A 483130-nucleotide genomic window follows, 5' to 3' on the forward strand; every position below is an offset into this window, starting at 1 on the left:
GGCCAAGACCACAGAACCTACATGAATTAAGAAGTTTCCTTGGGCTGTGCACATATTACCGCCGATTTGTACAAAATTTTTCCAGCGTAGCCCATAGCCTCCATGAGCTTACAAGAAAAAATAAAGCTTTTGAATGGAAGAAGGAGCAAGAAGTGGCTTTCCAAACATTGAAGGAGCGTTTGTGCACTGCCCCAATGTTAGCATATCCGATTCCAGGAGCAACATTTATTCTAGATACAGATGCGAGTGGATATGCTATAGGAGGCGTTTTATCACAACTGGTCGATGGACAGGAGAAGGTAGTTGCATATTACAGCCGTTCGATTGGAAAACCAGAGAGGAACTACTGCGTTACGCGGAGAGAGCTGTTGGCATTGGTAGAGTGCGTTAAACATTTTCACAAATACCTCTACGGCCAGCGATTCCGTGTCAGGACAGATCACGCAGCTTTAAAATGGCTACTGCAGTTCCGTAATCCAGAAGGACAATTGGCACGGTGGATCGAGCGACTACAAAGCTATGACTTTTCCATTGAGCATCGAAAAGGTAGTACCCATGGAAATGCCGATGCAATGTCACGAAGACCATGTAGTTTGGAATGCAAGCACTGTTCAAAAGCCGAGGCTAAAGAAGACATTATAGATGTCCGGCTAATGACTATAACATGTACAGATGAATGGGACAAGGAACAGCTAAGAAAGTGCCAGCTAGAAGATGCAGATCTGTCACGTGTTATGCAAGGGCTCGAACGAAATGAAAGACCAAACAGAGAAGAGATGTCAGCAGAGAGTCCCATTGCGAAGTCATTTTGGGCACAGTGGAACAGTTTGGAATTGATATCCGGTTGCCTTCATCGAGTATGGGAGAGTGAGGATGGTAAATACAAGAATAAACTGATAGTTGTTCCCAGAAAGAGGATTCCTGATGTGCTCAGCGAGCTGCATAATGGTCCAAGCGGAGGTCATCTTGGAATCACGAAGACGCTCGAGAAGATTAAACAGAGATTCTATTGGGTTGGTTGCCGTCAGTCGGTCACTGATTGGATTGCGAACTGCGAGGTTTGCAGCAGAGCGAAAGGGCCCAGAACACGAAGTCATGGCCAGATGAAGCAATATAACTCAGGTGCGCCATTTGAAAGGATCGCTATGGATGTCGCCGGTCCATTTCCTACTAGCAACGGCGGAAACAAATATGTACTGGTAGTTATGGATTATTTCAGCAAATGGCCAGAGGTATACCCAATCCCAAATCAAGAAGCGGAAACGGTAGCAGAAGTTTTTATAAACAATTGGGTTGCAAGGTATGGTGTACCAATGGAGTTACATTCTGACCAAGGCAGGAATTTCGAATCAGCTGTGTTCCAGGAAATGTGTAAGTCATTGGGCATTCGAAAAACACGGACAACTGCATTGCATCCTCAATCCGATGGTATGGTAGAACGATTCAATAGAACATTGGAGGAGCACTTAAGGAAAGTAGTGGACAAGTACCATAAAGAATGGGATACCCGCATACAATTATTCTTGATGGCTTACCGATCAGCAGTGCATGAGACAACGGGCCAAACCCCTGCAAAAGTAATTTTTGGCAATGACCTTAGACTGCCAGCTGATTTGAAGTTTGGGATAGATGCCAATGCGGAGAGAAATGTCAGGAAATCCACTAGTGATTTGGAAGAAGAGCTAAGAGAAATACATGATCTGATAAGGCAACGAACAAAGATTATGAGTGACAAGATGAAAGCCAGATATGATAAAGCAATTAATTCAGAAGGTTTTCAGGAAGGAGATTTGGTGCTGTTATACAACCCACAACGTAAAAAAGGTTTGTCCCCGAAATTGCGGTGTAATTAGGAAGGCCCATACAAAGTTGTAAAACGGATCAACGATGTAGTGTACCGCATACAAACCATCGGTAAACCACGAACCAAAATGAAGGTGGTCCATTTGGAAAGGCTAGCAACGTTTAGATCGAGAGATTTGTCTGATCGGGACGATCAGACTTAGGTGGAGGGCAGTGTCACGGATATTAGCATCACTAAATTATCCCATCACTAAGGCGATGCTAAGGCCATGCCAAGCAGTATTTACGTTAATAATTAAATCAAGTATACACATATATAAGGCAGCCCAGAGAGATGTCACACACAGATGCATTTACTTATATGCCTATGTGCGCAAACTACAAACATTCACATCAATAATTCAATCTTTATGTATCTACTTAAACGAATAAATAATTGCGTCTACACATATGTACACATTCCGACGAGCAACATTTACATACAAGGCAGCAAGAGATGAGATGTCACACACCGATGAATTTACTTATACGCTTATGTGTGTGCGGGAGACTGTAAACTACAAACACATGCATATACCTTATCTGAGTTGTCACAAGAGTGAGCAATAATTTGTGCACGTAGTTGTGGCTGGCGATTTTGTAGCCGAAACAACTAGTAAGTTCTGGAAATCGAAGAGCCTAGAAGTATGCAGCGTAAACTATAAAAGCGGCGCCAGCGAGTAAGAAGTAATTCAGTTTGATTTGAGTTGTCAAGCAGTTCCGATTAAGACGATATCTAGCGAGCAATAGCAGTATTATTTTGAATAGCAGAGTTTCATTGAGCTATCAATCAGTGTGGTTATTAAGCAAGCTATTCGCTGCACAGTTGAGTGTTATTGTGAAGCACTTTAATAAAGGCCATTTTGCATTACTACAAATTGGAGTTATTTATTCAACAGTTTAGTGATTCGAACTTAGCAGAGGATTGCAAATAAGAGGATTTGCAGAAAATTCGTTACAATACTCTTTAATACCTTCCATTTGATACCCATGTCTTACAAACACATTCTAGAGTCACCCCTGGTCCATCTTTATGGCGACATCCCGAAATGGCGTCCACCTAAACACATTCCAGGTTTACCCTAGGTTCATTTTCCTATATGGTGATTTTCCCTAATTTTGTCTCCAAAGCTCTCAGCTGAGTATGTAATGTTCCGTTACACCCGAACTAAGCCTTCCTTACTTGTTTTTTTTTGTAATTTATTTATGTCAACCAAAAAATTATAAAAAAAAACTTTTCCATCGAAAAATCTTTACACAATTCAGAAAAATTCACCTGAATCAAAAATCTGAGATTTCAAGTTATGAGTACCTTCGGACTTCCCAATTCAATATCTACCGAACTTTATATTCGATTTACTAAAACCTCCAATTATCAGAGAGAAAAGACTTTAAAAAAGATATATATATATAGAAAAATCAGTCAGTCTTCCCGTATTCCGTTTTGATTTCTTAAAAACACACGTCCATGAGTGTAAAACTCGTCACACATTTTGTTACTAAATGAAATAATTAAAAACAATTGTTTAGGTTAAACGGTTTTATTGTAAAGAATACTTACTTTAAGTAATAATAATACTTAAAGCTAGAAAATAATTAGGTAAGTCCTAGGTACTAGTCATAACACTCCTCATAAATCTAGGGCGTTGATGAGACAAATAGTAAAGTAAGTATTCTTTTCAATAAAACCGTTTAATTTAAAAAAAAAATTTTTTATTATTTCATTTTCAAGTTTTTAGTCTTTATTTAATTGCCTATTATTTCTTATTCTATTTAGTTCATTTAGTGACTCATTATTACAAGCACTTTCCTGACAATTTGTTACAATCTAACTCCTCAATACATAATCATTCCAAAGACTTTACTCGAGTCTGTGCCACGTATGCTTGCCCCTCCTCGAACTCCAAGGTATTTTGATGTCACTTCCACCGGACTGTATGTCTAATATTTGTTCCAAATATGACCCCGATCGGACCACAATACGATTTTTTGAAATATTTCGATGCTTGCGCCACCTAGCGGAATTTTTTTTTGCATAGAGCCATTTTTATTTCTGTATGTAATATGTGTTCCGAATTGGACCAAAAATACGATTTTTTAAAATATATCGGTCCATGCGCCACCTAGCTGATTTTTTTCTTCTTTTTTATTGCATTGTCATCGGGTTCTGACCTATATTTCAAGTTTCAAGCTTGTAGCTTATCGGGAAGTTACTTAAATTTCAATTCGTAAACAACGCTCGCTACACAGAGTCAAGCTAAATAAAACCATTTAAAAATACCGTCCTTTGCTTTAAAATAGATCCGCCTATCGGGTGTTTACTGCCGGCTGCATTCATACAATTCCGATATTGATATTCCTTGTTTGTTGTTGTTTATAGTGCTCTGTATGAATTTTTATCACAATCTTAAAACAAAAAATGAGCTCCTGATTATTCTAAAGAACTAATTTTCTGCAGTTGCTCTCGGAAACTCGCGTTGATACGTTGATTTGAATTAACTAAATAAAGGCCTAATTTTTCGCAAAAAAAAAGTTTTACAAAAAAAGAAATAAAAAAAAGAACAATGAATTTACCCAGTTTATATAATTCTAGTGCCTTAGTACTATTTTTAACTGTGATTTTTACGGTTCAAACAGTTGCAAAAAAATACAATGTAACGCTGGCTCAAATGGATAATTGCAAGGAATTGTATTTACATAGCAATAGCGGATATGCTTACAGGCAATTCTTTCATATACATAAAATGGCCAACAACAAATTTGATGCAAATGAACGTTTACATTTGAAGTTTTATGTGTTGGCAGATATGGATGCACACATTTTATTGGCGACCAACGATAAACCACGGAGTAAAGATCGCGTTTATGAAGTTGGTGTGTTAAAAATTCTAATTTAATAAAACTTGAATTAAAATAATAAAATTAAGCGTCAAATGAAAAATAAATAAAATATATTTCCGAATTTCTGTCTTTATCAGTAATTGGCGCCGGGCAAAATTCCTTTTCAACAATACGTATGCACATGGGTTCGCAACGCATTTCTACTAATCAAGACCCGAACATTTTATCATTCTTGGATCCGACACCCATAGAAATTATACAAACAAAGGGTATGTATGCATATTTATGGATGTATGTGTATATGGATGTATGTTTGTGTGGGTACTAGCGTGTAGAAGTGCATTGAGCAAATGCCTGCAGGAAAATTAATAACAATGTACAACTGTATTATTAGCTGTGTTTTTTTTTCACATCTATATATGTTTACGCTTAAACTTTGTATGGACTCGCTTAGCTTAAATACACCTCTGAAATTCTACGCATAAAATTATTATATACTAAATTTCAATACGCATTATACTCAGATGTAACTGAAATATGTGTCTATGTTTCACCCTCTGCACTAATTCTATGTATTCTATTCACTAGTTATCACAACGCGTTCACTAGTTATCACAACTGATTCAGCTATATGTTATACCCTATGGCCATCAGAGGGTTGTGTCTCCGCTTTTCTGTTCACCCTGTGCTGTAGCTAGTTATTTAACCACTGCCGCTCGATGGGTCTCCTAAGCATTATCTAAGCGAGGATAGGCGTTTTTTTTACGCGCAATCGAAACGTATACACGTGTAAAAAACAAAACACGGCTATTAGCTGTGTTTTTTTTTACTTCTATATACGCTTACGCTTAAACTTTATATGGACTGCTAAGCGACAAACTTTAAATACACCTCTGAAATTGCTGCGCATAAAATTTGTACTACTAAATTTCAATACGCATTATACTCAGATGTAACTAAAATATGTGTCTATGTTATACCCTCTACACTAATTCTATGTATTCTATGTGTGTCCACAATTCATCGCAACTGATTCAGCTATATGTTATACCCTATGGCCATCAGAGGGTTGTGTCTCCGCTTTTCTGTTCACCCTGTGCTGTAGCTAGTTATTTAAGCTGCAGATATTGGTGCTTTATCGGTAACCGTATCGGTAACCTTATAACAGCTGATTCGACCAACCTTATGTGAATCAATGCAATCGATTATTGGTGCCGCTAAGGTCGTAACGGTATCGTAGCCAACCAATTGGTTTTTGGTTTACCGTCGTAACGTTAAACAGCTGATTACGTTAGGGATACGACTACAGCGATATGGCAAATGGCACCAATGACTCCGATTTTAACCACTGCCGCTAGATTGGTCTCCTAAGCATTATCTAAGCGAGTATACCCTGCAAAAGTTGTTGGGTTACGTGTTCCATTTTCTTCAATGCGTTTGCCGACTACCATCAGCCGATCAATGCCCTTCAAAAAACGCGAGTACTCTATAAATAATATAAGGAATACTCCTTTGGGAGTATTGGATTGCTCCAAATCTAATCTGTATTCATACAAAAAATGTGCTCCACTTAACATTGCGATGTCCTAGGAGAGGAGTAGGTGATCCCACTCTCGCTTTGTTTGTGAGTATTCCATAGAGTACATACGTGAGAGTACTTTCCAAAGTACTTTCACTGTAGTACTCCATGGAGCACCCACAGAGGATCATATGCCAAAGTACTAAAGACTAATTGTGTCGGAAAGAATTATAGAAGTGAATTTAATTTAAAATGAAAGTAAATGAAGAGGGGCAATACAACTTTTATTGTTTATACTACGAATATTCTTATGTTATTTAGCATTTGCGTGAATAAAGAAACTAATATAATATGTATACATAAAACCAGTGCGCTGTTGCATTTTATCAGAGTTGCCAAAGTAAAACTTTATTATTAGTTATTTGCATGCAATATTTTACTTTTTGCAACTCTGTTCGATCGTCATCGTGTCGTGATCACTGTCTTTAAAAAACGAGCAATGATCGGCTGATGGTGGTCCGCAAACGCATTGCAAAGGAGTATTGTTAGAGTACTCCAACATGAAGAAAATGGAACACGTAATCCAACAATTTTTGCAGGGTGCTCGTTTTCTAACGACCGTGATCACGACATGATGGCGACGAACAGAGTTGCCAAAAGTAAAATATTGCATACAAATAACTAACAATAAAATTTTACTATGGCAACTCTGATAAAATACAACCGCGCACTGGTTTTATGTACATATACATACCTACTATAGTATGGAGAAATATTAGTTTCTTTATTCACGCAAATGCTAAATAACATACGAATATTCGTAGTATAAAATATAAAAGTTGTATTGCCCCTCTTCATTTACTTACATTTTAAATTAAATTCACTCCGATAATTCTTTCCGACACAATTCCTCTTTAGTACTTTGGCATATGATCCTCTGTGGGTGCTCCATGGAGCACTACAGTGAAAGTACTCTCACGTATGTACTCTATGGAATACTCACAAGTAAAGCGAGAGTGGGATCACCTACTCCTCTCGTAGGACATTGCAATGTTAATTTGAGCACATTTTTTGTATGAATACAGATTAGTTTTGGAACACTCCTATACTCCCAAAGGGTATTCCTTACACTATTTATGGAGTACTCGCTTTTTTTGAAGGGTAAGCGTTTTTTTTACGCGCAAACGTAAACGTATACGCATGTGAAAGAAAACACGGCTATTGCAAGAGATTAGCGATGTTACTTTTCCTAAAGGGGAAATGCGCAGATAATTCGAACAAACTAATAAGCCAGTCGCTCTATCAGTTTTTAAATCGGGTTTTCCCTGTAATGAAAGTAGAATATAAACAAGTAAGAAAGTCTTAGTTCGGGTGAAATCGAACATTACATACCCAGTTGTGCGCTTGAAACGCTGTTTTTGTTTGTTTTGTGTGGTCAATAGTGTTATAAGGCTGCGTTATAGCACCTTTAGGAAAAGTGGGCGTGGTCTTTAACCGATTTTGATTATAATTTGGCAAGGATAGTGTTTCTGCCAAATTTCGGCTTTTAATTTACGGCTTGTTTAACTTTCAAAATTTCTTCTTCTAAATGTAGGTGGTGCCCCATATTCAAAAAATTTTTGGAATTTATGTTTTGCGTCATAAAAACAATCCACCAACCAAATTTCATTAGCTTAGCGATATTCGTTTTTGAATTATCTTATTTTTTTCATTTTTCTAAATTTTCGATATCGAATATCGTGGTATTGTCGATTTCGTTTTCAATATCAACCTATTCAGGGGCCAGATAACCCCGTTTACCGAATTTGGTGAAGATATCCCAATATTTGCTCAAGTTATTTAACAGACGGACAGACGGACATGGCTAAATCAAATTATAACAAAAAAATGTTTAAGTCAAATTTTAACAAAAAATTTAATATCTTTACAGTATATAAGTAAATTATGTCAAAATTCAACTCCAGTAATGATATGGTGCAACAAAATACAAAAATAAAAGAAAATTTCAAAATGGGCGTGGCTCCGTCCTTTTTCATTTAATTTGTCTAGAATACTTTTAATGCCATAAGTAGAACACAAATTTACCAATATTTGTGAAATTTGGTAGGGGTATAGATTCTATGACGATAACTGTTTTCTGTGAAAATGGGCGAAATCGATTGAAACCACGCCCAGGTTTTATACACAGTCGACCGTCTGTCCTTCCGCTCGGCCGTTAAAATGATAACTTGAGCAAAAATCGATATATCTTTACTAAACTTATTTCACGTACTTATCTGAACTCACCTTATCTTGGTAAAAAAATGGCCGAAATCCGACTATGACCACGCCCACTTTTTCGATATCGAAAATTAGGAAAAATGAAAAAAATTCCATAATTCTATACCAAATATGAAAAAAGAGATGAAACATGGTAATTGGATTGGTTTATTGACGCAAAATATAACTTTAGAAAAAACTTTGTAAAATGGGTGTGACACACCTACCATATCAAGTAGAAGAAAATGAAAAAGTTCTGCAGGGCGAAATCAAAAGCCCTTGGAATCTTGGCAGGAGTACTGTTCGTGGTATTACATATATAAATAAATTAGATGTACCCAACAGATGATGTTTTGGGTCACCCTGGTCCACATTTTGTTCGATATCTCGAAAACTCTTTCGGATATACAACTAATGGCCACTCCCTTTTAAAACCCTCATTAATACCTTTAATTTGATACCCATATCGTACAAACACATTCTAGGGTCACCTCTGGTCCACCTTTATGGCGATATCTCAAAAAGGCGTCCGCCTATAGAACTAAGGCATACTCCCTTTTAAAATTCTCATTAACACCTTTCATTTGATACCCATATCGTACAAACACATTCTAGAGTCACCCCTGGTCCACCTGTATGGCTATATCTCGAAAAGGCGTCCACCTATAGAACTAAGGCCCCCTCCCTTCTAAACTACTCATTAACACCTTTCATTTGATACCCATATCGTACAACACACATTCTAGAGTCACCCCTGGTCCACCTTTTTGGCGATATCCCGAAATGGCGTCCACCTATAGAACTATGGCCTACTCCCTTTTAAAATACTCTTTAATATCTTCCATTCGAAACACATGTCATACAAACACATTCCAGGGTTACCCTAGGTTCATTTTGCTAAATGGTGATTTTCCCTTATTTTGTCTCCAAAGATCTCAGCTGAGTAGGTAATGTTCGTTACATCCGAACTTAGCCTTCCTTACTTGTTCGATACTGATGATTTCGATATTTGGAAGTGTAAATCTATCTCGATTCATTTATACCTGTACAACCAACCGTTATTCAATCAAAGTTATAATACCCTGTGTACAAGTACAGCTGTGTATAAAAAAGCAGAAGCTTATTTATGTATTCGAATTCTCAAAATTTCATATTACTAAATATGGTAATTGGGGCGCTGATGGTTTGCCATAGGTGCATGCATCAGCTTATGGTAGGTCGAGTGCTGACATCACGTTTGGAGTCTAATTGTAATTTGCCCAGTCCACAAGAAGGGATCTTGCGAACTGCCTATATGACACAATGTCTGAATTTTGTTTCCCCGAAAAACTATTACGGCTGTGCAAAATGACGCTGAACGAAACCAAGAGATCAGTTATAATTGGAAGGGAACTCTCTGAGCCGTTCAAAACTAAACGAGTTTTTAGACAGAGTGACCCTCTATCATGCGATTATAATTTGATGCCTGAGGCGGCTAGGTGAGTATTCGAGAGAAAAGTTCTTCGCAAGGTCTACAGGCCTATACGTGTCGATGACGGCGAGTACCGAAAAACATGTATTGAATTAAAGCACAGCGTCTACGATGCCTAGGCCATGTTATGCGAATGATTGATGATATTGCTGACAAGAAGGTATTCTTATCGGAACGCCCCTATAGAAGCAAAGAAAGGATGCGGCACCCACTTTGCCACAAGGACCAGACGGAAAGCGATTTTAAGCATGAAAACGGCCAAGCGCCATCTAAGGAAACGCTGGCTAAGTCATGTTATGCGAATAAAAGGTGATGCTAAGCCAAAGAAGGTATCGAATATATCGAGACCCGCCTATGGAAGCAGAGGAAGAGGGCGGCCCCCACTACGCTGGAAATACCAGATGTAAATTGGTTTTAATGCCCATGGTTTTACTAATTGGCACCTGACAGCTCAACGAAGAAGCTACTAGTGCGACTTGGTGAACGACCAAAACCGATCAAAGCCATTTAAGAAAGTAAGCGGAGGCAACTGCACTTATTCTTTTTTTACTTGACCAGTTATTAAAATATTGATCCGTGGAAGTGTGAAAAAAAAAAAATATACCTTATGGCTACTGCAAAAAATATGACTAGACTTATGGCCATTTATATAAAATCGTGAAGTAGGACATTATTTGAAAACAATCTGATAAAGGGGATTTGAGATTGGGCGATTTCGAAACGGCAGCTGATATGGTGCTATATTCCACTCAGAATTCGGTACGGTTATAACCACATATGTAATTGAGGCCATTTGAAGTGGTCATAGTGTCAATTGACGTTATGGATGCTGACCTTATGTTACCCATCTTACTAAAATTACCAACTGGTTAAAAGCAAAATATTCGCACAGCAGTCGCCTAGTATGCGAATGTGCTAGACTCATTTTTAACCAATGACACGTCCACTGCACTCTTTAATCCTTAAATTATTCTGCTAAACTCGCCAGTTGTGTAAACGTCAAACATTTTTTTGTTGAGAACTAAAGATTTACCTACAGGGTACGTAACCGCATATACATACGTTTTTATACCTTTCGTGAATGAGAATTGGTATATTAATTTTGTCACGAATCTCAAAATTGTAAGTCCTTAAAGGAAAAGAGAAAGACCCACCAATATACCGAAATGATCAGGATGAGGAGCTGGGTTGATTTAGCCATGTCCGTCTGTCTGTTTGTATGCAAACTAGTCCCTCAATTTTTGAGATATATTTATAAAATTTGGTGAGCGGGTATATTTATGTGCCCGACTAGACATTTGTCGAAATCGGCAGGATCGGACCACTATATCATGTATCCCCCATACAACCGCTTTTTCAGACAAGAGGATTTTTGCCATATCTTCCTCAATTAATCAAACTTCACCAATTGCTAAAGGAATATAGCATATATTGTTTTCTGAAAAAATCATAGAGATCGGTGGTATATATATTATATATCCCATATAAACTGTAATTTCTGCTCCCTTTTTAACGGCTAGAAGCTTCAAATTTCATCGAGTATTTACGTTTATGTCATATATTTTTGGGATACGTGCTTCATGGTCATAGCTATTACATGCAGACCACAAAAAACGTGAAACTTTGCATCCGCACACAAAGTACCTCCCTATTTTTAAACGGTTTTATTTAGCTTGACTTGACAGGGTGGACGGCCGGCCGGCACGAATTTTGTAATTGAAATTTAAGTAACTTCCCGATAAGCTACAAGTTTGAAACTTGGAATATAGTTCAGAACCCGATGACAATGCAATAATAAGAAAAAAAATCGCATTGAAAAAACACATAATACATACAAGAATAGAAAGCGACTTATGAAAAAAATCGCCGCTAGGTGGCGCAAGGATCGAGATATTCACAAAAATCGTATTTGTGGTCCGATTTGGCTCATATTTGGAACACATAATACATACAAGAATAGAAAGCGACCTATGATTTGGCTCATACTACATAGAGTCCGGTAGAAGTGACATCAAAATATTTTGGAGCTGGAGGAGGGACAAGCATACGTGGCGCAGAGTCGAGTAAAGTCTTTGGAAGGATTATGTATTGTATTGATTATGTAATACTAAAAAAAAAATTATTTGGATATTACGAATGGGATAAGATTATTGTTCAGCCCCATTCATGAAAGGTATGAAGTCTTCGGCACCGCCAAAAACAGTCCCGTCCTTACTTGTTTTTTATTGTCTTTAACAAAAAAAAAAAAATTAATTAATATTTACATGTACATATATGCATAAACAGCTGATAAGTGAAATTAAGTTACATTCTTACCCTCACATTCATACTAACAAACTTTCATGTTTATATTGATATTTTTTAATACCTCAGATGGCATAATATCGGTTTATATAACGGGCTATAAAAAGGAACCACTTTTGAGTTACAATGACTCCGAACCTTTGGATATTAATTACCTAAGTTTTAGCTCTTTTGGCATGGCTAAAGCAAAATGGTTCTACGATTGCCAATTCGATGATGGCTTTGGTAAGCGAGTTCGCTCACGAATATGTAGAACACCATGTTTATATACTAAATTACTTTATAAATTATTTTCATAGAAGAAGAAATGGAGGAAGAACTGCATACGCTCGATCCCCTACATTCTTTAATGGCAAATATATCGAAGAATGCTGAGAATGAGTCAATTCCTTTGAATCTGGAATCGGTTAATTTTGCATTTCAATTAAAATCGGTAGCCTACAATCACGAGAAGTCTATTTTATACACACGCTTGCAGTTATCGTTGGTGAGTATTTATTCGCTGATCATGAAAAAATGTCAGGAAGTGATATTGAATAATGAACTTGGTTTTGGGGGTGTAAGAGGGGGGGGGGGGGGTGTATGCAAATTGCATGTGCAAAATAGCTCGAAGAGTATATGAGTTTAAATAAATTATACATAAACCTTTGTGTGCATGGGGGGGGGGGGGGGGGGGGGGGGGATATCCAATATTTCAATAAGTTTTAATCATATAGACAACAAACGTCAGGATCTCCTGAAAAGGTATCCCGTCCTATTTTCTGAGCTCCCAGTTCGTTCTGATTGCCTTTTCTGACCCAGTTCGAAACTCGTTTACTAAACTCGCTATTATCTAGGACCGTCTACTTATCGTAAGGTTTCAATGCCCAGGAGTTTAGAAATTTACCATCACCTTCTTCTTCTTCATGTTACGATGAAGACACTCATTCCTTGCCAGACATTGGTCCGATACGTCCCGAAAATTAGCACTATCAAGGTTGTAGCCTTCTCATATCGGGAACGATTTGATATGACCGTGTCGAAACTTCTAGATCTGTGGATTTTAGTCGCCTCTTTCGGCAGACATGCATACCGCGGGAATAAGCCTCTTCACTTGCTGGAGGAAATTCACTATCGTTTGCTACAGTAAATTTATTAACCAGCGCGTGGACGTCATAAAGAATAAAGGTTTTTTATAAAATCTCTCCATAGCGAATATGACTTATTCCGACTCCAAATAGATTCCGAAAATCCAGATGGTAGGTGGATGAAATGGCTGCGACCCTGGTCACCCAAGTAGCTATGTAAAGCCGTTTTGATGCTATGTAAATCGTCTAAAAACCTTCGGAATTTTATGGTCAATGTATTACAACCAGCCAGAGTTGTTGATAAAATTAAGAATATTCGGGATTGCTATCACAGATAACCCTCTGAGGGCTTCTAGAAACAAGGTTCCAAGGAACCTTACCCGGGCTCTAGCTAGAGCCGGGCATTTACACACAAAGTGTTCTACTTTCTCCCTGGCATTTGGACCTTTGCAGTTTCTGCAGTATTCGTTATACGGAATGCCCATCTTTTCCACATGCGTACCTACTGCCCAATGACCGGTGCAGGCTGCTATCAGTTTGCGTGTGTTAGACCTGGATTTGTTTAGAGGACCTCTCGTCCTCTTTCCATTATAGTTTGGTCAAATGGATTTTGATATTGCACGGGTGGTGATGTTATTCCACTTTTTTTGTGCTTTCTTCAAGTAGAAGCTTTGGATATTCCCCTTGGCTACTGCTAAGGGTATGCCTACTTCGACACTGGTTATTTCCTCGTTCATCTCCGATTAGCCCCTGCGTGCTAGCTCGTCGGCCTCCTCGTTACTCTCTATCCCCCTATGACCCGGCACCCAGATAACTGGGACATGAGTCGCTTACAAGCCCACACTAATTTTGAGTTAATGTGTGGCGAGGAAAGCGCTTTTGTCGCTGCTTGGCTATCCTACAGGATACAAACTTTACCAGATACATTCAAGCCCTCCAGTGATTTGGAGACTTGCCAAATCGTGAGGATTTCTGCTTGAAATACGCTGCAGTGCGATGGGAGTCTGAATTATGCTGACAAATCTAGGGACTCAGAGAAGACTCCGGCCTCCACTCCCGATTCCATCTTGGAGCCATCAGTGTAGATTTGGATGTCGTCGACCCTTATGCCCGGGTTTCTCTTCCACTCGTTCCTGCTTGTAATGGCGGTATTACAACCGTACTCAAACTTCAATTTGCGAGGGTAGTAATCTGTCCCGGTACTACATGTACCATCCGGAAATTTATTTAGGATACTACTATGCCCTTGCTGAGTCCCCTCCCAACACCCAGACTCCTTGAGTCTCAGTGCGGTTCGTGACGATGTCCAAAGTATATGCAAGTCGATCGGAAACAGGTGCAGAATGGGGTCTAAAGCAGCTGTGGGGCAAGTGCGTCCGGCCCCTATGGCACCAACACACGCAGTGCGCTGGACTTTTTGCAGGCTGGTGAGATTGGAGCTGTTACTTAGAGCTTCCCACCAGAATATGGAACCATAGGTAAGCACCGGTCGCGTCACCGCCTCGTGCATCCAAAGTACCATGCTTGGCTTGAGTCCCCGTTTCTTACCAAACATTGATTTGCGGGCATAGAAGGCGATGCGGGCCTTCCGTACCCGCTCCTCGATGCATACTTTCAAATTCAAAACATCCAGATGAATCTTTGCCAAAATGCAATCTAGAATAAATGACTCTTAGACCCATTAATTTCGACAGACCATCTGCCATCCACTTCCGGCCAGTTGCACCTCGCTTCTTTGCAAGAGGAAGTTCCTGTTAAAGTTTGCTTAGCTGTCAATCAGCGCATGCAATATGAAGCGGCAGAGGTCTGATTCTTCTAGTTCAATTGTGCTGATTTGTGCTAAGATATCCACATTACAGTTCCCCGGGATATTTCTATGTCCCTGAACGCAGATCATCCTCATTTGAAAATATGTTGAGGCAATCGCAAGTAAGGTTAGTCCATCTCAGACCACCCTCGATTGCACAATATTTGAGCACCAAACCCTAATGACATCTTACTTGTATGATAAGATGTTAAATTGTAAATCGCACCATCCTTCTTAGATGCAATGACCGGATTTTCCAGGTCATCTGAATCCAGCAGAAGCTCATTTACAACAGCAGAGTAAAGGAGACAGGACACAAGCTAACGGCATTTCTCTGCACACCCATCGTTGAATTGTGGTTGCGCCCCATTCGGCTGCGACAATTCTTTTATATTGTAACGAATTTACTTGCAAATCCTCTTATTTGCCCCTTTTCTAAGTTCGTATCACTAAACTGTTGAATAAATAACTCCAATATTGAATAATGGAAAATTGGCCTTATTAAAGTACTTCACATTAACACTTATACTTTGCAACTAGCTGGCTTAATAACCAAACTGAGAGCTTAAAAGAAACTGACTTTCAAAATAATACTGCTATTGCTCGCTAGATAGCGTCTTAATCGAAACTGATCATAGCCCTCTACCGCAGGTGCTTTTATACTCTTTGATTTACTCGTGGCATCTTCTAGGCGCTTCCAGAATTTACTTAGTTGCCGCCATATAATTATAACTACAGATGCACGTATATAGCTTCTCATATGCGTGGTTTTGTGAGCGAAACTTCAACAATTACAATTGCATACTTTTGGGAGCATCTCTTCTCTGCTGCATGTACGTACATATGTGTAGACATAATGTTTTATTCGTTTATGTAGATACAAGTGACTGTCTGCTTTATTGTTGTTGAGACTTCATTTACTTAGCATCAGACTAGGGATGTGAGTATCACCTGGTGTCACTCATATTCGTCACAATATAGAAAATTGTTAATTAATTCAACCAGAGCACCCTCGACTTATAAACTAGACTGTGCTTTTTGGATAGATCCAGGCTAGACTTTCTTAAACGCCCCAGTCTAGGAACACATCCAGAGGAAAACCTTTGTGCTCTAGGAGCTCATCTAACATACATAAAAATGTGTTCTTATCCCTGAAATAAGACCCTACTTTGATATCCTAGCTCTTTCAGATAAATTGAAGCTAATCAGCTTCAGCGGTGATCTTGCCGATAATAGCTGTTGACGACACCTGTTATTTTTCGAGTGCCAAATTAGCCATTTTTTATCGCTCATTTCCTCAGACTGTTGCCATAACTTATCATCGTTTTAAAAGTACCCAGCATCTTGGTCTACCAATGTTGTACGTTCTTAATTAAAAGGCCTTTTCATCCGGCTGCTTTGCCGTTGGAAAGGAAAAGAAGTGTTCCAGTATATTATGATGCACAGCATGAACTTCCAAGAACAGTGCACTGTTAAAACACAAATCACAAAAAGGACAATGAGCCTGAAAACTGGGTTCACCGCGACAAATGACTAAGCGCCCGCTATCCACATTTACCCGGAAGGATTTCGAAACATTGCTAGAGTCTGTTTCGCATTTGCTCAACTCGAAGCCCATTTGTAATTAATATGTGTCCAGCAGAACTCTTAATTCCACAAAGACTGCCGTTTCCGGTTCACAAATACATGTCCGGACCAAAACATTTACATTCTTGATGGCGTTTATCTTAAAATAATTCAAGTCAATGGAAAGCGGAGCGCTCGACACACCACTTTGTAAATCATAACTGTGAGATTTGCGAAAGATACTATCGTATTCCGGCAATTTGAATCTGTGGCGCACCTCAATCTTCCTTCGTTTTTGCGTAGCATGACCTATTCAAAGCAGCCAAAGAGTTTTAATGCAAATTATTAAACAAACTTTTCTTTATTTTAGTTTTGGCAAGATCCCCGACTAGAGTGGAACCCATATGAGAACGGCATAGGCGCTATATCTTTCACAGCTAATGATGCGCCAACAGGCATTTGGAAACCAGATATAATTGTGCTCAAGTAAATTTACTGAATTTTCCAAACACTTACTCTTAATATTTTTAAAAATTATTTGGCCTCTCTTGCTCCACAGTGCCGCCCATCGCAGTCACCTCCTGCATGAACCTGAAGTCAGTTTAGTGATCTATGCCAATGGCAGTATTTCTTTGCTTAATACAAACGCCGAGTTCGCCACGTGGTGCGTTGACACGAAACGAAATTGGCCGCATGAACGTTTGAATTGCGGATTGATTTTGGGTTTAGAGTCATTTTCACCAATTACACACGAGCCCATCACTTTGGAATATGACAACGCGCGTCCTTTGCCCGTGGAACCATTCAATATGCTAAGCGAATGGCATTTCAGGCAGATAAGCATTTCGGTCATAGCTAATGATAATAATGATACGGAACGTAATAGTAGGCGTGATGCCATAGCGCGGTCCATGAATGGTGATTTATCGTTAGAATTTACAATCGAACGAAATGGTGTATTCTATAAGAATGTCTTTACAATGCCACTTTTGGGTAATAATGATGCGAAATTCTATTTCGGAAAATTATTTTTTCATTTTCTTTTGCAGCTTGTGAGACGCTTATTGTCTTGTCATTTCTGCTGCGCGGTTATCGACGCGGTGGTCTCATACTTGTTGTCTTCCTTGTTATATCTCTCGGTGTAATGTTTGTTACAAAACATGCGCCCACGGCTTACATACCAAACACACGTAAGTGTTTTTTGTTCAAAATAACTTTCTATTGTGCCGGTATTATAACATTATTTTTTTCAGTGCATGCCTATCGGTATGTGATGTGTATGGCAACATTTTGTTATTTACTACATGTGTTTCTAATGTGGTTGGAGCTGTACCCGCCAGAAACAGAGCCCCGCGAATGGATGATGACTTTGATAAATGTTTCAACGCTAAGATTGATTCTCTGTATGCGAATAACCGATGTGAGTTTAAACAAATTTTAACTGATTATAAAACTGCACGGTAGGATGTTGTCCCATTGAATGCCAAGGCCGGCATCACTGCTGTACAGGAAATGCGATTCAAGTAATGAAGACAATAAGGCTTTTGAGGTCTCTAATCGGAGATCATGAAAAACCGAGACTGCATGCCAAAAACTATCGTTCACGCCTTTTGATGAGTTTAACGCCATGTTCCATATCACAGCGAGGGTTTTCAACATATCGTTAAATCGCGAAAAAGACCAAGAGGAGTCTGAAAATAGCGTTTGGCAATTTAAGTGCAAGGGTGGAAAAAGAAACATCTGTTTGTCCTACAATTAGATTGATCGCTCAAGGAGATGTCCCAATGACATAGTGGGAAGAGAGTTGGTTAAATTTGCCATAGCTTCAAATATGGTAATATGAAGTTCGATAATCTTAAAAAGTTTAGAATCAGGGCAGTGATTCTGAAACAGAGCGTTCATAAACTCTTTTACAGCTTCTAGCACCGTTTTCATGAAAGTTATCTTCAACCAGCTAAGCAGTGGGATCATATTTTGCAGATGATGCTACATGGGAATGTCTGGCCACTTCGGAAAGAGTGACGCTGTACTAAGATTTGTTGGCGCGCAACCCTCAGTGTTACTGCGACTTAAAGAGGGGAGGAATATATTTACTTAGGAAAAAAGTGAGACCAAGAAACTAGAGTTGATTTTTTGGCAGCTCCGATTGGTGCCTAAAACACAAGCTAAAAAATATAGCGAAAAGGGTTTCACATGACAGATGACCTACTTTTTGTCAATTTCACTGCAATTTTTTGTCAGTTCGAAATGAAGCTGCTTATTCGAATGTGTTCTCCCTTCAAAACTTATACTCACATCTATGCCAAATATAACTCACTAATACTTCTCAATTTCAATCGAATTTGGAAACAGTCATCCGAACCCTTCGACAAGCGATTTTTTTGAGAAATATGCACTCCACCAGTCTAGTCCAAAATTAGTCAACAAAATTTTCACTAAGCTTACTAAGATACAATACGTTCGCTCCTCAACAGTCAGCAAACAGGAAACTAGAGGAATTCTCTGTTCTTAGTTCTCGATTCGGAGTCATATTAACTAACAGTAAAGCCATGGTTCAATTATATGGTTGGCTCATCCCTACAGCAAAAACATACCTTTGTTCAGATTGTCAAAATCGACGTGTTGGTGTTAGGCAAATGTAATGGAATGAAAACATAAAGCTGCAGACATTGGTGATTTATCGGTAACCGTATCGGTAACCTTATAACAGCTGATTCGATCAACCTTATGGTAAACAATGTAATCGATTATTGGTGCCGCTAAGGTCGCAACCGTATCGTAGCCAACCAATTGGTTTTTGGTATACCGTCGTAACGATAAACAGCTGATTACGGTAGGGATACGACTACAGCGATACGACAAACGGCACCAATGACTCCGCTTTAAAACTTAGCAGTTTGTTTGTGTTGTAAGAAAATGTTGTCAATGTGTTGGTTTGAATTTGAGTTTTCCATCTCCTTTTAACAATCCCTTCTTCAGTGAAATGAAAAAAATAAAATCAGCTGATGAGATGAGCTAATCACATGGTTGAGCCATGCAGTAAAGCATAAAATGAAACTAATGTTACCCAACAGTTCTGTTTAAGGCTCCAAAAAGTATTCCACCCTTTTGGTTTGTAAAAGATATGTACCAAAGAATCGTTGAATAGGAATAATGGAAATTAGAGAGGAATCAAATAACGCGCAGCTGGTGCGTCATATTGCCAAGTAGCCTTTACACCTGACTGACTGTAGGTACGCAGGCTCGGATTCTAGAAAGTTAGCTAGCTAATTTAGCAACATGAAATTGTAACCATCGCTGTGTATAGTTCTGCTTTTCCAATAAGCACCTTGTTATATTAAAAACCAACCAATTAAACCCAAACATATTCGTACTAAATGAAAATACGGGTACCAGTGGGTATATGTAACATTTTTCATTATTATTTCGTATAAGAGAGCATTACATACATACATGTGAAGTTAATATAAGCATGTCAAAGAGTTGAAAATTATTCACAAATCTAACTCTTTTTTCTTTCAGTGTGATGAATTTGTAAGCATTCAGACGCATCCTTGGCGTGAGTTGGCTAAAATGATCAACAATATTTGTTTCATCACAGTAACCATTTTAATTGGCGTCATCGATATATTGCTACTACCCAAATTTTAAAAATTGATGCCATGAATAAACTTTAGAGGATATCACTCAAATAAAATATATGTGCGCTCATATGCAATAACAGCTTAAGTCGATATGGGCGAATAACTTGAGGTGGGGTAAATTGTTTGACTACTAGAATGATAGATATTGCAAAAGATTGTAATGTATTAACAATGGAATACAAGCAAAAAATTGTATGCAGTCAGTGCAATTTATAGTATACTAAAACCTATGATAATAAATGAAATTCAACCCTGCTTGCTACAACGGTATTTGTTGAAAATATTGAGTTATTGTTTTTGATATTTCTTCATTGTATTTTCTTATTTTATGTGCAAATTTTTTACGCTTCGTACTGATGCATGCTATAACTCCGAAATGGGGTGCTCTCGTAGTCTTGCATATTTTGTTGTAGCATCTAAACAATCCATGTACCATGCAAGCCAAAGAGAATACCCTTATTATTTTATATGATTTATCGTTTTGTTGTTTTGTATGCCAAAATGCTTGTTACTTATGCATGCAGAGCTTGAAATGGAGTACCTACTCTCGTATTATTGGATAGGATATAAACAATCTCTGCAATTGAACACTTTAATATGAAGCTGTTATTGCTAAAATGCGCAGGTGTACGGTCTTAGTTATAAATAAATGAATATATGTTCCAAGAAAGTAAATAAATAAAATAATTACAAAAATAATTTTTTTTGTGTATAAAGTTCACTTAGAAATTTTATTCCAAGTTGAGTATTAAACACAATTTATAAAAACCATAACCTAACAAAATCAAATTCCTCACATACGCCATTTTTGAGCATATAAAAAAATAAAATTTTCAATAAAAATTGTTAAAGCGCCTGTTAATGGTGACATAACCATAACCAGATAAAAGAGCTGATCGAAGCAGCCTTATGGAAATCAATGTAATCGATTAATGGTGCCACACCATAACGCTAAAGCCACAACCATATCATAGCCAACCAATTGGTTTTTGGTTTTTCGGTATATCGATAACCTAAAAATATTTGATTTGGAGAATTTATTAACTTTTTTTAGATTTTATTTATTGTTTTGGATACGTTTTAACAAAGAAACTTATTTTTTGTGGTATATGATTGTAATTTTTTGCGTTTTCGTCATTTTTATGAAATTTTGCACGATTTTTAGGTTAGTGCACCAATACCTGATGCCAATTTGATATGGATAAGTAAAAATATGGTTATGACTATGGCGTTATGACTAAATCAACTTTAACTCGGGCTTAAAGGGCCAGGGTCACCATTAACATAATCTAAACCAGATAAAACAGTTGATCGAAACAACCTTCCCTGCAAAAATTGTTGGATTACGTGTTCCATTTTCTTCATGTTGGAGTACTCTAACAATACTTCTTTGCAATGCATTTGCGGACTACCATCAGCCGATCATTGCTCGTTTTTTAACGACCGTGATCACGACACGATTACCCTAGCGGGTAAGGGGGTCTGAATATACCCGCGGTAGGTATGCCTGTCGTAAGAGGCGACTAAAATACCAGATTCAAGGGGTGTGTAGCGCAACCCTTCAGGTTGCCAGCGCAATCCTCCAAATCCAATTGTCAACCTCACCTATCCGCGGCGAATCCTGTTTCACTAACAGACGAGGCTCTGGCGACCCCAAGCTCCTCATGGATCTTGGGGGTGTGGAGGGAGGGGATGGCCTGAAGGTTTAATGTGGCCACATAAATCGTTCCCGAGATGGTCGGGCTAGCACCTTAATGGTGCTGTGGTACCGGAGCGTACCGGATCTGCATCCGGAAAAGGACCATCACATCGATAACACTCCCCAAAGCCTTCGGGGAGCAACCTTATCGCTACAACAACAACAACAACAACATCACGACACGATGACGATCGAACAGAGATGCCAAAAGTAAAATATTGCATACAAATAACTGATAATAAAATTTTACTATGGCAACTCTGATAAAATGCAACCGCGCACTGGTTTTATGTATACAATCTATGGTATGGAGAAATATTAGTTTCTTTATTCACGCAAATGCTAAATAACATAGGAATATTCGTAGTAAAAAATATAAAAGTTGTATTGCCCCTCTTCATTTACTTTCATTTTAAATTAAATTCACTCCGATAATTTGTTCCGACACAATTCCTCTTTAGTACTTTGGCATATGATCCTCTGTGGGTGCTCCATGGAGTACTGCAGTGAAATTACTTTGGAAAATACTCTCACGTATTTACTCTATGGAATACTCACAAATAAAGCGAGAGTGGGATCAACTACTCCTCTCCTAGGACATCGCAATGTTAATTGGAGCACATTTTTTGTATGAATACAGACTAGTTTTGGAATACTCCTATACTCCCAAAGGAGTATTCCTTACATTAATTATGGAGTACTCGCGTTTTTTGAAGGGTTATAGAAATCAATGTAATCGATTAATGTTGCCATACCATAACGCTAAAGTCATAACCATATCATAGCCAACCAATTAGTTTTTGGTTTTTTTTGCCATACCATAACCTAAAAATATTTGAGTCGGATGATTTATTAACTTTTTGTAGATTTTATTTATTGTTTTGGATACTTTTTTAACAAAGAAAGTTATTTTTTGTGGTATATGTTTGTAATTTTTTCGCTTTCTTCATTTTTATGAAATTTTCACCCTAATCCAGGGTGTTATGCGGGCCGTGCCTATTGGACGATTTGCAGCCAGAGTATAATTTCGGCTGTATTCGAACGGAGCCTTCCCGGTACCGGGCCACCTCGGGAAGTATTGATGGCCTTGCCACAGTAAGGGGCGCTGCTGTGGCTGACGGTTCTTTCCCGGTATATAATACTGGACCACTGAGCCCGCCTTGTCGGGCAGGTGGTCGTACGACTAAGATGAACGACTCATTACCAAATTGTAATAAGGAGGATGATAAGAGGAGGGCTGAGTTGCAAGCCAAGGACGACGAATACGCATTAAGCGAAGCATCGGACTCGGGACCGAGAGTAGTGCTGATTCAATGAACTCCATGTTGAAAAAGCAAACACAAATGAAAACGGAGTAGAAGAGTGGAGAAGGTAACGGAGCAGAGGAAGTAAAAGAGCTCTCTCGCAGTACCGTGCAGCACTAAGAATTGTCCAACGTCTGGGAGCAGTGGTCGACCCAACAGAAGTGGAGATCGAGAGCTTGAAATGGCGCATGAGGCGGTAGAAGTAGGTCGAAGGAAGTTCAAAAGGTTTGCTGCTAGAAACCCTCGGTTCTGCAACCGATACGAGGAGGAAGAAGCGTCGAATGGCAAACTGAAGACGCAACGTTCGGCGGAAGGTGACAAGCTTGCTTTCAAGAGGCAGAAAGGACCCAGTCCCATAGCCGAGAGGCAGGGCAGTCGCATAGACAAAACAAATAGGCCCAAAGTTGTAAGACAGATGGGTCCCAATAGCGAGGTAGCAACTACCTCGAAATCTGCGAGTCAGAGGGAGTTCCAACTACGGAAGTAGGAGATAAGCCAAAGGGAGATAACGCTAAGACTCCGGCTTTCTCGGAGGTGCTAACGGGAGTTAAAGCTAAGACTTCGGCTTTCTTGGAGGTGCCAAAGGGAGTTAACACCAAGACTCCGGCTTTTCCCGAGAACATGAGTGATGTGGCAATGTAGTCACTGACTGTGGCGCTGGCTGATCGTAGCAGTTCTTTCGGACAGATGACTACTGAAAGGTGCAGATCTGTAGAAAGGGATCTTATTAGCTTAATGCTTAAGATGATGCGGGAACAACCAAGTAAGCCCCTTCCAACCTTTGATTCAGGGGGATGGTATAATGGTGTGAAGATGATAGCGTGCCACAATATCGCGGGCTTGCGGTGGGTGGAGGAAGTGGTTCCAAACCTCCAAAGGCAAGGCATGAACACGTGGTTTGAGGTGGTGGATAAAGCGCAAATCCCAATGGTACCAAAAGTTAAGGTATGTATACCATGCGTGATGAAGTCGGAGGATACACTGCGACTTCTGCAGAATCAGAATCCGAACATACCGACACAGGATTGGAAGGTATTAAGTGTATCTCGGCCTACGGAGGAAGGCCAGTTCTACATCTTCCAAATAAACAAGCAGGCGGAGGATTTATTGTACACGCAGCTTGGGAAAATGTTCTTTGGTACAGGCAAAATTTATATGCGACTCAGAAAAGAAGACCCGAGCTTGCTCCGTAGACGTCCCAATTAGACTGGGCGAAATTTAGCGAAGGAGAGAGGTGCACATGATCGACCAAGCAGGAAAGGCGAGGGTTCAAGCGCGGGTCTGTAAAGTGTCGAAGATTATGCGCAGGTCTTACAACCTTAGAATAACAAAATTGATTCTATCATTAAAAAGAGAGGACTGCAGACTCATGACGGGTATTCTGACTGAACACTGCCTTCTGGCGTCACATGCCTTTAAATTAGGCTTGGTCAGTGATAGCAGATGTAGGAAGTGCGGGCTGGAGGAGAAAACAATCGAGCACGTTCTGTGCTCTTGCCCTGTGCTTGCCAGGCTAGGACTCCAGCTGTCAGATCTAGAAGCAGCAAGTTGCTTAAATCCTTGGAAGCTTCTAGTATTTGCCAAGAGGACGGAGTTATTTTATAACATAGGTCTTGTTTTTTGATAGGGGTTTTCAGTTTGGTCGTTAAAAACAAACTTCTGTTAACACTACGGACTTATTCAGTCTATGTGAGGTCCTCATGAACCGGCCGGTTCTACCTAACCTAACCTTCACTATTTTTAGGTTAAGGCACCAATATCTGATGTGAATTTGATATGGATAAATAAAAATATGTTTATGACTATGGCGTTATGACTATATCAACTTTAACTCGGGCTTAAAGGGCTAGTTAATGGTGACATAATCATAACCAGATAAAACAGCTGATCGAACCAACCTTATAGAAATCAATGTAATCGATTATACTTTAGAGTTCTGTGCATTGTCTATTATATAGTTTAGCAACTTAAATTGAGGTAATGAAACGAATAGAGTGGAAGGCAATAAAATAAGGCGGCGGAATGAAGAACAGCAGGAAGAGCAGAGTTGCATTGCATCGATATACCTTCACTCTTTGTATCTTTATTGAAGATAAATGTTGAAAAAACAACTAAATACCTGAATATAAGCAAATTATTGCTCTTAATTACTGCAAATAATGTGTCCTAAAGGCTATATTTTCCAAAACTATCACAGTTTATGTCTGTTTAAAAATTTAACTTGAACTTCCTTAAAGATTTTCGTAATATGGTCTTTATTGATGTTTGTGCGTGTGTGATAATTTTGGACGATCAGCTGTTAGTTGCGCTACTTGGTAAGATTTACAATGATTTTGTGCATTTGATATTAGCCGTGTTTTTTAACACGCGTATATCCGTTTACGCTTAAACTTTATATTGACTGCTAAGAGACAAACTATAAATACACCTCTGAAATTGCTGCGCATAAATTTTGTCCTACTAAATTTTAATACGCATTATACTCAGATGTAACTGAAATATGTGTCTTTGTTTCACCCTGTACACTAATTCTATGTATTATATGTGTGTCCACAATTCATCGCAACTGATTCAGCTATATGTTATACCCTATGGCCATCAGAGCGTTGCGTCTCCGCTTTTCGGTACACCCTGTTGCTGTAGCTAGTTGTTTTACCACAGCCGCTAGATGGGTCTCCTAAGCATTATCTAAGCGAAGATAGGCGTTTTTTAACACGCGCAAACGAAACGTATACGCGCGTGTTAAAAACCACGGCTATTGTAAACGTTGCTGTAGCGAATTTAAGCTACGGATCGCGAACAACTTTTTTATTTAGAATTTCTTTTTCACATTTTCCTTTATATTGACATTTGTCAATTGCTATTCAGAGTTGAAAAAAAAAAAATACTACGGTTGCAAATGCATAGTTGTAGCTTTTTTAGTGTGTTGTGCAAACATACAACAGCAGTTTGCAAAGGCAATGATGCTAGACCATTTACACAAAATCCTGATTTCTTCTTTTTGTGTTCATTCTATTTACTTGCAATGAGTAAACTAAATTTTTTTTTTGCAATAGTGAATATTTTACAAAAGTTTTATTTGCTTTTATTTTTAGTTAAATACAGAAGAAATAGAGATTAATGCAAAAGCTGAAGAGAACAAATAATTTTTAAGAGCAATCAATAGTGATTTTCCCGCTCTTTACTTCCTCACTCCTCCATATGTTTCCTTCAAACCTTTAACTGTTTTATCGTGCGGCTGCTTGCTGTCATGCTTGTTGTTGTTATTGCTGTTGCTGTTGTTGTTGTAGCATGGTTGTATAACATCTTTTTAATTTTTTTTTTATTATAGACACATTTGTAATAAAATTTTATTAAAAAAAAAATTTAGGTAAAATTAGTATAGTATGTCTTCCCTTAATGTGAGAATATATTATGTAGATGCTTAGATCCTAAGAAAGTTCTAGCAATCCTTTTAATGACTACCAAAATAAGTGAAAATGCATAACGCTTTAGCAACCTGCTGGTAAACTATCGCTTTTAATTATATGTAAATTTTACGTTTTTTACTTGGAAAATGCATTTATTCTCATTTTTTTTCTACTTTACTGCGTTGGTTTTATTGCCTTGCCTGTATTCTTTTTGTTTGGAGCTATATTTTACTGTTTTTTTCCCTTAGTTTACTCAATGCATTTAAGGATGTCCGTAACCGAAACCATGTCCATAACCACCAAATCCGTGTCCGTAACCACCATAACCGTGTCCGTATTCAATAGCTGGGGCAGCGTACGAAATTGCTGGTGCGGCATATTTGACAGCAGGTGCAGCGTACGAGATCGCAGGAGCTTCATACTTAATGGCAGGTGCGTAGGCGGGTGCTGCATAGGAAATTGCGGGCGCTGCGTACTTAATGACTGGAGCTGGCGCAGCAACCTTTACAACAGCTGGAGCGCCATGTACGACCTATGATGTGAGGGGAGATAATATATGTATAATATAAGTAAATATATACATTTTTGAATAAAAGTAGGTTTGATTTTCAAATACTTCAAATACTATCTAACATAAATTCAACTCGATAGAACTGCTAAGAGATTTTTTTTTGATTAAACTTCATGCTTTTTTTAGTATTTTATATTTCGCATTTGAATAATATATTTTGGGGCATGTTGACATCACTAGGCTGTTAGGAAATAATCATGCAACAACAAAAACATGAAGCAGCCACTCTTATATATCCTCATTAAAGCTAGGAACACTTATGTAGAAGGCGACGAAGAGATATATCACACATACACACACATGTAGTCATCAGCCCAAGAAGGTACTCACACATACACACGCATATGGCTATAAACTACAAATATACACGTATATAGCTGGTAACCAAGCATGAGCTTCAAGAGTTCTAGAAGGTGAAATGTCTAGACTTTTGGAGAAATATGCGGGCGAGGCAACAGAGAGTATAAAAGAAGCGCAAGCTGAGTAATAACGAATAAGTTTTGATTTAAACAAGCTATTGGTTATGAAGTACAATTATAGTACAAATCCCAAAGTAATCTAAATAAAGACCAGTTTGCAATACTGAATATTGGAGTGATTTATTCAACAATTTAGCGATTCGAGCGTTAGCAGAAGGTTTCAAATAACCGGAAATTTCCCTAAATTCGTTACAATATCATCGATGCTTTTGCAAAACCCAACTATCGACCAATTGCAATTCCGCCTATCTCCCACACTAAAACTTTAAAGGGACTCACTAAAGCTTATTACCGACCATTTTTTCTTTTGTGGTTTTTGCTATCATAAAATAAGGTAATCATTTTTCTATATACGTAATAACATTAAGGACAGAGAATACCATTGATAGGCGAAGTTGTTAAGAGACGATTCGTTCGTCTGAGCTATCGTTCGCAATACAGGATGATGCCCTAAGTTTATGTGAATTTAAAATATGCATCCGGTTTTTGCCCGACGCTCGCTTATTTTAACAAAAAGAGTTTATATTCAATTTTGAAGTCAAAATTTAATTAAACCGTTATTTAAAAAAAAAAATAGTACTCAAGTATCAAATTTATGAATTTTTGGATCGAGCTCTGGGTTACCTAATATCATTTTTGCCACTTTTGCGATGCTGGCGCGAATCCCAATTCAAGGAGAAAAGGCTTTGGAAAGATTTACAAGGTATAAACGAAACAATTGACTCTTTGGCCGTTCTGAAAATATGTTGTAGAAAACAAATATTTTGGGGAATTTTGTACAAAAAACTAAGCAATCAAAATTTATTACTTTTATAAAACAAGTAAATACTGGAAAATAGAGCTACCGAAAAAGTGAGGTTATGTTGTTGACATCACCTTTATTATTACATCATGGCATCATGGCCAACCGTGTGCATCGCCATATTGAACATCCTGTCAGGTAGTTGACGGATTTATTAAATTTTTTATTTAATGCGAATTTTGCGTGATTTTGTTCGGACTACAAAACTGAGTACACAAAAAGTTTACTAAGGTCCTAGGCTAACATTTGTAAATTGCCATGCTATTTTTAAAACTATTTTAATAAATTTTTCTTCAAAATCCTTTCAAACAGTTCAACGGATTGTTGTACTTGTGAATCCTGAGAAAAACCGGTTATTGTATTTTTAGGTACTTAAGTCTATTTTACTAAACTTTCAAGTATTCGATTTTCGTTAAAGTCAATCATTCACTTATTAGCAGGTGCCATGTATTTTATTCACAAAACACACCCACAAATGTCCTTTAAACATTTAACTGTTCTAACTCACCTGACTGAAACTGGAGTAACTGGTAGCAGCTGGTGCTGCTTTCACTATAGCTGGAGCAGCTACTACAGCGGGTGCAGCATATTTGACTACGGGTGCAGGAGCATAACTGATAGCTGGTGCGGCATAACTGTGACCATAACTGAGCGCTGGAGCATACGATTCATGGCCATAATCCAAATAACCAGGAGCAGCAGTGGCAGCTGCAACCAAGCTCAGCAAAATCTAATGTTTAAACACATTGGAATAGCAAAAAAGGACACAACGTTTAGAAAACGAATTTTATGTACAAGAACAGTTTTAAAATAAAAAAATTTCAACACACAGAAATTGAGTCACATAGCTTATGATAATCGTACTGAACCACTCAATTCAATAGTTTTAGGAATCGAACCTGGCACATTGTATACATTTTTTTTGTTTCAAATTAAGATGGTACTTTGGTCCTAGATTTACTAACGTAACTAGTATCCAAAGCAATAATTGCACCCAAGCCCAAATGATTCTTTTAAAGCACACAAACACATACACACACAAACTTGCGTTATAATCCTCACCAGATATTTCATTTTTGAGTATAACTGCAAATTTTTTCGCAAAATTATTATTTTTATTTAACACGCACACGTTGTGTTTTCGTTGTCGATTGCTTGGTGGAAAAGTCAACTGTGATTTTGATGCTGACAAGCGGTTACTTTTATAGTTCAACGCATTCGATCGTAAATTAGATTAGAAAAAACTAAAAAAAAAAAACGGAATATTTCAAAGAGCGCAAAAACACAATAAAATGTGCATTCTTATACGAAATGCATACAAAAACGCACAATCACCGAAAAGCAAAAATGATTGCAATCGCTTTTTCGTGAGCGCTTGCATTTTGGTGCGGCAAACGAAAGACTTAAGACACAAACTTTTGATATAAGTGTTAGCCTATGTGGCAAGCTTTGGTTAAATGTGGCGTCGGAGACGATTCTTATGTTGTCCAGTACTTTAAGATGCTGATGATAGTTTTTATTTTTCGTGGTTGTTGTTGCTGTTCAGTTAGCAATGCCTGCACACACCAATTGTAGCAAAAATTGTAGCAAATGAGCAATGGTCTGCTTGCCGACTTGCTTGTTTTTGGTGTGGCGTCAAATGTATCATAAAATCGTATACGGCGTTAAGTAGGAAGAGAACATATAAATTGAAGTGACAATTTTTGTTTTGTCTTTTGCAATTTCAAATACGTGCATTGGCTTATTTAGAGAGTTTTTAGGTATTTTTTTTTGTTTGTGTGAAAATAGCATTTACTAAATGTAGGTGTAAATTTTGAAGAGAAACTGCTATGTAAAACATTTTTTTTTGTGCTGTTGAATTCTGAATTCTACTTACTTAATATTTATTTATTTCAAAAGTGTACTTGTTAAAATACAAGCATTCGTTTAAAAATATATGAATACGTAGCTGATACGTTTAATAAAAAGTAGGCCTTAAATATATTCCTATACAGATTTTTTTCATATATTGTATTAACATCTACATAAGTTGACGCCCAGTTTTTTTATTTGTTGCGCTCAATTTGAAATTCCAATTATTATTTGTAATTATATACTGAAATATTTTTTTCCAAATTGTACCTTAACAATATTCGGCATCTTATTGATGCCATTTACGGCTTCGTAGCAAGCTACAAAAACATAGACAACAACAACAATAGGCCACTGTGACTGGTATTAAGTTAATTTATTTTGAAATTAGTAATTCAGTGCAGTTTCCTCAAAATTTTGGCGTAAAAATGTTTGCCCAAAACTTCACAAAGTTAGTACTGAATTTGTGAAAAATTACACTGAAAGAAACGGTGCTAGTAAAATCAACAAATCGTTTCTGTTGTTCTTGACTTAACGGAGATTCGGTGAAATTGATTGAATTATGGTTAATTCGACCGAGTTCTTTGTCAAGCGAACAAATTAGTTTAGTCTTTTCAACAGAAGAGAAATTGTCGCTGTTAAGTTAATAAAATTTTGTAAAATTAACAGACTCCTAATCAATCTAACTGATTTTTCTGTTAACACAACTGATCTTACAGGTCATTTCAACGGCGATCAACTGTCAATACATGAGCAAATTTCAAAGAGAATTTTACGGTCACCGCGCTCTCTACTTTGTACTTATGACGATGGTGCCACTTGTTAAAAAAAAAAAAACACCAAAATAAGAAAACCATCAAATCGAAAAAACACTCAAAATGGGAAAACAATAAAAAAATAGTTGTTCAGTTAACAATATAAAACGAAAAAACCCTTTTTTGATTTTACTGTGCAAAAAATTATGAGATACCGGGTCACCTATCTATCGGGCACAATTTTGCAACTTCTCGGCCAAGCGAAATGCAAAATTGCGCCCTTTTGTTGCACAAGTTTTGCTTGAACGAACAGGATTTTTCCAAACTTAGTAACATTTTGTTCAAGTTTTTATGAATTTTCACTCACCCGAACGAATCTAATAAGACAATAAAAAACATCCTTTTTTAATGTTGATGTTTCCGACAAAATAAAAGTTTGAGTTGTTTTGGAATCGTTTCAACTTAAAGTGTTACGAAAATTAAACTTTCCGAATTACATGTAAAGTTACTTCAGTGGTGAATTACCTTCCTGCGATTTGATTCTTTACTTTTCTATAACTTATAAGTTCTGTTTGTTACGTCAAACATTTAAACAATCAAGTGTGGCAACTACATGCGAGAGAAGAAATTGAGAATGAGCTGAACTGCAACTGAAAGAATTGAGAATCAGTTTTGTGACTACTATTTTAATTTCTATATTCATATGTATGTATATGTAGCAAGCATGCGTATTTAATACTGTTTTCACACAGAAACTTAATGATCTCATTTCACCTTCTAATTAAATCGTAAATTTTTTGCTTTCACACAGAAGTAACTGCTCGATTAGTATGAAGGATGAAATGTCAAGCGAATAAAATGACAATGCTATATGACAGACAATCATGGCGGAACGATACAAGGTGGCAGCATGGTGACATACCTACAAACAAAAAAAATTCCATGTACTTGTAAATTCGATGGACAAATGTCAAAATCGTACTGCGCCGGTAGTTGATGTATCAAATCAAATAAAAAAGGTTATAATCAGCTGTTCGATGCGGCCACCTTGTATCGTTCCGCCATGCAGACAATGACATTTACTTTGACAAATGACATTTTTAAACACTGAACACACCAAAAACTAAGAAGCGGAACGCGGCCAACAGAGTTGCATTGTGCTTTTGACTTCATTAGGCATTCGATTAGCTACTAACGAAATTATTATCGATTCGAATTTTGTAGGGAAGATTGAGCTCAATAAGCGTCTTAATGTAGAAAACTGCCTTTATTATTCAATAAGCGGTCTGTGTGAAAATAGTATAAGTATTCACATATTTACGTATTTATATGGCGGCCGCCGTGGTATGATGGCAGCGTGCTCCGCCTACCACACCGGACACCCTGGGTTCACACCTCGGGCAAAGCAACATCAAAATTTTAGAAGCAAGCTTTTTCAATTAGAAGAAAATTTTCTAACCGGGGTCGCCCCCTCTGCAGTGTTCGGCAAGCACTCCGAGTGTATTTCTACCATGAAATGCTCTCAGTGAAAACTCACCTGCCTTGCAGATGCCGCTCGGAGTCGGCATAAAACAAATAGGTCCCGTTCCGCCAATTTTTAAGAAAAATTAAAAAGGAGCACAACGCAAATTGGAAGAGAAGTTCGCCCTAAAATCTCTTCGGAAGTTATCGCGCCTTACATTTATTTACATATTTATATGGCAATATAGCTACTTTCATACAAAGCTGTGCAACAACTTTTTTTATTCAGTTGACTATTAAAACGGTCAATTACGAATCAACGATATGTGCAGTTGATTCAACATCTTGTTTCGATGGATAAAAATTGACAGAAATTTCGGTTGAATTAACCCATATTTCGGTTGATTTTACCAGTCTTTTTCTTTCAGTGAACAAACTTATAGTTCAGGTCAAACTAGGCGACTTCTCACTTCATGGTTAAACTTGTCACATAGTATCCCTCAAGCATACACACTCACAGCGGTGTTCTCGTGAACTGTGTTGCCGATGAACTGGCGAGGAAGGCTACTGAACAATCGGAGATAAGCCAGCTGAAGGACATTGCTCCCCCTCTTGCTGCATGCAAATACTGACTAACATCATTTTTCACCAAGATGGCAAATTCCAGATGGACGCTAGAACCCACATGCGAGGTGTCCAAACAAACATGGCCTCACATAAATGAGAATCGAACTATATTCCTCATTAACTTCAACCGTCTCTCCTTAGGTCCACTGATCGAGATACTAACGACTTCCACTGCCTAATAGGAATACACGGTGAACGCATAGCAATTCCAACCTTTGATTTTTGTAGGAGCTGCAGTGATCAAGAGGAGATAGAAAGCGTCGATCACTTCCTCTGTAGATGCCCTGCTCTGGCCAGTATACGTATGGTTTGTCTGAATACGTATTTCATCGGCTGCTTAGCAGAACTTGGCTCTGCGGAAATCGAAAATATTCCACGCTATATCAGAAAGACAAATTAGTTTGAACTCTTACACATCTAAAGGAGGAAGGGCTATAGCCCACACAGTGGTACCACAATGGGCCAGCCGGCCTACATAAGTGTGTCGCTCACATTGCTCGGGTGCAGCCACTTTAACCTAACTGAACCTATCCCTCAAGCATATGTGCAGAGTCCTGTGGAGTTTGAACTTTTCGTCATAAGGTGCCTATAAAATAACTAATATTTCATACCAACACTTCGAAATTCACTTTCGCGTTAAAAAACAAAACTATGAAATTTAAGTAAAGACGTTGTAGTCGAGGCTGAGGGGGAGCTGGAGCTAACTTAAACAACTGTTCTTCAAAAATTCCACAAGCTAGTTTTAATTAGGGCTCCATCTGCTTTTACTGGCGGGGGGAGGGCAGGGGGGGGGGAAGTACACAGAATAGGCCAAAGCTATTATACTCGATGTATCAACCAGACTAATGAAGAAGCTTTTGAGTTTGCTCTAGCTTGTTTCCAATAAAAGGAGAAATGTGCATAATGGTTCAGTATTATTACTCCTATACAAAATTTGATACTAATGCTCAAACCAACGGCCGGCGGAATTCCAAGCCAGAGTATCGAAATGATCAGAGCACGGATAGCAGGAGTTTGAGTCAAGACTTTCGATGATTCGTCCTCGTGCATAATCACTAATTGGGGTTGAACCGCAAGAGCAATTTTGGCCGTTTCATAACATGTGACGTCGGCTATTTCTGTTTTGCGACAACTGATGCCAATTGGGAACACCAAGGGAGGTATCCCAACTAGGATGTCATTTGGAAAACTTTCTTGGCCGAAGCGTCTTCGTACATTCGCATTACCTGACCTATCCAGCAAAACTTTGGCGTTTTATTCGATGCACTATCTTCGCGTGAAAGTCACTCTGCTTATCTTCAATTTAGTTTACTTATTACTAAAATAAAATTCATTTTTAAAATCACTTAGTTCTATTGAATATGCTGTCGGAATGCCACGCGATTCCAATCACCATATTTACTAGCATGACAAACGGACAGGTCTGTGAGTCTGGAAGCCAATCTTTTAAGGGAGGATGGAAAGGACGCGTTTCCAATCCTCCAGTGCTCCCAGCATAAGGCAACAAAATTTTGAACATATATTTTCGTTTATGACGCTGTCTGAATGCATGAAGATTCCGATCAGCACAGCTCAACATATAATGGGAGGTTGAAAAGGACGTATTTCCAATCCCCCGTGTTCCAAATTTTTTTGGCCTTATTTTATTTTATTATGAGTGGTATCTAAAAGTAATGAGCAATATTTATTGGAAGGCTGGAAAGAACGTGTTTCCAATCCTGTCCCGAATCACACAGAAAGGGCATTATGTCCCATCAGCGCAGCAACTGTCGGTCTGAGACTGCGATTTCGAGGTTTCGTCCCTAATCCCTCGTTTTTTTGCATGACTTGTGTTCAAATTTTCTGTCGGTTTAGTTGCAGGATACTTTATTTTTACTGAAATTATAACTCCATAACGATCGAAATTTTAAGACGGTCTTCACCTACCTCTAAACCATAGTGGTTTGGTCAATGGTTACTAGCAGGTGTATTGTGAAACATCAGGAAACCTAAACTTTACCAAATACAAATAGTACTTGGGTGTACATAAGTACAATCATGTTGCTCCGCTCTCCTATCAGTGCTTTGAATGAAAACACGAGTAAATTTTGTCTGATGAACAACAACTGCCAAGAGCAGCACATGTCAGCGCTTCAGGTATTCGACACTAGTGATCTACTGGAAGCTACAGCAATACTCGAGACTGCTGCAAGTCAAAGAGAGCCAATTGCGATGTTGGATAACAATTTAATACGAAAATTTAAGTAAGAACAAGAAAGAAGTCCCTGAACCAGTTGTAGTATATATTTTGGAGCTGTGGCAAAAGGTTAACGGCATCAACCACTTGAAGTGGCCACAAGGTCCATTGAATTTATAACCGTATGAAATGGTCAAAGGGAAGGTTTTCCTTGAAATAAGAAGGACTTATTAAACTTATTGTTAGGCAAACAACTTTCGACTGCGACGCTTCCTTTCTTCATTTTTGCTTCAAATGCATGAAAACTCGAACTGCAAACTGATAAACATTAGAAGTGGTTATAAAATTGTTGTTGTTGTTACAGAAATACAAATCTCAAAAATTTTAGGGAGTGCTGCAGTTTGGGTAATACTTTGCTTCTGCTTCTGTAACGATTTCTTAGTCCCCTCAAAACCTTTGCGTCTGTATATTTTAGTTGACTATTATGATAGGCATGCTTACCGCGCGAATTATCTAAGCTCTTTAGCTTGCTGGGGTCATGACCGTATGGCCTTATTGTCACTGATTTTATGTCACACCACCGTTAAGAGCAATCTTTTTGTTGCAATAGAAAAACAACTCTCCAAAGGTTTACAGATTATTGCAGATGTGAGCATGGTATTGATGAATATGAATCCGATACGCTCCCGCACTAGCACCTTCTGCTATCAGCACAACTTCGGGTTTGCGGATTTTAGGTGCCTTTTATGACAGGCATGCCTTGTACGGGAATATTCTAAACCTTTTAACCCGCTGGGGTCACAAGGTCAATTGACCTCATATGCCGTTCACCTTATGTCATCCCATCCTTTAAAAGTACTGTTTCTATTGATATTTATGGTGAAAAATATAAAAATATCAATATTTGTAAGGTTAGTAAGGTCACAATTTTTATTTTAAGTGTTATTTGGGGCTATATATCATGAATTTAGTAAATCAAATTTAAAGCAGCAATATTTTTATACATATTTTACTTTAAGATCGGATCCAAAATGCCAAAAACGGCTATAAATATAAAAATTTGTTCAAAGCAATTCTTTAAAAATGATTGGAACACTTGGACTGCCCTCATTTGATTACCTATAACTTGGTTCGTTGGGCTTTAGGTTTAATTGTCATCATATTGTTTTTATTTTATATAATTTAATTGGATTTCGTCCGGTATAAGTTGCTTTTTAGAGGTTTGAAGCGATTTTACTTGATTTAAATGGCAGTTATGATATTTGACGTGATGTTAGTTAATTTGATTTTATTAGTTATTCATATAACTTAATGTGATTTCATTGATTTGATGTGATTTTACTTTATTTGAAGTGATGTGATGACGTGATATGATTTAATTTGATTTAATGTAATGTGGACTTATTTGATAAGATTTGGCTTGATATGGTGATGTTTGATTTTGATTTGTAATATTTCTATTAATATTTATAATATTGTGACGAATACTAGCAATACTAAGGGGTACTATCATCTCTAAGCCAATACTAAGCAGTGACTCATATTTATATCAACAAATAAATCATTATGTTTACCCATATGTCCATATGAGCAGCGGAGATGAGATGCACAAACACATGCATATATCTTATCTGAGATGCTCCCAAAAGTAGCCAATTATCTGTGGAAGTATCCCTCACATATATACGCGCATATGAGAAGCTATACATGTGCGTCTGTAGTTATAATTTTATAGCAGTCACTAAGTAAATTCTGGAAGCGCCTAGAAGTATGCGAACGAGAAATCACAGAGTATAAAAGGCAGCAACAGTAGAGGCGTGAAAAACAGTTTGATTTAAGCAAGCTATCAGTTGCGAAGTATAAGTGTTATTGTGAAGTACTTTAATAAAGGCAATTTTGCATTATTGAATAGTGGAGTTATTTATTCAACAGTTTAGTGATTCGAACGTTAGCAGAAGATTTGGAATAAGCAGAATTTCAGTAAATTCGCGACAATATCTACGATTTAAACATATTTACTCAAATAAAACATATTTCTCAGTGCACAATTAAAATCAGCAAAATGCGTAACTCAAAAAATTAACTAAATTTCGTTGGAAATTTGTACACACAAATTCAATTCATAGAAATAAAATGAGAAAATAAAAATGTTTGAACAAACATTCTACGGGTGCATATAGCATTTTAAGAATTACAACACGCGTTTAAAATCGAGAGGTTTACATTGTCGTCATGCTATAATCACCAGATTTGGTTGTGAGGCCGTTTAAAGGCAGTAATGTCGTCAAAGTAATCACAAATGCATGCAACATTGTATGCGAAATAGAAATTCGATTGAATTAAATTGCTTGAACTGAATTCACTTGCTATTGCAAGCACCAGCAACATTTGGGAAAACGTTTAAAAAAATGCAAAAGCGTTGTGCTAAATTTGAACAAATATAGATATTCAGCCGAATTAATTACTAATACGAATTTTTCTCAATTGTTTTTGTTTTTTTTAAATAATAATTATTTCACTCCTTTTCTCTGCAAATTGAATGTAGTCTTAGTTCATAGTGCCAAAAAATTTGGCAAGATTTAGCAACGACCTCCGAAAGGAATTTTGTTACATATCTTGTTAAGACACTGCCTAAAGAGCTTACTTAGCTAGACTCTTGAAAAAAGTTTGTTTGGATTAAAATATACTTGACCTACACAGAGTACATACATACATACAATTTATTTAATTGAGTGGAGTAAAAAGTCAATGAGTTTATTTCGCATGCTTTTCAAGACAAATTATTAAAAAAAAAAGGTGATGATAATTTTGTTTAAATATATTCGCACACGACACTCATTTCAATTCATTTCGCTTATTTGCAGTCAATGGAATAAATCCTTACCGACTAAATATATTAAATAGTTCTTAAATTAAATGTAGAGCTAAAACTATGAAACTTAAATACATATATGGAAAGGAGAACTTAAAATGCAGAGTTTAAAATAATTAAAATTAGTAAAAAATTCAAGGAAACCGTAACGCTCAGTAAGTTAAACTCACGTATAGCACGGGTAACAGGAGCATTACAGGCATAATTAGTTCTAAGATTATCACCATAAAAGGGATAGAAATTTCGGAGAGAACATTGAGGAACATTAAATCGAAACCGCTCCAGCAAGTACGGGCAGTCAATAAACCCATTAATAATGTTATAAGCGAAACTTAAGCAGATAATAGATCTACGATCCAACAAGGTCTTAAGGTTTAATAGCAAGAGACGAGAAGAATAAGGAGGCATAGGTTCAGAGAAGTTTAATGGTCGAAGAGCATATTTAAGAAAGATCTTCTGTATACGCTCTATTCTATTTACAGCTGTCTGCTGGCTTGGCCTCTAAATAAAAACTGCATATTCCAAACGCGACCTAACAAAGGTCGTGAATAATAACTTGATCGTATACGGATCTGAGAATTTTATAGTATTACGCCTAACGAAACCAAGCATAGAATATGATCTAGCAGTTATATAGTTTACGTGATTGTATAACGACAACTTACTATCAAAGATAATACCAAGATCTTTAATCTCATTAACACACTGAAGCTCACAATTTGAAATTCTGTAAATCGTATGTAGTGTACTAGTTGTTTTCGCATAAGTTATGTGGAAACATTTGGCGGAGTTCAAGAAAAGATGCGATTCCTCGCACCAGTGATAGAATTTGTTAATGTCATTTTGTAATCTTGAGGCATCACCTGGCCCCTTAATTGCTGAAAATAGCTTCAGGCGATCATCGTAAAGCAAACACTTGGCGAACGGGAAGCAACTGCTAATGTCGTTGATAAAAAGAATAAAAAATAACGGTCCTAATTTTCCTAGTAAAACTCTATGAGAAACTCTATCAAAAGCTTTAGAGAAATCTATGTAGATGCAATCCACTTGAAACCCAGCAGAAAATGACTCTATACAATATTCACTAAAGACAGCAAGATTAGAAACAGTTGACCTGCCAGCGACAAATCCATGTTGATAGGGAGAAATGAGAGATTTAACAGCAAAACTGAGCTTTGCATTGACGGCATGCTCAAAAATCTTGGAAATAGTAGACATCTTGGATATGGGCCTGTAGTTGCGGACATCGTTCTTGTTACCAATCAATGCTTACTCTGCTTATTTAAATGGAAACAAGTTTGAAAATATACTTGACTCGGGTATTTAAATAAGGTGTGTTCGGCGTCCGTCATCATCGCCACGCACTTCGGATTGAACCTTTTTCATTCCATGTAGATTTTTTTTGTTGTACACGTATTCAGAGAGTATAAGTGTAAGTTCTCCATTTCTCCAGCGTGCTTGTGACAACCCCCACGTTTCTCCTCTGCTTTCCTGACTAACGAATTTCATAATCCCTCTGCTATTTTGCTTGTTAGCCTTCTTTTTTCCAGAACTAATATATAGATGGGGATTGTTGCCGTGATAACTCGCCTTTGTCAATGGATAAGCATATCCACATTTAAAGATCGTTGAATTCTCCTCGAACATCGCTCTTATTATTATACTCAGCGTGCTTTGCACACCGAGTATATTAACTTTGATTGGATAACAGTTGGTTGTACAGGTATAAAGGAATCGAGATAGATGTATACTTCCATATATCAAAATCATCAGTATCGAAAAAAAAATTTGATTGAGCCATGTCCGTCCATCCGTCCGTCCATATGTCCGTTAACACGATAACTTGAGTAAATTTTGAGGTACCTTGATGAAATTTGGTATGTAGGTTCCTGGGCATTCATCTCAGATAGCTATTTAAAATGAACGATATCGGACTATAACCACGCCCCCTTTTTCGATATCGAAAGTTTCGAAAAACGGAAAAAGTCCGATAATTCATTACCAAAGACGGACAAAGCGATGAAATTTGGTAGATGGGTTGATCTTATGACGCAGAATAGAAAATTAGTTAAATTTTGGACAATGAGCGCGGCACCGCCCCCTTTTAAACGAAAGTAATTTAAAAGTTTTGCAAGCTGTAATTTGGTAGTCTTTGAAGATATTATGATGAAATTTGGCAGGAACGTTACTCCTATTACTATATGTGTGATAAATAAAAACTAGCAAAATCGCATGAAGAACACGCCCACTTAAAAAAAATTTTTTTTTTTACGTCAAATTTTAACAAAAAATTTAATATCTTTACAGTATATAAGTAAATTATGTTGACATTCAACTCCAGTAATTATATGGTGCGACAAAATACAAAAATAAAAGAAAATTTCGAAATGGGCGTGGCTCCGCCCTTTTTAGTTTAGTTTGTCTAGAATACTTTTAATACCATAAGTCGAACAAAAATTCACCAATCCTTGTGAAATTGATTCTATGACGGTAACTGTTTTGTGTGAAAATGGGCGTAATCGGTTGAAGTCACGCCCAGGTTTTATACACAGTCAACCGTCTGCCCTTCCGCTCGGCCGTGAACAAGATAACTTGAGCAAAAATCGATATATCTTTACTAAATTTAGTTCACGTACTTATATGGACTCACTTTGTATTGGTATTAAAAATGGCCGAAATCCGACTATGACCACGCCCACTTTTGCGATATAGTAAATTTCGAAAAATGAAAAGATGCAATAATTCTATACCAAATACGGAAAAAGGATTGAAACATGGTAATTGGATTGGTTTATTGACGCAAAATATAACTTTAGAAAAAACTTTATAAAATAGGTGTGACACCTACCATATTAATTAGAAGAAAATGAAAAATTTCTGCAGGGCGAAATCAAAAGCCCTTGGAATCTTGGGAGGAATAATGTTCGTGGTTTACATATATAAATAAATTAGCGGTACTCGACAGATGATGTCCTGGGTCACCCTGGTCCACATTGTGGTCGATATCTCGAAAACGCCTTCACATATACAACTAAGGGCACTCCGTTTTAAGACCCTCATTAATACCTTTAATTTGTTACACATATCGTACAAACGCATTCTAAAGTCACCCCTGGTCCATCTTTATGGCGGTATCTCGAAAAGGCGTCCACCTATAGAACTAAGGCCCACTCCCTTTTAAAATACTCATTACCACCTTTCATTTGATACCCATTTCATACAAACACATTCCAGGGTTCATTTTCCTACATGATGATTTTCCCTAATTTTATCTCAAAAGATATCAGCTGAGTATGTAATGTTCGGTTACACCCGAACTTAGCCTTCCTTACTTGTTTTTATCTGCTTTTTTGCTCAACCCCGTTTAGTACTTTAAGGCCTAAGAGCCTTGCATAACCAGCACTCCAAGAATTTTTTAGTACGCATGGGAATGTAGGTGCTTGGGACTTTGGCAGAAAAACAGCAAAAACTTTAATGAATTTGTACGACAGACAATTGTCTGCACTCAGCATCAAAATACATACTAGCATACATGAGCTATTAAAATCAAAATACGCACAGCAACAACAGCACCCATAGATTTATATTTGAGTAGTTTGTCATGAAAAAAAAAAACAAAAAAAACAACAAATCAATTGTATTTAATCACAGCTTGGGTACGCATTTTTTGTGCTTGCAAATATAGGCGTTGGCAATTGCTCATAATTATTGTCCAGCAATTGAGATTTGTAATAAATAAATGAAGTATTTATGCGTTGATAGGTTGATAATTGTGTCGTTTCTTTCAGCTCGTTATAGTTATGTACATTTAAAATGATTAATGGGATATGGATTAAATTTTGTATCGCATAATAGCACCGCACATGAAGAAGGTGTGATGAGAATAAACTAGAAATACATACATACACTTAAACATTTTTGTGATCAAGCAACACATTTTAATAAAAGTTACACAAATAACATAATTACTGTGCGATTTCAATAAGAACTAGTTTTTTATGATAATTTCTAACTATGTATTTATATCCATATATGATTTTATATGCATGACGTACATATATTCAAACACAAAATATGTAACAAGCATATTTTCATGTACCAAAAGCTTGGTAATTAATCTTTGAAGTCGTTTTATGCTTTTGTTTACTTTTGGTCGTATCGAAAAAATTTTTTTTGTAGCTCATGAGATATGCTGAATTTTGGCGAAAAAATAAAAATATCAATATTTGTAAGGTTAGTAAGGTAACGATTTCTGGCTATATTTTCACAACAAAATGAATTTAGTAAATCAAATTTAAAGCAGCAACATTTTTATATTTTACTTTAAGATCGGATGCACAATGGCAAAAATGGCTATAAATGTTAAAATTGGTTCAAAACAATCCTCCAAAAATATTTGGAATGCTTCAACTGCCTTTATTTGATTTCCTATGACTTGGTTCGTTGTGCTTTAAGTTTAATTGTCATCATATTTTTTTAATTTTATATAATTTAATTGGATTTCATTCGGTTTATGTTGCTTTTTTCAGTGGTTTGAAGCAATTTTATTTGATTTAAATGGCAGTGATGATGTTTAACGTGATGTTGTTAGCAGTTATTCATATAAATTAATGTGATTTCATTGATTCGATGTGATTTTACTTTATTTGAAGTGATGTGATGACGTGATATGATTTGATTTAATGTGATATGGCCTTATTTGATTGGATTTGGCTTGATATGATGATGTTTGATTTGATTTGAATATATGTGATGTGATTTTATTTGATTTGATGAGATAAGTTTTTATTTGATTGTATGTGTAGTTATGTGTGCAGGTTTAATTTGATATTTGGTTGAGTTCATTTGAGTTATTTTATTTGATTTAAGGCAGTTTGAATATATCTATGTGATGTGATGTGATTTTAATTGATTTGGCACAATAAGATGTGATTTTACTTGATTTGGTGTGGTGTGAAGTTAGATAATTTGAATAGATCTGATTTTATTTGATCTGTTGTGATTGAGTTTATTTTATGGATATGATATTATTTATTTCATTTGATAAGATAAGTTTTTATTTGATTTAATTGATTGTTTGAGTTCATTTGATGTGATGTTATTTTATTTGATTTGAGGCACTTTGATATAAGTTATGTGATATTTGAGTTGGTGTAATAAGATGTGATTTTACTTGATTTGGTGTATTGTGATTTTATTTGATGTGGTGTGAAGTTAGATAATTTGAATGGATATGATTTCATTTGATCTGTTCTGCTGACTTTGCTTTATGTGATACGATATTATTTTATTTGACTTAATGTGATTTGATTTGATTAGATTTAATGTAATGTGATGTGATTTTATTTTATTTGATGTGATTTGATTTTATTTGAAGAAGTTGGATAATTTGAATGGGTGTGGTTTGCTTATATGCGATGTGATGTTCGGAGATGTCCTTTTACGTGATGTGATGCGATTTTATTTGATTTAATTTTATATGAAGTGATGCGATTTTATCTGATTTGATGTAATGTGATGTGATGTGACTTTATTTTATTTTATGTGATAAGCTTTTATTTGATTGTATGTGTCCTTATGTGTGCAGGTTTAATTTGACGTTTGTTTGAGTTCATTTGAGTTATTTTATTTGATTTGATGCAGTTTGAATATATCTATGTGATGTGATTTTATTTGATTTAGTGTGGTGTGAAGTTAGATACTTTGAATAGATGTGATTTTATTTGATCTGTTGTGATTGAGCTTACTTTATATGATATGCTATTATTTATTTAATTTGCTGAGAAAAGTTTTTATTTGACTTATTTGATTGTTTGAGTTCATTTGATGTGATGTTATTTTATTTGATTTGAGGCAGTTTGATTTTATTTATGTGATGTGATGTAATTTTATTTGAGTTGGTGCAATAAGATGTAATTTTACTTGATCAATTTGGTGTATTGTGATTTTATTTGATTTGGTGTGGTGTGAAGTTAGATAATTTGAATGGATATGATTTCATTTAATCTGTTGTAATTGAGTTTACTTTATGTGATATGATATTATTTTATTTGATTTTATGTCATGCGATTTGGTTTGATGTTATGTGAAATGATGTAATTTTATCTGATTGCATGTAATGTGACGTGAAGAGACTTCATTTTATTTGATGTAATTTGATGTGATGCGATTTTATTTGATTTAATGAGATAAGAAGTTGGGTAATTTAAATGGATGCGAATTGCTTAGATACGATGTGATGATCGGTGATTTGCATTGCAATTAACTTGATGTGATGTGATTTGATTTTTACGTATTTGATGTGATGTGATGCAAAGAGCAAAGCTCTTTGCTGATGTATCATAAAAATAGCATAGGACAAGGAACGAAAAGGCAAGACAAAAATAAAACAGAAATTAAAGCATTCGGTTCGCCTTTTTCTTATTTTTCAATGGGAGGATGGTTCATAAGCGGTGGTGTAAAACCATCATTACAAGACTAAAATGATGTGCATTCTTATATTCATGTATGCCCTTTGTGTGAAGTGATTTTAATATGATACTTTCCTTGATTTGATTTGGTGTTGTATTGTGATTTTATTTGATTTGATGCGATGTGATATGATATAAATACACTTGATTATAATATTATTTGGTTTTAATGAAGATGAAATCTCATTAATTTGGTCAGTTATAATTATGAATTGTGAAGGCGGCCGTCGCTGTGTGGTGGTAGCGTGCTCCGCTCACCACACCAATGATCCTGAGTCCCGGGTAAAGACACATCAAACATTTAGAAACAAGTTTCTTCAATAAGAAACAAGCTTTTCCAACACTTCTAGTGTATTTCTGGCATGAAAAGCTTCTAAGTGAAAACTCATTTAACCTGCAGATACCGTTTGGAGTTGGCGTAAAACATGTGAGATCATCGGTCCCGCCAATTGAGAGAAAAAATGAAAACAAGCACGACGCAAATTGGAAGGGAACCTCTTCGGAGGTATATCATGCCTCGCATATATTTTTTTATTATTTAATTCCGAATTTATTAGATATGATGTGACGTAGTTGAGCTTATAACATCGTTTCAAGCTTTGATGTTTTTTTTACATAATTTTTAGGTTTTTAGGTGTTATGTTTGAGTTTGGCTTTATTTATTTTACAAATGATCAAATTTAGCGTATAAAACGATTGCATTTTTGATACCGTTTAATGCACGCATAGCTACACTTATATATTTCTATAAATATAGAAAATTTCACAGATTTCTTTGCTGATTTTTTACGGCACTGTGACTTTTTATGGCAACATCTGTACAGGATCAGGTTATATTGAATTTTATTGAGTTTGAATATAAAACGAAAATTAGTTTATAAACTAGGTTACAACTTTAATGCATATTACATTGAAGTTCTTAACATTTGTCACATAAAATTGTACAACAAAAAAGTTTCTGATATTTCACCCAAATATCATTATCTGCTGATACATAAAAGCTCATTTTCATTTGCACTGTAAGTTTAAGGCGTCAAATGTGATCTTTGATTCGAACTTACAAAAACGAATCATAGATAACCAAAAGTATGAATTTATCACGTTTATTTTTCCTTACACTCCTCCACCTTCTGCAGCTAAGTTTGATTTATAAAGCAACTCCATCAAGCATGAGTCCACTTCATGCCAATTTCAGATGATTTTTGGACGTATAATTTTTAAGGTTTTACAAATTCCCACACTCATTGTATATAATACATACTAATGCATGTGTGTAAGCATGTACTTAAAATAAATGTAACTATGATATGTGAAAAAGTATGACGAGCATTTATTGCAATTAATTTTCAAAGTATTTAAAACATTTTTGCAACATCGTAAAAATTGCAAAGCTAAATTCACCGTAATACCGACATCATGTCAATGTGATTGTGCTGCCTTCGGCGATGGCAAATTATTATCGGATGATTATGTATGCAGACATATGTACAAATAATCGAAAAATCGTAAATATATTTTTAGTAAAACTTCATATGCACATTAGTATGGCTCCCCAAAAATATTCTGCGCATGGAACGTCAAATGGCTTTTTTTATTCGCTAGGGAAATTTCAAGAGTTCTATAAAAATCACGTCGTTATCAGATCATGTGCAGATAGTAACCCGATCTGTCACAGATTATACGAAATATCACATATTGTAATTTGCAAATAAAATTTTGGCGGCCGCCGTGGTATATTGGTAGCGTGCTCCGCCCACCACACCGAATATTCCGGATTCAAGTCCGGGCAAAGAAACATCAAACACTTTGAAGTATTTAGAAACAAGTTTTTTTCAATTAGAAGAAAGTTTTTCTTAGCGCAGTTGCTTCTTCTCGGAGGTGAGTTGGCAAACACTCCATGTGTATTACTGCCAAAAAAACGTCTCGATGAAAACTCATCTGCCTTGCAGATGCAGTTCGAAATCGGCGTAAAACATGTAGGTCCCGTACCACCAATTTGTATGAATAATTAAAAGGAGCACGACGCAAACTGCAAGAGAAGCTCGACCTAAATTCTCTTCGGAGTTATATCGCGTCTTGAAATTTTTCATTTGTTTTATAGTCATACTTTTTCTAAAATTGAATTAAAACTTGCCATCAATTTGTTGTATGTACTCTGAGCCATCCTTATGCACATTTATGAGTCTATAAGTAGTGAGTTTTAATTACGCGTTGAAAAAAAGTACGAAAATGGAGCGTAAAATAGTCATTAACATTAAGTTTTGCTCTCTTAAATTGCAATTACATAAAATTCTTTTAATTGTCACTTCAAAGTCGACAACTTAATTAGATATAAGTATGTATGTACATTTTTAGGGGTGCATTTGCAATATGCGTTAAATTAAAAAAAAAAAAAAATCCAGGCCCTAAAATGACTGCATACTTTTCTGAGCGTCTTCGGCTCTCTAAATCTGAGTAGGTATCGAGTCAGATTTTCATTTAGTGCCTTTTGAGATGCTATTCCTTAAATTTAACATTCAAAACAAGGGTTATTTGATTGTGCCAATTTTTTTATATATATTATACAAGCTATGCTAAGGTTCCTAAAAAATGCTACCAAGTACTCGTGAATATCGATGTGTTAACTGGAGCTCGCCCAGCGATTGAAGTCAAACCACAACAGATGTAAGTTTACTAGAAACAAATAATTGTGGGCTATTTGAACGTCGTCGATTTCTTATCGGTAACAACTTGTACTGACAAGTTATTATTTTATTATTTCGACTTCTTATTAGTTTTTTTTTCGGTATGCTTTCGACGGGTTACAGATGTGACATTGATTTTATATTGAGCTTTTATCGGTATCTGTATTATAACAAACCAATCAGTCATCGATAACAAATCGATACCTTTTAGATAACTATCAATAATTTTTCGATAAATTATCTATAACATTTCAATTATAAATTGATAACTTTTCGATGAGAAATTGTTAGGATAGGCAAATCGATAACACGCCGATAATAAATTGATAACCTTTCGGCAAGAAATTGATAAATATTCAATAAATTTTCGATATAAAATCGATAACTTTCCTTTAGTTATATCGATATTAAAACGATAACTTTTTGTTAGCACATCGATAAAATATAGACATGTTTTATTTCATAAATCGATTTCGATAACATTTTCTTATCGATAGCAAGAAGTCGACAACAACTCGTTAGTTCGTCTGTACCTCGTCCATAACCTACCGATAACACGTCGATAAGAAATGGATAAAAATCCTATATCCCAGCGCTAAATCATCGATAATAAAAAGTTAACACTTCGATAATAAAAAGAATAAATGATGTGCTTATATAAAATCTATCACGTACATTGCTCCCACTTTAAGTTACAGTGTAGTGACACTAACTTCACTTATTTAGGTTTCCATTCTGTTTTCCCCCATATAGCAAACCACTTACAAACATCACGCATACGCTTACACTTACCTTACCCTTACATTAAAGAAATAAATAAACGCTTTTTGATTAACCCCCGAGGAGATTTAATCCAAGTTTTCTTTCAATTTTCTTTTATTTTCCCACAAATTCGCGGTTCGGGACCAACGTGTTTTATTCCGCTCCCGAGCGACAGCTATTAGGCTGTTCCTCCTGGAACTAGGCAGTGGGGAGCGGAATGGCCTAGAAGGTTTAATGTGGTCAGCTATTAGGCTGTTCCTCCTGGCCTAGAAGATTTAATTGGCGGATCAGGACCAACGTGTTTTATTCCGCTCCCGAACGACAGCTATTAGGCTGTTCCTCCTGGAACTAGGCAGTGGGGAGCGGAATGGCCTAGAAGGTTTAATGTGGTCATATTAATCGTTCCCGAAATGGTCGGGCTAGTACCCTAATGGTGTTTTGTTACCGGAACGTACCGGATCTGTATCCTGCAAAGGACCATCAACATCGATAACACTCCCCAAAACCTTCGGGGAGTGTCTTTATCGTTAATACAACAACAACAACAGTAACAGCTGCTAGGCAGATGAATTTTGACTGAGCTGCTATACATGGCAGAGATGCAGTCGAAGTGTTTGCCAAACTACTGCCGATGGGCAACACAGCTTAGAAAACTTGTTTCTAATTAAAAAAAAATTTTTTTTTTCTATCTTTTTGATGTTGCTCTGCCCGAACTTGAGCTCAGGATCATTGGCATGGTAGACAAAGCACCGTCAAAAATTACTAGCAATATTCCCTCGCATCGAATAGTTTCCATATGTTAAAAGAACATAACTCCCTAATGAGCCTAAAGTACATAAGTATATTGACACGAATCTATATCGCAAATTCTTTGTCGCCGCACAAGATGCTGCGGTAAATAAAATCTAAAAGGCAGCGTTGATGTGCGTTTAGTTGGCGATGCGTATCGGTCTGATTATTGTGCAATGCCATTTTATATGGCTATTACTTAAGTTTTTGTATGTGAGAATGCATTTTATGTGCTTCAATTTTAATTTTTACTTTTTTAGCTTAAGCACAACAGCCATAAATTAGCGAATTCATGAATTCAATGGACAAACGCATAAAATGATCAGCAAGCAGGTACCACCACCACCACCTTATTTAGTGTTATGCACTTATTGCAGCCAATAGCAACAGCATAACCAGCAGCAACAAGAGCAATGATCAGTGTAGGTGAATATTAAACGATGAATGATCGAGTTTTGTTTTGCTGCTGAATCACTTAGCAACAGAGCAACAGGTGTCGTCAAACACCAAGCATCAAATTCGAAACGTCAACGGAAACTTGGGCAGTAAAAAAAGACCGATATGTCTGCAACATTTTCAAATCAAAGTAATACATACATATATAAAAACAAAATCTATGCCAGCTACAACAACATAGCTGCCGTAAAATGTCATAGCAAGTGAATAACAAAAATTGAAGAATTGACATCGCAAAACATTAGCAGAACTGCATAGCATTCAATGGATATGAATGAGTGTTTTCATGCATAAAACGAACAACCAAATACAACACCAACATATAAATTGTCGTATTGTGCGTGCCTGCAACATGCCGATTGTACCTAAATATTCATATGCCACAAGATGCGAGCTGCAGAAACAAAGAACTATAAACTAGTATTAAACAAGTAAGGAAGGGACTGTCTTCGGCTGTGCCGAAGACTTCATACCTTTCATGAATGGGGCTGAACAATAATCTTATCCCGTTCGTAATCTCCAAATAATCGGATGTATAAGATAAGAAATATATAGTGAACAGATGTACATACCTAAACGATTTCAAAGATAAATATAAAATAAAAAATGGCAAAAAACCCCCTTATCTGAACGATCGGTTGTATGGGATATATATTGTATATAGCTCCGATCGAAATGATTTTTACAGCAAATATTTTATGATATATTAGAATATATATCACCAAGTTTCACGTTTTTATATTGGAAACTAAGGGAGAAATGGCCAAAAACTTTCTATCTGAACGATCGGTTGTATGGGATAGGTATATACTATATACATATATGTGAGAGTTTTCTTACCACTGTTCAATTTAGTGTTCTTGCCTTTGCCGAAGGCGTACGTAAGTGGACGATGATCAGTGAGAATGTGACATCTTCTTCCTTCTATCACATACCGAAAATGTGAAACTGCCAGGTACATGGCGGTGAGCTCTCGGTCATAAGTAGAGTATTTGCACTGGGGTGGCGTAAATTTTTTTGAAAAGAAAGCTAGAGGTTGATATTCACCGTTTACAATTTGATGCAACGCAGCACCGACTGTGAAATCCGAGGCGTCGATGTGCAAAAACAATTCGGCATCGTGGGTTGGATGAAACAGCAAAGTTGCATTTGCAAGCTTCTCTTTGTAACGTTGGAAAGCGGATTCAGCCTCTGGTGTCCACGCAAGTAGCGCGTGGTCATTCTTCATATTGCCTGAAATAGGGCTCTGTAAATATTTTTGATAGTCGACGGCATGTGGTAAAAATTTTCTGTAAAAATTTAGCATGGCAATAAAGCGCTTCAGATGTTTGGCCACTGCTGGTTTGGGGAACTCTAACAACGACGATACTTTTTCTGGCAAGGGTTTAATGCCATGAGCATCGACAAGATGGCCCAGAAATTTGATCTCAGCTTTACCAAATTCGCATTTAGAAAAGTTAATAGAGAGGTTGTTTTCGCATAAGCATTGAAAGACTAAACGCAGATGCTGCCGGTGTTGCTCGATTGATTCGGACGCAACACATATGTCGTCAATGTAGGGAAATACGAAGTTGAGACCTCGTGGGACTTCGTCTATAAGGCGCTGAAATGTTTGTGCAGCGTTGCACAAACCGAAAGTCATGAACTGGAATTCGAACAATCCGAATGGAGTCGTGATTGCTGTTTTCGGAATATCATCAGGGTAGATGCCTTTTGCAGGTCTATTTTAGAAAAAATTTGCTTACCTCGCAAAAAATTGGTAAAACCTGTCAGATAGGGCAATGGGTATCGATCCGGGAGTGTATGTGCATTAAGCGCCATCACGCTTTTTCACCATATGTAGCGGACTTGACCAGTTGCTCCTAGATGGACGACAAATACCTGCTTTTAATAAAAATTCAAATTCTGCTTTAACAGCTTCTAGCTTGTCGGGCGAAAGGCGACGTGGTCTCGAAAATGCTGGTTGTCCTGATGTCTCGATGCGATGAAACACTGTCGATGTTGTTTTGGATCCAAGCGGTGCTAACTTTGTGATGGACGGAACTCTGATAAAATATTTGCGAATTCATTTCCTTCTGCGAATGTTTTTACTAATGCTGCGGTGCACTTGTTCGGTCCTCCTAGTGATTTAGAAAGAGATGTTAAATTATCGATAAGTTTGTTTCGTCGCATATCGATAAGCAGAGAACAAAATTTTATGAAATGTGTGACGTCTACGACTAGGAATGACCACACAAAATCGCGGCGGAGGCCTAGGTCTAATTTAATTCGTTTTTCCCCTAGTACTTTTATAGCAGCACCGTTTGCTGCATACAACTTTGTGGCGGTTGGACGAATATCATATGACAATGTTGTTAGTGGGAGAATGGACACCTCTGCTCCCGTATCGATGAGAAAAATTGTACTCGTTGTTTTATCTCTTACCTGGAGGGCGAAAAACTTGGCGTTCGGTGACAGAATTTACGCTACATTTCGTCACCCGCTTTTCAAGTCAATTTTTGCCATCTGTTGTTATTGTTTGAATTGATCGTTGTCGGCGTCGGCAGAGGCTGCGGCACCTGCGAGCATTAGCACCATACTTCTGATGATACCATCATTCAGCATTGGCTGATGATGAACTTCTGTTTCTAGCTTATTGCGGCCGGCTCGTGCTTTTCGTGTTATTGTACTTTGTCGGTGTTGATCGAGATTGTGAGCGAGAACGTGATTTCGAACTGAGTCTCTCAAATCGCATGGATAAGTCTTCTATTGCTGTACGAAGTTGATTTAATTCAGCTGTATCGGTTCGTACCTGCGCTACTTGCTGGGGAGCAACGGCATCAATTATTTAATCGGCTATCTTCGTGAATTCTGCTGCAGTGCCAGACGTTGCGGAGATAACCGGGTGGGCAAAGGCTGGTAAGCGTTTTGTCCAAAGTCCTTTAAGAGCAGCGTCACCCAGGGTAGTGCCTGCCACTCGTTTCATTTCGAAATATAGCTCCGAAGGCTTTCTATCACCTAGTGGCAGTTCCGATAGTAGCCTATTGAGACATCTCTGCTCACTATCGGCGAAATGCTCAATGAATTTTGTCTTGACATATTCAAATTTGTTGCTCTGTGGCATGTCGGCGATGACTTGGGCCAATTGGCTATCCACAGTGGGGTCCAGTGCTGGAAATACGGTTGCTGCCTTTTGCTTGTTTGACGTGATTCCAGAGGCTGTAAACCAAAAATCCATAGACGTAAACCACGCCTCTATGTTGGAACTAGACATTGCCGGGACACGCAGCCGGGCGTAGATAACTGCGGCCTGCCTCTCATTTGGTTGCGCTTCTACCGCATTTTGATTTTGTTGCTGTGGAAAGTTCGTCGGTGGTGAAGATATGCCGCTGTCGGAAGGCATTTTCGGTAATGCTAGACTTCTAGGAAAAACGCGTGTTTCTTACAACGGGACTTGCAGCTGTACTCCGTTAGGGCACACTAGAGTGTACGTGTCTTGTAAATCAGGATCACGTCGTGGTCACCAGTGTGGCAGTTTTCTTACCACTGTTCAATTTAGTGTTCTTGCCTGATGCAACTCTTAGGTAGGTAATTTTCCAGCAAATAAAAAAGTCGGTTTGATATTGATAACCTTAACTTTAATTACTTGAAAGTTTACTTGAAAAGATAATTAGCGCGTGTTCTACAGCTTGAGTACAAAAATCGAATGATCAAAAATGTTCAGTTTAGCTAACTGTAAGCTTATAAAAAGAACATACATTGTAGAAAGAGAATGTCAAAATATTAAATGTAATATGTATACAGAAGTTTTCACAAGGTACCCCACATATAGCTCCGATTAAAGTGATTTTTTCAGGAAATCTTCTATGATATGTTAAAATATATATTACCGAGTTTCACGTTTATACTTTCTAAATTGCGGCAGGAATGACCAAAATCGTCTTATCTGAACGATCGGTTATATGGGAGATATATGTTATAGTGAGTGGTCCGATCCTACCGGTTCCGACAAATATCTAATATAATACAAAAATATATCCTTGTGCCAAATTTCATTGAGATATCTCAAAATTTGAGGGACTAGTTTACGTTCAAACAGACAGACGGACGGACGGACAGACGGACATGGCTTTATCAACTTAGTTGTCGTCCTGATCAATTCGGTATACTTAATGGTGAGTCTGTCTTCTATATTTCTCAACGTTACAAACACGGGCCAAAGTTAATATATCATTTCATGTTCATGAAAGGTATAATAACATTTTGGCTGAATTGTAACGCGTGATAGTTGTCGTCATTATTGTTCGATATTTATTCGATGTTAGATCAGCGTTAGCATTATTGCGGATCGCTTGACCAGACAACGCTCTATGAAAATATTAAGACTTTTCTGTTTCTATTGTTACTGCTCCGTTATTCAATTATGATTTAAATGTTAAATGTAGCTTACAAAGAAACTTGTGTAACTGACTCGCTGCTGTTGTTTTTATTTTTATTTTTATTTTTCAACTCTTGACTGGTTTCTTCCGCTGTAAAAATTTTCAATTGCTGAGCGTGTTTGGGGACATTCATGCCATGTATGCACACAATTTCACACAGAATGCTCCAATTTTAAAACGGTTTTTTGCATTTGAAAGCTTAGCTACGTGAGATGGTACAGCCTGTAGGTCGTGGCAAATTGCCAAAACGTAGTAAAAATCATAAAATTTTTGTTTACACAGCTATAACTCATAAACGAAAAGATGGATTTGAAAAATTCTACTTTTCAGTAAAACTTTGAAATATTTACCTTCGTTCTGCATCAAAAAAATACTTGATTCCTTTCTTATATCAGCCAATTTATTTAAAGAAAAGTAACATTTTTACCAAAAAATTCTTGTGTGTGATTGTTCGGAGTCAACTGTGCGAGCAAATTACTTTTGAGTGAGACATGCTGCGACACATTCGTATATACAGATAGCATTCGCTGCGTTGTTTAACTTCGGCCGTAGGTTTATAGGTACATATGATGTGTTTTCATATCAGCTTGACATACATATGTATGTACATACACAAATAATAATAAATGGTTAAGAATGCATACATCTCTCGAAAAATACTCTTTCGTTAAAAATATTGAACATTTCCTTAAAATTCTTAAACAAAGGTTTTATTTTTTGGTATTCTTACATGTATCACTATCACTACGTAGCATAAAACAGAGTCGCTTTTTCTGTCCCTATGTCCCTTTGAAAGCGCAAACCTTTAAAACTACGCAACGGATTTTGATGCGCTTTTTTTTAGTAGATAGAGTAATGGAAGAGGAAGGTTTATATGTATAATAACATTATATTAAATAGTGGAGAAATGCTGTTATTTTTGAAGTTTCTAAATGATGTATATATATAAAAGAAAGTGGTGTTAGTTACACTATTTATAACTCAAGAACGGATGAACAGATTTGGCTGAAAATTAGTGGAGGGGTAGCTTAGAACCAGGAGACATAGGATACTTTTTATCCCGTTCTGGCTAGGGTCTTGAGATCAAAACGTGGACTTGGGTAATCCTGGGATATGTTTGTCCAATATGGGTATCAAATGGAAGCTGTTTGTGAGTACTTTGATACGGGGTATTTTTCGTATCCGTGGGTGACTAGGGTCTCGAGATATAGGCCAAAACGTGGACGCGGGTACCCCTAGAATGTGTTTATAGAATATGGATAACAAATGAAAGCTGTTGATGAGTGCTTTAGTACAGGGTAGTTTTCATACGTATGGGTGACTAGGGTCTCGAGATATAGGCCAAAACGTGGATCAGGGTAACACTAGGATGTGTTTTTACATTATGGGTATCAAATTAAAGCTGTTGATGTATGCTTTAGTGCAGATTAATCTTTATACCCCTGGGTGACTAGAATCTCGAGATATATGCCAAAATGTGGTCGCGGGTGCTCCTAGAATGTGTTTATAGAATATCGATAACAAATGAAAGCTGTTGATGAGAGCTTTAGTACAGGGAAGTTTTTATACTTATTCGTGACTATGGTCTCGAAATATCGGCCAAAACGTGGACCAGGGTAACACTTGCATGTGGTTTTACATTATGGGTATCAAATTGAAGCTGTTGATGTGTGCTTTAGTACAGAGTAATCTTTATACCCCTGGGTGACTAGGGTCTCGAGATATAGGCCAAAATCTGGACCCTGATACCCCTAGAATGTGTTTGTAATGTGGATATCAAATGAAAACTGTTGCTGAGTGCTTTAAAGTAATTTTCATTGTAATATTCGATTTAGTCGCATCAACCTGGCAAAACTAATAAATATGCATGCGAAGCCGAAATAAAGACATGAATTAATAATACACACATACCTATTTACATATGTCCTAATCGATTTGCCTGAAATTTGGTATATAAATTTGCCTATATTATTATTTACGATCCTTTTTTTTCGGGGAGTAGACTAGAGACGGGCTGGGACTGGGATTAGGACTAGGACTAGGACTGAGACTCGGAATGGGATTGGGCCTCGGAATGGGACTGGAACAAAATACATACCACCCTCTGGGACTGGCAATAAGGGATGAAGAAGAATGGGAAACACTTCAGAGAAGAGAAAAGAGGGAAGGAGACTGACAAAGAGATAGAGTGAGACGAAGATAGAGATAAATGAAGCGACAACAACAACAACAGGAGAGAATAAAAGGATTAAGAAAAAGTGATGAGGGGGGGGGGGGGGGGGGGGGGAGGGCAGGGCTAGACGGAAAAAGCTTTTAAAAATGTATGCAAATAGACCAAATTTAGGGCAGAACAACGTCTGACGGGTCTGCTAGTTTTTATATAAAAGAAACACACTTTTGAAAACTTCCGTAGGTCGTTTGGTTTTGATTATTTTCTAACAGAGTGGGAAAAAATATTACAATGAAGCTCGCGTAGCACCGAAATTGTAGCACATAACAGGCAGTCCTAAACATGATACAAAAAATGGAGGTAGTGCCATTTCGTGTAACGTTAGCCACTTGACTTTTGCGCGGACAATGACAATTTCACTAAAAAACAAGCTACCAGATTGAAAAATGTTACAAATTTTTCTAATTTTGATGGACCTCATATTAACGAATACGACTAAATTACTTTCATAGTTATTTTAAATAAAAAAGAAAAACAAAAAATGAGCCCCATGCCTTCGAAATATATTAATACGAAATATCAGCCTAAAAAAGGTTTTTAATAAGTTTTTTCGAGCTCCCGAAAATTGTTTTGGTGGAAGAAACTTGGATCGAAACATGCAAAGCAAGGAAATATAGCCTTCTTAAGTGTCCGTACGTTTGCTCAGAACATTTTGAAAAAAACATACACGTTTGTCAATTGCTTGCTCAAAGGAGCTCCTTATAAACAGACACCGCAATTTCTTGACAAATTGGCTACAAGTCCACATTTTTTTATTTTTTTTATTTATTGTATAATTCAAGCGCTGCGCTTTAGGAAGGAATTGTTAAAACATTTTTTAGGGAGAACAGAATTGTTTTTCTCGGTGTGTCTTAGGCACAGCGCACAGCGTGGTAACGGAATTTGTGGGCTATTATGATAGACATGTCTTATATATGCCGGGTATAATTTGAGCACCCCGATCATCGAGTATGAATCAACAAAAATGGACCTATGCCAATTACACCACCATATGTTAAGATCAATGAACTTTGAATATATATAAAAGTTTTACAGTGCGAAGCATGGGAAAGACCTTTACGCCTTTATGCGAGTATATTTTCATGCTCTTTTTTTATTTTGCTTAACATTTTTAAACAGTTTTTCACAAGTTTTGCTCCACTTCCATAGCAGGTGCAGAAAAATGTCAAATATAAAAAATGCATAAGTGCAACGGTTGCAAGTTGTCAATTGCAAATGACATTTGGACATAGGACAATAAATGCATAGCAACAAGTATATAACTTGGAAATTGCAACAACAATAGTAAAGCTAAAACTCTACAAAATAGTCGCAACTCTCCAATGTTAGACTAATTAATTTTTACGAATCAAGTTGATCGACTAAAACACAACAACAACAATTAAATCAAGAAGTAGATCATTCGTCAGCTGTTCAGATGCAGTTGATCTTAAAAAACACAATTCTAAACAAGTGTATGTTTGTGTGCGTGTTTGCGCATGCGCTCAAACAGCATTGCAATGTCGTGCAACTTTTTGGGGCGTCACTGCAGCTTAATATGGACAGAAGTATTACCAAATATGGCTGATGCGCTGATAGCCAATTAATTGACTTAGAAACGTGTGTGTGTGTGTGTTTAAGTTAAAATGTTCGAATGCAATGTTGCATCTACCAAATATCGTGCTTGTATGCGCTTTTGCGTTCTACATTTAGTCTACTTCAATTATTTATTCTTTTTGATTTTTTTGTGACCAATTAGACAAAGTACAAAAACTACAAATAAACACATTTTAAGTACGTTTTTAATTGTTTGGTCTTTTTAGTCGGGCATAATTAAGAACTTTTTGGTATTGTGTAATAATGTTGCTGCAGTGAAGAGGCTATTACGGGCGTTGTTGCTTGAAGTAGCTGATTTGAGATCAAAATGCTACGCATAACTCAAATGCCAATTATGTGCAATACACATATTTATTGTAACGAATTTTGGGAAATCCTGGTTATTGTACACCTTCCGCAAACGTTCGAATTGCTAAATTGTCGAATAAATAACTCCAATATTCAGTAATGCAACATGGTCTTTATTAGATTACTTTGAGAGTACTTCACAATAACTCTTATTTCACACCTAATTGCGTGTTTAAATCAAACTGCTTAGGCATGCCTCGGCTTGCGCTTCTTTTATACTCTCGGTATCTTCGTTCACCCATTTCTCCAAAAGTCAAGTAATTTCGCGAACTTCATGCTTGGTTACGGCCCATGTACATGTATATTTGTAGTTTGTACCCATATGCGTGTGTATATGTGAGCACTACTTCGGCTGATGATAACATGCGTTTGTGAGTATCTCTGCGCTGCCGTGTATATATGTGTGTAAATGATGATTGATTTGTTTACGCCAGGCATGCTTAACCAACGAAACGATATCATTTCGTTACGATAATCAACGTTAATAAACGAAACGAAGTCATTTCGTTTCGTTTATTAACGTTAAGATCGTCAAATTAACGAAATGATTTCGTTTCGTTTTCTGCCATATCAAAACGAAATCAAATCGTTTATGTTGATTATTAATTTCAAACTATGCTGGCAAAGCTGATTGATGACGGAGTCATTAAAGGTGAAAGCATTATCCAAGCTGATTGCAACTTTTCTCATGAATTTTGACAGTACTAACATTTCTCAGAGTATTTTTGACATTACCACCAACGAATTACACAAACAACTTACATAGAGTTTGTGTGTGTATGTGCGCTCGTTGTTGCCACCTTACGGCTTCACCATGGCTATAGCATTGCCAGCATAATTCAAACATAAATTATCACGTTTTCGTTAACGTTTTTAACGTTAACGAAAGCTTTTCGTTTCGGTTAAAAACGAGATACAATTTATCTTGATAATTTCTTTATCGATAATATTTCGAAGTGTTTCAACGGAAACGGTGGAAATTTTTTGATAAACGATTAGCTTAACGTTAAGGTGCATCCCTGGTTTACGCACACAAGAGTGGCAGCTTGCTTTATTGTTGTTGTGCCTTAACTTAATAACAGCCCAGTGATGTTAAATATCGCCACAATATTTACGTGCATGTGCATATACATACTTATGAGCATTAATGTTGCAAGTGCATTGCCTTTTAACAATACAGTTAAACTTATTGCTGTTGATTTGTCATTTAATTAAGTCGATGCGCCACACTTAGAGTGTTGGCCAATTTAAATTTTTATTTGTTGTCTTTTGCCACCTGCAGCTAAGCTTAAGCACATTTTTGGTGCAACATAAGGCATGCAGACCATGATTGGCATAAACGGAAAAACTGTTCTGGTATTTCAATACAAATTTAGTTGTTGTTGTTATAATTTTCTCGTGTTTTTACCAATTTCCATTTAAGTTATTTGTTTTATCTCTCTTAAATTTTTTTTAACTTGCAAAAAGTGCAGATTTTGACAGCTTTTCGATGGTTGAAAAACTCTGGCAGGTGTCGCAAAAAAAACAAAAATAACACCTGATTGAGACAGTTCTCGAGGAGCTCAATAACTCTCATATGCATAATTTGTTCACCACTTTTAGTTGAGCTTAAATCAAGTATGTACAAAACGGCGTGTGATTATGGTTTGAAATTACAATGTTTTTTTTTTTTTGTTATTAATTAGTATGCTTGTTCGATTAAATGGTGTTGATGGTTGATGTTCTTGCTGTCGTAATTTGGTGAGATTTATGCGTTCCCATTTGCGATCGAACATGCGAATTTGGTTGTATTTATACCACATTTGTACATCAAGCGCAATCTAACTGGTTTTCGAACTTAATTTAGAGCATACTTAATTTGTATATACAACTTTTTTGTTTTCATTATTTGTTTGTGCTTAAAGGGTTAATGAATTTATTTTCAATGAATGAATTGTTCGCGTCCATTTAGAGGAAAAACTTGTTCCAGAATCGATTTTTTTGGTAAGAAAGAGTATATGAAGACATTTTCTAAGCATTTGTTTTTGCCATTAAGAAGGAAGAGGCGTTATTGTGCATCTATATAACAGAACTGAAGAACCATAGAATTCGTTAGAATTAGATTCAGACTTCAGCTATGCCACTCTGACTCAACTTGTGATCTGAACTGCATTCAAGGTGTCACCACATAACACCAACCATCTTTTTAATTGCCATGTTTAAGGAACGTCTCTAATTTGTCCAGATCCAACGCTCTTCAAGCTGCCAGTTTCATTGGACTTACGTTAGGAGGCTGCGATTTAGTAGCGTTTTTATCATTAAATATTACTTATATCAAGGTATTCCTATGATTTGACTAGCCGTATATAGGTTTGCTTCATTTACAAAAAAACAAGCCTGACTACCGAGTAATTCTGAAGCCACTGCCTTAACAAATAGGTCTACGCCTAGAAGACTTATATTTTTAAGATCACTAATCCATACTGAAAAGTTATGGCCTTATTCTTGGCTCATTACCGGCAGCTTTCGATAGCTTTAAGAACAGTTCGATAACTTATCGAGAAAAAATCCACTCAACAAATTTTTCTTAGTAAATCAACCCGGGCCGGGGTTTTCTCAGAGGGCCCGCGATTTAGAGGTACTAAGACATTTTTTTTAATTCAAGTGAGTCTTTAGTTGTTCCATGTGCAAATTTTAAGCCGAATTTCAAAAGCAATGAATATTTATAATGATTTTTTGCCTAGGCCTGAGGAGACAAAATGTATGATTATATGAATCCGAAATCGTAAAGTTTTCGTGGTGACACTGTAGTATTAGAAACCGTATTCACAAATTCAATGAATTGGTCGAAACCAGTATTATATTTTTATAACAAAAGCTTTTATTGACAAACGCCTAAAAGTATCTTTTATATTTATTATGATTTTTTATAGAATGAAAATTTTTGATATTAAAAATTCAAAATAATGAAAATAAAATTATTGAACATAAATTATTGAATTCACAAAATATATAAAGTTAAGAGGTAAAATGTATAATATAATAGAAACCCTACAACACTGATGAAGGCGCATCTTCAAAAAGTCTTCCAACAATACCATCAACTCTGTATCAAAGTCCAGATTATTTAAACGACTTCGATATCGGTACCGTGAATAATGAGTTTTTGCGGGGTCTACCACGTTATCCCCAAAATCAAAATCCCCAAAATCAAAATCCGCAAACTCATAATGCCCAACACAAAATCCCCATTTTATGTGTGAAATAAATTCAAATTAGGTTTAAAATCGCCGCGACCAAAAAAGGCTAATAATCCATACCAACTTTCTGCATAGGCGTCCTTCGGCCGCGCTTATAAAAAATAACCCTGGGCTACGACATGCCAAGTCCGGGTGTGTGGTATAACCGTGGCTACCGCCACGGTGATGTCCTTCTGCGTAGTACACGCTTCTGTTAGCTTGTTCGAATTAGAGCGACTAGCAGTCCTATATATGGAGAAGTAAAAATATGTATTGCCAAAACTTGAATATGTAGTTATACATACATAAATATGAATGAAAGAGGAAAGAGATATTGCTATTTTTTACACAGTCATGTTGTTTATCATAGCACTAGGATTTTTATTTTGGGGATTATATGTTTGGGTATTTTTTTTTTCTTTGGGGATTTTGTGTTTGGATATTTTTTTTTTTTTTGGGATTTCGTGGCACTCCCGTTTTTGCGATCTGAAGAAGTCAACGCAATAATTCGTCGAGGTCATCAAAAGTGTCCTGTTATTTTTCCACGTGATTGTCATGACGAGGCATTTCCTACCTCGTTGTTAAACTGAATCTTGCCAAATGGAGAAAAAGTGGAGCGCGACTGGTTAGTGTGGAGTGCCAGTAGAAATGCTTTCCATTGCCTACCATGTCGTCTATTAAGCACCAATACTTCAAATCGGCCTAAAATTTGTACTGCGGATTTTCGAAATTCCAGGTATGGAAGAAGCTATACGATAAACTGCCATCACACGAAAATACTCAAGATCACATTAAATGTTATATTCAGTGGCGATCTTTACAAAATCTAATTCAAAAGCAGGCTACAATTGATACACTTACCAATGACCAGCTAATCACTGAAACTCAAAAGTGGAAAGAAATGTTATATAGAATTTTGGACACTATTTTATTTTTGGGCGAAAGAGGCCCAGCTTTCAAAGGTGAAAGTATATATCTTGGTGAACGAAACGATGGACATTTTTTGGGCATCTGAGATCTCATAAGCCATTATGATCCAATACTTAGAGTTTATTTCGAGAAAGTTAGGATTTCACAACAGCAGCAAAAACGTTTACAAGTTCACTATCTTTCCCCAGGCATTCATATTGAGTTATCTATATTTGTGCAAAACACGTGGAGGAACTATATTAGATCAAGGCAATATAGCAAAGTAGTTTTCTATTATCGTTGATGCTATGCCTGATGCTAGTCACGTAGTCAACGTTCATTTCCGCTAACTCCATTTCAATTCGAAAGCAACCAATTTTACAATTCAAGAACGGGTTTGGCTTTCGAGAATTGTAACCAAAAAACTGGTCAGAAAATCATTGATATAATTTGCCATACTCTAGGTAAACATGAAATCCCATTAAAACATTCTCGTACACAAGGGTACTATAACGGCGCCAATATGAAAGGAGCTTACAACGGAGCACTACGTCCCATTCTCGAAAAAAACTCGAATGCTGCCTTGTGCAACCCACAGTCTCAATTTATGTGGCGTTGATGTTGCATAATGTCGTACGGCTGCAATTACTTTCTTCGGGGTTTCACAAAAATGTTTTACTATTTTCAGCAGCAGTCCACAACGATGGAACATCCTCAAAAAAAAAATATACCGAGCTTTCTTCATAGTTTTTCAGACACTAGGTGGTCGGCTAGAATTGAGGCCATCAGGCCATTCGCAAACCAGGTTCCAGGATTAACACAAGCACTAAGCGGTTTACTTAAGCTAAATTTGCCTGCACAAGCATATGGAGTTGTTACCGGCATTGTCAAGTACATCAACAAGTTCGAATGTATCTTGCTGTCCTCAATTTGGTTCAAAATACTGACTACCATTAATGACAGAAACCTGGTCCTCCAAGCTAGAGACGCCACCATAGATGTTGAGGTTCGACATCTAGATGTCTTATTAGCTGATTTGAAGTTGATCAGGAACCAATGGCAAACTGTTTTAAACGAATGCAAAACAGTTGCTATTCAATTGAACATCTCGCCAAAGTTTCCCGACATTCGAAACAGAAAACCCAAAAGACGTTCTGAAGATAATTTAAATGAGATGATTACGGATGATTCAGAGTCTGATTTTAAAAACAATACATTCCTGGTGATCGTTGACTCGGTAATCACTGGCATTACTGAACGATTTGCAACTATGAGAAATTTGAGCGAGACGTTTTCCTTTTTGTGGCAATTTGAAGAGATGGATGAAACAACGGTTCGCAAAATTTATCGAAAGATACAAGTCGGACATTTCTCAATGCTTAGAATGCGATATAATTCACTTGAAACACATTTATGATAAAGATCTGTCACCATTGGAATTGCTAAATGCCATCTATGTTCAAAATCTATATACAATTTTCCCCAACATTTGTGTTGATTTACGTACCTTTTGCACTATACCTGTCACTGTTGCTAGTGCAGAACGTTCCTTCAGCATCCTTTCAAGAATCAAAAACTTTCATAGATCGTGTTCATCTCAAGAGAGAGTTTCAGAATTTGCCACGATTTGTGTTGAATCCGTTTTGGCAAGACAGTTAAATTTTAATATTATTATAATAATTTTGCAGCGAAAAAAGCAAGAAAAGCCACTCTCAGATATCCGAATCTTCTATATTGAATAATGAAAATTTACAATCATCATTCAATTTATCAGAAATGTATTAAAATGTTACCAAATAACTAGAAAAGATTATTTGAAACAATATGTGATTGTTAAAAGAGAATTTTATTTCAACTTACAATAAAATAGTATAAATAGTAAATATTCTGTGTTAATTTTATTGTCAGCTCTTAGTCAAAAAAATCATCTAGTTGATGTGGCAAAACATTTTTTTATATAATCCATCAATAATGATTCATGAATGAGACGTCATTAATTCAACTTAATCAAATGTATTGGTGGATTTTTTATAGGGGGCCCGTAAATTGTTTAGTCCCGGGCCTGGATTTTCTCTCTACGGCCCTGCATACCGGATCTATATCCGGCAAACGACCACCAACATCGATAATACTCCCCAAAGCCTTCGGGGAGTGTCTTTGTCGTTAATACAACAACAACATCGATAGCAAAATTTATCACACTTTGATGAAGAATCTATATTTTTCTTATAAATTGTCGATGACAAACCCATAACAAATCGATAACTCGTCGAAAAGAAATTGATCACCTGTCACAGAACAGATGTCTGTCTGATGATTCTGTCAGACTGCCCTCTCGCTAATATTATGTGTTCCCCCATATAAGTAACATACCGATACCACATGCTATGGCTAAGTACACTAGCATTCTATATTCCCCCCTATATAATACAACTTGAAATGCTACGCAATACCCTACCTAAATAAACCCTATGCTTGCCTTTGTATTCCCTCATACCGCGAGCAAAGATGTTTACATATTAAAAAGAGTCAAACAGTACTATCTTATACTGGATTCATATTTGAGTACTTTCGGCTTTATTCTTATTTTCGCACAAATTACCTTATGCGAAGTATTTTCATCTTTTAAGATCTGTCTTGAAAACAAGAACGTGATTCCAAACAAATCAAGACTTCAATAAGAATATGTTCGGTTTTTGGGACATTTCTAACCAACGATGGTTCTCTTAGAGATATAATAAAAGGGGAAAGTTGGCGCAAGGGCGTTCAAATGGTCTGCGATATATCTGTGATCACAAATCATAATCCCCTAAGAGATAGAATGATTTGCAAAATTAAATAAAATGGGAATAAATGAAATTGATGAAAAGGCAGCCTTGAAGCATATATCCTAGACGACCCAATCAGATTGGACAATATTATAGGAAGGCGAGAGTTGTACATCATAGTGGCGTAACACATTGTAGAAAAACTTTGCATTAGGAATTTTCTTTTATTTACTCTGAACAAAATGCAAAAAATTTTAAAGTTGAATTGTTCTGGAATTGCCCCCATATGAACAACATGAGAAGTGGCCAAACCTTTATATTATAATATACAACAACGTTAACATACTTTTAGGCGCGTATCGAAGCAACATTGTTCAGTTCATAGCTGACCCAAGCGTTCAATCGTTCCACCATCAAGCTAGTGATGTTTCGAATGTGAATTTTAGGTAAACGCGAATGCGAGTTTTATAGCGTTTTCTTTTCTGGCAAAAGTGCTACGCTTTTTGTACGCCGCGCAAGGGTTGTAAATATATTTTGTTCTATTCTAAAAATTAGGTAACGCCTTTACGGGGTATTTCGTTACGCTCTTACCCTGCATAATATGGCGGTGTGGCAATGCAACTCTGCTAAACCAGCTGATCGTGACAATTTATTTTCGTAACTTCACAAATTTTTAGCAAAGAAAATTGAAATGAAGGAAATAATTGCTAATGAATTTTTATAATCATTGAAAACGCGTTTGTGAAAATCAGCTAATACACGGGGTAGCCATTTATGTTCTTTGCATGCACTATAAATGTTGAAAATTTTCTGGGTAGGAGTAACTCTTTTTACCATTTGCTTAAACAACAATTTATTTTAGAAAAGAAAACGCTATTAAATTAATGAAATGTTCCACTAGACTAAAATTTAATGGACTTTAGTGCTATCCACTGCAAAATGGCAGCAAAGTTTACTAACTCCTTTTAAGAAATACTGATGTCAATCAATTAAGTGATTAACTGGACAAATACTAATCTCAATTTCACACTGAAAAATAAAACAAGGTTTTAAATTGATAAATGCTTGAAAAATCTCGAATTGCTCGAACAAAAATTAAATGTTCTGTGATTTTAATTTTTACACTTTATCTACTGCCTTTTTCATATTTTATGTTTTATCTTCACTCCTTTGAAGCTTTGGAAGTTAGGTACAGAGTTTAAAATATGCACTTATACTGCTCTGAACTTAAATTTCTTAAATTTTTGTGCTCTCTACAATCTGTCTCTCTTAGAGCTCATTAACAATTTATTGAACACTCCTACTTCGAATAAAATTGATTTTAACTTTTCGTCTGAAAAAGTTTTTGCATGGTGTATTTCGTAACAAATCTTTGTAGGTTTATGAATTACAATTCATTTTTTTTTAAATAAAATTTAGAATAAAGTTACAAGTGGGATGTTTTAAAAGGTAATACGAATTATTGATAAGATACTCATGATATGAAATGTGTCGAACTAAACGGTGAATCATACTCCTTTAAAAATTGTCGGGACAGTATCGATAAATGCGCCTACAATTCTTAAGGGCGATGCATAAAATACGTGACGCTTAGGGGGTTAGGGGGTTGAGTTCAGCGTCACGCCCTATCACGCTCGCGAGCAAGCAAGCAAGCGTTTTTATTCGACACGCAGAAGGAGGAAAGGGTCGAAACGCAGCTAAGTGAGCATCATGTAATTTTTGGATGACCCCTTACTCATTTAAAAGAGCAATAATTTGTACTATTGATTGATTTCTTAAATATCTTTTAGGAGTAGAAAAGAAAATATAAGCGGCTGAATTCTGTAATTCAGTCTCATCTCAAGTCTCTAAATTTGAGATTTACCTTTAGAGACAATTTTTGTGACTTGAGATGATTTCGGTATTCAGTAAACGAAAGTCACAAAAACAATTCACCATATCAACGAAATTCACCAAAATGACAATTTACTCATACATTGAACAAATAATATAGCATTGCATTTTGTCAGCATAACGTTAGCTGGTATTGTGGCTGAGCTTGCTAAGACGCCGTTCACAACTTTTATAGAAAATCCCAAAGTGTGTAGGTTCGAATCTCAGTGGCGCCACATAGAGTTCGATGTTTTATAATTTTTTCTATGCTTATTTTAATTTTAGGAATGCTTACAGAATGGCAAATTGTCTCAAAAGTGATTTTCACCCCCAAACAGTCTTTAATAGTGACTAGAGGCGGCTTACTGAATTCAGCTGTAGGTGTATGTTGTAAACCCGAACTACGAATACGAATATTCGCTGCATCACAACTTCAAAGCATTACACATACATAAGCAACATGTAGCTGAAGCAGTCGCCAGCAACACCAACATGTGATAACAAGTGGTTGGCCACAAAACACAGAAGCAATATATTCGCAACAGAAGGTCGATTCTTGGCCAACTTTAAATATAACAGACGTCTTGTATATATGTACGTGTATGTGTGTGTATCAGTGTTAAATCAACAGGTGTGTTACAGCCAGTGTTGCCATTTTGGTGCTTTTGGAGCCATATATAGCCCTTTTTTTTGCGTTTAGCTCCAAAAATTCCGGTTTAGCTCCTAGCCCCTTTTTTGGCCCTTTTTAAAATGTTTGCTCCTTTTTGGCTCCAGGTCTATTTCGGCAAACCGTATTGTAAAATTTGTAATGTGATTTATGTCTGTCGAAGTTTTATTTTATTTGTTTCGTTATGTGTGATGTGGCAACTCGGTACTCAACTGATAACAAAAACTTTAATCGATAAACTATGCATGAGGTTGTACATTTGCTTTTCCAGCTTGTGCAACAGCATAGTGTCAGCTTCTAAGAATTTAGACCCTTTAACTTCAGATTATAATAAATTTTTGTCTCCCGTACCTTATTTTCATTATACGTTTGAGGAATATATACGATTTAAAAAATAAGGTAAATGTATAAACGAATTCATTGAAAAAAAAATGCGTAATATATGTCGCGACTTCATAATTAAATTAATAGAGCAATTAAAGCAACGCTTGCCGCAAAATATAGAACCGCTTAGCAAAATAGATTTTTTTCAGTTGAAAACACATTGATAATTGTGAAACTTCAATTGTTTTCATATTTCACAAATGAAAAAAAAAACAAGTATAGCACATATCTATCTCCAAAATTGGAAAAGTGTGACTTCAACTTTAAGTTTTTGGTTTGAGGTTAAAGAGCTTAGAACGCGTTAAATGAAAAGCCTTTCCAAGATCTTGTCGATTTTGTGCTTACATTTCTTTTGCTGCAAATAAGTAGTGCTGAAGTTGAAAGAACGTTCTTAAACTGAGTTTAATTAAAAGCAAACACAGAAACAAAATGAATTTAGTTATGTTTAATTTGCTTCTGACAATAAGAAGTGGTCTTAAACGGCTGAATAAATGCTGTCATGACTTTGAAATAATCAAAATGTAAATGTGAATGTAAAATTAATGAACAAAAAAAATATTTATGAATGTAGCAATAACAAGTAAGGAAGGCTAAGTTTGGGTGTAACCGAACATTACATACTCAGCTGAGAGACAAAATAAGGGAAAATCACCATTTAGTAAAATGAACCTAGTGTAACCCTGCAATGTGTTTGTATGACGTGGGTATTAAATGGAAGGTATTAAAGAGTATTTTAAAAGGGAGTGGGCCATAGTCCTTTACGTGGACGCCATTTCTTGACATCGCCATAAAGGTGGAACAAGGGTGACTCTATAATGTGTTTGAACGATATGGGTATCAAATAAAAGGTGGTAATGAGTATTTTAAAAGGGAGTGGGCCTTAGTTCTATATGTGGACGTCTTTTCAAGTTATCGTCATAAAGGTGGACCAGGGGTGACTCTAGAATGTGTTTGTACGATATGGGTATCAAATTGAAGGTACTAATGAGGGTTTTAAATGGGAGTCGTATGTGAAGGTGGTTTCGAGATATCGACCAAAATTTGACGCAGAACATCATCTGTCGGGTACCGCTAATTTATTTATATATACAATACCACGAACAGTATTCCAACCATGATTCCAAGGCCTTTTGATTTCGCCCTGCAGAAATTTTAAAATTTCCTCTAATTAATATAGTAGGTGTCTCACCCATTTTACAAAGTTTTTTCCAAAGTTATGTATACTTTGCGTCAAAAAACTAAACCAATCACCATTTTTCATCCTTTTTTTCGTATTTGGTATAGAATTAAGGCATTTTTTCATTTTTCGAAATTTTCGATATCGAAAAAGTCAATGAAATTCGGATTTCGCCCATTTTTAATACCAAGGTAAAGTGATTTCAGATAAGTACGTGAACTAAGTTTAGTAAAGATATATCGATTTTTGTTAGTTATAGTGTTAAGGGCCGAGCGGAAGGGCAGACGGTCGACTGTGTAGAAAAACAGTTATCATCGTAGAAGCAATGCCCCTACCAAATTTCACATGGATTGGTAAATTTTTGTTCGACTTATGGCATTAAAAGTATTCTAGACAAATTAAATAAAAAAGGGCGGAGCCACGCCCATTTTGAAATTTTCTTTCTTGTTTTTGTATTTGGTTGCATCATGTCATTACTGGAGTTGAATGTTGACTAAATTTACTTATACACTGTAAAGGTATTAAATTTTTTGTTGAAATTTGACTTTATAAAATTTTTTTTTAAAAAGTGGGAGTGTTCGGCATCCGATTTTGCTAATTTTTATTTAACACACATATAGTAACAGGAGTAACGTTCCTGCCAAACGTCATCATGATATCTTCAACGACTTCCAAATTACAGCTTGTAAAACGTTTAAATTACCTTCTTTTAAAAGTGGGCGGTGCCACGCCCATTGAACAAAGTTGTACTAGTTTTCTATTCTTCGCCATAAAGTCAAGCCACCTAACAAGCTTCATCGCTTTATCCATCTTTGGTAGTGAATTATCGCACTTTTTTCGTTTTTCGAAATGTTCGATATCGAAAAAGTGGGCGTGGTTATAGTCTGCTTTCGTTTATTTTAAATATCGATCTGAGATGAGCGCCCAGGAACCTACATACCAAATTTCATCAAGATACTTCAAAATTTACTCAAGTTATCGTGTTCAAGGACAGACAGACGGACGGACGGACGGACATGGCTAAATGAATTTCTTTTTTCGCCCAGATTATTTTGATATATAGAAGTCTATACCTACCTCGATTAGTTTATGCCGTTACGAGGTACCGTTATGCGAACAAAGTTAATATACTCTGTGAGCTCTGCTCATCTTCTGAGGACGAAATCATAGATTTTGAAGTTTATGGCCTTCATATATATCTCGTCCCGACATAAACTTAAATATAGCACGACACCTTACCGCCAAATGGCAAAACAAAAGTTAAAAAATAAAACGTATTTTTGTTGTTAAAAAATATTAAATGAACTATAAAAACTGTATTATTTATTTACCTCTAATGTACCTTTTTTTTGTGAGTTTACTGTACCTTTTTTATAACTTTGTTTAAGTTTGATTTGAAATAAATGTGAAAACTTACATTGAAAAATATACATATACTTTTAGCTCTTTTTGCAACGGGTTTTGGACTTTCTTGAAGAAATTTAGCTCTTTCTAGCCCTTTTTTTCTAGATTCTAGCCCCAAAGAAATTTGTTTCCTGGCAACACTGGTTACAGCAAAACCTTAAACCGTATGCATGTGTGTGTGTAGTAGTGACACCTGTACGCCTCGCACATACGAGAGTAGATCAAAGTCAATGAAAATCAACGAGGTGTAAAGCAAATGAATCGATATTTTCACTGATGTCGCGTTGATAGATGAGTAAAAATTCTCATACATACATACATGTTATGTTCAAACATTTACGTATTAGTTATATATATCAAAATTGTTGATGGTAGATTTTGTTGTTGTTATTGCTGGTTGCGGTAGCAATAATGGCATTGAATGTTTTCGTTGGAGGTAAAATTATGAATCTTTGGTATAAATCCATTTGTAAACATACATATACATATGCATATCTATTTGTGGATAGCGGAGGAGTGTTGATGATGCTATTATTAACATAGTTGTTGTAACTGTTATCGTTGTGTTGTTTTTATTGTTCTTGCTATTTATTTATTACGTTGATTATAGGTTTTGGTCGTAACGATGATGAAAATGGTCTTCTTGTTGCCGCAGCTGTGCGTGTGTGTGGTCAATTTTAGTATTGAAAAAAAGAAGAAAAATCGTTTTTGCTGTAAATATTTACTTTTTGGGGGCAGTCAAATTTACAGTTTACTCTTTTTTTTCATTATACTTTTATATTTTTAAAATCGTCATTAAATGTATGCGCTGTGCTTTTCTTGGTGTAATCCGAAAATGTGCTGCATTGTAGGCGTAACTCCCTTTTTATACCTTTCATGAAAATGAAATGGTATATTAATTTTGTCACGAATCTTAAAATTGTAAGGCCTTAAAGGAAAATATATCGACCCACCAATAAGTATACCGAAATGATCAGGATGAAGAGCAGAGTTGATTTAGCCATACCCGTCTGTCCGTCTGCCTGCTTGCATGCAAACTAGTCCCTCAATTTTTGAGATATCTTGATAAAATTTGGTGGTCAGGTATATTTAGGTGTCCGATTAGACATTTTTCGGAACCGGCCGGATCGGAACACTATAGCATATATCCCCCATACAACCGATTTTTCACAAAAGAGGATTTCTGTCACATTTTCCTCAATTTATCAGTTTGAAGCTTCAAGCTTCACCAAATGCTTACGTATATTGTACATATTGTTGCCTGAAAGAATTAATGAGATCGGTCGTATATATAGCATATATCCCCACAGCAGATTGTTCAGATAAGAAGCTTTTCGTAATTAATGCCCCATTTTAACAGCTAGAGGCTTCAAATTTCTCCCAATGCTTACGTATAGGGTATTCATTGTTGTCTGAAAAAATCTTATAGATTGTTGGTATATATAGTATATCCCATACAACCGATTTTTCAGATAAGAAAATTTTTAAAAATTCTGCCCCATTTTAACAGCTAGATCCCCAAATTTCACCATATGCTTGCGTATATAGCATATATTTTTCACTAGAAAAAATCATTGAGATCGGTCGTAAATATTGTAACGAATTTAGTACAATTCCGCTTATTTCAAATCTTTTACTAACGTTCGAATCACTATACTGTTGAATAAATAACTCCACTATTGAATAATGCAAAATGGTCTTTATTAAATTACTTCACAATAACACTTATACTTCCCAACTGATAGCTTGCTTAAATCAAACTGATTTTCGTGCCTCAACTGTTGCTGCTTTTATACTGTTTGGTTTCCTCGTTGCCATATTTCTAGGCGCTTCTATTTCTAGAATTTTCTAATTAGTTACCAGCTATAAAATTACCAGCTATAACTACGTTTATAGCTTCTCATACGCGCGTGTATATGTGAATGATACTTGCACAAGTTATTGCCTACTTTTGGGAGTATCTCAGATATTTGCATGTGTTTGTGCGTTGCTCTCCGCTGCTTGTATGGACATATGTAGAGACATAATGATTGATTTAATGACGTGCATACAAGTCACTGCTTAGTATTGGCTTAGAGATGATAGTATCCCTTAGTGTTTGCTAACATTCGTCAAAATATATTATATACCACATATCAACTATAATTTCTGTCCCCTTTTTAAAGAAATGTCATCAGGTTCTTACGATTACGTGATATATTGTTGAAATAAGTGATTCATGGTCACAGTTTTTTCATAAAGATCACAAAAAACGTGAAACTTTGCATCCTCACACAAAGTACCTAGCTATTTTCTATTTTATATTTATCTCAAAAATCGCATAGGTATGTACATCTGTTCACTATATGTTTCTTATCTTATACAACCGATAATTTGGATATTACAAATGGGATAAGATTATTGTTGAGCCCCATTCATGAAAGGTATTAAGTCTTCGGCACAGCACACAGAAGGCAGTTCTGTCTTTACTTGTTCTTATTTAATTTTATTATTGATTAACCGCCTGCTTAATTTATTTATACCGTTGTTGTAATTAATAATACATATGTGTGCAATTATAATTGACAAATTGACCCATTATGCGCTGAAATATTTTTTAATTTACATTATGTGAATTTTAATTAACATTATTAAGTATTCCTTGCGGGAATGTAAGTATCAGAAGAAATGGTGATAATTTAAAATTTGAAGCCATTGCTATTAATTAATTATTCATGATGAAGAAAGCGTTGCCGGCATTGTTTATGCATAATATACGCCTTTACTTTATATTTCTACCTATATTTCATGATTGTGTTTATATGCACTTATCTTCTATATAAATATTTGAATTTTTTTCCAAAATTTGTTTATTATCTCTATTTTTACTGCATTACGGTAGCCAATTTGGATAAGCCAATAAATCAATATTTGTGAAAATGTTCTTATATATTCACAGGCAACACATCTACATACAAATATTTACGCATGGTTTTAGGCGGTCTATTCAATATATCTTGGATGGCTTGTAATATACACGCAATACATAAATCGGCATACATACATACATGCTTACCCAGTAAACATTCGGAGGCAAAAAAGTGTTATAAAAGAAACCTAAAAAGGAAAGCTTATACTCATTATGAGATCGTTTCAGAGCACAAAATTAGTGAATTTCCCTACTTGCAGCATCAATTTGTTGTTGCAATCAAAACAGTCAAAAATACTTACATATATACATACATTGTTGATATGCGGCCAATTAAGAAATGATTTGGCGAAGCTTCCATGAAAGAAAAAGGCGTCCATACCAATTTGAACGATTTTTTTTCCAAAATAAATTATGAACATATGTTCTGAAATTGCCTTGTTTGCTGAAGGCACTTCCCAAAAGGCTCATGAGAGACTCCTAAATTATCATATCTCTGAGACGGCGGTAGCGTGCCCCACCTACCACACCGAAGATCCTGTGTTCACGCCACGGGCAAAGCAACATTAAAAGTTTTATAAACAACTTTTATCAATTAGAAAAAAATTTTTCTAAGCGGGGTCGCCCTCTGCAGTGATTTGGGAATAACTCCCAGTATATTTCTGTTATGAAAACCTTCTCAGTGAAAACTCATCTGAGTTGCAGATGCCCTGTAGACATGTAGGTTCCGTCCCGCCAATTTGAAGGAAAAATTTAAAAAGCACGACGGCAGTTATCGCGCTTACAAATATACGCCACCAATAAACGCCGCCGTCGATTTTCATCGTTTTTCGCACGCCGCCGCCGAATGTCAGAAGGTTGGAAGGGAAGTTTTCCCAGTCATACTCTATTCCAGTCTTTATTCAGACAGAGTTTCTCATAGTGTGCGGTTATTAAATAATGTATTAACCATTGTTGTTGGATGAACGTGATTCTGATCAACACCGTAACCAAAGGTATAAAACGACCCGCTCCTGTGCATGTATTTGGTTTCAAGTGAGCCATTTTGGGTACTTCATGCGGTAGCTGGCAGCTTTCACTGTTCTGCTTCGATATCTAATATGCTGTTCGAACTTGAAAACTGTGTAAATCGTAAGTAGGAAAGGGTTACCGCCAATTTAAAAAAACTATTATTTTTCTAAAGTTCTTTGATTTTTTTGCATATGAAAAGAAATGGAATTCACTTTCCAATTGAGCTGATAGGCCATTTCGTTTACCAGCTTGCTACGGTGTTTCGTATCACAGAAATTCTATGTCGACTTATTACACTTATGTACCATTATATACAATGTCCATACATTGTTAGGGTAGGTTGAACTAGCGTTCCGTGAGGACTTCATATACACTGAATGAGTCCATAGTGTTGCCAGAAGTTTGACTCAACTACTAAACTACCACTGAAAAACGCTTATATCCTGAAATAACTCCAATGATAGCTACTCCTAATTAGCTGTAGTCTTAGCCATACAAAAATTCGCCAATGAATTAAATATCAATAACATACACAAATACGTGTGCAAAAGAGGTTTTATTTTGCAGGCCAAAGTTTATTATTTTTAAATCGCAAGCCAAATAAAAGTACAAGATCATATGGCGACAAACAGACTGGGGCTGTTAGTACAAAACTACTTACATATTTACTTATATTGCTAAATAGAAAGTTGAATCGCAAATCAATCCAATAGACATGTGGTATTTAAGAAATATTTTTTTATTACAGAATTTGCATAACTGTTTGCATACAACCCGAATGCGGCACGAATACAAACCAAGTGCTCAATTCTTAGGTTGAAGGGACACACATATGTATGTTAAGTCTATACGCACAGGTGGGCAACATACATATATATACAGTGTGTGCGCATTGTACTGAGCTTGAGCAAATGCATTGATACATGATAGACATAGAGAGGCCGCATACTAGGGAGGGTCAAATTGTATGGAGAAAAAACTTCAGGTGCACATCCAGACCATAGGTCTGAAATGAATTTCGAGCCTCCCTAATTTTGTTAGAAAATATTTTTTTTTTTTAGCAATATTTATTATTATTTTTGTTAGAAAATATTTTGGGCTATTTAAAAATTGAATTTGCAATATGGAAAAGCAAAATATTTGTCGCTATAGGGCGCTTTCCTACTATTTTTCGCATTTTATAGCTTCTTTTTGGGGAAAAATATTTCTCACAAAAATAATAATAAAAATTTCTAAAAAAAAATTTTTTCTAACAAAATTAGGGAGGCTCGAAATTCATTTCAGACCTATGGTCCCATGGGCAGTATTACTCAGTATGCCCCATAGATTCAGAAACTGGATGTGCTTTGCAACAATAAATTTGACCCACCCTAACGCATACCCATCTATGATGCTGTAATACGCGACCCGCCACCCAAATACTACGAATCGATGATACATAACAGCAATTACTTATTATAAAAGCGTCTTATTTATATAGCTGCTCTATGAAAATCACCACTCGTGGGCGACACAAATGCGTGGGTGGCACTGTTTGTAGTGCGAAAACAAAACTAGGTGAACATCATCAAATTATAGGTGAAGTTCGGCCTAAATCTTACAAGGTTAAAAACGTAAATCATCATTGTTATCAATTATCATATGCACATACAAATCTAAACGGGTACGCCTATGCGCATTATGTGTATTGCATTTATGAGCAATATTGTCAATAATGGCCGCGACCCAATGAACTTTTTCATATCCTTAGGTGCGTTTTAGCTCTTTGATGGATCGGGCGCTTCGGGATATTGATACCTGGGCATCAAATGTCGGGTTGAAAGTCAACGCGGATAAGACGGATATGGTCTTGTTTACAACGAGGTACAAGGTGCCAAATTGGATCAGGCCTAAGTTGGGAGGGGTGACCCTATAGGAGAAACCTTGCACAAAGTATCTAAGAATCATCCTAGACAGTAAGATGTCATGGAAGCTCAACGTGGAGGAGAGGGTGAAGAAGGCTTCAACGACACTTTATGCATGTAAAAGAATGCTGGGGTGTACGTGGGGCTTATCGCCCTCTCTTTCTCATTGGGTTTTTACAGCAATTGTAAGCCCTATCCTATACTATGAAGTTCTTGTTTGGTGGAAAGCCACACAAAAAGCAACCTACCTCAAAAAATTAGAGGGGTTATGCAGACTATCAATGCTTAGCATTACGGGAGCCCTGAGAATAACCACCTGTAGACCTGGTAGCGAAGAACATAGCGTTAACAACTGCAACCAGGCTCGGTGCTCCGGGGCAGCTTGAGCGCCGACCATACGGCCATAGTATTGTAGCGTCATCAATGACAAGACGAAAAGACTACCTGATTCCCTATATGCGCTTCGAGGGAGATTTTAAGACCACAATAGAGGTGGACGGTTGGCGCAAGGGTGCTCAAATTACGGACGAGGCGATACATGTGTACACCGATGGTTGCAAAGTAGTGGAAGGAGTAGAGTCTGTGGTATACTGTTCTGATCCGGAAATAAACAGATCCTACAGGCTGCCGGATTACTCTAGCGTTCTCCAAGCGGAAATATTAGCCGTAACCAAAGGAGTAGTATCCCTGGAAGAGAATAGCTTAAGCTGCAACCGTGTTAACTTTTATATTGACAGTCAAGCAGCAATTAAGGCAATAATCTCGCATAGCACAGCATCTAAATGCGTTTTAGAGTGTAAGCATTCTCTGGAGAGAATCGGAACAGGGAGAAGCATACATCTGTATTGGGTCCCAGGCCATATGGGAATAGATGGGAATGAAAAAGCGACGAAGCGGACAACCTTAGACTAACACAGCTGCTTCTATCATTAAAAAGAGAGGACTGTTGACTCATGAGAGGTATTCTGACTGGACACTGCCTTCTGGCGTCACATGCCTTTAAATTAGGCTTGGTCAGTGATAGCAGATGTAGGAAGTGCGGGTTAAATAAAATAAATGTAAGGCGCGATAACCTCCGAAGAGATCTAAGGCCGAGCTTCTCTTCCAATTTGCGTCGTACTCCTCTAGATTTTCCCTGCAAATTGGCCGGACGGGACTTACATGTTTTATGCCGACTCCGAACGGCATCTGCAAGGCAGATGAGTTTTCACTGAGAGCTTTTAATGGCAGAAATACACCCGGAGCGCTTGCCAAACACTGCCGAGGGGCGACTCCGCTTAGAAAAATTTTCGTCTAATTGAAAAATCTTATTTCTAAAATTTTAATGTTGCTTTGCCTGGGGTGTGAACCCAGGGCCTACAGTGTGGTAGGCGGAGCACGCTACCATCACACCACGGTAGCCGCCGAAGTGCGGGTTGGAGGAGGAAAAGATCGAGCACGTTCTGTGCTCGTGCCATGCACTTGCCAGGCTAAGACTCCAGCTATTAGGAGTGATACAGCAGTCAGATCTAGAAGCAGCAAGTGCTTAAGTCCTAGGAAGCTTCTAGTATTTGCCAAGAGGACGGAGTTATTTTATAACATAGGTCCTGGTTTTTGATAGGGTTTTTCAGTTTGGTCGTTAAAACAAACCTCTGGTAACACTACGGATCCAATCAGTCTATGTGAGGTCCTCATGGACCGGCCAGTTCAACCTAGCCTAACCTAGGTGCGTTCAACGCAATCGTATGCATGATAAGAAGTAAATAATTATTTTATTTTCAAGTTTTTAGTCTTTATTTAATTGCCTATTATTTCTCATTCTATTTAGTTCATTTAGTGGCTCATTATTACAAGGAATCTTTCCTGACAATTTGATACAATCTAAGTCTTCAATACATAATCCTTCCAAAGACTTTTCTCGACTCTGTGCCACGTATATTTGTCCTTCCTCCAAATCCGAAAAATTTTGATGTCACTTCTATCAGACTGTATGTAAAATTTGTTCCAAATATGGACCAAATCGGACCACAAATAGGATTTTTTTTAATATCTCCATCCTTGCGCCACCTAGCGGCGATTTTTTTCTTATTATTGCATTGTAATCGGGTTCAGAACTATATTCCAGGTTTCAAGCTTTTAGTTTATCGGGAAGTTACTCAAATTTCAATTAGAAAATTCGTGCCAGCCAGCCAACCAAACAACCAGTCAGCCTGTCAAGTCAAGCTAAACAAACCCGTTTGAAAATCGCCACAATCAAGCAAGATCTTGCGTTTGTAAATATATACATTAGAGTGGGTCGATTTGTATGGATGCTAGAAAGTAACCCGATATCGCGCCATTGATTTTTCGATAGGATTTGGGCTCAAGAAAAAAAAAGGGCCACTTCTCATACCTAAAAAAATATTTTGCGAGCCTGCGAAATTAATTTTTTTTGAATTTTTTCGACATTGATTTTTAAGTTTTTCTTTCATGACCTACTAAAAAATATTCATATATATACCTTGTCCGACCCAAAAATGTCCGCTAAAAGCGATGTCAATCAAATGAAAATTTTTTAGTAGGTCATGAAAAAAACCTTAAAAATTAAAGTCGAAAAAAAGTAAAAAAAAATGAAACTTCTCAGTCTCGAAAATTATTTTTTTGGGTATGCGTATTGGAACTTTTTTTCCTGAACCCAAATCCTATCGAAAAATCGATGGCGCGATATCAGTTAATAAATCGACCCAGTCTAATATACATCACTTCATACTTATCAGATGAAACTTATTTCGACCTATCCATTCACATACACACTTTTGCGAAGAACTGTTATAAATATTCTCATATTACAAGAAAAATACTGCTAACATATTTCGTTAAAATGTAGTTTTTAATTTCGGAAAACGTTGGAAAATTACCAAAGAGTGAGAAAAATCATTGCACTTGCTAAAAGTGAAAACGTTCATGGCTAAGGCATTTGTCGAATTCTTCTTCTTAAGCTTTGCGTGAAGCAAAAGTTGAAGTTTGCAAACTTTTGTATGTCTGATGGCGCTAGTGTCGCTCGATCTGCTGTTCTCCATAAAAATACGTGCAATCTACTCATCATGCATATGATTGCGTAAAACGCATCTATATGAAAACTTCTTATGTGATGGGGCTTTAAGATCGCGTTGAATGCATCTGTATAAAAAAGTTCATTGTGACGCGGCCATAATAGTTGCGGCTTCGAACAACATATAATATTATAAAAGGAATAAAATGCTTCAAGTGACTGTAGCGTTAGTATAGACACATTTACATAAGTACGAATGTGGGTAAAAACCAGTAAGGTAGTCTAAGTTCGGGTGAAACCGAACATTACATACTCAGCTGTACACTGGAAATGATATTGTTGTTTGTTTTCTGTGGTTAATAGTGCTACAAAAAAATAAAAATAAATGTAATGCGCAATAACCGCCAAACAGATTTTAGTCCGAGCTTCTCTTCCAATTTGCGTCTTTCTCCTTTTTAATTTTTTCTACAAATTGGCGGGACGGGACCTACTTGTTTTATGCCGACTCCGAACGGCATATGCGAGTTTTCACTGAGAGCTTTTCATGGCAGAAATACACTCGGAGTGCTTGCCAAACACTGCCGAGGGGCGATCCCGCTTAGAAAAATTGTCTTCTAATTAAAAGACCTTATTTCTAAAATTTTGACGTTGCTTTGCCCGGGGTGTGAGCCCACGGCGTTCGGTGTGGTAGGCGGAGCACGCTACCAGCCCTTACAAAGCTGCGCAATAATACATATACATATGGTTCTATTCTAAACTAACGTTTCTTCGAGTTATGGCTCCAAAACATAGAAAATTGCTTTGTGATAAAAGGGGAGGTGTCACGCCCATATATTAAAACTTGAAGTTTTTCCTATTTATTGTTATAAATCCACTTGGGATATAGATATAGCTTATCTTATACGTCCACGACCCTTCTAAATATATTTTGTATAAAAGTGGGCTGTACCACGCCCATTTAAACAAATTTTTTTCAAATTTTTATCAAGAGTTTCAATATCAGTCAACGCGTCAAATTTCAAAATTCCAGGTGTATTATTTACTAAATAATCCGGTTTTTTGTGTTTTCCAAACTGTTTTATATATAAAAAGTTGGCGTGGTTATCATCCAATTTCGCTCATTTTCAATCTATTGTGGGTCCAGATAAGTCAAATTTGGAGAAGATATCTCAATATTAACGGACAGACGGGTGGACAGACAGACGGACGGACGGACGGACTTGGCTCAATCAAATTTGTTTTCGATACTGATGATTTTGATATATAGAAGTCTATATCTATCTCTATTCCTTTATACCTGTACAACCAACCGTTATCCAATCAAGGTTATAATACCCTGTGTACAAGTACAGCTGGATATAAAAAAGCTTCAACTGCCATGCCTGCAGAATATGGCAAATGTGCACTTGCAGCGCTGTCTTGCCTATATTAAAAGATTTTCGTTCGTAGGTGCGTGTGTGAGGTATTTAAAAGTACGCAAAATGTGAGTTCTGTTGATGTGCAGAGTTTTCTTCGTTCTTTTTATTCTGTATTTTGTCAATAGGGAACTACGAGTTTGTTTGATGAGCGGCAAATTACCTACAAACACACGTATACCCTGATCTTATTGTACACAGTTTCGTACACGAAAATAAGATCACGGCTTTTTGAATTTGAAGTTTTTGACGTAGAGTTTTTTCAAATTCGTTGTAAAATATATTTAGTTAAAATCCATATATAAACTTAACCTTATAACAAACTAGTGCAAAAGAAAAAAGTTTAAAAAGGCTCGAAAATATTAAACAAAAGATCGAAGGCCGTTGTAATTATACTTCATTGTTATTGTTTTTTCAGTATTTACTATTCTTTATTTCCGGAAATTCGGGCTCGAAAGGATGTTATTTCAGAAAAATTATGAATGCTGCGAAACTTTATGACGATAATGAGGCTTATTGCAGTAAAATGCAACTCAGGCAAGAAGTCATCACGCCGCAAAAGAAACTTTCAGGAATTTTACAGTAAGTGGATTTATACAAACCCATCTTAAAACAAGTAAGGCAGGCTAAGTTCGGGTGTAACCGAACATTACATACTCAGTTGAGAGCTGTGGAGACAAAGTAAGGGAAAATCACCATATTGTAAAAAGAACCTAGGGTAACCCTGGAATGTGTTTGTATGACATGTGTATCAAATGGAAGATATTAAAGAGTATTTTAAGAGGAAGTGGACCATAGTTCTATAGATGGACGCCATATAGGGATATCGCCATAAAGGTGGACCAGGCCTGACTCTAGAATTTGTTTGTACGATATGGGTATCAAATGAAATGTGTTAATGATAATTTTAAAAGGGCGTGGGCCTAAGTTCTATAGATAGACGCCGTTTCGAGATATCGCCATAAATATGGATCAGGGGTGACTCTAGAATTTGTTTGTACGATATGACTATCAAATGAAAGGTGTTAATGAGTATTTTAAGAGGGCGTGGGCCTTAGTTCTATATGTGGACGCCTTTTCGAGATATCGCCATAAAGGTGGACAAGGGGTGACCCTAGAATTTGTTTGTACGATATGGGTATCAAATGAAAGGTGTTAATGAGTATTTTGAAAGGGAGTGGGCCTTAGTTCTATAGGTGGACGCCTTTTCGGAATATCGTTATAAAAGTGGACCAGGGGGACTTTAGAATGCGTTTGTACAATATGGGTATCAAACGAAAGGTGTTAATAAGTGTTTTAAAACGGAGTGGGCCTTAGTTCTATAGGTGGACGCCTTTTCGGAATATCATTATAAAAGTGGACCAGGGTTGACTCTAGAATGCGTTTGTACAATATGGGTATCAAACGAAAGGTGTTAATAAGTGTTTTAAAAGGGAGTGGGCCTTAGTTCTATAGGTGGACGCCTTTTCGGAATATCGTTATAAAAGTGGACCAGGGTTGACTTTAGAATGCGTTTGTACAATATGGGTATCAAACGAAAGGTGTTAATAAGTGTTTTAAAACGGAGTGGGCCTTAGTTCTATAGGTGGACGCCTTTTCGGAATATCGTTATAAAAGTGGACCAGGCGTGACTCTAGAATGCGTTTGTATAATATGGGTATCAAATGAAAGGTGTTAATGAGTATTTTAAAAGGGCGTGGGCCTTAGTTCTATAAGTGGACGCCTTTTCGAGATATCGCCATAAAGGTGGACCAGGGGTGACTCTAGAATTTGTTTGTACGATATGGGTATCAAATGAAAGGTGTTAATGAGTATTTTAAAAGGGCGTGGGCCTTAGTTCTATAGGTGGATGCCTTTTCGAGATATCGCCATAAAAGTGGACCAGGGGTGATTCTAGAATTTGTTTGTACGATATGGGTATCAAATGAAAGGTGTTAATGAGTATTTTAAAAAGGAGTGGGCCTTAGTTCTATATGTGGACGCCTTTTCGAGATATCGCCATAAACGTGGACCAGGGGTGACTCTAGAATTTGTTTGTACTATATGGGTATCAAATGAAAGGTGGTAATGAGCATTTTAAAAGGGCGTGGGCCTTAGTTCTATAGGTGGACGCCTTTTCGAAATATCGCCATAAAGGTGGACCAGGGGTGATTCTAGAATTTCTTTGTACGATATGGGTATCAAATGAAAGGTGTTAATGAGTATTTTAAAAAGGAGTGGGCCTTAGTTCTATATGTGGACGCCTTTTCGAGATATCGCCATAAACGTGGACCAGGGGTGACTCTAGAATTTGTTTGTACGATATGGGTATCAAATGAAAGGTGTTAATGAGTATTTTAAAACGGCATGGGCCTTAGTTCTATAGGTGGATGCCTTTTCGAGATATCGCCATAAAAGTGGACCAGGGGTGACTCTAGAATTTGTTTGTACTATATGGGTACTATGAAAGGTGTTAATGGGTATTTTAAAAGGGCGTGGGCCTTAGTTCTATAGGTGGATGCCTTTTCGAGATATCGCCATAAAAGTGGACCAGGGGTGACTCTAGAATTTGTTTGTACGATATGGGTATCAAATGAAAGGTGTTAATGAGTATTTTAAAAAGGAGTGGGCCTTAGTTCTATATGTGGACGCCTTTTCGAGATATCGCCATAAACGTGGACCAGGGGTGACTCTAGAATGTGTTTGTACAATATGGGTATCAAATTAAAGGTATTAATGAGGGTTTTAAAAGGAAGTGGCCCTTAGTTGTATATGTGAAGGCGTTTTCGAGATATCGACCAAAATGTGGACCAAGGTGATCCAGAACATCATCTGTCGGGTGCCGCTAATTTATTTATATATGTAATACCACGAACAGTATTCCTTCCAAGATTCCAAGGGCTTTTGATTTCGCCCTGCAAAACTTTTTCATTTTCTTCTACTTAATATGGTAGATGTCACACCCATTTTACCAATTTTTTTTTTCCAAAGTTATATTTAGCGTCAATAGACCAATACAATTACCATGTTTCATCCCTTTTTTCGTATTTGGTATATAATTATGGCATTTATTTCATTTTTCGTAATTTTCGATATCGAAAAAGTGGACGTGGTCATAGTCGGATTTCGCCCATTTTTACACCAATACAAAGTGAGTTCAGATAAGTACGTCAACTGAGTTTAGTAAAGATATCTCGATTTTTGCTCAAGTTATCGTGTTAACGGCCGAGCGGAAGGACAGACGGTCGACTGTGTATAAAAACTGGGCGTGGCTTCAACCGATTTCGCCCTTTTTCACAGAAAACAGTTATCGTCATAGAATCTAAGCCTCTACCAAATTTCACAAGGATTGGTAAATTTTTGTTGGACTTATGGCATTAAAAGTATCCTAGACTAATTAAATGAAAAAGGGCGGAGCCACGCCCATTTTGAAATTTTCTTTTATATTTGTATTTTGTTGCACCATATCATTACTGGAGTTGAATGTTGACTTAATTTACTTATATACTGTAAAGATATTAACTTTTCTTTTAAAATTTGAATTTAAAAAAAAAATTTTTAAAAAGTGGGCGTGGTCGTTCTCCGATTTTGCTAATTTTTATTAAGCGGGAATATAGTAATAAGTGTAACGTTCCTGCCAAATTTCATCATGATATCTTCAACGACTGCCAAATTACAGCTTGCAAAACTTCTAAATTACCTTCTTTTAAAAGTGGGCGGTGCCACGCCCATTGTCCAAAATTTTACTAGTTTTCTATTCTGCGTCATAAGTTTAACTCACCTACCAAGTTTCATCGCTTTATCCATATTTGGTAAGGAATTATCGCACTTTTTCGATTTTTCGAAATTTTCGATATCGAAAAAGTGGGCGTGGTTATTGTCCGATATCGTTCATTTTAAATAACGATCTGAGATGAGTGCCCAGGAACCTACATGCCAAATTTCATCAAGATACCTCAAAATTTACTCAAGTTATCGTGTTAACGGACGGACGGACGGACGGACATGGCTCAATCGAATTTTTTTTTCGATACTGATGATTTTGATATATGGAAGTCTATATCTATCTCGATTCCTTTATACCTGTACAACCAACCGTTATCCAATCAAAGTTAATATACTATGTGAGCTCTGCTCAACTGAGTATAAAAATGTTCGAAGTATTCGCGAAGCTTAAAAAAAAAAATCGAATTTTTTACTCAGTATATCGGAATGTGTTTTTTTTTTTAGTATGCAGTTTTGTAAAGGATTATCTTTTTATTCGAGGCCTTGGTTTCGTTTTCATTGGAGTGTGGTTTTATGTGGCGGATTCCAACCCCACCGCACAATCCAATCAAGAGTTGGAGATGAAATTGTTATTCTCCCATTTATATAGCGAACCGCTTGATCCAAGACAGATGCCTGCTAGCAGAAGCATCTTTTGGTGATTTGATGCAGCTGATTAAGTCCCCTAGCTAGCTCTTAAGCCGATTACGACGGAGTGGCCTGTTAGGATGTCCCCTACTCACATAAGCTCACCACGAAATGGATTTTCAGTGGCTACTCAGAGGTTACTTGGCCGATAGCTAGTGGTTTTATGTGGTGGGTCCCAAGCCCCGCTGAAAACCCGCTTGGGGGTTGTGAATAAAGATATTACTTTCACGGTTATATAGTGAACCGCTTGATCCAAGACAAATACCTGATAGCAGACGCACCTTATGGTGATCTGAGGCTGTTCATTATGTCCGACAGCTAATTCTAACCGACGAAGTGACCTAGATAGATAGTCGCCTTCTAACATTAGCTCACCACCAAACGGATGTTCAAAAGAATCACGCTGGCCATTCCCTGGTGAATGGCGATCAGAAGCTCTTCCCACTTAAATGTGCTTCTACACACGGCTTCACTCTCTACACCTGCCAATACATGCTATCTTGGACTAGGTAGGTAATTGGAAAGTAGAGTTCTCTTTAGGCAAATGAAAATCATGCTTTACAAGTATCTTATCTTACTCGTCCTACTATATGGTGCATCTGTTATCCCAATGAAGAAGCAACAGGCGCGTCTTTTTGGACGGCCATAACCGTTCAAACTATTAAGCGATAATTAGGAATGTATTGCCGTGTTGTAGCCCAATCAATTTTAATCTAACAAAGTACAAGTTTTAAGACCCTCAAAGTCCAGCATTGATTTTTGACAATTTTTTCCGAAGCAGTGCAAATTTTGAGAAACCTATAACTTTTTCTTGTTGTTATTCACCTAAACATTGCAACCTGGAAACTCTAAATTAAAAAAAAAAAATTCGAATTTTTTCAAAGACGTTTTGGATTTGGATAATTTTAGTTACAAAATTCATGGACGTATTATTTTTATCTTCAAAGACGAACAATTTAATTAACGAAATTTGCTTAACATTTTTTTATGTGCACAGCTGTATAATTGTAAGCACCAGCTTGTACTTTGGCTGCGCCAAGCATTGGCGAATGAAAAAACAAATATGCAACCAAGCAAAGTAACGCACACTTAAATGTGCATCCACATTTATATAAATATATCCACGTATCTAAAACACTAATACCCATAGTCGTATATATACATATGTATATATGAGGGGCCTAACAAAAGCGCCATACTTGTTCCTAATGTACATAAGCGCCATTGATTCCAATGCACTTCTTAAGCAGCTTCCTGCTCATCTAGTTTGCATTATCTGCATCACTGTCTTATCGTTGGTGTTACATAAATAGCCATCCTAACGAAAAAAACTTCCTTTCGTGCAGGTCACCAAAGAGAAAAATTTGAATATTTGTGAAAAGCATTACACTCCATAACACGAGGGGATTAAAAGTCACGCCACCTAGATGGGAGAGTCTATGTCTTGCCAGAGCGACGCATTCGCAAATAATGTGAACTGGCGATTCATACTCCAGCTCCCAAAAGCGACAGAATTTTTTTATCCCATAGATTTAACTTCCTTAGGTGATTTTGTAGACTGCAGTGCTCACTGAGTACTATCAGTAAGATCGTTCTTAGGAGTTAAAATAATTTCGCCTGTATTTGCCCTGATCCCTCAATCGAATGTTGTTTGAACAGTTTTGTTTCCCAGTTACATCTGGTTTCCCTAGCGTGTGCCGTTATGAGCCAATAAAGTTGTTCCTGACACCCTGGAATCCGTTCTAACAAAACCTTTTTTTTTTTCTCGTAAAACATTTGGACTCCAATGTATTCACATAGTCTTCATCATCATCATCATCTTCCTCGACTTCTATTGGAGCATAGGGCCTCGACCACCGACTTAAATCTTATTCTGTTAGGTGCAGTTCTTGTGATATCATTCCACGTGTATCCTGCGTCTTCGAGTTCTTTATCCACAGTTCTGCGCCAAATTTTCGCAGGTGCACCAGGTCGTCGTTCTAGACCATAAGTCGTCATTTGAGATTCTTTCCGGCCATCGAATTTTCAGAATTCGGCGCAGACATTTAATAGTTAAGACTTGTAGATGTTTCTGAATTAAAGTTGAGCTTTTCCACGTCTCGAAAGCATAAAACAGTACTGACTTAACATTCGAATTAAACAGTTGAAGCTTCGTTTTTAAAGATATCTGACTGGACCTGCACACGTTTGCCAGTTGCCCAAAAGCCATTCTTGCTTTGTTTATGCGATACTGAACGTCCTCATCTGAACCGCTCTTATTTGAGACAATACTACCAAGATAAACAAAGGACTCTTCACTTTCGATTTCATTTTCGTCAACCGTAAGCATCAATGGCCTTGATGAAATACTATAGCAGCATCTTATGACTTTCATTTTCGCTGTATTGATGCTTAGTCCGGCCTCCTTTGCATGTGTGTTGACAGCTTCTAAATTGTGTTGAAGGTCAGTACTTATGTGACTTAGCAGACAGACATTGTCTGCATATTCTAAATCCCCTAGCTGAGTGAAAGGCATCCACTGTACACCGTGTCCACCATTTTCTGCGTTACTCATAATCTCGTCTAATGCCAAGATAAACAAGAGCGGCGAGAGTATGCATCCCTGTCGCACCCCGCTTTTAATTTCGAAGGGTTCTGAGAGGCAGCCATCGTGACTGACCCGGCACTTAAATTCGGCATACATTGCCTTTATAATGTTAATTATTTTATTGGGCATCCCACGTTTTCGTAGTATAAAAAGTAAATAAGCTGATGTTCTGTATTCACAGCATTGTTCAACAATGATTCGGACGGTATTTATTAGATCACCACAGGATCGGTTTTGTCTAAAGCCAAACTGATTTTCTCTTAGAGTTCCATGCACCGCCTCTTGAATTCGGGACAGTAAGATCGTGGAGAACACTTTGCTAGGAATCGAGAGTAAGGTGATACCTCTGTAGTTGTTACAATCACAGGTATCTCCCTTTTTTGCGACTTTTAAAAGTATACTTACATAGTAGTATAGAAGTAATTGTGTAGGACAGCAAAGTGCATAAGACATAATGAGGCTACTCCTCCAGGATGAGCCCCTTCGTACACTCTGTCTACCTCTCACGTTTATTGCATGAATTTCTGCCTGAAAAGTGGTATGGTAGCATCCCATTGGTATCGATTTCTTGAAGTTCGGCGCATAGATAACAGCTTCTGTTTTCCCATAAGCCAATTTTGATCCATGCATCAACCAAACTTTTGGGTCAGGGTCAGTATATGGATTCCCACCTTCCCGACGAGTTCCGTCCATACAACTTTTGTATGGCCTGGCCTGTTTCCTATATTTGGCACAGAAATACTTTGAAGCCTTAATGCAGCAAGTGCCGTCGCTTTCTCTACTAGAATATGGCAAGGGGGGATTCCAGGCAAAGCGCTAAGCACATGAGCAGGACACGTTCTCATCGATGCAGTTTGCTCAATTTTGTTAGGTATATATTGGCTCCACAACAATTAAATGTTCAGTATACCATAAAAGCGACACTCAATGTATTTTACATTTAACAGTGGATTTCTATAATTGATGAGCAAATTGATTCCTACGCAGAGGGAGTTTGTTTAGGTTGACCTCCATAATATGCTGATCCAACATTTTCTTCATACCCTTTAGAAGAAACGAACTGAGGCAAATTGATCGATGTGACGAGGGCAGTTCCTCCAGTCCCCCTAGCTTTGGTTTAAATAACATCTGTCCACCTGTTTGGAATGTAATTGAGCAATAGTGATGCCTCTTTTAAGCTGAATACTGCAATCCTTCCATTATATGTACGTGTTGATAGCCTGCTATACAAACCGGGAAGCGAGTTTTCAGTAAGAGCTTACATCTCTCTTCCGGCTGCTTAGTAAAGCTCCTATCTGTTTTCCACAGATTTCAAATTGTATTTCTGTGATCTCTGCAGAGAGCCTTTTGGAGTCGCACCGCTGTTGGAAGATCATTAATCCTCTAACAATCTTAACTCCAGGTATCCCTCTTAAATCTTCTAAGTTCTTTGTTGTATGATGTGTTATCATAAACCAATCGAACTTTAGTTAATATTCTCGTATACAAATGTGCTTGTATAAGAATAAGTTTGTGGGAAACAAAGCTAAGTTGACAGTTGATAAAACTAAATAAAAATAAAAAATATATACAAAAAACAAATAAACATACTATCTACTTATGTAAGTAAGCTTGTAAGTAAGTAAGACACAAAAGAATTTCCATCAATAAAGTCAATACACTCATTCAACGCTCTTTAGCTCACCGACCGATTGCAATGCTTTTGAGTTGTTGCTAGGTTTTGGCGCTCCATTGTGACTTTGATGAAGAAGAATGATTGCAGTCATGCTTTGAAAGCATTAAAGAGGTATGCACATGCACATCATATGGCTGTTGTGTGCTTGTAGGTTTGTGCATTCCCGTAACTGCATTGTAGAATGTAGAAAGTAACTAACGCATTGATGCAACACAATACTCACTGACAATAAGTACTTAAATACATACATCCATACATATCTACATATATATGAGGTAAATGATGATGAAGTGATGTAATGCACTTACAAACGACACGCATTTTTTACTTACGCCGCGATATTATTGACATATTGCACACATACGCACATTCAAACACACACACTAACTCATGCACGGTAATTTAAAGATGATCTCTACATTAAAACATTTTACTGCCATCTGCGTGAACATAAATTAAGCTTTTTGTTCATTAGATAATAATATTATAGGACATATGGTTATACTACATACATACATACCTACATACATACTGACATTCGTTCACAAAATATTTATCAACTAATAATTTTTAAATTCATTTTTTTTTTAAATAAAACTGTAATTCAAGTCTTTTACCTAACTAATAACTAATAGTTGTGGAAGTAGAAGCTAAGCCTTGGGCTCTGTGCGAATCTAATAAGTCCGTCATTAGAAGGAAGTCTGAAATTACACTCTAACTTTCAGCTGCTGCTGCTGCTGCTGCTCTTTCCTCTTTGCTTAGCATTTCAGTTTACAAATAAAGCGATTACCGGCGACAAAACTTTAGGAGCTTAATCAACCGTAAGTTGTTTGCATGCCCTATGGCTGGCGGCCTGCTGTTGATCGTTTGATTGAAAGAAATTTTAGATGCCTGAGATCGTGCTTAAAGTTATTTAATCTTTTTTGGTAATTTGGAAATAGTAGGGCTTACACTATTCTACAAGTTACAAAAGAACTTGTTGCAGGAGTTTCGTTTTCAATCATTCATCTGCAGCATGAAATATGTATGTAAAAGAGTGTACAGTAGCGGTTAATACAATGTTAAACAACAGTGATTTAAAGGATTTAGTACATTTTTCACCATCTTCAGTTAGTCACTACTCCATAAGCTATTGAAATGTTCGTTTTCTTCATGCTAACTGACGCATCGACTTTCAGTTAAGTGCAATAAAAAAGTTGAAACCAATGTCAGCTGTTTCGCCATTTGTTCTACAAAATGTTCGCAATTATCGATTAACCTGCGAGTTGGTCACCCTGTGTTGATTAAAGCAATATTGTCAAATAAGCTATCTGAAGGTTTTCTATGCTCCAAAAATATTCTAAATAGCAGACCCGGCAGACGTTGTTCTGCCCTAAATTTGGCCTATCTGCATACATTTTAATAAGCTTTTTCTGTCTAACTCTACCCTCCCCACACCTCTCTTCACTTTTTCCTGATCCTTTAATTAAACACCTACCAATTACACGAAAGTATATCCGCACCACCTGAAAATATGAGTGCCGGTGCGTATACGTAACATTTTATTATTACGTATAAACATATAAAAAAATTTGCAAATAAAATAATATTGCGACTATAAACTGAGATATAGCCTATCCTATATTTCAAGTTAGATCAAACTACATACGGGGTGCAAAACAAATTCAAAATCGGTTCAGTAGTTTAGGAGTCCATCGCGGACAAACAATGTGACACGTGATTTTTGTATATAAAGATTAACAAGAGATGGTGGAAACGGGTCTTAGTTTATACCTTAATATACCGAAAGACCCAAAAGATAAAGGCCCCCAAAAATCGTTCCTGTCAAATGTTACAATATACGAAGTTGATTTGAAATTTTCTTGATCGAAAATATTTGTTAGGCAGCATAGTGTTCACGCGTTTGTATTGTCGTGTGAGCACATAATTAGCGGTTAATTCTATGCTCGCTTTGAATTTCCAAAAAAAAAAAAAAAAAACAAAAAAAAAAAAACCAGAAATTTCATTAAGGTAAGCGCTTTTTCTTAATTCGTATTAACGACAATAGCTTGGTCTGAAAAAATGCGTCATTAGTTTTTTCTTAAAGTAATTGACGCCAATAAACAACATCAAGTTACGTCGGAACTATGCAACTCAATAGGGATTTCCTCTTTATTTTACTGCCATTCGTGTATATCGGAAGGAAAACTTTATGAGCTGACATGCAGATATCTCCATAGATTCCCATATTTCCTAAAATGGTAACTCGTATGCCTCGCCGCCGTTACCGGCAAGCCGCAATGGTCCTATTATTCGACTCAAAAACGACTCGACTGACTGCATCTCTACTGGATTCCCGACCATAAAGGGATATAAGGTAACGAAAAGGGTGATAAGTTGGGAAAGGAGTGTGCAGCATTCGCTGAATCGACGTTAGATGTTCCAATCCATTTGGGATGGCGTGGACAGAGGCGCGAGGGCTGAAAAATGTCTAAGATAGCGTAAAGTAAATGTTACTTCGTAAGACTCACTACGTTATATCTCTAAAGAGAGATGACTTAAGACTCACAATGGGCATACTAAATGGACACTGCCTTCTGGCGCCATATGTTTATAAGTTAGGTCTCGGCAGTAACAGCAGATATCAGAAGTGCTAGGTGAAGGAAGAAATGGTTGAGCACGTTCTGTGTTGAAGTCCTGTGATTGCCAGGTCAAAGCTCCAGCTGCTAGGAGCGCCAGAATTGCCAGATCTCCAGTGAAATTTTAAGCTAGGTACTAGAAAACTTTTAGTATATGCCAAGAGGACGGAGTTTTGGGGTTTTTAATGTGTGGTCGTCAAACAAATTCTGCCAACACTATAGACACATTCAGTCTATGTGAGGTTTTTATTGACCGGTCAGTTCAACTTAACCTAACATATGGTATGATGATGAAAAGTAGGCGTTACCACGCCCACTCTGAGGAAAAATAAAAATTGACGATATTTTCGCAATTAGCTGAAGAAGGTATCCAAAGTTTATAATAGAGATTCCACAAATGAGTTTAGTGAAAGGGAGAGTGAAAGTGGTAATGAGGAGTGGTAGAGATAGTGAAATTGGGAGTAGGAGGGAGGTAAATGAAAAAGGGATACAAAAGAAATAGAAGAAAAATTGAGGATAAAATAGACGTAAAAGGCAAAGAGTGAGAAGGGTGGAAGCGGGGTTCTTGTTTTGAATGTAGGCAATCCAATTATCGGCCAGGACAAAATCTGCCAAGTACACTAGTCCAAAATAAAATAAACTCTTCTTATTATTGATGAAATTTGAAAAAATTGCCACTGCTCTTTTCGTGTTAAAACCGTAAAACAATTGTTTTTGATAAGTTTTTACAATGGTTATTTTTGAAATCTACATTATTTCAGAGTTTCCGAAAAGTTTTGAAAAAATAAACAAGTTTGATCGTTAACGGTTACGGTTCGATGCCATTTCTTGCTAGAAGATTAAAATGCGTACACATTTTTAAATATTTTTATAACACTTTTTTTGTTTTGCTTATGTTTTTAATATATGAATGATTTTTCTTTGTTGTATATCAGGGGCGTAGCCAGAAAATTGCCTTGGGGGGTTTAAAGAATAATTTTTTTTCAGTTAAATAAATAAAAAAATGTTGTCTTTAGTTTTAACATTAAAGTACGTGAATATGATATGAAAAAGGTTACATTAAAAACTCCAACGCATGCGTCGGCTTTTCTTTGCCATTTCATCTAAAACTTCATCAACGGTAACAATTTGATCACGGTGGATGCTTAGTGATGCACAGCCATTCAATCGATTTTCACTCATCGTGTTTCTCAGTTAGTTTTTAATCAGCCTAAGAATCCAAAGGACCTCTCGTTCGTTGCCGTTGTTACTGGAAGCGTACACAAGATTTTCAACAACTTGTGAACATTAGAAAAAGCAAAAGAATCGCATTCCTGTAATATTAATCATTGATAAATTGTTAAAAAAAAACCGAAGTACCTTCATCTGGAATAAGTACAATTCATGCTTTTTGAGCCTATGCAAAAGATCCAACGTATATGTATATAAAATTCAAAAGAAAGAAACTGATCGAAAAGAAAAAAAATTTTATTTAAAAAAGTCATATCTACACGGAAAAAAATACTAATGTGTTTTGCACATTTTAAAATGTGAAAAACACATTATTTTTCATTTATCAATTTTTGTAATGTGTTTTTGATATGCAAAAAAATGTAGATATTACATTATAATAATGTGTTTTCCACATGGAAAATAATATCAAATTTGCATTATACTTGAAAATGGGAAATGTGTACTTCAAAAAAATGCTGTAAATTTAACTTTATTTAAATGTTAAAAGTATTTGCCTTTTCATTCCGATGAATGTAATCGCTGTTGAGGCAAATGAGCAAACGCCTTAATTGATTATATTCACGCATGCAATAAGTTGGTTGATTTTAAATCAATGTAGAGTATGTTCATTTAAGCAAGTTGGATCATTGAACACGATCATGTTGCCGTTGTTGCCGAACGTTGTTGTGTTCGATTTTTGCTGTTCTCTGATATGTAAGCAGATGGTCGTTAGGCAAATTTACAAGGAAACTTCTTTATGAAATTATAGTAAAAGGTAACATGTACATTTGTTAATTTAATAAATTGCAGAATTATTATGAAACAGAATATGATTAAAATATATAAGTGTTCACTTCGTACACACATATGCTTTCATATTAAAAATATAATATCACTAACAAAGTAAATACGTAGCAGAATTATAAAGAAATTTATTAACATAGAGATAAAACATCAAATATTTGAATTGTAATGACCTAAAAAATCAAATGATCCGGAGGCACGGGAGAGGGTTTAAACCCCAACCCCCTTTCCCCCCTTCCACCCTCCCCCCGTCGCTGCGCCCCTGTTGTATATAGTAATTACATAAATTTCATCGAAATCTTAGGAAAATTACCAACGAGTGGGGAAAATAATTTCACTTGTAAAGTTTGAAAGTACCCTTAAGCAAATTAAATGTCAAATTCTTCTTCTTATGCTTTGCTTGCAACAAAAGTTGCAAGTTGGCTACTTTTTCATGTCAGATGGCGTTGTTGTTTTTGTTGTACCGATAAGGTTGCTCCTCGAAGGCTTTGGGGAGTGTTATCGATGTGATGGTCCTTTGCCGGATACAGATCCGGTACGCTCCGGTAACACAGCACCATTAAGGTGCTAGCCCGATCATCTCGTGAACGATTTATATGGCCACAATAAACCTTCAGGCCATCCCTCCCTCCCCGCCCCCCAAGTTCCATGAGGAGCTTGGAGTCGCCAGAGTCTCATCCGTTAGTGAAACAGGATACGCCACGGATAGGTGAGGTTGACAATTGGGGTTGGAGAAGCTGTATATTGCGCTGGCAACCTGAAGGGTTGCGCTACACAGCCCCTTGAATCTGGTATTTTAGTCGCCTCTTACGACAGTCATACCTACCGCGGGTATATTCTGACCCCCTAACCCGCTGGGGAGTGAGATGGCGCTAGTGTCGCTCGATCTGCCATTCTCCATAAAAATACGTACAATCTACTTATAATGATTTAGATTGTGCTAAACGCATTTAAATGAAAAAACTGCTTATGTGACGGAGCTTTAATGTACCAGTCACCGTCTTGCGACAATCACCACTGAAAGAATATTTCAAATATAGAACCAATTAAATGCAAATTAATAATAATATTAGAAGTAAGGAAACGCTAACTAGCGCCTGTGCGGTATTTAATGTCGATATTCGTATGTTCGTATTTTCGTAGCATAAAATAGATTGTACATATATCTACATATTTTTTTTAATTAGTAGACATTAGACATATATGAACATTAGTCTAAGACATATACTCTGGCTTTATAAAAATGGTATATTGTAGGCATTGTAGACGCCTAAACAATTCTTTGATCTGGCTAGCAAATTAAAAACCATTTTTGTATGTTCAGCATGTTAGATCATTCAATTTAGAATTAATTTTGCATTTAGCGATGGTCAATTAAAATTGTGGCAATAATTGTTGTTGGCATGAATGCCTGCATGTTTGTTTGTATGTACAAAAAGTGCCAAATACAAATGTCCGCAAACACCCACAACATAATTTTTCATGGATTAACATTTTGTTGTCAGCAGTTTCTGTATTTGTGTGCAAAATTAAGGCGTCTTATAGATAACTTTATTATATAATCACCCACTAATGATAATTAAATACATATAAAGATTTGTAGCTATCATGTCAATGAACGCCCATGTTTGGTTAGCTGTTCGGGCTCTTATTTAACTGTAGGCAAAATGGACAAAACGCTATTGCAAGAATTTGTTAAAATGTTTCAGCGAAAAAACCAACTTGACAAGTTAAACCAAAAACTATTTCGTATGTCAAATATTTTGGTGAGATCTACTTATATATGCACATACAAGACATTAATTAATTAAATTGTCGAAAAGCCTGTCTAAGGCAAAATAAGTAAGTTTATCAAAATTTGATTTGGCAAGAATATTTTCTTATTTACTTAAAATATAATATTAGAACCCTGTTAAATTTAAATTAGCAATAGTAATCAATTAATTAGATGCCTATTTTAATGGCCAATGATTATTTCAATTGTTTTCCGAAAAAAAGCAATTACTAATTGAATACCATTAGACAAAAATAAAAAAATTATGATTTTTTCCAATTATTGAAACAAATCAAAAATAATCAAAATTAATCAAAAATTATTACTTTTGATTATTTTTGATTTTTTCGATAATTTTTTTTATTTATTTTTTTTTTTTATATTTTTTGTTGATTTTTTCAGCCAACCTATGAATCCAACATTTTTTTAAATATTGTCTGGGCAATTAGAAAAACCGCCATTTTCGATCCCACATTATTTTATATAATGAATGTAGTAATTTATGCACATGTGTATATACTTACTTACCTGAGAATATGTTTGAATCAACGCTCATATACCATTCACCCTATATGTTGTATGTATATATTCGCCTCGATGAAATGTACTTTTTAGAAATTTATCCCGTGCATGCAACAAACAAGAATTTTTCTTTCAACAAAACGGAAAAATTATCAAAACGAATCAAAAAAATCAAAAATAATCAATTACTTTTGATTACTTTTGATTATTTTTGATTTTTTTTTTTTCAGTGGTTGATCAATTGACAAGTAATCATTAAAAATGGAAAATAATGGCAAGTAATCATTAAATGGCGTTTAAAGAAAATAATCAATAGAACGGCTAATCATTACCATTAGTAATCATTATTTAACAGGTCTGATTAGAACCAAACAATATAATATACAACATTATAAATAAGAGTTATAAAAGGATATTACATTGGCGGAATGCATCAGATTCTTCTCAGCATACTTTCGGAATCCATAGGATTCCATGTTAGGTTAGGTAAGGTTGAACTGGCCGGTGCCAACAAAGACCTCACATAGACTGAATGTGTCCATAATGTTACCAGACCAAGCGGAAGAACCCCAATCAGGTGCGAGGACATATGTTATAGAATAACTCCGTCCTCTTGGAAAATACTAGCAGTTTTTTAGGACGACCCAGCTTAATTGCTGCATCGAGATCAGGCAACTCTGCCGCTCCTAATAGCTGCAGCCTTGACCTGGCGAGTGCAGGACATGAACACAGAAAGTGCTCAACCGTTTCTTCGTACAGCTCACACTTCCTACACTTGCTGTTACTGACGAGGCATAACTTATAAGCATGTGACGCCTGAAGGAAATGTTCAGTCAGTATTACCATCGTGAGTCTTAAGTCTTATCACTTCAGAGATATGAGCCAATTTGTGAGTTAAATATCGTAGGCTTTGCACGTGACCTTATAAATTTTGCAGCCCGCGCTTTTGTCCACGCTTTTCCTGCTTGATGAATCATATGAAACTCCTGTCTCCTTTTTATTTCTCCCAAACGGATTGGGACGTCTGCCGTCGACTCACCGAGTGGTGAACCCTCCTTTGTCAACTCATCGGCTTTTTCGTTACCTTCTATCCCTTGATGACCGGGAACCCAGTGAAGATGTATGGTCCGGCCTGAGCGAAGTTTCTCCAATGCTTCTTTGCATTCCAGAACACTTGTTGATAAAGTACTGCGTGAGATTATTACCTTAATCGCAGTCTGACTATCAATATATATATTTACGCGAATGCAGCTTAAGCACGTTTCCTTCAGAATTTCTGCTGCTTTCTTCACTACTATAACAACTTGCTGTTGGAATGCAAACAGATTTCATCAGCATGTCCTCGGAATGCGGCAGAGCTCCGAGTAGTATAGTGTGGTAAGCCATCAGAATGCATAGGGAAGTAATATGACTTGCGTTGTTGGAATACATTAGATTCCACTCAACTCGATGCCTGACCCACAGAACTATATTGACGGAATGCATACGATTCCGGTCAGAATCTCCTGAGAAAGCATTTTAACGTTGTTGAAATGCATTAGATAATAAATATGTCGTGCAGCAACATTGGAATTAGTCCAAATTGGCCAGAAGAAGGTCTAAGGAACCCTAAGTCGGTAGAGAAAACTCAAACGGAAGTAAATTTGCTATCTAACCAAGTTTGTTTTTTTTTTGAGTTAGTTAATTAATAGTCGGTACTAATTCATATTTATAAAGTTCTTTAGTTAAACCTTTAAGAGAGTGATTTGTTATGCTTTTCATTAGTTCTAGTTTCTGTGTTTTTTTTTTTTTTTCTTAAGGCCCATTTTACAGTTTTCTCTGGCTCATTTTCTTTTTGTCTTTTTTTCCTAGTTTGTATAGTCCCCACACCACACCAGCCAACAGGTGTCTCATTCTTGTTATTGCTTCAAACATAATACAACATGTTGTAAGCTCCATCGAGCCAATGAAAATATACATATAATGCATTTATAAGTGCGAGTGTGGCTTTGGATGCCGGTGAGAGATGGTGCAGTGTTGCATTATGCAGTTTTTTCGCATGCTCATTTGGGTAAATTTTTGGACTAATATACATTTTACGCTTTCATTTATATGGTGAGAGGACGCTGTTTTCAGTATCTTTGGTTCACGCTAACTCGCACTGTGGTGAAAAAATTTCGATATATTGAAATTCCCATATAATGATGTCGTTTTTGGTATTATATTCCAGTAGCTGATTTGAAGTCGCTTTAAAAAAGGGCTGTCAGTTTTAAAAAAGCATGAAACAATGAGTAAAAGATAATGAAATATGGATGGCAGCCATTTTGGTTTGTGTTTGGGAAGAAAGCAGCACTACGATAAACTATCAACAATTACCACCGACGTCATAGATATCAACTGCTTTACTTTAGTTTGCTGTTGGTATACATACGTGTTTACATATTTTTTTTGCGTTTCAACATAGCTGTTTTCCTTTTTACGTCATTCGTAGCCTGGTATTGAAATCAGCGGATTTTTTTGGTCGAATTTTCGGACTTTATTCATATCAGCTAGCATCTGAAGCTCCTCGAGACTAGTTGTATTTGAAAGAGAAATGTGTTTCTATAAACTATAAACGATTGTTTGACTTCTACTACTGTTATATAAACTCTTTTTAATTCAAAATTATTTTCTATTTTTTAGTTCGGTTTGCTATAAAAGCGTGTATTTTTAGTTTTTATACTCAGTTGAGCAGAGCTCACAGAGTATATTAAGTTTGATTGGATAACGGTTGGTTGTACATATATAAAGGAATCGAGATAGATATAGACTTCCATATATCAAAATAATCAGGATCGAAAAAAAAATTTTATTGAGCCATGTCCGTCCGTCCGTCCGTCCGTCCGTTAACACGATAACTTGAGTAAATTTTGAGGTATCTTGATGAAATTTGGTATGTAGGTTCCTGAGCACTCATCTCAGATCGCTATTTAAAATGAACGATATCGGACTATAACCACGCCCACTTTTTCGATATCGAAAATTTCGAAAAACCGAAAAAGTGTGATAATTCATTACAAAAGACCGATAAAGCGACGAAACTTGGTAGATGAGTTGAACTTATGACCCAAAATAGAAAATGAGTAAAATTTTGGACAATGGGCGTGGCACCGCCCACTTTTAAAAGAAGGTAATTTAAAATTTTTCAAGCTGTAATTTGGCAGTCGTTGAAGTTATCATGATGAAATTTGGCAGCAACGTTACTCTTATTACTATATGTACGCTTAATAAAAATTAGCAAAATCGGAGAAGGACCACGCCCACTTTTAAAAAAAAAATTTTTTTTTAAAGTAAAATTTTAACAAAAAATTTAATATCTTTACAGTATATAAGTAAATTATGTCAAGATTCAACTCCAGTAATCATATGGTGCAACAAAATACAAAAATAAAAGAAAATTTAAAAATGGGCGTGGCTCCGCCCTTTTTCATTTAATTTGTCTAGGATACTTTTAACGCCATAAGTCGAACAAAAATTAACCAATCCTTTTGAAATTTGGTAGGGGCATAGATTTTATGGCGTTAACTGTTTTCTGTGAAAATGGGCGAAATCGGTTGATGTGACGCCCAGTTTTTATACACAGTCGTCCGTCTGTCCTTCCGCGTGGCCGTTAACACGATAACTTGAGCAAAAATCGATATATCTTTACTAAACTCAGTTCACGTACTTATCTGAACTCACTTTATCTTGGTATGAAAAATGAACGAAATCCGACTATGACCACGCCCACTTTTTCCATATAGAAAATTACGAAAAATGAAAAAAATGCCATAATTCTATACCAAATACGAAAAAAGGGATGAAATATGGTAAGGTAATTGGATTGTTTTATTGACGCGAAATATAACTTTAGAAAAAACTTTATAAAATGGTTGTGACACCTACCATATTAACTAGAAGAAAATGAAAAAGTTCTGCAGGGCGAAATAAAAAACCCTTAAAATCTTGGCAGGTACTACATATATAAATAAATTAGCGGTATCCAACAGATGATGTTCTGGCTCACCCTGGTCCACATTTTGGTCGATATCTGGAAAACGCCTTCACATATACAACTACCACCACTCCCTTTTAATACCTTTAACTTGATACCCATATCGTACAAACTCATTCTAGAGTCACCCCTGATCCACCTTTATGGCGATATTTCGAAAAGGCGAACACCTATAGAACGAAGGCCCACTCCCTTTTAAAAATACTCATTAACACCTTTCATTTGATACCCATATCGTACAAACAAAGTCAAGAGTCACCCCTGGTCCAGAAAGGCCCACTCCCTCTTAAAATACTCATTAACTCCTTTCGCTTGATACCCATATTGCACAAACGAATTCTAGAGTCACCCCTGGCCCACCTTTATGGCGATATCTCGAAACGGCGTCCACCTATAGAACTAAGGCCCACTCCCTTTTAAAATACTCATTAACACCTTTCGTTTGATGCCCATATTGTGCAAACGCATTCTAGAGTCAGCCCTGGTCCATCTTTACGGCGATATCTCGAAAAGGCGTCCACCTATGGAACTAAGGATTACTCCCTTTTAAAATGCTTATTAACACCTTTCATTTGATACCCATATCGTACAAACGCATTCTAGAGTCACCCCTGGTCCATCTTTACGGCGATATCTCGAAAAGGCGTCCATCTATAGAACTTAGGTCCACGCCCTTTTAAAATACTCATTAATACCTTTCATTTGATACCCATATCGTACAAACGCATTCTAGAGTCAACCCTGATCCACCTTTATGGCTATATCCCTAAATGGCGTCCACCTATAGAACTATGGCCCACTCCCTCATAAAATACTCTTTAATGCCTTTCATTTGATACACATGTCATACAAACACATTCCAGGGTTTCTCTCGGTTCATTTTCCTACATGGTTATTTTCCCTTATGTTGTCACCATAGCTCTCAACTGAGTATGTAATGTTCGGTTACACCCGAACTCAACCTTCCTTACTTGTTTTAAACTATTATTTATTTTTAATTTTTTAGTTCAAGTAATTTTAAAAGTTTTAGTCGAGAGTGATGAAACCTCGAAACGCCAGCGGTCCATGGATGAATCCAACCCCACGGCACCGAAAAGGGCCAAGACGCAGGGAGGCTGGACGCCGTCTTTCGCCGAAATTGCCAAGGATCGGCAGATCATTGGCATTATAGACGAGAGCAGCGAAGGTGGCAGTATCCCGAAACAACAGGGGAAGTGGATCGAGGCCGCGCTCGCTACGGTGGCCGTTAAGGTTAAGAAAGACAACCCTGGTCCACCGCCAACTTACACCGATGCAGGGTGGTTCCAGGGCAATGTCAAGCTAATTGCCTGTGACGACGCCAGGTCGGTAAACCTCTATAGGGCCTCCGTCACGCTGATAGTGGTGGTATATCCGGGCGCGCCCTCAAGGTAGTGGAGGCGCGTGATATCCCCTCACGACCAAGGGCTAGAGCCTGGGTTCTAGTGACGCCAACGGACCCAGCTGACATCCTGGAGCTGCTCCAGGAGTACAAACCGCCACAGGTTTGGAAGTCAACCCGGATAAAACTGAGCTTGTTCTCTTCACGAGGAGGTAAAAAGTACCAAATCTTACACCGCCAAGAATTGGGGTAACGTTCTTAGCGTTTAGCGATCAAGTCAAGTACATATTTGGGAGTCATTCTGGATAGGAAGCTATTATGGAGTGACCATATAGTGGAGCGATCCAAGAAGGCAGCAGCAGAGCTGTTCACCTGCAAGATGGCAATTGGCACCTCCTGGGGATCCTCCCCTAAGGTGACCTACTGTATTTACACAGCCATTGTGCGCCCTATTCTTCGTTATGGTGCTTTGGTTTGGTGGCCTGCACTAGCTAAAAGTACCTATCTTAAAATGCTTAAAAATGTGCAACAGAGTTCGGAGCTCAGCATTACCGGGGCTCTCGGCTCCACTCCAGATTCCGTTACATACATACATGGATACACAGATACAAAGATAGATACAGGCCAAGCTAATAAAAGCGTGTTAAAAAGGGCTCCAGTATGCTCTTTCGTAGATGTGCTATGCATCCACTTCTATCATTAATAAAGGAATGCGTTTTTCGCATTATGTGCAAGGTTTCAAATCTATGGCCATTTGGGGTGGTCATAAGTTCAACTGACCTTATGTCCGTTAACCTTATGTCACCCCACCATCACATTAATGTATTGTCATCGAGCCTTGATACGTGTGCAAAGTTTCAATCAAACTTATGGCCATTCAAAGTGGTAATAAGGCCAATTGACCTTATGGCCGTTGACCTTATGTGACCCCACCATCATATTATTGCATTGTCATCGAGCCTTGATACGTGTGCAAAGTTTCAATCAAACTTATGGCCATTCAAAGTGGTAATAAGTTCAATTGACCTTATGGCTGTTGACCTTATGTCACCACACCATCACATTAATGCATTGTCATCGAGCCTTGATACGTGTGCAAAGTTTCAATCAAACTTATGGCCCTTCAAAGTGGTAATAAGGCCAATTGACCTTATGGCGGTTGACCTTATGTCACCACAACAATACATTAATGCATTGTCATCGGTTCTTGATACGTGTGCAGTTTCAAATTAATCAGACTTCTAGAAACCGGTGAAAATTAAGTTCAAAGATTCCGTTTCATAGATACAGGCCAAGCTAAAAAAAGCGTGTTAAAAAGGGGTAATAAAGCGGCTTCAAAGCGGCAACACTGCTGCCTGCTCATGCTCTTTCTCATTTCATGGCAATCGCGCTCATGCCAAGCTCCACTTTTGGGGCGAATCAAAGAGTATACTTTGCGCTGCTGATTGTAATTAGTTTTTATTCGTAAAAGTGGAGTCGAGTGGAGCGAACGTGTTGTTTATTTAAGCGCGCGTGTAAAAGCGATTGTAACCGGCTGATAAAATAGACAAAACATGGCATAGGTATGTACATACATAGAGATAAACAAATGCAGAAAGAAAATTAAAGACACGTTTTTTGGCATAAAATCGTTATTGCGTTGATAAGGCAAACGTGAGAAAGTGTTGGGGGGGAACAAATGCAGAAACATAAATTGAAAAAAAGTGAATAACGACCTCTAAATATACATATGTACATACATATTTACATATTTATGAAGTCTGAAATGGTAAATTGTTTGTGTGAATAATTTCGCTGACAACGGCAAAGTGGAGAAGCCACCAAGGAATGCTGAGTTGGAGAATATCGTGTTGCAGAACAATAACAAAACGAACCGAAACTAGCGCAGTGTTATAAACAAATTGAGTTATTTAGGAACAACAACAACAACACTCACAAATGCAATGACTTGAAAATATAATTTGCATGTAAACGCTGAAGATTTGCTTACTAATTGAATTTGATAAAATGTGTAAATTGATGTTAAACTAGAAAGTGTGGATACAAATTCAATCTGGTTTTTTAATTGCAAACAATTTATGAGCGTTGATGATTTATGATGCTGAAAAAGTATTAACTCAAGGTTGAAAGAGAAAAATTTTAATTTGCAAACTACTCACGATATAATGACCAATAATTTGAGTGATTAATGCTGTAATAACGTTGAAGTGTGCTAAATAAAAAAAAATAATAATAATACCAACAAAAACAAAACAAAAAACAAAAAAGTTCGCCGGTTCACAAACTGCAAGCTGCAACAATTAGCATTTAAAAGGTAATATTCATTAGTGCAAAAATATATTGTACATATTTGCTGTTTGTTTGTATATTTGTTAAAGATTATTACGTATCACATGCATTAGCGCTTGGCCTAAATGCCATCGAAATCGTTCATATACAAAATTAAATATCTTAATTAAATGCGAGTTGGTAATTGTAGCATAAAAAGTGTGGCTAATGTTGGCAAAAAATTAAAAGTGAACTAGCACCCACATACATACATGCATATGTACATATGGCTGTCAGCACAAAGCGGCATGCATTAGTGTGCCTACATTGATCAGGGACCGAAAAAATGTTTAGATGTTTTTGGTGTGTTAATATACAGCGCCAATTTGTAGGAAAAACAAAGAGGAACACGACGCAAATTGCAAGAGAAGCTAGGCCTAAACTTTCTTCGGAGGTTATCACGCCTTACATTTTTTTTTAATATAGGGCGAACAAAAAAATAGCAACGGCAATTATTTTCAAGTCGCGTACATTTTTTTAATTTTCGATGTTTTAAGTAAAAGCTTCTTTGAATTTTGTAACTGAAAATATGCCAGCCAATTTTAAAAACGATTTCTAAAAAATTCGGAAATTCAAAAACATTTTCCAAAAATTTCCAACTTTTTATTTGCAGTTCTCTGAATTTTGTGGGAATGCAGTTTTGTAGCCCAATCTTACTTACTTAATTGGCGCTTAACCGTTTAAACGGTTATGGCCGTCCAACAAGATGCGCCAGTCGCTCCTTCTGTCTGCCAACCGGTGCCAATTGGGCACACCAAGGGAGTTTAAATCGCTTTCCACCTGGTCGTTCCAGCAGAGTGGGGGCCGCCCTCTACCTCTGCTTCTATAGGCGGGTTCCGATAGAAACACTTTCTTGGCCGGAGCTTCATCTTTCATTCCCATAACATGGCCTAGCCAGCGTAGCCGCTGCCTTTTAATTCGCTGGTTGATGTCTGCGTAGAGCTCGTACAGCGCAGCGTTAATTCTTCTTCGGTACTCGCCATCGCCAACTCGTAGAGGTCCATAAATCTTTCGAAGGATTTTCTCTCGAACACCCCTAAAGCCGCTTCATTTGATGTTGTCATGGTCCATGCTTCTGCACCATATAGCAGCACGGATACGATAAGTGACTTCTAGAGTATGATTTTCGTTTGTCGAGAGAGGACTTTACTTTTCAATTGCCTACCTAGTTCACAGTAGCACTTATTAGCAAGAGTGATTCTTCGCTGGATTTCAGAGCTGATGTTGTTGCTAGTGCTGATGCTGGTTCCCAAATAAACGAAGTCTTTTACTATTTCGTGGTTGACTCTTTGTTCGATGACGGCAGGTACTTCGTTTTGTCCTCATTCACCATCAAACTCATCTTTACCGATACTTTTTACAGTTCGGAGTAAGCAGAACTAACGGCGCGGATGTTTAGGCCGATGATATCAATGTCATCAGCATATGCCAGTAATTGCAGGCTTTTATAGAATATTTTTCCAGAGCGGTTAAGTTCTGCAGGTAGTATAATTTTCTCCAGAATCAAATTAAAGAAATCGCACGATAGGGGGTCACCCTGTCTGAAACCTCGTTTAGTTTCGGATAGTTCGGAGAGGTGCTTCTTAATTCTGACTGAGGTGACGGTGTCAACGTCATTTTGCACACCCGTGTAAGTTTTGCGGGGAAACTAAATTCAGACAAAGCGGCATGTAGGCAGCTTCTCTTCGTGCTGTCGAAGGCGGCTTTACAATCGACGAATAGGTGATGTGTGTCGATTCTTTTTCGCAGGTTTTTTCCAAGATTTGGCGCATTGTGAAAATCTGGTCAATGGTAGGTTTACCAGGTCTGAAGCCGCACTGATAAGGTCAAATCAGGCGATTCACGGTGAGCTTCAATCTTTCGCACACTACACTTGACAGCACCATATATGCGATATTAAGGAAGCTGATTTCGCGAGAGTTGGTGCAGTTTGCAGTATCCCCTTTCTTGTGGACTGGGCAAAGGACACTTAGATTTCACTCGTCCGCCCATATTTTGCGAAGAAGCTGATGCATGCGCCTTACCAACTCCTCGCCGCCGTATTTGAACTAGTACTTATCTGGTAGTTTACATTTTACTGTGATTTCGCTTCCCCAAAACTGTACTTTTTGAATTCCAGCAAGTAGAATGATTTTTTTTTTTTTTTCAAATACAAAATCTATCTCATACTTATTTTGAAGGAACTCCGTTCTCAAAATTTCTCTAAAAATGTATGAGTGCTTCAGAAACTTGTTTTTTTTACCCGTTGCACCACTGCACAGTTCTATTGATTTAAAATATAAAAACATGATTTGATTTTAGTAACATTTACTCATTCAAAAAATCTTAAGCGTTAAGGTCTCTGAATGCTATCAAAGTATATCAGAGTCCATGTGCAAACTACGCATTATATTAGCTGCGCATATTTGTTCACGACGTGCATTGAAGCGTCGCGTCGCAGTTGCAGTAAACTTCACTGTCTATCGTTGCCACTGCATTTTTCAGCGTTGTTATCTTCATTCAACTGACTTCTTAGCCGCCTTTTGCCAAGCTACAGGCAAATAAAGTCGAACTTAAAAGCGCGCGTGCGGTCCGTTTTACATTTTGAGGTTGCGTTTGGCTTAGTGATTTACTTTTGGTGTTAGTTTTTGTTTTATTTCTTGTCTTGCTTGAAATTTTTTGAAATTTATTTCTTTTACACGTTTTTCCTTACATACAAAAAGTGGTTGGCCAAATTATCTTGCTTGTTTGGCACAAAATTAGTTGGCCAATTAGGCGCTGATATATATACAAACGTATATATCTTTCTTTTTCGAAAAATATATGTATATACATATGTACAGAAGTACAAAGAACAAGAAATTTGGCAATAAGAAGTCAAATACAAATGGTGATTTGTTGCACAGAAGAAACGAGCTGTTGCCAATAAATATGTATTCAGTCAAAGATAATGGTTTTCAAAGAATATATTTTCTTAAGTATTTATTCTTCTTTTATAGCTCCCTATCGAAAACGCAACGTTCATTCAGATAATCTTTTGGAGCAGCAAGTTGATCATGGAACGTAAATCTTCATATCGGAGGAATCCGAAAAGAGGCCATGGTGTCATTCATACACATGGAAATTGAATACTCATATCTTTGGAAGTATTCCTGCTAGGACACTGAAGTTAAAATTTAAATAAAATATATAAAATAAATCAAATGAAATAGGGTAAAATAAAATTAACTAAACTAACTAAATAAATTTAAATCAATAAAATAAAAAAAAAATAAAAATAAAAAAATTAGTTAAATTGACTTAAAAAATAAAATGAAAAAAAAAAGCAAAACAAAATTAATAAAGTAAAATAAAAGAAATGTAATTAATATAAAATAAAAAAATAAAATAAAATAAAATAAAATAAAATAAATAAAATAAAATAAAATAAGATAATAAAATAAAATAAAATAAGGTAAAATAAATTAAAATAAAATATTATAAAATAAAATAAAATGAAATAAAATAAAATAAAGAAAAATAAAATTAAATTAAATGAAACAAATAAAAAATAAATTCAAATAAAAATCAGATAAAAATAAAATAAAACCAAATTATATTAGATCGAATAAAAATAAAATAAAATAAAATAAGAAAAAAGTAAATAAAATAAAATAAAATAAAATAATTAAATTGAATTAAATCTAATGAAATAACATAAAGCAAAACAAAATATAATAAAGTAAAAAAAAAAACAAATGAAATAAAATAAAAAATGTAAAAAAAAAATTTAAAAATTTTAATTACAAAAAAAAAAAAAATTTTATAAATAAAAAAAAATTTATAAAATTAAAAATAAAAATAAAAGAAATACTAGGCGAGATATATGTACCTTCACAAGGTTAAGTCCGAGCTTAATGTTATTTTTTAATTTTTGCAATAAGTTGTCAATAAAATACCAACATGTTTTATACCAACTCCAAACGGCATCTGCAAACAGATGAATTTTCGCTAAGATGCTTTTCATGGCATAAATGCACTTCAATTGTTTGCCAAACCATTGCCGAGGTGAGACCTCGCTTATAAAACCTTTATTCAAAGTATTTGATTTTGCTTTTCCAAGGTCTTGAATCCAGAACCTTTGGTGTGGTAGGCGAGAACGCTACACCCACAACACAGGGGCCGCCGATACGTAAATAATTAGATAAGACTAATATCTAACATATTAGGAATTGCATGGAACAAGAGAAAAGGGTTCGTGTAATATCCTATACATATGCATATAAAGTTTCATTTTGAATACTTACATGCCAACCTAATATAAACGCACGCAAGTCCTTTTCTGTCAAAAATGTCTCATGCACATACAACTTGTACGAGAGCAACCCAAATTGAATTTGCTGCGTGAAAACCTATCTCGATTTCCAATTTTTGTTCTGCGTGCATTTAGATTTGACGTTTGCACACATGCTTTACATTGTCGCAACGCATGCTTATTTGGGTTAGGGCAAAAAAGGCCGGTTGTTTGCGTGCGCTAAAAAAACGCAGTGCGGCTTTATTAGGTTGGCATGTGAATATTGGTAGATAAAGAGTATATGAGATTTGGTAGTGCGAGTTTGAATGGGAGCTAGCGTAGAATTGTGAGTGAGAGAAGAAATAGAAATGTCAGTGGAAGTGGAAAAGAAATAGAAAGGCGAATGTAGGGAGAGATCATGGGAATTAAAGAGGGAACAAATGGAGATATTATGAGAGTAAGACTGAAGAGATGGATGAGCAAGCGAATAATAGTGTATAAGAGGAAGTAATCAAAAATTTAGACAATTTTTTTTTTAATTTTTCAATCAGGAAAAAGTTTTTGTAATCGGGGTCACCCCTCGGAAGTGATTTGGTGGACACACCGCCAATTTGTTGGGAAAATTAAAAAGGAACACGACTCAAATCGGCAAAAGCCTAGGTTCGGTGCAACAAAACTCTGCTACACTAAAAAAAAAAGAATTACTGGTAAAATGGACCGAATTACAGGTAAATACAACAGAAATTCCGTCAAGTTTCGTCCACCGCCAATAGCTGTTGAATCAACTGCGCACAGTCAAATGTATAAAAAACATGTTCATCATAGTAAACCAGAGCCCTGTTAACTATACAATTATAACGCTAGTAGAAACTGGTAAAATAACAGATTTCCACCAACATTAGACAAAGGGTGACGGCTGAAGATAGGACAGATATTTATGTCGCACCATGGGTATCACAACAAAGTAATAGGCGGGGTGAGCGGTGATTGTGCTTTTGTCGTTTTAACAGAACAATGTTTCTCTTCTGTTGAAATTACTACACACATTTTTTCTCTTGACAAAAAATGCTGTTAAATTAGCCAAACTGCGATCAATTTTACCGAATCTCTGTTAATTGAAGTGCAAAAAAAACCCGATTTGCGGATTTTTCAAGCGTCATTTCTTTCGATTTGGGTGCGCAGGCAATATATAAAATTACGTAAGCTGTCCCATGTCGTTTCAAAATTATGCACTGTGCGGTAGCCCTTACAAAAATATTGACTGCAATACTGACATAAGTACCGTTTTATTTTTTGTTAGTTAGAAATATATATTTTTATGACTAACTAAACAAACAATGAATCAAGGTGGTGAGGTGTCTATACTTTTAAGTATTTGATCAAATACACGTAGTTAGAGCGCTCGCTGGTTTCAACATAAAATTGCAAAACGAAATATTTGCACGTTGAATCAATTTCAAAAATGTGCAGAAAGGGATATGAATTCTTATCTACCCTTTAGTTACCTACAAAGTTGCTTATTCATGTATACGTAGCAATTTGTGCTTTCATACTTAAACAAAGTCTATAATTACATTTTTAAAAAATATAATATTTGCAAAACTCTAAAAACCTTCATAACTAAATGTCACTTACTCTGTCCAAAATAATTTGTATCTATGTTATCGACCCCAATATTTCAACGAGCATGACTTGATATATAATAATGTTCACGTAACCTATGTAAATATTTATATTAATAACTGAGACAGCATACAGGTGCTAAATATTTGTACAACTAGATAATTTCAAAAAAAAAAAAAAACTTATTTACAATGCAAATAAAGCGGGATTTGCAAAAGTTAATTAAAAATAGTTAGTTAAAGATATCAATATTTTGATAGCAAACATTTTATTGATATAACAAAGGTACAATAACCTCTTGTTATTTAGACATAAGTTTTGCTAAAAGAAATCCATTCAATTGAAGGTTACAAAGTTTAAGTTTTATAAATTTATATAAGTTAATCAATATTGCAATAAAAGTCTATTTGGCAACAAGTGTAACATATGCTAAGCCGATTTTGCACATTTGTACCAAACATACTTACCTACATGCCGACACATTTTTACATAGCAACGTAGGCGTTAATGATATGTTTATGCGCCTAAATATGGCTTAAGTTACGTTTTCAATTTGTGTTTGAAATCAAGTCGCCAACTGTTGTCCAAATGATGCTTGTTGCACAGCAAATAAGCCCTATACATACAAATATATTCCCAATAAACATTTTTATGCAATCTCGAATTTCCTCAAATCGAGGCGAATAAAGACGAATTCAGTACCAGGTGTTGTTATCCTAACAGCTGATTCCTTCTTCTTGATAATTTTCCATATAGTGTCTTGTCCTCAATATGTCAGTTAACCGAAATCAATTAAAATTTTCTTTTGACTTGACATTCTTCTGCACGGCGAATCGGTTCAATTCACTTTGCCATTAACTGGTATCGATTCGCCTTGTAGACAATTTTACGAAAATTTTGAGCTTTTTATTTCGGTTATCTGAATTTTTGTGAGTATACAATCCAAAGCGAATCGATACAAGGTGATGGCAAAATGAATTCAACCAATTCGCCGTGCAGAAGAATGTCAAGTGAAAAGAAAATGTTCATTGATTTCGTTTAACTGACATATTGGGTTACAGAGCATTATTTGGAAAATAATCAAGAAGAAGCAATCAGCTGTTGCGATAGCAACACCTGGTACTGAGTTTGCCTTGATAAAGTCCAATCAATTTTACAAAAATAGCAGTGGTAATTTTTAACAAATTTCGTCAATAAAATTACTTTTGAAACAAATTTCCGGCTGAAGTTCCTCAATGAAAAGTTTTTGAATTTACTATTCAACTTGCAATAAGCTGGTCTGAGTCAGTCAAGCCAGATTATGGGTATTTTCCCTTTATGCGGGTTATTTCCAGAACTCAATCCCTATACACCTAAATCATTTTTGGTTTTGTTTTGCCCTGACGAATAAGCACAGATAGAAATTCACACTTTGAATATTAAAAATAACTTTCATAGCAATCCCATATGTCCTCAAATATAAATTCGATTCGTATTATGAAAGTGCTTGAATTTCATATGAAAATGCAAAGAAAAAGGACTTCAATATGAAGTCAAGGCACTTCGGTATAATACACAAATTTACACTAACAAATTGACGACAAAAAAATTTTCATTAAGGGGACCCTTAAAATTCTTTAAACATTTAAAATAATTATTTCCTTCCAATTTAAACAAGTTCTAGTGTACATAAAATGTTGTATATGTATTTTAATTTGTACTTTAATATAAACATTTTTGAACAGCCCTGGATATATCACTATACAATTTAACGAAAGCAAAATAATATACACTTCTTTACATTCCATTTAAAATAGTTTTATCTGTATATACTGCTTATAAAGTCAATGCTATAAACCCAATATTACTAAGCTCTTGGAGCGCGCTTATAATTATTCCGCACAATTAGAACTAATAAGTATAGTATAAAACAAGTAAAGGTGTCTAAGTTCGGTTGTAACCGAACATTATATTCTCACCGTGAGCTTCAATTGCACAATTCATTTCAGATAAATTAATTTTCTACATAACACGTTGCACCGCCTGTTTAAAAAAATGTCTCCCCATTTCCTCTTACAATAATACTTTGATAAGTGAAATATCATTGATTTAAAACTATTTTTTCCTAAGTTATAGCTTATTACTCCAGTCTACGACCATTTTAAAAATCTTTTATATAAAAGTGGGCGTGGTCTTTAACCGATCTCGTCCATTTTTTCTAGAAATATTTCCTGCTATAACATAGAAAATTCCTTAGTTATAAAAGGGGCGGTACCACGCCCATTTTTTTAATTTTAAGTTTTGAGTTTGAATGGGAATAATATAGCAAAGATATAGCTTATTTTATTCGTCCATGACACTTTTAAAAATCTTTTATATAAAAGTGGGCGTGGTCCTTAACCGATTTCGTAAATTTTTCTTCAAAGCATTCCTTATAGTAAAGGCAACCTCTCTGCCGAATTTTGTTCCGATAGGTTTAACGATTTTTGATGTATGATTAATAATATTTGTAAAATTGATTTTATCACAAGTGGGCGGTGCCACGCCCATTTTAAAAAAAAATTTCAAATTTTTATCAAGACTCTCAATATCAGTCCACACGTAATCAATTTCAACATTCAAGGTGTATTATTTACTAAATAATCAGGTTTTTGTGTTTTCCAAATTTGTTGTATATATAAAAAGTGGGCGTGTTTATAATCCGATTTCGTTCACTTTCAATACCAATCTATTCTGGGTCCAGATAATCTCGTGTATTTACTCAAGTTATCGCGTTAACGGACAGACGGACGGACATGGCTCAATCAAATTTTTTTTCGATACTGAATATTTTGATATATAGAAGTCTATATCTATCTCGATTTCTTTATACTCGTACAACCAACCGGTATCCAATCAATGTTATAATACCCTGTATACATGTACAGCTGGGTATAGAAAAACTAAACAACGACGTAGCACAGAAATTCGTGTCTCCGCTATTACCCACAACTCGTTTTGAAGCGAGTTATTTAATCACTGCCTTCTTCAATAATTGCCGCTAGATGTGTCTCTTTGCGCGTCTAGCCTATTCCGGACGATCCATACAAAATATTTTGTAAGGCGTTGAAGCGTTTCAACTCTCACACAAATATATTGGATAGCTAGAACTCCCTCTTTTGATAACTGTTAACATCGCTTCTGTACCTGGGCAAATTTAGATCGCGACGCTTGACAAATTGTTGCCCATCAAAAACTCAGCAAAAAAATGAAAATGAACGAAGAAGCCGGCTTCATTGGGCCACCCAGGACAAAATGCCCAAAAGAATAATAGAAAAGACTTTCAACCCTGTGGATAATTTCGCAGAGTTTATTGGTCATCATTGTCCTGAGTTGGGTTGAACCTGTAGAACCAACCAATTTGTTTACAATACCGCTCTAAAACCCGGTTGAGAAGCTCTGATTAATTTCAATAAACACATATGTACTCATGTGTTTATTTTTTTTTTTCATGTTGCAGGTTGTTTAAACATAAATTTGATTTACAATGCGTAGAAATTAGATCTAAATTGTCTTTGCTGGTTCATTCAACTTGCACTCTTTGTGCAAGAAAGTATAAAATGATGCGAACAACATGAAGTAGAAACTTAGTACTTTCGTTATGCACTGGCCGGGTTGTTAAGCCTCAGTGCTACACTCTGTAGCAACGAGCCTCTCCGAGTGTAGGACTCCATTCTTCTCTTCATGGGCTACCCACTAACTAACCTCCCACGGCTTGCGCATTTTCAGCACCAGGGACCGCGTTTAGCAAAACTTCGAATAATTGGGCTAAGCAACAATCTTGCCGTTAAGTGAGGAGAATATTCCTTGCATATCTGCTGACCATGTCCCATCTGTCACTTTATGAATGACACTGCCCGGGGATAGGTCGCCTAGTGTTACTTCCACTCTTCTCTGTTGCTGTGCGAAGTGTTCGCATTCGAAAAAGGTGGCGCGTGCGTCGCCTATGAGCCCACAGTACAAGCAATTCGGATTTTCAAACTTGCATATGCTGTGGAGATATTTCAGGAAGTAGCCATGCCACGCTAATTTTTTTTTGATTTATTAAAAAATTGAACTATTAACACAACTTTAGTATTTTTTAAACGGTTTTATTTAGGTTGACTTGACAGGCAGGCTGCATGCACGGCCGTTGTGAACGAATCTTGTAATTAAAATTTAAGTAACTTCCCGATAAGTTACAAGCTTGAAACTTGGAATGTAGTTCAGAACCCGATGACAATGCAATAATAAGAAAAAAATCGCCGCTAGGTGGCGCTAGGATCGAGATATTCACAAAAATCGTATTTGTGGCCCGATTTGGCTCATATTTGGAACGCATAATACATTGAAGAATAGAAATCGACCTGTGAAAAATCGCCGCTAGGTGGCGCAAGGATCGAGATATTCACAAAAATCCTATTTGTGGTCCGATTTGGTTCATGCTTGGAATACATAATACATAAAAGAATAGAAAGCGACCTATCAAAAAAAAATCGCCGCTAGGTGGCGCAAGGATCGAGATATTCACAAAAATCGTATTTGTGGTCCGATTCGATTTGGTCCATATTTGGAACACATAATACATACATGAATAGAAAGCGACCTATGATACCCGATTTGGCTCATATTTGGAACAAATATTGCATACAGTCCAGTAGAAGTGACATCAAAATATTTTGGAGTTGGTGGAGGGACAAGCTTACGTGACGCAGAGTCGAGTAAAGTCTTTGGAAGGATTATGTATTGAGGACTTAGATTGTAACAAATTGTCAGCAAAGAGTCCTTGTAATAATGAGTAACTAAATGAACTAAATAGAATGAGAAATAGTAAACAATTAAATAAAGACTAAAAACTTGAAAATAAAATAATTAAAAAAAAATTTTTAAGTTAAACGGTTTTATTGAAAACAATACTTACATGCAGTAATAATAATACGAAAAGCTAGAAAATAATTAGGTAGGCCCTAGGTACTAGTCATCACACTCCTTATCAATCTAGGGCGTTGATCAGACAATTAAATAAAAGCGTTGGACGCGTCATATTTCTATTGATAGTCATAAGTAAAACCAACTGAACCTTAACCAGGTTATGCTACGCCTAACATTTTTAGAAATTTCACGCGCCCAACGCTTTTATTTAATTGTCTGATCAACGCCCTAGATTGATAAGGAGTGTGATGACTAGTACCTAGGGCCTACCTAATTATTTTCTAGCTTTTCGTATTATTATTACTTCATGTAAGTATTGTTTTCAATAAAACCGTTTAACTTAAAAATTTTTTTTAAATTATTTTATTTATTGTGTATTGTTTAATGTTATTGTGTTGTGTGTTTATTGTTATATTTTGCACTTTTTTTTTTTGTAACGCCTTCACACGCATCAAGTTTTTAAACAAAAGACATGAATAACTCTAAAGAATGCATATGTACATAGCTTTGTATGTGCTTAAGTGTGCAAATGAGATAACTAGCATATGCATGGCAAATTGTCAAGCAAGCAGGTGTACTATGCAGAGATACTTAAATTAAGTCTGCACAACAATGTTGCTGAAATGATCATTTGTTCTTTTGAATTCTTTTCTAGTATCGAGTCTAAATTTGCGATCGCCATACCTCGTTTGGTGGCTTATATGTATGTTTGTTTGAATACCAAGTTGTTGATTTTTTTTTTGCATATCTTGTTTCTATACAAATTCGCCACCAAAGTGTCGGCGTACCACTTGTTGGCTTTTTCGTTTGATATGTACTGAAAGTGTAAAGCTTGTAATATCACCGAAGTTATGTCTCAATTAAACGGTAATTTTTATTTACTGTAATATTTGTAGCTGTTGAATCAACTTAGCACAAATTCTTGCTTCCGAATTGATAATTTCAGCAGTAAGGCCTAGTTTTTCAGTTCTTGCTAAACTTAAATTTAGTTTGCCTAAACTGTAGTCAAATTTAAGCGCCAATTAAACTACAGAGTTTAAGGTCGTCTTTGGGGTAGGCTTTTTTTGTATGTCAAAATGGTTCTTATTTATTTTATTTATTTGTTTTATTTAGTACGACTCTTAGAGCCTAGATCAACACTTAAAAATATTATTGCATTATTTAACAATATGTATTATGTATGAGATGGAACTTGAATTTGTATTTGAATTTGAAACATGAATTTGAATTTGTATTTGCAACATGTAACACAAATCCATTCGAATCCTAATATTTATTTTATATTCATTGACTTCGCGTGAGCATATAATATTTTGCTTAAATAAGTTATTATCGCAACTCTTAATATTTGCAGGTAATTCGTTGAAATATTTTAACCCTTTGTAAAAAAAGAATATTTTTTTTCAGACTCCGTTTTTTAATTAGGAAAATCAAAATCATTTCTATGCTCCGTATTTCTGTCATGAACCTCGTAGTTAAATTTAATATTTGTTTTTAGATAATCAGGCAAATTATCTATTATTATTTATTTATTATTTATTTGTTTAAGTCTATGAATTTTAATCCTTACAGACTATGATACAATGAAAATTTAAAAAATACTTATGCCTAAAAGTAATCGGTGTACTTAGAAAGCAGACTTCAAAATATTCATAAATTCAGCCCTTTGTATAGAAAAATCAAGAGCAGCGGAATTACTTATTGAGGTAAGCTCACGAATAGCACGCGTAATGGGAGCATTACTAGCGTAATTCGTTCTGAAATAATCGTAATAAAATGGAAAGGAATTTCTGAGAGATCTTTGGGGAACATTAAATCGAATCCTTTCCAGAAAATAAGGGCAATCAATGTAGCCATTAATAACATTATACATGAATGACAAGCACAGTATAGATCTACGCTTTTCCAAAGACTTGAGGCTTAAAAGTAAAAGACGTGCAGAGTAGGAAGGAATCGGCTCCGAAAAGTTTAACGGTCGAAGGGCATATTTAAGGAAAATTGTTTGAATTCTCTCAATTCTACAAATGGCCGTTTGGTTGCTTTGTCTCCAAATGAAGACAGCATATTCAATATGAGATCTAACGTATGACGTGTAGAGCAGCTTAAAGGTAGAGGGTTCTGAGAATTTTGAAGCACTGCGCCGTACAAATCCGAGCATAGAATATGCTTTCGATGTTACGTAGTTAATGTGATTAATGAAGGAAAACCTTTTGTCCAAAACGACACCCAGGTCTTTAATCTCAACAACACATTGAAGTTCATAGTTAGATATACTGTATTTTATAGACAAATTGTTAGTTGATTTTGAATAAACAATTTGGAAGCATTTTTGCGTATTTAAAGAGAGACAGGAATTCAGGCACCATTGGTGAAGCTTATTTATATCATCCTGCAGTTTTATGGCATCTTCTTGCGATTTAATAGCTGATAATATTTTTAAGTCATCTGCATAAAGTAAACACTTTGCAAACGAAAAACAACTGCTGATGTCATTAATAAATAATATAAATAAAAGTGGGCCTAGTATACTTCCCTGGGGAACGCCAGAAGTCGCAACGAACGGACTAGACATTTTCCCATCAATGGTAACAACGCAGTGTCTATTACTTAAATAAGAACGAATCCACAAAAGAAACGTTGAATGAAACCCGATACAGCTTAATTTTTTTATTAGAACTGTGTGAGGAACTCTATCCAAAGCTTTGGAAAAGTCAGTGTAAATGCATTCAACCTGTAGTCCAGCAGAGAAAGAATCTACACAGTATTCGCTAAAAACAGCAAGATTTGAAACCGTGGCCCTATCAGCAACAAACCCGTGCTAGTGGGGCGATATAAGGGATTTAACAGCAAAACTAAACTTGGCATTCACAGCATGCTCAAAAATTTTAGAGATTCTGGACAGCTTGGATATTGGTCTATAGTTACGCACATCGTTCTAATTTCCACATTTGAAAACGGACGTAATCGAGGTGATTTCCAATCATCGGTGAACGTCCCAGATGATAATGATTTATTGAAAATCAGAGTCAACGGATAGACCAAGGCTGCACAGTTTTTTAACAAGACAGACGAAAACCCATCAACGTCAGTTTGGGATGAGGATTTAAGTATAATAATAGCCTTACTAACATCCTCACAGGAGAGAGTAAGCGTACCGAAGTTCAGGATACTAACGGCATCCAATGAAAAATCAACCGCTTTATTATTATCATTCGGAATTTATGTTGTATATAAACTTCATACTGTGGAAAAATATTTGCTGTTTTACGCTCATCCAATTCAAACTTCGTAGCATATCTTTAATGGGGGTATCAAAACGTTTACCTAATATAAAGCGCATAGCTTTATTCCGCATTTTTTGTAGTTTATGGATTGGCGAATCTTTCAAGATAAAGAAAATAGTAGAACAATATATGAAGTATGGCTCAATTATATATCTATATACTTTTGCTTTGTAATAACTATTCAAGTTTCTACAAGTTCTTTGCATGAAATAAATTTGTTTTTTGCTATTTTACCTGTTAATAATCAAAATGGCCATCAAATTTTAGTTTACAATCTATTTGAATGTCGAGATATTTAATCGTCTGCACCTTTTCAATTTTTTGCATTATTTAATTTAATAGTTTCAAAATGAGCAATATTCTTCCTTGTTATTACCATATATTTAGTTTTTTCAATATTAATTTTTAGTCTGTTACCACACAGCCAAATATAGAGAGCATCTAAATCACTTTGTAGTTTTTCTCTTATTTCATGTTCATTCCTACAATTTATGGAAATTAGTGCATCATCCGCGAATAGTTTTATGGTACTGAATTTCAATATAGACTTACTTACTTACTTAATTGGCGCTTAACCATCTAAACGGTTATGGCCGTCCAACAAGGCGCGCCAGTCGCTCCTTCGCTCCGCCAACCGGCGCCAATTGGTCACACCAAGGGAGTTTAAATTGTTTTCCACCTGGTCCTTCCAACGGGGTGGGGGCCGCCCTCTACCTCTGCTTCCATAGGCGGGTTCCGATAGAAACACTTTCTTGGCCGGAGCATCATCTCTCATTCGCATAACATGGCCTAGCCAGCGCAGCCGCTGCGTTTTAATTCGCTGGACTATGTTGATGTCTGCGTATAGCTCGTACAGCTCAAAATTAATTCTTCTTCGGTACTCGCCATCGCCAAAGCGTAGAGGTCCATAAATCTTTCGAAGAACTTTTCTCTCGAACACTCCCAAAGCCGCTTCATCTGCTGTCATGGTCCATGTTTCTTCCCCATATAGCAGGACGGGTACGATAAGTGACTTGTAGAGTATGAATTTCTTTCGCCGAGAGAGGACTTTATTTTTCAATTGCCTACCTAGTCCAAAGTAGCATTTATTGGCAAGATTGATTCTTCGCTGGATTTCAGTGCTGATGTTGTTGCTAGTGTTGATGCTGGTTCCCAAATAAACGAAATCTTTTACTATTTCGAAATTATGGCTGCCAACAGTAGCGTGGTTGCCAAGGTGCGTATGCGCTGACTCTTTGCTTGATGACAGCAGGTACTTCGTTTTGTCCTCATTCACCATCAAACCCATCCCATCCATCAATATAGACTTAATATCATTAATATAAATACTAAATAAAATTGGAGCCCTGGGGAAAACCAATCTTAACGTGAACTTCGTCCGATAATGCTGAACCAATTATTGTTCTTTGCTTACGTTTTGTTAAGAAATTATCAAACCAGTATAATTCAATGTCTTTAATACCAATGTTTGATAATTTTTCTAATAATATTTTCTGATCGATAGTTTCAAAGGCTCTTTTGAGATCAATGAAGACTGCAATAATCCACTTTTTATACTCAGTTGAGCAGAGATCACAGAGTATATTAACTTTGTTCGCATAACGGTAATCCGTAACGGCATAAACTAATCGAGGTAGATATAGACTTCTATATATCAAAATGATCTGGGTGAAAAAAGAAATTCATTTAGGCATGTCCGTTCGTCCGTCCGTCCGTTTGTCCGTCCGCCTGTAAACACGATAACTTGAGTAAATTTTGAGGTATCTTGATTAAATTTGGTAAGTAGGTTCCTGGGCGCTCATATCAGATCGCTATTCAAAATGAACGAAATCGGACCACAACCACGCCCACTTTTTCGGCATCGAAAATTTCGAAAACCCGAAAAAGTGCGATAATTCATTACCAAATACGGATAAAGCGTAGAAACTTGATAGGTGCGTTGACCTTATGACGCAAAATAGAAAATTAGAAAAATTTTGGACAATGGGCGTGGCACCGCCCACTTTTAAAAGAAGGTAATTTAAAAGTTTTGCAAGCTGTAATTTGGCAGTCGTTGAAGATATCATGATGAAATTTGGTGTGCACATTACTCCTATTACTATATGTGTGCCAAAAAAAAATTAGCGAAAGCGGATAAAGAATACGCCCACTTTTTACAAAAAAATTTTTAAAATTAAAATTTTAACAAAAAATTGATTATCTTTACAGTATATAAGTAAATTATGTCGACATTCAATTCCAGTAATGATATGGTGCAACAAAATACAAAGATAAAAGAAAATTTCAAAATGGGCGTAACTTCGCCTTTTTTCATTTAATTCGTCTAGAATACTTTTAATGCCATAAGTCGAACAAAAATTTACCAATCCTTGTGAAATTTGGTAGGGACATAGATTCTATGACGTTATAACTGTTTTCTGTGAAAACGGGCGAAATCGGTTGAAGCCACGCCCAGTTTTTATACACAGTCGACCGTCTGTCCTTCCGCGCGGCCGTTAACACGATAACTTGCGCAAGAAACGATATATCTTTACTAAACTTAGTTCACGTACTTATCTGAAGCCACTTTACCTTGGTATAAAATATGGCCGAAATCCGACTATGACCACGCCCACTTTTCCGATATCGAACTTTACGAAAAATGAAAAAAATGCCATAATTCTGTACCAAATATAAAAAAAGGGATGAAAAATGGTGATTGGATTGGTTTATTGACGCAAAATATAACTTTGGAAAAAAACTTTGTAAAATGGGTGTGACATCTACCATATTAAGTAGAAGAACATGAAAAAGTTCTGCAGGGCGAAATCAAAAGCCCTTGGAATCTTGGCAGGTATACTGCTCGTGGTATGACATATATAAATTAATTAGCGGTAACCGACAGAAGATTTTCTGGGTCACCCTGGTCCACATTTTGTTCGATATCTCGAAAACGTCTTCACATATACAACTACCACGACTCCCTTTTAAAACCCTCATTAATACCTTTAATTTGATACCCATATCGTACAAACACATTAAAGAGTCACCCCGGTCCACCTTTATGGAACTAAGGCCCACTACGTTTTAAATAATCATTAACACCTTTCCATTGATACACATGTCACACAAACACATTCCAGGGTTACCCTAGTTTCATTTTGCTAAATGGTGGTTTTCCCTTATTTTGTCTCCAAAGCTCTCAGCTGAGTATGTAATGTTCGGTTACACCCGAACTTAGCCTTCCTTACTTGTTGTTATTAAGTTCTTCTTTCCATTCAGCTATAACTATGTTTAAAGCTGTTTCGCAAGAATGATTTTGTCGAAATCCTTACTGTTGAGGTATGAGTATCTTATTATTTTCTAAATATTGAACTAATTGGTTTTTAACTACCAGGCCTAAAATTTTCTCATCACTGGACAAAGTATTTATTGGTCTCAGCTCCTCTGCTTTAATAGTATTTGAAACTTTTTCTATTGGGACTATAGCCGAGGTTTTCCAAATGGTTGGAAATATGCCACTGCTTAAACTTTCATTTAAAATTTGAGCATAGAAAAAACCTAAATATGGTATTACGTCTTTCACAACACCATCTGATAACAATTTTTTTCCACCTCATTTGGCTTTATCTAGGCAGATGCGTCTATTGCACAACGTCCCTTGTTTCAAGCGGATTTAAACTGCTTAGTTGCTTGGTGCAACGCAAACTCAATGCCGCTGAACCTCAATAAATGTAAATTAATGTGCCCCTCTCGGAGATCTTTGCCAGCAGCCTCTTACGTAATTAATAATTTTTGTCTTGTATCAGTAATTTATTTTGTTGACTTGGGCGTCACGATGGATGCTAAACTTAGTTTCAACCGTCATATTATGACTACTGTCAATAAGGCTAGATGTGCTCTATCATTCGCGAAGCGATGGTCTAAATAATTTAGTGACCCTTATGTAACCAAAGCCCTTTTTACCACATTAGTTAGACTGATACTAGAATAGGGATCAATAGTCTGGAGTTCGCGACATCAAGTTCATGCAGATAGGCATGACTTAATACAGAAGCAATTTTTACTTTTTTCTTTAGCGAATTTTCATTGGAACTCCGCGTATAATCTTCCAGCTTATACTAGGCGATTAAAGCTTATCAATCTTACAACTCTCGCTAGCCGTAGAGAAATGCTAGGCGTAATATTTATAGCTAAACTACTGAATGGACTAATTTTTAGCCCCTTTCTTTTGAACGAAGTAAACTTCAATGTCCCATCACGAGCGTCAAGGCATTACAAACCTCTTCAAGGCAAACCTTTTCGGTATTTGTGTCATGATTTTAACTCTCATTCCAATTCATTAGATATAACGGATATATCTTAACTCGTAACAAAATAGTGGAGTTCGAAAAAAATGTTCTTCAAGGTGCTACCACCAAAGCCAACAGCTGTTTGCTGTTGAGAATATAGACATATTTGGCAGCAGTAATGAGGCGTTATAAACTAAAAATAAATTTAAATATTTTGTTTCATTTTCGTGAAAGTACTGTACAATTGTAACCACTTGAGTCTAATTAGGGAACCACACTTTAGTACAAGTTGGGACCTACATATCTTTTTCAACTTAGGTAACAGCATTTTTTGTTTTATATAATATTCTCTTTTTTGCTGAGAATGCTCTGTTCCTCAAGTGGAGCTTCTGTTTCGAAACAACTCTTGAGAGTTTAGAAGTATGCTAGTCATCAACGCTATTGCGAACGAACGTAAATAACTGATAGATTAAATAGAGTTTAACCCTGACAGATCGGGCGCTTAAGCTGCGCTTAAACTTCAGTTAAAGTAGACTAAAAAACTGCAAATCAGCTCCAACATAGTTTAGCTGACAAACTTAGTTAAACTTGTACTGAAAAACCGGGCCTAAAATCGACCAAAAAATTGTTTCTCATATGCAAGCCATAGCTCTGCTAACTTAACAATTATTACTACCACCCTAAGAATTGCAATGAAAACTCTTCAAATAATAGATTTCCGTCAATATAAGAATAAGAGTGAAGGCTGTTCATATGACAGAGATTGCTGTGGCACCGCGCTCATAAGAACAAAGTAGTGAGAGCTGTGAGCATAACTTACTCTTTAAAATTAGCTGATGTATGCATTTGCATAATATTGTGACGAATATTAGTATCACCAAGCTGTTAGTAAATAATCACGCAATAACAAAAACATGAAGCAGCCACTCTTATGTACTTGTACAGATTAAAGCTAGCAAGAATTATGTAGAATTCGACGACGAGCTATCTCACACACACAGATGTAGTCATCAGTCGAAGTAGTTACTCACACATACACACTCATCTGGCTATAAACTACAAATATACATGTACTTATATAGGGTTTAACTAACCAATCATGAGCTACAACAGTTCGCGAAATTCTTAGACTTTTTTGGGATAAATGGGTAAACGAGGAAACCGAGAGTATAAAAGCAAACTGAGGAATCAATAATCATTTTGATTTAGCCACGCTATTAGTTGCGAAGTGATGTATAATTGTGAAGTGATTTATTCAACAGTTTAGCGACTCGAACGTTAGCAGAAGGTTTCAAATAAGGGGAATTTCCCTAAATTCGGTAGAGTATTGACAATTGAAGGCCCACCAATGAAGTCAGAAAATCTGTGATTTTTACACAAAATTGTTAGTTTGTAACCGATGATTTCTTTTCGGTTGAAATGAGTAAACAAATTTGTTCTCTTGTCAGAAATCGCGGTTGAATTAACCAAAATGCGTTCAATTTTATGGCATGCCTGTTGATTGAAGAATAATTAACCCGATTTGTTGATTTTATTAATGTCATTTCTTTCGGTGTACTGAGTGTATGTGCCTTTGTTCATTGTTTAGCCACAGAGGTAACACATTTGTTTGCAGAAAAATTTTTTCAATGTGAAATTTTTTCGCAATTACCACATGTAATATATTTTGTTTTTTCTCGGCTTGTTGATGGCGGCTGCACTTTTCATGTTCATGTGGTATTTATCAGCTATGAATTACAATTAAACAATTAATACGTAAATGCAGAAACTCATGCACATATACAGCAGCGCACACGAAAATAGCAGTGGCTTTTTTATTATATTTCGTTTATAAAATTTGTATTATTTTTTTACTTCTGTTAATTTGGGAAAAACTTCAATGAATTTGTTGAATTTTGTAACTAAAAATATGAAAACAAATATATAAACATTTTCGAAAATATTCGAAAATTTTTTTTGAAAATTTCGAATTTTTTTAGAGTTTTTACTTTTTCTTTAAGTATGCAGTTTTGTAGCCCAAACAATTTTAGTCTAGCAAAATATAACTCATAGGTCGCTCAAAATGCGTATGAATTTTTGACAATACTTTTTCCGAAGTTTGTTTTATATTTGCTTCCTAAAGAATGGCGCCTAGTTTTATTTTTTATGTGAAAGAAAATCTGACACACCCTTCTGAAAAAATTTCTAAAATCAATGCTAATTTCTAGAGAACTACAACTATTACTATATTAGAGTAGAATGGATTGGGCTATAAAACTGCATTCTCAAAAAACTAAATAAAAAGTTCAAAATTTTCATAAATCTGTATCGAATTTTAAAATGTTTTCAAAAACATTTTTGAAATTCTTTCAGTAAAGGAATTTGTGGACATTTTTTCTTAAATAAAAAAAATTTAATTGGTGAAATTTGATAAAAATTGTCACTGCTTTTTTCGTGTTGACAACTGTATGTTCACTAAAGCAGTTATTATCGGCACTTGTGTTATAAATATAGATGATAATACAAATATATTTAAACATATATTATTGTGCACTTATAAATATGATAACACAGCAATTTAAATAATATATTTACCTACATAAGTGCATATATGTATGGCTGATTCCACGATACTTTTGGGTTTCAAGAAGACAACATCAAGTACTGCTAGTTTGGGTGCCAATTATTTTGATACATTGAATGGCCTATGAACTTCACGCAGACTTACGGAATTTGCAGCTCAAAAATCGAGGCGAATTCAGGGCAAGGTGACAAGGTGAATCCGTAAGCTGATGGCAAAGCGATTTCAAACAATTCGCCGTGCAGAAGAATGTCAAATCAAAAGAAAATTAACTGACATATTGTTGTACAAGGCGTTGTATAGAAAAAAATCGACAAGAAGCAATCAGCTGTTGGGATAACAACATCTGGTACTGAATGCGCCTTAACAAGGTGGGGCTTTCTAAGGGGAATTCAGTATAAGGTGATGTTATCCCATCGTTTCATTGTTTCTTCGCGACAATTTTCCCGCAACCTTCTTGTACCGCAGAATGTCAGTAAAAGGAAATTGATGCAAATTTTCTTTTGATTTTACATTCCGCTTATGCGCGTTGATTTGGGTTGAATTCGCTTTGCTATTACATTTTATAGATTCGGCATATGCTTACTAATGCCTTAAACAAATTCAAGAGCACCTACCGGCTAAAAAAATTAATATTCGAAGTTTTTCGCTGGTTAATATTTCGTGTACATTTTTTTCTTTTGCATATCAGCTGATTTGATAGTTATAAAATCCAGCTAAAGGCCTGCATTATTTTAAGTTAATTTTTATTTGTGTTGAGTGTACGCTATAGACTCATGGACTCATTCAATCTATATGAGCCACTTCAAATTGAGTGTATGACCAAACATGTTAAGATTTTATGGACTTGCCCAATTAATTATCGCACAGTCAGCAGTCTTTTGTTCACTCTGCCTTTTCATCTGTCTTCTGCACTCTGGATCAGTTTCATATGTCGATTCGACCTTGTACGATTTTAATGACATTAGATCGTTCAGCTACGATTGCTGAAGTTTATGGTCTCACTCTTTAAGTAATTCATTCATTTATTTATTATGCTCGCGCTTAAATGTAGGGTTGGCAGTTTCGAAGTTTGTTTCATAATAACTTTTTACTACTGTTTTAACTTTTTGCCTCCCAAGATCTTATATATATGTACATATGTATATACATATAAATGGTAAAGTGAATGAGTACGCATGTGTATGTGAAAACGTGCATTTTCCTTTTTCATTCAACCATGCGGCAACAATTAAAAATAGCGAAATAATATATAAAGCGGTTATAATTAGTTTAATATATAGATTTATGTATATATATATACGGCTGTAAATGTGGAAGAATAGTTTTTTGTTTAATTTTTTTCATGAGGCGAGATAAAATCAAATCATTAATGACAAAATAATGATTTTAGTGACTAATATAGCTTATATCTATTGAAAGTATATTTTTTTATTACTTTACAATAATATTGTTTAAAGTAGCAGCTGGCATTGTAGATTGAAATGGTTGTGAACGGAACAATGATGATGGATACCAAATAAAAATTAGGGAATATTTCAACCGAGTAAATTTTCTGGTAAATTTTTTGATGTTCAACTGAAGCAACTTGGTAATTGTTGTGTGAACGTACAAAAGTAAACGAAAAAATCGGCTCTTCTAAATGATGGGCAGTACTCTAAAACTACGTGAAAATTATTTACTTATTTTATTTATTAGTCTACAAATTGAACAATTAATCAGACTAAGTATAATTACGGATTACAGAATAAATTACAGAAGCATACATAGTGAGCAAAATTATATTATAAAATATTTATATATACTATAAAAACAGTTGTCGGGATGGACTGTGGTGCCGAGCAACGGAATTGATTATTAGTGCTGTCGGATTGGACGTGATTTCGAGCAGCTGACGTATATTTTACACACAATGAGTAGAGCTGCGATGCGTGGGAGGTTGGAAAGGACGTGATTCCAAGCCACCCGCTCAACGTAACTATTGATTATTACTGCTGTTGGAGTGGACGTGATTTCGAGCAGCTGATGTATATTTAGCACACACTCAGTAGGGCTGCGATGTGTGGGAGGTTGGAAAGGACGTGATTCCAAGCCACCCGTCCAACGTAACTATTGATTATTAGTGCTGTCGGAATTGACGTGATTTCGAGCAGCTGATGTATATTTAACACCCAATGAGTAGGGCTGCGATGCGTTGGAGGTTTGAAAGGACGTGATTCCAAGCCATCCGCCGAAAGTAACTGGAGCTGGTAACAGATTTAGTTTAACATGTTAATTTTGAATAAGTTATGAGTTCAAAGCAGTGAGTATATATTTTTTTATACTGTACAGTGTGTCACAAGTATCAATATTATTGCAGTGACTATTGAAATCTTGACACAGACAACGAAGAGGTTCATGCATTTGAAAATTCGATCTACAGGTAATTAAATATAGCGGTTGGGAATACCGAGAGGTCCTAAAAGGGGCATTAAACATCACCTCGCCAAGCAGAAATGGACAGCTTATCATCCCTTTTAGTAGTTTTGCCATGACACTCATAGAACTTCCGTATTTCTCAATTTTTAACTGTGAACGGAGAACATTTTTAATCTTTGTTAGCAAAGAAAAGTGATTATTCATATTTTCCTATAAAGAGAGATATTCAGCCCAATTCTAAATATTCCCTCTGAATTTTGTTCTCGCGGATTTTTTTATTCCCGCGGAAAAGTTCCTTCAATTCTTTTCTCCTAGGGAGAACAACAATTGGGGAATAGGAATTTCGAAGTCAGCTGTTTTCTCAATTGAAATTTCGTTTAATTATTATTGCGAATTTGATTGAAATTAAGAAATAAAATATAAACAATGCACAGTATTGCATTTCATGTGATATTTACTGAAATGAGTAATGAATTGGTGCCACAGCAACATCACAGAGGAGCATAAGAAGAAGAAGACGGCGGCATAACGCAAATCCGCCGGAGTTGATTGCTTCCATTCAGCAAAGCAATGTTATGTCGGCCAAGTCGCCTTTCGCCATATGCCAACATCTTTTTAAGCCATCTTAAAAAAGCCTTGCGCAATTTCTGGTGGCTGCATCAAATATACCAGGAGCTCTTCCGTTGTTTATGATATACCTTTCTACTTAAAATAAAGAATATTGTGGTAGAATGTATATATTTTAGCACAAATTTGTACAGATAAGTGTTCTTTCTTAAAAGAACCAATTTCCCTTAACTATTTTGATGCATTCCCTTTAATTTAATAAGAGAAAAATCCTATGAAATGTCAGAGAAATATCCCTCTCCCTCACATTCATAATACCTACTTTTCTCCCATAACCGCTTTCCGCCTTTTAGAACATTGTTCAGAATAGGAGGAGAGGGAGAAGTGAAAAAACTCACAAGGAATTTTTATTTAGAATACGAGGAATGGGAAATTTTGTTTAGAATTGGCCGATTATTTCATCGTACCACCTGAAAAGACGGGTACTGGTGCGTATACGTAACATTCTTGTTTACTTGGTATAAATTTACAGTCCAACAAGTACACAAGTGAAGCTAAGATAAGTGTGTTAAAAAAATGCTTCAGTGTTTGCCCTCCGGCTATAAGCTCTTTTATTAAAAAAATTTCATCTGTTTCACCTAACCGTCCGATTTCAATATCTTTGTTTGTATAAACCACTACGAAACTATATGTAACTAACGCAGTTTTTAAAAACACATTCATTCTTATATTTAAGATACACATATATATATAAATGAACCCGTCTCCTGCTCGATAATATTCCTCCCTGCGCTCTTACTACGCTCCCACTGAACAGAGGCATTTGATATACATACTGTAGAAAATAAACCTTTCCATGTTCTTCGCGTCTCCATGTTTCACCCCTGTCTCTCCTCCGTATCTTCCCCCTTCACATTCTCAATTTTTTTCTCTTCTAATAACACTTTCTTTCCTGTCCCTCAACCTACCTTTTGTTTATCTTCATGTCCTTCTTTTCGCTTACTTCCTCTCTTTCCTATTTTCCCTCACACTTTCTTCAATTTTATCTCACTTTCCTTCTAACAGCTTCTTTCTTCTCCCAGAGTTCTCTTTCTTCCCTCTAAAATTCAAAGTCTCTCCCTCTCTATTATTTTCTTTTTTCGAAAGGCTTCCTAACAATACATTTCAAACAAATCGCCTGATAAATAGTATATTTTGGAATATTCTGGCTCTGGTCAACGTGCCGTAAAGAAAGTTTTCCAAATACTGAGTTTGACGAAGACGAACCCCTGTAATAATTTTAAGGAAATAAAACAATAAACACGATTAAAAAAAAAACGGTCACTGGTCCACTTCTCGGAAACACAATTTTTCTAAACATTAAGCTAGACAAACTGATACCCAGTATGTAATGCAAATCTTATGCAAATTTGCTCGAACCCACATCTACTTTCCGGATAATCAAGGAGGTATCCAAGTTCCAAATTTCTAACGAATCGCAAAATAAATACAATGTTTTACAATAGGTCGGGCCATTGTCCCGAAATGAAAAGTTTGTCATATATTTGCTTGGTCAACTAGGTACTCTTGTATTGCATTTCAAGCAAATCACAGCATGATTACGATTAATTACAAAGGTCAGGCCCTAGTCTACTTTCCAGAAAGTAATATAAGCTAGTCCATGATGTACCCCTTTACCGAATTTCAAGCAAGTGAAACCATAAATTATTTTGTTTTAGGATAGGTTAGCCTCTGGTCCTGTTCACGGAAAGAAAAGAAAGAAAATCTACCAAATTACTCCTCTCTCCCCCCTTTCTTTATACTTTTATTCACTCCACTCTCTGTGTCTCCTTCTCTCGCTCCGTCTTTTCCTTCTCTCTAGTTCTTTTTATTATCTCCATTTACACAGTCCCTGTCCCAAAATGTTGTCTTTAAAAAATTAATGGGTGGACCACCCTTAACATTTTGGGGTATGAAATAGATATGATCCGATTCTCATATCCGATTTATAAGATTAAATTATTTACTAAAATTAACATAAATTTCTATGTGGGACAAGGACTCTATTTAAAACATCTTATACCATTTCTTCCACCACGTACCTACTCAGATTTTTAAAAAGACCTAAGTGCACCCACTCCCTTTTATATATTTTGAAATAAAACGGCAATATCTGAAATCATAATCTATAAGCCTTTCTGAGGTTAAGATTCTAAACAGAGTACGCTTTCCATATTTTTCCTGCTCGGCTCTTTTTGGCGCCTGAAATATTATGTATTTGCAATATTTTGTTTACTGCAGCTCGACCTAGATTTCCTTTAATCAATTGCTTTTAAAAATAAATTAAAAATTAAAAACAAAAACAATAAAAACTGATAATCCTACATTAAAAACTCTGCATGCATTCGCCCACTGGAGTGGCGCTACTTTCATACAAAATCTCTGTTGAAAATCTTTCCAGGAAGTATAATAAAATTAAACTGAAAACATAAGATATGACATATTTACTTGTGTACATATATGTACATTAGGGCGGGTCAAATTGTAATGGGAGAAATGGGTAAAAAACTTCAGGTGCACATCCAGTTTCTGAATCTATGGGTCATACTAAGTAATATTGTCCATGGGACGATAGGTCAGAAATTAATTTCGAGCCTCCCTAACTTTGTTAGAAAATTTTATATCCCAATCCGAATCCGACATTTATTTTCGTATATTTTATTTGTGAGAGCCGCTATTCGGATTGGGACATAAAATTTTCTAACAAAATTAGGGAGGCTCGCAATTCATTTCAGACCTATGGTCCCATGGACAATATTACTCAGTATGACCCATAGATTCAGAAACTGGATGTGCCTTTTCAACAACAAATTTGACCCACCCTAAGTACATATATATTATATGTGTATAGAGAAGCCTCTCCTTACGGACACCTCTATGAAGCGGACACCTTCCTTGGCCGCACAGTTTATCATGTATCAAGTTTAAGGTACAGTTTTGAGAATAAATTACCTTTCGGAAATTTTTTTGCTATAAAATGGGATGAAAAACCTCTACTCAGCGGTAACGGAACTACTAATGACGCATAGAAAGACGTGTTTTCATAACAAGTCAATCAAAAACGTCTCTTTGACGGGCGTGATCTCCTCGTACGCGGACAAAGTGTGAGCATATGCGAGTATGTACATAGATCAATTTTTACGTTTAAATTAAATTTTCATTAGGGTAGTTCAAAATTTTGTGTATTTGATTTTGTAAACGTTGCTATAGCAAATGAAAGCTACGGATCGTGAACACCTTTTTTCATTTTAAATTTTTTATTTACATATTTTATTATATTTTGACAGTTGTTGATTTGCTATTCAAAATTAAATTAGAGAACTTCGGCCTAAAATCGCTTCGGATGTTATCGCGCCTTACATCTATTTATTTTGTTTTTTATTCAAAATTAAAAAAGTAAACTATGGTTTTTGATATTGCGTATTTGCTCTGACGTAGTACGAGCATAGCCGTGTATTTTGTTAGTGCATTGTAAAAATATGCTACACTAATAATGCAATGATACTTGAGCATTTGCACAAAATCCTGAGCTCGCTTATTATATAATTTTTCAGGTTAAAAAGCTCACGGTTATATAAGGCTTCCCGATTGACTCCGGATTGGACTCACCGGTCCGTTAGAATTATTCGACAACCAAACTGAATACCTACGTCCAGTTGGAAAATGCTATAAGTTTTCTGGAGCCCAGCCCATTACCTTTTTTTAGACCTTATACGTCTTATTACCGAATCGGCATAGTACACAATTCATCATCCCGGTTCTATTAGTTTAATTCCACCGGCTCATACGTGTATCGTATCTTCCAACATTTCCTCACCCTTCCACCTCAATTGAGGTTCTTGAAACTTCTTTTCTTTACAATGGATGGGTGTTAGTACTAAATCTCCCCCCCCCCCCCCCTCCCTTATTAGGGCAGCCTACTACCTAACCTAACCTAGAACTAAATCTATAAAATAATTTAAAAAAATATTAAAATGCTATACAATCGCTTCAAGGGGTCACCTCTCTTGGGCGAACAAAAGTTGTCTGACAGTTAGTGTCCGCACAAGGGAGGTTTAACTGTGTATAATATGATAGCTGAGTGACACTAAAACACTATTTAATACTTGTCACGTGCATTTAACAGTAACATGTTACAATTCAAACTTTTAACGAACAAATATTGTTAACACACAATAAAACAAAAACAAACAGCATCATAAATTCGTAAACAAAACAAACAACATGAATGAAACTCTAAAAGTAGATATATGGCTTGCAGCAAAAAAAAAAGAAAAATTCAGAAAAAGATAACAAAAAAGCAACAGGCTAAATGCAACAGTTTCAAAAGAACTTGTAAAAAATCTGTAAGTGAGGCACAAATGTGGCAGATGATAAATGAAGCCATTGTAAATATAGTTTCAGAGTAAATAAAAAAATTATATATACCTGCATAAGCACACATACTCACAAATATGCATGTACAAAGATAGCTTAAGTTTGTTGTAATAACCAAATTAATGGGAGCAAACAGCAGTCGTTATGACAGCTGCCGTAAAAAGTAGAAAACACATTAAATACACTCATTGTAAAAATATACACAAAGTGTTGCAAGTGCACGTATTACACCAAACTGGCACTCACACTATAATGAATTTTCATTAATAGAACCGATCATTTATATTTATTACATAAGCATTCATGCAACTGCTTAAACAGCAATAAACAATCTTTGGCTAATACAGGTCAAGAATATATCTCAGCTTAACTGTCAAAAGCAACAGCAACAACAACCAAAAAGACCAGCAATAATACAAATGCTGAGAAAGTTTGATTACGAAATTTTTGGGTCCCACAATAAACCATTTGAATTAAGAATAAATGGAATCGTAACGAATTAGCGTGAAATAAAAGGTGTGGTACATAAAGAAATAGACCCCAATATAAATGATTATGTAATTAAGTAAAACTGTGACGTGCAAGTAAGGAAGTCTTAGTTCGGGTGAAACCGAACATTAAATACCCAGCAGTACACTTGAAATGCTGTTGTTGTTTGTTTTGTGTGCTTAATAGTGTTACAAGGCTGCGCAATAATACATATATATTACACTGAAAGAAATGGTGCTAGTAAAATCAACAAATCTGTTCTGTTGTTCTTGACTAAACGGAGATTGTAAAGCGAACAAATTAGTTTAGTCATTTCAACAGAACAGAAATTGCCGCTCTTAAGTTAACAAAATTCTGTAAAATCGACAGATTCATAATCAATCTAACGGATTTTTTTTGTTAACACGACTGATCTCACTGGTCATTTCAGCAGCGATCAACAGTCAATACATGAGCAAATTTCAAAGAGAATTTTACGCTCAGTGCGCTCTCTACTTTGTACTTATGACGATGGTGCCACTTGTTCAAAAAAAAAAAAAAGCACCAAAACAAGAAAACAACCAAATCGAAAAAACACACAAAAAACTAGTTTTTCAGTTATCAGTACAAAAAGAAAACCCCTTTTTTGAATTTACTGTGCATCACACTGCCAAAAATTATATCGGGACACCTACTTATCGGGTACAATTTTTCAACTTCTCCTCCAAGAGAAATGCAAAATGGAGCCCTCTTGTTGCAAAAGTTTTGTTTGAAAGAACAGGATTTTTCCAAAATTAATAACATTTTGTTCAAGGTTTTACGAATTTTCACTCACCCGAACGAATCTAATAAGATAATAAAAAACATAATTTTTTAATGTTGATGTTTTCGACAACATAAAAGTTTGAGTTGTTTTGGAATCGTTTCAACTTAAAGTGTTATGAAAATTAAACTTTCCAAATTACATGTTAAGTTGCTACAGTGGTGAGTTACCTTCCTGCGATTTGATTCTTTACTTTTCTATAACTTACAAGTTCTCTATTTAAAATGTTATGTCAAACATTTATACTAAAAGTTTTGTTCGAAACAATCAAGTGTGGCAACTACATGCGAGAGAAGAAATTGAGAATGAGCTGAGCTGCAACTGAAAGAATTAAGAAACAGTTTTGTGACTACTATTTTCATTTCTATTTGCAAAGCGAAGTTCAAAGCTATAAATTAAATAAATTATAAAATATAAAATTTGGTGAAAGTGTGTTTAATAAAACAAAATAGTAAAGTGTATAATGTTCAATGTGTGCCAGCATATTTGATGTGCGCCCAATTGAAGTGCGGTTAGTAAGTGCCACCGTGGTGTGATGGTAGCGTGCTCCGCCTACCACACTGAATGCTCTGGGTTCACACCTCGGGCAAAGCAACATAAAACTTTAGAAATAAGGTTTTTCAGTTAGAAGAAAATTTTTTTAAGCGAAGTCGCCCCTCGGCAGTGTTTGGTAAGCACTCCGAGTGTATTTCTGCCATGAAAAGCTCTCAGTGAAAACTCATCTGCCTCGCAGATGCCGTTCGGAGACGACATACAACAAGTAGGTCCCATCCCGCCAATTTGTAGGAAAAATTAAAAAGGTGAACGATGCAAATTTGAAGAGAAGCTCGGCCTTAGATCTCTTCGGAGGTTATTGTTTTAAAATGGTCAATTACGAATCAACGATTTGTGCGCAGTTGATTCAATATCTTGTTGCGATGGAAAAAAATTTACAGAAATTTCGGTTGATTTTACTAGTCTTTTTCTTTCAGTGTACATATGGTTCTAGTCTGAACTAATTTTTCTTTCAGTTATGGCTCCCGACGCATAGAAAATTGCTTAGCCATAAAAGGGGTGATGCCACGCCCATTTTTAATAATTTGAAGTTTTTCCTATTTATTGTTATAAATCCACTTGGGAAATGAAGTACCATTGATATAAAGCTCTCTTTTGCAAAGATATGGCTTATTTTATTCGTCCACGACCCTTTTAAAAATCTTTAATATAAAAGTGGGCGTGGTCATTAACTAATTTCGTAAATTTTTCTTCAAAGCATTCCTCTCTGCCGAATTTTGTTAGGATTGGTTTAACGACTTTTGATTTATGATTAATAATATTTGTAAAATCAATTTTATCACAAGTGGGCGGTGCCACGCCCATTTAACATTTTTTTTTTTTTTTCAAATTTTAATCAAGAGTCTAAATATCAGTTCACATGTTAAATTTCAACATTCTAGGTGTATTATTTACTAAATAATCAGGTTTTTTGTGTTTTCCAAAATATTATATATATAAAAAGTGGGCGTGGTTATCATCCGATTCCACTTATTTTCAACACCAACCTATTCTGGGTCCAGAAAAGCTCGTGTACCAAATTTGGTGAAGATATCTCAATATTTACTCAAGTTATCGTGTTAACGGGTGAACGGACCGACGGATGGACATGGCTCAATCAAATTTTCTCTCCACACTGATGATTTTGATATATGGAAGTATACATCTATCTCGATTCCTTTATACCTGTACAACCAACCGTTTTCCAATCAAAGTTATAATACCCTGTGTACAAGTACAGCTGGGTATAAAAATCTAATCAAATTTTGTTGCATGAAAATACTGGATTAAAAAAGTCTACAATCACTGTTAAATTAACTTAAACATGCAGTAAAATCGAAAATTGCTTCAATTAAAAAATTTAACTTATGCATGTTTACGGATAGAATTTAATAGCGTTCCCGTGGGACAACTGCGCTGTGAGTGCTGGATTTTCACCTTATCTCTCGCTGACTTGCTTCAAACAATATTGTTGAAGTTGAATCCTGGATTGATCAGAGACTTCAGAACAAAAGGATTGAAGTGGTTGTCAGCGCAGTTGATAGCTTCTCCTAACTAATTGCTCTGGCGAACCTGAATGTCTATTGAAAGGAGGGGGTTGATTGACACAGAAAGTCTAACGTGGTCATATAAATTCGCTACCGATATGGTCGTGCTAGTACCTACATAGTGATATTTTTCAGAACGTAAAGGATCAATATTCGGCAAAGAAGCATCAAATCTCGACAAATCTCCTCAAAAGCTTCGGGGAGGCTCATTAGAGACCAAGCTCCTTTATAATTTGTTGTGGTTCTTGTAGTTGACGAGCTTATGGTGGAGCTGGAAAATAGTGGCAGGAGTGGGCTTAACTATGCAGATAACCTGGCGATGCTGAGCAGAGTTAAATTTCTGGGAAATTTGAGCGGTGTTGCGTAGATAGATAGATAATTAGTTGAAGATCGCACTGCGGCCATTGGTCTATTGTGCCCTTGGTGTTGTGTAGGCTATCGAAACAAGCTAAGGTCTACTTGAAAGGATTGATTATTTATAGATTGTTTTGGACAGCAGATTGTCCTGAAGGCATAATATGAAGGAAAGGGGTAGGATAGCCTCTTCCACTTTATAATGCTTTAGGAAGTCATTGCTATGAGCTCATTATTCTCGGCTATGGTAGTCCATTGGCTTGATAAGTTGGTAGTCAAGCTCCACTTTATCAGTCTGCTGGCGTGCACTGCACACGGCGAGCATCACAAAAGTGTTAGTGTCAGTACAATGATGGGTCGAATTAGGACGGTAAGGCTGGTGCGGAGGGGGCTATTCAGCTATTCGATGTAAGATGCAAGTTAAGCTGCCCGATTAACCTAACTTTCCAAGCAGAAATTGTAGCGTTTAAGAATGCGGTGAATGTGATATTATATACTGCCGCTGCGGTTAAAGCACTTAACATTCAAGCCTTAAGTTGAACTGTGGCGCAAATAAGGCTGGTCAAAGAGTGCCTAAGCTCGATTGCACTGAACTATTTAAAGGACTAAGATCACCTCCGGCTTGGTGCAAATCAGTAGCGCAGGTAACTTCCACCTGTGGCTCGCTTCTGTAGAGATGGGTCTGGCGTGGGGCTAAGCAAACGCTGGACTGGCACTACATCTTGCAGGACTGCAAGAACATTCTAAATGAAAGTGAAATTGTAGGAGTCACCAGCGGTAAAGTGTAGTCAGATGGACCACTGTTCAATAGGTGTCTTTACTGCACGTCTTGATATACTGAAAACCCTTGCTACTGCAGCTGCATATAGGATAAGGATGTGCTTGACTACTTGCATTTGCTGCTGTTGCCAGAACAAGGCGCTTCTCTTACTGGCATATCTGTCACACAACCTAACCTACTTTGCTTCGCCCGTTATTTCAACCCGAAATTTCAGTCAAGATTTTACCTCTTTATCTAGCGGCGGCTAAGTCAGCCCTGCCCTTAACGGAATTATCCTACTGGAACAACAAGACCACAGGAGACTTTGTATACTAAACAAATACAGTTTTTTTTTCTTCCAGCACGGATCGCTGTTCGACCACAGCAGTTGCGGACACCAGCTTTAGGATAAAGATTCCCAGTGGGGATAACTGGGCAGAGTCGGATAGGTGCGTTGCAGTATTTCCATATACACGGACGAATCTAAGTTAACGGTAGAGTTGGAGGTGGAGTATACTCAAGAGACTTTGACCTCCAGCTCTCCTTCAGACTACCTGACTTCTGCAGCGTATTCAAAGCAGAAATTTCAGCCATCATGGAAGTCGCAGTTAGGAAAGGGATGCACAATGTCGTCAAAGAAATCTTTATTTTCACCGACAGGCTGCCATAAAATCTCTTGGCTCCTATTCGTTTAATTCTGAACTAACACTAAACTGTTGCCGACCTCTTCAAGAGATGGTCCAACAGAACGGTGCATACCTTACATGGGTCCATGGACATAGGAAAATCGAGGGAAACTGCATTGCAGATGAACTCGCTAGACAAGGTACAACCGGGCAGATTCTTCCCGGCCAAGAAGGCTTAGGTATGCCCCTGGTCACATGCTAAAAGCACCCGTCCAACGCCAAGCCGACGAAAGATGGCTACAAATACCGGGATGCCAGGTTGTGGACCATGATGTCAAGGATTAGTAGCCTTTATCAGATCCTCAAAATGGTTCGAAGAGGATATGTAATGGTGTATTTTTGTGGTATCACAACGGGCATTATATCACTGCCCTCGGGGAGCCACTTTTACCTTACTTCTTACCTAATAATATTGGCTGCCTCCTTAACAGTCCTTGCAATTAACATGGTTTCAATAACATGAAGAGAAACACTTTCAATCTAACTATGGCTGTTGTGTCAACTTCAGTGTCATTTTCGTACCAGTTGGAGCCCCATTCCTGGGAGAAAAACGCTATGAAGAAAGTTACAAGTTATAATCAAAAAATCTGTACCCTCTCCCGTAGTGGTTTAATTTTCCTCAAAATATATAATACTCTATGGCTTACTGGGTTAACTCGACATGGGCAGCATAAGTATGTACATTAAGCTGCGTCGATTTATTAACCTATATCGCGCCATCGATTTTTCGATAGGTTTTGGGGCTCAGGAAAAAAAGTTCCACTAAGCATACCCGAAAACATAATTTTCGAGCATGCAAAATTTGAGTCTTTTGACTTTTGTTCTTTGATTTTTAAGGTTTTTTTCAAGACCTACTTAAAAAATTTTCATTTGTTTTTAAAATTTTCATGTATACCCTGTCCGACTCAAAATTGCCCGCTTAAAACTTTGGCGATACAATTTTTTTGAAAACAAAAATATTTTTTGGGTTTTGAGGAGTGTTTTGGTGAAAAAATTTATTTTTGCGCCATTTTTTTTAAGGGTTTCTTCAGAAACGTGCAAAAGTGTTGCCGATGAAAACGGATTTGTCTCATAGTTCCTATCCCACTAAAAATTATGCGGTAAAAACGTTGGCATTAACAGTTTAAAAAAAAAGTTTTTTTTTTTGGTTTTTGGCACTTGTTTTGGTCTAAATCGATTTTTTTTCATTTTCAAGGCTCCAAATCATTTTTTATGTATATGTTTCCGTTAGACCCACCAATAAGTATACCAAAATGATCAGGGGACGGGCTAAGTTGATTCAGCCATGCCCGTCTGTCCGTCCGTCCGTCTGTTCGTCTGTCCGTTTGTTTGAACGCAAATCAGTCCCTCAATTTTTGAGATATTTTGATGAAATTTGGTAAGCAGGCATATTTTGATGGGGGATTTGACATTTGTCGGAATCGACCGGATAGGACCAATATAGCACATACCTCCCATACAATCGATTGTTCAATAAGAAGATTTTCGCCATTTCTGCCCCATTTCTGCCTCATTTTAACAGCTAGCAACATCAAATTTTACCACAAGCTTACGTATTGAGCATAGAAAAGCTTAGTGGAACTTTTTTCCTGAGCCCAAAACCTATCGCAAAATCGATGGCGCGATATGGGTTAAATTTCGTCCATGCAAATCAACCCAGCTTAATGTACATGGCATGATAGTTACTTTCTCAACACGCCCATTAAACCACAGCGTAAATAGAGAGCACAGGTGAATTATTCGATTAAATAGATGATTGAAAGTTTACACACATACATACAAATAGACCAATACTTATAAAGTAAAGTACGTACTGCTTGCAGTGCACGGCACAATACTAATATGTATCACAAAATTGATCACAATTTAGACCAACCCAAAATATTATGTATTCGTATTGTATATTTCTTTCAAACCACATTTTGGCCAGGCTTAGTTGATTATCACTATTATTATGCAAATTACGCTTACACAGCTAAATAAACTGGGACGTCACATAAATTCAAAAAAAAAACAGAAACAGAAACACCAGTAAAGCACTTCTAATCAAAACTGCACTGTGCCTGATTTGCAAAACACCCAAACACTAGCCAACATACAACTGAGACGGAATTAAAAAAAAAATGTAAGTAGGTGAGTGGGTGGTTTTATGTAGGAGCAGTAGAATTTTCTACTTAGCTGATTAATTTTTGAAAAATAGCCACTTCCATGTCGAATGCTGCGATTCGTTACTCAACTCGAATTTGGCTTCATTTTATTCTCATGACATACTTGCTGACGACATTCTCTATAATAATTTCTATATATAATTTCGGTTTCTAAGTTGTTTACTTCCCTGATTAACATTTCTCTTGCTTTCATTCAATTTACCACACATTTTGTTCCGTATTTTTCCGCTTCACTAGCGTAGTGGCACAGTGGCTCACGCTTTCAGGAAAGCATAATGCTTTACAACACGCCCGGCGGGAAAAAGCCAGCGATGTGAAACGGGTTTAGGTGTTACGAGTATTAGCGGTAAGTTTTTTTTTAAACATTGTTGGCTAATGAATGCTACTTAACACCGAAAACTGGAGTGAAACGTGACATGATTTTAATATTGTGTTTTTTTTTTTTTGTAACTTCTTTTCCCACAGTGCAAATTGGCAACAAGCGGTTAATGGTGAGTGGATTTTATTTTTTTGGTTTATATCTAGCCTTTTTGGTTGGTCAGAAAACTAAATAGATCTAGTTTACTTCCTTATAGAAAATATTTGTAAGTGCATTAGTTGAATTAATAATGACCATATTTTTTTCTATTTGCATATACTTGCGACAAAAAAAAAACGCTCATCGGCAATTACACATCACTAGTTGTGGTGTATGGTGAAATAGTGGAGACACGCCCTTTATCGGTCGTAGTGTATCAAGCATACCCAAATTAAAAGTGTAGAATAGTGGAAACACACGTATTCAGGGGGCTGATAAGCGCAATACAAACCTTTACAGCTTTAGAGCTTCCGCAACCAAATTGTCAATCTCAGCTACACGAGGGGAATCCTGTAACAAATATGAATGTATCGTACACTTATTTAGCAGGCAAAACTCTCGCGACCCATAGTTTCTTATAGAACTAGAGGGTGGGAGACGTGATGTCCTAGATTGTTTAATGTGGTTATGTTTATCGTTCCCGAGATGATCGGGCTAAATCCAGCAAAGGACCATCAACATCGATAAAACTCCCCAAAACTTTCGCAGAGTGCCTTTATCATTAATAAAACAATTTTTAGTACTAATTTTATGCGCAACAATTTCATAATGCAAATAAAGTTAAAATTGTAGGTGCATATGTATATGCCCATAAAAAAAAACAAGATAATATTCACAATGGGCGCTTTCAGCGAACACTATTTTTGTTGATACGTTGCAAACATGTTTCCGTAAGTTGAGTGATAGAAAATATCTTCTCCGAACGGCGAATTGAGCGAACTGCCAAAATCTGAAATATTTATCGCTAAGTTTTAAGGAAGAGGATTTCTTGAATTATTTTTGAATTTATATTTGAAATATTATGTATGTTATGTATATAACACTTTAAAAGGTCAAAGAACTGTCAGATAGTTGAATAAACACGTGGAGCGAATGTAGCAAAAAAAATTTATGCTCAGTAATTTGACATTAAATCCTGGCCGTTGAGTGGATCGAAAATACTCAATTGTGCGTTCACAAAACTATCTCAACGATTGATCAACACTTGTGTTAGCTGAAAGCGCCCAATATCATGGTATAAACAAGTAAAGAAGGCTAAGTTCGGGTGTAACCGAACATTACATACTCAGCTGAGAGCTTTGGAGGCAAAATAAGGGAAAATCACCATTTAGCAAAATGAACCTAGAGTAACCCTGGAATGTGTTTGTATGACATGTGTATCAAACGAAAGGTGTTAATGATTATTTAAAACGTAGTGGGCCTTAGTTCTATAGGTGGAAGCCTTTTCGAGATATCGCAATAAGGGTGGACCAGGGGTGAATCTAGAATGTGTTTGTACGATATGGGTATCAAATTAAAAGTATTAATGAGGGTTTTAAAAGGGAGTAGCCCTTAGTTGTATATGCGAAGGCGTTTTCGAAATATCGACCAAAATGTGGACCAGAGTGACCCAGAACATCTTCGGTCGGGTACCGCTAATTTATTTATATATGTCATAGCTCGAACAGTATTCCTGCCAAGATTCCAAGGGCTTTTGATTTCGCTCTGCAGAACTTTTTCATTTTCTTCTATTTAATATGGTAGGTGTCATACAAAGTTTTTTCTAAAGTTATATTTTGCGTCAATAAACCAATCCAATCACCATGTTTCATCTCTTTTTTCATATTTGGTACAAAATTATGGCACTTTTTTCATTTTTCGTAATTTTCGATATCGGAAAAGTGGCCGTGGTCATAGTCGGATTTTGGCCATATTTTATACCAAGATAAAGTGACTTCAGATAAGTAGGTGAACTAAGTTTAGTTATGATATATCGTTTTTTGCGCAAGTTATCGTGTTAACGGCCGAGCGGAAGGACAGACGGTGGACTGTGTATAAAAACTGGGCATGGCTTCAACTGATTTCGCCCATTTTCACAGAAAACAGTTATCTTCATAGAGTCTATGTCCCTACCAAATTTCACAAGGATTGGTATATTTTTGTTCGACTTATGGCATTAAAAGTATCGTAGACAAATTAAATGAAAAAGCGCAGAGCCACGCCCATTTTGAAATTTTCTTTTATCTTTGTATTTTGTTGCACCATATCATTATTGGAGTCGAATGTTGACATAATTTACATTTATACTGTAAAGATATTAAATTTTTTTCTAAAATTTGGCTTTAAAATTTTTTTTTTTTTAAATAGGGCGTGTTCGTTATCCGATTTTGCTAATTTTTATTTAGCACACATATAGTAATAGAAGTAGCGTGCCTACCAAATTTCATCGCTTTATCTGTCTTTGGTAATGAATTATCGCACTTTTTCTGTTTTTCGAAATTTTCGATATCGAAAAAGTGGGCGTGGTTGTGGTCCGATTTCATTCATTTTAAATAGCTATCAGAGATGAGCGCCCAGGAACCTACATACTAAATTTCATCAAGACCTCAAAATTTACTCAAGTTATCGTGTTTAAAGACGGACGGACGGACATGGCTAAATGAATTTCTTTTTTCGCCCAGATCATTTTGATATATAGAAGTCTATATCTATCTCGATTAGTTTATGCCGTTACGGATTACCGTTATGCGAACAAAGTTAATATACTCTGTGAGCTCTGCTCAGTTGGGTATAAAAAAAGGTAGTTCCACTCAAAATTTTTTGGCGTATTTGGGGATTTTTAAAGTTTTATAATGTTTGTTGTTTTGCTAGAAGCGTTGCCATACCGTTACTGCTTAAGGCGAAATTGTGGTTTTTCGGGATGGAAATTTCCTTCAGCATGAAAACGCAATGGTAATCTGAGACAATAATAATATGCTTTAGCACGATTTAAGTGCATACATATCGATTTAGAATACAGTAAAACATGCTATTTTATTGAAAAATAGTGGATAATGATTCATACATTGGTTAGTGACTCATATCTTTATGGCAGCTTGCTCCTAGAAAGATATAAATACACGAAAAATCCTGTTGTTCTAGCATGGCCCTTTTATAATGCCTCTACAGTGGATACAGGCGGCCACCGTGGTGTGATGGTAGCGTCCTCCGCCTACCACACCGTGTGCCCTGGGTTCACACCCCGGGAAAAGCAACATCAAAATTTTAGAAATGAGGTTTTTCAATTAGAAGACAATATTTCTAAGCGGGGTCGCCCCTTGGCAGCGTTTGGGAAGCGCTCCGGGTGTATTTCTGCCATGAAAAGCTCTCAGTGAAAACTCATCTGCCTTGCAGATGCCGTTCGGAGTCGGCATAAAACATGTAGATCCCGTCCGGGCAATTTGTAGGGAAAATCAAGAGGAGCACGACGCAAATTGGAAGAGAAGCTCGGCCTTAGATCTCTGGAGGTTATCGCGCCTTACATTTATTTTATTTACAGTGGATACTTTTCAATGCACGTTGAGAAAAAGTATACCTCCATAGTCTGCAGTGAGTGGTAGGTGGTTAATTTGTTACGTTCGTAGGACTATCTAAAGTGTTCCCCTTTATAGGTGGGGCTTGCCCCAAGGTTACCCCTGGTATAACGGGAAAAAGAACTCTGGTAACTAGTGGCTAACCTGCAGAGCAACAGGGCAATATTCTCTATAAAATATGGTTTAACGATTCCCTCCTCAAGCGCTGCGCTTCAATAATACAATAAATAAATAATGTGGACTTCTCGCCAATTTATCACCATTCAATTTCATAAAAACTGCGTTTAAGAATGCTAAACTCTTTACAAATTGCGGTGTCGATTCATAAAGCCCTCCTTTGACTAATTAATTGACAAAAGTGTATGTTTTGTTAACATGTTCTTAGCAAACGTACGGATACTTAAGAAAGCTTGATTAGTATTCTTCGATCCATGTTTTTCCACCAAAGCAATTTTCGGGAGCTCGAAAAACTTATTAAAAACCTTCTTTTCTAGGCTGATATTTTGTATTAAAATATTTCTAACGCATGCAGTTCAAATTTGTTTTGTCTTTTATTTAAAATAACTATGAAAGTAATTAGAAAAATTCGTAACATTTTTCAATCTGGTAGGTTGTTTTTGGTGAACCTGTCATTGTCCCCGCAAAACTCAAGTGGCTAACGTCACACTAAATGGAACTACCTCCATTCTTTGTATCATACCCAATATTTTACTCCTTTTAATGGCGATCTGTTTCCAAAGTACAGAGCGTGCCTACGAATGAAATTGCCTAAATGGTAAAAACTATGCGCTAATTGCAACTGTCAATGAGCCTGTATATTAAGGTTAATAGAAATACTAATTATGTATAATTCTTGGAATGTGGCATGAGTTTGTTACTGCTAATAGGAACTCAACTGCCTTCTCTCTTTGAAGCCAGACTTAACATCTTCCAATTTTCCTTGACGTGCACGAGTTTAGCCGTGCATCGAAAGACATAACATTAATAAATCGGATTTGACACTGACCGAAGTGTCAAACGGCAGTATGTTAGAAAGAGAAAGGAATTGTTTCCCTCTTATACATCATACTTGTAAACCTGTACTATGCTCCTATATACATACATACAAAAAACACATACAACTTTATATTGCATTTTGTTGTCTTTTTTATTCAAAATCTATTTGCTATACAGATTTTTTGCACATTCTTTGCACATCTTAACGACATCGATCATATTCGGGTACTTTAAAATACCAATCAACATTTTCGTCCGTGATATGCTGCAAAAATATTTCAAAAATTTTTTTCTTAAAGACTATCTTAGAAAATCGAAACTCACCATATATAAGGAAGTAGTGAACATAACAATTCCCGTCAACAAAACAAATGTATTTTTCATATTTTTTCGCGCATAATTTTCGGCCCAATCTCCATCGGGTATAGGCAAATCATTCATAGTGGGACGCTCTCCGCCATCGACAAATGGTGACTTCGTGCTAGCATTGCGCAAAGATCTGTATCGCAGAGGTGTGCGTGCTGGAACTAAAAAAAATGTATCGGACCCTTTTGTTGAGTTGCCCAACAGCGTTAAAAACTCACCACTTCGCAATATTTTTGCCATATTCAACCACTGTCTGGATAACATCGTCATAAGCATTTATAATTTTCTGTTATTTTCAACAATTATTTGAGTTTAATTATATTCATAAAATTAAGAAATCCGCTTTTGGAAAATTCCCATTTGGTAAAACACAAATATTTTAATTTTTCCTTTGAAAGTTTTGCCAGTTTTTCATAACTTCTATGATCTAATAAATTTTTTAAAATTTAAAATTTTGTAAAGTTTACATTAAGGGCATTCTCTGACACGAAAAAGCGTAGAAAATTTATAATATATTTATCCTTTTTTTTAACAAACCACATTTGTTTGACGCGTGCTTGTTAGGATTATCTTATCAATTAGAAGGCATCTACTAAATACCACGATAAGCAATAAAGCATACTTAACTGTACCTTCATAACTGCGTAAAACATCTTCTGATAATATACCCAGCAATCGTTTTTGGTAAAAGCCTAGAACAGCGGTAGACTGCCAACACGAGTCCAAAAATGTCGAGAGAGGTGTCAAACTGCGCGAATTGACATCGACAGCAATAATCTGAAAGCGGACAAGAAACACTTTTTCTCTTACGGGAGATGATTTCAGTTGAAGTTGGCAATTTATTATTAATCCCAGCGCCGTCTTCAGAGGGACCTGGTGTAATTTTTCGGCATTCCGTTAATATCTTTTGAATGACTGGACATCTTTTCCGCCTTCGGGTTATTGACACTGAGACACAGACGCATCGTTTGACAACTCTACCGATATTTTTAGACGCGTACTAGAAGTCGACAGCTGTTCAAGACATTTACCATAATTTTTTGTTTTATATGCAGCCGAGAAGGACTTCAACTTTTTCGAAAAAAAACAAAACCTGATTCCCTATCTGCGCTTCGAGGGCGATCTTAAGGCCACAATAGAGGTGAACGGTTGGCGCAAGGGTGGTCAAATGGCGGACGAGGCGATACATGTGTACACACATGGCTCCAAAGTAGTGCAAAGAGTAGGGTCTGCAGTATACTGTGCTGATCCGGAAATAAACAGATCCTACAGGCTACCGTATTACTGTAACGTTTTCCAAGCGGAAATAGTAGCCGTAACCAAAGCAGTAGAAACCCTGGAAGAGAATAGCTTAAACTGCAACCGTGTTAACCTGACAGTCATGTAGCAACTTAAGCAATAATCTCGCATAGCACAACATCTTAATGCGTGTTAGAGTGTAAGCACTCCCTGGAGAGAATCGGGACAGGGAGAAGCATACATCTTTATTGGGTCCCAGGGCATATGGGAATAGATGGGTATGAAAAAGCGGATGAACTAGCTAAAAAGGGCGCATCCCTTGAAGCTTGCTCCGCAGACGTCCCAATTATACTGGGCGAGATTAAGCGAAGGCGACAGGTGCACATGATCGACCAGTTTTTTCTCTCCAGTTTTTTCGCCTCGCGAAACCTGGCATTGTCACCGACTAAATCTTCCGCGACCTTATTTACAACATGGACGCCCCAAATGTCGACCATATTGAACATCCACGTCGATGGCACTACGCTACCGACTGTCCTACACCCCAAAATCTTGGGTGTGACGTTTGATCAGGATCTACATTTTGGTGCGCACGCAACCGCAATTGTTCCAAGAATTCAGAGCCGTAATAAAATCCTCAAATCCCTTGCTGGCAGTACCTGGGGAAAAGATAAAGAAACGCTCTTGACCACATACAAAGCAATTAGCCAGCCGATTACGTGCTACGCGTCACCCATATGGTCGCCAAGCCTAAAAACCACCCACTGGAAGAAACTACAGGCCTGCCAAAATACTGCTCTCAGAATCGCCACGGGCCGTCTTCTTATGTCCCCAGAACACCATCTGCATAATGAGGCGAGAATACTCCCCATCAGGGAGAGAAATGAGATGCTGACTAAACAGTTTCTGTTGAATACCCAGAAACCTGGGCATCCCAACAGACATCTGATTGACGAACCAGCACCGCCTAGGGGCCTAAGGAGTCATCTCCGTAAGCATTTTGAGGAAATAACGGCACCTGAAAACCCAGCCGTATGAAGCGGAAAAACACAAGCAGGTCCTTGGTGAACTCCATAGACAGGCGTCGGACCTTTATGTCGGGAATTGCCCGGTGAATACAGTACTTGAAGAAAAATATCCAGAACTCGCAGAAGAGGAACGCATACTCCCCAGGGAAACGCGTGTCACTCTTGCTCAACTTCGTTCTGGATACTGTAACAGGTTAAACTCTTACCTATCCAGAATCAACCCCGACATACAAAATGTATGCCCTGCTTGCAATGTGTCCCCACATGACACCAACCATCTCTTTAATTGTAATGTGGAACCAACGCCTCTAACACCCCTTTCCTTATGGTCCACCCCTGTTGAAACGGCAAGTTTCCTTGGACTCCCGTTAGAGGATATTGATGACAATTTGTGATCGGTCGCGCCTATTGGGTGGGGCGAGCATTGCTACAACAACAACAACAACAACATGATCGACCAAGCAGGAAAGGCGTGGGTTCAAGCGCGGGGCTGTAAAATGTCGAAGATTATGTGTAGGTCTTACAACCTTAGACTTACAAAGTTGCTTCTATCAATAAAAAGAGAGGACTGCAGACTCATGACGGGTATTCTGACTGGACAATGTCTTCTGGCGTCACATGCCTTTAAATTAGGCTGGGTGAGTGATGTAGGAAGTGCGGGCACGTTCTGTGCTTATATCTGCGCTTGCCAGGCTAAGACTCCAGCTATTAGGAGTGATACAGCTATCAGATCTAGAAGCAGCAAGTGGCTAAAGTCCCAGGAAGCTTCTAGTATTTGCCAAGAGGAGGGAGTTATTTTATATCATAAGCCCTGGTTTCTGATAGGGTTTTTCAGTTTGCTCGTTAAAGCAAATTTCTTGTAACACTACAGACTCATTCAGTCTATGTGAGGTCCTCGTGGACCGGCCAGTTCAACCTAACCTAACCTAAACGTTGGTACAATAATAGATGTGTCTGATGGAAATAACAGTAGCCCCAACCAATATTTAACTCTGGCTACGCCCCATTACTAGAAGCTCCCATCGAAGGACCAAGTAAACTTGGCGGACTTATGATAATAGAAAAACAGAGACCTGCTGAATAGGCTAAGGAAAGTAATATTTAGGAGGACTTCCTCACCGTCCGCTTGGACTGCATATTGAGTGAATAAGGATCCCTTACACCAGCATTTGCAGCAGCAGTTGTGAGGACGGCCGTAGTCACGCACTACCTGTGCAAATGTCCAACTCTACCACACTTTAGGTTTCAAAGAATGGAAAAAACGAGATATCAGTAAGTTCATTGACCGGAACAAATGGTTTCAATGGAGCGCCAACTAGTCCAGGAGAAAGTGTATCAAAATAGAACCCCGTGCGCTACTTGGGTTTGGGAATTTAGTATCCGGGTCAGCACGTCAACCAACCAACCAACAGAAGCTGAATAGAGGATGAACGCATAGTTTAAAGACTTTTAAGCTCTGCTTAGTTTCCACTTCTTGATTTGGGATTGGGTATACTTCCGCGACTTTTGAGTGCTTCGACCATAACCGTTTAGACGGTTAAGCGCCAATTAAGTAAGTATTGGTCCGCGCATTTACTTAAATCAGCCTTAACCATCAATGCATATTTTTCCAAGATTTTTAGGTTAGGAATAAACCAACGCCATACACTCTCAAATGGTGCATCAGCGCTGTACTGTTTCATTTGCCAATGGCTTTCTGGGGCCTTTACTTTGCAACCGACTGACGTAAACTAAACGAATAGAGTCCCCGCTTTAATTTGGCAACACCTTCGTGATTCAAAGATGACCTCCTCTTGGGCCTTTATATGCTTTACTGAGAACATCAGCTACTAGGCCGTCTTTTGCTCTTGAATTTTTGCATAGTACTTTTCAGGATCTGAAGAATTTTGCTGATACTTCCCTTACTTCTTCATATTCCATTCATCCGCAGATGTTGTTGTCATTAGCCCAACAACTACATTTACTTCGTAGGCCTCAGAAAGTCACAGCTTTGCAGTCGCCTGATCTACTGGGACAAATCACCTTCACTTTTTTTATTCATATTTCTAGCCAACAATCAATAACTTTGTAATTTCGACTGAGCATCAAAAATATGGGGTATCAACGGCCATGCCATCAATTGACTTTACGACCATTTCATATGTCCACCAGGTCAATTAGCCGTATTACTACTTTAAATTGTCATACTGCCAACTGACTTTATCACATTTTCGATACTGACTTAATGGCCATTTACAAAAATTCGATTTGGCCCTATGCCTCACCGAATCTGTTTTTAATCCGATTCTTCATTGAAAGGAAAGAAAAATACACGAAAAGCAGCGCCACTTAGGAAACTTTTGTATAGAACTTGTGTGCTTAACATTTTAATATGTGAAGTTGTGAAATAATATTATTGACTAAATGGCCACTTGAGAAAATATGAGTTAACTTTATGACCATATCATCAATATCGTTGACATTACAGCCATTTGAAATATGAGGTTGTTGTCATTTCATATAATCATAACATAAGTTGATCTTGCGGCCATTTGAAGTGGTCATAAAGTCAATTGATGTTATGACCGTTGACTTTATATCCCCTGTCCCAACAAGAAATTGACCAAAGGAGGTATTTGTGTAAAGCAGTCATAACATCTTTTCAATCTCTCAGGGTTTTTGTTTTTCGGTTCATTGGGTATGAACACTGCTATAGTTATGTAAATGCACGTTTGTGATTGCGCTGCGTTGCCCCAGAGGCGTTGACTCGCTATTGTTAAGCTGCTTATACAGGTGCTCCAATGCACTTGCTGCAGTTACATAGATTCATGCATACAAAAACAAATGTATAACTATGCCACTTGCCGCTTCATCTGTTCAGCGGGGTTAGGCCATAAAAAATACTTTTGTTTGTGCTTATACGTTTTTATTTGACTTAGCATTAGTATTTAGTGCAGTTAACGTGATTTATGTTTGTTCAGTAACAAACGCACACACACACATATACATAATCGTACATAAGCCTTTGTATGAATGCATATTAACGGTTATTTTATGATGTTATACCTTTACTGTTTCCCCGTGGGGTTGCTCTACCAAAGCGATTAAAGAATATTCATTATATATAGAAATGCAGTTATGCTAATATTTGCATTTTGCTCAAGATTTCCTTGTCTACTTTCTTTATATTTTCTACATATTTTTTATTAACTCTTCAAAACTGTGCACATAAAAATATTTAATATTTGCTCAAAATGTTATTAACTGATAATAATATTTTTATTATGCTGTTATAACTTTTTTTTTTTTAGTTTGCTAAGCTCTTCTTTTTTCTTTGTTCGTAACATGTACAATTTTTTTTTATTTATTTATTTACTTATGACTTGCGGGCTGTAAACGGATAATTGGTGATACCATAAAAAATTAGTTATTATTGTTTTTTTTACTTATTTAATTAGTACTTCAAATAATTAATTTTAGTTGCAGGCACACGAACTTTTGCTTACACAACCCAAACTTACGTGCATATGTATGTATGTAGGTATCTGTGTACGTAAAACTATTTAACATGTCATCCAACAGCGTTGGTTTGCTGCTGCTTTAAGCTTCCTCACGCAGAGCTTTGGATGTACTAGTTCAAAGGTGTCGAATGCAAGCTGTTGTAAAATTTAATATTATTAAAGGAATTTTTAGGTTTGTGGCATGGGCAGTTGTGTTTATTGGAACAAAATTACAAAGGGGGCTAAAGTTGTAGTCACAACAGCTTCTGCTTAAAAAAGTTCAAAATTATTTAGTTGGTATTTATTCAAATACTCAATTAGGATTAAACTTTAGAGTCCACCCTCAGAACGGCATGTCATCTTTCTAACTCAGAGTTAGCTTCTAATGTGGGAGCAATGGGATCACATAGTCCCGTGCCTGAACCTCAAAGGACATCTTCAGGCCGCAATAGAGCCGGAGGTTTGGCGTAAATGTTGTGGAAATGTTAAAATATACTACGTACAGATATACAGTTGGTTCCTAATTAACGGAAGCGATCGGGTCTACAGTTTACTGTGTCGATACAGAAATTAAGAGATCCTACTGGCTGTATGATCACCACAGTCTCTTTCAGACGGGTAGCTGTGAAGAAAGTAGCAGAATGTCTGAAGAATGCGTGCTCAAGCTGCAGTCGGACCATGCATCTATACTGGCTTCACGTCTATAAAGGGATAGAAGGTAACAAAAAGTCCTATTAGTTGTCATGTCATGTGTAAATTCTAGGATTTAAGACTCACAAAGCGGCTAATATCTCTAAAGAAGGGAGAAGACTCAAGGATCGCGATGAGCATATTAACTGGACATTGCCTTCTGGCGTCACATACTATAATCCTATATGGGACCCAAAGTTTCAATAGAGTAACGCAGCGTTCACGCACCAATTGGATAAGAATCAGAAAGTGCTAATACCGTACATACGTCTTACGTAAAAGGATGCAAGGAGGACTATTTGCTTGGATTTGGTAATACCTTGCTCTGCTAACTGTTCACTAGAAAAAGCGTCGTAGATTGCGCCTAAAGGTCATCTATTTGTCTGTACATTCGGGGAACTAAATTCTTAATGGAAGGCTTCTTCTCTAAAAACTCTGTGTGCATGGAGTCTTTCGCCGTGAAAACGAGGGTAGTAAAATATGACGTGCTCTGCGCTTTTCAATTCGGCATGACAGTGTGGATAGAATGGATACTCCTGTATCCTACGCTTATATAGATATTCCCTGAAACCGCCCTGCCCGCTAAATATCTCTGTGAGGTGGTATTTTAGTCCGCCGTGTCTCCGCTCGTACCATTTCACTATATTTCGAACAAGCATGAAGGTCCAACACCCTTTTCGTGATTCTTCTCACCGTTCTTGCCACCTAACTTTTGTTCGTGACATTGCACTTTCCTTGGCGTCTTCAGTTGGTCGGCCGATTCCAATGACATAGAGATCGGCCATTTCAATTGAGAGTAGATAAGCACGTGCTATTCGTTAGTACATATTTTTGGTGGGCCATTTTAGATATGTGCCATACTGGTGCTGCATATAATATTATCGAGCTGATTACGTTGTATAATTGCTGACGGATAACTGCGCCTGGGACGCCGCTGTTGAGCACTATTGGAGTTAGGGTACCACTTACTATACCAACTTTCTTTCCAACTGCCCTGAAGTATTCCTTAAAAGTTAGTTTTGAGTCAATATTTACTCCTAAATATTTCATGAAAGACTTCGAATTATTTTGACAATCTCGTATGGTTCGGACTAACTCGTCCACAGTCCGCTTTGAGCTCACCAAAACTACTTCCGTCTTATTGCAAGCCATCTCCAACCCCATGATCGTCCGCCATTTCTTTATTCCTCCCAAGACTCTGTGAAGTCTGTGATACGTAGTTTTAGTGGACTTTGAAACAGTTTTCCGGCTAAGCCGAGGTTGCAAAATGCCCGGAAAGCTGGTGGCTAATTCGGTCCCCTCTTCTCCTTGCCATACCAACAATAGCTGCTGGTTTTTCCGGAAGATGCTACATTTAAAATGGGTCCAGGGAAACTTGTGATATTTGCCTAGAGCACAAGGATTTTATAATATATAAGTCCTGTCTCTTAAACTGGATTTTCCGCTTTGTCGTCAGTATTGTGGAAGCACTATATACACATTCAGTCTATGTGAGAATTTAATTAACCGAACAGTTCAACTTATCCTAACTTATGCTGACGATTATGACAGCTTCGTCACAGTGGCAGGTTCTGCTTCCACACGATCATTACCATTTCTGATTTCGTGAGTTAATTTTCATGCAATTTTGCAATGCGTTGCACATTTAGTTAGCACACGTTGGAAATTCTAGATACATGTCATTCACATTACAACAACTACAATGGCTACTGCAATGCGTGCATTGTTTGGTGCGTACGCGTGAGGGCGTCAAATGTGCAAACGCTTTAAATTTAATATCCATAAAAGAGGAAATAGTTCATTGCAACCGCAACACTACACCGCACTTAATAGCTCTAATAACAGTTGCAACAACAATCATTGCATTGTTCGTGTATTAAATAGCATAATAGCAACAACAACAAATCAAATGATAACCACAACTCAGTCAAACAGACTAAATTACAAATTGCAATCGTTGTAATTGAATCTTAATGCCATCAAATATCTAGTTGATGTGTTGTTATTTTGTTGTTGTTGTTGTGGGGTTGCAAGTATTTAACAAACAACAGCTTGGTTGTTATTTAATGTTGTTGCTGTCATCGTTCTTATTCTTAATGCCCCGTTTGTTGATTCATCACGCGTACATAAATATTTGTTATCAAGTCAAGGCGTCGCGAAGGCGTCTCAAATGCTATGGAATATTTGTCTTTTTTTTTGTGAGCAATTGTTGTAGGCAATACAAAGGCACAACATTGTTGCATGCATGCCACACTCGACACAGCCGACAGCAACATCAACCGCAACAACAATAAATGCAACATTAACATTAACAAACAGTTAGGCGGACAGCAGTGAAATAATAAACGCATTGTTAACGGTACATTGAGCAAATAACAGCGGTCACAAATGAGAAAATTAAAAGGAAAGCAATGAGAAATGCGTGAAACGTACTTTTGTTGCCGTTATTTACTGCTGCTGCTGCTGCTGCGTAACCTATTTTAAATTGAACACTTTTTTCCTTAAATATATTTGCTGCGCCACACCATAATGCTGCAGTGCACCACCGCGCGCTATCTTTCATACACATCAAACTAATACATACATATTTTATTGGTTGTTGTTTTTGTTTCTTCTTTTCGCAGCATAAAATTATTTTCGCTTGCGTAAATCACAACTTGCAACACAAGCAGCGGCGCAGTTTGCTACGTTGCTACGAGTCAGCGTCAGTCAAACAAACTGCCTACTAGTCGCATAGCTGCTCAATTTGCAACAGAGTTCAGCAAAGTTCGTTACAGTTCGTCGCATTTGAAGCATTGCAAGTCACTTTTCAAATCAATTAAACGCATTGCGAGTAGAAAAATAGCAAACAAGAAGTAAGAAGGTCTAAGTTCGGGTGAAACTGAACATTAAATAACCAGCTGTGCACTTGAAACGTTGTTGTTGTTTAATTTGTGCGGTTAATAGTGTTACAAGGCTGCGCAATAATACATATATGGTTCTATTCTGAACTAACTTTCGTTCAAAAGAAGCAAAAAGGGTACAGAGGCTATCAACAATAAACTTGAGCGGGTAAAAATGCAGTTTTCCTTCAAATATGGGAATTTCCCTAAGTTAGGTTAGGTGGTAGCTACCCTGATAAGGGAAGTTCACTTGGACAACATGAAGGTCGTTTTGTGATACCACATACAATAAAATAACGGTGATGTAGATATACTTAGAGATTCGTTGGGTAGCAACGATAAAGCTCCGAATGATACCGATCTCAACCTTGCATAAATCCTCGAGAGATACAAGTGAGTCGCGACCGAAGTACTTTCTTCTAGTTCTCGCAAAAGCTAGGCAATAGAGCATAAAGTCATTTGATGATTCCACCGCATCATATAGCTGCAGCAGGATGGAGTTTCCAATATATTGAGACGTACCGCATGTATACCCATGGGGCAGTGCCCTGTCAACACCCCAATGACCATTGATAGGGGAGCCTTAGTGATGTCAATTATTTCGGGAGACCTCCTGCCATCCACATCCGGCCAGAAAGATCTTGCTACCCTGCAAAAGGTGGTGTCAGCGCAACGTTTGCTGAGCTGACTGGAGGCCCGGCTAAGGCGGAGCAAACCACAGGTGGCCAGCGGAATCCCGAAAGCCCTACAACCATCTTAATCCGATTCAGTAGCCAATGACCATACCACGCTGAATACATCGGTTCTCGGTATTTCCCTAAAAAAACTGTTTGTTTTAAAATAAAGATATAATCGAACAATAAACATAAAAAGTAGGAGTAGCATTCAGGCGATTTCGCTCATTTTCAGAGCAAACAGTTGCAGATATGAAACAATTGTTTATGCCAAATTTCGTTCGGATTGGGTGATTTTTGTTCGACTAATGGCATTAAAAGTATTTTGGAAAGAGTAACAAAGAAAGGGGCGGATCACGCTAATTTTCAAAATTTGTGTAAGTTTTATTCTAAGCTCAACCATACCACTACTGAGGTAGAATATCAGTCAAACGTAAGGTTAGGTTAAGAGGGCGTGCTCGGAGACATGTTTGTTCATTGTGAGTGGCCTCAGTAAATGCAGGGTGGCGGCACATTCGTTTAACCCCATTTCCTCCTAGTGGTTCTCAATGAACCACTTGCTTTCCCTGATGAACCGAAAGAGAAGCTATACGTCCGCCTTACCAACCTCTGTCAGGCTGTCGAAGAACCGTGAACCCAGAAATCTGAGTCTTCTTCTTTGTCTTGTGGTGACACCCGTAAGTACCCTCACTGCGGATTTGTTCAGTTTGAGAAGGAAGCTGGCGCCTTTCCTATCCAAGCATGGCCATAAGGACCTTGAGACTTTGCAGTCAACCCGTTTGGTCCTTAGCAAGCCCGTTACCCTGTTCTCATATTCCTCGATTCTCCCCAGGAGATAACTCAGCGGTGGTCGGACGGAGCTGTCAACCTCACTTTTGTCCAAATCGGAACCTTTCCTAGTCATCTCATATGCGACTTCATTTCCTTCAATACCGCTGTACCCAGGGATCCAGCAAATGGAGACATTGAGATGACTTATAGAAGCCAGCGAGGCTCCACACGTCTGCACGATATTCGATTTTATCATGTTGGACCGTAATGCCTTTAAGGCGGCTTTGCTGTCAACAAAGATTTTTACGTTGGTGTCGGAGACCATACTATCTTGAAGCAGCTTTGCTGCTCTGTCTATGGCATAGACCTCGGCCAGGAATACACTGCATGCGTCAGGAAGTCGGAATGATTGGCTTAACTGTCGATGTGTTGAGTACATCCCAACTCCAGTTGCCTTTTCCATTTTCGTGCCGTCGGTGTAAATTGTAATGCCCCTGCCATTGTGTAGACCTTCTTCTCATTCCTCCCAAACGTATTTAAATACCATAGAATTATAGCAAACTTTTTTAAGGTTAGACCTTTAGAAAAAGTGGGTGTGGTCTTTAACCGATTTTGATTATCGTCACTCAGTCTATATAATTTGGCAAGGATAGTGTCGCTGCCAAATTTCAATGTTATATCTTTAACGCCTTTTGGTTTAATTGCTGCTTGTTGAACTTTCAAATTTTCCTCTTCTAAATGTGGGAGGTGCCACGCCCATATTCCAACATTTTTTTGGAACTTCCTCCAACCAAATTTCATTAGCTTAGCGGTATTCGTTATTGAATTATCTCATTTTTCCATTTTTCTAAATTTTTGATTTCGAAAAAGTGGGCGTGGTTATCGTCCGATTTCGCTTATTTTCAATCCAATATATTCTGTGTCCGTATATCGAATTAAGTGAAGATATCATTTTCAATCTATTGTGGGTCCAGATAAGCCAAATTTGGTGAAGATAACTCAATATTTGCTCAAGTTATCGTGCTAACTGGAGGACTGACGGACAGGCTAACGAACCGACGGATATGGGTTAATTGAATTGTTTTTCGATACTGATGATTTTGATATATGGTAGTCTATATCTATCTAGATTTCTTTATACCTGTACAACCAACCGTTATCCAATCAAAGTTATAATACGCTGTATACTAGGGCGGGTCAAATTGTATGGGAAAAAACTGCACATCGAGTTTCTCATGTGAGAAAATTTCGATATAAAATTGTCTAACAAAATTAGGGAGGCTCGAAATTCATTTCAGACCTATGGTCCCATGGGCAATATTACTCAGTATGACTGTGCCTGGATGTGCCTTTTCAACAATAAATTTCACCCACCCTACTGTATACATGTACAGCTGGGTATAAAAACAACAATCTCTGCTTAGTGCAAGAGTCGCGAATCATTGAAGCGATAGTCGGTCAATACGCGCGAAGTTGCAAAAGTGTAGCAGCAACACTAAAAAATCACTTTATGCAACGACCATACATACATACATACATACATGCACACAAGCGCATTTGTAAATAAGCATACATAGTTGATGCGTGGCTGCTTCAATTGTAAATAGTGTGACAATTGTATGGCACAGCGTATGGATGTGAGTGTGTGCACATTTAGTGTTGAATCTAGCTTGTTGTTTGCAACAAAATGAATCACAACAGCCCCCACACACACATACACACACATTCATGTTTGTTGCCGGCTAAGCGTAGCTTATCATTAATCAAATTAGCAGCACCAGCAACAACATAGCGCTTAAGTAGCTCCAAATATATGAACAACAAAAAGTCAACAAACCTCAGCGCTGCAGATGAAGACACTTCACAGTGAAAAAGATACACAAAATTACCAACAACAAATAATCACTACAAAGTAGACACTTGTTAGCGTTGATGGAGCAGTAAGCTGAAGTGAAATGAAGAAAAGCTCCATAAAATTTGTTTAATTAACATTTAATTGTATTACAATTTACATAATTGAAAACACAAATAAAAAGTGTTAAACAGTTAGATTACATTACGTGGCGGCCAATTATTGCAGCAATTTAAAGAGACTAAAGCTCTATCAAAGTGATAAGTGAAACGTGTCTTTGAAGTGTGCGGGCGGCATTCGCCAGTTGTAGCAGTCATTGAACCCTTCATTAAGCCGTAAGTACGTACGAGTCTTCGAGCACTTTTTAATGAGTTGTAAGGGTTTTCCGATGAGCTTTTACTTAAATGAAAGCTCTAATATGCAGCTTTATTGCATGCGCAAGCTTTTCTAACGGGCTTTCATACCTTCCAAATACAAATAATTTTTCCCAGGGAAGTTTTTCTCATTCTCATATATGTAAATATGTATGCAGATCGGCGGCCACCGTGGTGTGATGGTAGCGTACTCCGCCTACCACACCGTATGCCCTGGGTTCAAACCCCGGGCAAAGCAACATCAAACATTTTAGAAATAAGGTTTTTCAATTAGAAGAAAATTTTTCTAAGCAGGGTCGCCCCTCGGCAGTGTTTGGCAAGCGCTCCGGGTGTATTTCTGCCGTGAAAAGCTCTCAGTGCAAACTCATCTGCCTTGCAGATGCCGTTCGGAGTCGGCATAAAATCATGTAGGTCCCGTCCGGCCAATTTGTAGGGAAACTCAATAGGAGCACGACGCAAATTGGAAGAGAAGCTCGGCCTTAGATCTCTTCGGAGGTTATCGCGCCTTAAATTTATTTTATATGTATGCAGATGCAGTAAACCCATTTTATTTGCGAAATACGTATTCTTAATTTCTCAAGAAAATAAATTTTAGGGGGGAAATGGGGTTCTATGATGACGGAATCTTATTTTCCGTTCATACTTGCTAAACAAGTAAACTTTTCTCGTTGTACTTAGTCTTAAAGGAAAGTTGTCTTTAGTCTTAAAGGAATAGCTGTGTTTTAGTAACAATCGTAGGATAGGTTTGATGGCAATCACCTTAGATAACAGTAAACTCACTAAGGAATCATTCTCTAATTGTGGGGCGAGCTTTGAGTAGTTTTTCTGCAGTTTGGCATAAACAAGCTGGATGATTCAACCTTGTCATCCTTAAAGGTGAAATAATTTCCCAGGGTTTTGGGAAACGTTATCATTTCCATTTTCTTGTCAAAAATAAGAATTTCAGTTGAGTACTTTGATTCAATACATCGAAAATGGTTTGGATCCCACAACAATGTAGGAAATCAAGCATGGAACTAGAAAGCTTTAAAACTGGTTCAGTGATCAAGGAGCCAGAATTTTGTAGTTGAGTTTAATTTCTTCACAATTCTCTGTTCATACTCAACGAAACGACTAATCAGGATTCGTTCTAGATTACTATGCCTTGTTAAAATACAACTCTGGCAACCACTTAGAGCTGTGTTCACTAAACCAGATTTGTGCTGGCCGGATCTTGAAATTATAGAAGTCGCAGCGTCAACCGGTGATGAAGAAACCGACCTTTAGTTTATGTAATGAGAAGATACCTTCTGTAAAACCATTTTCTTGATATTAAAGGAGACTGTAACAAAGTTCCACAATCCGGCATTAAAAAAGCCTACTAGCAAGTAATGGAAGTCGAATTGATTCTGGTAGAGTTCCGTACCATAGCGGCCAGAATGGTCAGCCCTGAGTAGGTGAGAAACAGCTCGGAGAAAGGTGCGAATGGAATTTATTTCTCCCCTGAGCAGGTGGGGTGAATGATGCAGAAGACATTGTTTCTGCTGTTTTCGTTGTGGCTACAATTTTCGTCTGAAGACATAACCGTGAGCTCGCAGCGTTACTACCTTAAAGCAGGAGTTTACATTCCATAGCAAAATTATGCTATCATTGCGTAGACAAAGAAGCCATTACTTTAAATTTTTGAAGACCCATGCTTTTAAGGCATCGGTTGCCTTATATTGCTGTCAAGGGGAAAATGGCAAGCGCAGAGGGCTTTCACAAAATATTGTACATTTTCTATATTATATGGTGGCAAGCTGATCTTTTTTCTTTGCAGTTTTTTGCTTTCTGTACAGCAATAGACACCTCTTCCACGATTAAGCGAATGGAAAGCGATTGACGCTGGTTGGAATAAACGCTGTCCTTCTTAGGCACTGACTTCAGCCTCTGTTGCTATATTCAGCATTTATATTACCCTGAGAGAGGAATATGGTAGGGAATTAATTTCTGGTGAGAGTTTACTAATTCCTGTTCACGAATGGATACAAGCTGGAGAGGAGGGTTGGGGGAGGGAAGGTGATTTTTACCAAGAGTTCGGTGTTAGTCGTATTCGGGAAAGGAATCGTTGCTGTAAATAATGTCGTAATTGAGATACTGTCCGCTGCTTTAAACGTTAGGGACTTTAGTATGTCTATAAATGAATATTTTGACCGTCTGAATCAGGTGGCCATCAGGTGCGCTAACCTCGGCCATGATAAGGTCGAGGGCTGTAGTTCATTTCTTGACCTCATTTGCGGTGTCATAGAAATGCTTTTTTTATTCAAAATATCAGAGGTGACGGGTATAAGGATATCTAGCAGCTGTTGCTACGATCTTTTGGTCAAAGCTAGCACTTTGCAATGCGAAAGTGACTGCAAGCAGATACATTGGGATTCCGTTGGCCTTCTTTTGTTATGTGTTTAGATCCTTCACGCAAACTGTTATATCAGGGCTCGGCGAGACTATTGTTAACATGGCGCTACCTAAGAGGATTCTATTCTATATGATACACTTTTGTGAAGACGGGCGTAAATAACTCGATATGTATTCAATTCTGCGAAGGAAACATCCACGATCTATACCTGCCTTCAAGTACATAGTGTCTTCGTTAAAAATGCCACCCAGCCTATCCTAATATAAACGAACCTGCTAAAGAGATCTGATGCAAAGTTTTACTTGCTTTACTTAATTGGCGCTTAACCGTTTAAACGGTTACGGCCGTTAAACAAGGCACTTCTTCGCTCTGCCACCTTGTGCCAATTGATCACACCAAGGGAGTTTAAATCGTTTTCCACCTGGTTCTTCCAGCGGAGTCGAACCGCCCTTTTCCTCTGCTTCCATAGGCTCATTTATGTATCCCGCCTTGGCAAAGTATAAGCCAAGGAATTTCAACAAAAGAAGTATTTTGACTTAACAAAAGAGTAACTGTAACTAATTACAAGGCAGTACTAAACTTCATCTGTCCAAGCCATTGAATTATATCAAAAAACATGCCAAGCATTCTCAGGCCGCTAACAAATAGTGGTAATTACGTATAGAAACAACTAAAGCAAACACTTGGAACGCGACAACAAGCAATGTGACTTGTTGTGTCGTTGATCTTTTGTCAGCAAGCTCGAGCGAAAAATTATAACAAATATGCAGTATACGATAGAAGATAATAACAACGACAAAAAAAATGTAACATCATAAAAACTGCAAACAAACAAGTGTGGAAAGCAGTCAAATCGCTGATGGATTGCTTTCTGAGTAGAAAAGTTGCGCGGGCGCATGCAATCTACAATTTTCACAAAACCTATTGCAAGGTATCCAATGAGACATAGATATTTATGTAGAGATAAACACGCATTGTTTAGTCTTAAGCCTGTCGCTTATCGAAATGACAACTCGACGCGTCTATTTGACTTGCAATTAGAATTGTCGCAAGAAGCTTGACGACTGCGGCAAGAAAGATAAGTAATAGAAGCTCAAGAGTAATATGAGGGACGCTGTGGGGAGGTGGGAGTCATTTAAAACGCCTCATTAGCTGCCGGTAATATGTGTGTGTATATATACGTGTCGTTGTTGTTGAATATATTGTAGCGAATCTTGGAGAATTTCTGACAACTTTGCAGCTTCTGTTAATGTTCAAATCTGTGAAGTGTCGAACAAATAACTCAAATATGTAGTATTGCAAAACGTTCTTTACTTCGACTACTTTGGTAGTAGTACATCACAATTACAATTATCGCGTACTTCACTAATAGCATGTTTAAATCAAGGGGAATGTTTATCCCTTGCACCGCGCTGCTTTTATACTCTGAGTTAGCCTCGTTCACCTATTTCTCCTAAGGTCTATACTTTTCACGAACATGCCTTCTGGAACATTTGTATATCATGCTTGATTATTTAGCTATGTATAGCTGTAATTACATGTATATCTGTAGTTTATGTTTTTCTTCTAGCTATATGCGTGTTTGTGTGACTAACAGATTCTGCTTATTGTTGTTGTTGTAGGTACGACCGATCACAAATTGTCAACAATATCCTCCAACGGCAGTCCAAGGAAACTTGCTGTTTCAACAGGGGTACAATAATGAGAGAGGGAGTGTTAGAGGCGTGGTTCCACCACAATACAGTTGAAGAGATGGTTGGTGTCATGTGGGGACACGTTACACCAAGACATATGTTTTGTATGTCGGGGTTGATTCTGGATAGGTAAGAGTTTAACCTGTTACAGTATCCAGATCGAAGTTGAGCTAGAGTGACTCGCATTTCCCTAGGGAGTGTGCGTTCCTCTTCTGCAAGTTTTGGGTATTATTCTTTGAGTACAGGATTTACCGGGCATTTCCTGGCATAGATGTCCGACGCTTGTTTGTGGAGTTCACTGAGGATCTGCTTGTGTTTTTTGGCTTCATACGGTTGTGTTCTCAGGTGCCGTGTTAATGCTTACGGAGATGACTTCTTCAGCTCCTGGGAGGTGTTGGCTTATCAATCAGATGTGTGTTGGTTTTCTGGGTATTCAACAGAAACTGTTAGGTTAGCATTTCATTTCTCTCCCTAATGGGGAGTATTCTCGCCTCATTTTGTAAATGGTGTTCTGGGGACATAAGAAGACAACCCGTGGTGCTTCTGAGGGCAGTATTTTGGCAGGCCTGTAGCTTCTTCCAGTGTGCAGTCTTTAGGCTTGGCGATCATATCGGGGACGCGTAGCATGTAATCGGCTGGCCAATTGCTTTGTAAGTGGTAATGAGCATTTCTTTATCTTTTCCCAAGTACTGCCAGCAAGAGATTTTCGGTACAATAGCGGCTGCATGCTCACCAAAATTTAGATCCTGATCAAAAGTCACACCCAAGATTTTGGGTTGTAAGATAATCTTCTGCTCTTAGCTGATGATAACGTGATATGTGATTGCTTCTCTTTCCTCTTCGCTCTTATCTGCTGACTACATATGTATACGTGAAATAATCTCTTCGCTTCAACCTGCTGGTTATGTGTGTGAATTATTCTTCGTTGCCTTCTATGTATGTGTATAAATGGTTTGCTTTCGTTCTGTTTATTTACTGATGCATAGTGATGTTAGAAATGCTAATATTCGCCATAATATCAAACAAGTGTATCTAAAAGTTAACCACGTTTACAGCGCTTCGCGAAAGCAAAAAATAAAATAAAATTGTATTAGAGTAGAATATGGCAAAGCCAATATTAATACAACAACAAATACGCCGCTGCATCGTCCAGGTGCGGAAATGTTCCAGCTGCTTTAAAACTTATGCAGCTGGAGCAAAATGTGCGCGCATGCCACATAACAAAGCGATAAAAGTGTGAATAACATAAGACGTCGAGAAAATTAGTTGTTAAATTTGAAAAAGTTTTACAAAAAAAAAATTGCAGAATAAACGGGAAGCTCAAATAGCGCAAAGCATCACTAATAAATGCGGAAGCCGCAACAGGATTAGCGGCAGTTAAATGCAATATTCGCCAATAGAAGATCGCTTTGGTCCAGCACAGTGTAGAGAAGAGGAGGGCAGAAGAATGCAACGAAAATAATAACTCGGTTGGTGCGTGCGAATTTATGTAATTATGATCGGTATGAAAAGCTATTTCATGCTATTTTTTATTACTTATAACATTTAATTTATTTAGTAACTCGATATATATAGAGCTATTTTGAAATAACTGAAGTTTTAACGGTTCATTTGATACAGTGCTGGGGTCATAAAAGATTACGTAATTCGATTGCTGTTAAATTTTTATTTTATGTTTATTAAGGTGTTACTCTTCTTCTTTTCCTTCTTTACATAAATACTAACCGCAATTAATGTGGTTTCTAACAGCAAACGTGCTCTGTTATAATATCTGATGGTTAAATGAGTTTCGAAGCTTAGTCTAATTGCTTAGATTTCTTATGTTGTTTAATGTTTTATTAAATGATTAAACTAATCCGATCATACACGCCGAATTCACAACAAATTTGGACAACAGTCCTCGTTTTTGAGGTCCAAACATCTTTGCTCACACTATGGACACATTCAGCTTATGTAAGGTCTTTATTGATCTGCCAGTTCTTTACTCACGGTATGGGGGAAGGCGTAATCATTGGAAGTAGTATGATATATGAGAGCATGCAGAAGGAAAGGGTAAAGGTGGAAACTACATAATGCAAAATGCAGAAATGTGTAAAATGTTTGATAGATTTGAAATAAGTAAAATTGGACAGAATATCAAATCATGGAGATAAAAGGAAAGGAAAGCAAGAAGCAAAGCAAACGAAAGGATTTATAACGATGAGCTACCGATTTGCTGTCGAAGTGTTATAAATTTGCTATCGATATCAAAGGTAATAAATGAGTTGTAAAATTTTTAGCTAAAGGTTATTGGTAATTGAAAATGCAGCGGTTATTAATCGAAGAAATATCGTTATGTTATCAAAAAGTTATTGTTCTATATCGAATTGGTATCGATTTGTTATTGGAGTGTTAACATTTGATACCAGGTTGTTGTTGGCGTATTATCGATTTGTTATCTATTTATTATCGATTAGTTATCAAAAAAAGAACGAATTATATCTAAGGTAGGCTGATAAAATTTGCTATTTAAAATAATTTTTTTGTTAATGATGTTAGAGAAAAATTACAAAATTTGCACACGGCGATGGTTACCAGAACATGTTTCTCAATTAGATTTCCTCATCAGATGGCTTTTCGGGTGCTGTGTGTTGAGCTCGGGTTCACCTAGATTCATACTAGTGTGACGATTAGCTAGCTGATGAAGAAGTGAAATTCAGAGACAGGGCCATTTACCCATACATACGGTATTATTATTTATCTCTAATATCAAGAAATACCAGTTTGTGTCCCATTCATCAATTTTTTTGTCAAAAAGCTATCGTTTTTTTTTTTTTTGCAAAACGCTACGAATTTGTTGTCGATAGCTATCGAAAAGTTATCGATTTGCTATCAGTTATCATTAAAAAAATTATCTATGTGGTACAGTATCGATTTTATACAGAAAAGTTATCGATATCTTAATAACCAATTTTTTATCGGCATAATAAGCATTTTTTATCGAAAACCAATCCGCTTGTTTTAAAAGAGCTAATATGTGACCTGTCATTTAACAATCAATTAAAAAACCAGAAGCTGATGTCTCGGCGATAACAGGCCGATAACAAACCGATTACTTGACGAGTAAAATTGTATATTTATTAAAAAGCCGATAAACAAACAATAACTTGTCGGTATCGGTTACAGCCAATAGGAAACTCACGAAGCTCTTCAAACATATCCGAAATGTTCTTGATTTCCAGTAAAGACTTGTAGAGGAAGCTGTTGTTGTGTCATTTACACTCAGCTATCCAGCCTTTATACCGATGAGTCATAAAAAATCGATGTCAGCCCTATTTGTACCTTTATCCTTGTCACGTAGATGTCCTCTAAATGAAAATATGCGGTAACAATACGAAAAAAAAGTGTGCAAGTGGCCGATCATTGAAGTGAAAAGCTACCAAGCAACTTAATCTAACCACCGTCAGGCCGCACGCAAGGGTATATCTTAAGTTGAGACTGGGACCTCAAGAGTCCGCAAGTTGGCGCTTAGAGCCTGAACCCATCATGGCAACAAGCAAAGAGTTAACTTAAAAAAAGGCGGTAGCAATGATTAACCTTCTTAAAGCTACTTTAAAGCCTCACGGGAATGTCTAACTGGTGACTTTGGGTAAGGTTGGGTTGAGTTTATGGGATGTGCATAAGAACTTCCATTCGCAGGCATTCTTTTCTTTTGCGAATGTCCTCAGTGAGTGGGGGCTCATTCGTTCAACCAGATTACTTCCTAGGAATCCTTAACGAACCACTTGCTTTCTTTGGTGGCTTAAGTAGGAGCGAAGGATCCACAATCCCAACCTCTGCCACACTGTCCAAAAATTATGCACTCAGAAGTCTGAGTCATCTTACTCTCGTACTGCTCAATCTGACTTCTTCTGCGGAGGTAGGTTGTGAGCATGCGTCTCCGTCCAAGCATCGTCGCAATAATGAAATGACCTGTGATGATATTTCCAAGTACTCTCACTGCAGACTTTGAGTGCAGTAGACTTGCCTGGTGCAACCGGAATAAGATGGAAATAAGGTATGAACCAATGCCATTCCCAATATAGCTTATCCATAATTTAACCATTTCGGTCCAACATATGCCATCTTTTAAAATAGTAGTTGACGTGGGAGCCCGAAAATGCGCTTAATTATACTAGTAGATCCCTACCCTTATTACCAACAATAATTATTAGCACTTCAGCACCTCTCAAGGATTGACATCTTGAAGCTTTTTATGCACTTCACAGACTCAATAATGTGATGAACTTCAATTGGATGCTCCATAGTTAGCCACTTTATTAGCCAACTTATTTTCTTAAACGTGCACCACGATGTCTATGTGTCATGTCGACGTCAGATACTACATTTTGCATTCTTGGACAATTTTTGAAGAGATGTTACAAGGTTTCAAGGCTTTTAGTGCAGTTTGGGTGGTAATTTTAAATTACCTACGTTCGCTCAAATAAATTTAATATGCACACTTGACATTCTACAGCAACAAACAACAAAAGGTGTGACAATCCAAGCATTCAAGCGAAATGTCAATATTTAAATCATCATCGCTTTAACGTGAAGAGATGCGAGTTGTTTTAAAATGTGAGTGGCTGCAAAGTAAAAGAGAAAGTGATAAAAAAAATGTACAAAAGCCACTTGAAAAAAACAAGAGCGTATACAAAACTCGAGTTTTAAATCTGCCTTTTCAATGTTAACGAAATGTCAACTCACTATAGTAACTTTACTCAACTTGTTGCGTAGCACGGCGGTACAATGGGTCATTATAAAAAAGTTGTTTGAAAATTAAATAACTTTGAAATCGCTTAAGCCACTGCTGAGTGAAATGTTACGCTATTTCGATTACCAGCCTAAAAACGCCGAATTTCAAAATATTTTTCAAAAATGCTTCATCTAACGTCAAAGAGTATTGAGTTTGTGCTCATATAGGTCGCTTTTGAAACAGTTTCTGAAAAAGGGCTTTTTGCAAAAGTTTTCTGAGAGAGGGCGTTTTTTAAAAAGCAACCCATAACGAAACTTATTTCATCAGCAATCGAAATAGAGTGACCGCATTCATAAAATAATTTTAGGTCTAAATACAGCAACGATGACAAAAAGAGCAGTGGCAGTTTTTATCATTTTTTTCAATAAATATTTTTTTTCTGTATTTAATTAGCGAAACTTGCTCATATTGCTTTATACAATTGTTTTTATACTCAGTTGAGCAGAGCTCACAGAGTATATTAACTTTGATTGGATAACGGTTGGTTGCACAGGTATAAAGGAATCGAGATAGATATAGACTTCCATATATCAAAATCATCAGTATCGAAAAAAAATTCGATTGAGCCATGTTCGTCCGTCCGTCCGACTGTCCGTTAACACGATAACTTGAGTAAATTTTGAGGTATCTTGACGAAATTTGGTATGTAGGTTCCTGGGTACTCATCTCAGATCGCTATTTAAAATGAACGATATCGGACAATAACCGCACCCACTTTTTCGATATCGAAAATTTCGAAAAATGGAAAAAGTGCGATAATTCATTACCAAAGAGGGATAAAGCGATGAAACTTGGTAGGTGCGTTGAGCTTATGACGCAGAATAGAAAACAAATACAATTTTGGACAATGGGCGTGGCACCGCCCACTTTTAAAAGAAGGTAATTTAGAAGTTTGGCAAGCTGTAATTTGGCAGTCGTTGAAGATATCATGATGAAATTTGGCAGAAACGTTACTTGTATTACAGTATCTCTGCTTAATAAAAATTAGCAAAATCGGAGAACGACCACGCCCACTTTTTAAAAAAAAAAAAATTTTAATTCAAATTTTAAAAGAAAAGTTAATATCTTTACCGTATGTAAGTAAATTATGTCAAGATTCAACTCCAGTAATGATATGGTGCAACAAAATACAAAAATAAAAGAAAATTTCAAAACGGGCGTGGCTCCGCCCTTTTTCATTTAATTTGTCTAGGATACTTTTAATGCCATAAGTCGAACAAAAATTTACCAATCCTTGTGAAATTTGGTAGAGGCTTAGATTCTAGGACGATAACTGTCTTCAGAGAAAAAGGGCGAAATCGTTTGAAGCCACGCCCAGTTTTTATACACAGTCGACCGTCTGTCCTTCCGCCCGGCCGTTAACATGAAAACTTGAGCAAAAATCGATATATCTTTACTAAACTCAGTTCACGTACTTATCTGAACTCACTTTGTATTGGTGTAAAAAATGGCCGAAATCCGACTATGACCACGCCCACTTTTTCGATATCGAAAATTACGAAAAATGAAAAAAATGCCATAATAATATACCAACTACGAAAAAAGGGATGAAATATGGTAATTGTGTTGGTCTATTGACGCAAAATATAACTTTAGAAAAAAACTTGGTAAAATGAGTGTGACACCTACCATATTAAGTAGAAGAAAATGAAAAAGTTTTGCAGGGCGAAATCAAAAGCCCTTGGAATCTTGGAAGGAATACTGTTCATGGTATTACATATATAAATAAATTAGCGGTACCCGACCGATGACGGTCTGGATCACCCTGGTCCACATTTTGGTCGATATCTCGAAAACGCCTTCACATATACAACTAAGGGCCACTCCCTTTTAAAACCTTCATTAATACCTTTAATTTGATACCCATATCGTACAAACACATTCTAGAGTCACCCCTGGTCCACGTTTATGGCGATATCTCGAAAAGGCGTCCACATATAGAACTAAGGCCCACTCCCTTTTAAAATACTCATTAACACTTTTCATTTGATACCCATATCGTACAAAAAAATTCTAGAGTCACCCCTGGCCCACCTCTATGGCGATATCTCGAAAAGGCATCCACCTATAGAACTAAGGCCCACTCCCTTTTAAAATTATTATTAACACATTTCATTTGATACCCATATTGTACAAACAAATTCTAGAGTCAGGCCTGGTCCACCTTTATGACGATATCCCCTAATGGCGTCCATCTATAGAATTATGGCTCACTTCCTCTTAAAATACTCTTTAATACCTTCCATTTGATACACATGTCATACAAACACATTCCAGGGTTACCCTAGGTTCTGTTTACAACATGGTGATTTTCCCTTACTTTGTCTCCACAGCTCTCAACTGAGTATGTAATGTTCGGTTACACCCGAACTTAGCCTTCCTTACTTGTGTTTATTGATATTAGAGAAAAATTGCAAAGTTTACAAACGGAGAAACATGTCCTAGTAACCATCGGCGTTTTTAAACTTTGCAATTATAGCAAGTCCCGCTAATTAAATACAGATGATAATATTGATATAATAGTAACAGCGAAAGTATTTTTAATTATAGGAAATACTGTAAAAATCCAAAAAAATTTGATTAAGCTTTCAAAGTGCGCCTAAAATATTCCACACAATTAGGATTAAATACCATAAAGAATTAGTATGTACCTAAATGGTAAATAAAAGGAATAGAAACAAAAAGGCAATACTTAGAGACCAATTGCAAAGCGAGCAGCGGTGCATTCATATGGCTGAGTGGTTAAAGGTATCTGCCTTTACACCCAGGGCCGGCGGCAGCCTATGGTAGTATGGGTAGTACTACCCACTCGGAAATTCACTGAAAATCACATATTTTGTGGTAGTTGTTCTCACGGTTAAAGCTTCTTCATAGCTTCTTCTTCATATAATATCAAGAATGGAGCAAATATCTATCTATTTCAGAATTGCCTCCCAAGATCTTCTATTTACGGAATATTTTATGGGGTTTTATTTTAAAAAAGAGACGACAGCCGACATTATTTAATATAGTAAAAGATGTCCTCGTATGTTTTAAACTGCCACTAGCCAAACTCAGAGGCCAATGCTATGATGGAGCAGCTAATGTATCTGGAAGAATCTCTGGCTTACAACAGCGAATACAGGAAGTAGAAGATCTATTTTTATACATTGCAACGCACATAATCTTAATCTAGCAGTTCAAGACGGCATTGAAAATGTCTTGGAAGTGAGGCAATTTATCGGAGTAATTAAGGACTTGATAAATTTTGAGCGAGACTCACCAAACCGCATTGCACAATTCCAAGAACTTCAGGCCTCTGCCGAAGAAGAAAATGACAAAGATTTGCCTGCTTTTGCTGCTTACTGTCCTACGAGGTATAAATATATTTTGAGGTCTTTGTTATCATTTATGTGATTTACAGAATTTAATTTTTCAACAGATGGATCCTTCGAATAAAATCTTTGAAGACTGTAGCTGCCAACTATGAAACAGTGATGAAATTTTTCCAAGAGCTCATTGAGGATAGAGATGTTGAGAGCATTATCGTGGCGAAGGCTTCGGGATTTCGTTATTCCATAGAGTCATTAAATTTTTGGTTGCTTTTAGTAACAAAGATCGAAATTTGCGATCGTATCGAAATTCTCAACAAAGATCTACAGCACTCAGAGCTTTGTGTCGTCGATTCATATAAAAAGATAGAAATTGTTGCGGAAATATGAACAGTTTTCGCGATTCCAAATTCACGAAGATTTGGCAAAATTGTAATGAAATGGCCAAGATTTTCGAAATTGAGTAAGCTCATTTACCAAGGAAACGAAAATTGCCAAAGCGTTTTCAAAATTCCAATTCTGATGGTCATGTTTTCGAATCTCCTAAAGATTATTACAAGAAAATTTATTGTGAAATTTCCGACCAAGTGTATTCTTCTTTGAAAAGACGATTCGGTACTGATTCGCCAGATTTTTTAAATCTTTAGAGAGTTTTGCTGTGGGTCAATCAAACGATGTCAAAAGAATTGCATCCTTTTATAGGGGGGACTTCAAGGATCCTGAACTTATAAATGATATAAATTTTTTTCTTGAAATTTTAAAGCGCGAAAAAACAAAATTCAGCAATATCCGTGAAATCGTAAATTTTTTGAGAAAAAACAAATGTTATATGGATCTTATTCCGGAATTTGTGCGATTCATTCGATTGATAATTACGATTCCTGGATCAACGTGCCTGTATTTGTTCTAGTTATTGATTTATGTTGTGAACTTGAAATAGTTACTCTTCTATTTCCTACTTTAAAGGACTGCAAAATTCTAATCATTGTCATGCAAAGGGGAAAGAGGGGGGGCGGGGGGGGGGGGGGGGAGGGAATCATATTTTTTCACTAACCACTCGGGCTGAGCGCGTGCCGCCGGCCCTGTTTACACCAGTATGAAATATGAATGTTGGACATTCGAGTTCAGTACTCAGCTCCCGAGAAGCTAGCTGATGAAGAAGTGAAATTCAGAAACATGTCCTAGCCACCATCGCCGTTTATAAACTTGGCAATTTTTTTTCGACATTTTCGATGATTTAAGAGAAACCATTTATGAATTTCGTAAGTCGCCGTTTACACACAAAAAGTTTTGTTGCTGATTATAGGCAACTTCTCCTATGGAGTCGGTTATCATATTTACAAACAACGACTCTTTAAGCAACAATTAAACATTTTACTTAAATTTTTTTGTTTTTAATTTGTTTCATTTAATCAAAATTTAAAAAGTTATTGTGAAATAATAGAAATATCAATTAAATATAAAAAAATCTGTGTTCAAAATCAACAATAAATTTTCAATAAAAAAAAACTTTACAAAACCAAAATTTGACAACAGAAGGATGACAGCACAAAGCAAGTTGCCGATTAAAAGAAACTCGCTTTCCTCGTCACATGCTCTTCTTCAAGTAACGAGTTCCAGCTACAAAGGTATTCGTGTGTAAACAGCGAATAACTGAAGCTCTGCAAACCAATCTCAAAAACGTTTTCGAATAAATTCGAAAATTCGAGAAAACTTTGCTAAGCTTTTTATTAACAGTTTTCTGAATTTCGTTGAGTACGCAGTTTTGTAGCCCAATCAATATTAGTCTACCGACGTACACGTCAAAAACGTGTGTCAAATTCGTACTGAGTTTTGACAATTTTCTAGGTGCCAATTCGAGCTCAAGGCCAGAACAAAATTTTTTATGAAAACTATTGTTTTTTTTTTTTTTTTTTTAATTTCAATATAATTGAGAAGTGAAAAATTGCTCTCAGACACCTGCCATTGAAGGAAAATTATAGATATGTAAGAAAAAACAATAACTTAAAAAAACTATTGTTCTGGCTTTCAACTCGAAATAGAAACTTAAAAAAAAAAAATTTGAAAAACAAGTAAGGAAGGCTAAGTTCGGGTGTAACCGAACATTACATACTCAGTTGAGAGCTGTGGAGACAAAGTAAGGGAAATCACCACGTTGTAAAAGGAACCTAGGGTAACCCTGGAATGTGTTTTATGACATGTGTATCAAATGGAAGTATTAAAGAGTATTTTAAGAGGAAGTGGGCCATAGATCTATAGATGGACGCCATTTAGGGATATCGCCACAAAGGTGGACCAGGCCTGACTCGAGAATTTGTTTGTACGAATGGGTATCAAATGAAATGTGTTAATGATAATTTTAAAAGGGAGTGGGCCTAAGTTCTATAGGTGGACGTCTTTTCGAGATATCGCCATAAAGGTGGACCAGGGGTGACCCTAGAATTTATTTTGTACGATATGGGTATCAAATAAAAGGTGTTAATGAGTATTTTAAAAAGGAGTGGGCCTTAGTTCTATATGTGAACGCCTTTTCGAGATATCGCCATAAACGTGGACCAGGGGTGACTCTAGAATGTGTTTGTACGATATGGGTATCAAATGAAAGGTATTAATGAAGGTTTTAAAAGGGAGTGGCCCTTAGTTGTATATGTGAAGGCGTTTTCGAGATATCGACCAAAATGTGGACCAGGGTGATCCAGACCGTCATCGGTCGGGTACCGCTAATTTATTTATATATGTAATACCATGAACAGTATTCCTTCCAAGATTCCAAGGGCTTTTGATTTCGCCCTGCAAAACTTTTTCATTTTCTTCTACTTAATATGGTAGGTGTCACACCCATTTTACCAAGTTTTTTTCTAAAGTTATATTTTGCGTCAATAGACCAATACAATTACCATGTTTCATCCATTTTTTCGTATTTGGTATATAATTATGGCATTTTTTCATTTTTCGTAATTTTCGATATCGAAAAAGTGGGCGTGGTCATAGTCGGATTTCGGCCATTTTTTATACCAATTCAAAGTGAGTTCAGATAAGTACGTGAACTGAGTTTAGTAAAGATATATCGATTTTTGCTCAAGTTATCGTGTTAACGGCCAGGCGGAAGGACAGACGGTCAACTGTGTATAAAAACTGGGCGTGGCTTCAACCGATTTCGCCCTTTTTCACAGAAAACAGTTACCGTCCTAGAAGCTAAGCCTCTACCAAATTTCACAAGGATTGGTTAATTTTTGTTCGACTTATGGCATTACAAGCATCCTAGACAAATTAAATGAAAAAGGGCGAAGCCACGCCCATTTTGAAATTTTCTTTTATTTTTGTATTTTTTTGCACCATATTATTACTGGAGTTGAATGTTGGCATAATTTACTTATATGCTGTAAAGATATTAACTTTACTTTTAAAATTTGAATTAAAAAAAAAAATTTTTTTAAAAGTGGGCGTGGTCGTTCTCCGATTTTGCTAATTTTTATCAAGCAGACATAAAGTAATAAGAGTAACGTTCCTGCCAAATTTCATCGTGATATCTTCAACGACTGCCAAATTACAGCTTGCAAAACTTCTAAATTACCTTCATTTAAAAGTGGGCGGTGCCACGCCCATTGTCCAAAATTTTACTAGTTTTCTATTCTGCGTCATAAGCTCAACTCACCTACCAAGTTTCATCGCTTAATGCGTATTTGGTAATGAATTATCGCACTTTTTCGATTTTTCGAAATTTTCGATATCGTTCATTTTAAATAGCGATCTGAGATGAGTGCCCAGGAACATACGTACCAAATTTCATCAAGATACCTCAAAATTTACTCAAGTTATCGGGTTAACGGACAGACGGACGGACGGACGGACGGACGGACATGGCTCAATCGAATTATTTTTCGATACTGATGATTTTGATATATGGAAGTCTATATCTATCTCGATTCCTTTATACCTGTACAACCAACCGTTATGCAATCAAAGTTAGTATACTCTGTGAGCTCTGCTCAACTGAGTATAACAATGTCTATAAAAATTATTGTTCTGGCCTTGAGCTTGAATACGACATGGAGTCCTTTATCAAAAGGCCGATAAGCCAAAACCAGTTTGACAATTTTCTTTTTCCAAAAGATGTTTTATTTATATTTTATATGACAGAAAGTTCAAAATACCCTTCAGGAAAAAAAGGTTAAAAAATCAATGCGATTATAATGTAACGAATTTAGGGAAACTTCGCGTATTTTACACCTTCTACTAACGTTCGTATCGCTAAACTGTTGAATAAATTACTCCAATATTCAATAATGCAAAATGGTCTTTATTACACTACTTCACAATAACACTTATACTTCGCAACTAATAGCGTGCTTAAATCAAACTGATTCGTCGTGCCTCAGCTGGTGCTGCTTTTATATTCATATGTTTCCTCGTTGGCATATTTCTAGGCGTTTCTGTTTCTAGAATTTACTACTTGTTTACCAGCTATAAATTTATCAGCTATAACTACAGATACACGATTATAGCTTCTCACATAGCCATATGCGCGTGTATATGTGAATGATACTACCACCGATGGTTGTCTACTTTTGGGAGTATCTCAGATATATGCATGTGTTTGTGCGTTTCTCTCCGCTGCTTGTATGGAAATATGTGTAGACATAATGATTGATTTGTTTATGTGAATACAAGTCTGCTTAGTATCGGCTTAGTGTTGCTAATATTCGTCACAGCATGTATATAATATAACTTGTACTTTCTTCGACCAAAATCGACTGGGCTACTAGACTGCATACCTACTCAAAAAATTAAAAACACTCCAAATAAAAACGGGAATTTTCTCGAACTTTCCTATTTTGTTCGGAAATGTTTTTGAGAGTGGTTTTATAACTTCTCAAAATCCAATTTTTACAAAGATATAAAATATTTTATTTCAAAAATGCCCAAGATTTAAATCGACTCAATAACACGCATATATCCTTCGTAAAGATATTTGAATTTGATGCAAGTTTATTTAAAATACCCCGTAGTGCACCAGAGAGATGTAAAAATCAAGTTCACCAGTTTGCATACATACAAACATATTAGTTTTGCATAAATATTATACTTTATCAATGTTTTTTACAGCTATAGTTATTATTTTGTGCCTTTCGATTTCGAAAGTTGTATTTTTCTCTTTTTTTTTTTTTGCAAGATTATCACGACTATCACACTTTGAACGGTTAATCCACAGATATAAGTTCACACACAACCAATCATATTCTGCAATGTCATTATGTGTTTTTGCGCAACTTTATTAAATATGCTTACAAACAGGTATTTGTTTTTTAATGTTGATGACTCTAACTATGATGACTAAACTCTGATGTTAACTCTAACCATAAATGGTTGTGGATCACTTTCATTTAAGCGAATAGTTTAAATGTTTTTTTAAATAACTAACAATAAAAGACCGAGGTACGTTTGATTGATTTCCAAATGACAGTTAATTGGTAGTTGAGCAGTGAAAGAATTTATAATTATTTCGAAACAATTAAATACAAAATTGATTAATATGAAATATAAACTTTCTAAATCTAATGATGGGAAATTTGCTAATTTCGTTGATACAAAAAATATATATATAAGTCTGATATATGAGATTAAGTAATTGAAGTGAATCTAACTTCACGTTTCTACATCAGTCGATTTCGATTTGCCAACTAAGTCAATGATGTATATACTCAAATGTGAAAAATTATTTATTCCCAAAAGTGGTTACGTCTGGGCAGGAAGATATAGAACACAAATACCTAGTTAGTGAAAGAAGAAAGAGGTTATGGCATACCTTTCATAAACATTATTTTCATATTGCCATATCTCTGAAGCTAGCATACTTAATTGGGTATATGGGGAGTGTTGGCCGTCGAACCAAACGCACCACTCACATCTTTGTTGAGATAGCTGGCAGTAAGAAGTTGGTAAAACCCAAGTTACTAAAAGCGTGATATTTTGTTGTTGTTAGTAAAAGTATCAGCTCTGTCTCACTAGGGTTTACGTTACGGCTACGTTTGGCTGCCAAAATGTAAAACCTTCTAAGCGCCCCTTGTAGTATTTTATTTGAAGCGGGGGATAGCACTTGATAGAGCGATCACGACGTCGCCTGCATATATGAACACATTCACTCTATTTTGTTGAGCTATTGTTGGGTCCTGTTCAGTGTGGTGACAAAGGGATGAAAGAATCCCTCCCTGTGAAATTCCTCTACTGGTAACTCTTAAAATTATCAAATGTAATGGTGGAAATGTTTTTTTTTTTGAGATCTTATCTATCATTACTGTAGTTTGAGCGATATTTGCTCAATTATTTTATTTTCTCTTTTCGCTTTAATTTTAGCTTCTCTCTCCCTCTTTTTTGCACTCTCCCTCTTTTCTCCGCTCTCTATCACGTACATTCTACTTCTGCAAGTAAGATGAGTTTTCACTGTGAAGCTTTTCATGGCAAGAAAACACTCGGAGTGTGGTCTAGAAGGGGCGACTACGCTTAAAGATTTTTTTTTTTATAATTGAAAAAGCTTGTTTCTAAATTTTCGATGTTGCTTTGCACGGGACTCGGGCCCAGAATCTTCGGTATGGTAGGCAGAGCACGCTACCACCACACCACGTCGGCCGCCACTAGCGTCATCTGACATACACTTTCCAACTTTTGTACATGTAAAGCATAAGAAAAAGAATCTGATAATTATTTTGGCTATGAGTGCTTTCAGACTTTGCAAGTGAAATTATTGTTCCCATTCTTTGCTACTTTTCCAAAGTTGTCCACCATTAAAAGCTGCATTTCAACAAATGGAAAAGAGACAAAATATGTTAGCGAGTTTTTTTCTTGGATAGTGAGAATTTTTCAAACAGTGCTTCACGAAATTTTGTATGTGAATGGGCAAGTTGAAAGAAGTTTCTGAAATTCTGTCTATGTTTACAAACGCAGCATTTTGGCGATTGTGACGATGTTTCGCTGATGCATTAAAACTCACGAACATCATAAAATCCATCTTAAAGAAAATTAGTTGATTAGTACTTTTTAACTGCCTTGACATTTCATCTACGAGAGAATTACATTCAATGAGAGAATTGCAAAAACCACCACTATTTTGTATAGTTCCGCTATGCTATGAGTATTCCTCTTCTGGTTTTTGTGCTTTGTCAGTATCTGGCTATCTCCCTCTTTTTAGCAATATCTCACCTCTTACCTCCCGTCCCTGTTTTCCCACTACCAGTATGCCTCTTTCCGTCGGTGTATGTAGTCGGTTAAGGTTGAGCGTTGAAACATACAAACACATACAAAAATGTATAATCTCAAAGATATTACTACTAAAACTTTTAACTTATGTGGCTGGGGTCATATCCACCCAATTTTGGTTGTCGATAAGAGTATAGTCGCCTTGGTAGTCACATCCTCGCAACTGGATAGGAATTTTCAGATCCACCGATGCCTTGTGGAGATGAAACGAGGAGTTTGTTGCGCTTCGTTGCACTGTAATCAAATTTTTTAGACACAATAGAAGAAGAGCTTCCGTACCGGATAACTATCCATCAAAGGATGATCAATTAAATTACCCAATTAAACTGCCCAAAACCTTCATGGCGTCTCCCTATTGCTATAAAGCGAGCATAAAAGCCATGATATGTGAATTACTGTCGTTCCTATTACTGGCATTAACTAAATACCTCAAACAACTTGAATATGACCATTTAAATGTGTAACTATGTATAAAACCAGTACCAGTAAAAAAGAAAAACTGTATTACTTCCAGTTTCAATGTCAATGGCACTTAATGCCAGACAACGTTGAACTTAATTCCAAATACAACTCATTTAACATAAATTGTGTGCTTAAAGAAAAAGGAAAGAGTTTGTAAAAGATTGCTATAAAATTTTAAAAAATTTTCCCACACAGCACAGACGCCGCACGCTATAGCTGTTTTTTTTTTTTTTTGCTTTAATTTTTTTACATAAATTTTCATCACTCCAAATTCACTTTCGCTGCGCACAATTCACTGCTTGCACGCATTTTAAAGACAAAAATGTTTTAAGTTATTTTTAAACTAGTTTGCTTTTTTGTTTGTTTTTTTTGCACTCTCTAAATGTTGCACTTGCACTTAAAAGCTTATTTAACACGCAAAACACAAAAAAAATACACAAAGACCACGGATATTAAAATATTAATAAGTTAGAAAGTATTAACGAATTTTTGTGAGCAAGCAAAATGGACTGGGTAATAAGTAGAAAGTAGTGCACGCACATGTGGATCAAAGACACATTACTTTTTTTTAATTTTTTTTACAAAAGCAGAAACAACCCTTTTTAAGGTGTTTACAAAAAAATAGTATTGTTTTCGTGACGATTGTTAGCTCACGGAGCAAAATACTCCTATAAAAGGGTTTTCGGTAGGAAATTTTGTTTTTGTTGTGTTAACAGTGCTTCGCCCCATTCAATGGGTGCGCCCACTAACAAATTGTCATCTAATACCTCTAACGGGAGGGCAAATAAATTTCTACCGAATTCAATGTAAAAACTAGTAAAATAAATTTAATAGAAAAATATACCATTGGTGAAGTATTTCCTCTTTGTTGCTATTCCTTTATTCACTATTTAGGTACATACCGATTCTATATGCTTTTTGATCTTATATGTGTGGAATAATTATAGGCGCGCTCAAAGCATTCATATGGTTGAGTGGTTCAAGGCATCTGCCTTTACACCAGTATAAAGTATGAATGTTGGAGATATCGATTTCAATACTCAGCTCCCAAGAAGCTAGCTGATGAAGAAGTGAAATTCAGATAAATGTCTTAGTAACCATCGCCGTTTGTATACTTTGCAATTTTTCTCTAATATCAAAAACGAAAACAATTTTACAAAGCAATGTGAGCATGTTTCGCTAATAAAATACAGGCGAAAAATATCCCATTTCGGTTGAGAATGACTGTATGTACTGTGCGTAGTTGCGTTAAATACTGCCAGTAGGTCAGGCGCGTTAGTTTGTTCATATCTGAGCTATACTTGGCCAATTAAGAAAGTAGCAAAGGAAAATTAATTGCTAGAGAAATTAGCGCTAACAGCAAATATTAAAACAGATACTGCCATTCATACACTATTTCAGACCACACGTTTAAACAAGCATACGAAAAATAAATAAACAACACAAAACTACTAAGTAAGTGAGAAACTGTGAAACTTTAATGAAAATCAAATGGAATTGCTATGCAATCGGGCGCGTTAATCAATGAGAAGCTGCGCAGCAAAAAAAAAAAAAAAAAATGTTACAAAATGACAGCAGCTGTCAAAATAGCGTTTGTGTTTAGTTCGGTTAGTTAGCGATGCTTTCATCAAGTAATTCAGCGCTCTGCAGTCTACAATCACTAAACACAAAGCTTATCAAATCGATTTGTTCAAGCAGATTTCATTAGTCGCGTCATACGAGCAACAGATGCGCATGCGTACGGGTTCTTTCATTGATATCGCGCTATATGCAGAATTATAATCAGCGTGCTTTGCACACAGAGCATATTTACTAACTTTGGGAACATAGGGGTTGGTTGCACAGATACATAGGAATCGAGATTGATATAGACTTCCATATATCAAAATCATCAGTATCAAAAAAACATTTCTTTTAGCCATGTCCGTCTGTCCGTTTATCAGTCCGTCTGTTCGTCTGTTAGCACGATAACTTGAACAAATAAGTGAGATATCTTCACCAAATTTGGTGTACGAGCTTATCTAGACCCAGAATAGGTTGGTATTGAAAATGAGCGAAATCGGATGAAAACCACCCCCACTTTTTATATATGTAACATTTTGGAAAACACAATAAACTGAATTATTTAGTAAATAATACACCTAGAATGTTGAAATTTTATATGTGTACTGCAATTGGAATTCTTGATAAAAATTTTAAAAACTTTTAGAAAATAGGCGTGGCACCGCCCACTTTGAGAAAATCAATTTTAAAAATAAATATTATTAATAATAAATCAAAAACCGTTGAACATATAACAAAATTGGACGAAGAGCTTCCCTTTACTATAAGGAATGCTTCGAAGAAAAATTAACGAAATCGGATAAGGACCACTCCCACTTTTATACATATAAAATATTTTGAAAATAAATAAAATAAGCTTTATATTTGCAAAAAAGCTTAATATCAATGATATTTCTTTTTCCAAGTGGAATTGTAGCAAGAAATAGGAAAAAGTAATATTTTTTGAAAATAAGCGTGGCACCACTCCTTCCATGACTAAGCAATTTTTTTCGTTTCGGGAGCCATAATTCGAAGAAAAATTACTGGATTGTCACAAGATTGGGTACACATATTTCCTTATAGCACAAATATTTCTAGTAAAAACGGAATAAATAGTTAAAGACCACGCCCACTTTTATATAAAAGAAGTTTAAAAAGGTCGTAGACGATATCTGTCGCTATATCTTAGCGAAAAATTGTTTTATATCAATGATATTTCACTTACCAAGATTTATTGTAAGAGGAAATTGGGAGACATTTTGTTTTTTAAATGGGCGTTGTCACGTTGTTGTATTAACAGTGCTTCGCCCGTGTTGTCACGTGTTATGTAGAAACGTATTTTATCTGAAACGAACTGTACAATTGACACTCACGCTGAGTATATTATGTTCGGTTACTCCCGAATTGAGACACCCTTACTTGTTTTTTTATGTAGGTATGCAGAAATATTTGCATGTATTATGTGTTATGCATGTCAGTGGCGTGTAAGAAATTTCTGTGAATATTTCTCTTATACAATTTTATGTCTGCATTTTTTGTAGTTGTTCCATGCTTTGTCAGTTTCTTCTTCCGTTTCCAAGGGCCACTTGTTGGAATCACAAATAGCAACTGTATTGTAATTGTATTTTTTTTACTTTCAATTTACAGCGCACGTTCTCAACTTTCTGGCCTTTTAATAACTCTGCTGATTCATTTCCTTTTCTCTTTTGTTCGAATTTGCTTTATTGCAATAATAAGTATGAGCAATATTGTTGTTCTAGCTGTAGTGAAATAAGCTTTATGATTTATTTGCAAAAAAAAAACATGAGTGTGAAATTTATTCTAAGAATAGGCTTTACTTAATTTAGTTGCCCAGCGGATTGCGATTTGGATATACAGTATGACCAGCAGAGGTTTGTGGCTTCGCTATTAAGCATAATACGTTTTGTAGCGAGTTATTTAACCATTGCCGCGAGTTTTAAATAATTGCCGGTAGATGAGTCTCCTAAATATTATCTACACGATGCTAAGCTCTTTTTTTACCCGCAAATGCAGATGTGTATACATGTAAAAAACATGGCTATAGTCTACTATAGACGAAAGGAACTAATCGTAAGATAAGTCGCACAATTTTTCGCATAGCTAGAACCTCTTTAACCTTTAACTTGGATTTGATTTTATTTCTTTATCAGAAAATAAATCTTTAATATTTTTATAACCAGCTCTACTTGTAAATATGGTATTATAACTTTGATTGGATGACGGTTGGTTGTACAGGTATAAAGGAATCGAGATAGATATAGACTTCCATATATCAAAATCATCAGTGTCGAAAAAAAATTCGATTGAGCCATGTCCGTCTGTCCGTTAACACGATAACTTGAGAAAATATGAGATATCTTCACAAAATTTGGTACACCAGCTTATCTGGAGGCAGAATAGATTGGTTATTGAAAATCAGCTGAATCGGATGATAACCACGCCCACTTTTTATATATATAACATTTTGGAAAACACAAAAACCTTATTATTATGTAAATAATACACCTAGAATGTTGAAATTTGACGTGGGGACTGATGTTGAGACTCTTGATAAAAATTTTAAAATATTGTTTAAAATGGGCGTGGCACCGCCCGCTTTTATATAAAAGGGTTCGTGGACGAATAAAGTAAGCTATATCCTTGCAAAAACAGCTTTATATCAATGATATTTCATTTCCCAAGTGGATTTATAACAATAAAGAAAAACTTCAAATTTAAAAAAATGGGCATGGTACCGCGCCCAATATGACTAAACAATTTTCTATGTTTCGGGAGCCATAACTCGAAGAAAAATTAGTTCAGAATAGAACCATATGTATATGTATTATTTCACAGCCTTGTAACACTATTAAGCACACAAAACAAACAACAACAGCACTTCAAGTGTACAGCTGGGTATGTAATATTCGGTTTCCCCCGAACTTAAACTTCCTTACTTGTTAATAATTTTTTTGATGGGGAGTTTCAAATACAATATTATGAGACGCCTTCCCTATATTGTCTTTATTGCGAGTAATCTTCACATTTCGTTTAAAAAGTTTTTCTCATGATCGCGCTTACTTTCAAATTTATTATTCAACTCTTCTAAACTTTTACTAAACCAACTCATTGACTTTCATTTGTAACGTCGTTTTAAGCTGTAATTATTCATTATTTTCTTTTGCGTACGCTGGTCTTAAAAATGTTTGCACACTTTGTTCTCTTAATATTTTAACTCATTTTCTTCTTTTTTCCGTTGCTGTATTTTCTTCCTCTCTTTAATAGCATTTCAGATTTTTATAGCTACTTAATAACGGCAAATCTCAACATAACTGTTGGTTAATAAAAAATATAAAAAAATCACTCATTTTTTACCTACATTGAAAATCATTAAAGTGCTACACCGCCTTCACCACAGCTGCCGCTCCAGTAAATGTGCAGTGCCGCTAGCGCATTTTGTTTAATACAGTCGCTGCTGCTGTCTGCTTCAATGCAATTGTTGTACATTTGTACGCAAAGTGTCCGCCTGCTGCCACGGCCACGTCCAAACATTTATTGCCGCCCTCGGTAGCATGTCAAGCATTTGGCGCGTGTGTGGGCCTCTCAAGAATACATCAACTAGTATATAAAAATGTTTGTATGTAAGTAAGCATACACCCGGGCCCCGAGTGCTCAACACAATTTTTTTGTGCCCATATTAACTCTTTCGACCAACTTCTGCCGCATCAAAGCTTCCACTTACTGTCACACGCACGTACACGATGTAAAGCCTGCGGCATACTTTTCACTCTCTTCTTTGTCATGGTCATAAATTGAATTATTTATTAAGAACAATTTCATGCTTCCTTCAGGCTTCAGCAAAGCTTTGGGTTATTTGTAAAGTTTCAATAAACTTGTACGAGTAAATATTTTGGTAGGCGGGTATTTGTCGATTTATCTTTTAATTCGTTTTTTTTTTTTTTTTTGTTCTATACGCATACACAACATTGCATCTTTCACCAAAGAAATTTGTTGTCGTAAAGTTATTATTCCTTTTTAAATTACTTCCATGTAATAAAGTAATTAAATCATGACAATGAAATTTATTTTGTTCCATGATTGATTGTGAGGCCGCACACACGTCATTTTCGGTAAAATGATAAATCGTGTTGATCTTTTAATTTCGTTCAATTAATTGGTTCAGTCAATTAATAACAAAGAAACGAGTAGCCTTGAGTAAGAGAGAAGCAATGCAGATTAGATTGTGTACTTAATGTTTTAAGAGAATCCAGAATGTAAGTGTAATCGTAAGCGTAGCATTTGGAAGTGATATGCTATATAGGAAATGTAAGCGGTAGTGTAGGCAGTACACCAGTGATGCACTCAAGAGCTTCGAAATACTATTCGGCGTTCACCTATATACATGTCGTGTAAGCACAATGGCAGAGAAACATTCTCCATATAAACACATCCCTGCAAAAATGCGATAAGTCTAGGATGAATCCGGGATGAGTCGCAAAGGAGTATGCGACCAGTGTCGGTTTCGATCTCTTTGTATGAGTTGAACTGTTCCCTTTTGTTTGAACATGTCTTATGAAGAGACTAATTGTACCCATTTATACCCGAAAGAGATTGATAGGACCAATCCTCTTTGTACTCAAATGGCTCCATATGAAGACTAACCCCTTTTCTGTTCAATAATGACTTAAATAGGGACCAGTCGAAAGGTTTGCCCAGCCACCAAATCTATTTGATGTAAGTTGTTTGCCCGCTTTTCAAAAAGGGGTAAAAATATTCTCCGAAAATTTAACCCTCACTGCGGCGTAGTCGTTAAGTCCTAGTAATTTAGGTTCGGTATAGGGCTCCGCATTTTTCTGAAATAATTCGATTCAACCAACTGTAATATTTTTTTATTTTTCTCATTTCGTTGACGTTTTTTTTTAATATTTATTAAAATGGGCTACGTAGATTTCAAACTGACTAATCCCAACTGTACCCGAAATGGACTAAAGGGGATCAACTACGCCCAAATGTAGACAAAAGAGATCAATCGGAGACCAATCTCTTTAGAGATTAATCGCCTGATTTTTGTAGGGATACTACTCCAAAAAAAGTTGCGTTTACCGTAGCTTTGTGTGGGAGCAGTGTTCGTGCTTGAGTTGACATAAGCCAAATAAGACAGCAAATCGGGCTAAGGAGATTTAAAAAAAAATACTTGGCGGGATTTTCCTCCGAGAAGCTTAAGGCCCAGCTTATCTTCCAGTTTATGTCGTGCTCCCTTTTATTTTTTCCTGCAAATTGGAGGGGCGGGACCTGCATGTTTTATGCCGACTCCGAACGGCGTCTGCAAAGCAAATGAATTTTCGCTGAGACGCTTTCATGACAGACATATTTGCCAGAGAAAATAAAGGAAAGAAAAAAGAAAGAAAAGAAAAGTTAACACAAAGGAGAGGAAAGGAAACGAAAAAGAGAGGAAAAGAAATGATAGGAAGGGAAAGGAAAAGAAAAGAAATGAAAATAAAAGAAAAGAAAAGAAAAGAAAATAAAAGAACAGAAGAGAAAAGTAAAGAAAAGAAAAGAAAAGAAAAGAAAAGAAAAGAAAAGAAAAGAAAAGAAAAGAAAAGAAAAGAAAAGAAAAGAAAAGAAAAGAAAAGAAAAGAAAAGAAAAGAAAGGAAAATAAAACAAGAGAAAAGAAAAGAAAAGATAAGAAAAGAAAAGAAAAGAAAAAAAATAAAAGAAAAGAAAAGAAAACAAAAAGGGAAAGGAAAGGAAGGAAGAAAAGGAAACAGAAACTAAGAAGATGAAGCCGAACTCGAAGGACTTATCTCTCTTAACCAAGTCTTAACGATTTATTGTCGATGAGTTATCGGTTTATTATTGACGATATGTGGGCGTATCATCCATTTCTTATCGACAAGTCTCGGTCGTTATCATTGTGTTATCGACGAGGTACAGACGAGCGATCGACATTACATCGAATGTTATAAACTTCCTATCGATAACAAAGGTTAACCATAAACTATTGAAAAGTTGTCGATTTAGTTATCGAAAGTCGATTTGTTGTCGAATTATTTTTGAAAACTCATCGATTTTTTAACGAAAAGTTACCGATATGTTATTCAAAAGCAATTGATTTGTTATAAGGGTTTTTCAAAGTTATTAAAGAGTTATCAGCTTGCTATCGAAAAAGTTTCCATTTGTGATTAAAAAATTATCGATTTTCAATTGAAAAGTTATCGATTTGTTATAGGAGTGGAACAAATTTGCTAGCGACAATTATTAATCGAAAGACTATCTATAAGATATCAAAAAGTTATCAAATTTTTCAGGTATACTGAAGTAGTTATTAAAAACCTATCGACTTGTATCGAAAAGTTTTATAAAACATTTATCAATTTGCTATCGAAAAATATCGGTGGAGTGATACCAACTTGTTATAGGCGTGTTATCGACGACGTATCAACTTGTTATGAAATAGTTACCGATGAAATTTTAATATAATATCGATGACACATTTGTTATCCGTCGATAACAAAGCGATAAGACACTAGTAAAAGGACGATGATTTGGAGATAAAAAGTAAATTACAAATTGATTTTAAATCGATAACTAGCGCTGATTCGGCTTTCCGTCATAAGTCGATTATAAAACAATAACTTTTCGGTATGGGTTGTTGCCAATCGGAAGCAGACGAAGCTCTTCTCTAATAGCCCAAAGTTTTTATTTCTATTAAAGCTATCTCTCTTGTGGATAGCTCATATAAAAACATTATTTTTCTAGACCTACAACTTTATCTTTACATATCGAACTTCACTATTACTTGGTAATCACACTTTTTGGTTTGTTTTTTATTTTTAAATTTTCTTTTCTCTCTACGTTGAGTTGTGATATTCTTTTTTTTATTATTTATTGTTCCGGATATGATAATTAATTACGAAAGCAACTCGAAAATTTATCGAATTTTCCCTAAAATGCTCACATATCGACTGTTGCGTGGAATATCAACCTAACTCGCCTGCCAATGGTGAAAACGTTCTATCTCAGAATATTTTTCATAAACTCTCTATCTAAGAATTGGTTTCCAAAAGGTCCTCTCTCTGAACTCGGTTGAAGAACGCTCTGTCTCAGATATTTTTTCATAAGCAGCCTAACTCATGTCAAAAGTATTGAATATGTGTTCAGATAGGACATTTTTGAGGCAAATTTTAGGATGGGGCGTTTTTGGAACTTTTTCGGTCTACCACTAATATGCAACAACTTGCAATGCGACGTGGAAATAGAGTTTAGTGTCCCGATGCAATTACAATAACAACAAAATCGGGAAGCTACAACGACCACTTAAAGGGCGACAACAACATCATAACGCTACAACAGCTCCAGCGGCAAAAACAAGAGAGCACGCATAACTAACAATGCCCAACAGAGAAATGCAATACATTTTTTTTTTGTTCTCTCGTAGTCTTAATTTTGCAATCAAAAAATATTCCTAAAAATTCCGGAAAACAAATAAAAAATGGGATTGAATTTGCGCCATAGAAACGGTTTCATTAATAAAGACGAGTAATTTTCTTAATAACTTAGATGTTTTTTTTTTACTTGGTTATAGGAAAAGTTTTCTTAGAAATTGAGAAAATTGTAAAAAAATAATTTAATTGTGTAACTTGTCACTGCAATGGATTTCCAGTCGAGGTCCACAACTTTACAGAAGACTACACTTATTAACTAAGCTATCTCGTACGTCTAAATATTGAGAGAAATATTCAATCAAATATTCCTGCTTGAAAAAAATCAAGAAAAACTTTTCCTAAAATTAATGAACAGTTTTATACAAGTAGCTCAATGAGAACTTACTTAAAAATCGATCTCAAAACTCCAAACTTCCAAATTCTTATCTAAATATTTCGATCCGTGCGTCACCTAACGGAATTTTTTCTCCTTTTCTTAAATTTTCTCTGCGCCTTATCTTTTCTGTGAAGCGTTACAGTTGTATTTCAGTGATCAATCCCAAAATTCCCTTCGTTCCGTTTGATTTTTCTAAATATCTCAGTCCCTGCGCCCCTAGTGAAACCTTTTGTATTGTGTCATCGGCTGTCAACGTCCTCTGAATTAAGCTCTAAATTTTTAGCCTCTAGCTCATGAAGAAGTTACTTAAAATCCGGTTTCAAATTTCCAAACTATTGTTTTTTATTTTTTAGACCCATGCGCCACCTAAGGGAATTTTTTTCTCCTTTTGTTCCTTTGTCACGGTGTGTTAACCTGTCTGAGGTTTCATATTTGTAGCTCAATGAGAAGTTACTTTAAAATCGATCTCAAAACACCAAATTTTCCACTTCTTATCTAAATATTTCGATCCGTGCGCCGCGTAACGGTATTTTTTTCTCCTTTTCTTAAATTTTCCCGGCGTCTTATCCTATCTGTGAAGTTTTACAGTTGTAGCTCAATGAGAACTTACATAAAAACCAATCCCAAAAATCCCTCCGTTTCGTACAATTTTTCTAAATATCTCATCCCGTGCGCCCCCTAGCGAATCTTATTGTATCGTGTCATCGGCTGTCATCGACCTCTGAATTAAGTTTGAAATTTCAAGTCTGTAGCTCATCGAGAAGTTACTGGTTTGAAAATTTTCAAGTTCTTATCTAATTATTTCGATCCGTGCGCCACCTAACGGATTTTTTTTCTGTTATTGCATTGTCGCGGTGTTCTAACCTATGTGTAAAGTTTCACGTGTGTAGCTCAATGAGAAGTTACTTAAAAATCGATTGTAAGATGTGTATGAAAAGCGGACAAACATTCAACCGACCTAATATAAAGGACGTAATAAAATAAGAAATTCTCATTCATTGCATTGAAATTTTTCTCAATTTAAAGAAAATTTGTCTTCACATTTTAGATAACTTTTGTGTTTTTTTTTTTGTGTGCACTATTTGCTTCGCTCTAAAATAGGGCATTCATCGCTTATAGCAGAACTTTCTTCTGCTGTCACTTGCTCATGCTACGTCTCTACTCTATGCGCTGTTCATGATCAGAACGGGAGCAGTAGCAGAACAAATGTTTTTGTTACTACTGCTCATCTGGTGAAGCAAATACAAACAGTGTATTTTATGCGCTTAATTTATTATATTTTATTTGCTTTTATGCACATTATTTCTTTAAATTGCTTGCTTCAAACACTAGTAAAAATGTATGTTGGTATCTAGGTTTACATTTGCTTTTTTCATTTACACATTTCATGTTCCCACTTAAGGACATTCCTTGGCAAACCATTGACATGCTGCAACAGCCTCACCATTTTCATCCTCACCATGAACATAGCGTCTGCTATCACTCTTCAACAAATCACTTGCGCATATGACACGTCCATTTTGGCTAAATATCAATTGATCTTGATATAGCGTCACAGTCCAATCGGCATTCGAGGGTTTATCGCTACTATTCCAGGACGCCAACAAATTTCGGTGACCCTTATAACTGTTGCGTTCCACATAAGCGTAATGTTTTGTTTTAACACTTTGTAGCGTAAATTTCAAGTTTGTATGACGGTTTGTTGATGCATCTTTCAAAGTTGTTGTCCATTCACTTTTGCCATTTTGATTGAAATTATCTTTGGTGCTTAAGAAAACATAGTGACGCGCACTGTCGATTTTCTCATTTGATGTATACAAATATTTATCATCATATTCGCGATTCATTAGACGAAAGGAATTATCAAAGAATAGCGTTTTAGCAGATGGTGGCAAATAGTTGTCAATATAATCGTTCAACAACGACTTTGTGCTGCTGGATAATTTTGCATAGAATGCATCATTCTTAATTTTTGAGAAATAATAAGCCACATTGAAGACATATTCATGGTTAACATCATTATTATCGTTGAATAATTTATATAAATATATTTGCAGTTTAACCATTTTTTTGAAGAATTGTGAATCGCCTTTATTAATTTTGTTCAAAGCGAAAGCCAATTTTGGCAAATCGTAAACGTCGTATTCATCATCGATATCATCTTGATTCCAATTTCTTACATAGTCGTTATGGCCATAACGTGCTGACTTCGCTAATGATTCGTTGTCCTGCGTTTCGTCTGTCAAACTTGCGCCAGTTGTTGCATGCAAAATTGCTGCTGCAACGAAAATTGCTGCCAACAATTTAATGAACATTATTATTATAAGTTTACACTTTAACTGTGCTTCTAATTTCAAGCATTTGCAGTATTTATAGGTTTTTAGTGTAAAGATGCAACTTTTAGTTTATCAATTGTTTTAATTATTAGCAAATATCGATTGCAAGCAATCGAAATTTTTAAGGCACTTAAGTGGAAACAAATTAGAAATTGTTTATTTAGCAATAATGCAAATAACAGGTGTAAAGCTTCCGTTACTAATTAGTTGACAGCGAGATTAGAATAATAATTTTACTTTAAGCAAATAATCAGCTGGTATCAGCAATTGACAAAAAATACGAACATATTTTAAGTGTTCGCGACAAATATAAACTAATAGAGTCTGTATTTTCTAATACATTAGGCTGCGTCAATAAAACAAAATTGCGTTTGCTCTGTCCGCATTATAAAAATATGTACCTAAATATATTTTGAAATAACTATGCCTTCCGATGGCTCTCTATAACTCATAACAATATCGCTTTAGCTCCGTTTGGCTCTCAACAATAAACAAATCCATTTTATAGAATACACAAAATAGTATGCTTTCCAAATACCTAGACTTCACCATAGCACACACACATTCAAAGCAAACGGTAGAAAAACCCTGCAAAAAATGCGATTAGTCTACGATGAGTCGCGAAAGACTACGCTTTGAATTGTTCCCTTTTGTTTGAGCATGTCCTATGAAGAGACTAATTGTTCCCCTTTTTTACCCGAACAGGAATGATAGAACCAGTCCTCTTTGTACCCATATGCGATCGAATGAAGACTTATCTCTTTTCTCACCAAAAATTGTTAGTTTTCGTATGGTATGAAGTTATGTACATTTTAAACGCAATATTAACAAGTAAGGAATGCTATGTGCGGTTGCGGAGGCAAAATAAGAGAAAATCAACAGGTAGGAAAATGAACCTAGCGTAACCCTGGAATGTGTTTGTATGACATGGGTTTCAAATGAAAGGTGTTAATGAGTATTTTAAAAGGGAGTCGGCCTTAATTCTATAGGTGGACGTCTTTTCGAGATATCACCACAAAGGTGGACCTGGGATGACCCTATAATGTGTTCGTACGATATGAGTGTCAAAATAAAGGTATGAAAGGGGGTTATAAAAGGGAGTGGCCCTTAGTTGTATATGTGAAGGCGTTTTAGAGATATCGACCCAAACGTGGACCAGGGTGACTCAGAACATCATCTGTCGGGTACCGCTAATTTAATTATATTCGTAATACCACGCACAGTATTCCTGCCAAGATTCCAAGGGCTTTTGATTTCACCCTGCGGAACTTTTTCATTTTCTTCTACTTAATATGGTAGGTGTCACACCCATTTAATAAAGTTTTTTCTAAAGTTATATTTTGCGTCAAAAAACGAATCCAATCACAATGCTTCATCCTTTTTTTCGTATTCAGTATAGAATTATGGCGATTTTTCATTTTTCGAAATTTTCGATATCGAAAAAGTTGCCGCGTTCATAGTCGGATTTTTAAATACCAAAATAAAGTGAGTTCAGATAAGTACGTGAAATAAGTTTAGTAAAGATATATCTTTTTTGCTCAAGTTATCGTGTTAACGGCCGAGCGGATGGACACACGGCCGACTGTGTATAAAAACAAATTTCACAAGGATGTGTAACTGTAAAGAAATTAAATTTTTTGTTAAAATTTGACTTAAAAAAATTTTTTTTTTAAGTGGGCGTATTCGTCATCCGATTTTGTAAATTTTTATTTAGTACACATATAGTAGTAGGCGGCCACCATGGTGTGATGGTAGCGTGCTCCGCCTATCACACCGTATGCCCTGGGTTCGCACCCCGGGCAAAGTTATATCAAATTTTTAAAAATAAAGTTTTTCAATTAGAAGAAAATTTTTCGAAGCGGGTCGCCCCTCGGCAGTGTTTGGCAAGCGCTCCGATTATATTTCTGCCATGAAAAGCTCTTAGTAAAAACTCATCTGCCTTGCATATGCCGCTCGTAGTCGGCATAAAACATGTAGGTCTCGTCCGGCCAATTTGTAGGGAAAATCAAGAGGAGCACGACGCAAATTGGAAGAGAGCTCTGCGTTAGATCTCTTCGGAGGTTATCGCTCCTTACATTTATTTTTTTATTTTACACATATAGTAATAGGAGTAACGTTTCTGTCAAATTTCATCATGATATCTTGAACGACTGCAAAATTACAGCTAGCAAAACTTTTAAATTACCTTCTTTTAAAAGTGGGCGATGCCACGCCCACTGTTCAAAATTTTACTAATTTTCTATTCGGCATCATAAGGTCAACCAACGTACACAGTTTCACCTTTTTATCTGTCTTTGGTAAGATCGCACGTTTTAGGTTTTTCGAGATTTTTGATATCGAAACAGTGGGCGTGGTTATAGTCCGATTTTGTTCATTTTAAAAAACGATCTGAGATGAGTGCGCAGGAACTTACGTACCAAATTTCATTAAGATACCTCAAAATTTACTCAAGTTATCGTGTTTACGGGCAGACGGACGGACGGACGGACATGGCTAAATAAATTTCTTTTTTCGCCCAGATCATTGTGATATAGAGAAGTCTTTATCTACCTCGATTAGTTTATGCCGTTACGGGGTACCGTTATGCGAACTAAATTAATATACCCTATGAGCTCTGCTCAGCTGAGTATAAAAATTGGTAGATATATCTATGTAAAACAAATTTTAAGTCGCCAACTCATTCCAAGAGGTATGGGTCGACGATAATGGAACATATGGTCCAATTCATTTACGTTCTAAAATAATTCGAATCAATCGCCTATAATATTTTTTATTTAACTCACTTCATTGCCACCTTTTTTACGTTTCTTAAAATGGGCTACAAAGATTTCAACCTGACTAATCCCAACTGTACCCAAAAGGGTTGGAAGGGATTAATTGTGACCCAATGCAAACAAAAGACATCAATTGGAGACCGCTCTCTTGACCGATTAAACGCGGCATTTTTTGCAGGCAAGTTTGAAGAAAACTACACTAGTAAACTTGTCAGTAATAATTTGAGAAAATTCAAAATTCAATTCACATTAGAATCCCTATAGATTCATACATTCTTCTCGATTTAAGAAATATGCCCAATTTTTTTGGGCATTTCTCGAGTTATCGTTCAACAGTGCATATATATGAGGACTCTGGTAGTTACTCGGTTAGAAAATAATCTGTGAAAATCTTTAAATAACCTGGCCCTTGTCTAGCTATGAGCTATGATATAAAGCTTATCTGTCTAGCGTCCAGTTAAAAACAAAAAAAACAAAAAACATATACACAAGTTTATCAATTCCGTGTAAAATTTTCTTATAATCTTATATATTCTAACAATTTCAATGGTGCTTCTAAAGTTTATTTAAGGAAGTGAGGGCGGAACAAATTTAATGTTTTAAAGCTCCCAAAAGGCTTAGTGAAAACAATAACTTATTGTTATTGAAGTACACAGATTCACATATTTATTATATTATCCACTTGCCTTCTTAAATTTAATAGCACTGTTATAAAAACTCAATACAGTACGCATTTAACTTTAAAATGTCTTTTGGGATCAGTTTTGATAATTGCGATTTGTAATTAAAATTCAGCTTAAATAGGTTGCAATGCAATTATCGATTTTTCCGCAAAGCATCTTCTTTTCTTTTGTTGTATTTTGCTTCTGTATAGTAAACCACAATAATAAAACTTTGCAACATTTAGCTATAAATTTGTTTTTGTTATTTAATTGGCATTTTTTGCAATTCGCCTTCTATGGTTGCTTATCAGTGGCAATTTCTTTAACCTACTTTCGATTGCCACATGCCACATGTTGCACAGCAAGATGCAACTACATAGTTATGTATATAAGTATGTATTTATCGGCTACATCAAGCGAACAAGTAAGCTATTACTATATTTACACTATGTAACAGCCTTCAAGTTGTTACGTCTATTTGGGCAAAAGTCGAATACATTTATGTGCTTTGCAGATGGCGTTCGGAATTGGCATAAAATATGTAAGCCCCGTCCAGGCAATTTGTAGGGAACATTAAAAAGGAGCACGGCTTAAATTGAAAGAAAAGCACAGCCTTTATCTTCTCAGCGCTAAATTGCGACAAGTCTTTACTATTTATTTTTAAAACATTCAACGTAATGTAAGTCATATTCAGAATTCTGGCGAATTTTGATTTACAGTCTTATTGCATGACTATTCCGAACTTATCTTTCATTTGGAAAGGTCTTGTCGGAGGTAAAAATCTGGTTTACTAGTGTATTTTACTTGTGAATCATATACATCTTGAACATATATGCATATGTATACATATATGTGCATTAGACTGGATCGATTTATTAACCGATATCGCGCCATCGATTTTTCGATAGGATTTGGGCTCATTTAAAAAAGTTCCACTACGCATATCCAAAAAAATTATTTTCGAGCCTGCGAAAAAAAAAATGGAGGGTCAATTGTTCGACCAAAACACTCCCCAAACCCCAAAAAATATTTCTTTTTTTTCAAAAAACTGTTGTTAAAGCGTTGGCGATAACAGTTTTTTGAAAGAAAATATCTTTGGGTTTTGTGGAGTGATGGCGTGATATCGGTTAACTTTCGTCCATACAAATCGACCCAGGTTAATGTGCATATATTTTGAACTTATATGTCTTTATAACTTCTTTACCCATCAACTGATGCTGCAGATGCCCTCTTTCTTTTGAGTCATACAAATTGCTTAATTTCTATACATCTTCTTAAGTCGTGAACGAAGATTTGCAGTTAATGTATTCAGTGAAGATTCCAAAACCTATAAAGCAACTGTTAAAGTAGCAATAATGCCCACAAGAGCTTTTTTATAATATTTTTTTTTCGAAAGTTTTATGTAAATACCTCACACAGACTGAATGTCCATAGTATTTAGCATTAATGCTAGTATTTTAAAAAAGTAAAACTAATTGCAAATAACTACTCACTATTACAATACTTGTGCTCTCATTGATTTTTTTCATAATAAACAAATTTTAGTTTTTCAAAAGCTTTTTATTGATTGGAGCACCTCTGTACCAAGCGTTGTTTTAGCTGACATGCTTATTTATTTTTAATGCAGATAAGTACATCTATCAATACAAGTTATAAATCATATTCTTAAATTTTGGCAAAAAAAGGATGCCGGACCCTACTGAATTTAATAGGCTGCAAATTTCTATAAAACGATCTTAAATTTGGCTTTTCCTACTACTTAAATTCAAAACTAGCATCTCCTTTTCTGAGTTACATAAAAATTAAGTTTTAAAACTGTTTACACACTGCACCGCAGCATTTCTACGAATGAAAGCAAATTCAGTTCTGTAGTGGCAGAAAGTGTGATAGTGTGAGTCGTAAATCAACTGCCCTGCGTTTACTCAGCCAGCAACTCGATTTGTGTGTATGTGTATTTGATTTCACAATACATTGAGCGCCTAGAACATTTTCAAGAGAAACGAGGAATTGGGGATATCTGTTAGTTGGTGAAGTTGTTTAAACGTAAACCATGGCAAATCAATAAAGTAAAATAAGTATCGATTTCAAATGAATTCGACGGTACTGAGCAGGGCTTCATACGAACATTTAAAGTTCAAGGGCAAGTGTAGTGGTAGTTCTTTTTTCTCTTCAGCTAAATTAACCAAAGTTTTGGCACATTTATTTTATTGCTAATACAGAAACAGAGCAGAAAGAAAAGTCCCTCATTTGACTTTAAGCTAGCATTAGTAGTGACTGAGCTGATGGTTTTCGTTTATAAAACCCAGTGAAGAGCTTAATAAGCACATACATTTGGTGGTCCAAAGAACTTCAAAAAAAACTTTACGACAGTCTCACTATTGCTTGAAGATGTGGCAAACGGAATAACGAATTAATTGATAGAATGTTAATTTAAAGCTTAAATAAAAATTCAGGGTAGAAAATTTGGTTAAAGGATTTTTGGTATTGACATATTTGAGGTAATTCAGGAAACCACAGATTACATCTAACGGATAACAAAAGTAGCAGTTCCGTCTATCAGGGAAACGATCGATATCCAAGCACAATAAAGGCTTTCTCAATGATGTTTTTTATTTTTTATTTTTGATTTTTCACATTGATTTAATTTTATGTATTTTCATATATTTTCTCACTTTCACTTCAGAAACCTTTTTAATTCTTACAACTCTTATTTTAGAATAAACATAATGCAAACTTAAAGGTATGGTATAAACGGGGTCTGAAAATTATGTTATTCCTCAAAACTTAAACCAGAAAAATACCTGCTGGACCATTTTGAGTTCATTTCTTGACTGTTTCGGTATAATTTCTGAATCATACTGGTGGGGTTTAAGGGACTGTTTCCGAATGTGGGAATATGTCACCAAAATATCGAAATAATTGGCACGACTATTTCGGGATCACCTTGTTACTACTTTGCAATCATTTTTACAAATAACGAAGTATTTCATGGGTTGCTATCGAAAAGTTATCGATTTTTTATCGAAAAAATATCGATTTGTTACCTAAAGATACCTATTAGCTATCGATTCACTGTGGAAAAGCTAATGGCTTATTATCAAAAAATATTGTATATGTATATGCATCGATAATGAACCGTTTATAGATCGAAAGCTCTTCGATAAAAAATCGATAACTGATCGATACTTTTTGCTATTAATAACAAACTTATAACACGCAGATAACCAATGCATAAGTCAGCTATACTGCGTCGATAACACGCCGATAACAAGTAAGTATCAAACGTACAAGTCGTCATTGACGATTGTTATCGATAACAAACCGTAAACGATTCGATACAAAATTCATTAAACATCGCCTATTTTTCTTTTCTTCTCCCTTATTTTCCTTTTTTGCCTCTCTTTCCATTTCTTTTCTTTTAACTTTCATTTCCTATCATTCCTTTCATTTTACAGTTAATAAAATCACTGACAATAAAATCGGAGCCATTAAGCAAAACGTACTATGTAGATATTTGCCTCCAATAGGCATTCAATAAAGCAAAAATGAGATAATTGGGAATTTGTGTTTTCTATGGAAGATTGAGTTCAATAATGGTTTCAATGTAGAAAACTTGACTAATTATTTCATTTACCCTCTGTGTGAAACTGTTATTATTCGGTTTCCAGCTTAACTGTATGTTGACTATTTTAAAAGTTTGTTCAAAGCTGTAGCAGCTAGGTGTGAATGTAAGTGACTGCGACGCAAATGGCCCCTACATTTTATCTAATTAGGAACTAAAATGTATGAATGAATCAAACGATAAAACGAAAGAGGAAACAACTGCTCAAATAACAGTTAAAGAGGTGTTACAGCTTTCAAAATATAATTTTTTTATAAGAAAGCAAAAACAATTGTTGAGAAAAAAATATTCATTCAAGAAAAGGAAAATTATTTGCATCTTCATTCACAAATTTACTTTGTACGTACACTTAATGAAATGTTTACTACTTTAGTAGGTTGAAAACTTAACACCTCTTCACAATCATTTGGTTATTGTGCAATAATTAAGTAAGCAAATGTGGACATAATTTGAAAACAAAAAATAAATAAAATTATTGACAGCATCGCTTATAATCACCGCTGTTGAAAAATGTTTATACCGAAGTGCAGATCACAATACATACACAAAATTTTATGTACACTGAAACTCTTTTAAATTGAAATATTTTAAATGTTTAAAGAATTTTCATAAATTTTGAACTCAAACTTTTCTCAGCGCTTTTTCTTTGCAATTTTTTATGAAATGCATGCACTTTAATATGAACCAAATTTACATATGAGGGCATATGGGAGTGCTATGAACATTTTTTTTTTATATTCAAAGTGTGAATTTGTATCAGTGCCTATTTTTTAGGGCAAAACAAAAACAATAGTATTATAAGCGTATAGGGGCAGAGTATCTCTGGTTATAATGATGGTTACATAATATGCAACCTGATTATTTTATTTATTTTTTCAAATCAACTAATGTGATGATTTATCTCATCTTAAAGCCCCGACACATAAGCACTTTTTCATATAGATGAGTTTAACACAAGCTTATGCACTGGCGCCATCTGATATTGAAAAGTAGCCATCTCCCAAATTTTGTTCCAAGCATATCATAAGAAGAAGAATTTGATATTTGTTTTGGCTAAGGGTGTTGGCACACTTTGCAAGTGAAATTATTTTTCCTACTGTTTGGTAAATTTTCTAACATTTTTCGCAATTAAAAACTGCAATGTAGCAATCGATTACGACACAAAATATGTTAGCAAGTATTTTTGTTGTATAGGGAGAATGTTTACAACAGTGCTTTGCGAAATTTTGTATGTGAATGGGCAAGGCGTAATAAGCTTCAATTGCAAAGTCTGAAGTTCCTTCATATTTACAAACGCAACATCTTGGTTGATTGTGGCGATGTTATTGGAATGCATAAGCTTGTGTTAAACGCATCTATATTAAAATGTCATTGTACCGCGGCCTCTATACATACATATAGCAAAACTCATGCTAAGTTGTCACTTTTATGCGTATAAATATATGTGTATATATGTATATATAATTATCATTATTGAAGGCACTGTCATAAGTTGCGCTCCAATGAAACCTGATCCGGATACCTGCAAAAATGTAACATGCAAATGCAACACTCAATTTCGGATCAATAGGTTGACTCTGTTCCTTTTGTTTTTTGTGAAACATATTTGACAGCGTACACTCTGTACTTGGTAGCACTTACAAACATATGCACTAGGGCATCCGATATTTAACATATTTTTTCCACTAAACAACCCATAAATTTATACTTCAAGTCTGAATATAAATACGTAAGGCTTTATGGCCTGACATATCCTCCTACATTATATTAATTTTAAATCATGATACAAAAACTATAAACATTTTGTTTGAAAAATACTAGGACAACAATATAATGTGTAATTGCTTTTTGCACAAAGCTCCTGACAGAAGTAAAATGTTTAATATCAACCTTGGGTATATAGCTACTAAGTTTAAAAATCAGCTTTTGGTAGCTCTCCCAACATTTTTCTAAGCATTTTAGCTGCCGACTCTTTGGTTAAGCATTAGTACTCTAGCTTTTTTTAAGTGCAAAATCCCATACAATTTTATATGGAAAATAAATCGCATTTGTGACATGGTTTATAGAACTAACAATACTACATAGTTATTAGTTTGGTAATTTGTTTTAAATTTTTAAGTAAAATTTTATGGAGCAATTCGGGAAAAAAATTGAAAATAACAGGCACCCTATTCTGTGCACATATTAGTTTAGTGCTGCCAATTCTCATAGTATTGATACGGATCGTTCCAATGATATTTAATCGTGATCCAGAGTTCGATGGCCCAATGAAACGCTACTACTCATGTGGATTTATTTTCTTATAATTTGTAAGATATTGTAACGAAAATACTGCAAATCCTCTTATTTGCAACCTTCTGCTAAGTTCGAATCACTAAACTGTTGAACAAATAACTCCAATATTAAATAATTGAAAAATGGCCTTTATTAAAGTACTTCACAATAACACTTATACTTTGCATGCATCATGTCACTGCTTAGCATCGGCATAGAGATGGCAGTACCCCTTAGTGTTGCTAACATTCATACCAATATTTAAGGTGATGCTATTACTTATCATAATTACTTTCTGTTTCAATATTTAATAAGTAAAATGAAATGTGCAACTTAAACGAGGAATGTGAATGAATTTCGCACAAACTTGAGGTATTACGTAAAATTGTGAATGTTGTTGTAAACACTTGTTTGCATTATAATATTTTTTCCCACAACTAAATAAAAAGGCTTAATGATAGTGTCTTTGGCGCATAAGTTATTTAGTTTGACTACATAATTATTATAAAAGAAGAGATAATTGTAAAAGGCTTTTGCTAAATTGTAAACATTTAATCTTTACTAAGTCTTTATTGTTATTAGAGGGCTACTTCAAGCCAATAACAGCAACAATGATCTTAATTTTGTAATGATCATTCATAAACCCACATCTGCATGTAATCAAATATATTAAGCTGGGTATATACTACTTTTAGTGCTCATTATGCTACATTGAGCTCATTTAATAACGCACATACTTATATAATATATTTACATATATGTGTACTTACATATGTCTAAATATCTACTTACATATAATTATGTTAATTCGCAAACTTTATGCAATAATTTTATAATAAAAAAATATTTGTATAAACTTTCACATGCAACTATGAAATGGAAATACAGATAAGCGATTTATTAGAGGGCAGGCAGCAATCAGCAATAATTTTTGTTGTTTTATAAATAGCGGTGCCATTTTGGGAAAATCCGCTTATTTGCAACCTTCTGCTAACGTTCGAATCACTAAACTGTTGAACAAATAATACCAATATTCAATAATGCAAAATGGTCTTTATTAGACTACTTTCACAATAACACTTCTACTTCTCAACAGATAGCGTGCTCAAATCAAACTGATTTTTTGACTGCTCAGCTTGCGCTCTTTTATACTCTCTGCTGCTTCATTCGCAAGTTTCTACTACAGTCTAGACGTTTCTCCTGCTGTACATATCTCCTACTTAGCTATATACATGTATATTTGAAGTTTATGCGTTTCTCATAATCATATGCGTGTGTATGTGTAGCAACTTTCGGCTACAAGTGTGTGCGCGTAATACCTCTTCGTGCCTTATATATATGGGTGTAAATGATGATTGTTTGTGATTTATTTAAATGATGATTGATATGTTTATGTACACAGTGTGGCTCGCTTCAATGTTTTGTGTTGGGAGTTTATTACTAATGTTGGTAATATTCGTCACAATATATAACTACAATCACTTAATTTATTTTATTTGTATGCGCCAAAGGGCTACTTGAGATTTTGAATTTTCAGTGGAATAACAGCTCTTATACTTTTTTCTCTGACTCACTTAAAATACTGGGAGTCAGCAATAGCTTTGGGGACATCATAGCACCGAAAGGAAACTGAAAAAGAGAGAGGAAGGAATGGAGAAAATATCAGATAAAGTGGAATAGAACAAATAATGGAGGGGCAGGAAGATGGGATGAGAAGGGGCTGCGGAAAATAAAATCGAGAGAGGGGAAGGTGGAAAGCAAGATAAAAGGAAGTAGTAGAGAAATCCAAAGAAAGGGAATCAGGGAAAGCAAGAGTGAGATGACGTTGAGTTTTGTAGCCCAATCAATTTTAGTCTAACAAAATACAAGTTAAAGGGCGCATTACTCATACTTAGCATAGACTTGACTTGATTTGAGAGCTGTCACTTACAGTTTTGTTAAATGAACATTGCATGTCACTGATTGGCAATACTTAACTTGACTTAGAAGTCTATTGAATTTTGATTTTCTATGTAAGTTCTAAGTGACGTTTATATTGTGAGATGCCATTTGTTTGTTTCCATTTCATGTTAACATTTTGTCATACAAATTGACATTTATTTATAAATAAATTTCAAAGCTGTTTATGATGCTAGATTGTATGCGCTAAGTGGAGTATAATCGTGGTTAAGTTGCCAAGTTTACGCCAGGTCAAGTCAAGTCTATGCTAAGTATCCCTAATGGGCCCTGAAGGTCTCTTCGCTTCGTTTTTTGACACTTTTGTGCTGGCTTAGATTTTTCTCCATTTAAATTGTGAAACATTTTTTTTATGAAAACGTTCGCAAACTACTGAAATTGATTGGGCTACAATACGGAAAATCCAAAAAATTTCATAGAACTCCTCTTTAAGCGACTTAAACTATGAACATTTTTCGTTCGTTTGTTTCAGTAGCCATTGAGTGTGCTTGTAATTCTCAACTGGTTAGTGAAATATTCTAAAGACATAGTTTGAGTTTTTTAATTAAAACCGAGGTTCTTCGGATGGTGTGCTAATACATCAGAGCCCAGTGCTCGCCTCCATATCACACTTTGAAGGGGTTCTTCAAATAGAAGATGAGGTGGCTCATTAGAGCGAAACCTCAGAGTGCCCAACGCTGGCCCAAATTAAATAAATAGAGGTTTTTCTTGTAGAAAATGGGGTGCCAATACCTCAGAGCCGTCCCGTGCTCGCCTCCATATCACATTTTAAAAGGGTTCTTCAAATAGAGGATGAGGTGGCTCAGTAGAGCGAAGCCTCAGAGCCCCCAGTGCTCGCCCCCAAATTAAATAAATAAAAGGTGTACTGATGCTATGCATCCTCCCATGACTTAAACACACCAATAACACTAAAACTACCCAACTTAATAAACTGAATCCCTTAAAATAAACACAAATAAATAAATAAAGGTGTACTGATGCTATGCATCCTCCCATGACTTAAATACAACAATAACACTAAACCTACCCAACTCAATAAATTGAATACATTAAATCAAAAACCCCATAAACTCAATACAGTCCATTAATAATAATAATTTATAAATTTAAAAAAAGGAATGCTTGGTGGGAGTTGAACCCGCAACCCCGGGCGTTTGGTCGGGTACGTCAGCCACTGTGCCACGACTCATACGCTTACAAGCACATAAAATTACTCATTTATAACTCTTATTAAACTGCTCGCCCTCAATTGCCCAAAGCTTAGACATGGTCCTTCGAGCCGGATCACTGGCTCGTATGGAAGTTTCATTAGACGATTAAGCCGTCTAAGGGGGGAGTATGTTTAAGCGACTTAAACTATGAACATTTTTCGTTCGTTTGTTTCAGTAGCCATTGAGTGTGCTTGTAATTCTCAACTGGTTAGTGAAATATTCTAAAGACATAGTTTGAGTTTTTTAATTAAAACCGAGGTTCTTCGGATGGTGTGCTAATACATCAGAGCCCAGTGCTCGCCTCCATATCACACTTTGAAGGGGTTCTTCAAATAGAAGATGAGGTGGCTCATTAGAGCGAAACCTCAGAGTGCCCAACGCTCGCCCCAAATTAAATAAATAGAGGTTTTTCTTGTAGAAAATGGGGTGCCAATACCTCAGAGCCGTCCCGTGCTCGCCTCCATATCACTATTTAAAGGGTTCTTCAAATAGAAGATGAGGTGGCTCAGTAGAGCGAAGCCTCAGAGCCCCCAGTGCTCGCCCCCAAATTAAATAAATAAAAGGTGTACTGATGCTATGCATCCTCCCATGACTTAAACACACCAATAACACTAAAACTACCCAACTTAATAAACTGAATCCCTTAAAATAAACACAAATAAATAAATAAAGGTGTACTGATGCTATGCATCCTCCCATGACTTAAATACACCAATAACACTAAACCTACCCAACTCAATAAATTGAATACATTAAATCAAAAACCCCATAAACTCAATACAGTCCATTAATAATAATAATTTATAAATTTAAAAAAAGGAATACTTGGTGGGAGTTGAACCCGCATCCCCGGGCGTTTGGTCGGGTACGTCAGCCACTGTGCCACGACTCATACGCTTACAAGCACATAAAATTACTCATTTATAACTCTTATTAAACTGGTCGCCCTCAATTGCCCAAAGCTTAGACAACTCCAAATTAAAAATTAGAAATTTTCACAAATTTTTCTGAAAACGTTTTAGAGACTGGTTTGCGCACTAGTTTCAGTTACAAAAGTTATAAGTAACAAAATTCGTACATTTTTTCTAAAATATCGATAATAAAAATAAAAGGATTCTTATTGAAGCCAATTGATTGTTTTAATATAGCTTAAAAGCTTCAAACTTTTCATTTAAATAAGAATAAATTTGCATAACTTTCTATCTTTATAATTAAAGCGTTCCAATGAGCCATTTAGCTCTGGATCACGATAAAATCTCATTGAAACGATCCGGATCAATATTATGATAATTGGTGGCACTCAACTAATGTGTACACATAATAGGGTGCCTGGTATTTTCAAAATTTTTTTCCCGAATTGCTCCATAAAATTTTACTTAAAAAGTTTAAACAAATTATAAAGCTAATTAGTTTATGGAACACAAATGCGATACATTTACTATATAAAATTTTATGGGATTTTGCAATTTAAAAAAGCTAAAGTACTAATGCTAAACAAAAGGGCCGGCAGTTAAGACACGTCCAAAAATGTTAGAAGGGGTACCAAAAGAAAAGTTTTGAGCTAAATGGCTATAGTCACAAAGCTGATATTAAAACTGTACTGCTGTCAGGAGCTTTGTACAAAAAGCAATTCCACGTTATGTTGTGGCTCTTGTATTTTTCAAATAAAATGTATGAATATAATGTAGTAAGTTTATGGCCTTACATATTGTAACGAATTTAGGGAAATGCCGCTTATTCCACATTCTGCTGAATCGCTAAACTGTTGAATAAATTACTCCAATATTCAATAATGCAAAATAGTCTTTATTAGACTACTTTCGGGGTACTTCACAATAACACTTATACTTCACGACCAATAGCGTGCTTAAATCAAACTGAATGCTGACTACTCAGCTTTCGCTGCTTTTATACTCACTGTTGCTTCGTCCACCCATTTCTTCTAAGGTCTAGCAATTTCGCGAATTTCATGCTTTCTTTACCAGATAAGTATATTTGTAGTTCATAGTCTCTCGCATAGTCATATGCGTGTGTATATGTGAGTACTACTTCGGCTGATGGTGAGTATCTCTCTGCTGCTTTGTATATACATGTGTAAATGATGATTGATTTGTTTACGTACATACTGCTTAGTATCGGCTTATACATGGTAGTATCGCTTAGTGATACTAATATTAGTCACAATATGTATGTGTTTTCAGACTTTAAGTATAAATTTATAGGTTGTCGAGTGAAAAAAATTTGTTAAATAAAATTTTCCACAAATAACCAAAACAACAGAGTCACCCAGTTGATCCGGAATTGAACCAGATAGATATCAGAATCACAGCGTTATTGTTGCATTTGCATGTTAAATTTTTATCGGTATCTGGATCAGTTTTCATTTGAACGCAACTAATATAGGAAGGTCTCTCATTTCCACTCTTTCCACTCAGTAAGAGTAAAAGGCCCGTCACATAAGCAGTTTTTCATATAGATGCGTTTAACACAATCTTATGCATTACACGTCTTTTTACGGAGAATGGCAGATCGCGCAACACTAGCGCCATCTGACATGAAAAATTTGCTATCTCCCAACTTTTGTTGCAAGAAATGCATAATAAGCAGAACTTGATATCTGATTTGACCAAGAGTGCATCACACTTTGCGAAATTTTGTACGTGAATGGGCAAACCGAAATAAAATTTACAAACGCAACATCTTGGCTGATTGTGGCGATGTCACTGGCATGTATAAGATTGCGTTGAACGCATCTTTATGAAAAACTTCATTGTGGCTCGGCCATAAGATAAGAAATAAAGTAAGATACCATATAATATTTCTTTCGCATACTAACGGAACAATGTATCTAATTTATAACACAAAGGAAAGAAAATTGTTTACAAACGGCATTTAATACACTTCCTGCTACACGTTAACACATTTAAAGTGCAACTTGAGAAATGAGTATTGAAAATGCATAAATCGCTTAATTAGCAGTCGCTTTGAACTCTTGAAGCCTCTGTGTGAATATGAAAGCGTTTGTTGTTATGCGAGCAACAATGATGTTACACAATGAAAGTAATGTGCAAAGTGTAACAATTGCTCTTAAGCAACGATATGTTGAGGCACAGTTGTAATAATTCACGGCTAAATTTTTTCGTAGCAAAAAAAAAATGGCGCTTATTGCAACAATCATATGACATTTTTCACTTTTAGCGCTCGAGTGCGTTGCAAACGAAAGTGTATGGAATAATTGTCACAATTGATGAGTGCAGCGGCAAGTGTTGTCTATTGTTTTTGTGTGCATGTACGTATGTACTTATATCGCTCATTTACTTCAATAGTGTCATAACTCAAAAAACCTGACTTTTGAGTTAATAACATAGAAACGTACCCAATATCATACTCTATAAAAAAATCTTTGTGGTCCGTTAAACATTTACCACGTGCTATAAAAATGAAAATATGCCTTTATATGCGCAACATATGGTAGTTAAAATCTTTGAATGGCTCTCCTGAAAAATTGTGTTTTTTGAGTTATGACACTATTGAAGTAAATGAGCGATATATAACTTAAGTTCAATTACAAGTAATTTCCACTCTAATAAACATTTTAGTTAAAACTACAACAACAGCACATGCATGGGCGCACACGTCAACATTGAACGCAAAGCCAATAATTGTTGTAAAATTTGAATTTTTTTAAACTCACGCTATCGGAAAATTGCTGGAAGTTTACATACGGATCTGTTGATATGTATTTGCATATGTATGCATATAAAATTTATTAAATTATTTTCATAATACAACACACATACATAAAAACCAATGTTTATATACTTCCTTTTGTGGTTCACAATTTATGTGTTGTCGTTTTTCTATTCAATTTTTATTGTTTTTGATTATTTTCATTTGTTGTTGCTGCAGTGCGCTGGCCGCTTAATTAGTGGAAAATTGTTGCTTATTAAACAACGATTGCAACAATAGCACAAAAGCCAACAATATTTAGTATGTGCAGACAAGCATAAATATAGACAAATAATTGTTATATTAGATTATGCAAACATATTATTGTTATTAATATATACATGCATCATATATACGTTCCTATACAAACACACGCACATATGCACCTACAAAAAATATACAGTTATGTATGTAGCAATAGCATGAGTCGATTGCACAGGTGCTCTTTGTGCCATGACGTCTGTCTGCGCATTTTACCTTTTGTTGCATGCCATCGCACAAGCTATGCGATTGATTATTGTTTTTATTGTTATTGTTGTAAATTATTGTATTTTACTTGTGTTATTATTATTACTGCCACGTTTTACCGCTCAAATCGCAGTTCAAGTACTTTGGCGCTTTTGTTGCTTCGGTTGCTTGATTGGTTGGTTGTTCATTTTGCTGTTTGACTATCCGACTGTTACGCAGTGACGACACATGACAGTTTTTTGACCTCTTAATAACCGTCATCGTTATGGTATAGATATGTTCGTTGGCGCTGATGGTACTATATGCGTGGTTGTTCCAACTAAATGCCGTTGTGCTTAATGCACACAAAAAAAGCTACAAAGTAGCGGTTAGTATGTCCGCTACTTTGTGGCTTTAGGGCTTAGTCACTTGTTGTTCATATCTGAAGTCATGCAATGCCTTTGACTTATTTTTTTGGGTGCATTACTCATATGGAGCTATTTACAGTCAATAAATAACAGTACGTACACCCTTCTAAAATCAGATTTTACCTGCTACTTATCTTTATTAAATTTTGAAATTTGTTTACTTCTTCGATTTTTACTTCCTTTATATTAGGTCGGTTGAATGTTTGTCTGCTTTTCATACAAATCTTGGTATCGATTTTTAAGTAAATTCTCATTGATCTACAAACGTAAAACTTAACAGATAGGGCTAAGACACCGAGAAAATGTAAGAAAAGGAGAAAATAAAATAAAAAAATTTTAAGCACTTCCTATATATAAATTTATAAAAATTAGTGAAAAATGTCTCCTTATATAAAGACATATTCCTGCTAAACTTTGATTTTCAAATTTTGATATAGAAATTGCAAAAATATTTATAAAAAGTAAAAATATAAAGGGGGAGGGCAATTGATTGACTAATAATATCTCTTTTCCTACCAACTTTCCAATCCAAGTAATGTGCGCTCAACTTTTATATTTTTACTTCTTATAAATATTTTTGCAATTTCTATGTCAAAATTTAAAAATCAAAGTTTAGCAGGAATATCTATATCTATATCTATCTATATCTATAAATCTTATAAATTAAAGTCGCTAAATGCCATGTATGCACATAACTTCACACAGAATGCTCCGATTTTAAAACGGTCTTTTGCATTTGAAAGCTTAGCTACGTGAGATGGTACAGTTAATATCATTTGAAGATATATATTATAGGGGCGTGGCAAATTGCCAAAATGTAGTAAAAAATCATAAAATTTTTGTTTACACAGCTATAACTCTTAAACGGATGGATGGATTTAAAAAATTCTACTTTTCAGTAAAACTTTGAAATATTTACCTTCGATCTGCATCAAAAAAAATACTTGATTCCTTTCTTATATTAGCCAAATTGTTTAAACAAAAGTAACATTTTTACCAAAAAATTTGTGTATGTGATTGTTCGGTGTCAACTGTTCGCGCTAATTGCTTTTGAGTTAGGTATGATGCGACACATACGTACATATGTACATAGCATTCGCTGCGTTATTTAAATTCGGGCGTAGGTTTATAGGCATGTATGAATGTACATATGTATGTATTTTCATATCATAGCAGCTTGACATAGGAATGTACATACATATTTATGTAACATAAATGGTTAATTTTTAATGCAACATAAATGGTTAAGAATGCATACATCTATTGAAAAATAATCTTTCGTTAAAAATATTAAACATTTCCTTAAAATTCTTCAAAAAAGTTTTATTATACTCAGTTGAGCAGAGCTCACAGAGTATATTAAGTTTGATTGGATAACGGTTGGTTGTACATATATAAAGGAATCGAGATAGATATAGACTTCCATATATCAAAATAATCAGGATCGAAAAAAAATTTGATTGAGCCATGTCCGTCCGTCCGTCCGTCCGGCCGTTAACACGATAACTTGAGTAAATTTTGAGGTATCTTGATGAAATTTGGTATGTACGTTCCTGAGCACTCATCTCAGATCGCTATTTAAAATGAACGATATCGGACTATAACCACGCCCACTTTTTCGATATCGAAAATTTCGAAAAACCGAAAAAGTGCGATAACTCATTACAAAAGACTGAAAAAGCGACGAAACTTGGTAGATGGGTTGACGTTATGACGCAGAATAGAAAATTAGTAAGATTTTGGACAATGGGCGTGGCACCGCCCACTTTTACAAGAAGGTAATTTAAAAGTTTTGCAAGCTGTAATTTGGCAGCCGTTGAAGATATCATGATGAAATTTGGCAGGAACGTTACTACTATTACTCTATATGTTCTAAATAAAAATTAGCAAAATTGGATGAAGAACACGCCCACTTTTTAAAAAAAAAATTTTTTAAATTCAAATTTTAACAAAAAATTTAATATCTTTACTGTATATAAGTAAATTAAGTCAAAATTCAACTCCAGTAATGATATGATGCAACAAAATACAAAAATAAAAGAAAATTTCAAAATGGGCGTGGCTCCGCCCATTTTCATTTAGTTTGTCTAGAATACTTTTATTGCCATAAGTCGAACAAAAATTTACCAATCCTTCTCAAATTTGGTAGGAGCATAGATTCTATGACGGTAACTGTTCTCTGTGAAAATGGGCGAAATCGGTGGAAGCCACGCCCAGTTTTTATACACAGTCCACCGTCTGTCCTTCCGCTCGGCCATTAACACAATAACTTGAGCAAAATCCGATATATCTTTACTAAACTTAGCCCACGTACTTACCTGAGCTCACTTTTTCTTGGTATAAAAAATGGGCGAAATCTGACCATAACCACGCCCACTTTATCGATATCGAAAATTACGAAAAATGAAAAAAATGCCATAATTCTATACCAAATACGAAAAAAGTGATGAAACATGGTAACTGGATTGGTTTATTGACGCAAAATATAACTTTGGAAAAAACTTTGTAAAATGGGTGTGACACCTACCATATTAAGTAGAAGAAAATGAAAAAGTTCTACAAGGCGAAATCAACAGCCCTTGAAATCTTGGCAGGAATACTGTTAGTGGTATTGCATATATAAATAAATTAGCAGTACCCGACAGATGATTTTCTGGATCACCTGGTCCACATTTTGGTCGATATCGCGAGAACGCCTTCACATATACATCTAAGGGCCACTCGCTTTTAAAACCCTCATTAATACCTTTAATTTGATATCCATATCGTACAAAAACATACCAGAGTCACCCCTGTCCCACCCTAATGGCGATATCTCGAAAAGGCGTCCACCTATAGACCTAATGCCCCCTCCCTCTTAAAATGCTCAGTAACACCTTTCGTTTGATACCCATATCGTACAAACATTCTAGAGTCACCCCTGGCCCACCCTAATGGCGATATCTCGAAAAGGCGTCCACCTATAGACCTAGTGTCCACTCCCTCTTAAAATGCTCAGTAACACCTTTCGTTTGATACCCATATCGTACAAACATTCTAGAGTCACCCCTGGCCCACCCTAATGGCGATATCTCGAAAAGGCGTCCACCTATAGACCTAATGCCCACTCCCTCTTAAAATGCTCAGTAACAGCTTTCGTTTGATACCCATATCGTACAAACATTCTAGAGTCGCACCTGGCCCACCCTAATGGCGATATTTCGAAAAGGCGTCCACCTATAGAACTAAGGATTACTCCCTTTTAAAATACTCATTACCACCTTTCATTTGATACCCATATCGTACAAACACATTCTAGAGTCACCCTGGCCCACCCTAATGGCGATATCTCGAGAAGGCGTCCACCTATAGACCTAATGCCCACTCCCTCTTAAAATGCTCAGTAACACCTTTCGTTTGATACCCATACCGTACAAACATTCTAGAGTCACCCTTGGTCCAGCTTTATGGCGATATCTCGAAAAGGCGTCCACCTATAGAACTAAGGATTACTCCCTTTTAAAATACTCTTTATCACCTTTCATTTGATACCCATATCGTACAAACACATTCTAGAGTCACCCTGGCCCACCCTAATGGCGATATCTCGAAAAGGCGTCCACCTATAGACCTAATGCCCACTCCCTCTTAAAATGCTCAGTAACACCTTTCGTTTGATACCCATATCGTACAAACATTCTAGAGTCACCCTTGGTCCACCTTTATGGCGATATCTCGAATAGGCGTCCACCTATAGAACTAAGGATTACTCCCTTTTAAAATACTCCTTACCACCTTTCATTTGATACCCATATCGTACAAACACATTCTAGAGTCACCCCTGGCCCACCCTAATGGCGATATCTCGAAAAGGCGTCCACCTATAGACCTAATGCCCACTCCCTCTTAAAATGCTCAGTAACACCTTTCGTTTGATACCCATATCGTACAAACATTCTAGAGTCACCCCTGGCCCACCCTAATGGCGATATCTCGAAAGGGCGTCCACCTATAGACCTAATGCCCACTCCCTCTTAAAATGCTCAGTAACACCTTTCGTTTGATGCACATATCGTACAAACACATTCTAGAGTCACCCCTGGCCCACCCTAATGACGATATCTCGAAAAGGCGTCCACCTATAGACCTCATGCGCACTCCCTCTTAAAATGCTCAGTAACACCTTTCGTTTGATACCCATACCGTACAAACATTCTAGAGTCATCCCTGGCCCACCCTAATGGCGATATCTCGAAAAGGCGTCCACCTATAGACCTAATGCCCACTCCCTCTTAAAATGCTCAGTAACACCTTTCATTTTATTCCCATATCGTACAAACACATTCTAGAGACACCCCTGGTCCACCTTTATGGCGATATCTCGAAACGGCGTCCACCTATGGAACTAAGGATCACTCCTTTTCAAAATACTCATTAACAGCTTTCATTTGATACCCATATCGTACAAACACATTCTAGAGTCAGCCCTGGTCTACCTTTATGGCGATATCCCTAAATGGCGTTCATCCATAGAACTATGGCCTACTCTCTCTTAAAATACTCTTTAATACCTTTCATTTGACACACATGTTATACAACCACATTCCAGGGTTACCCCAGATTAATTTTCCTTATTTTGTCTCCATAGCTCTCAACTGAGTATGTTATGTTCGGTTACACCCGAACTTAGCCTTCCTTACTTGTTTTTTGGTATTTTTGCATGTATCACTATCACTACATATTATAAAACAAAGTCGCTTTTTCTGTCCCATGTCCCTTTGAATGCTCAAACCTTTAAAACTACGGAACGGATTTTCATGCGCTTTTTTTTTAATAGATAGACTGATTGAAGTTTGTAGATTGTATAATAACATCCATTAAATAGTGGAGAAATACTGTTATTTTTGAAGTTTCTAATGTGATGTATATATGTACATATATAAGAGAAAGTGGTGTTAGTTACACTATTTATAACTCAAGAACGGATGAAAAGGTTTGGGTGAAAATTGGTGGAGGGGTAGCTTAGAACCAGGAGACAGAAATAGGTTACTTTTTATCCCATTCTGGATAGGGTCTTGAGATCACAATGTGGACCTGGGTAATCCCGGGATATGTTCGTAAAATGTGGGCATCAAATGGAAGCGGTTTATGGGTACTTTGATACGGGGTATTTTTCGTACCCGTGGGTGAATAGGGTCTCGAGATATAGGCCAAAATGTGGACCCGGGTACCCCTAGAATGTGTTTATAGAATATGGATAGCAAACGAAAGCTGTTGATGAGTGCTAAAGTACAGGGTAATTTTCATATCTGTTTGTGACTAGGGTCTTGAGATATAGGCCAAAACGTGGGCCGGGGTAACACTAGGATGTGTTTTTACATTACGGGTATCAAATTGAAGCTGTTGATGTGTGCTTTAGTACAGAGTAATTTAAACCGCTGGGTGACTAGGGTCTCGAGATATAGGCCAAAACGTGGACCCGGATACCCCTAGAATGTGTGTGTAATATGATATCAAATGAAAGCTGTTGCTCAGAGCTTTAAAGTAATTTCCATTGTGATATTCGATTTAGTCGAATCAACCTGGCAAAACTGATAAATAGGCATGCAAAGCCGAAAAAAGCATGAATTGGTAATACCCACATACCTATTTAAATACGTCCTATTCGATTTGTCTGAAATTTGGTATATAAATTTGCCTATATTAGTATTTACGATCCTTTTTTCGGGGAAGTAGACCAGAGACGGGCTGGGAATGCGATTAGGACTAGGATTGGGACTGAGACTCGGAGTGGGACTGGAACTCGGAATGGGACTGGAATATAATACATACCACCCTGGGGGACTGGCAATAAGGGATGAAGAAGAATTGGAAAAACTTGAGAGAAGAGAAAAGGGGGAAGGATAAGGAGACTGAGAAAGAGATATAGTGAGACGAAAATAGAGATAGATGAAGCGAAAGAGACGGAGGGAGGAGTGAATAAAATGATTAAGAAGAAGTGAAGAGGGGAGGACAGAGTTAGAGAGCAAAAGCTTATTAAAATGTATACAGGTAGACCAAATTTAGGGCAGAACAACGTCTGACGGGTTTGCTAGTGTCTTTATATAAGGAGACATTTTTCACTGATTTTTGTCCATTTATATAAAGGAAGTGCTTAAAATTTTTTTATTTAATTTTTTTTTCTTATTTTTTTATTTATTTATTCGTTTTCTTATGCACATTAAACTCTTAACTGCAGCATTTTTGAAAGAGTTTTGAATCTTTTTCACTTTGTTAAATTTTTGTTAAGATCAAGACACTTTGAATGCTCTATCTAGCCAATATGCTGTATAAAGGTCTATGGTGTGAAGGAGTAGGTGTTATATGGGGAGAGGAAAAGGGAGATATAGACAGCTAGAACAAGGAAAAAGTAAAGATGCAGCGGAACAGTAATTGCAGTATGAAGTGAAAAAGGTAGCAGAGTAATAGAAGGCATAACAACTGGATATTGAAGAGCAGTAGTACGATAAAATGTAATACCAACACAAAGAGAAGAGATAGAGTTAGCGATATAGTTGTAAATAGAGTACTTCTATTTGATAACGATGGAGGACAACGAAGGCACAACATCTTCGGCGGCGTACTTCTCGGAACTGTGCTGGGGCTAACACTAAGAATAAGATGGACGAAGGCGTGTTAAAGATCAACGTTCAAAGTCGACACACAAGTTGCCGACTATGAACACGATATTATGGTAAAAGGAATATGCTGACGAATATGTGGCTGAAGATGGCAATGAGAGAGAAGTGCTTTAGATAAGCTCAAAGCGGACTGCGGATGAGTTTATCCTTACCATTGGAGGTTATCATATAAATTCACTAGACCTGTTTGATACGGTCAACCACGGCACGTTACGGCAAGACTTGGAAGGGTCCTCCCTTCCTCCAAGTCTCAAAAGGTGGACCGTAAATTATCTGGATTTTGTTTAAATTCTATATATCGAAGCTACCTTCACCACCAGAAGGAGCCACTATCGTTTCCTTCGCTACCGAGTGCCTTACACCCAAAAATTTTGGGTGTGACTTTCGATCAGGATCTACATGTTAAATAGCATGCAACAGCAATTGTTCCCTAAATCCAGAGCCGTAATATAATGCCTAAATCTCTTGCCGACAGCACTTGGGGTAAAGAAATGAAACGCTTATTAGCACTTACAAAGCAATTGGCCGGCTGATTGCATGCTACGCGTCCCCGATATGGTCGCCAAGCCTAAAAGTTACTCAATGGAAAAAATACAGGCCTGCTAAAATACTGCCCTCAGAATCATCTTCTTATCTCCCCAGAGCAACACCTACATAATTAGTCGAGAGTACTCTCCATCAGGGAGAGAAATGAAATGCTGAACAACCAGTTTCTGTTAAATACCCCGGAACGTAGGCATCCCAACATACATCTAATTGATGAGGCCACACCTTCCAGGGGCTGAACGGGTCATTTCCGTAAGCATTATGAGGAAACACGATGCGTGAGAACTCAGCCGTATGAAGTAAAAAACACAAGCAGGTCTTCAGTGATGTCCACAAACAGGCGCCGGACCTCTATGCTAGAAATTGGCCGGCGAATTGTGTTCTTAAAAAAAATACCCAAAACTCCCAGAAGATGAACGCACTCTCCCTAGGGAAATGGGCGGCACTCTATCGCAACTTCGATCTAGGTACTGTAACAGGTCAAACTCTTACCTATCCAGAATCAACCCCAACATACAAAATGTATGTCCTGCCTGCAATGTGTCCTCACATTACACCAACCTCCTCTTCATTTGTAATGTGGAACCAACGCCCCTAACACTCCTCTCACTATGTTCCACCCCTATTGAACCTGCAAGTTTCCACTGACTCCCGTTAGAGGACATTGATCACAATTTTTGATCGGTCGCACCTATTAAATTCAAAGAAGTACTTGAAATATTGAAAAGTAAACATTGATCTAAAACTAACTTTCAAGGCAGTGGGAGAAAAAGAGAATAAGGCTAGTGCATCCCTTGCGCGAACAATGCCTAGAATGTGAACGCCAGATGAAGCTACCCGTCAGCTATTGTCCACAGTAACCAGCTTAATAATATTATACGCAACAATAGGTTGGCATTAATTGTAATTGACACACCAAAAAAATATATTAGCAATATACCGACCTACAGCTATACGAAAGCAAGTGTTATTAGGATGGCCGGTTTTATCTGAAAAAATCTCAGTAAATCTGCTGTTGCGTGAACTGTAACACATTGTAGTCCAACACTCATATAAAATCGCCAGAAAACGCATAGTCACGAACAACAGTAATGTGGTAAAAGCGATGGGGGTAGTCGAGCAAAGAGTGCTGGACCTACATTTTAATTGGGAATATAGTTCAATGTTACAGCGGATATGTACCGAACTAATTACTATCTTACACAGATATTAATTGTGTTTACGGGAGTAATTAATATTTCTTTTCCTTTGCATGCAGAGACTCACGGTTCAATGAAGAATTTAGTTCCCCAACTGTGCAAACACATGGACTTTTGGACTTTCATAGTTATGGACACGATTTATGAGTGATGAATGGATGCGCATGCGAAGCAGTGGCGAATAAATCGCTTTTAATTTACGCTCCGTGACGTAATTCCTAACGGCGGACCCATGGGATGTGTACACATCAACTGGACTGGTTTGGCTTCATTTAGCCAATAAAATCCAATGGGCTGCCACAACTTCAAAGAAAAAATAAATGATAGAGATAGAGAAAGATGAGGAAAAAGAGAAATTGAAATAGAAAGAGGACGAGGACCAGGACAAGAGTTCGGCTAAACGCATGTGCTCCACCTTGTGTCAGAAATATGTGGCATACTTTAAGTGATAGTGTCTATCCATTGTTTGCTCAGCCAACTCAATGATCACAGTTGTACGGCAGAACTTTGACATACAAGAACCTGTGATGCCAAGAAATCTGCGTGTTGCTGTGCCTGTAACTTAAAATATGTTTATTCTAATATAGCTTGGAAAACGATCCTCTTCTACAACACTCTTTAGGTTGTAGCTTGAATTGCCGTTTGGCTTGAGTAAAAACTAAACTCTTCAATTCTAACCATGAAATTTACTATAATCTTAATCGGGACCAGCTTTACTTGAAAGGTGTTGCAATGCTATGGCCTCATCTTGAAATCCTGATAAAAAAACTGCACTTCTTCCTTAAAAAAATTCACTTAACCACTGTCGTAGATAAATTCACTGCCTCATTCCTCTATATGGAAATAACTTGCAAAATCTATCGAAATGGACACACAATAGATAATCTATCTAGTTTGCAAACAAGTCAATGGTGATAAGAATCCTGGAGTACCCGTAAATTGCAAACATAATGAAAACGGGTTTATATTGTGTACTTCATTCAATAGCAAAGCGGTCAATGCACTAGGAACTTCGCTGACTCCAACCAAATATGTATGCTGTACTGATGCGCTGTACTGATACCGTTTAGCAGTGCTAGTCGTCTTCAGGGCATTCCACTAGAAAGCACGCTATGAAAGATAATCATTTTGACTATTGTTAATTTATAGCAGTCAATTCTGAAGCATTACTTAACGTCCGAGGCATTTGAATACCTACTAAGCCATCTTTCGCGACCATTATCGGCTAACTCTACGAGACACTGAGGGTCAGTTTAGGTTCACTCTGTCTAGGATAGCCACATCATCTGAATAAGCAAAGGTTCGGACGGGTATTCTCGTGCTAATTGAAAAATAAATTATACTTTCAAATTAAAATCTAATACAAAAACATCTAATACAAAAACAATATAAACAAAGAAAAATTCAGTGTTTGCTCAATATATAAACATCTCCAAATTATTGTCATAACTCATTAAAATTAAGCAATCAATTTATTGCCATAGCAACACACTCCTAAAAAACGCATCACTTGCCACATTTCAGCAGCACATTAAAACAACCAAAAAAATATAGAAAGTAAGTGAATTATACAGCTTTAGCATCTTAAATTTTTTTTATTACCAAGCAACAAGCCAGGCCAGCTTACGTCGACACCACAGCAGCAGCAACAGCGCGAATAGCAGTTAGGCATGTTGCCGCAACAAGTTGCAACGCATGATATGCCATTTAAACGCCTGCTAAACAACCTGTGTAGGCACGACTGGCTAGAAGACGCGCCGCGATAACTTTCCATTTTAAAATTTTTGTACAAAATTTCCACAACAACAACAACTAAAATAGCAGAAACCACAAGAGCATTAAAAGTGTCTAAACTCAAGCCACAAAACTAGCAAACATAAACGACTTTTTTTTGTTTCTATTGAACATTTGTTGTTATTGTCGTACTTTTAAAGTACTATGTATTAGTTTTATTGTAGTTGTTGTTGTTGCTTATTTGATGTTGTAAGCAATTTTTTATTACCAATTCGGAAAATTGCATATTCAAACGTTTGTGTCTACATGCGCACGTCTAGCCGCTTAAGACGAACTGAAAATTGAACTGTCGGCTTAGGCCGTCAACAAGAAAATAACAAATATAACCGCAACAAAAACAAAAAGGAGTAATACCACCATGCAACTTGTTGCCGTCTGTGGCATGTTTGTGGCAACTTGCATTTTCATCTTCTCACTTTTCAAATTTATGACCATTGCAAATTTTAGTAGACAAATTTTCCTGTCTGCCTGCTGTTGCAATGGTGCAACGCATCTCCTTTGGGTTGTTAGTTTTTTATTTTTTGTGTCTTTGGCATTTTTTACGGCCTTAAGGTTAGTAGTTGTTGTTTTTTGTTTATCTTTCACAATTTTTTTTAAGCGTTATCGTTAAGGTTTTTTGTTTTTTTTATGCTTTTTGTTTTGCTCCAAGTGAACTGGCGAAAATGATTACAAATTTTCGTCTTTTTATTGATTTTATTAAATTTTTTTAATGCTGACAACCGGTTGCTTACATTGTGTTTAAGTCACTTTGGGCGCTATAAGCCGCACATAAATTGATGAAAATGAAAGTGAAATTGAATGAGGCAATTTAGAGGTGTTGCAATAGCGTCCCAGTGGGAAAGTAGTTTAAGAAAACTTAAACCTACACACATTTATAGTCTGGAAGTGCTTAGAGAGGCTTCTACTTAGGGAGCATCTAGGCGTGGCTTAGTTCGCATGAATAACAATAAAATTTCGCAACACACTAACACCATCTTATGACAATCCCAGCAAAAAGTGGCATCAGCAATAAGGAATGCTGGTTTCACTCCTGACAGATAAACCTCAAAATGAGGCAAAAAGAGCACATCATGCATCAAAAAATAAAAAAATAAATGTTGCCTAAACTTAAAGGAACCTCAAAAAAGAACCCAGCTCTAGTCGATAAATTTTCGTAATATTTTTAAATAAACTGGATTTTATTATAAGCTTTTATTTACTTTCACTTGGCTGATGTTTGTAATCAAATTTTGCAAGTTAAATTTGATACAATTCCCGATGTCCGATTGAGCTGCGATTTTGCACACATGTATAACTCCCATGACAATGCAATATTACTTTGCGAGAATTCGATAAATTAATCGATAACAGAGTTATCGATAAAGATTTGTGTTCACAAGGTAATAAAGCCTAAGTCCTTTGTTTAGAGGGATGGTGAATAACCTACAGCGGTTCAAGAATGAGGTAACTTCGCTTTTTTTGTGTAAACAACGAACGTAGAAGTTAGGCTGTTATTCCTCAATGTTGCATACTTTTCTGCGCACTTGATTTTGCTTTACAGCCGAATTCTAGGCTTAACTATTATCCGGCGGGGTAAACGGTTATCGGTATAAACCGATATGAATAAATGAAAAATGTGATGTGAAAAGATAACGAAAAGGAAAAGTACAGCGATACGAGGGTGCACCGCCATATTTAAGCTTGTGACCTAAACACCCACAGAGCAGAGATCTGCAATGAGTAGTTGTAAACTGAACGCGACATAGGCTAAGTCACAATAAAATATGATTTTAAGTTAGTTAGCACTGCTTGACACAATTTTATATGTGCTCTCTGTCAAAAATGCTTCAACTAACTAAGTCAAATTTCATTTCGATTATGAATATGCGCCAATATATTCGCATCATGATATAAAAAATCGTGTACTCATACTCTGTCAGGGTTATTTAAACTTAGCAATTCGTAACAGTAATTTGGTTGAGAGACTTTTTCATCGTGATACCGTGTTAGCGTTGAACATGAAAGATCTGACAACCGAAGATGCTGATATCCGAAGTGAAACCACTTTTGGCAAACACATACGATATGTTTTCTCGAAAATCTGTATATTCATATGTATGTATGTATGTATTTAACGTTTTGTTGTTGCAAAAACACGTGAACATGTGTATGCACATATATACAAATTCATTTGAATGAGTTGAACAAAGCATGGGGCGCATTCCAAAAGTACAACTGCAGGCGATTCACTCAACGTTTTTATCGATTGGTTGTTGACAGTTGGCTCAACGTATCGTTTCAAAAGCACAATTTCTTTCACTCAGCTGATAACTGATTATTAGCAAGATCAATTAATTGATGGAACAAAAAAGAATGATCAGATTGGTGTTAATAATATAATACAGTCAGACATTAACAAAACAGGAGGTATTCCAAAAGAACTAGAAATATTTGTTGGTGCTAAATTTATGTTCAGATCTAACGTTGACGTTGCTAAGGGACTTGTAAATGGAGCAATAGGTCACATCACGGAAATTATATGGCCATATTACAGACGTGCTCAACTATACCACAACGATATACCATCGGTTCGCGTAGACTTTGGTAACGATGGCGTTCACATAATACAGCCTAAATCAATTCCATTTCCTTCCAAATTTAATCAAGGCATAGCTGAAAGAAGAATGCTCCCTATTGTCTTTGTCGCGGGCTGCAACTGTGCATAAAATGCAGGGAACTACTGTAGATCATGCTGTTATTTATCTAGGCTGCAAATTATTTGCTGCTGGTCAAGCTTATGTGGCTGTAAGCCGAGTTAGGTCTTTAGCAGGTCTTCGAATGGAAGAACTTGACTGTTCAAAGTTGACTTCGAAGAAACCTTGTAATGTTGATGCATTAAAAGAAATGAATGGGATGAGAAACGTTACAAATAACTAAGTAAAGATTACATAACTAATTTAAACAATATTTTACCCTACTAAAAATTAAAAAAAATTGATATTTTAATTAAAGTTAAGAAAAAAGCCTTTCTAAGAACAAGCTTTTATTACTTGTTCGTAAAACGAACTAAAATTAAAAAATAAAATTAAAGAAAAAAAACTTTTTTTAAAAATAAGCTTTTATTATTGGTTGATAAAATTAACTAAAAAGTAAAAAAATAAAATTAAAGAAAAGAAATATTTTGAAAATAAGCTTTTATTATTGGTTAATAAATAAGTCGATAGAATTTGGGCTCAGGAAAAAAAGTTCCACTACGCATACCAAAAAAATAATTTTTCAGCCTGCGAAATTTGATTTTTCGACTTTGATTTTTAAGGTTTTTTTCATGACCTACTCAAAAAAATTTTCATTTGATTGTAAAATTTTCCTATATACCCTTTCCCACCCAAAAATGTCCGCTTAAAAATCAAATAAAAATTTTTTAGTAGGTCATGAAAAAAACCTTAAAAATCAAAGTCGAAGAAAAGTAAAAAAAATCAAATTTCGCAGGCTCGAAAATTATTTTTTTGGGTACGTGTAGTGGAACTCCTGAGCACAAATCCTATCGAAAATCGATTGCTTGATATCGGTTAACTTTCGTCCATACAAATTGACCCAGGTTAATATATTGTAACGAATTTACTGCAATTTCCCTTATTTGCAATCCTCTACAAAGGTTCAAATCACTAAACTGTTGAATAAATAACTCCACTATTCAATAATGCAAAATGGCCTTTATTAAAATACTTCACAATAGCACTTATAATTCGCAACTGTAGCCTGCTTATTTCAAACTGATTGATAGCTTAAAGGAAACTGATATCTCTCCTCCACTGTTGTCGCCCTTTTATACTGTCCGACCTCCTCGTTGCATATTTCTAGGCTTTTCTAATTCCAGAACTTATTATTTAGTTATAAATTTCTCAGCTACAAGTACCGATGTATAATTTTTATAGCTTCTCTCATACCCCATGCGCTTGTATGTGTGAGTTACAATTCCACAATCACAATTGCATACCTTTAGGAACATTTCAGATAAGATATCTGCATGTGCTTGTGCGTTGCTCTCAGCTGCGTGTCCCTACATATGTGTAAACATAATGATTGATTCGTTTATGTATGTAGATACGTAACGATTGATTTATGGATGTGCATGCAAGGCGCTGCTTAGCATCGGCTTAGAGATGACAGCACCCCTTAGTTTTGCTAATATTCGTAACAATATGTACATAATATTCCAAATATAAACCGATTCCCCAAAATCTTAAATGGAGACGAATGTTCCGAACATACGGAATGAATAAATGAACATGCTCAACGAGTACATTTCGTTATGGCATCTCCATTATTTAGTAATAACATTTTTACGTGAAACGATTTACTAGTCGAGTTTTTGATGTTCAGCGGTGCATTTTGAATTGGTTTAGGGGGTCGTATGTTCATAGGTTTACGAAAGTGCACGATTCCTTGGTGTCCGTACTTTTCATAAAACCTATGTTCAGCCACACTAATAGATCATGGCATGGTTAATTAATTCATCATAAAATTAAAAAAAAAAATGTTCTAAGGAATTATGCAGTTCAGTAGTTATCGGGTATTTGTAAATTGATTGCTTCCTATTCCTATTACTTATATTTTGCGAAAAATCGCAAAGAAATACAGTTAACGGATGTCAATTCGATTTGGGAGCAAAATGACTTCAATTGTCAAAAAATGTGTTAGTCGAGCCAACCTCTTGTTGTTGAATCATGCTACCTGATTAATACAAGTTATAATTTTTTGGAACTTTTTCTTCGACCGAGCCTAAGGCACCCCAGCATAAAGTGCATCCTAACCAATAACAACCCCCCATAATTAGGTGCAATCATTGATTCGGTCAACTGAAACGCCTTTTTATTAATCAAAAATTTAGCTTTCATTTTTAAAGCCAAACAAATGATTTATATTCATTGGTGTGATTGCATGCCGATTAAGCTCTGCATTTCCGTGAATCATTTGTAGCGTGAATATCATTAAATTAAGCAGTTCAATCAGCTTACTAAACAAAACAAACCAAACATTTCACTTCCGTTTCGGCAGTCAATTTGCTTTGTTAATAACAGCAGTGACGCGTCTGGCGCTAATGAAACGTGTGTGAATGTGTGAATGAATGAGTGAATGAAAAAGAGTTAAATGTAATTTTCGACCTCAATATGTCTATAGTGTGAAGCGTTTTGAAGCCTAATATAGAGTACTTTAACCTAATTTAAGTCACACCAGCTTAATTTTCATTAACAAAATGTTGTTTTCTTTACTTTCAGGTACGCTCAAAGAGTTGGTGCTTTATTGCTTTTAAATTGAGACATCTGTAAGTAGTTATTTACAATATCGAACTGAAGTATAGCGATGTAAGTTTTTATGAAATCACGTCAATACAAATTCTTATATTTTTCTTTTCAAATTTTATACCTGAAAACACGCAAACCAATCTTAAAAACTTTTTTAGAAAAGTTCGGAGACTACAAAAGAATTTCGACTTCGAAAAAATCAGTTTCAACATAATTTTTATTTGTGCAGCATCGAACAGAAATATCGCAGTGGCTATGTTAATAGAACTCCGCAGCTAAGTTTTTTTTGATATCTAAGAAAACAAGTTCTATGAATTTTGTATCTAAAACTGTGCAAACCAAACTCAAAAATGTTTTCGAAAATTCGTAAATTCGAAAAATTCGTGCATTCGAAGAAACTTTGCAAACATTTCGAAATTTTTCTTTTCAGTTTTACACATTTTTTTGAGCATGAACTTTTGTAGCGCAATCAATTCTCTAAAATTCATACAGATTTTTGAAAATTTTTTTTTCTGAAAGGTGTTTTATATTTTTATATTCGTTTTGCCGGCTCGAGGTCAATTAAAAAATAAACACAAGTTTTCATTTTAAAAAATAAACACAAGTGTTTTATATTTTCCACCATACGAAGAGCGCGTAGCTTCATTTTGTATATGGAAGAAAATCTGGAGCATCTATCGGAGAAATTTTTTTTTAAATTAATGAAAATTTTGAGAACCTACAAATTGTACTTTATGAGACTAAAATTGATTGGGTAACAAAACTACATTCATAAAAAAATTCAGAAAACTCAAAATAAAAATTTCGAAATTAACGTAACATTTTTTTTGAATTTTCAAATTTTTTTCGAAAACGTTCTTTGATTGGTGTGCATAGTTTCTGTTACAAAAACTTGTTGAAATTTTTTTTTAATCAAAATTAATATAAAGAACTTAGTTGACGAATTTTGATAAAGATAGGCACTGCTATTTTCTTGGAGTTACAATAATTTACTATGTCGAGGACTGCTCGATAATGGCAACAGCACCTAGCCCTTCAATTGATGAATTAGTTTAAAGAATAAATAGCTATCTCCCCGATCTTTCAAGTTTCTTCACCTCACGCAACCTGGCATTATCACCGAAAAAATCCATGACCACTCTGTTTACGACGTAGAAGGAACAGATGCCGCAAATATTGGACGTTCACGTCAATGGTGTCAAACTACCGACTTTCAGTCAGGGTAGGGGTACGTTCTATTATGCTCTGACCTTCAAGGCGCATGCCACCGAAATTGTATCGCTTGCCGGCAGCACCTGGGGGAATGATAAAGTAACGTTGCTAACCACGTACAAAGCAATTGGCCAGTCGCTCATGAGCTACGCGTCATAAGTTTGATCGCCTGATCTTAAAAGCACATACTGGAAAAGGCTGCAGGCCTGCCAAAATGCTGCTATCAGAACTGCCACCGGATGTCTCCTTATGACCCCCGAACACCACCTAGATAGTGAGGCCAAAGAGCTGAACAATAAAGAGCACAACGAAATGCTGAACCGGCATTTTGCTAAATTATCATAAACCAGGACATCCTAACGAACAAATGCTTGATCTAGCCCCATCTCCACGTGGGTTAAGGGAACATCTCCATAAGCACTATTGCGAGGTCCCACACCAGCCAACACAGCCGTTTGATCCAAACAAGCATTAGCAGGCCCTAAGCCAAATGCACCCAGAATCGGTAAACACGTTTGCCAGAACTCGCCCAGTGAACCCTGTTATAAATATGCAATATCCTACCCTTGCGGAAGAAGAAAACACACTACCAAGGGAGACACGAGTCACCCTGGCCAACTTTGTTCTGGATATTGTAACAGGTTAAACTCTTACTTGTCCAGAATCCACGTCGACATATTTATTGTATGTCCTGCATGCGATGTGTCCCCACATGGCACCAACCACCTTTTCAATTGTAATGTGGAACTTACGCCTCCAATACCAATCTTCCTATGGTCCACCCCTGTTGAAACAGCCAGTTCCCTTGGCCTCCAATTAGAGGACTTTAATGAAATTTATGAGTGGTCGTGCCCATTGAATGGGGCGAAGCACTGTTAACAAAACAACATTTTCGTGTACGCTGCTGTATCAATAAAAACTACTTTTCTTTTATTTGATATTATGGCCTACTTACTAAATTTACCTCTGCAATACCAATCACGTTATAAACATTGAACTTGAACCTTTTCTTGCATACAAAATTGCTCAACGAAAATGATAATAAAAATAGACATAATTGATATCTAGGCTTTTATTGTTTACATATCTATTATGAGCATTCAAAAATGGTATTTACTTGCTTGTATATTTGAAGTTAATTGTTTATTGAAAGAGGTTAATGATTCTAGTTTTTCTTGTTTCACAATTATGAACCTAAATTTTTAGCATTCTTTTGTGGTTAAGTTTCAGCAACAAAGAAGTAAAAACGAAATAGTTTTTCTGTTGTGAAACGTATGAATGTAAAATCAAATACAAAGTAGCTACAAAATACAAAGTAGCTACAATATGTACGTTTGATGAAAACTGTAGGATTAAGAAGTAATTTGTATTTAAGGACAGCACAATTTGGTTGTAGTAAGCTTCCATATATATTAGAAACATGCTGAATTCCTTTATAGAGCTACTGCACTGGTTGTAGTTGTTATATAGCGATAAGGACACTCACCGAAGACCTTGTGGAGTGTTATCGATGTGGATGGTCCTTTTCCGGATGCAGATCCGCTACGTTCCGGTAACAAGCACCATGAAGATTCTAGCCCAACAATCTCGGGAACGATTTGGTATGACCACATGCAACCTTCTAGGCCATACCGCCCTCCCACACCTTGATCAATCAGGAGTTCGGAGCCGCCAGAGCCTCAGTTTATGTTAATGAAACAGGATTCGCCATTGGTTTCACGGTTGTGCTGGTACTGTATGTGACCGCTTCTATGAACGATGGGTTTCCTTCTATAGCATTCACAATTTGGCGTTCTATCCCTCGCTGCGTGACTTTCACCGATTCTTTCGGAAAGGCGTTATTTTAGCTCACCACTGGTCCAATAGAGGCATTAGGTGCGGAGGAATTAAAGAACAACAACTCATTTGGTTTCACAATATTTTTATTGCGGCAGATTCTTCTGAAGGCAACACGAGCACTCGTAACATGGAATGTTATAAATAATTCATATATATACACAGATGTGTTGTTATTATTTATTGTATTCAAAGGAAAACCTTTGATTCGCATAAAATGAACAATTCGCACACGATATCTGTTGAACTTGCAAAAGACAAATTTAGCACACTTCTATGCTTTGCAAAAATAGAATATAAAGGAAGCGGATTGATTCGCTATAGAGCACAAACGCGCAGCAAAATTAGGCAACTTTTCAATAATATTTTCCGATTTTCAAAACTATTGTGCCAAACTAGATATATATAATTTTTCCGAAAAATATTTTTTTCTTAGCAAGTAAAACTGTTCGGCATTGGCGAAAGATGACAATAATAAAAAATAATTTAGCAAGGGTACAAAAGGTGGTGGTTTTCTGACAGGTCGGCGATCATGCCATATCGCCATTCTGTACTTGCGGCGAATTGAACTTGGTGGATTTTCGCGGTGGAGGCTGCCACACGTCCATTAGTGTTCCCAATAGGGAATTTAAAGGGTAAATACAATTCATGGATTATGCGGGTAATTCACTATAATACAATTCCATAATAAAATACAGTACAAGATACGGAATATATATAAATTCATCGATATACGTATGTACAAGGGGGAGATGGGGCGGTTGGCAGCCTACTCCGCGTAAGCATCCTGGCCCGCCTAGGCGTACTAAGCGCCTAACGTGTGCTGCAGCTCGGTCAGAGCCCGAACTGCTTCTTGAATTAATATTTTTCCAACTTTATGTTTGTAAGTTGACGTGCGCAATCCGGTGGCGGTGCATCGTATAGTGCGATTTTCTACATTTGATGGCCGTTGAGGTTGACATGCATTCGAAGAACGATGGGTGGCTGGTGGCTGGCGATGTCGACGATGAGCTGAGGAAATGCGACGGTGTAGCTCCGGGCGGCGTGATGTCGGACGAGCCTCCTGCTGTGGTGGAACGGCATATGACGGGTGGCGACCTCCGGTTTCCCGGTGTAATAGGGTATGATGGGGATGCCCGCAGACCCGGCAGCGTTCGGTGGAGGTGCACTCGTCGGTGCGATGGGACAGCGCCAAGCAATTGGTGCAATATTGATGTGCTCTAGCGATTAGTGCGCGTTGTTGCGGTTGCATGGCCAAGAAGGCAGGGCACCTCAAGAGGGCGTGATGCCGCATACACAATCGGCATTTCCGGTAGTCGGCCATCGCGGTATTGGTGTGTCGTGGCGGGGCTGTGGGCACTACGACTCGCGATTCAAGCGAGCGGCGTGGTGCGGGAACCGGAGGGCGCTGACGATCCATCTGTGAAAGAGAATATGAATGCGTATTAGTGGTATGTCTGAGAGGAAACGCCAGGTTAGGGACTGCCTGTGAGAGATACGGGATGATTAAGTTATGCTCTGAGATGGTATCGGTAGGTAATCTTAGTGGACTGTAGTTGGTTGGGGAGATGGTAGGGAACCGTGGGGTTCTGAGTCGAATTCCGCTGGTGGCAGGAAACACAATTTTGTGATAGGCCTGGTGAGCGCACCATTTTGCGTGCGTACGTCGACTACTCGGATATGGCCGTCTCTTCCTATATGGGTGTCTTCCACGCGTCCTAGGCGCCATTCGGTAGGGGGTAGGTTGTCTTCCTTAATGACGACTAGATCGCCGATCTTAGGGGGAGGTTGAGCGGTTTGCCATCGATAACGCTTATGTAACTCCATGAGATAGTCATTCTTCCAGCGTTTGCTGAATTGGTGATGTAAAACTTTCAACCGGTCCCACCGGTTGATCATAGAGAGGTGTTCATAGTTCGGCTCGGGGATGGCGAGAAGGGGTGCGCCTCGGAGAAAGTGGCCGGGTGTGAGGGCGGTCAGATCCGCTGGATCCTGGGAAAGCGGGGAGATAGGGCGAGAATTGAGAACGGCCTCGATACGAATTAATAGGGTTGAGAATTCCTCAAAGGTGAAGCTGTGTGTTCCGGCAACCTTTTTAAAATGGGTTTTAAAGCTTTTGAGGGCAGATTCCCATAATCCGCCCATGTGGGGTGCGCCGGGTGGTATAAATTTCCAATCGATGCCTTGTGGCGCATACTTTTGGACAATATCTGTCGAGACTTCGTTGAGGAAGTTGACGAACTCTACTTCGGTAGCTCGCTTAGCACCAATGAAGGTTGTGCCGTTGTCGCTCATCATTTGCTTCGGATACCCTCGACGCCCTACAAACCGGGCGAAGGCAGCGAGAAAAGCCTTACTAGTGAGATCCGAACACAATTCCAGGTGGATCGCCTTGGTAGTGAAGCAAACGAAAACGGCCACATAACCTTTTACGAGGGTTGGAGATCGGAGCATCGACGCTTTGATTTGAAACGGGCCGGCGAAGTCTACGCCAGTAGTAGTGAAGGGGGGCGCGAAAGTGCATCGTTGGGGGGGTAAAGCTGCCATTATTTGGGAATGCGTTTGTCGCTTATGAATGGTGCAGACTTTACATTGGAATATACATTTTTTCAGCTGAGGTTTGAGTCGGGGGGTATAGAATTCCTGCCTCATAGCTTGTTGCAGGAGGCGGAGGTCCGCATGGAGGAAGCTCTCGTGTAGAAACCTTATATAAAGGGTAGTAAATCTAGCCTTTTCGGGGAGAATGATAGGATGACACTCATTGTAGGTCATGTCGGCGTTTACTAATCTTCCGTTGGCCCGGAGAATCCCGTTTGTATCCAGGAAGGGGTCAAGTGCCAGTAGGGGACTTCGCTTTCCGATTGGTTTTGCATTTTCGAGGGAGGCTCTTTCGGAAGCGAAGAATTTCGACTGAGTCAAGCTCAGCAGACGGATTTTCGCGCGCATGACGTCGGCGTAAGAGAGGGCGGGATCGTTAGGGGTACGATTGCCTCCTACAGCATTTCTAAGCCGAGTTACAAATTTTAACACGTACGCTGTTACGCGTAGGGCGCGGGGATAGGAGGAGAACCGTTCCAAGAAGTCTTCTGACCCTTCCGCTGCATGCAGTGATTCGACTCGGCGAAGTTCGGGGGGTACAATATTTCTGGCCGTTGGTGTTGGCCAGTCCTCGGGGGGTCGGGAAAGCCACTCTGGGCCATTCCACCATAGCGATGAGCTAGCTAGCTCGAGGGGGGTGCATCCTCTGGTGCCCATATCTGCGGGATTATCCTTGCTGCGTACATGTCGCCAAGTGGCATTGCCGATGAGGTCGATGATCTGCGCAGTTCGATTGGAGACATAGGTTTTCCAGGAATGAGGTGGTTTCTCAAGCCAGGCTAAAACGATTTCGGAGTCAGACCACAGGGTTAACTTTCGCTGATTGAGGCCGAGATGGGATTGGACAACTGCGACTAACTTGGCTAATAAGACCGCGCCGCATAACTCTAGTCGTGGCAAACTTACGGTTTTTAGGGGGGCCACTTTCCCTTTAGAGACTAAAATGTGAGAGAATACTTGAGTTCCTACGGTGGTTCTTACGTAAAGTGTCGCGCAATAAGCCTTTTCCGAAGCGTCGCAGAAGCCATGGAGCTCAACTGGTTTATCGGGGTGGTAGTTTATCCAGCGTGGTATTTGAATATCCGAGATCGTTGGGAGATTGTCGGCGAACTGCGCCCACTTGATGAGACGGAGGGGTTTCACTGGCTCATCCCAGTCAGTCCCGTCTAGCCATAGCTCTTGCATCAAGACTTTTGCTTGGATCATAATTGGCGTTAGCCACCCTGCGGGATCGAAAAGTTTCGCAATGGAGGAGAGGATTTGCCGCTTCGTGGCTGCCGTGGATGCCGGATTTGAGTCGACGGTATACGAGAATGTATCCGTTAGGGCGTTCCACTGGATGCCCAGGGTCTTGGCGGTGCTAGTCTTTTCGAACTCGAGAAAGTTTGTTTCCAGCAGATCAGTTTTCGCTATTTTTTGGAGGATGTTGGGATGGTTTGCCGTGATCTTTTTTAGGGGAAAGCCGGCTGAATTGAGAGCGTCTATGGTCTCTGTTAGGGATTGCTCGGCTGATTGAAGATCATGACTGCCAGATAAAATATCGTCAACATACGTCTCGGATTTTAGTATTGGGGCTGCGCGTGGATGGGAATCGGCTATGTCTTTCGCCAGCTCGTGTAGAGTGCGAATAGCCAGGAAAGGCGCGCAGTTAACCCCGAAGGTGACCGTTTTTAACTTGTAGTCCTTTATTGGACTGTGTTCGGGGGTTCGGAATATTATCCGTTGGTAGTCTCGGTCATCGGGGTGCAAGAGAATTTGGCGGTACATTTTCTCGACATCGCCATTAAACACATATTTATATGTTCGCCATTTCAGCAACATAAGTCGGAGATCGGGTTGGAGGGTTGGTCCGGTACATAAAACATCGTTGAGGGAGTGACCGGAACCCGACTTTTTGGAGGCGTTGAACACAACTCTGACTTTTGTTGTCTTTTTGTCTGGCCTTACGACTGCATGGTGAGGGAGATAGAATGAGCAGTATTTACCCAGGGATTCTATTTCGTTGGGACTGCATTCTTCCATGTGGCCTAGGGACAGATATTCTTCGAGTACCTGGTCGTACTGCTGCTTGAGATCGCCCTTTTTTGAGAGGGAACGTTCCATGCCGTGGAACTGTCGTAGGGCTGCAGTACGGGACTGACCTAGGTCGATATCGTTCGGGAATGTTGGTTTAAAGGGGAGCCGAACCATATATCGACCGTCATCCATGCGAGTGGTTGTGCTTTGATAAAAGTCTTCGCACATTTTATCTTCTGGGGTTTCCACTCGCACTCTGGGTATTTCTTCGATTTCCCAGAATTGCCTTAGCTGTTCATTCAGCTGGACATTCGTCACTTCCCACGCTTGAGAGGAGTGTGATCCGACCTTTTCGGGGGTTTGGCCACTTATTATCCAGCCAAATATCGTGTTTTGTGCTAGCAGTGTGGGCGAGATCTTTTCTATTCCATTTAGCATTATTTGTGGGATAAGATCACTGCCTAATACCAGATCAATTTGGGAGGGGTTGTGAGTGTTCTGGTCTGCTAGCTTGAGATGGGACCATTTGCGCATTTGGTCGTTATTTAGCGTGAGTGTTGGGAGTTGCCTAGTGAGCCGAGGTAGCACGATTGCCTGGGCCTTTATTTTTACCTTGTGGTCATTTGAGACTAGGGTCAGTGAGCATAGCTTGTTGGAGGTTTGTACTACTCCGCCTCCCATTCCCGATATTTCAAATAGGGAGTGGGTATATGGGAGGCCTAGCTTGATTTGAGCTTTCGACGAGATGAAGCTACGCTCTGACCCTTGATCCACTAAGGCTCTGAGCCTGAAGCAGTCCCCTCGGTGTTCTATGGACACTATCGCTGTGGGGAGAATGATCTTGCTATCATTTTCCGCATACAAAGATTGAATGCGGGCAGCGTTTGAGGTGGTGGGAACTTCCTCGTTGGGATCGGGGTTGGTAACGTCCTGAGTAGTTGCTACTTGGGCTGCCGTTCTTCGAGGGCCATTGGTTTGGTGTGATATTCCGGTATCGTGGAGGGTGGAGTTGTAGCGACCTTGGCAGTATAGACACGTTCCTGTGCTTGTGCAATCTTTTACGAGGTGGGTCTATGACAGGCAGTTTTCGCAGAGATTGCTTTCTCTCACGAATTTTTTCCGTTCGGGGATTGCCAGCTTTTTATAATGCAAGCAGCTTTGTAGCTTGTGGGAGTTCTGCTTGCACTTTCTGCAGGCGTATACTTTTTGATGCTCGGCCATATGAGCATTTGTGCGAGTTTGAGAGTAGTTGTTGTTCTGCGGGGGGTTGCGGCTTTGGTTAGGGGTTTGAGCCTGCCTGAACTGGAGATTGTTTTGACTTGCGGGAGGCTTTGAGAAATTAGTGGAGGGTGGGTTATATCGGGTTTTGGCTGGTCGCCATTGATCCACCCTTTCCACTATCTCGTAGCGAGTAGTCAAAAACTGATCCATTTGGGGCCAGTTCGGTAGGTCTCTTCTGGAGCTTAAAGATTGCTCCCAAAGCGCAACTGTATTTGCCGGCAGTTTTGAGGTTACCAGATATATTAATATGGGGTCCCAACTGTCTGTCGAGACTTGTTGGGTTGCTAATATCTGGAGACAGTTATTAACGGAGGGAGGAATGCAATCGCTGGATGTCTTCGCTGTTTTCAGTCGGAATGGGCTTGAGGGTCATGAGGGCTTTTATTTGGTTGTCGACCAGGACTCTTTTATTTTCATAACGGGATTTAAGAGCTTCCCAAGCCAGAGCAAAGTTGTCATCACTTAGTGGAAATTGCTTTACTATCTGGCCGGCTTTCCCTTGGGTTTTGTACCTGAGGTGGTACAGTTTTTGGGCGCTCGAGAGTTTGGGGTGGTTGATATAGACCGCCGTGAACATGTCACGGAAGGACGGCCATTGATCATAACTCCCGTAAAAGACTTCGGTGTCACAGGCGGGTACTTTGAGGTGCATCCCGGAATTTTCTTGGGGAGTGGTAGTTGTAGCGGAGACGGTATTGCTTAGTAACTTTAGCTGGAGCTGATCGCCTATTCTTGCCTTTGTGTCCTCGTATGCTATCAGGCAGGCGCGGTATTTATTGAAGGCTGAGGCCTTAAAGTCGACGGGAAGATCGTTGTCATCAGATTCCACGACAGCGTCATATGCGCTCTGTAGCCTTTCCCAGAACACATCAATATTTTTGTCTTTTATCTTTAGGGATGCCTCGGTGTTATCTTGGATCTCGGTTGTGCCGAACCGAGCGCAGTAATCCAAAAAGAGATCCGTTTCGGATATAAATTTATTTTCGACCACGGTAGCCATTCTGAAGAGGGACTTGCTTAGTTTTACTTTAGCTATTTTGGGAATTTTTTGGGACTGCCTGGTGTTTATTTATGAGGGAATACCAAAGGCAGAAGCTTTCTTATCGGTCAAGAGTGGGTAGGTTAGGACCAGTTAGATTAATTGGGTGTAGTCTGAGACCAGTTGGGATGAACTGCAGAATTTGCTGCTGGGTATTTCAGACTATGTGAAAGTGGCCGAATTTTTTGCTGGGTATCGTCAACAATGTAAATGTGGAGATATGTATTTAATTTATACCGCAAGGGACTCAAGTATTAAAGGGCAATGAGCTAACTTTGTGCAAGTGTGTGTGGGATTTGCCTCGAAATTTTTTTATGCACCGCTTTTACGTACAGGTGTATATGGGGGTGATACTGTATATATATATATATATATATATAAATGTGTTTTTGGCGGGAAATTATAATTATGGCTGGAGAAATTTGGATTTGGCGGGAGCCACCAAATTTTATTCGGGGGATATACGTAATGTATGTACGTGTTTTTAATATTGTTGAGAGGCTGGTTTCGTCAATGGCGACGAAGGACCATTAGCTACTTTACAGAAAGTACTCACCGGTTTGTGTTGAGAGGGCTGGTGGGCCGACTATGGTTTTACGGGTGAACGGCGGAGCAAAGCTCGATGATAATCCAAGACCTTGGTGCTTTCACGGTTGTGCTGGTACTGTATGTGACCGCTTCTATGAACGATGGGTTTCCTTCTATAGCATTCACAATTTGGCGTTCTATCCCTCGCTGCGTGACTTTCACCGATTCTTTCGGAAAGGCGTTATTTTAGCTCACCACTGGTCCAATAGAGGCATTAGGTGCGGAGGAATTAAAGAACAACAACTCATTTGGTTTCACAATATTTTTATTGCGGCAGATTCTTCTGAAGGCAACACGAGCACTCGTAACATGGAATGTTATAAATAATTCATATATATACACAGATGTGTTGTTATTATTTATTGTATTCAAAGGAAAACCTTTGATTCGCATAAAATGAACAATTCGCACACGATATCTGTTGAACTTGCAAAAGACAAATTTAGCACACTTCTATGCTTTGCAAAAATAGAATATAAAGGAAGCGGATTGATTCGCTATAGAGCACAAACGCGCAGCAAAATTAGGCAACTTTTCAATAATATTTTCCGATTTTCAAAACTATTGTGCCAAACTAGATATATATAATTTTTCCGAAAAATATTTTTTTCTTAGCAAGTAAAACTGTTCTGCATTGGCGAAAGATGACAATAATAAAAAATAATTTAGCAAGGGTACAAAAGGTGGTGGTTTTCTGACAGGTCGGCGATCATGCCATATCGCCATTCTGTACTTGCGGCGAATTGAACTTGGTGGATTTTCGCGGTGGAGGCTGCCACACGTCCATTAGTGTTCCCAATAGGGAATTTAAAGGGTAAATACAATTCATGGATTATGCGGGTAATTCACTATAATACAATTCCATAATAAAATACAGTACAAGATACGGAATATATATAAATTCATCGATATACGTATGTACAAGGGGGAGATGGGGCGGTTGGCAGCCTACGCCGCGTAAACAGTAGGTGAGGTGGACAATTGGGTTGGAGAAGCTATATATTGCACTGGCAACCCCTTGAATCAGTTTGGTATTTTAGTCACTTCTTACGACAAGCATACCTTTCGCGGGTATATTCTAAGACGTTGGTCGGCACTGGTTCTGTTGCATTGGATTTTACACATGATTGTTAAAGTCTACTACTTTTTTCCTGGCAGATTTGGTATCTGAAATATTTAGTAATACATTTTGTAGTCAAAATATATTTTTTTTATTATATAAACTTTATTATTGGCGGCCACCGTGGTGTGATGGTAGCGTGCTCCGCCTATCACACCGTATGCCCTGGGTTCAACTCCCGGGCAAAGCAACATCAAAATTTTAGAAATAAGATTTTTCAATTAGAAGAAAATTTTTCTAAGCGGGGTCGCCCCTCGGCAGTGTCTGGCAAGCGCTCCGATTGTATTTCTGCCATGAAAAGCTCTCAGTGAAAACTCATCTGCCTTGCAGATGCCGTTCGGAGTCGGCATAAAACATGTAGGTCCCGTCCGGCCAATTTGTAGGGAAAAATCAAGAGGAGCACGACGCAAATTGGAAGAGAAGCTCGGCCTTAGATCTCTTCGGAGGTTATCGCGCCTTACATTTATTTTTTTTATTAAACTTTATTATTATCAACAAGCCGGGCCCGTGCGCATCTTGCGCACCATTATAAAAGTATCTTATCAAATATCAACAGAAATCACCTGTTCTATCAATCAATTAAAACTTACAACTTGCGCTGGCATCTAGCGCATGGTAACAACTGCCGGTAATGCAGTGCAAATATTCACAATAGTGCCATAGTACAAATAGATTTCTGTGTGTGCTCACAATCGTTCATTTTTTTATTTTTAACAAATTATTTAAATTAAATAAATCTAAACAAAAGCGCTGCGACTAAAATTGCCCAAACCTCGTTAATAGCCCGAATCTCCATCTTTACAACCAAAACTTTATTTATAGATTTGGATTGCAAATAAGAGCGAAAAAGAGCGAAAAAGAGACCCGTACATAGAAACAGCAATTAGAAATAATATATATGATTATAGTTGTTTCATTTTCTTTTAAGAGATTTTCGTTTATGAGTTGATTCAGGAGCACTACCGGGAATTCTCTAGCATTGCTCAGCTAACATATGCGCCTTACAGTGTCCTTTATATCGCTCCTCCATAGTGTGCAGGTCCTGGTGAAAACGCTCGCCTTGCTCCTAACTAAGATCACCTAAAGTTTCAGCAAAACGGTCCAGATGGCTATGGAGAAAGTGCATCCTGATACTCATGCTTACACCCAGATGTTAAAAGTATAGCATCAGTTGGTCTAAAGTTATACTCAGAGAAGTAAGGTAACTTCTGTTTCCTAAAAAGTTTTTTGTAACCCAAAAGAACTTGCCCCATGCAAATTTTTCAAGCGGCTAGTTAGCTCTGGGCCACAAATTAGTTTTTTTTTTATCTGTGGGCGGTCGAAATTTTCAGCTTTCAACTTTTCAGAACTCAGCTTTAGAAATGATTTAGAAATGTTTTTGAAGCATTCACCGCTTTTGTCTTTTTTGCTTTTATATATTGTTTCATAAGACCCAATTTGATATGCAGAGGAGGTAATATTATACGGCAGCATTCAGTAGGTTTGAGTAGATCCATTTAGAGTGATTTGCGATTACCACACAGAAATGACAGTTGCTGTGATGGTCCGACAGGAGTTTGCTACTTGAAATGAGATATTTTTTTATTTGCCCATAAGCGTAGTTACTGAACATTTTTTACATACGAAACTTGGAACTCAGGGTTTGTTATATGATTCATATGTTTCAAAGCGAAAAAGTCCATTTAAGCTCATTACACTAGGTCTGACGGATTAAAACGAAATTCCTTCAGCATATACGCGTCACAAATAAAACAAACACACAGCAACACATAAACACAAAGCAATAAACGCACCAAAGTAACAAACCCACAAAGAAGGTCAAACGACTAGAATTACCGACTTTTACCTGCCTCAGTCAGTCACACAAATCGATCAGTAAAAACCACCCTCGGTTCTGAATGAACACACAGCACATGCACATAAATATACAAAAGCATAAATTTTGACAATAATGAGCAGGTACCTACGAACTATAAATACAAGACAAACGACAACAACAGATCAGATCAGAAAATCGAACACAATGCCGAAACCGGTTTGTATCGAAACCAAATTTGACAAGGGATGACCGAAATTAGTTTTAATATACATCACTATTTGGATTGTTTACAAACATTAGCCTCGACGAACGTATAAAATATAACACAATGGATTACAGCAGTTACTACACCTACTATGGTAATATGTCAACTGAGAAGTGTTCTTTTTTGTATTATACTTGACTTCAGCGACTCCAAATTAGTGAAAGAGAAAAGAAAAACTCCATGCAACACACAAAAAGTGCTATTTTTGCCACCAGTGTAGTTATTAGGGCCCGATGCACTGTTAGCTTAATTTAGATATCTTGTGCTTAGATACACAGTTATTCATGATCATCTGTTTCAAAAGCTTACCTAAGGAACTTAGGCAAATGATGAGCTTTCCTTTCAATGAGTGCAATCTCAGGGAGGAACTCCAAATAAATTTTATATCAGTTTCATTTTAATTTCATTTCCCGCCTCACACAAATTAATTCAAAAAACCAACACGTAACAATAATAGCGTAACGGCATTTGCTGTAAACTATATTAATAACATCAATAAAAATGTCACAGTTTTTACTGTAAAAGCTCGTAAAGACGTGAGCGTTCTGCAGCACAAAATATTAGCAAAACGTGAAATCGATTTTAAACAAATTTGTGTCAAAGCTGATTCGAATTCGTTTATTATGCTAAAAAAAACAAAAACACAAACGGCGAAAAAGTATCAAATAAAAGAAGAAAAAATATAAAAGATTGAATGTAATACAAAACAAGTAAAGACGGGACTGTCTTCGGCTATGCCGAATATTTCATACCTTTCATGAATGGGAATGAACAATAATCTTATCCCGTTCGTAATCTCCAAATAATCGGATGTATAAGATAAAAAATATATAGTGAACAGATGTACATACCTAAACGATTTTTAAGATAAAGATAAAGTAAAAAATGGCAAAAACCCCCTTATCTGAATTAACGGTTGTATGGATATATATTATATATAACTCCGATCGAAATGATTTTTTCATGAAATTTCTATAATATATTAGAATAAATATCACCAAGTTTAACGTTTTTATATTGGAAATTAAGGTAGAAATTGCCAAAAATCTTTCTATCTGAACGATGGGTTGTATGGGATATATACTATATATAGCTCCGATCAAAGTGATTTTTTTAGAAAATCTTCTATGATATATTAAAATATGTATATATCACCGAGTTTCACGTTTATACTTTCTAAATTGCCGCAGTAATGACCAAAATCGTCTTATCTGAACGATCGGTTGTATGGGAGATATATGTTATAGTAGTCCGATCCTACCGGATCCGACAAATGTCTCATATAATACAAAAATATATCCTTGTGCCAAATTTCATTGAGATATCTTAAAATTTGAGGGACTAGTTTGCGTTCAAACAGACATACGGACGAACAGACGGACATGGCTATATCAACTCAGTTCGTTGCCCTGATCAATTCAGTATACTTAATGGTGAGTCTATCTTCTATATTTCTCAACGTTACAAACATCGGACAAAAGTTAATATACCATTTCATGTTCATGAAAGGTATAAAAAGGGCGCCATGCGCTTATCCCGAAGTCTTGCGCAACATTAAGTAAGATTTGTCTTTATTTTGATGCTTTCTACAGTTTTGTTACTCTTGAATTCATTATACGTTTTTAGGTTGTACACATTAGAAGGGTGCACCGAACAACTTTTAGCGACTCATCAGCAGCCATCAGTAACATATCTGCCTCACAATGACGCCACGTTCTACACTCATATACGTACACATGTATGATTTCGTGCGCTATTATATTCAAATAACAATGCAAAAAAATGCGAAATAAAAATAAATAAGAAAGCAATATAACGCAATACAACGTAAAACAAAACCGTACAAACGTTAGCCATTGGCATTAATCGTTATTCAACAATCAATATTCATCGGTAACGGCAGCAGCAACAAGTAGAAGTTTGATTTTTATAACCAGCTGAGCAGGGCATTAAGAACAAGCATGATTAACACATTCCGGTAGGTTTTAAGAGTAGCAAGAAAACGACAAAAAATTACTCTTCAATATATCGACTGCTGAGTGGAATATCACCCTACCTTGGCTGCCAGTTCGAAAATGCCCAAGCTCTGAATATTTTTCAAAAATGCACAACCTAATTTCAATTTTTATTGAATTTAAGCTTAGATAGGGTGTTTTTGATACAAATTCTAAGATAGGACGCTATTCAAATAAGTTCAGAAATAGAGCTTTCCTCAAAAGTTGTCTAAGATAGACCGTTTTCGAAACAGCAGCCGGATGCAGTATGATATTATACTCAGCATTCGACATAAAAAGATTGCGACAGAATGAAAAGATGCGTACGTTCATTCCTCCCGCAGTCAACATCACAATTTGAATAAAAGATCAAATTTACCAAAAGGGCTTGTTGGGAGGCAAAATGGTTTGGTTTCTAATATGACTAAAATCAGATAATAACCACGCCCATTTCTTCGATATCGAAAAGCTCAAAAACGAAGTAGTTCATTAGCCAAACAACAGGGTTCGAGGGAGTGAATCAGAATAATAAGTACTAGGATGAAACATAGGTACGAAAAGAACAATAATTCGGAAGGTTTGCGGGAGGGACATTTGGTACTGCTATACAACCCTCACCGGCGGAAAGGTGTTCCATCCGAATTTTGGTGCAGTTTGAAGGCCTGTGCAGAGTTGTGAAGAGGATCAGTGATGTCATCTACAGCATACAAACAATTGGAAACCACGAAATAGAAGGGTGGTTCATTTGGAGAGGCTAGCAGCGGTTAGATCGAGAGATTTGTCTGATCGTGACGATCAGACTTAGGTGGAGGGCAGTGTGACGAATATTAGTGACACTAAGTGATACTCAAATCACTAATCTGATACTAAGTAAATAAAGCCACAACAACCATAAAGCAAGCAGTCACTTCCATCTACATAAACGAATCAATGATTATATCTACACATATGTACGTACACGCAGCGGAGAGAAGCACAAACACATGCATATATCTTATCTGAGATGCTCACAAAAGTAGGCAATCATTTGTACAAGTATCACTCACATATACACGGGCATATGAGAAGCTATAACGTGCTTCTGTGGTTATAGCTTTTAATTTTATAGCTGGTAACTAAGTTAAATTCCAGAAATGCCTAGAAGTATGCGAAGGAGGAAATCACAGAGTATAAAAGAAGGTAAAGCTGAGAATCAGTAATCAGTTTGATTTAAGCACGCTATCTGTTGAGAAGTAGAAGTGTTATTGTGAAGTACTTTAATAAAGGCCATTTTGGATTATTGAATAGTTGAGTTATTTATTCAACAGTTTAGTGATTCGAACGTTAGTAGAAAGTTGCAAATATGCGGAATTTCTCAAAATTCCTTACAGTATTTAAATAGTGAGACATGCTTAAATTTCTTTATGCAATTGTTTTATAATTGATATAGAGAAAATATTTACGAAATTATACTGAAATTATCCCTTAGTAGGTACGAAAATATCCTTAAGCAAACCCGTAATAGTCTTGAAATGATCCTGCCACGATCTTGAAAAATTTTTCAATAAATCCTTTCAACAATTTTGAGTTAGTCGAAAAATTAACGCAAAAATAATCCTAAAGTGATACCAAAATCGTTTCTAAATATTCTCTAATTGATTCAAAAATCAATCGTGAAATAGTCCTGAAATATTCTCTAGAAAAATCCTGAAACTGTACCAAAATTTTCCCAAACATTATCTCGAAAGGGTTCTGGTTTTGACTACCAAAGTCATTTCGAACAAAATTTCTAAAATTAAATCGAAAAAATAATGAAATAATACAAAATTGATATCGATTACTCCAAAAACAATACTGCCATGATCACGGACTTATCGCAGAATAGTCCCGACGTTATTTTTAATATATCCCTAAATTGTCTTTAAAAAAATTAACGAAAACACCTGAAGTTATTACTAAAGGTGCCCGAAATCATCTCGAAATACTTCTACATAAGCACAAAGTTTCATTTGTTATCACACAAAACAAGAAACTCGCGTAAATTTATTGAAAATTTGCAGCTGGGTATATAACTTGCGGTCTCACCCGAAATTAATCTTCCCTACTGATTTACAATTATTTTAGCTTTTTTGCGATTTTTTGTGCGTATCCTTTTCGTTGCTCTTTCATTGGCCGTTCTTCTTTGTGCTTTTTTATGTCTACGCAGTTTTTTGTTTATTTAGGCGCTTCTTTAGTTTTATTCTTAATTCATGTCGAAATACGGTAAAATTGCTTTTGTGTGGTCATTATGTGCTAAAAGCAGCATAAGGGAGCTATAATCAAATGCCGCTAGTTAAAAAAAAATTAAATATGAAACATTTTACCGCATATTTGTTATAAAAAAAATTCATAGTGAAAAAAGAAAAATTATTTACGGTACTAGGGAAATATTTTGCTTTCCACACTTCTTTGTTTAACGGCTCCATTCTCAGTAAACATTTGGAGTCATTAAGGAATCAAAAGGAGTCTGAAATTGGAGCGTTCACGCTCTTTATGAGCTCATTTAGGAATACGATATGAATAATTTTCATTTTCTGGAACAAAAAGAAGTAGTATCCAAATGAATGGCAAACCGTCTTATTAGCTGTGTTTTTTTTACATCTATAGACGTTTACGCTTAAACTTTAGATGGACTGCTAAGCGTCAAACTTTAAATACACCTCTGAAATTGCTGCGCAAAAAATTAATACTATTAAATTTCAATACGCATTATACTCAGATATAACTGAAATATGTGTCTATGTTTCACCACTACACTAATTCTATGTATCACTTCTTAAAATGGTGCGTGTCCGCAATTCATCGCAACTGATTCATCTATGTATATGTTATACACAATGGCCATCAGAGGGCTGTGTCTCCGCTTTTCGGTACACCCTGTGCTGTAGCTAGTTATTTAACCACTGCCGCTAGATGGGTTTCCAAAGCATTATCTAAGCGAGGATAAGCGTTTTTTACGCGCAAATGTAAACGTATACGCGTGTAGAAAAACACGGCTATTGTCTCCATAATGCTGAAAATGAAAATGAACCAGACAGTGCTTTGAGTACTTTCACTTCTAGGATCCAATGAATAGAGAAGAGTCAGCAGAAAATGAAATAAACAAAGTCCATATCAATGTGGAACAAGAAAGCTGAAAAAGTTCAAACAAATTGCACATAATCAAATATTTATTCAAACGAAAAATGTTTATTCATATTTGATGAATATTTGTTCAAAGTTGCTTTTTCAGCTATATATTTCTAGAAAACGGCTCATATTTTTCATAATAACGGAGTTATTGAGGACTCTTCTAGGATCATATTTCTGAGGCTCATATTTTTCACACATTTCGGAGGCATATCGCATTTCTAAATTATGAGCGCTCCGACAGTGTTTCAGCCCAGCAAACATTCGGAGTAGAATAAGAGTCAGAAAGGAGTCCTAATTCGGATCGGATTCGGATTATCAGTCCGGAATGAGTGTATTTCCCTTCTTGCAATGGTCGTCCATTTTTTTCATATATTATATGAGCCTAAATACTAGTCCTATCAGACTCCTATTACGCTCATAAAGAGCTCATAATTTGCTTCTTAGATGGCTCTTTTCGATGACAGTTATATGCTTTATATTAGAGACTAGGATAGGTCAGATCAGGGCGGCTTTTGGATGTATGGCTTTCAAAATTGGGAAGCATACCCTCAATATTGGTTGGAAAACAGAAATTTAGAAGGAACCCATAAAAGAAGGGAATACCGACGTCAGCTTTAATTTAATAATTTTCTTCATATCGGAGTCAGAAAACTCCTATATGATCATATTTCTGAGGCTCATATATTTCACATATTTCGGACTCAAATTGTATATCACAATTATGAGCGCTGCGAGTATGTTTGAGGGAATTAAATTTGTTTACAAATATAAATAAACATTAAATTTTATTTTGCATTTCAAATACAGGAACTTGATGACACTTTTCGAGTGTCACAATTTTAAAATGTATGCATCTCATAATAGATGGAATTCAAACATGCACTTTCTTCGTAAACTGTAAAAACAACGGGTTTTAGTTTATCAAAAAATGCGTCGATGTTAATAGATAGTAATAAAAAAAATACAAGACGTTGCTATAAAAAAATCGATAAAATGTTAACGCATAAATTATGCAACTACACAAATATTATATGAACACGAAACCAATCGAAACTTACGTAATTAGCCCTTACTTTTCAAATACGCATCAAAATAAAAAAAAAAAATATTGAATGCAACATTTATTTGTCAAAACAAGTTTGATAATTACAGCAATAACTATTTATTGCTTTTTTTTGTTTTTAAGCGCCATTTACTTGTAAATTCAATACATTGTGGTTTTTGCTTTAATCCAGCGTTTAAGATTTCCGCTTAACGTTAACAAAAAATGTGTGCTAAGCCCTTCAAAAAGCGTATTAATTATAATTCTTTGGCTTTTTAGCCCATTTTTTTTTTCTTTGTATAATGAAATAACTTGAAAACACTATAACGCCCCTTTTGCTTTACAGTAGATGATGCATTGAGAGTGTCTTATTATATATAGATAAGCTAAACATTTTTTTGTTGCTTTTGTTTTTAGATTTCTAACAAATATAACAAAATTTAATAATTTTTACGATCGAAATTCAATAAATTTTTATTGCAGCACAAGTTCGTTTCTTAAGTCTTTCGTTGTGAGGAAGCGTTTTGAGTAGTTATTGTTACAAAGCTCGCTGAATGCGACTAGGTTAAAAAGTGTATTCAAATAAAAAAAAAAAAATAAAAAATGTTATACAGATTATCGTGTGAGAACATCTAACTTCTAGTACAAATGAATATTTTATAAGGAATTATAAGAGAAACTAAAAAAATCACTGTAATCTGTTATTTATATGTATATCTGCAAATCTTCTTCCGTAGTTGAGAGAATTGTTCGTCATTTGGAAATAAAGCGAAATTCAATCCTCGTTCAAATAATCTAAATACAGCAAGGAACTGCATTGACACTGTTCCAAGATAGCATACTTATAGTAAATTCATTTCCGTACCTGCGGGTATATTTTTCAGATTTTTTTATTATTATTTTAAAAATATTGGTTTGGTAAATTCTTTATATATTATATACAATAAATTATAAAGAATGGCTGTGAGCTACGTTTGTCCAAACCTAGGGGCCTGCATTTCATAGCACAACTGAGCTTTCATTGCGTATGAGAAAGGACAATTGCCTTAAATATTTAAACCAATGGTCTAAACCAAATAAAAGTACAGCGGATGCTGGCTCCGACCAGTCAAAGTTGTTAATGTCGTCAGGTCAACTTGGAATCTTTATTTCAGACAATCGTTCCAGGTCCGATTGAAGACTAGCTGAAGCCAATCATTCAAATAAATATGTTCAAGAGGCTATATTTTCCCAGCTTCTAGAGTTTTCATAACATGTATTATTCAACTTTTTCTTTATGCACGCAGACCGTACTCTTTTTATTAAAATCTGACTACTTTAAGCATGATTCTGTACAAGAAGGGCTTTGAGCACCCAACATCTTTTGGTGTTTACGTATTTCGACGCTGGTTATTACCACATCTACTTCTCGTTTACCTGCCATCTTATGTACAACGCTTCTTTTATGACTCGGAATCCAGATAATTGATATTGTTAAAGTGCCTGTTAATGCATTTAAAAGGTGCTTACCATCAGTCCTTTTATTGTAGCCTGTTTGTTATAGAAAATATGTTGTGGCCTTCAAGTGACGAATATCCACTGCCTAAGAGCATAAATCAACTAGAAAGAGTGCAGGAAATACCGACAAGTATGAAAATTCAACCCGGTGTGTTAAAGAATACCTCTCAAATGGCCGTTGAGAATGCCAAAGCAGCCGAAGCCGTGAGCGCTGTGGAGTTTTTCGCCGATTCTCAAACACCTTTGCAATGAGGGAGTCCGTTACCTGACGGATGTTTTCAATTGGTCTGAGTCCTTTTTTGTTATACCTGAGATACATTTCTGTCTTAATTGTTGAAAATATTTCGCTACTTCTCTAATACAATATGCATGTCTGTATGGCATCTCTGTTCAAGTGTCAATATTCTATTATACTTTTTCTATCTCTTTTGTTATTCATTCTTTTTGTACAATTTTCTATTGATACTTATTAAAAGTTATAATACTAAACGAGTAAGTCGGTTTTCTCATTTAAATCGGGTATTTTAGCTGCAATCTCAACAAACAAAAGCCCTGACTGCAGTAGAGTGCTATTTGCGCTATACCAGTTCAAAGCCTTTGAAACAATCAACCATGGCATGTTACTGCAAAACATAAAAGTTCGACCGTGAATTACTTGAGTGGCCATATTAGGAATGAAATATTTATACCTTCTTTATCAATAGAAGTCCGCATTGTTTTCTAGACTAATGACTGCACGATAATGACAACGGCCCAGGGCTCTTTCATATGGGCGGTTTGCTTTAAATTCATCAGTCAGGTATTATTTTCCTAGTATTTACAGTGTTTTTACTTCGCATAACTCGACTATATCAGCGGCCTTATTTACAGTGTGGACGAAGCAGAACGTTGAACTTCCACGTAGATGAAATTCAGCTACCGTATATTAGGTATCCAAAAATATTGGTCGTGATAGTGACCTACACTTCCATGTGTACAGAGTAACAACAAAATCTTTAAGTATTTCGCTCACCGCTCTTGGGGCAAAGACATAAAAACTCTGCTCACTTCTTAAGCAATTGGCCAGCAGCTCTTATGCTAATTGTGTCCCGTATGATCAATTAGCTTGAAACAAACAAACCAGAGGAAAATGGAGGAATGTTAAAATACCGCGCTTAGGGCTGCTACAGGATATCCCCTTATGACACCTGAGCATCATTTTCATCATAGGTCTCTAAATATTATTTACCCTCTCGCGTACGCAATGAGATCACTATTGAGATATTGAATGCAGGCCCATGAGTTACACAATTAAGTCAAAATACATCCCGTAAACATCCCGAGTGAGATAAAACGCTAAAAAATGTTTAAGTTTCCCGATGTCTTTGTAGTCCCCACGGAGATGTCTCCTCTCATTCCAGAAGGCGAATACGCATGTATTCAAGTTCAAATGGGAAGCGCTTAATTTTTTTGAAAAACTATTAATTGGAAGCAGAAAGGTAGGTGTTTTTAAAGCTAGAGCTATTAGCTAATAGGAATGATACCCTAAAGTTTAACAAAAATTTCGGTGAAAAACGGAAGTTTTCAACCTTAGATCGTATTCCGGTAGGAATTAAAAATAATCTACCTCGTTGCCAATATCTACAAGCACCTTGATTAAACAGAGAAAACTTTTCTGTTCCTTAAATGAAGCCAATGATATGTCGTCTAAAAAATATTTTAATTATCCCAAATCAGCCATAATACTGTCTCCGGAGCTATTAAAATAAGTCTTCGATGTATGCGTCAAACTGCGCCAACTATCGCAGAATAAGCGTCACAGTAATATAAATAATAAACATTACGCAATAATTATGAATAGAGTTTGAAAATGCAGCCTTAAAACCAATGCCAATATGAGTGGTATGGACTCTTCTACACTATCACTAAACGAGTTAGCGAGCTAAACAGGCAGACAGGTAGTCAGTAACAACAACGCCATCTTCATCATTTGTGTCAGTTGTACGCAATAATCGAAATCGATCAAATTTTTATCTAAACAGGAAGAATGCAATAACAATGCCAACGATAGCAACAAAGCGGGCGGCAATCAACAGCAATGTAGTAAACATTAATAAAAAACGTTTGATGGTGCCACAGTCTGACTTTCTGCCTTTCAATTATAAACACACATACAAACATACATACGACACACATACAGATTCACATAAACTTATCATATCGTTTGTAGATAAACCACTTTGATTGCTTGCTGTTTGGCTACTGTTTTCGTCACCCAAATACAAACAGACACACACCAACGTTTAGACACGCATACAGCTGCTGTTACTCCTTGCATTTATAATCGTTAACTTGAGCCACAATAAAACGCAACAACAACGATTAGCACTGCAATGCAAACATCTCCTTGTTTTCTATACTTGTTCGTGCGTTTGATTGCTGATGTGCGTGTGTGTATTTGTGTGTGTGTGTTTACATGGGCTTGTCCATTTTAGACCTTAAGGCAATAATAAACCACTAAGGCAAATGCATAAATAAATGCGGTAGTAAGTATGTAGGTGTGTGGTAAAACAACAATAAATGACGTTGGGAAACAAGCTATAGTAGCTGTTGCAGCAACAGTAGCCTGCACTAACAACTTTAATGGAATTCCATTTAAGGTCTAACATGCTGCCACAAAAGGCGGTTTCGCTTTCGCCTGAAATGGTGAATGATCAGAAGAATAAAAACAAAGCATTTTATTAGCTAAAAGCGTACTGCTTAGCTACACGCAACAAAAAAATTAATATAAAAAATAACAAATTGAAAGGTTTTGTGTTGTTTTCTGGTTTATTTTTTCTCATTCATGTTGTTATCTCTTTTACATTAAGCATTTATGTATTGCTGTTATTGGTGTTGTATTCCTGGTTTGGCATTTTGATTTGTTATTAATTTTGCTTGATGTTGCTGTAGTCTTTTTTAGTCAAAAATTTATTTGTTGCAAACCAAAGAGGCCGCTTTTGCTCTCCCTTGCTAGGTTTTTTATACACAGCTGTACTGCTACAGAGGGTATTATAACTTTGATTGGATAACGGTTGGTTGTACAGGTATAAAGGAATCGAGATAGATATGGACTTTCATATATCAAAATCATCAGTATCAAAAAAAAAAAATTTATTGAGCCATGTCCGTCGGTCCGTCCATCTGTCCGTTCTGTGATATCTTCACCAAATTAGGTACACGAGCTTTTCTGGACACAGAATATATTGATGATGAAAATGAGTGAAATCGGATGATAACCACGCCCACTTTTTATACTCAGTTGAGCAGAGCTCACAGAGTATATTAAGTTTGATTGGATAACGGTTGGTTGTACATATATAAGGGAATCGAGATAGATATAGACTTCCATATATCAAAATAATCAGGATCGAAAAAAAATTTGATTGAGCCATGTCCGTCCGTCCGTCCGTCCGTTAACACGATAACTTGAGTAAATTTTGAGGTATCTTGATGAAATTTGGTATGTAGGTTCCTGAGCACTCACCTCAGATCGCTATTTAAAATGAACGATATCGGACTATAACCACGCCCACTTTTTCGATATCGAAAATTTCGAAAAACCGAAAAAGTGCGATAATTCATTACAAAAGACAGATAAAGCGACGAAACTTGGTAGATGAGTTGAACTTATGTCGCAGAATAGAAAATTAGTAAAATTTTGGACAATGGGCGTGGCACCGCCCACTTTTAAAAGAAGGTAATTTAAAATTTTGCAAGATGTAATTTGGCAGTCGTTGAAGATATCATGATGAAATTTGTCAGGAACGTTACTACTATTACTATATGTACGCTTAATAAAAATTAGCAAAATCGGGGAAGGACCACGCCCACTTTTAAAAAAAAAATTTTTTTAAAGTAAAATTTTTACAAAAAATTTAATATCTTTACAGTATATAAGTAAATTATGTCAACATTCAACTCCAGTAATGATATGGTGCAACAAAATACAAAAATAAAAGAAAATTTCAAAATGGGCGTGGCTCCGCCCTTTTTCATTTAATTTGTCTAGGATACTTTTAACGCCATAAGTCGAACAAAAATTAACCAATCCTTTTGAAATTTGGTAGAGGAGTAGATTTTACGACGTTAACTGTTTTCTGTGAAAATGGGCGAAATCGGTTGATGCCACGCCCAGTTTTTATACACAGTCGTCCGTCCGTCCGTCCGTCTGTCCGTTAACACGATAACTTCAGTAAATTTTGAGGTATCTTCATGAAATTTGGTATATATGTTCCTCGGCACTCATCTCAGATCGCTATTTAAAATGAACGATATCTGACAATAACCACGCCCAATTTTTCGATATCGAAAATTTCGAAAAATCAAAAAAGTGCGATAATTCATTACCAAATACGCATTAAGCGATGAAACTTGGTAGGTGAGTTGAGCTTATGACGCAGAATAGAAAACTAGTAAAATTTTGGCCATTGGGCGTGGCACCGCCCACTTTTAAATGAAGGTAATTTAGAAGTTTTGCAAGCTGTAATTTGGCAGTCGTTAAAGATATCATGATGAAATTTGGCAGGAACATTACCCTTATTACTTTATGTCTGCTTAATAAAAATTAGCAAAATCGGAGAACGACCACGCCCACTTTTTAAAAAAAAATTTTTGTTAAATTCAAATTTTAAAAGAAGAGTTAATATCTTTACAGCATATAAGTAAATTATGCCAACATTCAACTCCAGTAATGATGTGCTGCAACAAATTACAAAAATAAAAGAAAATTTCAAAATGGGCGTGGCTCCGCCCTTTTTCATTTAATTTGTCTAGGATGCTTTTAATTCCATAAGTCGAACAAAAATTAACCAATCCTTGTGAAATTTGGTAGAGGCTTGGCTCCTAGGACGATAACTGTTTTCTGTGAAAAAGGGCGAAATCGGTTGAAGCCACGCCACCGTCACTTCGTTTCATTTATTAACGTTAAGATCGTCAAATTAACGTTAATTAGTGACTTCGTTTCGTTTATTAGCGTTGATTATCGTAACGAAATGATATCGTTTCGTTCGTTAAGCATGCCTGCGTTAAACCTATCGTAACAAAATTCGGCAGAGAGGTTGCCTTTATTATAAGGAATGCTTTGAAGGAAAATTAAAGAAATCGGTTAAGGACCATGCCCACTTTAATATTGTAACGAATCTTAGCAGCACTGAGCGATGCTATCGTCTCTAAGCCGATGCTAAGCAGTGACGTGAATGCACATCAATAATTCAATCATTATATATCTACATAAACGAAACAATAACTGCGTCTACATATATGTGCCATGTATGTATACGAGCAGCGGAGAGTCAATGCACAAATACATGCATATATCTGAGATACTCCTATAAGTATGCAATGAGAAAAACTATAAAATTGTGCAATTGTAGTTACAGCTGAGATGTTTGAGAGCTAATGGACTAGTAGATTCTGGAAGCGCCTAGAAGATGCGAATGTTAAAGTCAAAGAGTATAAAAGGCGACAGATGTAGAGGCGCTGGAATTCAGTTTGATTGGAGTTGTCAAGCAGTTTCGATTAAGACGATATCTAGCGAGCAATGGCAGTATTATTTTGAATAGTAGAGTTTCATTTGAGCTATCAATCAGTTTGGTTATTAAGCAAGTTATTCGTTGCACAGTTTGAGTATTATTGTGAAGTACTTTAATAAAGGTCATTTTGCATTATTACAAATTGGAGTTATTTATTCAACAGTTTAGTGATTCGAACTTAGCAGAGGATTGCAAATAAGAGGATTTGCAAGTAAATTCGTTAAAATATAAAAGTTTTTTAAGAGGGTCGTGGACGAGTAAAATAAGCTATATCTTTGCAAATAAGAGGTTTATATCAATGATCTTTCATTACGCAAGTGGATTTATAACAATAAATAGGAAGAACTTCAAATTTTAAAAAAATGAGCGTGGCATCGCAATTTTCAATGTTTCGGGAGCCATAACTCGAAGAAAAATTTACATATCGTAACAAAATTGGGTACACATATTTTCCTTATAGCGGGAAATAGTTCTTGTAAAAATGAATAAGATTGGTTAAGGACCACGCCCACTTTTATATAAATGACTTTAAAAAGGGTCGTATGCAAAAATAATAAGTTAAACGTTATCGAAAAATAGTTTTGTACCAATCGTTTTTTGTGCCATTATAACAAGATATAGGAAAAAATCAAATCTTGAAAAATGGGCGTGGCACTGCCCCTTTCTTACAATGCATACCACAACGTTTATGGAGCCATAACTCGACGAAAAATTTGGTACACATGTATGCCTTTGAACGGGAAATATTTTCGGTAAAAATGGACTAAATCGGTTAAATTGCCTTCTTTTATCAGGTGTATGAATATGAAACGGTATTGATATCTAGTGGTCAGTAGACACAATTTTAGGTACAGTGAAAACTTACCATTGGCGCTAGTTGGCGTCTTATGATCTGTCAACAACATCCAATACCAAACATTTCACGTTTCATACAACATCGTGTTTTTTGAGCACGCTCTATAATGAGTGGTTCAACAAATTTAAAAGTGGTAATTTTAATGTGAGAAACGCTGACCGTGGCAAACCACCGAAATTGTTCGAGGATGTCGAATTGCAGGCTTTGCTGGGTGAAGACGATAGTCAGACGCAAAAACAGCTCACAGAACAACTAAATGTGTCCCAGATAACCATCTCCAGATGTTTGAAATGCATGGGAAAGATCACGAAAGCGGAAGATGGGTGCCACATGAGCTGAACGACAGACAGCAAGAAATTCGGAAAACAACATTTGAAATGCTGCTCGCCAGACAAAAAAGAAAATGGTTTTTGCATTGGATCATTACTGGCGATGAAAAGTGCATTTATTTCGTGAATACCAAATGCAAGAGATCGTATGTGGACCCTGGCCAATTAGCACAATCGTCCTCAAGACCAAATCGCTTCGGAAAAAAGACAATGCTCTGTGATTTCTCGGATCAGCGTGGTGTAATCTGGTATGAGCTTCTAAAACCAGGCGAAACTGTTAACGGTTAACGCTACCGACAACAACTGGCCAATTTAAACTTTGCTCTGCGCCAAAAACGCCCAGAGTATGAAATTAGGCATGACAAAGTGATTTTTTCGATAACAATGCACCATCACACCGAAAAAAAACAGACTCGGGAATTGGTTGAGTCGTACAGATGGAAACCGCTACCCCGCCCCCCTTACTCACCAGACTTGTCTCCATCCGACTTTAACTTATTTGCATCGATGGGACATGCACTAAGCGAACAGCGCTTCATTTCTTACAAAAATGTTGGAAAATGGCTCGATGACTGGTTTGTTTCAAAAAATGAAGACTTTTTTCGGCGAGGTATCCATAAATTACCTTAGAGGTAGTCAAAATGTGTAGCTAGCGAGGGCGCTTACTTTGAATAAAATAATCGTTACCATTCTCCTGAAATAATGTACTTTTTTTTTTATAAAAAATACCGGTTTCATATGCATACACCTGATATGTCTAGTAAAAGTTGGAAAATTTCGTTAATAACCCTGCCTTTTTTTATACTTTTTTCTATATACTTACTTGTAAACAGTAGGGAAATCCCCGTATCTGAGGGAAAACTGCACTATTACCCGCTCAAGGTCATTGGTGTTAGCCTCTGTATCTTTTATGCTTCTCTTAAATGAAAATTAGTTCGAAATAGAATATGTATTATTGCGCAGCCTCGTAACACTATTAAGCACACAAAACAAACAACAACAGCATTTCAAGTGTACAGCTGGGTATGAAATGTTCGGTTTCAACCGAACTTAGACTTCCTTACTTGATTCTTTTTAATTTTAGTTTTACTAATATTCGGCTTCTGCGCATTGCTGCCAGCCATGCGCCTGTGCCGAAAATTTTTGTGTGGCCATAATAAATTAGACGTGAATTGCTAAAGCGATTTTTGCTTTCTAGAGGAAAAAGCAATTAATATTTTCAATTTAAATAAAGTGCTTGTTTTTCTAACTCCTAAAGTTCTGCATAACCCAAGCTTGACGCTTATATTATTTATCATGTAGCCAATAGGTGACTCGAAAGAATTTTAGATCGTTCCGCACTTTCCTTTGAAGGAAGTGAGGCATCCCCTATTTCTGTTTCCATTTACAAGTTCGGATATGAATACCTCCTGTATCGAATAATCTTCATCCATTTAGACAACATTATTCAGTGAAACGTAAAACTTATACATGACAAAAGGTACTTCGTACTATCCTCGGCTCTCATCATTTAATATTAAGCGGCTCGAAAAGGTCCTGCTGTCATTCTCATTGAGCTGGTGGTGTCGCACAGCCGTGTAAGATTTGGTTGGAACTGAAAATGTACCTCATCATAATTGAATGGGAGATTATTAACTAAAACGTCTTCAATTGTGAACTCCCTTTCTTCATCTTCCTGGAGTGCTTCATCGCTGCCTACGTTTAAGTGTTCCCTCCATAATTTAAGAAATTTTCGGAAATCGGTTATTTGACATTTGCGTTGTTACAGATGTTTTTCTCGGGCTTAAGACCTTCTTTTACCGAGGTTTTCCGATACATTTGCGGGCTCTATTACTTTTGGCTAGTAGTTCAGGATCCGCGCACTCCTGCCTTGTTGCTTCTACTTTTTGCTTTCCGAAAATACGCGTTCGCATACTCTTCTCCTTGCATTCTACCTCAACGTGTTCTTGTTTGCAATGTGCTTTTTTCACTGCTACAACAGCCGCTTTCTTTATCTGACCAAGGTTTTTTCCTTATCTCCGGTTACCAATTTTTCCTCATCGATAGTATAAGATGCTTTAGGTGGATATGCTCCCGCTAATCCTACATTCTGTCGTGTTGTCTTGTACTCTCAGATAGCAGATGTTAAAGGTCGTTGGCAGTCTATTGCGAATGCAGATTTTCGACGTCTAGATTTTCTTATACTTCTAAAACACTCTCTCAGCTGCGTAGAGGCGTACACGGATTTTGGTTGCGCTGAGATACTGATCTCAGTCGATTTTGTGGCTTCATATGCTAAAACACTGCATGCATGCCGACCATATATTGCAACACGACGGATCTGTAGGTATAATTTTCGACTGGAGACAGCGATGTTCTTTCTATGCATAATCTGAGTCCTGTGCCCTGCTTGAAACACATGTTTGGAACACCGCCAGAATCGATCAGTCCATCCGTTCGGTGAGGCTTCGTAGAGCTGTCTGTATTTGCTAGCTGTAGAACCAAATACACCTTCTTTGCCTGCACTGGCGTAAAAATTACCAGAGAGGGCTTTAACTTCACGGCGCGTATATTATTATTATGTGTCTTCCAGGCGCTAGTAGATAACATTTTCCCCACATGGTCTTTGTCTTTGTATGTCAATGGGCTAAAACTGTTGAGATATAAACAATTTTTATCAGTATGAGGATGGTGACGATACGTTCGTCCACATGCGTGGTTAATCGTAGTTGGCGGCGAGGACTCTCTTATCACTAATCCAATACTAAAACTCATCTAATTGGCATTACCACTGCAGTAATATTTGCCTGTTCTAATCATGCAGCTCTAGGGAACGATGATGTCTGCTATGACCGGTCAGTGGCAGCCCCATCGGGTGGTTGTATAAGAGTAGTACGATAACAGTGCAAATTTCGGGAACTCGTCGGGCCAATACCTGGCCAAGAAATATCATCAACGATATCGCCAAAACTTTCAGGGAAAGTCTTTATCGCTACAAGAAGAAGAATAAAACACCATTCCAGTTAAAAGTTCCCGACTTTCCAGGTGCATGTCTTTCAACATTTACAATGGTCTTCTCCAATAAAAGGTTGACTTTGTGACAATTGGCATTGTAGTGCGGTTTTATGATACGGGTAGCAAACGCATCGTACAACTCACTCTGTGGAGAATGGTGTAATATTACACATTTCAAAAGCGAACTGTTCGAACCAAGATACTTTGCTGCTTGTATTCTCGCTCAATCTGGCGGCACCGATGGAACACCCCAGCTGGGCTTTATATCGTTTATGACGCAGTGGTTCGCCGCCTTCTAAGCAAATAAAAAAATTCTTACAGATCAATATTTAACTTCCTTCGGGGGCTTTGTTGGCATCATGGAATGAACCATACATCCCCCGCCCCCGAGAACATATCTCTCGAATACTTCCCAACATACTATTTTCTTTCGGCACCATCATTCCGATCCATACAACAGGACAGGTATAAAGCGGGGTTTGTTTGTTTTGATGGAGTACTTTACCGCAAACCTTCTAAAGTCAGCTTAAATTTTTGAATTCACTTCGAGTACAACTTTCAATAGAAAGCCCTTTTCGCTTGCAAAAGAATGAAACTGCATTAAGCAAATTCACTAAAAATTTAAAAGAATCAAACAAAATTGTTGCATGAAGCAAAAAAAGAGTTATAGGAATATGAGTAGAAGAAAAAACTAGTAGCAACTGCAATAATGAAACACAAAAACAATAAACGTTTTCGAAACAAACTTATCGAATTTAAAAACCTGGATAATGATAATAATTTTAAATAATGAGGCAAAACTAATAGTTAAACGCCAGCAAAGGGCGGCACAAAAGATGGGCGAAAGAGCGAAAACCTAAACAAAAAATACAAAGAGACGCCACAACAGTGATTTTCCGGTTTAGCTGTGTTTGCGCGCATGCGTGAAATAGAGAGCTTTATAGATGAAGCGAATATAAGAAAAGTATGCATGTGTGAGTGCTTAATCACTGCAGACAGTTTAAGATATATACGTTTAGCGTACAAAGCGTGATGCGTCAAATTGAAAAATGAGAATGTTTATGATTTTCAATAAATAAATTTTAAATGCAGCATGCAACACGACATGCACACAGGCGCATTTAATCATCGTGAGTGGCACAAGTGAAAGGAGAAATTTGATAAATAAAAAGTGAATGAGCACTTTTCATACACAAACCAAATTAAACTCAAGTTAACAACAATTAAATAAATTTATATATTAAAACAGCTGATCAGTGGCATTAACGACGCTATCATGGCGGAAAAACCATTCAAATATTTATCTTTAATTTCATTAATTCTTGTGAAAACATGACTGAAAGCGGCTGGCGCATGCGCTTACTTACATCAGCAGCATTTACAAAATTTAGCATTGAATAAATATTTATTTCACGTTGTTTTCATAGCTTGCATGCAGCAATAACTGCAGTGTGAAAAAATAAATCAAAATGAACACGGTCGTATAAAAAATGTAAATATTTTTAATAAAAATGTTAATTCACGCGCCAAGTGCAAACGATATTTATTTGCACAAAAAACTGGCTACGTGAACTTTCGTACACGCTTAAGAAGTTATACTTCTTTGTCATCATTCAAAAATAGCTTTTAATTGCATGCAGATAATTATCTACATTAAAATAATAAAAGTACCGGAAAAGGATAGTCAACAAGGTCAATGAAGTGCAGTTTAAATTTGAAAAAATAAATAAATAAATACTTATTTGCTAAGATTAAGTGTGGCATAATCTATTGTTGTTATTTTTAAATTATAGTCACTGCCATAGCATCTTCCGGTAATGACCGAATCGTAACTTCAATTATCAGTTGCTTACGATAAAAAGAGCTACAAACATATATACTGTGGCGAATATTAGCATCACTATACTGTTAGTAAATAAACGCAACAACAAAAACAGCAAGCAGCCTCATTTATGTACATGTACACATTAAAGCAAGCAGGCACACTTACATAGAAGGCGACGAAGAATATTTCACATACATAACCATCAGCTTAAAGCAAAGCGATTATCTCACATACACATATGTATTCATCAGCTAAGAGCAGAACTTGTTACTCACACATACACCCACATACAGCTAAATAACCAAGTATGCGATACAACTGTTGCATGTTCGTGAAAAGTCTAGACCATAGGAGAAATATGCGAACCAGGCAAAAGAGAGTATAAAATCAGCGCAAGCTGAGATTAACTAGTCAGTTTGATTTAAATACGGTATTAGTTGTGAAGTGAAGTATAATTGTGAAGTACTACTCCCAAAGTAGACTAATAAAGTCCATTTTGCTATACTGAATATTGTAGTTATTTATTCGACAGTTCAGCGATTCGAAAGTCAGCAGAAGGTGCAGTATTATCAGGAATTTCCAAAAGTTTGTTACAATACCAAATTTCAAGCAAATCGACCAGTGAACAGAATTTGATCGAAATGATCGTTTCCTGATCCACTTCCCGGAAAGAAAGTTCACATGAAAACTCACGGAGTTACAACTTTCTCAAATATTTTCTTCGTCAAAGAGGTACCCCTGCACCGCATTTCAAGCGAATTGTACCGTAAAAAAGATTATTTGGAAGGTCGGCCTTGGTCCATTTCCCGGACATGAACACAGACACACAATTTTATCTAACTCGGTCCGGTCGTTCAGGAGAATTTCAGTGACAAACACGCTTACAGAAGATATATATATATAAGATAGATTCAATCTCTTTGATGCACAAGCAATAATACAAACAAACCAAAAATTAAAGCATATTTCTATTTTGTTGGTAACATATATGCATCCTTTTTTTTGTGTTTTCTTCTTAGCGGGAGGGCTGAAAAATACCTTACTTACTTACTAAATTGGCGTTTAACCGTTTAAACGGTTACGGCCGTCCAACAAGGTGCGCCAATCGCTCCTTCTCTCTGCCAAGCGGTGCCAATTTATCACACCAAGGGAGTTTAAATCGTTTTCCACCTGGTTCTTCCAACGAAGTGGGGGCCGCCCTCTGCCTATACTTCAATAGGCGGGTTCCGATAGAAGCACTTTCTTGGCCGGAGCGTCATCTTTGATTCGCATAACATGGCCTAGCCAGCGCAGCCGCTGCGTTTTAATTCGCTGGACTATATTGATGTCTGTGTATAGCTCGTACAGCTCATCGTTAAATCTTCTTCGGCACTCGCCATCGCCAACGCGTAGATGTCCATAAATCTTTCGAGAACCTAATCTACCGAATGTGCCATAATTGCTGCCGTCGTAGCAACCGTGTGTCCGTAGACAAAAAAGCAGCCCCACTTTTGGAACCGTCGCCCAACCTGGTATCACTTTCGCATGAATTCAGGGTGGCATTCTATATTCATACATACCACATACATACATCCCACTCGAAGCAAGTTTGCTATCACAATTCACAGCGGACATATATACGAACTGCACTTTCTACGTGTGACCTTCGTGTCACATTTTTTTAAATTTCACTCTCATCAATTTTTCATAGCCGGCCTAAAGTAGTAAAATTTCAACAACTGACTTTTTTGTTAATATTATTTTTTTTATGTTTTTTAATCCGAATAGTGTGGAATATTTACAGACGCGCTTCAACAGCTTAGAAACGTTGGATTTTAGCAGTGCTTTATAAGCAATGCTTCCGCTGTTCTCTTATATATCAATATTATTTAGTATATTTAAAAATGTCTAGCTTTACCTTACACTTTGTTTGCTCTCAAATAAATCATCATCACGCTCCCCCAGCACGTTTGTGTCCGAAGTCTTTTGTTTGTTCGCTATGTCATTGACGTATTTATTGAACCAAAAACGATTACTTGCGTCATTTAGGCGACTCAGCTGCATACCAGTTTTAACTAGCTTTTGTCGTTTTGTATCCTAATTTTATTTTTATTCATATTTTATTATTTCTTACTAATAATAACGCACTAAACACTTGACTATTGAAAAAGTTCATTCGAGTTCGTTGCTTTAGTCTTTTGTTTTGTCACTAAAAAATACCGGTTGTGATTTTGTCAACACGTTCTAAAAAGTGCATATAATAATTTTTTTATTGATAAAATCTTGCGTTTACCGAAAATAAGATTCCAAGGTGTTTGATGACATATCAAAGAATGCACATCATAGGGAGAATGACAATGACAGGTGGCTAGAGAGGAATGATTATGAAATAGTTTAAATATTGATATGCATGTCGAGGTTACGGCAGAACAATGTTCACTTAATATATATATGCAATGCTGGTGTGATGCGGCCACCGTGGTGTGATGGTAGCGTGCTCCGCCTACCACACCGTATGCCCTGGGTTCGCACCCCGGGCACAGCAACATCAACAATTTTAGAAATAAGGTTTTTAAATTAGAAGAAAATTTTTCTAAGCGGGGTCGCCCCTCGGCAGTGTTCGGCAAGCGCTCCGAGTGTATTTCTGCCATGAAAAGCTCTCAGTGAAAACTCGTCTGCCTTGCAGATGCCGCTCGGAGTCGGCATAAAACATGTAGGTCCCGTCCGGCCAATTTGTAGGGAAAATCAAGAGGAGCACGACGCAAATTGGAAGAGAAGCTCGGCCTTAGATCTCTTCGGAGGTTATCGGGCCTTACATTTATTTTTTTTTTATTTTAATGCTGTTGATTTTTTTGAGAACCATTTTTACCGGAAAAGATGGTTTTAAGTGATATATATGCTAAACTAGTACAATTGTAATGGTTCCAGCAGATGATTCATGTAATAAAAAAGTACATCCAGCCAAATTTCATTGCGATATCCCACAAATTTAGTGATTCAATAAAATTCAATACACCATTACGTGTTCATGAAAGGGTTATAAAGCAAAAATATAATAAACAAGTTTATCAAAGCGTCACCTTTTTTCCAGTTCAGTCATAAAAGATTGATACTGTTATCCAAGCGATACAAGAGGTTGATTAGCGCAATACAAAGCTTTATAGCTTTAAAGCTTCCGCAACTCAATTGTCAACTTCACCTACGCTAGGGGAATCCTGTTACAAATTTAAATCAATCAGACACATATTTGGCAGGACGAGGTTCTGGCGACCCCAAGTTCCTCATAGAACTAGGACTTGGGGCGGGATGGCCTAGAAGGTTTAATGTGGTCATATTAATCGTTCCCAAGATGGTGGAATACTACCTTAATGGTGCTTTTTACCGGAACGTACCGGATCTATATCCGTCAAAGGACCATCAACTTCGATAACACTCGCAAAAACTTTCGGGGAGTGTCATTGTCGTTAATGCAACAACAACAACAACTGTTATCTATAGACATCCGTCGTTTCTTATATAAAAATCACTGACCATTTATCAAATCGCCAGCGTGTATAATAAATCATTCACTAAATAATATTAGTAACTGTTTTCAGCACATTCTAAAATTTGCTTTAATTTAATTAATTTAACATTTTTGTTTTAAACGCTTAGTTTGTTATCGCCATAGACTAATTAGGAATCTTAAAAAGCGTTTGAATATGTAAATTTTATTATTGGCACATAACCTTTTTGTGAAGAATTAAAATTTTTGATTAAAATGCCTTAAGAGTGTTATGCTGATTCCTAATAACGAGTTTCTAACGGTGGCCGCCGTGGTGCGATGGTGGCGTGCTCCGCCTACCACACCGAAAGTCTTGGGTTCAACTTGCGGGCAAAGTGATATCAAAAATTAAAAAAAAAGTGTTTCAACTTGAATACAAATTTTCTAAGCGTGGTCGCCCCTCGGCAGTGATTTGGTAAATACCCCGAGTCTTTTTTACTTCCTTTATATTAGATCGGTTGGATGTTTGTCCGCTTTTCATACAAATCTTGCAATCGATTTTTAAGTAACTTCTCATTGAGCTACAAACGTGAAACTTTACACATAGGCTAGAACATCGCGACAATGCAGCAAAAGGAAAAAACCCGTTAGGTGGCGCACGGATCGAAATAATTAGATAAGAATTTGAAAATTTTCAAACCAGCTTTTAAGTAACTTCTCGATGAGCGAGAGACTTGAAAGTTCAAACTTAATTCAGAGGTCGATGACAGCCGATGACACGATACAAAAGGATTCGCTAGGGGGCGCACGGGATGACATATTTAGAAAAATCGTACGAAGCGGAGAGAATTTTAGGATTGATTTTTATGTAAGTTCTCATTGAGCTACAACTCTAAAGCTTCACAGATAGAATAAGACGCCGAGAAAATTTAAGAAAAGGAAGAAAAAATTCCATTAAGTGGCGCACGGATCGAAGTATTTAGATAAGAATTTGGAAATTTGGAGTTTTGAGATCGATTTTTAAGTAACTGCTCATTGAACTGCAAACATGAAACTTCACAGATAGGTTAAGACGCCGCTACAAAGGAACTAAAGTGAAAAATGTCTCCTTATATAAAGACATATTCTTGCTAAACTTTACCAACTTCACCAAATTTGAAACGCGGGCTTATCTGGACCCAGAATAGATTGGTATTGAAAATGAGCGAAATCGTATGATAACCACGCCCACTTTTTATATATATAACATTTTGGAAAACACAAAAACTCAAATTTGACATGTGGACTGATATTGGGACTCTTGATAAAAACTTGAAGAAAATTTTTAAAATTGGCGTGGCACCGCCCACTTCTGATGCAATCAATTCTACAAATATTATTAATCATAAATCAAAAATCGTTAAACCTGTCGTAACAAAATTCGGCAGAGAGGTTGCCTATAAGGAATGCTTTGAAAAAAAATTAAGGAAATCGGTTAAAGACCACGCCCATATTTATATAAAAGATTTTTAAAAGGGTCGTGGACGAATAAAAAAGAGCTTTATAACAATGGTATTTCATTTCCCAAGTAGATTTATAGCAGTAAATAGGAAAAACTTCAAATTAAATTAAATGGGCGTGGTACCGCCCGTTTTACGACTAAGCCATTTTCTATGTTTCGGGAGCCATAACTCGAAGAAAAATTAACTGACCTTAATAAAATTGGGTACACAAATTTTCCCTACAGCAAGAAATATTTCTAGAAAAAATCGACGAGATCGGTCAAAGACCACGCCCACTTTTATATAAAAGATTTTTAAAAGGGTCGTAGACGTAAATAATAAGCTATAACTTAGCAAAAAATAGTTTTGAATCAATGATATTTCACTTATCAAGTTTTATTGTAAGAGGAAATGGGGAGATATTTTTTTTTAAACGGGCGGTGCCACATGTTATGTAGAAAAGTAATTTATCTGAAATGAAATGTACAATTGAAGCTCACGCTGAGTATATAATGTTCGGTTACACCCGAACTTAGACACCTTTACTTATTTTTTTAATGGTTTATTTTTTATAATTTTGCCAGTCTATGTTTCAAATATAACATCTCTTAAAATGGCAGACAGTAGTCTGGGGTTTTTTTTTTTTTTTGTTTTCAATTTTATAGGCTTTTGATATAATAAACTATTGTGCTTATTAAATAGATTTGAATAAAGCAGTTTTTTGTTCGCTGTAAGAATAGCATAGCTAATTTCAAAACAAAAGAAAAACGCTAAAAAATAGTAACTGCCAAAAGTATCGACAAAGCATACAAAATTTTAAAATCAATACCGAAACAAATTCTAGAATCGCTGACCTTTTGCAAAACCTAATACCCCAGACGATTTCTATAAAATTTCAGTCCTCATCATTTTGATTGCTTTTTCTACTTATTTTTTCAGTTTATTTTGCAATTTCGTTCAAAAATTTAAAACGCCTCTATTAATGTTGCATGCTTTAATTTGGCAAACAGCAATTATTGCATGTAAATGAGCAGATCTATTTATGTGTATAGCGCTTTGAGGCAGATTCGGGTCTGCAAAGACGTTGCTTAGTTTCTCTGTTTTTCTAATATACCTGCTAGTGATGATTAACTCTGAAATTTCGGTTTTCGGTAGTACATATTTGCAATGCTCGTGTTTGGAATTGCATTTGAGATCTGCGATGCCATGGTAATAATTCTCATCAATAGCCATTCTAGAAGCAAAGAAATATTAAAATAATAAAAAGATTTTACATATCTGTATGCGTGTACGTTATCATGTAAATTATTTTACATTGTAAAATTGTATATTTGTACACAAAACAGGTATGCAAAATAATCAGGTGTGCAACAAGTCAACAGCCGGCAAATAACATACAATTAACATGTCAGTGGCAAACAATCATAGTAAAATGCTTGAACCAAAAAAAAAAAACATAAAAAGAAAAAACACAAAGCGTGTTCAACAATAAAAATCACTTACAAAGCAATCACTTGATAAAACAACAATAACAAAATACTTATACACTAAAGCTGAAAATAATTGGGAGACAAGTACTCTGACGCCAATCACAGCAAACATCAAAAGTTGTAGAAAACACGTTTTTATTATTATTGCACTGAATGAAGAATTATACGAAATTTAAATGCACATATTATAAAAAACAAGTAAGGAAGGCTAAGTTCGGGTGTAACCGAACATAGCATACTCAGCTGAGAGCTTTGGATACAAAATAAGGGAAAATCACCATGTTGGAAAATGAACCGAGGAAAACCCTGGAATGTGTTTGTATAACATGAGTATCAAATGGAAGGTATTAAAGAGTATTTTAAGAGGGAGTTTGCCATAGTTCTATAGGTGGACGCCATTTCGGGATATCGCCATAAAGGTGGGCCAGGGGTGACTCTAGAATGCGTTTTTACGATATGGGTATCAAATTAAAGGTATTAATGAAGGTTTTGAAAGGGAGTGGACCTTAGTTGTATATGTGAAGGCGCCAATAACCCAATCCAATCACCATGTTTCAACCCCTTTTTCGCATTTGGAATAGAATTATAGCATTTTTTTCATCACCATTTTTCGAAATTTTTGATATCTGAAAAGTGGGCGTGGTCATAGTCGGATTTCGCCCATTTTTAACACCAAGTTAAAGTGAGTTCAGATAAGTACGTGAACTAAGTTTAGTAAAGATATATCGATTTTTGCTTAAGTTATCGTGTTAACGGCCGAGCAGAAGGTCAGACTGTCGACTGTGTATAAAAACTGGGTGTGGCTTCAACCGATTTCGCCCATTTTCCCTTACCAAATTTCATAAGGATTGGTAGATATTTGTTCGACTTATGGCATTAAAAGTATTCTCGACAAATTAAATGAAAAAGGACGGAGCCACACCCATTTGGAAATTTTCTTTTATTTTTGTATTTTGTTGCACCATATCATTACTGGAGTCGAATGTTGACATAATTTACTTAAATACTGTAAAGATGTTAAATTTGGCTTTAAAAATTCTTTTTTTTTAAAAAGTGGGCATGTTCTTCATCCGATTTTGCTAATTTTTATCAAGCACATATATAGTAATAAGAGTAATGTGCCTGCCAAACCTCATAATGATATCTTCAACGACTGCCAAATTACATCTTACAAAATTTTGAAATAACTTCTTATAAAAGTCGGCCGTGCCACACCCATTGTCCAAAATTTTACTAATTTTCGATTCTGCGTCATAAGTTGAACCCACCTACCAAGTTTCATCGCTTTATCCGACTTTGGTAATTTTCCGAAATTTTCGATATCGAAAAAGTGGGCATGGTTATAGTCCGATATCGTTCATTTTAAATAGCGATCTGAGATGAGTTCCCAGGAACCTACGTACAAAATTTCATCATGTTACCTCAAAATTTACTCAAGTTATCGTGTTAGCGGAGAGACGGACAGACGGACGGACGGACGGGCATGACTCAATCAATTTTTTTTTCGATGCTGATGATTTTGATATATGTTAAAAGTATGTTGACGAATAAATATATTATAAAATAAACACGCTTAGTATGAAAAATAATCAAATAAATACATTAAGAAAAAAATAAATAAAAGTCTCAAAAATGTTTGCTCAACATGCTTTATTCTTGTAATGAAAATAAAAAGTCATGTTTCTGTCTACTGTATTTTTTCCATTAAGGTATATTAGAACAAAAAAAAAATTACTATATAAAAAATAAAAACAAGTAATAAAGTCTAAGTTCGTGTGAAACCGAACTTTGCATACCCAGCTGTGCACTTGAAAAGCTGTTGTTTTTGCTTTGTGTGGTTATTTGTTGTATAAAGCTGCGCAATAATCTCGCGGATCACGCCCATTTTTTTAATTTATTCAAGTTTTGTTTTTAGCTCAACCATGCCACTACTGTGGTAGAATATCAGTCAAATGTAGTTAAATACCATAGAGTTATTGGAAACTTTGTTAAGGTTAGAGCTATAGGAAAAGTGGGCGTTGTCTTTAACTTGTTTTGATTATCCTCACTCAGTCTATATAATTTAGCAAGGATTGTGTCTCTTTCAAATTTCAATGTAATATCCTTAAAAAGGGACCCGGTTCAAAAAAGTACCCGGTTCAAAAAAGTACGCGGTTCCTAAAAAGTAACCGCTTCTAAAAAGTGGTAGGTTCAAAAACTACCCGGTTTTAAAAAGGTACCCCGTTCAAAAAAAGTACCCGGTTCTAGCAAAGTATTAAGTTCAAAAAAGTACCAGGATCTGAAAAAGTACCGAGCTCAAAAAATACACGGTACTGAGAAGCATCCGGCGCTAAAAATGTATTCGGTTCAAAAAGTACCCGATTCAAAAAAGTCCAAACTTTTCAAAATGTGCCCGGATCTATTTCCTTTTTGGATTTGGAGCTTTTGGAGGGTAAATATAAGGCAAAATTATTAAACTTTCCTTTAATCTCCCACGTTATTCGACGCAACTGCGGCTTTTTCAGTGAGATACTTAAATGGAAAAATTAAATAATTGAAAATAAATCACAACATTTTCGGTGGAAACATGCACAAAAATTTAGATACATAATTAATGTATTTCTTTTATTTCCTTATAATTATCGGCTGAAAAGGACGAATGGAGAAAAAAAAATAATGAAAAGGAAAATAATAGCTGAACGAATATAACATACACTGGAACAGCAAAATATAAATTGGCAAACTTCTTTAAAAAATACAACATTAACACAGCATTCAAAACATCGAACAATCTAGGGCGAAAACTAAGAACTAACACTAACTCAGTGGATCCGTTTAGCAGCCACGGCGTATACAAGCTTAACTGCGGATGCTAACATAGTTACATAGGACAAACAGGACGGCAAATAAGAACGAGGTTCAGAGAACATATTAGAGATTACAACAAAAAAATACGGAATCCAAACATTATACCCGATTCTAGCTTCGAAAATGAATGTTCCGCAGCAAACATCAATAAAATGGTAAGGGTTCTTCACATATTAGCAAAAGGCCGACGTCTCAACGTACTCCAAAACACGGAAATCTACAAACAGAAAACATTCAACGGTAGAATAATAAACGAACAGATAAACACAATTTCTGACACAATATTCGAGCCTTTAAAACTTGTTTACAAGAAACAAAGTGATCACACAGGTACAACAGACAAATGCACAACAACAAATAAACACAAAACAATTAACGCACCAAAAGAACAAACCCACAATGAAAGTCAAACGACTAAAATTACAGACTTTTACCTACCTCAATCAGCCTCGGTTCTGAATGAGCACACAGCACATGCACATAACTAAATATACACAAGCATCAATTTTGACAATACCTGCTCATGTACCTACGAACTATAAATAAAAGACAAACGACAATAACAGATCACAACGAAAATCGACCCTGATGATGCCACAACGCCGAAACCGGTTTGTCTCGAAACCAAATTTGACAAGGGATGACGGAAAATCGTTCCAATATACATCCATATTTTTACCTTTTTAAAAAAAACATCTAAACCACATTATCTTGTATAAAGTTATCAAAGACAATAATTTTCCAACTAGTTATTAAAAAATCGAAAAAATCAAGCATTCAAATCTTTCTTTAGGCTGGAAGTAAAAGTGCGAAAACAAACATAGAAATCTTTTTTGTAGAGTAAAAAATATGTGCAATTTTCAAAAATGAAGACTAAAAATTAAAAAAGAAATCGCATAACAACAGTAATAGATTCCCACATAAACCAAGAACAATAAACCCATTGCAAACAAATAACAAAACGATAGCACACTACAACTCAAAAAGTTCGTGCCATAAGTCTTTTGTATGGGTGGGTGCTTTAATGCTGCCAGCTGTGTAAGTTGACGCAAAGTTTCGCAAGCACTTATAATAGCTGGAATTTGGTTGTTGTAGAATATAATTGCATAACAATCGACATTAATGTTTAACCTTTTTGCTACTACAGCAACAATAAAAATAAATAAATAGAGACAAAGAAATAAAATGCGAATAAATAAAACAAACTAAAACTGAAGCTATTACAAGTTAATCAACTCGGAGGCGTCAAACTGCGTAGAGCAAGCACTGCAATTAGCGGTGTATGAAGTTGAATGCACTAACAAAAACAACCGATAAATGAGTGTAGTTAAATAGCAGCAAGTGTCTGTGGCATTAATATTCACACACACGCACACATGTACGCCCTAAACAAACATTGCAAATGTCATTTCATTTTCATTTTTTTTTCTTGCGTCAACTTTAATTTGTTATTTTTTTTTGATTTTACAGCCACCCATCAGTATGAGCATGAACCATGGATGATGTGTCTGTCGTTTTATGAGTGTTGTCTTCAGTTTTAGTGTCTTTAGCTGACTGCTTGTGTCTATTTGATAGACTCCTCTTCACATACGCTCAGTATGTAGATATGTAAGTGTATTTATTCAAGCATTTTTTTCTGATTGTGCTTCAATTGCTGCGTGGCTTTCATAAGTGTTTGGTGAAAAACAACAACAACAAAAAGCTACAAAATCGTTTAGCCGCAATAGCAGCATCATTACGGCATATGCTATCGATCATTATGACACAATGAACACAGCCATACGTAAGTACATATAAGTATTAGTATGTGCTCAAATATTACGTGCATAGCTGTTTACACATAAAAATGTATGTAAGTATTTACATATATAGGCATCACTGCATTTTTGAGAGCTCATTTTCAGAAGGTTTTTCTTGCTTTTGATACTTTTGTTATTGCTTTGAGCCCACCACGACGCAGTGTTTAAATTCACTTAAAAAATTGTGTAAGCTATCATAAGGAATAAGGGACACAGCAGAAGCTCTCCTTGCATCTGTAAATGAGATACTTTAAGTTTATGAAAAAAGATACCCTATTTAGTTTTCCAAAATATTCCATAACCACAATAATTACTTTCTTGACCAAATAAACAAAAAATTATGCACAACACCCGGCCACAAAATAACAAAGCGATGGCACTTTTACCTCGACAGGTTTGTGTCTTAATTCTTTTATATTAGTGGCTTGTTTCTATCTGACGGCTGTGTAATGTATAGCAAATTTTATAACACCTTATAATAACTAACTATTAAGTGGTTGTAGTAGACTATAATTGCACAACAATCAGCTTTCATGTTAAGCCTTTCTGCGAATTTGTAGCACTTTATAAAAGTGTTATAATATCTTCATAAAATACCAATAAATAGCTTCGTCAGTAAGAGAAGATGTAGGATGTGCGGGCTGCAAGAAAACGGTTGACCATGTTCTGTTTTCGTATCTTGAGTACGTTTAGTAAAGGCTAAAGCTACAATAAACGACAGAGTTTTCAAATCTCGAGGAAGTAACAAAGTTAGGTCCTAGAAAACTCCTACTATTTGCCAACTGAACAGAGTTATTATTTTATACATAAGTCCTACTTAATTCGGAAATTAAGAATTTGAAAATAAATATGGTTAGCCTCTTGCCCAAGTGAAATGAGTTGTACATAAGATGCTCATTTTTTTGGTGGGCGAATGCACACATATACTTTTCTTTTTTTTTGCATGCCACACACAGACATAACTATCAAACAAAGCAGCTAATTATCTCGAAGGTATGGAGACTAACTGTGAATGCAGAAAAAAAACTGTATACATCATTCTCAATAGCTTGCTTGCTATGTGAGAATTGGACGTCCAAAAGGCTCAATGGATATTTAAGACATTTTTAAAGTTATACTGGAAATATATATGGTACAACGTTTGTAAGCAATATTAAGCTTTTATTCGCTAACACTCGAACAAATCTGTTTAACATTAAAAAAGTGATCAGAGCTATGACCACGAATTAAAAGGAACATGTGTGCTTTTAAAAGCTGTACAAACCCTATCCTTTGTCTATAGGAAAGATAAAGTTTTTATAACACCAACTGACTTAAAATTTTAGCGTATACTCACGGTGAGGCATACCTATCATAAGAGGCGAATGCAATTCGCAGATAGTTCTTTGACAGTCGGTGCTAGTCCTAGAACTGCTTGTCCCAAAAATTTCCAGTACCCAAGCGTACTGGGTTTAAATCCGGCTAAAACTGCTCATACACGTTACTCTACAATTGAAGCCTCTATTGGTGTTTATGTGGTTTAAACAACATTTACAACAATAGGAAATTTATATCACTAACATCTTTTAAACTGTTCCTTAGAGCCAATTACAGCTGCCTGAACGTTTGTCCATTTTTTCGTGAAAATTCCTTTCGGATGGTAAGGCTGGTTTTGGTGTTGCCTTCGTTGCCCCCAACGTTTCCGTCCGATAACGAGTGCTTGCCCAATTGTTACTGCTCAAGATCGCCAGTCTGCGTCATGACTTGGCGGCTTTTGTTGTTCGTCGCGATGACGTTTCCCACCGACAGTTTTATCTCCTGTAACCAGCAATACAATTTTTTGTAAGAGATTAAAGCTACATTGGTGTATATACGGGGGGTAGTCAATAAAATAAAATAAAATGAATTAAAATAAAATAAAATAAAATAATACAAAATTGCATAAAAATTTTTATTCAATTGAATTAACAAAAAATATAAAAAATATAAATAAATAAAAATAACAAAATTAAATAAAAAAATATAATAAAATAAAATAAAACTAAATATAATAAAATAACATAAAATAAAATAAACTATAATTAAACCAAATAATATAAAATCATAATAAAATAACATAAAACAAATTACAAAAATTAATTAAAATTAAAAATAAATAAATTACATTCAAAAAAATAAAAATAAAAATAAAATACTATAAAATAAAATGGTAAAAGATAAGATGAAATAAAACTAAATAAAATAGAATGAATTAAAATTAAATGAAATAAAATAAAATAAGATAAAATCAAATAAAATAGAACAAAATATAATAAAATTACATAAAATAAAATAAAATGAAATAAAAATATAATAAAATGAAATAATAAAATAATAAATGAAATAAAACAAAATAAAACAAAACAAAATAAAATAAAATAAAACGATAAAAGATAAGATAAAATGAATAAAGTAAAATAAGATAAGATGAAATAAAACAAAACCAAATAGAATGAAATAAAATATAAATAGGTAAAAATAAAAAAATAAAATAAAACAAAATAAAATATAATATAGTAAAATAAAATATATCAAAGTAAAAATAAGAAAATATATAACAAAATAAATAAATAAAATAACAAAACAAATAAACTAAATAAAAATAAATAAAAATAAAATAATATAAAATAAAATAAAATAAAACGATAAAGGATAAGATAAAATTAATAAAATAAAAAAATAAGATAAGATAAAATAAAACAAAATAAAATAGAATGAAATAAAATATAAATAAATGAAAATAAAAAAATAAAATAAAACAAAATAAAATAAAATATAATAATATAAAATAAAACAAAATATAAAAAAAGCATTTAAATAAAATAAAGTAAAATAAAATACAATAAATTAAAATAAAATAAAATAATATAAAATCGTAATAAAATAACACAAAACAAACTACAAAAATTAATTTAAATTAAATTAAATAAGCTAAATACAAATAATAATAATAAAACACTATAAAATAAAATTTAAAAAAATGATAAACGATAAGATAAAATAATATAAAATGAAATAAAATTAAATAAAATAAGATAAAATAAAACAAAATCTAATAAAATTACATAAAATAAAATTTAAAAAAAAATAAAATAAAATAAAAATATAATAAAATGAAATAAAATAATATAAAAAAAATACAAAAATTAAATCAAATTTAATTAAATAAAGTAAATACAAATAAATAAAAATAAAATAATATTAAATAAAATAAAACGATAAAAGAAGAGATAAAATAAATAAAATAAATGAAGATAAAATAAAATTAGAAAAAATAAAATAAAATTAAATTAAATTAAATAAAATAAAATTAAATAAAACAAAGTAAAATAAAATAAAATAAAATAAAATAATATAAAATGAAATAAAATTTATTTATTTATTTTATTTATTACGACTCTTAGGTCCTAGATGAACACTTAAAAATATTATTGCATTAATTAACAATATGTGCTATGTATGCAATTGAACTTGAATTTGAATAATACATTAACATAAAACAAATTACAAAAATTAAATTAAATAAACTAAATACAAATAAATAAAAATAAAATAATATAAAACAAAATAAACAAAGTATAATTAAATAAAATATAATAAAATAAGATAAAATAAATTAAATAAAACAAAATAAAATAGAAAGAAATAAAATAAATTAGATAAATAAAAACTACAAGGTCAAATCAATCCTTCAACGGTTAAGTATTTAAGAAGAATCTCATAAGTGCTTCAATTATTCAATATCCAGCTGGAAATTCCTTTGTTAATATTTATAATTGTTTTCGCTTTGTAAACTGAACTCATAACTGTATGCTCATAAGTGCTGTCATAAAAAATATACAACGTATGTAAGTTCTTTTTTTTATGTTGCTATTGTAAGTGCATTTATTGACCATCGCATATTTTTTCTGTAATTTTTTCTACTTTACTTTTTCGTCAAATTTTCCCCTTTTATTTACTGTAGTCAAGACATTACAAGCCATCAACATTTTCTACAACCGTTATTATTGTTATTTCTTGTTGCTATTTGTGCAACCGTTGCTGTTACTATTTGCCACTTAAAGCTTGACCTAAACAATTTCGAACATCTGTTAATGCTGCTATTATGCGGTAACCGTTGTTATTCGGTATTTATAGAGGCTGATAGCCTCGAGTTTTCGTAAATTGTTATTAATGGTTTTTTGTTTTTTTGATGGTATGGTATTTGTACTACTCTTCACAGTTTTTTGTTAACAAAGAAAATTTTGTTTATAAAAAAAATACAATTATGAATTATGATCGCGGGTTCGAATCGAGCTCAAGGCCTAACAATAATTTTTTATCATTATTATTGTTATGATAAATTTTTTCTTAATTGAAAAAATTTTTAAATTAGAATAGAAGAAAGAAAAAATTTTAGACAACTGCCAAAGCTCGTTTCTTCTATTCTAATTTAAAAATTTTTTCAATTAAGAAAAAATTTATCATAACAATAATAATGATAAAAAATTATTGTTAGGCCTTGAGCTCGATTCGAACCCGCGATCTTAAAATCAGTAGGCCGATATAACAACAAAAATTGTTAATACATCCCAGAGCACGGGGAAAAAGTGTCAATAAAATATGACACTATGGCGGTATTGCCATCAAACAAGTCCAATTTTCACATCCATTCTGCAACAGGTGTCGCAGTGTTGTGAATATCAATTGGCACGAACCAGAATAGAAGTAGGATTAATGAAGACAAACAAAAAACCGCTGTGATGGCTGAATGGTTATAGCAGCGGCGCCTAAACGTTGCCGATGAAGGAATTTAGCAGTTCCCGAAATGGATCTATACAACGAGCTTTGGCAGTTGTCTAAAATTTTTTCTTTCTTCTATTCTAATTTAAAAATTTTTTCAATTAAGAAAAAATTTATCATAACAATAATAATGATAAAAAATTATTGTTAGGCCTTGAGCTCGATTCGAACCCGCGATCTTAAAATCAGTAGGCCGATATAACAACAAAAATTAATTATGAATTATAGTATTGCAAAAAAACTCGATAAGAGTGTAGCATATCATGTATATTATTTCACTAAATACGGTAAGAACGCTTAAAAAATTTTACTAACTATCCCACAGTAAACTGTTCCCACTTTCGAGAACAGTTTTTAAGCAGAAAATCCTTTGGCGTTAAATCATCAAGATCCAAGAAAATGTTTATTAACTGTTCCCACAAAGTGGGAACACTTCCTAAAAAGATGGAGTTTCGAAAAAGTCAAAAGAAATCTGCTTACTTCTACAAAAAGTATAGTTTTCCTTACGTATCTGAGGCTTCTCGAAGATAAAATGCAAGTCCCTTATAACACAAACACCTCAGAGCCTTACATTTAATACACTGCCACAAATTCACTTACAGCAGCGACAAGGAAAACAACAGTGGCAATTTATTTAAAATTTTGCCAATTAAATGTCTCTTTCGTGTTTATTTTGGATATTTTACGCTAAAATTTCTATTAATTTTCCAACTTAAGCAATGCAAAAAATTAGGAAATTCGAAAAAATTTTACGAAAATGTCGAGCCTTTAAATTGGATTTCCCTGAACTTTTTTAAGTTAGCAGTGTTGTAGCCCAGTCAATTTGAGTCTCACAAATTACAATTTATAGATCTCTCAATTAGCATCCGAAGGGTGTTTCATATATACTGCCATACACAGCTACTGCTATTTTTCTGTTCGCTCCTGTAAATAATCTAGCTGCATTTCTCCTTACATATTCCACTTTCATATATTTTTTTATATTTCTATATTGCTTTAAGTACTAACAATATATTTGTATGCAACTCTCACCGCTGTCAGCCCATATTTGTAAATCACTTAAGCAACTCACCAACGGCGATATTGACAAGGCAACCGACGTCGCAAGCATGACTGGGACAAAGAGCACACACAGAGATGTTAAGGCAAGCGCTTTAAATATGCTTCTTAAGAGCAGTACGCTTAGCAAAGCCATTTACCAATTTTGGCTAAAATGTTGCAGCAACAGCAGCGCTTGCGGCAATACAACAACGAGAAAGGTAGTGAAGCATGGATAAACTTGAGGCCGCACGTTTCACAGTTGCGCTAATGGTCGACAATTGCAGCAGCTGCCTGTGCATTACAACACGTGCGTTTTGTGTCTAATGTCAATTGCATATTTTGTTCTTACTCTAGTAACTTCTCTTTATATAATATTGGTGTTTTTGTTGTTATGACAGTAGCGCACTGGTCGCTCCTTGTTTTATGATTTTCGCGCGAAATACACATATGCCCCATCATTTGAAGGCGCAACGCATGCGCATGCGCACGTTTTTGCCACAAATGGAGTTATAAACCAGAAGCGTCTTCATTGCAGCACTCAAGCATGTACACACATGTATATATGTATTTATGTATAGGAAAGCACGCGCTTGTAACTGCACTACAACACATGACTTGCAACAGCAATTGGCTGCATTGCGAGCTGCCAGTTGTAATTTTCCAAGTAAATTGTATACCCACTCTTTGCTGCTGTCACACCATTTACGCTATCGCATTCTAATGTTGCATGCAACATGTGTTGCATATGCACTTATTTTGTAAATAGTTGTCAGTGCTGTTTGTGATTTTCATTCTCGTGCCTTTTGTTACTTCATTGTTGTCAGTGATTGTTACTCGATTTGCAATGATTGGAACTAATGAAGAGAGCAACGTTACATGTGTACAGTTTACAAGAACAACAAGCAAGAAATAACAATAAATTCCATCTAAATGTATAAGGCTACAAAACAAAAATCGCATACTCCAGAGGCAAGCACGCGCAGGTGCAGCACTTAAGGCTTAAACACTTATTAGACATGTTTGGCAAGTAGAAATCAAACAAAATGTATTGCGACTCTACATATCGACACACTTTTGTATGAATGTATGTAATTTCTAGTAAAAATTCTTTTCATGCTAAAATTTTTGCACAATAATGAAATGAAGCTTTTACTACTAATGTTATTGGTTTATTAAATATCTACTTTATGCTATATGAAGGGATGTTTGAAGGAGAGAGAGAGAGTGGTTGAGGGAGAGATGGGAAAAAGAGAATGTTGAGGGATTGGGAGGATGGGGTACAGAGAGAGTTAGAGGGAGACGGAGGGAGAAGGAAAAAAGAGGCAGGAGGGTGAGAGGGATGAAGAGAAGGTGAGGAATAGGGACTAGAAGAGGGAGATGTAGAGAGGAGTTAAAGGAGAAGCAGAGACAGAGGGAGAGTGAGAGAGAGACGGAGATAGAGAAGGTGATAGAAAGAGTGGGAAAAAGAGAGTGTAAAACAGAGGTAGGGTTAGAGCGAGAGGGAGAAAGAGAGAAAGATGTAAATGTGGAGGGAAAGGTAGAGTTGAAGGGTGAGGGAACAGAAGAGGAAAGAAGAAGGAAGAGGGAGGATAGACGATGCAAGGAACAGTGAAGCTGGACATTATTTGCAAGAGCTACAAAGCATCCCCACAGAGAGTATCAATCACTGAGGATATATCCCGTCCATTGCGATGCATTTCATGCTCATGGCAAAATATTAAATAACCCAAATTGGTTAGCCGAATAATCATAATCCATGGCGTAAAAGTTATATCAGAAGTTGGTTGTTATCTGGTTTGCCCAATAGTACCAGTTACCAACTCAAACCTATGAGATTAATAGCAACATGAGTTTAGTCACACCATTTATTTTATTTCTATATGATTCGAATGCCTTAGGAGAAAGAAGTGATGTATGGTAAGGGGGGGGGGGGGGGGGGGGGGGCATCAATCGATATTCACGAGTAATCCTGGCTAAGTGGTCAACCGCTGCATAATAGGCGCGTTATGGTTGAAGTAGCTTAAGTGTCATCCAATTGCTCCTTCCAGCGAAACATACTCCCCGAAAGAAAGGTGAAGGTTGTCACAATGTGTGATCCCTGTCTAGACAGTCGAACTTCGCCTATCTAGGAAACAGCATTAACAGCAATCTAAACTTAGAAATCAAACGGAGAATAACTATTTGGGGAAGTAGTTGGAACAAGACTTGACCTCACTTCGTGCTCCCAATTGGCAAGTTATCGAGAAACAGAGATAGCTGACGCGACTTTCAACGAACCGGACAAACCCTCTTAGGCTGTACGATGAATCGTGCCTCTCGATTAGTTAGGCCGAGTTGAAGTGGCCGGCGTGGAGACGCATATAGTCCAGACATCATTACCTCTTCTCTTCGAACCACTGTGGACCTGATAAGAGCTATCAAGTCCTCGATACTGTACTCTACGACCTGGCGTAGTTTGTCCAGAAAGGGAGTTCAGAGGCAGTGCCGTCTGCCACCACTTAAAACCGGGCTATTGCCTATGATGAGATCAAGCCCTAACGCCATTTCGTCGAAATTACAACTCGTACAGCATCTCTTTCTTAGCTGGTACCTCTACAAATGTGGAAATTTTATCCCTACTTAGAGTGTAAACGATGCCGTTTTGGTCAGTATTGCCTAAAAATTCGACACCCTAGGGTTGTTAACCATCTCTCGGTGACTTGACGGGGTACAGAGATTCTATACATACGGTGCTATCAGGTAGGTCCTACGTGTTTATGAAACATGTTGCTAATGACTTACTAGGCATTTCACTTCATTGGGAAAAATATTATGTCCGTCAGCCTGGGGCTTGTAGCATAGAGAGGCATTAGAAAGTTGATATGTGTTGATGCTACAAGTTTCTAAAGATTTACTAGGTATTTTCATTTCCTGGCGGAAAAATATGACCGTCATCGTTGAGTTTGCTGCCATGATTCGTTGACTTTACGGTGGTACAGATAATATGCACTTCAGGAGGCATCAGGAAGTTGCTACGTGTTGATGTAGCATCTTGCTAAAGACTTAATACGCATTTTCACTACGTCTTCGTGGGCGAAAAAACTATATCCGTCATACTGATGGTTTGTAGCCATCTGTCGTTGACTTGATGGGGATGTTGAGGAGGAATTAGAAAGTTGATATGGTTTGATGCAACAAGTTGCTAAAGATCTACTGGGAATTTTCATTTCCTAGCGGAAAAAAATATGACCGTCTTCGTGGAGTTTGCTGCCATCTTTCGTTGACTTGACGACGGTACAGAGAATATGCACTTCAGGAGGCATCAGGAAGTTGCTACGTGTTAATGCAACATATTGCTTAAGGTTTACTGAGCATTTCCACGTAGTCGAGAAAAAACTGTTCCATGTTGATGCAACATGTTGCGAAAGATTTACTAGGCATTTTCACCTCTCGGGTAAAAAGAACAGTGGAAAGACTAATCATGGAGAGTGTAAAAGGTTACAAATTTGTTGTATTGTGTAAACATTAATACGGCGAATTTTATTTGCAAATAACGGATGATTTGTATTCAAAATTCAATGCCACAATATGTTGCAGAAATTAGAAAATATTTTTAAAAATTCACCTAAATAGGGCGTACATACCGTCTCAAGCTTTGAGGAAAATTCATTTGGCAATGCATTCCAAGACCATAAGATATGTTTTTTAAAAACTTGCTTTTAATGTTTTTAATTAATTCTTTATTTAATTAATTTTAATATTTTTTTTCAAGCATTAATTTTTGCTTTTAGATTAAGCTATATATCTACAACACGAAAAGCTGAAACACAACTTTTGCATTTAGTTATTTTGCTCTTGTCATTATTGTTGTTGACATTCATTTTTGTCCGTCTTTCATAGCAATCATCAATTGAGAAATTGTTGTATGCAATTAAAAAAATTACATGTACGTGCCATAATATTTACGACAGCCGGCCTGAAAACGCTCACGCTTACTATTTAATGCGAATAGTATTCATCATGCAATGCAGCATTAATGCAATGGTCATGTGTGTGTACATGTGTATGTGCTTACACACTTATAACAACTAATGTTGCACCAAACTGGAACATGAAAATGCGACTGATAACAATTGAAGCGTGCTCGATTTCACAGAAAATTGACAGCATAGCCAACCACTTGAATGCGATCACATCAGCTACAGCATCTTCATTCTTCTCTTTGCTATCTTTGTAGCTTTATTTTCCGGGCAATAGCTACCGCTATTATAGTAAGTATTTTTATCTTGTCTGTAGTGTGTTGATACCGCTGAGAATTCTTCATCTTTTGCTGTTTTCTTGTTGATGTTGATGATGCCATCAGCGTGTAGGCAATCCAGAAAAGCACAAAATAAAAATTAAAGCAATTCACTTACTAAGAAACGCCTTAGCTATAGCAAAAAGAATGCTCTGTTCTGTTTTGGTGATGTTAGTCAATAATTTCCACTGCTGATCTGGTTGCTGTTGTCAGCATTCAACGAAAATTACAACAAAAAGCAAACTCTTCTTACCATCATTCCATAGAAGTTGTTAGACACAGAAATGTTTAATAACATATATCAATCGCATATAACAAATACACACTTGTACAATTACAACGTGATGACGGTCAGGCGCAAAATTTTGTAACCAATGAGGTCCAGACTCATTTCAGCGCCTCATGTTGGGCGCTAATCGTTTATTTCAACAACTTTTTTTTCTTTCCTTACTTATTTTATGATAATTGACTGGTTGGCGCTGTGACTGCGTAATTGTTGCAAAATCACCAAACACTAATGATACAATTTAGCTGGTATGTGTTTAAGATGTGTGGATAAGATATAAAAAAGTATGTATGTTTGTTTGATCCGCTGTATGTAGTGTGTAAGTGTAAGCAAAAAATGTTTGTAATATCTACACTCATTCAATCTATGCACGCAAAAGTTGTTGTTTATATAAATATACATAAGTTATGTCCTGGTTTTTATTGCTTTTTACACAAAAATTCATTAAACAAAATAGATATTGAATATAAATTTGCAACAATGTTGCACATTGCAATGTAAAATAATAAAATATTATTTTTAGTATTTGCACACTGTATGCTATGATATAGCTGTAATTGCTCTTAAGTTTGAAAGTGATAGGTTTTTTTATTTCTGGGCATACAAACATTAGTTGCAAAGTCAAATTTGTCTGAAGTTTTGCAACTTGCACGATAAAGCAGAGAACGGTTTGCTAAATAAAAAGAGTTGATACTTTTCCATTCGAAAAAAAGTACTTTGTACTTAATTCTTTACAGCTCTCATCATATAACTAAAACTTAGAAGCTGGGAACAGTTTACACAGTGAGAACAGATGACATACATTTGTATATTAAAATGGAAAACTAATTTAAAAAACGATATAATTTCAAGTCTGTAATCATATAAGTTAAACATAACAGCTGAGAACAGTTTACATGGTGGGAACAGATGATATACATACATGTACGTATTTCTTAAAAGAAAAAAATACCTTAAAAAACGATATTATTTGAAGCTTGTCATCCTTTTTCCATTAAACAAAACGTACTTTTGAACTTCATTCTTTAAAGCTGTCATCACATAAGTAAAACATAGTAGCGGGGAACAGCTTAAGCAGTGAGAACTGATGACATATGTGAATGTATATCTTGAAATGGAAAACTAATTTTTAAAAACGATATCATTTAAAGTCTGTAATCATATAAGTAAAACATAGTAGCTGGGAACAGTTAACACAGTGAGAACAGATGATAGACATGTGTATCTTAAAATGGAACACTCATTTTATAAACGATAACATTTCAACTCTGTCATTATATAGTAAGTAAAACATGACATCTGGGAACAGTTTACAAAATGAGAACAGATTATGTACATACATGTATGTATATCTTAAAATGAAAAAATACGTTAAAAACGGTATTATTTGGAGCCTATCAAATTTTTCCATTAGAAAAAAACGTACTTTGAACTTCAGTCTTTAAAGCTGTCATCATATAAGTAAAACAACGTAGCTGGGAACAGTTTACACACTGAGAACAGTTGATATACTACATGTGTATCTTAAAATGAAAAACTAATTTAAAAACCGATATCACTTCAAGCCTGTCATCATATAAGTAAAACATAACAGCTGGGAATAGTATACACAGTGAGAACAGATTATATACATACATGTTATGTATGTGATTGACACAAAAAATATGCTGGGAACAGCTAGAAGAATGAGAACACATACATACGTAGAGTTTTATCAAAAAGGAGAAAAAGTGCTTTTAAAGTAGTATTTTATAAACCCTCCATCATTTGTAATACTACTCTGCAAAGCACTAAACTGGGAATAGAAGAATGACAAAAAGTTATTTGTTCTGAATAGAAAACCTTATATTTCGCGAAATGTTCTTTTGTGTTGTCATGATTTTAGCGAAATAAAATAACTGAGAACAGTGATATATACATACATACTTACATACTATATTAAAAGGACTCGATTTTTCAAAAGCGGCATTACTTCAGTAATAGATAAGTCAATGAATTTTTTTACGAATTAGCAGAAAAGTAGATGAGAGCAGCTAAGAAAATGGGAACACATTACCATGAGAAAAAAACGGTGTTAAAACAGTTTTTTCATCATTTTTGAGTGACTAAAAAGAAAACCGATCCGTGAACACTTTGAAGAGTGAAAACATGTGATATACGAAACATAGCTTTGTCCCAAGTTAATTTTCTTTTCGTTCAAAGTTGCTCGTTTGCTAGACTCGACTCAACCCAATGGCACTTATATAAATATATGGGAAAAGTTTAGTTTAGGGATTAAGCACAGTTTTCAGAAAGAAATTTGTTTCAAATAGTATTTCAGCTGGCTGTCTTTCAAAATTTTAACATATTCTATGAAAATTTGGAAAAAAGTTACGTGGGAACAGTTTAAAGAATGAAAATGCCTCATCTGGCTTTATTTTTTTCAATTTCACACCCCAGAAATTTAATTCTAATAAAGCAAAACTTAAGGCGGAGATTTCGACCAGTTATTAATAGCAAAACATTGTTTCGAAATTTTTGTATACAAACTGGGAACAGTTTAGATATTGTTAATATAAATAAATAAAGAAATGTAAGGCGCGATAACCTCCGAAGAGATGTAAGGCCGAGCTTCTCTTCCAATTTGCGTCGTGCTCCTCTTGATTTTCCCTACAAATTGGCCGGCCGGGACCTACATGTTTTATGCCGACTCCGAACGGCATCTGCAAGGCAGATGAGTTCTCACTGAGAGCTTTTCATGGCAGAAATACACCCGGAGCGCTTGCCAAACACTGCCGAGGGGCGACCGCGCTTAGAAAAATTTTCTTCTAATTTAAAAACCTTATTTCTAAAATTTTGATGTTGTTTTGCCCGGGATGCGAACCCAGGGCATACGGTGTGGTAGGCGGAGCACGATACCATCACACCACGGTGGCCACATATTGTTAATATATGAACAATAAAATAAACTTTTCTTATTATATCATTTCTTTCCTCGCAAAATTCGACTTAAATCAAAGAAATTTTAGTTGAGAAAAGTTGAAGAGCTTTGCGCATAATAACTGGTAAATAATATTTTTGTTAGCACTCTTAAACCAAATTTAGCTCAAAAATGATATAGGTTTAGAATTTTGCGGAAACTGTTGTTTCAGTTGTTTTTACCCGCTCGCTTGAAAAGTATGGCGTTCGCAGCGCCGGTACGTAACAAGCGAAAGAAATGTTCTCGCACTACTCGTGTTCGGCTACATTGGCAGCTGGAAGATTGCTCTAAGTGAGAAAGTGTGAGAGCCAAATGGAGTAATCATCACATACCAAGCTTTTGTTGGATCACTACTGGCCCCTATACAGGGGCTAGTGCGTACCTTAGCTGCTACAAGGTAATGAGCTGAGTTAATGCTTGGACCTCGTAACTTGGTTTACGCAGGAATCTGACTGGAAATTACCATATTTTGGGTGGCAGTGAAGTCAATCAATCTCACCCCTTTGGGAGATGCTGCATCGACTGTTGGCCCAAATGCCTCTTCTTTTCCATCCTAGCATTCAAGTCGCCAAACATGACTGTGATATCATGGTGGGGGCAATAATCGCATTTACTTCCTACAAGAAGTCATTATCCTTGCCATCCACTTCGTTCTATTTGTGCGTATGTGCAAAGAAAGGTTTTCTTAGGAAACATTGCGGTGAGATGCTAATTTACAGTCGTTGGCGATAAAGTTTCTTTTAATCCACGAAATCTAAACCTTGGCTCTTATTTACAATTCTGTGTATATGGCCACTTTAGTAGACGTCACAAGGCAAAAGTTGTACTTTCCCCTTGCCCTGTCAAACGTTCTTTATGAAATATGGTGTACTTGGCCATTCAAAGGGACATCAACCAGTCAAAACAGCCGGGTATTGGTGCATTCTCCTGAAATAATGCTGTCTGTATTCCAGGTGCATGCCCTCATATCAGGTTCCTTTAATTTATAGAAAAAAAGAAATCTCGCGGTGGGTCCTAAGCCCGGCACACAGCCCATATACCAAATTGCAGTTACAGCCATGAGGGGCGTACTTAGCTGCGAAGTCTATTTCTTACCACAAACTCTACAGCTTGGTACCAATTGCTTTTCTGTCCATATGATCACTGTACTAAACCCCACAAGGATCTTCTCAGCCTTTTTCTCATAAGCCCATCTTTCTGAAAGAAAGTTATGTATTACAAGATGTCGTAAAATGCGTTCAAACCGAAAACAACCGCGTAACAACCAGGCATCGGTACCTTTTCCAAAAAGAGTCCGAACATTCGAGGTACATATCTTTAGATCGCAGTCCTTTAAATCATAGAAAAAAAAGATATCATCCGATTCACCGATTGACCGGTAATTTTGGATATCCGCCAACCGGTTCACCGTTAATCAACTACACCGGCTCAGTTTGGCATCGGCAATCCATTTAACAATTCACTGTTCTCCGACTACAGGGCAGCTTTCAGAATGTTCACCAATTCCTTTGTTGCCGGCCAGTTTCTTCTTTTATATTCTACCGGTGACTAATTCATCTACCACTCATCGCCCTATCATCACGACTACCTACAACTCTCCGCCATGGTGTGCATTCGTCTGAGTTAATCAAATCACCTCTAGTCAACTTACCACCGGCCTTCAATCTTTAAAGTTTAAAAATGTTTGAAGCAGGTTCTGCGCACCAATTCAATCTTTATGTGAGGCCTATGTATGTATTTTCGAAATCCTTTTAGAAATTATTTATTATTAGCCAAACTACCTGCTGCAACTTCACATTTCGTGCAAACATACATATGTGGCTTGCAACACTAGCAAATTTGTCTACAAAGAACTAATCACTGGCGCCTATTTAGTTTGTTCTACTCTTCCACTTTTATTTCAAACTCATATGAACACATGTCGTCATTTAGCATTGACATTGTTGTCTTAAAAGGTGCGCCTAACAATTTAACATTATTGACAATGTAACACAAAAACAAAAAAAAAACAGTATAAAGAAGCAATAACAAACACACCACCACATACATGCAACATTCAACTTCACTGAATTTGCTATACTCTTAGCACTTTCTGTAAACGTTTTGATTTCTTGTTCGACCAGTCGGCAGCCTAAGGAAGACAACAGACAAGCAGTCAGTCATGCAACGTAGTATGGGGGAGACACAAACAAATTAAAAATTAACAGATCCTTGCCAAAGCTCATCACCATAAATGCCTGTAATCCTATACGAACAACATATGACGCAATGTTGCAAATGTTGCAGCATAAAAGAAGTCAGTTGTGTTGTAGGTAATATAAGATAACATGCGCAATCGCAAAAGCGACATTTGTTAGGGTTGCTTCATTTAACCAAGTGTCGGCACTGATCTGTAATGGCAATAGCATATTTTTGTGCGCATGCTTACCTCAATAGTAATGTGCAGCATACGCTGAGTAAGCAAGGCTGAAACCGGATCAGCATGTATCAATTTTTAAAAAGGTCGGTGTGATATGCGAAGATTTTAAAATATTAGGGTTGTTCCCTTTCTGTAGTGCATCATTGGAACATGAGTACAAACACTTATTTCTAGAATATGATGTTCTTTCAACAAACTTTTTGTAAATGGTTCTCTAGCAGCCTTATTTAGGCTTATTCTTCATATTGTAACTATTTTTAGGGATTCCTTGATAATTATGCACCTCCTACTAACGTTCGATTAATAACTCCTATATTCAGTATTGCAAAATGGTCTTTATTTAGACCACTTTGGGAGTATTACTTCACAATTATACTTCACAACTAATAGCGTGTTTAAATCAATCTGATATGTTATTCTTCAGTTTGCGCTGCTCTTATACTCTCTGTTGACTCGTTCGTAGATTTCTCTTGAGTTCTAGACTTTTTACGAACATGGGATAGTTGCATCGCATACTTGGTTATTTAGCTATGTATATGCGTGTGCATGTGTGAATTACAACTTCTGCTCTCAGCTAATGACTACATATGTGTTTGTGAGATATTCTTCGTCGCCTTCTATGTACGTGTGTAATTGGACTACTTTGATGTGTTCATGTACACAGGTGTGGCTGCTTGCTTTATTGTTGTGGTACATTTATTTACTAACAGCATAGTGATGCTAACATTCGCCACAATATCTACTTTGCAGCCATAAATAAGTATGAAAAAAAGAGAAAAACTGTTTCCTATTCTATTTTGACAGATTTGGTTCGGAAAGAAGCGCTTTCTGCGTTTTGCCATCTCCAGAATTAGCTTTCATTTTGAACGAAATCCAACTTGTCTTAAACTCCACAAAACAAAAAGGAGGCAATGCGACTCATTAGTGTTAATATTTCCGAGACGCGACAACTTCTAGAGTCCGCAAATTTAAAAATGTACCTGTGACATCACAGTGACTGAAAAATCGCAGTACTACGCAGCGACAGCTTGGAATAAATCACCGCTTCTGACACCTCGTGTGATGGCATCTGCTTGTCGGTCGCAATAACGCATTTAGTGCGACATCTAGCAGCATGAATTACGATACCTTTGAACCAATATGTCGCAGATAGTTGTTCTGATGGGCGACCGCTGTGATTTGGTATGTCACTGCGATTATTGGTGAGCGATATTATGAACTGCAAATAATATCATATTGATCTTCTGTCAATGTTGAGGAGAAGATGTTCTCCCTGTGAGTTAGAGGTTTAGAATAGGCGACTGAAATCTTGGGTACCCAATGCAGATTACCGTGATTGTTCTCAAGAGTAGTAAACTGTAGCGTAAGCATGTATTTTTTACGAGATCTACCACAGTCGATAAAAACTGATGTCACAAGAAATAGGTTCCCACAAGCACCAGTCATCCTATTCTTGGACACGGCCTTTTAAGGAGTTTCGCCGTAGCTGTGGTTACCTCATATGCGAGGAGAGTTCATTTGAGGAACTTTCATTTTACTCTTTGGGTTGCACCACCCAGGCGAATTCTGGTCTGATTTAAAGGATGCATGTCATCAGTGAAAAGAAATCGATACGTAGGTAGGTAGGTGAAATGGCTGCGACCCTGGTCGCCCAAGTAGCTATTTAAAGCCGTTTTCATGCCATGTAACTCGTCTAAAACCCTACGGAATGTTATGGTCAATGTATTGCACCCAGCCAGAATTGTTGATAAAATTAACGGGGTTCCAAGGAACCTTAGCCGGCCTCTAGTTAAAGCCGGGCATTTACACATAAATTGTTCTTCTGTCTCCCTGGCATTTGGACCTTTGCAGCTTCTGCAGTAGTCGTTATAAGGAATACCCATCTTTTCCGCATGCGTACCTACTGCCGAATGACTAGTGCAGACTGCTATCAGTTTGCGTGTGTTAGCCCTGGATTCGTTCAGAAGACTTCTTGTCCTCTTTCCATCATAGTTTGGCCAAATAGATTTTGATATTGCACAGGTGGTGATGTTATTCCATTTTGTTTGTGCTTTCTACAAGTAGAAGCTTTGGATATTCCCCTTGGCTACTGCTAAGGGTATGACTACTTCGACACTAGTTATTTCCTCGTTCATCTCTGATGAGCCCCTGTGTGCTAGCTCGTCGGCCTTCTTGTTACCCTCTATCACCCTATGACCCGGGACCCAGATAACGTGTAGTTCTAGAATGGTGGATAACTGGGATATGAGTCGCTTACAAGCCTACACTAATTTTTAGTTAATGTGTGTTGAGGAAAACGCTTTTATCTCTGCTTGGCTATCCGACAGAATGCAAACTTTGCCAGCTACATTCAAGCCCTCCAGTGATTTGCAGGCTTGCCAAATCGCGAGGATTTCTGCATGAAACACGCGGCAGTGCGATGGGGGTCTGAATGATGCAGACAAATCTAGGGACTCAGAGAAGACTCCGGCCCCCACTCCCGATTCCATCTTGGTGTCGTCAGTGTAGATTTGGATGTCGTCGACCCTTAATCCCGGGTTTCTCTTCCACTCGTTCCTGCTTGGAATGGCGTTATTACAACCGTACTCAAACTTCAGTTTGCGAGGGTAGTAATCTGTCTCGGTGCAGCATGTACCATCCGGAAGTTTCTTTAGGATACTACTATGCCCTGGCTGAGTATTCTTCCATCCATCGATGCGTATATGTGTTACATTTTTTATAGTTTAATATTTTGAATCAAGCTGGGAAACTCGTAATTCTGGTGCCAAGCAACTTAGTGTCCGCACCCATAGAGGGAAAAGGTTTATGTATGCTTCGTAACTCGTCAAATTTGATTTTACTGACACCTACATCAAACAACTAAGCAGCTTGCACGAACGTTGCTTGGCCCCTGAACATCTTGGGGTTTGGCCATACACCTAAGTCCCTTTTTTCACAAGCTCACTCAATCAGACTCACCAAGTTACGCTAACTGAACCCGATTGGGATCAACAATGGGAAAGCAGTCTTCCTTCAACTGTTTTCCTCAACTCAGTCGTTATCTTTTTCATGTTCTGCCAAATACGGGCCTACTATTTTCGCAACACCCCGTCGTTTTACGAATAGGATCATAAATAATTATTCCCTCGAACACTCAAACGACGTGCATAGTTTCAAGGGATAAGCTTCTTTTGGTACTAATTCCAAATAAACGAAGTCCTTCACACCGGCGATTTATGTCTTTTAACAGGAACGCGTCTAAAACATGGATTATCTGGTTCTTTCTATGATGGGAGTCGGTAAGACAAGACCCCTTTCTTCAAGACAGAAAGCGCAAGTCTTAATGCGCGGTTTTCATGGAGCTGGTGGTGTTTCTCAACATGCTTTAAAAAAGCCGTATAAACGCATTACAAGCTCTTTTAAAAAGTCTTAGCATTCCTGGAAATTATAAATGCTTTCCATTTGAAAACAAATTCTTTTTAACTTAACAATACTTAAATCTCACCAATTTATGTATGCAGCAATTTCAGTGACTCACTCGAATGACGCTTCAGCCAACAACAAAACAAAAATAAAATTATCATACGAAAGTGACCGGCGATGTGCCAGAGGAAATAAAGATAGAAATATACAAAACTAAAGATTCTTAATTAACTTCAGCAAGCGACGGCAGCAACAGTGACATTAAAAGAGGCACCTCATCTTGCTGTATGCTACTAAAACTAACGACAAGCAACAACATCAACGTATGTATATACAACATAAAAAATACAACAACAACGTAGATATTACAAAAAAAAAAAAAAAACAATATGAGCATCTACAACAGTTGTGATGGACTCATCCAGGCGTTGTATGCCATGGGCAACTGTGACTTGTCAAACAGGTGTTGCAGTTGTTACGGATGAACAGCAACAACAATAGCAACAACTACAAAAAAAGATACCAGCAATAATAGAGTCTAATCTAAAATGAAATTAAATTGAAAAAATAAAATAAGAAATAAATTTAAAAAAATATCAAGAAGATTTGAGTACTGTCTAAGTAACGGGTGATTTATTTGAAGATACTATCTTGAAAAACTTAAAAAATCAATTTTTTTAAATATTTCAACAAATTTTCTTTAAAACGCCAGCCACAAATGCAGTTGTGATGCTGCAAAACGAAGCAAGCATTAATTCTATTAAATTAAAATTAAATTATAAGTGTCGTGAACATGAGAAATCGCTATGAAAAAACCCTAGATAGAAAACTACTTCTAAGCGAATCACATTATATAGTAAAAATTTGTGTTGTATGCAGATGTACTCCATACATATGCATGTAACGCTCATACTGAAGGTCAGCAACTTTTCAATAAAGCAACAAACAAAAACTTTACAATGTGCAGTAGCTTTATCAATAACAACAGAGTCAGCTTAATCGGCTGCATGAATTTCATATTGCCTACGAGTTTGAGCTTATACTCCCGCCGCTATAACTTTGCAATCCGGCCTGTTTGTCTGGCAATGGGCAATGTCGTCACACAATCATTGGCAGCATTGTTGCTACTATGGCTACTGTGCTGTTGTTACACCGACTACTGTGAAATGTAATAAAAAATTTTAAGTTACAGCTACTTGGTTTGATAACACGCACACACACTCACACTTAAGAACCCATGCAAATGTATACCCAATAAACAATTGGAAACAATTCTCAAGTTCTTGATTAAATAGCCGTACAATTAACTAGAAATTATCCCAAATTGCTTTAAAAATTATACCGAAAAAAATCCAGAACTATTCCAAAATAGTTCCCAAATGATCCCGTTTTATTCAGAGAGGGATACCGAACATAATTCAAAAACAGTGCTGAAATGGTCAGGAGATGGCAACAAAGCGATCTGGAGATAATCCTAAAATGATTTCAAAAGCCAGTCAAAGATTAAATCTAAAGGCTTTTAAAATAGTCTTGAAACGATCTTTAAAGTAACTTAGAAATGGTGCCGAAACAAACTAGAAAACAATTCCGAAATTGTTCTGAATAATTTTCTTTAAAGCGTTTACTATCACTTGAACTGAGCAATATTTCCAGCTTTTATTCAATTTTCGATTATTTTGGTACAATCTCCGTCATTCGTTGCCAATTTCGGTTTAAAAAAACCGTTGTCGAAGTTATGTCATCTTCAGTACTTAATTACGGAAAATCGTTTCCAAAATAATTCCAAAGCTTACCAAGTCGAAGAAATCAGCAACATAGTATTTGTTTTTAACTTGAGTACGAATTAACACGTATGTATTTGAAAAGATACATTCCATTCCATCATTACGTTCCGGCCATGTTTACATTGCATTTGAGAATATTAAATTTTTCAATGTTGTAATTAGGTCAGGTGGACTTTCCGCAGTTGCCTGTGATGCTTTCAAAAACTAACCTTGGAGATTTGAGCGTAACTTCACTTCTCAATATTGACCAACGATTCTCAAATGTTGGAGAAAATTTGATTTTCAATTTGATTTGACGGCAATGTTCAACACTTGCGACTAAAGACGAAATTATACTTCGTCTCCAGTTACATTTTATTCGTTCTTTTTCCACTTGTTTCAAATGTAATATAATAGTTTGAAATTAATAAGATATACAAATTGTCAGCCATTGCCAACCAGATTTGGACTGAAAATGTTTGCTTCTGTGTTAATACGAATTCAAAAGTTCCTATAAAGTGCATTTCGATGCCATAACGTTTCGGTCACATTTAAGATTTTTTAGTATTACTGCGTCGTTGATTTATGCTTATCACTTTCCAATTAAAATTGAACAAGAATTGAATAAAAAACTTCAGAAAAAAGTTTTAGTCAAACTTATTTTGAGATATCCTCTCAAATATAACATGTTGGTTCTTTTGTACGTCTCAAATAATCATTTATAGTGTTTTCAAACTAAAAGGGAAGTTTTAGTATGGAATTTTCCTCACTTCTCAGATTGAGATATTTAGTTTTTTCATTACCGTTTCAAACCTTTACGGAACGAAACGAAATTATTTAGAGCGTTTTCAAGCGAAGGGAACTGTTTTGGTTGGAATTTATTTTTTTTTTAAATTGACAAGTTTCATTCTCTTCTATTAACTCAAATGTACCCGGACCGAAATGAAATCGAAATTAATGAAACATATTGCTTTGTTGTACGGAAAAACTAACATATTGCGCTCACTTAGATAACAAACCCACTTTCCATATTTCAGTTTACCTAAATATTCAAAGCTGACATGAAACTGAAGAGAGGTTGCTGCTCTTGCTGTTGACTTGATTGAGAATTGAAATTTGTTCCAACCTTTGCTCCTAGGCGTATTGGGTTGGTTTGCCTAACTTGTTTGCATGCATGCTTGTAGTTATAAGTAAGAGGGATGCAGGCGGAGTCATGTTTATAGAATGTGTCATGTGGCGTCTAAAATGCAAATCGTTACATATTTAATTATGAAAGAAATAATGGCTTCTAAATTTATTTTTAGTTTGCAGCAGCCGGTTTTCAAATTGCAATAAAATGACATATTTTAGTAATTGCTTGGTTGGGTATATGTAGTTCTTTTGTATAGCTCTTACACTATTTGATGCATGGTTATAAATAAAAAGTGAAAAAACTCTTTAAAGCAGACAAAAGCGTATTTGTCTAGTTTGAGAACAGTTTACAAGAACTGTGAGCAAATTCAAGAGAAGAGTTCCCGCATTTAGAGAATTTGAAAAATTTGTTTGGAAATGAAAACAGTAGAAGTTGTTGAAAGTTTTTTTTAAGTGGGAACAGTTTTTACATGCTGGGAACAGTTTTTATAAATTGGGAACAGTTTTGAAAAAATGTATGAAAGAATGAAAAGAGTTGCTAAAATAACGTTCTCTATTAATTTTCTTTACAAATGTTTACTTTTTTTGTTTAAAGTTATATTCTAGATTACGTTCATTGAGGTACATACATATGTATGTGTTTTTTTTTTTATCCCGGAAAACTGGTCATAGCAGACACTTTCAATTTTCAAATCCCTGTTTAAATGCATATCTGCAACACAAAAACAACACACTAAATCATTTGGCTAGATAAAGCAATTTAACGCTTACAACATACCATAAGCATGACGCAACATAACTATAAAAAAACAAGCCACTACGCCATAAACAGGCACTCAACAAAAGCACCAAAACTAAACGCAGCCAAAAGCTTCAGAAGTCGTCGAAGATTTGTATGTATGTTGTTCCAAAAACTGAAATTCCAAACATAGCGCAGACAAAATAAAGAAGTTAAAACAAACCCGAAGATAAGAGTAAACGCGCTATAAGAAATATCACTAAAATTTACATACATACATTCATTTATGTAATAAAGTCAAGAATATCGAGGAATGTTGTAAATTCCACAATTGCTGCGTATATCCCGCCAAATCAAGTATTTAACTGGCAAGTTGGAGCAAAAAACAAATGCTGGTTGCAATGCACGCCCACATTGTTGGCGCGTACGATGCGTTGATGCATTGCATTGCTAAAGAAAACGAACGCAATTTGCGTGCAAGTGGTTACACTTAATATGTATGGCTGTTATCTTTTGTAAACGAGTTGATCAAACGAGCAGCTTTTATCAGTTTTGAGATTGGGCGTCTCTGAAAAAACGTATGATGGTACATTTTCGGAATGGCAGCCGATACAGGCTGATATTCCATAAAAAGTCCAAAAAACGAAATTTTCTAAAATATTTTGTATTTCATGTCCCTCGGTACTTGAACCTTGGAACCGGTTCGAAATCACACCAACTTCATACCACCGCAGTTTTTACTCGAGTAGGCTTTGTTGGTTTACGCGTCTTACCGGTATAGAACTAGGTTTTTTTTGTATCCTCTCGACAAACGATTTGGTCTTATGTATTTGTATGGAGCAATAAAAAAATTTAATAAGGAAAATAAAACTTAAACATAAGATATGAAAATTGCTAGCTTTGCAAAAAAAAGGCATTTCATATAATGAGCTGAAATTCGAAGTGAGAGGAAGCACAATTTTTGTGGTAAGGTAGACAAGCGATTATCTAAGAAAGTAATTCCACAACTCACTGGCTTTGTGCATACATATATAGATACATATTGCATACATGTGCAAGTTTATGTATTTATTCAAAGATCATAGAATGAGTTATGAGGTATTAATAAATATTTATTGCGTCAAAATACCCTGTGAGAACCTGGTAGTGGCAATTGAGTTATGATAAGTTGTATTACTTCTCTATGCTTTTTACGGTAGAGAGCTATAAAGTCGTATTTCTGTGGACGATATATACTTTGTTGATCTGAGAACAGTTGCATTTTTGTATGAAAACAGTTTTTCTTTACGTAATATCAAAATATAGTAAATTTTTCACAGCACTGACAATCTAGTATTCTATTATATGCTCAAATAATTTTGCCTTCAGTAACCCTAAATTATAATAGACAATAAGGAGATATAAGATTGTATGACACTTGACAACTAATATTTTATTCTGGGAATAGTTGCATTTTTGCATTTTGCATGGAAACTAACTTCATAAGTACGTGGAGTTTCCACAGCACTTACAATTAGGAAACGCATTTTGCACTGAAATTGAATTTTTAGACTGAGAACAGTTGCGCCGAAGTTAATAAGGAGTATACTTGCTGCTTCATTAGATTGGGTTAGGTTAAAATGGCGTGCGTAGGTCCTACCCACACTCCCACTCGCAGACATTTTTGTCCATCCATCTTGTTGTGAGTGCCCTCAGTAAGTGCAGGGTGGCGGCATATTCGTTTAACCCCTTTACCTCCTAGTGGTCTTTAACGAACCACTTGCTGCTTTATTACTTAAAAAAAATTTTCCACAGTACTCAAAGCATAAGTTTCTCTGATATGAATGACAGGAAATTATAAGAGATTTTAAGTAGATACAATATTTTATAACTCTGAAAGGTAACGTTTTAAACAGAGAATAGTTCAGGTTTAGCATTAGAACAGTTTTTTACTTACTTCATTAATACTTAATAAATTTTTCTAATATTGAAATCTTAAAATTTATAACAGAAATATATTTTCATATACTAAGAACAGTTTTTCCGATGTCTTAGCCCCAAATTTCAAGACAAAATAGTGATGTATGAGCTTTGGTTTTAATCTGAGAATAGCTACAATTTAGTATGGTAGGTAAAGTCATTGTACTCGCTGGCTGTACTTGAGACAAAAGGCAAAGAAATACTTATACTTAGAAATACTACTTATAAAGCAACTGAACAACCCCAGCGGGTTAAGGGACTTGGAATATACGCGGGGTATGTATGTCGTAAGAGGCAACTAAAATCTCAAATTAATTCACGGGATTGCCAGTGCACTATATAGCTTCTCCAACCCAATTGTCAACCTCACCTACCCGTGGCCAATCCTGTTTCATTAACAGCCAAGGCTCTGGCGAGACCGAACTTCTGATGTATATAGGGGTGGGAGGGCGGTATGGCCTAGAAGGTTTCATGTGGTCATAGAAAACCGTTGTAGAGATATATATGGTGCTTGTTACAGCAACGTACCTGTATACGGCAAAGGACCATCAATATCGATAATACTCCCCAAGGCCTTGGGGGGTATCGTTATCGCTACAGCAACTATAACAAGCAACTTACCAGCTACTTCTATGCTACGCATCTCCGATATTTCCGCCGAGCTTAAAAAAAACATTTTGCACTGTAGGCCTGCTCAATTATTGCGCTCAGAACTGGCACGGGGCATATTCTTATGATGCCAGAATAACATCATAACAAAGACGAAGGAAGTCTTATGCTGGACAAACAGTTTCTGTTAAACTACCAGAAACCTGGGTATCTTACGAGGCAACTTATTAATGAGGTCCCACCTGCCAGGGATATAAGGTAAATCTTCGCAAGCAAGAATAGTTCCCACAAACAAGAGCTCAGTAGTTTTAACCATGTACGCATAATAAGACCATCAGTCTCGTATACAAAGAGATGAAAAACTGGCATCCCGATAAACCAGTCGAACCGTTTCTCAGAGTCAAATATTTGAAATATACAGTAGGGGAAAACCGAATTAAATGTTACTACCAGTTCTGGGAACATTTCCTTTAACATCCAGAGAACAGCTTTTAAGTGGAAACAGTTTCTGCATTATAAATTTTACTTACTTGCGACAATGGAAAAACGCACCACATTTAAAGTTGCGTTCATAAGGATGCCTCGATGCTGATTGTTAGAGGAGTTTCAAAATAAAATTAAAACCCAGATAATGCTCAAGCTACGATGATAGCTTCGGGTTTCGCTCGCTCTACTCACTTACCTGACCATTATCACTCTCATAGCCAAACTGAGCATATATTCCAGTCTAGAAGCTTCAATATGAGCTCACCGTAGCGGTTTTTCTATAGATATTGCATTCCCCAAGGATTTCGATTTCGCAATAATAGAAATATACACTTTTCGATGTATCCAAGAAAATAATTTTATTCTCCAATCGGTAATATATAGCAAACTCTGGTCTTTCTTATACTCTAAAATTCCTACTAGGCAGCTACCAGGCATAGACCGCCATAACAAATACATACACCTATGCTCACGGGCAAATCACTTTGAAGTTGGCAACCTTTGAAAGAATGCGGACTTGCCAGTTTAGCGCAGCAATAAAAAAAATACGACACATAACCAATATGACCGAAAAAAGGAAATAAAAAATAGCGTAAACAGCAAAAACAGAAAGGGAATGGCAGCAGCCGCAAATAGGTGTGAAAAATCACCTCATACATGTATACAAGCATACATACATGCAAACAAATATACATACGTAAGCACGAGTATGTAACAGCAGCGCAGCATGAAATAAATTCATAATGATTTGTGTTGCTTCATGTTTTTATTTACATTCAAAATTGGAACTAAAAAAAATAAAAAATACACTGAAAGAAATGGTGCTAGTAAAATCAACAAATCGGTTCTTTTGTTCTTGACTTAACGGAGATTCGGTGAAATTGATCGAATTATGGTTAATTCGACCGAGTTCTTTGTAAAGCGAACAAATTAATTTAGTCATTTCAACAGAAAATAAATTGTCGCTCTTTATTTAACACAATTTTGTAAAATTGACAGATTCCTAATCAATCTAACTGATTTTTCTGTTAACACAACTGATCTTACAGGTCATTTCAACTGCGATCAACTGTCAATACATGAGCACATTTCAAACAGAATTTTACGCTCACTGCGCTCTCTACTTTGTACTTATGAGGATGGTGCCACTTGTTAAAAAAAAACACCAAAATAAGAAAACCATCAAATCGGAAAAACGCACAAAATGGGAAAACAACAAAAAACTAGTTGTTCAGTTATCAATACAAAACGAATAAACCCTTTTTTAAATTTACTGTGCAAAAAATTATGAGATACCGGGACACCTATTTATCGGGTACAATTTTGCAACTTCTCCTCCAAGCGAAATGCAAAATTGCGCCCTCTTGTTGCAAAAGTTTTGCTTGAACGAAGGGAATTTTTCCAAAGTTAGTAACATTTTGTTCAAGTTTTTATGAATTTTCACTCACGCGAACGAATGTAATAAGATAATAAAAAGACATCCTTTTTTAATGTTGATGTTTCCGACAAAATAAAAATTTGATTTGTTTTGGAATCGTTTCAACTTAAAGCGTTACCAAAATTAAACTAGCTGAATTACATGTAAAGTTACTCCAGTGGTGGATTACCTTCCTGCGATTTGATTCTTTACTTTTCTATAACTTACAAGTTCTCTTTTTAAAATGTTACGTCAAACATTTATACAAGCTTTGTTCGAAACAATCAAGTGTGGCAACTACATCCGAGAGAAGAAATTGAGACTGAGCTGAGCTGCAATTGAAAGAATTGAGAATCAGTTTTGTGACTACTATTTTCATTTCTATATTCATGTGTATGTATATGTAGCATTTATGTATTTACATATTTACGTATTTATATGGCGGCCGCCGTGGTGTGATGGTAGCGTGCTCCACCTACCACACCGAAGACCCTGGGTTCACACCCCGGGAAAAGCAACTTCAGAATTTTAGAAAGAAGCTTTTTCAATTAGAAGAAAAATTTTCTAAGCGGAGTCGCCCCTCGGCAGTGTTCGGCAAGCACACTGAGTGTATTGCTGCCATGAAATGCTCTCAGTGAAAGCTCATATGCCTTGCAGATGCCGTTCGGAGTCGGCATAAAACAAGTATGTAGCGTCCAGCCAGAAAGAAGTTCGGCCTAAAATCTCTTCGAAGGTTATAGCGCTTTACATTTATTTATTTATATGGCAACATAGGTACTTTCATACAAAGCTGTCGCAACAACTTTTTTTTGTTCATTTGACTACTAACTACTAAAAGGGTAAATTACGAATCAACGATTTGTGCGCAGTTGATTCTACATCTTGTTTCTATAGATAAAAATTTACAGAAATTTCGCTTGAATTGACCCGTATTTCGGTTGATTTTACCAGCCTTTTTTTTCAGTGTAATAAAAAAGCTTTATAGCGCTAAAATGAAGTCCGGATTAGTGCTAAAATTCTATGCAGTGCGAAATCTTGAAGTGGCGGCGGTGGTGGTTGTGGTGTTGCAAACGAATCATAAAAGAACTCATATAATTTGTGGCATATGTTGCACGCTTATTTGCCCTGCGGTCGCGCTCAGCGCCGAACCAACATTGCATTCCAAGCAACTGCCGGCAACGCGCAAGTCAAAGCCTTGTTGGCGTCATAGAAAAACTATTGCACGTGCTAGTTATTTTGTGGCGCTTGAGGCATGCAACAAGTAAAACAAAACAACAAAATACCACATTGTATATTCAAAGAATGAAAATTAAAGCAAGAAAAAAAGCACTGCAGCGCAAAATTCTTACCACAATTGTGTGGAATGATGGGTTGTTTGTGAGCTGCACGATCGAATGTGGTTTGTGTGGCGAACTGACCAATACCATCCCTCCAGAATTGCGGTGCAATGCAATCGTCGACCTATTAATGTTGAACACAAAAAAATTTAAAAATGTTGCTTTGAACAAAGCGCGTACAGTGAAGGTGAAGTAGTAGGCATGAAGGCAAGGTAACGTGGCAGCGGTAAAGGGTATGCAGTTTGAGGTCGTTCAATGACTTAGCGCTTATGTTGTTGGCTTAAATACCTTAACAACATTTTTTCTCATGAGAATTTAATTTTCAAGTGTAGTTTGTTTTGCATTTGTTCTATGCAAAAGGTGAGAGTATTTCTTGCGTGCTGGGAATATGAAATAAATTGATAGATTTGAATAAACTGTTCTCATGAATGATACGTGGAATTTTTGGACTGTTTAGTTTATAAATAACAATAGATATGCAGTTAAATATTAGGTTATATTGAACTGGTCCCACAATAAAGACCTTATATAGACCGAATGTGTCTATAGAGTTACCAGAATTCGTTTGATGACCAAACGGAAAACCCCAATATAAGTTAGGTTAGGTTTGGTTCAAGTGGCTGCCGTCCGCAAAGGAGCGGCGCACCTAGACCTTTATATGCACATTGTGAAACCATACGGATTTGTTCCTACTCTCCTAATCTCCAGTCAGATCTACGAGACAAATCTTACTCATGAAACGTTGCTTTCTTGTACCGAGCGCTGGACATTCGCAAAGTAGATGCCTATGAGTTTCAGGCTCTTCTTCGCTCAGTTTCTACAATAATCTTTAAATGGAGCACCAGTCCTTTCTGCATGCGGTCCAATACAGACGTGACCAGTGAGAAGACCCACAACTAAGGAAATATTCCTCTTACGGAGGGTGAGAAGCTCATCGACCATGCGATCTCTTCTCATTCCATTGCGGCCATGCGAGTTTTTCCGTGTAGGATTCATCATGCCTAGCTCCCGCTTTCATCAGTAGGGCCTCCTTTATCTTGAGCTTGCAGGTGGAGAGTGGCATGCCCAACCTCTGGATGGCTAAAGTGAAAGGGAGGGACCCTTTATTGCAAGCTGATCCGCCAGAGTAAACTGTTCAGCCATCACGTTAAGTGATCTGGGGCAGCCTAAAACCCCAATATAAGTATCATGACTTATTTTATGAAATTACTTGGTAAATACAATGATTTTTCTAGGACCTAACTTAATTGCTGCATCGAGATCTGGCAACTCTGCCTCCCCTACTAGCTGCAGCCTGCCGCGAGCGCAGGGAGTGAGATTATAGCTTTATTGACCGCTTGACTATCAATTAACGCGACTTAAGCAGCTTAAGCACGCTTCCTTCAAAATGTCTGCTCCTTTCTTCACGGCTACCTTTTCTGCCTGAAATAAACGACGCAGTAAGCAACACATCCGACCTCTTCCGTTAATTTGGAGCCATCAGTATACACGTACATGTTGTGTACTCTCATTTCCGCCAACTTTCCGAATCTATTGTTGGTCCAAGATCTCTTTCGATGCTCAGGCATGATACTATGTAGTACAGCTTAGGATTTCTAGAACTTATTCTAGAAGAGATTTCTCGCGAGTCTTGGCTTCTCGCGAGATTTCCAAATTTCGAAATACGCATAAATCTCGCGAGCTTCTTATATTCTGGAGCACAAGCGAAAATTCCCACAACACCACAATTAAAAACCAACCAAATTCATAAAATCATGCCAAAGCAGCAACTTAACTGAATGACGAGTGTATTAATACTGTCACTACAACGACGAAATTGTATAAAGAGTATTTCTCGATACGGGTCTCAAATTTCTCGCTTGTGTCCGATAAGAAATCGTAAGCTCTGCCGTGCAGTCTGTTCGCCCAAATTATATGACGATATAGTGTTATGGCCGTACGGCCTGCGTAGGGCTATGGCCTGCATAGGTCCTTGTAAGTAAAGTTTGAGTCTGTTGCAGTGTAGAGATCGAATGAGCGAAGTTTCTTCATACTAACGCAGGTTCTGTGTCAAATTTCGTTCCTTCTCCCAGTTTGCTATCCTTGCTACATCAATATCGATATTCATCGGAGGAGCAAGGACTTCTTAGTCATCGGACTTCTCGTTGCGATGTATGTTACGATGTCATGGCATCCGGATCGAAGGCTTTGTCGACACGCTAGATTCACAGCGCATTTTCTATGCTGACCATAGAGCCAAAAGAGCCGCCTCTCTATAGGAGATCATGTCTACCCTACTCCTGGTACTATTTGTATCCAGAAGTGCTAAACATGACCCTGTATAGCGAAAATCTCGGATAGAAACATCTTTACCAAGTCCGGAATTTGCCAGAAATGTACATGGACAAAATTATTTGCAAAGACCTTCTTTTCAAAACCAGTTTTAGGACTGAGTAGTTTCCTTGTAGGAAAGAGGATTATATCGTTATATCGAAAATTTAGTCGGCTTTTGTTGTGGTATAGGAGACACTAGGTAAGATTGAACTGGCCGGTCCATAAGGACCTCAAATAGACTCGATATGGAGACACTAAAATTGACCAGAAAAAAACCTCCCCGTATGTACGATCTCTCTAGAGGCCCAACTTCCGAAGCCTAATGACGTTTTCCTGTTAAAAAGATCGCTTGGTGATATATTGCATACAATTTTATAGCCGCAGAAGGACCTGATCTAATATCCCATGTTAACTCATCACAGGCAGACCACAAAACTTTCCCAAGGCCGTTGGTATAGTACCAGGAGGTGCTGGTACCGGAGCATACCGGATTCATGCCCAGCAAATGTCTGCCCACGTCCGTTACACTCTTATACTCGGTAAGTAGTTTTGCACATTGGAGCATAGACCCGGAGTAAGATCCTACTAAATAGTGGTTTTTAAACAGTTTTTTGTGCACCTTATCTCAATTTTCTGATTTACCCTTTCTGATTTATCTTATAATTTTTTTTATTTAAGCAAATTAAAATAATAAAAATGTGTTTCTTTCTTTTTCAGTGCACCAAGAAAATCACTTAAACTTCTTGTTGATTGCTCCACTCGCCTGGATATCTTAATGCTATTCGTAAATTATGCGCCTTTTCAAGACCCGCAAGTCCATCGACACATTTGCAAGCACCAATCACACAACAATCACTCCAACATACCAACAGCATAATAACATCAGCAGCACAACACAATCGACAACATCCACATCAACAGCAACAACAACATGTACAGTAAAATTCAGCAAGCCTATTGCCGGCAGTTCATCCATTTCATCGTCCTTACCAGATTTGCATGATTCACCCGTCATGATTCTTAGTTGCACCAATTTGAGTGCAAGCCATACACCACAATCACGCACCCCCATCAACATCGGTACGTCGAGTGTCATTAGTAGTGGTGCTTCAACACAAACTCATTCACCAGCTGCTAGTGGCGCATACACACATACATACAATAGTTTAAACAGTAGTGGTCGTCAAACGCCTTCGGCACTTTCGGTAGCTTCATTAAATGATGCGGCCTTGCAGAGACTAGTTCATCATCAACAACAACAACAGCAACCACAACATTACAGCGCTACGCAATTATATCAAAATGGTTGCACTGGTGGCAGCAGCAGCACTAAATGTAAAAGCAACACGCTGTTTGTGAACTATGGTGGTAGTAGCAACAACATTGCCGCAGCACAACATTATTACCAAAAACTTGAACAGCAGTCTTTGGGTCAGCAACGCAACAACTCATCCTCGAGTAGTTGTATTTATGACAAGAGCAGAAATGCGAGCTGTCACAATGTTTCGTTGACGCCAAATGCTGATAAAGGTGGGGGAGGCGTTGGTGGTATTAGCATTAGTGCTGGTGGAACGCCTATGAAAAGTTGTAGCGGATCAACTATGTCGCTGATGACGTCAAATGGTAAGTGAATTCTAAATGAATATAATATGGCAAGCGTGATATTTTAACGGTGTTTATGCCAGATGATAGCTTTATAAGTCAGCCCCATGGCTGTACTTGCAGCAGTTGAGGTGGCTGCTTTCCTCGCAGTATAATAGTGCAAAGAATTTTTGGAAATTCAGCTTATTTGAAACCTTCTGCTAACGTTCGATCGTTGAACTGTCGAATAAATAACTCCAATATTTTGTATTGCAAAATGGTCTTTATCAGCCTACTTTGAGATTAGTACAATTATACTTCACAATTATACTTCACTTCGCAACTAATAGCGTGTTAAAATCAAACTGATTAGTTATTCCTCAGCTTGCGCTGCTTTTATACTCTCTGTTGCCTCGTCCGCATATTTCTCCAAAGGTTTAGACGTTTCACCTTCTAGAATTGTTGTATCTTCTTCTTGGTGACTTTAGTTATATGCGTGTGTATGTATGAGTTAGAACTTCGGCTGATGACTACATGTGTGTGTATGTGTGTGTGAGATATCTCTTCACTTCGAGCTGCAGGTTATGTGTCTGCATGTACTTTCCGTCGCCTTCCATGTATGTATGTAAATGATGATTAAATTGATGTGTTCATGTACATAAGAGTGGCAGCTTGCTTTATTGTTATTGTGCCTTTATTTACTAGCAACACCGTGATGCTAAAATTCTCCACAATAGTAAACTTACTAACCCTGGTAAAGCGAACATTGGCTCAATGTATTGCTTTTCATTCCTGCCTTCAGACCAATTACTCTGTTGTCGTTTCTTGAACAACGTGATTTATCTGAGCATACGGAAGAGGGTTTTCTATAATTGCCATATGCGTCAATGTAAACGGATAAGCTAATGTAGAGGATCTCTCACGCAAATGTATGCTATTCTGATTGATAGTAAAAATAATATCTTGGTACCATATATCCCCGAAAAGATTAAGGGGTGTCTTCTGCTTCAAAGCTAATCTATTTTTTCCCCGCAAATGTGGCCACTTCGGAGGGATTGATTGCTATTCTGTCCAGTTATACAGACCAGCGCACAAGTGGTGTTGTTGTCTAGTGTAAGGTTACTGAAAAGAAAGTAAGAACCATTTGATTAGGTCCATCAACCTGTTGATATCATTTACGGAGCCTTTGAGATTTCCTTAAGTTCCGATAGTATTTAGCTGCCCAGAGTTTCAAACCTTTCGCACAGGTAGTGTGGTACTCTTTTCTTGGAATACTCCTCGCCTAAACTGCTGCATATGCTATTGAATGGGAGGCGCTGGTGACGGAACTGGTTCGAGTTAGTGAACGTATTTACAGATGGGTCAAAGTTGGACTTGAATGTTTGATTCTGGTCTAGGTTATACGCCACTTCAGCCCAACCGATCACTGCAGCGGTGCTTCTTGCCACTGAATATGTAGTGAATATAATGCAATACGCTATCGTCAAGGTGAGTGAGTTTAGACGTCAATCGGGCTAAATAGCACCAATTCAAACTCTAAGCTCAGTAGTGGGCTTATCAAGACGGTTAGCTTGCTCTCATTTGACTCGTAATATTTCAGCATAAAAATTTGCTCTTTCTCGCGACATTATGACATCTCCGAAGTGTTTTTTTCGTTCAAGTAAAAAATAGTTCGGGGGTCGCCGTGGTGTGGTGGTATCGTGATACGCCTTCCACACCGAAGATCCCAGGTTCACGCCCCGGGCAAAGCAACAGCAAAATTTTCGAAAGTTTTTCTAAGCCGAGTGTATTTCCGCCGTGAAAAGCTTTTCAGCGAAAACTCATCTGCCTTGCAGATGCCGTTCGAAGTCGGCATAAAACATATAGGTCCCATTCCGCAAATTTGTAGGAAAAATTAAAAGGGGCAATACGTAAATTGGAAGAGAAGCTCGGTCTAAAATTTCTTCGAAGGTAATTGCAACCTTACATTTATTTATGTAAAAAATTAGACCGACTTTCAAAATCGTATACTACTCAATCACAAATTCAGCTATACAGTTTGAAAACTTATTTGAAATTTAATATGAAACTCATCCCTTTATTTCTTCTATAGGTCATTTGCCCAATTATCAGTTGGTCACCGCTGTACCTGTTGTTATTTTGGATGACGAAAAGAAATACACATCAAATACTGTGACGTCAACATCAAGTATCGCAACAACCACAACATCAGTCACTGCAACGACAACAACAACAACACCAAGCTCAATCGCTAACAGTACAACAAGAAATGGTAAGAAATTTTCAAAAATATAAAAAAGTACATAAACTTAAAAAGATCATATCAAACGGAATTGAGTCCACTTATCAGCCTAGCTCAGAATCCCGTTGACATCCCTTTCTTAAAATTGTTTCATAAACGTCATATATCAGCTTAGAATATGTTTATGCTGAGCTAAGATATTTCGAAACCCTGATATAGACCGTTCGTCAACCGAGAAAGGGCAATTTTCAATACAGCTCTCGGAAAAGAAGTTTTTGAATAAATTTTTGAAACAAGTTCCGGTATGGGCTTCCTTAAAAATTGTATAAGATAGCGTATTTTGAAATGACAACTGAGAAGGGGTGAAATTTTGAACTTAATTTGTACTCAATGTATGCTTAAAATAAAATGATATGAAAATTTGGCTAAAGTAAACATAAGTGCTTCTATTGATCATCAATTGGCTACGGTTTGGTGATATTTTGCTAGTTGATTTCTCTGAAGACATGTTGTTGCTTTTTGTTCATAATATGTAACGGATATTTGCAATTATATTTTATGCGTACAAAAATGACTAGAAGCATAATTTTTGTTCATTTTTAGAAAGCTTAAAATTTTGAACATTTTTTCTGCATAATTTTGCAAAAAACAAATTTAGTTCATGGCTTCATCTTCTTGATGTTTAGTTTCTCTACAATTTAAAGAACATTTATGTATCTATGCATGTAATTCATAAACTCAGATCACGTACGAAAGTGAAGATTATTATTTTGCTTGCTTGCAATTTCCACTTATTCAATGCAAACATTTTAAATGGAAACAAGTCGACACAACACAATTTAACGCAATGGGTTAGTGATGTAAAATTTGGATGACCGATTTTGTGTAGCTAAAGTGCTGAGAATTTCATTCGTTTTCTTTATATAAATCTTACTCCGATAGTTTAAAAAAATCTGACTTGAAATAACTTAACATTGAATAGGTTAGGTTGAATTGGCCGGTCGTGAGGACCTCATATAGACTGAATGAGTCAATAATACGGACAGAAGTTTGTTTAACGACCAAACTGAATAACCCCATAAAAAAACCAGGACCTATGGTATAAAAAATTTCCGTCCAATTACCGAACTTAGCTGAAGAATTGTTCTTAGTCCAACTAGACTAGAAACTTCGCAGTAAAGGAGATATCGGAATAGATAGGCTGCATAGGCGATTAAAGAAGTCATCGTTTTGCTATAAGTGTGCTATCGATGAAGCACAGACATCGATTTGTTATCATAGATTTGTTATCGAAATGTTGTAAATATGCTAGAAATAAAAAAATTTTACAGTTGCGTGATCAGTTTTAGTCGACGAGCTATCGACTAATTATCGAAAAGTTATCGATTTACACTTGCAAAATTATCGATGATTTATCGAAAACTTATCAATTTCTCATTGTGTGTTATCAATTTGTTTCCAGCGTAATACTGATTGGTTAACATAAAGCTGTCGAATTGCTATTGAAAAATTATCGATTTTTTAAAAACACTTTTTCGGTTTATTAATATAATTGTTTATTATTTCTCGAAAAGCTATCGATATCTTTTGAAAAAAATTATCGTTTTGTTAGAAAATTTGTCGATATATTGTCAAAAAGTTATCGAATTCCATCATATTGTATTTTAATCGGGTCCTGAATTACGTTATAAATTCACAGACTCTAATTCCAAGGGAAGTTACTCCAAAATCAATTGCAAAATTTCCCAGTTTCTTTTTTTTTCTGATCAAGACGAAAGCGGCTTTGTATAGAGGAAGTATAAAAGAACTTAATGCAACATACCATTAAAAAGCATGAAATAAATAACATAAAATGGTACGGCATAATATGCTAAACATATTTAGCATAAGATAGCATTAATTTAAGCATAATATAAGAAAAATAGCAAAGCATGACATGACGTGACTTACATACATAGCTTAACATATCAAAATAAACAAGTAAAGGTGTCTAAGTTCAGGTGTAACCGAACATTATATACTCAGCGTGAGCTTCAATTGCACATTTCATTTGAGATAAATTAATTTTCTACATAACACGTGGCACCGCCCGTTTAAAAAAAATGTCTCCCCATTTCCTCTTACAATAAAACTTGATAGTTGAGATATCATTGATTCAAAACTACTTTTTGCTAAGTTATAGCTTATTATTATAGTCTAATAACCTTTTGAACTTGTTTTATATCTAAGTTGCCGTGGTCTTTAACCGATCCCGTCCATTTTTACTAGAAATATTTTCTACTATAGGGAAAATTCGTGTACGCAATTTTGTTAGGATACAATTTAATGTTATAATTCAATTTAAAAAGTAAAATCCTATTGATACAAAGGTAAGATATTTTCGTCTACAACCCTTTTATAAATATTTTATATAAAAGTGGGCGTGGTCTTTAACCGATCTCGTCCATTCCTTCTAGAAATATTACCTGCTATAGGAAAAATCTGTGTACCCAATTTTATTACGACCCGTTAATTTTTCTTCGAGTTATGGCTCCCGAAACACATAAAATTGTTTAGTCATAAAATGGGCATACCCATTTTTTTAAGTTTTAAGTTTTTCCTATTTATTGTTATAAATCCACTTGGGAAATGAAATATCATTGATATAAAGCCCTTTTTTGCAAAGATATAGCTTATTTTATTTGTCCACGATCCTTTTCAAAATCTTTTATATAAAAGTTAGCGTGGTCCTTAACCGATTTCGTGAATTTTTCTTCAAAACATTCCTTATAGTAAAGACAATCGCTCTGCCGAAGTTTGTTACGATAGGTTTAACGATTTTTGATTTATGATATTTGTAAAATTGATTTTATCACAAGTGGGCGGTGCCACGCCAATTTTAAACAAGTTTTTCAAATTTTTATAAAGAGTCTCAATATCAATCCACACGTAAAATTTCAACATTCTAGGTGTGTTATTTACAATACCAATCTATTCTGGGTCCGGATAAGCTCGTGCACCAAATTTGGTGAAGATATCTGAATATTTCCTCAAGTTATCGTGTTAACGGGCAGACGGACGGACGGACGGACATGGCTCAATCAAATTTTTTTTCCACACTGATGAGTTTGACATATGGAAGTCTATATCTATCTCGCTTCCTTTATACCTGTACAACCAACCGCTATCCAATCAAAGTTAATATAATATGTGTGCAAAGCACGCCGAGTATAAAAAAAACTGACAAATTATGTAAACATAAAATATAAGAAATAACATAACATTACATGCATATCTGTCCTATTACAACAATAATTAGTCGACCGCTTTGTGTTTGTGTCGACTTTAAATAAATAAATAAATAAATAAAATTATATAACATAACATAAAATCACATAGCATAATATCGCGTAACCTAAGATAAGATAACTTATTATAACATAACGCAACAAAACACTTTATGTTTAAACATTCTGTTGTTGTTGTAGCAATAAGGATACTCTCCTATGGCCTTAGGGATTGTTATCGATGTTGATTGCCCTTTTCCGGATGCAGATCCGGTACGTTCCGGTAACAAGCACCATTAAAGTACTAGCCCACCCATCTCGGGAACGATTTGGTATGACCGTCGCCTTTTACGACAGACATACCTGCCGCGGGTATATTCTAAGCCCCCTAGGCCGCTGGGGGGATATATTTAAACATAACATAACATAATATAACATTACATAACAAAACATGACTTAACTAACAGAACAAAACTTAGAAAAACGTAGAACATAAGATAACAAAACATAAGATATGATATTATCATAACATTTCATACCATAACATATCAAAACACATCATATAAAATAATAACATATTGTAACGAATTTTGGGAAATTTCGCTTATTCCAAACCTTCTGCTAATGTTCGAGTCGCTAAACTGTTTAATAAATAACTACAATATTCAATAATGCAAAATTGTTTTTATTAGACTACTTTGAGAGTACTTCACAATACCACTTAACTTCACAACCAATAGCGTGCTTAAATCAAAACTGATTTTTCATGCCTCAGCTTGCGCTGCTTTTATACACTCGGTTTCCTCGTTCACCCATTTCTCCTAAGGTCTAGTAATTTCGTGAACTTCATGCTTGGTTACCAGCCATATACATGTATATTTGTAGTTTGTAGCCATATGCGTGTGTATATGTGAGTACTACTTCGGTTGATGGTGAGTATCTCTCTGTTGACTTGTATGTACATGTGTAAATGATGATTGATTTGTTTACGTACATACGAGTGGCTGCTTAGTATTGACTTAGGGATGCTAGTATCACTTAGTGATGTTAATATTCGTCACAATATCGTAACATAACATACCAAAACATAACATAACTCAGCACAACATAACAGAACTTAAGATAACGGAATATTAGTTAAGTTAGAGTATGCAACTTATAAAATATTTGATATTTTTATTTAGAGAGCGTTAACTGTTTTATGACGATTTCGGTAATTTCATTTTCTTCAAGTTTCACATCACTAGCACGCACACATCCGTTAATTGACTAAATTTGTTGAACTGTTAACATACATTCGAAGAAAAATAATCTTTTTTCTGTTATTATTTAAAAGAATAAATTGAATTTCTACAGATGTTTAAATTGCTCTTGTTCACCTTTTATCTTCTTATATCCCATACACATGATATTATTATTTGTATGCTTTTATTAACTACAAATTGCTTTAATTTTCTTGCCAATCAACTGAGGTAATCTACATACAAGGAAATCATTCCTATATAATACTTTTATATGCACTTATGTATGTACAAGGCATTGTTAAAATGAGTACTGATACTTTTTCAAGTTCACATCTACTTGATTGAGAATTTTTTGCCATATGTTCATCATTTTATCTTAAGGAATCGTAAAATACCGCAGATATTTTACGCAGATGTTTACTAAGCGAGGCTTTCTGAAGCTTTTTGGAAAGTTGTCGAGATTTTGCTCTGTAGAGAAATTGCCTTGTCGGGACTTTGTGATAGAGGTAGTTATACGTCTGAAAAAAAAACAAATTTTTTTTATTGTCCAGAATGATATAAATTGAAGAAACACTTATAATATGAAAGTTAGAAAAAAAATATTTTATATATAAAAAAATTTATAAAAACTCATTTCGTAATAAAGTAATTATTCCAACTATGGAAAAAATTCGCTGAGAGCCTGCGATTGTGGCTGGTATATTCATTTCAGAATTGGCAGAAGTAAACTTTCGAAATAATTTCAAAATTGTTTGAGGTAATATCGAAATAAAAATCAAATATAATGCAGAGGAAGAAAAATCATTATAATACCGAAAAATCCGCAAAAAACTCTATAATATCTCCGAAATTATTAAAAAATACTGTAAACTAGCTATAAGTGAAGAACTTATTTCTCACACATATACAAGCATATAACAAGAAGGCAAACGTGAATATGAGTACAGAAATGAGAAATAAATTAGAAACTGTTCGAGAAAGCTGTTAGTGAAAAGTTTAGACCCTAGGAGAAATAGGCGAACGAGACAACAGCTGGTATAAAAGCAGCGCATGCTGAGGAATAATCAATCAGTTTGATTTTAACACGCTATCAGTGAAGTACGCGAGTAATTTAATTATAAAGTATTACTACCAAAGTAGTTTAAATAAGGGTTATTTTGTTATACTGAATATTTGAGTTATTTATACGATAGTTCAGAGATTCGGACGACAACATTAGCTGCAAAATAAGCAAGAATTTTCCTGAAATCCGTAACAATATATATTCGTGAATATCATCTGCATATTTGCGATTTGTAAGGAAGATTTAAATTTAATCCAGTGTGCTATATACAGAGTGATCGAAAATTGCATTTAGATGCTTTGATCATGTATTCCTGGATCCAAGACAGATAAAATTGTTTATGATACACTTTGGGAGTTTCATACAACTTTCTTGAGAAATCGGTGTTGAAATTGCTCATGAGAGCTGATTGACAGTCATCACATCTGGGTCGATTTCGAGCGCATTTTTCATCGTAGATAGATCACATATAGCACGTTGGAAAATTTCTCTCTTTTTTTTCTATGATATTTTAGATAACCTGAAATAATTTCCCAAAAACTGTAAAAATATCTATTTTTGACCATTTTTTGACATTCTTACTAAAATATTGACTTTCCATGAATTTTTGTATGTTTACTTATGTTTTATTTACGGGTATCGGTAAGTTCAAAAATTTTACTGGGTGATGCCATTTCATTTCCATTCAATACCCAGTAATCGATCAAATTAACAGAGAAAACATATGTGGTAGTTACATGCATGGCGTAAGTAAGTAATATTTTCGATCGAATACTCGCTGGGTTGCATTTATTCGAATAATCTAAGCAAATCAACTATTCGAATAGTGAAATTCTATTAACAAAAGTACAAAAATCCAAAATAAAATAGTCGAATTATTCGAATATTTTAAGGAACCCTACTCAGAAGATTTTTCCCTGAAAACATTCACAGCATAAGTTGAATTCTTATAAAAAATATGTAATACGAAAATATAAAAAAAGTTTGTAAAAAAAATGCTTATAAAGGTATATTAAAACTTAAGAAAGTCTGTAAATAAATCAAATTTATCCGAATTAAATAAAAAATATACCTGTCGTCAGCGAGAACCTACTACTAACTCCTCAGTTTTTACATTGTTTCACTTATTCTTATACATACATACAACCTATAAACACAACGAAAAACAAAATTTTGCATACATTGCACGCATGCAACATTTATTGGACCACGAACCAGTTCACGAACACAAATATGTTGTGGTTTAATGAATGTTTTGTTCATTTATTGATTGCATTTATAGTATTTTTTTTTTTCTTTTTATACTCAGTTGAGCAGAGCTCACAGAGTATATTAACTTTGATTGGATAACGGTTGGTTGTACAGGTATAAAGTAATCGAGATAGATATAGACTTCCATATATCAAAATCATCAGTATCGAAAAAAAATTCGATTGAGCCATGTCCGTCCGTCCGTCCGTCCGTCCGTCTGCCCGTTAACACGATAACTTGAGTAAATTTTGAGGTATCTTGATGAAATTTGGTATGTAGGTTCCTGGGCACTCATCTCAGATCGCTATTTAAAATGAAAGATATCGGACAATAAGCACGCCCACTTTTTCGATATCGAAAATTTCGAAAAATCGAAAAAGTGCGATAATTCCTTATCAAATACGGATAAAGCGATGAAATTTGGTAGGTGAGTTGAACTTATGACGCAGAATGGAAAACTAGTAAAATTTTGGACAATGGGCGTGGCACCGCCCATTTTTAAAAGAAGGTAATTTAGAAGTTTTGCAAGCTGTAATTTGGCATTCGTTGAAGATATCATGATGAAATTTGGCAGGAACGTTACACTTATTACTATATGCCCGTTTAATAAAAATTAGCAAAATCGGAGAACGACCACGCCCACTTTTTAAATTTTTTTTTTTTAATTCAAATTTTAAAAGAAAAATTAATATCTTTACAGTATATAAGTAAATTATGTCAACATTCAACTCCAGTAATGATATGGTGCAACAAAATACAAAAATAAAGGAAAATTTCAAAATGGGCGTGGCTCCGCCCTTTTTCATTTAATTTGTCTACGATACTTTTAATGCCATAAGTCGAACAAAAATTTACCAATCCTTGTGAAATTTGGTAGAGGCTTAGACTCTAGGACGATAACTGTTTTCTGTGAAAAAGGGTGAAATCGGTTGAAGCCACGCCCAGTTTTTATGCACAGTCGACCGTCTGTCCTTCCGCTCTGCCGTTAACACGATAACTTGAGCAAAAATCGATATATCTTCACTAAACTCAGTTGACGTACTTATCTGAACTCACTTTGTATTGGTGTAAAAAATGGCCGAAATCCGACTATGACCACGCCCACTTTTTCAATATCGAAAATTACGAAAAATGAAAAAAATGCCATAATTATATACCAAATACGAAAAAAGGGATGAAACATGGTAATTGTATTGGTCTATTGACGCAAAATATAACTTTAGAAAAAAACTTGGTAAAATGGGTGTGACAACTACCATATTAAGTAGAAGAAAATGAAAAAGTTTTGCAGGGCGAAATCAAAAATAAATAAATTAGCGGTACCCGACAGATGATGTTCTGGATCACCCTGGTCCACATTTTGGTCGATATCTCGAAAACGCCTTCACATATAAAACTAAGGGCCACTCCCTTTTAAAACCCTCATTAATACCTTTAATTTGATACCCATATCGTACAAACAAATTCTAGAGTCCCCTCTGGTCCACCTTTATGACGAGATTTCGAAAACGCGTCCACCTATAGAACTAAGGCGCACGCCCTTTTAAAATACTCATTAACACCTTTCATTTGATACCCATATTGTACAAACGCATTCTAGAGTCACCCCTGGTCCACTTTTATAACGATATTCCGAAAAAGCGTCCACCTATAGAACTAAGGCCCACTCCGTTTTAAAATACTCATTAACACCTTTCATTTGATACCCATATTGTACAAACACATTCTAGAGTCACCCCTGATCCATCTTTATGGCGATATCTCGAAACGGTGTCCATCTATAGAACTTAGGCCCACGCTCTTTTAAAATACTCATTAATACCTTTCATTTGATACCCATATCGTACAAAATAAATTCTAGAGTCACACCTGGTCCACCTTTATGGCGATATCTCGAAAAGGCGTCCACCTATAGAACTTAGGCCCACTCCCTTTTAAAATTATCATTAACACATTTCATTTGATACCCATATCGTACAAACAAATTCTAGAGTCAGGCCTGGTCCACCTTTATGGCGATATCCCTAAATGGCGTCCATCTATAGATCTATGGCCCACTTCTTCTTAAAATACTCTTTAATACCTTCCATTTGATACACTTGTCATACAAACACATTCCAGGGTTACCCTAGGTTCTTTTTACAACATGGTGATTTTCCCTTACTTTGTCTCCACAGCTCTCAACTGAGTATGTAATGTTCGGTTACACCCGAACTTAGCCTTCCTTACTTGTTTATTGTGTATTTTGCAAAGTTTCAATATCAAAATCCAAAATGCAAATACTAGCTTTAGTACAAGCGGCTGTTTTGCACTTTGGTTGCGCTCAATTTCGTTAGTTGTACGCGTTCGCTTAATTCGCACAGACCTGTTTGACAAAGCAAAATTTAAAAAAAAAACCACAAAGTCAAGAATGTTATTGTTAGCTTTTCAAAATATTTCAAAGAATTATGCAGTTGCGCCTATAACCTAAAATTTCCTAACTTAATCCGCGATATAGATAATGTGCTTAAAGATAAAATTCCTTGTGTCCTGCTTACGTCCAAGTTCTAAGGTGGAACAACAACCTTGGCACGAGCAAGGGCAACAAAATTGTAAAAAGCTCAAATGCTTTGAGACAAGAAATGGCATAGATGAGATTCATATTATCGACGCTGAAATGAAAGTGCACGTAATTGCTGTTGAAAATGAAGATAAGAACTACAATTTTGCTAATAAAATTCCAAAAAGATATTTCAAGAAAGAAAACAAAAACATATTTAGAACAGGTAAAGTACAAAATTGTTTTCTCTTTGAATGGTATGGGTTCAGTTTGAGGTTTTCCAACGGTATTATCTTTAGGATTAAGAAAAAGCTTTTTTGGTGTATATTTGCTTGTTCGCTTTATCGAGGCTACACTGTAACTCTAATAAATAAAGAAGATGTACGTATATATCTAATTCAAATAGACTTAAACTCAATCTTTGTTATGTACTTTAAAAGTATCACATCCCAAAGAGATGCGAACGGAACGAATTCTTTATTCTAAGCCAAAGCTTTACGGATGGCCCCAAGCATAATGGAATTGTGGGTAGTGATATCTTTTAGCAAGATGTGTCGCTTTACGTTAGTACTAGGCTGCCGATTCATCGCAGCTTCTTTAACGTAGAAGTAAGGGCTGTATGGAATGTAGCAATTCACTCTTAGAGCCAAGCAGCAACGCCCCTCAGCAGCTTGTATTCCTGGTTGTCGAGCGGCCTCAATATCAACACAAGCAAGACAGAACTGAAAATTTCTCCAACTGAACCAATATATCTCAATTTCGACTATATTCACTAAATGCACAGAAAATGCGCTCGCAACGAGGATTAAGTGCTTTGGCATCGAAGTAGATGCCAATTTAGCTTGTCATAGCTGAGTGGATATTGAAAGCAGAGTAGAGAAACCGTGCACCGAACACTACTCGTGCTAGAGAATAGTTTGCATAAACTGTTGCCTAAGGCCAAAACATATGATGTGGCTTACACAGCTATTAAAAGGGCCATTCTTGCTTACGTATTGATAGCGTGGTGGCCTGCTCTGGATAAATAGTACAACATTTAAAAACTACACGAAATACAATGGGTAAAAAGAGCACTTGGGTCCTGTCCAGCAGTTAGGATGGCCTAAGAACAGCTTACAGCTATTGGCTCAACCATTGTATTGAGAAAGCTCCCCCATGTGGGTCAGACAAAAGATAATTTTTGCCTACAATAAGCTTTGACAGGAATTTTAAGGTGAAAACGGATTGAACAACCGACATAGTTTGCTAGAAGGCTTTTAACTCACTTTACATTGACGGGTTTAGAAAACCCTACGGCGTTGGCTCAAGTCTTTTTTGTAACAGCTAAAAATCGTAACCTCCATCCGTCTTCCGAACTCAGCTAGTATCTTCAAAGCAGAGCTACAAAGAATATATAAGGCCTGTTATCTCCTGTTGGAAAATCATGTAAGGGATGGCTCAAGGTGTTTGAATCATCAGTTACCTCCTCTGAGGCCGGTAAGAGAGCGCTCCGCGAAGCAGCAAACATGGCGATAATCACACTCACTTGGGTACGTGGTCACAAGAATATTGAAGGCAATAAAAATGTGATTAACTAAAAAAGGCCGGTAAATCGTCAAACACACAGAGACAGTCACGGTGCATCGACCACCTATACCAATAAAGAGAGACATTCCACAAACCTCAAGAGAGCAGAAGTTGGTACTCTGTGGACACTTGCAAAATTACCATACAATCTTGGTAAGACTAAAAGAACCGAGAGTTGACTGAAGAGGTCTAGTAAAGAAATATTTTGAATCATAGATACATTGCAGAACACCGGCAGTTTGGTATCCCTTCCACGATAGGGAAAGGAGCTGTATACAGGAGGGTTTTAAGGAAACAGTTAACCATTTTTCTGCTTTTGTCCAGTCCCAGCTGATAATATCAAAATGCTGTCTCAAGGATATCAGTAGGTATATTCAATTCTTTTGAGTAAAACAAGCACAGGGTACAGCAGTTTAATAGTAAATTGGTTCCTAGAGAAAGCTCATCAAAATAGCGTCTAGAGTGCTGCTTAGGACCGCTCTCTGAAGCTGAGCAGCAGATCAACTAACTAAACAACCCCTACACGTGAGAAATACTTCCTCTTCTAAAGTAGTAATAAAATTCTGACAGTTGCTTAAGCATGTGACCTCAATTCATGACAGCTGTGAGCCGCCAAGGATCTAGCGAAGATGGCCACATATCGAGTTAAACTCGTTGAGTAATATCAGTCATTCGATTGTTGTGAGCAAAAAATTACTCGTGTTTGCTTGCAGCAAGAAAGTTATACCAGATGTTTACTGGGACACAAATGTAAGGTGTTCAGACAAACCTTGATCCCAAATAAATGAAAACTGAACTTTGTTGCTAATAAGTCTCAATCGTTCTCTCCTTATATCGAAGCGAAGCTCTTCAGGTCATTCTTGACATCCTTCCATTGGATCTAGCTGGTCATCGAGCAGCGGCAACGTCAGCCCTGCGTCTAAGGGAGTTGTCGTGTTGGAACAACAAGATCACAAGACACTGAAATATACTAAACAAATACAGTTTTCTTCCTCCTAGCACGGATCGCTGTGCGACCACAACAGCTGCGTAAACCAACTTTAAGATAAACATCCCCAGCAGGGATGCCTGGACGGAGTCGGATAAGTGCCTTGCTATGGGCAGCAACATTTCCATATACACGGACGGCTCCAAGCTAAACGGTAGAGTTGGAGGTGGAGTATACTCAAGGGACCTTGACGTCCAGCTCTCATTCAGACTACCCGATAACTGCAGTGTATTCCAGGCAGAAGTTGCAGCCATAATTGAAGCCGCAGTTAGGATATGGACATACAATGTCGGCAAAGAAATTTGTATCTTCAGTGACAGCCAAGCTGCCATAAAATCTCTTGGCTCCCACTCGTTCAATTCAAGAGATGGCTCAACAGAACTCTGTACACCTCACATTAGTCCCTGGACATGGGGATATCGGGGGAAACTGCATTGCAGACAAACTCGCTAGGCAGAGTACAACCAGGCAGATTCTTCCTGGACAAGAACGCTTAGGTATGCCCCTGTCCACATGCAAGCTAATGCTAAAAGAGAACATCTACCGCCAAGCCGGCGAAAGATGGCTACAAACACCTGGGTGTCGAACATCGAAAGAAACCTGGCCTAAATGGGATCCTAAAAGATCCCGTCACGTGTACAACCTAAGAAGGGATACAATTTCCATACTTGTGGGGGCACCAACGGGTCATTGCCTTATAGGTAGGTATGCAGAAAGGTTAGGAGCGCCTTATCGTCGTTGCTGTAGGAGTAAAGATTTTCTGGGAGCTTTTCTTTATAATCTGAGTCAGGTTGTGGAGCATGATCTCAAGGACCTGGTAGCTTTCATCAGGTCCTCAAAATGGTTCGAAGAGGAAAGGTAACGCTGTTTTTCGTGGTATCACAACGGGCCTAATACTACTGGCCTAAGTGTGCCCACGGGCAGACACCCTAACCTAACCTATATCCATTGATTGGGATATTAATGGAACACTGTCTGATGTTATTATATGCTGAACTCATAGGACTTTCCACGAATTATTTCTATAAAGGCAGTAAGTATGTGGAGGATATAAAAAGTTTTGAGCATAACCTTGAAACCTTCTCCTCTACGGCGAAGACACATATGCATTTCTAAACGAGCACTTCATCCACTGTTAAGCGGAGATAAGCTGAGTTTAGACCGAGGACATTCAGCTCTACGTAAGGCAGAAAAACCCAACTCTTTACATATTTAAGGAAGGTAAGGTAAGCATAACACCACCTACTCGGTGGTAGTAGCAAGTATTCGTGTACCTGAAATTTTTGCACAGGTACTGAAAGATCAGAGTAAATTGCAGCGACAGCTTTGGAAGGAGTCGCCGTGAATATGTGATTGTGAAAGCATTTGCTTCCCGTTCACAATCACGCTTGAAGTTAATGCGTCCTCTAGCAGTGGACAAGGTGAACTGGGATTTGGATCAGATTGCCGATCTATACGTAATAATACGGGATCTGCCAATTCCACTTAAAACTAGTAACAGAAACAATTTTCTTATGCATGACTTCCAAAGCTTTTTAAATAGCAAATTTTTCTCTATACACAAATTTATTCTTACACAGCCGCGAGGTCAAATAATCTCAATACATTGTCTATAGTAATCTGATATCATGCATCTGCGACGCCCACTAACATAACTGTTTAATTTAGACCAAAGCAATTGAAATTTGAAAATTACGATCAAATATGTCGCGTGTCAAGCCCACTTTTTGTTAAAAGCACAAATTATGATTTTTGCATCTTTCATACGTTGTGATATCCATTTTTAGCCTAGTTTGCTTTCTTTTTTGTAAAATCGAAGAAGAAAAAAAAAATAGCAGGGCTTGGCTTGGTAAGTTAGAAATGCATTCATAAGTGAAATTTAAAGAGCGCTAACATTTACGCACGCTTATTGCACGTAGCGCTAAAGCTTTTGGTGACCAGTCACGAAGCTATGTAAATTAAAGAGTTCTTAAGCGATTTTTTTTATTTGTTGGCAACTTTTCATTTTTGCTATAATACATTCAAAATTTTTGTTCGTTACGAATTGCTTAAAGAAAGGGGAAACGTGATATGCTGCTTGGCAGCCTTGGCCTCCGTCTGTATCGTACTGTGGGATATTTTGCACCAGTTTCTCCTAAAATAAAATATCTTGACAACGACAAAGAGCTATATAACGTGCTCCGCTTGCCACACCGTGGGTGCTGGGTTCGAGTTCGAGGAAAAGAAATATTGAAAATTTTGAAAAAAATAGTGAACCGTCACGGGACGCCTGGTAGTGTTAAACATCGACATTATTTTCTAAAATTAATATGCAGAAAAGAACAGATTGCGATAAAAACTAAATAAGGAATAGTGATAAAATAAAATCTGACTTTTTTTTTTTCGAAGTAATATTCAAATTATCCCTAGAGGGTCCCGAGCGAGTCCCCAAAATCGTGTCGAAAAGACCCCCATATGAACTTGGGAGAACCCCGGGAGAGCGCCCGTAAGGATCCCGAGAGAGTCTCCAAAAGGCTTCGACGGCACTTTACGCATTTTTCAACATGCTGGGGTGTACGAGAGTTATATCGTCATCTCTCTTATTGCATATTTTCAGCGATTGTAAAGCTTTGCTTTTTGTGCTTGTTGTTGTTGTAGCGATAAGAACACTCCTCGAAGGTTTTGGGGAGTATTATCGTTGTTGATGGTCCTTTGCTGGCTGTAGATTCGGTACGTTCCGGTAATAAGCGCCATTAAGGTAATATCCCGAGCATTCGGAAACGATTTGGTATGACCACATGAAACTTTCTAGCTCGTACCGCCCTCCCACCCCCTAGATATATGAGGAAATCGGGGTTGCCAGAGCCTCGGCTGTTAAAGAAACAGGATTCGCCACGGGTATGTGAGGTTGACAATTGGGTTGGAGAAGCTATATATTGCGCTGGCAACCCCTTTAAATTATTTAGTATTTTAGTCGCCTCTTACAACAGCCATACTTGCCGCGGGTATATTCCAAGCCCTTAACCCACTGGGGGTTGCTTTTTGTGCTGATGCCCTGCGCTCGCCTGGTTAAGACTCCAGCTATTAGGAGTGATACGGCTATCAGATATATAAGCAACAAGTGGTATGGGTCCCAGGAAGCCTCTACTATTTGCCAAGAGGACGAAGTTTTTTTATAACATAGGTTCTGGTTTTTGTTAGGGTTTTCCAGTCTTGATCGTCAAACAAACTATGGTTCATTCAGTTTATGTAAAGTCCTCACAGACAGGCCGCTTCAACCTAACCTAACTTTATGAATGTACATAGCCAGCATGCGCTTAAATAATATGCTTATATTAGCTGAGCTTCTATGTTTGTTTGCATGTAACTCTCTTTTATGTCAAATAATAAAAGAAATGTTACGTATACGCGACGGTACCCGTCTCTTCAGGTGATACGGTTATTTTTGCGTGTAATTGGTTGGTTTTTAATAAAACATTGTACTTATTTTTTCAGAGTTTTTCTGAGATATACAATTTTTCGACAGTTTTTTTTCTCAAATGTCCCACTGTGCTCAACCGCTCCCGACAGCTAAGCGCTTTGCTTTTTAGTGTTTAATGTTTTATTGTTTGAGGGTTTGAATGGCCGCATTTCGTGTTTGAATTTTTAGCCTCTAAAAAAATTTAATCGTTAGCTTGCTGTCATTTGTTATCAGTTGAGTTGGAATATATCGGAGTATATGTGTGGGTTTAATTCCCATAAATATGTGTGAAACTCTAATAAATATAATGGTTAACGAGTTATAGGTGAAACATATGAAATGGGTGTTAAATTTAAGCTGATATGATTTTCTGTCATTTTCTATTTTTTCATAATTTATTATAATGGACACATTAAGAGAACTCGAATTGCTTCTAAGTATAATATGTGGGCAGATATGTGGGTGTTGTATTTAGGTGAATCATTTATTAATCATTTAGACCTAACTTGATAAAACACATTTTAGGAAAGGAAAAAGGGTAATTACCACATATTTTGTTACATGTAGAACATCGCTCATTCTTTCCAAACCGCTTTCAGTATGGTAATGGTCCTCTGAGTTATAACGAACAAAGCGTTCATCGACATGGCGGATGCTTACAACAATTTCTCAATTCAAATGCATCCGGCAACAAACCAAGGCAACCGTCGTTTTCTCGACTATATCCCCTATAGGACAGCTACCTTTCTGATATTACACCAGCATACTTCCTTAGCACCACGGTTGCGACTTTGGTCCATTTGGACTAAAAATGGTTCCTTCCAACCCCATTTGGTCCTCTGGTCCCTTTTCTTCAATTTTGTTCCTTTCTGGGCAGTTGCCGCTATTTTGGTACTTTTATTTCTTTTTCACTCAGGTAGAAATTCACAATATTGCCCAAAAAATTTGCAGCACATTCGTTAACCCATATATAATTTTGAATTTACTTCAATGGATTTTCATTTCATTTCTTTATTGAGTCAATGGTAACGTACCTTACTGACTAGATTACAGTGTACTTAGAGCTAAATTATTAATTTAAGTATGACTTAATGTGATAGATAGTAAGACTCAATGCATGCCTTGAAGAGAGACCTAGACATGGCAAAGTCAAGATCTAGACTCCTAGATAAGTGATTGAATTCTATATATCCTCTTAGAAGAGGAGCAAAGCTGAAATAATTAGAACGCAACACTTCAATACGGAATGTATTGTGAAAGCGGAGGGCTCTGTTAGGGACATTGAAAGTTACCTGACCCAGAAGTTCGGAACAATCAATAGCACCAGATATTATATCAAAAATAAACCTTAAGCCTTGAACAGAACGCCTGATTTCAAGTGGCAAGACATTTATAAGCATGCATCTCGCATTGTAGGGTGGCATGGGATTATCAAAGTGTAGAGGTTGAAGAGCAAACCGCATGAATTTCCGCTGAACTCGTTCAATTCTTAAAGAGTGTGAAGAGTATATCGGACTCCAAATGACTGAGGCATATTCTAACTTTGAACGTACTAAGGAATTATACAAAATCTTTCTGGTATACGGGTCTTTGAAATCCTTCGCATATCGTCGTAAGAAAGCTAAGTTGGCATAAGCTTTTGGTATAAGAAAATTAACATGATTAGCAAAGGTAAAAGACGAATCAAAAATTACGCCAAGATCACGAAACTAATCAACGTTACGTTTGAGATCGAATACACGGACGAAAGGATATTCATTGACTTAGTAAACGTTATGTGACAGCATTTACTAATGTTGAGTCGCAGGTTATTTTGTGAAGTCCAGTCATTGATAGCATTTTACACCAAAAAATTGCGCGATCAGTAAATTATTTACTGAGTTTTTCACAATGATCGGCAACACCCGAGCGCAAATTTTTAACCGTTCCTTACTAAAACCTAACAGCATTTTTTTTTCGTTGCAATCAACAACATGATGCTGAACTAAGAGCTTTATAAGCAAAACTAGGTTTACAACGTTAGGTTGGTGAACGACATAGACTTATCCTAGAAATAGGAAAATATAATACCCTGAACTATATTTTATGTTTGTTTATACAGCTTAAATCAAAGCAATATATACCAATAAAAAAAAAAAACAAAATTCGGTCCTTATTTTTGAGATTTGGTCCTTTTTTTCGATGAATTTTGGTCCCAAATGAAAACATGGTGTGGCAACCGTGCTTAGCACCATAAATCAATAGACACTCACAATCTGGTGAATAGAAAATTTGCACTTAAGCAAATTGCCTATTTGGTTGTTTTTACCTGTGAATTGCTCTCAAAACTACACCTCAGACGAAGCTGTCCTCCTGGCCAATGCCGCGAGCCTTTATTCTGTTACAGCGTGATCTGCTTCCTCTCATCTCTCAAGCGCACAATTTTCCCCGTCATAAAAGTCTTTCCTGCATTTCCTAGACTTTATATTTTAGTTGAGAATATTTTGCGGTGAGAGGAGACAAACGACCATGAGGTCAATTGGTTTATCGGTTATAAACCTGGTGCCCAAAGAATCTATCTAAATCTAATATATCCCAAAGGGAAAGAGTTTTTTTACAAGAATGTGCGGTACCTAATTGTGTTATTCTGTTTCGTCGTCCAGCAGATCCTGAGTTCAACCTAACCGAACCTGTGCAAACGTAGCCTTTGTCTTTGTGCAATGCGTTCTTATAAGTACTTTTGCGTTCCTACGCGAAGCACTCTAGGACTGTATGGTCTCAGACACCAATGTAACGATCTTTGTCGACAAACAGTCCCCTTTAAAAGCATTAAAAGTCAACGTGATAAAGTCGGATATTGTGTGGAGGTGTCAAGTCTCGTTGGCGTCCATAAGGCTTCTAAGTAGCTTCTTTTGCTGGCTCTTCGGCACAACGATGTTGAACAGAATGAAATTGCAGATAATTTAGAAAGCTTTCGAAATAGACATAAGCCTGCCGAAGCGATCCATGCTGTGTTATCTCCTGAGGAATATCGGAGTATATGAGATTAGGGCAACGGACTTGTAGTGAAATAAGCGCTACTTTGGGCTAGGTAGACAATTGAAAAATCCTTTGTCGGCAAACGAAAATCACGCCATACAAGTCACTTATCGTACCTGTCCTGCTATATGGTGCAGAAGCATGGACCATAACAACATCAGATGAAGTGGTTCTGAGAGTGTTCGAGGAAAAAGTGCTTCAAAAGATTTACGGACCTTTGCGCGTTGGTGATGGCGAGTACCGAAGAAATTTTAATGATGAGTTCTATGAGCTTTACGCAGACATCAACAATAGCCAGCAAATTAAAATGCAGCGGCAACTCTGGCTAGGCCATGTTATGTGAATGAAAAAGAAAGTGTTTCTATGAGAGCCCGCCTATAGACGTAGAGGAAGAGGACACACCCCACCCCGCTGGAAGGACCAGGTGTAAAACGATTTAAATTCCCTTGGCATGGCCAATTAGCGCCCGTTGGCAGAGTGAATAAGCGACTGACGCGCTTTGTTGGGCGGCCATAACCGTTTAAACGGTTAAGCGCCACTTAAGTAAGTATTACTTGCAGTGCACCAAACGGGATGATTGTGTGATTTCAACGTCCGTATGGCCACGTTTGGATAACAAAGAAACTAACTTCCTTCTGAAGCTTAACAAATCTGAAGTCAGAGTACTTTCTCTGCCGTCATCCAGAATTGCAAACAAGAAGACTCAGATTTCTGAACGCATGATTTTTCAACAGCCCGAAAGGTTTAGATAAGGTGGATCTCTTGCTCCTACTTAAGTTCATTCGAGAAAGCAAGTGGTTCATTATATGGTTGCCGATTGTGCCGCAATGTGGTATTCACTGAGAGCATTCACAATGTACAAAAGTGTATCCGTGTGAATGTGTGGGAAGCTCCTATGCATACTTTCTTAACCTATCCTAACGTTTGCTTTCGGTTCAGGCATAAGGTAACACTGATCCCACCTCAATTCCGCGTTATCAATTTTTCACCCTCCAACGCCTTTAACGGCAATAAATTTTCTCGCTACAATAAGTGAGCATACCAAATCAAGTGAGTACTAAACCACTTCAACAACAATAACAACAACTGACAAAACTTCTAATATAATTTTTCGAATTACATTTCCACTTCAATGATTAGTTTGGTGGATTGAGTAGTTGGAATGTAACACTATATTGACGCCAATAGCAACAGCAAAAAACAAATAACGCAGTAACACCATAAGCTAATACACAAACAAAAACAGCAACAGTTAAAGCAGAAAAGCAGCACCACAACGCAATTGCCATCAACAACAATCAATATTAAAATAGAAATCAAGCGAGAATTCCAACGATGACACCAATGTAGCACACGTTCACCGCATCAACAAACAACCAACTTTTTATTGATAACAACAACAATAACAACAACTGCAGCAATGTCAAAAATAATAATAGCAACAATAACCAAGTGCTAATACTAAATGTGCGCCAATGGCAAAAGTAATCAAATTGAACACGTGCTGCGCATGCGATCAAAAACGCGACAGCGGAGGCGACGGACAAGCTAAGCGGTGGACAGGCGATGAATGAGAATAAGAGAGGCTCTTTTTGTGCTTGTAAAAGGCCAACTAAAGAACCGCAAAAAGATGTAAGGCGTCAACTAAGCATACATACACATGCATATACGCCAGCGTTATTATGTATGAATATTTCCAATCTTCGAAATAAAATATAACACAAAAACTCATCCAAACCAAGAGATATACATACATTAACTAGCGTTGTATGCGTTAGCGGCTTAGCAGCAAAATCAGAACGACAGGACAAAGTCATCGCCAATCACCGCCACCATAGGCGCTGTCTTGGTTGCATTATTGCGGCTTCGACTAAGTCGTTTCGTATTCAAGGCTTCAGGCGGCTTAGCGGCATTTTATATAAATACATCCTAAGTGTGTATTGAAGTGTGCTATACGTCTCATCTATCAATAATTTAACACATCAGAATGTAGAGCATTTTGTAGCAAAAAAAAAACACTTTGTTTGGCTAGCGTAAATGAAAATTGTGTGGAAATGTGCAATTCATGCTGCGGCTGCGCGTTGCAACAAACTCGATTGTTTTTTTTTTTCGTAAGCGGTAAATGACTTTGTGTTTTTTGTTGGCATATATGATTTGATTCTTTTTGAGGCGCGTAGTTTGTAAACCTACAACGCACAATGGCACAACATAAGAAAAAGTGGGCTAGCGGGCTTAGAATATTACCGTGAAAGGTATACCTGTGGTAAGAGACCACTAAATCCACAGACCTAGAAGGCCGAAAACCGAGTTAGTATGGCAAGTACTTTGGTGGTTCGAATTTCCGGAACGTGCATCATCAATATTCCACAAAGAACCCTCGCATTCAACAATACTCCATAAAACCTTAGGTGATTGTCTTTACCGCTACAAGAAGCAGAAGAAAAACATAAACTGGCGTTCGCCTATTTATCTCTGTCAGAGAAGTCACAACTTACGTTCGTTAAAGCCACTGACGTCAATGTCTATATCATCAGCCAGTCAAATATTCAGCATCATCAGGTAAAGAAATCGCACAACAGGGATTCTCTGCGTTTTTAAAAAGATCTTTCTATGGAGCAACGGTACCCCTGAAAATAGTTTTGAAATTTGAAATATTTGGAATCGAGAATCTGGAAAAACGGGCGAATATCGGTTGGTATGGTCATATAAGAATGTATGAAATACACCTTGAAATACTTCGTTTCTTTTTCCATTCGATACCGATATGTCCTATTCAATAGTTTTGAAACGATTTTTTTCCCCTCGGTAACAATACTGAGCATGCAACACAGACTAAGGAGTCTTAGCTCCACTATTCTCACGCCATAGCATTAGACAAGCCTATCTATAGGGATCTGTCGTGTCTCTATGTTGTGAGTTAATCCTAATCAAAAAGTGGGATTTGAGACCAGAACGCATGCGTATACAAGGCTGTTATTCGTAAGGTGTTTATACGCGGAGCACTGCTTTCGTGTCGACAGTTGAAGTGTACTACCTAATTAACATGCTAGGGAAAATTCAATGATCTACCTGTAAGGCGATCAAAGAGCCCATTAGTTTATGCCCACCCATCGTTCCAATTATCAAGGGAACGACAGTCCAGGGTCCTCTTCGCTTTCTGTAGTGCGCTCTCTAGTTAAGGCGTACATATGAACACTGCCATTTTCTACTAATTTTTAATGGCATGTGGTTCTTCGGGCTCTCGATACCACCGAGACTGGTTGGTCAGTGTAAGGAGTGGGTCGTGATTTCGACTAATCGATATAGCGTTTTTCTGATTTAGGTGGCGTTGTGCCATAATATACGAGGCGAAGAGGTAGGCGATGTGATAACATAGCGCGAATCGTCCCTTGATATTGTAGGAGCGAAGAAGCTGATTTACACACCTGGAACTCATCAAGGGACGCATCCCAACACTTTGGCTTAGCGAAGCCAGCAATATGTTGAAGTACTGTAGAATTTATATGACTATGTGGCCATCCATCAACACAAAAAACGATCTTACGTTATTGCTACTTTGGACAAAGTAGGCAATTGAAAAGTTAAATCCTCTCTTGACGAACAGAAATCACGCAAGACGAACAAATCTGCAAGCTGCACATCATACCAGCTATAATGAATGGCTGGGAATTATGGACGTTGTTCAATGGAGTGCTTGAAAGGAAATTTTTCCGGAAAGTTTGTGGTCCTGTTGGTGTCTGCCACGTGCCCATGGTGAGTATCGATGGTGGCATAATGATGAGTTTTTTGAGCTTTACGTTTCGCTAACTCTCCGATACAGCAAACGTATCCTAGGCGATTGAGTGCCAATTGATGATAATAATGGATGGAATATATTCAGTTAAGTTTCGGTAATCACCGGCGCATGACAAATGGTGCATGTACCCCACGAATGGGATTGGAAAACATTACTCTTCTTATAAAATTTTTAATTAGTTACTTCACGAACTATGGTATGAAAACGGTGCCTGGTTTGGAGTTAAATGAGAATCGCCACACCAATAAACGAACCAATCGTCTTAGCCTAAAGTTTTCGCAGTCCTTTCAACTCAGCGCTAGATTGTAAAAACCTTATGAAAGTTAAATACTTTCTTCTTAACGAAGTTTCACTTAGGATTATTATTAGTCTGAAAGCAGCTGAAGTTCTCTAATCTCTTGGATTCGCTGCAAGAACGTGAGTAATTATCTCAATAGCAGAGGAAGTTTCGAATTATATAGGTGGGCGAAGCTCAGTGTACCTTCGACTAAAACAGTGCCTTTGCTAATTTATCCGCATTTCGAAACCCTTCATCCCATTGTACTTAATTCTTCAACACTTGAGGCGAAATTTCCTCTTTTGATGCAAATCTAATTCCTCATAAATATAGTTAAGTGGATGGCTCTTAGGCATATGGCCAATAATAATGCTAACCATGTGCCCCCCTCCCCCCCCCCCCCCCCCCTCATCCGCTTTTCCCGTATCTTTAACCATCTTTTAAGATATTCTGTTCTCTTCATTCATTGCTGTATCTGTAACTGTAAATATTTGTGTGCATCGTTGTTTGTTCGAAAATGATGGCTGCACCATTAATTGATGGCTTTACTTCAACCCACGCGATCATTGAATGTTCAAATAATGGAAGTCATCGAATATAGTTATTTATACACGATAATTTACAGACATAGAAAAAACATAACTATACAGATGTTTGTTAATCAAATGATACGGTGCCGCGGGCGCGAAAAGATTTGAATATTCAAATTTTAGTATTTTAAAGTTGCTTGCATTTTGGTGCTTTTTTACTTCTTTTCCTCTTTAGCGCACTTGCAGAAGTAGGAAAACATTTGGCCAGTGGCGAGAAATTTGTGCAGTTGCTTGAAATTAGATTGCAGAGAAAAGATAGAATTTAAGTATTTTGAAGTGGACTACAGCAGCTAAATAATCGTAGGCAAACTGAATTAGTAGCTAAGATAAGAGGTAGGAGGATTCATGTCTTCAGAGTTATTTGTGTAATATATGTGATTAACGGTATACTAAAATAGGTCAGTAGTCCAAAATTTGGTAAATAAGCGCTAGCATTAAGAAAGTAAACTGAAATGAATCTATTGTGGCGAATGTTGACATCACTAGGCTAGTTAATAATCACGCGACAACAAAAACATGAAACAGCCACACTTATGTACATGTACACATTAAAGCTAGCCACACTTATGTACATGGCAACGAAGAGATACTTCACACACACAGATGTAGTCATCACCCAAAGTTGTTACTCGCACATACTCACGCATATATGAGCTCAATTACCAAGCAGGAGATACAGCAGTTCTCCAAGGCGAAACGTGTAGACTTTAGTAGAAATATGCGAATGAAGCAACGGAGAGTATAAAAGCAGCGCAAGCTGAGTAGTTAGTAAACAGTTTGATTTCAACACGCTGTTGTGAAGTACGTGATATTGAAGTATAATTGTACAACTCCCAAGTAGACTAAATACACCCCATATTGCAATACTGAATATTGGAGTGATTTATTCAACAGTTTAGCGATTCGAACGTAAGCAGAATGTTTGGAATAATCGGAATTTCCCAAAATTCGCTACAGCATTTCTTATACAAACTACGAGCATTAGACATAAAATTAATAATAAAGGCCGTAGGCTCACTTCCAGAACTTTGCACCTCGTGAGTTGATTTAAGGAATTTTCAAAATTGTAAGCAAACTATGCGTTAAAAAGATAACTTGCTGTTCTATGAGTGGGTCTAAACGCCCCGTCACATAAGTAGTTTTTCATATAGATTCGTTTAACACAATTTTATGCATGATGAGTAGATTGCACGTATTTTTATGAAGAACGGCAGATCGAGCGACACTAGCGCCATCTGAGATGAAAAAGTAGCCATCTTTCAACTTTTGTTGCTAGCAAAGCATAAGAAGAAGAATTTTACAATTGTTTTGGCTAAGAGTCCTTTCAGACTTTGTAGCTGAAATTATTTTTCACACTTGTTGGTACTTTTCTAAAATTGTTCACAGTTAAGAACTGTATTTTAAGAAAATAATAGTATTTATTAATAACAATATTATATTTCTTTTTAGTGAGAATGTTTCTTTTATAGTGAGAATGTTTATAACAGTGCTTCGCGAAATTTTGTATGTGAATGGGCAAGGTGCAATGTTTATTCATTGAAAAGATCGATCCGTATTAGCTTGATTTCCCATTGGTGGTTGCAATATAACATTGGGAGCTTTATCGATTTGCATACTTCGTAATTACCTACGTATGTTTTAAGATCTCGAACTAATCCTGGCCAATAAAACTTGCGGCGTATAAGGTCCAGCGTCTTATGTATCCCGCCGTGGGAAGAAATAATATTGTCGTGAGCACGCGACATGACATCTTTACGAAGCTAGGGATCCACAGTTTCCATGCGCATTCTTCGGTGACAGGTATACCATTTGAGTGCTCTGTGCGTATGTAAACAAATTTATCTACGACCTTAATGTTGGGAAATTTCTCATGGTTTTTAGAAATATTTGATTTTAAGGCTTGGTATTCTTCACTAGAAAAGTAACCAGGAATGTATATCTGATTAAATGATAACTCTGCAGCTTAAGCGCCCACCTTGCCAAGCGCCCATTTAACTTTGGTTGCCTCATAAGCCACACGAGACTAGAGTGGTCTGTAATAATCTCAAATTCCTGCATTGCTATATAACACCGAAAGCATTCTATTGCTTATATTGCTGCCAAACACTCACCCTCCGTAACGCTATGGTTCTGTTGAGCAGAGTTTAATTTGTTTGACATAAAGGCTATTGGGCGTTCATATCCTTCACTGTCTAGCTGTATTAACAACGTCACCTATCCCCTAATCGCTGGCGTCACAATGAACATAACATTTTTTGGAAAAATCTGGGTTCTGTAAAACCGAAGCATTTATTAAACGTTCCTTAACTTTCTCAAAGGCGAATTTGGCAGCTTTGGTCCATTCAAACTTGCGTTTGGTAGACAAAACCTCAGTTATGGGATACGCTATGTCCAAAAAATTTTCAATGAATCTTCTGTACCATCCCGCTAAACATAGAAAGCCTCTAACTTGCTTAATATTTTTCGGTGTTGACCAGTCCTTAATCGACTCAATTTTCTCTGGGTCTGTTGCAATGCCACCGTTACCAATAACATATCCTAGATATTTTAGGTTTGTTACACAAGATTGGCTCTTATTGATGTTAATTGTCAAATTCGCTTTCCTAAATTGCTCAGCTATCCCAACAAGAATAGCTAAATGAGATTCAAAGGTGTCTGATACGATACAAATATCGTCTAAACATCCGAATACACATGTTCATAGGTCAGCTGGAATAATTTCGTCCATTTAACGAGACATAGTTTGCGCAGCGTTACATAAACCGAAAAGCATCACAAAGGCGAAATACACTTCACTTGCTAAGTATGAAGTTTCTTTGTATTTACAAATGCAACATCTTGCGTGATTATGGCGATGATACTGGCATACATAAGATTGCGTTGAACGCATCTACATATATGAAAAATTTGATTGTGGCTCGGCCGTAAGAAATTATAAATCAGTGAGTGAAAACGAATAACGGTCACGTTCGCTTCACTGTTGGTTCACAACTGATCATACTCTTGAATTCATGTCATTGCTCTCATGTGTCAAAAGGGTGCATTTTCCGACGTCCTCTTCCTTCTAAAACGAATTTTTCCAACGAGGTGCTATTTTTATTGATTCCCATAAATCTCCTTCGCCAATCCGCGTATCTTCTGATGTTAACAACTGCTATGGATATGTTTCGTATATATATCAGATTATAGCTTATTTAGTCCAATGCTTCTTGAAAAGAGTGATTCTGAGTTTAATTTCCGGATTGTTTTATATTCATTACATACATTTTTCTGAAGCCTAGTTTGGTTTCGAATAGCTCGAAGAGATCCTTCGAATTATTACGGCATAATTAGTGTTGCGCAACGTTAATCGACTCTCTTATCATAATTCTTTGCTAAAACTTGGGGCCAAAGTAAAAATCTTTAAGGTGGTAGATTTACCAAGTGTAAAGACGCACTGATAAAGTTGAATAAGTTTGCCGTCTTTGGGCTTAAACAGTTGGGGAAGCCTTTCTTATGGCATGCGCTCACTCGGTCATATTTGGTTTGCTCTTTACCGATTCCTCACTACCGTGTTTGTTTGGAGTATCGGGTTGGTCATTCCCCTCGCTATATACCGATGAGGAGAGCCGTTCCCTTTATAAATTAAGCTTTATATCTCTATGTATGATTCCGTCTCCGCTGGAACTTGTAGCAGAAGTTTCGATCATTGTTCATATCACCCAGCGACTTCTTCTTTCTCTTGTAGCAGTGTTTTGCCCCATCCAATAGGTGCGATCACTCACAAATTGTAATCTATATATCCTCTAACGGAAGTACAAGGAAACCTGCAGTTTCAATGGGGTTTGACGTTATATCCACATTGCAATTGAAAATATCGTTGGTGTCACTTGGAAGCACATTACATGCAGGACATACAATGCGTATATCGAGTTTGATTTTGCATAGGTAAGAATTTAACCTATTGCAGTATCCTGATCGAAGTTGTGCTAGAGTGAAAAGTCTCCATCTGGAGGCTGTTCCCCACCACTGCTACTTTCGGGTATTGGACCCTGAGAAAGGGGTTCGCCCAGTACTTAATTACATGGGACTTTGCCGCCTCTTCGTTAATGAGGCTGGCGGCCAGTTTATGCTCATCAGGTTAAGACGGTTGAGTTGCGGAAATTACTCATTATGCCTTCTCAGTCAGATGTCTGTTAGGATGCCCAGGTTTCCGCGTATTCGATAAAGACTGAGCGCTCAGCATTTCACTTTTCTCCTTTAGGGAGAGTATTCCTGTCTCACAAGAAGACATCCCGTGACAGCTCTGAGCTCGGTGTTTGGACAGACCTATAGCTTGCTCAAGTGTGTTTCTTTTAAGCTCGCCAACCGTATCGAGGACGCGTAGCACACAAGTGTATATCCAATTGCTTTATAGGTAACTATAAGAGTTTCCCTATATTTTCCTCCGAAGTTCTGAAAGCAAAGGGCTTGAGGATTTTGTTACAGCTCTGAAATGTAGGTACAAATGTGGTTGTATGCTCACCCAAATGGTCATTATCGAACGTCGCACCCAAAATTTTAGGGTGCCGGACAGTCAGTAGCGGAATGCCATCGTATCCTCTTCGGGTACGGGATAACGCTCCATCGTAGCAATGTAAACAACGTCCTTTTTTCAAAGGCAGTCCCATGTTTCTATCATACCAGAGGTGCTCGCTGGAACGTTATGATGATCATAGCAGCAGTACGCAATTAGAGAGATATGTGCTGTCACTGCTCAGTTACTTCGTCATGTCGATAATTGCTCTCAGTGAGCAGCTGTGTGATCCGAGTGGGGTAGTCTACAGTCAAGTTCTGCAAACTATGGCAGCTCTCAACGAACATGTCAAATATTCTGACGGCGTAGCTCAAGAACCCAAGGTAATGTGTGGAATACGTAAAGAAAAACTTAAGAGCTGGCGCAGCCGCCATTAAACCTTATTTTACAATGCAAACTAGCAGGGAAGGCATGACGCAAAAAAATTCTATCCAACAGATTTTTTTACAAACCAAGCTGTTGAGCTAAAAAATGAATGGGTAGCGTAATCGGGAGCAACCAAACAGCGTCGGTTTCAACTTTATACACTTAAGCTTAGGTCTCAAATCTTACTTTAGATATAATCGATAGGCTATTAAAAAATTTCAAATCTTTTTACAATATTTTCCATTTCTCAACTTATTTCAGTCTTTACTTGGGGCAAACGCATGAGCCGTAAATTGGATATACTAAAACGAGGCGACACCACAACCACCCATAAGTCACACACCGATATACGTTCGCTCTTTCACACATCTACTCACAACAACAATAACAATAATACTAACGCCAAGGATAATTATCGAACGCATACGTTAAAGAAATGTAAATCTGGACCCATAGAGACGATCAAACAGCAACAAAAGAACCAACAACAACAACAGAGCGAGCAACCACAAAACGAACATAAATCTCAGCAGCAACAAAATGGCGATGTGCATAGTAAAAATCAAAAACAGGATAAATCAAAGGATAGCAACAGCAACACGACACAACCGAATGCACAGCAGCGCTCACAGAAAGCTATCAAGAATTTCTTCCATCGCATCGGCTCGACTGGCATGCTTAATCACAAGTCACACAACTTGATTAAGGCCGCCGAACCAAATGGTACAACCGGCAGCAACTTATATCGCAGCAGCTCTACTAGTCAATTGACCAGCTCTTCATACATCAAATGTGACGATCCAACGGAAGGACTGAACTTGGCCACAAGCCGTCATGGTAAATTGCAGAAAGGTGCAACAATTTCTGCAACAAGTCTTAAGTCGAGCAGCTGCGATGATATTGCCAAAGTGAGCGCGAATAAAACGTCCAGTGACGACGCGGCAATTAGCAATGCTCAAGATCAAAATGGATGTGCACAAACTGGCAGTGCTGGGCAAGAGGCAACAAATCGACGTGGTGCCTTCCCGTATGCTTTCCTGCGCTCGCGTCTCTCAGTGTTACCGGAAGAAAATGGTGGTTCAGTTATGAGGCAGCCTTCTTTGTATAGTTTACATGCAATAGATGCTGGTGGTGGAGGTGGTACACAAGGCATACCACATCCAGCTTCACAATATCTGCAGGTATCTCAGCGAAACTCACCACTTCCACATCATCGTAATTCTACACCTATGTTACCCAGTGAAACTACATCAATGGGCGATAATGCGCTTGACTCAATGTCATTGGCAAGCACTTCTCCAAATCACCAACAAAAGGTGATTTATCGGAATGGCGCACTAGTCAAGCGTTACTCTTCGGACGACAGTGCAATCAGCAATTGCTCACCACAACAAATGTACGCCGCAGGTGGAGCATGCATAAGTGGTGAAGTGTTAGTGTCGCGCAACAACAGTCTCACCTCCAAGGACTGGGAACCACTTTACCAAAGATTAAGTAGTTGTCTAAGCTCAAATGAATCAGGCTACGATAGTGACGGAGGCGGTGCTGGTGGCGTTGGTGGAGGTGGTTGTACAAACAGCGCTAACGGAGGTAGCGCGGGGAGTGCGTGTGCCAATGTCATTTTCGTTGGCAATGCCACGAACACGCAAATGTTGGGCAATAATCTTGGTATCTCTTGTGGAGATACAGAATCTATTGCATCAGGTACGCTTAAAAGGAACTCGCTGATTTCACTTACATCATCGGAAAGTGGTATGGGATGTAGTGGCATACGTAGCAGTAGCATATGTAGCACAACGAGCGGTTCGGTTTCATTAGGAGGCTACAATTATGACTATGAGACGGAAACTATAAGACGACGATTTCGACAAATAAAGTTAGAAAGAATGTGTCAAGAAGACTGCATTGGTTTGGTGTTGTCGCCAAAAACGGTGATGACGTCGACGAATGAACAGCAATATCGGTACCTAATAGTAGAGATTGATCCATACGGCATGGCGCAAAAGTAAGTACCTACGATGTAGTGCAACGGAAGTACACTTTTAAAATTTCACTTTCACTTTCTTTTTCACAGAGATGGGCGCCTGCGTATTGGCGATGAGATTGTCAATGTAAACGGTAAACATTTGCGTGGTATGCAGTCTTTTACCGAAGTGCAACGTCTGCTATCGACCTTCGTAAATAACTGCATCGACTTGGTGATAGCGCATGATGAAGTTGCCACAGTCACTGACTTCTTTACCAAAATTAAAATTGATGGTAGCTCTGCACAAACTTATAATGAAACAGAGCCACTGCCAAACAGTACGACGCTACCGATGCCAGTATCTGCGCCTCCTACCGCCAATCCGCAAAGTGAATACATGGCGCGTGCACGAAAACGACTTAGCTATACGCAGCGCACACAAAGCACGGACAGCATCAACAGCTATGATTTGGTCAGCCTGCAGATGGCATTGGAAAATGAAGAAACGCAACAAATACGACGTCCTTCGGCGGATGCAGCGGATGCCCACACAAGTGAGTTAGATGTCGATGACGACGCGCGCTCATTAGCGAGTGTGTCAACAATACATTCGCTCAGTTCGGTAACGGTACCGGCACCAATGCCGCTAATGAAACATCGTCGTTGCTCCACACCGCGTCACTCTCTCGATTCAGCGGCTAATGGTGGTGAGTTTATTGCCGAACATTCGAGGCGACGTGCGCGCTCTTCGTCTGGGCAACGTAATCTAGAGCTAACCCCGCTCAATAGCGCAAGCGCCGAGTATACGCCAGTGTACGTAAATCGTGCATCAAGCATTTCGCTAGCTACGCATACGATCAGCGACGATGAAAAGTGGCAATTGTTGGCGCGTAAACGTTGCTCTGAGGGTGCTGCATTAATGCGCATTCAACAGCAGCAGCAACAACAGCAGCAAGATGAGTTGCTGGCAGGTTTTGGACGCGTCGCGGGTAATCGTAGTGCGTCGCTGACTTATGGTACAGCTGCGCCATTGGCGGCAAGCAGTTTTCGCGAGGCTGTCGATGGCGCGGGTGGTCAAGCGAGACAAAAGCTGCAATTGCAACCTTTTCCGTCGCGCACGCACTACACACGCAACTCCATCAACCTGTCCAACTCTCATTATCGATCACTACGTTTTGCGCATTCAAGGCTGAGCTCATCGCGCTTAAGTTTATTCATACAGCCGCTAGCGAATGATGGCCCTGCCTCTGAGAGCAGTAGATTAACAACAAATAACTGTAGTTCTAATAACCAAACCTCCAAAGCAACTAATAATAGTACAAATAATACTAAAACACAAGAAGAACCAAGAAGCACCACAACAGCAACCGCAACATCAGGGTCATCCTCGGTAGCAGATACGTTTAGCAGCATTGGTGAAGCGCATGTCTCAGTGAATACGAGTAGGAACACAAATGCCACCGATGACGACGCTAACACACAGCGGCGACAAGAACAACAACAGCAGCCAAAAATTAAACAACAACAATCGGCAACCGATCTCACTAACACTGCTACTAACACAAATGCTAAATCATATCATTTTATTTCTTATCAACAACAAAAAGAACAACAGCAACATAAACATATCTTAAACCCAAATCACTATAAACAACAACACCAACAACAGCGTACCCATTCAGCACATTCACATATATATCAACAACATTTAACTGTACCATCATCATCTATGCCAACAACAATAACCGCTTTCAATAATTCGACTGTTATATCGAGTGCAAAACATCCGACAGGGTCTTCGAAGGCTTTGCAATATCATCGTCCTTCATTGCCTGCAGCGAAATTAACAATACGCGACGAAGAAATGGCCGAAGTTATTCGTGCTTCGATGAGCGATGGTAAGTGGCTGGCGGTGAGGGAAAATATAGAAAGTGCAAGAGTTTTAGTTTGTGTTAAAATAAAAATTCCGCTACAATTTAATAAGCCATCGTTTCGAACTTTCTGTAGGCTTGTATAACTGCTGCTGTCATCAAAGAATCGGCGCATTCAAGGGGTTGATAAGCGCAATACAAAGCTTCCGCAACCCAATTGTCAACCTCACCTACCCGAGGGGGATCCTCTTACAAATATGAATGCATCATACACATACATATTTAGCAGGCGAGGCTCTGGCGACCCCAATTTCCTCATGGAACTAGGGGGTGGAGGCTGGGATGGCCTAGAAGATTTAATGTGGTCATATAAATGGGTCCAAGATGCTCAGTCTAGTACCTTAATGGTGCTTTGTTACTAGAACGTACCGGATCTATATCCGGCAAAAAACCATCAACATCGATAACACTCCAACCCGAAACTTTGGGGAAGGGTCTTTGTCGCTAATACAACAACAATCGGCGCATTCGCGTCTTGGCAGCCCGTTACTAGGATGCCAACATTAACAATTAGTACTCTCTCGGCGAACACAAATCTTGCTCCATAAGTCTCTCGTCCTACTTGACTTGATTTACGGCTCGGCATCTTAGACTGTGTCGATATGGTAAGACAGCCCTTGAAGTATTACAGATGAAGTTGTACTTGATCTCCCCATGGTGCTTCCATATGAATTCAGTTATCATCACAGTTCAGTTCAGTTATCGCAACAGAAATAATTGAGACGGGTAAGGGGGTCAGAATATACCCGCGGTAGGTATGCCTGTCGTAAGAGGCGAATTAAATACCAGATTCAAGGGGTGTGGCGCAACCCTTTAGGTTGCCAGCGCAATATATAGCTTCTCCAAACCCAATTGTCAGCCTCACCTATCCGCGGCGGATCCTGTTTCACTAACAGACGAGGCTCTGGCGAACCCAAGCTCCTCATGGAACTTGGCGGTGGGGAGGGAGGGGAAGACCTGAAGGTTAATGTGGCCACATAAATCGTTCCCGAGATGGTCAGGCTAGCACCTTAATGGTGCTGTGGTACCGGAGCGTACCGGATCTGTATCCGGCAAAGGACCATCACATCGATAACACTCCTCAAAGCCTTCGGGGAGCACCCTTATCGCTACAACAACAACAACAACGGAACTTGTTTCGTTATGACCAAAATCACGTAGGCGGTTGTCAGTTAAGGAATAAATGAAGGCTTATTTTCCATCCCATTTAAAATTCAAAAATAATCCAGACCGGGCGACTACGTCTATGGGCGCATTTCAGAGTAAATGACGAATTGAAAAAGCGGAACCTCTACCGTAGTTTAGTCGTGAGTGTGGTTGAACTCATTACCAAGGCTTAACAGCACCTATGGTAACAAACAAATCTCTTTGTCCGACCTGCAAATGCGAACCTTGCAGGGCTACCATTAAGGACTTTTTAATTCCACTAGCCACTTGCAGCGGGTTAGGGGGTCAGAATATACCCGCGGTAGGTATGCCTGTCGTAAGAGGCGACCAAAATACCAAATTCAAGGGGCTGTGTAGCGCAACCCTTCAGGTTGCCAGCGCAATATACAGCTCCTACCAAACCCAATTGTCAACCTCACCTATCCGCGGCGAATCCTGTTTCACTAACAGACGAGGGTCTGGCGACCCCAAGCTCCTCATGGAACTTGGCGGTGGGGAGGGAGGGATGGCTTGAAGGTTTAATGTGGAAATATAAATCGTTCCCGAGATGGTCGGGCTAGCACCTTAATGGTGCTGTGTTACCGAAGCGTACCGTATCTGTATCCGGCAAAGGACCATCACATCGATAACACTCCCCAAAGCCTTCGGGGAGCAACCTTATCGCTATAACAACAACAACAGTCAGCTTATAAAAATATGAGTCTCAGATCTGCTAAGCTAACACTGACCTGAGGTAGAAATCCTTCTTGACAATTGTTCAATTACCCTATTAAGGGTCCAAAGCATTCCAAACTCTATTGTTAGCATAAAACGCTTAATGAAATCTTAGTAGTACAAACAGCCCATAGAAGGCCACTGTCTGACGATTCTGGATAGCTAAACCCTCGAATAGAAAAAAACTCCGGTTGGTGCTTGGGTTACAAAGTACTAATTTATATAATTTCAATATATTTTAGGTAAATGCCGTAGGTTATATAGCCACTAATGATAAATTGAATGAATTCTTTTTAATTTCAAGTGAATTACAGGACATGCCTACTCAGCAATGACCCTCATTATTCACTTAAAATTTAAATTTTTTTTTTTAACGCAGGCTCCAGTCGTTCCACACAGAAAACAATAACATTTTTCAAAGGGCCCGGCATGAAATCACTGGGCTTTAGTATTGTTGGCGGACGTGATTCACCTAAACGCAATATGGGAATTTTTGTGAAGACAGTATTCCCCACGGGTCAAGCAGCTGACGATGGAACATTGCAAGCAGGTATGTCATAACAATTACTTATGCTAGAAATCTAAAAAATAATAGATCTTTTAATTTAAATTTATAGGCGACGAAATAATTGAGATCAATGGCACTTCTGTACAGGGTATGAGTCACGCCGAAACTATACGGCTGTTCAAGGATGTGCGCGAAGGTGCTATAGGTTTGAAAGTGCTAAGAAGAAAGTAAGTAATTGTATGATTTTTCGATTTTGGGATTAGCTTTGTAACCTTATAAATTATTACTATAAATTCGTTTAGGCTACAGAAAGCCAAATCAATGAGCGCATAAAAAGAATTGGTAACTATCAAAAGGCATACTTGTAGATTATATTACAAAAATCAAGACTACTAGAGTATGTTGCAGACAAAGCCGAGATTGAACCATGTTTGAGCTAAGTCCCTGACTATACAATTTAATATGTATTTAGTAAGTTATTGCTATTTATATACAAAATGTAATATTTAATTTGTCATTTAACTGTAGTTAATGTTTTATGCTATTACAATATTTAAGAATTGACTTGTTAAAAAATTGTGTTAAGTGTTATGAAATAAGAATAAAATAAATGTAATAAAAAATTGTAGTAGAGTGGATAACCTATTTATCAAATGATTTCAATTTAAAAGCATGTATATAAATTATTATTAAAAATTATTAACTAAATTTGTTTCGACATTTTCAATAAAAGAAATTAAGATAAGAAATATTTACAATTAAAATTTGAGTAATAATTGCTTAAAGCGGAATAAATTACTTTTTGATCAGAAAGAAATAGAACAAGACAAGTCATCGCATACTTTGGTAAAGAAAGGTAAAATTAATGCTATCATGAAGTAAGACAGGTTGAAAAAAGGACGGCTTTTCGTAATTAGTTAGTCATCAGCCTCGTAGTTTAATACGTTATTGAACGATTGTAAACACCGTTTTTTGTTCCGTATTTTGAAATTTTCAAAACAGTTTTGGCAGGTAACTCCAATATAAAGAAATCAGCCGTACACATTTCGTATTTATTTACATACAATATATAATTTTATTTTGACATTCTTTATCTTTTTTTATTTTAAAGATCTTACAAAAAAATGCAGTAATAAGTTGACGCGTGAGCGCATTCATTACAATTACAATTGTTGAATTGAAATAAGTATTACTACGCATCTTATATAATTAGTTATGTTTTTAAACAAACAAATATAATATAGTGTGATTGAGAAAATAATCTAGTCTAATAAAAACAGTAAACTATAGAAAGGAAAGGAAAAAGTTTAGCCAACAATATTATTCTGTAGTTTTGTGAGCTCATTTTCAGGGTGAAACATGGTCTTAAAACTAAATTAAATTTAAATTTCGAATGAACAAACTGTGTTGCCTAAAGTTGCAAGCCATTTTTTTTTCTAATTTTAGACTTCATTATATTTTAACAGAATCTAAAAACGAAGCACAGTTTTCGCTTTGCTTTATTATTACTAGTGTATTCTGCAGTTAAACCTGATCACTACTACCTGTACATTAACAATTTTGGTACGGACTTAAAACTAAATTTGTTTCTTTTTGAAAATGAGTCCATATCTGAAACGGATTCTAACAGCTACCACTCTATTTTTTCTTTCAATTGGTTTTATTTTCTGTATAAAGAGCCTTAAAATGAAGGCATAACATTATTATAAGTCAAAGAAATTCGGCTTAATTTATTTAACTGCGCTGTTAATATATGTAGTTTATCTTTCAATCCTTTGAGTTGTTTTTGAATTCGTTTTTATTGTTCGATGAACAAAAATAAGGTCTTTCGTGCTCTCTTTTACATAGATACAACAAATTACTCCAGAAGGCCTAAATGAATTTCCTGCCGTTTTGATTAAGTGATAATTAGAATCGACAAATAAATATGTTAAAAGTCTTTAAATAGGACGAAAACGTATTCTTGCAAATTCTTGCAACTCATCTTCCGACGAGGATGATTCTTGCGGTGCTTGCTCGTTCTCACCATCCTCGTTGTCTTCGCCCGTGAATGATTCAACATCTACCCAACCATCGCCGTCGTCATCATTATCATCTCCGCCGTTATCGTCACTATCATCACTATCCCCATCCTCGTCATCGTCGTCGTCGCCGTCTGCGTCTGAACGTCTACGCCGTCGGCGTTGAAAACGAATACGGCCGTTTTCACTGATGTCGAAAACTGAAAATGTTGTATGTCTTGGTATGTTAAGTTATTTACATATATATATCCGAACCGTCCTCATCAGACTCGGGTTCTTCATCATCTTCCTGAAAGCAAAGACAACCAATTACTCATTATAGCATCCTTCAGGTCTAATGCTGATAAACCAGCCCCAGCGCCTACGTCGGCGCGCACAGCGTTGCCAATTACAGTCATAATTCCGGCGCCACCACCTCTGTTGTTACGATAATTGCGGAAAGCATTACCCGCACCTCCTCTATTTGTTAATGTTGGTGCTAATCTTGCGCTGTGAGCGCCGCCAGCGGCACTGGGGCCGTGGCGCAGCTTGACCATTGCTACCGCGACCGATCACTACACCGACGCCGCCATTGCCACTGGCGGCTGCGGGCAACGCTGAGCTTCGAAAGCTCACGATGATTTCTTCACCACCGCCGCCGCTGCCGCCGATGTGTCGCCGACTTGCGTCGATGTCTATATTAACAGAAACAATATAATAGGGAGACATTGCATAGACGAAAAATAGTGTAAGGCAAGCTTCACAAAATTCTAGTAGGTCACATTCACCACGTACCACAGCAGAATTTGTTAAACTACCACTGTCTGTATTTGTTATTTAATAATTATTTGTACACTTTTTATTCAGCTAATGTGTTCAGAATTTTAACTTTTACTCACTAAAACTCCAATCAGTGTATTTCTGTGCTTAAATTATGTTAAAAATTGTGTTAAAGTTTTTGGTGTGGTGAAAGTGACCTACTAGAATTTTTTTACGCTCCGCTGCTTTCCACCGAAGTTCGCGCATGCAATATCTTTATACTCCAAAATTTTTGATATTAATTTCTCGTATGCGTCCGAAACGACGTATGTCATCAGCATTATCAAAAATTTTGGAATATAAAGATATGCATGCGCGAACTTCGGTGGAAAGCAGCGGAGCGTAACAAAATTCTAGTAGGTCACTTTCACCACGCCAAAAACTTTAACACAATTTTTAACATAATTTAAGCACAGAAATACACTGATTGGAGTTTTAGTGAGTAAAAGTTAAAATTCTGAACACATTAGCTGAATAAAAAGTGTACAAATAATTATTAAATAACAAATACAGACAGTGGTAGTTTAACAAATTCTGCTGTGGTAAGTGGTGAATGTGGCCTACTAGAATTTTGTGAAGCTTGCCTCACACTATTTTTCGTCTATGCAATGTCTCTCTATTATATCGTTTCTGGCATTACGACGGTTGTTGTCAACGTTATCGGCGTTACGGTTGTTTTGGTTTCAGCCAAGGGCATCGCCAGCACGATCACCTTCACCTCCACCTCTACCACCGCCATTGTCATTGACATTCTCAATACCGCTATTATCATCATCAACATAATCATTAGCGCCTGCAAAGCCGGCAGCGCGACCTGTGCTGTTGCTATCGTCATTGCCGACGCTAATACCTATGCCCGATGTTTCACCATGACGAACCTCTTCTTGATTTTCAACCTTCTTCATGCCCACAGCATAAATTTTAACAAAGGTTTCTGGTCTTGAATCGAGCGCTGGCTGATTTTCCACCAACGCAATAAGACTACCATTATCATTGATGCTCATATCATATATGCCACCACGCACATCAATTGTAGATATCGAAGAATAGTCGTAGGCATCCAGCACATTAAAACTTGTTTCGCATGCAGGTAATTCTTCTAGTGCGTCGATGCATTCATTCGATGCATCAGCATCGTAACTATATATAACGCGCATTGGTGAAAACTTAAGGAAGCATTGATCAAGAACGAAAACGGTCTGCAAGAGATGGAAGGTGCGCAGATCCCAAACTTCGGTATTGGAAATAATCTACAAATAAAATAAATTAAATTGTAATTGGACTTATACGTAAGTAAAGTATGGTTGTGGTCGAGTCGCCGTGGCAGTGTTACTATTTATGACGAAACAATGCCTTCCGTATGCTAAATAAAGTGTTACCAATCTGTTGCTCATCACAAACAAAACAAAAATCAAATAAGCAGTATTAAAATTTTTACTTTGTCATCAGCTGAGTAAAAGCAATCAAGTAACATTGCAGCAGTACTATGTATTTTCGGGCGGCTCGAACACACCCTATAAGTACCTCTAATCCGTTAGGATGAAAAACACCTGAGATACAGTGATTTAATTTAATGAATTTGTGAATTTCCTTGCCCGAACGTACATCCCACAAAACGCCATCTTCAAATAAATTTTAAATAAATAGTTGGTCAAGTTAGTTCATTATTGTAATTAGCTCTTACCAGACAATATGAGTTCATCAGTGGGGCAAAACGTAGCCCGATTCTTTACATATATATTCCTAAGCGTAGGAGTAAATGTTGAAATCTTATTGCCCGACTCAATGTCATAAATGACAGCGCACTGTCAAGGTATTGTAAGAAATTAAAACTATAAAAAATAAGGATTTAAATAATTTGTAAACTTACATCATGTTGTGTGCCCAATACTTTATCCTGGGTCAAATTGTTGAACTCACAATAGATATCATCGCCAAAGCTCAGTTTTGTTGCAAACTCATTATTTTGAATGGACCAAAGTACACTTAATGGTGACCGACAAGAGCTAGACGTCAACACCAGATTACCAGGACGATTTGAAATTATGGAGTGCACCACATAACTGTGACACACCGATGAGAATACTTCGTTGCCAGTTGAGAGATTGAATGCTTTCACTTCGCCGCGATGAGTGCCGACAAGCAAATGTTTAGAGGCAGACACTATTTCACAAGTCGAAAATTGTGAAGATGGAAAGTCACTAGAACGCACTGAACTCCATGGCGCAAAATTCGAATGCACATAACGGCGATCCAAACGTGCTGTATTGTAGCCTGCCTGTGCTTTAAAAATACGTGCTGTTAAATTCAAATTATTTCCGCCATGCACCCGATTTGGTTTTGGGTCAGGACACTTGTGTGGTGTAAATAAGTCGAACTGTGGGCATGTCGTCATCGGATTGTTACACAAAGCATGCTGGTTGGTGAGATATTCCGTAACAATGGTGCCGAGTGTAATACCTGTCTGATTATTGTGTTGAAGTGGAGATGAGGCGGCGCTTTCAGAGCACACGTCTTCTGGCAGTGATGATATTTGTTTTTGCATTGAACGCTGAGCATTAGCAAATGCCGCATTACTGCTAACGGTTGGAGCAGCTGATGTTTGTTTCTCGGACTTTTTTACTAATTTGATAGGTGTCACACTATTGCTGCTACTGCTGGTCGGCAGCTCCTCCATAGTAAAACTATTATTAAGCTGTTGTTGCTGATCATTCGTTGGGCCATTCGCCATGCTATTAATAGCATTGTTAACATCTTGCATACGGCTGCGTAAACGTTGCCGTAGTGATGATGATGAGGGCATGACTTCGTAATCAAATGGTGATTGATGGAAGCTTTTCGTAGTGTTTGAGGAAGTTTGAGGCAAACCAGCTTCTTTTTGTAGCGTTTTTGCCGTTTGTAAAAGACCTTTAGATTCTAAATGGTCATGTATGAGCTGATATAATTGTTGTTCATTATATTGGATTTTAGTTTGCGCTATCACATTCGCCTTATGAATGTTAGCAAGTAAGGGATCCATTTTGTTGGAAATTGGTTTAGTTTTTCCCGACACACGTTCAACTAATTCTAGAGCATATTTCTGGAATAAGACATGCTCAGCCCGTTTGCATATAAATGTATATAAATTATTATTAAAAAGTATTAACTAAATTTGTTTCGACATTTTCAATAAAAGAAATTAAGATAAGAAATATTTACAATTAAAATTTGAGTAATAATTGCTTAAAGCGGAATAAATTACTTTTTGATCAGAAAGAAATAGAACAAGACAAGTCATCGCATACTTTGGTAAAGAAAGGTAATATGAATGCTATCATGAAGTAAGACAGGTTGAAAAAAGGACGGCTTTCCGTTCTCTAGGTCAACTTCTCATTTGTGCTTCATACATTCCGCCGTCCAGCCCAGAAAGTATTTATAAGGCTCATGTAAATAATATCTTAAATATTAAGCGAAGTTTAGGAGAAACGCAGCTATGTGTACTGGGGGATTTTAATTTAAGTAATGTTAGCTGGATCTCTCTTGAAAACAATCTCTATTTAACTCCTACTAATATTAATAGCTCTTATGAATCGTATCTTATTGATAATTTTGGAGGGGTTGGTTTATCTCTAATTAATAGTTTCCATAATTCTTTACATCGCACTCTTGACTTAATTTTTGTAACTAATAATATTAGTTTTGTTATCTCGGAACCTGCGTCTTCAATTTCCCCACCAAACTTGCATCACCTGCCCTTAAAGCTTGAAATTCAGTTCTTTGAGTATTTCTGTATTCCTACATCAAATATGAAAACATCGTTCAATTTTCGAAGATGTGATTTTAATCGTTTAAATTCTGCTTTACGTGGAGTTGATTGGGATGCTATGCTTGGCGAAAATGAAGTTGGAAAGTCTTTCAATGTATTTAAAAATGAAATTCATAAGATTTGCGAAAAAATCGTGCCGGTATATAAAAATAAAATTTATAAATCTCCCTGGTACAATAGTGAGCTCAAACATCTAAAAAATTTGAGAAACAAGTTCTTTAAAAAATATAAGTTTACTAATCAGCGTCGATTTTATGATTTGTTTATTGTTTATAAGAAAAAATTTAACAATCTTAATAAGTCTTTATATGCTAAGTACGTCAGAAATTTTGAGGTAAACATCAAGAGCAATCCGAAGAACTTTTGGAATTACATTAACTCCATGAAGAGCGTATCTAGCATACCGAAATCAGTAAGCTACAATAATATTACTGCCAACTCTGTGGAAGATACAGAAAACCTACACAAGTTAATTAAGTCTCCCTCCGCTAATAATTTTGGGTCACTTACTCTCACTGAGGCAGACATAGTTGAGGGGATTAAAAAACTTAAAAATTCCTCCAGAACTGATGTTGACAATCTTTCAGTTATTCTATTGAATAATTGTCCTTCGCTAGTACGACCGTTAATGATTATATTCAATAAATCATTGGCATCGGGTATTTTTATTGATGACTGGAAACAAGCATCCGCCACTCCCATTTTTAAATTTGACAACAAAAGTAACTGTTCTAATTACAGGGCTATTTCCAAATTGTCTACAACTTCAAAGCTTTTCGAATGTGTTGTCAATGACAAGCTTTACTTTAGTATTAAACACCTGATTTGCGCCAATCAACATGGTTTTGTCCCGGCCAGATCCACATTAACGAACCTCGCTGTGTTTTCTGAGGATTGCTACCCGGCATTTAGGCGGGGTTTTCAGGTTGATACAATATACCTAGACTTCTCCAAGGCATTCGATAAAATTTCTCATAAAATTTTAATTGCGAAATTAGCTTGTTATGGGTTCCACTCTACGTTCCTACAGTGGATTAAATCTTACCTGCACAACAGAAGTAATGTTGTAAATATTGACGGCGTTTATTCGAAACGATTTTGGGCCACCTCTGGAGTGCCCCAGGGCAGTATTCTGGGCCCTTTACTATTTATCTTGTTCATTAATTATTTTTGTTGTTTACGGCCTTTGAATTATAACTTTTTAAATCAAATCGAGCTCTAGGCCAAATAATTGTATATTCTTAATAAAACACAATACGTGAATTTTTGATATACAATTATATTATTAAATTTGTCGATATTTCGACTTCAGTCGGACTTGAAGTCATCATCAGGACTAGGTACGAAAAGAACAAACATACATATTAAAATCATAAAAATACACATTTGCACAAGTACAGAACTTACATTGTTGAATGCAATATGTAAACTAGTGTAACAAAAATATAAGTTTACGAACAGTGCAAAGCAAATAAAAATAAAATGTAAATAACACAAAGCCGTTATCATAAACAAAAATTGAACATAAGCAGAAAGTTATTTAATGAGTATTGAGCGCCGCTCAAGTGATATCAGATGCAGCCTGCAGGTGAACTCTTTGGTAAACAGTGGGAGAAACCTACGGCCAGAAATTTTATCAACAGAGTTCTCTCCATCAGCGATGCAGTTTATCATAAAGAAAACATTAAAGTAATAATAAATGTTCTAGAAAATAATGAATTTCCCACACGCAAAATAAAAAAAATTTATAAGAGATTATTATAAGAAACCCACTGCGAGGAAAAATTCCGAAAATAATAAAATATATAAATCGACTACATATGTGTCAGGCCTGTCCAACAAAATAAAATATTCAAATATTTATGACAAAGAGAAATGTAATTTAGCCTTAACCTACAATAATACGTTGCGACAAATTTTCAGTAATACCAAGAGCAGAATAGATAAATATGAGAAATCGGACTTGATATATAAAATTCTATGTAATGGTGACGGGTCCCACGTATGCGACAAAGTATATGTGGGGACTACTAAATCGAAACTAAAAACGAGGATTTTCGGGCATAAAACGAATATTAAAAATCGCAACAACCCTAATGATGGCAAAACGGCGCTAACACAGCATTGCAGAGAAACTGGACACTCTCCCAATTTAGAAAATGTAGAAATTCTACAACAAGAGAGGAATTACAACAAACGCTACATATTAGAGATGCTGCACATCATAAACACACCCAGCGACAAATGCATGAACTTCAAATCTGATACAATTGGTATTGCCTCTGCCTTTAGGCAGCTGATCAACAACAACAACAATAATAGATAAGAGCATCTCCCACTGTTTACCAAAGAGTTCCCCTGCAGGCTGCAGCTGATATCACTTGAGCGGCGCTCAATACTCATTAAATAACTTTCTGCTTATATTCAATTTTTGTTTATGATAACGGCTTTGTGTTATTTACATTTTATTTTTATTTGCTTTGCACTGTTCGTAAACTTATATTTTTGTTACACTAGTTGACATATTGCATTCAACAATGTAAGTTCTGTACTTGTACAAATGTGTATTTTTATGATTTTAATATGTATGTTTGTTCTTTTCGTACCTAGTCCTGATGATGACTTCAGACTGAAGTCGAAATATCGACAAATTTAATAATATAATTGTGTATCAAAAATTCGCGTATTGTGTTTTATTAAGAATATACAATTATTTGACCTAGAGCTCGATTTGGTTTAAAAACTTGTTCATTAATGACATTAGCTCTTGCTTCTCATCTACCAAATTTCTGCTTTATGCTGATGATCTCAAGATCTATTCTGAGATCAGTTGTTATAATGATGTCGTTGTTCTTCAATCTGAGATTAATAAGCTTTATATCTGGTGTGTTAAGAACCGTCTCTTCCTTAATATAAGTAAGTGCCACACTGTGACGTACGGTAAACTGCTGAGGCCACTTCATACCTCTTATCATATTGCAGAAACCTTTCTTCGTACGACTCTTGAAGTTAAAGACTTGGGGGTATAGTTCGACTCAAAGTTTAATTTTAACACTCACGTCAGCTTCACAATTTCTAAGGCGCTTTCAATGCTTGCTTTTTTCAGACGGCATTCCGCAAACTTCTCTGACCCCTACACACTCAAAGTTTTATATACGTCCTTTGTGCGGTCCAAACTTGAGTATGCGGCTTTCATTTGGCGGTCCTACCACGCAGTTCACATCAACCGCCTGGAGCAGGTTCAAAAAATCTTTATGCGCTTCGCTCTTATTTCATTACGTTTCTCTGAACCGATCCCGTCTTATGAGTCTCGATGCCAACTAATATCCTTACTATCCCTAAACAGTCGCAGAATTCTTTTGGCCTCGTTGTTCATTTTCGATCTTTTCACGGGCAAAATTGACTGCGCGCTGCTTCTTGAAAGACTATGTTTAAATACTCCCTGTAGAAACCTCCGCCACTTTGAAATTTTTTTCATAGGGCTGAGTAGAACTGTTTATAACTCAAAAGCGCCTATTAACAGAGCCCTATCAGTAATTAATTGCTTCTCAAGTGTTTTGGATATTGATTTCTCCGACTCAAAATACGCTTTTCAACTTAAACTAAAAAATTACTTAATATGTAATAATATAAATTCTTTCTGCTAGTGTTCTCCATAGCTTATTATAAGCTGGTCTCTGTAATTTAGTCATAAGTGTCTGTAATAAACATTTGTTACTAGACTAAATAAATAAATAAATAAATAAATAATTAGTTAGTCATCAGCCTCGTAGTTTAATACGTTATTGAACGATTGTAAACACCGTTTTTTGTTCCGTATTTTGAAATTTTCAAAACAGTTTTGGCAGGTAACTCCAATATAAAGAAATCAGCCGTACACATTTCGTATTTATTTACATACAATATATAATTTTATTTTGACATTCTTTATCTTTTTTTATTTTAAAGATCTTACAAAAAAATGCAGTAATAAGTTGACGCGTGAGCGCATTCATTACAATTACAATTGTTGCATTGAAATAAGTATTACTACGCATCTTATATAATTAGTTATGTTTTTAAACAAACAAATATAATATAGTGTGATTGAGAAAATAATCTAGTCTAATAAAAACAGTAAACTATAGAAAGGAAAGGAAAAAGTTTAGCCAACAATATTATTCTGTAGTTTTGTGAGCTCATTTTCAGGGTGAAACATGCTCTTAAAACTAAATTAAATTTAAATTTCGAATGAACAAACTGTGTTGCCTAAAGTTGCAAGCCATTTTTTTTTCTAATTTTAGACTTCATTATATTTTAACAGAATCTAAAAACGAAGCACAGTTTTCGCTTTGCTTTATTATTACTAGTGTATTCTGCAGTTAAACCTGATCACTACTACCTGTACATTAACAATTTTGGTACGGACTTAAAACTAAATTTGTTTCTTTTTGAAAATGAGTCCATATCTGAAACGGATTCTAACAGCTACCACTCTATTTTTTCTTTCAATTGGTTTTATTTTCTGTATAAAGAGCCTTAAAATGAAGGCATAACATTATTATAAGTCAAAGAAATTCGGCTTAATTTATTTAACTGCGCTGTTAATATATGTAGTTTATCTTTCAATCCTTTGAGTTGTTTTTGAATTCGTTTTTATTGTTCGACGAACAAAAATAAGGTCTTTCATGCTCTCTTTTACATAGATACAACAAATTACTCCAGAAGGCCTAAATGAATTTCCTGTCGTTTTGATTAAGTGATAATTAGAATCGACAAATAACATATGTTAAAAGCCTTTAAATAGGACGAAAACGTATTCTTGCAAATTCTTGCAACTCATCTTCCGACGAGGATGATTCTTGCGGTGCTTGCTCGTTCTCACCATCCTCGTTGTCTTCGCCCGTGGATGATTCAACATCTACCCAACCATCGCCGTCGTCATCATTATCATCTCCGCCGTTATCGTCACTATCATCACTATCCCCGTCCTCGTCATCGTCGTCGTCGCCGTCTGCGTCTGAACGTCTACGCCGACGGCGTTGAAAACGAATACGGCCGTTTTCACTGATGTCGAAAACTGAAAAAAAGTTGTATGTCTTGGTATGTTAAGTTATTTACATATGTAATTGAAACTTACTGTCTGTTGTATCGCTATCCGAACCGTCCTCATCAGACTCGGGTTCTTCATCATCTTCCTGAAAGCAAAGACAACCAATTACTCATTATAGCATCCATCAGGTCTAATGCTGATAAACCAGCCCCAGCGCCTACGTCGGCGCGCACAGCGTTGCCATTTACAGTCATAATTCCGGCGCCACCACCTCTGTTGTTACGATAATTGCGGAAAGCATTACCCGCACCTCCTCTATGTGTTAATGTGGGTGCTAATCTTGCGCTGTGAGCGCCGCCAGCGGCACTGGGGCGTGGCGCAGCTTGACCATTGCTACCGCGACCGATCACTACACCGACGCCGCCATTGCCACTGGCGGCTGCGGGCAACGCTGAGCTTCGAAAGCTTACGATGATTTCTTCACCACCGCCGCCGCTGCCGCCGATGTGTCGCCGACTTGCGTCGATGTCTATATTAATTTCTCGTATGCGTCCGAAACGACGTATGTCATCAGCATTACGACGGTTGTTGTCAACGTTATCGGCGTTACGGTTGTTTTGGTTTCGGCCAAGGGCATCGCCAGCACGATCACCTTCACCTCCACCTCTACCACCGCCATTGTCATTGACATTCTCAATACCGTTATTATCATCATCAACATAATCATTAGCGCCTGCAAAGCCGGCAGCGCGACCTGTGCTGTTGCTATCGTCATTGCCGACGCTAATACCTATGCCCGATGTTTCACCATGACGAACCTCTTCTTGATTTTCAACCTTCTTCATGCCCACAGCATAAATTTTAACAAACGTTTCTGGTCTTGAATCGAACGCTGGCTGATTTTCCACCAACGCAATAAGACTACCATTATCATTGATGCTCATATCATATATGCCACGACGCACATCAATTGTAGATATCGAAGAATAGTCGTAGGCATCCAGCACCTTAAAACTTGTTTCGCATGCAGGTAATTCTTCTAGTGCGTCGATGCGTTCATCCGATGCATCAGCATTGTAACTATATATAACGCGCATTGGTGAAAATTTAAGAAAGCATTGATCAAGAACGGGAACGGTCTGCAAGAGATGGAAGGTGCGCAGATCCCAAACTTCGGTATTGGAAATAATCTACAAATAAAATAAATTAAATCGTAGATGGACTTATACGTAAATAAAGTATGGTTGTGGTCGAGTCGCCGTGGCAGTGTTAATATTTATGACTAAACAACGCCTTCCGTATGCTAAATAAAGTGTTACCAATCTGTTGCCGGCCATAACCGTTTAGACGGTTAAGCGCCAATTAAGTAAGTAAGTAATCTGTTGCTCATCCCAAACAAAACAAAAATCAAATAAGCAGTATTAAAATTTTTACTTTGTCATCAGCTGAGTAAAAGCAATAGACTCTCTCAATCAAGTAACATTGCAGCAGTACTATGTATTTTCGGGCGGCTCGAACACACCCTATAAGTACCTCTAAGCCGTTAGGATGGAAAACACCTGAGAGACATTGATTTAATTTATCGAATTTGTGAATTTCCTTGCCCGAACGTACATCCCACAAAACGCCATCTTCAAGTAAATTTTAAATAAATAGTTGGTCAAATTAGTTTATTATTGTAATTAGCTCTTACCAGACAATATGAGCTCATCAGTGGGGCAAAACGTAGCCCGATTCTTTACATATTGATTCCCAAGCGTAGGAGTAAATGTTGAAAGCTTATTGCCCGACTCAATGTCATAAATGATAGCGCACTGTCAAGGTATTGTAAGAAATTAAAACTATAAAAAATAAGGATTTAAATAATTTGTAAACTTACATCATTTTGTGTGCCCAATATTTTATCCTGGGTCAAATTGTTGAACTCACAATAGTAATCATCGCCGAAGCTCAGTTTTGTTGCAAACTCATTATTTTGAATGGACCAAAGTACACTTAGTGGTGACCGCCAAGAGCAAGACGTTAACACCAGATTACCAGGACGATTTGAAATTATGGAGTCCACCACATAACTGTGACACACCGATGAGAATACTTCGTTGCCAGTTGAGAGATTGAATGCTTTCACTTCGCCGCGATGAGTGCCGACAAGCAAAAGTTTAGAGGCAGACACTATTTCACAAGTCGAAAATTGTAAAGATGGAAAGTCACTAGAACGCACCGAACGCCATGGCGCAAAATTCGAATGCACATAACGGCGATCCAAACGTGCTGTATTATAGCCTGCCTGTGCTTTAAAAATACGTGCTGTTAAATTCAAATTATTTCCGCCATGCACCCGATTTGGTTTTGGGTCAGGACACTTGTGTGGTGTAAATAAGTCGAACTGTGGGCATGTCGTCATCGGATTGTTACACAAAGCATGCTGGTTGGTGAGATATTCCGTAACAATGGTGCCGAGTGTAATACCTGTCTGATTACTGTGTTGAAGTGGAGATGAGGCGCCGCTTTCAGAGCACACGTCTTCTGGCAGTGATGATATTTGTTTTTGCATTGAACGCTGAGCATTAGCAAATGCCACAGCATTACTGCCAACGGTTGGAGCAGCTGATGTTTGTTTCTCGGACTTTTTTACTAATTTGATAGGTGTTACACTATTGCTGCTACTGCTGGTTGGCAGCTCCTCCATAGTAAAACTATTATTAAGCTGTTGTTGCTGATCATTCGTTGGGCCATTCGCCATGCTATTAATAGCATTGTTAACATCTTGCATACGGCTGCGTAAACGTTGCCGTAGTGATGATGATGAGGGCATGACTTTGTAATCAAATGGTGATTGATGGAAGCTTTTCGTAGTGTTTGAGGAAGTTTGAGGCAAACCAGCTTCTTTTTGTAGCGTTTTTGCCGTTTGTAAAAGACCTTTAGATTCTAAATGGTCATGTATGAGCTGATATAATTGTTGTTCATTATATTGGATTTTAGTTTGCGCTATCACATTCGCCTTATGAATGTTAGCAAGTGAGGGATCCATTTTGTTGGAAATTGGTTTAGTTTTTCCCGACACACGTTCAACTAATTCTAGAGCATATTTCTGGAATAAGACATGCTCAGCCCGTTTTTCTTGTAGTATTGGATCACGCATCAGAGTTTGAATTTGTCCGCTAGCAAATAATGTCAATTTGCCGACGATTTGGCGAACACGTTCTGAACGCGCAAGACCAGCTAACGCACGACACGCCATACCGCGAATGCAATCCGCATCGGTGATTGGGGCTTTTATTTGCATCAGAGACAATAATATAATTATACCATTGTTAGAGCACACAGATTCCCATACTTTCTCTATCAACTCTTCGCAATAGGAGTTCTTTTGCTTAGTACGTTTTGATGAATTAAAGACCTTTATTACACTATTCGGGTCCTTCTGCAATTTAAAGTAAAACAATTAAAAAAATGTTGTTTATAATTTCATATACACATTCGCTTACTCTCGACAAAGGCGCACAAACACAATGAACTAATACTGCTAAAGCTGATTTTTGGACATCCGCATCGGCTGTAATATCGCCTGAAGCAGCAGCTAAAATGAAATAAATTCCTGAAGCGCCCACACTATCCGGTATATCCAATCGTTCACAATAAACTAGAAATACCCGCGGTATTACACAACAAATAGACAAAACATCCAGTGCTGAGCGCACTATTTCCGATCTAATTGTGTTGAAACAAATTTTTAATAGTATGCGATTATTCCTTTAAATGTATATAACTTATTTTACCTGACGCTATTATTCCAATCATACGAAAGCGCTATTATTTTTAAAAGGAGCGTAATGCCACTCACTTTCAGTAATTTATCCACGGGTGCCCAATGTGCACGCATAGAAGTATTCTCTTGTAACATTCGTACTTGCTCGCTTATCTGTTCCAGACTAGCTTTCGCCGCTTTAGATACAATATTTTGTGAGAATTCTGTTGTTAATAAACATTGTTGGCGCATGAAATTGTTATATTTATAAAAGAGATGGCTCTCCATATAACGCTTAAGTGCAACACACACATGCCGTACCAGTTGCCGTGAGGCGCACTCCAAATCGTCGTTAACTGGATTCTCATCGTCCTCATTATTTGAAGGATTCAATATTTTTAATATAGAAATCTAATGTATTAAAAAGAAAAAAACTTTAGAAAATCATTTTCTGGTTTCAGTGGGAAACGTTAAAATACATACAACATTGTATAATTTGCGTAGACCATCCTGTGAGTCGAACTCATCCAAAATTACTTTAAACTGAAAGCTTAAACCAAAAAACATGGTGGCGTGGCAAACACCCGAATCGTATGACCGCTCCATTAGCCAGAGCGCATAATGAACTAACTCAACGATGACAGATCGAGGCATACTGCAAATGCGCTCCATAGCTTCTTCACAGTAGGCGAGGTAGTACAGTGTTATAGCGACGCCTGTAGCAGCAATGCTCGGGCGTGGTACTTTGAGTAGCAACTGAAATTAATGAATTAAAATTAGCATAATCTATTCGGTACAGTTTCAAAAAGTTTTACCTCCAAACCACCATGCGCAATAAATTCCAATGCGAACTTTTTATGACATAGTAGAGAAGCAAGATATTTTAAAGCTTCAAACCCCAAACATGTATCGCGCCTATCTAATTTCTCCAAATAACCAAATATCAATTGCATAGCTCGGTTTTCAAAAACCAAACCCAAGTAGTCTTGATGATTGCCAAGTGCAGTGAGGTAACGCAGCATTAGTGTTTGACTGGATTCATGGGTGGGTGGATGTAAGGGAATATACATTTTTTTATAAAAACTTGATCCACTTCCTTGAGGTAAAGCATCGCGACTATTTTCAATTATTGCTGACATGTTTGAATTGGAACAGTGTGTATCTAAAGCAGTTTTCGAGTTTGATGGTGCCGCATCCTCTGTTACTGGAGAAACTTTTGTATGATCATCCCTTTGCGGGGATGATAGCGCTGCACCATCGTTAATTAGCCAAGGAGGCACCAATTGTTCAAATGAATTATCCGCTAAACTAGGCAATTTTGTGGAAGTAGAAACTGATTGATCAGGAAATGTGTGATATATGGCTTGCAGCATATGTAATCGTTTTAGAATTTTGGGTATTAGACGTGTATTGCTTTCTCTGAATGAGACAGCAATTTCGGTTACTTCCATTGCTGCAGCTAAAAAACCCACCGCATAACTTTGCAAAGGTTCAATACTAAAATCTGCCCAACCGAATATTCTATGAATGAGATGCTCGCATTCACCTTGAAAAACGGCTGATGTTTCCAAACCCGGTGAAATCACCAAAATAAGACGGCAGGTTAGAATATTAAGTTCTAGTGAGCTTTTTTGGATGTTTTGCCGAGTGAAGAAGTTGTCGCGTAAATAATCGTTTACAAGCTAAAATAAATAGCTCTTATTTAGAAAATGTGATAGAATTAATTTTATTAGCTAGGGTACCTTATTCATGAAGACATCTTTTCGGAAGAGTTGTTTCAGCAGCACACCAAATTGACACTTTGGGTCCGTACGGTAGGGATGGCGATCTTCAAAAGGGTCATGGTCTTTACGCATATAAATATCCTTTTCCTTTTCAAAAATTTCAACCAATCTAAAAAGGCAAAATTTAAAGAATTAAAATTGTGTATGGTTTCAGGGATTGCGAAAATGCATTATGTTAATTTTTAGGAAGCGAATGCAAACATCAAAAAATCAAAAAATAACATAGTTTAAAATAAAATAATTTAAAAAAAATGTTTAAGTTATACGGTTTTATTGAAAACAATACTTACATTAAGTAGTAATAATACTAAAAGATAGAAAATAATTAGGTAGGTCCTAGGTACTAGTCATCACACTCCTCATCAATCTAGGGCGTTGATCAGACAATTAAATAAAAGCGTTGGACGCGCCTAATTTCTATTGATAGTCATAAGTAAGACCAACTGAACCTTAATCAGGTTATGCTACGCCACATATTTTTAGAAACTTCACGCGCCCAACGCTTTTATTTAATTGTCTTGAACAGACCTACACGACCTAGATTGATGAGTGTGATGACTAGTACCTAGAACCTACATAATTATTTTCTATCTTTTAGTATTATTATTACTTAATGTAAGTATTGCTTTCAATAAAACCGTTTAACTTTAATTTTATTTTTTTATTATACTGAAATTTCACTAGCAAAATTTGAATTTATGTGCTCCAAAGTATTATGACGTCACTTCTACCGCGAAATGATTTTTTTACACAAATTTCACTAACAAAATTTGAACTTATGTGCTCCAAAGTATTTTGGTGTCACCTCTACCGGACTGTACATAATATGTGTTCAAAGAGCCAAATCGGACAGATAAGTACGAGTGTTTTGAATATCTCAATTTTTGCGACACCTAGCGTGTTTTTTTTTTACTAAAGCGGTTTCTATTTCTGTATTGCAAATATGATTTCCAAATATAAGCCAAATCGGACCACAAATACGATTTTTGTGAATATCTCGATCCATGCGCCACCTAGCGGCGATTTTTTTCATAAGTCGCTTTCTATTCTTGTATGTATCATGTGTTCCAAATATGAGTGAAATCGGACCACAAATACGATTTTTGTGAATATCTCGATTCATGCGCCACCTAGCGGCGATTTTTTTCATGTCTCTCCTATTCTTGTATGTATTATGTGTTCCAAATATAAGCGAAATCGGACCACAAATACGATTTTTGTGAATATCTCGATTCTTGCGCCACCTAGCGGCGATTTTTTTTTCATAGGTCGCTTTCTATTCTTGTATGTATCATGTGTTCCAAATATGAGTGAAATCAGACCACAAATACGATTTTGTTGAATATCTCGATCCATGCGCTTAGCGGCGATTTTTTTTCATAGGTCGCTTATTATTCTTGTATGTATTATGTGATCCAAATATGAGTCAAATCGAACCACAAATACAATTTTTGTGAATATCTCGATCCATGTGCCTAGCGGCGATTTTTTTTCATAGGTCGCTTATTATTTTTGTATGTATTATGTGTTCCAAATAAGAGCCAAATCCGACCACAAATACGATTTTTGTGAATATCGTGATCCTTGCGCCACCTTGCGGCGAGTTTTTTCATAGGTCGATTTGTCGGTTAAACATATTCAATTGTTTCCTGAGGATGATCTCAGAATGAGATCGAAATATCGACCAAATAAAATTGAGATATAAAAATTTAAACTGTGTTTCAATTTTTTAAACTGCCTCGAGCTCATTAAAATTTAATAAATTATAATATTTGAAGGCAAATAAAAATATTTTTAAAATGTATGTATTATGTTTTCCAAATATGAGCCAAATCGGATCACAAATACGATTTTTGTGAATATCTCGATCCATGCGCCTAGCGGCGATTTTTTTTCATAGGTCGCTTTCTATTCTTGTATGTATTATGTGTTCCAAATATGAGCCAAATCGGACCACAAATACGATTTTTGTGAATTTTTTCGGTCCTTGCTCCACCTAGCGGCAATTTTTTTCATAGGTCGCTTTCTATTCTTGTATGTATTATGTGTTCCAAATATGAGCCAAATCGGACCACAAATACGATTTTTGTGAATATTTCGATCCTTCCGCCACCTAGCGGCGATTTTCTCTTCTTCCAAGTTTCAAGCTTGTAGCTTATCGGGAAGTTACTTAAATTTTATTTACAAAATTCGCGCTGGCCGTGCAGCCTGTCAAGTCAACCTAAATAAAACCGTTTAAAAACTAAACAATACGCCGTATCAAGGAGGTTAGCAATGTCGAAAAAGTGGGCGTGGTTATAGTCCGATATCATTCATTTCAAATAGCGATTTGAGATGAGTGCCCAGGAAGTTACATACAAAATTTCATTAAGATACCTCAAAATTTACTCAAATTATCGTGTTTCGGACAGACGGATAGACGGACGCACATGGCTAAATTATTTTCTTTTTTCGCCCAGATCTTTTTGATATATAGAAGTCAATATCTATCTCGATTAGTTTAGCCGTTACGGGGTACCGTTATGCGAAACAAATTAATATACTCTGAGCTCTGCTCAGCTGAGCATTGTGGATAATATATACACAATGCAGCTGAGTATAAAAATACATTAAATTGAAGGCAATGTTTAGAATACGGTGTACCATCTAATTTTTAACAAAAATTGTCAAAAATTACATCCAAAACACTTGTCCTGACCTCCAATTTGAGAAATTTGAAAGATGCTCTGCGCAAATTAATTTCCACACCCAAACCGGTGTTGTAGCCGCCCAGAGTTATTTTCTTAATAGCTGGGAAGGCCGCCAGTGTGAAAAGGTGTGCGGTGCAAAAAATATATGGATCAGACACCCGATTTCTGACCACCTCGGAGTCATTTTCGAGCTTTTTTTTTTTTTTTTTTGTTTACAAATATATCTTTTGACTTATTTTCCGCTTTCTAATGCTTAATATGGAGGTCAAAAAACGTCTTTTGATACCTATATCGATCATTTTTAATAAGAATCAGGTAGCGCATCGTCGATAGACACACTATCGAAAGGAATTATAAATATAAATTGTGGTTAATTGCTGAATTCGCAATTTATGATAACAAATACAATACAACAATAACAACCACATGTCTACACACTTTCTAGAAAAGCCGAAATCGAAAAAATACACCCCACAATGCTGACGATAACTTTTTGCGAAGCAAGATCAACAAAAAAAACCTGTTTCCTATTTGTTGCCCTACCGCACATACTTTGCATGTATGTATGTACCTTTTCAACACGGGTACTGGATCGAAGCCGGAACGTGTATGCTTTGCTTCCCAAAATTGCAATACTTGTGCCATATCTTTAGTATCAAAATTCGGTTCTTCATCTTCGAATCCATAAAAAGGATCCGCATCGGCTGGGGCAGCTGCGCCCGCATCAGCATTCTCTCCACCAGCCTCTTCAGCATTTTCTTCACCAGCCCCTTCAGCATTCTCTGCGCCACCAATATTCGCTTCTTCAATGGCGGGGCCGTTCGACCCATCCTCTTCTGCATCAATCATCTCCGTATCTGTATCAGCATGCGCTTCAAGCGTTGGCTGTTCTTCATCGCCGTTGATACCTCCTTCAGTCTCATTTGAAAGTTGATCGTGCGGCGTGGAATTTTCTATAGGTGCTGCTGCTGCTTCTGCATTTGATGTTGTTGGTTGCACTTCGTCATCTAGCATTTCTGCGTCACCTTGCTGATGGTCAACTGGTTCCACGTTGGTGGGCGGCATTTATTGCCAATCCTTTTGGCCTTGTTACAACTTGTTCCTAACCTTACAAACTTTTCCACAATGTTCAGCGTAGAACGGAAATTTTCTTTCACTTCGGGTGTAGTTATTGTTGGTATTCACCCCTTTCAATCTTTCTCGTAATAGTTATCGAAGCTCTTTCAAGGTTAAACGGATGTTTGCACATTTAAAAATTCTTCTACAGGATCTTTCTTTTTGCTATTTTACACTTATTAACATTTAACATAACATAAAACCTGGTAAAACATCATATTAAATATGTTTCACGCAAATGAAACTCCGCCGAACCGATCAGAAAGAAAATGCACGCGCTTTTTTCCCAGCTGTCAAATATCAACTCCGCCAGTGCTTCCGCTAAGATAAAAACCTTTTTAAATTCATAATGAACCCATCCCAACAAGAGCGCTACCAGCATGGCGGAACGATTAAAGTAGTAGGCACGATCAAAGAAATACCAAAAAAATAAATAAAAATTCAGTTCTTAGTTTTTTTCAAATCGACGACTAATGTAAAAATACAGAGCAGGAATTTGAAGTGTCAAATTTTTTTAAAAAGTTACGAATCAGCCTCCAGTGAACACAATTAATATTGGTACGTTTGCATGTTTTCTTCGGTTATGTGCACATGAGCTCATGAGCCAACTGTCAAACGGAATAATTATCCCTAAATTTTAAAAACACACTATCTCAGAAAACATTTGAATAAGGTCTATTTAAGAATTTTTCTTTTTTTCAAAACCGACCTATCTGATTCTTAAATTGCCTCTTAAAATGTTAGGTTAACAAACGTATAAGGGTAAAATACTTGCCACATTTAGATGTGCCTAAGCAACTAACACATGTTACAATGTAAATACCCGTCGCACAAAAGTTTCCTTTAATATTTTCTTTTATATAAATCCGTATTAGGAAAAAGTTGACAATTTATATATTATCCGTCTCGAACTTCTTCTCTTGTGATTGAATCATAAAGTACAACAATTACAAAAATTTCCAACTTTATACACGTGTACACCATCAATTAAAACAGCTGACTAATCCTTCACCAAACTCGAGGCCATTTGAAAGTCAGATTATATGTATTGTCACGTACACGTATTGTTTGGCTCCTTGGGGTACCCGGACTAGCTCAGTATAAGAGGGGCAGTGGTCCTCAACCCTAACACCAAGGAGTCGTACGGACGCATATTTATTCCCTTCATCATCCATCCTATCAGCCTCACACACATCTCACCTCAGGAAGCCCGCCCTACCTTGGACCACTCGTTTCATGCACCCTAACTTTAGCGGTCTCCCTCTAGTCATGCTCCGTCCCCTCCACTTACCTCTTCACCACGCCATCTTCACCTCCCGCCCAAAAAGTGCTTAACTCCGCATTTCAACTCTTAACAACAAACTCAAAATATATTGAAATCATAAAAAGAATTACAATGAATCATAATGAAAAAAATCTAGTCTTATTATTTAGGCTAAACAAAAAAAAAATGTTTCACTATGATGAAACGTCCTGCCAATCATTCAACACAATAAAAAAAACGAGGACAAAAAAAATTTAATTTTAAGATTTTACTCGGTTAAGGGTAATGGATCCTACCTAATCGAGCTCTCTTAGTTGGTTTTACCCCTACCTATGTAGGTAAATATGTATGAGATTTTAAGAATTTCTCAAAAAAAAATGTTCTATATTAATGTTACTTATGGGCAGAATCGCTTACCATATATAGGACAACGATACAATACACCTAACCTGATCACAATAACTTTCTTAACAATTAATTTCAGCTTAACAAAAAACAAGAAAATTGGTCACTCTAATGTGACTGCTTTGCTCGCTTGCAAACACGCAGATAGCTACACTTTAATTGGCAAGTCCAACAACCCGCACACTATAAAACAAACATAAAAAGCTTTTGGTTCGTTACCATACCCTCAATAGGGTGTGTACAAAATGTACAAAAAAAAATCTTAATTGTACCAAAAATATGTATATCATGAAAATTTAGAAAAATTTAATAATTTTTTTTTTTGATATATGCGTGTGTGCATGCGTGTACGCAACAAAAAAAAACGTAAAAACACAAAAAAAAATTAAAACTACAAAATTTATATATGCATATAAGGAGTAAATATATGTAAAATCCGAAACCACTTCTTGGGTGATTTTGTGCTGCTTCTTACTGGCCTTTGTGCCTTGTATTGGAGTCTTACGGGAAACTGGATATGCACGAAATTATTAGTTTTCGATTTTGATGATCGGCTACTACAGCAAAATGGTATATGTAGAAAAATTCAAATTTTGATCTCTGTGTCGAGTGTACACCACATAACAAAATAGGTGCTCCGAAAGATTGTTAAAACCAAAGATCGCTTTGGTTTTCTGGCATAATCACGAAGCCCACCATTAACGGTATTCTCCTACCTTAGCGCATTAAACAAAAATGTGTATGTAACCACGCATATGTATATAAACGGGACGTCTTCCCCAGTCTCCCTATTTTGTTGTTGTTCTCATCGGGTGCATCAAAATTAGATAACTGGACATACGTATATACATAAAAAAGATAATTTGGAACTAAAGACTTACGGCGAGTTGTGCCTAATCCCTCCACGCCAAAATTTCCGGGCACACTACAACACAATAAGATTTTATCACAAAACCGATTACTTCAAAAAAATATTTATTTTGGGACTTACACGTCGCCGCACTGTTCGTTTTACGCCACAACAATTCTCACTCCAGTCACTTTTCCTAAATCGCCACTAATCCTCTTTCCTATGACACACAGGATTTAGTTAAAATTTCAGGATTTCGTAAATTACAGTAACTAACTTCCTACGTGCGTATATATGTACGTACCGATATGTGCGCATATCAAAATTTTAACCCAATTATTCCCAACGTCCTATCTACAGTATACCTGTTTATTTAATTTAACTACCCACCAGAGCTTTTAATTTAGCTAATAAATAAATTACTAATAATTACAATAAATTTTCAGGAGATTAAAGATTCAAATAAGAAAAAATCTATCACACGCAGGACGATTTGAATCTACAGGCTACAGGCATACAACTTTTCTTGGATAAAAATTATTTTAACTTTTTACGCAAAAATTTCGCTTAAAACCGCGACAAAACTATAAACAAAATTTATGCACACAAAAATTTACCAATTACCCCCATCTAAGCAAAAGAAATTATTATAAAATAACTATTACCCCTACATTCACCTATATGTACTCATATATGTATCCACATATATACGCACATACTCCTACTTCTCTAAGCTACCTAACTCGGCTCACCTTTAATCCGCTGCCCTGGAACTCCGATCCTCGTCTCCTTGCCGGAACCTCCTTGTTCTCCGGAACCACAAAAATTTATTTTTTTAAATTAGTTATTTAAAAACAACGCACAACACAGGTTTCACAATTAAAAAAAAACTTTATAGCACAGTGGCGCGGAGGCAGTCGTATGCCAGAACTTTAACACTTCAAACTGTCTTAGTTTTAACCTGTGTCACCCCCTTTTATATCTTCTTTCTTCGCCCTACTCGCCTAACGTTAATCACTCTATTCCTTATCCGCTAATCGTTGGCGATTCCAGTGCAGCAATTTTTTTGTTGCTGCAATCTGTCTCTAACCATTCTTTATGCTACGTCCGGCAACTCTATCAAAAGCTCTATCTTTCGTTAAGTTCTGTTTGTTTTGTTGTCCGCCATCATTTTGACATTTGAGCACACAATCAAAACAAACCAAGTAAAAAAAACACAATACCACGATTTAAGCAAGGAACAGCTGCCCACTCTCATCTTGGGTAATATTCATGAATATCTCTAGCCACGGGATCGATTAAATGCATCGCAGACATGTCGTCATCGGCGTGGGGTGCTTTCCAAAAGAGATTTTTCAACAATTTCAAGTTTAAATTGCATATAAACAATGATCGACAGTGCACATTTTTTTGTCAAACGTTTTGTAATCTGGCAAGTGAAGTTACACTAATTTTTGATTTTCTTAATGTTTTTTTTTATATCAAAACAAATAAAACGTAATCTCTATAGGATTGCACGTTGTGATAATTTGCAGGGGCTCCATTTTTACACTAACAGTGTCAGCTTAGTCCCACCAGGCGATATAAGCGAAGATAATCTTATCGATATTGAACAATGTTTTGTGGAGCCATGGAAGATGTTTTTTAGATCGCAAAAAGTTTCCATGCCTGATCTTAGATTTGGGTGCAATCGAAGCTTTAACCTATTATGGCTTAGATGTTTTCAAAGCTCTAAACAAACCAGAAACATTGCAGCAACTGACATTGGCTTCAATAAAATTTGACCCTAGTATTACCCTATATTTACCATCGAAACTTCCTTATGGCAAAAGTGTAGATCACTACAGGTCTTATCAATTGATTATGATACTTTAAATGAGAATCTTTTGCACTCCATGGGAATATTCCCTTTGAGAAAGCTCCTAATCTGTATACGTGGGTTTGATCGGCAGCATCCCGGCATATCTGATACTTCATGGGCACACCCAAGAGCGGTCCACCTAATTTTTGCGGGGAAGAAACCGACCTGTCAGCCCAACGCGGGGAACACCCACCCCTGACACAGTCTCCTGCTTCACGAGTTACGCCGGGCAAAATTTGTCAACTATGTCCGATGGAAAATTTGCAAAATCAGTGAGTTTACGGGAAGTATAATTAGGTCATATCCATGTGAGAATTTTACTTTTTGGTTTCTTCTATTTGTTTTTACAGGTTCGCTGACAACGAGGCATACGTGCGTCTCCGGACGACTTGACCCTCACCGCCGGAGACACATCAACGTGTATGGTAAATTATTGCTTGAGGTCTTTTGCATGCCAAGCACCCAAACTACGCCCAGAAAGAGTTTCTAGCAGGTACATATTATTACCCAACGCTTTCGTTACCCTACACTTAGTAAATTTTTTGCAAAACTTCGCGTTGATATTATTTTTGAAATCGCTTAGCACAAAATTACGTTTGTAAATTTCCTGTCCGGGTACGAATCGCACTTCGCGGATCCTTTTGTTGTAACGTGTTGCATTCGTTTTATACGCGTTATTCTCCTTAATCCTTTCCCTCATAACTCTCATTCGGTCACTATTGCTCAGCAAAAGAGTTTCGCTATCATCCAAGGCGCTTAGTTTTCTGGCCAAAGCATAGTCAGCGCCACTGGTAAACATGTTCATCCCGAATAGGGCGAAGTAGGGCGATACACCTGTGGCAGAATGTACGGCGTTTCGCAATGCGCATTCGATTTCCGGCAAGTACAAATCCCAATCCCGGTGGTCGGTTCTTAAATACGAGCGGATGGCAGCCAAAACCGATTGATTTACCCTCTCCGCTGCATTTGACTGAGGAGAATAAAAGGCGGTTTTTAGGTGTTTAATGCGGTACGTTTGCATCATATGGGCAAATTGTTTTGACGTGAACTGCTTCCCATTGTCGGAATGTATTATTTCCGGTACGCCAAACTTCAAAAAAATTTCTTCTATTAGAAATTTCACGACATTGGTTGCAGTTGCTTCACGCATTGCTTTTAAAAAGGTAAATTTTGAAAAATGATCCACCACCACAAATATAACCGTATTCCCTTTCTTAGACCTGGGATACTTGCCTAAAAAATCTATATAAATTTTTTGAAAAGGTCTTTCAGTGATAACTTCTGATCCTATACCCGGTTTCAAGATGGCATTACTTGGCTTATTTTCCTTGCACACTTGGCAATCACGAACGAAGTTTCGGACTTGTACAACCATATTAGGCCAATAATACATACGCCGTAAACGATGCAATGTTTTCGTCATTCCCCCATGTGCAGCTGTCTCAGAACAATGCGCATTTTCAATTAACGTTGATGTCAATGCCGCCGGTACCCATAACTTCCATTCAGACTCTTCTAACTCGACATCCCTTGCCAACATTTTCTTATATACAAAACCATCCTCCACCTTTAAATCCGGCAATCGTTCCCCATTTGACTCGATTGTACCTATCAACCCTACGTATTCCTCAGATTCGAACTCTAGAGTATCTATGCCCGGTATTAAAGATTGTGTTATGTCGTCGATACAACGAGATAACGTATCGGCAACAATATTTTCGGACCCTTTTCGATGTTCGATTTGGAAATTGAATGCTTGAAGATGCAGTGACCATCTCGCTAGTCTCCCGCTTAAATCTTTAAGTGACATAAGCCATTTTAGACTTGCATGATCAGTCACTACGGTAAATGGCATAAGTTCAATATATGGACGAAATCTTTGCACTGCCATCACAGCCGCGAGACATTCCTTTTCGGTTGTGGTATATTTGCGTTGACAATCATTCAGTTTCTGAGAGAAGTACGCGATGGGGTTTTCCGCATTATCATCCGTCCTTTGATATAGCACCGCGCCAACACCATAGTCAGAAGCGTCACATTGGACCCAAAAACGCTTCGAAAAATCCGGGTGTTTTAATACAGGTGCGCTGGTAAGCGCTTTTTTAAATTATTAAAGGCTTCAATAGCTTGCGGTGTCATTTCAAACTTGCTTGATTTTTTAAGGTCTCTGTAAGTGGTGCAGCCACCATTGCAAAATCCTTTATGAATCGCCGGTACCACCCAGCTGTTCCCAGAAAACTCCTTACTTGTTTCATTGTTTTTGGTAAGGGGATATTTAGAATAGCCTTCACCTTTTCGGGATCCGTCTTTAACATCCCACCGCCTACAATATAACCCAAATATGGTAATTCCTTGAAGCAAAACATTGATTTTTTTAACCCGATCGGGTAACCCTGCTTCTTTTAAACACATAGCCACCTCTTCCAATATTTTCAGATGCGTATCGAAATCTGGAGCAATGATGAGCAAATCATCAAGATATATAAAAACGTTTGACTTTAACCTCTGCGGTATGACGCGGTCCATTAGTCGACACAACCGTTGTGCCGCATTGCATAAGCCGAATGGCATGACTGCAAATTGATACAAGGGACACCCCGGGACGGTGAAAGCCGTGTACGGTTTGCTGCTTTCTTCCAGCTCTATTTGCCAGAACGCGAATTTTAGATCCACGCTACTTATATAATGCGTATCATCGATGCGACTGATTATGCCTTCCATATTTTGTAAGGGATATGCGTCCTTGATGGTCAGAGCATTCAATTTCCGCGCATCTAAGCAAAATCTGTTTTTACCGGGTTTTCTAACTACCGTGGTTCTATTACTCCAGGGGCTTTCGCTTTCTTCGATAACTCCTAATTCTAACATTTTGTCTATTTCAGAATACACTATGGCTTGCATTGCCGGAGACAGCGGATAATGTCTATCTTTTACGGGCACGGCATCATCTACTAGCTTAATTGTTTGTTTCTCCAGTGGAGTACGACCTAACCCGTCTTGTTCAAATGTCTTAAAGCTATTTTTGACTTGCTCTAGTCTTTGCTGTTGCTCTGGCGTCAAATCGTGCAATAGGCGACGCTCGTGCTTATCTTCTTCTTTCACCATCTGCTGTTCTATCCTAGATAGGTCAATTTCCTCACAACCTACGACGCTTGGAGCCAGCTCAAATGCGCGCCAAAAATCTATTCCTAGATATATGTTTTGCTCCAGGTATGGACATAGATAAAAAGTTATAACAATTACTAAATTTTTGTATTTCACATGTATTTTGATTTTTCCTAACACCGTATGCGCTCCACCTCCGGCAGTAGTAACGGATGAAATAAATCGTTCTATTGGTAACCCTAATTCCTGTACTAACTCACGACCGCCTCGCCCCAAAATACTAACCGATGCCCCCGTGTCTAATAGTCCGCGTGTCTGAATCCCATTCAGCTCTATATCCGCGAATACCCGCGGGTCACTTCTATCTGCCCTTTTTACTGCTGCCACAACTTGTCGACGAAGCAGCTTTCGTCGTCGAAAACGCTCCCTTGCCTTTTGTATCCTAACCGATACCATACGACGACCTAGCAGCATACTGTCGGCAAAAATCCGTTCTCGGGCTTCGCGGTATCTCCTCATGCGTTCCTCAAAAGAAAGGGTAACTGGTCGGTGTAGAATAGTGTTTTTGTTAGCCTTTAATTGTGATTGGCTTCCAAAAATGATTTTTGGTTTTAATCCGGGCTGTTCGTTCTGACATCTTATATCCAAATCTAAAGTTGTGCTGGTTGATGCATCTGCTCTTGCGGGAACTGAGTGGAGCGCGACACCCCCGCTGTCATCGCGTTCCGATTGGCGTTTCCCGTCGGGTTACATACGGGACACTTGGGCGTGATGACCTCCGGCTTTCCACATTTAAAGCAGAAAATGCGCCTATGCAATGACATGCAGTCGGTGAAAAGATGGCCCTCGAGTCCGCAATTCCAGCATGTGTTTTTCCGGCTTGTCTGATCGCGCGATGGTGGATGCTTCGTTACGCGTTGATAGCGGACCTCTTCCACAGACACTTGACCCTCATCTCTGGGAGATTCCTGCTCATGTGTCGGTGTGGGCGTGATCTCATGCACCTGATAAGCACGAGGCGCGAATCCACTTTGCTGCACACGGTCTCGTCGAGGGAAACATCTTTCCACCTCCTTACATTCCATCCTAAGCTGCTCGACAGAGTATACCGCGATGGGATAAACCAATTTTGCCAACGATTCCCGCAAGTTTCCTTTCACTAGTCGAACCATTTCATATTCGGGTATGGGGTTCCTTAAACGAGATCGTAGTATGCCAATAGCATGGAAGTATTCATCAATGCTTTCCCCGGGTTTCTGCTTACGTTCATTTATCCCCCTCATCAGTTCGAAATCTGTCAACTGGGAGGCGAACTGCCTTTGTAGTGCAAACTGCAAGGTTGGCCAGTCTACATTTCGGTTCGTGCGAATGTACAACCAGTACCACTCGCGTGCTTCGCCACCCAGAAGACGATGAAAATCCCTTAAAATATCTCCCCATGAACAACCGTACTTCTCCTTTAAATATTCCAATCTAAACAAAAAATCTTCAATGGTCATGGAATCTCGGAATCCTTGGAAACTAATTCCCCACTTTTCTATATTAAGTTCAGGTCTCATACCCGAATTTCTACCTTGATTTTCAATTGGGACGCTTTCCGAGTACGAATTGTGCCCCGCTGGTTGTGCTGTTTGGATGTGGCGCTGATGTACTTGCGCCGTGAACGCCGGCACGTTACCCGCTGAAGGCCTCATAGGGTTACGGTTGTTCCTGTTGACATCTCTTATTACATTGCTATTGCCGTTGCGATTAACATTTTCACTGACAAATTCATTTTGGGGAATCGACCGCCGCGACTCCATGGATTTACTGCTGATATCGTGCCTCCTTCGCTTGTATGGAGTACGCGCTCTATTTCCTCTACCACCCGCTCCCATCTCGCCGTTTGAGCTTCGCAGACCATTCATTATTTCCTGCAAATTTGTTCTCATTTCACATAAAAGGGCCTCTTTCGCTTCACCCATCATTTCCTTGATCATAGGTGCTATTTCGTCTCGCATCTGATGGGTTCTAGGTCGCTGGGCTGTGGCCTGATTGGAAAAATTGTGGAACGGTGGAGGGCGCGGGAAGGATAACGAGGGTGGCCGTAAGAGCACGGACTGCGTTACCTGTGCACCTGTGTCCTGCTTGGGCAACGTCCCTGTTTTACTGCCTGCCGTAGGTGTCGCACTACTGGCACCATCTTTCTCAATGTTTTCCCCCGTTTTGTCCCCACTACTCTTTGTCCCTCCAAAACGCTCCGATAAATCAATGAACGAGGCATCCTGTTCGACCGATGCGTTCCCTTTTGGATCATTAGATGCCATGGCTGCAATCTTCTTTTTGGCTCTGGTGTTTAATGCAGGTGGTGTACTATTCATAAAAAAATTAGTTTCCGTGTATCACACAAAAAAATTAATCAAAACTCAATGTCTTTCGGCCCCCTTGTATTTTACTCAAAGACTCGTATACCATCTAAAATACCTAGTATGTATGCATATATGTTAAGCGCCAAATTATTTTCAAATAAAAAAAAATTTCAAATTAAAAAAAATTTCCCTTATTGTAATTTCCAATTTTTTTACACAAATCTTCAAATATGCTTGTGTAAAACAAATCCTTATTGTAACTTCAAACTCTACCAATGTGCTAATTTGCGGGAGTGCAGATGGCATGACTCCCGAAGAGGTTTTTCCAAACAGAGGGTTTGGAGCATAGTTTATCGTTCCTGTATGAGTTCGTGTGCGGACTGACTATTTAATAATAAAAAAAATATAAATGCGTATATCCAGAAAAAAGTTATGCTTCACAACCTTTGTATCCAAACGAATGTTGCGGCCACTAACTACTCTATGTAAATATGTATGTATGTATGTATGCGTGGAACATCAAAATTTAAACTTTCAATTTCGGTCTCCATACATAGAAACTAAACTGATTTACATTGTTAATCCAAAAAAGAAAACTGTAAAAAAAGTTATACCAAAAAAAAGAAATTTGAACATTATCTTTGCATTGTACTGTGGCGGTGCAGATAGGTCACCCTAATGTTCGGTAACTATGTCACCGTTTGGCTATTGTTTGGGGATTGATGTGCTACCACCTAACGCCTTAGTGCAATTAAACTACAAAAAAAAATTTTATAAGTAAGCCAACTAAGCCGCACGGCTAACAGCGGTCATCAAACCCTTTTTCGATGAACGATATGAATCAAAAAGGTTTAAATAAATTTTTAAAATAAAACGAAAAAGATGAAAATGTTTCATTGTTTTTTTTTTTTTTTTTTTTTTTGAAACAAGCTGTATGGGCGCCAATTTAAACCTTTTTATTTTTTTTTTTTGTTTTTGTTTGTTGCGCTGATGTTACTTTATAATTTTATGTACAATATACCTGCATATAACTATGCGAATATATGTACATTTCTTGTATTTTAGATTGGGCGCCATATAAATATGTCACGTACACGTATTGTTTGGCTCCTTGGGGTACCCGGACTAGCTCAGTATAAGAGGGGCAGTGGTCCTCAACCCTAACACCAAGGAGTCGTACGGACGCATATTTATTCCCTTCATCATCCATCCTATCAGCCTCACACACATCTCACCTCAGGAAGCCCGCCCTACCTTGGACCGCTCGTTTCATGCACCCTAACTTTAGCGGTCTCCCTCTAGTCATGCTCCGTCCCCTCCACTTACCTCTTCACCACGCCATCTTCACCTCCCGCCCAAAAAGTGCTTAACTCCGCATTTCAACTCTTAACAACAAACTCAAAATATATTGAAATCATAAAAAGAATTACAATGAATCATAATGAAAAAAATCTAGTCTTATTATTTAGGCTAAACAAAAAAAAAATGTTTCACTATGATGAAACGTCCTGCCAATCATTCAACACAATAAAAAAAAACGAGGACAAAAAAAATTTAATTTTAAGATTTTACTCGGTTAAGGGTAATGGATCCTACCTAATCGAGCTCTCTTAGTTGGTTTTACCCCTACCTATGTAGGTAAATATGTATGAGATTTTAAGAATTTCTCAAAAAAAAATGTTCGATATTAATGTTACTTATGGGCAGAATCGCTTACCATATATAGGACAACGATACAATACACCTAACCTGATCACAATAACTTTCTTAACAATTAATTTCAGCTTAACAAAAAACAAGAAAATTGGTCACTCTAATGTGACTGCTTTGCTCGCTTGCAAACACGCAGATAGCTACACTTTAATTGGCAAGTCCAACAACCCGCACACTATAAAACAAACATAAAAAGCTTTTGGTTCGTTACCATACCCTCAATAGGGTGTGTACAAAATGTACAAAAAAAAATCTTAATTGTACCAAAAATATGTATATCATGAAAATTTAGAAAAATTTAATAATTTTTTTTTTTGATATATGCGTGTGTGCATGCGTGTACGCAACAAAAAAAAACGTAAAAACACAAAAAAAAATTAAAACTACAAAATTTATATATGCATATAAGGAGTAAATATATGTAAAATCCGAAACCACTTCTTGGGTGATTTTGTGCTGCTTCTTACTGGCCTTTGTGCCTTGTATTGGAGTCTTACGGGAAACTGGATATGCACGAAATTATTAGTTTTCGATTTTGATGATCGGCTACTACAGCAAAATGGTATATGTAGAAAAATTCAAATTTTGATCTCTGTGTCGAGTGTACACCACATAACAAAATAGGTGCTCCGAAAGATTGTTAAAACCAAAGATCGCTTTGGTTTTCTGGCATAATCACGAAGCCCACCATTAACGGTATTCTCCTACCTTAGCGCATTAAACAAAAATGTGTATGTAACCACGCATATGTATATAAACGGGACGTCTTCCCCAGTCTCCCTATTTTGTTGTTGTTCTCATCGGGTGCATCAAAATTAGATAACTGGACATACGTATATACATAAAAAAGATAATTTGGAACTAAAGACTTACGGCGAGTTGTGCCTAATCCCTCCACGCCAAAATTTCCGGGCACACTACAACACAATAAGATTTTATCACAAAACCGATTACTTCAAAAAAATATTTATTTTGGGACTTACACGTCGCCGCACTGTTCGTTTTACGCCACCACAATTCTCACTCCAGTCACTTTTCCTAAATCGCCACTAATCCTCTTTCCTATGACACACAGGATTTAGTTAAAATTTCAGGATTTCGTAAATTACAGTAACTAACTTCCTACGTGCGTATATATGTACGTACCGATATGTGCGCATATCAAAATTTTAACCCAATTATTCCCAACGTCCTATCTACAGTATACCTGTTTATTTAATTTAACTACCCACCAGAGCTTTTAATTTAGCTAATAAATAAATTACTAATAATTACAATAAATTTTCAGGAGATTAAAGATTCAAATAAGAAAAAATCTATCACACGCAGGACGATTTGAATCTACAGGCTACAGGCATACAACTTTTCTTGGATAAAAATTATTTTAACTTTTTACGCAAAAATTTCGCTTAAAACCGCGACAAAACTATAAACAAAATTTATGCACACAAAAATTTACCAATTACCCCCATCTAAGCAAAAGAAATTATTATAAAATAACTATTACCCCTACATTCACCTATATGTACTCATATATGTATCCACATATATACGCACATACTCCTACTTCTCTAAGCTACCTAACTCGGCTCACCTTTAATCCGCTGCCCTGGAACTCCGATCCTCGTCTCCTTGCCGGAACCTCCTTGTTCTCCGGAACCACAAAAATTTATTTTTTTAAATTAGTTATTTAAAAACAACGCACAACACAGGTTTCACAATTAAAAAAAAACTTTATAGCACAGTGGCGCGGAGGCAGTCGTATGCCAGAACTTTAACACTTCAAACTGTCTTAGTTTTAACCTGTGTCACCCCCTTTTATATCTTCTTTCTTCGCCCTACTCGCCTAACGTTAATCACTCTATTCCTTATCCGCTAATCGTTGGCGATTCCAGTGCAGCAATTTTTTTGTTGCTGCAATCTGTCTCTAACCATTCTTTATGCTACGTCCGGCAACTCTATCAAAAGCTCTATCTTTCGTTAAGTTCTGTTTGTTTTGTTGTCCGCCATCATTTTGACATTTGAGCACACAATCAAAACAAACCAAGTAAAAAAAACACAATACCACGATTTAAGCAAGGAACAGCTGCCCACTCTCATCTTGGGTAATATTCATGAATATCTCGAGCCACGGGATCGATTAAATGCATCGCAGACATGTCGTCATTGGCGTGGGGTGCTTTCCAAAAGAGGTTTTTCAACAATTTCAAGTTTAAATTGCATATAAACAATGATCGACAGTGCACATTTTTTTGTCAAACGTTTTGTAATCTGGCAAGTGAAGTTACACTAATTTTTGATTTTCTTAATGTTTTTTTTTTATATCAAAACAAATAAAACGTAATCTCTATAGGATTGCACGTTGTGATAATTTGCAGGGGCTCCATTTTTACACTAACAGTGTCAGCTTAGTCCCACCAGGCGATATAAGCGAAGATAATCTTATCGATATTGAACAATGTTTTGTGGAGCCATGGAAGATGTTTTTTAGATCGCAAAAAGTTTCCATGCCTGATCTTAGATTTGGGTGCAATCGAAGCTTTAACCTATTATGGCTTAGAAGTTTTCAAAGCTCTAAACAAACCAGAAACATTGCAGCAACTGACATTGGCTTCAATAAAATTTGACCCTAGTATTACCCTATATTTACCATCGAAACTTCCTTATGGCAAAAGTGTAGATCACTACAGGTCTTATCAATTGATTATGATACTTTAAATGAGAATCTTTTGCACTCCATGGGAATATTCCCTTTGAGAAAGCTCCTAATCTGTATACGTGGGTTTGATCGGCAGCATCCCGGCATATCTGATACTTCATGGGCACACCCAAGAGCGGTCCACCTAATTTTTGCGGGGAAGAAACCGACCTGTCAGCCCAACGCGGGGAACACCCACCCCTGACAGTATATACGCAAACAATATGCAAACATGACATGAGCACAAGATATTCAAAATGTAGATAATTGATGTTATTTTAAAATTTGCAGCGCGTGCATATTAAATCCTCCAATGGAAAGTTGTTTGATGATCTCAAAAGTGAGCGGCATACAAATCAAATGCATATCTTTCTATAAAAGAACACAAAAAATTCAAAGATACATACTTTAACTGAAAAACCCTTATATGACATAAAATAACCTTAACCATCAAACCTATAATGAATATATATTAATTATATATAAGTATATATATTACTTTTATTTTTTTTAATAATGTTTTTTTTTTAATAATTATCTGAGAATTTGGTTGAAGAACGCCCTATCTGAACTCAATACATTTTGACATTGGCTGAGGTGTTTTAGAAACTCATGCTAAAATATACGGAATAATTCTTTAACCGAATTCCGAAAGGATTCACATGGCTATGGATACAATTTTTCACCTTCTTTTCTTAATCTTCCAATACTTGCGCATTGGTCTCTGAGACCGACGGAACACATATTCGTAATCATTTTTAAGCACGAAGATCTGGAGAAGCCGAGCTCTATGCTAGCTGTCGGATTGGTGACTTACTTCGTTTTAGCGCACACTGTGCGTTCGTGTGAAGCGTACGTGTTGTAGCATTTGGAGCCAATCGGTCCGTGAGACTGACGCGAGTATGCCCTTATTGTTATGGTGAGGCTCAAAACTGAGCCAAACATAGATAAATATATACTTTGATATGTATTTTAATATTATTAAAAGGTTTATTTCTTTTTAAGATGAATTTCAAATTTTATTTTTGTTTTCCTATTACTAAAGAAAAATATCTCAAATTTGAAGACTGATTTCTGTTAGACTGAAAGTCTGTAAAATAATTAATAAATGAAGTACTATGCGCACCATTTTGTTTCATTATGCCCTAAATTTTAAAATAATTAAATATTAAAAAAAAAAAGTATGTAAGTATGTATTGTAGGGGGTGTCAACTATCGGTCTGTGCGACCGGGCGCGAGTACAGATGTTACAATAATTGGCGCGAGTATAGGAAGGTTAAAGCAGCACCTGGGATAGGGCGATATTCCATTTTGCAGTCGATGTGTTATACTTCTATATGGCTACTACACGCTGGGAACTCAAACATAACAAATTATCTTCATTTCATACGTAACTCCTAATCGTTGATTAAATAACTAAATTTCCATTATAAATGTTTCCCTTGGATAATCGGTAGTTATGAACAAATTTTAGAGATGCCGATTTCTTTTTTCATATACAGAGTACTACCTCAAAAGTAATATTTCTAATTGGAAGCATGACATAAAAGAGAAACGTGCAAATTTGTCAGGTAAAGCGGGAGTATAGCTGCAGTCATTGGTGCCGTTTGTCGTATCGCTGTAATCGTATCCCTATCGTAATCAGCTGTTTATCGTTACGACGGTAAACCAAAATCTAATTGGTTGGCTTTTTGTAGATTTTATTCATTGTTTTGGATACGTTATGACTTAGGGACTTATTTTTTGTGGAATATGTTTGTAATTTGGTGGTGGTGGAATATGTTTGTTTAGGTTAAGGCACCATTAATCGATCACATTGGAGATGGTTATGGGCATGGGTATGGTTACGACTATGGCGTTAGGGTTAAGGAAGTTTAGTTGGCCCCTTAAAAGCGACCGAAGTGGCAGGGTTAAACTCTAGTCAACTTTAACTGGAGTTTAAACCCGCACTGAAAAACCCGGCCTAAGCCATGCAGTAAGCTCATGTATCAACTATATGGTTTGCTTTTTTCTACAGCAACAACACACCTGTGTTCAGATTGTCAAAATGTGGGTGTTAATAGCCGAGTTTTATTTAGAGGTGTATTTAAAGTTTGATGCTTAGCAGTCCATATAAAGTTTAAGCGTAAACGTCTGTAGATGTAAAAAAAAAACATAGCAAATGTTAGGCGAGTGGACTGGTGCAAAAACACAAAACTGTGTGTTCACTGTTATTACAACAACAACAAGCTTGTGTGTTGTGGAAATATATTTCGGTAGTTCTATACGACAGCATGCCACTGCTAATACGCGCTCAAAAATATTAAGGTGTCAAAAGACGCGTATTGATCTCGACAACAATAATCCGAAAGTGGAAAAGAAATATTTTCGGTATGTCAAGAGATATTTGAACAGAAATTGATAATTTTCATGTAGTTGTTGTAGTACCCACAAAAAAAATTGTGAATATAGGTGTTTTGCGCGGATGTAGTTTTGGTCTCCAAACCGGTGTTGGACCCAACGCAGGGTAATTTTTTATAAGCGCGGCCGAAGGCTGCCAATGCAGAGAACGAGCTTAAATATTTCTTTTCCGCCTTCGGATTATTGTTGTCGAGATCAATACGCGTCTTTTGACACCTCAATATTTTTGAGCGCGTATTAGCAGTGGCATGCTGTCTTATAGAATAACCAAAAGACGCGAGATCAAAAGACGCATATTAATCTCAACAACAATAATCCGAAACCGAAGATATTTCATGTATGTTGAAGTAGGCGATTTTCATGTGGTTGTTGTAATTTTTACCCACAAAAAAAATTGTGAACGCAGAAGGACATCACCGTGGCGGTAGCCACGTTTGTACCACACACCCGTACTTGGCATGGCGTAGCCCAGGGTTATTTTTTATAAGCGCGGCCGAAGGCCACCAACGCAGAAAAGTGTTCTGCGCAAAAATACTATGGATTTCACCCCCGGTTTCGGAGGGACCCGCGTTTCTTCTTTCGGGTTTTCGTTAATATCTTTTGAACGAGTTAAAATTTTTCTTTTCCGGTTTCGGATTATTAATACTGATGTTGTTGTTGTTGTTGTAGCGATTAGTTACTCCCCGAAGGCTTTGGGGAGTGTTATCGATGTGATGGTCCTTTGTCGGATACAGATCCGATACGCTCCGGTAACACAGTACCATTAAGGTACTGGCCCGACCATCTCGGGAACGATTTATATGGCCACATTAAACCTTCAGGCCATCCCTCCCTCCCCACCCCCAAGTTCCATGAGGAGCTTGGGGTCGCCAGAGCCTCGTCTGTTAGTGAAACGGGATTCGCCGCTCGAAGGTGAGGTTGACAATTGGGTTGGAGAAGCTATATATTGCGCTACACAACCCCTTGAATCCCTTAATTAATTCCTTAATTAATACTGATGTCATTACGCGTCGTTTCACACCTCTCGATATTTTTGAATGAGAAAAATAAAATCTATTGGCGCGTAATCATAGTCAAAATAAAATAGATTTTAAATTTAGTTGCAGCTTTTTGACATAATTTTCTGTGAGCTTTCTGTCAAAAAAGCTGAAACTAAATTTAAAACCTATTTTATTTTGACTTTGATTATGCGCGCCATTTTCTTTAGGCTCGTTTTGGTCTGGTAGTACGATTTTAATTGGCTCTACTTTTTGGTAAAGCCATTCCCAGCTGATTTCTGATCCTAAAATTTGACGTTTTATTTTAATGTTTTCTTTGGGGTAAACAAATGAAAATTTGTCGTTTGGGAAGCAGTAGCGCAGCAATAAATTAAACACATATAAACAATAGTGCAACAACATGTCCTTTCTCTACATACTAAGTTGGGTATCGACAGTGATACACATAGTTTTCATTACGATATCAATTGGTAAGCACAAGATGAATAGTCCAACAACTTTCATTCCGCTTAATTTGTTGTCTCTTTAACAGCGGCGGGCCTCTACTACATTGCTGAGCTGGTGGAGGAGTACACCCAAACAGCACGAAAACTTATTACACTCATGATTAGTACCACCGTATTTGTTTATATAATGTTTATGTTCTTTGATGATCTGCCGTGGAGTATGATTTTGTGTGGTTTTGCTGCGCAAATATTTCATGGAATAATTATGACCAACTTTCCATTTATACGGTTCTTGTCTGTGCCATTCATTGGTGCAGCGATCTTTCTGATTATAAATCATATATTAGCGTTTCAGTTTTTCACAAGCATTTACTATCCATTTGTACAGGTATACATGGAATAGCTTTTAAATTTTAAAACTTACATAGATGTAATTTTTGTTGTTTAAGGTTCTTGCATATTTTACGATATGCCTCTGGATGGTGCCCTTCGCACTTTTCGTGTCACTCAGCGCAAATGACAATGTTTTGCCGACGACCATTAACGACAGCATGGGTACGTTAATTTTAATATCGAGTAATTTTTTCATGTTCTAACGAGTTTGGATGTTTGTAGGAAGCCAAGATGTTGTGACAAATTACTTTACCCGTGGAAAAAAGCAAGGCTTGCTCTCGCTTTTTAACTATGCAAAAGATAGTTTATTGCCCACCCGAAGTAAGAAAAGCTTTTAAAGCTATCTTTCTACTTATTATTTCAATTGTAAAATACAATTTACGTATGTACATATGTGCGAAGCAAGAATTTATGAACAAAATGGACTGTTACCGCTGAGCAATTTTTTTGATTAGGAATAAAGGCGGTTAATTGATTATTATATTTGTAAAGCAAATACAAAAGAAAAACGAAACTTACACAACTTTGTTATCACTATCTAATACTAATAACTAAGAACTAATAATGCGTTATAAATCCGTAGCCTCTGAGTGCTGAGATTACATATTGTATCTTCGTATTATGCTACTTTTCCTGAGTTTTAACGCTGCCATCAGCCATGCCGAAATATGCTTTGGTCGCCATATTCACAAATAAACCAGTTTCAACAACGCCAGGTATTTGCAGTAGATCAATATTCACCTTTGTCCAATCACACTCGTACTTCTGTGGAAAATGCCAGTCCAATATAAAATTACCATTATCTGTTACACATGGTCCAGCTTTTGCTATAGCCATACGCAATTTCAATTCGCCACCATATTTAGCTGCAATGCGTTCTCGAATCGGTACATATGCCATTGGCACCACTTCGATGGGTATTCCTTTTTTATATTGTTGACCTAAATTTTCTGAGTTTTTTGTGTAATCTGCTATTATTACCAGATTTTCGGCACACGATGCAACGATTTTTTCCTGCAGCAAACAACCACCACCACCTTTAATCAACACCATGTTACGATCAACTTCATCAGCGCCATCAATAGCAACGTATAATTTTGGATTTCGATCAAGGTCACCGAGCGTCAGTTTATGCTCTACAACTAATTGACGCGCTTGAAAACTAGTTGGTACACAGATCACATTTAAACCTTCCTTGCGTACGCGCTCGGCTAGACGTTCCACAGCAAACACCACTGTTGATCCGCTACCAATTCCTACGGCAGTGTTTGTTTTCACCCATTCATCGACAGCACGTTGGGCAGCAATGCGTTTAGCTTCATTTAGAGACATGGTCGTTTTTTTAATGCTTGTAGGTTTTGCTTTAGAGAAGTGTACATATGTTTTCCTTGAAAAATGGTTAATATTCCAGTGGCAGTCGATGTTGTCAAGTAACCGTAAAAATGGCGTCCTTGTCATGTGTTGGCGTTGAGTTCAATGAAACTGTGTTTGCTTTTTCACGGGTTAATCGAGATTCTGGATTTACTTTTGTTGTGTGGTCATAAAAGGTCACAAACCGGTTGCAGTTTTCTAATTAAATTTTGACGTTTCATTTGTTTACAGCTGAGCTTCGTTTGCACATGTTTTCGCAAAGGCATTATGACCATTGTGAATTTGCAAAGGGCGCTTTCAGAGAACACAATTTTGGTTGATACGTTGCAAAAATGTTTCCGTCAGTAAAGCGATAAAAATTTTAATCTCTGAACGGCGAGTTCAGCCAACTACCAAATGAAATAACTCCGTAAGTTTTAAGGAAAAGGACTTGTTAAATTATTTTTAGCACTACACCAATATTTGGTTAAGAGGAAAAATTTTATTCATAAACATAGCCCGATCCGTGATCGAATTCAAATTTTTGAAGCGCTATATTACTGTAATGGTGATTGAGATTATACGTCGAATGGTGGCCTACAAGTACTTATAAGGTACATAGGTATGTATCAACATTTTCACGAAAAGCTCGACAGATTCATATTATAATTTGTGTGAAATTGGTGTTTTCATCAGTAATCGTATAAGACGGTACGGGCTCTGTATTTAATAAGTAAAGGTGTCTAAGTTCGGGTGTAACCGAACATTATATACTCAGCTTGAGCTTCAATTGTACATTGCATTTCAGATAAATTACTTTTCTATATAACACGTGGCACCGTCCGTTTAAAAAAAATGTCTCCCCATTTCCTCATACAATAAAACTTGATAAGTGAAATGTCATTGATTTAAAACTATTTTTTGCTAAGTTATAACTTATTATTCTAGTCTACGAGCCCTTTTAAACTTGTTTTATATCTAAGTTGCAGTGGTCTTCAATCGATCCCGTGCACTTTTACTAGAAATATTTTCTGCTATAAGGAAAATATGTGTACACAATTTCATTACGATATGTTAATTTTTCTTCGAGTAATGGCTCCCGAAACATAGAAAATTGCTTAGTCATAAAAGGGCCGGTGCCACTCCCAATTTCAAATATTTTAGTGTTTTCCAATTTAATGTTAAAATTCAATTTAGAAAGTAAAATTCTATTGACACAAAGCTTTTTTCGCTAAGATATAGCTTACTTTTTTCGTCTACGACCCTTTTAAAAATCTTTTATATAAAAGTGGGCGTTTTTTTAACCCTCATTGTACTGACGGGTCCAGCCAGACCTTTTTGAACTTTAATTCACTATTTCTATGCCAGGAGATGAGTTTATGTTTTAACGCTTCTTGATATCCTTCGTTATGTATTTTAACATAGTTTTGTTCATACATATATATATATATATAAACATTTGTAAATAGCTATTAAATTAAATTTTTCAGTGACAAAGTCATATTGACTACTGATGGGTCTGGCCAAACCCATAAGTAAGTAGCGTAGTGTTTAAATACGTTCGTGTGCAACGGACAACTTTATTTTCAGTTTGTGCGTGGCTCGCTTTGCTGTTTTGAATTTGAAGTCCCGTTATCCAATATATTTTTGTTTTCTCTCGTTGCACATGTCATTTGGAATAATAAACTCGTGTTCGCGTTCAAGTAAAGAATTATCGGTGTTATCAGTGAAAACGTGTATTTATTTAGTAAAAATGAGTAAACTATGTGCCACATAGTGATCCCAATTTTTATGAATTGGTTGCAAATTCTTTGGCCGAGGAAATTGAAAACGATAATGATAATGACGGTAATGATTATGCCTCAGAAGTGGAAAATGAGTCGGAATTTGAAGCTTCAGGTACTGAAGCTGAGCATGAAATTCAAGTCGCTGAAGAATATAGCAGCTCATATAGCGACGATGAATTGAATACTGACAAGTAACGACTTTTTTGGTAAGTATAGGACCGTTTGGAGTAAGAAAGCGCCGCAAAGTGGTCGTATTCGCTCCCATAATGTACTACGTTCTTCCGGTGGATAGACTGTCAAATCGACTTCACATATTGAAGTACTTGATGAGTTTTTTACACCAAACATATCATACATTATAATAAGTGAAACAAGCAAATACGGTATGCAAAACACAAATGAATGGAACTTGAAAAATTCTACCAAATTGAAAGAATGGCAAAGTCGTACAGAACCAGAGCTGAGAGGTTTTCTTGGCATACTTATTGCAGCAGCAGTCAGCAATAGGAATAACCAGGCGGAGTCGGTTTTATGGAAAACGAATCAATTGCCGATTTTCAAAGCAACAATGTCTTACCATCGTTTTTTGACAATATCCCGTTATATACGATTCGATGACGGGCGCACTAGATCCTTTCGCTCAGAAAATGATAAAGCTGCACCTATACGAGATATGTGGAACTTTCAAAGGAATTTTCGTCCGTATAGTGACATAACTGTTGACGAGCAACTCTTTCCTTTTCGAGGAAGAACAAAATTTACTCAATACATACCTTCAAAACCGGCTAAGTACGGTATAAAAGTATGGTGGGCATGTGACGCAAAAACTCATTATCCTTTGATTGGAAATATTTATACTGAAAAAGTAGCCAATGAGGAAAGAGCAAAAAACCAAGGGGAAAATGAGCTAATACGTTTGGTTTCAAAATATGAAATATCAGGGCGCACAGTGGTTGCCGATAACTTATTTTCTAGTTTCAATTTATGTAAGCGTCTAATGAGCTTGGGGTTGCCCTACGTTGGAAACAATAAAGCATGCATCCCACCTGAAATGAAAAAACAGAAGAATAGGGCAGTTCTTTCCTCTGAGTTTGGATTCCACAAAGACAACATTGCCATTTGTTCATACGTTCCTAAGAAAAATAGAGCAGTGATATTGCTATAAACGGTGCATTACGATAAGGAAGTTGAAGGAGCCAAGCAAAAACAAGCAGCGATAATGTATTATAACAAAAATAAAGTGGGTGTTGTTTAGGCCGGGTCAATTTGTGGGGAGGCAAAAAAATCGCCCATTGCTCTGTGAAAATCATATTCCAGGGATCAAAATATGAAACTTTACCAAAGGAACCATACCTCTAAAACGAATTCTGATGTCCCCCCCTTTGGGTGGTAGGGGCAAATTTTGAAAAATCCCACTTTGAAATGCCTATGTTTTTTCTTTTTGGAGTTTATCTTTCTCTTTAGAAATTTATTTAGTCAGAACATATGTAAATGAAAAAATGAATTTAACTTAGTAATAGAAAAGAAATTCAAAAAAATTATTAGAAATTAGCGTTTTTACAACCCCCTTTTAAAACCAAGGCATCATTGTGATGCATTTGCATGTCGTAAACATAGTTGTGTGGGTTTTTTATTCAACCGTTTTAAAAAATGAAGGTATCACTGTGACACAATTGCAGATCGTAAAATTGCTTGTGTTGTTTTTTTTAAGCCACCACAAGACACAGCAGGTATAATTGAAATTGCCCCTACCCAAAAGTTCGACCCAAAGGGGGGGACATCAGAATTCGTTTTAGAGGTATGGTTCCTTCGGCAAAGTTTCTTATTTTGATCCCTAGAATACGATTTTCACAGAGCAATGAGCGATTTTTTAATCGACCTGCCCTAGTGTTGATGCTATGGACCAAATGCTAACCCGATACACTAGAAAAAGGAAGACAAAGAGATGGACTCTTGCCTTTTTTTATAATATTGTGGATGTGATGGCGTTAGCAAGTTTTATTATAGGCAAAGAAAATAATAACTACACTAAATTAGACGCAAGTAGAAAGTTTTTATTTGATTTATCCGAAATGTTAGCACTCTCACAAATCGAATGAAGACGCAACAATATACATGTTATGAAGAATTCCGTTTGCCGTTCTGCAACTGAAGCCATTTTGGGATAATCTGAGGTATGTATGCAATAAATTTAATGTGAATAAATATATATAGAGCAAACATATTTTATAGAAACTACGAAAAGAATTAAGAGAAACCAAAAGTGACACTTTAAAAAAGAAAACGGACTGCAGCTTATGCAAGATAAACATCGTACAAAAACAAAATTCCTTTGCCAGGAGTGTGAAGAAGCTGTTTGCCGGCAACACTCAAAATGCTATTACATATGTTTTAAGTGCACAAAAACAAACAAATTTTAATTTAAATATTTTATTTTATTAATAGAATGCCTTATTTAATTTTTCAAGATGTTAAAAAAAAAAAATAAAGTGAAGTTTCAACAAATTGATGTTAAATTTTCTTTGTGGAACCAAAACCTGGAGAGCCAGAACCATGGGTATTCAATATAACAATACAGGTATCCGTCAAAATGAGGGTTAACCGATCTCATCCATTATATTTTTAGAAATATTTCCCGTTATAAGGAAAATTTATGCATCCAATTTCATTACGATCCGTTAATTTTTCTTCGAGTTATGGCTCCCTAGACATACGAAATTGCTTACTCATAAAAGGGGCGGAGCTACGCCCATTTTTTAAAATTTGAAATTTTTCGTATTAATTGTTATAAATCCACTTGGCAAATGAAATACCATTGATATAAAGCTCTGTTTTGCAAATATATAGCTTATTTTATTCTTCCATGACCCTTTTAAAAATCTTTTATATAAAAGTGGGCGTCTTAGCCGATTTCGTTAATTTTTCTTCAAAACATTCCTTATAGTAAAGGCAACCTCTCTGACGAATTTTGTTACGATAGGTTTAACTATTTTTGATTTATGATTAATAATATTTTTAAAATTGATTTTATCACAAGTGGGCGGTGCCACGCCCATTAAAATATTTTCTTTTCAGATTTTGATCAAGAGTCTGAATATCAGTCCACACGTCAAATTTCAACATTCTATGTGTATTATTTACTAAATAATCAGTTTTTTTGTGTTTTCTAAAATGTTATATATATAAAAAGTGGGCGTGGTTATCATCCGATTTCGCTAATTTTCAACATCAATCTATTCTGGGTCCAGATAAGCTCGCGTACTAAATTTGATGAAGATATCTCAATATTTACTCTAGGTATCGTACTAACGGACAGACGGACGGACGAATGGACATGGCTCAATCAAATTTTTTTTCAATACTGATGATTTTGATATATGGAAGTCTATATCTATCTCGATTCCTTTATACCTGCACAACCAACCGTTATCCAATCAAAGTTAATATACTATGTGTGCAAAGAACGCTGAGTATAAAAATAGGTGCTGTGAGGAAATACAAATGTTGAGCAGTCGTTGAGTGATAATTTTCTCAATGCACCATTGAGTAGTTACGATCCACTCCTCAACGGCAAATTACCTACTGAGCTGAAGTTTTATTCTCTGCATTTGCTAAAAGTGTTCATTCGTCTGTTGCTATGAATAAAATATTTCTACTTAGCATTAAAAACATTTAAAAAAATTTAATTTAAGAGGACCTTTTCCTTAAAATCTAAGGATAGTTATTTTATTTGACAGTTGGTTCAACCCACCGTTCATAAAAACAAAATTTCAAAGCAACAAAAATAGAAAATAAACAAGTGGTCGAATAAACGTGTGAGCAAAGTTAGCGAAAAAAACTTCTGTTCAACCATGGCGTAACGATACAAGATGGGAACACGGGAAAGCTGATTATAAACTTTTTTTAGTTGATTTGATACATCAACTTCCGGTGGAATACGACTTTGACATATGTCCATCGAATTTACAAAAACAAAGTACATGGAACTCTTATTTATGTTTTGCTCAACGGTGCGTTCAGAAAGTTATCACTCACCAACCAATCAAGAGTTGCGTTTTCCGAAAGCGCTCATTGCTTTTGACACACGCCCTAGATGTGTTTCATTAGCACAAGCAAAAGGAAGTTGCGCTAATTTTAGCTGTTATTTTTAAAATACAAAAGCCACTCAAAAACTCGATTGGGCCAGATTCCCGGTAAAACTTGTGGACAGGGGTCTATCGCTAATATTTGGACGAAAATAGAGGTGTCAAAGAACGCGTTTTGGTCTGGGTATCAATAATGCAAAAGCATAGAGTATCTAATCTAATAAAGCGGAGACTTTCTCAATGCACGGAACAGGACACTCCCATGAGCTAACAACTAAAACAAGGCAAATTATACAGAAGGAGTTGCTGCTGTTTTAACAGTGTTTTGATCCATTAAATAGGATGACCCGGGAATTTACGTATTTAAACTCGTATGCATGAGAACACCGTTGGTGCAGGTCACCACAGGGTACGTAAAACTAAAACTAAGGCACTCTCTAAGTTATTAAAAATTTTGACTAATCCAATTTTTTCAATTTCACCGAAAGTTACATTTATAGCATTTTGTTACTAATGTTGGTCGTGCCTTCGGTTTCAAGACAACGCACTGTAGGCTTTATTATCTTGTCTATTAAAATATATTTTAAGTCAGCTGTATGAATGTAGCACAGAGACTTGCACCCAGTTGGGTTCGTGGTGCGATCCTTTTTAAAAAAAAAAAATTGTAATTGGGAACTAGGACCTTCCATATGGTACGTCGGGTCCCCTGTATAAACGGTCGCACCGTGTGTACCATGAAAGATACGGAAACTTTTAGTTGCTGGAACCAAAGCGAATTCAGTACCAGGTGTTGTTATCCCAACAGCTGATTGCTTCTTCTTGATTATTTTCCATACAACGCCTTGTACTACAACATGTCAGTTAATCGGAATCAATGACAATTTTCTTTTGACTTGACATCAAGGCGAATACATACCAGGTGGTGACAAAGCGAATTCAACCAATTCGCTATGCAGAAGAATGTCAAGTCAAAAGAAAATTTTCATTGATTTCGATTAACTGACATATTAAAGTACAAGGCACAGTATGGAAAATAATCAAGAAGTAGCAATCAGATGTTGGGATAACAAGCCCTGGTACTGAATTCGCCTTGCTTGACATACTTCTGCACGGCGAATTTGTTGAACTCGCTTTGCCACCAACTGGTATGGCTTCACATTGAGTTAATCGAGAACACTTTCTTTTGACTTGAAATTCTTCTGCACGGCTAATTGGTTGAATTTGCTTTGCCATCACCTTTATAGATTCATCTTGAATGGAACTGTAAATACAAGGCATATCCATACCAGGTGTTGGCAAAGCGAATTCAACCAATTCGCCGTACAGAAGAATGGCAAGTCAAAAGAAAATGTTCGTTGATTTCGATTAACTGACATGTTGTAGTACAAGGCGTTGTATGGAAAATTATCAAGAAGAAGCAATCAGCTGTTGGGATAACAACACCTGGTACTGAAATCGCCTTGTGTAAATATTAACACATTAGGCGTGTTTTTTTTTTACACGCGTATACGTTTCGTTTGCGCGTGAAAAAAAACACCTATCCTCGCTAAGATTATGATTAGGAGACCCATCTAGCGGCTGTGGTTAAACAGGGTGAACCGAAAAGCGGAGACACAACGCTCTGATGGCCATAGGGTATAACATATAGCTGAACCAGTTGCGATGAATTGTAGACACACATAGAATACATAGAATTAGTGTAGAGGGTGAAACAAAGACACATACATATTTCAGTTACATCTGAGTATAATGCGTATTGAAATTTAGTAGGACAAAATTTATGCGTAGCAATTTCAGAGGTGTATTTAAAGTTTTCGCTAAGCAGTCCATATAAAGTTTAAGCGTAAACGGATATACGCGTGTTAAAAAACACGGCTATTATTAAGAAGGATTTTGGTAAATTGAAAAGTTGACACGCTACTTATGTACATCAATGCAAACTTTGCGAGCTATAGCAGATATGCTTACATTTATGACGCATATATATATATATGTATTAGAGGTTTACGCCGATCACTTTATCGGCGGCGGCGGCGTAGGCTCTATTATATACCGGCGGCGACGGCGTGGGCGGCGCGTCGGCGTTCGCCGGTATTCTTACTTTAAAAAGCTTGATTTTTCTATTTAAAAAAATAGTATTTAGGAAGGGCTTTTTTTGTATGTATTTAATGAACTCAACGTGTTGGCCATTTCGGAAAGATCCGGGGTTTTTGCCTCAAGATCTCGCAGACCATTCAAAAGTTTTCAGGAGTAGGTCCTTGCGGAGGGATTTCCCCTCCTTCACTTACTCCAGAGAGGCTTCGAACCTAACCCCGGTCTTTCGAATTGGTAGTGCTGCGTCTGCTGAAAAGAAATAGAGATACATAAAATAGCCACACTTTTGTTTGCATATCTCGTGCAAAGCGTAGTTTTGCCTAGGGTTAACTCCTAATAATCGTGGCGCACACTATTTCTTAAAATCATTTGTGGCTCCTTTGCGGTCACGCACAAAGGCGCCTTACGGTCGCTATTAATGGTCTATTAATACTCATGACTCTCGTGGCACAGGGCGCCTCCAGTTTTTCGGCTGTTTTTAAGAGCTACAATTCCCGATGTGCGAACAATAGCAATCCCGACCACCAGTCGCTACGACGCCTCCTGACCCTCACATCATATGCCAGCTATAGGACTGCGACTTCGAACTCATACCTTCGTCGACGTCACTTTCATAGAAGCTCTAGGTGTAGCACCGAAGACTTTCCAACGGATGCTTTTGTCGCGCTATGCTGCCGAGCTACACCAGAGAAACACCTTGAAACATTAGGGAGTGACTATTCGGCCAAGGAAGCCGTTTTCGAAATCATAAGCAATCAAAGTGGCAGTCATTGCGTAATCGGTGAAAATCGTAAAATACTCGGCGCATCTACATAATTAAAATTTTACAAGGACCCTGGACACAATTTTTAAAATGTAGACCAAAGTTTTGCAGACGTTTGTGTTCACATCATTTATTTCAATAGTCTTCGTTAAAGCAAAACGATATTTTAGAATGAAAGTCGACCGATTTTAAGTTGAAAGATGTTTACTGCTGTTTTCTGGCCTCATGATATAAGAGATCATTATGGATGGCCGCGTAGCTTCAGTTTTCAGACTAGTTCGACGGTCCACTACGTTAGGGTAATAGCACACACAGTCATTAATTCGACTGTCTTGGGAAAGCTTTTGCTTCACCACTATGAGTGTTCTTGCGAAGGACAAAGCCTGACCTGGTACATATATGTGCCTACGTTTTCACATTTGTAAAAGGAGCCGTAACGTGTAGGTGATATTTAAACTTGGTTGATAGGCTATAATCAATGCAATTCACTCCAAGGGACTAGTTTTGGATAGGGCCGCCAACTTTATGTCAAACCGGGAGACTTTGGTGTTGAAGGATGAAGTGTGAAAATTAAAATTAACATTTCAGACGCTATTTTATAGTTTCGCAAATAAACAATAGATTTTTGAATGTAAGCCCAAATGATTTTTCAAAACCTTCTCATTCGTACATATATCCTCAACTTAAGTATGAGGTAGGAATCAGTTCAAAGGAGTGTTTATGCACCTAGAAACTACTAAAGGATTTTGCATCACTGATTTGGCTTATTCTTTCAGCCAATCGTAATATAATTTAAAAAAAAAAAATATGCAAAGTGAGCATATAAATCTCTACTATATATTTGTGAAAGTATGTTCGTATGTATGTTTGAACTTGCAGCCTAAACCGCAGAATGGAATCGAACGAAATTTTGCCATGACATACCCTGAGTGCGTAGGCTATATAAAAAAAAGTTTTCGAAAAGGGGGCGTGGCACATCCCATACAACTGGTATTTTTCGTTGTCAATATATCTGAAAGTATTAAAGCTAGACGACTGAAACTAGGTGAGGAGGTATATAAGACTAAACCCTACCCCTCGGGAAATATTTGGGATAGCGTAAAGGGGCGTGGCACCTCCCACAAAAATGGGGGTTGGGATTAGTGTAATATATTAGTCTATATAGTACTGCTTTTATTTATACCCGAACGACATCGGGTACTCTGCTAGTTTTTTATATAACTTTTCTTTTAGTGTTTTGTTTTAATAACTTGGTGAAATGTGTGATGCAAAGTCCGTGTTAAGCTGACATCGAAAACGCTTGTTTTTTTAAATAAATTTTTAACAGTTAGAAAGAGTTAAATTTAGCAATTAATTTCTTATAACTGGCAGTGATGCGCATCTGTTGATACCACTTTCGACCATATCCGACATGAACAATAAATGGCCTAAACAGTCTTAAACGAGTAGAAAATATAGTAACGCGCCGGACGCCGGCGCCGCCGCCGTCGCGCCGATATTTTTGACATTCGGCGGCGGCGTGCGAAAAACGACCCTAATCGGCGGCGGCGTATGTCTCTAATATGTATATGTCACCTAGTCTCTGGTATGCCAACCCATCTCGTCAGCATTAACAACCAACCATTTTCAAAATCGCCATAGCAGTGACTACTACACTCAGAGAAAAAAGCCGTTCTAAAATCCAGCACCACCGGACTGAATTCATGCTTTTCATGTTCTTCCTTTTTTGTTCTTAAAATAACAACCTTGTTCTTGAACTGACACCATTTTCTTGAGAAGAGAACGACTGGTCTCAAATTAAGAACAATGCTCTTAAATTAAGTTCAAGAAAAAAAACGGTATAATTCGTGTGCACTACAATGTTAAATACAACATTTGGCACGAACTACCAAGCAGTTGTAAAGGCCCAGGGGCTATGCTCTTGCGATTGCGATCGTGTGGCGCGAGTTCGATCGCCGTCAAACTCTGAAGCTTTTTAAAACAATTTTTTTATATTTTATTTTTTTAACTCTTATTTTTCGTTCAGTTCCATTAAGGCAATTCTCAAACTTGTTATGAAATGTTTTAAATATATATTCAGATTGCATCATCAAGTAAGAAAGATTTCTCAATAAGAGAAATCTATGAAAAAAGGCATATTATGCGTTTTTTCAAACCTTTTTGGCATTTAATAGTAGTTTTTTGTTATTAATATTTCTTATTAATAACAAAAAAATTATTTATTAATAACAAAACAAATAAATAAATGGGTAATAATTAAAAAATTATCTTCCTCCCACCAATGGTCAAGCACAAACCGTTCTTAAATTGAGACCGTAAACTGTTAAATCGACCACAAATCGTTCTCGAAGCGTGAGAACGAAAAATCTTAAATCAAGCCCGAGTAGTGTTTGAAATGAGCACAGAAGGTTCACAAATCAATACCAAAGTGGTCATAAAATACGAACGGTGTGTTTGGAAAAACTGTTCTTAAAATAAGCACATCGGTCACGAGTTAAGAAAAAACGTACTTAACAGACTTTTGTCAACGAATGGTCTTAATTTTGAACTTGTTTCGTTCGTTTTAGATCGATTTTTTCTCTGAGTGTATATCTTTTAAGCAAGGCTTTAGAAAGGCTTGTGAATGCTCACATTCATTCAACTAAGCACACAAGATGGTAGTGCAGATGTATGTATGCCTTGCTTTGATGGATGTCTCTCCCGTCTCTCCCAAGGCAAATATTAAAAGGGTAAATGAAAAAAGTTTGTTTGTTTGCCATTGTCACTTTTCGCATTTGATAGACGGTTGTTAAGCTGTAGAGCCGTATTTCGATTCGATTTTTAATCGATTTTTTAGTCAAAGAATAAGTGTGACGCTCCAATGAAATAAGTGTACTATCTGCGCCAGAGCGTCTTCGTGTATTCCCACAACATGACATAGCGGTTGGTCTCCGTGAGACCATAAATCGTCGCCAAGACTTTTCTCTCGTACACTGGGGCATCCCATTGTCTCTAGACACGGTCCATGATTCCGAATACATCAGAAGAGGTAAGATGGGAGATATATAGAACGTTATTGACAAGAGTTTTTCTGTTTGATTCCTATAGGAATACATATGTAGCTTATAATCGTACACTGCAGAGAAGGCAGAATCTACTGAAGAAATTTCTGCGAACAAAATGGAATCTCCTAAAAAATTGTTCTACTACTGCTATAAATAAATTTGACAACAAAAAAAATATATATATGATATTTTATAATTAAAATTTAAAATTTAAGGTCACCAACAAAATGGTGTTTGAAAGTGAGCCAACATGACAGCAAAAAAAAACGTATGTAAGTACAGATAACAGGACTTTCGGTACAGTGTGGTCAAAAACCCAAGTCTTAATTGTAGGCTAAAGCTGGAGTCATTGGTGCCGTATGTCGTATCGCTGTATCCGTATCCCTAACGTAATCAGCTGTTTATCGTTACGACGGTATACCAAAACCCAATTGGTTGGCTACGATACGGTTACGACCTTAGCGGCACCAATAATCGATTGCATTGATTCTCATAAGGTTGGTCGAATCAGCTGTTAAAAGGTTACCGATACGGTTACCGATAAAGCACCAATGTCTCCCAGCTTTAAGAAATATTTTATACACATACCAAATTTCATGATAGTAGCTATTTACCTTCTACTGTAAAATTTACTTTTTGTTGTTTACACTTAAATAGCGGGAAGGGCGCGATATAAACATTAATTTTTGTCAAAAGATAAAAAAACGTAATCGACTCTTTCATAAAATAGAAAATAGACTCATATACAAAAATTCGCTTACCTGAATCGAATAAAATAGAACAAAGATGTCAATACAGTGCTTGTCACAATTTTCACTAGCCTTTAAGATTATTTGTGGTCGTTTATACTATTTTCTCCACACCCCCTTCCTTGTGCTGCATTATAGCTTTGCACTACATTATTTGTAATTTAAAAATTTCCAATTCATTTGAGTTTTTGTTTAAAATTTTCCTCTAACAATCTTATGCGATAAAATATTACCTTGTTATGCCCTCATTGTTTACTACTACATCTTAAGAAGCGATGGCAAATTGGAAATTTTAGGCTTACAGTGCCAAATATGTGCACCTAACCAAGTAGTGGATGCAAGAGACAGCAGCGAATAAATTAAAAACCTCATCATAGGCAGTACTCGTTGCGCTAGACCTGTCAAAATCTTTTGATACCTGGAAGGGTCCTTTCTTCCTAAAAGTCTCAAAAGGTGAACCGAAAATTATCTGTCTGGTCGGCAAGCATCGGTGCAATTGAGGAACATAACATCTAAACCCAGAAGAATTGAACACGGGGTAGCACAGGGTGGTGTCTTCTGTTTAACTTCTACATATCGAAGCTACCTTCACCACCAGAAGGACGCACTATCGTTTCCTGTGTCGATGATTGCACAATAATGGCCACAGGCCCAGGCCCACACATTGATGAGGTTTGTAATAAAATAAACAGCTATCTCCCTGATCTCTTCAGTTTAGTTTTTCGCCTCGCGAATTCTGCCATTGTCGCCAACCAAATCATCGGCGACCTTATTTATAACATGGACGCGCCAAATGTCGACCGTATTGAGCATCCACGTCGATGACATTACGCTACTGACTGTCTTATACCCGAAAATCTTGTGTGTGAGACATTCGATCAGGATCTACATTTTGGAGAGCATGCAACCGCAATTCTTCCTAAAATTCAGAGCCGTAATAAAATCCTCAAATCTCTTGCCGGAAGCACTTGGGGTAAAGACAAGGAAACTCTCATTACTACTTACAAAGCAATTCGTCGGCCGATTGCATGCTACACGTCCCCAATATGGTCGCCAGGCCGAAAGTTTACTCACTGCCAAAATACTGCCCTCAGAACCGCTATCGGCTGTTTTTTTATGTCCCCAGAACACCAGCTACACAATGAGGCAAGAGCACTCCCCATTAGGCAGCGAAATGAAATGCTGAACAAACAGTTTTTGGCTCAAACTCAAGCTATATCATGTACTTCAAACTATATATTGTTACGAATATTAGCAACACTAAGGGGTACTGTCATCTCTAAACGATGCTAAGCAGTGACTTGTATGCACATAAATAGATCAATCATTATGTATACACATATGAAATGCTGAAGATAAAGTTGCTGTCGTGGCATTGAAAGAGCCTGCAGCTGAAACCTTACAGACAATTCCAGAGTACGAACGGAACAACTATGAAGCATTGATGAGCGCTCTAGAGAGACGTTACGGAAGCGAGAATAGGAAACAGATATACCAAATTGAGCTGCAAAACCGTCACCACAGAGCGAATGAAACTTTGCAGGAGTTTGCCTCGGATGTTGAAAGATTGGCTCATCTAGCAAATGTGGACGCGCCCGTGGAATACACCGAAAGGGTAAAAATCCAGAGCTTTATAAATGGCATATGGGACGTGGAAACGAAGCGAGCGAGGCCAGAGTGGGCAGACGCAATATTGGAGGCGCAGAAAGGATCGCAAAAGCGGAGTGAAAGAGTTATCAAATGCTTCAAATGCGGGAAGCCCGGTCACATTGCACGTCATTGCGATCTTAGTCCTGGTAGTTCCAACTTGGTTGGCCGTAAACGCGAAGCTGGAGGAGATGAGCAAGAGCGTTCCAGATGTAAAGATCGAGAGCTAGCTCCAGCTATTGAATGTCCTGTGATATCCTTCTCGCAAATTGGAAGAAAACATTCCTTGGTCCGATCTGATTTGGTCAACAGGAGAGTAAAACTATTACCTGGAGCAAGATTGCGTACGATTACTTGCGAGTGTAACCAAGTCCGGGGAGAAGTGGTATGTGAAGTATTAATTGGGGAGGTCATGGTTCTACACAAATTCGTTGTAGCGGAGATTATTGATGAAGTCATATTGGGAGTGGACTTCTTAGTTGACCATGACATCAGGATCGACATGAAGAGAAGGATTATGCGTTATAAGAACCAGGATATACCACTTAACTTCAATTTGGCGAAAGGTTTCAGTAGTAATCGAGTACTGGTGGAGAAGACTCGACAAAGACCCCGAAAGTCAAAGGCAAAGGATCGAATGGGCCAAATAAAGCGAAATCAACAGTACCTGCGAGAGAAACACTGGCATTGACAAAAACAAATGGACGCACAAAAACGAAGGAACGAATTTTCCATAAAGAATGCAAGGGTGGTTTCAAGCCAGCGCGCACTACTGTTGTGCAACGTCAAGACGATACTGATGACACAAAGTCAATCCGTCAAGATCAATCTCTCCGAAGCAGTTCTTCATTGGCCAAAGAACAGAGTGTGAGGGAACGGCCCAGAGTAATGAGTCGCAGGATGAAACACTGGCTTGACCAGAACTTTAATTCGGAAGGTTTCTTGAAGGGAGATTTGGTACTGCTATACAACCCTCACCGGCGGAAAGGTGTTCCATCCAAATATCGGTGCAGTTGGGAAGGCCCGTACAGAGTTGTGAAGAGGATCAGTGATGTCATCTACCGCATACAAACAATTGGGAAACCACGAAATAGAAGGGTGGTTCATTTGGAGAAGGTAGCAGCGGTTAGATCGAGAGATTTGTCTGATCGGGACCATCAGACTTAGGTGGAGGGCAGTGTTACGAATATTAGCAACACTAAGGGGTACTGTCATCTCTAAGCGATGATAAGCAGTGACTTGTATACACATCAATAGATCAATCATTATGTCCACACATATGTACGTACACGCAGCGGAGAATAGACGCACAAACACATGCAGATATCTTATCTGATATGCTCCCAAAAGTATGCAATTATAATTGTGGAAGTGTCGCTCACAAATACACGCGCATATGAGAAGCTATACACGTGCATCTGTAGTTATAATTTTATAGCGGTAACTAAGTAAATTCTGGAAGCGCCTAGAAGATGCAACGAGGAAACCACAGAGTATAAAAGACAGCAGCAGTAGAGGCGCTACAATCAGTTGATTTAAGAGGCGATCTGGCGAGCAATAGTAGTGTTATTATTGTGAAGAATTTTAATAAAGGCCATTTTGCATTATTGAATAGTGGAGTTATTTATTCAAAAGTTTAGTTATTCGAACGTTAGTAGAAGAATGCAAATTTGGGGAATTGCAGTAAATTCGTTACAATATATTACAAATGTGGATACCAATTGTCCCGCTCTGCATCCAATTCGGAATTAGTAATAAAACCTATTATGCGAAACTGTTGATTCGCGTGACTGTACACACATTTTCGCTTCAGGGTTGCAGAAACTTTAGTACTCTCTCTAAGTCAGTTACCAAGTCACCATTCTTATTCCTGTAGGAATCTGCTCGGTTTCTTGGTATCCGACGGAATTTTCGTTAAAATTTTCGTGCATAATTCTTATCAGCCAGCATCAGAAGCTCGTCGCACACACATCGTTTTGCTTCCTGATTTTTCTTCTGAACAGACATTTCTTTTCTTTCTTACCGTCACGATAACGCTCCAATACACTGCACATTATTGCATAGCGTGACGGCAGCACGACATACCTATCGTCCTTGTGGGTTCGCTGCTCGGCTAGAATCGTCTGGTAGCAGATTTTATAGCCATAAACATACATACAAGTCTCTTTTTTAGTACCCCCAAATGTTTAGTTCTTCAGAAAACAGTTGTTGAAGTAGTTCCATCATAAAAAATAAACATCCTCGACATTTAAAAACTCTAAAAAATGCCAAACAACATCAACTGAAATAACCTTTATGACATGAGATCTGTACAAACATGCACGAAATGCTCGAATCCTTTGTGGTAGGATGTAATAAGAATAATGCTGAATCTTATTAAAAAGCATAGTTACTCAAAGTAGCGCGATGTCATAGCAAGAGCAACAATGCATAAAAGTAGCGCAATTCAATTACAAGCTTCATTAAATCGACTTACGCGTATTACGCCCACCAATTCAAACTTGTCGCATTGCCGTTCGTTCTTTTTTTGTGGCAAATGGTAAAATAGGGCATTTGCCTGTGTGAATTGCTGTTATTTAACTCTTTTATTACACTCCGAAATATATCTAGTTAAAATTTACATGCCAAGTAGGTAGACGACTACCTCTTACGTGCATCCCTTGTACAACTAATGCTCAGTACACAACTTTCATCCTTGCCCCGAGCAAAAGTACAAATACTTTCTTGCTTTTTACCCTTATTCACATTTTAGTTGATTATTAAATGTTAGCCAATTTCATGCTAGAACACGCAAAGATCAAACTTTCATTTTCATTTTAAAAACTATTTTTGAGTCACTTCACACCATTGTTATGACAGCAAACAAATTTATGGCCGAGCCACAATGAACTTTTTCATATACATGCGTTCAACACAATCTTATGCATGCCAATTAACTTGGGTCGATTTGTATAGACGAAAGTTAACCGATATCGCGCCATCGATGTTTCGTTAGAATTTGGGCTCAGGAAAAAAAGCGTTGGCGATAACAGTTTTTTGACAAAAAAAATATTTTTTGGGTTTTGGGGAGTGTTTTGGTCGAAAAATTTACCCTTTCGCCCTTTTTCTTGCCGCAGGCTCGAAAATTATTTTTTTGGGTATACTTAGTGGAACTTTTTTCCTGAGCCCAAATCCTATTGAAAAATCGATGGCGCGATATCGGTTAATAAATCGACCCAGCCTAATGCCAGTAACATCGCCACAATCACGCAAACTGTTGCTTTTGTAAATATGAAGAAACTTCAGACTTAGCAATTGAAGTTTGTTTCGCCTTGCCCATTTACATACAAAATTTTGTGAAGCGCTGTTATTAACATTCTCACTATACAAGAAAAATACTTCCTAACATATTTTGTGTCCTATTCATTTGTTAAATTGCCGTTTTTAACTGTGAAAAATGTTAGAAAAGTACCAACAGGTGGGAAAAATAATTTCACTTGCAAAGTGTGAAAGCACCCTAAGCCATAGCAAATGTCGAATTCTTCTACTTATGTTTTGCTTGCAACAAATCTCGGAAGCGGGCTATTTTGTCATGTCAGATGGCGCCATTGTCGCTCGCTCTGCCGTTCTCCATAAAAATACTTGCAATCTACTCATCATGCATAAGATTGCGTTAAACGCATCTGGTTGTGTGACGGGGCTTTTGCACCTGCCTTAATGGCAAGTGGGTTGGGGCGCTAAGCGAAATCAGTGGGTGCAAACTTGCAAAATATTATAAAAAAACACATAAGATGAAGTTAAATGAGTGCTAAGCACAAAAAAAAAAAAAAACCGACCAAATTAAAATTTCATTCATAACACAATCAAAAAACTTAAATGTTTTACTGCATTTAAAAAATTGAATGTCAATACGATGTTCAATTGGTATACGCCCTTTTAATTTCCATCTGCAAGAAGAAAGACAACAATGACGCCGACTGCTGAAGATGCCACAGACATAACATTCAATGCCCTAAGGGTAACTAATCGAAATTAGTCTTTTAGCCAATATTACCAAGGTTAATCGACCTTGTGAAGAAAGTAGTCAACGTGGGCAGAAAAGGAGAGAAAAGAAGAATAAAAAAAGTTGATGCATTTTTATGCAATTTTTTCATCGGTTTCCGACTGTGGTGCACAACGCTGGCAAAACTCTGCATACAAACGCATATTTTTTGTAGTAGCCCTAAAGGGAAGTCAGTAACTAGAGATACCAATTTCTGATTCGGAACTAGACCTTAAGTGCCAAAAAAGTACTAGTTCGTTAGTAGCTAGAATTTCTCCAGTTATAAAATTGACAGATTCCAGTTATAAAATTGACAGAAATAGGCCACCTACAAAAATACTGCTACCAGCTTTAAGGAGTTTCGAGTATGAGTGTGCCTTTTTCCCTCACAATATCCTACCAGTTCAGAACTATCAAGAAAGGGGATACAATTTCACCATTTAGAAGTCAGCGCCAACGAAATAGTACCAAGAAACGAACTACATCTTAGCTGTAAATTTTGACACTAATTCGGAACTATCAAAAAAGTAAAAATTAAGAACTAGTTCTAAAGTGGATTTTTTTTTATCTAGTTCGGAACTAGTGAAAAGGTAATGCAGCGGGGACAATTTCCACCGTCTAGGACAACGCGATGTAAAATTCGCCAGTTGAAGGTGTGCAAAAGAGATAGATGACGAAATAGCAGTATTTCGGAATATTCTAGAAGCGCACTAGTTTTGAACTAGAGATTTTTCTACAGGGAGTATGTGTTTACATGGAAAACTTTTGAGCATAGAACTCATGCATGAGATGTTTACTGCTTCAAGTACAAGCTCAAACTGATTGAACTCTTGACTCAGTATATCTCTGTCGCTGCGCTCCCATGATGGTTTTACAAAGCTCTTCGAAGCTCTCGAATGCACCACTGGTTAATGTAATTTATATCGCTTTTATTGTATTGTTGTTGGGCCAATTTTGTATTCCCATTTTGGAAATACATTTTGTTGCATGTCAAATTTTATGTTTTCTTACGTGTATTACATTTTTACGTTAATGCAAATGTTTCCATTTACTTTTTGTAGGTTGTAGGTATCTTTCCTTTTTGCTCTGCTAAAGAACTGCCCATTGAGCTTAGTATATTGTTATCTACTCTAGTACTTCGCTCCGTATTTGAAGTGTAGATATTGTTGTCGAACTGGTGCGCATCGTTTCTCGATGGGAAATGTCTGTCAAGACTCGCCTTCACTAATACGTGACAACCTCCGTCCGCTTTCTTTACCAGCCCCTGTACTATTTCACCCTCCAATAGGAATTTCCTTCACCTTGCTGTTTCTCTAGAACATTTGCGTAACAAGCTAGGCCAGATATTCATTCACCTTAATACAGTGGTGGTCTCCCACTCTGGACTTTTATTAGTTGACTGTAGGTCTGCATGATTTCAACTTAGGCCCTTCGGTGTTATAGGCGGAGCACGCTACTACCACACCACCACGACGTCCATCATCATACCGAGCTGTAAATTAAAATAGGTATTATGAGAGGGCTATAAAGCTTGATTATTCTTCTTCGAGAGAGAACTTCAATTTCAATTGCCAACTTATATGTTAGCCGCTTGAAGACTACGCTGGAGCATATGAAAAAATTTGGTCTCACCTCTAGGCCTTGCATCGATAACTCCCCTCATATTGTGGAGTGCATTCACATCCGCACTACTTTTGACCCACCAGCCGCTGGAATTATTGTGGTGGTGCCATGCATCAGGATGCCATCAGAGCCTGGTCTTTTTTCTGCTCGATGACTACTACTGCTACTCCGGGCAGAATTTAGAAAGCATAAGTAAAGGTGTTTTCTTACCAAGACTGCGATATACCACAACTTCCATTTACGCGTAATATAGTACGCCGATCCCCGAGCGATTTGCGTTAAAAATCTTTCCTCCGTTTCCAATTAAAAGCACATCATTTGTATGCTTCTTCTTATTTACACCATATTTTGCCACACAATGAACGTCAACAACAGAGATTGTTGCTGCAACTCCAAAAACACTATTTTCAGTCAGTATCAAGCAAAACAATAAAGTTTTCATTAGACGTCAGTGTATAACAACAAGAACAACTAAATAAGCTATTCTACTTGCGTGGCTGCAACAAGTTTTCGCGCAATTTTTTTTTTGGCACCACAGCTATCACTTGCAACTTACAACGCTGTTAAACGACGCGTGGCCTAATTAGGTTGGATAGCGTAGATATGTATGGGAGCTTGGTAGAGGATGTGCCCTCCCGTATGCAGTAGATGATGAAGTTGAGAGAAAGCGCGTGATTATCCCATTTTGGTGTAAATTAAACTTTAATATATTTATATTAGACAAAGACGAGTAAAAACAATTAAGGCAGGCTAAGTTCGGGTGTAACCAAACATTAAATACTCAGCTGAGAGCTATGGAGACAAAATAAGGGAAAATCACCATTTAGCAAAATTAACCTAGAGTAAACCTGGAATGTGTTTGTATGACATGTGTATCATTTGGAAGGTATTAAAGAGTATTTTAAGAGGGAGTGGGCCATAGTTCTATAGGTGGACGCCATTTAGGGATATCGCCATAAAGGTGGACCAGGGCTGAATCTAGAATTTGTTTGTACGATATGGGTATCAAATGAAAGGTGTTAATGAGCATTTTAAAAGGGAGTGGGCCTTAGTTGTATAGGTGGACGCCTTTTCGAGATATCGCCATTAAGGTGGACCAGGGGTGACTCTAGAATTTGTTTGTACGATCTGGGTATCAAATGAAAGGTGCTAATGAGTATTTTAAAAGGGAGTGGGCCTTAGTTGTACAGGTGGACGCCTTTTCGACATATCGCCATAAAGGTGGACCAGGGGTGACTCTAGAATTTATTTGTACGATCTGGGTATCAAATGAAAAGTGTTAATGAGTACTTTAAAAGGGAGTGGGCCTTAGTTGTATAGGTGGACGCCTTTTCGAGATATCGCCATTAAGGTGGACCAGGGGTGACTCTAGAATTTGTTTGTACGATATGGGTATCAAATGAAAGGTGTTAATGAGCATTTTAAAAGGGTGTGGGCTTAGTTCTATAGGTGGACGCCTTTTCGACATATCGCCATAAAGGTGGATCAGGGGTGACTCTAGAATTTGTTTGTACGATCTGGGTATCAAATGAAAGGTGTTAATGAGTATTTTAAAAGGGAGTGGGCCTTAGTTGTATAGGCGGACGCCTTTTCGAGATATCGCCATTAAGGTGGACCAGGGGTGACTCTAGAATTTGTTTGTACGATCTGGGTATCAAATGAAAGGTGTTAATGAGTATTTTAAAAGGGAGTGGGCCTTAGTTGTATAGGTGGACGCCTTTTCGAGATATCGCCATTAAGGTGGGCCAGGGGTGACTCTAGAATTTGTTTGTACGATCTGGGTATCAAATGAAAGGTGTTAATGAGTATTTTAAAAGGGGTGGGCCTTAGTTCTATAGGTGGACGCTTTTTCGTGATATCGCTATAAAGGTGGACCAGGGGTGACTCTAGAATTTGTTTGTACGATATGGGTATCAAATGAAAGGTGTTAATAAGTATTTTAAAAGGGAGTGGGCCTTAGTTCTATAGGTGGACGCCTTTTCGAGATATCGCTATAAGGGTAGACCAGGAGTGACTCTAGAATGTGTTTGTACGATATGGGTACCATATTAAACGTATTAATGAGGGCTTTAGAAGGGAGTTGCCCTTAGTTGTATATGTGAAGGTGTTTTCGAGATATCGATGAAAATGTGGACCAGGGTGACCCAGAACATCATCTGTCAGGTACCGCCAATTTATTTATATATGTAATTCCACGAACAGTATTCCGGCCAAAATTCCAAGGGCTTTTGATTTCGCCCTGCAGAACTTTTTCATTTTCTTCTACTTAATATGGTAGGTGTCACATCTGTTTAAAAGTTTTTTTCTAAAGGTATATTTTGCGTCAATAAACCAATCCAATTACCATGTTTCATCCCTTTTTTCGAATTTGGTATAGAATTATGGCATTTTTTTTAATTTTCGTAATTTTCGATATCGATAAAGTGGGCGTGGTCATAGTCGGATTGCGGCCATTTATTATACCAATAATTTTTTTGTTAAAATTTGACTTAAACAAATTTTTTTCTTTAAAAGTGGGCGTGGTCATTCTCCGATTTTGCTAATTTTTATTAAGCATACATATAGTAAGGGTTGGTGTCGAAATTCTGTATGTAAAAAATTCTAAAAACCAAATTCTAATTTTTAAAATTCTGTTATTTTAAAATTCTGCTTTCTAAAATTCTACTTTCAAAATTCTGTATTACAAAATTCTATATTAAAATATAACAATATTAAAGGGGTCATGTAATTATTTTGAAAAAGTGCGCCATGCACAGTAATTCTGCGTAGAACACCTTTCTGCATAGGCGGCCTTCGGCCGCGCTTATAAAAAATAACCCTGGGCTACGCCATGCCAAGTCCGGATGTGTGGTATAACCGTCCTGATGTCCTTCTGTGTAGTATACCCTTCTTCGTAGGCGGCCTTCGCCGATCCAACACCGGCTACGCTATGCCATGATTCCGGAATTTTGACTTCCAGAATTAAACATGCAGAATTTTTAGAGTTGGGATTCTACCGGGTATTTACCATTTTTATGGGTAAATACCAAGAAAATACCTGGAATATTCCTTTTTTGTATCTTTTTTTGGGTATTTAAAAATCATTTGAATCGAGGCTGCTTGGAGTTACAATTCAGCAATGACATTTATACGTCATTTGAAATTAAAAAAATTTCTTTTTGATTTTAAACAAACAACCCAGCAAACACTTGGAATCCACAATTAATCTGAAAGGAGTCCAAACTTTGGATCGTTTGCACTCGTTATGAACTCATTTAGGAGCCTGAAGCGAATGTTATATGCTCATATTTTGCTTCTAACATAAGTCTTATACAGGCCTCCTTCCGATATCATATATGAGCCTTATTGGCGTCATATACTGCTAATTTTGAGTCTTTTAATGACATTACTTCAGGGCTTTTAGGAAGAATTTTTGACATATATCCGAAACGGAAAACATAGGGTAGAAAATTGTTGTGATAAAACTCCCATGAGGATAAGATAGAAATGAAATAAGTATTAGTTGAGTTAATTATTTATTTAGAATAAATTGTCGCAGAAAAATTTCTGAGTTTTTATTCCGAAACTGCCTAGTTTACTGATTTCAATATTTTTCGTTTGTTCATAATATCAGCAAATAGGAGTCATAAAGGCTCTAAGGAGATAGCATTTTTGAAGCTGATATTTTTCGGGCCCATATTGAACTCCAGAACTGTAAGAGAATGTTTATAGGGTATACATATTTACGCAAACAAAGCTACCCCTCAAACATGCTCACAGCGCTCATAATTTAAGAATCCGAAATTAGTCCAAAATAAGTGGGCAATGTAGGAATCAGAAAAGCGTCCAAACGCGTAGGAGGTTAAAAGAAAATTTAATTTTTTCCTTTTATTTAACGGTCTAAAAGATCCTAACTTAGCATGAAAAAATTATCATTTTTCGACTATTTATGTTCGCCACAGCGAGTTTGGAATAAATTTGAAACTTTGTTACGACAATTTTTCATTTTAATACAAAATAAATTATATTTGTACATTATTGTTACCCTTGCTTTTCTTTTTTTTTATAAGCGTCGACGTTTTTCCGCTCATGGACGCTTCTCGACATTTTTAATGTGACCGCAAAGCTGTCAATCTCTGTCCAGGTGTTTCGAGCTACATATGACCCCAATAAGCGCCGACGATGCCTAATAAATAGGCCATATAGATTTCAGATAATCAGAGTTTATTAGAGCTAAAAATTACGCCGGAGAGTTCCAGTAGAGTATAATAAGAGCTGTTTAAACGCCTTTTAAGACTTATGTCGGACTCTCATTTAGGCTCAAATGATATAAGTTAATAGGCTCATATAGCACGAGCATTGCAAGAAGGAAATACATTGGTTTCGGCCTCCCAAATGAGCACATACCGACTGCAAACGCTCCAATTTAGATATTTTTCCGACTCTTTTTCGACTTAAAATGTTTACTGGGTAAACTTAAATTTTTGCAACGGCATGCATTATTGGCTAAATATTTTTGAAAAACGCTGGATTACAGACTAAAAATAATTCAACCGACAGCGTAATGGATAACTACCCACCAATATAAGACAAATTGGGTACATTTTGGATTGAATTTGTGTGTTTGTTTCCCATATTTTCCAAAAGATTATTTTTACCCTTCTTTTGGGTAAATATTTGGGTATTTACCCATTTTTACCATATATACCCAATTTACCGGGTATTTACCATTTGGGTATTTACCCCTTTCCCAACTCTAAGGATTTTGAAAAAGCAGAATTTTAGAAAGCAGAATTTTAAAAAGCAGAATTTTAAAAAGCAGAATTTTTTTGCAGAATTTTGTCACCCAGAATTTTGTAATACAGAACAATGACACGCTCCCATATAGTAATAGGAGTAACGTTCCTGCCAAATTCCATCATGATATCTTCAACGACTGCCAAATTACAGCTTGCAAAACTTTTAAATTACCTTCTTTTAGAAGTAGGCGGTGCCACGCCCATTGTCCAAAATTTTACTAATTTTCTATTCCGCGTCATAAGTTCAACTCACCTACTAAGTTTCATCGCTTTATCCGTCTTTGGCACTGAATTATCGCACTTTTCGGGTTCTTCGAAATTTTCGATATCGAAAAAGTGGGCGTGGTTATAGTCAGATATCGTTAATTTTAAATAGCGATCTGAGATGAGTGCCCAGGAACCTACATACCAAATTTCATCAAGATACCGCAAAATTTACTCAAGTTATCGTGTTAACGGACGGATGGACGGACGGAAGGACATGGCTCAATCAAATTTTTTTTCGATACTGACGATTTTGATACATGGAAGTCTATATCTATCTCGATTCCTTTATACCTGTACAACCAACCGTTATCCAAGCAAAGTTAATATACTCTGTGAGCTCTGCTCAACTGAGTATAAAAACCACTAACTAAAATATAAACGAAAGAAAGAAGAAAAGCAATAAAAAGAATAAAACACATTTCTGCTTCTTGTAAAACGCGTTTGTGCACAACTACAAACATTTCAGATTTAAGTTACAGATTTCGGTTTACATATCCTAATGTGGTATGGAGCAAGTGCAATATCTTTAGCAATTGTTTTGCTTAAAATCTCATTACACAGTTGTTGGAATATCTTTTTATGCACATCAATTCACTCGTTACAAATTTCAAATCTCATTAGGGGAGCCCTTTGAGAGTGACCACCAACCACAAAGCATTCCATAAAAGATGTTAATGACCAACCATTTTTTCGAATGTGGGATCTTCCACCAGTACACGCGCCGCAAATTTGGAGGATTCGCTTTGGCGTTCGCTTAGAGCATTTTGTGCTCGCCACCGTTCGAATGCAGCCCTTGGCATTATGCGAAACAATGTTTGGCCCCTGTGTGGCAGTTGACGTTAAACGATTTGCTCGTAATGGTAGCGACCGCCCTGAAGGTCATTTATTAAGACAAAAAGAATACGAGAAGAATTGCAGAGCAAATGAAGTTATGTTGCTAAAAGGTATCCCCGCGCGCCAATAACCACAAATGATATGTAGAATGTAAGAATCAAAATGAAAAAAAAAAAAGAATATGAATGTAGTGAAATCAAATTGTAATAATGTTGATGATGACGAGTTGTTGGCGCAACTGAATTTGCACAGTGGGAAGTGTTTCTGTCGCTCCCCAGTCAAATAAGCAGATAATACTAGGAAGGACTTTCCATATTGTTATGGACATGCTGAAACCACCGATGTTACAACAACAACAACGACTTTTTTTGGGTTCACAATCAGGCCCATATGTAGAATAGCGCTATATAGGCAGCTCGGTTTCATACATAAGAAGATGGCTGCAAAGTCGGCGAAAAGGTGATATTTGCTAATTATTTCTTCAAAAATTTGCGTTTAGTGAAAATATGATCAACGGTAGTTTTAACAGGTCTGGAACCGTACTGATAAGGGCCAATCAGGCTTTCGCAAAATATGGCTCTATATACGAGCCTACTAAGGCTGATTTGGAGAAAGTTCGCGCAGTTTGCAGGAACCCTTTCCTGGAAGACTGCGCAAAAGCACTTAGATTCCAGTCGTCTGGTTTGTACTCGCCAATATTTTGCATAAAAGTTCATGTATCCGCATCAAAAAGTCTGCGATGCAGAATTCAAATAGCACCACTGTCAATCCCTTAACATACAAGGTTTTGCTATTTTTTTTATCTGGATGTTATTATTCATACCTTGAAAATCGTCCTTGCTTGTGGGCTCAGGTTCAGCATATCCACAGAGTGTTCTATGGCCAGCTAAAAAGGTAGAGAAGTACTCACTCCATTACCAGGATACTCTCCGTATTTCGGCTATCATTTTCTCTCATCTCCCGCCGAACTTTTTAGTAAAATTTTGGGTAGTAGCTGAAGCCCTTTGCCTTTCTGCGCTTGTCTTTTATTTATAAAGAATACGTCTAGCTTCTCTTTTCAACTCACGGTGGCATGCGCATACTCTTCGTGTTGCATTCGTGATCAACAGCGTTCTTTTTTCGATTGCAAGCCTGCATCATTATTGTAGCTCATCACCAGAAACCTAGCAGTCCTTCGTCGTTTAGATTTCCTTATGTATTTTGTTGCGCGCTTCTAACTACGCAGAGGCGCGGACGAATTTGGCTGCAACCAGATAGTAATCCGGGGTAATGTTGAAACTTCGAAGTCAATTCTTTACGTGTAGTTTCGTCTTAGGATCGATTTCATTATCTTCAGTTAGTCCAGTGTTGCTGGCAGAGCTTCGAACACAAACGCAAATTTTTTTGTAGTAGCATGTGTGTACCAGAATGATTGAGCATAGAATCCGTCGCTGCGCTCACACGACATATAGGTGATCGCAGAATAGTTTTCCGAAGCTCTCGTGTGCACCATTGAGTTAGTCATTATCTATAAGTTATTGATACCCTCACTTTATTCATGCAGACTGAGGCAATGCCAGTCAGTTAAGCGCAAGACAAAATATGAACAAAAGTCAGCTGATAATTGATTCTTGTGGATTCACAATAGATTTTTTTCGGTGTGTCCGACGAAGTACTCAAAACTGTATATTTTAATGAAGCTATCCAAGGGCATGTAGGATAGCAATCAATCAAATAGATTCTTTTGAAATTTTCGTTTTCACCAACACAGGGAGACAAAAATCCGTTTGAATCGATAATTGTGAATAGCCAAACAGCTGTCTCTTGTTTCCTGGAACTTAACTGAGACTAAAAGCTTCAGTTAGGATAGAGAGAACGAAAATTTCGATAGCTTATAGAAAAGTGACAAACTGAAGATGGTAAAAAAGGCCCTTAGAGGTTGAGCTTTGCGACTGCGTTGCCATATACACCCTTTCCCGTCCTGCTATTGAAGTTGCCTAGAAGCGCTCGTCTTTGCCTTTGTAATACTGCTGAGTATCTCATCTTTAACTCAACGTTTGAATCACTCCTGGAAAGTGGACATCTCCTTTTTTAAAAGCGTCAGGGTATAATTTGATACCTACTCTTCCCTCTTGTTCAAGACGAGTAAGCTAGAATGTGATAAAGTTAGAGGAAAAAATTGCAAACGTCGGCTTAACACTGCTAAAAGTCTCTCTACATTCTTCTTCCCATTAGAGATTTCCAAGAAGTTCTCCACAGAATACGAGGCGGGTTGTTAGTGTTGCACAAAGGACACTATGATTTGCCCAACATTTTTTGATTTCTCTGCCACTTTGCAACGGCGCACAGTGTTTCGTGTAGAACAAGCTAGCTGGACAAAATTATTTTATGAGATTTTCCGTTTCATATGCAGTCATTTATTACAACTACGTCATTTTTTTTAACCATATTCTTTTTTTTATTTTTTTCCAAAATTTTACTTCATATGCATACATTTGCTTATTTCATATACAGTAACTCATGTGAATCAGTGACATAGATTCAAAAAAATTTAAAGGACTCAAGAATATTACTTTATTGTACTTAAATTGAATGGAATACAAATCTCAATACTCTAAAAGATTCTAAAAATTCGGAAAAAAAATTAAACTTTTTTATGAAAATTCCTCGAATTTTTTAAATATAATTTAGTTTTTGTTATAGATTGTGACAAATTTTCTTATGGGAAATTAGTTAAAATAAATTTGTGAAAGCGAAAATTGTAACAATTATCCAAAAAGGGGTGTCTACTTATTTATGTGATTGACTGTACATATGTACATACATATTTTGTATTTATTTGAGTATTTATCTTGGCACTAAAATTTTTACAGAATTATTTTATAGTACCAGTCAGGAATGTAAAAGTGAATTACAACAATAATAATAACAATGTAAATAATTAAATTAATTATGTGCAAATTACTTATTACAAAAACTTAAAAGTAAAGTATCATACAAAGTAGAAAAGACAATAGATTTAAATTGAATAAAACCTGATCCAACAAAAAGTTATAGGGTAGGTTATCTTTTATAATTATGTTATTATTCGCTATCATCACTTTCATAGGATGAGTCACTTGTGGAATAGTCATGAACATCAGCAACACTACTGTGAAAGCTTGAAACAACTGGGGTATTTATTGACTCCTCAAAATTATCGGGGGACAGTAAATTATTAGGTATCTCCCTAAAACTGTTAACTAAAGGATCCGATGTTATAAGCAACATATTCATAAGATCTCTATTCGTAGCTTCACGCGTCTGCTTTTGTGTGTTATAATCCCTGAATCGTCTCAAATCTTTGTTACGGGCTTCCTGTGCTTCCACGGAAAGTTGACCAATATGTAAAATTGCTGATTTTATAATATAAGTAATATGCACTAAGAATTTATGAAATGTAACAGGCATATTAAACCATGGATAGAGATCTATGTATAGTTTTTTAGTCTCGACCGCAAATTTTACAAATCTTTGGATATTTATATTGTACGCAGATGCTAATGCGCGAAGGAGAGTGTCGAATCTTTTGATGAGCATTACATCCAATCCCGTAATCTCAGCACTAGCCTAAGAATTTTCGAAAAACCTACGAGCAGTGTTGCCGTCATTGGTATTGCCGAAACCTGGTTTTGGTTTATCTTCATCAATCAATTGTATGTACCTGTTTTTATGCCTTGGTGACTGGTGCGGTAGGTTGTGGCAGGTTGAAGTCAATGATCTTCGCCTTTTTGCTTTTGGTATGCTCTTGTTGACCTTGCGCGTTTACTTTTGTATGTTTAATGGCTACGTGTTTGTTCCCTGTACTAGGGCATTGGTTTTGCCGTTTGTAGATCAGCTTTAAAGGTTCAAATATCTCGTCGGAGCTGGTACGTACATACATCCTATTTGATATGTAGAGATAACTAAATCTACAAAAAAAAAAAAAAAATTTAAAATAGATGTGCAAAGAATTCGCAATGGTTTTCTCTTTCGACTATTAGAGAATACTTGCGACTATAACATGTGTAAAATTAAGCCCGGATGTCCGCGGATGTATGTATGGTTTTTGTCCCTAAAGTTAAAAATATAGGGAAAAAATACCTTTTCTTCTTAATAACAGAATGTTAAATATATTGAAAATACTCTAATTGTGAAAGAATGACTATTAAAAAATTTTACTTACCTTCGAGCTTAGAATCCATCAAAAAAATTATGTAAAAGTGTTCACCTAAAAGAAATATGAATCTTAATATTCAACAAGAATTTTGCAAATTAATCAATGCATTTTACGGCCACTCATGCCTTCTTACTTCAATTACTCAATATATATGAGCAAAAATATCAAAAAAAAGCAAAAATCCCGTTATTTTGTTTATTTTCTTTGATTTCTCATTACACTTTTCTTGGAATAAGAACTTTTTTTTTGTCCAGCTAGCTTGTTCTACACGAAACACTGTGCGGCGCTATCAATACTTCTAAATGAAAGTGAACGCATATTCTTTCTTTGACTTTGGAATATCCTGGCAAACGTCTGGATATTAAACGCAAGTAAATAATAGCCAAAAATAAATGCGTTTGAGTAAAAAACATATTTTTCCTTTACCTACATATACAAAGGTATAATGGTTTTTTTTATGTCTGCATGCGCCACGCTCATTAAGCTCACCTGATGTTCGCAGCTAGCAAGCGAATAAGGAGGAAAAGAGGAGTTTGGACAGATAGTCGCCAGACTATGACGGCAACGCAGCCTCCACAGCGCAGAGCACCCAAACAAATGTTCAACTCACAGCGCTGTCTTGCCTTTGTGTTTACGTGGACAAGTCTCTGACTCGGACACGCATGATTGATTGAAACATTTTTATGGAATTGTGCGGAGTTGTGGAATTTTATGGCGTGCCTTCACTTTTAAATTTCGCTACATTTTTCTTTAATGCCACAAACGTTTATGCGGGCATTCATTTGTTGGTGAGGAGGTGGTGGTGGTGTTGTTGGTGGTAGCGTTGACGTGTTGGACCACAACGGATTGGGAGTAATGCGCCTGGGCGCCGGTATTGCTGTGATGTGTTTTTGTTGTTGCGTGTTGGAAGGTATGCTGTGTTGTTGGGCCGCACCTTGACGGCAACGTTTAAGCATTTAATTCACAATTTTTTGTTGTTGCTTTTTTTAATGCCATTTTGATGACAACAAAATTGATTTAATGCATACATTTTTTTGTTTTTTTTTTTGCTCATCTGGTTGCTTTTGCTTTGTTGTTGGTGGGGTATTTTTTTGTTTAGCCGTTCAGTTAATGACGATTCGGGGAGCACAGGTGGTGTGCTTTTGTACAAGTAAAACCGCTTAATTGGTACACGTAGAGAAGTAAATGAGTGCTGAATTTTAACATAACAAATATTGTTATATATTGAAAAAAGTTGTGAAACAACAACAAAGATACTAAGCGTAAAAGAGGATCTAGATTACATTCACTTAATGAATTTAAAAATGTATGAACTTGTTTAGTGAGACTTGTGGTGAGCTACTTATCGATTTTAATGAAATTTAGTGGAATGCTGTGAGAAAACTACATAAAAATATTGCTCAGATACTTATCTTCGAAATAAATTTAGCTTTACTAGAAGTAGTTTTTCTGAAAGTACCTTCCCGCAGCCTTCACGCCGCCATCTTATCTAAAACCTTAACAGTAAAGATGATTTTGGTCGCTGCATAAAAAGTAACGTCAGCTGTCCTTCCTTCACTATAGCTGACGCTAATTGGGCGGACGAAGGGAGTTCAAATTTTCCTCCACTTCGCAACTTAGTGGAGATCTGATAGCATTTCCTTTCTGAGTCGAAGAGTTTTCTTTAAATCTCGTTACATATCCCTGCCAGCGGAGCCTTTAGGATTTTATTCTTTACACTATCCTTTTGCCTGCGCGAAACACATACAGCCTTTCATTAAAACTCCCTCACTACATACCACTTCCATCAAGGACAGAACCATGCAACGCCTGGAGAGCTTTTATCTCAAACACTCATAGGGCTATTCCTCGATGTCGTTCATGATTCCGCGCCAAACACCAGCACAGTTATGATGAGAGACTTATACAACGTGTTCATAGAGAGAGTTTGATCTCCGAGCTGATATTGATTTCGTTATTAATGCTCCAATAGACCAAGTCATTCATTTGTTTGAATTTACTTTCGTCAACAGTGATGTGTCCGCCAAGGCGTAAATTCTTTCTTTACTGATAGCAAGTACTTCGTCTTTTGCTCATTCACCGTAAGACTAAATTGTTTCGGCCTCTAATCCAATCCAGAGAATACAGAACTTTTCTTCACTGCACAGATGCGTGTGCGTATCTCGGCTGCCACAAGGTTATGGTCGGAGTCGTAAATGTTATATTAAAGAACCTCGCTGTGATGCGGATGGCACGAAGACACCCATTCACAGCTGTGAATTACAGTACCTGACCGCGGAGTCTGCTCTGAACTGCGCATGCCTTCTCATGGAAAGTGTGGTAGACTGCTCTCAAATCGTACCGTTCTCGTTAGTCGAAAAACATCCCATCCCAGCACTTTGACCTATTTTTTTCCATTGCTTTCCGAGCAGCTGGGTCAAATCCTAGCGCACATTCCGGATACGGGGTTTGGATTTTAATCGCCCCTTACGACGACAATGCACTACCGAGGATATATTCTAAACCACGTAACTGGCAGGTTCCCACTGCATTTGCTGAATTTGATTGACAATATAATACTTGGCAATATGATACTGATATAAACTCCTCTACACTGACGATCAGAACCCATAGTTTATTTTTGTAGTTTCGAGCTTTAAGTATAAACTGTCCCGGTTTTATAAAACTTCACCCCCAGTGTAGTACTCACTTTATCTTTTGAAGGGCTACCTACCAGCCCCTGACCTCTCATTGCCCACGAAAATCCCCATATATGGGATCGGATTAAGCATTACTTCAGGTACAGGTGCGCGATACGTGAGATTCATGGCAACTTTTATGCTCTCAGAAGCTAGGCATCCATATTCTTGTTTGCTAAGAAGTATATGCCGTATATATCTGCTGTCCGTATCCAAGCTGTCACTTCGGCAGGTCATGTTATTGATGAAACTGCCCGGAGATAGGTCGCCATGTGTCTTTCACGTTTCTGATAGCTAAAGATCGTGATCTGCCATCCATCTATTTACACGGCGTAGAAAATGGTCTGCGAAAGCGACCTATTACAGAACCTATTATCTTTACATTTCTCCGACCATGAGTGGTTTCGTACGATAGATAACGTTCTCTCAGGTAGTGCCCTAAGACAACTAGCAGATATTGCCGTACTTTGAGAGAGTGTTCAAGTGCTAGCTGAAGATCGTGATCAGCTATCCATCTAGGAACTGGTCTACGAAAGCGACCTAGTGCCGAACCCTGGGCTGTTTCGCCTTTTATGTTTACATTTCTTTGAGAATGAGTGGTTTCGTACGTTAGATAACATTCTCTCAGGTAACGTTCTAGTGCCTCAAGCATTTCGTCCACCTGGCTGAGTTTAAAGAGTTTTTAACAACCAACATGACAAGCAAGACTATCGGTTTTGCTCTGTGGCACGTTGTCTCGGCTTTCTTGAGTGCATCCAACACCTCTGCTTTGGCAACTATTATGGCGTGCCCCCTATGGAAAACACGCTGTCGGTGAGACAATTCTCCCACGTCCTCTATTGCTCCCGTGAGGCGTTGCTTCAGGAAGTTTACCATCAACTAAAATGAAATAAATATTTTCCTGTGGTTTCCAACATACACAATGGGCGTTAATACGATGGAAAGTTGGAGTCCAGTTGTCCTCTAGAAATGAGTGCTAGTCGTCCTGACTTCCATATGGCTCCTTTTATGTCACATCTGTTATACATGTGAAACATAAGTTCTGGGTAGCTATTTGAAGCAAGCCAAATTGCCTCAATGGGTATTAAATCGGGCCCTGGGGATTTTCTAGGCCTCATAGCGCGCAGGGTAGCTATAAGTCTTCTTCCAGAGACTGTTCCATGTTGCGGTCTGCTTGGGTAACGTGCCCAACTTCCATGTGCGGTTAGGTGAAAAAAACCCATAGTACCTTCGAAACTCGTCTATCTTCGTTGCGTCCCACATTATTTATCAGTGTATTTTTCCATACATTTTTTTTCGGTGTATGCATTGCTAACATTTCTGAAATTTCAGTTTCTCTTAAGCACTCCACCAACACATTCATATACGCATACTTAATACTTGTTCAATGATATAGAAAACAATTGAAAGTATAAATTGTCATGTTAAGTAGTGCTAACAAAAACTTCAAGACAATTATTGCTGTCAACTAGATTTCTTTCCTTTCAGCTGCTATATGAAATGTACACGCAACGAGCATCAAGCTTTTAAATCACTAAAACACAAAAAGAAGTTATGCCAATGAATGGAGTATACTAAGGTAGTGGATGTTGTTGTCAGTGATGATACTAAGAAATGAGAATCGTTATAATTGGCGGTATACTGATGATTACGAGTAGGTACTCGTCAGTTGTCAAGAAGGGGAACAACAACAAAGTGCCGCAGGATGACAGAGGAGTTACGCGTCTAGTTATAGATGAAATGGATAATTGTGGAAAATAATTATAATAGCACTACTGACATGAAAATAACGAAGAAATTTGTGTTGGGATAAAAGTGAGTTATATTTTAAAACGTGAATTTCTATCGATCTGAAGTTGGATATTTAGTAAAAGAGAAAGACGGAAATTAGTTGAAACGAATGTTTAGTAAAAAATTGGGGCGAAACTAGTAAATTGTAGCAGAAGGCGTCAGAAGGGTCATTACGCCAAAGAAGACACCATTGATAAAAACAGGAAAAAAATAAAAATAACAAGTAAGGAAGGCTAAGTTCGGGTGTAACCGAACATTACATACTCAGTTGAGAGATATAGAGATAAAATAAGGGAAAATCACCATGACGGAAAATGAACCTAGGGTAACCCTGGAATGTGTTTGTATGACATATGTATCAAATGGAAGGTATTAAAGAGTATTTTAGAAGGGAGTGGGCCATATTTCTATAGGTGGACGCCTTTTCGAGATATCGCCATAAAGGTGGACCAGGGGTGACTGTAGAATTTGTTTGTACGATATGGGTATCAAATGAAAGGTGTTAATGAGTATTTTAAAAGGGAGTGGGCCTTAATTCTATAGGTGGACGCCTTTTCGAGATATCGCCATAAAAGTGGACCAGGGGTGACTCTAGAATTTGTTTGTACAATATGGGTATCAAATGAAAGGTGTTAATGAGCATTTTAAAAGGGAGTGGGCATTAGTTCTATAGGTGGACGCCTTTTCGGAATATCGTTATAAAGGTGGACCAAGGTTGACTCTAGAATGCGTTTGTACGATATGGGTATCAAATGAAAGGTGTTAATGAGTATTTTAAAAGGGAGTGGGCCTCAGTTCTATAGGTGGACACCTTTTCGGGATATCGTTATAAAGGTGGACCAGGATTGACTCAAGAATTTGTTTGTAAGAAATGGGTATCAAATGAAAGGTGTTAATGAGTATTTTAAAAGGGAGTGACCCATAGTTCTATAGGTGGACGTCTTTTCGAGATATCGCCTTAAAGGTGGAGCAGGCCTGACTCTAGAATTTGTTTGTACGATATGGGTGTCAAATGAAAGGTGTTAATGAGTATTTTAAAAGGGAGGGGGCCTTGGCTCTATAGGTGGACGCCTTTTCGAGATATCGCCATAAAGGTGGACCAGGGGTGACTCTATAATGTTTTTGTACGATATGGGTATCAAATTAAAGGTTAATGAGGGTATTAAAAGGGAGTGGTGGTAGTTGTATATGTGAAGGCGTTTTCGAGATATCGATAAAAATGAGGACCAGGGTGACCCAGAAAATCATCTGTCGGGTGCCGATAATTTATTTGTATATGTAATACCATGAGCAGTATTCCTGCCAAGATTCCAAGGGCTTTTGATTTCGCCCTGCAGAAATTTTTCATTTTCTTCTACTTAATATGGTAAGTGTCACACCCATTTTACAAATTTTTTTTCTAAAGTTATATTTTGCGTCAATAAACCAATCCAATTACCATGTTTCATCCCTTTTTTCGTATTTGGTATAGAACTATGGCATTTTTTCAATTTTCGTAATTTTCGATATCGAAAAAGGGGCGTGGTCATAGGCGGATTTCCGCCATTTTTTATACCAATACAAAGTGAGTTCAGATAAGTACGTGAACTGAGTTTAGTAAAGATATATCGATTTTTGCTCAAGTTATCCTGTTAACGGCCGAGCGGAAGGACAGACGGTCGACTGTGTATAAAACCTGGGCGTGGCTTCAACCGATTTCGCCCTTTTTCACAGAAAACAGTTATCGTCCTAGAAGCTAAGCTCCTATCAAATTTCACCAGGATTGGTAAATTTTTGTTCGACTTATGGCATTAAAAGTATCCTGAACAAATTGAATTAAAAAGGGCGGAGCCACGCCCATTTTGAAATTTTCTTTTATTTTTGTATTTTGTTGCACCATATCATTACTGGAGTTGAATGTTGACATAATTTACTTTTATACTGTAAAGATATTAAATTTTTTGTTAAAATTTGACTTAAAAAATAATAATTTTTTTTAAAAGTGGGCGTGTTCGTCATCCGATTTCGATAATTTTTATTTAGCACACATATAGTAATAGGAGTACCGCGCCTACAAAATTTCATCATGATATCTTCAACGACTGCCAAATTACAGCTTGCACAACTTAAATTACCGTCTTTTAAAAGTGGGCGGTGCCACGCCCATTGTCCAAAATTTTTCTATTTTTCTATTCTGCGTCATCAGGTCAACGCACCTACCAAGTTTCATCGCTTTATCCGTCTTTGGTAATGAATTAGCGTACTTTTTCGGTTTTTCGAAATTTTCGATATCGAAAAAGTGGGCGTTTTTGTAGTCCGATTTCGTTCATTTTAAATGCCGATCTGAGACGAGTGCCCTGAAACCTACATACCAAATTTCATCAAGATACCTCTAAATTTACTCAAGTTATCGTGTTAACGGACAGACGGACGGACGGACAGACCGACGGACGGACATGGCTCAATAAAATTTTTTTTCGATACTTATGATTTTGATATATGGAAGTCTATATCTATATCGATTCCTTTATACCTGTACAACCAACCGTTATCCAATCAAAGTTAATATACTCTGTGAGCCCTGCTCAACTGAGTATAAAAATTGTAAGTTAAACGGTTTTATTGAAAACAATACTTACATTAAGTAATAATAATACTAAAAGCTAGAAAACCGTCCAATGCTTTTATTTAATTGTATGATCAACGCCAAGGATTGGTGAGGAGTGTGATGACTAGTACATAGGACCTATCTAATTATTTTCTATCTTTTAGTATTATTATTGCTTCATGTAAGTATTGTAATTGTATTGTATTGCGGCCACCGTGGTGTGATGGTAGCGCGCCGAATGCTCTGGGTTCACATCCCGGGAAAAGCAACAACAAAATTTTAGAAATAAGGTTTTTCAATTAGAAGAAAGCTTTTTTAAGCGGGGTCGCCCCTCGGCAGTGTTTGGCAAGCACTCCGAGTGTATTTCTGACATGAAAAGCTCTCAGTGAAAAATCATCTGCCTCGCAGATGCAGTTCGGAGTCGGCATAAAACAAGTATGTCCCGTTCGGCCAATTTGTAGGAAAAATTAAAAAGGAGAAAGACGCAAATTGGAAGAGAAGCTTGGCCTAAAATCTCTTCGGAGGTTATCGCACCTTACATTTATTTATTTTTTAAGTATTGTTTTCAACATAACCGTTTAACTTAATTTATGTTTTTTTATTATTTTATTTCTTACATGTATATACATATGCACTTAAACTTTATATGGACTGCCAAATGCATAACCTCATCTACACCTCTGAAATTGTTGGGCGGAAAATAAGTACTGCTAAATTTCAGTATGCATTATACTCAGTTGCAACTGAAATGTGCTTCTCCATTTTATCTCTACACTATTCTCAACTTCTATGACCGAAAAGTGTGTTTGTCCACGTTTCATCGCAACCGATTCAGCTATGCGTTATACACTATGACCAAGAAAGGTTCGTATCTCCGCAATTAAGCACAATCCGTTTTGTAACGAGTTATGTAAGCACTGCCGCGAGTCTTCAATATTTGCCGCTAGATGGATCTACTTAACATCATCTAAGTGATGATAAGCGTTTTTTTACACGCAAATATAGATGTATATATATTTAAAAAATCCCGGCTATTATCTGCATCCAATGTAACATGTCCCACCAGTCACAAGCTAAATAAAGCTTGTTTTTGGTGCAACCCATTTTGGAAAGTTTTTTGAAGCTTGTTTGAATTTGGAAAGTAAAGTCACACACTTACAAGGGCAAGCGATTCCTTAGTTCCACCCGCCACACGTAGGAATAGGCAACTTTAAAGTATTGACCTTTAAGTGATGCAATTTCCACAACTCCTTTAAGAGATAACTAAAGGAGCATTATTCAAATTTTAGGTCAAAGTCGAGTCAAAATGTTCCAACCGTCCCAATTAAGTCCCTTTGAAGTAGCATGTGGAAGTGGGCATCAAACGAAAGATGGTGGTTGGCTCTTGAATTTGGATTCGGATTATCTTCCGATATTTTTATACTCAGCGCTCTTTGCACACAGAGTATACCAACTTTGATTGCATAACGGTTGGTTGTACAGGTATAAAGGAATCGAGATAGATATATACTTCCATATATTAAAATCATCGGTGTCGAAAAAAAATTTGATTGAGCCATGTCCGTCCATCCGTCCGTCCGTCTGTCCGTTAACACGATAACTTGAGTAAATATTGAGATATCTTCAACAAATTTGGTACATGAGCTGGACCCACCATAGATTGGTGTTTAAAATGAGCGAAATTGGATGATAACCACGCCCACTTTTTATATATATAACATTTTGGAAAACACAAATAACCAGATTATTTAGTAAATAATACACCTAGAATGTTCAAATTTGACGTGTGGACTGATATTGAGACTCTTGATAAAAATTTGAAAGTGGGCGTGGCCGACTTGTGATAAAATCAATTTTACAAATATCATTACCAGGGATAGGATTTTAAGGCATTTGCCTATTTTGTCTGCTTCGTCGTATATATAAATACATATATTAAAGAATCCCGCGTTTTATCTCTTTCTACACTAAAACTATGATTTTTGAATTGCCTTTTTCGTGCCTTTTTTGACTATATTACCTTTTTCTGCCTTCTTGTAATGTTTTGCCTTTTTTTTGCTTATTTATATATACATATGTGAAGTTTTACATTGTTTAAGTATTGAAAGTAAGTCTGCTACGTGTAAATGGCACTATCTAATCATTACCACGAGTTCATGTTGTACAACACTGGAATTCATCTTATCAGCTGATTGTGAATTCTTTGTCGCAGTGAACATGAAAAGTCGGTTGTTGTTTACAATTTTAAATTTGTTTGTGTATATCAAAGTCGAGTGTGCATTTTACGAACATTTAAAATGCCTAAAGCAATTTGTTATAATTCCGTAAAAATCAACGGTTATATAAAGGAATTCGGGTCAAATATACTTACGACTGATGGAAAAATATTAATTTGTGTTTACTGTGGAATTAAAGTAAATCACGACAAGAAACACCACATTCAACAACACCTACAAACGGAAAAGCACAAAACAGCTGTATCATTGAAACTTTCTACGAAGGTGCAACCTGTTACCTCATTTTTAAATACACCGGATTCAAACGAATTTTTCCGAGATATCACCAAAATGATGGTAGCCTGCGATATACCATTATTCAAAGCTAACCATACGGAACTGAAATCGTTTATGGCAAAATATGCCCAGAAGAAGGTTCCTGATCAATCAACTATGCAAAAACATTATTTAAAGGAAGTTTACGAAAATGTTTTGGAAGAAATTCGGTCGAATATTGGAGATAGCAGCATTTTTGTATCAATAGATGAGTCTACTGACAAAGCCGGCAGATATGTCTGCAATGTTGTTGTTGGTCCTTTGCGTCAAGGTGGTCGAGGGTATCTCCTAACCTCCGAAGTAATTCCAAAAGTAAATGCCTCAGAAATTGCTAAGCTTTTTGATAATTCCTTGAAGCTTCTATGGCCAGAAGAAGTTCAACGAGACAAAGTGCTGATATTTGTAACAGATGCCGCACCGTATATGAAAAAAAGCGTAGTAGGGATTCAGTTATTTTACCCACGAATAATCCATATTACATGTATTGCTCACGGAGTTCACAGGATATGCGAAAATTTCGAAGCCAATATGCAAACGTTGACTCCTTAATCGCTAATATAAAAAAAGCATTTTCAAAAGGCCCCTCAAGAATTCGTTTTTTTAAAGAAAAGCAACCGGATCTCCCTCTACCTCCTCAACCTGTAAGTTGTAAATATTTAAAATATATATGTGATAAAAAAAAGGACGTGTGGCACTCGGGGACTGCCGCGGTAAAGCTATTGCATATTATCAACTTATGCAATTATAATGTTTATGCAACATTTTGTTTTCTTTGATATTAATTCAAGTTTTGTCTTTGATATTAATTCAGGTACACTTTTTAAGCGTGGTGACCGATAAGAAAACAAATTTTTTACTTTTATTGAATAAATGAGAAGTTAATATTGGTTAAAAATTTTTTATTATTATCTTACAAGATATGTATATACATAGGTTATTCAGGAATATTTATAATTGAAATTATAGGTTTATGGTAACTGAAATAGGAAACATACGTTTGAGACTTGATATCCTCTAAATAACTTGAAAATATCGCGTCAATGGTGATCCAATATTTTGTTAAGGATTCTTTTGGATCATTATTTATTTTCAAATTGAATTTTTAAAAAAGAAAACTTGTCAACCGCTCTGATTTTTTATCAGCGAAATTGATGTTGAAATCGTCGGCCAAGATAAGTGGAAATTTATTACCATTTGTACCCAGTATTTTTGCCCCTTCTAAAGAGTACTCCAGTAAAGTGCGATGAATAAAATGCTCTACCTCGTCCAATTTTGGATTCGGAGAAATGTAAATAGCTACCATGACAATGTGTAGACCATTTCTAAGTTTGCATAAGCACGCACAAATATCTCCAACAAATGAGCGCCTAACATTAACATCGCTAACGTGTGCAATATTTTTTTTAATATTCAATATTTTTAACTTTAAATTTAACTTTAACTTTCACTTTAACTTAAACTTAAACTTAAACTTATACTTAAACTTAAACTTAAACTGAAACTTAAACTTAAACTTAAACTTAAATTTAAACTTAAACTTAAACTTAAACCTAAACTTAAACTTAAACTTAAACTTAAATTTAAACTTAAACTTAAACTTAAACTCAAATTTAAAATTAAACTTTAACTTAAACTTAAACTTAATATTAAACTTTAACTTAAACTTACACTTAAACTTTAACTTAAACTTAAACTTAAATTTCAACTTAAGCTGAAACTTAAACTTAAACTTAAAATTAAACTGAAACTTAAACTTAAACTCAAACTTAAATTTAAACTTAAACTTAAACTTAAACCTAAACTTAAACTTAAACTTAAACTTATACTTATACTTAAACTTAAACTTAAATTTAAACTTAAACTTAAACTTAAAATTAAACTTAAACTTAAACTGAAACTTAAACTTTAACTAAAACTTAAACTTAAACTGAAACTTAAACTTAAACTTAAAGTTAAGCTTAAACTTAAACTTAAACTTAAACTTATTCTTAAACTTATACTTAAACTTAAGCTTAAACTTACACTTAAACCTAAACTTAAACTCAAACTTAAACTTAAACTTAAACTTAAACTGAAACTTAAACTTAAACTTAAACTTAAACTTAAACTTAAACTAAACTTAAACTTAAACTTAAACTGAAACTTAAACTTAACCTGAAACTTAAACTGAAACTTAAACTTAAATTTAAACTGAAACTTAAACTTAATTTAACTTAAACTGAAACTTAAACTTAAACTTAAACTGAAGCTTAGCCTTAAACTTAAACTTAAATTTAAACTTAAACTGAAACTTAAACTTAAATTTAACTTAAACTTAAACTTAAACTTAAACTGAAATTTAAACTTAAGCTTTAACTTAAACTTAAACTTAAACTTAAACTGAAACTTAAACTTAAACTTAAACCTAAACTTAAAATTAAACTGAAACTTAAACTTAAACTTAAACTTAAATTTAAACTTAAACTTAAACTTAAACCTAAACTTAAATTTAAACTTAAACTTAAACTTATAATTAAACTTAAACTTAAATTTAAACTTAAACTTAAAATTAAACTTAAACTTAAACTTAAACTGAAACTTAAACTTTAACTAAAACTTAAACTGAAACTGAAACTTAACCTTAAACTGAAACTTAAACTTAAACTGAAACTTAAACTTAAACTGAAACTTAAACTTTAACTTTATGATAGAGGTCCAATTTTATGTATTTGGCCTGTTGCTAACACAGAACCTTTTTCGAACCTTTTCGAACCTTTTCGAACCTTTTTTGACAAATATCCGTTACGTTTTTTTGATTTAGTCGCCAAGCCCGCGATAAAATCTATGCAATAGCTTAAAAATTTTGCTTTCAAAGGTTTTAACGCGCTGGGGAACTTGGCTTGAGGCAGGACCTTAATTTGCAAAAAACTTCAACGAGATCAAAGAAATAGTTGAAGGTCTTGATGACGATGCGGCCTGCATTATTTTTGCGAAAAAATTGTTTGCAAATAAGGGCATCCGAGAGGAGTTGGCTTATATCGAGGCACATTTTGGTTTCCTATTAAGCGAGGGAAATGCTTTCAAAATGCTTCAGAAAAGAGGTATTGTGTTATTCTTATACCTGTGTTTACTCGTATATATACAGTTTCTAATTTATTGGTTTGTATTAACATAGGTAAAGCTATTAGCAATCCATAGCCAATAGTCAACAACATAGAAAACAATTTAAAACAGGCCAAGGGACCAGTAGCTAAAATTATATTGGAAACATTTTATAAAGTATTCCAATCGAATCAAGGCCTGCAAGTTATAAAAAAAGTTGTCGCAATTGTGAATGGTGAAAAGTTTGTGGAATTACCAGAAGATATAGTTATAAATGAAGTTGAAGTTTTGAATTGGGCACCATTGGTATCTGTAGATGTTAAGAGGACATTTAGTTCCTTCAAAGCTATGACTCGGGATAATTGCATGAGATTACTGCCCGAAAATTTCAAAATGCATTTAGTAGCATTGTGCTACTATGAAAGCACCAGCGGCTAAAGCAATCAACCAGTTTAAATATGTAAATATTTTTAAATATATATGCATACATGTATTTACAATGTAAATTGTATATATCGAGTATTGTCGGATTGTACACCCATACTTAAATAAGTACCAAAAAAGACTAAAAAATAAATGCCTTTTTTTTTGCCTTTTTTATACTCAGTTGAGCAGAGCTCACAGAGTATATTAACTTTGATTGGATAACGGTTGGTTGTACAGGTATAAAGGAATCGAAATAGAAATAGACTTCCATATATATAAATCATCAGGATCGAAAAAAAATTTGATTGAGCCATGTCCGTCCGTCCGTCCGCCCGTCCGTTAACACGATAACTTGAGTAAATTTTGAGGTATCTTGATGAAATTTGGTATGTAGGACAATTTCGCAAAACCGAAAAAGTGCGATAATTCATTACCAAAGACGGATAAAGCGATGAAACTTGGTAGGTGTGTTGAACTTATGACGCAGAATAGAAAATTAGTAAAATTTTGGACAATGGGCCTGGCACCGCCTACTTTTAAAAGAAGGTAATTTTAAATTTCTGCAAGCTGTAATTTGGCAGTCGTTGAAGATATCATGATGAAATTTGGTAGGAACGTTACTCCTATTACTGTATGTATGCTTAATAAAAATTAGCAAGATCGGAGAACGACCACGCCCACTTTTAAAACAAATTTTTTTAAAGTCAAATTGTAACAAAAAATTTAATATCTTTACAGTATATAAGTAAATTATATCAACATTCAACTCCAGTAATGATATGGTGCAAAAAATACAAAATAAAAAGAAAATTTCAATATGGGCGTGGCTCCGCCCTTTTTCATTTAATTTTTCTAGGATACTTTTAATGCCATAAGTCGAACAAAAATTTACCAATCCTTGTGAAATTTGGTAGTGTCTTAGATTCTTGGACGATAACATATTTTTGTGAAAAAGGGCGAAATCGGTTGAAGCTACGCCCTGTTTTATACACAGTCGACCGTCTGTCCTTCCGCTCGGCCGTTAACACGATAACTTGAACAAACATTGATATAGATTTACTAGACTCAGTTCACGTACTTATCTGAACTCACTTTGTATTGGTATAAAAAATGGCCGAAATCCGACTATGACCACGCCCACTTTTTCGATATCGAAAATTACGAAAAATGAAAAAATGCCATAATTCTATACCAAATACGAAGAAAGGAATGAAACATGGTAATTGGATTGGTTTATTCACGCAAAATATAACTTTGGAAAAAAACTTTGTAAAATGGGTGTGACACCTACCATATTAAGTAGAAGAAAATGAAAAAGTTCGAAATAAAAAACCCTTGAAATCTTGGCAGGAATACTGTTCGTGGTGTTACATATATAAATAAATTAGCGGTATCCAACAGATTATGTTCTGGGTCACCCTGGCCCACATTTTGGTCGATATCTGGAAAACGCCTTCACATAAACAACTACCACCACTCCCTTTTAAAACCCGCATTAATACCTTTAATTTGATACCCATATCGTACAAACTTATTCTAGAGTTACCCCTGATTCACCTTTATGGCGATATCTCGAAAAGGCGTCCACCTATAGAAATAAGCCCCACGCCCTTTTAAAATACTCATTAACACCTTTCGTTTGATACCCATATTGTACAAACGCATTCTAGAGTCACCCCTGGTCCACATTTATGGCGATATCTCGAAAAGGCGTCCACTTATGGAACTAAGGGTCTTACTTACTAACTAGGGATCACTCCCTTTTAAAATACTTATTAACACCTTTCATTTGATACCCATATGTACAAACAAATTCTAGAGTCAACCCTGATCCACCTTTATGGCGATATCTCGAAAAGGCCTTTTAAAATTCTCATTAACATCTTTCATTTGATACCCATATCGTATAAACAAATTCTAGAGTCAGCCCTGGTCCACCTTTATGGCGATATCCCTAAATGCCGTCCACCTATAGAAATATGGCCCACTCCCTCATAAAATAATCTTTAATACCTTTCATTTGGTATCCATGTCATACAAACACATTCCAGGGTTACCCTCGGTTCATTTTCCTGCATGGTTATTTTCCCTTATGTTGTCAGCATAGCTCGCAACTGAGTATGTAATGTTCGACTGAACCCGCACTTAACCTTCCTTACTTGTTTAAAACTAAGTTTGCCTATTTCTCAGGTTTTAGCGCCTATAAATCCTATCCCTGATCATTACTCATAAATCAACGTTCGTTAAACCTATATTAACGAAATTCGTCAGAGAGATTGCCTTTACTATAAGGAATGCTTTGAAGAAAAATTAACGAAACCCACTTTTATATAAAAGATTTTTAAAAGGGTCGTAGACGAAAATAATAAGCTGTAACATGGCAAAAAATAGTTTTGCATCAATGATATTTCACTTATCAAGTTTTATTGTAAGAGGAAATGGTGAGACATTTTTTTTAAACGGGCGGTGCCATGTGTTATGTAGAAAAGTATTTTATCTGAAATGAAATGTGCAATTGAAGCTCACGCTGAGTATATAATGTTCGGTTACGCCCGAACTTAGACACCTTTACTTGTTTTATGTTATATTTAAGTTTGGATGTTAAACTTCTGTTGAGTGGGTGTACCCCAAAATAAACTTTTAAAATGAAGAAGGTATTTTTAGTATAAAGTTTAGGAAATGTTTCCATGTAGATTGAAGCCATTTACCTTTATCCTTTTATTCGTATAAGAACGCCAACAGTGTGCAATAAAATATTCACTTTTCTGCGAAATTCATAGCATTTTAAAATTTTTTTCGAATACCCTTTTGTTTTGATTGCAATTAATTTAAAAGTATTATACAAGTCAGTTTTATATTGAAATTGATAATTTTGTGTCGTATATTGCACAATGTCTGTGGGGTATATATTAGAGCGTATCTTGAATAAAAAATGTATTCAATCCCGAATATTTAAAAAATACAAATAGATTTACTCAAACACGCTTTAAAAAATTTAAATTCCCTCTTTCACTTTAAGATGTATATCTAGCCTTTCATTTCAATAAGCGATACTTAAGGTCAGATTATGTATAATGCCGTGACACTTTGCCTCGCAGTCACTCACATTCACAGTCACCACTATATAATATCTAAAATTTCATAAGGGCATTCAGTTTTACTGTCACTCACTGAGGTGAATGAATGCTTTTATATCATAGGAATTTTTTTTCACACAAGAAAAGATGGCTCGTTGCGTTATACATAATTTGCCCCTTATATTGGCGCAAATGCTCTTTTCTTGCCAGGCTTATACTTTGTGGTGGATCGAGGTACTAAATGACTTCTAAGCTTCCAGTAGAGGGACTATCAGCAAGACAAAGGGGTGTAAGCTATATTCGCACTGGTAACTCTACAAGATTGAAGTGAGTTTTTAAATTCAGTTAAGTATAGCCTCAAGGAAAAACTTTGTGAAGAATGAAGAGGTGTGCAAGAAAGCTGGAGGATAGAGAAAATAATCTCGAGAAATAAGCTTTGAGGAATCCTGAATCATGGACATACATTTTCGCAATCTCCCGCTTGCGCAGGAAAACCAAAGGCATTTGCTAGCCAAAAATAATTGCTAGTTACCTACTCCAATTGCTTGAATTCGGCAGTTGTATTGCTCACCGTTTGCTTCCTTTCGAAGGCAGAGAACTTTTTTAACGTTTACTCAAGGGCTTTAGACCGAAAACTCTGTTCTCGTTTCTGATAAAACGTTGGCACAGCTGATTGATGAATACATTCGGGGCAGGATCTCTCGGTAGCAGTTTTGTTTAAGACAGTAGTATTGAAGCTGCTTCCTAATTGGTGGTAAAATTTATACAGTTTATACTTGTGTTAAACTAATTAAAGATGGTGCTTTTCTTGACATCGAAAGGTCTTTCAATAGTTTCTTGCTGACTGCTATTGTAAAACCTCTAAGAGGACTGCGAGATAAATCAGGAGAAGGTTATGCGGCAGGCGGTGTTTTAGTCGTAGAAGATAAACTATTGCAAGACATTGAATGCAGGGACGTTGGGACGTTAGGAAAATATATAAGAGCTTAACATCTACCTGGCTAGTAAGGCGGCTATAAAAGCACCCCCCTTGTGGTTTTTCTTCTAGTTGCGATAAGGAGGCTACACGAAGGTTTTGCGGTGGTGATGGTCATTTGGTAAATACAAATCCGGCACGTTCCGGAAGATAGCACCATTAAGATACTAATATACACGCACCGTCTCGAAAACGCATTGCACCTTCTTTTTCATAACTCCTTCCATGAGAAACTTGTAGTCGCCAGAGCCTCGACTGCTAATTGCCCAGGATTCGTGAGGTTGATATTTATGTTAGCGAAGGTATAATTTGATCTGGCAGCCCCATGAAAGGTTTGTGCTATACAACCCCTTTAATCCCAAAAAAAACTTCAAAAAAATATGGGTTTTCCCAAGCGGTTCGCGATCTATGTACTAACAGCTCCCGATGCTGATCAGTTTCGATGAGAACCGAGCGTATGATAGTTGGTATCGCTTGCGGTCGCATAGAGCTACTATTCGATCATCTATATCTATGTTCCATGACATAGCGATATTCTTAACAAATCTCGCGCGTACCTATTAGCATGAGCTGACGCAACAGTGTCAATATGTAATTTGGAAACTGGACCTTGCGTTAGCTAAGGAACCTCTTGACAGCTATCTACACCCTTCCTTCCAGCTGTTGACGTTTAGCGGCTCTTAAGGGTTAAGGAGGTATGTTAATGTTATTAAATGTATTAAAGCTTCAACACAAACTCGCACCGAAAAAGTTTAAGCAGTTACTTCACCTTATCAGTTTTTGCAACGAAGTAAATATATGACAAATGTTAAGCTATTTGATTCAGTACAAAATCTCATAGAAAAAAAATTTAAAAATTGCTGTTCAGCACAGGGTGTCGAAGCATGCTTTTCCCTCCTTGAAATCCTAATAAGCAACGTAGCGAGTTCAATATTTCTGGTTTTCTCTGCGTATCCTAATACACTCTAATGTATACCCTGCAGTCAAACCTATTGTTGCTTGCTAGATGAATACTAGTTTGCCGATAATCCCAGCTGGTTCGAGTTCTGGCTTTTTTCCATATTAGCAGCTGTTATTTTTAATACGGCGATGCCCTACGCAATATCAATTGCCAGTCTCTGCGTCAGCATCATACCAGTACATCATAGTCAGTAAATGCATCAGAGTCGTAGCAATAGACGTACTAGTACCCTTTGGCATACTAATCAATCTATGATTGGATCTAGGCATCACCTGAATTCCATTCAAACTTTAACAGGTATAAGCGCACGAAATTTTAGTCAATGAACTAAAATATTTGCTGAGAAGCTTGGCCTTTTATTGCAGGGTATTTGCGCGGCTGTTAAGTGTCGAAGTATTGCGTCGATTTTCATGACTCAAGCTTTAAATATTTATCTGCAAATTTATTATTTATACATCATATGCGCTTATTCATAGAACAACAAAAAGTTTCATAAATATTGGAATCCATTCCAGCATTGTTTAAATTTTTTCCAATTGGTTTTATTGAATATGTATTAAAATACACATTTGCCATTCTGTGTAAAAACTTGCATTTCAAATGCTTGAAATTTCTTCTTTTTTTTAGTTTATCCCACATGCATATTTCTTTCCACCTAATGCATTTGATATAGGCAGAAATTTTGTTCCATGTACATTTTATAATAAAAAGATGATAAAAAAATGTTAAGGACTACCTTCATATAAATGGACCAAAAAATAGAAGGTAATTTTTCTTTTAATACAGACATAATCTTGTTGAATTTTGACTAAAAAATTTAAAAAATAGCTCTTGTAAAAGAATTTTGGTATTTAAAACTATATAGGCGGAGCGCAATCTTTCTATTTAAGGCAAACCATGTACTTGGGATTAACTAATTGATTATTTAAAATTTAAGCACGCGCTCTGCCTTTATAATTTTAAATCGAAAAATTCTTTTACAAGAGCTATTGTTAAAGTTTTTTAGTCAAAATTCAACAAGATTATGTCTGTATTAAAGGAAAAATTGCCTTCTATTTTTTGGTCCATTTATATAAAGGTAGTCCTTAACATTTTTTTATTATCTTTTTATTTTCACTTTTTAGTGCTGCCTACAAAAAGGCATATGGAATTTTAGGTTCTGACGCACGGCCCAAGTTTCAAGTCTCTAGCTCACCGGAAAGTTACTTAAAAATCGATTGCAAGATTCCCCTCGTTTTGAAGGATTTACAGTTATCTTGACTAGCGCGCCACCTAGCGGAAATCTGTTTTCTATAAGTTGTATTGTCACTAGGGGCCTCTAACTAAGTGCCAAGTTTCAAGTCTGTAGGTAACCGGGTAATTAGTTAAAAATGGATTGCAAGATTCCCAAATGAAAATTAATTCTCTTAATATCTCGATCCATGCGCCACCTAGCGAAATTTTTTTGACCAAATATTGCATTGCCACCGGGTTCTGACTCACGGCCCAAGTTTCAGGTCTTTAGCTCACCGGGAAGTTACTTAAAAATCGATTGCAAGATTCCCTCGTTTTCAAGGATTTATCTTGACTAGCGCGCCACCTAGCGGAAATTTGTTTTCTATAAGTTGTATTGTCACTAGGCACCTAACTAAGTGCCAAATTTCAAGTCTCTAGGTAACCGGGAAGTTAGTTAAATATGGATTGAAAGATTCCCAAATTAAAATTTGTTTTCTTACCATCTCGATCCGCGTGCGTCACCTAGTGAATTTTTTTTGGATCAAATGTTACATTGTCACCGGGTACTGACTCACGGCCCAAGTTTCAAGTCTCTAGCTCACCGGCAAGTTACTCAAAAATCGATCGCAAGATTCCCCTCGTTTTTCAGGGATTTGTAGTAATCTCAATTAGAACGTCACCTAGCGGAACTTTGTTTCTTATAAATTGTATTGTCGCCAAGCCTCGAACTGTGTGCCAAGTTTCAAGTCTCTAGATTACCGGCAAGTTAGTTAAAAATGGATTGAAAGATTCCCAAATCAAAATTAATTTTCTTAATATCTCGATCCATGCGCCACCTAGCGAATTTTTTTTGATCAAATATTGAATTGTTACCGGGTTCTGACTCACGGCCCAAGTTTCAGGTCTCTAGCTCACCCGTAAGTTACTTAAAAATCGATCGCAAGATTCCCTACGTTTTTTCAGCGATTTTTAGAGATTAGCGTTTATCCCGATTCGTTTACCACCTGGCGACATTTTGTTTTCCACGAATTGTAGTGCCATCGACTCGCAAACTATGTTCTAAGCTACAAGTTTCTAGGTAACCGGGAAATTAGTTAAAAATGGATTGAAAGATTCCCAAATCAAAATTAATTTTCTTAATATCTCGAACCATGCGCCACTTATCAGATTTTTTGATAAAATATTGAATTGTCACCGGGTTCTGACTCACGGCTCAAGTTTCACATCTCAAGCTCACCGGGAAGTTACTAAAAAATCGATTGCAAGATCCCCTCGTTTTTCAAGGATTTGTAGTTATCTCACTTAGCGCGCCACCTACCGGAATTTTGTTTTCTGTAAATTGTATTGTCACCAAGCCTCGAACTGCGTGCCAAGTTTCAGGTCTCTGGATCACCGAGAAATTAGTTAAAAGTCGATCGCAAAATTTCCATTTTAAAATTAATTTTCTGTATATCTCGATCCGTGCGCCACCTAGCGGATTTTTTTTCACACACATTGTAATGTCTCCCAGATCTGAACTATGATCTAAGTATCAATTGTCTATCTCGACGGGAAGTTACCGAAAAAGGCTTTTCCGTGGGTCAAAAATTCGTATGGAAATGATGAAAGTGACTTAATATAAAGGTATAATAAAAATATGTAAAAATCACTTGAAATGGTTAAAAAACTTGAAATGAAAGAAAAAGAAATACCGAGTAAGAGGAATTTTTTTTGTGGGCATTACAATCGTATAAAAAATTCGGGTTTTTTTGCTGAAATGCTGCACATTTGAGAAAGCTATTAAGTAAAGTACAACTAAGGTCAGCAAGGCAAGCGAACAGGAGGATGCTGCACCATAAAAACGAGTATCATATAAAATACAATAAAGGGAGAATAAATGTAATTACTATTTAAATATCAATTTAGATAGATTTTGAAAAATTGCAAAAGTAGTAAGGTTATGCACTCACCTGTAGCACTGTTTTTATACCGCTTTTACACGTGTCGAGAAAGGAATATGGCACAGATTTTTTTATTGAATATTTTTGGGGGAAAAAAATAAACAACACGATATCGAGATGGAAAAGGCAAAACTGCTTCGATTATGCCCTGTAAATTTCTTTAAAGCCTTTATTCCTGGGAGATAACTTGCACATAGAAGATTGCGTGAATAGAGCCAAAGGGACTTTGGCGTTCGTAAAACGATGGCCTAAATAATTCGATGATCCATATATTACTAAAACTCGCTTTATATCTTTGGTGAGGCCAATATTGGAACACGCTAGAATAATCTGGAACTCTCGTCTCTTCTCCCTCGGATCTTCTTCCCTACACCTGCCGTTTAAAGCTTATTCAGCTGCGTACGTTACGGAGTCGTAGGAAGATGTTAGATGTGTTATTTGTAGTAAAACCTATTAGAGGGATGGTAAATAGCCCATTTCTGCTTGGTGAAATTTGATTTAATATTCCCTTTAGGCCATCTAGACTTTTCAACCGCTTCATATAAACACGTGCAGATCGAATTTTGAAATGCATGAACCGTTGTCTGTGTACTGATTTCAATAAGCACTGCAAAGACTCACTCCGTGTAATAAAAAAATATCTACTGACTACCTTAAATACGCAATGATTTGGGTGGGTGGCTAGGAATCACGTCCTTACCAACCTCCCACTCTTATTACCAGCTCCAGTAACTTTGGGCGCATGGCTTGAAATCATGTTCTTTCCAACCTCCCACACATCGCAGCCCTACTTATTGTATGTTAAATATACTTCAGCTGCTTCAAATCATTTCCATTCCGACAGCACTAATAATCGATTCCCGTTGCTCGGCATGAAGTCCATCCCGAAAAATTATTTAATAATATATCGCTCATTTACTTCAATAGTGTCATAACTCAAAAAAAAAAATTTTCCAGGAGAGCCATTCAAAGATTTTAACTGCCATATGTTGCCCATATAAAGGCATATTTTCATTTTTATAGCACGTGGTAAATTTTTAACTGATCACAAAGATTTTTTATACAACATAGATCATGATAATGGGTACATTTATATATTATTAACTCAAAAGTCATGTTTGTTGAGTTATGACACTATTGAAGTAAATGTGCGATATATAAAAAATAAATAAATGTAAGGCGCGATAACCTCCGAAGAGATCTAAGGCCGAGCTCCTCTTCCAATTTGCGTCGTGCTCCTCTTGATTTTATCTACAAATTGGCCGGACGGGATCTACATGTTGTATGCTGACTCCGAACGGCATCTGCAAGGTAGATGAGTTTTCACTGAGAGCTTTTCATGGCAGAAATACACCCGGAGCGCTTGCCAAACACTGCCGAGGGGCGACCCCGCTTATTCTAATTGAAAAACCTTATTTCTAAAATTTTAATGTTGTCTTGCCCGGGGTGTGAACCCAGGGCATACGGTGTGGTAGGCGGAGCACGCTACCATCACACCACAGTGGCCACCAGAACGGTATATACATTCATATTTTATAATAACTATAAAATTTGTTCACTTTATAGATTCTGTAATTTATCTGTAATCCGTAAATATATTTAGTCTGATTAATTTTTAAATTTGTAGACTAATAAATAGATAAATAAATAATGAGAGGGATTTGAACCCGCACTCCAGCGATGATCGATTTGTGGACAAACAGATTCTACCAAACTCAATTTTTTTGTACTACAACAGCGTTTCAATTTAAAACTAGAGAAGTTTTTACATTCAGTTAAAAAATAAAAAAATTAGGTGGGATGGCCTGTTTCGAACCGAAAGTTTCAAACCCTGAAGTGACTACAAGTTTCTATTTTTGGATTTTTGAAAAATTTTTGGTTTTGTTTTACAGTTTCAATATTTTAGACTTATTGCATTTTTTAACACCTGGTACTTTTGTATAACCGAGTCCCTTTTTAACCCCCATACTTTTTCAGACCAGGGTAATTGTTTAAACTGGGCACTTATTTAAAGGCGGACACTTTTTTCTGGTCCGAGTCTTTTTCAGAACCGGGTACTTATTCCTGAGAGGTACTTTTTAAGGACCGGATTTTTGGGATCCTTGTACCTTCGGTTCCGGGTAGTTTTTCGGGTAATTTTTTTTAAATCAGGTGCTTTTTCGGCTTCGTAAAAATTTTCAGAAGCGAGCACTTTTTAGAACCCGCTCCTTTTTTAGACTTATTGCCAAATTAGTTTTAAATTGAAACCGACTAAAATAAAAAAACATAGTAGTAAAGAGAATGCCAGTCTAGTACAAAAGTTTCAAAAATTGCTTAAACCAATGAATGGTTTAAAATTTAGGACCGATTCTTTCACTTTTTCAAAACCGGGTGCTTGTGCGGATTTGGGCATTTTTCAGAACCGGGCACATTTTAAACAGGGTACTTTTTTAGCATCTGGTACTTTAGTATAGCCGAGTCCTTTTTAACCCGAATACTTTTGCAGACAAGGGTAATTTTTTAAACAGGGCATTTATTTAAAGGCGAACACTTTTTCGGGCCCGGACCTTTTCCAGAACCGGGTACTTTTTCCTTAAAGGTACTTTTTAAGCACGGTGTACTTTTGCTTCCAGGTGCTTTTTAGAGACCGGCTATTTTTGGGATCCGGGTACTTTTTCGGATCCGGTTACTTTTTAAACCCGGGTACTCTTTCAGGTAATCTTTTTAAACTAGGTGCTTTACGGCTTCGTAAACTCTATCAGAAGCGAGTACTTTTGAAAACCCGCTACTTTTTCGGATCTGAGTACATTTATAGAACAGAGTACTTGTAGGTGCGAGTAGGTGCCGATTCTGTTTTTAGTGCTGGGATATCTCAGAACGTGGTTCATAAACAACATATTCAATTTAAAATTTGCTGAACATATGCTGAGATGGTAGGTTTTTGAAATAATTTCGAAATAGCAAATTCTTCAACCGGGGTTTAAATTATATACTCATATACGAGTTTTTAGTTTCAGAGATATTGTTTTGCAATTTTACTGAAGCACGTTTTTGAGGTTATTAAACACCAGTGATGCCGAATAGCCTCTGTGAAATTATACAGAGAAATTAAAAAACATTCGATTTCCCACATCTTAAATGCAATGATTGACGTATATTGGAACGATTTTCCGTGATCCATTATAAAATTTGGTTTAGAGACACACCTGTTCCCGCACTGGAGCCTGTTCAGCGTCATTTTTCGAACGAAGAGAACGAAAGATTTAATTGAAGATGGTACAAGGAATGACGAAAGATCGTTCCAATACGCATCAATTATCTACCCTGTTGGAAAATCCACAAACCAAAATGAATCAAATGATTGCTTTGCTTGTTATAATTTCCAGACATCATGTTCATACACTGAAAGAAATGGTGCTAGTAAAATCAACAAATCGGTTCTGTTACTTTTGACTTAACGGAGATTCGGAGAAATTGATCGAATTATGGTTAATTCGACCGAGTTCTTTGTCAAGCGAACAAATTAGTTTAGACATTTCAACAGGAGATAAATTGTTGCTCTTAAGTTAACAAAATTCTGTAAAATTGACAGATTCCTTGTCAATCTAACTGATTTTTCTGTTAACACAACTGATCTCACTGGTTAGTTCAACAGCGATCAACAGTCAATACATGAGAAAATTTCAAAGAGAATTTTACGCTCACTGCGCTCTCTACTTTGTACTTATGATGGTGGTGCCACTTGTTTAAAAAAAATACCAAAATAAGAAAACCACCAAATCGAAAATACGCACAAAATGGGTGAGAGTTAGTAGTAGAAGTGGCACTGGGAGTGGAGGTGAGATTGGGAGTTGGAATGGGAAGAAAATAAATGGAATGAGGGATGGACAAAAATAAGAATGAGAAATGGAAGGTAAAGTAGGAGAGAATTCTATAGAGAGCGTAGGGAAAGATCTATCAATGTATATAAAAAAATTACTAGGCGGGACGAGGTACGCAAGTTTAAAAAATTTTAAATATTCTTTCTGGTATTACAGAAAAGTGGATTGCGCACTTTGAGATTTTTAAAGTCCTCGAGATTCGAAAGGTCGGAACTAAGCGGTGCCAGCATAAATCTTACACTTAAGTAGTGTAAAATGTGACTAGTGGCATAAATTTTTATAATTTAGGTTGTTGTATGTACATATGTCGCTGTATTATTTTACATATTGTTCATTATAACATATTCTTATTGCATTTTTAGGAAAGCGAAAATTTCTGTGAATCCAAACAAAAAGTTTCAGTATGCATTATCTATTTTGTGGTGGATTGTGTACGAAATGAGCAAATAAATCCTCAAAGCGGTTATGTGGCTCTCATCCCTTGACTACGTCCGTACATTTGAGTACACTTTTGTTTAGCGTATTATCCGGTGAGAAGGAGGTAAATTGCGGTATCTGTAACGGTAATGTTTAAAGCAATTACTATTAAAATTGTTTGCGTGCAATTCGTATTACCAGGAAAGGAGGAAGTGTTGCTGTGATAAATAAATGTGATAATAAAAAAATGAAAGGGAAAATGCGAAAATCCTGAATTTGCGTCACACGATGCATACGAAATATTTAAAATAATTTTAAAGATAAAACAAGTAAGGAAGGCTAAATTCGGGTGTAACCGAACATTACATACTCAGCTGAGAGCTTTGGAGACAAAATAAGGGAAAATCACCAGCAAAATGAACCTAGGGTAACCCTGGAATTTGTTTATATGATATGGGTATCAAATGGAAGGTATTAAACGTATTTTAAAAGGGAGTGGGCCATAGTTCTATAGGTGGACGCCATTTCGGGATATCGCCATAAAGGTGGACCAGGGGTGACTCCAGAATATGTTTGACGATATGGGTATCAAATGAAAGGTGTTAATGAGTATTTTAAAAGGGTGGGTGCCTTTTCGGGATATCGTCATAAAGGTGGATCAGGGGTGACTAGAATGCGTTTATACGATATGGGTATCAAATGAAAGGTGTTATTGATTTATCTTATTTGGTTGATTTTCCGACAGGGTGGATAAATGATGTATATTGGAACGATTTTCCGTCATCCCTTGTCAAATTTGGTTTTGAGACAAACCGGTTTCGGTTCATCAGTGTCGATTTTCATTCTGATCTGTTGTTGTCGTTTGTCCTGTATTTATAGTTCGTAGGTATATGAGCAGGTATTGTCAAATTGATGCTTGTGTATATTTAGTGATGTGTATGTGCTGTGTATTCATTCAGAACCGAGGGTGGTTTACTAATCGATTTGTGTGGCTGACTGGGGTAGGTAGAAATCTGTGATTTTAGTCGTTTGACCTTCTTTGTCGGTTGTTTGTTTTGGTGTGTTAATTGTTTTGTGTTTATTTGTTGTTGTCTGTTTGTCTGTTGTAACTGTGTGATTAAGTTGTTTCCTGTAAACAAGTTCTAAAGGGTCGAATATTGTGTCAGAAATTGTGTTTATCTGTTCGTTTATTATTCTACCGTCGAATGTTTTCTGTTTGTAGATTTCCATGTTTTCGAGTGCGTTGAGACGTCGGCCCTTTTCTTGTATATGAAGAACCCTAACTGTTTTATTGATGTTTGCTGGGGAACATTCATTCTCGACCATGTGATTTGCGAAGTTAGACTCGGGTATAATGTTTGGATTCCGTATATTTTGTTATTGATTGTTTAAAACGTAGTGGGCATTAGTTCTATAGGTGGACGCCTTTTCGAGATGACGCCATAAAGGTGAACCAGGGGTGACTCTGGAATGCGTTTGTACGATATGGGTATCAAATTAAAGGTATTAATGAGGGTTCTAAAAGGGAGTGGCCCTTAGTTGTATATGTGAAGGCGTTTTCGAGATATCGACCAAAATGTGGACCAGGGTGACCCAGAACATCACTTGTCGGGTACCGCTAATTTATTTATATATGTAATACCACGAACGGTATTCCTGCCAAGATTCCAAGGGCTTTTGATTTCGCCCTGCAAAACTTTTTATTTTCAAATTTATTTAATATGGTAGATGTCACACCCATTTTACAAAGTTTTTTCCAAAGTTATATTTTGCGTCAATAAACTTCATTAGGTATAGAATTATGGCATTTTTTTCATTTTTCGTAATTTTCGATATCGAAAAAGTGGACGTGGTCAAAGTCGGATTTCGGCAAATTTTTATACCAACACAAAGTGAGTTCAGATAAGTACGTGAACTGAGTTTAGTAAAGATATATCTATTTTTTCTCAAGTTATCGTGGTAACGGCCGAGCGGAAGGACAGACGGTCGACTGTGTATAAAAACTGGGCGTAGCTTCAACCGATTTCGCCCTTTTTCCCAGAAAACAGTTATCGTCATAGAGTCTATGCCCCTACCAAATTTCACAAGGATTGGTCAATTTTTGTTCGACTTATGGCATTAAAGGTATTCTAGACGAATTAAATGAAAAAGGACGGAGCCAAGCCCATTTTGAATTTTTTTTTTATTTTTGTATTTTGTTGCATCATATCATTACTGGAGTTGAATACTGACATAATTTACTTATATACTGCAAAGATATTAAATTTTTTGTTAAAATTAGATTTTTTTTTTGAAGTGGGCGTGTTCGTCATCCGATTTTGCAAATTTTTATTTAGCACACATACTACTAATATATATTGAAATAAATGTACTGATATATATTGAAATGAATGCAATACAATACAATATAGTAATAGGGGTAACGGTCCTGCCATATTTCATCATGATATCTTCAACGACTGCCAAATTACAGCTTGCAAAACTTTTAAAATACCTTCTTTTAAAAGTGGGCGGTGCCACGCCCATTGTCCAAAATTTTACTAATTTTCTATTTTGCATCATAAGGTCAACGCACCTACCAAGTTTCATCGATTTATCCGTCTTTGGTAATGAATGATCGCACTTTTTCCATTTTCGAAATTTTCGATATCGAAAAAGTGGGCGTGATTGTAGTCCGATTTCGTTCATTTTAAATAGCGATCTGAGATGAGCGGCCAGGAGCCTACATACGAAATTTCATCAAGATACCTCAGAAGTTACTCAAGTTATTGTGTTTACGGACTGACGGACGGACGGACGTGGCTAAATGAATTTCTTTTTTCGCCCAAATAATTTTGATATATAGAAGTCTATATCTATCTCGATTAGTTTATGCCGTTACGGCTTACCATAGCGGTAACAAAGCGAACAAAGTTAATATATTCTGTTAGCTATGCTCAGCTGAGTATAAAAAAATATAGAAACAAAATATGCTTTTAACAAATAAAATAGAAAATAGTTACGCTCTCGATTTTAAGCAAATATTTGGTACAAAGTAAATTAATACCGACATAAAATTTACACTTAGAACTGAAATTTAAATTATTGTATTTGTATTTTATGAGTCAAAATAATTTTACACACATTGAATTGAAATTTATTACATGGGGATTTCAATGATATGCCACGAACAATAAACACAACTTAAATTAATTTTAATGGTGCAATGAAAAATGCAATTACATTACCTACATACATCTTAATATATAAAAAACACGTGTCGCAGGTTTGAGGCCAATGGACTCCTCAACTACTGAACCGATTTTGAATTTGTTTCGCACCCCGTATGTAGTTTGATCTAACTTGAAATATATGATAGGTTATATCTCAGTTTATAGTCGCAATATTATTTTATTGCAAATTTGTTTATTTGTTTATATGTAATAATAAAATGTTACGTATACTCAGTGGCACTCATATTTTCAGGTGATGCGGATATACTGCCGTGGTGTTTAATTAAACAACATGCTTATCAATAAAAAATATTATAGCGAATGATATCAAGTATAGCACATCATCAGGCCCGACGAGAGGGGGGAAGGGGATTTCTGAGGGGGCCCGCGATTTAGAGGTACTATTTTATTTTTTTTTAATAGAGGAGAGTCCTTAGTTGTTTCATGTGCAATTTTTAAGCCGAGTTTCAAAAGCAACGAAAACCTGCATTTCGTTTTAATATTAAGTGAAGCTTGAAAAATAAAAATCTATATATATATAAAGAAAGGCTAAAATGTGTGTTAGTTGGTCGCCGGCGTTTGAAGAGATGCGTCGGTCGATTTTGTTCAAATTTTCACAGAAGTTGCGTAAACCTCACGCGGTGGTTACTACAGGTACAGGGTCTCGAGATATAGGCCAAAACGTGGGCTAGTGAATGCCTAGACAGTGTATATACAATATGGATATCAAACGAAAGCTGTTTATGAGTGCTTTGGTACAGAGTAATATATTATCCAGAGACGGACTGGGATTGGGATTAGGACTAGGACTGGGACTGAGACTCGGAGTGGGACTGGGACTGGAATAAAATACATACCACCCTCTGGGATAGGCAATAATGGATGCAGAAGAATAAGAAGGAATTGAGAGAAGAGAAAAGAGAGAAGGAGATTGAGAAAGAAATAGAATGAGACGAAGATGGAGATAGATGAAGCGAAAAAGACGGAGGGTGGAGTGAATAAAAGGATTAGGAAAAAGTGAAGAGGGCGGAGGGCAGATTTAGACGGAAAAAGCTTATTAAAATGTATGCAGATAGGCCAAATTTAGGGCAGGACAACGTCTGCCGGGTCTTCTAGTATGCATATATATTTATACATAAACAAAAAACACAAATTACTTAAATATTGAGTTTTGAGTCGTTTTGTTTCAAAAGTTTTCAGTCGGTATTGGCATAGAGTGTGCGATCCATACTTACAATGATTTTTTCAAAATTTGTCAGTGCCCAAATCATTTACCCTCTTCAATTAAATGTCGGAAGAACCAACAATTTTGCGAGGAACTCTTTTATCGAATACTCAAAGTGCCATACAATCTTCTTGATTCCCTGACACTGAGCCAAATAGCATGTATGATGACAGCCGTACACTGTGTGATCTTTGCTATAGACGGCGACTGAACGTCCAGCCTTTCCTTCAATTTGCCCATTAATCGGCAGCACATTCATTTTTGGCGTCCATTGTTTTGGCCGAAGCCAACATAGAAGAAGTTCGCTAGACATCACTTAATTTTGCTGAAGGTTTATTTGAGGAACCGGCAGCGTCATTGAGCTGTTTTTATTCCTTCAATACCCACGTTGTTACGTCTAGGTCTTCCTCTTGTATCCTACACAATAATAAAGGCATTACAGTAGACACAGATTGTTCGAAAATAAAAAGGGGTACTGGAGGTGGAATTTGTTCAAACTATCTGCAGGTAGATCAATCATCTTACTTCCTGGATCATGTAGTTCCTTGCAGCCGGAGGTCTAGGCCGTGGAGATAGCAGCCAGATTCCTTGAGGGCGGTACGGTCTAAGATACCAATGTAACGATCTTTCGTCGACAGCCAGACCGCCTTCAAGGTATAAGAGTTCAACGTGTTAAAGTCAGACATCTTGCGGAGGTGTCAAGCCATGCTAGCGTTAATAAGGCATCTCCAAGTCACCCTTTGCTGGGTCCATGGCTACAGCGATATTGAAGGAAATGAATTAGTAGATGAGATGACAAGTATATGTTTTGAAATGGATATAAGCGCGTAAGACAGCTATGTGCGACCACCGCTGGGTTATCTCCTGAAGAAAATTTAAAGATTATGAGGTTAGGGCAGCACACTTGCTGTGAAACAACCGAGGTGATGTTTAAAAAGGAAATAAACTAGCATCCTCCGCAAGCTAATCTGCAGTGACATAAAAGAATCTTGAAACAAGTTTCTGGCTCACCGGCTTCCAGCCTCTTCTTCTTCTGCTTCTTACTTGCCTTTGCAGACTTGGACAACTCCCTTTAGCCAAGATCGTGTTATTATTGCACTTTATAAGCTGAATCTCTTTGCATCGGCTTTCACGTTTCCGGAATAGCAACTGCATTTACTTTCTTTCCTCTTCCTTATCCTAACTATAATGTTCTGATTGATTTATGTTGGTGATATGACCACTTAACCGACACCGACATCCCGGAGTAGGGGGTTTGGCACTTCATGGCCATCGATATCCTGCTGTTCTCTTATGAGGTGGAACGGCGTAAGCGCAAGCCACAAGATCATCTACGTAGTTATGTAGGCGCTAAAGAGTTCGGCTAGGCCGTGACACCATCTGCAAGCTGGTTGTCTTTCTGTCTGCACTTACATACTGCCTTAAAATATCTTACTCTTGCCAAAAATCTATTAAAATTACCTAGTATATTGTTCCATTGAGAAAACCACAATTTTAAAGATCTCTCATGCTTCGGTTAGATTTTCACACCCAATTTTTATGCATTTAACAAACTCAAAATATCGTATGGAAATTGCAGTGTAGCGTAGTGCAATCAGGTTTTACCATACAAGGTTCCATAACACATGCACACACACATATGTAAATGTAAGTGGTTGCATCTAAAATTTCATGTGTGATCATTGAAAAGGAAACCTCGGAATCGACACACGCTATGCAGCATGTAACTGTAGAAGGAAGAAGGTACTATGTAATCATTTCATTATAAAATTTGAACTCATTTTACTACGAACAAAATATGTAAAAGCTGTAACCAAAGCACCGAGAGCACCAGTCGCTATACCTACATACCTATCTTGATACATACGAACCCTGCATTTAAACTAGTCGCATTTCGATGGGAAGTATTCGGAATGGGACCTGCAAATTTTATGCCGCCCCGAAATGAGAGCTGCAAGGCTTTTTAAATTTTACTGAGAATTTTTTCATGACAAAATACAAAATGGGTAGAAAGTGATTGGATAATTGCTTCTCCTCTTCGGCCGGTATATTAAGACGTACCGCATGGACTCCCATAGGCCAGTGCCCTGCTAAAACTCCAATAGCAATGGATAGATTCAAAGGGTTATGGACATTGTTCTCACGATGCCGATCGGGTAGCGATTAAGCATTGCGTTTTGCGCCAATTTAAGTGTTGTTCGAAAGGCCGGTGCCTGATCCAACAATCGCCAACTGCTGCACAGCTTCCAAACATTCGACCGTAAAAAAGAGTCTAATATTCTCTATCAGACCAGAGCTTCATAGAAGAGAACCGGCTTGAGCACCATATTTTGCAGCCAATGGAGAGAGCTCCCAGCATGTGCCAATTGCCCCTCAACAGTAGTACAATACAACCGAAGCCTTGCCAGCACTGCTCTCTACATTTAATTTTCATAACAATTTGCCCTCAAAAATAACCCAATACTTTACCCAGTCAGAGGGCAGCAATGCTACTCCCCCAATAGGGGGTTGTTTAAACTCAGGATTTGTTTACCTATGCGTTAACAAAACGTTGTACTCGGACTTATAGATAACCCGCATGCTTCGGACCACCTTGTCGTTACCCTAGGTGACTCTGTAAAACATCCCTCTATGTATTCAGAAATTTACGCCTGACAAAAATTGCCAGGTCCTCAGTATAAGCCGCCATTTCACAGCCAAACCATCAAGTTCTGGAACCAAGTCGTTCATTACTGCGACCCGGAACAGGGGAAGGAGAGCATGACCATTGGGCGTTCCCCCTTTCACTTTTCTCTGAGCCATCCTTCTAGAAGGTACCCGGAACAAACCGAATATGTTTGTTGTTTCCGTCGACCAGCCTTTAAAGTAAGCGTGTTGGGATGACAAAAATTGAAGAGTACTGCTCCTGACGTTAAGATTAATCAGATGTTCCAGCTTTTTAAAAAACGAGGGTAGGCTAATAAGTTTAAACTCTTTGGAAGAGACGTGAGAGCTGTTCATCGCTTTTGAAATGAAAGTGATTTTGACCATGTTCCAAGTTTTGGGAACATAGCCAACTGCAGTTGGGGTAAAAGAGAGCCAGCCAATTACAAGAAACCTCCAAAGATCCTTTAAGTTTGCGCAGGGACTACCTCATACGGCGCTGGAGACTTATAAGTCTTAAAAAGTAAATGGCTCATACAAGTTAGCTTTCGCCAAGGGGAGTGTATGATATTTCTCTTAAGTTGACAAGTGCCGGCAGCTATGCAGATTCCTGCGCAGCTGAGATATCCGTGAAATGAGAGTATATTTGATATCCCATACTCTCCAATCATAACTCAGCTTCAATTGAGATCACTCATGCGCCCCAATAGAGTAGAATCCCTAGAGTGGACATTCCTGAGCCTCACGAATTTGTTACCCCCCTTCCAAAAGCTTACCCAGAAGTCGCTTTTGGCTCACATAATCTCATGTTTCAAAATACCTAACCCCACTCTGTACAGATTTTAGTCCGCAAGAAGAAAAGCCGGCTTTTGGAAGCTATGAGGTAACTTGGCGTCCTCGTCCACTATGGACGTATACTGGACTAATTCGATACATGTAAGAAAATCTTAGTTGTAATCGAGGAAGTAAGTTTTTAGTTTGTTTCACTGCAGGAAAGCGTGTAAAACCTACCTTACCGCATTATACGAAGTACTTGTTTGTGTAATTTATTGGCGCAACTTGAGGTATTTATTTTCCTTACAGCTTTATTCCACTTCCTACGCTTATACCGCGTGAAAGGAGGTGTGTGTGTTTGTATAAATCAGTGCCTTTTCCTACACAAAAGGTCTTCTTGTACACCGTGGGGTTGAATTTCATTCTACGCGAATTGCACGAAATCGATAATTTATTAAATGTGATTACGGTTGCGGCTTGTTTGCGTGTTGAGGCAATTTGTGAGAATGTATTTCTTGTATGCAGTTAGTTGTAGTTGTAGTCGCAGCGCAACAGTCAGGCACCTGTGCTCACGGCTGAAAAATGGGTATTCATTAGGCCGGGTCGATTTGTGGGGAGGCAAAAAAATCGCCCATTGCTCTGTGAAAATCATATTCTAGGGATCAAAATAAGAAACTTTGCCGAAGGAACCATACCTCTAAAACGAATTCTGATGTCCCCCCCTTTGGGTCGTAGGGGCAAATTTTGAAAAATCCCACTTTGAAATGCCTATAGAACATATGTAAATGAAAAAATGAATTTAACTTAGTAATAGAAAAGAAATTAAAACAAGCAAGGAAGGTTAAGTTCGGGTGTAACCGAACATTACATACTCAGTTGAGAGCTATGGTGACAACATAAGGGAAAATAACCATGTAGGAAAATGAACCGAGGGAAAACCTGGAATATGTTTGTATGACATGTGTATCAAATGAAAGGCATTAAAGAGTATTTTATGAGGGAGTGGGCCATAGTTCTATAGGTGGACGCCATTTAGGGATATATCCATAAAGGTGGATCAGGGTTGACTCTAGAATGCGTTTGTACGATATGGGTATCAAATTATAGGTATTAATGAGGGTTTTAAAAGGGAGTGGTGGTTGTTGTATAGGTGGTCGCCTTTTCGAGATATCGCTATAAAGGTGGACCAGGGGTGACTCTAGAATGCGTTTGTACGATATGGGTATCAAATGAAAGGTGTTAATGAGTATTTTAAAAGGGAGTGGGCCTTAGTTCTATAGGTGTACGGCTTTTCGAGGTATCGCAATAAAGGTGAACCAGGGGTGACTCTAGAATGCGTTTGTACGATATGGGTATCAAATGAAAGGTGTTAATGAGTATTTTAAAAGGCAGTAATCCTTAGTTCCATAGGGGGATGCCGTTTCCAGATATCGCCACAAAGGCGGACCAGGGGTGAATTTAGAATGTGTTTGTACGATATGGGTATCAAATTATAGGTATTAATGAGGGTTTTAAAAGGGAGTGGTGGTTGTTGTATAGGTGGTCGCCTTTTCGAGATATCGCCATAAAGGTGGACCAGGGGTGACTCTAGAATGCGTTTGTACGATATGGGTATCAAATGAAAGGTGTTAATGAGTATTTTAAAAGGGAGTGGGCCTTAGTTCTATAGGTGTACGCCTTTTCGAGGTATCGCAATAAAGGTGGACCAGGGGTGACTCTAGAATGCGTTTGTACGATATGGGTATCAAATGAAAGGTGTTAATGAGTATTTTAAACGGGAGTAATCCTTAGTTCCATAGGGGGATGCCGTTTCCAGATATCGCCACAAAGGCGGACCAGGGGTGAATTTAGAATGTGTTTGTACGATATGGGTATCAAATTATAGGTATTAATGAGGGTTTTAAAAGGGAGTGGTGGTTGTTGTATAGGTGGTCGCCTTTTCGAGATATCGCCATAAAGGTGGACCAGGGGTGACTCTAGAATGCGTTTGTACGATATGGGTATCAAATGAAAGGTGTTAATGAGTATTTTAAAAGGGAGTGGGCCTTAGTTCTATAGGTGTACGCCTTTTCGAGGTATCGCAATAAAGGTGGACCAGGGGTGACTCTAGAATGCGTTTGTACGATATGGGTATCAAATGAAAGGTGTTAATGAGTATTTTAAAAGGGAGTAATCCTTAGTTCCATAGGGGGATGCCGTTTCCAGATATCGCCACAAAGGCGGACCAGGGGTGAATTTAGAATGTGTTTGTACGATATGGGTATCAAATTATAGGTATTAATGAGGGTTTTAAAAGGGAGTGGTGGTTGTTGTATAGGTGGTCGCCTTTTCGAGATATCGCCATAAAGGTGGACCAGGGGTGACTCTAGAAAGCGTTTGTACGATATGGGTATCAAATGAAAGGTGTTAATGAGTATTTTAAAAGGCAGTAATCCTTAGTTCCATAGGTGGACGCCGTTTCGAGATATCGCCATAAAGGTGGACCAGGGGTGACCCTAGAATTTGTTTGTTCAATATGGGCATCAAACGAATGGTGTTAATGAGTATTTTAAAAGGGAGTGGGCCTTAGTTCTATAGGTGGATGCCGTTTCGAAATATCGTCATAAAGGTGGACCAGGGGTGACTCTAGAATGTGCTTGTACGATATGGGTATCAAATTAAAGGTATTAATGAGGGTTTTAAAAGGGAGTGGTGGTTGTTGTATAGGTGGTCGCCTTTTCGAGATATCGCTATAAAGGTGGACCAGGGGTGACTCTAGAATGCGTTTGTACGATATGGGTATCAAATGAAAGGTGTTAATGAGTATTTTAAAAGGGAGTGGGCCTTAGTTCTATAGGTGTACGCCTTTTCGAGGTATCGCAATAAAGGTGGACCAGGGGTGACTCTAGAATGCGTTTGTACGATATGGGTATCAAATGAAAGGTGTTAATGGGTATTTTAAAAGGGAGTAATCCTTAGTTCCATAGGTGGACGCCGTTTCGAGATATCGCCATAAAGGTGGACCAGGGGTGACTCTAGAATTTGTTTGTACAATATGGGTATCAAAAGAAAGGTGTTAATGAGTATTTTAAAAGGGAGTGGGCCTTAGTTCTATAGGTGTACGCCTTTTCGAGGTATCGCAATAAAGGTGGACCAGGGGTGACTCTAGAATGCGTTTGTACGATATGGGTATCAAATGAAAGGTGTTAATGAGTATTTTAAAAGGGAGTAATCCTTAGTTCCATAGGTGGACGCCGTTTCGAGATATCGCCATAAAGGTGGACCAGGGGTGACCCTAAAATTTGTTTGTTCAATATGGGCATCAAACGAATGGTGTTAATGAGTATTTTAAAAGGGAGTGGGCCTTAGTTCTATAGGTGGATGCCGTTTCGAAATATCGTCATAAAGGTGGACCAGGGGTGACTCTAGAATGTGTTTGTACGATATGGGTATCAAATTAAAGGTATTAATGAGGGTTTTAAAAGGGAGTGGTGGTTGTTGTATAGGTGGTCGCCTTTTCGAGATATCGCCATAAAGGTGGACCAGGGGTGACTCTAGAATGCGTTTGTACGATATGGGTATCAAATGAAAGGTGTTAATGAGTATTTTAAAAGGGAGTAATCCTTAGTTCCATAGGTGGACGCCGTTTCGAGATATCGCCATAAAGGTGGACCAGGGGTGACCCTAGAATTTGTTTGTACAATATGGGTATCAGAAGAAAGGTGTTAATGAGTATTTTAAAAGGGAGTGGGCCTTAGTTCTATAGGTGTACGCCTTTTCGAGGTATCGCAATAAAGGTGGACCAGGGGTGACTCTAGACTTTGTTTGTACGATATGGGTATCAAATGAAAGGTGTTAATGAGTATTTTTAAAAGGGAGTGGGCCTTCGTTCTATAGGTGTTCGCCTTTTCAAGATATCGACATAAAGGTGGACCAGGGGTGACTTTAGAATATGTTTGTACGATATGGGTATCAAATGAAAGGTTTTAATGAGTATTTTAAACGGGAGTAATCCTTAGTTCCATAGGGGGATGCCGTTTCCAGATATCGCCACAAAGGCGGACCAGGGGTGAATTTAGAATGTGTTTGTACGATATGGGTATCAAATTATAGGTATTAATGAGGGTTTTAAAAGGGAGTGGTGGTTGTTGTATAGGTGGTCGCCTTTTCGAGATATCGCCATAAAGGTGGACCAGGGGTGACTCTAGAATAAGTTTGTACGATATGGGTATCAAATTAAAGGTATTAATGAGAGTATTAAAAGTGAGTGGTGGTAGTTGTATATGTGAAGGCATTTTCCAGATATCGACCAAAATGTGGATCAGGGTGACCCAGAACATCATCTGTTGGATACCGCTAATTTATTTATATATGTAGTACCTGCCAAGATTTTAAGGGTTTTTTATTTCGCCCTGCAGAACTTTTTTAATTTTCTTTTACTTAATATGGTAGGTGTCACAACCATTTTATAAAATTTTTTCTAAAGTTATATTTCGCGTCAATAAAACAATCCAATTACCTTACCATGTTTCATCCCTTTTTTCCTATTTGGTATAGAATTATGGCATTTTTTTCATTTTTCGTAATTTTCGATATCGAAAAAGTGGGCGTGGTCATAGTCGGATTTCGTTCATTTTTCATACCAAGATAAAGTGAGTTCAAGTAAGCACGTGAACTAAGTTCATTAAAGATATGCCGACTTTTGCTCAAGTTATCGTGTTAACGGCCATGCGGAAGGACAGACGGACGACTGTGTATAAAAACTGGGCGTGGCATCAACCGATTTCGCCCATTTTCACAGAAAACAGTTAGCGTTATAAAATCTATGCCCCTACCAAATTTCAAAAGGATTGGTTAGTTTTTGTTCGAATTATGGCGTTAAAAGTATCCTAGACAAATTAAATGAAAAAGGGCGGAGCCACGCCCATTTTGAAGTTTTCTTTTATTTTTGTATTTTGTTGCACCATATCATTACTGGAGTTGAATGTTGACATAATTTACTTATATACTGTAAAGATATTAAATTTTTTGTTAAAATTTTACTTTAAAAAAAATTTTTTTTAAAAGTAGGCGTGGTCCTTCTCCGATTTTGCTGATTTTTATTGAGCGTACATATAGTAATAGCAGTAACGTTCCTGCCAAAGTTCATCATGATATCTTCAACGACTGCCAAATTACAGCTTGCAAAACTTCTAAATTACCTTCTTTTAAAAGTGGGCGGTGCCACGCCCATTGTCCAAAATTTTACTAATTTTCTATTCTGCGTCATAAGTTCAACTCATCTACCAAGTTTCGTCGCTTTATGTGTCTTTTGTAATGAATTATCGCACTTTTTCTGTTTTTCGAAATTTTCGATATCGAAAAAGTGGGCGTGGTTATAGTCCGATATCGTTCATTTTAAATAGCGATCTGAGATGAGTGCTCAGGAATCTGCATACCAAATTTCATCAAGATACCTTAAAATTTACTCAAGTTATCGTGTTAACGGACGGACGGACGGACGGACGGACATGGCTCAATCAAATTTTTTTTCGATCCTGTTTATTTTGATATATGGAAGTCTATATCTATCTCGATTCCTTTATATATGTACAACCAACCGTTATCCAATCAAACTTAATATACTCTGTGAGCTCTGCTCAACTGAGTATAAAAAAATTATTAGAAATTTGCGTTTTTACAACCCCCTTTTAAAACCAAGGCATCACTGTGATGCATTTGCATGTCGTAAACATAGTTGTGTGGGTTTTTTATTCAACCGTTTTAAAAAATGAAGGTATCACTGTGACACAATTGCAGATCGTAAAATTGCTTGTGTTGTTTTTTTTAAGCCACCACAAGACACAGCAGGTAGAATTGAAATTGCCCCTACACAAAAGTTCGACCCAAAGGGGGGACATCAGAATTCATTTTAGAGGTATGGTTCCTTCGGCAAAGTTTCATATTTTGATCCCTAGAATACGATTTTCACAGAGCAATGAGCGATTTTTAAATCGACCCGCCCTAGTATTCATGAATTGTGTGCTGATCAGAGTTGGTTACTGTTTTTTGTTTGTCATTGTATGTGTGTGCGTGTACACGTCCATTATTTGATTATATTCACTTTGCCTATTTACATATAAAAATTTGCCATTTGCTTGTTGGTTGGCGCTTGACTCGTTGTACTTACCAATAAATACAATTCCAGTGGGCAGACTGCCAAAACAAGCTTTGCGCTGGTGCTAATTGATAACAAGCTGGCAAAGAATTGTGATTTAGTTTTTGGACTGAGTTTCGTGCCTATTAAGTTATTATATAAAATGAAATTGCTTTGGCATATCGCTTATTTAGTAGGAGATATAGGAAAAAAAAAGAAATGGTGTGCGATTTATGAAGTACAAGTGACTTATGTATGGGGTGTGAAAAAACATATTAAATGAAGCACCTTAAGAGCTACATATATTACAGTCTTTCTATAACATGAGACGGTGCGTAAAACAGAAATCAGAGAACGAGGGAGAGTAAGAGGAATAGCTGGTAGAAAGTGCAGAAAGGGAAGAGTTTTTAAAAGAGTGCGAAAGAGGGACCTTTAAAGAGGTAAAAAGGAAGAGGTGTAATCGGGATGATGACAGAAGGAACTAGTAGAAGAAAGGATAAGAAACAGAAGAATAAGAACGAGAGGCTTATTAAGAAGGGATAAAGAGAGAGAGGAGAGGTTGAGCAGGCTTCAAAATAAAAGCAAAAGCAAGCAAGATTAACAGAATGAGTGGAAGAAAAGGACAATGATAATGGTTTAGAGTGGGAAGGTTGAATAGGACTAAGGAAAATAAAAGCAAGAAAAGGGCAAGCAGAAGAATGATAGGAAGAAAGGAGGGATGTGGAGACGGGAAGGGAAAACAATATGGAATTAAAAATTAAAACTTTACGGATACTCAAATTATTATAATTTTTTTCTATGGATCTGCTGTGTACTTTGCCAATTCAGAAAAAAATAGACCATGCAGGTTGCAAAATCCATGTACTGTCTATCAGGCGAAAACTGTAGGCATGAAAAAGCAGCAGACACATTTGGAGGAAGCTTGCTTAAGCTGAAGTCGCGGCAATATATGTATGGACGCGGCCAGAACTTTGGTAAGAAGTGTCCTGGTATGAAACACGCATTAGAGGGTCTTGGCTCAGGCTAAACTGTATATCTATACTAGGTTTCTGGTCTCAAAGTGGTAGAATGTAACGAAAAGGCCGATGAGTTCGAAAAGGAAGGCAGCAAATTTATATTAATCAATCAAGCAAGAAAGGAAAGGATTTTCAAGATTATGTGCAAATCCTACGATATTAGAATTAACAATGGATGGCTGTATTATGTAAACACTGGCTTCTGGTGTCACACGGCTATAAATGAGGCCGTGCCAGTAACAGCAGGAAGGACGGTCTGCAAGAAGAAACTGCTGAGCACGTGTTGTGTTCATGTCCTGCGCTACCGAGGCCAATATTCCGGGTACCAGGTGCGGCAGAGTTGCCAGCAATCGTGCTAGACAACTTCTGGTATTTGCAAGAGAACAAAGTTAGTTCCAATAATTACAGGTACGGTGGCTCACCAGAAAAAGTTGTGGTTGCTCTATTCCAAAAGTTTTTACAAAAAATGTTTTATATTCTAATCTCCAATTTTAAAAGATTGAGATTTACTTAAATACGCCCACTTTTTGCGACAAAGCTCTTGTCACCGTACGAGATTGGATTTACCTCTACAGCTTCCTTGGGCCCATGTAAAGCACTCACCACTTTCCTTATTCTTGTAGCGATCCGATTTGAGAAGTTTTATCGATGTTGATGGATCCTCGCATTATATTAATTCGGTACGTTCCAAAAACTAATATTATTAAGGTACCGGCCCTACAATCGTGGGTTGTCTCACTCTGATTTTTGCCCTTATCGTCTTTTGTTCTCTTTGGGCTACTCTTTGCGCTCCAAGTTAGACTCATCGCATGTAGTGACTACAACTTGCCGAAGATCAGTAAGATATCTCTCATCATTTCTCTAATTAAGATTTCTTTATCTTCATTATAAAATTCTGAGTGATTTATTTTGGCTGTGCAGCCACCTGCACCAGCAAACCGGCACTATCCTTCGATTTGGCGTGGTGGTACAATGATGTTAGGTCGATGGTATGTAACAATATCGCCATCTAGAAATATTCTTCCTAACTCAAAAAAGCAACCTTGGTAGATGTTCTTCTGAGTGGAGGAGTTAGAAAGGCCACCAGAGAGTCCTAAATAAAGGCAGTTCAATCAGGCTTAACAACGGAGTTATTGCAGGGGGGAAAACAGATATATGATATGAGTCATAGAAATAAATTTCTTGTATGATGTATGATCGTTCTTCTTCTATGTTTTTGACGGGTCGGAAAAGGTAACATCTATTCTCATGCTGCATATGTATTTAATTTCAGCATTGAGGACCTAGCAGCAGTAGGCATAGAGAATACCTTTATACTGGCAACCTTCTACATGGCACGTTAAAGCCCTACTTGAAAAGTTCAACAGGCTGGCGGATGAAGAAGGATGCATGGGACGGCTCCTCATAGGCGTGGATGCGAAACATGGTTCAAAACTACATCTTTGAATTATCTTTGTTTCGGCTTGCTATCGTAGAGCGATGGGCTTTTTATTGGTTTCTTATTGACTTATAATCGACAGGTGTGTCATCGATTTTATATCAAAGTTTTGCCGGCTACGGATGGGTAGCCGTTAACAAATCGATAACACATAGATATCACATTTATAACACTGCAATAAGACATCGATAGCTTATCGATAGTAAAGCGAAAACTTTTTGATAAAATATCGCTAGAAATTGGATAACTATTTTCTGATAACAAATCGAACAATTTTCGATAGTAAAACGAGAATTTTTCGATAACAAATCGATAAATTTTTGATAAAATATTGATAAATTTTTGATTATGCATCGATAACTTCTCGACAAAAAAACGACCACTCGTTAATAGGGAATCGGTAGCACATATATCGATAGCATACTTATAGAACCTAAATAACATATCGAAAGCTCGTCTAGGTCTAATCGTTAACACATCCAAAACAGACCTTCCGTTTCTTTTCCTTTCCTTTCCTTTCCTTTCCTTTCCTTTCCTTTCCTTTCCTTTCCTTTCCTTTCCTTTCCTTTCCTTTCCTTTCCTTTCCTTTCCTTTCCTTTCCTTCCCTTTCCTTTCTTTTCCTTTTCTTTTCTTTCCTTTCGTTTCGTTTCATTTCCTTTCCTTGCTTTACTTTCCTTTTCTGCCTTTCCTTTCCTTTCCTATCCTTTCCTTTCCTTTCTTTTCCTTCCTTTCCTTTCCTTTCCTTTTCTTTCTTTTCCTTTCCTTTCTTTCCTTTCCTTTCCTTTTCTTTCTTTCCTTTCCTTTCCTTTCCCTTCTTTTCCTTTCAATAAGGACATATATTACTTCATTTTTTGCACTCTATGTTAATCACTATTTATTCATTTCCCTGCAGGCCTTACTCTGTAAACTTGCATTTACATACCTAAGTACTATGTATATATGTATAAAGCATATACATATATATGCACATTAGACCGGGTCGATTTATTAACCGATATCGCGCTATCTATTTTTTGATAGGATTTGGGCTCAGGAAAAAAAGTTCCACTACGCATACCCAAAAAAATAATTTTCGAGCCTGAGAAATTTCATTTTTTTTACTCTTTTTCGACTTTTATTTTTAGGTTTTTTTCATGACCTACTAAAAAAATTTTCATTTGATTGTAAAATTTGTATGTATATCCTGTCCGAGCCAAAAATGTCCGCTAGAAACGTTGTCCATAACAGTTTTTGAAAAAAAAATATTTTTTTTAAATTTCTTTTAGTAGGTCATGAAAAAACCTTATAAATCAAAGCCCGAAAAAAAGTCAAAAATATTAAATTTCGCAGGCTGAAAATTATTTTTTCGGGGTATGCGTAGTGGAATTTTTTTCCTGGGCCCAAATCCTATCGAAAAATCGATGGCGCGATATCGGTTAACTTTCGTCCATATAAATCGACCCACCCTAATATACATATCTGCTCAATTATATTCCGCTTTTGATTTCATTCACCTTTGCACAAAGGTAAATCCAAAGTAACTACATCGACTGTCTGCAGTAAAAAAAAATGAAGTAGAAGGAAAAAATAGATTTTTCAGCAGCATCTTGATTCCAAATACCTCTACATACAAACATAGCTTGACATGTGCCAAGCAATATTGTATAATGTAAGCGCATCCGCAAGCAACCACATATGCAGATATTCGTACTGCTCATACATATATGTATGCATGTGCATTAGACCGGGTCGATTTGTGGGGAGGCAAAAAAATCGCCCATTGCTCTGTGAAAATCATATTCTAGGGATCAAAATAAGAAACTTTGCCGAAGGAACCATACCTCTAAAACGAATTCTGATGTCCCCCCCTTTGGGTCGTACGGGCAAATTTTGAAAAAATTTTGAAATTTTGAAATGCCTATGTTTTTTCTTTTTGGAGTTTATTTTTCTCTTTAGAAATTTATTTAGTCAGAACACATGTAAATGTAGAAATGAATTTAACTTAGTAATAGAAAAGAAATTAAAAAAAAAAAATATTAGAAATTTGCGTTTTTACAACCCCCTTTTAAAACCAGGGCATCACTGTGATGCATTTGCATGTCGTAAACATAGTTGTGTGGGTTTTTTCTTCAACTGTTTTCAAAAATGAAGGTATCACTGTGACACAATTGCAGATCGTAAAACTGCTTGTGTTGTTTTTTTTTAAGCCACCACAAGACACAGCAGGTAGAATTCAAATTGCCCCTACCCAAAAGTTCGACCCAAAGGGGGGGACATCAGAATTCGTTTAGAGGTATGGTTCCTTCGGCAAAGTTTCTTATTTTGATCCCTAGAATAAGATTTTCACAGAGCAATGAGCGATTTTTAAATCGACCCGCCCTATTGTGCATATACTAATACATATCCATATGTGTATTGATCACTAGTTGGATTGTGGTATGCGCTAATAATACTTCTTTCATTCACTCAACACCTTTGAGCACTTATCAGTGGAATTGTTAGTGTAAGATAAATGCAAATAAAGGCGCTTACATGCAGACGAAAGAAAATTACTAACTTAGTTAACAACAACACCAATAAACAGTGAAAAAGCAGCAGACAAAGCTTATAGTATTTGCTTGATACTCACAGTTGTAATAAAATCCGCAAATAAACAGCTTTATCACTACCTGCTGCTGTGAATGTCAGGACTTCAAGTATGTATCTAGGCGGGTCGGAGAAGTATCCGGTGTTAGGCACCCCCGCTCTCATTTTAAGCAAAAAGTTTCAGTTTTATTCAACTTAACTTAAAAGTGGAAATATCTTATCTTTTATGTTGAAGCTACATTCCAGATCAAAATTGCACTCGATTTGGTCCTAACTAGAGCACCTAACTATGCCACTTCTATATACATCCATACTTACATAGCTATGTATGTATGTCTGCAGCCAGCTGTACTTGTACACAAGGTATTACAACTGAAATCGAAATTAATATATTAATATAGATCTCCATACATCAAAGTTATCGCTTTCAAAAAGATTGAGCGCTGCCCGTCTATCCTAGTAATTACCCATCCGTAAGAGGTATCTTTAGGAAATTTGGTACAGGGGTTTGATTGGATCCAGAATAGATTCGTATAGAAGATTGTAAAACGTATAGTAGTAATCACCGATATTTTACTATTGCAAATTCCGAAACATGGAAATTTGTTTAAAATGGGCATAGCATCGCCCAGATCTAAGAAAACTAATTTCGGTTGTTGTCTTTTTGTAAGTTAGCATTTAGATAACGGAAGCAAAAGTCCACGGCAAACGAAGGTGGCTATGCACGCCTGGTCAATGTACTCGTGAAGGTCAAGGCTGACATCATCCCCTAAAGTCTACGTTTTTGAATATAGCATTTTTTTGCACCTATGCAAATTATGCCGCCGACAGGTATAAGGGACATTCCTAAAATGGGCCAATTTAGCGCCAGGTTGGGCAAGGTTAGTGTTTCTCAACAATAACATGTCTCAACGATTTAAGATTGACGCAGCACGCGACAATGACTACTGCAATACCGAGTTTCAGTATTAAAGGATCCATTTTATTGTTGTAGCGATAAGGATACTCCCCGAAAGCCTTGGAGAGTGTTATCGATGTTGACGGTCCTTTGCCGGATGCAGATCCGGTACGTTCCGGTACCAGGCCCGACCGTTTAGGGAACGATTTGTTATGACCACATGCGACCTCCTAAGTCATTCCGCCCTCCCACCCCCTAGATCCATGGGGAGTTCGGAGTCGGCAGACCTCGGCTGTTAATGAAACAGCATTCGCCACGGATAGGTGAGTTTGATAATTGGGGGTAGAGGATCTATATATTGCGCTGGCAATCCCTTGAAAGGGTTGCGCTTCACAACCCCTTGAACCTATTTGGTATTTTAGTCGCCTCTTACGACAGGCATATCAATCGCGGGTAGGAGAATTCATCTTGGCTGTCTGCTTACCGAAAAACGTAAAACAAAATCGATCATGTTGGGATCGACAAGCAGCAGTCTCGTGTACGCCAAATATCTACTCGCACCATTTTCCTGTGTTCTTGGACGCCAAACACCTCTGCTGCTGTTGACGAAATATACAGTGTCTTATAATTCACCTCGTCTCTGACAACTACTACTCAGAACAATGTTCGCCTTGGCTATGTCACAGTGCAGTGGGATAAAATTTCTCACCCACTACGAAAACCGATCTGGGCACATTTGGTTTCAAGCCTTTAAACCCCAAGCGATTTTGGTAATTCCGCATCCTTGTTGCTCGACAAAGGATGGATAATTGAGAGCATCAAGAGAAAGTCTTTTTCCAGCTGTCCTTTCCAACTCAATGGAGATCTCTCTCTTCCAGTGCTTCGAAGCACGCGCGCAGAAAGGAATACTTTTCTTTATTTCGCTTTCGTTAACATAACCCTTCCAATGAAAGCTCTGGGCTTTTACTCATTGTACTTTGTTCATATATGTGTAGAGTTTATGCAGCTTGTTTGTAAACTCTCAAAGACGCATTCAGTTGCCTTTAATGACAGGACCATCATAAAGCTTTCGGATAACTTTTCTTCAGAATACTCCAAGGGCCATTGCATCTTCTTTGGATACCGTCTAGGATTCTTTTACTTTGCAATTGGCTACTTAGTCTTAAGCAGCATTTATTGCGGTCAATGGTATTGAAAATCCACAGCTGGGTATATTAGGTTCGGTTTCACCCTAACTAAGACACGCTTTGTTGTTACCTTTGAAGTCTTTCATTCGCCATTGCATTGGTGCAATCAAATTTATGTGCCCGAATCTAGTTGTTGCCACATTGTTGCCTTAGTCTTACTGCAGTAACATGTTTGTTACTGTAATTTTTGTTGCTTTTTCAGATGTTGCATGTATGTTGACGATTGTATGCTGTAAGAGCTTTTTAGAAAATTACTTCATCATGTTCATGCCCCCGTGGTTCCTTTCGACTATCGTCACTTGGCATAAATACTTCCTTCTGCTTTCACTTGGCCATTTCCTATTTTTACATTTTCCACATTTTCACATTTGCTAGATTTCCATTCGTCAAGAGGTTTAATCACATAATACGTTGCCGTATCATTGCCTCAGGAGCATTGAAAATTGTTTGTTGTTTTTTGTTTTCATTTAGTTTAATCTCAATCTTCAGGTGTGAATGTATCAATAACACAAATGGAAAATTTTCTTCATTCGGCTAATGTTCTTTCTATTTCTCTGTATGAATGCACTACTTTGTTTAGCTGGTCTTTTTATCTTGCTTAGTTGGTTTAAGCTTTATTCAGCTACTTTCACTAAGTAATTCATATTCATTTATTTGTATTTGTGTGCGGGGTTTCCTTCAAATCAAAAGTATGTAAAGTCAATTACAAATACTAATCACTTATGACTAATCCGCTAGTTATGTCTCCAGTGCCGTAGTTTGGTTCCATTTCTTGAACTGGATTCCTTTTCGCTTACGTCCGTGGACCCGATTTAAATTCAGGCTCCAGTTCCACTTTGTGATCCGGTGTAGATTTGGGATTCGGTTATATTTTAGTATTCATTTGTTTGGGATCTGGTTAGCACCCTGGTTTTAGCACTGAGGAAAGGACAACCACCCCTTTCATGCGTCCTCTGCAAACATCTTTTGAAGGTGCGACCAACATCTTTGCATGACGAACTGTTAATACAGCGTCAAAAGTCCGTTTTAAGAAAGAATATTTCCGTGCATATTTCTGTCATATGAGCAGTCTGTCTAGACTTATCCACTAACGATCGATAACGCTAAGAATTAGTCACAAACAAAAGGGGGTCTTTTAACTAGCTAGTGGTAAGCATTCTAGGAGCCTATATTAAAAAGTATGGCCACCTATCTTTATCTAGCTCAAGCTACTCTAAAGTTGAAAGACATTGCCCTGGACAATGAGAGCACAACTGTGCTATTGAATGCAGAAACCCGATTTAGATCCAACGTCAAATGGTGGCACTTTTTCAATTTATATAGTCTTAGAAGTCGCTGTTCCTATTCGTAAAAAGCACTCAGCCAATCCAGAGTAGAATAGGATTCGTGCTTCCTGTACTAATGACAATTTCAGTCAGACAATAGCCCTGGAACTGTAACAGAAAGTTGTAACTAGGAGATGAAATGAATGAAAGTATCCGGTTCAAGGTAAGATGAGAAATTCAAGCGCATTTCGGTGATTAGAATATTCTTGCGTTAGGCACGCATGTCGTAAGAGGTGACTTAATCACACAGACGTCGAAGGATGGACGTGATCATATCAAATCGTGTCAGTGGTAGGTTTAGAACTTTAATGCTGCTGGTTTCGGGAACTTATGAATTCAATATCCGCCAAAGGGACTATATCATTGATAATACTTTCCAAAAAGACACTACAGCAACATGAAGAACAAAAAAGAAGAAAAAGTGGGCGAATGGCAGTGAATTTCATGAACGATGCGGAAGTAGATGGTAGAAACGAAAATGATTAGTCGGTGAATAAATGGCTGATGCTAAATACAACCAGTGCAATAGGCTCATGTTGAATCAACTGACAGACTCCTATAATTGCCGGTTGATCGGTTAGATATGGATCGTTGAGTTAGTTAGCTGGTTTCCAAAACGACCGTTGGAGTTTGATGGATTGCCAAATAGTCGATGGTGATTGTTTGATCGGTGAATGGGAAATTAAATGGGGGGTTAATCAGTGCCAAAGTTACCAAAAGGTGTGTAATCGCTGAATTTCTATGCATCTGTGCATTGTTGATGAAGAAATGTTGAGGGTCGACTGGTGATTGTTGCAACTGCGAGTGGTTGATTGGTGTCGACATTAATCTTGCGGGCAGATCGGTGATTTATGAGCCAATATCAAAAATAATCTGTGGATTGTTGTACGGCGATGTCCAATATAATCCATAATGCGATGAATGGTGAAGTCATGTCATAGTAATCAAGGCTGGATGAGTAGATGATCTAAATAAGCGGTGAATTGGTGCACACAAATTTATTTGGAAGTACAGTGTGGCAGAGGCGGCCGCTCCAGTGTCTTATTAGTTCCTTTTTTGCACACCAAACATAGTTTGCAACCGAAGTTACCATCAATAATAGTAAACGATAGTGGAGGTTTTATGTAGGATAAGCGGAAGTAAGCTGCTCACCCAAAATTTGAGGTACAGACCTTCTCAAATCGAAACTGCGCTTATTTTCGTTATAACTAGGCCTCCATGTACTGCGACCTTTAGTTTAATCTGTTATGATTGCTCCTTCAATCAATTATTGTATGTGTAGACTTTAAATATATTAAGGTACCTCTTCAGGATTTTACTACATAACACGAGGGTATTGAGAGTCACGTCACTTAGATGAGAGCGTCTCTGGCTTGCCAGAGCAATGCATTTGCAGTTAATATATGCAATATACAGTGTTCTGTACAATAACAATTGAGAGTTCGCAGGACTACTCTACTAAGCTAAATGAGTTTGAGTGAAACTATCGTTGTTGCGGGGGGTATAAACAATTTGGCCTGTTTTTGCCCTTGGCATTCAACTAAGTGTTGTCTGAACTGCTTTGTTTCCCAATTTCTAATGGTTTCATTACCTGCTTCTTTATAACCTCCACTTCCTGGATGTCCGGGAGCTCATGCTAGAAAAACCATATCTTTGGTTCGCAGATAATTAAGGACTTCAACCACTAGCTACAAATTAGTTGTGTTAGACTGCTTGGCTGACTGCTATAATGAGGTTAAGGCGCGAGGATAAGCTTCTCCGTAGACATTCTCTTCCGAAAATTTCTATTGTATTGATTTCTGCCTGAAATATATTGGGATAGCATCACATTGGTATAAACCCTTTATCAAGTGCAAATCGACATATTTAAATATCAGTTATAATAAACTGGTCAAGAATTTTGTACTTTCGCGGTAAGCATTTGGGTCGCGAATCATTAATTGGAGCTGAGACGCCTAAGTGATTTTTACCGTTTCGCAACAAGTATCCCTATATACAAGTATCGCTATAACTGACGTCATTTGGAAGCTCTAAGGGAGTTCGAGTCTTCCTCCATCTGCTTCTCTAACTCAGTGAAGGTCTCTTCGTTCTTCTGCTTCCAAGTCTGAAATATTTACTTGGCCGGAGCGTCTTCGTCCATTCACATAACATGGTCCAACCAGCGAAGCCTTTGTGTATTGATTCGCTGCACTATCGACATATCTGCGTAAAGTTCATAGAGTGCATCATTATACTTCCATTGATACTCGCTGTCGGCACCACGGGCAGGACCAAACATCTTCCGGAGAACTTTTTTCTCGAACACTCCAAGAGTTATCTCTTCTTCTCTCGACACCACCCATGATTCCGAGCCATACATTGAGACAGTTCGGCTGAGCGGCTTGTGGAGCGTGAGTTCTGTTCGTCGAGAGAATTCTCGTCATAAGCACCTAAAAGTAGGCTATTTTAAGTCTTGAAAATTATAGAATTGCCCAACATTTTGATATTTTTAATAAGTTTTCCAGGATTGATGTTTCTTCACCAGCTTCCAACTGTCCGCAATACATAAGTACTTTGTTACCTTCCATAAACCACACCGCATGAAAAGTTCAAAAGTTTGCGTGCAAATATTTTCTACTAACAAACACCAAAATAAAACTTTCTTATACACAAACAAAAATTTGTTGAGTTCGGTGCACTGAAAAATATGAACAACTTTGACAGCTGATTTCATAACGTCAAAGTAATTAAAATGGACGTCAGACATTTTTGTATTCAAAAAAAAAAAAAAGTATTTTCACATCTACATGAAATAACTTGGCTATACCAAGAGCTCTACAGACTGGCTAGAATATACAAAAGTGCTTTTGGGAGTTTTGTTGTGTAAGCAAAATTTACATTTCAACTTGAAAATTAATTTAAGTAAAACGTCAATTTGCATATAAAATGTAATATGCACAATTTGTCATACAAAAAGAGTGAGGTTATGTGTATTCGAAGTGAAGCTAGTTTTTGAAGTGAAATTGAAGTTACAATACAAACTAAACGAAAAGGTACTAAGAGTTAAATACCAGACAACAAAAACTTCAATGTACAGTCAAAGTTGGCACCACAACAAATCGGGGTCCAGCGACTTAAGCCTGCAGTTATGTAGTTTATGACGGCTCAGTGCTGATTGTGCTACTCATCTGTGAAGTGAAATCATTTTCAAACTAAGTGTGTGTGTGAGTGTGTTGTAATAGCAAATCCCGTTAAGCAGTAAAGGTTTAATGTCAAATAAATTGGAAAAATGCATTTCATTAGCAAATCCACTACAAACAACATTTGTACAACAAAAATTTTCTACAATTCGAACAACAACAAAATTGCGTCGAAATCAATGTTGCAACGGTTTTTAGTAGTACAGTTTTGACATTTTACAGCAACATGGCATTTTCGAATGCATAAAAACATGCATAAAACACGCACTTGCGAAACATAGACACAAATTGCAAAGTAACCTCTAATGTCTATGCCGTCTATACCTAAAAATACTTACGCAAATATATATTCACAAGAATGCATATACATTAGGGTGGGTCAAATTGTATGGAAAAAAAGGGGGGAAAAACTTCAGGGGCACATCCAGTTTCTGAATCTACGGGTCATACTGAGTAATATTGTCCATGGGACCATAGGTGCGAAATGAATTTCGAGCCTCCCTAATTTTGTTAGACAATTTTATATCCCAATCCCAAAATTTTCTAACAAAATTAGGGAGGCTGGAAATTCATTTCAGACCTATGGTCCCATGGACAATATTACTCAGTATGACCCATAGATTCAGAACTTGGATGTGCATTTTCAACAATAAATTTGACCCACCGGCCTACGCCGGTGTTCTTACTTTAAAAAGCTTAATTTTTCTATTTAAAAAAATAATATTAAGGAAAGGTTTTGTTTTTATGTATTTAAGGAAATCACCGTGTTGACCATTTCGGAAAGATCCGGGGTTTTTGCCTCAAGATCTCGCAGAACATTCAAAAATTTTCAGGAGTACCTCCTTTCTGAGGGATTGTCCCTCGTTCGCTTACTCCAGAGAGGCTTCGAACCTAACCCCGGTCTTTGGAATTGGTACTGCTGCGTCTGCTGAAAAGAAATAGAGATACATAAAATAGTCACACTTTTGTCTGTATATCTCGTGCAAAGCGTAGTTTCACCTAGGGTTTACTCTTAATAATCGTCGCGAACACAGTTCCTTTAAATCATTTGTGGCTCCTTGGCGGCCACGCACAAAGGCGACTTACGGCTGCTATTAATAGTGTTTTAATACTCATGACTCTCGTGGTACAGGGTGTCTCCAGTTGTTTCGGCTGTTTTTAAGAGCTATTCCCGATGTGCGAACAGTAGCTATCCCGACCACCGGTCTCTACCACGCCTCCTGACCCTCACACCATATACCAGCACAGAAACTATAGGACTGCGACTTCGAACTCATACCTTCGTTGACGTCACTTTCCTAGAAGCTCTAGGTGTAGCTCCAAAGACTTTCCAACGGATGCTTTTGTCACGCTATGCTGGCGAGCTACATCAGAGAAACACCTTGAAACGTTAGGGAGTGACTATTCAGCCAAAGATGCCGCCCTCGAAATCATAAGCAGTCTAAATGCATGTCATTGCGTAATGGGTGAAAATCGTATAATCTTCGGCCCATCTACATAATTAAAATTTTAAAGGACCCTGGATAAAATTTTTAGAATGTATACCAAATTTTGCAGACGTTTGTGTTCACAACATTGATTTCAACAGTCTTCGTTAAATCAAAACGATATTTTAGAATGAAAGTCGACCGACTTTAAGTTGAAAGATGTTAACTTCTGTTTTCCGGCCTTATGATATAAGAGCTCATTATGGATAACCGCGTAGCTTCAGTTTTCAGACTAGTTCGACTGTCCACTACGTTAGGGTAGTAGAACACACGGTCCTTAGTTCGACTATCTTGGGAAAGGTTTTCCTTCACCACTTTGCGTGTTTTTGCGAAGGACAAAGCCTCATCTGCTAAATATATGTGCCTGCATATTCACATTTTTAAAAGGAGCCGTAACGTGTAGGTGATATTTAAACTTGGTTGATAGGCTATAATCAATGTGATTCACTCCAAGGGACTAGTTTTGGATAGGGCCGCCAATTTTAGGAAATCTCAAACCGGGAGACTTTGGTGTTGAAGGATGAAGTGTGAAAATTAAAATTAACATTTCAGACGCTATTTTATAGTTTCGCAAATAAACAATAGATTTTTGAATGTAAGCCCAAATGTTTTTTCAAAACCTTCTCATTCGTACATATATCCTCAACTTAAGTATGAGGTAAGAATCAGTTCAAAGAAGTGTTTATGCCCCTGGAACCTACTACAGGAGTTTGCGTCACTGATTTCGCTTATTCCTTCAGCCAATCGCAATATACATTTTATTTTAAATCGGCACTTTTTTGGTTAATTTGTTTTCTTTAACAACTTGGGGAAAATTTGAAAACATGTTCGCCTTGGGTCATTTTATTTGATTTCATTGTTCATTAATTATTTAAAAAAAAAAATATGCAAAGTGAGTAAATAAATTTATTAGATATATAACTTTTCTATTAGTGTTTTGTTTAAATAACTTGGTGAACTTGGTGATGCAAAGTCCGTGTTAATCTGACATCGAAAGCGCCTGTTTTTTTTAAATAACTTTTGAACAGTTAGAAAGAGTTAAATTTCGCAATTAGTTTTTTATAACTGGCAGTGATGCGCATTCGTTGACACCACTTTCGACCGCATCCGACCAATTTTCGACATGAACAATAAATGGTCTAAACAGTCTTAAATGAGTAGAAAATATAGTAACGCGCCGGACGCCGCCGCCACTGGCGCCGCGCCGATATTTTTGACATTCGGCGGCGACATGCGAAAAACGACCCTAATCGGAGGCGGCGGCGGCGTTTATCGGCGGCGTATATCTCTAGTATGTATATTAGACTGGGTCGATTTATTAACCGATATCGCGCCATCGATTTTTCGATAGGATTTGGCTTCAGGAAAAAAAAAATTCCACAATTTTCGAGCCTGCGAAATTAAAATTTTTTGACTTTTTTTCGATTTTGACTTTTAAGGATTTTTTCATGGCCTACTAAAAAAATTTTCATTTGATTGTAATATTTTCATGTATACCCTGTCCGACCCAAAAATGTCCGCTAAAAACGTTGGCGTTAGGGTATATATGAAAATTTTTTTAGTAGGTCATGAAAAAAACCTTAAAAATCAAAGTCGAAAAAAAGTCAAAAAAATTAATTTCGTAGACTCGAAAATTATTTTTTTGGGTATGCGCAGTGGAGATTTTTTCCTGAGCGCAAATCCTATCGAAAAATCGATGGCGGGATATCGGTTAACTTTCATCCATACAAATCGACCCACCCTAATGTATATGCTGCCTGTATAACGGTATAATACACACTAAGCAAATACGACATTTGTAGAGCACTAACAACATTTGGGAAATTTGTGGTGTGTATTTAGGCGCTGCCATCACTTGATAGACAGTTTGATGTAGCTACAACAATAACGTTATATTCTAACTAACTGACATTCATTTTCGCATGCATACATATAAATGGGCTTATCTGTGGCATATGCAACACTCAAACCAGCAGTCCAACAGTTCATCAGCCAGTAGCTAAAAATTTAGTTAAAGCATTGCATGTATGGTCGAGTTTGCGAGTGTGTGTGTAAGCGTGCATGTTTGTTTGGCTGTGGCAATGGCAGTGGCAGACGAGGCGTGAACTAGTACCGCAAATACCTCAAAAGTGTTTATTAATATTTTGAAAATTGTTCATGAAATGCAACGCGTCATTCAGACTAGACAAGCGCATATCAAGCAGACATGTATACATATATACAGGATAGTATACATACAAAAAAGAATGTAAACATATTACATACATATGTATATATGAATACATGTCACGCACAGTGATCGATTTGGACTCATTAGCGGGTGAAAATTAATAACTTACCAAAGTAGGTTAGCTAAGGTAAAATTGACAGTTCAATAAAGACCTCACATAGACTGAATAGTGTTACCAAAATTTGTTTGACGACCTAACGGAAGAACCCCAATCAGGTACCAGGACTTATGTTGTAGAACAACTCCGTCCTCTTGGCAAATGCTAGCAGTTTTCTAGGACCCAGCTTAATTGCTGCCTCGAGATCTGGTAACTTTGCCGCCGCTAACACCTGGAGCTTTGATCTGGCGAGTGCAGGAGATGAACACAGAACGTGCTCAACCGTTTCTTTCTACACTCCACCTGCTGTTACTGACGAGACCTTACACTTATAAGCATGTGACGACAGAAGCTAGTGTTGTTGTTGTTGTTGTTGTAGCGATTAGGTTACTCCCCGAAAGCTTTGGGGAGTGTTATCGATGTGATGGTGCTTTGTCGGATACAGACCCGATACGCTCCGGTAACACAGCATCATTAAGGTGCTGGCCTGACCATCTCGGGAACGACAGAAGCTAGTGTCTAGTTAGTATGCCCCTCGTGAACCTTAAGTATTCTCTCTTCAGAGGTATGAGCATCTTTGTGAGTCTAATATCTAAAGCTTTGCACATGATCTTTGAAATTTTGCAGCCCCGCACTTTTGTACACGCTTTAGCTGCTTGATGGATTAGTTATATGCAGCTCCTGTCTTCATTAAATTTCTTCCAAACGGATTGGGAAGTCTATTGTCGTTTGAGCGATTGTTGTACTCTCCTTTGCCAACTCACCGACATTTTTGTTGCCTTTTATCCCTTTATGCTCCGGCCGGTGTGAAGTTTTTCCAATACTTCCTTACTTTTCCTAATAAAGTGCTGCATGAGATTATTGCTTTAGTCCCCGCCTAACTAACAATTATATATTAACGCGACTACAGCTTAAGCAAGCTTCCTCCAGAATGTCTGTTACTTTCTTCACTGCTATATTTTTCGCCTGAAAGACGCTGCAGTAATCTGATAGCCTGTAGGATCTACTTATTTCTGAATCGACACAGCATGCATCAGATCCGACCCCTTCCGTTAACTTGGAGCTATCGGTATACATGGAAATAGTATGTTCTGTCATTTCTGCACCCTGGCGCCTCCGGCTCAACTGTGGGCCCTGAACTCTTTCGAAGCTCAAGCACAGGACCATATATTCCGTTTGCCTGATAGTTGATGGCGCTAAGGTAAATTAGATATCTTCAACCCGATTTTTTTCCGATATTCAAAGAAAGTCTAAGAATTAATAAAATTAAGACATCCAAAATAATATTTGAACTGGCCGGTCAATAAAGACCTCACAGAGACTCAATGTGTCGACAGTGTCATATTTAATATTTAAACCACATGACCTCCATTTACTCAATATCATTGATTTGTTCAACAGAGTCTGACGATTAAAAAACAGCTTACAAGTTATTGTTCCCAGAGGGCGCGGGACCCCTCTTTCAGTAGAATCTTCCAGACTATTGGATATCTGTGTACTAAAATCCATCCAGGCGCGATTTGGTAACAAAGCTGATAAAACTAAAACTGCTCCCAGGGCTGACAGGACCCTATTTTTTACAGAATAAAAAAAAAAAACAACAAAAAGCGTAATTTTGACACTTGATAATGTACGAAGTACGACGTACTGTGCAAAAAACAAAATTTTGAAAATACGGCAATTTGGATAAGTTTACAAAAACTGAGTTATAATGTGGCTGAATGCGTTCATAACACTTGAACTATAGTGGGAGTGCGGGTTTGAATCCCACACCCGGATGGAAAGGCTTTACAAGGTATAAGCGCTTGAGTCCGAGCTATATGTATTAAAACTAATCAAACAAGGGCTGCGGCTATCTTCGAACCCCCCATAACTGAAGCAGTTAAGACAGCAATCAAAAGGTCTGCGAAGGAATTAATTTCGTAGGACATCACAATATTAAAAGTGTCAGCTAAAAGCACTAAGAGGGGATATACCAAGAAGTAGTACAATCCATTAACGCGACTGCTCGGGTAGGCTATTGACAACTTTCATCTAGTCATTGTATTTTTAAACAAATAGCAAGATCTCTTCTTTATTCTTGCGGAAATTTGGGTCTCGAAGTACTAAAAAATATTTACAAAAGAAAACAAAAAGTTGTTCGTGCGCCAAATTTGTGTCGACAACTTCTAAACTGAACGGAGTAGCGCAAAAATTACGGACCCATATGAAAGCCAATAACCAGCAGGCAAAATATTGGAAATTAAAAAGGACCATAGCGATGACATTTGATCAAAGAATGCAAACACATTTCGGAGCTTTACCATATGAGTCTGCGCCTTTCAGTCTGATTTGACGTTATTGCGTCTTTAAAATTGCTGTTTTGCAATGTAATTGGGTATCTGGCCACTCAGTTTTTTTATTTATAATGTTAGAAAATAGTACTAACAATCTAATAGAAAATGGTGAGTGCAATGTTAAAATTAGTTTCACATGAGAATCCTTTAGAGAAATACACTCGAGTTTGATTGGTTAACTATAATTCTATGGTTTTTAGGATAACGTCACATTTTGTTTGACAACACAATGTGCCCCAGTGTTTCTGTAGCCATGCACTCGCTTATGTTAACAGAGAATAATGCTAGTTATCTAACCTTTCTCTAAGCAATAGCAAACTAGAACATGTGTTGGGTATAGCGTTGGTAGTGCGTTAGTTCATGCCATTCATTAAAAATATAACTTTCTAGCTCAACCACAAATTGCATTAGAAATTCTTCAGTTTTTTGGTGCATAATTTTGGAATGTGTTTTGTTTACTTAAATTGTTGTTGTTTTTTTATATTTGTTTTTTTATTTCATATTAATTTGAGCGATTTTTTTGGAAATTTGGATAGCTGAGACCGATAAGAGTTTTAGGTTTTTCCATTTTGCTGACAAGTTCGCTGTATGACGGCAGTAAATTGTAGAAGACAAATTATCCAAAATGAAAACATTTACATATATACTATAGGAAAGTTTTGATTGGCTACAATTGAAGCGAAACTTCTTTTAGAATTTCGTAAATATTTAATATTGTACATAAAGTTTTTACTTTTTAACTTGTTTTTATTAGCTTGTCTTGTATATTTGTATGTTTGTATGAAACATTCCCTTAAAAAAAAAGAAAATAAATGTAAGGCGCGATAACCTCCGAAGAGATCTAAGGCCGAGCTTCTCTTCCAATTTGCGTCGTGCTCCTCTTGATTTTCCCTACAAATTGGCCGGACGGGACCTACATGTTTTATGCCGACTCCGAACGGGATCTGCAAGGCAGATGAGTTTTCACTGAGAGCTTTTCATGGCAGAAATACACCCGGAGCGCTTGCCAAACACTGCCGAGGGGCGACCCCGCTTAGAAAAATTGTCTTCTAATTGAAAACCCTTATTTCTAAAATTTTGATGTTGCTTTGCCCAGGATGTGAACTCAGGGCATACGGTGTGGTAGGCGGAGCACGCTACTATCACACCACGGTGGCCGCAAACATTCCCTTTACTTACCAAATAATAACAAAAAAATGTTACGTATACGCAACGTTGCCCTTCTTTTCAAGAGGTACGGATATTTTTATACCCAGCTGTACTTGAAGATACACAGGGTATTATAACATTGTTGAGCCATGTCCGTCCGTCCGTCCGTCTGCCCGTTAACACGATAACTTGAGTAAATATTGAGATATATTCACCAAATTTAGTACACGAGATTATCTGGGCCCAGAATATTATGGTATTGAAAATTGTCGAAATCGGATGATAACCACGCCCACTTTTTATATATAAAACATTTTGGAAAACACAATAAACCTGGTTATTTAGTAAATAATACACCTAGAATGTGAAAATTTGACGTGTGGACCGATATTGAGACTCTTGATAAAAATTTGAAAATTTTTTTTAAAATGGGCGAGGCACCGCCCACTTGTGATAAAATCAATTTTACAAATATTATTAATCATAAATCAAAAATCGTTAAACCTATCGTAATAAACTTCGCAGAGCGATTGCCTTTACTATAGGGAATGCTTTGAAAAAAATTAACGAGATCGGTTAAGGACCACGCCCACTTTTATATAACATATTTTTAAAACGGTCGTAGACGAAAATAATAAGTTAGATCTTAACGAAAAAGAGTTTTGTATCAATAGAATTTTACTTTGTAAATGTAATGTTATAAATTGGAAAACACTAAAATTTTTGAAAATGGGTGTGGCACCGCCCCTTTCATGACTAAGCAAATTTCTATGTTTCGGAAGGTATGACTCGAAGAAAAATTAACGGATCGTAATAAAATTGGGTACAAAAATTTTCCCTAGGTATAGTAGAAAATATTTCTAGCAAAAATGGACGGGATCGGTTAAAGACCACGGCAACTTAGATATAAAACAAGTTTAAAAGGGTCGTAGAATAATAACCTATAACTTAGCAAAAAATAGTTTTGAATCAATGATATTTCACGTATCAAGTTTTATTGTAAGAGGAAATTGGGAGACATTTCTTTTAAACGGTCGGTACCACGTGTTATGTAGAAAATTAATTTATCTGAAATGAAATATACAATTGAAGTTCACGCTGAGTATATAATGTGCGGTTACACCCGAACTTAGACACCTTTACTTGTTCCGACTGAATTTAGTTAATTAATGGTGGCTCTTATTATATTGCAATAGGGAAATTTTTGAGCAGGGTTGCCATTTAGGGTTGCCACCTATTCGAAATTTAAAAAAATTGCATGAGTTATGCCGATATGGGTATCAAACGAAAGGTATTTCACTCTGAATTACAATAGGAGAATTTTTGACTAGGGTTGCCGCCTTTTCGAAATTAAAAAGAATTGCATGAGATATGCCGATATGGGTATCAAATGAAAGGCATTTCACTCCGCATTACAATAGGGACATTATTGGTTAGGGTTGCCATTTAGGGTTGCCACCTATTCGAAATTAAAAAAAATTGCATGAGATATGCCGATATGGGTATCAAACGAAAGGCATTCCACTCAGCATTGCAATAGGGACATTTTTGGGTAGGGTTGCCACCTATTCGAAATTAAAAAAAAATTGCATGAGATATGCCGATATGGGTATCAAACGAAAGGCATTTCACTCCGCATTACAATAGGGACATTTTTGAGTAGGGTTGCCATTTAGGGTTGGGGTAGTTAGACGACATAGTACTCTACTTACTCATATTCTATTTAAGCTTTAAAGGAGAACATTAAAGTTAAAAATCTTCGTAAAAAATCTAACACATGTTTCGACTTAATTTTAAATAATTTTCTTTTAAATGAATACTTGTAATTTCTCACAGACTACTATTAGAAAGATTTCTCAGCACAACGAAACGTTGCCGAACAAAGCTCGGTCGCCCAGGTACTATTATTAAAACTAATATTTTTTTCAAATAAAACAAAAATAAATAAATATAAGGCGCGATAACCTCCGAAGAGATTTTAGACCGACAGTTTGAACGTTTGGTACCGTCTAACAAGGCGCACTTCTTCGCACAACTAACTGACGCCAATCGGTCACACCAGTGGAATTTATATCGTCTTCCACCTGGTCCTTCCAGCGGTGTGAGGTCCCCCTCTTTCTCTGCCTCCGTAGGCGGGTTCCGATTAAAATACTTTCTTAGCAGGAGCGTCGTCTTTCATTCGCATAACATGGTCTAGCCGGCGCAGCCGCTGCGTTTTAATTCGCTGGACTATGTTGATGTCTTCTTTAAAGACATAAAGGAATTTAATTTTAAAACATTGTAGTAAAATAAGACTATTTGACATTCAATCAAGTTGCAGAGGAATCGCATTAAAATATTCATATCTACAAACTACATACATATATCTGCATAAATTCACAGTTCCTTATCGATTTTACAAGTATTTGAGATAAATAAATCTCGTTTGTTTGGAATTTACGAAATTCATGTGACCAACCACATGTAAGTGTGTAATCGTTGTATATGTACATATTTTATGAACATATATAAGCAGCAACAAATATGTTGTTAAATATTTTAAATGTATAATTGAGTAACCTGCTACAATGTACGAGCAACAACAGCAACTATAACTATATAAAATCAAGATATATGTGCCATATTAGGTGGGCCTGTGTAAAACATACAAATCTCCACAACAAATGCTTTTTTGTAATATCTTATACGAGTATATATATGCAAGTATATATATTTATATTTATGTTTCGTGATTATATTTATGGCTTTATTTGTATGCCATTCGACAATTTATTAAGATTCCAATTGCATTGAGTACCAACTTCACCGACACTGACACAGTGATTGGAAGACTATCATATATTAAACTTATTTGAAAGCACATACACACATATATATACACATATATATGGCTTTGTTGAAATGTGCCAATAGAGCGAAATGTTGTTAGGCTTATAACAAGACCACTAACTACTACCATATTTATATGTAAATTGTACATTATCTGTTTGTATTTGTGAACACTTGCATTGGCTTTATTGTTGCATGGCACTTTATAAGTATTCAATATAAGTAGGTATGTATGTAAATATAACGCCATATTTGCCCATATTACCAACATTGAATTGGAGATGCTCATAAATTCCAAACCAACTTGTAAGTGTACATACATACATACATACATTTATCTGTAACTGGAACAAAACCACTTAAACCGAACAACAAGGCGGGCAAACATGTAAGCAGTTCAAGAGCCAGGCAAGCAGGCAGGCATATACATACATAGATAGACAGACCAACAGTCGACTAACGGAGTTCACAATTGGTACGAAAGGCTGACTAGGCGGGCGGTGAGTTGGTTAAACATACGTAATACAACAAATTTACATGACACTTTTACAAGTTTGCAACATGTGTACCGCTTCAGAGGAACTAGCAGACCAAACCAACCAAAATGGGCCAAATAGTAAATATTATTCGTGCAGAGTTGGCTCTTTAATGTAGTCATGGAGGAGGTGTGCCATAGCAAGCAAAGCTTAGATGGATTGCTATGTGGACTTGCCTATTTTTGTAAATTTATGTGCGTTTGCAAATATCTAATAAGTACTACATAAAGGATTTATTTATGTGCATGTATGTATGTATGTTCACAATGGCACTTAAATATATTTATGCGAAAAATAAAGCAAAAAAATCGATAAATTCAGAATTTTCGAAACACGATAGCTGGTTACGAGGGTGGGTGGGATATTTGTTCTCCCGCGTGATAGGGGGCTTAGAACACTCCCGCGGCAGGTATGCCTATCGTAAGAGGTGACTAAAATACCAACTTGATTCAAGATACGGTATAGCGCACCCCTTTCAAGGGGTTCTAAGCGGAATTTATAGCTTCTTCTTCAACCGTCAACCTCACCTACCCATTGCGAATACTGTTTCTTTAGCAGCCGATGCTCTGCCCACCTCACGTTCCTCAAGGCTATAGGGGGTGGGATAGCGGGATGGCCTTGAAGGTTACAGGTGGTCATACTAAATCGCTCCCGAGATGGTCGGGCTAGTACCTAAATGGTGCTTGTTACCGGAACGTACCAGATATATATACGGCAAAGACCATCAACACCGATAACACTCCCCACAACTTTTGGAGAGTGTCCTTGTCACTACAATAATGACAACAAGGGCAGATTTTTGCATTTCTGTCTGAAATAATCTTAAACTACGAAAAGTTTGATATTTTTGTCAAAATCTTTCACCGCTTATTGCAAAATATATTTTTTGCTATTTTTTATTATTTTAGGTTAAGTTGGGTTAAAGGAGCAAGTATGGAAGCTTTCCGAACTAGCACTAGAAGACATTTTTGGCTATTGTGAGTGCCGTCAGTGAGTGGCGGGTGTCGGCACAATCGACCAGCAATGTTAGGTTAGGTTGAATTGGTCAGTCCATGAGAGCTTAACGTACTCATTCGTAGTGTTACCAGAAGTAATAACTCCGTCCTCTTGGCAAATACGAGAAGCTTTCTGGAGTCAAGCGCAGGGCACGAGTACAAAGCTTGATCGTTTACTCCTCCAACGCGCACTACTTACATCTGCTATTACTGACCCAGCCTAATTTAAAGGCATGTGACGACAGAAATCAGTGTCCAGTCAGAATATCAGTCATGAGTTTAAAAATCTCTCTTTTTAATGATGGAAAAAACTTTGTTAGTCTAAGGTTTTAAGACATATACATAATCTTCGACACTTTACAGCCCCGCGCTTGGACCCACGCCTTTTCCGCTTGGTCAATCATGTGCACCTTTCGCCCTCTCTTAATCTCGTCCAATGTAATTGGGAAGTCTACGGAGCAAGCTTTAAATGATGCAGCCCTTTTTAGCAATTTCATCCGTTTTTTCATTCCCAAATATAGCTGTTTGATAAAAAGTCGATCGTTTTAACGGAAAATCATCGATATACTATCGAAAAGCTATCGAATTGTTATCTTCTGTTTTATTTTCATCGTGCTCTTGTTTCATTATCGAAAAGTTATTATCTTTGATTACATATCGATAGCTTTTCGATAAATATTCGGTAACTTTTCGATGACACACCAATAAACCGTTGACAAAATCGAAAGCAAATTTCAAACTCTTCGATAACAAATCGATAACTCGTCGGTCATTCATAGATAACTCCCTCATAACCCGTAGATTACAAGCCGTTAATACTTCGGTAACAAACTAATAACACGCCGTCCTCTTTTCCTCATTACGCTGCAGTGTACTGACTAAAAGAACGCTTACATTCTATATTTTCACACACGGCGTACCAATACCATACACTACATTATTACTTCCTAATACAGCATATAGCTTACAAAGACTACGCTTACGCCTACACTTTCCTTATAAAACAGTACGTTCAAGAAATTTGAAAAATTACTGCAGAAGCGATAAGTAGCTTCTCATTCAACTAAGGTATATAGATTGAAACACATTCCAAGTTCAGGTAACAATGTCATATGATGAGAATAAATGATACCGCTTGGTGGCACACGAATCGAGGCATGTGGAAAGGTTGTTTAAAATGAATGGGATTTTTCTTAAAAATTTTAAGCAACAATCCGACGAGCTTACCAAAAATGGTACAAAATGTGAAAACCCGCTAGGTGGGGTATGTATCGGCAAGATAGTGGATGGTGTAGGAAAAATTTTGCCAGTGAACATGGGAAATCCTGGAACGTTTAATCTATGCTCTAATCTAAACACCATTCCTGGTCTCTCTTAAAATTAAGCTTCTTTTATGAGCTTAGTTCTGTATATCAACCGCAACTCGTACGAGTAGGCGGCTGTTGTCACCTTAGAATTTGTATGTTTATATTGCAGCAAAATACGAAAACGCTTCTAGCCCAAGTGACATTTGAGATACCGGACAAAGATAGGCATGTAAGGTATTCAGGCAGGCAACATGAATTACAAAACCTGCTAAATGGCAGAGTTACTAAGCAGAAAATACGCTTAAGGCATATAGAACACAAATAATATTATAACAATATAGAATATTTATATAAAATGCTACTGCGCACCAATACATTCGCACATGCAGTAGCAAATACGAAAATAGCAGTGGCAATTTTTATAAAATTTCGTCAATTAAATCTTTTATTCTTACTTTAGATATTTTAAGAAAGGACTTCGATGAATTTTTCAACTGAAATCATGGAAATAAAACTTAAAACCGTTTTTGATAAATTTATATTTTGCACATTATAAATTATAATTTGCACTTTGTTAGACTTAAATTGATTGGGATACAAAACGGCTTACTCATAAAATTCAGAGTCCTCTAATTAAAGAGTTTTAACAATCATCTAACGAATCCGGATATAAATAGGCCCCTAGTGGGACTGATTGATCAACTACACAAGGAAAGGGAAGTGCTCTCTTCACTGGGGAAGGTTGATTTGACACGCCATGTCGCAATGGGCATACCCCAGGGTGGTGTCCTTTACCCTTTTGTATGGAATCTAACGCTAAACTCATTAATAAGAGATACTAGTTGCGGGGCGGGAAGATTGTGGCATATGCTGATGACCTAGCGATTGCTTACAGAGATAGATTCCCTCAAAATTTATGCGATTTGAGACAGGTAGCATTGCGAGAAGTTTCACTTTGAGATAAGGCCACGTTTTAAGGCGTAGTTCTGGACAAAAAGCGGAATTAGAAAGACAAAGTTATTCAGCGAAAGAAGAAAGCGTACATTGCATTATATACATGGATTTATACCGCGATTATCCGACCCATACTGCTTTATGGGTTAGTCATATAGCGGCCAGCCTTGAGCGTCAAATTTAAACTTATTGGGTAAAGTCACCTAGTCTAGCATGATCAGCATAAGCGTTGCTTTAAAAACAATGGACCTAGCTGGTTATCGAGCCTTGGCAGCGTCAGCCATGCGCTTAAGAGAATTGTCTTCCTGAAACAAGAAGAAGACAGGACACTCTAAACAAATACAGTTTCCTTCCTCCTAGCATGGACGTACGACCACAATGGTTGCGGAAACCAACTTTATAATTAACATTCCCAGTAGAGATGATTGAGCGAAGTCGGATAGATGTCTTGCTGTTGACGGCAGCATTTCCTTATATATAGACCGCTCTAAGCCAAACGGTAGAGTTGGAGGTGGTGTCTACTCAAGGGATCTCGACCTCCAACTCTCCTTCAGACTACTCGATCACTCAAGCGTCTTTCAGGCTGAAGTTCTGGAAGCCGCAGTTATTAAATTTTCAGCGACAGCCAGACTGCCTTCAAATCACTTGGCTCATAATTATTCAGTTCCGAACTTACACTAAACTGTAGCCGTTCTCTTGAAGAGATGGCCCAACAGAACCGCGTACATCTCACATGGTTCTCGGATATGGGACATCGAGGGAAACTGCACTGCATTGATGAACACACTTAGCAGGGGTACAACCAGGCAGATCATTTCTGGCCAAGAACGCTTGCAAGCTTATGCTAAAGGAGCACATCTACCGTCAAGCCGACGAAAGATGGCTAAAAACGCCGGGGTGTGGGATATCGTAGGAAACCTGGCCAAAATGGGATCCTTAAAGATCCCGTCACGTGTACAACCTAAGTAGGGACATAATTTCCACACTTGTAGCGGCACTAGCTGGGCATTGCTTTAAATTTAGGTATTCACAAAGGTTAGGGGCGCCTTTATGTTGATGCAGCAGGAGTTGTAAAGAGGATGAAAAGGAGGAAACGGTGTTTCACCTCATCTGCAACTGCCCGGCACCAGATTATCTGAGCCAGGTTGTGGAGCGTGACAACAAGCATGTGGTAGCCTTTATGTATGTAGTCCTCAAAATGGTTCGAAGAGGATATGTAATGGTGTCTTTTCGTGGTATCACAATGGGCCTAATATCACTGGCCTAAGTATGCCCTCGGACAACCACTTCAAAAACAATAAATTTAGTTGTAGAAATTTGATAATTTTTTGTTTAGTGTGATTATATTTTTGTGTTCGCTACTGTAGCTGATTGTGTATCAACTGTTCCGAACAATATTTCTCCCATCAATGTGTCATACTTATATCATTATTGGAATCACAAATATTTCATAAAGTTTAACAAAAAATGTTAGCTCTCATAAATTTTGAGCTTAGCTTTGTTTGACCCACCTGCCCCACCTGCTTCCTGTTCTAACTCAATACCCACGTCCGTTCAACTCACTCACCTCTTGCATATTGGATCAACCACAATTTGTTGGACAATTTTGTTTTTGTGTAGTACAGCATATTGCCAAAACCCAAGCAATGCACAAAATCTCCAACATAAGCAACACAAACACGCTTAAATAGCACATAGACGCACACACTAACTTACATGGCGTTTAGAACTTTTCTCGCAGATAGATAAGAGCAAACGAAGCAATATTACTTTGCTCGAGTTCTTTGCTGACGCACCCACCTACACAAAGTGAGTGCTACACTCCAGTGCCATCCAACCCGTGACATAGTCAACCCGCAATTGTATGGCAGATTGTTTGTAGCATGACATAGTTCGTCGCCACTCTTAGCCAGCCGCTGAACCGTATTGTCACATACCTTCAAATTTAGTTTGTCTGTCTACGAAAATCCTTTATTCTGCTGCAACAGCTGGCTATTTTCTATGAAATTGTCTATGCATTAAAGTTTTTTTTTGTTTTTGTTGCTGCCACATTTTGTTGCCTCTATGTGCAAGTAGTTTCACCTCCTTTTCGTTGTCGTTCAACTCATTCATTCATTCACCCCATTCACTGGGTCGCTGCCAAGTAGAGTTTATTTTCCAGTCCGATAACTTCATCGTGGCAATAAACATTTTATTTCTTTATAATAAAACTAACGGTAAAACACAAAAAAATTGGTGACAGAATTCATGGTAGATATGAGGGCGCTAGTGTCGGTATACATTATACATCTACATACAAAGATACATATGGGGTATTCCATTCCATTTCGACCAATGTTGAACCCGACCCCTTTAGAATTGGCTGAAAGTTTTTCTTCTTTTTCTAGCTTACGAAAGACGTTTTTCAGAATTTTTTTAAATTTTTTCATCCAACTCAAAAAAAGTTATGAATTTTTAAAAAACACCGTTTTTGTTTTCAAAATGCTATAACTTTTTTCAAAAATTGACCGATCTTTTTTTTTGTAAAAATTTGTTTTTAAATGTACTTTTCGGAAAAAATACAAAAAAATTTTTAAAGTTTTTTTTATTTTTAATTTTTCAGTTTTTCGAGATTTTTCGAATTTCGCCATTTTTTTTTTTTTTCATAAAAAACGTCAATCAATTCTGCAATCATCCCCAATAATCCTGGAGTGGGCCGATTTTTTTTTTATATTTTTTTTATTTAATTGAAAAAAAAAAATGTTCAAAAATAAAAATTTTTTTTTATCAATTTTATTTATATAACAAAAAAATGTAAGAAAATGATTTTTAAGTATTCGTTTCTTTATATATTATGGTAATCTACGATTAAAATAACCAGGATTAATGACTGACACAGTAAACATGTAAGTTTTCTAAAATATATATATCATATATAAAGAAAAGAATACTTAATGTATGTAAGAAATTTTTTTGTTATATAAATAAAATTGACAAACAAAAAATTTTTATTTTTGAAATTTTTTTCAATTAAATAAAAAAAAAATATATAAAAATCGGCCCACTCCGGGATTAGTGGGGATGATTGCAGAATTGATTGAAGTTTTTTATGAGAAAAAAAAAAAAAAAAATTTCGAAATTCGAAAAAAACTCGAAAAACTGCAAAATTACAAAAAAAAAACTTTAAATTTTTTTGTATTTTTTCCGAAAAGTACATTTAAAAACAAATTAAAAAAAAAAAAGTTCCCAAACGGTCAATTTTTGAAAAAGTTATAGCATTTTGAAAACAAAAACGGTGTTTTTTTTTAAATTCTTAACTTTTTTTGAGTTGGATGAAAAAATTTGAAAAAATTCTGAAAAACGTCTTTCGTAAGCTAGAAAAAAAAGAAAAAATTTCAGCCAATTCTAAAGGGGTCGGGTTCAAAATTGATCGAAATGGGATGGAATACCCCATATATACTTACCTATACATAGCTTATTTATTTCATAAACTTACTCGAAAGATACTGTCAATTGTTTTTATATTTATTTCTTTACAACATTTATTTGTTTTCCTCTATTTTATAGTGTTATTTATTTTTATATTTATATGGTGAAAAATCGAGGGAAGACATTTAGTTACGTTGCTTGAATATAACAAGCAGCGAAATCGAAGGGTACTTTGGGACATTTGTGGTTGAAATATGGTCGGGTGTCGGTATGTGATGGCAAAATGACTGCACTACGTGCAAAAATTGCGTCGCAAAAATTCTTAGAAACCACAGAGCTTCCTGCAATTCATCTACAAAAGTAAGATAGATAATGTTTGATGCTTTAGACCTAACGAAGCTTTATGATGCATCAAGAAAAGCAGAAAATAACTGATGTTTAAAAGGCGTCTATCAATTGAGAGGAAATGCGATTGACTCCTCAGGACATTGAGTAGATTTCATTCGTTGTTTTACCTAACTGATGTATTGGAATGATTTTATGTCAGAGTTTGCCATATTTGGGCTACAAAGAAATCGAAACAAACCGAAAAAAATGAAGCGAAACAAAACGAAACGGAAGGAAGCGGAATGAAATAAAACAAAAGACAATGAAACGAAATGAAGGAAAGCGAAGCGGAATAAAATGAAATTAGATGAAAAGAAATGAAATGAAACGAAACGAAAAATATGTTGAAGAGGACACAACGCCAAAAACTTTTGTTCCCAAACCAAATTTTGCAAGACACGACATAATACGTTCAAATATACATCAACTATCCAGTCAGCCATTTTATAAGTGATCCTAGGTTAGGCTAGGTTGACTGGTCGGTACATGAGGACCTCACACAAACTGAATATGTCATAGTGCTACTAAAGGTTTGTTTAATTACTAATCTGAAAACCACTATCAAAAATCAGGATCTATATTATAAAATAACTCCGTCCTCTGGGCAAATACTAGAACCTTTGTAGGACCTATTCCACTTGTTGTTTGTAGATCTGACAGCTTTATCACTCCTAATACCTGAAGTCTTAGCCTGGAAAGCGCAGGGCATAAGCACAAAATGTGCTCCCGATCGCACTACTTACATCTGCTATCACTGACCAAGCCTGAATTAAAGGCATGTGACGCCCAAAGGCAGTGTCCATTCAGAACACCCATCATGAGTTTAAACTCCTCTCTCTTTAATGATATAAGCAACTTTGTTATTCTAAGGTTGTAAGACCTACACATTATTTTCGACAATTTACAGCTCCGGGCTTGGACTCATGCGTTTCTCTCTTGGTCGATCATGTGCACCTCTCGCCTCTCTTAATCTCGCCCAATGTAATTGGGACGTCTACGCGGCAAGCTTAAAGAGATACCCCCTTTTTAGCTGGATCATCCGCTCTTTCATTCTCATCTATTCCCATATGCCATGGGATCCAATATAAATGAATGCTTCTCTTTATCTCGATTCTTTCCAGTATTTGCGTACACTATAACATAATTTTAGATACTTTGCTATGCGAGATTATTGCCTTACGTTCTGTATCGGCAGCCATGTGTCAACCATCCACCTCTATTGTGGCATTAACAGCGCCTTCGAACTGCAGATACGGAATCAGGTAGTTTGTTCATCCTATAAATATCGTGCGTATTGTAAGGACTGAAGTAAGAGTCAAAAAACTGATCCATGTGCCTTTGACTTGGCAAATCTATTATTTCTCGAGAAGCCTTATCGTAAGAGATTCGACATACACCACCTTTTTGTCAACATTAAACCAGCTTTTGACAACGCGGAATGAGGTTTCCTGAATATTGATAAGTCTGAGTTTATGCTTTGCGCAAAGCTAAGAAAAGTCAGCGAAATGCCATTGAAGGACCTCTCCGAACCCCAATGAAGCTTTAGTGCAAGGCGACTTCCTATCGTGCGATTTTGATATCATTGTTCTATTTTTGTATTGGATAAATTGACCAATTGGGTCTTAGGTGAGTGAACTATGACTAGACGCAGTATGAGCTGGCATCAAAAAAGGAATCGGCGTATTCGCATCTTGGTAGCTAGGCCACTTTTAACGGATATAAATTCGAGACTAAGAGAGATTTCGTCTGTCTGTGAACCAGCATAACTTTAGAAAAGCTAGACACTCATCATATTTTTCCGGTTGTATCTTTCGGATTGAAGGACACTGCCGAGAGAAAAGATAAAAATGTTTTCCGTAGCCAAAGAGGCCTAATGATCATCTGTACGAGCGTTAAGCATTGGGTGCAACGAAAAAAAAAACGTAAGGGCTGCGATGGTTAGGTCATGCTATGCGAATGGTGTTGTGGCTCAGAAAGTTATAATATCGACACCCGTTTTGGAAGTAGAGGAAGGGTGGCCTTCACTGAGTTGGGAGTGACAGGTGGAGGAAGTCCTGATAAAATTTGAGGTTCTCAATTGGTTTCAGTAATTGGCAAGGCGGAATGAGATCATTTGTTAAGGGGGCTTGCGGTTGCTAGGGGGGGGGGGCTTAGAAAATAACCACAGTTTTTGTTGTATTAACAGTGCTTCACCCCATTCAATGGGCACGACCACTCACAAATTGTCACCAAAGGCCTCTAACGGTAGTCTAAGGAAATTGGTTGTTTCAACAGGGGTGGACTATAGGGAGATTGGTGTTAGAGGCGTAGGCCCACATTACAATTGAATAGAAGTTTGGTGTCATGTGGGGAAACATCGCATGCAGGACATACATTACGTATGTCAGGGTTGATTCTGGACAAGTAAGAGCTTACCTTGTTACAGTATCCAAAGTGAAGTTGGGCCAGGGTGACTCGTGTCTCCCTTGGTAGTGTGCTTTCTTCTTCTGCAAGGGTGGATATTGCTTATTAATAATGGGGTTCACCGGGCACATCCTGGCAAATGCGTTTACCGATTCTGTGTGGATTTGGTTTAGGGCCTGCTTATGCTTGTCTGGATCAAACGGCTGTGTTGGCAGATGCCGATCTCGTCATAATGCTTATGGAGATGTTCCCTTAATTCCCGTGGAGGCGGTGCTAGATCAAGCAGTTGTTTGCTAGGATGTCCTGGTTAATGACAATTTAGCAAAAACTGCCTGTTCACCATTTCGTTGTGATCTTTAATATTGGGCTCTTTGGCCTCACTATGTAGGTGTTGTTTGGAGGTCAGAAGGAGACATCCGTTGGGAGTTCTGATTGCAGCATTTTGACATTTTTAAGACCAGGTGACCAAACTGGTGACGCGTAGCTTATGAGCGGCCGGCCAATTGCTTTGTTCGTAGTGAGCAACGTTGCTTTATCCTTTCCGCAGGTGCTGCCGGCAAGCGGCTTGAGGATTCTGTTGCGAATTTGTACTTTTATCGAACGTTACCCACAAGATCTTTGATTTTTGGGTGACTGACAGTCGCTAGTATATCACCATGGCAGGTCTGCCTAGCGTAAGAGGCGACTAGAATACCACAATGATTCAAGCGGTTGTGTAGCGTAACCCTTTCAAGGTGCTGCCAGCGCAATTTATAGCTTCTCTCACCCAACTGTCAACTTCAGCCAACCGTGACGAGTCCTATTTCCTAAGCAGGCAAGGCTCTGGTGACCCCAAGTCCCTTATGGTACAAGAAGGTGAGGAAGCGATGGCGTAGACGGTTCAATGTGGTCTTATTAAATCATTCCCGAGATGGTCCGTCTTGTACCTTAGTGGTGCTTGTTTCCGGAATGTAAAAGATCTTTATACGCCAACGGACTATCAACATCGATAACGCTCCCCAAAATATTCGGGGACTGTCTTTATCGCTACAACAATAAGAACTACATAATTGGCTACGAAAAGGCTAATGTTGCCATAATAGTTTAAAGTCAATTAATGATGATAGTAATGAACCCAGATTCGGCCACTTTATTAGATGTTAGAAATATAACACGATCTTTATAACAATTCTAAATACATCAGTCCGGAATTTGGCCAACTTATTTCAACTCACTCCATAGCAAACTTACTTTTAAGATTGTCATTATCGTCAAATAGATATTTATATTATTATTTTTAACTCGTAATCCTTTTTCAGGAAATTGCTTTCACATTCGTATTTACACAACTCATTAATAATCCTTTGACAGCGACAAGTTGAACAGAAACATAACAAAAAAATGCTGACATGACTTAAGCCAACTGTCAGTAATTAGCAATAGCTCATTATTATTGCCAACTCATCTTAAGCTTTCATGTTTTTACTGTTGTTCTAATTGCTGTTCTTTGCAATATAAGTAGATATTTATTATACAACCGTTAAGTAAGGTGGCATTCCTGCAGAGCACAGCCGCGCACGGCACAAGTGGAAGCAGTGGGAGAAGAAGACGAAAGCATTGGTCTTAGGTATGGAACTAAGGCAATTGAAATCGTATGGACAAAGCTTAAGCGGAAAAACAATTGAAAAACAACTGAAATGTTTATATATAGTGTTAACCCTTTCAATACCGCCAGCGAGTACGCATTCTAAGTATATTTCTAAGTAATGGTAATATCTGTAAGCAGCTTCGAAAGCACTTTAGTGAAAGCAAATTCTCCTCCTTATATGGGCGTCGTTAGAATTTCATGTCCACTTGAGTGGACATGGGTAGCCAAGGTAGTCTATTTAAAAGGCAGTAAGGTCTAAAAAATTTCGAGAAGAGATAAAAAATTGAAATAATTTTCCAACCAAATTAATTTTTATTAGAAAAAATAAAAATTTGAATAGTATTCATCAAAACAGTAGGAATTTCGACGAATGCAGTGGTGGGCATTTCGTACAATAAAAGTATGTTTTTTGCTTGCACCCTTCAATTTTACAACGAACTGCATTGCTCCGTGAAAAATCAAACTTTGGTAAATGGCCGCTTTGATCATAACGCGTATCAATCGGTGGTTGGTGGAAATACTTCAATCTCTTCGACGTCGTTTACTTGCATTTTGAAAACATTGAGGGTATGTGCATGAAATTCTGAAAAGAGTTTAAACCTATCTTTTTCTGAAAGCAAATAAATCCATTTGATTGAAGCAATAAAACCAAGTTTGTTTAATTTACAATTAAATTTCAGTGGAGGACCCTGCTACTCAACAAATATGGCGAAGAACTTCCGAATTCCCCCAGGAGTAGTTGGTCGAAAGTTTAATTCTTTCTGCACGCCATAACGATTAGTGAAGTTGGATGCATCTTCAAAAAATTGAGTCGGCAAGTAGTTTTAGAAATATCCATACTCACTTTTGACTCCTTTAGGCATCTGAACAGGTGGGTAAAATTAAAATCAGGAATTCGGTCATTACTGCAGTAGTGCCTCCATTGAATATCACATTTCTGAGTTATATGTGCCCAATCAAAACATTAATTTCCCGCTTCCGTTTCTGAGGTACTTATTTTTCTAATGAAAACTGAAACTCGCAATACTCTCACGGAAAAATACTCATTTTGTGGAACATTCTCTCCTCTCCTTATTGAGGATAGTGTTGAAAAAGATGATTTTCAAATGCTAGACTGAGCTCTCGTTCCATTTCATTTTCCTCACAACTCGTATCGTCACATCTCACTTCTTCATCTCCTTCATAACGTTTCCTAGTTAGCGCTGTGGAATCAATTTCATCATTATCTGACTCATCGTCTAAATCTGAGAAATTATTTAGAACGTCAAACATCTCGTTTTCTGTCAACACTTTGCGCCTAGCCATCATAACGTTTTCCTGCAAAGTTTTATTATCTTCCCTTAACTCACAACTTTTGACTACTCATGTCCATTATAAAGGACATAAGGTTATATGTTTCTAGAAAACTCACCTGTATTATAATCTTTTTTCACTTACAACCGTTCAAAGAGAGAATTTCGAGCTAAAAAATACCGTTGACACAGGTAAATATAAAAACTGTTTATGATAAAATTTTAAAGAACAAACACACCAAATATAATATAACAACCTTCCTTTACAAAAGTCTGCACAATACTGACAAAATTTTAAAGCAATTATCGGGAACACTGTTTTTATACTCAAAATAAACCTCTAGGCCTGTTTTCATAGACAATAATACTTAAGAGCTTCAAATTGAAAATAACAGTCACTTCAAAGTCATGTCCACTGTAGTGGACATCAGTAGCGAAAGGGTTAAGTATATGTGTGTGTGTGTCTATGTATTGTAGTACGTTTTTACGCCATTAACTTTGTTTAACAAATAACAAACTGTCAATGAGTTGATTAACGATGTTTTTTTGCATAAACTGCAATTAGCTGTGGCGGGGCTTACTCCTTACTCCTTGTAAGCGGCACAACAAAACAAAAGCCTATGATTATATAGCAGCTAATACACCAGATGAGATGAATAGGTTGTGCAGATTTGTATGTATGTGTGTGTAAATATATGCTGCTGCCATTGAGGCGCGCCTTGTCATAGCACAAACTCACTTGTGTCTCAAACTATTGATAAATGGGCGTGATTTCGCACTTAAGACACGCCAGTGGCATAATGGTGTTGCATGCCACGCCATTATGGCCTGGCATGGCTTCATTTAACATCAAGTGCCATCATACTGTGTGTGCCAACGTTCTATTCCAACACTATATAAATAAAACAGCATGTTTTTGTTGTTATTGTTGTTTGTATGATGTTGTGACACCAGTTAACAATATTTACATTTCACATTGTTGTTGCTTTTGTTGTTTATTCCGTGGCAATAAATGACTGGTTGTTGATGTTGTCTTGTCTGGTTGTTGATGATAAGCAAAAATGACAAGCAACAGCGGTGACTGGTGAAGGTGTAGAAGCGCCACTTGTACGATGAGTATATTGATAATACCTGTATTATTAGCCGCGCCAAGAGCAAAAAGCGGGAGCAGCAACAATTAAGCAACAACAAAATATGCACTCTACACTTGAGCAAGCATCAATGATAGTCAACAACGACAAGTCATCATTATGGCTACACACATATTCATGGCTTTACATACACATTTGCATATGTACAGTGATGTGTTTTAAAATCGCAACATGACGAGTTGATGACGAAGCTCTTGCTGCTCATTCACGATTTCTTGGCTAAGACCTTCCACTCCCTCTTGAGACCCGCAGCTTATAGTCAAACAGTACTCTTTTGGCAATGGAGTACGCTTCATTTACAGTTTTTTCCTGAAAAAATGAATACATATTACTTTTGCGTATATTTCAAATCATAATAAAGAGGGACCTTCCTGAGCCTTTCTAAACTAAATGAGGTTTAAAACATGGTGACATACAATATTGTTTTTGTTGTTGTAGCAGTGCTTCGCCCCATCCAACAAGTGCAACTACTCACAAATTTTCATCCATATCATTTAAAGGCAGTCCAAGGAAACGTGCAGTTCAACAGGCGTGGACCAGAAGAGAGGAGTGATTGAGGCGTTGGTTGCGCATGTGGGTCATGTGCGACATAGTGTCATGTGGGGACATGTTAAGAGCAGGACATATATTATGTATATCGGAGTTGACTTTGGATAGGTAGGAGTTTAACCTATTACAGTATCCAGAGCGAAGTTGAACTAGAGTGACGCACGTATCAATGGGGAGGTTGCTTTCCTCTACTGCGGGTTTAGGGTATTTGTCTTGGCCGGCATCTTCGTCCATTCGCATAATTTGATTTAGCCCGACAAGCCTTTGGGCTTTTATTCCTTGCATTATCTTCGTATCTTCATATCGCTCACATTATACCTCCTTGTGCTGTTTCTCCGCTATTTTGACGTTTATGATTATTAAAAAGTGCATTTTCCGACTGGCTTTAAGCCAGGTCCAATGAATGGTGCCAGGAAAATCAACATCACAATTTTTGCTGGAGCTTGGCCTAAATCTCCTCTGAGGAAAATCGCACCCAATATTTATTTTTTAAAAATTGTATTTTTTCTCAGAGACATCTGCTTGAAGATGCCATCCCTCGGAAGTGTCGTTATCGAAATCCTTTCTCGGGGTTTATGTATGTTGGGGCAGCACATGATTTTTCCTCTGAAAGAGTCTTCTTTTGCGATGCTCAGTAGGATTAGTTTGGCTTACTGCTATGTGTATGTATGGGATCAGGTGCAGGATTGCTTCCAACGCTGCCATTGGGTAAGCAAGTGTAGTTACTTTAATGCAGATATACACAATTCGTAGCAGCTTTTTCTGAGTAACTACCTCACAGCTTAAACTTTTGTCCTCGGTCACCCAAGCCACAGATTCCAGGGTTTAACAAGGCGTTTGCACACCATTATGGATTTAGTGGCATGTTGTCAAAGTCCTGCTTTCATAGGGGCTTTGAGTCAAGAGTAGCACGCAAGTACTCAATCCAATCACAAGCTCCAATGATATACGATCTAGGTTTTCGTTCTTAGTCGTGTTAAGAACTTTCTTCTGACAAAGGGACGGACGACCGTCTTGGAAGGGTGTTCTTTGAGATCCACTCCAAGTTACTATCACATAGAATTATCAGAGGCTTATCTCCTGAAATTGTGAGTACACCTGGCCTTGTGGGCACCCCTTAATGGTCTTGAACTTCCCTACGTATTTCCAAGATCTCAGCGGTTTTCGTGCTAAGAAGTGAGTATATTCACCTCAGAAGAAGCTCTAGAAAATTCTCTTATGCAGTGCTATATGTACCTGGCCGTACAACGTGTTATCGAGGACACAGTCGATACTTGGAAACGTGCAGAGCAGTGTTTTCTCGCATTCGATTGTGCTCTGTTTGTTGTTGTTGTAGTGATAAGGAAAGTCTCCGGAGGGTAGTATTATTGATTTTGAT

General features: G+C 36.9%; 9 protein-coding genes and 1 pseudogene across 12 annotated transcripts; 4 read left to right on the forward strand and 6 right to left on the reverse strand.

Moving 5' to 3' along the window:
* Window positions 1-4321: 4321 nt before the first annotated feature.
* Window positions 4322-21019, forward strand: NtR. Its single transcript, XM_067777381.1, has 9 exons — window positions 4322-4716; window positions 4821-4952; window positions 12306-12461; window positions 12536-12723; window positions 17047-17162; window positions 17236-17669; window positions 17726-17866; window positions 17930-18096; window positions 20199-21019. Exons 1-9 carry the CDS (start codon window positions 4407-4409, stop codon window positions 20325-20327), a joined length of 1773 nt encoding a protein of 590 aa, XP_067633482.1. The 5' UTR covers window positions 4322-4406; the 3' UTR covers window positions 20328-21019.
* Window positions 21020-26896: 5877 nt separating this feature from the next.
* Window positions 26897-29804, reverse strand: LOC137243434 (cuticle protein 16.5). Its single transcript, XM_067771204.1, has 3 exons — window positions 29648-29804; window positions 29094-29315; window positions 26897-27265 (listed from the first exon to the last, which is right to left on the reverse strand). Exons 1-3 carry the CDS (start codon window positions 29657-29659, stop codon window positions 26996-26998), a joined length of 504 nt encoding a protein of 167 aa, XP_067627305.1. The 5' UTR covers window positions 29660-29804; the 3' UTR covers window positions 26897-26995.
* Window positions 29805-103159: 73355 nt separating this feature from the next.
* On the forward strand, window positions 103160-335963 carry a (arc). Of its 3 annotated transcripts, XM_067771209.1 has the most exons (9): window positions 103160-103997; window positions 222060-222106; window positions 297834-298739; window positions 300790-300969; window positions 329159-330902; window positions 330972-332761; window positions 335055-335225; window positions 335293-335410; window positions 335486-335962. In XM_067771209.1, exons 3-9 carry the CDS (start codon window positions 297908-297910, stop codon window positions 335514-335516), a joined length of 4866 nt encoding a protein of 1621 aa, XP_067627310.1. In that variant the 5' UTR covers window positions 103160-103997; window positions 222060-222106; window positions 297834-297907; the 3' UTR covers window positions 335517-335962. The 3 variants fall into 3 exon arrangements, with proteins under 3 accessions (XP_067627310.1, XP_067627307.1, XP_067627311.1); XM_067771206.1 differs by lacking the exon at window positions 222060-222106; XM_067771210.1 differs by lacking the exons at window positions 103160-103997; window positions 222060-222106; window positions 297834-298739; window positions 300790-300969 and adding an exon at window positions 310124-310528 and having other exon boundaries at window positions 335486-335963.
* LOC137246274 (uncharacterized) lies at window positions 144723-145340 on the reverse strand. The gene is made up of 3 exons (XM_067777382.1): window positions 145161-145340; window positions 144901-145103; window positions 144723-144841 (listed from the first exon to the last, which is right to left on the reverse strand). Exons 1-3 carry the CDS (start codon window positions 145216-145218, stop codon window positions 144779-144781), a joined length of 324 nt encoding a protein of 107 aa, XP_067633483.1. The 5' UTR covers window positions 145219-145340; the 3' UTR covers window positions 144723-144778.
* Window positions 188420-189479, reverse strand: LOC137245856 (uncharacterized). The gene has a single exon (XM_067777066.1). It carries the CDS (start codon window positions 189477-189479, stop codon window positions 188562-188564), a length of 918 nt encoding a protein of 305 aa, XP_067633167.1. The 3' UTR covers window positions 188420-188561.
* A 2384-nt stretch (window positions 335964-338347) lies between the features above and the next one.
* Window positions 338348-342936, reverse strand: LOC137246275 (protein mahjong-like). The gene is made up of 5 exons (XM_067777383.1): window positions 342853-342936; window positions 339873-341081; window positions 339687-339807; window positions 339527-339624; window positions 338348-339252 (listed from the first exon to the last, which is right to left on the reverse strand). Exons 2-5 carry the CDS (start codon window positions 341019-341021, stop codon window positions 338686-338688), a joined length of 1935 nt encoding a protein of 644 aa, XP_067633484.1. The 5' UTR covers window positions 341022-341081; window positions 342853-342936; the 3' UTR covers window positions 338348-338685.
* A 2752-nt stretch (window positions 342937-345688) lies between these two features.
* On the reverse strand, window positions 345689-356468 carry mahj (LisH and WD40 domain-containing protein mahjong). Of its 2 annotated transcripts, XM_067771212.1 has the most exons (12): window positions 355633-356466; window positions 352330-352480; window positions 351403-352269; window positions 351071-351343; window positions 350619-350998; window positions 350328-350550; window positions 348719-350263; window positions 348533-348653; window positions 348373-348470; window positions 347658-348029; window positions 346927-346984; window positions 345689-346866 (listed from the first exon to the last, which is right to left on the reverse strand). In XM_067771212.1, the coding sequence occupies exons 1-12, from the start codon at window positions 356124-356126 to the stop codon at window positions 346586-346588; spliced, it is 4863 nt and encodes a 1620-aa protein (XP_067627313.1). In that variant the 5' UTR covers window positions 356127-356466; the 3' UTR covers window positions 345689-346585. The 2 variants fall into 2 exon arrangements, with proteins under 2 accessions (XP_067627313.1, XP_067627312.1); XM_067771211.1 differs by having other exon boundaries at window positions 346776-346866; window positions 346927-348029; window positions 355633-356468.
* A 9602-nt stretch (window positions 356469-366070) lies between these two features.
* Window positions 366071-370971, forward strand: LOC137245857 (uncharacterized; annotated as a pseudogene).
* Window positions 370972-374124: 3153 nt separating this feature from the next.
* LOC137246277 (protein TEX261) lies at window positions 374125-375170 on the forward strand. Its single transcript, XM_067777386.1, has 4 exons — window positions 374125-374289; window positions 374352-374653; window positions 374715-374820; window positions 374881-375170. The coding sequence occupies exons 1-4, from the start codon at window positions 374220-374222 to the stop codon at window positions 374994-374996; spliced, it is 594 nt and encodes a 197-aa protein (XP_067633487.1). The 5' UTR covers window positions 374125-374219; the 3' UTR covers window positions 374997-375170.
* On the reverse strand, window positions 375128-376253 carry Rpi (Ribose-5-phosphate isomerase). The gene has a single exon (XM_067777384.1). The coding sequence runs from the start codon at window positions 376114-376116 to the stop codon at window positions 375283-375285; it is 834 nt and encodes a 277-aa protein (XP_067633485.1). The 5' UTR covers window positions 376117-376253; the 3' UTR covers window positions 375128-375282.
* Between the last annotated feature and the right edge of the window lie 106877 nt (window positions 376254-483130).

The sequence above is a fragment of the Eurosta solidaginis genome, chromosome 3, assembly GCF_040869045.1.
Source record: "Eurosta solidaginis isolate ZX-2024a chromosome 3, ASM4086904v1, whole genome shotgun sequence".
In the NCBI taxonomy this organism is placed as follows: Eukaryota; Metazoa; Arthropoda; class Insecta; order Diptera; family Tephritidae; genus Eurosta; species Eurosta solidaginis.

What these genes read in the sequence shown, in the direction of transcription:
- NtR (XM_067777381.1), top strand. Translation starts at nt 4,407, where the DNA reads ATGAATTTACCCAGTTTATATAATTCTAGTGCCTTAGTACTATTTTTA. An exon ending in AGATCGCGTTTATGAAGTTG is followed by an intron (nt 4,717 to 4,820) that starts GTGTGTTAAAAA and finishes TGTCTTTATCAG; the next exon opens with TAATTGGCGCCGGGCAAAAT. An exon ending in TCTGTATGCGAATAACCGAT is followed by an intron (nt 18,097 to 20,198) that starts GTGAGTTTAAAC and finishes TTTTTCTTTCAG; the next exon opens with TGTGATGAATTTGTAAGCAT.
- LOC137243434 (XM_067771204.1), bottom strand. An exon ending in GTTACTCCAGTTTCAGTCAG is followed by an intron (nt 27,266 to 29,093) that starts GTGAGTTAGAAC and finishes CTCACATCATAG; the next exon opens with GTCGTACATGGCGCTCCAGC.
- LOC137246274 (XM_067777382.1), bottom strand. Translation starts at nt 145,218, where the DNA reads ATGCTTATGACGATGTTATCCAGACAGTGGTTGAATATGGCAAAAATA. An exon ending in GGCAAAAATATTGCGAAGTG is followed by an intron (nt 145,104 to 145,160) that starts GTGAGTTTTTAA and finishes CATTTTTTTTAG; the next exon opens with TTCCAGCACGCACACCTCTG. An exon ending in TCACTACTTCCTTATATATG is followed by an intron (nt 144,842 to 144,900) that starts GTGAGTTTCGAT and finishes ATATTTTTGCAG; the next exon opens with CATATCACGGACGAAAATGT.
- LOC137245856 (XM_067777066.1), bottom strand. Translation starts at nt 189,479, where the DNA reads ATGTTCATTAAATTGTTGGCAGCAATTTTCGTTGCAGCAGCAATTTTG.
- a (XM_067771209.1), top strand. Translation starts at nt 297,908, where the DNA reads ATGCGCCTTTTCAAGACCCGCAAGTCCATCGACACATTTGCAAGCACC. An exon ending in TAACAGTACAACAAGAAATG is followed by an intron (nt 300,970 to 329,158) that starts GTAAGAAATTTT and finishes AACTTATTTCAG; the next exon opens with TCTTTACTTGGGGCAAACGC. An exon ending in TTGAAAGTGCTAAGAAGAAA is followed by an intron (nt 335,411 to 335,485) that starts GTAAGTAATTGT and finishes AAATTCGTTTAG; the next exon opens with GCTACAGAAAGCCAAATCAA.
- LOC137246275 (XM_067777383.1), bottom strand. Translation starts at nt 341,021, where the DNA reads ATGGATCCCTTACTTGCTAACATTCATAAGGCGAATGTGATAGCGCAA. An exon ending in TGATGAACTCATATTGTCTG is followed by an intron (nt 339,625 to 339,686) that starts GTAAGAGCTAAT and finishes ATTTATTTGAAG; the next exon opens with ATGGCGTTTTGTGGGATGTA. An exon ending in TTCATCCTAACGGATTAGAG is followed by an intron (nt 339,253 to 339,526) that starts GTACTTATAGGG and finishes TTTTATTTGTAG; the next exon opens with ATTATTTCCAATACCGAAGT.
- mahj (XM_067771211.1), bottom strand. Translation starts at nt 356,126, where the DNA reads ATGCCGCCCACCAACGTGGAACCAGTTGACCATCAGCAAGGTGACGCA. An exon ending in TACGCAAATTATACAATGTT is followed by an intron (nt 350,999 to 351,070) that starts GTATGTATTTTA and finishes TTAATACATTAG; the next exon opens with ATTTCTATATTAAAAATATT. An exon ending in TGATGAGCTCATATTGTCTG is followed by an intron (nt 348,471 to 348,532) that starts GTAAGAGCTAAT and finishes ATTTACTTGAAG; the next exon opens with ATGGCGTTTTGTGGGATGTA.
- LOC137246277 (XM_067777386.1), top strand. Translation starts at nt 374,220, where the DNA reads ATGTCCTTTCTCTACATACTAAGTTGGGTATCGACAGTGATACACATA. An exon ending in TTTCATTACGATATCAATTG is followed by an intron (nt 374,290 to 374,351) that starts GTAAGCACAAGA and finishes TCTCTTTAACAG; the next exon opens with CGGCGGGCCTCTACTACATT. An exon ending in GACCATTAACGACAGCATGG is followed by an intron (nt 374,821 to 374,880) that starts GTACGTTAATTT and finishes GGATGTTTGTAG; the next exon opens with GAAGCCAAGATGTTGTGACA.
- Rpi (XM_067777384.1), bottom strand. Translation starts at nt 376,116, where the DNA reads ATGACAAGGACGCCATTTTTACGGTTACTTGACAACATCGACTGCCAC.